The following is a 554,772-nucleotide window of genomic DNA, read 5'->3' as shown; positions in this document are numbered from 1 at the left end:
CTGTTCATGTATGGTGTGTTAAGCATTTTATAAATGCTTTGGGAACTTGCTTTGACGTCTCTGAGATACAGAGAACTGGAACGTAGAAGATCCGTCACTCATGAAACACATCAAGCAATATACATAGATCATTGTACTGTATAAGGATCATTGTACTGTATAAATGATATTACTTTTGATGTCTTCTGAATCTAAAGAAAAACAAAAGACTATAAAAAAGTTTATTTGGATCTTTATGTCAATTGATGTAGTAATAACATTATTACCTTTACATGATAAATCTACGCACCTATAGATGTTGGCGAGACAAAATCAAATTACACCTCAAAAACATTGAAACAAAATAATACACATATAAGCGCTACAAAAAATGGAGAACTAGAGGAAGAAGAAGAAGAAGATGATACAAATAAATAGAAACACAGAAGAAGAATTGAAAGAAATGAGGAGATAGAGATAATGGAAAACGTCATTTTAGTACTTTCATCAAAATAAACTAAAATATAGTATTATAAGATATTATATTACGTAGATTTAAGAGTATTATCTAAAAGAAAATAATTTGTAAAATGATTATATATATATATATCTGAGATTTTATTTTAACATAAATTAAATTGTATTTAAAAAAAAATATAAATCGAAGTACATTTTTTAAAATAAAATCTCAGATAAATGTATTTTCTCAAATTTTCCCTTGTAAAAACTTGTTTACTTCTAACATTTTATTTAGAAAAATGTTTTAAGTTTATTAAACAATTTAAACATCTAGAAAGTATTTATAAATACGAGTCGAGTATTAAAGATTAAATAAATGCCGTAAAGAACAAATTTTAAACAGTACGAAAGATTTTACTATATTTTAGAAATTATTTACCAAATTTACCAAAAAGACTCCTAAAATTATAGAAAATATTCCTAAAATTCTAATAAGAGGTGAAAGCTGTATACCAGTAGTCAGTTGATTTCCATGTTATTTTTTAATTGCAAGGGGGAGGGGTTTAAAAAATGAAAAATTGTCAAAAATACCACATTCATAATACCACTTTTTATGTTTATCTTAATCATTTTTATTTTTATTTTTACTTTTAAAGGGGAAAAAATATTTATAACCATTGAGTTAACTAATCTAGAATTAGAGTTTAGACTTGAGAAGTATGTACAATTTAGAATGTGAAATTTAGGGTTCTAATAAATATATAAATAAATAATTAAAGTTTTTTTTTTAAATTAAAAAATATTTTCAAAAAGAAATTTCGAATTTCAAAAAGAAATTTCGAATTTCAAAAAGAACTCACTTTGTTTATCTTTTTCTTAGAAATTCTAATGATGGTTACCGGTCAGAGCCATTCTTGTTTTATATGTTCCTATTGTTCATGTGATGGTTACCGGCCAAAGGCATAATAACTCTCTTGACTTATCTTTTTCTTAGAAATTCTAATGATCACTTAAATCGATTAGTAATGAGTTATTATTAAGTTCATCTCCTAAGAGTTCACCAACCAATAATATTTAGTTATTTTATATTCAATTTCTCGTAAAAAAAAAGGAAACAAAATAATTAAAATTTGTAAAGTTATTTACAATTTACAATTTATTTCTGACGTAAACTTTAAATCTTTGAATGAAAGAAAACATTATGCGTATAGCGGCATTTAATAACATAGATATTTTTTTTATTAATTGATCTTTGTATAGCCTCTGAGATCCGCTTATAAAGTTAAAAAAATAAAACATAGATATTTCAATACTAGATGTCAAAAAAATATATTAAAATACTATAAACAATGAATTAAGTGACCTTTTTGTTTGACGAATAACCCAAGTATTTTAGTTGTTTTTTTAGATAGTTATAGATAGATGAGACGTCCGTTTTCAAACTTGCTACCAAACAAAGTAAATAAGTGTGCGACAACCAAGAACAGTCACAACCAATGTTTTTAAACTCAACCTGGACACTAAACCAAACGATTTACCGAATTGCTGGATCATTAGATCAACCACGGATGAACCACAGATTAATAAATTAATTAATTTTATTATATAATAATATATTAGCTATGAAAATAAAAAATATAAAAACTAAAGTTTAATATTTTCTAAATATTTTTTAAAACATAAAATAATAGTTTGGATATGTATATACTTTATGTTTAAAAAGTATTTAATAAATACTTAACTTTAGTTTTTATATATTTATTATCATTTGATATACAAAATATCAAAAAAAAAATAGTTTAGACTATTTAAAATTTTATGTCATAAAGTAAGAATTATGACATCTAAAAATCAAGATATAATATTTACAAATATTTAAATATCTAATGTGAATAATAAATTAACTTCAAATTCAAAATAAACTAAAAGTAAAAGATCATTGTAATAAATTATAAATAACAGAAATAAACTAACACCAAATGACATCAACTAATTTTGATTTTCTCTATCATCGTTCACTTCATTTTCTTTAGGTGACATCGTAAAAAATCTTCATCATAATCTAAAAATCACAAATATAAAACTGAAAAGGGAAAACCTAACTTTTTTTTGTCAGCACCTAACTTTTTAATTGAAAACTTAGAATATAAAATATAATCTAGAAATTAAAAAAAAGGAGAAAAATTATTTATTGGTTCAGCCGGTGCTTCAACCGGTATCGGTTTCTGGGTTTTAGTAGGTTTTTGTGGGTTTTTGCGGGTTTCTAAATATTGGATTTTCATAAAACCTAAACTAATTTTTTTCTGAATCACCGAGTTTATTGGTTCAACCGCAGGTCCGGGTCGTTTCAAAACACTGGTCACAACTCACAAGTGACGATCCTTTTCGCAGATCAATTTTATTTTATGGACTTACGCATATGTTTTAATTATGTGAATCATTTCTGTTAAAAAAATTCCTAATTAGTTTTGTAAGTTTTATAGACTATCTTAGTTAGTAGCATATCATCCATAAAATATTAATTAATAAATTTATTATATAAACCTAAAATACAAAAGCTTCATTTTTTGGCTTCCAAAAGGTATTATTCGGCAAAAGATCCCCATAGTAGGTGATGTAGTTTATAAATATATTCGATTATTTAACTACCCAATTTCATGATATTCCTCGAATCCCTGATCTCCTATCATCGTCTGACTCTGACCCCTCACCCTTTTGAATTTAGGTCCTTTTATATGTTTTCTTTCTTGTTTATAACTTCTTATATAAAATTTCTTTTGACTGATTCTTATATAATTTCTTGGGAAAAATTGCTTTTTTAGAGCAAAAAAATGATAACTATGTCCTTTTATACTAATCTCATTTATTTTATGTCATATTAGATTAATTATTTTCAAAATGGCAATAATGCCCTTAAAATTGTAATTTTAAAATATAATAAATAATGGGTTCGATCAAGCGGGATCGATCGATCCGAAATTATAAGGTCAAAGTTATGCAGAACAAAAAAAACGCGGAGCATATACTGATCGGCATGGTCCATTTCACTCGATCGGCAAAGATCAATTTCATACATATCGACCGATTGATCCCGTGCCCAGATAAGTATTCCATATCGATTTCCTGGTTTTTTTCGGTTATACTCGGTTTGATTCCCACTTGATTTGAACCGACCAAACATGATTTTAACTCTTTAAACTCGATTTCTTTGGGATGAAACCCATAATTTTTCATCTCCTTCACGAACAACGGAGGAGAAAATCAAAGTCTCAAGTTCCTAAACCCTAACTCACTCAATTTCACACTGATTTGGTAGAAATAATGTGAAATTTTTGTGAACAATCAATGGAATATAGAAGACGGCGTGAGAAGAAGGTTACCACGTTTTTTTTCATTTTAAAAAAAAATCGATTTTTTTTTTTCAAAATATGAAAGTGAATATTCTCAAATATTTTGTTTCCATATTTTTAGGAACTGATTTCTTATCCGTAGAATACAGCTAATCTGTAGAAATCGGTTTCTACAGGTTTTTTAAATTATAGTAATGTGTAGATTTTGATTTCTACATATTTTAGATTTACAGTAAATATGTAGAAATCGGTTTTTAAGTGTTTTAGATTTATATTAATGTGTAGATTTTGATTTCTAAAGATTTTAGATCGTTAGGTTAAGCGCATAATATGTATTCTAAATATTTTTAGAATACTCTTATTTACGTAGATCACGTATTCTAAACATTGTAGATTCAATGAAAAAAAATAGATTTTGTTTTCTACTTCGTAGAATGCCATTTCTACTTTATTTAGAATAAAATCTGAAAACTATGATTTAAACATTTTTAGAACTGAAAAAAATACCACTAAGTTTATATAGGTATTTTATCAATAGTTACTATTTTCCAATTTTTTTTGTTTGTAAAACTATTTATGAAATTTATTTTCAAAAATATTAAAGGGTATTAAAGGCAAAAATGACACAAAATATATATTAGTCTAAAAAGACATAGTTATCATTTGTTTGCTCTAAAAAGACAAAATTTCCTAATTTCTTTACCAAAAAAATTCTTATACGTACTTGTTATCGTCTGTTTAGAAATAACCTAGACAAAATAGATATTAGTCTAAAATGACATATCTTTACTATACAAAAATGAAATTCAAAATAGTCAGTGTTTACAAATTACCTAGTTAATGTTGTTTCGCTGGTTTGTCATAATCAAAAGAAATTTTGATTCTTTTGTCGGGTTGTTTTCTTAATAGAGAAACTTTTAATTAAAATATCTGTTAAATGAGATTTTCTATTCATATAATTTTATGATCGTTTGTATTTTGTTATAATAGAAATTAAATTATTGATCAAAAAAATTGTAATATAAAATTTTAAACAGTTTTAGTAATTTATATTTTTTAAATCAAAATATAACATAAAAATTAAACTTTTATTAAATGGTTAATATGATTGTTTAATTTTTAATAATAAAAAATTAAACAAAACTGATAAATACAAAAATTGTTATAAAATAAAAAAATGTTGGATAATTTCCTATCTTTTATTTAAGGAAAGAATCAAAAATATTTTTTTGTAGATTACTATCTAAGGTAATAGACTAATAGTTAGTTTAATGAAAAAAATAATATATGTTTAACCGGACCAGCTTATTTCTATAACAACTATAAAAATACATTACATGTTTTATGTTTCTCAGTTAATATATAAGGAATTGTTTATTGATTTCCAAGTGAACTCTTTGAAATATGGCCGTGTTATAAATGTTTGACAAAGCCATAACTCCAAACGATATTTTTTTTTGACAAAGGCATAACTCCGAACGATATTTTTTTTTCACAAAGCCATAACTCCGAGCAATATACTAATACTGAATCAAACAAAAAGTTGGTATGAGCTTATTATTCGGCTGGAGAAATATATTTTTATTCAGTCATATAACTAGATCTTAACCGCTCAACCGCGCATATATTCTTTTACTTTTTATGTTACAAAATTATGGTTGTTCATGTATTTCAAATGTTTATTTTTCTATTTGTTCATGATATGAGTTATTGATGCTCAAATAACTAAAGTTGTATGTTAGATAAATCATTTGGTAATTGGCATTTTGTTTTACAAATTTACCATTTTCAAATGTATTTTTCTTATAAAGCATATAATTTGGATTGTTTATGTAAATTAATACATCTATTAAAAAATATTCAAAGCTTTGTATTTGTTATGTTTTAATTTTATACAGAGACATCATTATTTTATATTCTTATAGTCCTAACATTTTCTAACACTTAAATTAAAATTCAGAAATAATGAAAGACAAAAATAATTTTGGGCTATATTTGAAACATCTTGTGTTGACAAAGAAAAAAAATACAGTGAACATAATTTTGTTAAAATTAAAAAGGCCTATCTAGAAAAGATATATTGGGTCTCATTTAGTTAGCTTTTGAGTTTAATTAGTTGATTCATAAAGTTTCTTTTGGGCAAAGGTAAACTAACTTGTTACTCTAACTAACTATTCTACGAAAATCAGGTGAATTCTAGATTTTTTCGTTAAATCCAAAAATGTGCTCCTCTATCTCATCAAATTCTATCGGTGAATCAGTTCTTAAGATTGGTGCATGTTGCTTGAGACATCAGGTTATGGAAATGAAAACACAATCATAAGGGGTTAATCACTCATACGATGTTGAAACTCAGTGAAGATCAAGCTTATAGCTGCTCGATATATTTAAGGGCGAATCAAAGAAGAAGGTCATATGATTCAACAAATCAATTGTTTCCTTAAAATTACACGATTGTTAATGATAAGATCAGAGAGACAACAATGATTTATATTAGAACAGATTTTCCGTATATTCCATTACTTTGTTTCCAATAATGATTTCAATCCCGAAATTATAGGATTACAATATTATGATGTTTTAAATGTGCAACCAATATTGTTGTGGGTATATTCCTTAATTTGTTTTTGAATAATATTGCTTAATATTGGAATAGACTTTCCTTGATAGTTTTTTTTCTTGCAAAATGTTTTCCAAAATTTTTTACAATCACAAAATTATAAGAATATAATATTATGATTTTTTTAACATACGACTAATATTTTAGGTAATATTTTGAATACACCCATCTTCATCTTCTCCAAATTCCATCTGTGTGTTCAGTATATAAAGATGTAATCATATAATAAAAAGAGATCAGGAGTTCAAATAAGGCTAATACGATTTAACAAATAGTTCATGATAACCACGGGGTGGTGGGCTAGTGGTCTTGAGGTAATTAAAACACCAATACGGACTCAAGTTCGAATACTCCCTGTGGCTACGGAATGCTTTACGTCCTCCCTACGTTTAAAGTTAATCGCGGCGTTGGTGTCGGGTCCTTGGATAATGGATATTAGTGTCGGCTGGTTCCGGGCCAGGGGGATTAGATGGTTGGCAATCGGAAACCACGTGCAGATTATGGACCTTTGGACAAACGGAAACCACGTGCGGATTACGGGTCACATTTGAAGCTCCTGTTAAAAAAACAAATAGTTCATGACATTTAGAAGAAAAAAAATTCATGACACATGAGAAATGACCCGAGGAAGTTTATTAAAAAGTCATCACCATGTTAGTAATAAGAAGGATGGTCGAGTATGGTCATACCAGATATGACCATGAGAGATGTTTATTTGTATATAGAAAAACATATTTTACACGATTTGTAGTAAATGAAAAGAACTGAGATACATGAATTACAACTCTCAGAAGTTTATGAAACATATGAAACTTTTAGTTACATAAAATGTATGGTCGTTTATAATATTTTTTTGTATAAAGACACATGTCATTCATTTTGTATATAGTAAAGTAAAGGCATCAAGATTGTTAAGAGATGGATTCGTAATGTGGGGCTTTACATGATATTAATCCCATGTATATTAATTGAAAAATATTACAACTTCTTTTTGTACATACATGTCATTAGTAGGATGATTATTAGAATCATTAGAGAAATAGGTTGGTTCATCTAATTATATGGTAAATTTTTTATTAAACTAACTATAAATTTATTATTAATGTTTTTTATTATTTTCTTAAATAAAAGTTACAAAATTATCTAATATGGCTAAAATATAATATGACAATTAATAATTTTGAATAATAAAGATTTGATAAAAATTGGTATATCATCTATCATATTTGTTTTATTTGGTATATATGACAATTAATAGATTTTTCTGTATATATGTTATATTTAAATTTTTTAAAAATGACTATAAATTACTAAAACTGTTAAAATTCTTTGCTGTGACAAGATACAAATGATTACAAAATCATCTAAGTAAAAAGTCTAATTCAATTAATTATTAAGATTAAAAGATATGTATATATATATCGTTTTAAATTAAACTATATACCATATAAAATACATAAATTTTTAAATTTACTTTCAACAATTTTTTTGATAAAAACTTTGAACAAACATTGACAACTTAATTTAAAAAATATATAAATTACTAAAACTATTAATCCCACAATAAAAAATTTGTTATCAGTAATTTAAAATTTTTGTAATAAAAGATACAAATGATAAAAAAGACCATATGAGTAGAAAGTATCATTTAATAGACATTAATACTAAAAATATATTATATATGTTAATATCATTTAAATTTAATTATATACCCTATCATATAGAAAAATTTTGTTTGGATTAATAAAATTTATTCGCACCAATTTAATTATATATGTAATAGTTACTGAATTTTTAATTATTCAATATATATTTATTATTTCATAACATGTAAAAAATATATAATACCTAAAATAATTTATATATATAATGTTTATTCCGCGCAAAGCGCGTATCTTAATCTAGTATAAGATTAAATGATAATACAATTTAGTGTGATGACTTCCTAGTGAATGGTCCAAAATAAAATTTAACAGATGAAAGAAGTGTATTGAATATGTAACTATGTTCTTACTCCTGTTATAAAAAGATTAAAAAGATACATTAATTAATTTCGTAATTAGTAATATAATATTATTACAAATTAATGTTAATTAATATTTTATTCATATTCTATTTTCATAAACTTTTTAATTATAGTCTATATTAATTTAAAATAGAATTATTATATGAGTTAAATATAAAAATATATCTAATTGATTACTTATTTTATTTTTAAAATATATTTCACAAAATCATTAACCATGTATAAAATTTACTAAAATAATAGTCTAACTTATTTAAACAAAAAAAATTTAGTTTCTTATAAAATATTTCTATAAACTAAATTATAGATGCTCAAGTATATTTTTTAAAACAAAATAAGGAAATATAAAGGAACCTTAACAAATATTTGTTCTATAGTATAACTAAATAGTTTTTTTTAAACATTTGTATGCAACTGTAAAAATTAAAATATATATTTTGCAAGGGATTATGTATTTGATGATTTCAGATAATGAATTTATTGTATCGAATTTGAAACTATATTAGAATGTAATAACAATTAATAACAAAATAAATTGTAAAAAAATATTTATATATATTAATAATGTCAAATAAAAAACTACACAGTAAAATGATAAAATTACATTATATATAACATTAAAATGATAAAATTACATTATATATAACATTAAAATGTAGATAATACTTTTACAATATTTACATTTATATCAAAGTTATATTATATACTATATACTTATAGAGGAGCCTTACCACAGTGCGGATCAAGCTCTAATACTATTTAAAAAAAAATTAAAAAAAATTATCTATTAAAATAAGAGCCATGATTTTTTTTATGTGATTTTTTTTAATTTAATAAATAAATTTTAATAAGATTGATAATATATATAAAAAAAATCAGCTATTTTAATCATAATATTTTTTATATCTTTTTTTTTTAAAATATAAGAGTAGTTGTTCAACAATTCAAACCGCAAATATTTTTTAATGCTCTAGAGTCCACACATGTTTCACGGTCCCCTTTTCTCCTCAAACTATATTACACCTAACAAAAGCTTGAAAACTCCATAAAATAATAAAACTAAGAACTATAAAATTATTAAAATAAAATTTAATAATTTATGGTAATAGATATATCAAAAGCTTGAAAACTCCATGAATTAGGCAAACTAAGAAATATTTTTTTATTTAACGAAATTAATACACTGATATAACTTTGGTGTCATATCTATTTATTTTGACCCACTTTTAAAATTATCAAGTCAAGTGTCTACATGGATGCCGATCTAACTTGATCAAACCGTGATCCAAAAGATTGCAAGGTGCAGACCGTGCAGTTTCTGAGTCTTGTTAAAAGAAAATAAAAATGCTTATAAAATTAAAATGGCAGGGATTTGCGGAGGTAGAGATGAGATCATTATTAACTGACTTAGTATCCAACAACATCCTCAGAATGGTTGTCGGAAAGCGATACTATGGCGATGAAACCGAAAATAATGAAAAGGCCACATATGTGAAAAACTCGTGTTGGAGGTGATGGCTAATGCAGGGGCCCGAAATAAAGCTGACTATCTAACGATCGTACGTTGGATCAAAAACTACGAGAATCAAATGATGGATTTGGGGAAGCGATTTGATGCGTTTTTGCAGGAACTACTTGATGAAAAACGTGATGAGAAAGAAGAAAAAGGCCAGACTATGATCCATCACTTGCTTTCTCTCCAAAATAACCCAACCGGGTTACAATACTGATGAGATCATCAAGGGAATCATACTCGTAAGTAGTAATCTTTTTAACTGTTATTTAAAAACCGTTACACACGCCAATGACCAAAGTGATATAGTTCAACAAGTATTACAAAAGCAAATGGATCTTATAAAGAACCATAAACAATCGAATTATCAGTTTCGATTGACTTTAGTAGTAGTAAACACATTATACTAATGTAAACATATATAAAGTTTACTGAATTATATTGACAGGTTTTAATAGTTGCGGGGACACACGGCATCCGTAACTCCAGAATGGGCAATGTCAAATTTGTTGAACCATCCAGACATATTCAAGAAAGCTAGAAGTGAAATCGATGAGTTAACTGGCTCAGATCGGTTAGTCAACGAACAGGATATTGTTTATCTTTTTTTTTTCTTTGAAAAACATATTGTTAATCTTTCTTACGTCCAAAATATTGTATCGGAAACATTTCTTCTGTACCCTGCGCTACCGTTACTAGTCGCTCGCATGTCATCGAATGACTGTAAAGTGGCTGGATATGATATGCCCCGCGGTACGATGTTATTGATTAATGTGTGGGCCATGCATAGAGATCCAAAGTTATGGAAAGAACCTGAGTGGTTCAAGCCAGAAAGATTCTAGGAGCAAGGAGAGGATAAGAAGTTAATGCCGTTGGGTTAGGGCGACGTGCTTGTCCTGGAACTGCACTTGCTCAACGGTTTGTGTGATTTGCTCTCAATGCCCAAGGCGACGCCGTTGTGAGCTATGTGCAAATCACGTCCCATTTAAAGTGATGTAGATAACTTTTATATGTTGGGTTTTCTTTGGGTTATAAAAATATTTTTCTATTTGTTTTCCAACAATGTTTTCTTTTATATTTCTTACTAATAACTTTTATGTTTTTCTATTTATTCTCTATTGTTAAGATCCATTTGTTAAATGAGTTTTAAATGGGTAGTTTTGTCAAGATCCATTTATTAAATGGGTTGTACTTAAAATTAGTGAAAACCTGTTAACTCATTTAACTTAATATAATTAATTAATTATTTTTTGTAGAAAAATGTGATTGTATAGTTTTAACGAAAAAATCAATTTTACGATTTATGAGGAAGAATTCCGATTTTGCAGTTTTGGTAAAAAAAAATTAGATTTTATAGTTTTGGCGGAAAATACATTTTGCGATTTTGACAGAAAAATCTGATTATGCGGTTTTGGCGAGAAAGCTCGATTTTGAAATTTTGGCAAGAAAACTCAATTTATATGGTTTTGACGGAAAAACTCGGTTTTACGGTTTTGGCGGGAAAACTCGATTTTAGGATTTTTAAAATCCCATTAAAAACCCGCGAACATAATCCATTATAACATCCCTAAACGTGTATAAGGTTACTAGATATGTTGGGATATTATAGTCCTAGTCTTATCTTTAACTTTAAAATGTTATCTTCTGGAGTATAAAAGAAAATCTCAAAGAAAACCTAAAATTAACTTTTGTTCGTTTAATTAAGTCAGAGCCAAGCGCCAAGTTTGGTAATATAGAGAAGTATGCACATGCTTTTTACGTAGCTTGCGAGTTTTATGTTCTCACATCCACCATTAAGTTTTTTAGAGTCATCTGATCTGTACCATTTTCATTATAATTAGTAGAAAATAAATCAAATGTTTTGATCTTGAAGGTATTGCCATGCTGTAACACTCGGATGCGTATAAAGTAACTGAACATAGTTTCAAGCAAACCTTCAAGAAGTTATATTAGATCTAAACACCATGTGACATCTCCCACACACTCTACATACTACAATATATAAGAGATACAAGTAACCAAAAATAAGCAATCAACAAGAGCAAAAGTAAATGGACTATCTTCAAGTACTGCTTCTTTCACTTTTTGTCTTCTTCTCTACCATCTTCTTGTTCTCAAAATCAAAGCCAAAACAAAACTTGCCGCCGTCTCTAGGAAACTCATTACCCGTGATCGGCCACCTCCACCTGATGAAGCGACCATTTCATCGGAAATTACTTTCCTTCTCAAGATCCCTAGGAAATGCTCCTATCATCCACCTCCGCTTAGGGCAACGTCAAACGTACGTCGTCTCGTCACGTGCCATCGCTGAGGAATGTTTCACCAAGAATGACATTGTCTTCGCGAATCGGCCTGTGTTGATGATAAACAAGCATCTAGGGTATAATGCTACACATATGGTCGGAGCATCCTACGGCGATCACTGGCGAAGCTTACGTCGAATCACCGCCGCTGAAATATTTTCGTCCATGAGGCTCTGTATGTTCTTGTGTATACGTAAAGACGAGATCCGACGGCTTTTATTACGTCTCTCCCGAGACTCCTTACACGTACGCGCGCCTCTTTAGAACTGTCAATAATAATTTTAAGTAGTTAGTTACTTAGTTTTATAAGTTGAAATTTCACATTCCATTATCTTTGCATATTTTCATTTTTCAAATAATAACTAAAGTACAACTTTTTACTCAAACCCGGCGTTGTGTATATATATTCCTATAGTAATTATAATTACTTCTCTTTATTTTAAGGAATCAATAATCATTGTGATATCAAGTCTATTTAAATTTAATTTAGGGCTAAAATTGATATATTTTTTACTAATTGTTAAAATTAAAAATGCAATTTTATATACCAATAGAAAATGTTAAATGACTCTCTCTAAAACGGAAGGAAATTAGTATCATTATAATAATTTTGAAGTTATCGACATTGAATAACATATTTTTTAAAAAACTTATTACATGTACCCATCAGGGATTTGTGGAGGTGGAGATGAAATCACTGTTTACAAACTTGGCATTCAATAACATCATCAGAACTATAGCTGGGAAGAGATACTACGGTGACGATGCGGAGGACGAAGAAGAGGCCAAATTGGCGAGGTACTTGGTGTCTGAGGCTATGGCCGGCGACAGTGGAAGAAACCCAGCTGATTATCTTTCGTTTTTGCGTTGGTTCACAGATAGTGAAACACGAATCAAAGACGTAGCGCATCGTTTCGACGCATTCTTACAAAAACTAGTTGATGAGAAACGTGCGGAAAAAGTAAAAAGTAAGACCATGATCAATCATTTGCTTTCTCTCCAAGAAACCCAACCTGATTGCTATACAGATGTTATCATCAAAGGAATCATCCTTGTAAGCACCAAACAGCTACACTACATATACAAACTTAATTTTATGTCTATATCTGAGGTTGTTTAATGTGCAGGATTTGATAATTGCGGGTACGGATACAGTAGCTATAACGTTAGAATGGGCATTGTCAAATTTGTTAAACCATCAAGAGATACTTAAGAAAGCAAGAATTGAAATTGATAATAAGATAGGTTTGGACCGGTTAGTGGATGAACCGGATATTGTGAATCTTCCTTATCTTCAAAACATAATATTAGAAACACTCCGTCTGTATCCTGCTGCTCCATTACTACTCCCTCACTTGTCATCTGAAGATTGCCAAGTGGGAGGTTACGACATGCCACGAGGCACAATGTTAGTGATGAATGTGTGGGCCATTCATAGAGACCCGGAGCTATGGGAAGAGTCAGAACGGTTCAAGCCGGAGAGGTTTGATAAAGAAGGAGAAGCTCAAAAGGTTATGCCGTTTGGGCTTGGAAGACGGTCTTGTCCTGGAGCTGGGCTTGCTCATCGGTTAATGGGCTTGACTCTTGCGTCGTTGGTGCAGTGTTTCGAGTGGGAGAGAGTTAGTGTCGAACAAATTGATATGAGGGAAGGGAAAGGTGTCACGATGCCCAAAAAGGAGCCATTGCGAGCCATGTGTAGAGCACGTGTTCTCGCCGGTAGTACTAACATGAGAAAAGACTTTCTTTGAGTAGGCTATACGTAATACAGTCCATAGAAAGGTGTTCTCATCATGGATATTTGAAAGTTTAAAATTTTGCTATTATCACTATTTAATTATTATTTTCAGATTAATGAAAAAAATAAATTACAATAAATTCAAGAAACAACCACACGGTTGTGGTTTGTTGTTCGACGGGTTTGGAAATCTACACTCAGATTAATCACATCGTGGCCACAAGGAGAATGGGGGCATTGGCTCCATTTGAAAGTTCGGAAAGAAGATTTATCCGCTGAATTGTACTTCCCTTTAAAAATTAGTTTAGGTCTAAGGTTAGAGATATTTCTAGATTAATGAGAAAAAACAAATTTAAGAACCACACAACATCTGAAAGAAGATAAGACACACTTTGAAATATCTTATTCGAGGACTCTCGCTCCGGTTTGGTTTAGTGTGTTAGAGAAATCGATCATCGTTTTTCTTTTGAATGACTAGAACGTTCTACATCCGAAGTTCTATACATCTTCATATAATGAACCTTAAATCATGCTAAATTAACTATATTTAGAAAAACATACGTATTCCTCTTAATAGAAATCAAATATATGATTCTTTAAATTCTTACTAGGTGATGTCGGAGTTTTAGGCAGTAAACCAATTTCTCTTTGGTTAAAGAAAAAGCGAACACGAGTTTGTGACTGGAGAGATCGGAACTTGTCAGCTTCCGGATATATTTGGTTTGGTCGGAAGTAGAGAAAGATCCAGAGTTTCTGTTTTTGATTGTGTAAAAAAGAAATAAAATGGGCCTTTAATGGACTTTTTGTTTCAATTCTCTCATCACCGCTAGTCTAAGGAAAATTATAATACATACACAGTACTCTACATTTACAAATTTCTTTTTGTGCGTGCTTATATTCAGTTTTGCACACCATGAAAATATAATAAAACTAGAAATAATTAATTCGTCTAGATTTGTTCGACCAACTTTTTAGAAGTAATTCTGTAATTACCTGACTTTTTAGGGAATACGAATTTTGAAAGTTGGATGGCAATTTAATAATCGTCGAACCCTATTCAGAATCAGAACATAGTGTGTATATGAAGCTTTCCGTTTCCGGGTCCCATAGAAGAACAATAAACAAAATGTCCCTTTTACTACCCCAAAGGCCAACACTTCAGACAAACAAACAATATTGTTTGCATCTCATCAAAATTCGAATCATGGAACTGCGACCAAATTCAATTTCAGTTCGAAAGGCCGTACCAAAACATGGTTTGCATGTCATCAATATTCGAATCATGAATTGCGGCATTTTAATCTAATTTCCAGCTAATATGTATAATAAAGCATGAAATAATAATTGTATTATGTGTATGATAATAGCGTGGTTGTATTGCACCATCATGGCCAATAACATTTCCTGAAACTAAATAATTGATTCATGTTACACGGTTAACATGAATTCAAAACCATAAATTTATTGGGACGTGTATATATGGGTGTTTATCAGAAGGAAACCGACTGTATGATCAAAAAATTTCCCTTCTAAACTTTACATTGTTTTTTTCACGACTGAATAAATACAATATAACAAATGAAAAGCCTTTACTATAACCTGAGCTAAACAAATATTGATGTATAGAAATAATCTAAGTGGATCAATAGTCTTTTAGTGACCAGAACCTTTCCTGCTCGGTCCTGAAGCCATTGTGTGCATCCTCTCCCCAGCTGAAGAAAGCGACCGTAACCTTTTATAACCACGCATCACGACCCCTAACAACTCTTTACGTTGAAAATCGACCCCATGATTCTTTGATGGACCTATTTCCTCCGATGAGCCACCAAGGAGAACCCTACAATCGGCGGTTCTTGATTCTGAAAAGGCTGAGACCAAGAACATGACCGTAAAGATCAAGCCAAAAGGTCTCATTTGTGGTATTTCAGGTTCTCGGGGTTTAGGGTTTAATACAATGAATGTGTTTTGATGATTGATAGAAAAGGAGTAGCAGAGGAGGAAGTAAAGCTTTATATACAAGTATGAAAGATTCAAAGGTAGATGAAAAAGAATGGAGGACAAGCAAGATAGGAGCTCCGATTAGAAATAAAATAATCTTAGGGAATATAAGAAGGAATAAGATGTGGAATTAGACCCTCGATATAAGGGGATGGTGCAGGCGAATTAATTAAAAAGGACGGTCTCTAGCTTCCTTGGAAGTGGACCTTTCGAAAAGTGCTGATTGTTTTTATTGACCTGCTGATTATACAAATTACTAAATTATTAGCTCTGAAACTATTACAGTTTTTATAAGTAATTTTTGCTTTGAGATGTGAATATGTAATTAGATCAGAATTTGAACTTGTGGGATTTGTTACCATGTCAATAATACTAAATAATATTTGATTTTTATTGAATAGTATACACAAGATACCAATGAATCAAAAAACCAAGTAGTAGGTGGTAATTATACTATTGTTAGCTTTTGTCAGTGGAGTTAGGCAAGAAAAATATATCACTATTTTGGATATCCTGGTTTCTTGATCTAAACAATTTTATACCGACAAGGAGGTTAGTATAATCACCGGTTCACCATGTATATAGCAATAGCTCTTTTTTTGTAACAGTATATAGCAATAGCTAAATGAGTATAAAGTGAACCAAATGTACTAGACTTATACAACAGTTCAATTTCATTTCATATCATTTATCTACTTTATTTTGACTTTTGAGCATAACATTGTACATGGAAATAGTTTGAGCGAAGATTTATAATAGTTCATTTTTACTCAATCAATTAATCTACGGTCGTGGATCATGACTCAGTTTCGAAATTCAGAAATTGTGAGTACTTATGAAAGTAAGGCACGAATGCGTCGATGTGACGTAGAGGATGTAAGGGAGATATATAAAGTACGTATTCTATCTAACACTTTCGCGAATAATTTGATCGGAATATATTTGACCAGACGAATCCTCGAGGCTTGTAATGCATAAAAGAACGTTTCACATGTATAGATAGATCCAAAAAAATTTATTTTAATAAATGTTTTGTTTTGCTAGTAAATATATACTAATGGTGTATTAATTACGGTTAGAGTTGAGTGATGTACTCTCATTTGCAAAGTACTTACTAGAATTCATATCCAATTATGTTTTGAATCAAAGATTCAATAGAAGATATAAAAAAGATTCAACAGAAGAGAAAAGACAACTAATATTATTTCGAAATTTCAATGGCACTGCAAACACGCTTTTTTCTTTCGATGATTATGTTTTATTTTTTGATGAATCTTAATACCATATCTGAACTTTGCATATAAATTTATATATAAGTTTGCATAAAAATATAAATTATAAAAATGAAAAGGAACAAAACATAACTTTCATTGTGCCTCGTGGGCATGAGAAAAGAAGGGTGATAACATAGACAGACAAATTCGGTGGTACACACACAAAATACTTGCATGGACGGACTCTAACGTTGCTTCATAGTTGTCATGATAATAACTAAGCATCTATCTATCTTCTTTCTCTTTCCCTTTTTGTTTTTAAACGTCACTTCCCCACATGTACCCTCAATTTTATTTCACCATCAATCGTGCATCTTCGAATCTGTTTTTTTTTCATTTCTTTTTATGATCAAGTTTTGATAGAAGTTTTTACAAAAAAAAAAGTTTTGATAGAAGTAATGTCTATATTAATTTAACTTCGAAAGTTGTAGTCACTATGTGAATATCTCAGTGGCCAAATGTGAATATAAAGAGAATGGAGGAACCATATATGTAAACGACTACATCAAGATTGGAGACATGTATTACTATTTACTAGCTAAGACTATTGTACGTGTAAATCCAAAAATATTATACCAAGATACATCTCAGAGATGCTACTAATTTTAATAAATAGTGTTATCAAGTAGCCATCCCCGTATTTGATTATTAAAATGTGCCTTTGAAATCCATATTCTTAGTTTTAAGCACGTAGACAATTTACAACGTACGTCATGGCGGTAGGGTTGAAAACTTGAAATAGACGTTTGGATTTGTTTATTTTGTTAGCCTAATTAAATATAAAGAATAGAGTAAATAATAGCAAAAATATTATTTTACTGGTATGTTTTTATCAACTATTTATATATTTATCAAAATAAGATACTCGTCTGTTTCTATTTAATAGTATGATGCATGTATTTTTAGATATGCATACTTGCATAGTAACCTTTGAAAAACTCATTATTTTAGATTTTCTTTTTGAATGGATTTAAGTAAATCAAGAAGGTAATTGGATTATTTTCTCTTTTCTTTTTCTTTCTTAAACTATGTTATTTCAAGAACTCTATTTATTTCGTGTAATTGGACCGAATAGAAACGAGTAGAATCTAGATGATGAATTTATCAAATGAAGAATTTGATTCCGATATTAATGGACTACCATGTCCGAACTATATATAGTTAACATTTATCCTCCCTATTATATTCTGGTGTGGTCTTACGCCACTAATAAACTATATTATTTTGGCCAGACCAGTTGATTAATTTCTTTCACCTTATTCCAAGAGAGAAAACAGCGGACCGGATTCTAAGTAATTTGCTTATAAATTTATTTAATAATTTGAATGATAGTGTGATTTCGCCTCGTTTTAATATGAAAAAAGTTTCCTGATTCTAAGTAAATTGGTTTATTTGTCTTACTATAACTGCGGAAACAAAGGAACCAAAATTTTGTAAAAAGGGACAATTTGAGATGAATATGCATTTTATTTAAATGGCTCAAAGAAACAAGTTTCCTGCAATCAATAATTTTATCCTCAAAAACTAAACCAACTCCCTTTTGACAAATATTTTCTTTTATCATGAATCAGTGTTGAACTTGAAATGGAGAAAATACATCACCATTTAGCAGCAAGAGTTGACAGAAAGACCAATGCCTTTGTGTATTCATAGGATAGATTTCTACCTAACAAAAGTCGTAAATATAGATGTTGAAATTTTAGTAAAGGTTGTTCAATGTTTTTGAAAGACAAACCACGTGATAAAAGTCGTGGAAGAAAAATAGAAGCAAAATGTTTGAACTTTAGAAGGCTTGATTATTAGGTTTGGTGTCTCTAACATTATAATAAGACAACAATTAAACAAGTACGTAGGGATGCGATTTAGTAGCCAAATTAGCATATGTCACTCCTCAGTGTCCAAATCATCTGGTTTAACCAAACCAGAAAAAATATTATTCAAAAACCAAGTTGAAAAGTCAAACAAACCAGAAAATGTTGAACCAAACTTTCGATTGATAAATTTACTATTACCAACAACCTAACCGGCTACCAATATGTTTGATTTGGTATACTTTTCCAAGTTTGAAATTTAAACTATGTTTGGTCCACAACTGCTAAATTTAGCTGCCGTCTGCTCCAAACAATCAAACATTATGCTCGGACTATAGTCTTAACTCTTATCTTTTCCTCATTGATGGCTTTAATTTTTTTCTTTCTTTCAAAACATACACATACAACTGAACGCTCAAAAAACCAGTTGGGGAACTTCCTGGGAAGCAGCCTATATTCAATCACCACGTTCTGTTGAATTCAAAACTTCATTCAAACTTTGCATCTAATCGAACACTACTATATAAGTAAATACTTATAAATCCATAAACACTAACAACAAGTTTCATTATCTAATAAAGAGAGTCAGAGAGAGAGAGAGAAAAGGAGTGAGTTAAACTGTCTTCAAATATAATGGTGAACAAAGGTGTTCTAGGTTCGATTCTGTTCGTGATGTTGGTTGGTTCGGTTCTTGTTGAGACTCGTCCGCTTGATCTAACTAAGACTGGAGAGAAGAAGCTCGTAGCTGGCTTCTTTGATGGCTTGTCACTTGGTTCGATCAAAGGCTCAGGTCCTAGTCCAGGCAAGGGTCATAATTTCGTGGACCGGAGCGATACGTTTCAGTTTGATAAGCACTCCGGCCCAAGCCCAAGCGGACCCGGTCACTAATTATTCAAATCTTTAGTTCATACCGGGACGGTTTAAGAGTACTACATCCACGTCTAGGTCCAAAACATTATTTCATTTTTATTACATTTTTACATAGAAAGAAGAGAGGGAAAAATCGAGAAGAGAATGTCTTAATATTTTCCTGTCAATAGAATTATCGTTTGTAAGTTATTTAATTCTATTTGATAATGTACAATGTGAACTTTGATTCTGATCAATATGACTTTTAATTTAATAATAAACATTACAAAGTGAATATGATTATATTGTCTAAATTACTGAAAAATCACATTTTTAAATTATTTATAATAAAATTTTGAAACTAATTTACGTTTTCATCATATAAATAATATAACCTATTCATTTCTAGTAAAATGTATTTACTTTTCTGAAAATATTTCATTTAGTTATTTAAAAAAGAGATTTAAGACATTATATTCAAAATGGGCGATAAAGATATTCAAAAACATTAAGAGACTAAAATCAGACATTGTAAAAAATTAAGGGACTGAAATAGAAAACAATTTAATTACAACAGTACCAGAGAATGGAAAGCTCGTCGAAGGAAGAGGCGGAGACACAACCAGTGGTGGCACATCGCCTTCCAATGACGGCAGATTCTTCTCCAAAAGCGAGCGTGTACGTGTCTAAGCAATAAATATGTGTTATTTATCCACATATCCAATTAGGATCTCTTATTTATTTTTTAATATTTTTAAACAATAAATAAGTGTTAAGAGACTCCGTTAAGAGACCCGATCATTTATGTCCTCCATTGCAAGTTTCTTATTTAAGAGTTCTTAAAAATTATTAAATATTTTTTGTTTAAAATTACAAATTTTTTTATTAAATAAAACATAGTAAAAGAGATTGAAATGAATCAGAGGAACAACAATGGTTTAGAGGTATTCCAATTGTTGTTGTGGCCATAACCAAAACTCTGATCCTGGTAGCCACCAGAAGAATGGTTTAGAGGTAGAACAATCAACCAAAAAAATCCAACTCAAAACCACTGAAGTCAATAGTCCCATGTACCAGTGTATCACTCACATGGAAGGTGAAAAGAATGTTATTTGAACAGGGAAGAGACTGATTCCCATAGAGAGAAAATCAAGAGGGAAAAAAAAGAGAGATAAAACAGGAAATACCTTTTCAAGGTGTTGGCTAGGATCATGTTGCCCTCTTCGATAAGCGATAAGCTGAGCCAGTTCAAATAGTGGCTGACCCTCAAGGAAAATCTCTGCTATCACACACCTGAAGCATGAATATGAAACTATTACAATATGTTATCAACTCAAATGTAAGGTAAGAAAATGATGTATCTTGAAAGTATGTGGGTTTGAACCAACAGAAGTTTCTTTATCTTGCTTTACTAATACAAGGATTGAACAGATAAGAGTGATGTAAAACAGAAGCCTCACCCAACAGAAAATATATCCATGGATGGCTTTAATGGAGCATCTTGTACTACTTGGGTCTCACCTCCATGCTCATCTAATCTCTGTAATTAAGCAACAATATCTGCTTAAACATGTAAAAAGAAGGGACAAAACATTGATAGTGACTCTATAGTACGGTCTCAGCAGAGGTGCAATAAGAACAATAAGACAGATCTACATCAATCAGATAAAAGGAATAAATATTGATAACGGTTCTATAATACCTCTGGAGCCAGATAACAAAGCCTTCCTTCACTTGTGTCAAAAAAAGGAGGAAGTCTGAAGGGGGTGGGGTCATCATACGGAATATAAGTGGGTTTAAAGGATGCAAAATCAGTAAGGTAAAAACAGTGAAAAGTCACACGAATCACAATTCAGTTCAGCATCATGAAGATCAAATGCGCTCAGACTATTAAAAGCTTACCATGACAATATGACATATACCCTTCGCATGACACTGCTTCAAAGCAAGAAGTAAGGAGCCAAGGCAAACAAACTCTCTCTCTCTAGCTTTTGCAAATCAAGATTGGTTATTACATGATGATGTATCAACATTCAATTAACACCAGTTTCAAAAAAAAAAACATTCAATTAACAGGTTCAAAAAGTGGAGCTTCGGAAGGAGTGGAAGAAGTACTTTGTTCATTACCTCGTGAGAACTCTTTTCCTCACAGCTATTAATTATAGTTTGATTTACATTGCATGTTACAAAGTGTAGCTATTACATACCTGTTAGGAACACATTAGATGGCTGATGTATTGTGATGCGTGCATATTCGCACACATTATACAAACATGGTCACTCTTTCAGGTCTTCTGAAATCAATCAGGGACTTGTGCCTGCTTTTGCGATTTATTGAAAGATAACGTATCAACAGAGAAGCTAATCAAGATTCAAATTCCTGCAACACTAAGGAAGCGACTGGGAGAATATTACGCAGAAGGACAAGGTACATCAATCTACTATGTTCTCTACATCTACTTTTTGCCACAATTAGATATAGTTAAAGAATCATAGCCATGATGAGAGACATAAGTGTGTATTTAAATCAAATGAGTTATATGCCAAAGTGGTTGAATGAAAGTAATGTTTGTTAATGATTGTAGATTGTGAAGCTTCCTCGTTCACCTAATGTGGATGAGATATTGTCAAAGTACCTTGAACTAACTCAAAACCAAGAAGGATGGAATGTGAATCCTGCATTTAACCAAAGAGTGTGATTAATGCAATTTTATTATCTTCAGAATTCACATGAAGCAAAATTGTGTATTGTACAGGATAACTGATTCGGTCGGTGAAATCTTGAAAGGTATAAGGTGTTACTTCAACAAGGCATTACCTGTGATGCTCTTATATAAGAAAGAGCAGCCACAATACCAAGAAACGAATGATATTTCACCTTCAGCAGTTTATGGCGCAGACCATTTACTTCGTCTCTTTGGTAAAAATCTCAGTAAGTTCTTTATTCAGACAGTAAAATGTTTGATGATCTAAATTCTTGACTTTTTACCCCTGCAGTGAAATTTCGGGAGCTTTTTTCATATGTAAACATGGAAGAGCATTATTAGACTTCCTTAAGTATGGAGTCGCATTCAACAAACACTATTACACTTCCTCAAGTATCTAACTTAATCTCCTTTCCCTTCTCTACTGATCTACTATTTCGGTTTACCGGTTAAATTTACAATTACTCTTAAACCTTTTACAGGTTCATTCAAAAGAACCAGAGCAGTTTCTTGCAATCATCAGCATATGATTATGAGAAGGTTTCAGATGGTAAAGGCAAAGACAAAGACGAGTGAGAAAGAGATGCCAAGCTCCTGAGATTCGTCGGTATGAATCTACCCCCTTAGAGTTGTTGTAATTTTAAAATTTCTTAATTTTTCTGATGAATTCATAATTGTAAGTTTACAATTGTTGTAGCTGAATATGAAAGTTTTGACGTTTGCTTTCAATGTTATAAATTATAAAATCATAATTGACGAGCCTGCACATTAGGTAACTTGCTCTTTTGTTTGTCTAATTATTGCAGAAGCATGTGAAACTGTATGTAATATGTCTAATCTTGCTTCCTTTTGATTTGAATCAAGAAAGATTATATGATTACAAAACATTTTTTGATTTGCTTCTGTCTCTCTAACCATTGCTGGCTCGGCTCTATACATGAAAAGCTTGAAGACTCACTTATGAGTCATCACTCTACTCGATCTTCCCGATACCGATTTGGTTCACTATAAACTCTCTAAACCCGACACGACGGCTGTTTATGCTTTGCGGCATACACGAACCACCACCACCACCTCCGATGTTCCCTCGCTGTAAATCCGCCATGTAACTCCTCACCTCCGTCCTAATCATCTCCTGCACCGCCGTCATGAACTCACCACCAAATCCTGACATCTCTTTCTCTTCTTCTACCTCTTCCTTCCTAACCGGAAATAGCTCCGCCGTGTAACCATTATCAATAACCGTATTCTCGTTTTGTTCAGTTGACTCGTTGACTCTAACATTCTCCGTCTCATAACGGTTATTCCAAGGGAGAGATAAACTTAGATACGTAGGCGGATCTTCACCGGACGATGACGCCGTCATCTCATTCACAGCACCAGATCTAAACACGTGTGGACCACCACCAGATTGCTCGCTGACGTCAGATCCAGAAGGACTTCTGGGGCTCATATACAACTCAGTAGACACACCACCACCACTCGCCGTACGCTTCAACGGTTGCTCTTCTCCTATATTACCGTCATACCCATCAGATGCAACTCCGTTGCATTTTCGCTTGAGCGTTGAGTTCCAATGATTCTTGATTGCGTTGTCGGTTCTTCCACTGAGGAGACGTGAGATCGTCGCCCACTTGTTACCGAACCGAGCGTGCGCTCGAATAATCGTCTCGTCTTCTTCCGGCGAAAAGCCACGGTGCTCGACCTCCGGAGATAGCTGGTTACACCATCGGAGACGGCAAGATTTGCCGGAGCGTCCGGGGATAGATTTGCTGATCAGAGACCAGTTTCTTGGACCGTGCTTCTGCACCAGACTCTGTAATAGTTCGTCTTCTTCTGGACTCCATGGACCTTTAATCCGCTCCATGTTCTTTCGGACCGAACTTGACATCGTTGGATGTTTTGTTGTGTTCTGTTTTTTTTGGTCGTTATAAGAGTTTTTGTTTTGTTGGGACAAAAGGTTTTAAGAGAGGATAAGAGCAAGCTAGAGAGAGTATTTATACGAGAAGGGAGTGGCGAAGGGGTTACCGCTTCAACAGGTAATCTTTCATACTCGATAAAACATACTCCCTCCGTTTTTTTATATATGACGTTTTAGAGAAATTTTTTTGTTCCAAATTATTTGACGTTTTCAATTTTCTATGTAAAATTTATTACTAATTAATACTAGATGACCAATGATATTATAGTTTCTATTTTATTATTGGTTAAATTGTGGTTAGGTAAACAATTAATGATGTTTTTGTTTAGAAATTAAATGTTTCTTAATCTATGTGCACAATCGTAAAGCGTCATATATAAAAAAACGGAGGGAGTACAAGAAAATTATTGAAGTAGTTAAAACTTAAAACTATGCAGTTTGTAATTTTTGAATAGTTCTTTAACTGCATAAAAAATATAATTTATTGTAACTTAAGCAAAGAAAACCGTTTTGTCTATAAATACAGAACTATATCAACGGATAACTATGATCGTTACTAACCTACTCGTTACGTCTTTGACTAATTCAGTCAAAATTTTGATGAAATTAACTAATTTAACGCAAAAGGCTAACTAATTTAACACTTGATTAGTTAATTTGTTAGGCAAGTTACTTAATGTATTATATAGTTATAAATTTCATCAATCAAATTTTGAAATTGAAAATAGATAAAAAATTCAAACATTGCGTTTTGTAGAATTGTAACAAATATTTTAGAAAACGTCCGCGATTGAAAAGTGCATTTGTCTGAACAGCGTCTGTGTGAGGTTAATATCGAGCTTTGAGAGCAGAGAATCTTGCAGGAAAAACGGTTGGGAACTTGGGATACAGCTGTATATCAACGCGTGTCAAGTAAGTATATGTACTTTGAGTTTGAGATTTGCTTTGTATTCATAACTTCAGAGATTAGTTTCTATAAAGAGTATGCTCGTACTGGAGCGTCTCTTCCACTCTCTGTTTTACAGGTGGAATTGTTTCTACCCAATCATTTCGTTTTCATCTAAAGTAAAGTTGTGAAACTCACACATTCGTTAACTTTTACGTTTATCCTTTTCATGTCTCTTAGTTTGTGAGCTTTGATGAATAATAAGTAAATTAAATTAACAAAATTCTGAAAATAATGGCATTTTATTTGAAACTCTGAATCTTCAGTTTGTTTTTTTTTTTGTCACCTGGCTAAATTATACTCCCTCCGTTCCTTAAAGATGCATGTTTTGGAAAAAAAAATTGTTTTAAAAAGATGTATGTTCTCAGTTTTCTATGCAAATTTGGTCTGAGTTTGTCTGTTTTGTCCTCACTTATTATTATTTTTGTTTTCTATTGATTATTATATCTATGTAAAAGTTCTAATCGTATTCTATAAAATTATTCCTTTCTACTTATCTCATAAAAAACTCTTTTTTCTTTATAAAGTTCATGAGTTTTTTTGGAAAAGATGGTGAAAGAAAAAATGAATATGAAAGAAGGTGATCAAATTTTTTTTTTAAAGAAGTTCGCATTATGTACGTGAATTAGTAAGTAAAAAAATGTAAAGTTTCATCATTGGAATGTTGACTACAATAAATATGGAATATAGGGATCTTAAATATGGGGAACGGAACATAATGACACAAAATAATGATACAGTTAATCGATCACTTTTTGTTTAAACATAGATTTCTTTGTTACGATATTTTTTTAATAGTAATGATAAAAGGTTAAAATAGACATTTCAACAACTTTCTTAAAAACTGTGAAAATCCTAGAATATACAATATTAAGAAACAGAGGGAGTAGATAAGAAACCATGATACAAGACCAACAGACGCAGGCATGTCGGTGGTTAGCTAAGCCGATAGGCAACAGGATGTCTCCGTAGACTAAGACCCACACAGGGGCAGCAGAAGCCCAAACATGGTACAAGGCAATGCAAATACAACCAAACTTTAAGCTAAGTAACTAGGTTCCGAAACCACTAGCTTGAACATTGGTAGAAGGAATATAGTAAATGAGAATATGCTGGCAAACGCATATTGGCATATTGCTTTTGCAAAACAAAACAAAACAAAAGAGACTATGGTTCCGAATGGTAAAAGCAGTTCAAGCAGGACAGATCAAGCAGATCATGCAGATTAAGCAGGACAAGTGCAGATCAAGCGGATCATACAGGAGAGATGCAGATCAAGCAGGACAAGTTACTTTTGAAGTTATGAATGGCAAAAGCAGTTAAAAATGCAGATTATATATTTGAACAATAAAAATTATACCAAAATATCAACATATAATATAAATAATACATAACAAAGATAAATGAATTTATTGAAAAATATTTAAATTTTCCCATAACATATCTGCAATATTAAACTAGTGTTTTGAAAATCGGACCGGGTGATCGAACCGGTCCAACCGTGACTCAGTGAAAAAGCCGAGTCTGGTTCGGTTTAAAACATGGATTTCAGAAAAACAAGTAAAACCGGCTAAAAACCGATAAAACCAGTGAACATGTTCAATTTCAAAACCCGGTTTTAAAAAATCAACATAGAATTAATGTGCTTTCAATTATTATTAAATTTAATATTTAATAGTTAATGTTTAACTATCCCTATTTAACTAATTTTCTCTTTAATTTTATTTTCTTAAAAAAGAATGTAAAAAACTCCTTTTTGGTTCTCATATACTATTCTCATTTTGTTATATTCATAAAATTTAAGACTTCAATTGTAAGAATACATAAATATGGTAATTTGAACCGTTAATTATTGGGTTTTTATCAATTTCAATTTACATAATATTTTCTTGTTTATTATATAGCTAGATTTATACTTATTGTATATATATATATATATATATTTAATTTTTAAAAAAATAAAAAATCTGGATGATGATTATATATTTAAAAATATCTAATACATATATTCCATGTAACGTATGTGGTTTCTACGAAAACTTCGTTGTTATTAAACTCTGTGGTTCTAAATTTGAAGCCTCATAAATATTAGTCGTTTTTTACATTCATATATTATAGATAAAACAATAAAAACATTAATTTGTAGAAAAATCTACTATATATTGACAAGAAAAAAAGAATTAAATCTACTGTATTTGTATTTAATAAGTGAAGTTACATGATAATGGGAAATAAAAGAGAAGAGTATAATAGTTTTTAAGAATTTAATTTGTAGAAAAAATCTTTTATTGGTTAGAAGAAAGAGACAATGGGTAAACCTCTTTAAAAAGTGGGTGTTTAGAAAATGAGGCAGGAGAACTGCCTTTTGCACAAAAAGACAAAAAAAATAATTAAATATGCAGATGTCCTGCCTTTTACTTTTAGGAACAGAAAAACAGTGAATGGAGGTTTAAAAGCAGTTCTCCTGCAACATATATGATCTGTCCTTGTCCTGCCCCTCCCATTCATAACCTATATACAGTCAATAAAAAGTAGTTTGTTATGTTTTGCTTTCAAACTAAAGTGATGTGATGTGTTTTCTATCTTTTTACACTGCTCGAGTGCTTGTTGCATGTCACTGTCTTGTGTGTATTGATATGTGTGGTTACAATAATGCACGTTGGACCGTGGTCCAGTGTCAAAATTTTGCTAACTTGTACATTGTGTTCATGAATAAAAGATAAACAATGACACACTAGAAACCAAGTTCCTGCTACATGCAACGGGTAATAGTTTTTAAAAAAGTATAATAGTTTTACATTATAATGTGCGTGTGTGATATATGCAGCAAAGCAAACTGTTCAGGATGTGTTAACTTTTTTTCACAAAAGTGCAATTGGCAGAAAAGGTTAAAAACCTATAGAACTGATATATATTGCACTAAACATAGATGATAGATGACATTCTGAAGCCAAAATTTAGTAAAGAATGTTATAATGATACAGAGAATATAAAATGAAGATAAGGATGAAGTTTAGGGGTGTTTCAAAAAGAAAAAAGGATGAAGTTCAGGGTTAGGTATGTGGCGTTTCACAAAAAAAAGGAAAAAAGTGTTAGGTATGTGGCTTTAGTTCGATTCGGTGACTTTTTGACTGAGGAAGCCAGCCTGTATGCCATTATTAGTTTTGTTTTTTTTGGATATTTTCTCGATCTTAAAATAAATAAATTAAAAAATGCCTAAAAGATACAGTTGCTGATGTGGCGCAAAACGACAAGATAGATCGCGGGGTGATCGTTACCACTTTAAATTCGTAGGATATTTTATGGGTTTTTTCTTCATCTTTTATGGTTTTATAATTTGAAAGTCCTGAAGAAAGGAAAACAAACAGGCTGTACTCTGCCTTCCTTTAACGGCCACTCCCTCACCTGCCGGTTACTCTTCTTCTTTTTTTTTTGTTTTTTTTTTTTTTTGTCTAACACCTTCTTTTTGATTAACTTGTCAACACCTTCTTTCTTTCCTTTGTTCGATACTTTCAATTAATTAGTTCACTAATTAGTTAATTAGCATTCCTTTAAAAGCTGTGATGGAAAAAAAACACTTTGGTTTGGTGATTGATCAAGAAACTCTGTTTAAAGCTTATATATATTGTTGTAAAAAACGAAGTTTAAGGCTAATTGTGCTGGTATATGGATTAATCGAGAACATAGTTAAACTCGGTTGGGCTGATTGCTAAACGGCTGAACCATGTTTATCTCTAACCTAGTGATTTATGAAAATTTGGATGTAACATCTTTGACTACGTAAGTAATAATATCACTGCGTACGTACGTAATTTTATACTATCTTCACCTATCATTGTCTCAAGCAACTTGATCACAGTAACGCACCAGTTACGTTTGAACCGCGGTGATTACACGAATCGAATCGAAATACTAAAGTGATTAAAACTAGGATCTGTCAAGTGCGAGGAAATGCTAACAAACTAATACAGCCGTGCACTGCAGAACACGAGGCACATGCTCAGAGTCTAAGGGAAGTTTCTTGCGAGCTTCCTACTTTTGTCACGCAATTAAAATAATTGTATTTATGATTTAAGTATTCTAAAGTATTATTGAAGAAGGAAAAGGGATAGGATTCGGTCAGAGTTAATAATGAATCCAAAATTTGTGTATTATGAAAGAGATTAGTGAACCAAGACAAGTGGAGATACGGTAAGAGATTTTCCGGTTTAGGTACATCGTACCTACTATAAACATACTAATATCAATGTATGCTCACTTCGAATGTAGTTTCCAAAAACAGCTTATAATCTTATGGAGTACTATAATTATAACATTATTCCAGGTTCAGTATATGTTTTGGGACCAATCAAATTAATTTTCGTTGATGCATCATTAGTTCCATCATTTTTTATTCGAGAACTAGTAATCCAAAATCAGATATTTGTTTGAAACGATATTGTCTGGAATATCTCGTAAGTAGGACCTAACCAGTACCGATCCACGAGTTCCTTCAAGAAAATGGAATATTATTAGGTGACCGCTTTTATTTGTTTAAGAAACTAAAATTCCTGTTTTTTAGTATCATTTAATTTTTTTTTTTGAACTGGCTTTCAGTATCATTTAATTTTCACCGACTAATTTTTCAGATGTTTTTTTTAGACTAATTTTTTCAGATGTTGCCATTGAAGTACGATAAGACATACGCAGACAAGCCTTCAAGAATCAAGGGCATAGTTTATGATGCATGTTTCTAATGTATGTGCAATGTTAAACACACACATAATGTATAACTAACAGTTATACAGCAGTATAATTTATTCGTGCAGTCTTTTTGCTCGTAGCAGATTATTTTCCAAAAACATAGAGATTAGAGACTGCAATACACCTGAATGTACATGTTTTGGAATAAAATTGTACGGGATGAGTCATTTATGAAGATAATATTCCACAAAAAATTACTCCCTCTCCCTTGTTCAAATATAGATGAAGTTTTATGATAGTGCACAAAAACTTGTTTTTTATTTAAAAACTATCTTTAAAATATAAAATAAAAGTTATTCAACTAATTACAAAAATAGTATTGGTTGCACAGTTTTTAAATTCAAAATTACATTAATATATGGAAACATCATATATTTTAAAGCATCAAAAACTTCTTTAAACATCATCTATTTTGAAACGGATGTAGTACTATTTAAGTTGAATGAAAAATAAAACTTATTCCACTAATTTCAGTAGAAAATGTGGAAAGAAATAAAATGAAATTAAAAAGTATTTAGAAACAAAAAATTTCATGAATACAATAGATGAAAGAAATAAGAATGTTGTATTAATTAAAAACTTTTATTACATTTAAACTAAATATGTTTTCATTCCTCTACATTTTTGTAAAAAACTACCATTCATGTTACATAAATATTTATAATTCCATTATTTATTCTTTAAATTTCATTATTAATTTTTGTTTTTCTGAATTGTTACATTCATTTTATTCCTAAAATTTTAAACAAGGTACAACCATAAATTTTTATTATCAACTTTCAGGCTCCGATCGGTAAACATCGCTTAATCATGGAATTATGAAAAAATATAATTAATCTGCGACAATGTTTATATATATATAATATTAATTAAAATATTTATAAGGAAAAATAAACACTAATTATTAAACTAATTATTAAAAAATGTAAAAATAACTGAAATTCGCTAAAAATACTTTACTTCTTATTATAAATATTAGCTTATTTTCAATACGTTTTAATAATATATTGTCATTTTATAATATTATAAAAATTATAATATAATTTTATTTACAATATAGTAACTATTTATCACTGAAATTGTTATTGCTATTTATTTAAAATTTTAAAATGATGTAATCATATAATTTAATAATGTGCAAATGTTGATTTTATAAATAATCTACTAAAATTTACTTTTTCACTTAATGAAATTTTTATTTTGTGTTTTTGCAAAGTTACCAACGAGAGCTTCAACCGCAGAAGAAAGAGAAACGATTTATCACGTGACGGTGGCGACGCGGTTTAAGCAGACACACGTGCGATTTGCTTCCCACCGATCCGACAAGCATACTAAAGAGATAACTAAAAATAAAATTAAAAAGAATTAAAAGTTTAGATGGACAAATTTGACCATACGAAAGTCGTATAAGTTGGCGTGGTACGGAAGGATATAAATGTAATTTGGTTGTGAGACCTTGGGACTGAACGAAAAGAGATCTTCTCTTGGATATAGTTGTTGGGTTTATTGATACGACACACGTGAAAACTTTGATTCCCACCAAGTACCCACAGTCTCATTTTTATTCTCCATAGTTAGTCATTCGTTATATGACCCAAATTTAACATCATACACACGTCGGGGGATATATTTTCTTTTACATTTCATGTTAAATGGAGAAGGATAACTTAGGGAAAAGTGCCAATTTCGACCCAAACTATTTCAATCGTGCCAAATACGACCCGAACAATTGATCAGTGTCAAATACGACCTCAACTCAATTATAATTCAAAAAAACTACCCGAACTTCTTAAAACGTGCCTAAATCTACATTGACTCTAACAGAAGTTAGTCAACCGTTAACAAGATAAAACGACGTCGTTTGATATACGAGGAAAAGTGCCAATTTCGACCCCAACACTCTCAATCGTGCCAAATAAGACCCGAACAAATGGTCAGTGCCAAAAACGACCTCAACTCAATTATAATTTAAAAAAAAATTATCCAATTTTTTCTAAAACGTGTCTAAATCTACATTAACTCTAACAGAAGTTAATCAACTTTTAACAAAGATAAGACGATGTTGTTTTGATATATGTATTTTTTTTTAAAAATATGTTCATTTCGGGATTCAAATCCGTGCTGGGATATCCTTTTAAAGGGGCACACTAACAACTAGACTAAAATAATTTTTTGAAATATTATTACAAATTAAAATTCTCCATTATATAAACTACTATTCTTGTTCATCTTATCAAATTTAAAACTTTGGTGATTGCTTTATATATTTTAGTTATTGTTTAATTTGTCTAATATTTTGTACAACATATCTTAGTGAAAGAAAGGTAAAAGTCCTCTTAACATTTTTGAACAAAATATCAAAATATATAATATCAACTTTGAAAACTAAAAAAATTCCCACTTAATTTTAAAAATTAAAAATAATTTATATAACAAAATTGTATAAATAAATTCAAAGTTGTAAGCATATTTAAGATCATATAATAATAAATATTTTATTATTTATATTTTAGTAAGATATAATTTTATTAAAGATATGATAAATAAGAAAAACACGTTAATGTATTTATATAAATCAGAAAAAGTAATAATAAAGATAAGACGATGTTGTTTTGATATATGTATTTTTTTAAAAAAATATGTTCATTTCGGGATTCAAATCCGTGCTGGGATATCCTTTTAAAGGGGCACACTAACAACTAGACTAAAATAATTTTTTGAAATATTATTACAAATTGAAATTCTCCATTATATAAACTACTATTCTTGTTCATCTTATCCAATTTAAAACTTTGGTGATTTTAAAAAGTTACTTTTATCTAGTTGTTAGTGTGCCCATTTAAAAGGGTATCCCAGCACGGATTTGAATCCCGAAATGAACATATTTTTTTAAAAAATACATATATCAAAACAACATCGTCTTATCTTTGTTAAAAGTTGATTAACTTCTGTTAGAGTTAATGTAGATTTAGACACGTTTTAGAAAAAAATTGGATAATTTTTTTTTAAATTATAATTGAGTTGAGGTCGTTTTTGGCACTGACCATTTGTTCGGGTCTTATTTGGCACGATTGAGAGTGTTGGGGTCGAAATTGTCACATTTCCTCGTATATCAAACGACGTCGTTTTATCTTGTTAACAGTTGACTAACTTCTGTTAGAGTCAATGTAGATTTAGGCACGTTTTAAGAAGTTCGGGTAGTTTTTTTGAATTATAATTGAGTTGAGGTCGTATTTGGCACTGATCAATTGTTCGGGTCGTATTTGGCACGACTGAAATAGTTTGGGTCGAAATTGGCACTTTTCCCGATAACTTAAAGGGTTGCTTTGGAAAGTGAAATCATTGTAAAAAGTTAGTGGTTTTAGCGATACCAACATCTCTACACGTACACGACGTTTTTTGTTCAGAGTTCCGACAGCAAAAAAAAAAAAAAAAAACTGCACCTTGTAAATTAAATCTGCACTTCTTGAACATCGCTGATATTATATTTAACAGCACATTAATACAATTAAAAGCATCTCTAATCCAAAACTATTTTTTTTCTCCAAAATAGAGTAAAATAGAATATAAAGTTAAAATGCTCTAACCTTACTTCATCTCTTACTCCATTATCAAGTAATGAATGAACAAAAAAAAATAGATCATTCCATTTATAGAGTAAATCACATTATAAAATGAGAAATGAAGTAAAGTTAAAATATTTTTTACTCTATACTACTTTTTTTGGCGGCACTCTATATTCTATTTTTAAGTAAAAAATAGAGTGGAGAAGAAAATGTCATAAAAAACATTTTCAAAGTCTCTTACTAATTATATTAAAGTTTAACTGTAATTTGTTTTTGAAAAAATTGAGAGATTCATGACAGAATCTCTCATTTAATTATTTTACATAAGTTTTATATTTTAAAGATTTTTTAAACTAAATATTAATATGATTGGTGGAAAATTTTTGGTTAGAAGTTCACACCTTCATATGTATGGATGAAATTTTACTTCGAACGCAGTGTGGAAACAAACCTTATAGCTTAAAATAAAAGTTCACGCAAATATGTTGTGGCTGTCATAGCATTTTTAACAGCTATTTATTCATTTACTTTTAAAGGGTTTTATATTCCAATAGTCTTTCATCTCTTCAAATTTTGAAAGAGTAAATAGTATATTTTCAAATTTAAAAATGCGTTATTCACCCCTTTATAATACTATATTTTTTTTTTTAGTCCCTACAAATATATATCACATGAATAACTTTTTATATATTATATTTTAGTACTTATCGTTATATATTTTTTTAAACTATTTCTATTAAATCTTTTTATTAACACTTTTGTTGGTACTTTTGCTGCACTACCAGACAAGAACGTCTCTATAACCTGCAGAGAAAGTCAAGAACACGACTTCGGGAAGTGTTCGATGACCAAGTGTTGACACCAAGCCGGTCAATGACTCCCGAGAACCGACTCGACACTTGTGGACTTCGAGAACCAAAACCCATAGCTGAGCCGAAAATCCCCTAACTAGTGTCACCAGAAAGAGGTACTTCCGGAACAAACCAAGAGACAAAAACCGTTATGAAACCTCTATTTTGCCACAGTTGAAATTGAAAGGTGGCCATCAGAGGAGATGATATCTAGTGAGTTTGATGAGTTTTAGATTCATAATTTAGATTATTATGATCATTCTAGATTGCATTTAGGTGTATATATAGCATACATTTGTCCATTTGCATTTAACAGGGTTTGGAAAGCACATTTGTGAGTTTTGGGTCAATTTGCAAAGTCATTTCTGCAATTTAATAAGTCTGGGGTCGGAAACGAAGTCATCAAAAGCTCGGGGACCATTCTGCAAATACCGAAGGGTCTAAATGTTCAATTGAAAGTTTCTGGGTCAATTCGGGAGGTCTTTTGTACACAATCCAAAAGTTTGGGGCGAATACGTGAATAGTCAAGACTCCGGGGACCTGTCTTGCAAATACTGAAGAAATCACCATTGGGGAGAACGAGCTTTCTCTTGGTCGATCCGGAGCCGACGGCGAAGCTCGATTCCGTTGAAGGCGGAGGCTGAGAGCACGACGGAGAGCTTACCACGTCGAGGAAGAGCACGAGCTTCTTGGTCGTTGCGAGAAGATGACGAGCACGACGGCGGAGGCGGATACCACGGCTTGAGCTACGGTGGAAAGCTTGGCGGAGGAGAGACGACGATTGAAGCTTGATAGCTGCGACGGCGAGAAGCACTCCGGCGCTGCGACTTGTTGATGACGACGATGGCGTGTATTGCGGTGGAGATGGAGAACTCGTGGCTGACCACTCCCGATGGCGATTCCGGAGCTTCCACGCGGGGTCGAGCAACGCGGGATCGTGTCTCGCGTGCACAGAGAGAGAGAGTGTCGACGGTCTGATGCGGGGTGAAGGCCGCGGGTTCCCTTACCCGCACGCACGAACCAAGAAGACGCAACGACGATTGACGCGGGGTGAAGGCCGCGGGTTCCATTACCCGCGCGCAATTTGAAGAAGTGGAGGTGATCTTTGGAGCGACCTACGGGAGCGAGGTCATGCACCCGCTCCGAGCATTCTTTATCTTAGTCGAATTTTAATGTTTTAAAAGGGCTTTTTAGACTTTTTAATGGGAACCATTAGGTTTACCAAAGACATATAAATACTCTTGTAATCCTAAAGTTAGGATCTTATCTTATTTTCTATCTAATCACAAAGAACTTTAAGAGAAAAGATCTAATTTTGATCATTATCTTTTGTGATTGCTTAGATTATATTGATCACTAATCATGATTAACACTAAATCATCATTGATTCTTGGGTTTATCATGATAATTAGTGAGTAGTCATCTTTGGATTCATGGGTTAGGGAGATTAAGGGTGATTAAGCTAGATCTAAGGTGTTTTAGTATAGATCCATCTTATTCCTTGCTAGTAGAGTGATTTTAATGCCATTTTAGAGTTGACCTCTCTAAAGTTGAGCTTTAGGCATTTCATACCCGGAAGGTGTTTGATGAAATGCCTGAACCAACTCTCCTAAGCTTTTAACATTCTTTACCAAAGGGATTTGTTGTTAAAGGTGTTAAGATGGCTAGTAGACTTGAGATTAATGATTACTTAGATAACATTCAACCAAAGGAATTTGATGCTTGAGTTATCTAGGTAAATGAGCATTCATCTAGGGATAGAGTTTGCTTAGGATTGTGTCTAAGTCTAAGGTAGATATAGATTGGTTGAAAGTTGACACCTTTAGGTTGAATCTTGATCACCCAAGATCAATTCCCATAGCCCATGAGTTCTCCCATTTTATAAGAAAGAAAGCTTTGTCATTTATTGCATTTTAGGTAGAAATCTAGTTTAAAAACATCTCAAAAACTGGTAGCACTTAGATTAAGCATGGTCTTGCATTCTCTTTGCATCATAATCACTTAGAACTGGTTTGACATCCTTTATACTACAACATTTGATTAGGAGCCTTGAAACTCCTAACATCAAATTGGCGCCGTTGCCAAATTCTAAGTTGATTGTGACATTGGGATTTAGTCATTTGCTTGAGACTAAGTCAATTTTTATTTAATTGTGTTATTGCTTCTCTTTGTCCTTCTCCCTTTGCATTTCAGGTGTATGAACACAAGGAGCAGAGGTCCAACAAACCTAGTTCCAAGAGTTGAATACATTAGAGCACTTGAGAGGGAGATAGCAAGACAAAGAAGAGAAGTAGAGCAACAGGCTCACTTGCAAAGGTTGGGGCTTGATATGGAGAATCTGCCTCAAGATGGTGAAGCCCAAGGAGGCAATGGTCCAAGAGTTGATCCTTTTAGACCACAGCGCCAGCCACAACACCCACAGCGCCAAGCTCGTGCCATTGGAGCCTATGATCAACCTCACATTCATGGTCATAGGTTGGGAATCAGAGCACCAGCTGTGGAGAACAACAACTTTGAGATCAAGTCAGGGCTGCTCAACACTATAGAGAACAACAAGTATCATGGTCTTGCTGCTGAAGATCCTTTTGATCACTTGTACAAGTTTGATAAGTATTGTGGCTTGTCCAAGATAAATGGTGTTTCTGAAGATGCTTTCAAGCTGAAGCTATTCCCTTTCTCTTTGGGAGACAAGGCACACCAATGGGAGAAGACTCTTCCAAGTGACACTGTCACTACTTGGGATGAGTGCAAGAGAGCTTTTCTTGACAAGTTCTTCTCTACTTCAAGGACAGCTAAGATCAGGAAAGAAATCTCTGGGTTTCAACAGAAAGGTCTAGAGAGCTTCAGTGAAGCATGGGAGAGGTTCAAGGGCTATTGGTCTCAATGCCCTCATCATGGTTTCAGCAAAGAGAGTTTGCTTAGCACCTTCTATAGAGGAGCTCTACCACAGTGCAGAAACAGACTTGATACTGCCAGCAATGGTTTCTTCTTGGGAAGAACTGAGGAAGAAGCAGAGGAACTGGTAGAGAACATGGCCAAGAGTGACTCAGTCTACAGTGAGGAGCATGATAGGATGAACAGAAGTGATGATCAGCAGACAAAGAAAGAGTTGAAGTCTCTCCAAGCCAAGTTGGATCTACTTCTTGCAGAAAAGGCTAAGCAGGAGAAGATGAACTTTGTTGGTGACCAGAAACAAGAGGCACCTCCAGTGATCAATGAGGTTGATGGTTTAGAAGGCCAAGAGGAGCTGTGTTTCATCAATGCTAATGGCACATGGTACAAGAAAGAGCCCAACTTTCAGTACCAAAACAACTACCAGCAAAGACCACTTTACAACAATCAGCAAGGAGGTTACCAAGCCAACCAGTCTACTCAGACTCAAGGAAGCTCTTCTCAAGCTCAAGCTCCAGATTCAAGTGTGGATTCTATGTTCAAACAACTCTTGGAATTTCAGGCCAGAAATGAGAAGACCATGATTTATGAGTTCAAGAACATCCATGCAAAGATTGATGGGAACTATTCTGACCTCAACAACAAGTACATGCAACTTGCCTCTCATCTCAAGGCTTTGGAGAGTCAAGTTGCTTCTATGCCTTCATCTTCTAAGCAGCCAATGGGGTCTCTACCAGGAAAACTAGAAAAGAACCTCAAGGAGTCTTGCAATGCTGTCTTCTCCACTACTTCTCCAAAGATTGAGCTGGGTGATTATGAGAAAGAGGAGGATGAGATTGAAAGACTAGTATGTGGAACTGAGTTTGGGGAAGTTGAGAGATTTGTTGTAGCCACAGCTGAAGTACAAATTGTGAAAGATGCTGCCACAAAGGTTGAAGCAACGAATCTGCAAAGAGCTGAGCACAAAGCTGACAACAAGCTGAAAGAGGTTAAGCTAGAGGAAGCAACTAAAGTTGAGCTATCACCCTATGATCAACTCCCTTTCCCCCAAAGAGTTATCACCAAAGCTCAGAAGAAGGTGCTCTCTAAGTTTAGAAAAGATCTTAGTGATGTTGGGGTCAGGCTTCCAGAAATCTCGGGTATGCGTGAAGCTCATGTCCAGATGATGCTCATCAATGACATTCTAGACCACCAAGCTGAAGTGGCTGAGCTTTTGGACATCTCCATTATGAAGATTGATCCACCAATCCCTCCAAAGTTTCTCCTTAAGATTGAGTCTCAAGGGATGTTCACCTTGCCTTGCAACCTTGGTAAGTTCACTTTTGATGATGCTCTTGTTGATTCTGGTGCAAGTGTAAATGTGATCTCAATGGAGATGATGAAGAGCCTAGGGATTGAGAGCATGGAGCCAAACACATCTTCCCTACAGTTTGGAGATTCCTCTTCTACAACTCCTATTGGTCTCATCAAGGACTTTCCTTTGAAGATTGGAGCATGCACAATTCCTATAGACCTCACTGTTCTGAAGATGGCAACTGAGAAGAGAGTCCCATTGATCCTTGGCACTCCATTCCTTACAACAGTTGGAGCTTGCATAGACTTTGCCAACAAGAAGGTCACACTCCTAAATGTGAACAAAGCTGTCTCCTATCCACTACAATCTCCAAAGATGAATGCTGAGTATTGTGGAACAATCACTTGTGGAGCATCCTCCATTGAGAAGACCAAGGCTGAAGGGGTTGGTATTAATAAAGAAGGTCTTGCTGGAGAGTCTTCTAAAGAACTGTGTGATGAGCACTTGGAAAGTGCTAAAAAGAAGGAGGTGAGTAGAGCTACAAAGGTTTCTCATGACAAGAAGAAGATTGTGAAAGAACCTCATCCTTCACCTCTTGATAAAACTCTTCACACTCTCACTCTTCACCCAATGAAGCTTAAGGATGGGGCCATTGAGTATAAAATCAAGTGCAAGGGAAGGTCTAAGCCATTCTCAAGTGCAAGGGCCATCATCACTCCTCAGCTCCAAAATGATCCAATCAAGCTTCAAGAGCTTCTTTCTCAAGTCCTCACCATCACTTTTGAAGGTGGGAAAGATCCTCCTCCTCACTAGCCAATTGGAAGGAAAGTCAAGCTAGAGACTTAAAACAAGCTCACTTGGGAGGAAGTCCCATGATATCCTTTGTATATATTTTTATATATCTTTTTCTTTCTTAAGTGTGTTTGAATAAGCTTAGGGACAAGTTTGGGGGAATTCTCAACAAATTCCCAAAGGTCATGTCGAAAATTCCAAGGTGACAACAAGTCCTCCCTCTTCATTTCCCTTCTCTTATGACAGCCAACTTCAAGTAAGTGCATTCCACCCTTGTAAATTTTTACTTTTCATGTTTATCTCTTTCCCTTAGATCTCTTCTTTGAGCTTATTCTCACACAAGAGACTGTGTGAAGTAAGTTTGGGGGAGAGTCTACTATCTCACATTGTGTTCTGTTTTGTCTACTTGCCATTAAGTCTCATGCATTGCATTGTAAATAATTATTTGCATAGAAAACCCACAAAAATTAAAAAATTTCGAAAATCACAAAAATAAGCATTTAGTTGCATCATTTGCATCTTTAGGATTGAGTCTAGAAGCATTTAGATTGCATTCATGCATTGGAGATACCTTGTAAAGAACACATTCCTAGAACTCAATTTGACATCCTAGCTAAACATATCAAGTAGCTTAAGCATCTTTTGAAAAAGCTTGTAAACTTCGAGCCTTGAAAACTCTTCTTGAAACTTGTTTGCTTGCTTGATGTTGGCATTGTTCTTAAGATCAGCTCCAATCTTAACTTGGCTTGAATGAACTTAATATCTCTTGCATATGGGCATTTGCATACTTGATCATGGATCTCATACACATTTGGGTTATCTTATTCTTTTATATCAATCTTTGTTAACCCAAATGGCATTCCATACCCTACAACCCTAGCCATTCTTTGAGACCAAACATTGAATTGCATGAGTGAGGCCTCTTTTGATAGCTTGTCATGTGCAAAATCTTGAGAGTATTGGAGGCGACATAGGTTTATTCTCATCTCTTGCTAGCATAATGAGCTAGCATTTAGGGATGGTGAGAGGGGTTTGTGTGATCTAAATTTTAATATCTTGGGTTTAGAGAGTGAGAAAGATGAGAAAGATGAACAAAAGAGTGTTATTAGAAAAGAAAACTCTAGGGACAAAAGAAAAATATGAAGCTCTAGGTTATGTACAAAAGAACCTTCCCCCTTGTAAAAAAAAAAAAAAAAAAAAAAAAAAAAAAAGAGAATCAAAGAGAAGGTGGGGAAGGAAATGAGGAAGAGTTAGAGCTGAGTGTTGTAAAGAAAATGAATTAAAGTCCCTAGTTGGTTGAGTCAAAAGAAAAAGAGAGTTGTTCATTGGGTGAGTGATGTGAGTGGGTTTTATTTTGGTTTTGAGATGATGATAAAAGGGTAGAACTTGTAATCACTTAGGAAAAGGGTAGAATGATGAGAATAAATCTATGTATGCATGAATTGCTTCTAATCTTAGATAAATTTTGCATAATGATCAAGCTCCTTGTTTTGAGTGATAACCACCTTTAAATGAAAACATTTGAATCCTTCTTTTCATTCATATTAGATCATTGCTCACCTAGCCAAATGATTGAGATCATGTGCCCATTTGTGAGAATTCACCTTGTGTGTGTGTGTGTGAATCAATGTGAGAGTTGGTTGAAGGAACTTGTTAGTTGATGAGTATTGCAACTTGAGTAGAGGCATAAGAGTATGGATAGGCCTAGAGAAGCTAGAGTATAATAAGGGAGTTGCTCATGCTATTTGCTATGTTTTCTTTGGGATGTCATATTGAAGGCTAGAAAGTGTTTCTTTTGGTTATAAGCTCCCAATTTTAAATATCTCTTTCTTGATTGTTTTTAAAGTTTACTTGTGGACAAGTAAAGAGCAAGTTTGGAGGAATTTGATATCTAGTGAGTTTGATGAGTTTTAGATTCATAATTTAGATTATTATGATCATTCTAGATTGCATTTAGGTGTATATATAGCATACATTTGTCCATTTGCATTTAACAGGGTTTGGAAAGCACATTTGTGAGTTTTGGGTCAATTTGCAAAGTCATTTCTGCAATTTAATAAGTCTGGGGTCGGAAACGAAGTCATCAAAAGCTCGGGGACCATTCTGCAAATACCGAAGGGTCTAAATGTTCAATTGAAAGTTTCTGGGTCAATTCGGGAGGTCCTTTGTACACAATCCAAAAGTTTGGGGCGAATACGTGAATAGTCAAGACTCCGGGGACCTGTCTTGCAAATACTGAAGAAATCACCATTGGGGAGAACGAGCTTTCTCTTGGTCGATCCGGAGCCGACGGCGAAGCTCGATTCCGTTGAAGGCGGAGGCTGAGAGCACGACGGAGAGCTTACCACGTCGAGGAAGAGCACGAGCTTCTTGGTCGTTGCGAGAAGATGACGAGCACGACGGCGGAGGCGGATACCACGGCTTGAGCTACGGTGGAAAGCTTGGCGGAGGAGAGACGACGATTGAAGCTTGATAGCTGCGACGGCGAGAAGCACTCCGGCGCTGCGACTTGTTGATGACGACGATGGCGTGTATTGCGGTGGAGATGGAGAACTCGTGGCTGACCACTCCCGATGGCGATTCCGGAGCTTCCACGCGGGGTCGAGCAACGCGGGATCGTGTCTCGCGTGCACAGAGAGAGAGAGTGTCGACGGTCTGATGCGGGGTGAAGGCCGCGGGTTCCCTTACCCGCACGCACGAACCAAGAAGACGCAACGACGATTGACGCGGGGTGAAGGCCGCGGGTTCCATTACCCGCGCGCAATTTGAAGAAGTGGAGGTGATCTTTGGAGCGACCTACGGGAGCGAGGTCATGCACCCGCTCCGAGCATTCTTTATCTTAGTCGAATTTTAATGTTTTAAAAGGGCTTTTTAGACTTTTTAATGGGAACCATTAGGTTTACCAAAGACATATAAATACTCTTGTAATCCTAAAGTTAGGATCTTATCTTATTTTCTATCTAATCACAAAGAACTTTAAGAGAAAAGATCTAATTTTGATCATTATCTTTTGTGATTGCTTAGATTATATTGATCACTAATCATGATTAACACTAAATCATCATTGATTCTTGGGTTTATCATGATAATTAGTGAGTAGTCATCTTTGGATTCATGGGTTAGGGAGATTAAGGGTGATTAAGCTAGATCTAAGGTGTTTTAGTATAGATCCATCTTATTCCTTGCTAGTAGAGTGATTTTAATGCCATTTTAGAGTTGACCTCTCTAAAGTTGAGCTTTAGGCATTTCATACCCGGAAGGTGTTTGATGAAATGCCTGAACCAACTCTCCTAAGCTTTTAACATTCTTTACCAAAGGGATTTGTTGTTAAAGGTGTTAAGATGGCTAGTAGACTTGAGATTAATGATTACTTAGATAACATTCAACCAAAGGAATTTGATGCTTGAGTTATCTAGGTAAATGAGCATTCATCTAGGGATAGAGTTTGCTTAGGATTGTGTCTAAGTCTAAGGTAGATATAGATTGGTTGAAAGTTGACACCTTTAGGTTGAATCTTGATCACCCAAGATCAATTCCCATAGCCCATGAGTTCTCCCATTTTATAAGAAAGAAAGCTTTGTCATTTATTGCATTTTAGGTAGAAATCTAGTTTAAAAACATCTCAAAAACTGGTAGCACTTAGATTAAGCATGGTCTTGCATTCTCTTTGCATCATAATCACTTAGAACTGGTTTGACATCCTTTATACTACAACATTTGATTAGGAGCCTTGAAACTCCTAACATCAGGAGAGAATACGATAACGTAGCGCGACAAGTACACCTAACTACCGGCCATAGAAGACCGTCGTAGCCACTACCTATTGAACCACATAAGTCTTGATAGAAACCCATAACCATCCTCGCCTGTGAACCAGACCTCTAGACTCACCTTGGTGGTGAGAGACCCGAGGAAGCTCATCTAACAACAAATCGATAAGGGTTGGACCACTCCAACACCGAAGAGGGCCATGAACCAACCACCGCTGAAGCGTGCTTCCTCCACCCGAACTAGCACAGAGCACCAGCAAAACCGAGATAAGAAACCCGTCGTCTCACCCCGACAACAACATCAAAATCAGAACCAGATCTAAAGGGAAAAATCAATCTATTTCATAGACCTAAAATCTGACCAACCCCTAAGACACCACCTTCGCAGCCTCACCGAGAATCCAATAGTAGCAGAGACGTCTACGGCGACTCCCACCTCGCGAGCAGTGAAGAAACCATATGGAAACAATGCCTTAGCTCTGAAGCATATCGGCAAAGAGACAGAAGAATCAGCAAGTACCAACAGGAAAAGAAGAGTAAGTGAGAGAGGGGTGCTTCCAGCGCCGGCCGCCACGCTCACCAAAGCCGAAGTCCACACACGCGCAAGAAAGAACTAAGTGATTTTGGGAAGAGAGAGAAAGTGTTTTTGTCCTCCACAAATTTTTATGATTTTTGTATTTCATGATGGTGGCTAGCTTCCTTAGTTAACCTTTTTGATCATTTCGATAGTGAAAAGCATTATCGATGTACCAAAATTATTTCTGATTTATATACTTCTTTATATGGGGGTGATTGGTTGGGATGTAAGAAGTGACTTTAGCTTTAATTTTCATCTACAACCTTAAATATTACCAATCATGCTTTATCTTAGTTCTTAAAACTACAACAAAAAAATTAAAGCTACAGCAAAAACAGACAAAAAATGGTTGTTAACATCTTATTTTCTAAAACCCTATTTTTTTAGCTGTAGGAAATTTTAAAACTACATTACTTAAATCTAAATCAAAAATCCTACAGACAAAATGCTAAAGTAAATTTTTTATAGTTACAACTCAACCAATCACCCTCATAGTTTATATATATTGGTTTTCACTGTAAGTTACTTTTGGAGTAATATTTTTTGAGTAAAAGTAATTTTCACCAAGTTACGGTAACATTGATTCAATCAAAATGAAAATAGATACGCTCGTTCAGAGTAAATATTTTTAGCATAAATATTTTTGTCATATTATGATTTTTAGAGTAAAGTTTCTCTTCTCTTTTATCCAGTGTAAAATTTACGTTTATTTTTTTTTCTTATTTCTTATTTCTTATTTTGTTCATTTTTTCACCTTTGATTCTTTCTAATTGCAATATTTTCCAAATCAGACTCATAGAGGAGGGGGCAGGTACAATAGCTCTTTGGGGTTGCAGTTTGATACCAGATGAGTGAAAATTAGAAGTATTGATTTAAGATCATTCTTTCAAAGAGTATTTCAATCCTTTTACACTTTAGCTTCCTTAGTTAACCTTTTGATCATTTCGATAGTGAAAAGCATTGTCGATGTACCAAACTTATTTATGGTTTATATTCTTCTTTATATATATAGTTTATATATATTGGCTCTGACTGTAAGTTACTTTTGGAGTAATTTTTTTAGAGTAAAAGTAATTTTCACCAAGTTACGCTAAATTGATTCAATCAAATGAAAATAGTTATGCTCGTTCAGAGTAAATAGTTTTAGCGTAAATATTTTTGTCCTATTATGATTTTTAGAGTAAAGTTTCTCTTCTCTTTTATCCAGTGTAAAATTTTATTCTGACATTTATTTTTTCTCTTATTTCTTATTTTTTATTTTGTTCATTTTTCACCTTTTTATTCTTTCTAATTGCACTATTTTCCAAATCAGACTCATAGAGGAGGGGGCAGGTACAACAACTCTTTGGGGTTTCAGTTTAATACCAGATGAGTGAAAATTAAAAGTATTGATTTAAGATCACTCTTTCAAAGTATTTCAATCTTTTTACTTGAGCTTCTTTAGTTAACCTTTTGATCATTTCGATAGTGAAAAGCATTATCAATGTACCAAACTTATTTCTAGTTTATATATATAGTTTATATATATATTGGCTCTGACTGTAAGTTACTTTTGGAGTAATATTTTTAGAGTAAAAGTAATTTTCACCAAGTTACGGTAACATTGATTCAATGAAATAGTTACGCTCGTTCAGAGTAAGTATTTTTAGCGTAAATATTTTTGTCCTATTATGATTTTTAGAGTAAAGTTTCTCTTCTCTTTTCTTCAGTGTAAAATTTTATTTTGACATTTATTTTTTTCTCTTATTTCTTATTTTGTTCTTTCTAATTGCGCTATTTTTCCTAGACTCATAGAGGAGGGGACAGGTATAACAGCTCTTGGGGGTTGCAGTTTGATACCAGATGAATGAAAATTAGAAGTATTGATTTAAGATCATTCTTTCAAAGTATTTCAATCCTTTTACACATTGTTACAGCTATTGTACATAAGTATTTGAGTTGAATAAATTTAATATTTATTAGAAAAAAAAAATTTCTTTTTGAAAATAGTTATATTTTAATAATGTTTGTTAAGTTCACTAGATTTCAGTTTTATTTGTTCTATCGGTAGTTTTCGTTTCTTAATTAATCTAAATAAATTATTACTATATTTTCCAAAAAAATATTTGTTTCTTTCTTTAATACTAGTAAATTGTTTCACATATTTATGTGGATTTTCAAACAAAATGTTGTTTCATCACCCAAACTAAATACATTATAAAAGGTAACAATATTTTTTTTAAAATGAAAATAATATTTAACGATATGCATCGGATTAGTCAAAGAAAACAGACAGAATTGATCCATACCGGCCACTATTGTGTTCCTCAAAGTCAGATCAGAGTGTTCGTTCTGAATTCTTGCTCCGTTAGCAAAAAGGCACGTGGAACACATGCCCACATTGTTCCGTCATCCTTTGATACTTGTCGAACCTCTGGTTAAAGATTAGTCTGTTTACGATTCCTCATGATTCAATCATGGTAAGAAGAGGATTCGCTGAAGGAATCAAACAATAGTTATTTTTTGTGGTATCACCTTATCAATGATATTTTATAAAAATGGTTTTAAGGTTAAACATTGTTCGAAACTTGCATCGAATCTTATATATTAAAACAGAAGTCACAAATTTGATTCATGTGTGATTTTTTTTAAAAATAGACCTAATGGACCTATTTCTAAAAAGTCATATTACATTTAATCTATAATCTTATCATTTAAATTTTGGACCTACTAAAATTTTTTATTGGGCTATCAATAATTAGATTTAAACAATAGATGATTCATTAGATTTATAGATAATATAAATTAAATAGATATAATTTTAATGTTGTAATATTATACCTCGATATGTTAATTATTTAAATATTTGTTGATGTTAACTTTTAAAATTATAAAGATTTTTTTAAATAACAAAAATCATATTATCTAACAATGATTAATCTTTACTACCTTAAACCAATGAAAACAAATTCTAAACTATATAGTTTATTTTAAAAATTAAACAAAAACTTAATGTTTAAATATTTACTCGATAATATAAATCTATGAAGCGAAAAGTTTAATTTTTAAAAAAATTTCTAAATTTTTGAAATGTTACAATATTTTTGGATATAACAATAAAATAATATTTACTAATCTTTATATATATAGTTAATATATATATAGAAGAAGATACAAATACACGTGAAAGTTTGAAACAATCTATTCAATGAAAAAATATACCGTAAACTTATTATGTTTTGAAAACTGATAAACACATATATATTATAATACATACCAATTTAAAATAAAAAAATGTTTATATAAAAATAAATAAAACCAATAATCCGCGCGGTTGCGCGGATCGAGATCTAGTAGGACTTAAATGAAAAATATATACTACATCGCATACATGTATCGACCGTTGCTCAGAAAAAAAAAAGAAGCTATATGTATCGACCAAATAAGAGCATCCATGTAGCTATGAATTTTACCACCACTGGACCACTATAAAACAAATCCCCCACAATAAGAAATAGATTATAGATAATCTGAGAATAAAGCTGACAATGACTATGTCGAGTGTCGTCATTAGCCAAAGCTAACACTCATTAATAAACAAATAACTTATGTTTGTAAATAAAACCGCTAACTTTTGCAGTGTTCCGAAGCTAGGAACTTCTGTAGTGCTCACAATAAAAGTAAATTTATCACAAAAGGAAAGGCCGTAGAGAAAATTGTTAGCTTAAAAAGCTCAATATTATGGGCAATTTTCGTTCGGCTGTCATCGTTCGTCCTTTCAAGTACACCTTTTATTTTTCACGTTCCTCTAATAGACCGCATGGCTGTTATTGATGGTTTGATTATGATGTTTCAACTTAGCTTGAGGTTAGTTAAAAAAAAAAAAAAACTTGGCTCGAGGTGTTGCCAGCCGGTCCTTTTTTATTTAAGGCTACAAGCCAAACACAAAAAAAATGGCCGAAAAATTCATCAAGCACAGACATTGTTCGGACCCATGACATGTTGAAACATATTTAGCCTTAGTGCCACTGGGCTAAAGACATTTTACGTAAATTTTGTGGCTGGTTAAATTCTTAATTAAAATACGTCCGCAAGCACTTGCTTCTTCCGCTTCGTGTGGCCGTCTCTGTTCCACCACATTTTCCATTAGTTTTTCTTAACTAAAATGAACGATTGGTCCCTTCACTCCAAACGTTTATTCAGTTGAACGCTAGCTCACAACATTGCTCTCCTCTTAAATACTACTTAACCGATCACTCTGTGTATGTATCGAGAACATGTATGTTTATGATTCGGTTCAGTCCATACTTTGATAAATTAAGATCAACCAATGAGGTTAAGAGAAATATATCATTTTATTATACTTCTCTTAATACATAAACAACCAAATTAATCTTTCTTTAAACGAAATGATATTGATCGACATAAGGATCCATACAGATTAAATCCGTATGGTGGATCAAATACCTTCTTTTTTGATATACTATACATACAAACAATAATATGAGATTAAATCTTAGTTATAAAACTCCCAAGTGATTATTGAGTTTTATTTTAAAAAAACTTCAAACACTGCTGGTTCCACGAACCGGGTTTGGACTGTACTTAACCGGGTACGAGGCTTCAACCGCAATTCCACACTTGCCGGACTTGGACCTTGCCAAGTTTCTCTCCATTCTAATGTAACCATCCTCTCCCCAACGTGTACCCCACGAGTTCCTTACAATCCAATAGTCAATACCGTTCTCTGAACCATAACCAACAGCCACCACTGCATGATCTAGATTTGTCCCACACTTCCCAGTGAAGATCCCCTGCCAACATAACCAAACCGGTTATTAAATATCCAAAAACGGGGTTTTATTACCTAAATTTATACAAAACAATTAATCCCGGTTTAAGGTTGGTTCCCTTACCGATTGGTAATGTTGGAAAACTCTTCCACCAGCTTCAATGGCAACACTCACGGGCTGGTATGAAACTGCTCTCTTCAACGCCGTTTCATCTTCAGTAGGAACATCTTCGTAACCATCAATAGTTACAACTCTTGAATTCTTCTGCCAACACGACGAAACAGATTTTGAAGCAGTTCTTTAAAATGTATAAAGAAAAAACAGAGTTACTCTGTTTTATGTCCCTTACCAGTAAAGAATTGCATTTTCCATTGGAACCACGGTAAGGATAATCTTGCTCGGTGTTCAAACCGCCGTTTTTCATGATGAATTGAAAAGCATAGTCCATTAAACCACCGTTGCAGCCTTGGTTGTAGGATCTGTCGCAGTCGACAAGTTCTTGTTCGGACAGAGATATGAGTTCTCCTGTTACGATCTTGTTTATACCTTCTACTGCTGCAGCTGTCGAAAACGCCCAACAACTTCCTGTTTCCGATCAACACATAGTAAGATCAGTACTCAATACACAACTTCATGTGTTGCATGCTAGATTAGAGTTTAGATGAAACAATGAATGACATTTGTAAATCTAAACACACGCTAAGATTATCAACGTCTTGAAATTTTAAACAAAGTTGATAATTATATATTGGAAGATTACTCGTAGAATAGGAAGTTGATACCTAGCAACGCTTTTTTTTTGGTTTTTTTTTTGTTTTTTCTTACATAAATATACTATCTAATATGTAAATATCAAAAATTTATGAGCCATGGTCAAAATTTAGATATAAACCTACTCTGTAATCTGAATACAAATATACTTTCATAAATACTTAGAATGAAGATAAACTGTGTTAATTATAAAACGGATTATATACAAATTTATAAATGATTATGTGAAGCATGTGCATAATATTAATTACCGCAAGTTCCTTGGTTTTTAATGGCATTAACGGCTCCTTTCTGTCTCCAATCAACCGTCTCCGGAACCTCCACGTCGTTTACTGCGGCCGAGTATTTTATGTTAACGTTCTTGGCCTTAGTGATGCGGCGGACAGACTCGGTTCTTGCCCCGAGGTATAACCTCCGGTACTCATCGTTAGTAAGATCAGCGAATATGGTGAGACCAAGCTTGTAAGTAGCGTTCTTGTTGTTCTCGTTGTGTAGATCGATGAACCTTAGGTTGTCTTTGAAAATATTGAACCTTTCGTCTTGTTGGTTGATGATACCGTTGTTGTTGCTAGTTTTCCCGTGCTCCGCACACCACTGTAAGTAGATGGACCTCACTTCTTCATCGGTTCTCCATGAGCCGTCCGATGGAAGATTGAGATGGTTGTTAATGGTGGTGAACTCATCACCTGAGGCCAGTGAAACGACGACGAATAGGAGAAGTGAAGAAAGGAGTTTTGTTGAGGAAGCCATACTGTATGTTTGTTTGCTTGTTCTGGTTCTGGTTCTGATAGTTGATATGGCTTGATTTCGTTGGAGGCTGAGAGGAGCTATTTATAACGAAAGTCTTGGACTTTTAATATTTCAAGTTGGTATACTTTTCTATTATAATAAAATGTAGTAATGGGCATGCAAGATGGTGGACGGTTCAAATGGATATTGCCGGAAATATGAATGAAATTAATTTTACACCTTAAATATATACATTCCCCACGTAAGAACGTTGTGTGATAATAATAGGCGTGGAGATATTTATGTATATTTTATAATTTTAGAGATTTAATTCTATTTAATTATATACAATATAACGATAACAATAAATACGGTTGGCTGATCTATAATATATGAATTTATCTTTATTCCTTTTTCTCCTTTTTCCGGCTTTTATACACATTATAGGGTTTGATTGGTATTAGTGGGAGTAATATGAAGTAAAAAAAGGTGGACAGCCGGAAGAAAAAAAGAAATAAAAAAGAAAATATAATAAATTATTTTACTTAAACTCAGAGTAAACTAGTTACTTGTGTGTGTTTTTCTCTTTTTGAATAGTAACAAAAATAAATAAGCAAAAATAATATTCCGCTTAATTGATATTTTTTTTCAATGGAATTTGGAATAACAAAAAGTTGGGAGTAAACATTTACTCTATAATGATCATACAATCACACACATAATGTACTAAATTTTAACTATGTCAGTATAGACTTTTTCTTTATAAAATTAAGTCTTCTGCTGCTTGTTATTGATAGATTGATGAGAGTTTAGAAATTGGATTAACTTTTAAAAAGAATATATTATAATACGTATAAATTTATTTTAAATAAAAACCTAATATAAAACAATAGAAATAATATATTATAGATAATTAATATATTATGGATAATGCTACATTTTATATTCCAAAATATTGATTTATATCGAGATATATTTAATCTTGATTGTTGTGAAGTTAATCTTATAGATCTTTTAATATTTATAACCAATATTCAAGAAATATATATGGATAACTTGGTGTTTGTACAATACTAGTGATTGGCAAATCATTCGTGCCGTTTAAAAACTGGAGTTAACAAATTATTGATTTATTTTATATATATTTTACATAATATAAAATATTTTAATTTTAGTTTTAATTAAAATAATTTTGATGTATCAAAATAGATATATAAAAAGGAAAATAGACAAATTTTATAGATTTATACTAATATTATTCGTTGATTAAATTTGTTTAGTCTTAGTTTAGATCGACTTAAAACAATATAAGTCAATTTAAAATAATTTAAACTGATTTAGAATGATTTAAATCGGTTTGAATTATATAAATTGGATGTTTAAAAAAATATTTCGGTTAACACCGATTTGCCATCTAGACACTGTCTATACCAATTTGTAGAACCATATCTATAACGATTGTTTCTTTCTCTTATTCACTGTAACAAATTCGATCAAGTTGACCGTTCTCGTTAAACTTGTGTTTAGTCGAATGTAACGATTTCTATCTTGCATGATCTTTTGCTTAGGGGAAGCCTGTAGTGGTCGTATTATACATGTAAGTTGCTTGGTAAGAAGATACTAAGTTTTTCTTATGTAACCATATTTATAGGGGTCTAAATGTTAAAATTTTGTAACTATCTTATTCAGTATAAAATTTTAATATTAAAAGATAAAATTAATAAGTTGTTCAATTTACCGTCTTATTCATAATATCTAGGGTTATTTCACACATATTTATATAAAAAGATTAAATACTAGGGTTATTTCACACATATTCATAATATCTAGGGTTATTTCACACATATCTAGGGTTATTTCACAATTTACCGTCTTATTCATAATATCTAGGGTGATTTCACACATATCTATCATATTTATTTCACACGAAAAAGATTAAATACCAACCATTCTATTTATATAAAAATACAAAGTAATTTAAAATTCGTAAAGAAAGCAGAAAGTTGCGGTTCAGCCGACCAAACAAAGGACTCGGGAACACAATTCTCCTTCGACATATGTACTTCACCAAAAGTTCAAACTTCAAAGATCTATGCGGTCAAATCCTTCGTCTGTAATTCAAGAAGTTTACTATTCTTTTCCAGCTTTTTTTTTTTGAAAAAATATTCTTTTCTAGCTTTCTGATGGAATTATCTTGTAGATTGTAAATTTATATCGTCTCAGACACAAAGTAAAGACAATTTTATATATTTCTTCACATAAATAGTTTGTTGTCTTTAATTTATTGTTCACATCACCATATATAAATAAACGTTGATCTATATACTGTAGATGATAATTCATTCAAAATAAGATATATATACATTATTATTGAGGCTTCGCCGCACCATAGAATATATATATATATATATATATATATATATATATATGTTTTTGTACTATTAGGAGCGAATCGTAGTAGTTTTGCATATTGTCATTCGTACCCTAGGTTTGTAATTTTATATAGTTATCTTCTTCTTATTAAAAATCGATTTTTTTTAAAAAAATTTAGAAAACTCTATTCAGATATAGTTTGTTTCAAAGTACATTTATAGAAAATTTTCTCTACGGCTTCTTTTTCTAGCTTTGGTCTTTACCCCGTTCCGATGCTTAGCTGGTTAATAGGTTTGCTTTTTCGACTTGGTTGTTTAGTTTTGTTTTTGCTATTAGTTATTTCTTTAAGAAAAAAAAACTTGTCAAATCACATAATTATGTTTCTCGAGATGGTGTTCACATATACTGTATGTACATTTCAGAAAGTCTGTCATGGCTTACGACTTATGAAGTTATTGTTCACTCAGACATGTTGAATCCAGTTAATACTGTATAATAAGCGAATATGTTACGTATATATACATGTATTTTTCAAGCGGTTAGAACAATTTTGTGAGCCGTTTATTTTTACTTTTTAACGTCATTATAAGCAAAACAAACGATTCCCGTTTTTTCAGTTGCTGACACATGGGGACTTGAAGACCATTCAATCTGGCAGTATTCAGGTGCAAATCTTTACCTAACCAAACAATTACACCTTTTCGTGTGGTTGATTTCCTTACGTCAAATTAACTAAGTTTATGTATAATATTAGTATGTCTGTGTGTCTAAATCTAGAGGATGCGATGTGGAGTTATTAGAGCATCTTCGATGTAAAACTTCATTTTTTCCTCTAAAATGGAGTAAAAGTAAAATAGAGTAAAATTGCTCCAACCCTACTCTATTTCCTACTCCATAATAGAGTGATGAACAAACAAAAACTAGATTACTCCATTTATGGAGTAAATTTTATTATGGAGTGAGATTTGGAGTTGGATTGTAGCATCTCTTACTTCATTTTCACTTTTACTCCATTTTAGAGGAAAGAATAGAGTAGGGATGGAGATGCCCTTAGATGCTTCTTACGTTTCGAAAAGATATATGTTTAGAAAAACTTGTTTCAAATGTATATTTTTTTTTACATTTTTAATGTATTAATTAATGGTAAGTTGTAAATTAAAAAAAAACTTAATTATGGTTATTAAAATTCTATTGGTTAAAAATTATATAGACAGTTAGTTATAAAAAATTATGTATTAGTAATCAAAATTTAATATTTTTAATATAAGTAAAAGTCTAAAACATATATTTTAAAAATAGAGGGAGTATTTTTAAGTTGTAAACGTTAATCCACAGACATGCATATTGGCAGTAATTGTTTTGAGAATCGTATAGTTAGGTATATGGATGTCTGTGAACTTCTGAATTTACGTTACAACAATTTCCAAGAATCTATATGAGACGGACGAAAGCTAGAAAACAATGAATACATGATGGTTCAAAGATGTGGTTTGTGTCTATAGTTTTTGACTTCCAAGCAATCAAGTGTGTTCTTTCTTTTTCTTTTCTTTTTTTTTTTGGCTAGCAATTGTGCAATTTTCTTAAGTATACCTATACATCTCTATATTTTTAGTAGATATAAATAGAAAACTTGAAGATTCATAGAAGAATCTTGAATGAATGGGGTGGATGTCACGTTCCCATTTCACGGCAGATTCTCTTGTCACGAGGCGGCGGCCCATCCTGACGATTGATTGTTTCATATAATATGAAGTAAGTTCTCAAAAGATAAAATAATATGAGTAAATTTTATCTACAAAAAATAAGAGAAAAATGGTGATTGGAGGAAATGGGAGGCAAAGATGTGTCTTTAACCAAGTTTCAAACCGAAGTGGGTGGCCTTTGATAAGGTCTAAGAAACAAAAATGTCTCGCTCGTGCTTCTGGCCTGTGACAACTGAAGGTGCCCGTTTCTGTTTTAATATTCTGTTCAGTTTTGATATCATTTTGTATGGCAGCTTTAGGCTATGAAGCATGGAAATTTCACCGACCGTTTTTATTGTCGCTTAAATATTGGATTAAAACCGTCCCAAATAATGTTAAAATGCATAGAAATGTTGATTGTGTTTTTACTAAGTGAAAAAAGTTCGATTAATAGGGAAGACAAAGTTCAACTAGTTTTTTTTGTCATCCAACTTTAGTTTGTGTCCATGATCCACCACTACCGCTAGCAGTCGTCTCATGTTATATATACCGAACTTACACTCAATTAAAAAGTCCAAGATATATATGTTTTTTTTAGATATGAATTTTACTTCCACTTAATAGTGAAGCCACCTTTATTTTAAAACAGAATTCTTATATTTTGATAAGAAAATAGAGACCATTTAGAGATGGTGTTAGAGTTAGGATCCTTAGTTTATTTTTTCGTGGTTAAAGAAGTCATGTGATAATCTGACAAAACCGCCCAATCCCCATCCTCCATTATTCAGTTTTTTTTGCTAAATTGTAAATATCATTATGAAAATGAAAGTTCGGTTACAAATTTAATTGAAACCACAATCTGCTAAAAGCCAATTTGATCCTAGTGACCGCAAAAAAAATAAAAAAACCACTAGGATACATAGATATTAATTCCAAGTTTCTAACACAGAAAACTTGTAATTAATAGGGAAAAGATCAAGCAAAACAACAATATAACCACCCTAATCATAACTCTTCTTACTCTACTTGATATAAACCAGATGAAGCAAGAGAATGGCCAGGGAGAGTTCGGTCAAGAACTCACCGAACTCCATTATTCAGTTATTAGTTGCAGTCTTTGTCTCCTTTTCTGTTTTTCTTTAAAATTCTCTTAGTTCAACGAAAATGATTCTGTTTTGTATTTACTTTCTTCACGATACCTTCTCATGAAGGTATCTTTTCCGATGTCTTCATCTCCAATATTTTCTTACATATATAATTACCGTCACTCGTAGCTTCTAGCCTTCTAACGTCGTTCATTTCCACGTGAACAAGTCATTTTCGTAATCAATTTTTTTTTACAAAACAACTTGTGGATAAATGATGTGACATAATCAATGACCAAATCATCTGAAATTCTGAATACATACAATTTTGAAAGAATTTGAATTGCGTCAAGCAACCATTCTTTTAAAAAGGAAAGAAATTTTATGTTTGATTTCTAAGTGGACTTTTAAGAGTATTTGGTTTACATAATCCATAAGTGAAACTAAGGCTTTGAAGTTTTGGGTCCATGATACGATTCATTGGTGAGGAAACAGAAATGGATAAATATGCTTACAAAAACTATACAACACAAAAAAATTTATTTCTACACTTCTTCTGTAACCGCAAGAACATTGAAACAAAACAATCTTTGTAAGTAATGAAGATAAGTTTTTTATAGGACTCAAAAAGAAACGATATTTGAAGAAACGAATTATCATCATTCTCCGAAAAACACGTATACCTTTTCTTTGGGAGCTCCAACATAATATTTGCGGTATCTGGAGGAGACGATGATCTCTGGAAATTCTCTATACACTTTCGCAACAAATGAATAACAATAGTAGCCGTCAGCGTAACCACTTTCACATTCTGAATCTCAACAAAGAACTTCACTTCATACTATGCATGTTACCATCATCCACAAACACCACAACCCTATCACGCTTTCCTTCCCTCACAACTCTAATTACAAAAAGAAAAGAAAAACAAGAACTTTACTTTCACCTCTAACAAAACCAAACTAAGCCCAACAAGAAAGCCTTTAACTTGACCTCAAAGCTTGAAGTCTCATCAAGACCTCAACTTTAATACGACCCTCCCAAAGTATTAGGCATCCTCTGATCAAACCCATCATGAATCACCCTAAGCCCTGACTTAGCAATGATCAAACGAGTCTCATAACTCACACCACCAGCTTCCACCACGATCCAAACGACATCGTACGTGCAGTACAAGCATCAACGAATGCATCACACACACCGCTCAAATGCAAAGCCTGGAAAGTCTGAACTACGATTACGAAGGTGTTGTTACGGCTAGTTAAGTAGCTTTGATGTACCGTATAGCAGAGAGCTTCATGTTCTCTCTCTCTCTCGTTAATCTCTTTCTTCTTCCTTCTCGTTATGTGAGCTGAAGGATTACTTTAACCTCGCGATGTTAAGCAGTTCGATAATCTCTTTTGTTTCTTGCTCCCACCATACCATCTGATGCTAGGGTACAACGCCATAGGAGGAATAAGGGAAGCTGAGGAAAACGACAGCGATATACACGTAAGTGCTAGCTTGTTATTGGCAGATTTTGGTTTTAGAGATTTTTCTCGGTTTGTTTGAGTGTGTGATGGCAATCCCTAGACCGTTTTTTTTTTCTTTTTTTTTGGGAAAGCTTCTCGTAAATATCTAAATACTAGATGATAGCTCTCATGTATGCGCGGAGTGAGTTTTTATAATAATGTTTGTTTATAAAATGGTTTTAACATTTTACAATACTACAATATTTATCGCTCATAAGTGACGAAACAAATATTGTTCTCTTAAATATATTATCGTTGTTGAAGAGTTAACATATTACATTTCATTATTATTTTTAAGACTTCATATGCACAAAAGGAAATTAAGTTTTGCGGCTGACACAAATCACCAAAACCAAATAGGCAACATCGATCGTATAATGATAAAAGTGGATTAGGTTTTCTTCTCTCAATTTGTTTACTATTGACTCTCCGTAAGTGATTTCATTTTCTACCTTTATAAAATTGTGGTTTCGTTCTCGTCTTTATTTCATTGATATGAGTTATGTTTCCTTTTTAACTTTTTCTATGATCGGTGAATTACATAAGTGTCAATTTAAAAAAAATGGATATCTGTAAAAATTAGTTTCACTCCAGACACATATCTAAGAATCAAAATTTTGGAAAAAAATCACTGGCAAACTATATTAACAGGTTAGTGGTCAAATCTAATATATCAAGTTGTTATAGAATATAAGTGCATAATCGAAATATAAATGTTTGTATAATATATATTCACCAGCTCAGTCTAAAAAACATCTAATTCTAAAACAACAAAACAAATTACTTATTTCACCAGTTCAGGTAATATCTGAATCTAAACGGGTAATATCCGAACCCGAATGAATATTCGAAGATAACCAAACATAAGTATACTTAACCCTATATTTCTAGTTTGCCTCTCTTATTTTATTTAAAATATTTATATTAATGATGCTTATTGCTCAAAATTAGATAATATACATATAATTATGGACAAAATCATTTGCAACTCACTTAAAATACATATCAAGCTCTTGTTTTTTGCATTAAAAAAAGTTGCATCTAAATTTTTAAAACAACAACTAAATTAGTGTTTTTCTATTTTTAAAATTTTATCTCCAAACCTATTAATAGTTTAATATTTTAAAAATTAGAAAGCTTGTTAAGTTAAAATATTTTTTAAATATAAAAAACTTAAACAGTGAATAATTTATTAATTTTTCTTCAAATTTAAATATCTGAACCCGAACATCAAATACCTGAACCCGACTCGAATTGTAGAAATACCCGAACGGGTTCTATACCTTTATATTGAAATACCCGATACGAACACGAACGTGTATCCGAATGCCCACCTTTACGATAGTATATGTTTATATGGACCAACTTATTTTTCTAACAATTCTAAGAATCATTCTCGTGATGACACGTGGCTACGAAAACATGTTGTAAATCTCCAGGATTAATATATAGGGGATGTTAAAAACAAATCATATAACAGCAAACCAATCTTGAAAGATAACATAACCAAATCTTAAAAAAAATTGAAATGACAGGTGAAAAACGGAAAAACGGTTTATTCATGAACTAGGAAGGCGAGAAAAATACATACTCACACTATATTATTTTGCCAAAACATTCCTAAACTAAATAAGAATTTGAATTGCATACATAAACTCATAATCAATAGCTAAAACATGTCTCGTAACTGACATGTGTCAGTCCATTCTAAAATATATTGATTTATTTTTTAAAATTATTAAATTTTAGTCTTTATCATTTTATTTGTTTGTAAAGTACCTCAAATAATTAAAATCATCAACTTGGCCTTATTTATAATTTTAAAATTGGAAATAAATTTTAATATATGGTGATATATAAAATAAAAATATTTTTTATCAAATAAATAGATTTAATAATATAAATGTATTATTATTATTTCATATTAAAATATTTGATACAAACAAAATTTAATCAATAGAAAACAACATAAAAACAATATCATAATTTAAAGCCTAATTTAATCTCACTAAAGTTTATAAAATAATTTTCTATATTTTCTTAGGTTATTTTAGTTGCAAATGTTATTATATGTTTGTGTGATATATATAATATAAATACAATTAAAATTTGTAATTTTTTGTAGTTATCAAAACCAATATTAATTACGCTAGGCGTAACACGTGCGCTTGGCCCTAACCTAGCACTGAATCAATTATTTGGTAACTATACGAGGATTAGTCGGGGAATAGTTTTGTAAACTTTTTGTGTATTATTAATATTACATACTAGTTTTGTAAGAATAAAAATAATGTAATATGGTCTAGTGGTTTTGTGCGATGTTTTTTTTCTTGAGATGCTGCGTTCGAAACTATTTTTGGTTAACTAACCATTCTTTTTTTTTATTAAGTGAGGGTAATATTATTAAAGATCTCTACTGTAAGATAAAACTTTTAAACTTAAATTTCTAAAGACTATTTTTAGTTATGGTTATTAAAATTTGAATGACTATTTTTAAAGAAAATCTTATATAAATATAAATTGAGTGGTATTTCTTGTAAATATTACATATGAGTAAGATTATTTATAATTAATGCTCATCTTTTAGTAAGGTAGATAACATACTTACTAAATTAATTAATATTTTGTATATGATAACTATCTAAATTTCTGCTAAATAATTAAATTTAGCATTTAAATTTAATTAAAATCTGGTAAAAATAAAATTGTACTTTTCAAATTAAAAATAGAAATTCAATAAATTTGATTATTTAAGTTATTTAAGATATATTAACAAAAAGTAGAATTACATGGACTAAACTACAAAAATCTAAAATAAAAAAGTAGTCCAAGTCATCATATGACCGGCTATAGGCATGCTTTAGATATGTATTATGAGTTTAGATATGCAATTCAAATTCTTATTTAGTTTAGAATTGTTTTAACACGTTAATATAGTTTGAGTATGTATTTTTTCGTCTCGTTAGTAGACATGAATAAATCATTTTTCCGGTAAAAAACTATGAGAAAGACAAAATGGTTTGCACAAAATGGCTTATTAGCTAAGGCCTTAAAAAGAATGGGACTATTCGCTATGGGCCTTATATATCAATCAAATGATGAGCTAAGGCTTAAACACCTATTGTTTGTTAATTTCCACGGGAATATATCTGATAGGGAAGCAGGCCAATGTAATGGCTTGGCCTACAATAGGTTTGACAGTGTAATATTAGTGGTATTGGCCTCGGCCTACAATAGGTTTGACAGTGTAATATTAGTGGAGGTCATTGGTGGGTGCATTTTTATGGATTCGAAAATCTAAACTAAATCTAGTATTATTGGTTATATGATTTTTAAATTCGTATTGAAATCAAGTGTTATTGGTTTTATGATTTATAAATTCAATTTCAAATCAAGTGTTATTCAATCATACAAATTTATTAATAGATTTGATTTTATAATGAATTTGAATAGATTTATATAGATTTCTTTGTTAAAAATACAAAGACTCAAATCTGAAAACCTCAAGATTTATAAATCTAATCCGAGAAAGTTTGAAAATCTATATATTTTACTTGAATTTGTAAATACTATATGAATTTCAAAATCAATCAAAATATATAAACTAATAATACTTCATAAATAATTGTATAAAACCTTCGGATTGACCATTATAATCAGTGTTCCAAAAAGCTCTATGCGCTAAACGGACGGTGAATCAACGCGAAACTGTGAATCAACGCTTGGCGCCTTAAACATTTAGTCAGACATGTACAACAGATTTAATCAAAATTCTATAAACTAAACGGTAAATTATGTATCTATTGTGTTCGTCCAACTTAAGATTATATATAGAAAATATAACACCCAAAAAACTTTAACTATGAATACTTGAGTCAGTTTTACACTTTCATATCTTTTAACAAGATTCTTCTGACAACCATGATTCTTTCGACTGCCTCTACGTGTGTGATTAACGCGCCAATATTCACGCGTAACATAGAGAGTCAAAGTGATTGGATTGTTGTAAGAAGTTAAAGACTTTAGAGTACGTATTAACGAAGTACACAACGAAAGTCCAATCCTACTTCAATCTTGTACTTATATGCCAATGAAAGTATGAAACTACGACACATCTACTTTATATTCATCTTGGGAATACCTTTAAAAGGACGATGTCACTCACACCAGATTCTCAGCACCTTCCACCACCTTCTCTCGTGAAACCCCCACCGTCAGATCATGCAAGGTTTTGTGAAATTAAGTTTAGTTTTTGCGCATCTCTAGGCTCCCTCAATCCACTTGCTTACCCAACCGTCCAATCTTTTTTTTTTTGTCGACTTAATCGTCCAATCTTTACTTTGGTGGAAAATCTTCAAACTGAAATTATATCATCTTGACCAAAAATATAAAAAATGATCAATTTACCTGGACACAATTTAATATATTTAATTTGACTGGGCTGATAACTTTTTATCACTATTTAATGTTAAGTTGTTAACAATATGATTGCAAAATGAACGACGCTTAAAAAGGCCTCGCGTACTGCCTTAATAATAATATCAGCTTACGTTCTATGAATGATTGCGTTGTTTGGTACTATCAGACTTTAGTCATTAGCGACTCTAACTTACGGAGTGAGGATACTTTTTTTTTATTGGAAAGAGGTCATGTAGTGAGGATATACTACACTTTTTACAGAAGTTGAAACCAGAGCATCTCCGACTCATTGCTAAATGCTATTATAGAGGTGAAAATGCTCCAACCCACCTCTATTTTTTCCTCTATAATAAAGATTTCTATTTTTTCCTCTATTTATAGAGAAAGAAATAGCATTCATCTATCTTTTACTCTATATTTTAGAAATTACTATTTTAGGAGAATACATTTGAGCATATCTCACCTCTATTATAGAGTTCCCCTATTTTAGAGGTGAAAATATCAAAATACATTAGAGATGGTCTTACTGTAAATTCCTTTTCAAAATATACAACTAGCCTTTTTAAAAATAAAAAAAAAAGGTTCCAAGTGGGGAGTTGTCTCGGGGTCTCATTTGAATTTTTACGTGTGATGATGAATTTATGTAAGAGACCCTAACAATCTCGGGGTCCCTCTCGCAGGATATATATATATCGATCATGTTATGTTTTTAAGTATCCCTTTAAAGTAAGTGAACAAAAAAAGTATCCCATTAGGCTAGGAATAGGAATGGAGAGCATATAAAAAGTGGATCACCCACCCCAAACGGATGCACCACCTTCTCTTCTCGATTCACTATTTTTTTTCTAGTTAAAATTAGACTGCTTTTAAAATAATAAATTAATAAAGAATCACTAGTGGTTCTATATTATGAACAAAAACTAAAGAACTGCTATCTACAGTAGATATGTCAACAATATGGAGTGTTCCAAGTATGTTTATACTGTTTTATATTTTAGTTTGATTTATTTTATAGAAATATAATGAACTACTTAAACAAAAAGAAACACACTTTTATATGTATGTTACTTCTATTTATTTAATGTTTTATCAAACTTTTTATTATTTTATTAACAATTTTATTTAAAATGTAATATGTTTATTTTTTCGTTAGCTTATTTATATAGAATCTTAAAATATTAGTATTTTTATTTAAATATGTAGTACATAAAAACTAAATAATATGAGTAAATAATAAATGAATTTTTAGTTTAATACAAGTTATAATAATACTTATATAAATAATAATAATAATATGTATAGAAATTTTAATGTATTACGTCTATAAATTAATATAATAATTTTAACTATGAAAAAATAATTAATAATATAACATTTTATATATATCAATATAAACTTGTACAGTAATATAGATCACTTTTTATCCGCATTCACCATTTAAATATATGTTTTGAACCGCAAAATCCGCTCGATCCACACTTGTACCACTCGAAACGCTTGATCTACTCTTGTTCCGCTCGATCCGCTAGATCCGCAAATCCGCTTTCTCCATTCGGAGCCTTAAAGTAATCAATAAATCAGCAAAATGAAGATTAATAGTGAAAATCAGAAGCTTAAAGATACGCATTAGGTGGTGGCATTCGCTTAAGAGGCTGTAGGACACAAACCAAAATGATCGATAAAATTTTGCAGTGGCTGATTGTATATAATTTTCCGAAGACTCTGATAAGTAACTTTTTAAGATGAAAAACATAATCTCACTCTAGTAGCGTGACTTTGAACTACGTATCCTGTATCATACGTCTTAATTAGGTGGTTATTTGATATGCTGCATGGATATAATCAATATAAGAAAAGACAGAGCCTGGATAAAAGGTGAAAAGGATGTTTAGGATCACATTTTTTAAAATTTTGTTTTGTTTACTGACTTTCAAAGGAGACAAGACAACGAGGTATGAGTCTTTTACCATACCGAGACTCACTTGAAATTCCATCAAACCACCCCAAAAAGAGAAGAGAAAACATTCAACTATCTTGTTAGAATCCAGACAAAATTATAAAAGTGCATCATGCTGATTTTGAAAAAGCTATTGAAGATCTCAGCCATCCTTTCATTGACATCTTTGAAAATTATAGAAGCCGTGTAAATCTTGTCTTTCTCATATCTATCATATGCTTACATTTTGAATTTTAATAAGATAACTTCAATTATCAGTTGAGATATGCATTCTATTTGGAAAATTTAACAAGCGTTACCTGAATTCAAATATAGTAAAACGAAAAAAAAACATCCTTAATAAACTAAACCAGCAGTCTCGTTAAAGTAATCTGAAGGTGATTTCAACTTTTTGTAACATTTTTTGTTTATGGAGGCTTTGTCCCGTTAATTTGTTTATTGAAGATGAAAAACAGATGTGATTTAGTTGTTCCAGGTTTTAAGTTTTAACATAAGCAAAATAGTTTAAATTTCCCTTTCTATAGTATCCGTTTAAAGCCAAACCACCATTAGCTATCTTTATGTTGCACTTGTGTATGTTTTCCATATAAAATTACAATCACTTAACCAGACTCTACCTGTCTACCATGTCACTCTGATTACTTAAATATTAAAAAAAAAAAACAGAAGAACAAAAGGACCCTGATAAAATAATTGAAAAGCGGACGATGAAAAATTGCTGCAGGCTTTCAGTAATTGTCTCCCGTTTGCTTTTTCTGTGGTTCAGAAATTGTAAATACGAGGATAAATGTACTTGAGTTGAATGTTGCAGTGAAACAAATGATGAAGTTAGCGCGCGTTCATCAATGGAACAAGTACGAGTGATGTTTTCAGCGCAGAGAAAAACTATATAGAGGAGTAAGAGTATCAAATGGTGAAATTTTAGTAGTACAAGTTACTAGATAACTTGAATAAAACTGTTATAAGCTGCTATTGGATGAGTAATACGAACAAATTAGAGGATTGTTTATCTTACTAATATTTACATATTAACAAACAGATACACTTAGATGTTTATTTTTTTCTTCTGAATAATAAAAGGTGTTCATTGTCTATTTTGGTGTGCAACTTCTAAGGCAACTATAGACAGAATTGTATATTCGGTTTTAAAAATAGTATTAAACTTTTTGGTTAACCTAGGCGTACGGACACGTACGCTTGGCCCTAACCTAGCACCGAATCAGTTATTTGGTAATTATACGAAGATTAGTCGGGAAATAGTTTTGTAAACCTTTTGTGTATTATTAATATTACATAATAGTTTCTAATGGTTTTGTGCGATATTTTTTTTTCTTGAGATGCTGCGTTCGAAACTATTTTTAGTTAACTAACCATTCTTTTTTTATTAAGTAAGGGTAATATTACTAAAGATCTGTACTGTAAAATAAAATTTATAAACTTAAATTTCTAAAGACTATTTCTAATTTTCTAGTTATGTTGATTAAAATTTGAATGACTATATTTTTAAAGAAAATCTTATATAAATATAAATTGAGTGGTATTTCTTGTAAATATTACATATGAGTAAGATTATAATTTTTGAAAATAAATAATATTTCATATTATACAATAAACACACATGTTTTGAATGCTAATTCCTTTTGAATTCCTAGCAAGTAAGAATTGGAATTGTCGTTCAAATTACTAAAAGTGGATAATGTTTTTGTCAAACAACGGAAAACGTATAACTTCGTTTTCTATAAACTAACGAAATTGTTCAAAGTGTCTCCAATAAAATATAATTCATTTGTTTTTAATAAACTAAATTAATCTTCATTTCTATTGTGTTCCATCCATATCAAGAAGAAGAATATACATATGCATCTTAACAGATTTCTATTTTAAATATTGGACTATGATAAACCATATAAAAGGTTGTATAATTTGTTACCAAAGAAAAAAAAAACATAAATGAAAGGAAAACAAATCATAAATTAACTGCTAGTACTAGTGTGGAAGTCCCCTTAATTCAGTGGTTTGATTAAGGGTTCATTAATGCTTTTACATCAAGAGATCTGGGGTTTAAACTCCAGAAAACGCAAATTATGTAGATCATAGAGAAAAATGGTTACAAGAGATCTTCAGCATGATGCAAGGACGTATCATCGAACATGGATCTCATAGGGCGGCTCGGAGCGATGCAGTCAGACGTGCATTCTCATATGATGGTAGAATTGTCGACTGTAGAATCGTCTATGTAATATTTTTCATCGTTGTAATAGCATAATTAATTAGACGTTAAAAAAAAAAAACTGCTAGTACTAGTTTAGTAGTGTGTCTCACGTGCGACGAGGAAACCCTTTTTTATTTACATACCGTGAGCTGACATAAGCTCATTGCTTATGTTAATGTTACAGCTACCGTCACGTTTTACTATATGACAGTCCAATCATTTTAACCTCTGTCTCCAACCTGGCGCGTGACAATAACTCTCTTCTCTCTCCACTTCCCCATAAAATCAAAAACTCTGTTTTTTTTTTTTCTTACTTGCCATAACAAAGGAGAGAAGAGAGAGTAATGGCTGATAAGAAATTGATTTCATCTTCTTCTTCTTCAACTACATCGATTTACGATACTCGTAGTAGTAATAATAGTAATCATCATAATCCACCGTCTTCTTCCGACGAGATTTCTCTGTTTCTCCGGCATATTTTCGACCGTTCTTCTCCTTTACCTTCCTACTATTCTCCGGCGACGATGACTACGGTGGTTCACGGTGACCCACATGCAGAAAACCCGAGACGTTTCGTTTCTCCCCAAACGTCGAAGGTTTTAGTCGGCTCCGGCGTTGGATCAAGCTCCGCCACCGCGTGTTATGGTTTCTCCAGGGTTGGTGGTGGTAATAATAACATTGCGCAAGGAAACAGCTCAGGGACTCGTGTTTCGTCTTCGGCAGTTGGAGCTAGCGGGAACGAGACCGACGAGTATGACTGTGAAAGCGAGGTGCTTTGAAACTCCTCTCTCTTATCTCTGTCTCTGCATTTTCTAAAAGTTTCCATCTTTGTCTGTTTTCCGACAAAATCTTCAACAGTGGTTCTCTCTAACGGATCTTAACTTTGTGTGGATTTCAAAATTTAGCAAAAAAAAAAACTTTGTGTGGATTGTAATGAAAGTTTGTTAATTTGAATGAATTCAAAACAGGAAGGAGTAGAAGTTGTGTTTGACGATGAACTTCTCTGCAAGTCTCGTACCTCATCAAAGAGATGCAGAGCTGCTGAAGTTCATAACTTGTCTGAAAAGGTTTTGTTTTTCTTGTCTTTTTTTGTTTCATACAATACGCTTACTTGAGACTTATGTGACTATGTTCTGACAGAAAAGAAGAAGTAGGATCAATGAAAAGATGAAAGCTTTACAAAGTCTCATCCCTAATTCAAATAAGGTAAGATACATATTCATTCACATGAATCATTTTTCTCTCTTTTGTTTCTTATTGTCTCTGAAATATATTATTCAATGTAATGACATTTGCGGGAAGACGGATAAGGCTTCAATGCTTGATGAAGCCATAGAGTATCTGAAACAGCTTCAGCTCCAAGTTCAGGTCACACTATTCACTAAGTTTGGCTGTTCTTAAGAATTTTTAGCCTATTCTCTGTCAGACGATGAAATAATAATATTCGTTTTTTGTTTCTGATCTTTGCAGATGTTGACAATGAGGAATGGGGTAAACTTACATCCTCTGTGCTTACCTGGAACTACATTACACCCATTGCAACTCTCTCAGCTCCTACCTGTGGTTCCTCCAGAAGCAACCAATGATTCTCTGTTTAATCACACCAATCATTTTGCTTCCACTTCTAATGCACCGGCAATGATCAACACAGACGCGTTGGAACCTTCCATTCGCAGTCACTTTGGACCTTTCCCTCTCCTTACTTCACCTGCGGTGCGTAGTTCAGTAACATCATTTTATGCTTTGCAAAAGCTAGTTTGCTTACTAGAATTGTTTTGTCTCTCAAAAGGAGATGAGTGGTGAAGGAGTGTTAACTCATTCACGGTTAAACGTTGGTCATTCCAATACAAACTTAACCGGTAAAATATCTGATTTTAAATCCCTCAAGAAGTTTTAAGGTATGGATGACAATGTTAAATTGTTACCATGTTTGGGGATTTTCAGGGAGACAAGCTGCGCTTAATGGTCAACAACCTGACCTAAAAGATCGACTTAGTTGAACAGAAGCATCTCAACTCTGGGTTCTTATTTCTTAGGAGGCAAGCAACAAAGCCTGTCAATGAAAATTCATTTAGGTTTCTATTTCCTTATAAATCGTTGTTAACACGAACTCTAGAGCCTAGTCTTTGAATCTAATTAGCTACTTTAGCAAAAAATCTAAAGGTATGAATGGTGACCAAGGAATGACGAGGAACAAATGCATTCCCTAACATTCCTTTAAGAAATCACCATTCATAAGGAATAATTTTTCTTTCTCATTCCCTACCATTCCTTTTTTTTTGTAGAGAAATAAAGAACAAATTAATTCCTTGTTAAATATGGGATGGAACAACCATTCATTTTCATTCCTGCAATTCTATTCCTCTACGTTCTTTTTCTATTCGTTCCTCTTGTTTCCAGAATAGTAACCAGTCAGACCCTAAGTTTTTTTTATTACAAAGTAATTGCTAGTTTTATATGTATGTTTAAGGTGGGATGTAAATTTCCACCATCATATTCGCAATATCGAACGTAGTGAGAGACCCATTTGTAATTTATAGATAAGCAACATATCCTACTTGAATTTCATTTCTTATATGTGACTCAAATATGAGAAGTAATCACAAAGTAAATAGTCTCTTCTCAATGTCTAAAGACTCCTAATCCTCATCGCCATCTCTGAAGCTCAATAGAGGGACCTCCAGAAGTTGGAATATCCCGCATTCTTTTATCTTTACGTTCGTATCTGAATAGCCAAGGTCGAACTCAAAAACAAGCTCGGTGGAAGTGACCTCCTCTGTTTCAACCTCAACATCGAATGTGTACAGATGCCCCGGCGAAAATCTATGTAATATTTTGAAAAAAGCAGTGAGAGCAATCCCTCCGGAAGTGATGCTACAAAAGACAGATTCCGAATTTTGAAAGTCCTCTTCGTCCTCAACAGCACAAATGAAACAAGCCTTGAATTTGGTTGATGTCCCAAGAGGATTTTGATTCAAATTCACAGTTACAGAACTCCCATAAGATCGGTAAGTGAAGCACATAGGCACTTCTCCAGCGGGAAAGACCGCATATTGATTAGTTGGCGTCCGGATGATGAGATCTCTTGCTTCTTGATTCAGTTTGAAGCAGTTAAGGAAATTGAGACGAATATTTGGATTGGGAAACAAGCAATCTAGTCTCTCCAGGGACTCGCAATCTTCTGCATCGAGTTCCAATAGCGAATCCGGAAGCGGTAGGAGCGATACCAGCTTCTTCATTCCTCTTAGTGCAAGAAACTGTAGACAAGATTTTCTCCAAAGCCATGGATCAAGCTCCTGAATGTCCGTGGAACTCTCATGATAAATCTTTAACAATGAGCAACCTGAGAGATTGAGTTCTTTCAGAGATTCCAAGTTGATGTTGGTCAGAACAACCTCTAACTTCGAGCATTCCTTTAATTTCAATTCCGACAATCTACCAAGGTTTCTCATAGATGAAGGGAGCTCCACCAGACTTGAACAATGACTGAGATTCATTTCTTTGAGATTAACTGCATTCCCAATAGAGGAAGGGAGCTTCACCAGACTTGAGCAATTATTGAGATCCAATTCTCTGAGATTAACTGCATTCCCAATAGAAGAAGGGATCTCCACCAGATTTGAGCAATGACTGAGATTCATTTCTTTGAGATTAACTGCATTCCCAATAGAGGAAGGGAGCTTCACCAGACTTGAGCAATTATTGAGATCCAATTCTCTGAGATTAACTGCATTCCCAATAGAGTAAGGGAGCTCAACCAGACTTGAGCAATGTCTGAGTTCCAATTTTTGGAGATTAGTGGCAGTTGAGAGATCAGGAAGCTCTTCCAGCCTTGAACAATAGCTGAGATCCAATTCTTGGAGATTAGTGGCCGTTGAGAGATTAGGAAGCTCTTTCAAATTGCTTGAATTTGTCAAATCCATCCACTTGAGATTGCTGAGCGGCTGTAATGACCAATAAAGGAAACACACAAAAATGATATGTTAAATTAGTATTAAACACATAAGAAAAATTGGTTTTATAGCCTAACTTGGGCAGTTATTTTTCAAAAATAAAATATTGCTTACTTTATTTTCTTCCCACAATTTCTCAAGCTTACTAAATGGCATCTCTAGTTTGACTAGGAAATTTGGGTTAAAACTATAAGGAAAACATGTCATTGGGAACATCGGCCGTGGTAGCTGCTCAGCACTGGAATATACAGATGCAGCGTGGGATATACAAACGGAAAAGGCGGGACTGGGATGGGCTATATTCACTGCAGAGGGAATTCAACAACACCGGGAGGTTTCTTCCTTTCTTCATTCTCCCCTCCTGGCGGAAGGAATGGCGATGCGGAAAGCGGTTAGTAGCTGCTCAGCACTGGAAATTAGAACAGTCAGATTTGAATCTGATTCTGTACAACTAATCAAAGCTCTCAACTCTGGGAAAGCTGTCTTGGAGCTATATGGAGTCATCTCTGACATTTTATCTTTGGTAGCTAACTTTGAAAATGTAAGCTTTGCTTGGATTCCTCGTGAGAGGAACTCCCTTGCAGACAACTTAGCCAAAATGGCATTGAGTGTAACAAACACGATAGTAGTTGGGGAGTTTAATGATCCCATCTAACCGCTTTCAATGAATTTAAGTATGTTCAAAAAAAAAAGAAGGGAACATCGGCCAAATTAGTAATTTAAGTTTTCGGGATACGTAGTCTATACTACGCAGATTAGTGCGATAGCTTCGGATTCTTAAGAATTGAAGATTAGACAATCTTTCAAAGGCTCTTTCACTTGTACATGATGTTATTTCCTCATTAAGATTGATTCCTATGACACTTCTGCTATCCTGTAAAACGACCCAATAAATAGAGATTGTTGGTTATTATATAATCTCAAATTTGTGGAGAGTGTTGTAATGTAATTACCAGTCTCAAAACTTACTGCTTTATCATCACTAAGTACTTCACCAATATCAATTGCTTCATTCAAAAACTGGCGTTTCCAAGGCTCGCTAACATATTGTTCTCGCACAATTTTTCTTCCTAGTTGGACTAGCAACTCAGACATCTTTATCCATCTTGATTCGATAGATATAAGAGATTTTTCAGCTAAGACACGAAGCCCTTGTTTCACATTCAAAAAACAACTTGCTAGACAAGCTTCCACTGTATCAACTTCATCATAATCGAAAAGGCATGCTACATGAAGAAATAAACTTTTATCTTCACTACACAAAGCATCATAACTAAACTTTAAAATGTTAGCAATTTCTCCATCTCTGTCAAGGTGAGACCTTAACCTTGGCAGGGCTTCTGTCCAATTTTGCTCAGACATTCCCCGAAAATAGGAGCCCATAACCCTTAGCCCCAACGGAAGTCTACCTACAAGATTTCTAACTTGACAAGCAAGCGTCTCAAAACCATCCTTGGGGTAGTTATGCCCAAAAGCATACATGCAGAATATCTGAAGAGCCTCATCATATGATGGTAAATCCACCCTGTATATATGGTCGATCCCACTTGCGTTTAAAACCTTTTGATCTTGTGTTGTGATGATAATTCGACTTCCCGGACCAAACCAACTAGTTTCATTCGCCATGGCTTCCAGTTGTACTAAATGATCCACATCATCAAGGACGACAAGAACTTTCTTGTCTTTCAACCTGTCTTTGGCAACTCCCAAATGTGGAATCCTGATACACGGTTCATTGGTTAGCTGAGACATAAACTGCTTCTGCAAATCCAACTTCACATTGTAGTCATCGGAACAAGCTAGTCTCACATACTTTCTTTTGATATTATCCATAAAGACACTCAATTGAAAATCTCGCGAGTGTTGGTTGAATAGACATCTAGCGATGGTGGTCTTACCAATCCCAGGTGGGCCCAATATCCCTATTTTTCTCACCTCGTCCGAATCTAGTTGTAACAATGGTCCCATTTTTGTCATATGAGATTCTATCCCAACTAAGCCGTCGAAGTCACTTGACGGTGCAGAATTGTTCAACTTGTTTGAAACATCAGTGGCAATATCGTCAATCATTTCTGCTTCAGTTTCCCTGGACAAGGGGATGATCATTAGTCCTGTTATATTCAGGAAAAGAATCGTACATACTGAAGAATATAAAAAGAAGGCAGTACTTATTCAAGATGGTTGTTGTTTAAAAGCTACAAACATATAGAGGTTCATGTACTAGAAAAATTAACAGCTAGTGGGAATCCAAGAAAACGAACCAGTTTTTTGAATGGTAACCTTCGATTTGAGCCACTTGGGTTAAAGCATGTTTCCATCTTTGGATCTCCTCCTTTCTTTTTCCTTTACAAGTTTTTCTGAAGACCTTCCCAAAATATCCCTTCTGCTTCTTTATATCAGTTGGATTCACTTGATAGAAAATGGGCATAACTGTTTGACCAAACTCTTGTCTGCACTTGATGATCTCCACCAGCTCGTTCAAGCACCATGTAGACGAAGCATAGTTCTCCGAGAGCAAGACAATAGCAATCCTCGATCCTCTAATAGCTTCTATAAGGGCAGGACCGATTGACTTACTTCTCTCTATATCTTTGTCAATGAATAGGTCGATTCCTTTGCTCCTGAACTCCTTGAGAACGTGGCTAAGGAAGGTTTTGCGTACATCTGCCCCGTGGAAGCTCGGGAAGACATGGTGCTTCGAGTTGTGTGGCAAAGAAGACGGAGGAGCCAAAAGAGTTAAAGACGAAGCAGCTGTTTGGTTTCTTTGATGGGATCTTGATTTCATATAGAAAAAAATTGTACCCAAAAGCACCAAGAAGCAGATTGCAGCAGCAACAAGATTGGTAAAGGAAAAATAATAATCCATTAGTATGAAGAAGAGAGTATCAAGATCGTAGAGATTTCTAGTGAGGAGGAAGATTACCAAACAAAGAGACTCTTTGTATATACCAAAACGGAACTGTTGATCCCATTGACTGAAAAGGAAAGAAAGCTAGCTTCGTGGAAACATTATCACTTTTCCACGCGATATTTTGTTGGCCAACAAAGTCAGTGGATCTACCTAACATGCAGGCCTGCCAAAATTCTTGAATATTGATTCTTTTTGGAGTGAATTCTTGTAATAGTGATTATTTTATCACCATTTATCTATATTCTCCCTATTACAATCAGAGGTATATATAAAGATTCATAGTGTAATAATAAGACCACGACTTCGAAATCTTTGTTATTTTCTGAATTTCATATATAACTTTTTGTCCGTGCTATTCCAGTTAAGACATGTTTGTTGTATAAATCGGTCTGTCTTACAGTCTCATGATGTATGCATAACCATAAGTATAGAGCATATCTCTTGTCATGTCGACTGCAAGTTCAATTTCCACGCGAAATTTATGGCCGACAAATATCTGGCACATGATTAAACGAGAACAATTGCATGGCGAATTCTATCCCTTTTTATTTTAAAATCGACCGTTTATCATGATCAGATGCACCATCCTTCACCAAGTTTGTATTAATTAGAATTTTGTGCAAAAAGAAGAGTGAGGTTTCAGTGGGCAACTGGGCATAAAGGGTTTGAGACACACTCAAGCTTTTTTATTTGAAGAAACGTTATGTGATTTTTATTTGTTAGATTCGGGTTTATTACGGGCTTCCAACTTAAAACTTTGGCTATTAGTGGATTGACCATAACCCTTTATATAGTAATAGATTAATTCTTATATTTCCGATGTGGGATGTTTCTCATCAATACCCTTCCTCACGCTCAGACATCTAGGTTTGAAGCGTGGACAATGTGGGAACATCGGTATAGTAGTAGCTGTAGTAAATTAGGTTAAAGGATCTTATCGCTCTGATACCATGTTAAATTCGGATTTATTATAGGCTTCCAACTTAAAACCAATTGGCTATTAGTAGATTGACCATAACCCTTTATATAGTGGTAGATTAATTCTTATATTTTCGATGTGGGATGTTTCTCATCGATATTATTTTTATTCATAATGTTAGTTTATGTTGCATTTTGCAAGTGTTCATGAGTAGTTTTGAAGACGCAAAAGCTAAGATGAGAAAATGGAAAGTAAAAGTTATGATGGAAATTGTGGAATGCTAATGCTCAACAAATGCAATTATATACAATAACCAGACTCATCTTTCAAGTTCCATCAAAAAGATTCGTGGAAAATACAAGAGTTATGGAATTGATGTTTCTACAGTACATGTGTCGATTATTTTCGCTGTATTTTGAAATTTATTTCACTATACAGCTATTAACTTTTTCCTCACTTAATTTCATTTATTCAATTTTTTTTAATACAACCAGTTGTGGAAAATTTTTATCCTCTTTGATAAACAACACAAACTTTAAATGCAAAGAAAATTAACTCAAATAGATCTTCCATAAAAGTCAAAAGATGACAGCGAAGAAACATTCACGACAAAATGAAACAGCTAAGATTTAGTCATTTTTTGTGACGTTGAAATCCAATCCTCACCAAAGAAAATCGCTAAATTTTGATCGTATCTTCTGGCTCTGTATAAATAGCTACACAAAATATCAAACCGATGGATTGGCTGAAAAAAATGTTTGGTAACGAGTCCAGATTCCTTTTTATAGAAATAAGATATGGTGAAAAGTTTTTTTCCTCAAAAAAGACGCTGATGGAAAATGCAAGAACGGCGAATCAACCAACACAAACTTGTCTATAATCTCTTCTTGAAAGAGGGATACATCAATATATGTGAGATATTTCGGTAAATTCCCTGATGAATCCACTGAATCATTACGAAGCTAATCAAAAATACTAAATTCAGATCACAAATAATGGGCTATGCTTTTTTCTTTCCTCCAAAGGCTTTAAATTTGACAAGATGTGAGACGACCGTTTGCGTCACCAGCAGCTCCTACTGTCATAAAAAACAAGAGACTGAAACTTCAACTTCCAGGCTATTTAAAAGCATTATAAATCTAGTAAATGTTGGTCAACAAAAATGTTTGATTACAAAGAACACATTGTAAAGTCAACTGTGGTGAAATTAGGCTGCTTCATGGCATGTTCACTAACTGCAATGGTTTATCGAAAAGGGAGAGAATACAATTGAATGGTGATAATGAGGTTGAAATTCAAAAATTTGCTAAAATGAATTGCTTAATCTTCTCTTGTGTTCTATATCGACCAATTCCAGAAGTGGCTACATCTTGAGGAGTTTAAAAAAAAAAAACATCTTGAGGATTTGTGATCTGATATGAATGAGACATTTCTGTCGTGATTGACTAGTTGGGACTTTGCTATTTATTACATACTCAAGAAGTACCCTAAATATGCTACAATTCAAGAAACTGAAGGACGTAGAAGTAAATATTTATTAGGGAATCAAAAATGAGACAGGATCACAAAAGAGGTAGTCTCTCGTCACCATCATCTTCACGAACAAGCTCAATATCTGAAGGTTCAAAATCTTCAAAAGGGCCCTCCAGGAGTTGGAGTATCCCGCATCCTTTTATCTTCCATGTTTTGAAATCCAAATTGAGGAGCCCAAAATCAAAAACAAGCTTGGTGGAAGTGACCTCCTCTGTTTCAACCTCTACCTCGAATGTGCACAGATTCCCCGGCAAAACTCGTTCTACCCTTTTATTACAAGCAATGGAAGCATTCCCTCCGAACGTGATGGTACAAAAGACAGATGCGGTTTCCCAAAGTCCAAAGTTATTTTCTTCATCATAAGAACATAAAATGCAAGCCTTAAATTTGGTTGATTTGCCAACGGGCAATCGATTCAACTTCACAGTCAAGGAGCTCCCAGAAGATCGGTAACTGAAGCATATAGGCACTTTTTCAGTGGGAAACACGGCATATTTATTAGTTGGCGTCTGGATGATGAGATCTCTTGCTTCTTGATTTAGTTGAAAGCAGTTTGCAAAGTTGAGACGAATATCTTGATTGGGAAAGGAGCAATGTAGTCTCTCTAGGGACTCACAATTTTCTGCATCTAGTTCCAATAACGAATCCGGTAGCTGAGGGAGTGATACCAGCTTCCTCATTCCGCTTAGTACAAGTCGACGTAGACGAAGTATTCTCCCTATCCACGGATCAAGCTCTTCAATGTTTGTTGAACTCTCATAATACGTAATGGTGTTATTCTTTTCGAATTGCGGGTTGGGAAGTAAGCCCGCTATAAAAGGGAGATGGTCGATGATCTTTCCACTACCTCTCGAGCAATCTGACTTGGTGCATTTCTCTATTTCCGATCTCAACAAGCTAGGGAGCTCCACAAGATTCGAGCAATTTTCGAGATTCAACTCTTCAAGATTAACTATATTCCAAATAGAGGAAGGAAGTTTCACCATACTTGAGCAACCTTTGAGACTCAATGTTTTGAGATTAATTGCATTCCCAATAGAGGAAGGGAGCTTCACCAGACTTGAGCAATAGTTGAGACTCAATTTTTCAAGATTAGTTGCATTCCCAATAGAGGAAGGGAGCTTCACCAGGCTTGAGCAATAGCTGAGATCCAAATAATATAAATTAATGGCAGTTGAGAGATCAGGAAGCTCCTTCAATCTTCTTGAAAGAGCCAAATCCATCCACTTTATATTTTTGAGCGGCTGTAATGACAAATAAATGAAGCACACAATAACAACACGTTGACACAATTACTACTAAACACATAAGAAAATCGGATAGATAGCCTAAATTAGGCATTTATTTTCAAAAATAAAATATTACTTACTTTATTTTCTTCCCACAGTTTCTCAAGATTGCTATTCCGCACGAATAGGTTGACTAGGAACTCTGGATTAAATCTTGAAGGAAAACATGGCATGGGGAACATCGGCCAAATTAGTACTTTAAGTTTTCGGGATATGTAGTTCATACTTAGCGGGTTAACGCCTTTGCCGAGGATTCTTATGAATTGAAGATTAGACAATCTTTCAAAGGCTCTTTCACTTGTCCATGTTATGTCCTTATTCCACTCGAGATCTATTCCTATGACACTGCTATTACCCTATAAAACAACCCAATAAAATATAAATAGAAGATGGTTAGTTATTAAATAAACTCACATTTTAGAGAGCACAGCATTGAAAATACCAATCTCAAAACTTACTGCTTTATCATCACTAAGTACTTCACCAATATCAATTGCATCATTCAAAAACTGGCGTTTTCCAGGTTCGCTAATAGATTCTTTTTGCACAATTTGTCTTCCTAGTTGGAATAGTAACGTAGACATCATTATCAATCCTGATTTGCTATATATGAGAGATTTTTCAGATAAGACACGAAGTCCTTGTCTCACATCCTGAAAACATTTTTCTAGACATCTTTCCACCATTTCAACTGGTTCACCACTGAAAAAGCAGGCTATATGAAGAAATAATCTTTTATCTTCATCATTTAAAGCATCATAACTAAACTTTAAAATGCTCGAAATTTCTCCATTTCGATCAAGGTGAATCTTTAACCTTGGTAGTGCTTCTCTCCAATCTTGCTCGGACATTCCTCGAAAATAGGATCCCATAACCCTCAACCCCAACGGAAGTCCACCTACAAGATTCCTAACTTCACAAGCAAGCTTCTTGAAACCATCCTTTGGGTATTTCTGATCAAAAGCATACATGCAAAACATTTGAAGAGCCTCATCATCTGATGGTAAATTCACCCTGTGGATATGGTCGATCCCACTCGCTTTTAAAACCTTTTCATCTTGTGTTGTGATGATAATCCGACTCCCAGGACCAAACCAACTAGTTTCTTTTGCCATGGCTTCTAGTTGTACTAACTGATCCACATCATCAAGGATGACAAGAACTTTCTTGTCTTTCAACCTGTCTTTGGCAACTCCCAAATGTGGAATCTTGATACCCGTCTCGTTGGTTAGTTGAGACATAAACTGCTTCTGAAAATCCAACTTCACACTGTAGTCATCGGAACAAGCCATTATCACAAACTTTCTTTTGATATTGTCCATAAAGACACTTAGTTGGAAATCCTGGGAGTGTCGGTTGAATAAAGATCTAGCAATGGTGGTCTTACCAATCCCAGGCGGACCCAAGATCCCTATTTTTCTCACCTCATCCGAATCTAGCTGTAACACTTGTCTCATTTCTGCCATACGAGATTCCATCCCAACTAAGCCGTCAAAGTCACTGCATGGTGCTGAAAGGTTCAACTTGTTCGAAACATCAGTGGCAATATATTCAATCAGCTCTGCTTCATTCTCCCTGAACAAGTGGATGATCAATAGTTATGTTATATAGTCATGAAAAATTGCACATACTTGTGGATGATCAACACTTCTTCGATGACTACATACTTTAGTACTTACATACACATTTTTTCTAAAAACTATAAAATTTCATTAAGGTTGTTGTTTTAAAGCTACAAATATATAGAGGTCGTTGATGTGTTAGAAAGATTAAGAGTAAGTGGGAATCAAGAGGACGAACCCGTTTGCTGAATGGAAACCTGCGATTTGGGCCACTTCCGTCAAAGCACGTTTCCACCTTTGGATGTCTTCCTTTTCTTTTCCTCTACAAGTTTTTCCCAAGACTTTCCCAAAATCACCAGTTTGCTTCTTTACATCAGTTGGATCCACTTCATAGAAAAGAGGCACTACTGTTTGACCAAACTCTTCTCTGCCCTTCATGATCTCCACCAGCTCGTTCAAGCACCATGTCGAAGAAGCATAGTTCCTCGAGAGCAAGACAATCGCAATCCTAGATCCTCTAATAGCTTCTACGAGCTCAGGACCAATCAGCTTACTCCTCTCTATATCATTGTCAATGAAAGAGTCGATTCCTTTGTTTCTGAGCTCCTTGAGAACGTGGCTGAGAAAGTTTGTGCGTACATCTGCCCCATGGAAGCTTGGGAAAACATGATATTTCCAATTGCGAGGAGCCAAAAGAGTTAAAGAAGACGTAGCCATAGTTTTTTTTTCTTGATGGGATCTGGACTTTCTGTAGAAAAATAGTGTATACAAGAGCGCCAAGAAGCCTATTGCAGCAGCAACAAGATTGGGATTGGTAAGGGAAAAATAAGAATCCATACTAGTATGATGAAGAGAGAATCAAGATCTCAGAGCTTTCTAAATAAGGTGGAAGAATTAACGAACAAAGAGACTCTCTGTATATACCAACAAGGAACTGTTGATCGTTTACTTAATTGTTTTTCAAATTAATAATGAGGTAGTTTACTTTTTGTTTTCAAATAGTATTTATCTATCAACCCAAGTGGATTTGTATATGCATATAAATGTCATGTGCTACCCGAATTTAGACCGGGTCATCGTTGACGTTTCCTCCTGTACAGACATGTTAGATTATTCTTTGTGCGAAAAGTAAATAGTTGAATCGGTGGAATATGCATACACATTGCCAAGCACTTGGACCAAACCCAATGGCGTTCACATGACACTACCCTAAAATTATATTTATATTGTATTTGAGCAGTTGAGCTTGAAATGTATTGATCTCTAATAATAAAATGAGAAGATAAATTGCATCGCCGGAATATTCTTATCTTAAACACGTGAACGTTTTAACGCGGGAATATTCCCCATCTTGTTTCCGTTGACAGACATTTTAGCAACCAAATCCAGACAAAAGAAAGATGTGTTAATTCCTCCAGGGAAGAGAGCTAGCGAGATTTGAAATGTCAGTGCGTGAGTTTTCGAATTTTTGGCAATGAATATAAGAATGATGAATTTTTTATTCGTTTGATACGTTCAGTAAAGCAGAGGATTTGGAGTTTAGAGAGACTTACGATCTACGATCATAACAGTGTGGACGTGGAGCTTATGATGCTTACATTACATTGCTCAATCTTCAAGGTTTGTTTCAGATTCATAACAATAGATATAGTATTGGAGGCTTCGAAACTAACAAAGACATCAAAGCCACTAAAAATGAACCAACTAATCAAATGTAGTACTATATTATAGTTAAATGCATACATTAAATAAAGAGAAATTACTTAAAATGACTCTAATTAGTCATAAAATGACTAGATTAACTCATATAATTTTGAAATTACTAGAGTAACTCTTGAGGCATGCAAATTTACGATTTTACCATTAATAAGAATTAAGAATTAACATATTTAATATTATAAGAAAGAAAAAAAAAACAATTTAGGTTTGTAGCGTTTCTCCACCGATGTCGACGAAACCTCTCATCGTTGTCTCGTCAACTCCATCTTCGACGCTCCCTTTTCTCTCACCGGCTCTGTTTCCGTCACCTCTTAGTGACTCGACTTTGTCTCCGCCATCCTCCACGTTAACTCACCTTCGTCTCTTTCCTGTTTGACAAACCCGAAATCGATTTCACCTCGGTCACATTCGGCTTCAACTACAAGTCACTCTAATCTGTGAATCTTTAATCTATGCTATTTGAGTTGTTGTTATCATAGATTAATTGATTGCATGTTGCAATTTTGGAACCCTAATTCCCAGTTTCATTTAAACTTTGACTTTCAGATGTTAAATTTTATGGTATTTGATAATTAACATTTACTCTCTGTTTTATTAAAAGTTGTATGAACTAGTGTGGTACTTGGAACCACCAAAACAAATAAACAAAACGAGCTTAAGCTCTATGTTAACAAGTTTGTCCTCAATAAGGAGTTCCCCAGGATGGCGAAAGCTGTTGCCAACCAGGTATAACTCTTTTCTTTCAATCAGTGATTGTTGTGCGTTGTTATGTTTGGTTGCCTATAGCCTATAGGTTATCCTCTATATTGGTTAGTCTTGTCTAATGTTGCATTGAATTGATACTTTTTTATTGTAGTTTTTGTTTTAGGAGCTGTGATGAGAAAGCTAACACGTAAGAAGAGGACTCCTTTGTGGAGTACCTCTTATATGAAATATATTTGTTATGCTTGGCTCTGGGATATATTCTTTCATGTCTCCTCTTTTTTCACTCTTTGTCTCTCAGTATTCGTCATTTGTTGTCTTATCTATTTAGACAGTGGACAACTACTACAAACCTGATTTAAAGAAGACAACACTTGCTAGGCACAGCGTGATCAGCAAAGGCCTTAGAGTCGCCAAGTCTCATCTCAAAAAGAGGAACATGCAGGCTTGAAGATTTGGCCATTGACTGAACATTTTACTTCTGAAAAAGCTATGTTTTGTGATTTCAGACAAATTTTTATAGGTTACAAAGATTTTTCATGGTTAGTTCGGTTTCTTGCTTGAAACACCTCCACTGTTATGTTTTTTTTCTCAGAATGATATTTTTTTAAAAAAGGAGTAAGCTGGTTGCTGTCCACATTCCTTGTCTCTTTGATCATGATATTGTGAATCAGTTCATCGATAGTGATAACTACTACTAGTACTTCTGAACTTTATAGATATGTAATATGAATTGAAAGAGAGCAGTATCTGATACAAACTCAAGAACATGTCAAATTCAAGAACCTATTCTTACATATAAGGACTTTGCTGAACGCCTCTCTGCTGAAGAATGTCGTTATGCCATTTATGATTTTGACTTTGTCACTGTTGAGGACTGCCAGAAGAGCAAGATAATTTTAATCGCATGGTAAGAAACTCATTCCTGTAAAACCTCACAGTATTTATTTGTGGCTTTGACAATAGATTGTTCTTTTTTTCCGATGACAACAGATTGTTCAAGAAACTATAAATGTGGGAACATATGTTTAGCTCCACCAGCCATGAACAGACGTTCAAGAAAAGAGGGATGAAAGAAATCATGACAGTTATCAAAAATTTACCTAATTCTGATCTTAATTAACCTAAAAATAAATCAGATTCGAAATTAATGTAAACCGGATTGAAATTGAATATTAAATTAATTAAGTTTGGTTTACATAAACCCAGATTTTCGTCAATAAATCTGTTACAACATAAATTAAAAAATCTGTCACCACATAAACAAAAAGCCTGCCAACAATTTTAAATCAGATATAAAAATCTGTCGTAAAAAAGTAAGTCTAACATAAAAAATAAATCGGTCAATAAGAAAATAAGTTGACCACATAAATCTACCGTTTATAACAAGTCTGCTACATCATTCGACATATATATTCTTTAAAATCTATTTTCCATTTAAATCAGACAATTAACTCTGTCGTGTGAACAAATCTGACGTTTTTAAGAAAGTCTGACACCACTCTAACAGTAGATTTATTTTTCTACACAGATTTTATAAACAGACTTATTACTCGACAGATTTATTTTTTTGAAAAACAAATCTGCCGTCGATAAATAATAAGGATATTTTGGTAATATTTTTTTTTGTTATAACTATGTTCAAGGGCAATTTCGACCAGAAAAATATTCTAATAATTTTCAAAAAATATGAGTCATTCTAGTAATTACACAACTAATTTGAGTCATTCTAGTAAACTTCCCTTAAATAAAATATAAGAGTTGGTAGGGGTCAGCTGACTCTCTAGCTCCGTTGATTGCTCCGCTACTGTTGTCATTTCCGAAGCTCTCAATCATGTTTACCAGCATAATCCCACATTCTTTTATCTCCAGTGTTTTGCCCTTTTTGATCAAATCCGCATAGCCAACCTCGAACTCAAAAACAAGCTCAGTGGAAGTCACCTCATCTGTTTCAACCTCAAACTCGAATGTGTACAGATTCCCCGGCAAAAACTGTTCTATTGTTTTAAGACAAGAACTGAGGGCGATCCCTCCTGACGTGGTGATGCTACAACAGACAGATGCTCGTTCCCATTCTCTAAGGCCCTTTTCGTCCTCACCAGCACATAAGATGCAAGCCTTGAATTTGGTTGATGTGCCAATAGGCATTTGATTCAACTTCACAGTTAATGAACTCCCAGATGATCGGTAAGTGAAGCACTGAGGCATTTCTCCACCAGGAAAGACCGCATATTCATTACTCGGCGTCTGGATGATGAGATCTTTCTCTTCTTGATTTAGTTTGAAGTAGTTAAGGAAGCTGAGATGGATATCTGGGTTCCTAAAGGAGCTACCTAGTCTCTCTAGGGACTCACCATTCTCTGCATCTAGTGCCCATAGCGAATCCGGAAGCGGTGGGAGTGATTCAAGCTTCTCCATCCCGCTTTGTACAAGTTTACGTAGACCAGATATTCTCCCCATCCATGGATCAGTCTCTTGAACGTCTGTGGAATTCTCAGGATAATTTTTCAACAAAGACCAATCTGAGATATTGACTTCTCCTAGAGATTCCAAGTTGATGCTGGCCAGAAGAACCTCTAACTTTGAACATTCCTTTAATTCCAGTTCGGACAATCCACCAAGTTTTCTCATAGATGAAGGGAGTTCCACCCGACAATGATCGAGGTCCTGTTCTTCGAAATTAGCTGTATTGCCAGTAGAGGAAGGGAGTTCCACCAGACTTGCACAATAACTCATATTCAGTTTTTGGAGATAAAATGCATTCCCAATAGAGAAAGGGATTTCCACCAGCCTTGAGCAATCTTTGAGATTCAGTTCCTTGAGATTAATTGCATTTTCAGTAGAGGAAGGGACTTCCACCATACTTGAGCAATAACTGAGATTAATGTAAATAGAATCAATGACTTCTTCGATATTGAAGGGAACCTCCACCAAACTTGAGTATCCATAGAAATCAAGAGATTTGAGATTAGTGATAATAGATGAAGGGATCTCCACCAGATCTGAGCAATGACTGAGATTCAAATTTTGGAGATTAATTGCATTTCCAATAGAGGAAGAGAGTTTCACCAGACTTGAACTGTGTGTGAGATCCAGTTCATATAGATTAGTGGCAGTTGAGAAATCAGGAAGCTCTTTCAAACAATTGGAATAACTCAACTCCATCCACTTAAGATTGAGCGGCTGTAATGACAAATAAAGGAAGCACACAACACCAACATGTTGATTCAGTTAGCATGAAACACATAAGAAAAATTGGTTATATATCCTATTATTTTTCAAAAATAAAATATTACTTACTTTAGTTTCCCCCCCACAATTTCTCAAGCTTGCTAAATGGCATCTCTAGCTTGACTTGAAACGTTGGATTAAAACTTGAAGGAAAACATGTCCTGTGGAACATCGGGGAACTTAGTACTCTTAGTTTTGGGGATATGAAATTCATACTTTGCAGATTAACGCCATCTCTTTTAGTTCTTAAGAATTGAAGATTAGACAATCTTATAAAGGCTCTTTCACTTGCACATGTTATCTTCTCATCAAGATCTCTTCCAATGACACTGCTAATACCCTATAAAAGAACCCAATGAAACATAAATAAATAGAGATGGTTAGTTATTAAACAATATCAAATCTGTAAAGAGCACTGCAATGAAATTACCAATCTCAATACTTACGGCTTTATCATAAATGAGCCCTTCACCAACATCGATGGCATCATTCAAAAATTGACGATTTCCAGGCTCAATATCAGACTGTTCTCGCATTATTTTTCTTCCCAGTTGGATTAGCAAATTAGACATATTTGTCCTTCCCGAGTCTATAGATATGAGAGATTTTTCAGCTAGGACGTGAAGCCCATGTCTCACATCCAAATAACATTTTTCTAGATAGCCTTCTACTATATCAACTTTTTCATAATGGAAAAAGCAGGCTATATGAAGAAATAAACTTTTATCTTCATCACGTAAGGCATCATAACTAAACTCTAAAATGCTGGCAATTTCTCCATCTCGATCAAGGTGCCTCCTTAACCTCGGTAGTGCCTCTATCCAATCTTGCTCGGACATTCCCCGAAAATATGATCCCATAACCCTTAGCCCCAATGGAAGTCTACCTACAAGACTCCTAACTTCACAAGCAAGCTCTGTGAAACCATCCTTAGGGTCTTTCTGACCAAAAGCATACATGCAGAACATTTGAAGGGCTGCATCATTTGATGGTAAATTGACCTTGTATATATGGTTGATCCCACTTGCTTTTAAAATCTTTTGATTTTGGGTTGTGATGATAATCCGACTCCCAGGACCAAACCAACAAGTTTCTTTTGCCATGGCTTCCAGTTGTATTAACTGATCCACATCATCAAGGACAACAAGAACTTTCTTGTCTTTCAACCTGTCTTTGACAACTCCCAAATGTGGAACCTTAATACATGCCTCATTGGTTAGTTGAGACATAAACTGCTTTTGTAAATCCAACATCACACTATAGTCATCGGAAAAAGCTGCTGCTGCCTGGTAGTTTCTTTTGATATTATCCATAAAGACGCTCAGTTGGAAATCTTGGGAGTGTTGGTTGAACAGATATCTAGCAATGGTTGTCTTACCAATTCCAAGTGGACCCAAGATCCCTATTTTTCTCACCTCATTCGAATCTAGCTGTAACAACGGTTCCATTTCTGTTGTGTAAGATTCCATCCCAATTAATCCGTTGAAATCACTTGATGGTGCGAAATTGTTCAACTTGTTAGAAACATCAATGGCAATAACTTCAATCATCTTTGCTTCAGTTTTCCTGAACACGATGATCATCGACATTTAAATTATCTAATCCAAAAAATTACATATACTGTTTTTATTGTTTTGAATGATGACATGAGTTACATATGATTACCTTTCTCATTTCCATTCACTTTTTTTTCTTATATAATTTCAATTGTTAATTCTGTTTGGTAACTAAAAATTTTCCATACATGAAATTATATATAAATATTTACATACCTTTTTTATATTCCTTTATTTTCAGTTTAGTTTATTTTAATTTATTTATACCAATCAATTATTAAAAAAACATAGTAACTCATATCTATATACAAAATCGAGCTAACCTTATTTTCAACATATTTATTAGATCTGTTATTTCTTTATTTTAATTCATCTTAAATACTTTATTAATTGTTATTTCCCAAATAATTTGACAATATTTATTATAGTAGTAAAAACATAACTTACCTATTTTTAGTGGTTATTATATCTTTTACATTCATGTTGCACATTTTTTAACTATTTAATTAATTGTCTTCACCATAATAATTTGACATCAATTATTTTATGTGTTAACTTTAATAGTTATCCATGTTTGAATAAATTTTCTCTATCCGTGACAAAAATTCAAAACAATTAACGAAGAATTTTTTAATTTTTTTATCTAATCAATTAAGTATGAGTATTCAGGTATCCGTTCAGGTACATATTGGTTTTTTTGGGTATCGAGCTTTTAGGATTTTGAAATTAGGTTCCACTCGGGTATTATAAATTTTTGGGTGGAGTTTGAATCAGGTCCTTCTAGCTATGGGTGTGTTCGGTTCTGATGTGTAAAAACTTAAAAATGAACAAAAACCTATATATTTAAAAATATCATACAACAATTTATAAGAAAAATAAATTAACATCCGAGTGGACGTACATGTCAATGTCAAGCTATAGTTTATATATAAAATTACTACATAGATTTAAAGTTTCTACAACATCATTTCTACTATTAGTTATAATTATTATTTTTTTATTGTAATGAAACTCTAATAGTAAACGTTAACCAATAGTACAGAAAGCAAAACATATGTTAGAACGATTAAAAGTAGGTAAGATTGAATGAAGAGAACAAACCAGTTGGATGAATGGAAACCTGCGATTTGAGCCACTTCCGTCAAAGCATGTTTCCATCTTTGAATCTCATCCTTCGTTTTTCCTACACAAGTTTTTTTGAAGACTTTCCCAAAATCACCAGTTTGCTTCTTTACATGAGTTGGATCCACTTCATAGAATAGAGAAATCACTGTTTGACCAAACTCTTCTCTGCACGTCATGATCTCCACCAACTCGTTCAAGCACCATGTCGACGATGCGTAGTTCTTCGAGAAAAAGAGAATAGCAATCCTAGATCCTCTAATAGCTTCTATGAGCTCAGGACCAATCGACTTACTCCTCTCTATATCGTTGTCAATGAATAGGTCGATTGCTTTGCTCTTGAGCTCCTTGAGAACGTGGCTGAGAAAGTTTGTGCGGACATCTGCCCCGTGGAAGCTTGGAAAGACATGATGTATCCAATTACGAGGCAAAGAAGACTGAGGAGCCAAAAGAGATAAAGAAGAAGAAGCCACTGTTTTATTTTTTTGAAGGGGTCTTGATTTTCGGTTGAAAAACATTGTACCAAAAAGGGCGTAGAAGCTGATTGCAGCAGCAGCAGCAAGGGAAACAAAATAAGAATCCATAGTCAAGGAATGATGATGAAGAGAGGCTCAAGATCTCGGAGCTAGGAGGAAGAATTAACAAAGAGGCGAGGCGGCTATGTGTTACACATACTAACACAGAAACGTTGCTGAGACTGAGAGATAAAAGATAGAGAAAGCAAAAGAAAGAAAGTTTCGCGGAAAAAGAGAGGTATCAAAGAGATAAAGATATTTAATGAGAAATTTCCTTAGCCTTTTTTTTCCAGTTAGTTTATTTTCACAAAAAAATAAGGGCAATTGTCAATAATAGCACATTTTGAAGTTTATATCTCAAAAATAGCACTAAAAAGAGAAAGTCACAAAAATGACATTCATTAAAGGATAAAATATCTCTAATACCCTTGGTTTCAGATTATATGTTTTCAGATTCGAAATTTTTATAATTTTTTTTTGAAATTTTTTTTTTGAATTTTTTTTTTATTTTTTTTTCAAATTTTTCTTTTTATAATTTAAAATACTTTTTGAAACTGTTTTTAAATTTTTTATTTTTTATTTTAATATTTATTTTTTATAAAATTTTAAACCTTAATTCCAAAACCTCACCCCTTAACTCTAAATCCTAAGGTTTGGATTAATTAACCCAAGGAGTATAAGTGTATATTTACCTCTTTAATGAAACCTATTTTTGTGACTTTGAGCCTTGAGTGCTATTTTGGGAACAAAAACTTGGTTTGGTGTTATCTTAGTCTTTTTCTCAAAAAATAACCTAAATAAATTTTATTAAAAAGTAACACTCAAAGTTTAACTAATCTAGATTTAGAATAAAGTTTCAAATTTTAAAAGATAAAAAAATAAATATTAAAATTTTCAAAACAAAAAATATTATTTTAATCAATTTATGTTGTTAAGTGTTATTTTTGTGATAAATTTTAAAAATATTTATTTGAGAAAATTGCTTATATTTAATTGCCCCGAAAAAAAAAGAAAAAAAGTAAACAAATATGAAACGCCCAAACGACGTCATTTAGGTTGTTGACTGACACCAAAAGAAACAGAGCTTCTCTTCTCTGTTTGAGTCGTGACCTGACCTGAGTTTCGAAGCGGGCGCCGTGTATCGTAAGAGTAGTTATGGAGTCCATGGAAGCTCAATCTCCAGCTTTTCAATCTCCTTCTCGTTCCAGGTTCACCTTCCACATAGTTTTCTTTTCTGAGGTTTATGAATCTCAAAAACTCCTCTTTTGTGTTCTTATTATTCATTTGTCAGTCAGCAATTGCATTTCTACCTCGCCGTGGACCGTCCCCTATTCAAAATGGTATTTCTCCAATTTTTCATTTATTAAAGAGAACAATTTCAGATTTTTGAACTCGACGCACAGGAGACAGTAGTGGAGTTACTAGGAGTGCTAGGACGTCGTCCATGGCTTCCCATTGTAGTGTGTTGCAGCTCTCGCGATGAACTCGACGCCGTCTCCTCTTCCTTATCCACTCTCCCTTACATCTCCTTTGCTGCTTTGGTACTACTCTCTTCTTCTCCTTTCTCAGCTTTCACATGTCAACCTCTTGATTTTTTTGGTTGGTATTGAGTATACTACTCCCGGTTTAATTCGGTTATATTGTAGTGATAACCAACACTGGTTTAAGTTTCCTTTAGCTTCTTACTCAGTGTATATATACGAACATTGATGATTTAACGGATTAAGTTCATACAGTTTTGTATGGTATCAGAGCAGAGCTGGTTTCTTCGGTTTTTGATTTTGAATTCCGTAGTATTATTATGTATCCATAGAGAATCTAATGTTCTTGATTCCAAAAGACCCTTCCTTGTAAATTACTTGCTTGCTTGCTTCATCATGATCATTGTTCTTCACTTCAGCATTAGATTATGTTACATTGTCCTTCCTCTAGACTAAGTTTCACACTGAACGTCTTCCTGTAGTGTTCTGTATCTGTAGAGAATCCACCATTATTGATTCGAAACATACTTTGTTGTTGCATCATTTGTTTGTTCACAATGATCAGTCTTCGATCTGACATTAGATTGTATAATTTGGTTTATTTTATCTACTGGATTCTTTGTGAACTGTATGTATCATTTGAGATCTAATGTACTCGACAACAAACTGCTCCTTCTTGTTGACTCACTTACTTGTTCATCGTGGTTAGTGTAGTGTTCAATTTGAACATTAGGTTACTTCCTCTAGATTATGTTCACATTCAGTGTCTGTTGCGTGTGTGCGCAGTACAGTGATCTGGGAGAGAGAGAACGAGCTTCGGTTTTAGATAAATTCCGACAAGCGACAATCAACTGGAACCAGCAACTTAACTCTGCAGTAGTAGAAGAAGGTCTGGAAGAGAGTGAAACCAGAGAAGAAGAAGATGAAAAGAAATCTCATTTGGTGGTTGTGACTGATGTTTGTCTTCCCATGCTTTCATCTGGAGAGTCTTCTCTTTCCTCGCGAGTTCTCATCAACTACGAGCTTCCTACTAAGAAGGAAACTTATACTAGGCGTTTAACATCTTGCTTAGCTTCAGGTGAAAACAAAACTCCTTTCTTCATTATCATCATCGAAGCCTATTTTTTTAACATTTTGAAACTTTCTCTCTTTTTAAAGGTGGGATTGTCATAAACATGGTTGTTGGAGGTGGAGTAACTACTCTCAGAAGCCTTGAAGAGAGCAGCGGCATTATCATCGCGGAGATGCCAATCAATGTATATATTATATTCATTCCATGAACTTTCTGCTGTTTTTTTTTTATCTTTGATGATTGGCTTAAAATATGCTTTCGTTTTGCAGATTTCTGAGATCTTATAACAATGCATGCCTCCTACGATCTGAAGGACTGTCTATTTGACTAAGCGGGCTTCAAAATGTATGTTCATGACTTTTCTTTCTAGAGACATCAATATTTTGTGCTGATACACATAAGCTGCCTGTCTCTCTGCTGCACTTTTAGCTATTGGCTTGATCACTTTTGTTCATAACGCTGCGTTTCCACAGTTTTATTCATCTCGGAAGAATTTTTCTTTTGGAACATTTGGATAAAGGCATAAATAAATCAACTGTGCAATAGTTGACATGTGACTGTGATTATTATGTAACTATCAAATTTATAATCTTGTCTGATTTGTTTTATACGTGTTAGTTTCTATAAAGGGATTGCTATATACATATGACCTATATAGCTTTTGTTTGGTAGAACTATTGCTTGCGCGTTAACTTGTACCCATACCGCTTACATTTATAAATTAATTTCTAGAAATTTTGATACGAATTTCATTTAAATAGATAATAATCAAAGTTGATGTCTTTTTTATAAGAACTTGGTATTCGTATAGATCCGTTTGAAGAATTTTCAAACTTTATTTTATCTGCTAACCTGAATTGAAATACAGAAACAGCAAACTCTTGACTAAAATGATTCAATTATTCGTACAAATCTTCAAAAATATTTACGGATAATAACATCTTTTGCAACATACCCGTTTGAATGTCTTCTTGATCATTTAGTACTGTTATGATATGACTATCGCATTTGAATTTTGCGACCAGTTTTCTACTTTCTGAAGGTCAAAACTCTAAATGAAGAAAATTTGTCATATAGTTTATACTTGTAATAATCTATATATATAAAGAAATGTTCGCCTCTCTCCCGTGAAGCCACGTCATCAATTTGTGCGTTCTGGGAGTGACACGTGTCTCATTTTATATTTAGGGCCAAAATAAATGAATGTAGTTAAGGGTTAATTGAACCCAGCACCTCTAGCACTGGTAATTTCTCTTAGAACCACTAGGCTAAAGTCAATTTTTATAAATATGTGGCCGCGAAAATACTTATTATCGTGTCAGCTGGAAGCCCAAGCTTTTTCTGCTTGTGGCCAGGGCCGACACTGAACTGACGTCAAGATGAAGATCGTGAAATTAAAAACTTTGCTCCAAACAGTTTTGCAATGTTTCCAACCTTTATAACTCGATGCATATAATATATATCAAAATACATTTGTTGTACACGCTTTTATTAGTTTTGCTTTTAAAAGAAGGTATTTACAGTTATAAATATTTTGTGTCAGTGAAGTAATGGTTGAAAAATCTATATACATATGTCATTTTAAAATAACACTCAACTTCTATATATAGTCAATACATATGTCCATGTTATATTTTAGACTAAATATTTTCTCTTTTAAAAATATAGAAAACAATTTTTTTAGTCTACAAGCAAATGTTGTAGAGCAAGTATGCATTATACAAAATAATATATATTTAAAATTCATACACAAAAACATAAAAATTGTTATAGGCCTCTTTTTGACACATGCACACTCCACTATGAATAATAATTAAAAAAAAAACAGTATTGTCATCAAACTTTATCACAAATCCACATTTGTACATCTATAATTATGAGTTGGACAATTAGTTAATTTGATACAATACCAAATCAAGAATAATCGAAAAACAACTATACCACCACATACTAATAAGTAAGACATAAAAGATAACCAAATTTTTGAATCTTAAAACAAATTTCAACTCGAGCATTTAGTGAATATCAAATTAACTAATATCCCGCCCGTAGGGCGGGCCGATCCTAGTAATTGTATATTGTATAGCAATAATATAAGAGCCCGTACATGTAGAAGAACATTCCTTAGTTTTGACTTTGAAAATGAGTTTGTCGAATTACAATAGCCTTAGACCATCTCCAATGCCTTTGAATATAATTAAATCGTTTTGACCATAACACAAAGTCTTTCAGTAATTACACGGCCGTAACTTAAAAGGTAAACAACATTAAACTATAGCATGTGGTGGTATCTATATACAAGAACAGATGATATTAATATTGTTCATTATCAAACAGGAAACTTCTATATGTTTGAAGTTTGATGTCAGAATTAACTTACATAATGTTTTAACAGACGAAATAATGTTCTGAGTCTTTTGACAGAGTATGAATCCTCTTTCATTAATAATAAGAGTTCATTTCTTATAAATATACACAATTATTTTAATATAAAATCCCCAAAAGGTGAAGAACATAAGAAAATATATGCTGAAATATATTAAAAATATAGGCATAAGGATGTCAAAATCAGTATAGTTTGCTGGGCACGCCATGTTGTAATTACCTGCAACCATATATTGCCAAAACCCAATAGCGTATTTACACACGTATGACCAACAAGTTTCTCCTATCACCTAATTAATTTACTCCATTATTTCATGTCATTTCCAAAGTAATTCAAACTTTCTCTGAACATTTATTTCTTTCTCTAAACGGGTTCTTGGGTTTGAGTCTTCTTCTTGTCTTCACCCCTCTTTGTACTTTTCTGATATCATCTCATTCGCAGACTTGTACAACACGTCTCTCTCTCTCTCTCTCTCTGATCTTTTCCAGAGCTATAAGTTTGTAAAATTGACCCAAGAATATCTGAGATTTTCTTTCCATGAGACTATATGGCTGTCGTCAATAACCTCGGAAGCTGTCTGAAGATCTCTTATGTTATATTTGCTTTCTGTTCTGCTTTCTTTCTCGGTGCTCTCAAAGGTTTCAATCTTTCTTGGTTCTGTCTTCAAGCTCTGTTTTGCTCTGCTTCCATGATTGATCTCATTGATAATGGATTCTCTTATACATGCAGGTTTGATCGTTGGTCCAATTGCTGGATTAACATTAATAGCAGGAAACGTTGGAGTGATTCTTGGTTTGTTCCCTGCACATGTTACTTGGACTGTTTACACTGTTGCAAAGTATATATTCAACTCTATTTCTCATATTCTCCTGCAAAAAAATTTCTCAATGAGAATACTTCCATAAACAATGGTCTTTTTGTGTTTTTTTTTTCCAAATTTCAGGACAAACCGATTTGATATCCCTCTGAAACTAGCAATCTTGGTAGCCCTTCCTGCACTGTTTGGTATATGGTTAGGTCTAAGTATAGCAGTTAGTGTCCTTGTTGGTGTTGGCTATGGATTCTTCACTCCATGGATCTCTGCTTTTGAAGCATTCAGACAAGACACTGAGTCCAACAAGTTCTTCCACTGTCTTGTGGTACTTTAAAATAACTTTCACTTGAGTACTTCTTTAGTGAACCATATCACTTTGACTCTGTTTATTATGTACTATTAGGATGGAACTTGGGGAACAATCAAAGGAAGTTGTACAGTGGTTACCGATTTTGCAGATCTTTGTTACCATTCTTATCCACTTTACTTAAAGGAACTGCGAGAATCCCCTGCCTCAGATGAGCTTCAAACTCTTAGGTAAAGGGGCTCAATATTATAACATATAGTTTTACTTTTTGCTGATTTTTGTGTATTGATGTCTGGTCTCTTCTTGCAGGTTGATTCATGTTCCTGGATGCATCATTGTAGGAATCATAGGACTAGTTATAGACATCCCTCTTTTCACTGCAATAGCTGTCGTCAAAAGCCCTTACCTTCTGTTCAAAGGATGGTTCAGACTAGCTCAAGATGCGATTAACCGAGAAGGACCATTCCTTGAGATAGCTTGCATCCCAGTTGCTGGTTTAACAATACTTCTATGGCCTATTATCGTCATTGGATTTGTCTTGACGACCATCTTCGCCAGCATCTTTGTCGGGTTGTATGGAGCTGTAGTTGTGTTTCAGGAAAGGTCATTTAGAAGAGGAGTGTCTTATGTGATTGCAGTGGTTGGAGAGTTTGATGAGTACACAAATGATTGGCTTTACCTTAGAGAAGGAACTATCTTCCCAAAGTATGTCTCTTTTCAACCCTTTATTACATATTTTTTCTCTTGCATACATACTTCTAACACCAATAAACTTTACTACACATAGGCCAAGATATAGAATGACAAACGGATCCTTCTCAAGTGAAGTATCTGTGGTTGTTCACCCTTCAGCTGTTAGCAGAGTCAATAGTTCAGGTTCTGTAGAACCTCCAGCTATGCTAGTACCAAGCCTGGTTCGGTCTGTATCTGTTAGAGGAGCAATACAAGAAGTGAGGATGGTTCAGGTATATCTCAATCTTCATTTTGAACTTAGCACATTAGTTCTTACATTCATCACTTGAGATCTTTTTCAACAGATTTGGGAGCATATGATGGGGTGGTTTGAGATGGAAGGCAAAGAACTATTAGACCAAGGAGTGCTAACACCAGCTGATCTATACGAGTCTTTAAAGGGAAGACATGGAAACGAATCATCAATTATCAGTGTCGGCCTTCCTTCTTATGCTTTGCTTCATACATTGCTTAGATCTATTAAAGCTGGTGCTCATGGAGTGCTTCTGCTTGATGGCTCTGAAGTGACACATTTGAATAGACCCCAGGACAAGTTCTTGGACTGGTTCTTTAACCCAATTATGGTGTTGAAAGATCAGATCAGAGTGATTAAACTTGGAGAAAGTGAAGTTAGGTACTTAGAGAAAGTTGTTCTCTTTGGAAACCATGAACAAAGGATGGAAGCTTGGGACAATAGTGGTAACTTACCTCAAGAAAACCTTAGAGCTGCTCAAATTCAAGGAATCAGCAGAAGGTAAAGATTCTTACATAGAAAAGATGAGTCCTTATGGTTTCTTTGATTCTGTTCTGAAACTTGGACGTTACTTCTTTGTGCTGTAGAATGATGGGAATGGTACGGAGCGTATCTAAGCTTCCAACGTATAGGAGAAGGTTCAGGCAAGTGGTTAAGGCTCTAATAACGTATTGGTTAGAGAAACAGGGATTGAATCGAACCGGTTCCATGAGTTCCGGAGATTTCATTGAAGAGGTCTAACCTAAGGGGAGCAACAATTGTTAAGAAATATATATATTGTTAGGGATCTTTTAGTTCCTTTGTAAGATGTATTTAATTGCTTGCAGTATAAGGTATTTAAAAAAAAAAGTACATAAGTTGCTAAACGTTCGTTCATTTAGCTTTGTTTGTTCAACCCTTTTGCTGAGAACTTGAACCGCTAATTTAGTAATGGAAGATTTATAAGGTGCAACATAATGTGTTACTTGAAACTCAGGCCAAGCAATTCAGAACGCTCTCATAATAAAAAACATGTCTTTAATCTATTATACTTTTTTTTTGGAACACCTAATCTCTTCAATCTATTTTACAAAAACAATTACAGAAATATAAAAAAAAATAGATGTCACTCATTTTTTATATTTTAAATGGCTAATAGTAGTTCTTACCTTTTTGGCCGAAGAGTGTGGTTTTGGCGGGAAAATGCGTTTTTGTGGTTTTTGCGAGAACATGCATTTTTGTGGTTTTGGCAAAAAAATGCATTTTTGCTATTTTGTGTTTTTGGCGGAAAAATGCGTTTTTACGATTTTGACGAGAAAGTGCTAAATTTTTGGCCGAAGAGTGCGGTTTTATTGGTTTGGCCGAAAAGTGTGTTTTTATAGAAATGTGTGTGTTTTTTTAAGTTTTTTTTTGCGGACACTTTTAATTGTTTTCCCACTCTTACAGAACAATCATCAGTTTTGTTTTGTTTTCTGGTTTGAGAGACAGCCAGGTGTAACCACGGATGAGATTGATGAAGCGGTTCAAAATATGATTATAGAGAATGGAGCTTATCCTTCTCCACTTGGCTATGGAGGTTTCCCTAAAAGTGTTTGCACTTCTGTCAGTGAATGCATTTGCCATGGCATCCCTGATTCACGACCACTTGAGGTGTGTTTGTGTGTGTGTTTGAGTGTCTTTTACTTGTGAATCGTTAATAAAATGTTGTATCCATGTTTGAACTTTGCAGGATGGAGATATAATCAACATTGATGTCACGGTTTACTTAAACGTAAGTTGTCTTCTTTTGCGTGTTTCACAATCCTTCACTAGGTTTACTCTCTGATGCTTGTTGTATTGGTCTCTACAGGGTTATAACGGTGATACTTCAGCTACTTTCTTCTGTGGAGATGTCGACGAGAAAGCTAAAAAGCTAGTCCAGGTACAATCAGTTCTATGAAAACTCTGGTTTATAATAATAGTTTGATGAGAGTTTTATGACTTTGAGTGTGGTGTAGGTGACAAAGGAGTCTCTAGACAAAGCGATATCAATATGTGGAGCTGGAGTAAAGTACAAGAAAATCGGCAAAACCATTCAGTAAGAGACTGATTCCCTTTGAGCAATTAGTATTTGTTTATTCATCTACTTCATATTGAAAAATCATATCTTTATCAAGTGATCATGCAGATAAACATAAGTATGGAGTTGTTAGACAGTTTGTAGGCCATGGTATTGGACGTGTCTTCCATTCTGATCCTGTTGTTCTTCACTTCCGTAAGTTTGTTCTTGTTGAATTGCTTTGTGGTCATTCACATACTTTCTAAACTTGCATCTGCTCTACAGGGAACAATGAAGCTGGACGCATGGTGTTGAATCAAACCTTCACCATAGAACCGATGCTTACGGTAGGAAGCATAAAACCGGTTATGTGGGATGATGATTGGACCGTGATAACAGAAGATGCAAGTCTCTCTGCGCAGTTCGAGCATACCATTCTTATAACCAAACATGGAGCTGAGATATTAACCAACTGTTAGAAATTTGATTCCCAAATATGTCTCATATTGATCTTTATTAAAGTGGAATACAAAGTCAAATTGTATGTATGAAAATCATATTCATATTCAATTATTCTTTTGCTCGCAAAGTATAGTGAATCTCTGTTACAGATTACTTTAGGTACGAGCCAAAAAATCACATTTAGAGTTTAGAGTTTATGAGATCTTGATTCTCTGAAGTTCATTTCTTCTCACAGAACCTTTGCAAATTAAGTAGTATTGGTTTAGGAGACCTTGAACTTCTTTATTGTATATGTTCCAATGTTTTAAAAAGTTGCTAAATGGTGATTAGGCCTTTTATAGAAGAGTAGTCTTTAAACGCTGTCTATACTGATTTTGGAAATGTGCCATCTGTAACCATTTTAAAAATAAAATCGTTTAGGCGCTGACTATACTGAGTTTAGAACATTGCATTGGTATAACCAATTAAGTAGTTTTGGTTTGCATGTACATTTTTAACGAAGCTACTTACCATGTATGTTGTATTCTAGTTGTAACCTTAATGTTTTATCAGAAAAAAAAATCTGACACAAAAACACTCTTTAGGCTGACTAAATCCTAATGATACAAAACAAACAGTTTTTGACAAAATATGCTGTCGATAAAAAGGCTATTTGTTTTGTATATAGCACAGTATATATATATTGAGTCATTGACAAAAAGAAAATATAAACAAGTGTATATATATGGCGTAATGTTTTGACATGTACTTTCACTTGCATGCGCTCATAAGTGATAGTGAACATGCGATTTACCACGTACGTTAGCCCTAGTTGGACCCTATTTACTTGTCTTATTGGACCACAATGGCTATCAAAATGAAGAAAAAATTGACCAATCATTGAAAACTTGGGGACCGATCAATGGATATGAGCTGACTTGATGTGTATAATTGTGGTAACAATACAGAGAAAGGGAAAAGGAGCTATATAGGTCCAAAATGTTACCTTATACGTAATTACAAATTCACATGAGCAAGTTTATGTTTTTGATTGCGTTAGGATCCTTTTATGAGACGTCATGGTTATACGTTACTATCAGCACCACATAGATCCATTGATGGCATGTGATGAGAAGAGGCAAGAGGCAAACAATTATGTGTTATCTAATATATTTATTAGGTCTACAAATAGCATGTTATGATCATACAAGAATGATTGTAGTGGTAATGATTATAATTTGTAAATGAGTTGTCATTGTTCTTATCTCGGATGAGTTTATTAGCTACATTTCAAATATTCGATTTAAATGGAAATGGACATAATAATATATGCGAAAGATGTGATTTACATATTGGGAAATAAAGACGTCGACCTTTTGTAGTGTACATGCTATCTAGTTATTAACTATACCCATTAAAAATAGTATTCATTCTTTTAGAGCCATGCTTATATGGGTTAACAACAGCTGAGCTGGCAATGGCATATTGTTACAAAGGAATTAACGAGATAAGCTGAACAAGCAGATAACCGTAAAACATACGCCCATTTTTTTGGTATAAAAACATAGAATTGTGTCACTAGAATGTGATAACATGGAAGGAAGTTAAATTATGTACTATATGCATACATAGAGAATGGTTGGTCCACTTGAAAGTGGAAGTATGAGTTATAAAGCGAAGTTAGCTTTGTCACGTGCTAATGCTTGATTGAATCTGCCAAAGTATCATTTACTTACGTTCATAATTTATACCTAATCCACTGGTTCTTTTCTTATCATTAATTAATAATTATATAACAGCGTTGTTAGTTGATTAAAATAATCAAATTATTGATGGTATAATAACATACTACCACTCTCCTTTTTGATGCGAATCACCCGTTTTGACAGCAGAAGAAGCGAGAAATGAAAAATCAAATGTTTGATCAAGAAAAATAATCAAATGTTAAAAAGGTTATACTAGGGAGATGTCAGCACCTTTAGAGTTTTTACCTTTTTATTTATTTTCTTCTAACATCATAATTAATAAGCACGTTATCTTTGCTTTCTCTAAAAGGCATCATAATTTAACTCTGAAAACACACTTGTATTTAAGTACAGGCAGCCTGCATAACTTATTACAAATCAATTACTTAAACGTTAAATATAGTCCATAATCAATTGGTTATTTATAAGCTCGGCTCCAGTTAAACTAATTAGCAAATGAGATTGACTTTGAAATGATGCATTTCAGATTTAGAAATGTAAAGCAAAATTCACAAATAGGTTTTTAATTAAAAAATAAATAAATAATTCTATTTGGGACCATTATATTATTCATTTAAAAAAAATCTACTGAAATGAAATAAATGAAAGAACTGAAAAGATTGAGAGAAAACGAAAGCACCAAGCCACTAAATACCAAATTTTAATTAATAAGTGACAAAAGAAGTCGTTTCTTTATGGTTGTCCACATCTCTCACAATTTCCAACCAGCTAGCTCAAGAACTCCTCACTAACTCAGATCTTACATCCTTCATTCAACTCCTAGAAAGTATACTTTTCATTTCTCACAATTTCTAAATCTAAAGACATCATAAATGGTTGATATCAAGTCGTTATCTACTACTTCTTCACATCCAATGAGAGATTCTGTGGTGTCTTGACTTTCTTCCTTGCTCTGTTCGAGATTATATGACCAAAGTCATCTATACATACAACAACTATACATTATATGGATTAAATAAAAAACAATGGTAGTTCTTTGGGAAACACAAAGCTTCAACTAAAACCAATTCTCTGCTTCTTCTTGGTCGCTTTACCTTCAAGTTTCCCCGCTCTGTCTTCATATATCAAAGAGCTAGTACTACACTTTTTATTACAGACACATACTTAAAACATTTAACTCTTATCTTTCTTTTTACTTCTGTCTCTATGTTTTGTTTTTTTTTTTATCTTGATGTGGTCTCTCTCTCTCTCTCTCTTGGGTTTATATCACAGTTAGAGTAGAGAGAAAGCAATAGTTGAAGAGAGAGAGAGAGAGAGAGAAAGATAAGCGATGAACACTAGTGTTCGAGCTGGTTTTTCCTCCATGAAAGCTCCTTCGAAGCATGTCACCACTCAAGTAACTTTTCTTCTTTCTCTCTCTCTACCACTTTCCATTCTTCTGAACCCAATTTTGATTGCTTTCTTGGTGATCTCTTTAAGATTCTTGGCTTCAACATTGGACTATTTCACAACAAAATCTTTGCTTATTTTCTATCCTACTAATAGAATAGTTATTCTTAGTGAAGTTACTGGTCACATTGAAAGTGATAGATACTCAATTGTTATCTAGAAGATTGTTTGTTGTTTTCCACTATCAATAGTTTCTTTACAAACTCCTTTTTGTTCTATATGAGTAATGTTTGGTGGTATTCTGAAATCCGCAAAGGAGGAAAAGAAGAAGAAGATGGTGTCCCAAGGCAATGAAACTTTAGCTAATCGGCGCAGAGCTAACAAAGAAAAGAAAATGGATTTGCTACAAGATGTATGATGACAAGTTCTTGAGAAACAACTTTCTTGATTTGATGATGAATCGCATCTAATTTTTTTTTTTTTTGTGATCAGGTTGATAAGCTAAAGAGGAAGCTGAGACAAGAGGAGAATGTGCATAGAGCATTGGAGAGAGCTTTCACTAGACCTTTAGGAGCTTTACCTCGTCTTCCCTCTTATCTCCCTCGACATGTAAGATCCAAAATATTAATATCATCAAACTGGAGCTTCTTTGTATCTGAATCTTGTTTCTTTATCTGATAAAGACACTGGAGCTTCTTGCTGAAGTAGCTGTTCTTGAAGAGGAAGTAGTTCGGTTAGAAGAGCAAGTTGTTAGCTTCAGACAAGGTCTATACCAAGAAGCTGTTTACATTTCTTCAAAGAGTAACGGTCTGAACGAGAATTCTCCAGTTAGAAGCACTAAACACCAGAGATCTAAATCCATGTCACAACATGAGTTGAAATCTATGATCACTCCTCCTAAAAAGTATCAACAGTCTCTTAGTCCTAGCAGAAGCATCTCAAGTAGGAAACTCTTCTCCTCTGATCAGACAGTTAATGACAAACAAGCATCGCCTAAACCAAATGTAAGCAGTGTTGTTACTAAGCCAGTTGATGTGAGAGGGAAAGAGAATCAGACCTCTAGTAACGGTTTAAAAGACAAGAAGATTAAAGAATCACCTGAGAAGAGACTTATGAAACCTTTGAGTAAGCTAGATGATAGATTAGCAGACCAAGACAAAGCACAGGAGAGTGTCTCGGAACCGGTGCAAAGTGGAACTGCAGCAAACAGAGTTTCAGAGGAATTACTGAGATGCGTGGTGAGTATTATCTTGAGGATTAGCTCGTCCAAGGACATTGTGTTGGATCCATATAGTAACTGTTCAGAATGGAGAACAAGAGAGCTTGGTGCATACAAGAATCTTTGCTCAGTTGATGCATCTTCCATTAATCTTGGGAGAAGAATCAATGCTTTATTTCTGATCCATCGTCTCAAGTAAGTATCTCATCTCGCCTAAACAAATGACATGAAACTGTGAAAGTCTTTTTAGAATGATTGAAATTGAATACTCTAAACTCATGTTTGTGTAACTGTTCCTATCTACAGGTTCCTGCTTAATAAGCTTTCAGTTGTAAATCTAGATGGTCTTAGCCACCAACAGAAGCTTGCATTCTGGATAAATACTTATAACTCATGTGTGATGAATGTGAGACTTCTTAGTACGATAGATAGAGAGACATGTCTGTAAGATGTTGTTAAAAAAGGCTGATGTCTTGTTTGCAATTTATCTTCACAGGGTTTCTTGGAGCATGGGATCCCTGAGACCCCTGAGATGGTTGTTGCCCTTATGCAAAAGGTTTATACTCAAAACCAAAACTTGAAACCATTGTGCTTCACTGTGTTTGCTGTTTTAGTATAATCATCTTTTCTTTGTTGTGTCAGGCAAAAATAGTTGTAGGAGGACACTCACTTAATGCTATCACAATTGAACACTTCATCTTGAGACTTCCATATCACTTAAAGTTTGTAAGTTTATGTTATCTTCTTCTCTTTGATTTTTATATGCTGACTCCGAATTTAATGCTTATTATCTTATTCTCTTAAAAAGAATTGTCCCAAAACTGCAACACATGAAGAGATGAAAGCTCATAGCACATTTGGATTGGAATGGTCAGAACCTTTGGTCACTTTTGCTCTCTCCTGTGGAAGCTGGTCTTCTCCTGCTGTAAGTGTGCTTTAGAATCATACACACTCAAATTTGGAAAAGTTTATAGCATTTTCACACACAACTTGTTTTTGGTATTTAGGTAAGGGTTTATACAGCAGCAAGTGTAGAAAAAGAGTTAGAAGCTGCAAAGAGGGATTATCTTCAAGCATCTGTATGGATCTCAAAGAAGAACAAACTAATGATTCCAAAGGTATTAGATTGGTATTTGCTAGATTTTGCAAAAGATGTGGAATCTTTGTTAGATTGGGTTTGCCTTCAGTTGCCTGATAAACTCAGAGAAGAAGCTATGAAGTGTGTGGAAAGAAAGAACAAAGAATCACTCATGGCGTTGGTTCAAGTAGTACCATATGACTTCAGTTTCAGGTTGCTTTTGCATCAATGAAAAAAAGGTTTGATGATTTGTAATGATAATAATGTTTCAAAAATGTGGAAGTGGAACCTTGTATAGATTTGGGTTGGAGAGTGTAAAGTAGAGCAAAAGTTAAAATTTGTTATTGGTTGGCTGAGAGTAGATATATAGTCATATGTTTGTGTTCTTTACAATAAAGTGAATAAACTATAGAGTGATAGCAATTTATTCTCAATTGATTTTATCTACAATGCTATATATATGTGTACACCATTTATTTGTTTTTAGACTAGACTTTGTCTCATTTGTTTTATCTGCAATGTTATTATATGTGTACACCATTTATTTGTTCATACAATTTAGAGTAGATTTTGTCTCATTTGTTTTTTTCTTGTCTCTTGCCATTTTTGCTGATAGCATTCTTGTCTCATACCATGTGGGTGTTTGGGCCAGCTTGATAGTATATAACCTTCTTTTTTTTGCCTTTAAACTTCTTTCATGTGAAAGTTACGTACTAAAGTATTTAATATGTAGGAAGACACAGAAGTATATAGTCCAGATTCACACAATAATACTTCATTGTTTAGGATGACAGTAGTATGACACTATTCTTTTTTTGAACGACTTTTGACAGTAGGATGACAGTATTCAAGAAAGAAAAAATGTGAGTGTGATCTCCATGTAACAAACAAGAACTCTCTCTCTCTCTCTCTTGATTTCATAGAGGATTAATGTGTCTAGGTGAGTATTCTACCAGATGTGAAACTCAACAGATTTGGGTAACTATGAAATGAAACAAAAACAAAAAAATACTAGAAGGAAACATAAAAAAGAACGCTAGAAGGAGGGGTCGAACCTCCGACCTTGTGGTTAACAGCCACACGCTCTAACCAACTGAGCTATTCCAGCTGTTGTTATTTTAAATCGAATAACTAGTTTTACTTGCTTGATTAATGAATGGGCTTACAAAAGCTGTAACAAGGGCCCAATAGCAATCCACCATAAAGGAGAAAAAGCAACTAACTCTTGGAATCGGAATCGTTTGTTTTGAGAAATTGCAGAGCCGTTAAACCAATAAACCCTAGTGCGTGTCGTCGTCTGACGGAGAAGAAAGCACCGGTGAAGAAGAAGAAGATAATAATCAGATGTCAGATAACAAAGACCACAACTCCGACTCAGACTCCGACGGTGCACCGGAGGAATTCACACAGGAACAGGTATGTTTCCGTCTTTATGTGGATTAAGCTGAAACAGTAAAGTCGAAATTGCATTAGCTTAGCGTCTAATGGGTTTTGCTTTTTTTTTTTCAGGCAAAGTTGGAAGATGCAGCCTTGAGGAAGATAGAGAGAGAGAATAAGGCTAGGTTTGTATTCTCACCACCTTCCCTCTTTTGAAGCTTGTGTTGGGTTAGGAGTTGATGGAGGAAGATGTAACTGTCTTGAAAGATTAGTACTTTGCTCTTTTTTTGTGGAATTTGTTCAGTTAGAAATCTATAGATTACTTAAATGAGATTGCTTTCTCTTCTGTAGGGTTGCCCGCGAGAAGAAAGAGAGTCGAAGGCGTTTAGCAGAGAAGATAACGCCAAGGAAACCACGAAAGGTTGAAACTTTCGAAGATATAGAAGAGGAAGAAGAGCATGAGGAAGACCCTGAAGCTCTTGCAAACAAGGGGTTCCTTTCCAAAAACATCATTGACTTTCTTGCACAGCGGGATAAGTAATATAAACTCTATATCCCTTTTCCTTGTGCTTAAAGAAAAATGGACTTAAGATTGACAATTTCTCTCGTTTACAGACAGAAAAACAGTTCGGATTCTGAAGAAGAGGAGGCCAACAAAGACCACCCGAGAAAGAAAAAGCGAAAGAGCTCAGGGTAATGATCATCTTCGTGGTTCTTACAAACTCTATAACCACTCTTTGATTTGATTTGATGTCATTGTCTCTCTCTTGTGTGTGTGTGTGTGTGTGTGGCAGTATTGAGACGTTATACAAGGAGATTCCACCACCAGAATGCTTGAAAACAGGGTTAGATTTCTTAAAGAAGCGTAAAGCACAAGTCCCTAGATCATCTTCAATCCTCAACAACTCCAGCCAAGCTCTCCGACTTGTCACCGGGGCCAAGAAGCAGCCACAGAGAAAATAAAACTCGTTAAAGATTCCAAAATCCTCGTGTGCTTCTTCTTCAATGCCATTACAGTTTTGTTTTAGTTGACAGTTCATTAGATATTTCTTTATTTGCAAAAGAGCCCTCCAGTTTGTTAAAAACGTGAATTAAAGCCATTAAATACTAATTTATATATTTTCCCTCCACTTGTTTAAAGAGGGCTTTTGAATATCTTTCCCTCGACTCCAAAGTCCTCGCCGGCGATATACGAACCCTAGATTCCGTTAGCCGTCGATCATCCAGCAATGTCGTCGTTCAATCCATTCTCTACCCCACAGCGACATCAGCAGACACCTCAATCACCGTTTCAGACTCCGCAACAGACGCCTCAGCCGCAGAGCATCTCCTTCTTCTCTCATCCGCAACCGCAGCAACAGCAACCACCGTCGTTTCAGCCGCAACAGTTCCAGCAGCAGCAGCTGTATTTGTTCACGAACGATGAAGCTCCGGCGAGTTACAGCACCGAGTGGACTGATCTTCATCCCGATTCTCAGAAACTTCTCCTTGAGATTGAGTATTGCTCTTCTTTGTTCAATTGCCAAAATCTTGAAGAACGTAGTTCGTTAGATTTAGAATCTTTCGATGCTCTTCGTGGTTAACGATACCTTGATCTTATTGTTTGTGTGAATATCCTTAGAAAGAAGATATTGGAGTACAGTAGTGAAAGCCAGAGGTTAGATCAATGCAATCGTCTTGACGATTTGTCTCTATCCAGTGAAGGCTTTGGGTTTGATGCAAGCCGCATTGTTCAGGTTTCTTAGATGATTATGATTCACTTAATTATCATATAGGAACTGTTCTTGTGAGTTATCTCAGTCTTTTATAAAACTTGTAGGAGCTTGGTGGGATTAATACTACCATGGACAGACAGAAAGCTGTTCTCCACGAGCTTATGTTGGCTGTTAAAGATATGTTTCGTAACTCAGAGGTTGCTGTTGGGTCTTTCATGATGCTACAGCCAAGATCCCGACGTTCTAAACCAGGAGGAGGAGGAGGAAGAGGAGCTGTTGTTGTTAGTGGTGGTGATTCTCAGCAACCTCAGGCGCAGGGACAGGGAGTTAACTCAGCTCCAGCTTCCTCTGGTGAACAACAAGCAGTTCAAGTTTCTTACTTTTACCGTGGGATCCCTAAGAAGCCTACAGCTTTTCTTCTCCAAACAGTTGTGAGATTTGAGAAGTATCTTGGCCAGTGCCGGCAATGGGTTGAGGAGCTGGAGCAGTTACTTGCTTTGGATTCTGACAAGTATAATCGACATGTTTTAGTTTTGGAATCTCTTCCGAATGTCATGTCTAATGTGCATGCCTTCTTTGTTCATGTGGCTGCTAAGGTAACTAACTTGTTATCCTGAACCTTCAGTTTAGAAACCACGTGTAAGCGGTTTTAAATTTTGTTGTGTTTCAGGTAGAGAATATTCACCAGTACATTGAATCGATGAGAACAGCGTATCTTGCTGACCAGCGACGGAGAGGAGAATGCAATGATCCGTTTCTTGAGGCTGATCGAAGGGAAACAGCGAAACAGGAAGCTGCTGCTAAGAGGGTCCACCCAACTCTCCATCTACCTGTTGCTACTAGTACAAGAACACAAGTTACTGGGTTTATTAATAACTCAGCGACTCCAGGGTCTTCAAATGCTCCACAAACACCTGCAGCCTTACCAAGGTCAGGAGCTGGCTTGTTTCCTGACACACCTGCTTCAGCACCTTCGTCTTCTCTCGTTGCTACACCAGTTAGACTAGTTTTCGGTGCTCCACCAGCTTCTGGATCTTTGTTTGGCCCGCCATCTCCATCAAATCCTGCTACGCCTCCACAGTTTGCAGGTACAACAAAGTCATAATACGATACAGTTTGTATAGAGGTTTGTCTTTGTCTTAATCTCAAGTTGTGTTATCTGTTTCTCTTTAGGTCCTTCACCTGGTTCAGGAGCCAAGTTCAGTTCTCTGACAGTAAGTACATCTCTTCGGTTTCAAACTCTCTTTTTTGACTCACCTGACCTCCCTGGAGAAATGTCTGAAACTGAACCTTTTATTTCCTCTTTCGTTGCAGAGACCTTCCAGGTTCAAATCCCGAACTTCACGACGTTAGACAAAAGCCTTGAGTTCATCGTGTTTCACTTGCTGGTTTGGTGAAAGTTGAAAAACAGATCACTCATTCATTGAATTGATGATTGTATGTTCTCAAAAGTAGAGTCACAGGGAACAAAAGTGAATAGTGTATCATCTAGAAAGTGTTATTGTCTTCATGAAGAGGACGACATGTTTCTCTTGAATATATCAATCTGTGAATATTTTACCTAACTATCCCTCATTGCAATGATTCATCTTCACGAAGACTATAAAAAAAAAGAATGAAAGGCTTATTATAATTGAACACTTGTTAAGTAAATATCTCGTGCCGGCAACATAACCGGCAGATTAAAACCACCTAAACCCCAAGAACGCACTATAAGTTTTTTCTAACGCAAAAAAAAAGAGAGGTAAAAAGCTCCGTTGCCGGGAATCGAACCCGGGTCTCCTGGGTGAAAGCCAGATATCCTAACCGCTGGACGACAACGGATTTGTTGCTGACACTATTAAATCATACTATACATTCCCTACAAAAGGTTTCTTTTTGTTTTGAAAATGGAATCTTCTTGTCTTTTTGTTATATAAAAATGGAATCACTCTTTCTCTTTGTTCCTTGTATTTCACAAGAAAACAGCACCTTTACATGATAAAACTACGACCATCCAAAACGTTCAGCTTTTTAGTTGTAGAGAATGAAAGAATCTTTGAAACTGCATATATCGATTGTTTACCAATTACCAACAATATCTTCGGAATATAGTATTAAGACACTAAACATATATGTAATCATTCTGTCTTATTATTGTTTCATTTCATAAAATAGCCTAGCAAATGTAACTTCTTCGTTTTTACGATGTTTAACCAGTTGATGGTGATCACTGATCAGTACTTAAAGCATTCATCTTATGGTTTATAGGATTATGATTTTCAATTTTCTGACGGCTACAATCACTGCTTTAAATGTGGCCAAAATAACTTACTTTCATACGTCAAAAGATTTGCATGGATTCAGTTCAAGATCAAAAATGACTTTTCTTAATATGTATTTGGTTTTGAATTAAAATTTTAAGTGTGAAACTTAGGGGACGTATACCATCATCAAATTAGTCCGTGTATATATATATGTATATTATATTCAAAGATTGATGACAAATGTTATGAATCTGATTTTTCCGAAGTTTGAAGATTGAAACGAGAATTAATAGTCGAATCATTGGATTATTGTTCACCAAAAAAAAATTATTACCAGTGGATTCTTGCAGCTAGAAACCGACGAACCTTATCCTCAAATTAGATAGACAGAGCAAAAGCTATATCCTTGCAAGAACGAAAACAAAAGGTTAAGGATATGTGATGACGAGAAGACACGAGAGAGAATATAATCAATCAACGGTATCAATCTCTCGACGTCCTTAATTATCACAACTCGATACGTTTCAGTTCCTCCTTCAAAGAAAAACGATTCTCTTGAAAAATTCTAGATTAGTTGGACATGTGTTGTAGCATAGTTGGCTGTACTAGCCGTTTCTCTATGTCCGTCCGTTAGATTCCTTTGTGGTACGTCATAGGGAGTATTCCGGAATATTTTTGGTTACAGGAATCAAAACATTATTTGTAAAAGCTAAATTATATGAAATTGGGAGAAATTTGTGTTTGGCTATCAGGAAAAAGGGTTGAATAAAGTTGCTTTGCAACTTGGGATCTTTTACAATGGAATGTACGAAAGATCTGTTTTGCTAATTGCTAATTTGCTAGTGTTGCAGCGACTTGTTGCGATATATACTACAATATATACAATCTACTTTGAATAAATAGTCCGTTATTATTTTTTTTTGATTGACTAGGATGTCCGGCGGGTCGAGATTAAGAGTCTCCATATGAAATGTCCACTTGCTTATAATCCACTAAAGAAATTTAGACAAACAAAGCGCAAAAGATAAGCAACCAAACACATGAAAAGCACTCTAAAGTTATAGTATAATTTCAATGGTTACGTGATTTCTTTAAACTGTATCTTAATGTGAATGTAAATGGATGGTGTATAGTAAACGAGACTGCCGAATTTTAACCTTTTTTAACCTTTTTTGGGGGGGGTTTCTCTCCAATGATTTTTAAATTAAAAAATCGACAGTATCATCGCCACATACGAGTGATTATGTTCCATTAAAACAAGGTTTGAGTATAAATGGAATAATGTTTGATTTTTTGTTCATTATTTCATTTCTGACTTCATTTTGCAGAAAATATATAGTATGGTTAGAGATGCTCACACCATATTTATATAGTATGGTTAGAGATGCTCACACCATATTTGAGATAGATATTACAAACACAATTTTTATGTTCAGTAATTCCTTTTTCTTATGTTCGGTAATTCAGTTCCTATTCAATCATAATTTGCTGTTACAATTTTTTTTTCTTTTTTTGAGAAAGGGCTTTGCTGTTACAAAAAAAAAAATTTGGTAAAAACTGTTACAAATCTTTTATATGATCATTGTTTATTTGGTATATAGTTGACTATGTCTCTATAATTGGCAAACTACGTACATAGCTGTTTATAAAAAAAATGTATGTGACATAGTAAGTTGCATAATATACTGCATAATGTTAAGATACTTAGCATGCTTTCTAAAAAAAAAAGATACTTAAGCATGCTACATGATGCATAAGTTGTGTAGCAGAGTGCACAGTGTACACGTTATATAGCATGGTGCAATTATTTTTAAAATATATATAGAGCATGGTACAAGATATGTAAGCTATGTATTAATTTTCAAAAATGTGAAAATTGCATATGCAAATTTTATGAAAATACAAAATTTACATAATTTTATGATATAAAGATAATGATAATTATTTTAAATTTTAAATTATATTTAAATTAATATTCGATAATATGACTGCTATTTTTCCTTATATTTCAGAATAAATATATATATATATATATATATAAACTAATATAGAAATAAGTTCAAATCAATCTCTATAATATTATACACCCAATCATGTATATATCTTGACACCTAGTGTTTTGTTTCTAAGGGCATCTCAAACCTACTCTACTTTCTACTCCAAACATTATTTTGGAGTAAAATCTTCTCCAACCCTATTCCATTTTCAACCCCAAAATGGAGTAATGGCTAGGATTACTCCATTTTGGTGTTGAAATTTTTATCTGTGAAATGGTCTTTTAAATCTTTAATATTTTTAATTTTTTTTACTTCAATAATATTTTAAAATGATACAATAACATAAATAAACAAGATATTCCATTATTTAATAATTTTACATAAAAGTATATACTATAATTAAAAAATAATAATAATATAAAATAAAGATAACATAAAAAGATCTACAATTGTGTTTCACTATTGTGAAAAGACCTGTTCGGTTTTGGAAAAAAATGTGTTACATGACTACATGTATAATTTTAAATAACATGATAATTGAGGATGAGCGTGAATTCGATGCACCAACTGAACTTGTAAGAGAAGCTCCACCTCTAGATATCAAGATATCGAAATTGCAGAAGATGAATATGTCTGCTTTCAAAATTTTCTTGTTCGATTTAGGAATATCAAAGATAAAGAAGGTATGTTTCATTACGAAATGCATTAGTTGATCATTTGTGAGAAAAATATTCTAATGCCATTATTAAACCAACATATATATTGTCTTTTATTTTATTTTTATGATTTTTTGTACTTTTTAATAATAAATGTTTAATTTAAATAAATTATATTTTAAATAATTTTTGTAAACGTAAAATAGTTGGGGTTAATTATTATCTTTTTATAACTATACAGTATTATTAACAATTTTTAATAAAATATATTATTTTTAGAGTAGAAAATTGAGTAATACATTAGAGTAAAACTTTACTCTATTTTACTGTTGCACCATTTTAGAATAAAATATGAAGTAATATATTGGAGATGCTCTAAGAATCTAATTTTTAAAGTCAATCATCAAAGTACAACATATTATATATAATACTCTATTTACCATTATTTCTTATAAAACATATATTCGGTGAGATTTGTACAACCTTATTAGTTATGCATAGAATAGTATAGTACCACCATACATTCTTTCACAATCCTTTTTTTCTAAAAAAGAAAACATTAACTTCAAGATAGAGGAATATGAGAATCTTGAACAATAAGCACTAGAGAATACTCAAATAGTAATAAGTTTCCTAAAATTGGATATTAAAATTGGAAAAGAATCAAAAATAAATAAATAAAAAGAGAATAAATATACAAGTTAGTGTAACGATTCGCCGCGTGTGTATAGGCCATCACAAAAAGATTCTTCATTCCATTTAAAGACAAATCTAATTAAAGCAGTTTACACAAACGCCCTCGAGATTCCACTTATTTACAGCGGTTACAATTTTCCGCGTCCTTCTTCTTCTTCCCTAATCTCTTCTTCTTGTTATCTCACTTCTTCTATATAAACGCCTTGTCTTTTAGCATTCTCTGTATTTATAGCTTTCGATGGTTCAGACAGATAAGGATCGAAGGATGAGTCTTAATTTGAATCTTTCCATGTACTCTATTGCAAAACCCTTATCTCAATTTCTCGATGAAGTGTCGAGGATCAAAGACAATCATTCGAAGCTGTCTGAGATCGATGTTTATGTCGGAAAATTGGAGGAAGAGAGGAAAAAAATCGATGTTTTTAAACGGGAGCTTCCTCTATGCATGCTCTTATTGAACGAAGGTAGGTGCCTCTCTCTCTCTCGATTCTCAATTTTGTTTGTGTGTTTTTGTATAACCAAAATGATTCCTCTGTGTAGCGATTGAGAGGTTAAAGGAAGAGGCTTCATCAGTGATGATGGCATCAAATGGTAAATTGGATGTGGGTCAAGGGTCAAAATTGGAAAATGATAATAAGAAGAACTGGATGAGCTCTGCCCAGTTATGGATCTCCAACTCTAACTCGGTAATTCACAGTAAAAATCAAACCTTTTTATGTTTTGTCTGATCTTAATTAACCTTTGATCATGTTCTGTTTTTTTTTTATTCTTTCTTACAGACAAATAAAGAAGAAGATCGGTGTGTGACTCAGACTCCATTTCAGACATGTAATAACCTTAATCGGGGAGGGGCATTTCTGCCATTTAAGCCTCCTCCAGCTCCTCTGTCTCTCATGACTCCGATGATGGACTGTAACAGAACTGAGCAGAATCATCAATTCAACAAACCTTTACAGAGTCATCACCACATTCCGAAGAAAGAGCAGAGAAGGAGATGGTCACAGGATCTTCACCGGAGATTCGTTGATGCTCTTCGTAGGATTGGAGGGTCACAAGGTTAGTCCTTAATCAAAAAAAAAAGGAACCAACTTTGTAACTCAATTCTCCATTAATTGGTTATACTGAGATTATGCTGTTGTTGTGATACCAGTGGCCACACCAAAGCAGATTAGAGATGAGATGAAAGTTGATGGATTAACCAATGATGAAGTCAAGAGCCATTTACAAGTAAATAAAAGTTCTTTAACAAACTTAAAACTTTGATGTGTGAATGAATGATTTTGATAGTATGTGGAATGATATGCTATTGCAGAAATATAGAATGCATATCCGTAAGCATCCTTTGTCATCCTCGGATCAGCCTAGGGAAACACAGAGCTTAATAAGTTTGTCAAGATCAGGTTCTCCACAAAGCCCGCTTGTTGGTAGAGGTTTGTTCAATAATAATGGTAGTCATATCTCAGAGGATGATGAGGAGGAGGAGAAGTCTGATGGGCGTAGCTGGAGAGGTGAGTCTGATAAGAAGAGACAAGTGGTGGATTTTGAGCTTTGAAAGATCAAATCATAATACTATGCATAGTGATGATGCATCCAAAATCATAATACTGTCAATCATAATACTTCATAGGAGGAAACTGATCAATCAAAATTTTTGTTTAATAGTTATACTCAGTCTTGTGAAAGTAAATCTATCAATCTGTTTGATAATTACCTTGGCAAACAGAGGATGAAGACAATCACAACCTTTGTCTTTTGTAATGCTTCGTTTTCTCCAATCTAACCCAATTTGAGAATAGTAATGAAAAGAATCCTTTTTTTTAACACCAATAATGAAAAAGAATCTATTATTGCATAAAATCGTACTAGAAGATATATTATTTTTTTGCCTTAAAATGACAAGATAGCGATTCGAGATTTTCTTTATTGAATTATTGATATGTATTATCTAGAAAAACTGACTCACTGATATGAATCTATTAATGTAGTTTGAAACCACGAGATTTGCATAGTTAGGTGATATAAACAAAAAAATAAAATAAAAAAATGATTAAACACCTTATCTTACACATTTTAACATTACACATTTTGTGTTACAAAAAAACATTACACATCATATTTTTCTTTCCGCCTATTAATTTAACATTTTTCCACCTTCTATTCTACAATACTTTCATTTAACAAAATTTAACATACTAACCCACCATTATTTGTTTAGTAAAAATATTTTTTTTTCTGTATTTGAATCAAATGAATTAATATTTTTTTATAAAACACAAAATGGTAAATTTTAATATATATTTTTTTACAAAAATATAATTATTACTCCTTCCGTTCCTAAATATAAGACGTATATTAAAAAAAATATTTTTTATATAAAAGCTATCATTAAAATTATAAATTAAAAATAATTCAACCAATTAAAAATGAGAACTATTAAATTTGATTGGTTATATAGATTTTGATGAAGTTAAAACTATCTAAAAATATGAAAACATCTTATATATTAGAACAAAAAAAATTTTCTAAATATCTTACATTTAGGAACGAAGAGAATATAAAAAAAAAAAAAATCTTAAATATTTAAGATGAGATTAAAAAAAAGTAAAAATGAATCCAACTTGTAAGTATTCAACGAGTGAATAATTTCAACAACAATGAATCAACATTTTTTTTTTCAACAGTCCTTTTGTAATCATCAATACTATTAAAAAAATAATTCAACAACCCCATTGTTATTAGTCTTAAGCATTATAGCCCACGACCACATGGTAGATATTGTACATGTCTACATAATTTGAAACTTTGTTGTTTAATTCCAAATTATTTACATTTCCTTTCTAACCAATGTTCTAAATTTTGATGATTCTGGCTTTTGATTAGTAAGTTGCCTAATGATAAAATTGCGTCTAAAATAAAATTTTATTTAATTCACACGGATTTCTAGGCGGATTTTGAAGGGTTAAACCATCCTAATTTGAAACAATCTCAAGATATTAAACTAGTGTAATCATAGTTTTATTAGGCAGTTGAATACATCATCTGTGGGTAGTATCTCTCTTTGTAAAAGTTTATTTTAGACTACTTCAAATGAATTAAAAGAAATACAATAAACATTTACTAATCAGAAAAAAATTATGTGATAAAGATTCATGTTTTTTTTTATCATCTGTGAATTTCATTAAACTTGAACTGGAGTACTACATGAAAGTTTTTATACAAGCTGGCAAGGAACACATTTCTTACGGAGCCAAAAGCCGGCAAAGATCACAATCCTTTCAGAGCCGACGAAATTACAAAGGCATGAATAAACATAAGGGCGGGTTACTAAAACTTATTTGTCACTTTAGTAAAAACCAAATTTTGGTTCGTTTTGATAGAAACTGTACCAATCAAATTATAATTTTGAATTGATTCGGTTCATCCAGAAAACTATCTATGATGGGCCTTGGAGTTGGGCCACATCTTCACCTTCATCAACATCCACATTCTTCGTGGAGTCATTTTACAAAACCTTCACGACATTGACTGACTATTTTGCTAAGTCCGCCAAAAAGGAGGAAGAGTGGGTTTAGGGTTGGAATCAATTTCGCGTTTCTCTCCTTTCTTCTCCCAATTTCAAATTCACTCAGCTATGGTTGACGAAGCAGCATCAGCATCTGAAGCCTCCGTGACGGAACTCGCGCAAACCCTAGAACCTAACCAAGCCTCGATCGAAGCCACCGTCGGATCCGCTGCTCAAGGCGGCGCCGAATCGTCCTGCAACAACAACAACAACGCGGCGGAGAGTGCTGTTACTGATATCGTCTCCGAAGAGGAGCGTGAGAAGACGCTCGAGTTCGCCGATGAGCTCACTGAGAAAGGCTCTGTGTTCTTGAAAGAGATGGATTTCGCCGAAGCTGTCGATTGCTTCAGCCGCGCCCTCGAGATTAGGTATCCATTTTCACATTCCTGGAAGATTTGATTTGAGAATTTACTTAATGGAACTTTCATTTGCGTTGCTTGTTGTGTGTTTAGGGTTGCACATTATGGTGAGCTTGCTGCTGAGTGTGTTAATGCTTATTACAAATATGGATCAGCTTTACTGGAGAAGGCCCAGGCTGAAGCTGATCCGCTTGGTAACATGCCTAAGAAAGAAGGTGAAACTCAGCAGGAGTCTAGCGATAAGGACACTGCAAATGGTGAAACTTTGGCTGCGTCTGTTGTGTCAAGTGACCCGGAGAGACAGGGGAGTTCAAGTGGTGGCCAAGAAGGTACTGAAAGTCTGGAACTTTGGAATTCTTACTTCTATAGATTTGCCCTTATGTTTATGGATTCAAATGCAATGGGTGTTTCTTGGTGTCACATAATATAACCTTTGGTTGATGGAGCAAAGGACTCGTTTTTGTTATGTTGAAGCAGACTTTTTGGTTACAGTGTCTTATTATATCTCTCAAATTGGTCTATAAAAAGATTGTGTCTTTAAATGTTTCTGAGCATTGCTTCTCTCTCTCTCCTTTTTTTTTCAGGTTCTGGTGGTCAAGAGCAAGGAGAGGCTGGTGAAGATAGTCAAGACGATGACCTATCTGATGCTGATGCCGATGAAGACGAGTCTGATTTGGATATGGCCTGGAAAATGCTTGACATCGCAAGAGCTATTACTGACAAACAGGCAACTGATACAATGGAGAAAGTGGATATTCTCTCTACCCTTGCTGAAATTTCCCTGGAGAGAGGTTAATTTCTCTCCTATTTCATCGTCGTAACGTCCCATTTTCTCATTAACGATTTTGAATTGTTTAATATAACGTAGAGGACATCGAGACTTCGCTGAGTGACTACAAGAATGCTCTGTCCATCCTAGAGCGACTTGTTGAACCCGACAGTAGACACACAGCCGAACTGTATCCTTTGATATATGATCTTGCTTTTTTTAAAATTTTCCGTGCATTGTGGTGAACTTAACTTGAACGTTTTAGAAACTTCCGCATATGCATCTGTCTAGAGACAGGATGCCAGCCTAAGGAAGCGATACCATATTGTCAAAAGGCTCTGTTAATCTGCAAAGCTAGGATGGAGAGGCTCACTAATGAGATCAAGGGTCCATCTGCTTCAGCAACTTCCTCAACTGTCTCTGAGATCGAGGAAGGAATCCAACAATCATCCAATGTTCCATACATTGATAAGTCTGCTTCAGACAAAGAAGCTGAGATCGGAGTCTTATCTGGTCTGGCAGAAGACCTTGAAAAGAAGGCAAGTGAAATTTACCATTCGGTTGTCAAAAAAAAAACTGTAGAAACCCATACTAATGTCATTTTTCATTCCATGCAGCTTGAGGACTTGAAACAACAGGCAGAGAACCCAAAGCAACTTCTTGCTGAGCTGATGGGCATGGCATCAGCTAAGCCAAATGCTGGGGATAAGGTTGTTCCTGCTGTTGCTGGTGAAATGAGCTCTTCTCGGATGGGAACCGCAAACAACGGGAAAGACTTAGAGTCGCCTACAGTCTCCACTGCTCACACCGGTGCAGCAGGAGGAGGAACAGCATCATCATCAGGTGTTACTCATTTGGGTGTTGTTGGAAGAGGAGTGAAGCGTGTTTTGATGAACGCAACCTCTGCAGAGTCAAATCCATCGAAGAAGCTAGCTCCCGAGTCTTCAAACAAAGCAGATGGCAACTCATCGTGAAGTGAAAAAAGTACAAAAATGTTTATTACTACGCTTTAGCAGAAGAAACTGAGAAAAATGTTTGGTGTGTACCCTCATGGATCCTTGAAGACTTAGATTCTCGAGTTCTTATATTGTAATTGGGTCCGTACTTTAAACGCTTTTTAATCGTTGAAACTTGAAAGCCTTTCCGTCGTATGCTGTTTTTTTGTTTAGTTACAAAAGCAAAATCTCATTAGCACTAAGTCTGATAATAATTATCAGCTGAGATATGCGAATCACTGGCTTATTAGTTGTTGATATCTTTTTAGTTTATTAATTTAGTAAACTAATGGATTATAGGGTATTTTATATTGAAAATGTTGGTTACTTGTAGAATTAAAATATGGAATTTAATATGATTAGTAGAAAATTTCGCTATGTATGTGGAGATATGAAGATGAGCTGTATATGAAAACGAGCGACCCTTGAGGGAGCCACCATCGGTCAGTGTCACCAGCGAAGCCTACGTGACGAGCAGCTCTAGAGATATCCGAAACTCAAACACAGTTGTCACCAATGAAATGTAACTAAACATATACTTTTTAAACATTTATCTGAAAGTTTCAAAGAAACAGAGCAATTATAAATACTCTGCTATTGTCACAACTTATAACTCAAAACTGTATTCTGTGAGAGATTTTAAACTTAAAGTTTCAAAAAAAAAGACTTCAATATGGGAAGAGTTGATTATTTGGCCATGAAGACTGAGGAGGAAACCGCGGCGAACCTGATCAATTCCGATTTGAATGAGTTTGTGGACGCCGCGAAAAAGCTCGTGAAAGATGCAACGATGCTAGGCGGTTTAAGCTTTGGCACGTCTTTCCTCCAATGGGCCGCTTCAATCTCAGCCATGTTAGTCAAAACAAAATAAACCAAACCGTTACCCTCTGTGGTTTTGGGATCACTATTGTGATGATGTTGTATTGTTTGTTTTGGCAGTTATCTGTTGATATTGGATCGGACCAACTGGAGAACCAAAATGTTGACAACCCTTTTGGTGCCATACATCTTTCTCACACTTCCTTACGTTATCTTCAACTTCTTCAGGTAATAAAGGAACCAATAGGACTGACTCTAAGTCTTAGAATACCATAAAACAATTTAAGATAAATTTTAGTAAAAATAACAGTTTGAGAACCTAAAGCATATATATGTTAGTTCGTTAAAATTTGGGAGACAAGACAAATGTCCAAAACCGTCCCCTGAGAACAAGTGATCTTAGCATGATGATGTTATGTTGTTGTTGTTGTTATCAATATCTAACAACTAAAATCGTATTCAATGGACTTTCACAGGGGAGATTTTGGGAAATGGATTGCTCTCATTTCGATCACAATAAGGCTCTTCTGCCCTAAACACTTTCCAGGTAAGTCCATAACACACACTTTTATCATTAGCTTGAATTGCATCCTAATGCTTTCTGCGCTTCTCAATCAATTTAAACATGTAGATTGGTTGGAGATTCCAGCAGCACTGATCCTTCTTCTGGTGGTTGCACCAAGCCTCATAGCTGGGACAGTAAGAGAAAGTTGGGTTGGGGCAGTGATATGTCTTATCATAGCATGTTACCTTTTCCATGAACACATTAAAGCTTCTGATGGATTCAGAAACGCTTTAACTCAGAAGCATGGACTCTCCAATACTATTGGGATCGTCGCTCTCCTCGTTTACCCAGTTTGGACCATCTTTTTCAACATCTTTTAAGTCGTTCCTACTCATTGGCCCGGAAACACCTTTAACATTATGTGTGTTGGTTTCATTTGCTAATGTGTTTTAGCAGCATTTGTGTTTGGAAAAATCTTCCATAAACAAAAGAAGATTCAGTTGTGATGTGTAAGATATATGGGTTTGTATTGTATATTGCTTGGTGTGTTGAATGAAATCTTGAACATTTTAGACTATACTATTGATTAACCTTGACTTCTAAGTTTTAGAACAGAGGTGGGTGGGCTAACAAAGAACAAACCACTGAGAGCCCAAATAATACATTGGCTAGAGATTAAGTAAACACAAAACAAATATTCAAATCTGGTTGATGACCAAAAAGATTTAAATTCTAACTAACAACTAACAAGGGACTCAAGGGACAAGGCGTCGTTTTGTAAGCTCGATTGGGTCAGTCGGGTTTGCTTTCGGCGAGGAGACTTGGTTGGGGATTAGTCATCCCAGTGCTGTGGTGGCTGCCTGGTCGTCGTGGCAGATTAACCCCTTCGTTTTTTGCAGGAACCGAAGATCCCGACTCTAGTTGCAGCCTCATCTCATCCCGGTTTTGTTCGGTTTGGCGCTTGTGGGGTTTTGACTTTTGAGGTGTGAGGTTTCGATGGCTCCTCTACAGGTTTGCTATCTCTCTACTTCCCGACCTTCAGTGCCTAGGGCGTTAATGCCAATGTAGATTGCAAGTTTAAAGAGATCATCGTGACCCAACTACTCTGACGATGTCACAAGAGTTACCGGCAACCGAAGCAACAAGGTGAACGCCAAACTTTAGTGATTTACATCAACGGTAGAGAACGGAAAATAATATTCTAAGGATTGCGTAGCGGTTTAGCAGAATGTGCCGGTATGGTGGTTGAACGAAACTAAACATGCAAAGTTTGAATTAGTTTGTTTTGTTCGATTTAAGCTTGTATTCGGATTCTCGAGCTTCGGGTAGATTAATAAATAAATTTTAAAAAAAAAACAAGGGACAAGGGTTATGTTGGTGGCTATTGGCTAATAGAAAAAGCAAAAATGCGTTGAGGCTACTGCAAGTAACATCACGTAGCATCCGATCGTCGTTTTGCGTTCGTGATTATATTTTGCATGGATAAATTAACTCAAAAAGGAAATTATAATATTGTAGTGTTTTTTTCTTCAAAATGTTTGTAATCACAAATGTAAGACGCAAACAAAAGGTCCCCGCAAACAAAAGGAGATTAACACAATTGATTCATATGATTAGAAAGGTATTTTCAAATGAACCAATTGTTTAGAAAAGGTGTTACCAGAAAAAAAAAATCAGTTGTGGCTAGTAATAGACATAGTGGATATAGATTACATTATGATTGGTTGCTATCAAAATACAATCCAAGAACTATTCGAATTGTAATACATTCCACAACTTTATATTAGCTTTACTGCAATAACTTCTCCCACTATAATATCTGTCGTGGACCATATGAGAAACATAGATATCCTAATCACATTAGCCATTGAAAGGATAAAGCTTTAGTCTATACACCAACTTAGCTATCTAATAATGGTATCCACTATAAAGAATCGTTCCGCGTGTTCTAAATATCGGCTCAATTTATGCAAAAACTGCTGGTTCCTTTTGTTTCTTTTTTAACTTAAGACTCTAATTTTCTTTTATTTTGGTAATTGAGTTTGTGATGGAATCTCAAAGTAATAAAGCAAGAACATTAGACGTATTGCATGTAGCTAGTAGGCCTACCTTCGAAGGAGAGCAGTCAAATTTGAGATTAAAAAAAAAAAAACAAATTCGATTATGATGAGTCCACACAGAAGCCTATTTATCAAGAATAGATCATATTATTTAAATATTTTTATTCCGTTTACTACAAATTAAATCGCAAAACAGTAGATCATGTCGAAATTATCATAATTATATAACCATTAGCTAGGTCGAAGCCTATATAACCAAATATTTTAAATTAATTGCTTAACAAAATTTCTATCTATACTATTAAAAAAGAATCATTTCCAAAAATCTACTTATAAGAAGTTGTTGCACACTTTTATTAAGTAAATTATTTTTTAGTCCTACCTTATATTTTTTCTAACTATATAACATTCAATGTATATAATTAATCCTAGCATTTTTTAATTAGTACTCAACTAACTTAATTTTTAATTATTACTCAACTAAATTCGGTGAACCAAGTTTATAAATCATCTTTTTAGACGTAGACTAAGTGGACCAAAGAATTATACATATGCACAAATCCAATATACTAAAATATCATCATCTCTAAACCTGTTTCATGATTTATCCCAATATACCAAACTATATTATTCCTTTAATCGAATTGTGGCTCTTAAAATCAAAAAGCTACATGCAAACTTTAATTTGAGTATTCGAGTATATGCTTTGGTATATTTGAATATTTAAGATTGGAAAAAGATCCAAAATGGATCTGAAACTCGAAAATACCTAAAATATTCAAATACCCAAAATTTTATCCAAAACCTAATCTAAGGACTCGAAACTACCAAAATATTTACCCAAATACCTAAATTATATTTCTGAAAATATGAAATTTTATTCTAAACTCAAAACCATAACCGCAAACCCTACCCCGAAACATACTAAAATATTTATAATACTAAAATATACTATAATACTCAGATATAACTAATATATACAAAAAAATTCAGGTAATTCAAATATTTGATGGGATCTCGGATAGGACATAGACCCTAAACAAGACACATAGGTCAATTTTTTTTTATCTAGTAGGTATTTTAACCTAGATTTGGCCGAACAAAGCCTGTAATTTTTGGTATGTTTTGTGAGAATAAAATTCTCAAACTTATTAATAACTAACATGCATTTATATTTTTTAAATTATATTTAAAATAATTAATTCCCGATTTCATGCGCGGGTCAAAATCTAGTTCATGTTTAAAGTTAATATAAAAATCAGTTCCAGTTAACAGCAACAAATATAGTATTGAACTATGATACTATTAGATGATTTTTTTTTTTTGAACTCGATACTATTAGATGAGTAAGTGTATTTTTTTTTTGAGTAAGTGTAAATTCTCATAAAAAATGGGAGAGACGCATATAGATCTAAACCATATCCAAAATCCTAAGTGTCTGTCTCAAATCTCATTTGGAATGCAAATATCTGGAATTGAACAAGTATTTGCATTCATACAGATGAATCCAATTAATTAGATTAGTGATAATGAATTTTTTAATATTTCATTTGTTTATAGATGAGAACCGATTTATGGATATTAAAAACGTTTGTATCCCTTATATATTAAAGGAGATACACTGTAATAAATACGTTCGCACTAAACTGGACACATGTTACGTGTAGAAGCATTGTAATAAATGCGTACACACTAAAATAGACGCATGTCACATGTAGAAAACTTCTTAGTCAAACTCTACATAAATACGTTCACACTATATACTTTACGTTTTTTTAATATAAAATTCACATGCATGGTTCCTCTTTACGTTATTTTTACTGTTTACGAATATAGCTGGACAAATTATTCATAAATTTTGATTCGATTCGTTATCCGTTTTGATTCGAACCAAAAAATTCGGATATCCATTACTATATGAAGCAAATCAAAAATACTAAAATGCAATATCCGTATAAAAAAAACAAATCACAAATATCAATATTTTAGGAACGGATATTAAATTTGATCAGTTATATGCATATATATATACATATATTTAAAGAATTATATATAAGTTACATATTATAGTTTATATAAATTTTACAATATTTTTGTTTTAAAATAATTTCATTTCAAGAATTTTATTTTTCATATATTATTTTGAAAAAAAATGTCATTTAATATTAATTAACAGTATCTTTATATATTTATCAACCATCTTTATATACTTTCACATACACATACATGTGCACATTGACGTGAACATCTTATAACTAAGTATTTACCACAAATAAAATATCTAATTTTTTTGGAAGTTATAATATTATTTTTCTTAATGCTTCTTTCACTATCGACGAAATTGTAGTATGATTTGTCTTAATAATTTTTTTTTCTTTTTTTAAGCATTATCCGTTTAGAAACTATAATAAAAAACCATTGGTTCAACATCACGACTATCTAAGATTCATAAAATGAAAACAAACAAATAATAGTAATTTTGATTATCATAAGAAAAAAAACTAAAAACATCAAACAGTTTAACCGAATAAACCAAATAAATATTGATTTAAAATGATAGTTATATTTTAGGAGATTAAAAACAAAAAAAAAACAACCTAAAACTGAATTGATATCCAGATTAAACAGATTAATATCTTTTTATTAAAAAATAACGAAACTAATAATGACATTTTACGGGTTGTGACCTAGTTCATTAATAAAAGGCACCGGCTCGTTCAAGTACATGCACGTATAGATTCATCTGCTCCGTACGTAAGTTCCTACAGATTTTCTTAGATACTCAAATCAAAACGTACATGAATAAAAGTTTATTTGTTTTTTTTAAATTAAAATCACATTAAAGGAAGTTTTAAATAATATATTAAGGTTTAGTAGTTTTACAAAGGATAAGTCTTAATAAATTTGAACTCCTCAATCATCAATCATATATATAGTATATATTAGCCATAATAATGCATATCGTTACCATTTAAACCTGATGATCATAGCAAAATCTACTTACACAAAGCCATTGGAATCTTGTACACAATTATTCTTTTTTTTTTTTTTTTTTTGCTAAGAATCTAACATTGAACAAGTACTCTATTGTAAAATACTCTAAACTTTATATATCACAAATCATTGATATATGAATATAATGTTCAGCAAAATCAAGACCGAAACAATAATAGCTGATACCTTTTATTATGACCCATTATCATGAAGGATTCTTAAGCGATAATAACTAATTAAAGATTGAGGGCCAAGACAACCTTGCATGATGATGAAACTTTTGATTCTAAATTTATATGAAAGTTATAAGATGGGAAGCTTCATCGTAATGACAAGTATGAGTTTTTTTTCAATGAATCTAAAGAACAAAACAAGAAATTTTTGGACAAAAAGGAGTCCCACTATTGGGTCAAAAAATAATAAACACGACCCAAGACAATCATATTCCATATCGTATGAATCATTTCTTCTAGCTTTATTAACAATACAAAAAAATTAAGATTTGAGCATATGAATATTTTCCCCCAAGTACTTGAGTCCATGTCGTTTTGTCGCTTGGTGTTTTTGCTTGTTCCATCTTTTAAATAAATTGGAATAGCTAATTAACACTTTCATATCAAGACCAAGATCAAGATTTTCAGTTAATTAGTATATATATTTCCTTTTTTTGTTGAAATATATTTCCTTTTTATGATACCAAAACTTGAACTCTTTCAGATCAACACCAAGTGATGTTTAGTTAAACCGTTTGTTTTTGTTCTCTTCGTCATTTTTTTATTTCTCCCGTTTATCAAAAGTACAAATTAACTTTGATCATTCTTTGTTGATGGAAAAAGAATAACAATTACACAAACAGAATAATGTGGAGAGTATTTCATTAATAAGTAGTTAAGTAAATGTCTCAAAGAAAAAAAACACTGTCTAGCATAAATTATGATCCATAATCTACTAATCTACCAAAATATGTTGATATTAGTTAGTTAACACCATGTTTTAAAATGCAACTGATAGTTATTATAGTCCAGTCTAATGGTTATGTATGTTAGACGTCCCAAAAATATATTGTTGGAACAAAATTTCCGTGATGTTTTTTTGACATTTCTGTGATGTTCATATTGATTACAAAAATTATTATGGTGTACAATATATTTACGTCGTATTTGGGCGGGTGTAATCGAAGAACTGCATATTCCAGTATAATTCTCAAGTGTGTAGATTCTACTTAATTATTCATGTTTGCGTGGTCAGATTAGGAAAATGTTGCTAAGTATTGCTAAATATATTAAGTTCTCTGTATCACGTGTGTTACCTGGAGAATTTGAACTGGATAATCTGAAATGCAGGGACGCGCCATGAGTGCTACTTGGTTTTGACTAAATTTATTAAGATGATTAATTATTCTGATGTGAATACAAATTCGAGAAATAATTTGTAATCTGCTCAAATACAACAAAAAGGGTACATATGGACATGTTAAACGGGATTTTTTCACGTTTTCGACCCATATAAAAGTATTAAAATCTCTGAATAAATTGAATCTTAGCCAAATTCATAACATAGCTACGAAATGACATACTTATAGCACGTAAAATTTGCAAACGGGACTAAAACTCTTTTCTACTGAAAACTTTAGAACTATTATAAGGAGGCAACAAAAAAACAAACCATCTTTAATTCACAACTGGTAACACCTATAAGGCTATAACGAATCAAATATAATATTGCCTCTCTAATGATATATGTGTAATTTGATGGTTTAATATACTGATGTAAAACGATATTATAAGAAAAAGTTTTGGAAGTCCAATAAAGCGTTCTTTCGCTGTGAGCCAAAGAGGTGATGATTGGTTCAATCTTCTCATTTTATGGGCTGAGACGGTGAGAGCAGAGCATCCATGAAGCTTCACACAAAAGCATGGAGCATGTGACGTTCCTCTTTCTTCTACATATACAAACATTTTTGCGAACACATGTTTATTTTAAATTATATACACAAAATAAAAACAATCACACGTAATTACGACGCAAGTATCTATAAAAGAGAACAAAGACATTATTGTGTACAAAAGAAATATAAAACGCAGATTATGAGTGTATTGCGACTAACTAGCATTACTTCGAGTTCTACAGTCCAGCTTAATCACATCGCTTAGACCATCTCCCATGTATTTCTCTATTTTTACCTCTAAAATAGAGGAACTCTATAATAAAAGTAGGTTTTATTCCAATGTATTTCTCTAAAATACAGATCTCTACATATAGAGCAAAATATAGAGGAATGCTATTTTTTCCTCTATAAATAGAGGAGAAAATAGCAATCTCTATTTTAGAGATGCTCTTAGATGACTTAATATTTGACAATATACATCTGGCCATTTTTGAATGAGCAAGAGAGATAGTATGCTAAATAGAATTACATTTATTTTTCAGTTTTCTCTTCTTATTCGTATAGAGTTGTAAACATATAAATTTTAAGAAAACTAAATTATTTGTATGGCTAATAAAAGTTATAAAAAAGTTATAGCTGAAAATAATTTACCTCAATTGATTTGTCTCGAATCTAGCTCGTACACAATATTAATATACTCTATCAAACTTATCTTTAGAGCATCCACATCAATGAACCCCCTCTTGGGGTTCATCTTTTCAGTTTTTTATTATTAAAATTTTTTTCTTTTTCTTTTTGGTTTTTAAAAAAAAAAAAAAAAATTAGACCAATCGCAGGCCGCCACGACACGTGGGGCCCGCGCTACAGTGATGAACTTTAGAAAAGAGGGGTTCAACCAAGAGAGCTTTAGGAGAGAGAGGTTCATGGGATTGAATTATTTTATTATTATTTTTTCTTGATTTTTGTGTGAACTCCCCCATGAACCCTCAATGGGAATGCTCTTACAATCTGAGTATCCTTCTATCAAAATATATATGATATAAATAGTACTTAGATTTATCTTGAGTACAATTGACAAAAAAGAGATTTATCTCGTGTATCATTTTTCGTCTAAGGTTTCTTTTATTTAATATTGTCTATCAAAATACAATAGTATAACGGTTGATATAGTACATTGCATCAAAAATGCCAAAACAAGCTTTTGAAAAACTAACCTAATCCGATAATTAAGATCTGTCAATTACGATTACCAGAGAAATCAATGATAAAATTCAGACCGAATATTGGTTGGATGATGACAATACATTGATATCAACCGGATTAATGGTAAGACATATATCAAAAATAAAATGGAAAACTATACTAAGAAGGATAATATCAATAAATAGCGAACGAATAGCATTCGGTGGATTTTTACTACAAAACTACTTCAACTTGTCGTACAAGGCATGCATATTGAGCATAATTTCCATAGTTTATATCAACCGTAAGAGTTCAGCTGACCGATTTCAGCCTGTAACGACGATTATTAGTCCGTAATCAAATTGCATTTATTATAATTACAAAAACTAGAGCCGTCGTTTGACCCAAAAAACACATGAAAATAATAGTTTTAGCTAAACACAACTTAATTGCTGGTTGCCTGGTTGGCATCGTTGTGAAAGTTGACAATTAACCACATATTGACCGACCCGACCCAAAATCTAAATTTTCACTTAAAATATAAAAGAAGTTGAATAGTGCACATGATTCTGAAGTCCAAACCATACATAACGATCTTATTTAAACTTGTTGTACATAAAATCATATCATCAAGCAGAAACAGTAACGAGTCATGTCAATAGGCAACCAGGAACCTAAACAAGTTTACGCCAACTCCAATAAATTGTCGGATTCTTATGGAACCGTTATGGCTCCATAGTGTGACACGTGGCTGTAAGCATATTAAGCCACGTCGTTCTCATTACACTTCTTTCTTACTATCTCCCTACTCCCTAGTTATGTTCCGTGGACTATCAGCACTCAGCTAAGGCCACACCTCCTTCTACATGTATTTATATCTTTATTACTTTTTGGACAACTTAAATATATTACTATGATTTATTTTTTTGTGGTATAAAACCTATACGTAAACCAAACCCGACAAATTTCATAAAAACCGAAAAATGGAACACTACTTTTCTGGTGACAAATAAAAAATCTTATGATTTAGGACGAAGTTAACCTAACCTAGAAGAAACATGAGACATAGAAGTTCAATGGACAAAGATTGCGCAGTGACATTATCATCAATGGTTTAATCAGCTTAATTAGACTATAAGTTTTTGTATGATAATAATCCAATCGTTACTTTACGAGTTTACTGAATTGTTGATTCCAAGAGATACTACTAATAAAACCGAGAACTATCTAATTGCCCAAAAATCATGTTTAAAATCTATACAACTTGTTTTCACCGAGCTCACACATTAATAAAATATGATAAGCTTGTGCTTTATGTTTCTACCAAAAAACTAATGTTAAGCTTCGTTTTACCCCTCTTGTACTCGAAAAATAAGTTTATATAAGATGTAAACATGATTTTTGGGCAATTAGATAGTAATATTCCCCATCATTATTTTTAAGTTTATATAAGATGTAAACTTATTTCTAAAACATGATTGTTGATTCATTTTCATTCCTGCTATTTTATTCCTGAACATTCCTTTTTGGTCACCAGTCATACCCTAAGATGGGGAATATTACTATCTAATTGCCCAAAAATCATGTTTAAAATCTATACAACTTGTTTTCACCGAGCTCACACATTAATAAAATATGATAAGCTTGTGCTTTATGTTTCTAAATAAAAAACTAATGTTAAGCTTCGTTTTACCTACTCGAAAAATAAGTTTATATAAGATGTTTTCTTATCGATTAACGGTCTGTTATATTGGTTAATTAATTTTTATATTGTTTCTTGCTAATGTGGATATGTACTCAAGTTAAACCGATTACTGACATCTATCAACACAATAAAATCAATTTAATTTAGCAAAAAAAAATCAATTTAAAACAACTACTTGATATTTATTTAATTATGTTATTCTTTCCTTACTCCCACCTTCACTTTTGATTATGCAAATGCCTCTACATAGAAACTATAAAGGTAAAGTAGTAGTCATTACGCAACTTGGTAAACGAAAACCAAAACCGCAAACAAGTCTGCTTGCAATGTATACGTAATACCATGGCCGCAAAAAGTACTTACTCTATTTAGCTCAAGTCGTGACCACTTCAATATTCTTTATCATAAAGCAGGATGTTAAATAATGTTGACACCAAGTTAGTAGATTGATAATTTTATCTGTTCAAAATACATTCATAAATCATAATATTCACAAAAAAAACAAGTGTGCTCATATTCATTAGTAATATATCGTGGTAAGACAAGCTACTACAAGTATTTTTAATTGACCGAGATATCTTTGTTCAACGATTTCTTGCAATTACCGTTCCATGTCTTCTGTATATAGGAGGTCTTATACTCTTATTTTCTTTAAACAACGACTATCTTTTATCTTGGATTTTGTAGAGTAGTGTAGAGTAGGTAAAACACACACAGACACATATATTTATATGACTGTTACTGCTATAAGCTAAAAGACTAGATAGAAATTATATAGAGCATAGTGTAGAGTAGGTACTTTTTTATATACACGAAAGCAGTTCTATTTAAGATTGAAACGTAATCGAACAAGAGAAAATAACCGAATGGTAACAGCGGATTGAGCGGTGCGGGACAAGCGGTTTAACTGCGGTGCGGTTTTGACAGTTATAAAAACGTATAGATATATGGTATATATAGAGATTTTTGTTATTGTTAAGTGCGGTGCGGTGCGGGACGGATGTTACCATTCGAAGCCTTAAGAGAAGAAAGTCATAGTGGTTAAGTTTCAGTTCCTGACATGGTAAGTATAGTGGGTAATATCTAAACATCACAAAGCTGTCATCCTCCCCACCACTTATACAGCCTGTCATCACTCTTCTACTGGTCTACAACACGACAATGTCCTACGTGGCTTCCAATTTTTTGTAACACAAACTCTTCTTGTCTATTTATAACACAAATCTCCCCTTTCTTTTCCACATTATTTTCTCCACTCAATAATCCCTTCTTTCACCGGAAAACGAGTCACGACTCACGAGTCAACTCAACAAGTTACCAAGAATCATACTAACACTTACATATATGGGTATATGCAGTTCAAGTGAGTCGACACAAGTTGCGTCGGCAAAACTGATATTGCAAGACGGGAAGATGATGGAGTTTGCGAACCCTGTGAAAGTTGGATACGTTTTGCAGAAGTATCCCATGTGTTTTATCTGTAACTCAGACGATATGGACTTCGACGACGCCGTTTCAGCTATTAGCGCCGAAGAGGAGCTTCAGCTTGGTCAGATATACTTCGCTCTTCCTCTTCGTTGGCTTCGGGAGCCACTTAAAGCGGAGGAGATGGCTGCATTGGCCGTTAAAGCTAGCTCTGCTCTCATGAGAAGCGGTGGTGGTGGTGGAGGAAGTTGTCGCCGGAAGTGTATCGATCATGTTGTCGTCTCTGATAAATATCGTCTTAACGTTGGCTCCGGTGATGATACGGTGGGATCAGGTCGGGTAAGGAGGAAAGGGAGAAACGTTGACGGTGGTGGTGGTAGCAGTAGTAGTGGCCGGAAGAGGAAATGCTACGCGGCTGAGTTGAGTACGATAGAAGAGTGAAGGGTAGTTTTGAAATTTGTGGATAGTTGTAACTAAGTTGGGGTATTTTAGTCATTTAATTAAGAAGCAATTTGCAAATTAGCATGTTCGAAAAATTCTATTTTGGGATTTTAGTAGTTAGACCATCATTAATAATTTTGATATCAACGAGATCTTTTTACAATTAAAATAGAAAAAGAATTATAAATCAACAGACAAATTACTCAAAAAAAAAAGAAATTCTCATAATATTTTTAGTTTATTTTTTTACATTTATATGTTAATTAAATTATTCAATAATAATAATAATATTTATGTTTTATGGTTAGTGTGCTTAGTAGTACATCTCTCATTGGGTTGTGGCATTTGTCGAATAAAATTCAAATGATTAGTATTGTTTTGGTAAACAATACTCCAATAATCTCATGTCATCTTTTGGATATACGGAGATATACATGTCATGTGACTGGTTTCAATAATATCTCGTAACGCGGTACTGGATTGCAGTATAAATTAAAATGCATGGTTACACAAAATAGTCAAAATACATATATACATATACATGCATATGTGATAGTATTACACCTACATGTGGTTCTTTAATCACTCCACTCTTGTGTCTATTAAAGAAAGCTGAGTTATTATCTATTTTCTTCAGGTTGTACTATAGATTTCTTTCTAATTTATTTCATGTCAACCTAATTTATATCACGTTAAATTCTTTAGCATTTAAAACGTCTCATTTGAATATTATAAGTATGACCCGACCCATATGTCCATATAAATAAGATCAAACTGGAAATATGTTTTCTGTAGCTTCATTTTTAAATATGACTATCTGGATTGAGAAACAAAAAAAATAGTAAACGGTGTAACATGATTACATGATAAGCTTGGGACCATTTTATTTGCCTTTTGTACAACTCTTAACAGAAATAGATAAAGAGTTGTACAGATGACCTTTGATATTCGCCTTTTGTATATCTACTCCACAAAATTTTTTTATCTATCAACAGTCTTAGTACAATTCATAATCGGTTTTATAGATGGCCTTGATATTAAAGCCTCTTAATTCTAAAAGTCCAGCTGTTTGTTCGATCTTCCAGTCATCTACGATGTAGCCATTGGCCAATCCATTTATGATTTGTATGAAACTTTTTGTTTATTAATACGACTGTCCTCAACATTTATTACTAATTATAAAGACTCATTGGTTGACAGAAAACAAAACACTCGTTGATTCGTTCTACAAATCCACCAGCTGTTTGAATGTGCATTGTTTATTTTTAAGAAATAATCTAAGCTTTCTGTAGTACTAGTATTGTTTTCTTGTCTTTACCCCGTAAATTTAGCTTCTGGATGTTTATCATTTATTGTTTTTGTTTAGATTCTTTGCCTAACGTTTCCCAAGATCTACAACTATTATTTCGTATAGTACTGTGAAAAATGTTATAATCAAATTTTAGATCAGACATAATTGAAGCAGTGGATATAGTCGGTCGAATCAACCATGTCTCGATATATTTGCCACAAATTATTTCAAAATTTTCATGATTTGTTTTTATTCCACACGTTGTAAAAATCATATTGTGTCCTTTACTGTGAATAGTTATAGTCAAATTTTGGATCCGACATAACTGAAGCAGTAGATATGAGTCGGTCGACACAACCATATCTCGATATTTTTGCAACAAACTATTGCAAACTTTTCATGATTTGTTAATATTGTACACGTTCTTAAAATCATATTGTGACCTTTCCATATGTTTTAGTTAGTAAATACGTTCATTTCAATTATAATAGTTAAGAGATTGCGAAAGATTTGGTCAAAACGAACAAAAACACAACCATGAAAAATAACTCCTATATATATGACAAGAATTTTTTTTTTGTGTGTGTTCATCAACAACTATATGATTATTTATGTAGTTATATAAACGTCTACAAGACTACAACCACCTTGTAAAATGTAAACCCAAGGAAGAAGCTAAGACAAGATGTTTAAAACATATTATAGCATACACGATTATAAGTGACTATTAATAAACTGTTTCACTCTTACTAGCTATCACATGATTCCTAATCAAGATCGAATCCATTGCAATTCATGAGTTATTTTTAATAATATTTCTTCCACTACATATATACATATATGTATATATGCATTATAAACCAATGATGTTCTATGTGAATTGGACCAACATGAAAGCAGTTGGGTTGTAACCAACAAATTTGTTACCCGCGCGATCATTTTGCTTTGCTAGTATCTCTACACAAAACAATATAAAACCAGAAAAAGTAGAGAAAAACCTAATAAATAGCTATTACACATAGAATCTGATTGGATAGCTGTTTTAGAGCAAAAGTTTAGACTAAATAATGTTACTCCAGTTTCCACTACATTTTACTGATCAGTTAAAAAATGGAAATAAATTTTCGCTCTCTTTCTGGCTAACATGTTTTCTCTTTCTGTTTTATCACTATATTTTTCTACTTTTTCACTAAAGAAAAATCAGAGTCACACCAATTGTTTTATTTTTATTCTCTCTCATTTACTCTATATTACCCTATTAGGCTTTGGTTGATAATTTTAGAGTCAAATGGAAAAATATAAAAAGTGAAAACAAGCTAAAAATAAAATAAAATGAGAAACAAAGAGAAAAAAATGTGGTTGTTCTTATTAAGAGTGCCACTGGAAGCACTACTAGCACAAAGAGTAGAGTAAAATATATTTATGTTGAGTTACTCCACTTTAATTTCAGTCCGGTAAAATTTCACCTATTTACGCCAAAAGAAATTAAAAATAGACTAATTTGTTACCTTACATTAACCATAATGGAAAATTTTACTCTATATTTTGTTTTTATTTTTCCTACATATTCCACCTTTTTCCTCCATATTCCATTAAACATCAATCATATCTCAAATATGGAGTAATGTTGTGTATGTTTCTCTTTTCTTAAAACAGTAATAATTATTCAAGAATGATTTATTTTGTTGGTTATTCGACAATAATATTCAAGATGCAACTTTCTAACATACAAATTATTTTCTCTGCATATTTCCAGAAAGTCTGAATTTAACATCGTACAAAGGAAACAGCAGCTGCAAAAGAAGTTAAACAAGGCTATGTGTGCAAGTAATGATAGAGTGATATAGAAAGTGAGAGCTGTGTTTCCAGGTAGTAGTAGTTGTTGGTATCTTGTGAACAAGTGAGTCTGACATTTGAGAACAACCAGTTCAAAGTTATTTTCTTGAGATGAGTTAGTTCTTTTTTTTTAATATGTATTCTTATCTTGCTAAACTTCAATACTTAATAATAATTTTGTTATTTTAATTTTGTTAAATTAATAATCTGATAAAAAAATCAAATAATAATAAAAAAATCTGCAATTTTTTTGGAAAATCAACATAAAAGAGTGGTCAGAACTTTATCAGAAAATGAATTAATAATTTTGACCACTTTCTGATGCTTGTTTTTGACGACAATTCCGTCGACTTAATATGGTAAAAAAAAATTGACCATTTTCTGACTAAATTCATTTTTTACAGAGTTTTTTTGACGGTCTATTGTGATTAAAAATGGTCAAAATAAAGTGTTTCTAACCATTTTCTAACAGAATTAGAGGTCAGAAATTAAACTATTTCTTGTAGTGTAAAGAGTAAATGAGGGAAAATGTAATTCCAATTGATTTGATTTTTTTAAGAGTAAGTTAGAGTAATAAAGTTTTCACCATTATAATTTGCATTAGAAATGTTATACAATTAATATTACGCTACATTTTACCAATCAGACCAAAGTCTTCTACCAAACGTCCACTTTAAAAATGTGTATAATATGAATATCCACTTTTCCGAAAGAAAACCTTTTCGTAGTAGTATGTTAATTATATCCACTATTTACTTATTTCCTAAATTCTTTCGTATTAGTTCACTGTTTATCTTTATCCTTTTTAACGAGAGAGTAGAATATCTCCAGATGTTCATGGGATGAGCAACCAATAATATGTATTTGTGATATTCTCCAGGATAGTGATTGCTACATTCTTTCCACTCGTCTCGTTAGGACCTAGGATGGTGGCTAAAGACCTAAAGCATTGCGCCATAATCAGAAACTATTATAGTAAAGTTAAATCAACCCTCTTTTATCTATATTGGTTAAGTTAAATGCACTGGATTTTTATTGATTGATCTTAATTCTTAACTAACATAATTGATCTTATTCACAAATTATTCATCACTGTGTATTTGGTTTTAATTGTATTGAAAAAGAGGGTTGCTTCAGCCATTAAGAATTTTTTCTTTTCTATTACTCGCAGTCTCCGACAATGACGTGACTAAAATTCCGGTATAGGAAGATGAAAATTATTTAAGAAGGCGACCGTCTTTGCGATTCTCTCGACTCTTGACGCCGGTGACGGTCCTCACGACCGTTGCTGAGAAGCTTTCTCCTTCCTGTTTCTATGGCTCCATTCTCTGGTCCTGGTCCTTCTCTCTCACTGCCGTGGCCACCGGATCTGTGTATGGTCGATAGGGTTTCGCAACCGCCGACTTCTTTTGTCTTCGGTACAGTCTCTGCCTATCTTCATCCGGAGGTCTCTCCATTATCTCCTCCGACAGATTTGTCTCCGCCTCTTCTTCGAGCCTCGCCGGCTCCGCTGGTTCCTGAGATTACTAAGGAGGCGCCATTGGCCACGAACCCCGTCTCTCTTTCGCCTGCTGTAACGGCACCGGCACTTTGGGTTTCAAAGCTAAAGGCTTCCACTCACAATCTCAAGAAATTAGCTTCACCTACTTTTGCGGCTGATGGTACTCCTGTTGTAAGGGCTCCGGAGTCTGTTATTTTCAAATCCTCGAATCTTTGGAAAGACTACATTGTTGCTCAGTTCCATGGAACTCCTCCCTCACCGACGAAGATTTTCTCAGATTTAAATCCGATTTGGGGCAAGCACGGCCGAATCAAAGTCAAGCAACAGTCGCACGACGTATGCTTCATCCTCATTCCGTGTGAAATCACTCGCAAATGGGCTCTGGATGTTGCTTTTTGGCACTCGTGAAACTGCTCATTCACAGTTTCTCCTTGGTCTCCAAATATGAATTTGTCTCCTATGAAACTAGAGTATGCTCCTGTTTGGGTTCTTTTCAGAAATGTTCCACCAGAACTATGGTCTCTGGAGGGTTTTAGTACCTTTGCTACTGGTGTGGGCTTTCCGGTTCAATCAGAATTTCCAAACCTCAAACCTTACACCAACGGTGTTGTCAAACTCAAGGTTATCATCAAATTAGAAGCAAAGCGTCAGCCTTCGGTTAAAGTTGTTGATAAGATGGGAAATTCAGCTATTATCTATGCAGAATATCTAAAGCTTCCTCCAAAATGCAGTTTATGCTCTGAATTTGGCCATCTCAACCTACGCTGTCCGCAACTGATAGCCAAAAAACCATCTCCTTCTCCTAAAGGGAACGAAGCCCTTTCGGTTGCTTCGGTAGCTTCAAGGAATGAAAGGTTGATGGTTTCTCCTGCAGCTAGCCAAGGATCAAAATCTGGAAAGCCCTCTACTGCGAATCGATCTCCTATTAGGCGTTCTTCGAGCTTGCCATCAGGTTCTAAACTTTCAGGTGCTAAAACAGCTGGGGAATGGATTCGTGTTGCTCATAGATCAAATCCCCCTCGTCACGATGTGGTTCACTCTTCTGGACATCCTGTCACCTCATCTCAGTTCAATTCAGAAGAGATCCTTATCTCGAATGCCCAAAAACTCCTTCGTAGTCGACTTGCTGAAGAAGAAGTTGATTGCCCTCCTTTCTCATCTGTTGCTGAAAGGAAGTTATTTAGAAAATATCAGAGGCAGACAGCACGGTCCCTTTGCGACTCGGATGATTATTCTGATTCAGCAAACGGGGATAACAAACTTCCTTCAACTTTTGTTCAGTCTAAGGCTTTGGCTGGGACGTCTTCGCGACATGTCCCATCTTTTTTGGAAGCTTAGATTCTTTTTACGAGCCCCATTTTTTTGTCCTTCTTATGAAGTGTTTTTCTTGGAATGTAAAGGGCCTTAACGGCAATACAAGAAAATTAGATGTTCAAAGGTGGATCCGCACTAACCGTCCTAGTATAGGCGGTCTTTTGGAAACCCGTGTAAAGCAAGAAAATTTGGATTCCTTAATTATGGCTACTTTCCCTGGCTGGAGCTTTGATTCTAATCATTCCTTGGAGGCTGATAATGGTCGTATAGTGGTGATTTGGAACCCCATGCTCTCGGTCATAACTTATCTGAAGACACCTCAATTGTTGGTCTGTGGAGTTTTCAACCCGTCATCTCAGGAATATTTTACTGCAGCGTTTGTTTATGCTTACAACACACGAGAGGAGCGATTTGCGCTATGGACAGGTCTACAAAATTTGGCTTCTTTATCTATTGTGTGTTCCTCGCCCCTTCTGGTACTAGGTGACTTCAATCAGGTCCTCAGTGTTGCTAAAACCTTCTCTATTCATCCTCCTGTGCTCTGCTTGGACAGTATCACAGATTTTCAAGACTGTATCTCGGCTGCTGATTTGGTTGATCTATCATATAGAGGTTGTCATCTGACATGGAGTAATAAGTGCCCGACAGATCCAAAGTCTCGAAAACTCGATAGAGCCTTGATTAATGAATCATGGCTGGAGAGATACTCTAGCTCCAATGCATATTTTGACTCACCAGGCAGTTCAGACCACTCTCCGTGTTTAGTGACTGTTTCTGATATTGTTACTCAGAGAGCTGCAAGATTCACCTTCTTCACTTTTTTTACGTCTCATCCGGACTATGAAAGATTACTGCAAGCAGCATGGACTTCTATCTCACCCTCTCTTGGCCCAATGTCCACTCTATACAACAAGCTGCGGGCAGCCAAGAGCTGTTGTAAAGGTTTGAATAGGCGATGCTTTAGTGATATCGAAGGCAAAACGAAGAGTGCATTTGAAAATCTGCAGAGGATCCAATTGGAAGCACTCACTGCCCCTTCCCAGGAGTTGTTCGTGGCTGAGACAGAGGCACGAGATAAATGGCTCTTCTTGGCTGCAGCAGAACAGAACTTCTTTCAGCTTAAATCTCGTGTTCGTTGGGCAACAAAGGGGGACTCTAATACAGGCTTCTTTCATCGTTCAGTGAAGTCAAACATGTCCAGAAATGTGGTGCATTATCTCACAGATAGAGATGGTTTGAGGGTTTCAGATAAGGAAGATATGCAGCAAATGGTGATTAGGTTCTACTCTTATCTCCAAGGCCGGTCAAATGCAGCAGTGGTACCTCTTTCGCCCCAACAAATCAAGCTTGTTCATCCCTTTAGGGCAGATTCTACGTTAAGTGCCTCTCTTTCGCAGATACCATCTGATGATGACATTAAAAGGATATTGTTTTCCTTGCCTAGATGTAAGGCCCCTGGCCCAGATGGTTTTACAGTCGAGTTCTTCACCTCAGCTTGGGATTTAGTGGGGTCAGATCTTGTTAAAGCTGTCAAGGACTTCTTCATCAGCCTTATCCTCCCTCGCCAGACCAATGCTACTGTCCTTTCGCTTATTCCGAAGTCACCGGGTGTTTCTTCACTGTCAGACTTTAGACCTATCTCTCTCTGTAATACGGTCTATAAAGTTATATCAAAAATTTTAGGTTCCCGCTTAAAGGAGATAACAGTAGAAGCAGTTCAAAGAAATCAAGCAGGCTTTGTACAAGGCAGATTGTTAAGTGAAAATGTTCTACTTGCTTCCGAGTTAGTGGCTGATTTCCACAAGCATGGTAGGACCAGGCGAGGTTGTCTTCAGGTGGATATTACGAAGGCTTTTGATAGCATCGAGTGGAGCTTCATTCTCAACATCCTTAGTGCCTTTGACCTGCCAGCAATGTTTATTGATTGGATAAAACTGTGCATCACGTCACCCTATTATTCAGTAGCTTTGAATGGTGAGCTGGTGGGTTTTTTCCCTGGGAAGAAAGGATTGAGGCAAGGAGATCCAATATCTTCATCCCTCTTCGTTTTGGCAATGGACATTCTCTCAAAAGATCTGGATAATGCAGCCACAAATGGTGTATTTACTCCTCATCCTCAATGTCAAGATCTCTTAATCACTCATTTGAGCTTTGCTGATGACTTGTTGATCTTCTTCGATGGCACGGACACTCGCTACGGGGAATTTTATAGGTCATGAGGGACTTTCAGTCTAAATCAGGACTTGCTCTAAACATTAGGAAGACTTGTGTTTTTGTAGATGGAGATGAGTCTGCATCTACTACTTTAGCAACAGATTTTGGGTTGGTTCGTGGCAGTCTACCAGTTCGTTATCTGGGTCTCCCGCTATCTCCACACAAGTTAAAGAAGCAAGATTATCAGCCTTTAATTGATAGAATAAAGCTCCGGGTTTCCTCTTGGTCGGCTAGGAGGTTATCTTTCGCGGGGCGGCTGCAACTGCTTAATTCAGTCATCTACAGCATTATAAACTTCTGGGGATCTGTGTTCCCGCTTCCTAAGGCGTGTCTTGACTCTTTGGAACAAATCTGTAATGCTTTTTTCTGTGGACAGGGGCACCAAGTTCGGCTAGGGGAGCGAAGGTTTCTTGGGTGTCTGTGTGTACTTCAAAAGAAGCCGGAGGCTTAGGGCTAAGGCGTTTAAGAGACCAAAATATGGTATATGGATTAAAACTAATTTGGCTTCTATTTGCTGGTAATGGTTCTCTATGGGTTGCTTGGATTGCTAAGCACATTATAGGAGAGCGATTGTTTTGGGTTGATGATTTCACAAATCTTGGAAGTTGGATTTGGAAGAGTCTGACGGCTTATAGGGACACAGCAAGACAATTTATTACTTGTACTGTTATGTCTGGCCGAAATGCACTCTTCTGGTTGGATGATTGGACTGGGATGGGTTCTCTTCTGCATTTAACGGGACCAACAGGGCCGCAAGTCTCAGGAATTTCTATTACTGCCTCTGTCTTTGAGGCGTTAAGCGAAGGACGCTGGACTACATCACGTAACAGACATCCTACCTTATCTCTGCTTCGCTCGTGCATGCCTTCTCCGCTCCCTTCACTGGATTCTGAAGAGCCTGACTTCTTTTTATGGAGGAACTCCCCTCATGACCCACCAGATATTTTTTCTGCCTCCAAGGTCTAGAATTTTCTAAAACCTATTGAAATCCCTGTGCCATGGTTTTCCTTGGTTTGGTTCAAACAGAAAATTCCAAAGCATGCTTTTATTGCATGGCTTACGTTTAGAGATCGCTTGGCCACCAGGGATCGCCTCAGCACATGGGGCATTCAGGTTTCACCAGATTGTATGCTGTGTGGTGATGAGAATGAAACCAGAAATCATTTGTTTTTTGACTGTTGCTTCTCTAGAGAAGTGTGGAATTCTTTTTTCGACCAATCAAGACTGAACCCACCAAATACCTTTGAAGGTGTGGAGGCTTGGTTGAGGTCCTCGGCAGTCAGCAAAGAACTGAAGCCTCTTGTTCTCCTAATCTTCCAAGCGGCAATTTATTTTCTATGGAAAGAGCGAAATTCCAGATTGCATACTTCATCAAGCAAACCATCTCAAGTTGTTATAAAGGAAATCCAACTTCAAATAAGGGCAAGACTTCTGGGTTTGGACAGAGAGAGATGGTCCACTACCCATTCAGTTACCACAGCAGCTTCGACACACATAAGAACAACAACATATCTATCTCTTTGGTTTGAAAACTTCCAGCTTCACTAGCCAGGTCCTTCATCATATTATCTGCTTCACACGGGTTGTTTGCTCTTTTATTTTCTTGTATCTTTTTTTCTTTATTTTTATGTTGTAAAGATACTCTGGAGAAGAAGAAACATGAATGAATAAGTATTTAAAAAAAAAAAAAAAAAAAAAAATTCCGGTATAGGAGGGGGAAAACAGCACGCAGTCTTGAATCATATTTGAGCCTTTCATATATTTGGTTGGGCTTTTTACTACCAAATTTTTGCTCGGTCTACTAACGTTTTTGGTTCCCGTCACCATCATCTCCGTGGAAGATCGAGGAAGCATCGCAGCGACTAGAGCTGAAAAAAAAAAACGGATTTGAAATACGAATTTGATCCACTATATAAAATATCCAAATGCATCCTGTTATCCGATCGACTCGAACCCAAAAAAAAATCTAAAATATCACAAAAAGGTCCAAAAACATTCGGAAAACATGTATCCAAATTCCAATAAATATCCAAAAAATACAAATTAATATCTAAAATTAATATCTAAAACCAAAACAAATAATTAAAATATTCAATTCTATTATATGTTAGGATTTAATCACGGTTCAAGTTTATTTATTTATTTATTTATTTATTTTGAGAAAGGGCTTTACTGTTTAAGTTTATATGTTATATACTTCCTCCAATTCAAAATGATGTATGTTTAAGATTTTCAAAACATATTAAATTTTGGTACTAAATACATATTTTACAATTATCTATTTTCATAATTCTAAACTAATAAGAATTCAAATTAATTATAATTAGATGATAAAGATGAATTAAATATAAATAATTTGTTTTAAAAAATATTTTTCTTCTTCTAAAACATATTTTTTGGTGAAATAGAGGAAGTATTAATTTTATTTAATTTTTGAGTATTTAAATAACTTTTTGTGGTGTTTCTAATAACCCAAAAAATGATTTGAATTTGAATGAGTATCTAAAGGAGACCCGAACTAGAAATGATCCGAACCTAATATTATGTAAAATACTCCGATGGTATGGTAAGTGATAGTGATTAGACAAACAAACCACTGAAAGAAAACAATAAGTGGTAGTGTTGTACAGTTACAATATGATGTTAAATGGTTGTATTCGAGTTTGCAAGAGGAAACGAAGTAAAAGAAAATAGGGATGATCTAAAGTATTCTTGTGAGGGTTTAAATATATTTTGAACACAAAAATAAAAAATATACATTAACTAAATAAATGTAGTAACAAAATCAAACCAACCCCCCCCCCCCCCCCCCCCCCAAACGAAACTCTCTATCGCAGAAAGAAGCGTTGATCAGGCATATTGCTAACATGGCGTAGACCAAGTGTGAGTGACACGTCACCAGTAGGGTTTGTCCCAAACCTTATAACATTACCACCATCCATGTCAGTATCATCAAATCCTCCAATTCCTTTCTGACACGTAGCAACCGCTGAAAACGCGGTTGAACCAGCGTAACTAGAGACTGCGGCGACGTTGGTATAGGAGGAGGAAGGGTCGTTTTCGTAAGCATTGATGTCGGATGATGATCTTAGACGGTGGCCTGTCGCTACTGCTGCGTCTGCGTCGGGTGCGGTTGTTGCTGATTGTGCAACTGTCATTGAAGTTTGTGAAGTGGTCCGAACTGGAGTGAAGTTGCTATCATCGTTGTTGGGTTTTGTGCTCTTGTCGCTGTTGCTGTTTTTTGTTTCTTGATCTTGTTCGTTTTCTTCTAATTCTTTTGATTCTTGTTGATACATTTCTTCCACCATTGGTTTCCATAATCGAACCCTAGCATTAATGAACCAATTTGACACCTGAATAAAAAGACAAAAAAATATTCACCAAGTTAATGATAACAGTTACTCTAACGAAAGAAATAATGGACTCCTTTTTATTTGTCATTTTGTTATTTAATGTATGCAAGAAATTGAGGGTTTCTTGAAAGCTGCAAACTTTGATCTACTTGAGGAAAATGGTCCCTTTTCAGTTTTTAATGTCTATCGCTCTCTCTCCTCTCTCTCTCTTCTATGTTTGTAACGAAACGAATCCCAAGAAATGTTAATAGTGAGTGGAAGGCAAAACACATGCAGTGTGATTGATAAAAGTAGAGTATCAAACCAAACGAAGGAAAGAAACAAAACCCATGCAAAAGATCTATCTCAAGTTAGTTACTCCTACTAGTTAGTGTACTCAAGACTCATGCATGTTGCTTCATTCCTGAAGAGAAAAGTTTGGTATAACAATCTTTCTTTTGTGAGGTTAACTTCTAAACACTATTAAGCATATGCTAATTAAAATGTCAAATTCTACGTGTATAGGTAATCTGGGCCATTAATTAAAGTGTTATCTAGTTCTAATTATATAAACGAACTTCACAATGTATAACCAAAACAAAACTTCACGATAGTACATATATATATATATAAGTATATATAGAGTTAGATTATTTCAAACTTAAATGTTTGACCGTGTTTGAATTCACAAGTTTAAAATGTTAGGTTCATATATAGGGAGAAAACGTTATTTTATTCTATCGAACATCTTACAAATTCTAAACCCAAAGGAAACTGTTCTTTATGTTTTCGTCTATAACTTTAAAATAAACGTTTGACAAAATCATATGTTTAATTTTTTGTATATATGAAGTTGTTTATACGTGGAAGAAAATTTGACAAATTCTAAAGACATACTCCCTCAGTTTCTTAATGATAGACTTTTTAGAAAAAAAGTTTAAATCAGAAAAATGTATTTTTGTGTTTTTATGAAAAATTTGTAAACTTCAAGAAAATTAATTGATTTTATTGAATTACTATTAGTTAAAAGTTATCGAAAATTAAAAATTACAGAAAACGATACATTTATTATGGTAGTTTAATGTGTTTTTTTAATATGTGTGAAAATATTAAAAAGTCTATATTTTAGGAACGGAATGAGTATTACTAACAAGGTAATTCATTAGTAGTCCAGATTGTGGCCATTCCATGAATTGTATATCTAGTTAAGAAAGATACCTGGAAAGATAGCTTGCTTGAAACATAGTTTTTTTTTTGTGCACGAACTTAAAACATAGTATAGTATTTGCTTAATGAAAATAATTATTTCACTGTGTTATGCTTATGTAATAGACATATACTATATATATTTTCTATATAACATTCATATTTTTATACTGACCTGATTTCTGGATAAACCAGTCTGGCGAGCCAAGAGGTGCTTATCTGCATCGCTTGGATACCTGAGAAAGAGACCAGAAAATGACATCACTCTCTCTTTGCCCTAAACATAATCTAAATGATCTTCTTTATATTTTCTCTGTATACAACACAATCAAAGTATATGCAAGAAAAAGTACAGGCTTTCTCTTTCTTTTTACTAACAAGGGCGTGAGAATCTAAGAGACAAAAGAAAAGCTGATGATTACATAGCATAGATCCAGTTCTTTTTCCTTTTCTGTTTTGTTTTTACTCATAAAGCAATTGACAGAGAGGTAAAAAAGTACAAAAACACTACTCTTTTGCTTTATTTCCATTTTTTCGATAACTCTGACTAACAAAAAAATAGCAAAATTCCACTGACATAGATCTAAAGAAATCACTGATGAAATAACAAGAAATAAATGCGTTTGCTCAGTTGTTATAAAAATTAATTTATTTTCATCGTAAATGAGTTTTTTTTTTTTAACACCAATCGTAAATGATTTATAACAAGGGTTAAGGAATAACGGCAAAGGTAAGAAATAAAAGAATTTACTTACGGGTGGAGAAAATGCTCGAAGAGCCAAGCTCGAAGGATATTAACGGATCGTTCAGGCAAACCGCGTTGTGGCCGCCACGCTTCTTGTTCCATCATCCCCATTTGATGAAACGCACGTTGCTGACGCAAACTCTGTTCTAGCAAACGCAACCGCGGCGTTTCGCCTTTAGTTAATCCGGAAGAAGATATTCCGGCTGCATCCTTGTCCCCAAGAAGTTCACAGCTCTGCCTAAGTTGAGCCGCAACCGCATCTTTAAGGCATCGAAAATGCCTAGACATAGCCTTTTGAGCCAAAGCGGTGTACGGTAACGCAGCACCGTGGCCCATTACTATGTCGAAAGAGTTCACGACCATCTGCATTTGCTCACAGTAATGGTTGTACCGTCGGTCCACCTGCCAACAAAATTAAACTATACATTATACAATCCATACATATTTAATATTTGCTTTTCCTTTTAGTCAATGTTATTGATAGCTTGTGTGTTATATTTCACGTGATTAATATATAGTTTAGAGATCTTTTCACGAGCAGGTATATTTGTGTACGAGTTTCATCGATCAAAATACTAATGATGATTTTTTTACAAGAAGAATACTAATGATGAAAAAACAAATGAGAGTACTAATTAGTTACGTTAGGATGAGACAGTAATAAAATTTGAAAACAACAGAATATACTCCAAAGTTTTCGTATCCCAGCCCAAGCATAAAATAAAATACTTATAGTGAGAAAAATAAGTCAACTAAAAAAGATAACTATTCAGATAATGGGTAAATAATTAAGTAACGTTAAGGAATAGACATAGAAGATAGTAGAATATATGGTAATGATTTTTCTTTGATTAATCGATTCTACCAAACGCTAAGCATCAATATATTCCTCAATATAACTTATAATACGACTGCCACACGAATAAGTTGTTTAAATTTTTATATTTTTTATATAAATGATGGTAGCTAGGATTGCGTAATCAGACTCTAGCAAAATAATCAAAGTTATGACCAGTTCTTATAAATTAATCGTTTCAAAACAAAGAGTTCAATCAAGTCATATCACGTTTCTTGTCCCTTCGTTATAATAACTTTTGGATCAATTGAGTATTTGACTAAAATTATATGAATTTTATGGGACTTCATGAAAAGTTTTTACGTAAAATGTGTTACTATCATTAAAGGACCAAGTCAAAAATCAAGATTGAAACTAAATAAATTAAGGAGACAAACCTCTTCAAGCATGGTGAGTAGCTTAACTTTTCTTCTTTGATGCTCAATCCGATCAGACGCCGACAAAGGAGACTGATCCTTAATTGCTCCGGCCGACGATGGAGAGCCACTGCCACCGTCGCCACCACTAGTATTAGGGTTTGAGCTGTTCCTAAGTTTGGTTTTCTTAGAAAATCCTCTTCCAACGGTACAAAACTCCTCCAACAACTCTTGAGCGGCCGTCGTGTACCTCGAGCTTCTAATGATATTGATCGCTCCTACGGAAGAAGAAGACGCCGCAGCAGCCACCGGAGATGATCGGAGATGATGTTGAGGGTAGTCAGTAAGAAGAGTTCTTGAATTAGAAGAACTGTTTCCATAGTATATATTTCTATACTCTTCCGCTTTTGCTGCAGCCTCTAAAGACGACGAGAGAGATAGGGACAAGCCTTGTCCACCGGTTTGGCTGTTGTGATGATGATGATGGTCGGAGGATGAGGGAGACTGCCACGTCAGTTGTTGGTGATGATGCTGATGTGGAATCTGATGCATAGACATAGTATTAGTGTAGCCTTGTTGGTGAGATGGATTTGGTAGTAACATGTGAAGAGTTGAAGAATTGTTGTGGTGGCTTCTTGTGGTGGTTGTAGATGCCGGAGACGGTGGTTGTTGCGGTGGATTCATTAAAAATAACTGCATGGCGGCGGCTGAATCCGCCGGAATATTCTGATGTTGCTTCTCAAGAAACTGTCTATTTGACCGGAAAGATTGGTCGTGGTCAAGATCTCCTCCTCCTACTGCACCGCTGCTTCCGGGAAAGTTAAACATATCTGATAGTATTCCGGCAGTTTCATAGACCGGAATCCCACTTCCGGCGACTGAGGATTCCTCGTCCATTTTTATTCTTTGATGTTCTTGCTTCTGCTGAGTTGTTAAGCTGGTCGAATCTAATCGGTCGAATCCATTAGAGAAGCTTATGATTCCTCCTTGGTGTTGTTGATGATGATGGTGGTGGTAATCTTGGGACATAGAATTATTGTGAAGAGTCTTCAAGTAGTAGTAGGAGAAGTTTTGGTTATTGCCATGTGAATCATTCAATCTTCTTCTTCATGATATAATACAAAACATAACTAAGAAAGAAAGACAAAGAGCGAGTCAACAAGGTCTTATGCTGTTTTCAAAACTAAATACATCATCTATATAAGACTATAACTGATGAACATAACCATATAGAGAGAGCAGATGAGAAGAGAATACCTTTGGAGTTTGCTGCTGAAAAAAAGAGAGAGAGAGGTATAGGTATCGTTTTCTCTCTCTCTGGCTTTCTTTTTCTGGACTCTCCTTTTCTTGTTTTCTTTGTTACTAAGAGTTTATTCAGGAATTCTTTAAAAATATAATAAAACTTCGAGAAAAATATGATAGAGATAGAAGGCACTATTCTGTTTTTTTTCTCCGCCTTACTTTTTAGCCCACCAATCTTCTTCTTTTTTAACTCACCAATCTTCTTCTTTAGTTTTTGTTGTTGTCATCAACTTCTTAGAAAAATACGGGCAATTTAACGTATTAGAAAAAAATGTTATACAAAATAAATATGTGACTAGCTAATATTTTAAATAAAGTTTATTTCATTTTCAGTTGTAAAAACAATACTATCTCTTGATTTCCTTTCTATTTCTTTGCATTTTATAGTTTCCATCTTTTCTTTAATTATGCATAGATTTTCATATTGAGTACTACATCATTAAATAAAATACTATTTTGATTACTTCATCAGTTAAACAGAATAGTATAGTATACAAAACAGATATATTATGCTAATCACACTATTATATTTGTCAATACAAATCGATATACTTTATAAATTTGATAAAAATACAAAATGATAGAATATAAAACAAATTCAATAACTCAAAAATTTAGTCTTAGGTAATTTAAATATATTTGGATTACAATTAAATGAAACTTTTATATAAACACAGTAAAATATAATTGTTACATATATAAAAAGATAGTAACATATATTGTAGAAAATATATAAAATATTCTAACTATTTTCTGGTTAGTTTATTAATTTTTATGCTATGTGGTTATTTGTCTAAAATCATGCAAAAATATTAAGACACTGCCATATTCTCCAAATACTCTCGCTATCATTTTTCTGGATACCCTGGGTTAACTCGCAGATAGAGTCAATTACGTCCATTCAAAACTGATCCTTGTTGGTGCGTCGCTCATCAATCGTCAGATGACATTACATAGGTTAGACCTCACATCAATCTTCCCCAATAAAAAGCTAAAAACCAATATAGTTTAAAAGCTACATATTTATTTTAAATGTGTAGAATAAGCTTATAATACATATGCGTGAGCCTTAGTCCTTCCTAGGAATACCATAAATGTTCTTTGTGAATCAGTCCTAACAAACTAGTATTCTGGTTTCTTTCAGACATTTTGTTTGTATTTTTATGAAAAATCCGATTCTTTCCTTATACGGAGATTATGATTCTTTTAAAACGATAATCACTATACCAAAACAAATGATTGTGTCATAATCAATTGATTCTAAGTTGTAACCACAAGTTAGTCACTTACAATCGGCTTTTCATTGAAGTGACCGTGAGTTAATTAATTAGCATGTTTATTATCTCGTAACCTACATAGATCAATTATGTAAGACATATAATTTTCAAAACTAGGATGGTCTAATTTTAATAACAATGCAAGAAAATGCAAAATAATTCAGAACTATCTAATATCCAAGCTAATTTTTTACCCGGACCATCGATCTTGAAAGCATAATTGTTTTGCTACTTGAGGTTCAAGTACGATGAAACTCCGTCTACATTTTCTACTCATTGGATAGAAAATGAAAGATGGACGTTCGCACTCACCGGACGTGTTGTTTGGCACGTGTTGAAGGTAAGAGGAAGGATTAGAAGTCAAGTTCTCACAATGCCAATTAGGTTTGTGTGGGGATAATCTAGAAAACCGATGAAATCGACACATAGCTGATTTTTGGTTCAACAAATTTGAGATCGATCCGGCTGCGTTTTTTTTTGGTTCTTATGTTAACTCAATATATATAGAGGATTTTTACCAAAAAAATATATATATATAGAGGATCACGTCAGAGGTGGTAACATGGAGTAGACAATTATATAAGTTTTCAGCACACTAACAAAATGATTTCATTAAACTGTATAGATGGATTTTTTTTCTCAAAGATTCCTTAGAAATAATGCAAAATTGATAAGAGTATAGTGAAAATCAGCAGAAAAACTAGTATAAAAGGGGGAAATATGTACATTTCATGGTTTGGCGATTGAAAAATTCTAAACCAAATAAAAAGGTAGATATTTTCCTTTCGAGATAAGCGTTTAGATTGGAATAAAGGATTTAAACAAGCGGAAATAGTCTGAAAATTTTATACGAGCGCACTAACGACAAATTCTTGAGACCGATATGTGTGAACGAGCGCACTAACGCTCAACATCTTATATATCATGTGTTACTGTTTTAAAATCAAACAACTTGATTGTTTTAACTTTTTAGAAATATATTAACCTTAATTTTACATTAGTTAGGGAGTGAGGATATTGAGATTCATTTCTTCGACTGAAGACTTATCTCGTATCACGTACGTCTTACCTAATTTTTTTATTATTATCAGATTTAAATGCATATCCCATATACGGTTATATAGATATTTGACATTACAACGTATGTTATATGGGATAAATAACTAATGGAAATGTCGAAAGTAATAATGTAAGTCCACTTTTATAATTTACACATTGAGACTTTTTTGTGACATGACACCATGCTGGAATCTAGCTAGCATTATAGATTAATGTTATATTACCACGCAACTAATGGATTCATTTTTAGTTAATAAAACATTGTGATAATCCTAGCCACTTTTGTGAGGTAAATTTCATGGTGTGCTGTCAAGGTTAGACAATATATATAACAAGGTCCTTTTGCATTCATGTTGCATTTTTTTGTAATTCCAATTGTAAACCTGGAATAACAATTGACAGTTCAACCTTCTTCCCTCCTACCAATATATCTTTCTCTTTTTAATTCGTTTTTATTTTTTTCCCTTATAACTCAATATGGTTCTCTTTAGGAAAAAGAGTTTAATCGGGTGAGTCTCTCACATGAATCCCACCCTCCTTTCACACTTATGCACAACCATCCGTTGCGTGCTGAACCTCCTTTTTCGCACGTGTACGTGGAGAGGATCTTCTTCTTTAGGCATTTATACTCTTTACCCACCAAAGCCAACTGGTAATGGCTCTCTTCTATTGATCTGCTTTATAATATCTTCAATGATGTCAAGTCTCTAACCCTGAAAATATTTATTATTTTCTTCATTTTAACACGTTTCTCGCTTCTCGACCTCACATAAACAGTCATCACAAAGTCGTTTTTGTTTTCTATAAGAAAGCCAAAGACTTATAACTATGTAATATTTTTTTTTGTAATCAGAACTCACAAGACATTTTATACACTTTTTTTTTCTGTGAACAAGAAATTCTAATGGTATACGAATTCTTGATAATGGAATGTATACCAAACTACATGTATTAAAGTATTTTTATGTAAATATATAGCGTTATATGTTCCATATTTACATGATATAACAACATTTTAAAATTTGATTTTCAGATAAAATGTATCAGTTAAAAGAAACTAATCGGGATTTCCCTAAACATGAAGTTTCGATATGATCAGATGGTGTGCAATTGCTAATAGTTAGAAGATAAAACCACCATTAAAAAGGAAATATAGAAATAAGCTTATTATTTTTTGTTGATTGAAAGATATCCAAAGAAGCTTTTCTTGACTAAAAGCATTTACAACGACCCATAATAGATGCTCATAGCCTCAAAGGTTTGATTTATTGTCTTGTCAATATATCATTTGATTTCTCATCCATCAATCTTTTTTAAAACATATCATCCATCTATCCGTCATTCAGTCTACGTCATATGATAATGCTATTCCTCATAAGTTTGTGATTTGACATATGGTGGTTATAGATAGAGTTGTCTTTGCCAAAATGAACGTGAGTTATATGTTTGCGTTAATATCGGTTTTAACATCGTTAAATTTTTGTCTATATTCGTTACATCCTAACTCTATGTTTCGACTTGCCAAGAACTTTTATTATTTTACAATATCAAAAATACAATAAAGTCGATGAGAAAGAAACAAATAAATTTGAATTTTTTACATGCATGAGTAATGGGAGAGCGAGGCAACAAAGGGGTTGTGAAAATGGCAGTGATGGTCCCTTCTTATTCCATTTCTTGTCCTTTTTGCGTCAATCTAGTTGTTCCTCTCATTTTTATTTTCTATTATCTTTTCTTTTTATTTTATTTAACTGATTTTGTAATAATTTTCTCGCTTTTTTATTTTGTTTTTATCAGTGCCTTTTGAGCACTGGTATTCTGCGACTTCATTGTGTTTTTGTCTAATGGTGTGTGACCACAAGCTCACTACGTGTACTTAGGTTTTTTTTTTTTTTGCTAAAAACTTGTATTTAGGTTTGCCTTTATGACTTGCGCATTTGTTTGTGGTTTCAATACAAAAACACATATATGTGTATATGAACAAAACCGGAAACTATGGGTCCGAATGGTGACCGCGGAATTGGTAATATTAGCGGGACGGAATTTAAGTGCGGTACGGTCTAACTGCGGTTCGTGCGGTTTGCGGGACAAGTGCGGTTTTGACAAAATTAGCGGTGCGGAATTGTGTTGATTGGTGAACATGTATAGTTTGCGGAATTGAATAATAAAAAAAATAATATTAAACAAAAATATCAATGAAATCAATATAGTTTAAAGTTAAAATAATTTATTTACTGTTATTGATGTTTTTTTTTCCTTATTTAGAAAATTTCAATACCAAAATTTATCTGAATTAAAAATTTAAATTACATACATATTAAAAAAGTAAAATACAAAAAAAACATTATGGAATATTTTGATTTTCTCACAACATATTTGCAATATTATCTCTTATTTGCACCATTTGTTCTCCGCGTGTCGTATAAATTGCCAGAACAGCAGTATCATGATAAAGTAGGATTACGTGGAGCGGGTCAACCCGCCCCGCATAACCCACCAACGTGCAATAATATCATAATTGTTTTATACATAATTTTAAATAAACTTTTAATTTACATTTATGTTCATATAAATTTAGCTACTAAAATTATTTAAAAATACAAATTTAAAAATATTGTAAAGATTATTAATAATTTTACTTAAACTAAATTTAACTAAAAGAATTAGTATATAATTTATATTTTAGGTATTTGATATAGAAGTGCACATCGCTATTAAATTTTCAATTAACTACAATAAGATTGACTGCATTATTTAGAATGCATAGCTACTATATAAATTTACTAAAAGATAACTAATTTAACAGTATAACAATAATATGTATGTGTATTAGTATATATAACGTTACTTAGTTGAAATTTAACATATTTCCAGTTTAATTTAAATTCAGTGCATTAGTATTAATTTTATAACTAATTTTACTTTTTAACATAGGAAAAAACAATTTATTTGAGTCAGTTCAGGAAAAAAAAATATTGGAAACGGTTGAATCAAAAAATGTTACGTTTTTTAGGTGTAGAATGAATGTTAGTATAGTATTGTCCAATAGGTATTTATATAGAGTTAAAATATTATTTTAAAAATCGAAAATAAGAAAAAAGCTATTGACCAGTGCGGATTTCATTGGACCGCTGGTTAATATATGCGGTCTGCTTTTGAGAAGCGTTATTGCTTTTATAAGCCTATTCTCTCTGTTATTTTTTGAAGTGCGTTTTTTGTTTTACTGTATACAAAAAACGCATTTGAAAACAAGATAGTGTGAATGGTGAACCGAGTGCGGTTTTCGAAATACCGCTTTGAAATCCGCGAATCAGTTGTCGCCAATCATAACCTATAACTATTATGAGCTGGTCCTGAGATTTTGGGTTATAGATAACTTAAGAGGATTTCTATAGTTTGGAGACTTGAACAAATGTACGTCTCCTTTTGGATGAACGAGCGGATAAATTAATTAGTTACAGAAATCACAATTTCTATATAAAGTAATTGTAATATTCTGAATTATGATATATAGAAAGGTTTAAGAAGATTGATTTGGTTACCTACGTCATCAAAATTGATTTACTTTTTCCGTCACACATCCATTTAGAATTCCAGAGTTAAGTATATTTAGGCTGCAATAGTGAAAGGATGCATGGGTGACTTAGCGGCCGGAAGTGATTCGCGATATCGTACGAGTAAGGCCAAAACACATGAAAATGCCGGGTGGTGATTGCAGGGTTAGTAAACAAGACTTTCGGACCTTGGAAAAAATTTAACGCACTGCTCGTTAGACGGAATGGGACCCACGGGCCGAGAGAGCGGGGGTGGGTATCCCATTAGCTGTGAACGGTCGAGGCGTTATAAGTGGTATCATAGCTGGTTATCCATTTCAATTCTGACTCGAAAGGCGCCTTGAGACCTGTCGTGGGGAGCAACGAGGACGTTGCGTTCTTTGAGAAGAGGTGAATTGTAACATTCCGAGTTGTGATATATGGAAAAGTTTAAGAGGATTGATTTGGCTATCTATGTTATCAAAGTTAACTTATCTTTTTCGTCACACATCCGTTTAGAACTCCAAAGTTAAGTGTGTTACGGCTGGAGTAGTGAAAGGATGGGTGACCTATCGCGAAGTGATTCGCGATGTCGTGCGAGTGAGGCAAAAGCATGGGAAAATCGAGTCGAGTGGTGATTGCAGGATTAGTAAAAAAGAGTTGGGCCTTGTAAAAATTAACGCATCGCTCGTCAGACGGAATGGATCCACGGGCCGGATAGCCCATTAGCCATAGACGATCGGGGCGTTATAATAATTTTGACGTAGGAGTAATAAAACGAAATATATATAAGGATCAAACATTGAGTTTTGAGGGCATTTAATAAACATGTTGAATAAGGAGATCCCTCACCTAATGGTGCTAAGCTCTAACCGATCAGATTTTATCCACGAGCAAAAATTATTATAGATGCGTGTATTAATGTAAACTGAGAGTAAAACGACGAGAAATTATTTAATTGGCATTTTCCTTAATGTTTCTATACTCTTCCCTTTCATTGGCTGAAAATATTAGGATCATTCTGAACGGAAAAGTTTGCTCGAGAGCCCATGAGTTGGTAGATAGGGACAACGAGCGTAGATGCTTGTGACATATAAACAAAACTGGTCATAGAAGTGAACGTTATTTATTTATATTATGGATTACACAAAGGTCCTTACTAGACTAAAAAGAGTCGTCATCTTCTTATAAGTATAGTTATCCAACTCAATTTCTTAGAAGTTATATTCAGTTTGAATTCAGTTTTTCACCTATTACGAAGTGACATGGCTTTAGTATACTAACTCTTACCTGGTCTAGTTTTCACGAGCCTAGACTTTGGGTCCATTGGAACATCTATAACAAGACAATACCGATTTCTAACAACAAAAATAAAAGTAGACTATAAATATATTTTCATTTGTTAAAGTCAGGTATTTTTTGCTACTCTTTTTTTATCAAACCTTATATTTATAAAAAAATTACTTTCCATCAATGGAGAAGTGTACGTACAAGAAATCGAAGTCATCCATACTAAACAAACAGCTATTACAAGGAAGCAAATACAACATAGAATGATAAAAAGATAGGGGCATACAAAACGGTTAAATAACTAATGATGTCGAGAAGTCTTATAATCTCAACGACCATCGAACTGTAAAGTTAGATGGCGCCTTGGAAATTAGAGACCACAATCAAAGATATAAATCCTAAGATTGAAACAGCAACAAGTGCACAATCAACAATCTTCAACATGGCTACAAAACCTTTGATTAGAACTTCAGTGTTAAAATTATCTCTAATCTTCAACAATACATTCCCTACACCAGAGCCACATAAAGTATATGATAAAATTAGGAAACAACAAATTCCATAAAAGCGGAAACCAGACAGTAAACGATCCAATTAACATGATGAGTGGATATGTGAGGCATCAATCCATTAAGCTACAATTGAACACATAAAGACTTAAATACCACAAAGATAGAACTGCATACTGCAGCAAAAGGACTGCATATTGCAGTAAAGGATCGCACCAAGGAGAGAAAAAGAGAGATATCAAAGGAGAGTTCAAGATACCAAACCAATGATATCAACTCATCACTTAATATTTAGTTAAAAAATCTCTTAGACACACCTGGATTAATGGAAGAGGAAGAGAGACAAAGATGGAGATGGGGATCGAGCAACCCATTGTTGAATCAACAAACACAATGACAAGCATAATGAACGGGAGATGAGGATATATGAAATTGATGATTGAGAAACAGCGAAGAATCCAATCAACGCACCAGTAAAGGAAAACATTGCATCCTACAAGAGACAAACACTTTGAGACAAAACTTGTGTCATCAACATACACAAGAGAAATAACACCATCACTGAACACATGTACCAGATTCAGCAAAGGGGATTTCAAATCAGGAGTTTTTGAAAACAGTTGAGAAAAGGCTTGTAAGTGCAAGACGAGCCTGTTACAAAAAGTAATACATACAAGTACAATGCTTTTATTTATTTCACAAAGTAGTACAACAGGATAATAATGAAGGTTTATCTTTACATAGATAAAGTACCTTAGTAGGTCTCTTCCGAGTTGACTAAAATTTCACACTCCAGACATAAACACTAGCCTAACACGTTCCTAGATCAAACTAACCCAAGAACCCATCTGAACCCCTCATGACCCCTAGCCCTTATGCTTTGTCTCTACTCTCATTCAACCCCAAAGCCCTTATGCTTACGGCCTTCTCTTGAGGTGGTGCTTATCCCAAGGCACGTCTCTATGTCTACTTATACATGTAAATTTTGTGGCTTACCCTTGCCAACTTCTCAAGGAAGAGATATTCACAAATATTCCTTTATGGAATATTTCCAAAACTTTTTCAAAGACTTTTGGAATATTTCCCTTGATGATTTATTTTTTCCAAGGTAAATCATACCTTACTTAACTTCCAAGTATCTTGTAGTTTAGCTCTACATCGGCTCCAAGTCCAAGTCAGTTGCACAACTTCACATCTTCACTTCACTTCACGTAGCACTTACACTTTTTGTACGACTTCATGTAGTACTTCACAACTGATACATGGACACCTTGAGGAGTTGTTTTTTTCAGCTTCTATAACTCAGTCGTCACTGCACTAACAAAGCTATGTCGAACAGCAGAAGAAGCACAAGATTGAACGGTATGAGAGGATCTGGTGGTTTTGGTGGAGAGTGAGCTTCAAGTGGCACATGTGGAGACATACACGGTGGCAGATCAAGAGGAGGACGGAGTTGGAATTTCAACGGATGAGACAGAGGGCGGAGTCGAGACCGAGAAGACGCTGGGCGGAGTCGAGATGGAGGAGATGCAGGGTGGAGTCGCCATGGAGGAGTCGGAGCGCGAGTCGAAACAGAGGAGACGGACAGCGGAGTCGAGATAGAGGGTGGATTTGCGACGGAGGAGACGGAGGGTGGAATTGCGACTGAAAGGACGAAATCACCAAAGGGGCTATGAGAAGGTTGAGCTGCTCCATACGAGCCTTAGATTGGAGAGACAAGAGGGATGAACACAGACGGTGGTTTCAAGCGAGGGGATCTTCTTCTGCTCCATACATAGCTCAGATGAAAAAAAACAAGGAAAACAAGATTCAAGATTTAAATCTAGATCGAAGATCTGCAGAGAGAATTCTCTCTCTACATTTCCATGTTGTTTACTTTATTCGTATGGTTACTTTTTGCTAGACTATAAATATATACTAGACTATATATATATACTAATCAAGATTTTGTATTTTTATATATATTTTATTAAAAGAGAAGTACAAATACAAATTCACCATAAATTTACAATTTATTTATAAGTCAATGTCATTGAAGTATTAAATAACCCTAACTTTAAGTAATCATTGTTTTCTTCTATTTTATTAAATCATTTCCTAAATCAAGTTTAGCTAAAACTTTGAAGGTGATTGGTTGGGCAGTAGCAAGTGACTTTAGCTTTAATTTTTATCTACAGCCTTAAAACCACCAATCATGCTTTATATTAGTTTTTAAAGCTACAACCAAAAAATTAAAGCTACAGCAAAAAAAAATAGCTGTAAAAGTCTTATTTTCTAAAGCTCCATCTTCTTAGCTGTATGAAATTTTAAAGATACATCTCTTAAAGCTAAATAAAAAAATCATACAGACTAAATTTTAAAATAAATTTTCTACAGTTACAGCTCAACCAATCACCCCCTTTGTGTTAAACATATTTACTAAAATGATTTAGCTAAATTTTAGGAAAATTTAAGTTTAAAAATGATTTTTAATAATATTATGTAATATTTTCCAAGTATCATATAAACTCCATGCATTTAGATTGTAAGACCTAAAATACAGTATATGTATTTTGAATATTCCAGAAATATATGTTTAACCATTACGGTTAACATTAATTATTTTCAACAATAAAATATATATATTCTAAGATTTAAATATGTTTGAATTACATGTAGAATAATATATATTGCTTATAACATAATATTCATTTTTAATCTATCTAAATCTCACCTAAATATATATATATATATATATATATATATATATATATATATATATATATATATCAAATATTTTCTAAAATATATTTTTAACCATTTAAGTTACTATAAATTATATTTAACAATAAAATATATGTATATTAAGATTTAAATATCATTGAATCACTTGTAAAAATATATTTAATGTTTATAACTGAATATTCTTTTCTGATGTATCTAAATCTCGCAATTTAGCTCATATCTAATCAAAATATTTAAAATATTATTAAATTTGGGAAACGATTTCGTGTTTAAAGAAATATTACTCAAACATATCGATGGGTTAATATTTGTCGAAGATTTAGTATGGCGTACGTGTCAATATTTTTTTACAGCATTTGTACTATCTAATTATTGTGCTTATAAACATTTGAAAATATGATAGTATTTAAAATATTAACTAATAAACATTTAAATAATATTTATGTATATAAAAGTGAAAATAAGTACCCGCACACAATTCTAATATTAAATTAAAAACTGAGAGCATCCATAATTTTGACAGTTATAACATTCAGAGTTTTATGATATACACACTAGGATTGATATACAAAGACTGAAATTCAGGTATATCTATCACAAAGATATCATAAGTAAAAACCAAGTAAGACTGTATAGAAAATGACGATTGACTTGGCCATGATGTGTTTCTTGAGGAAGAAAGAAGGAAGAGAATGAAAAAAAAAGAAGCTAAAAAGATACCATAGTGTTTGTCTTACTTGGAAGATAAATGGCATCAAATCAAGAAAAACAAAAGAAGCAAAACTGTTTTTATGTGTGAAGGTCCAAGGGACCAACATTCTCATGGTCTGGAGCCTCTCCATTTCCCAATACTATCTTTGCATTTATTTTGCATCTAAAATAGACCTTATATAATTTCGCCTTGTCTAAATTCATATAAGACCAAAGTTAGCTAGGACCATTTTTCTAGCTTTTTGGATCTCTTGACCGTTTTGTAACAATTTGCAATGATATTTTCCTACATGAGATGACCTTGTACTAAAACTCTTATTGCAATGATTTTGATGAATTATCAAGTTGATGATTGTGAAAGTTTTTGACTAAAATATAAAAGATTTATCTTAGAAGTACAGATGAAATTCATTAAGTGTATTATTCAGTATTCGTACTTGTGGCTTGCTAGTTCACAATTCACATCTATAAAAACGATCAGAGAAAACGCAAAACACATCTCAGTTTAATTGGTTCAAGTGGGAACCCCGGCATGGGATGGCCCACGTCCATGTGGTATTCGTGGTCCATGTCTAGATCAACGTGTATGTTCTGTCATTTATCTTGACCACTTAAGTTTGCCAGCCTGTTTCATCACCAAACCTCAAAATTCACTCTCAGAAAATTCAAGGTCAAGAACTATTAAAGTCGTATATTGAATCGGTTTTCATAGCCCAGTGCTACAATCTGGGCCTTAAAAGGTTCCTAATGGACTAAACGATTTAGTCAGAACCTACAAACATGGATCTCATAGTATTAAACCCATAACTATCCTATCTTGTAATACACGGAAGCATAGAGATTACAACAACAAGCACAAGAATCTGTTGTTTCAGCTTCTCCAATATTTTATACAATTCAATCTGAAACACGACCAGAGAATAAAATCTCGAATGATTCCAACAAGTAAGGAAGAAAACACACTTCAGTTCTGTCTATTTGCAATGTAATTAGCCAAAGCCAACAAAGGAGCGACCCTGTCGGAAACAAACCCTAAAAGCTGTTCACGAGCATCTCTACACAACTTCTCAGCGAACTCTCTCGATTTCTCCAAACCCATAATCTTCGGATACGTTAATTTATCAGCAACCAAATCTTTCCCAGCAGTTTTACCTAGTTCTTGAGACGATTTCGTGACGTCCAAGATATCATCAACCACTTGAAACAACAAACCAACACACCTCGCGTACTGCCTCAGCTTCTCGATCTCATCTTCACTCCCTCCACCAACGATCCCACCCAACACCGCAGAGGCTTCAAGCAACGCCGCCGTTTTATGCAAATGGATAAACTCCAGATGCTCTAATCCGACTTCGTTTGAGTCTAACCCTTCACTGCTTATATCCGCCACTTGTCCAGCCGCGACGCCTTCCACGCCAACTGCTTTAGCCAGCTCTCCCACGGCTCGAACCAGTCTCACCGGGGAGACCTCGGGGCTCGTGGCCGTCACTAGATGCTCGAAGGCAAAGGGAAGAAGCGCGTCTCCGGCTAGAACGGCGACGTTTTCGCCGAAGACTTTGTGGTTCGTGGGTTTCCCGCGGCGGAGGTCGTCGTTATCGATGCACGGGAGGTCGTCGTGGATCAACGACATGGTGTGGATCATTTCGACGGCGCAAGCTGCCGGCATAGCGACGGAGGCTTCGCCTCCGACGAGCTCGCAAGCGGCGATGCATAGAAGGGGTCTGATGCGTTTGCCTCCGGCGAGGAGGGAGTAGCGCATGGCTTCGTGGATCTTGAGTGGTTCTTGGAGAGGAACGGCCAAGTCCAAGGCTCTGTTGACGGTTTCGACTTTACGTACCATGTAAGACATGAAGTCGAAGGATGATGATTTCATGTGGTTGTCTTGTTTTCTGACGATGGAAGAGGAGACGATGAAGGAAGATGATGAAACGGTGCGTTTTGGGTTGATGACGATAGGTTTAAGAGTCATGAAGGAAGAAGATCGGGTAGAGATAGAACAAGGAGAAGATTGATGGTGATGGTGATGGTGAACCAATGAACCAAGAGTCATTGAAGCCATTGTGGTGAACCAATGAACCAAGAGTCATTGAAGCCATTGATCCTTAGATAATTATGCTGAAATATAGTTTTTATATTACCATTAACTTTGGTAATGACCCTTAAGAATCGCTAAGGACTTCCGTTGCGGTTGGTCTTAAGAATATGTAATTGTAAAACAAGAGTTGGGTTTGTTATTACTAGAGTCTAGAGTGTAGAGCATTATATAAAGGGTTAGGGATGGAGATGACGATGTATATATGTTTTATTATATTAGAAAGCATATTCTTCTTCACTTCCATTGTTTAGCAAATTCTGTAAAATAGAACTATTGTCACGTTTATTTTTCATCCAAAATCTTTATTTTAATTTTTTTTTTGTGGATAATGTATCCAATATGAATCTCTTATCAATTATATCGGTATTTAAATATAAAATTTTCAACTATTAATATAATTAGTTAGCAACTCATGTTAATTGTATATAATTTTATAAGCTTGTGAAGAATAAAGTATAACTGATATCCACTAACTAGAGTCAAATTTTATCCAATAATTTTCCATGTGATAAGTTGAACACACGTCACAGTTTTGAATATTGATTTTAAATTTGAAAGGCATTACTATCTCTGGAATGATCGGAACAAAATATTAAAACCCAACGAGGCGACAATACACATGTTTGAGCTTATTTTTTTACTCTTTCAGGTTTTTTAAATACCTGAAAAAACGTTTTTGTGGGGAAGGTCATAAAAGAATAGTTCATTCTAAACTAGGGTAAACCCGCCCTACGGGCGGACACGCGAATAAAATTAATAGTACAAATTTATTTTAATTTTAAGTTAAAATAGAATTGAGTTTTATAATTATTTTACAGCAATTTTATATATCTATTATATTCTTCATTTTGTAAATTATAAACTTGTATAATTATAATAAATTTTAAAATATAATTATTTACTTATAAAACTAATGATTTACGTGATATAAAGAATTTTTTCTACCTTTTCTTGGGGGTTTACGCGATATGAAACTATTGTTACTATTTATATGTATACATGTTTATTAGAATCTTATATATTATATATGAAAATGAAGTTACCCATTACTTTGATCAGAATTTTTGAAATAAATATTACTGAATAACTTATAAAATATAATTATTTCAATAATTTTATCATACATAATTAGATTATTGTATATTGATTGTATTTTATTATTGAATAAAATTATTTCTTGTAAATTAATGTCTACTAATTTGCAACGGCCTTAAAAAAATTGTAATTTTTTAGAAAATCCCAAAGCTGATAATTTTCCCTAACCGAAGAACATAAAAATAAATAAAAGTCAACTGCTTAAAAACCTTGTAGCCAAACCTGTTTTCCACGCATTAGCTACTGTGTTGATGAAAAATTTTCATTTAATATTGAGAACAAAGTAGAGCTAAAATGTGATCTAACATGTTATTGCAAAATGTGGCATGCTATGGAATCCGCAGTATCACCTCTTCACCCAGTCTCTCCATTCTTTTGTTAAATCAATTTTTAGAAATTTAGAAAATCACACAACAAACCTGAATAGATTGTTGCATACTTTAACCTTCTCCATGGATGAAGAGCTTTGGTACTAAAATCGTGTATAGCATGGGACTTGCAGCAGTAAATAAGAGAAACTATAACAGAATAGAGAGTTGCAAGCATCATATTCATCAATGTTCATTGATTTCTAGATTCGGGTGGTCACTTTATTAAACATAAAAGAACACTTACCCTTACAACAATCTAAAACCGACTATTTAATTTGATTTCACTGATGTTCATTGTCTCTTGTTGATAGAACAGCTCTACATATCACATGATTGTGCATTCCCTAGACTCCAGTCACTCCTTGCATTGATTTGCGACTGATCTTGGCTATGGTGTATATATTGAGCTTTGCTTTGAGGTTTAAGCATTCAAGAAAACTGAAAGGAAAAAGAGATACTGTAAATTGCAGGGCCAACCAAAAGAAATATAACTTGTTGAATGAGAGATGTATTTATAATCAGTCTAAAGAGAATCACTTGAACTGATTGAATAGTCTAATTCACGCAACATTTCAAGAAGAAGATAACTTATAAAGAGCTTAATTTTGCCTTAGCTGAAAGTTTCCTAAAGATCTTGTGCAACAAATTTTACCATGAATTCTCTGCAATAAAATATAAATAGGTCAATTTTTAGCTTTGAGCGGAAATTTTAACTTAGCTAAGTTTGGTTTGATAGTTTTTTAGTTACTAATTTAGTTACATGTTTTCCTTTTTTGTGTTGTTCTTATAACTTTTTTTCATTTTTTTAATTATTTTATTTTTTATTTTTTTTGCATGTTATATATATAGTTTGGATTAGATTATGTGCATTTCACTAAAATTTTTTTTTTCTTAAGCTATGGCGAAAAGCCATATGAGAAACAGTGATTCAGTGATGATCAGAAATTTCTAGGTGGATAATCGTCATGGAATTGGCTAATACATAGGTTGATAAACAGGATCTCTTTGAAAGGTTCTTTAAAGACTCGCCAATGTCCTTTATAATTAACTTTCCTCTTTTTCTTGTTCAAAGACTCAATGCTGATGAACCTTTCATATTTTCTTCTTAGTGGTTATGGAAGAAGCAGAAAAACTGCCATCTTAAGGCCTTAGAGAAAATCAAAGCTAGTAGGTGACGATTGTTATTTTGTCAAAGCTTGATTTGGGTTTTCAAAAAAATAATATAATTGGTAATCGATTATGGGATTCATTTCCTTATTAAATCACATTTGGAGAAACATACGTTATCATGATCTGTGTTCCTTCAAAAGCTACTCTCTCCATGTTACCATGTTAACTTTGAAAGGATTGCAGCAACTTAACATTTTGTTGCTCGTCCTGGCCATATTTCATATCCTCTATAGTTTAGTTGCAATAGTGGTTTGCAAGCTTACAACAAAAGCTTTAACCAACGCACTGCAAAAGCAAGATTCAAAATGGTGGACCTCATTAATTTAAAGTAAATGATAGATATGTACGAAAGAAATACCCATAATCCACATTTGACAATAAGGAGAAACAATTCTTCAAAAGGAGCACATGAAATTTATCAACTAACTCTTTGTTTCTTCTAGATCTCACAGCTTTATCACACCCAAAGAAGCTCCACCAAGCAGCTAAACTTCAGCTGATACAACACAACTCTACAGAGCACCCACCAGACCACATTATAAATCTGTGAACTTCACCCTGCGGTGATTAGTAGTCTCTTTGATGACCTTATACATCTCTGCACCTTTGGCGGTGTCCGCCTTAAACAAAAGAAAGAACTTGACAGGCACATGGAGCTGCACGGTTAGAAGCTTGTGTTAAGTGGGACAAACAGTAAGTGTAAGGTTTGGTTTCCAAAGGGTGACAAATGGATATATAGAAGCAAAAGGTGGAGACCAGGAACCTGAATATAATGAAGTTTTAAGTGAATCCGAGAGGTTTAAGTAAAACATAGAACCCAGTCGCTTGTAAATGGGAAGACAATGAACACTGGAATGAGAAAAATAATAATAAATAACAGATTCAAATCATATTGCAAAGAGGAAATATATGATACAAAAAGAATAATTCTGATAAATATGAATCTAATCACCATGTGTGTTCAAAATAATGATGAACATGAGTTTTAAAGGACGGAAAAATTACAATAACAACCGGATTCAAACCGGACACGGCTGGTCCCTCATTGCCTTGATCCTCCTCTCCTCCGTTGCTACCGCTTTCCTCCTCCTACTGTGCCGTACGCGTCCGGTCTTCAAATCGAAAATAAAAATTGTTGCTTTAGCCAATTTACAGAAAATAAGTTTAAACAAATGGAATGAAGAGATGGTTCTCATAGTAGGAAAGGTTACCTTTTTATAGTCAAGGTTCCACGGCCTTGCGTGAAGATCACATTCAAGGTAGATCGTGGATGGTGGATTTAAGAGGATGAATCTGTATAGCGTTTGGGATTGTTAGGAAGAAGATGAAAGAACAGGTAGAACGTGGGTGGTGGATTTAAGAAGATGAATCTGTAACTGATAGCTCTTCGGATTGTTAGGAAGGAGATGAAACAACGCCATGGAAACCTTAGGTTGAGCTTAGCTCTCAATGAAGAACGTGTTGAACCCTAAATCAGAAACAACGCGTTTCCATAACAACTGGAGTTACTCTTTATCCGGGTTGGGTTTCATTAAGCCCGAATACACACTAAAGCCCAAACGGAATGGACACCAGAATAAATGAAACTCAGCGTTTAGTTTAAGTGGACACGTGTCGCGCTCTTCTGCACCTAATTGATGACATGGAATCCCATGTGGCATGACTCAGGAGAGAGTAAACTGTATCTATACTATTATTTGCGAAGTAATTTTTTGGAATCGAGCTCTTACGTTGAAAGTTAAAGCGGTTAATATCTATAACACCCTTAATGATTTTTATATATAATTAATTATCAAAAAACGAATTTTTATTAATAAAATTAACTTTAAAAAAAATAAGATAGTTCTTATATATTGTGTTGTTATCTTAAAACATAATTTTCAACTATAAAATTTTAAAATAAAATATAAAACAATTATAATAAATTCAGTGGTTAATGTCAATGTTATCTTTAGTAAATTTATAATTAATTATCAAAAACGAATTTTTATTAATAAAATTAACTTAAAAAAATTCTTATAAATAGTGTCCTTATCTTAAAACATATTTTTCAATTATAAAATGAAAAAATAAAATATAAAAAAATTATAATAAATTCAGTGGTTAAAGTCAATGTTATATTTAATAAATTTTAATTAAACATATAAATTTAATTATATTTTTGTCATATATATATATATATATGATTGATTTAATTTTTTTTGAAAACATAAATAATAAGTAATTATGCTGGTTTTGAATTAATAAAAAATAAATTTAATAAATATTTGTAAAACGATTAAGCCCGCATATTGGGCAAGACACCTAGTTTTATATATAAAGGCATGCCTCAGGAGAGAGTAAACTGTATTTTATATATAAAGATTGGTTTATACTTTATAATTGGCATGAAACGTCAAATCCCCTTTGGACAATTGTGAGATATGAAATGTGTTTAGGCTTTATAAAATCATAATTGAAGAAGACATAATAACATGCAAAGTACCAAACTTATTGGTAAAACATATCTAATGGGCCTAATGATCTTAATGGGCCAAGTTGTGTAAAGATTTCGTTTTAAACTCAGCGTCGAGAAAAAGCTAAACGATTGTGTCAGTCTTGTTCGTCGTTTAGCTTCCGGGGACGAGATTCGGCGAGCTTTTGATTCAGTCGTAACTAGTTCCGATCAACGAAATTATCAACTTGTAAGCTTCTCTCGTTATTCATTATGTAGAAAATTTCAGTTTTTTATTTGTATTTCCTTTTTCGACTCATTATGTGACTTTATGTAGGAAAGTTTCGATCTTTGAGCTCTTAACTAGATTAAAGCCTAATCCTTTCTGGATCTTCAAGTGTTTCGATCTATTGTCTGAAATTCTAATAGCTTTATTACCAACTCATTGTTCATTCCTTTATTTGTCACAGCTTTCTTAAAGAGGTCATCAGAAGCAGAAGCAATGATTGGGTTGTTTAAAGTAAAGGAAAAGCAAAGAGAACAAGCTCAAAACGCTAGTAGAGGAGGAGGAGCTTCTGTTAAGAAGCAATCTGCTGGTGAACTTCGTCTTCACAAAGGTATTATTCCCTTTTATATCTTTTTTTTGCTTATGGTCTCTCTCTTCTTCAAGTTTTAATCTTTCGGTTATTTTGTTTTTGTGCAGATATATCAGAGCTGAACCTTCCAAGCTCGTGTACGATATCGTTTCCTAATGGCAAAGATGATTTGATGAACTTTGAAGTCTCCATTAAACCCGATGATGGTTACTACCAGTTAAGTGGAGTCTTTTACATATCTCATGCTTACACTTGGAACAAACTCATTTCTTTATTTCTTGGTGAATGATGCAGTAATGGTACATTTGTTTTCACGTTCCAAGTGTCTCCTGTGTATCCACATGAAGCTCCTAAAGTTAAATGCAAAACCAAGGTAGGCTACCTTATAGTTTCTATCTTCTACTTGGAGTATTATATATTTGTTTTCTCTTTATAGGTTTATCATCCCAATATCGATTTGGAAGGAAATGTGTGCTTGAACATCTTACGTGAAGACTGGAAACCTGTTCTTAACATCAACACTGTTATCTATGGACTCTTTCATCTTTTCACGGTAAGCCTCATACATCAATCAGGCTTAGTGTTTGTGTTATTATCTGATTCTCTTAAACTGAGTGTTTTTTTTTTTCACACAGGAACCAAATTCTGAAGATCCATTGAACCATGATGCAGCACAAGTTTTAAGGGACAACCCTAAGCTGTTTGAGACCAATGTCCGTAGGGCCATGACTGGTGGGTATGTTGGTCAAACCTTTTTCCCGCGCTGTATCTAACAAAAACCTCTGAAGACGATAAGAACCGATGAAAGCCCCTTTATCTGCCTATTGTATTCCTCAAAGAACCCTTGTTTATTTGCTTTTGTGTAAGACTACATTTCCCTTAGCTCGTGATCTTTCTGAACTTTTAGTTCGTGAGAGTTCGACAAAGGAGACTGAAAAGGAAGTGAGTACTCAGAAAATGTGGATTCTGTAACATGCTTGATCTCTGTCTTATATTTTATAATTCTCCTCAAATTCAGTTTGATTTGGTTTGTTTTATAAGTCCAGCTCTGGTATAATAGATTGTGTTAGTTGTCTCGAACATGTCTCGTGTATAGAAAGAATCAGAACATTAATCAATCTCAGATCATTTCAGTTTCCTTAGAAGTCGCTGTTTTCACGTTTTCTCGATCAGACCCACAGAACCCAAACCGAACAGCCATCAAGGGCATCTGCTTCATCAGTGCAACATTAATGTTGGCAATGGGATTGTTAAGAAGGAAGAGATAGTTGAAGCGGTGAAGAGAGTGATGGATGATGAAGAAAGGAGAAGAGATGAGAAAAAATGTCAAGGAACTGAAGAATAATAAGACAGCAGATAAAGCTCTCGACGCCGTAAGCTACAAAGTTCAAGAACTGAGAATCTTGTAGAAACAAAGATACATGTGTTCAAGAAACATGAACCTTTTATTTTAGATGTCTGAATGGAAACTACGAAGAAGAAACTGTGTAATGACTTACAAATATGTTTGGTTCAACAGTGAAAGCACAGAAGAAGCCATTGCTAAACATCTAAATCCAGGAGGGATTCAAGCCAATACACTTACAGGCTCGGTAGCTTTCTTGAGCCATTCCATTTCAGCCTGGTTCAGGAACGGAGCCAAAATGTCCTTGCATCTCAGATGGTACGTGTTTAACCAGTCGATCTCTTCTCGTGTCAACTGCTTTAGATCGATGAGTTTCACTTGATACGGTGCCTAGAGAGACAAAGAGAGAGAGTTACTCAGACATATTGATAATAAAACCAAGAACAGTTAAGAAACAGGTCAGCAAGTAAATACCCAAGTGATATGCTCGAACTGCAAGTAGCCCTTGTCACCAAAGTTAAACTCAGTTTCAGCATCATTAACAACAAGAACATTCTCTAGCCTAATACCAAAGTTCCCATCTTCATAGTAACCAGGCTCTGCAAAAGAAACAAACCACGGTTCTTAGCATATGAAGATCAGTATCAAGCTTTTGTTGTAGACACATACCATCAGTTACAGTCATGGTAGCTTGAAGAGGTACATTCCTAGCACTAGGTCTGAAACTAACTTGGTGAGGTCCTGCACAATCCAAACACCTGTTAAATATACACATACAAGAATAATAGAATATAAAGGAGGTTTCTAATCACTTTACCTTCATGAACAAAAAGGTAAGAGCCAACTCCATGACCAGTACCATGTCGATAATCCAACCCAAACTTCCACAAAGGAGCTCTAGCAAGTATATCAAGTGTATAACCATTTGTTCCTTTCGGAAACCGAGCGTTTCCAAGTGCAACATGACCCTTGAGCACCTAAAGATGCATCCCATTAAAACATACGTATTAGAGTCAATAAGATGTTATCTTCTTCAGAAAGTTAATCCTCCATGATTACCGCAGTATAACAGTCCTTCTCATGAGCTGAAGGTTTCCCAAAGTGAACCGTTCTTGTTATATCAGTTGTTCCATCGAGATACTTCATTCAAAACAAAATGTCTATATTAGAAAACATATAAGTGAAGCTTATAGTATATATACTCAAATCATGTGATTATAAACCTGTGCTCCTGAATCACATAAGTAGATTTTATCTGGGTCCATCTCAGCACACGCTTCAGGCTCTGGTGAATAATGAATGATGGCAGCGTTTGAACCAACAGATGATATAGTAGGAAAGCTTAGACCTCTAAAATGCTGCAACCACATGAACAAAAACGTTATATATATATTAAGATGCTTTCACAGTGAATGATGTTTGATCTGTAAGAGATTACCTCTTTGGCAGCTCGGAGACTCTCCAGCTTATCACTCACAGTCAATTCAGTAAGCTTAGAGGTCTCACTAGTTGGTTTCTTTTTGTTTGCCTCTGCTTCCATAAAGTATCCAGATGCTCCATAAAGCTCCTGCATCTGCAGTTTTGACAAAGACAAGTGTTCAATACAAAATAAATGTTGTTTTAGAATTTCAGTGAAAAGTCTATTAATTTTGAATGTTGTCTAACTATTTATATTCTCTATTTATTTTTCTATTGGTTAAAATATGGTTAGGTGTATGTAGTTAATGATGTTTTTATTTAGAAAATATACAAAATTAAATATTTTCTTAATCTGTGTGCACAAATCTAAAATGACAAAACAGATGGAGTCTATACAGTACCTGGTTATCAAGCCAAACAAGGTACTGAACAACAGCTGCACCATCACGAACATGTGCTTTCTTGAGTCCTTCGAGCTCAACAGGGTTCTAACATAACATAACATAACAGAATCAATACTATAAAGCAAAGAAATTAAGAGAAGTAACTTTTAGTAAAGAGTATTCATTAGTTATTACCTTTAAGGCTTTTGGGAGTGAGAGAGGAGATGGTTGTAAGAGGACCTTATCAGCATCCAACTTTGAATAAAGCGCATAGCAGCAGGAAGCAGGATCCACCCACAACCGATCAGTCTGGTCAGAGTCAATCTCCATGTCCTCGCTTTTAGATGAGAATGATGAAAAGAGTTGTTTCGAAGCAAGCAACGCCACATCTGAGATCACATCTGTGTACTCCTTGACTTCTACGCCAAGCCCTTTGAAGTACTCACTCACCTCATTGGACACTTTCTTCTTGTCAACATAGAGGAACGCAGAGTCGGTCGTAACGATTGCAAAGGCGTGAACAACGGGACAGTAAGCAACATCGGTTCCACGGATGTTGTATAGCCAAGCAACCTCATCAAGAGCAGCAATGACCAAACCACGCGCACTCTCTTGCTTAAGCTTTGCTCTCAAATCTGTTAACTTCTCGGGGACAGAGCGGCCAGCAAACTCCAAGGGATGGACAAGAACAGGGTTCATCTCAGGAGGTGGACGGCTCTTCCAGACTTCATCCACAAGATCAGTTGTTGTCGGAATAAGGTTCTGAGACTTCTTAGCAAAGGCTTTTCCCCACCTGTTTGCGGTGTCTACCGAGACACACCATGGATCAACACCTATGTTTGCTCCCTCAGACAGATTCTAAAACATCAATGAAGACAAAAATCAAAATCAAAAGAAACATGTCAAAGTGATTGATCATCTTGTGAGTGACTCACATCAGACATCCAAACTTCAACAAGAGGATCTTCTCCCATACGCATGAGTGTCCACTCATCACTAAGCTGTTGGATCGCTTGCAAGAAGTAACGACCATCAGTCCAAAGCCTCGCTTCGTTCTTCGTGATTAGTGCCAAACCTATCAAAAATCCAGTAAAGGGCAACTCTTTTTCCGACCAAAAGATCCAGTTCAACGATTATTACAGAACAACACAACAAACCTGCGCTTCCAGTAAATCCAGACACGAACTCACGGCGTTTGTCTCGAGCAGAAACATACTCGCTCTACAAAATTCGATTAAAACAAGAAAAAAACTATAAAAATCGAAACTTTATATTGTTCAAAGATCGGATCATGGATACAAGAAAAAGGGTCGATTCAAACCTGGTGATAGTCTTCGGAAGGGACGACGAGAGCGTCGAGAGGAGGAGTGTGAGAGGCCATGAGTGACCTCAGGGAAGAGAGAATCTCAGACATGATGAAGGTGTTTCGGTTTCTGTTTCTGTTTCAGATAGAATTTTGCGTTATCTTGAGTCTTGTGTCAATGTCGAGCACAGATGCAGAGAGAGAGAGAGAGAGATGATAATAAATTACTGTATATACAGATTACGTGTTCCTAGGAATCCTAATGGCTGACGCAAGTAACGCAGCTAAAATAAACATTCCTTTTTAAAAAGTATTTTTTGCTTAACAATTAAACAAATATCTTAAGTTTCCTTAATAGCAAATTAGAATTAGTAGAATACTAGATTTTTCTACTAGAACTCCAATTTGCTTTTATTATACACGAATTCACATATGTGGAGGATAATCAAGACGATTAAAAAAAGCATGTAAACAGAAATTCGATTCAATTAAAAAAGAAGCTTTTTTCGAAAAAATCTTGTTTTTTTTGGGTTTCAAGATTGTGCACGTCTCTCGAGTGTTAACTATTGCAGCCATGTAGTTTCTTTTATGTTCAGCAAGAGCGAGTTCTGTTGCTGTTGCTTTTCTTGAGCCATCACTAGCAAACACACATGATCTATAAGTTAAGCCTCCACGAATAAAGTTTATCTTGAAAATTCCTACTTCAAATATGCAGCTTATTGGGATGAAAGCACCCATGATGAAACTAGCTGTGTGATTGTTGTCCGTTTGCACACAAACATGATATGGAATCAATATGTGTTCCAGAGATTGACACTAAATTGTAGAACAAAGATCCATGTGATGTAAGATTCCGCACTTGTGTTTCCTTATATTGCTTTCCTTTCTTAGATCATTAAAACAATAATAAATTGCAAAAATAACTGGTTTAAGGAACCAAACTATCATAGAAGCCAAAAGACAATAAAAGTGATAGATTCCATATAATTTGGGATTAAATGGATCTATAAGTAAGTGAGTTCCAGTAATGAAAGAACGTTTTAAGAACCAATCACAGATATGCAGTTTACAGAAGACTCAACACTTTTCTGACTAAAAATATGTCAATCATGGTGTTGAGAATGTTAGATTCAAATTTATGATTTCTTCTAAAAATTCATCTTACTACAACTTAACACCGACATAGCATATGGGAAATCTTACTCAACAAACATAGAGAATACTAGAGTGTACACAATGGTGGCCAGAACGGACTCACGATCAGGGAAGATCCACGTCAATTATAATAGGATCACTTGAAACCACAAATACTATAAATCAAATTTGTAATTTGCATTTCATTAGGGGTGGACAAAAAACCCAAACCGAATCGAACCAAATCAAACCGAACCCAAACCGATCCAAACCAAACCAAACTATATGTCTAACCTGTTTGGGTCAAGATTTTATCAATCCAAATGGTTTGGTAAACCAAACCGAAAACCGAAAGTTTTTAATTAGATTAATTAAATATGCTAATAATATTAAGATTTAATATATTTAACCATTTAACCTAAACAACTAAACATAATTTTATACATTTTACTTTTAAATGAATAGAATAAGCATAACTAAAAGAATAATAAAAGAATATGAATCACATACATTAACATCGAAACGGAAAGGTTATTTTATGATATATATATTCGGTTTGAAGATAATAATATAAAATTATTGAATTACATTTTCTACATATTTATTGTGATGTTTGGTTTTACGTTTAAATATGAAAAAAATAATGATTTAGTATCAAATGATGATTTGTTTAGGTTTTTATAAATCATATTTTTGTAATTGAACTAGAACAAAACTATAAAATTAACTCGGTTGAACTGAAAAATACAAACAAAACCAAATTAAACTGAACCAAACACGAACCAAACTAAACTAAAACCGAACCGAAATAAAACTGAACTAAACCGATCATAAACCAAACCATACTAATTTGGGTTGACTTTGGTTCAAGATTGTTTAGACCCAAATAACCCAAACCCAACCGAACCCAAACGAACCCGTAATTAAACCGAAATACCCACTCCTACATTTCATAACAGAGAGTGACATATTTAGTTGAAAACGATATCAATGAATTCCCAAAACCATATTTGGTTTTTCTAATGACCCTTTTAAATTTTTTGATCCTTTTTTCTTGGCCTCGCCACTGTCCACAATAGACGTAAATCCAATTGAATTCTGAAACTACACCTGCACTAGATTCCCTTACAAATAAAATGATATAGTTAATGAAGTAATCAATTCCATCATAGACTATAAAATCAACGTACTAGATTAACCATAAAGTCCATGTCTTTCTATAGTTGTGCATTTCTTCAGAAATGACTCAATCAGAAGACAAAGCTTTGACAAAAGGACTTGAATACTTGTACTCAAAGTTGTTGCATTGTAATCAAACATCAAGCACGCAATCATACTCTAATAAACTCAATTGTACCAGAGTAAAGTCCTGACAACAACAAACTTTTCAGGTAAACACACATAAAGTTCGTAGCTTTCTATAGTTGCACATGATTTACACATGATAACGCAATCTTTTTTTGCAGACAATTTAGAACCGTAACACATCTCCAAGTGAGTTATTATTTATCTTGATCTCTCTAGGAAGGTAACTGTCTCGTTTGATCAGCAGCGTGTTCTGAATTGCAATGAGATTAGAGAATCATGAATTGCCATATTCTCATTTCTAAATAGAGCGCATGACTATGATTTCCAGGGTACTTGCAATTTCTGCAAGAAGGGAGACAAATGGAACCATTAAATATTTTCTTCTCTTAAGAGCTAGATGACTCCGAAAGGATCTCTGAATTTCTGAAAATCTTATCCAAGAGATTTAACTCTAAATTCGTCTTAGCAAAAGCTGAGTTTTGTTTAACCGAAGAAATGGTAGTGGGGTCAGTTCGAAGTTCCACAATTGAATTAAAGCGAGGAGAGCCAGTCGTAACAAGAACAGAGGAACCAAAAATCATCAGCTAAACACCATCCGAATATGTTTGGATTCTCTCGGCCTTGAAAACGCTAATGTAAGGTACAACTACTAGCTCAAATTTTTAAGGCTCTACACTAATGTAGCAAATAGCTTTTTCTATTCTAGTCATTCTAGAATCTTGAGACTAAGAGCCGTCTTTGAAAAACAACCTGAAAATCATGGGATATCTCTTGTGAGGGTGAGAGGTGACTTTGGAAAAATCCGGTATGTGGGATAGGATTAAGCCATTGAACCTTTGTCTTCTTTTTCGACTTACAGGGCCACCACGGGTCGGCCAGGTTGGCCCACTAGACTCACTGAAAGAGGTGAGAATCGAATCCCAAGTGCCAGGGAGTATGTGAGATAAGATTGACCCATTGATCCCTTATCAACATCGTTAACCGAATAAAAAAGATAAAATTGCCACTGAAAATCAAAAAGAATAGATAATTAAAAAAACATAGAATATTTAATAAAAACATCAAAATGAAATAGAAAACAAAACCAAAAACACATACGGACATTCCTAACATGGTATCAAAGATCCAATTAGAGAATCACACCACTGAAAATCGAAAAGGTATAATTAAAAAAAAAACATTGATAAAAAAACATCTGAATAAAATAGAAACACAAAACAAAAAACACGTAAGAACATTCCTAACCGGGGATCAAGGATGTGGATTTAAGCCCTTATCAACATCCTAGCCAGATCAAGGATCTGAAAGTGGTCATCATCAACTTGATCACCGGATTTGAATTTTCCATTAAAAAACGGAAGGATAAAAGAAAAACATAAAAAGATTTTGGTAAGAACATCATAACTTTTAATACTTGTACTTTAAACTCAGGACGCATCCACCCCTTTTCCATCGTCACCAATAATATTAATCTTTTATACTATAAAGCATAATTCAATTGACGATTTTGAGGTGACATGTATCATCTAAATTTTCTATTAACTTGTAGAGTTTGTTTGATACATTAGTGCCAATTTTATAAGTTTACTAGGAAGAAGAAATTTATATGTTTTGGTAAGTATTGTTTATTACTCTCTTTTTGAATTGTGGTTATATTAATCGACTCTCTTCCAAAATTTGGAAACAAAATAGATGAACATTAGGATGACTATCTGAAACACAATCAACAGCATTCCGGCATTGTTTTTGAACCAGGTTTTTAATGGTTTCTCTTTGATTTTAATCCATTCCAATGAACATTTTTCGCATTTGAATCTCTGTATATTTATTTATTTCATTTTGAAGTTTCGAGTGAAAATAGTAAACAGTTTAGAAAAGAAAAAAATAAAATTTATTGTTGTGACAATTGGTGAAGATGGTTTCGGAACCAGAAGAATGGCCAACATTTGCAAGTTATTTGGAAGATTTCAACAGCCTGAAAGAGAGTTTTTCCAGAGCAGAGATCATCTATGTTTTAAGAACGCATAATAAGAAGGCGGATAGCTTAGCTCGCAGTGCTAGGAAAGTATCGTCTTTGGTTGTTCACATGGATCAAGATCTCCCAGTTTGGTTCACAGAGTCAATATGATTCTGTAAAGTTGATGATAAAAAAAAAAAAAAAAATTATTGTTGTGATTTTGAGTAGACATTTATCTTCTTTTGGATGATGAGACTAATTATTTCAATAACATGTACAGAAAAATGTAATAAAAATCAAGTATGTGTATTTGTTATATTTCATATAGAAAAATAATTAAAAAGAGTCAGTGTCATATGATTAAAATTGGTCCTTTTTTGGTCAAAAAAATTGGTCTATAACCGAGCTTATGAAATTAATCTTTTTTGTTTGCTTCCGAGAACAAATTTAATGTCATATAGAAATATAGAAATTAAGAAAGTGCACATTTTATTTTTTATGCAAGATCTTTTGTCATTATCTAAAATGCTCAATGGATTTGTTATATCTTAATAAAAAAAGAGTTAGATTTCTTTTCTATGGCCTATGAAGCTAGGACATGAATATATCCAAATATCACAACTTTTTATTTTCATTCATAGCTATTTACATTTATTTATTCAGAGCCAATGCTATTCTAATCAATTAGAGTTGTACAAATATTTTCGAATTTAGAAAGAAATAGTATTAAAAACAGTAAGTAAATAAACAATCACCACTTTAGTAATTACCGTGATTAAAAAGCGGGTTAAGCGAAGATTTAACAGTCACCAGATCATTAATCAGGTCAGCCAAAACGGCCCTGTGTAACTTTCGATCAATATTGAGTTGGGCTAAGTTTGTTGGTTTCATATTACAAGTCTATGACCAGTTATTGGGCTTTATAGTTTTTAGCCTGTGTGATATCTATTAGAAGCCTTTTTAATATAGGTTTAATTCATATTGGGTTTATTTTTGTCAACACTGTTATTTATAGATTAGAAATCTATCAACCTACTAACGATGTTTAAATGTATAATCTAGCCTAGAATAGTTTTCCTTTTTGGTTAAAAATGTTAAGTTGCTTAGAATAGTTGTGGAAACTAACTCCAGTGTCTCACTTGTGTTGTATTTGACATAAAGTTTTCATGTTTTTGCGATTCAAATATACAGTAGTTTGATTTTACATGTATAATTATTAGTTAGTAACTTAGCATGCGTACATATTTTCGAGTGATCATCATCGATCTTTTTATATAAGTACGTATCTTTCTCTCGATCTCATTTTTTGTATCCATATCAATATCCGTTTAGGTTTGATAGATCGAGACGTTTTTTCTTTGAATTGTTTCATAGTACATCGAAGTATGTATTTCTGATCTTAAAGTTAAAAAAAATGTATTTTTGATCTCTAAATGGATAAGCGTCTTTATGCATGAGTGTATAGTGTGCATGTGCCTCTATATACCTAACTATTTTTACTAATGATTGTAGGAATATTTTTTTTGTAGGAATTTTCAATTGTAACTGATATGATGGTTGCCGTCTTAGTGGCTAACCCGCGGGTCTCTTTTTACGTGGTTGAAAGCGTACTATTTAATTAACGTAGTCAAATTGACCTAATATTTATCATCTTACCTAAGATCTTAATATAAAGTTGCATAAAATTATCAATCATAGTGTTACAATTTTTAAATTCGTTTGTTAATCAGGAGAATAGTTAATAGAGCCGAAAGGTCAAATTTCAGCTATTGGTTATAAGTAAATGAATTTCTAATACGATTAGAATGTGAAAGAAGATAGGCATTTCAATATGTTAATACATTTTTTGGTATTTAACTATTTTATTGTAGTTATTAAGAGCTAATATAGATCGTACCTGATTGGATAATGCAATAATTTGTAGCAGCCAATCGAAATATGTATTAGTGTTATAATAAGATTTATTAATTTATTAAGACCATACTTCATGTTGTGCTATTTATAACCTTGGACCACCATGAAAACATACAATATCGCGTTTAAAGCTGCAAGAGTGGAGATAGAAAGAATATTGTAAATTTATAATAACAAATTAAGACTGATTATGAGATTGTTTTATAAAACAATACGTTAAACCGAAAACCCCACGAATCTATGGGGCCACACCCAAGAGCAATCTAGAAAAAACTCCGTATGTAGCTGTCATTAGGGACGCTTGTGGAGTAATTAGACATGCCACGTTTCCAAAAATGGAAATTTATAATCTTAAATTAAGGAGCTAGTACAAGATTTGTTTAATTGCTAACCATGTGCTTAAAGCTCTAATCGTGATTTGGGATGTAGAAGGAACCAAAGAGACAGGTTGGCTGACTATATTTATATTTGTTTAAACTTTTACTCGACGTGAGTGTTTTCTGGACCGTCCACGTTGTGCCTTGGCATTGAATGTTTGATCGTAAACATTGTGGTGGTGATTAGTGTCTTAATCGAGTAACTGAGAATCTTAAATTTTTATTTTAAAAGAACCAAAAGGTTTAGGATTAATTAGCTGTTTAGAGCTTTGTCATGTTTATAATCCACTAGAGAATGATCCACGGAGTTCTATTGGATTTTAAAACCAAAGAATTTCAACAATCAACTACTTCAAGTAGTCTTCAAGTATAAAAATTCTGATTATCATTTTACCAAAAAGAAAAGAGTACTGATTATCAAAATTCAGAAATCAGCAAATGAAAAGAAGTAAAATACTGCGTATGCTTTATTTTACCTTTCTGTTAGTGAAATTGTGAAATTTATTATTTACTGGCAAAACGTGGATTAGGTGAATTTTTTTATTTCCTTTTGTGCTTATTATTATTGAAAAGAAACCCAACCAAAGACTTGAAGAGCTAGCTCAATTTTTCAATTTGCTAGTGCAAATTTCTCAAATGCATGCATATTATTATCTAATATAATATATAGTAGGTAACTTCATCGGACACAAATGTTCTTAGAATATTTCCATGTAAAATTCCATTTTTCTTTTAAAATGAGATAAATTCATAATAAAATTAAATTTATTATAAATTTAATCTATTTTGGAGAGAAAATTGAGTAATGAACAAAAAAATAAAAAAATTACTGGAATGGAAAATAGGGTGGAATCGAACAATTTCTTAATACATATTTTATTTTATAGTAAATTATTGAATAGTGTCGGAGATGCTCTTTAACTAGATTGTAGTCTAACAGAACGGGTTCTACATGTGAGCTGGTTTAAAGACAAGAAGCCCACATTAGGCAAACACTTCAAAAGATAGATTAAAAACTCATTCTTGGCAACACTCCTTATAAATTACAGGTCTTTCTCTTCCACAACACAATTTCTCACAGCTCACAAGTGAGACAAATTACAACAGAGAGAGATAGATATCCAAGAACATGAACCCCACGGTGAGTGACCATAACATGGCTTTCATCTCTCAGTTGTACCCTGATGTCTACACTCATATAGTACCACAAGGTTTGTCCGAAATTTTCACATCATTTTTTTGTTTGTTTTGAATTTTGAGAAAACCAAAATTTAATAGATTTTCTTATAAATTTACAAGTGGGGTTTTTAGTTAGTTTATCTAAAGAAATTCCAATTTATTTTTGGAAGAAGTTATACAATTCAGTTGAGTTATCTATTTGAGTCTTTCCTAAAAAATAAGTTCTCGACCGACACGCCTACTGCCTACACCTAAAATCTTGGTATACACATCAAGAAACTAAAAAGTAAATAAAATCTTTAATTTAACATGTTTCTATTTTTAGCGAATTACTAATTTGCTTTTGGTTGGTAGGAGAAGTGAAGCCACCGAAGCGAAGGAGGAAGAAGAGCAAAAGGGCGGTGGCTGCCGGAGATGGAAGTAACTGCTTGTTTAAGAAGAGAAAGCTTACTGATGAGCAAATGAACATGTTGGAGATGAGCTTTTGTGATGAACATAAGCTTGAGTCGGAGAGGAAAGATAAACTTGCGGCGGAGCTAGGGCTTGACCCTCGTCAAGTTGCCGTTTGGTTTCAGAACCGTCGTGCACGGTGGAAGAACAAAAGGCTCGAGGAAGAGTACAACCAACTCAAAAGCTCACATGACAACGTCGTTGTCGACAAGTGCCGACTTGAGTCAGAGGTATCATTTATTTTCTATCTCATTGCATTCACACAACATAAAATACTTTTGTGTTCCGTACAATGTTATAATCTTTTTAATAGTCACTAGTCTTTATCAATGGGACTCAAAACTAGACCCACTAACAAAAATACTTTTATTTGAAATTTTATCAAATGTTTGCATGGTGATTAGTTGCTTAACATTATATATTCTTCCTCAGGTTCTTCAGCTCAAGGAACAACTCTTTGATGCAGAGAGGGAGATCCAAAGATTGGCAGAAAGAGTAGAAGGAGGCTCTGGCAACAGTCCAGTTTCTTCTTCAGTCTCCATCGAACACAATGAAACGTCGTTTTTTGGAGACTATAAAGTTGAAGAAGATGGTGACGACTACGATAACATGGTTTATCCGGTGCCGGAAAACAGCTACATGGACGGAGAGGAGTGGATAAATTACCAGCTTAATGTAATATTTTAATTGTATCAGTTAGTGTCGTGAACCAAGAAGGAATATTACTAAATCAAAAGACTATTTTAATTGTATAACGCCGATATATTTCACGCTAGTGTAATTTGGCAATCTTGTAATTTTGAGTCACTTTATCTGGCATATTAATTTCGAAGCAAAAAGTCTGTAATCTATGCTATTAAAATAGAAGTTATGATTTCTTTCATGTGATATTTTAATTAGACTATCCATAGAAAATTATTTATATTATTTTAAATTTTTTTTATTTTCATGATAAAATACTAACAACCTATTCAATTATCTTTTTATTCCATCAAAATATTATTAGATATGAATAATTTTAAAAATATAATATTCCATCAATATATAACTATGTTTGAATATAACTATTTATAATATACTTAATAATAATAACATTTAATTATTCTAGAGTTTATACTTGTATATGATCTAATTAATAATAATAATAACATTTATTATGCAAATACAATAATGTTAGAATTTTAACTTGCAAATAATAAAACCGAATCAAATATTAAAAATCCTAACACTATTGTATTTGCATAATACAAATAAATATTTTTAATTTGGACCATTCCTTAAATTTTATCAACTTTTACATGAATTAATTATAATATTTTATCTTTTTATTTGAATACAAATAATTATTTTTATGAATGTTCTAACAAAATCTTTAAAAATCTTTTCAGAATCAATTTAAATTTTTTTTCAAAACGTACTTAATTTTAGTTTTAGTTATCATCAACTATAATTAGAAATTCAAAATTATTTCAGTTTTTGATTTATAGAAAAAAATAAAATTATATAAATATTTTAATTATATAATTAATGATAACAATTTAAATGGATTAATTTTCAAAAATACAATTTACAAATATTTTGTTAGAAAGATTCATTTCTATTTCAAATTAAAAAACGATATTTTATCCAACTTAGTGTATTTCTCAAATATGATATTTATTACAAAATTATTTTGAATTACAATGTATTATCGCTTCTCTTTAAAAAATTATGTTTTTAACAGTATCTCAAAAAAAAAAAATTCTCTACTATATCGGTCCAATTTAATTTGCTTCCATATAAATTTTAAAATTTAAATAGAAAATATGTAAAGTAATTTTCAAAATAATTATTTTTACAAAAATACAAAATTTATAGTAATAATATATAAGCCACGTAAACATAGATATTAAAAATTACATAATATATAACACTAAATTACATTAAATTATTTGTACATTTTGTTATACTCCCTCAGTATACAAATATACATTGTTTTAACTTTTTCTTTGTATACAAATGTATGATGTTTTACGTTTAATTAATGCAATTTGCTTTAAAAATAAAATATTAATCAAAATGTAAAAATGTAAGTGGTTGAATTTTATTAGAAATCAAATAAAACATTAGACTAATTAAAAGAAAAATAAAAAAATTAATAGATAACAGTAAATATTTAATTTCTCTTAATATATGTGAACAACCTTAAACATCATATATTTGTATCAAGAAAGAGTATAAACTAAAATATTTTAAGTATAGAAATAAAAAAATCCGCATAATTGTGCGGGTTAAGATCTAGTAACTAATTATCTTTCAATTATAACTTATCTTTTAATTATAATAACAAATTAACTTGGGTTCTCATTTCCCCCCTATGGGTTTGACCTATTCATATATGTATGTCATATATAATTTTCTTGGTGACTAATTTGCAATGTACTTTATATAAGGTTAACACCTCGTTCGGTTAAAGTTTTGGAAAATTTTGGAGTGGACTTTTGTTGAATTTGATAGTTCTGTTGATGGGTATAAGATTCATTCATAAAAGTGACTAAGACATACCGTAATTAAGACTTTTTCTTTATATCTAGAAGCTAATGGTCGTCTTCAAATAATTTGTTTTTATCAACTAACAAAAAAGTATGGCTCAAATATGCGATGCAAGATTCAAATATTCTTGATTTTTTCTTTTAATATATTGCAGATGTCTAGAAGATAAATGACTAGATTACATGAACACAACAAAATAGTTGTTAAACGTTTTAACTCCATCAGTAAGAGTTTGACAAATTAAATAAAGAGGAGTTCGGATCAAACATACCTAAATTTGGTTAAACATTATGAGTCGAGTTTTATAGTCACTTGACAACTAAGGTTAGAAAACAGTCATATTGGCTCTATTAATGACTTAACCGTTATCATCATTGATATGACTCGAATACATCAAATGAAAATGTCTCAATAGTCATATCAAAATCGTAAACATGAACCGCTTACAATTATCATCTGGTTGCATGCATATTAGTACTATATCAAGATGAATAGCTAAATAGACCTGCGACTATCCAGTTTTTTCTTCTTGATTTAGAGATTAATTAAGCTATCATCTAGTTTGATTATATAAATATTTTAAACAATCAATGCAATAGCTGTGTGAATAAAAATCAAAGTTTGTTCCTTAAAAGACATTTGACTAAGTTGTTTTGCTTTTGAATGGCGTTCTGATATATTTGATCTAGGCATATATAAATCATTATTCAAATTACCGACCGAAAAAAATCTGGTCTCGTAAAGTTAAAAAAGAAAACTCTGGACCCACGAAGAAATGTTTGGCGAATAAGTGAAGTGTAAAGCGAACGTTGTGTACTGGTTCTTTCCTAAGACGGTTCGTTTTAAGTACTTGTAACAACTTTCAACACATTCACTGCATCTAGAGTGTTGTCTGAGTCTACATACGATGATAATTAAAATGTTTGTCACCTTTTGCTATATGGTGATCAATCACATCGGTCACCTAGTTGCTAATGGTGATGCACATGCATGCTCCATGAAATATTCTATTTAAGATAAACGATTTGTTTGGAGTGAATTTTCATATCTATATCATATCTTTGTAAATTAGTCAACTTTTACAACTATTTATGTCATTTGGAGTTTGAACCCACTGTTAAGTCGGCCATTGGATGAAATTAATTGTTCTGTATATATTTTAATCAGAATATTTTAGTCACACACGCACACAACTCCAGTTTCATTTTTTCGTCTGAATATTCCATTAACATCAACGTGAATTACATAGCAAAAAACAAAGCCGGCAGTTACCGAAACTCCGGAGACATACCACTACGAGAAGGAATCACAACTCCAAACAAAGGAGAAACTAACAAAACCAGATGAACGGGTTGTTTGTAGAAAATGTTGTTATAATAGTTTGTAGAAAAACTGGTAGATTCTCTATTTAGTTTAAATACAATTGCTAATAAAGCTAATATTCAAAAATGATGTCTTTGCTAGCACAAAATAAGAGATGAAAATAAAATGTTTTTAATATGTCAGCGATTTATGAAACGAGGCCTGGTGGGCCCGCCCATATATGTCATCTTAAGTGTTTACCGAAGTAGCTTAGTAAAGGAGCCCGTCTTAAATATTGGTTATTAATATTATCATTATCATTTTTATTTTTAATATAACTACTAGGTTAATATCCGCGCTTTACGCGGAATGAATATTATATATAAATTATTTTAAATATTATATATTTTTTACATATTATGAAATGATAAATATATATTGAATAATTAAAAATTTAGTAACTCTTACGTATATAATTAAATTGGTTCAAATACTTAAATAAATTTTATTTATCCAAACAAATACTTTTTCTATTTTATATGTTATAAAATTAAGTTTAAATGATATTAACATAAATATATAATACATTTTTAATATTGACATCTGTAAGAAAATATTTTATACTCATATTATTTTTGATCATTTGTATTTCTTTATAACAAATTTTTTAAATCAATGATAACAATAAAAAAGTTATGAGATGTTTAATATTTTTAGTAATTTATAATTTTTAAAAACATTCAATGCAAAGTTTAAAATCTAAATATTAAGTTCAAAATGTTTATTAACAAATTTCAAATCAAATTCGAAATTAAAATACAGTATTTTATATGGTATATAATTTATTTTTAAAAAATATTACTATGCGTATATATAATATATATTAAATGAAATTTCCTATTTATGTAATTTTGTAATCATTTGTATATTGTTATAACATAAATTTTAAACCATGGATCACAAAAATTTTAGTGTGAGATTTTTAACAACTTTAGTCATTTATATTCGTTTTTTCAAATTCAAAATATAACATATACGAAAAAATCTAAATTTTTATTATATAGTTAATGTAGTTGTTTAATTTATTTTAAAATGAATTAAAAATGATAAAGAATAGACTGATTTTTATCAAATCTTTATTATTTAAAATCATTAATTGTCATATATACTTTAGCCACATTAGGTAATTCCATGATTTTTATTTAAGGAAACAATGCAGAATATTTATGATTAATTTATGGTTAGTTTAATAAAAAATTTATTATATATTTATACGGACCAACATTTTTTTCTAAAGATTCTAAGAATGATTGTGGTGATGACATGTGACTACAAAAATATGTTGTAATGTTTCTCTTTTAATATATAAGGGATTTGATTTGATGCATGATGGTAAAACGAGAGTCAACTAGCTAGAACGAGAGCCAAGTCAACTAGCTAGAAAACAACATTAGATACACAAATGTGATTTTTTTTTCTTTGCAAACTCTTTTCTTTTCTCTAAAATTCTTTTTTTGTACAAACTGAGAGATAATGTATAATTTTATGACAAATCTTCATATTATCAGTCATGTTCTTTCTGTCTAGCTAGAAACTTTGATGCTCAACATAGAAATTTTAAGACTTTATCTGTTGAGATTTTCAATAAATCGAGACAATCATGCAAACCTCGAAAACAGCTTTTACTTAAGCTTTGAGTGGGAAGCAAAGACGCCATATGCGGTAACAGCATCTCTAATCTATAACACTATTTTAGTGTCAAAATCACATTATTTTAGTATAATTTCAACACTAAAAAAAGTTCTTCTTCAACCATAACACTAAATTTCACACTAAAAATTATTTTATAATATTATATATATTTATGTTTTTATTTATCATTTATTTACTTATCTATTTTATTAATAAAATAAGTAAATAGTGTTTTAGTGGGATGAATAGTGTTTTAATGTGGTGCACCAAATTTGGTGTGAAATTATAGTGTTACACTAAAATGGTGTTATTTTTAGTGTTGGGTTGAAAAAGATTTTTGTGTCAAAATCACACTAAAATAGTGTTTTGGAGTTGGGTTGAAGATGGCCTAATAGGCATTCAAACAAAATTTATTCCACATCTAATTATATAATCAAAACAAAAAAAGTAATATATTAATAAAGTTTCTACTGTAGCGGTTATGTTTAAAGAACAAAATGAAATCTCGCACTATGGTTTCAAATGGTGACCATCGTCCCGCCCCGCCCTACAATAACAGTAACAAAAATCTCTACATATACTATATATCCACTACAAAAAAACACTTGGGTTGCATCACATAAATAGTATCAGAAAAATAAGTGATACTAGTTTGACTCGTTTATCAACAAATGATACAAAATATGTGTTTATAACATCAGTTATAATAAATGATGTTTTATTAATTTACTTAGCATCATTTTAGTGAAATTGATACAAATCTATATTGGTTTACATCATTTTTTAAAAAGTGATACAAAATTTAGATTTACATCATTTACGTAACTGATATACATATATATTTGTGTTAGTATTACTTATAGAAATGATACAAAGTTAACATCATTTAAGTAAAAGAAGCAAATATTGCATCAATAAACAAATGATATTAGCACAACTCAGTTAAAATAAATTTGTAGTTCGTGGTAATTATGTCAAAACCATTGAGGTCAGAATATTCAATGTTATTAACATAAAACTATATCATAACATATATATCAGTTCAGTGAAATGATGAAAAAATAGATATCTATAATAATTAATTTATATCGTTTTAACATTACTTATAATAACTAACGTTATTATTAATTAGCTTAACATCAGTTCAGTAAAATGATATAATAACTATTAATTTATATCATTTTAACAAAATAATAATGTTACATGAATTTATATCAATTATATAATTATATCATTTTTTATTAATATTACTTACTAAAATATGTTCAATTTTATTATTATTATTTTTATTTTTCAATGTTATTATTTTTGTTCAATAAGATTATATTTGTTTCCCTCTGTAATTTTATTTTCTTTTCTCCTAAATTGATTTACTTAGATTTGAGAGTATTCAACAAACGAATCCCTGAAATTTCGTTCCCTCTTTCTCTCTAACCATGTTCTCCTATTTTCTTGCTCCCCCTCTCTTCTTATTTTCTTGCTCTCTCTGTAATCTCGTAGAATTTGAGAAGATCATCTCCTCTCCTCTTTTTGTTTTTTTTTTGCTCTCAGCATGTAGAACTTGAGCAATGATGATCATAACTCTGTAAGTGTTATGGCTGTAGGGAACTGTGGCATTCGAGTCATTGGCGGAAGAATTTACAATCTTAGACACCACCAATGTTGCTACCAGGTGAAAACATGAAAATCTCTATAATTATCCTCTCTGATTCCACTATCTCTTCTGTTTCTTATGTTTAAACTATTATGGATATGTTGATTTTGTTCAGGTTTGATTTTGGCATACTTATTGCATTGTTGACATAAGAAGTTGGAAGTCGTCCAAGTCCATGGAGAAAGACAAGCAGTGTTCATGGAGATATGAATAATGATTAGTTTTGCAATGTTTTTTTTTTTTTTTTTTTGTAAATGTAGTTTTGCAATGTTGTTTAGCAATTTTTTTTTGTCTATTTATGCTTTGTGAGTTTGTATGATGGATGAATTGTGTATTTTTTATATATACAATTGTAGTTAAGATTTGAATTTTCTATTTAATTAATTATTTCGTATGTGTTAATATATAATTTGTGGAAGTGAATAAATATTTTATAATTTTTTATTATTAATTTGTATCAGTTAAAAATCCGTATAAATTTATTATTTTAAATCGAAAATTTCAACTAATATACATTTAAATTTATTTAGAAAATATAATTAATTTTAGATTATTTATTAATAAATGACATAATTATTCAAATCACTTATTTAATTGATATCATAGTAACATCGATTATAAAAGTTGATGTAAATGTTAACATCATTTATTGCAATTGATATATATATTGACATCAATTTTATAGTTGATACAAATATTTAATAAATTTACATCAATTATTAATCAATTGATACAAATTATTTGCATCACCACTTTCAGAGTCATTTATATAAATGATGCAAAATTATCTTACATCACTTATAACTAATACAAATATTTAAAATAAATGATGTAAAATAGACTTTTTTTTGTAGTGATCTATACATATTTATAACTGTTAGATCCGCACCACAGTTGAACCGCTTGTTCCGTACCGTTCTAACCGCAGTCACCATTTGGAGTTTATGTTCTTGTTATGCATCGCTTTTGATGCAGTCAAGGTGGATTTTTACTGTTTTTTACATTTTTATTTTTTTATAAATATGTACACCGACTAATGATCATAAAATTTTGAAATAAATTATGTATATCAGAATACAAAAAACATAGTTGAAATACAATACTTTATCCAATAAAATACTTGAAATAAAATAAACAAGTTTAGGTTTGGGTACTTTACTCAGATCTGAAAACCTGAATTGGAACTGATCCAAAAACCGTTAAGATCGGATCCACTAATATAAGTGATAGGATCCAAACTTAAACCGAACTTCGTTTTTCGGTTTGGTCTTGTTTGGTTCCAGATAAATGTAGGTCTAAATATAATTTTGAAATTTAAAAATATGATATTTTAGATGAAAAATATGTGAATATAATGAAGAAATTAAATAAAATAGTTGTTTAAATTAAATTAGTATCACTAATATCTTAATTAAATTTTGTGTAAAGACAACTAGAGTAATTCTAATTTATAGAAATAAAATAATTGTCTATAAATCTCAATAATAGCATAGTAAATTTCATATTTCAATTTATATTTTTAAAAATTATATGAGTATTACTGATTTTATAAGTTTGTAAAATATAAAATATATTATGTTTTCCGCAGTTATACTATTCATTACAGATGTATATATACAGATGTGTATTTAACTCATGACTTTTTTATAATTCATATTTCTTTAAAACCTATCGAGATTAGTCAAAAAACTTTATTTGTTTTGGTATTTTCTGATTGTAATTTATTTGTACTTTATAAAAATATGTAAAATATATTTATAATATTAAGTAGAATATTATTTTATATTTTCAGCACTATTTAGTCTATAAATACCATTCAAGTATTCATCCCGCACTTTTTATTATTTTAGTCACCACTCACATATTTTTCAAACCGTTTTTTTAGATGAAACACACTTGTCCCGCAGTATTCGTTTTACTAACACAAACCGCTTTTAAACCGCACCGCACTAACCAATCCGTTTGTCCCGCACCGCCTAACCCGCGGTTACCATTCGGAGCCTTACGCTTCGAATGTTTACAACCGTTCCGTCCTGCACCGCAATTAACAGTAACAAAAATCTCTACATATATTATATATCTATACGTTTTTATAATTGTTAAAACCGCGCTGCAGTTGAACCGTTTGGTCCGCACCGCTCAAACTGCAGTCACCATTCGGAGCCTCAGTTAGTTATGTATAAAAGATAAACTGAAATAATAATTATTGTCATGAAAGAAACACTAATATTAATTATTTAAACTGGTAATAAATGATATATTTAAATGGGGTAGATGAGTCACACCAACTGTCACCACCGTGTCAAAATCTTATCCACTAACACGTGTACAGCTGGACGTCTCCTTGTCGCACGTGTCAGATCATAAAAAACCCTAAATCCCCAAAATATTTACAAACTTTCCTCTTTCTTCTTCTCCTATCGGACTTGGCCACAGCAGATCGGACAATCTCAAAATCCTCTTTTCCTTCTCTGTTCTTTACTCCTCCGACAGATTCAATGAAGCTGTAAGAGAAGATTAAAAAAAAATCAAATTTATTTTCGTAGGAGCTGGAGACCTGAGTTTTGGTCTCTGTCTGATCTGTCTGAGAAAAAAGAAAGGACGTGTCTTTTCATCGTTGTCTCAAATCCTAGCTGGACTTCCACATCGGTCTGTTCTTTTTTTTTTTCTTTTCCTTTTCTCTCTCTGTGTAAACACTTTTGCATGTGCAGATGTATACTCTGTTTTGATGATTGTGTGCTGAGCTTTGATTGAATTCGTTAATACAATTATGTGATTAGAGATTCTGTAAGGACAAATTCATGCATAGTTCTTGTAATTAGAGGTTCTGTAGGAGAAATTCATGTAATTAGATTGAACTGGTTGAACGCGTTTAACAACAGGCTCTCTTGTATGTTTGTAATAATTATCTTCTCGTTTTTTTTTATGTTCTGTAGTAAAGTTTCTGTCTCAGAAGATTCGTGCTTCCTTCTTTGCAGATCATAGACAATGGGAACGAGCGAGGAAAAGACCCCATTTAAGCCTTCCAAGCCAGCATCCTCGGCACAGGTTAATCATTCATCTTCATGTCCCTATACAATATTTCTTTAAATCTACTTGTATTTGATGTATCTACCTCTTGTTTGCAATGCAGGACACTCCTCCCACACCTTATGCAGACTGGTCAAACTCAATGCAGGTTCGTGTGACATGCACACTAACATGGTGTAGTGTCTTCTTTCTCGAGAAACTGCAGAACATAACAGTATGTTTTATTTCTTTAGGCTTATTATGGAGGAGGAGGTACTCCAAGTCCTTTTTTCCCATCCCCAGTTGGATCTCCTAGTCCTCACCCTTATATGTGGGGTGCTCAAGTAAGCTTCCTAGGGCAAATAAGTTTTTTTTTTTATCTTTTGTCTTTTGAAAAACACTTACACGAGTTTTATTCATTGTTGTTCAATATTGTCAGCACCATATGATGCCGCCTTATGGGACTCCAGTTCCGTATCCAGCAATGTATCCCCCAGGGACTGTCTATGCCCATCCTGGCATGCCCATGGTAACTCTCCATACTATTAACACCGTTCGAGTTATCGTTTATATTATACTTGCATAGACTAATTATAAAGTACTAACTTGCTTGACATCCTTCTCTTGTAGCCTCAGGCTTCTGGTCCAACCAACACGGAGACCGTGAAAGCTCAAGCCCCTGGTAAGAAGCCAAAGGGTAACTTGAAAAGAAAGAGTGGAGGAAGTGAGAAGGCGCCTTCTGGTTCAGGGAACGATGCTGTATCTCAAAGGTGCGACCTTAAACGCTCTGTTCAGTGTGTTACTTAATTGTAATTGGTCTTCTCTGTATTATTAGACTTATTGTAATTGTGATTGTGCAGTGAAGAAAGTGTCACAGCTGGTTCATCTGATGAAAACGATGACAATGCCAACCACCAGGTACTGAAATGATTCTGACGTGTTTTCGTTTGCTTCACTGCTCTGTGAGTTTCTAAACTGAATTTCATGTTAATTGTAGGAACAAGGTTCAGTTAGAAAGCCAAGCTTCGGACAGATGCTGGCTGATGGTAAGTTCTCACCTGCCACAAGTTTTAAGTTTTTCCTTTGCTTGCCTTCTCGATGTTTCTCTTCACTTATTATAGTTTATGTAAACAGCAAGTTCTCAGAGTAATACTACTGGTGAGATCCAAGGTTCCATGCCAATGAAACCAGTGGCGCCAGGGACTAATCTGAATATGGGGATGGACTTATGGTCTTCCCAGACTGGTGTAGCTGTGAAGGTGAGACCAAATCATCATTCATCTTATATTCAAATGCAAAGTAGCTTCTCTGATTTGATTATAAACTCATGTGTTTACTACTCAATAGGATGAAAGAGAGCTCAAGAGGCAGAAAAGGAAACAATCTAACCGTGAATCAGCTAGACGGTCCAGATTGCGGAAGCAGGTAACATTATCATCATCTCTGTGTTAGTATCACTTCACTATGGTTGCTTCTGATGTAAATTACTCAATTCCATACACACCTTTTTGAATAGGCGGAATGCGAGCAGCTTCAACAGAGAGTAGAGAGTTTGACGAGTGAGAATCAAAGTCTGAGAGATGAGTTACAGAGACTCTCCGGAGAATGTGAGAAGCTCAAGACGGAGAACAACACTATTCAGGATGAGTTGGTAAGAGTGCATGGACCAGAGGCAGTAGCTAATCTAGAACAGAATGCTGATGGATCTAAAGATGGTGAATGAACACATTGACGCTTAGGGAAACATGGAGGGGAGCTTTATAACGTCTTATTGAGATTTTGCAACAAAGGATAAAAAACTTATTTGAGATTTAAGTGACCGTATACAATCGTTTTGACATTTTTAATGTAATAGTGATTTGCCTTAAAGTTGTAAAAAGCTGCAAAGCTATGACGACTACTCTTGTTTGTTTTTATTACTCTTCATGATCGGATTCAGACTCTGAATCTCGGACTATTGCCGTTGATACTTCTGGTTCGGGACTGCTGTTTGAGATCTCTCCTTGTTGTTGGCTTGGTGGTGTAACTTCATTGGCTATTGGAACAACAAGCAGGATAACATTCTATTTAGTAACAGAGCAGTAGTTATTTGAGGACCGAACATTTAGAACGTGGAAGCTAACCTGATCCCAAGATGCTTGCGATCATTGATCGCACAAACCGTATTTCTCCTTGGTGCGACCTAACGACCTTGACCTGCACAAATGTCGTGTGTTTATAAAGCTTTTACAAAGTAACTGAAGAATGCAGAATAGTCTGAGTTATGAAGGAAGTAACAGTGTACCATCTCCTCATAGACTCCATCCACAAGTCGATCAACTCTAGCTTGGTGTCGTATCAGGAAAGGGCGAAGATGGTTGTTATATATTTGTTTTGCTCCCTATCACCGGACAAGGAAGCAAATTGAGAATCGCAGAACCGATCAGCAAGGGATTAATAAAATGTTTTAAGGATGACACTACAAAGAGATGGGAGAAGTACATCAATGGTGGGAAGTTGAAGCCAGACGAGGAACGCAAACTTTGCATGATAATACAGTGGAAACCTGTAAACACCAGAGTTTGTCGAGTCTCAATACTCTGCTTATGATAAGACAAATGATATTGTGTAACAGTTTTAGAGATGCGTACCAAGAAATGAGCTTGTCTGTGAACACTTCAACAAGGCTGAAAGAACCAAAAGCTGCAACGAAAGAAGGTGGAAGAGAGAGAGAGGGAAAAAATAATCAAATGCCATGTCAAAGAAGAGATGAGGGAGATAATTAGAAAGGTTAGTCACAATGATCTCAACCTGCCCAGTAAATAAGCCATTTTTGTTGTTGATCCTGGTCTCTATTCTCAATGGCCTTGAAAGTGGAATACACAGGCAGCCCTATGCCAATGGAACAGCTGCAGGAAACAAAGACTCAGACTTTTCTATAGCTAATACTTTTTAATCGGATAAAGAACCCAAAGGCAACAAGAAAACAAAACTTCTCTATTCATAGAAGACAATATTCACCAACAAGAGATTGTCTCCTGTCCTGAAGGTACCCTACATTATTCCAACAAGGTCGGAACCTTTGACCACTCGACTAAACAGACCATCAGGAAAATACTCCCTACCCGTAACAACATCAAATACAATCTGCTTAATCAGATTCATAATCACATCGATCACCCAAATCCTTCCTCCAAAAAAAATCATATAGTACCATTAAGTTTAACAACTAGATGGCGCTATCACCTAAACTCACCATGCTGTACGAAGTACGATGTTGGAACTAAGTGGTGAAAGCAGTACTCGTAACCCAACCTGAAATTTCCATTAGACAAAACAAAAAAACAGTTCACATTAGATTAACACAAAGTATGAGAATTCTCCGACAGTTGAGAAATCTAAATTGACCCGTCAACACAACCCTGAAGACAAAACATTCACAAAGACCAAACCTTTTTCGATGATCAGACAAAACCTGCAGGCATTTATTACCGTGATTTTTGAATTCGGACAAGAGAATTCGATGGCAGAATCCAACCAAAACATATTCAATTGAGTAAATCATAAAGTTTTGTCATTGACACAAACGAATCCCCGATAAACGGATCTGAAAGAATACCTCGCTGGTGAAGCCGGATCCGAGAAGCGCCATGGATGGGATCTGTGAAGCGAATCCGTTCATCGGAGATTCGTACGTCGGTTTGTCTGATTGACGAACTCCGTCTTACACACTCGAATTTTTCTGAATAGAGGCTTTTGAATGATTTTACCTCAGACAGAGACTCCTACAAGAAATTTTGTTTTTTTTTTCTTAAATAAACTCTTATTTAAATTAAATAGAAACTTTACTGTTACTTGTACAAACCTCCATTAATCATCTAATTAGATGTTTCGTACAATGTTGAAGCAAAGTTGTAGCCTTTGTATATTTATATGCATATATTTTCATGATTAGGATAAATTTGAATTATATGGTTTGTTCTTTTTTTTTTTAAAATTGAATGTTAAATTTAATTAAAAAAGAAAAGACCTTTGTTACAACTATGTATGTCCTTTCCTAAATTTTCTATACAAAATTGGTTAAACACCAAATAAAAAGATAGAAATTTTTCCTGCAAGTCATCAGCTTTCTCATCCCTTTATCAACCTTTTTCCAATCTACCTAGCTCTCACTCCTACTGGTTGTCCAGCACTCACTCCTACTAGACCACTGCAGCTCATAACAACCTTCTCACCTTGCATCAAACCATGCGGCCATTCCTCCCTCCAGATCCTTATCTCCCTTCTTCCTAGCAATAGTGAACTTGTTCCTCATTGTCTTATCAATTTTTTTGATCAAATCTATAAATGGCGAGGAAGATTCTCCATGTCTTCTTTGATTCCTCTCTCTCCATATAGCATGATCCATCGCCTGAAAAACATATCGCAGAGTGAAGAGCCGAATTTTACACCAACCCAATCCATCTGAAGCTATCCAAACAATTCTCTCCCATTCAGCTGAGAATGGTTTGTTTTTTTTTTTTTGTAAAAGGGCTTTCAAAGAATGGTTTGTTCAATATTGTTGTAGTCTTTGTTTAAAAAGTACTCAAAATCCACTATGTTTGTGATTAATAAAGGCTGTCCATGTGAGGCTTGATATGATATATATAGCTGATAAGTTTGAGACATTTGAATTCGCACCTAGTTTATCGCTTTTGGATTCGCATAGCTAGGTTTAATTTAAGGGGAATAATTGTGAAATATAATTAGTATGTTTTATAATTTATACACACTTTTATTAACTTGTACACACATATTTGAGATACTCTGGCAACTAAAGATCATGGAGTAAGCTCAATTTCAATACCGACTACAGAATCCCATCACCGAAAATTCTCATGCTGTCTGAAAGTTTAGATATGATTCCTTGATCTCATTCAGTTTACGTACAAGAGATATATACATGAAGTTGTTACTGGAGATATTGATCTCCCTAGAATATCGTAACTAGATTGACTAATTACAACAGAATAAGGATATTGGAATATCCATTCTTTTACAGTCCGTACCGTTGGTTGGAGGAACTCATTACGACTCACATGAATTTGAGTAACTCCTCAACCAGTAAAGCGTAAGAGCATTCAAATGTTTGTACCAAACAAATTTTTCTACATGCTTACAAATATTAGAACAGATAAGACCCATGTGCTGCTGACTGCTGTGCATATGTCAATATCGTAAATTATAATCATTGTATTTATTGGTAATTTTGTCATTTATCTGAGGGATACGCAAGTCCAAACATCTTAAAAATACGTTCGAATACATCAATCTTTTTCTCTATTTTGGTTAGACGCCATATTTATCGAATACAGAAGCGCTAACTGAAAAACACAGCTTATGTTGACGACATCATAATAACATATGATCGCGCAACTATTAAATATTTTGAATATAAAATTTTAAAATCTTGTTAGGTGTCCAAAGAATTGGAAAAACGATAAGAGACCTGGGCAGGCGGAAACATCAAAAGCGTTAAACGATAAATCGTATATGACACCACAGAAGTCATGCATGATAACACAACTTCAGTGACAAAAATACAATTTAAACCCATGACATATAATTGGTCTTGCGATACAAACTATGCATCTCTTTTGTTTATACATTTAATACATTATCATCAACGGTTCTTATCAGCCCAATCTTTCCATGTATTTTAGCGGGTAATTTGAACTCCTATCAAAAGAACCATGCACTCAAGCACGTGTCCAAACACTTAAGACACGTATCAATTGTGAACTTTTGAGTTCTCTCTCCCTCTCATCACCTCCCCTTCCTTATATGATTGAATACGCTTCACATTGAATAGCACACAAAGTAATAAAAAAACACATAGAGATGATTAGGTTTACAGTATTATCATTCTTTGTTGTTTTCGTTCTCTTATTCGCTTGCAATGAGTCTTCGGCTAAGACTGCTAAGTATGATAAGTCTGATGAGTCGGTCGAAAACGACGATCTCGCCGCTGTACCGTCATGTTGTGGGTTTTCATCGCCTCTTCTGATCAAGAAAGATCAATGGAAACCAATCTTCGCGAACAAGTTCGGACAGATCTCAACCGTTCAAATCGGCGATGGATGCGGCGGGATGGGCCCTTACAAAATACATTCCATAACGCTGGAACCAAACGCGCTTATGCTCCCTCTTCTTCTTCATTCCGACATGGTCTTCTTTGTCGACTCTGGTACATATCTATAATCTGCTTCAGTGTCATGTATTCAGGGTCGGATCATTGACTTTGACACCTAAATTTTTAAGAAGTAATGTATAGTTTTTTTTCTGAAAACCAAGTAATTTATATAGTTATCGTTTACCAAAAAAAAAATTATATAGTTATAGACCTCCAAATTATTTTAAACTTTTTTATTAACGTTTTAGTAAACGTTTAGGCTCCTCTGCATGTATTTGGTTTCACCCCTTGATTTTGCTTTGAGTATATAGTCCACTATTGCATGATTATGGGTTGAGATGGTTTAATCTCGGTTCGTGTTCGGTGTTCCATCTTCGGTTAGGCTTCGTTATTTGGCAAAGTATCTCATTATTTGTTTTCATGATAAATTACGGTAAACTTGGCAAGAAGATAGAACAAGATAAGCCTAGATTGTGACTAGACGTTTGTAACCCGTTACAAACAACATCATTTTATATGAAAACTCAAATATTTGGCAAAAGTAAAAAGGGTAAACTATTAGCCCAATTTTGGTTTGGTTTGGTTAACGTTGGCTAGAGAAAGGATCAAAATCAGTTTATTTGGTTGGGTTTACGAATCAGCTTTTGCGGTTTTGTTCCTATTATGTTAAAAACTGGTTTTGTGATTGTATAGGAAGTGGGATTCTGAATTGGGTAGAGGCGCAAGCGACAAGTACTGAGATAAGACTAGGGGACGTTTACAGGCTACGTCCCGGTACAGTTTTCTACTTACAGAGCAAGCCGGTGGATATCTTCCTTGGAACCAAACTTAAGATTTACGCTATCTTTTCCAACAGCCAGGAATGTTTACATGTAAGATATGACTCTTTTTCATTTTCTTACTGTATATATATTGTATATATATCTTTCTTCTTATTTGTGGATCGTCTTCCGTGGATGCAGGATCCTTGCTTTGGTGCGTATTCAAGTGTCACAGATCTCTTGTTTGGTTTTGATGAAACAATTCTCAAATCAGCTTTTGGGGTACGTACGCATGTTATCTGTCTATGTCTAGGTTTTTATATGTATTACGTGTGATATTGATGTAACTTGGGGTGCAAAATTTTAATATTTGTATATCTTGCTTCTCAAGTTACTCTAGTAGGTAAAACCAACAAAAGTACAATAGTTTATGCTATTTTAGGTTATGCGAGCTGGAAGATACGAATATGTGTATATCTTGCTTCTCAAGTTACTATAGTTTAGTAAAAAAAAGTTACTCTAGTAGATAAAACCAACAAAAATACTATAGGAGATGCTATCTTAAGTTATGCTAAGTGTGATTAATTAACTGTATTTGTTACTTTTGATTAGGTTCCTGAGGAGATTATAGGGCTGATGAGGAACCGTACACAGCCACCATTGATCGTGCACGATATGCTGACCACACCAGGTGAAGCCAACACCGACACCGACACCAACACGTGGCCGCTCCAAACGCGATTACTCAAACTATTTTCCGGAGATGCAAGTGCAGACTCAGTGGAAAACAAGAAGGTGAAGAAGAAGAAAGAGAAGAAAGAAAAGAAGAAGAAGCCAAAGAAGGCAACGACATTCAATGTATTCGAATCCCAACCCGACTTCCAAAGCCCTAACGGTCAAACCATAACCATCAACAGGAAGGATCTTAAAGTATTACAAGGCTCAATGGTTGGAGTTTCCATGGTGAATCTAACGCAAGGATCAATGATGGGACCACACTGGAACCCATGGGCTTGCGAGATATCAGTCGTGGTGAGAGGATCAGGAATGGTTAGGGTGCTTAGGAATTCCATTTCGAGATCATCATCAGAGTGTAAGAACATGAGGTTTAAGGTAGAGAAAGGAGATATTTTCGCGGTTCCACGGTTACATCCAATGGCTCAAATGTCTTTCCTTAATGACTCGTTGGTGTTTGTTGGGTTTACTACTTCGGCTAAGAATAATGAGCCGCAGTTCTTGGCTGGGAAGAACTCGGTTTTGTGGTCGCTTGACCGGGAGGTATTGGCTGCGTCGTTTAATGTGAGTAGTTTTATGATTGCTGGATTGTTGGAAGCTCAGAAGGAGGCCGCTGTGTTGGGATGTCCTGCTTGTGCGGAAGGAGAGTTGGAGAAGCTTAAGGAAGACGAAGAGAAGAAGGAGTCGCCGCCTCAGCAACCACCACAGCCACCGCAAGGAGAGCCACAAAAACCACCGCAAGGGGAGCCACAAAAACCACCGCAAGGAGAACCAGAAGGACCACAAAAGCCGTTCCAACCGCAGCCAGGACAAGGAGAACCACAAGAACCGCAAGCATCCATGGAGACGAAGATGAGAGATGAAGAGAGGAAGAGAGAAGAAGAAGAGGCGAAGAAGGAAGAGGAAGAGAGATGGAAACAAGAAGAGAAGTTGTGGCCGACTCAACCTCAGTGGGAAGACTGAGAAGAAGGAGAGAACGCCTAGAGAAGCTTTTGAGTCGAGAGTGTTTGTGTTATATATATGGTCAGAAGTTTGAATTTGAGGTCTCTTGTTTTTTCTTTTAGTTTGTGTATGCTACGTTTATGTATTGTATTGTATTGTGCCTTGTTTTATTAAAATCTTTGTATATGCGGAACGTGAATAATAAAAGTTTTCCAAGTTCTGAGACATTATAGTATTATACTGGTGATTGGGCTGTAGGAGCTAACTTTAATTTTAATTTTTATCTATAGCTTTTAAAATCATCCATTATAGCTTTTAAAATCATCCATCATATTTTGATTTTTAAAATTTATATTGATTTTTAAAAGTACAACCAAAAAAATAAAAAAAAAGTTGTGAAACCTTTATTTTTTAAAACCCTATTTTTTTAAGTTGTAGGAAATATTTTACTCTAGCAATAAATTTTAAAGCTACATATTTTTTAACTAAATAAAATTTTTATACATATTATTTTTTACGGTAAATTTTTTATAGTTAGAACCCAACCATCAATTTATAGTAAAAAGCGACCAAGTTTACTTCTAGTGAATTGGTTAAATCTTTGGTTAAGTTACTTGTTAAAGGGGAAAAAATCTTGGACAAAACCTAATAAAACATGTGTTTTGCCTCTCTATTTTTTTGTAAACAATATACATATAAAATCATAAAGGAATTATTAAGCTATTTTAAAATGTTTATCACTTACTCAAAAGTCAAAATTAGGTTTAGTCAATGTTTTGAAAACCGGACAGGACCGGAGACGTGATTCTGTCTTCTATCTGGTTTCGTGTTGTACAAAAACTGGATTTGAGTTAAACCGGAAAATCTAGTCAGAAATTGATGAAATTTGGTAAAATTGGGATCCGATGCAATATGAAAACCCGATTTTCTTAAATTCAATTAAAAATATAAAAACTGCAAATTTAAAAAAAAATTCATAAAAAATCGTATTACTTTTTGAATATCCATCTAAACAAATGATTTTTCATTATATTTTATATTATTTTTAAAAATTTCCATTTTATTTTCATATCATTTTTAATTTCTCACAATGATATAAAATTTTATAAAAATAAATTTATAGTTATACATATATATGTATATAATTGTTTAATCTAAAATTAAATTAAAATTTAAAACCCAGTCGAATCGGTTGGACCGATCATTGACCGAGTCAATATCGGTTCGGTTTTCATTTAGTGAACTCAAACATACATGGATTGGGCCACAATGAAGACTTGGATCGGACTGGGTAGCTTGGATTCGGACCGGGCCGTATATCCTTTTTTTTTTGCGAAATAATTGTCGTTGCTGACGTGTCGCAATCCTTATTAAGAGTTTTAAGACCAAACACGACACTGACAAAACTACCCTTTCGGTTGGTCTCGTCTTTATTTAATAACAGAACAATCGAAATTGCCCTAAAAAAATTTGTTTTCTCCATTCGTCCAAATCTCGGCGGCAGAAACAGAGAGGAAACTTATCTTAAACCCCCTATCTCCGGTGAAAGCGTGCGTTACTATGTCTGACTTCGAAGATCACGAGGGAAACGGGACAGCTGTTGACGGCTTCGAGGCCGATGATAACGGCGGCCGCGGCGGAGAAATCGAGGATCAAACAGACTCGAAATCTCAGGTACTTTATGCTCTTTGATTACGCTACAATCTTCCAGCTTCCGATTGTTCAATGGATTTGTTTTCAGAGATTCAAATCTATGTTTATTAGCTTCGATGCGTAATTGAATTCAATAAAGAATCGATTTTTAGTATACTGGTTAAAAACTGCAGATTGTAAGGGTTTAGGGTATAGAGCGAATTGAAGATTAGTTTGGGGTTGAGTTTACTTGTTATGTGTAGTGTTTTTTTTTTTGTTTAGTTTGATTTATATATAAGTTGTAAGTGATGAGGATTCTTGTGTAGGGAGAAACACGTGACAATGAAAGAGAGTCTTCAAGAAGTAAAGACAGAGAAAGAGAGAAGGGATCTGTAGATCGAAGCAGAGACAGAAGCAAGGAGAGAAGTAGAGACAGGGATCGTGAGCGTCGTAGCCGCCACAGGGATCGTAGTAGAGACCGTGGTGATAGAAGAGACCGTGGTAGTAGAGACCGCGATGATGACTACCGCAGAGGCAGCCGTGACCGTGACTATGATAGGTGACTACTAATCTATCTTTTCTAATTAAATGAAATCCTTTTCGAATTCTAATTTTTGTGTGTTTTAAAATAAATTATAGGCGTAGAGATGACAGAGGAGATAGACGCCGTCATAGGTCTCGTTCGCGTTCCAAGGATAGATCTAGGCGCAGATCAAGGTCTCGCTCTCCATCAAAAACGTAACTTATCTTCCTGGCTCTAACTACTCTTCTGTGAAATGATTATTTTTATTCTAAGAATTTTAGCTTACATCAAATCTATGTTCTTGCAGCAAACGGGTCAGTGGATTCGATATGGCACCTCCAGCCTCTGCAATGTTAGCTGCTGGTGCTGCTGTTACAGGTATCCTTTTTTTGTCTTCTTTAATTTGGCATAATGTAGAGTTCATTCCCATAATGCACATAGGCTGTTCTTGTTCATTTTTACATGGGATACAACGTTAGAACTGAGAGGTTTTGGTTGTTTGTTGTTCTTTTGTGTTTCTTGTTTGCTTTTCTATTTTGGTAAGGCAACATTTGGGTGTGGGCTGGTTAGCTCTTATATACAAGGAGGAATTTCTGCAATTTTTTTATTGGTACTGCTCATCCTCAGTACCTATCACTGGTTTTGTTCACAAATGATTTTCTAGTGGAATTAGATTTGGCCGGATGTCTACTATTATATCGCAGTTGCTTTTTCAGGGAAGGTAAAACATGTCTTCTTATATTTACACTTCTCATGTATTATCTTGTTTCTCATTTTTGTAGGCCAAGTTCCTCCACCACCACCAACTCTTCCTCCGGCTGGAATGTTTCCCAACATATTCCCTTTACAGACTGGACAGGTCTTTTATCTTTACCCTTTTAACAACTATGTATTGAGTTCTTTCTCAAGCTAATTCTATGTCCTGCAGGCATTCGGTGGACTCCCTATGATGCCAATTCAGGCTATGACACAGCAGGTCAGCTTTGATTTTCATTGAGTATATTATACCTGCTATCTATTTATCTGTTGCTAACCATGTCTTCTTATTAACCTTTCTGTGTCTTCAGGCGACTAGGCATGCTCGCAGAGTCTACGTTGGTGGGCTTTCCCCTGTGGCTAATGAACAGGTTGATAGCCACTTTTGTTTTTTTTTTCCCACTGAACTATACTCCAGCGTTTGATTGATATTAACATTGATTTACTTTCCTGTATTGCAGTCTGTGGCTACATTCTTTAGTCAAGTTATGGCTGCGGTTGGTGGAAACACCGCTGGTCCAGGTGATGCCGTCGTCAATGTTTACATAAACCACGAGAAGAAGTTTGCTTTTGTGGAGATGAGATCCGTTGAAGAGGCTAGTAACGCAATGTCCTTGGATGGCATTATATTTGAGGTACAATTTTTTAATATTCACCCTTCTACTAAGTATTAGGTGTTGGAGAGTATTTGAATCTCCTTTTTTTTTCACATTCCTAGGGAGCTCCAGTGAAGGTGAGGAGACCTAGTGACTATAACCCATCTCTAGCTGCATCTCTTGGCCCAAGCCAGCCCAGTCCCCATCTAAACTTAGCTGCTGTTGGTCTGACTCCAGGTGCTTCCGGCGGTCTCGAAGGCCCAGACCGTATCTTCGTCGGTGGACTTCCATATTACTTCACCGAGGCACAAGTCAGGGAGCTGCTGGAAAGCTTTGGAGCCCTAAAGGGGTTTGACCTCGTCAAAGATCGAGAAACTGGGAACTCCAAAGGATACGCCTTCTGTGTGTACCAAGATGTCGCCGTTACAGATATTGCCTGCGTTGCTCTGAACGGTATTAAAATGGGAGACAAGACTCTCACTGTGAGACGCGCTAACCAGGGATCAATGCAGCCAAAACCTGAACAGGAGAGTGTGTTGTTGCATGCACAGCAGCAGATTGCTTTTCAGGTAAAATTGAGTTATGTTAGCAACCTTTGTTTCTTTATGGTTTATTAATTGCAAGGCTTGTGTGCTTTTTTATCTTTTTTGCAGATGAATATGTTCCAGCCGGGTCCAGTGGCAACTACAGTTGTATGTTTGACTCAAGTTGTTACTGAGGATGAGCTTAAAGACGATGAGGAGTTTGAAGATATAATGGAAGACATGAGACAAGAAGGCGGAAAGTTTGGTAAGAGATTTCTTTTATTTTGCATTTTATTATATCCATTTTGGAGATATATATAAAGATTAAAACAAAAGCATATTGATTTGTCTCTCTGTTTTCTTTGGTTTGTATATGTCTGTTTTACAGCCTTTTGCTATAAAGAATCAGCACCTAACATACTCAGACTGGAGACTGCATATCTTATTTTTTTCACAAATGGCTACTCTTTAAAAACTAACGTTTTTGTCTCTGTATGTCTCTTGTATTTGGAATGTTTGTTGTTTAACTCTTAAAATGCAGGTATGTTGACCAGCGTTGTGATTCCGCGTCCTAGCCCCAGCGGTGAGCCAGTGCCAGGCCTTGGCAAGGTTTGTACTAAAGACCTCGCCTCTCTATCTTTCTCTCTTGCAGAACTTGAACTCAGTGGGAATGAATGCAGGTGTTCTTGAAGTATGTTGATACTGAAGGTTCGTCGAGGGCAAGAAGCGGGATGAATGGTAGGAAGTTTGGAGGGAATGAAGTGGTTGCTGTATTTTATCCAGAAGACAAGTTTGATCAGGGAGAGTATGGAGCCTGAAGCTCATCCTTTGTTTGTTTGCTTGCTGTCTAGTACCTTTAAGTTCTCTTCAGTTTTTTGCTTCAGTTAAAAGACGCTTTGTGTTATTTTAAGACCAATATATGATTTTGATACTTTTGTTTGCTATAAACCTTACCAATGAAGTCCTGTTTTGTTCTCTCTCTAGTAGACATTGATCATAATTATTTCAATGATCCTGAAGAACGTTAAATTTCTAAAGAGTATTTGAAGTCTCTTGTTTAATCAAGAGGTTATGTTTTTACTCTACTAGAATTATAAAAAAATAATTTATTATGAGCCCTGTTCAAAAACTTGTCCGCGGAGCCGATTATTCGATCGAGTATACGAGATGCGTAGGTAGAACGTGGTGAATTGGGACGGATGCTTTCTACGCTGAGTCATATACATAAATATGTATTATACGTGTGTATGTAGAGTATTATACATCAAAAATACAAAAAAAAATTTCGAGTATTCTCCGATTTTTCTCCGTATTTTTAATAAATCGCTAGGTCCGTATATACCGCACGCGTAGCATCTAGCAAGTTTCTGAACAATAGCGCCTAGCGAGCTTCCGAACAAGAATTATGAGTTATCTGATTAATATAGAAATTTCTATATTGGAAACTTTCATAACAGCATAATACACAAAATTAATTGTTTACAAACTATTAGTGTACGATTTAAATCGTTAATAAGATTAATAAAAATGTTAGCTGTAGACTTATATAACACGATAATAAAAAAACAAAACTGTCATAGGTAAAAAAATGTAAAATTGTTGGTTTTGTACTCATATTTTTCTCAAAATATTAAACGAATAAAATATGAAAAAAAATTATAGAAAACTTTTAACATTGTTCAAACAAAATAATTCAGTGTGATGCAAGAGAGAAGACATGGATCTTGTATAAACCAAATAAAATGGTCAGTTGTAAAACCATAAATATAATCATTTTTACAATTTATAATAAATTTTTTTTTTTTTTGCAAAAATCTTAAACCCTAAAGCTTCTCCCTTTGTGCCTTCCCTCTCCACATTTCGTCACCTCCTCTGCAAAATGGCTGCATCCCGTCTCTCCCTCCGCCACCTCCGCCGCTTCACCACCACCACCGGAGATGCCGCGACCACCGTCCTAGAGTCCACCAAGATCTCCGCCTCCAAAGCGAAGAGCATCCTCCGCAAACAGCACGACCCCGACAAAGCCCTCGAGATCTACTCCAACGTCTCCAACCACTCCGCCTCCCCCGTCTCCTCCCGCTACGCCCAGGAGCTCACCGTCCGCCGCCTCGCGAAATGCAACCGATTCTCCGACATCGAAGCCCTGATCGAGTCCCACAAGGACGACCCGAGGATAAAGGAGGAGCCTTTCTACTCCACGCTCATCAGATCCTACGGAAGAGCCTCGATGCTCGATCACGCCGTCAAGGCTTTCGAGGAGATGGGTCGGCACGAGACGCCGAGGACAGCTGTCTCCTTCAACGCCTTGCTAACGGCGTGTCTTAACTCTCAGAACTTTGAGAAAGTCCCCCAACTGTTCGACGAAATGCCTCAGAGGTATAGCACCATCGTCCCCGATAGAGTCTCTTACGGGATATTGATTAAGTCGTATTGCGACGCTGGCTCGCCGGAGAAAGCTATCGAGATTATGAGAGAGATGGAAGGTAAACGAAACATGGAGGTTACCACCATTGCTTTCACTACGATCTTAGGTTCTTTGTATAAGAATGGTAAAGTTGAGTTAGCAGAGAGCTTGTGGAACGAGATGGTTAAGAAAGGAATTGAATTTGATAGTGCAGCGTATAACGTTCGTTTAATGAATGCTCAGAAAGAGGGTCCTGAGAGAGTATGGGAGTTGATCGAGGAGATGAGTGTTAAGGGCTTGAAGCCTGATACGATTAGTTACAACTATCTTATGACGGCGTATTGCGAGAAGGGGATGTTGGATGAGGCTAAGAAAGTGTTTGAAGGGCTTAAGAGAAACAGGTGTGCTCCTAACGCGGCTACGTTTAGGACGTTGGTGTTTCATCTGTGTGACAGTGGTTTGTATGAGCAAGGGTACGCGATCTTCAAGAAGAGTGTGGGTATGAACAAGATTCCTGATTTTAACACTTTGCAGCATTTGGCTGTTGGGTTGGTGAGGAACAAGAAGGTGAATGACGCTAAAGGGTTGATTAGGACGGTGAAGAAGAAGTTTCCTCCGAGTTTCTTGAATGCGTGGAAGAAACTTGAGGAGGAACTTGGGCTGGATACGAAACCCGATGCTTCTTCGACTCCTGCTTAGAAAGCACAGGAGCATTGCAATTGAAGATCTGATTCATTTGCTTTAGCTTTTTACTTATAACTTCATCTCCTGCGTTTTTACTTTCCTCATAAAATAGCTTGTGAAAGCTTGAAGTTTTTTGTTGGTGGAATCTCTTGAATTTCATGTTATTCAGTTTCCAGCTTCATAGAGTTCATAGTTGTTGTGTTTTACACACTTTGTGCTTCGTGATGAATTCAAGTTTCTTTTGTTTTATGTTTTGTATACACACTCAAAGCCTCGGGTTATCGCGAGAGGCTAAACAAATTCTGCATTTTGACATGATTACTTTATTATTATACGAATTGTACTATTATATTTCTATGTTTTCTGCATAATAGTAATACACATATGACTCCTTAATGTTTGAATAAGATTTTTGTTTGTGGAACACTTTTGTTGAAAAGTATGATGTCTTTATTTCACACTAATAAGTCCAATATAAATTTACATATATGATTCATCGGCCAATACATTGTCTTATCTTTGTATTTGATAATTCATTCGTTAGCTGGCATTATCATACAACGCTATGACATCGCACATGATCCAACATTGAAGATTTTTTTTTTTTGATAACGCCTGTCGGCTGATCCAATCGGTTCCGAAAAAAACGTACATCAGTTATGGGTTCGATTCTCTTTAGAAACTAAACTATCACTACTTGGTCAGTCTGAATTCGAGATTCAATCCAAATGATTTATATGGTAAATCGTAACAAATGATTAGTCCTAACATTAGTCGGAAAATATTCTAAATTCGGGTTAAGTAGTGTGATACACTTTCAGAGCGTAAAACATCGAAAAATGTTATTAGCAATACACAAAGCAGCTACTTTTCTAAGATTTGTTGTCCTCAACGTTTCTTAGTTTTTACTTTTTAGTATATTTTAAACAAAGTATTGTTTTCAAGATCAAATCAAATTTGATTCTCAGGATATTTTTTTTTTCAAAAAAGGACACATTTAACTTTTAGTTCACAATTGTTTCTTCTGTGGATATGTACTGCTTTTGTGGCAAGATGCAGGTAAGGTATCGTTGTATACTATTGTTGGGTTAAATAAACTAGCTATAGTTATTTGGTGTGGATATATAAACTATTGTAGGGTTATAAACTAGCTATAGTATATTACATGTAATGAATGGTCTTGAGCTTTATTAAACAGGAGGTGAAGAAGCATGATAGAAAGCATACTTTTAATTCAACTGGCTGCAATTTCCCTACTATATATACGTATGAATTATAACTTTATAAGCTTTTGTTTTATGTTCACTAATCTATATGAAAATATAAGTTCATTTAAAAGTTCATTTAATTGTCATTTCATCATGCAACCTTCTATCAATTAAGGTAAGCCAAGTGTTTAATGAGCGATGAGTTTTGCTTTATCGAGGGTTCGTCTTACTGATCTAGGTTAATTATGAAAAAAATCACACATGGTTATTTCACTTGTTCCATTCATAACCGTGTGATCATTTTGTCTAATACTCTCGGTTAGTATCATGTTAAACAGCATGAACTATATGCCAACTTTTATTACTCGCATGTATCGGAAACATAAATACGGAAAACTATACTTAATTAGTATTATGAATAATTAACATGACATTTTAACTACATATAAAGATGATATGATATTAATTAATATTTTAAAATTTCACTATCGCTTACCTAATTACGTGCTATGTTTTTCCTGTTTACTTAATTAAGCAAAACATGTTTGTCTTTTCCCATGATTCAAAGTCTAATCAATCGAACCTTTTAAAATTTTCATAAATCCAAATTAGTCACTTGACTCTTCCATTAATTTATCTAAATTTAAACTGTAAAAATTATTTAAATGAACTCCATCATGCCGTTTTACACTGTGACATAAATCTATACTATTATTTGCAAAGTAAATTTTTGGAATCGAGCTCTCACGTTAAAAGTTAAAGTGGTTAATATCGTTTGTACCCTTAATGAATAAAATGTATAAATAAATTAAAAATAAAAATGAAATTTAAATTTGTTTGATTAGATAATATATTCAAATTAATAATAGTAAGAATTATCCAAAATCTAAAAATATATAATTTTAAAAAAGAGATAATATATATATATATATATATATATATATATTGTATTGTTATCTGAAAAAGTCTTTTAGTGAAAATTTAAAAACATAAGTTATATAACTAAATATTAATCATATAAAATTATTAATTAAGTAATTTAAATAGAATATTGAGTTATCCAAAAACTAAAAATATAATTAAAAAAAGATAATATCTATATATATATTGTATTCTTATCTGAAAAAGTCATTTAGTAAAAAATTAAAAAACATAAATTATATAATTAAATATTAATTAAATTAATTATTTTAATTATATAATTAAAAATAGAATATTGAGTTATTTTAAGATTATTTTAGTATAATGAATATATGGTACAAAGAACTTATAACAGAGCGGTTAATATCTATACTACCCTTAATGAATTTTTATATATAATTAAAAACGAAATTTATGTTAATAATATTAGATTTATATGTTATACTAGATAATGGTAAATTATGATAAATTTGTCAAATAAAACATGTAAAAAAAAGATAATTATTATATATATTGTGCTGTTATCTGAAAATAATGTTTTCTACTATAAAATTTAAAAATAAATTTTATGTTAATAATATTAGATTTATATGTTATATTAGATAATTGTAAATTATTATAAATTTGTCAAAATAAAAAAAACTTTAAAAAAATGATAATTAGATACTACCCATAATGAAATTTTATACATAATTAAAAAGGATTTTTTTGTTAATAATATTAGATTTATATGTTATATTAGATAATTGTAAATTATGATATATTTGTCAAATAAAAACATGTTCAAAAAAAGATAATTATTATATATATTGTATTGTTATCTAAAAATAATGTTTTCTACTATAAAAATTTAAAATAATTTAAACGAATTTATGTTAATAATATTAGATTTATATGTTTTTATTAGATAATTGTAAATTATGATAAATTTGTCAAATAAAAAATGTTTTTTCAAAAAAAAAAGAAGATAATTATTATATATATATATGGTGTTGTTATCTGAAAATAATGTTTTTTATTATAAAAGTTAAAAAATTAAGATATAAAAAAATTTAAATTTAATATCAATTATGTAAAAGTTTGTATAAAGATAAAGTGTTAAAATAAAAAATATTTTTAAAAAGACAATTCTTATATATATATTATGTTATTATCTGAAAATAATATTTTCTACTATGAAAATTAAGAAAAAAATTAAAAAGATTATGCCCGCATGTGCGGGCAAAACACCTAATTTATAAATATTCACGAGGATAAAACAAAAAAACAGATATTAAAAATTGTTATTAATCCAATAATAGTGGACTCGTGTGTACCCATATCTTTTCATTAAATTACAAAAAAGAAAAATCTTAGCTTGTCAGAGTTTACGTTACATTTGGTTTCAGATACGTTCTTATCAAAATCAAAAGTTAATTAGTATTTGGCAAGTTAGACACCTGAGAGTTCCAAGTTTTGAGTCTAGTCAAGCTGTTTATTCTTATTACACATGTAGTTAGGGTCTGTAATTAGAATCATTGATCGGGTCTTAAGTATCTTTTTCCACAAAACAAATTTCTATAAATATAAATCAAAGATGTGTGGAAGAGTTTTGTCCTTTGATATTCAAATAACTAAACCCCCTCTTTCAAGCATGTGGCTTTGACGAGTACTGTCTTATGTCGTCATAAGTTTTTTCTATATATAATCAACGAATCTTCTTTGGTAGTGAGAAAAAGATATTGTGAACCAAACTCATAACTAACTTTCAGATACAGGCTTCTAACTCGGAGAGACAGAGATAAAGTCTGTATACTCTATAGTTGGTTTGCAATATTTTCTGATAACGTGGTGATAAATTAATCATGGAAGATCAGGTCATCTCCAGCAAGAATCCGGATCCCGTCGAGAAGCCGACCAATGAAAAGCCACCCGGAGTTAATAGATACGCTCTTCAGTGTTCTATTGTCGCCTCCATCGTCTCCATCATCTTTGGTTACGGTAAGTGTATCATAAAAAATCTCCAAAACTAACATTTTTGTTGAATATTATTGGAATTTTAATTTGGAAGGCTGATAGAAAAACATTTGTTCACAACTCTACACATATACAAAGCGTTTATCTCTAGTAATTTTAAAATTATAGAGGCTAAGATTTAAATATTTGCTAGATTCGACAAAATGTCTTAGTTTCCTTTTTTTCTATGTCAAGTTTATTGTTTTTTTTTTATTAATCTGGGGTATCCAAAATCTATAAGTTTATTGTTTTAAATATATACGTTCTCTACAATTTTTGTCTTTGATTTGATAGGACTTATAATTTTTTTTTTTAAATGATCCAAGAATTGATAAGATGTTGTATATTTGGTATGTGTATAGATACTGGTGTTATGAGTGGAGCAATGGTGTTTATTGAAGAAGATCTAAAGACTAACGAAGTTCAGATCGAAGTTCTCACCGGAATCCTCAACCTGTGTGCCCTTTTCGGATCATTGCTCGCCGGAAGAACCTCAGACATAATCGGACGTCGTTTCACAATCGTCTTGGCCTCAATACTCTTCATGTTAGGCTCAGTACTAATGGGTTGGGGTCTAAATTATCCCATTCTCTTAACCGGTAGATGCACAGCCGGTCTCGGCGTCGGTTTTGCTCTAATGGTTGCTCCAGTTTACTCAGCCGAGATAGCAACTGCTTCACACAGAGGACTCTTAGCTTCTCTACCTCATCTTTGCATCAGTATAGGGATTTTACTAGGTTACCTAGTCAATTACTTCTTCTCCAAGTTACCAATGCATATCGGTTGGAGGCTGATGCTCGGCATAGCTGCGATCCCGTCGCTAGTGCTAGCGTTAGGGATCTTGAAAATGCCGGAGTCTCCACGGTGGTTGGTCTTACAAGGCCGTCTCGGAGAAGCCAAGAAGATACTGAAGTTAGTATCGAACTCGCCTGAAGAAGCTGAGCTACGGTTTAAAGACATCAAAACAGCTGCTGGAATCGACGCAAATTGCGAAGAAGAGGTCGTGAAGATGGAGAAAAAGAAGACTCACGGTGAAGGAGTGTGGAAAGAGCTAATCTTAAGACCAACACCTGCGGTAAGACGAGTTCTTTTGACTGCGTTAGGGATTCATTTCTTCCAGCACGCGACGGGTATCGAAGCCGTGCTTTTATACGGTCCGAAGATCTTTAAGAGAGCAGGGATCACGGCTAAAGACAAGCTTTTCTTGGTTACAATCGGTGTCGGAATCATGAAGACGACATTTATTTTAACAGCGACTTTCTTGCTTGACAAGGTAGGTCGGAGGAAGCTTTTGTTGACCAGCGTTGGAGGAATGGTTTGTGCGTTGACGATGTTAGGGTTTGGGCTCACGATGGCACAAAACTCTGGCGGGAAACTAGCTTGGGCTTTGGTATTGAGTATAGTCTCTGCTTATAGTTTTGTAGCGGTTTTCTCTATTGGGCTTGGGCCGATAACTTGGGTGTACAGCTCTGAGGTTTTCCCGTTGAAGCTTAGGGCGCAAGGAGCAAGTCTTGGCGTTGCAGTGAATAGAGTGATGAATGCTACAGTGTCTATGTCGTTTTTGTCGCTGACTAGGGCGATAACCACTGGAGGAGCGTTCTTTATGTTCGCTGGAGTTGCGGCGGTGGCGTGGAACTTCTTCTTCTTCCTAATGCCGGAGACGAAAGGTAAGTCGCTTGAAGAGATTGAAGCGCTTTTCCAAAGAGATGGTGATAATAAAACAAAAGGTGAGAACGGCACCGTTTAGTGTGTTTGTGTTTTTCTTTTCGTTTGCCACTCTCTTTTAGCGTTTGTGATGTTCTTTGTGTGTGGCTTTTATCATAAGCCAACGGTCACGTTTGGCGCACAGTTTTAGTATTTGTTAACAATTTATGATCAACGACTCATAAATCACCAGTCTTTTAGTGTTTGCGATGTTCTTTGTGTGTGTGGCTTTCATCAAATTTTAAATTAACGGTCACGTTCAGCGCACATTTTTAGTATTTGTTAATAATTTATGATCAACGACTCGCAAATCGCCAATTACTAGCAAACAGTGGCCAAGTATTAGCCAAAGAGAATGAGCCTTTTTTCCTCTCAGATCAAAATCGAGCTGGTACTTTTGCCATTACACAATGAATTTGAAGAGAGTGAGCTTGTAACATAATGGAAAGTATCAGACTGCAAATCCTGGAATGACGGTTCGAGGGTTTGATGTCTCCATTCAGGCGAAGAGAGCTGGCAGTTCCTTTTCTCACTTAAGCGGATACTCTAAGTAAAATATTAGCGATCTTTTCTATCTAATGAATGGGGAGGGGGAGTGAATGGGGAGGGGGAGTCCGCTTTGATATCATCGAAAGAAGGGTACTAAGTAGCTAGGAATGCGGGCTAGCTAGTAGTTTAGTGATAGCGGTCGGTCGGTTCGACGTGGCTCTAATGTCGGCGATGAAGCTAACAAATAGGGAAAAGCATATGATCTCTTGGAAACAATTAAACAATCTGTGTCATTTCTTGGAGATGATACATAACTACCCTATTATGTGTTTGAATGATTGAATCTTCCTTCGGCCGCTTCCGAGGTTTTATCCTGGGCTTAATTATAGCCCAAATACTTTTGTGGGCCGTTGTTAATCTCTGAGTCAAATAAAGAAAACGTGCTTAGTTAAGACGCATGGAATCGGTAAAACGCCAACGAAGTCAACGACCCCATAGGTTAGCTGTCCATGTCCTAATAAAACGTCTTAAATTTATTTTTCTCTTGTGTACAAACAACCACCTCTCATTAAAAACGCCACTAAACACGTAACCTCACCCCCAAGAGATCACATCTCAACCGTTGATCGTACCATCGAATTATTCCATCTCGTCCGTCCATTAGTCCCAACACTCTGTATAAAAACACGCCTTGATCTCATTGGTTCTCATACCCGCTTTTTTTTATCGTTATCTCTTTAAGCTTTTCGTTCATCGCTTTTCTCTAGATCTCTCCGTTACGTCGATTTGATGACGTATTGGAAGACTCTCCGATTCAGTTCTGCCGTCGATCTTCGAATCGGCGTCGTATACACAATGGATCTGGTAGCTCCGGTTTGATTCATGATCCAGAAGACGGATCTTAGCTGCTGAGATCTCCGACGATCGGTCGAAGAGCTGGTAACTAAGCCTATCGTAGCTGGATCTGATGTTTGATTCGATTGAATTCGTTTGTAATATTCTTTATCTGTTGATTATTCTCAGATCTGATCTCGCATCATGATCTCGGCAAGCTAGGTTCGTCGGATCCGTGATATGCTGAGGTGAGGATGAGTCCGGGAGGAGCAATTGAAGAAGAGGGGAGAGGATTGAGATATGTGAATTGATAATGAGTATGAAGGATGTATAAGATGTTTGTTAAGGACGATATAGCCTGATGGATTAGGCTTGAGTTCTGATTAGCATCTTTGTCATCCGACCTTTGCCATGACAGGTGCGCTTGCATGGCAGGTCACACACTAAATAATAATAAAAATAATTGTTTCGTGTTGGTTAGGGGAGTTCGCACGGGGCACTTTTTTTTAGCCCGGGTTCTCCCCTCACCTTTGTGTCTTGTTCTCTCTCTCTCTCTCTCATCCCTTTGATCTCAATTCACCAAAATATCTCTCGACACAGACATATTTTGAATCGATTCCTATCATTACGATTGATCGGATCTGGAGTCTAACGCTGCCATATCTAAATCCAACATACTCCACAGAGGCAAAGGTACATTAAGTTTGAGTTTATTCATATTATATAACCTATCATAACTCCAAATCGACTTTAATTTTGCTATATCAAGCACTTTTCAACTTCTGTAACGAAGCTATATACATACTTGGCTAGTTATTTTTTAGTAAGCACAATGTTTTAGCAACATGTATCCACTTTTATAGTATATAATACAAAGAAGTACGTTAAGAGTCCCATCAGTTTGCCAATACTGTAAGCATGTTGTCTTGTATGATTATATCTATGTTTTTCATAGAGCTAATGGCTCTGGTGATAGAAGACCTTGGAGGTATCGCCATCTTCCTTAATAATCGATGCGATGTTAGCAGTGGATAAATCGAGCGCACGAGTGTGTTCATGTTGAAGCAATGAGGTATCTTAAATCAAGTAACTTGTCTGACTTTTTGTATGTAAAATTAGATACAGTGTTTCTTTGTTGAAAAAGAGTATTTCATTGTTGGCACGTTAAAGGAACCATCGAATATTTAGCGAAAATCTTACGTTGTATTTTGCATAAGGACTTGTGCATAATAATTTGTATTGTTATTTTGATGTAGGCAGTTAAAAAAGAAAAAGTTGTGCATTGGCCTTTAATTTCACTTGCAGCGTTAGTTCTAATGAAATTATACAATTATGTCGAAGTGATGGTCTGATCCTTGTGTCGCACTATTGTGGATATGCTTTTTTCATTAGGATCCTTCCAGTACAGAGAGCTTCATGTTAACTTGGCCAGGTTCGTGTTAATAGATCTGTAAGCTCAAAATGGTAGAGCTCTCGTTATGAGAGGTTGGTGGTTCGAATCCACCCAGATCTGTCTACTTCCTAATCTTTTCACCTCTTTTTCGTGAACGTAATTTAGAATCCACTTTAGTCATGATCTATTAGTGTTTTTGCACTTATTAATAGGGTATGCTAAAACGGAATTGCTGACAAGAAAAATATTTACTTTTGATTTGGCAATTGACGGAGGGACTAGACAACTGGTCATCAGTCAAGTAATGGCGATGATCAACTATGTGACTTGGATTGCAAGCTGCTGACAAGGACTTTATCCTCGTAGGGTCACACAAAAAGAGATGAATTTTTGCCTAATGTATACGTGAAGTTGTCCTGGGGTCTTGCATTCATTCAAAAAAAATAAGTTTTGGGGTCAGTACGTCCTTTTGTAATATGCTGGAATCAACAAAAACATTTTTGGGCCTGTATATGTAGTTTAATACAAAAGTCATAAAAGTTAATGATTTGAACCTGCTACCTTTGAATGCAAATGATCATGTTGTTCCACCAGACAAATTAACTGAAAAGCACCAACAGCTGAATTTTTTTTTTTTTTTTTTTGAACATTAACAGCTGAAAATATTGGTCAGTTACAACCAAACACCCAAGAGTTTTAAAAACTGTAGTAAAAGCACCAACAAGAAAATATACATTCCAAATTTAGACGGAGGAAAACCCACTATAGAAAAAGAGATTAGGGGTTTTCTGGCCGTAGCTACCCATCATGGGTAAACCCATGATGATATGATATACACTAGTTGCATTAGGGGCAACAATGAATACTGAAAGTTCGATATGGCAATAACAACGATTGATGGCCCTATCTGCCCAACTAAAACCTTAAACTTTATTAATGAGTTTGTTTTCTGGTTATAAGAATGACAACCGAGTGATGGCCAAAGTCCATTAATCTATTTCCTCTCTCCCCATCCCTCCGAACAGTTTGCTCTACTAATAGATTAATAGTGTATATATATATATATGTATGTAATGTAACTAAAGATCTTTGTCTATGCTTCGTGATTTTGAGTTCGTCTGTTTAAAATTCATACCTTGTTTTGTTGTTCTTTACTAAATCTTTGCCTGTCAACTTATGTCTTGGTCTCTCTTCACAAACGTATTTCATTCTTTTCTAGAAGTTTAGACTATGAGTTGGGAGATGTGTGATTTTCTAGAGAAATTATTGTATACGCCTTGAGAAGATTCAAAGTTTGATTATTAACGAAATCTGGTGACAAATTCTCTATAGAAATATCTGACTTTTTGGTCTTCGAGGTTGTTCCATATAAACAACAATGACACATACAAAACGTTTAGGGTTAAGGTCCAAAGTAATTTCACACAAGTACCTTAAGCGAACGATAGTGATACATTATTATTTCTGTAGTATTCTTCGTGGAGCTGGTTTAGGTAAGAAGGCATCGTATTATTCAGAAATGTTATTGGGAATGTGGCATGGCTATGTATTTTCTCATGTGATCAGCTCTAGCCTCCATAATGACCACTCCATAGTTGTAGACGTCGCTAAAGTCTCAATGTGGCAATAAAAACAATTGACGATGATCTTTTAACTTCCCTGATGAGCTGTTTTTTGAATTATAAGAAGATGAATATAACAGTAAACAATAATCTTGTTCCCAGTATATACTTGTATGATTCTTGAGATGACCGATCAATATATTGTATATTATTTTTCGGTAAAACAGATTATAAAGAGTAATAAACTAAGAAAGTGATAAGCTCGGATCAACGTCACATGGTGTATTTTTATGCCATTTAATAATAACTGGTCCAAATAATGTCCAATGTCAATGATGCTGATTTAATCAAAAAACATAAAGAGTATGCTAATTATATCATCATACGCACATGGTTATGTTTCTAAACCGAATCTTTGATGTTTTCTAAATCAATAGTTCGAGTAAAACGTTACATTTATATTTATATTATTATTATTGGTTGATGTCGTCTTTTCTGGACTCTTTTTATTTGTCTACCTAACGCATGAAAGAGTGGTTTCCACATTATTAATATAAAAATTAATAGGTTTTCTTTCTTACAAGGTAGCGAACTTGTTAAGCTTTTTTTTTAACTTTAATTACTTCTTCAGATCTTCTAGATCGTGGCACAATTGACGAAGATGGAAGACATATAATGAACGTAAATAAATAAAAAGACAACACATAAGAGTTCTTCGAACGTGAAAGAAGATTTCCTTTTCAATGTGAATTGTATTAGTAATGGATTTTTTTCACTGTATATTTTATCATTTTTTCATGAAAAATAGTTTTATCTATATCATATATTTTTAATATCAATTTGTTTTCATTAATCTATCTAAATTATTAAAATTAAAGTACTTTTTGACATTGTTTGGAAACATGTATAATAGTATAAATAAGAAATGTTTGGAAATAATAGATAGAAATATAAAAAATATATTATATTTTTAGTAATTTCATTAATATAATTACATTAATTGTATTTCTATATTTTATTCAGTTTAACAGTTTCATTAATTATATTAACTTAACAATATATAACATCATTAATTATATTACCATAATAATAATAGTGTATATTTTTATTTATTAGTTAATCAACATTAATTTGTGTCAATTATAAAATCAAAAATGTAAATTAATTGAGTTTTGCATATGGTTAAGCGTTGTTCGGTTTAGTTTGTTTTACTAAAAATTTTTTTTAGTTTTAATCGGTGAAAAATTACGTAACCAAAAACATAACTTAAAGACATGTTTTGTAAATAAAATACTAACTTAAATCAAAATAATAAAAAAATTAAATTTATTGTTACTTAATTTTTCACTACATATAATTATTTTACTAAAAACTTTTTTTTTTATTTCACTTAATTTAGCAAACACATAGAAATAGTTATTAGTTTATATAATCAGTTAAGCATGAACATTTGACTATCTATTTAGATACGGATTGTTCCTTTAGTATTAAACCAATACCGTGCAGATGCGCATGTCAATCTCTAGTATAAATTTAGTAATGGATTTTGTTTTTGTAACTTAGGCTTTCATATGAATTTTAATTAACCATTAGATCTAGGGAGTTCCCACATTTTATGTATTTTGTAAAATCACCAAATCTTATTACTGCACGATTTTCGGATCTCTTGTCTCTTACAATAATAATCGTTTCAGATCTTATATATTTGGTCAAACAAACAAACGCCAAAAACTGAAAATTAATTATACAAAAATAAATTAAATAGTACTACTATTTATAATTTACCAACAGTTGGCCTTTCACATGAACATAAAACACATACTATATGCCCATTTTAAAAAAGTTTCGAATATCAATATATAACTTATTAATTAATAAAACGTATTAATTTTAAATGCCACATAAATTGGTTAATGTCTTTTCCCACGTTTCATGCTTTTAAGTCCTTTTAAAGTGGGAATGATACTCGCGTGACGACCAAACCCCATTGATACCTCTCTCTCTTTCGTTCTCTCTCGACTCTCGATCACTCATACAAAGAGATCCTTATTATCAGGTTAGATCCTCTTTGCGTTTTCAACTTCGTTTTTTTAGTTCGTTCTAAAACTCTAGAAAGCTGTGTACCATTTCCAAGTCTCTCTCGGCCAAGAAGTTTGCGATCTTAAAAAGTCAAAATATATGTAACAAATGCTTTGAATTATAATACGTTTCGAGAAGGCCTGTGATTTTCTAGAGAGTTTCTTCAAAGTTGAATTATTGACAAAAACTTTGTAGAATCTTTATTAGTCAGGTAAACTAGAATGGATTCTTGATCCCGTATTAGATGTTAGATTATTATTTTTCTATTAATAGCCGATCAAACTATCCTCTTGCTGATTCTTGAATCTAATCTAGCTCCTATTGGATCATAACTATAATTTACCATTTCTAGGCTTTGAAGCTTTCTCGTTAGAGATTAAAAGATTGTTAACTAAACATGTTTAAGAGAAGGAATGCGCACCAACTTGATGATGGTTCTCAGCATGATAACAAGGTATACAAGAATCTTTATTGTATTTTTCTCTCATTAATATAACTTCAAAAGTCTTACGCCTACAAAATTTCAGGTTAGAGAATTGAGATCTGCGATAGGGCCGCTCTCTGGACAAAGTTTAGTGTTCTGCTCTGATGCTTCCTTGAGGAGATATTTGGCTGCTCGAAACTGGAATGTGGAGAAAGCCAAGAAAATGCTTGAGGAGACTCTCAAGTGGAGATCAACATACAAACCTCAAGAGATCCGTTGGGTAAATTTAACTCTCCTTTTTTTTTTTGCTAACAGATTTAACTCTATTTTGCTCATATATTCAATGATTTTGTATATTTTACGAGTAAATCTTGTTTTTAATTCTCTCCAGAATCAAGTAGCACATGAAGGTGAGACCGGTAAAGTTTCAAGAGCTAGTTTTCATGATAGACAAGGCAGAGTAGTGCTTATAATGAGACCAGCATTACAGGTAAATAAGCGCATTTTCACATATTTGACTATTTTAAAAATATTTTTCGTTAGTTTTAAAAACTCTTGATATTGTAAAACAGAACTCAACATCAGCAGAAGGTAATATCAAGCATTTGGTCTATCTTCTTGAAAATGCAATCCTCAATCTTCCCAAGGGACAAGAACAAATGTCTTGGCTCATTGATTTCACTGGTTGGTCTATGGCTGCTAATGTTCCTATGAAAACAACACGTGAGATTGTCTACATTCTACAGAATCATTACCCTGAGAGACTCGGTATCGCCTTTCTCTACAATCCACCAAGACTTTTCCAAGCAGTATACAGGGTAAAGAGTCATTACACATTCATCAAAATGTTTTTTAATCTTTTTAAAAGTTTTTGAAAAGAGTCATTTATTTACCTACTCTTATCCCTGTACGTAGGCTGTTAAGTACTTCTTGGACCCATGTACAGCTCAAAAGGTCAAGTTTGTGTACCCTAAAGACAAAACAAGTGATGAACTGATGACATCACACTTTGATGTTGAGAATCTTCCCAAGGAGTTTGGAGGAGAAGCAACACTAGAGTATGATCATGAGGAGTTCTCAAAACAAATGTGTGAAGATGATGTCAAAACAGCAAAGTTTTGGGGACTGGAGGAGAAACAGTATCCTAAACCAAACGGTTTCTCTCCAGCCGATGTTGTTCCTGAGCCAGCCACTTCTCTTGCATCAGCAGCTAGCTGAGACATATATACATACACACATAAACAAGAATAGTGAAGGTTTATTCTCGTGGAAGAAGAGCCAATAAAATGGTGATGTTTACTTAGAGAATTAATAAGGTTCCATCCAAGTCTTTGCTTAGTGAGCCAAAGACTTTTTTAATGTTATAATTAACAGAGGCGTTCCTTGTCATGAATGTTGTATGCGTGTGTGAGAATATTTTTACCGTGTGTAATTGTTTTGTGTTTATTAATTGAAATTATCAGAGTTATCCTTTTATTTATGATTATTTTTTAAAGTTTAGTCATGCGTTCTAATGAAATATTGCTCTGAACAGATCTATCTTATATTACAATATTTTAAAGTTATATGTCAAGATGAGCTTTGAAAGGCTATTAAGTATCATGTTTATCTAAAGCTTTTAAACACAAAATTTAAAACTCTATTAGGGCTGTTCAATATGGTAAAACCGAACCGTACCGAACCGAACCGAACCGAAATAGATAATATGGTTTGGTTTTGGTATATACCATATAAACCGAATGGATATAATTTTCTAAAAACCGTAGGATTTGGATATGGTTTGGTATATAACCGATTAAACCGAATAAACCGAACAAAACCGATTAAAAGTAGAAACATGTAAATATGTATCTATTTTATAACAATACATGAAAATCTATCTGTTACATAATTTAAATTTGTGTTAATAATTATTACCATGATTTTATAGTAATAAAAAATCTTAATTTGTAAAACACTTGAACTATAACTAAATAACAATACATCGCAATTCAGACATCTTATTTTCTAAGTCTTTTTTGATCTTTTTGATTTATTTTAGTCTTCACTAAATTAATATGAAGATTATAAATTTGATGGACAATAATTAATGGAAATTTTTCAATTGAAAAAACATGACTTTAATGAACACTAAATATGGAAGAGTGAAAAAACTTTTCTTTTGTTTCATATTTTTATTTTCAAAATTTCAAGCTTTGATTTTAGTTATAGATTTGATTATTTTATTTGATGGTAGAAGCATTTTTACTTTTTTGTTCATTTATTTGAACATGTAATAGGTTTTTAATAAATGAGTGTGTTGACAATATGACTCTAAAATTCATATTATATGATCTCAAACAAAATAATTATGTTTTTTGGTATAAAACCGAATAAACCGAAAACCGACGGTATATAAACCGAACCGAACCGAAGTAAATATGGATTTAGAATGGTAGTTATATTTTACTAACCGAAATACCGAAAACCGAAAAAAACCGAACCGAAACCGAACCGATATCCGGATTGAACACCCCTAAACTCTATTCATATTCTATTTTTATTAATAGTAAAATAAAACTTTATTATTGATGGAAAGTACAGTGTGTATTTTTTTAAAATGTAGAAATAAGTTTAACTATTTAAAATTTATAAATGCAAAAATGAAAATCATTACATAGCTATAAATAAATATTATGAATTCAGTTAAAATTTAAATTCATGCTCTATCATATTAAACATGAAATAATGAAACCAATGTGATATATATATATGTACATTAGTTATCGAAACAGCTCCCGTAGCTCAGTTGGTTAGAGCGTTGGTCTTATGAGCCGAAGGTCGCGGGTTCGAGCCCCGCCGGGAGCATTTTTTCTTATTTAATTTTTTTTTTTTTCATAATTTTCACAATTTTTTTTTTTTAACGAATGCACAATTGACTCTCAAATCATCATCTCCGTTCTCATCTACAAGTGAATTCAAGTTCAAGCTCAACGAAATTTGTTGTAATAAAAAAATTTCCTTGGTAAATTATTTGAGTCAGTGTTGATGATCCTATTGTTCTCAGCTTTGATTCTCATCTCTCATTTCTCAGTTACATCTCCTCCGCCTCTGCGCTGCGTCAAGAGCCTTACGTCCTCGAGACGACCGTCTCTGGCTTCTCTAAGAAACCTATCGTGTCCATGAAGGTTCTAGCTTCAAGAGAGCTGCTTCTGTCTCTCTCTCTCTGAGTCAATTGCGTTTCATAAACTTCCTAACTTGGAGACAGTCGCTGTGATCACCAAAGCGAAAGGCGCGAACGCCTACTCGTGGGACGACCGTTGAGACTTCCTCTGTGTCTGAATTTTTAGTTGTGTCTTGTCTGCCTGTATGTCTCGGAGCTTTGAGTTGTGTCTTGTCTGCCTGTCTACACATTGGATTGGAAGTTTGGATTTTTAGTTGTGTCTGAGCTTTTCAGTTGTGTTTTGTCTCCCTGTCTAGTACACATTGGATTGAAAGTTTGGATTTTTAGTTAAGAAGAGTTGTTTTCTGATGATGGGTTTGTTCAGGAGGAAGAGGGTTTGTAGAAGTGAGAGACTTTGGAGTTCCTGATACTGCAAAGTCCATTTCTTGGTGTGGTGACAACATTTGCTTAGGGATTAGGAAAGAGTATGTGATACTTAACACTGCTAATGGGACACTCTCTGAGGTGTTTCCTTCTAGTAGAGTTTCTCCTCCTCTTGTGAAATCTTTACATTATTGGTGAACTTCTCTTGGGGAAGGTGAATGTTGTTGTAGCATCTGCCTTGAGGATGTTTTTTGGAGTGTTGTTTGATTAGTTTCTTCTTTGTATTGTAGGAGAACATTGGAGTTTTTGTTGATCAAAATGGGAAGCTACTTCAGACGGAGAGGATTTGCTGGTCAGAGGCTCCAACGGCTATTGTCATTCAGAACCCGTATGCAATAGCCTTGTTTCCTAGACGAGTTGAGGTATGTAAAGTTCTAGGAGAAGACAGTTTGGTTCTCTTTGCATTTCTAGAAAACTGTTATTCGCTTATTATGCCTTTGTTTTAATTAGGTTCGCTTGCTACGAAGCCCTTATCCTTTAATACAGACAGTTGTGCTCCAAATTATTCGGCACCTTGACAAGAGCAACAGTGCTGTGATTGTTGATTTGGATAACTCTGCTCATGTTCTCTTCCCTGTTTCTATCGGGGCCCAGGTGATTTACTTTAGCTCTGTTAATATTTGATGTTTCTTGCTACTGCTTAGGCCTGCGGGTTTGGTTTATTCTGTTAGTTCGGGTCGATCGAAAAAATTCAGTTTGGTTCGGTTCGGCTTTCTGTTAGTTTGGTTTCAAAAGCTTTTACCAAAGTTTTTGATTTTGTAGTTAGTTGGGTTAAATTTTTCGGTTATATTGAATAATATTCAATTTTTTTTGGTTATTTCGGTTTGGAATTTCGTTAAAATTGATACTGTTTGAATTTTCTTTTTAAAATGAACTAACCGATTACCGAACCGAAGACCAAACTGAACCGAACCTTCAAACCGAACTAACTGAAAACCAAACTTTACGGGTCGGTCCGGTTCGGCAAGTTTGGTTCGGGTAATAACCGCAGGAGATGATGAAAATATGATTCTATTTTTCAATAATGTAGAATTTTGCTTTAACTCGTATCAGATGGCTTTTGAATTTTTCTGAGAAATCTAAGTGTCATCGCAGATTGTGCAGTTAACAGCTTCAGGAAACTTTGAGGAAGCCTTAGCCCTATGCAAGTTACTCCCTCCTGAAGACTCAAGCCTAAGAGCCGCGAAAGAGAGTTCGATTCATACAAGGTATTAAAAAGCCATAACTTCAATATTTACCCAGTGGTAAATGGGAATCTTTATGTTTATATTCCTTGCCTCTTTATCATGATACAGATTCGCTCATTATTTTTTTGAGAACGGGAGCTATGAGGAAGCCATGGAACACTTCCTAGCATCTCAAGTAGACATCACGCATGTACTCTCCATGTATCCGTCCATTATTCTTCCTAAAACAACAATGATTCCTCAACCAGATAAGATGGTGGATGAAGCATCTCTTTATAGAGGCTCATCCGGCATTTCAGATGATATGGAGTCTTCGTCTCCAAGATATTACTTGGAATCTGAAGGCAATGCAGCTCTTGAATCTAAGAAAATGAGTCACAACACTCTGATGGCTCTTATAAAGTACTTGTAGAAGAGGAGACCTGGTATTATAGAGAAGGCTACTTCTGAAGGAACAGAAGAGGTCATTTCAGATGCTGTTGGCAAGTCTATGAAGTCCAACAAGGTAATATCTGATTCTTCACTACTTTTTTTTGTTGAGGTTTGAAGAAGTTTTTTTTTCTGCAGGGACGTGGTGTGATCCTCCCACTTAACTCAGGTGCCAGGGAGATGGCAGCGATCCTTGACACAGCTCTTCTCCAAGCACTTCTTCACACTGGCCAGTCTGGAGCTGCTGTAGATTTATTAAAGGGTGTCAACTACTGTGACGTCAACATCTGTGAGGAGATTCTCATGAAAAGTAAAATTTACTCTGCACTGTTGGAATTGTTCAAGAGCAATTCGATGCACCATGAAGCCCTTAAGCTTCTTAAACAGCTCTTGGAAGATTCCAAATCAAACCAGTCAAAAACTTCCTTTCTTTGATTTCTTTACAGGTAAGTGTTCACATGTCAACAAAGATTTCAACGAGATTGTTTTTTTTGGTCAAAGAAGTAGTTAGAATCTTCTAAAACTCGTCTTTCCTACTCTCAGGAAAGTCTTAGGACTTTATTATTAGCAAAGTCACTTGAAAAAACATAACCAAATATCAACTTTCATATATTAAAAAATTCAGTGATCCGTTGTTTTTTCCTTTTCAAACTCAAGTTCGGATAAGTAGTCAAATTTAACAAAATAGTCTTATTCTTTAGACTATCTACCTACTTCAACGTTTTTTCTATAAGTAGAGACACACCTTCATCATCTCATAGCATCCTTTTTCCTCTTCTTGAACATAATGAAAGAATGCTGTGCTTTTCTTCTTCTTCTTCTTTTCATTTGCCCTTTGGGATTTTATCTTTACACCATCGAATATGGAACCAAATTATCGCCTGATTTTTACGCCCACTCATGCCCGCAAGTCGAAGACATTGTGATTGATGTTCTCGCAACAACTATTGCTACAGAGACACGAATGGCTGCTTCCTTGATGAGACTTCATTATCATGACTGTTTTGTTCAGTTTTTTTTTTAATTGATTCCTTCAACGTTCATCATTTGTTTTTTTTTGTTTATTAAGTTAGTTACTTGACTTAATGAGGAAGGTAACTATGATATGCAGGGTTGTGATGGATCATTGCTTCTTGACAGCATTGGCGGAATAGTGAGTGAGAAAAATTCGGTTTTCAATAGCCAATCGGTTCGTGGCTTCGAGGTTATTGACCAGATCAAAGCCCAACTTGAGAAAGAATGCCCGGGAACGGTCTCTTGCGCTGATGTTCTCACCCTAGCCGCTAGAGACTCCTCTGTTCTTGTAAGTCATCTCCCTTGTTTGGAAAAAAAAAAACATATATGAAATATGAGCTAATTTCGGCTTTGATCTTCATCCAGAGCGGAGGTCCAAGCTGGGTCGTCCCATTAGGAAGAAGAGATTCGATCAATGCAAGCTTGAGTGGTTCGAACAGCAACATCCCTGCATCAAACGACAGTTTCAAGGCAATTCTGAGAAAATTCAACCGTCACGGACTAGATGTCACTGATCTTGTTGCTCTTTCCGGTAAGCTTCCCTTACACGCAACACCATCGAAGAAACCATAATTTGGCTTTGAACTTCATGAGCTTTAGCTCAAGGTTGTCTCTGACCATTCCATACTAACTCTTTGTTCTTAGGGAGTCACACCATTGGCTTCTCCAGATGCACGAGTTTCAGACAGAGGCTGTACAATCAATCCGGTGACGGTCGTCCAGACATTACACTAGAAGAATCCTTCGCTGCTAACTTGCGGAAAAGCTGCCCAATAGCTGGAGGAGAGGAGAACCTCTCGGTGCTGGACATGGTTACTGCGGCAAAGTTCGATAACAACTACTTCATTAACTTGATAAAGAATATGGGCTTGTTGTACTCGGACCAGATTTTATTCAGCGGTAATGATATATCGAGAGGGCTTGTAATAACGTATGCACAGGATCAAGAAGTTTTTTTTCTCCAGTTTGCAGAGTCTATGATCAAGATGGGGAATATCTCTCCGTTGATGGGTTCGAATGGCGAGATCAGGAAGAACTGCCGGAAGATAAACTCTTGAATGGGTGATATGTGCAACAAATGGGGTTTTTTTTTTAAGTTGGGTGACGGACGGGTTTGTTGTTTTTTTTTTTTTGGTGTGATGTTTTAAGTTGTTTTAAATTCAGTAATTTGATGTTTTAAGTTGTGTGATTCTGGTGTGTACAAAAGAAGACTATTGTGATTCTGGTTTTTTTTTGTCATCAAAGTAGTAAAAATTGTTTGGAGGTAATTAAGTTTATCACCAAATTGGTTTACGAATGTTGAACATAGGAAATTAATAGGTGAAAGAAGTGTTGTACAACTTGTAACAATCCGCCCCATGGAATCTGTCCGTCTGTGGACTCGAGACTGACCCTGTAAAGCACTGATTCTAATCCCTAATATGTTAGTTTTCACTAATTCTTTTATGTAAGTTATTGGTGCGTTTGCCGCTACTCGAACTCAAAATCTTACCATTTAACAATTTTTTCACAGGACAAGCTGTTACCACTTGATCTTGGGTTCGATATGAGAGGTTAGGATCGATGCCCTGCAGGGCCAACCTGGGGTCCACATGGTGAGTAGGTCCCAAGGGGCGAGTTGTTACAATAAAAAAAAAGTGCGATCATACCAGCACTAATGCATCGGATCCCATCAGTTGCTGTAATAGTTGGTAGAGCGGAAGACTGTAGTAGTTGCTGTAATTATTCTCCACATGAATAGAAATGACTCTATACACATGACTCAAGAAAAAAAAAGAGACCTTTGAAAGTATGAGCGAGAAATTCACTGTATGATGAGTTGGTAGCAATTTTTCAGTCTTTAACCAGTCATTGTTAATAGCTATCAGATTTACCGAACATGAGGTGGCCATGATGTCTTGAACCTCCGGAGTTTGGTGTGAACCGAGATAATAGCTATAGCACAGCTTCATTCTCTCATAAAACTAATTTATCTATTGTGTTCATTTTGGCCGTGAACATTTCTGGTAATCATGAGTGAACTTGGAGAATATAACATTTCATTATTCTCCTAGAAACGGTTCCGTTTCACGCTCACAAGGTGATTTGCCATTAGTTTTGTTTAGAAGAGTATCATGTACTACTTCATTCATATCTCGAAATAATGGACACAAATCATTAAAAGAAAATGCTTATCATCTATTCCTTACATGCAGCGATGTTTAATCATCCTAGGAACTGGGTATAGACCGAAGTCTTACGCTGCTTTGGACCGATTTAGTTTGACTTAGTTGTCTCCTTGAACCTATTTATTGGGATCTCCACTCAATTAGATAGAGTTTCCGCCAAACCTCATTTTAATTCATAGGCTAACCCATTCCTCTTGATGATATACAATATGATCTCATAACACACCTTTAATAAAAGAATTCTAGGTTGTCAACAAAGTGAACATAATCTCTTGAGATTAGTCGAGATCAATTGTCTAATGATTTTTGTCATCTTTTTCCAAATACAATTAATCATACACAAAGCTCAGTGTATGACACTAATTTTTTTTTCTAAAAAAATCATATTGTGATAACTATCACTAAGTTTATTTGGCCTCTTGCCAATGATTTTTGTTCCTCCACATTTTTTGAGATAGCTCAAAAACATGCATATTTACATTTACCATCTCTTAAGAGTTTAGAAAGTTAATCTAATACTCCTTTAGATTTGAATGAATAAAAAACAATTTTCAAAAATTATTATAATTTTCTTAAAAATGTATTTCAATCTTAGAAATTCACATTTTACATACAACTATTTGCATAGTTCTCTCAAGTTGATTAATAAATCCAACTTTATGTTTTGGATTTTTCCAAACACATATTTTTGCTTTTTAACAAATATACATATCATTACAAGATATTATTTGTGCCATCAAAACCACCATTCTATATGATTATTCTCAACCATATTGACTTTAGAAACTACAATACACATGTAAGTTTTAGTCACATTGGCCTGAAAATTCTCATTGTTTTTGCATGGTCAATATTCTTATAACTTGCATTTAAGCATTGATGTAATATAAATGTTTTGATCATTATCATCAAACATTTTAATTTCAATGGCAAATAATTCACATGTGGCAGACTTCTCCAAACTTAATTTGGGGCGTCAACTCACAAAATTCATTTCCATACATACCATTTGATCACTTAAAGATCAAAATATTGTTTATAACATTTGTTTATTTCACCATACACTTCAATATTTTTATTCTTTCATGGTTATTCCAAAAAGAAAAACTGAAACCAGAAATCAAAATGTTAGACTTTATAATTAAAGCAAATAATTATCTTTAACAAAGTCAAAGCATTAATATAAAATAGACAAATAATGCTTTATTCTAATCATCTATATATATATATATATATCTTATCCTTACTAATAAAAGGGACCTTTTGAGGCTCCATAGAGCGTCCACATCAGCGAAAAAAAATTCTCCCGAAAGATGACACGTGGCATAAAATATAGTTTTACATTTTAATATTACTAATTTTTAAAAATTATAAATAATATGAAACATAGAGCATAAAAAATGGAAAAACTACATTGAACATATGTAAAATTACTATTTTTCACTTTAAAAAAAAGACGGCTTAATTCCATAATGTAATATTACCATTTTACATTTTTATTTTTAAAAAAATAATATGTAAACATACAACATAAAAATGGAAAAACTACATTAAACATATGTAAGATTACCATTTTTCACTAAAAAAAGACGGTTTATCTCCATAATGTAACATTACTATTTTGTAAAAAAAAAACATTATATATAATTTCGAAAATAATAAATAATATGTATACATACAACATAAAAAATGGAAATACTACATTAAACATATGTAAGATTACCATTTTACATTTAAAAATAACAATAAAATGTAAACATAGAACATAAAAAATGGAAAAACTACATTAAACATATGTAAGATTACCATTTTTCACAAAAAAAACGGCTTATCTCCATAATGTAAAATTTCTATTTTATATATAAAAAAACATAAATATAACTATTTGACTATTTGTCAAAGTTCTTCTATTAAACATTGCCGTTTTACATTAAAAATGGAAAAATACATTAAGATTTAAACATCTATCTTAAAATATAAAATATAGATATTAACTAAATATAAAGTATAAGAAAGAGAAATACTCAATATATTGAAAAATAAATAATAATTAAATATTATAAATATATAAATATACGAATTATATATACAATAATAAGTAAATGCACAATTTTTAAAAAATGGAAAGAGTAAATTAAATATTAAACATCTATATTAAAATGTAAAATATAGATATTAAGTAAGTAGAAAGTATAAGAAAAAGAAATACACAACTTAAAAACAATGGAAAAAATATATTACGATTTAAACATCTATCATAAAATGTAAAATATAGATATTATGCAAATAGAAAGTATAAGAAAAGGAAATACACAATTTAAAAAAATGGAAATCCTTACTAATAAAAGGGACCTTTTGAGGCTCCATAGAGCGTCCACATCAGCGAAAAAAAATTCTCCCGAAAGATGACACGTGGCATAAAATATAGTTTTACATTTTAATATTACTAATTTTTAAAAATTATTAATAATATGAAACATAAAGCATAAAAAATGGAAAAACTACATTGAACATATGTAAAATTACTATTTTTCACTTTAAAAAAAAAGACGGCTTAATTCCATAATGTAATATTACCATTTTACATTTTTATTTTTTAAAAAAATAATATGTAAACATACAACATAAAAATGGAAAAACTACATTAAACATATGTAAGATTACCATTTTTCACTAAAAAAAGACGGTTTATCTCCATAATGTAACATTACTATTTTGTAAAAAAAAACATTATATATAATTTCGAAAATAATAAATAATATGTAAACATACAACATAAAAAATGGAAATACTACATTAAACATATGTAAGATTACCATTTTACATTTAAAAATAACAATAAAATGTAAACATATAACATAAAAAAATGGAAAAACTACATTAAACATATGTAAGATTACCATTTTTCACTAAAAAAAGGGCTTATCTCCATAATGTAAAATTTCTATTTTATATAAAAAAAAACATAAATATAACTATTTGACTATTTGTCCAAGTTCTTCTATTAAACATTGCCGTTTTACATTAAAAATGGAAAAATACATTAAAATTTAAACATCTATCTTAAAATATAAAATATAGATATTAACTAAATATAAAGTATAAGAAAGAGAAATACTCAATATATTGAAAAATAAATAATAATTAAATATTATAAATATATAAATATACGAATTATATATACAATAATAAGTAAATGCACAATTTAAAAAAAATGGAAAGAGTACATTAAATATTAAACATCTATATTAAAATGTAAAATATAGATATTAAGTAAATAGAAAGTATAAGAAAAAGAAATACACAACTTAAAAACAATGGAAAAAGTATATTACGATTTAAACATCTATCATAAAATGTAAAATATAGATATTATGCAAATAGAAAGTATAAGAAAAAGAAATACACAATTTAAAAAATGGAAAAAGTACATTAGTATTTAAACATCTATCTTAAAATGTAAATCTATCTTAAAATATAAAATTATTAGTAAATAGAAAGCATAAGAAATAGAAGTACACAATAAAAAAAAAAAAATAAGTAAATATATAATATAAGTAAATCCCCAATTTAAAAAATGGAAAATTTCATTAAGATTTAAAAATATATCTTAAAATTTAAAATATAGATATTAAGTAAATAGAAAGTATAACAAATGGAAATATACAATTTAAAAAAAAATGGAAAACGTACATTAAGATTTAAACATCTATCTTAAAATGTAAAATAGAAATATTAAGTAAATAAAAAGTACAAGAAATGGAAATACATATACAGGAAAATAAATAATAAGTAAATAATGTAAATATATAATATATGAATTATATATATAATAATAAGTAAATACACAATTTTTTTAAAAAATGGAAAAACTTCATTAAGCATTAAACATCTATTTAAAAATGTAAAATATATAATATAAGTAAATACACAATTTTAAAAAATGGAAAAAGTACATTAAGATTTAAATATCTATTTTAAAATATAAAATATAGATATTACGTAAATTAAAATATAAGAAATGGAAATAAACATTTACAAAAATGGAAAAAGTATATTAAGATTTAAACATCTATCTTAAACTGTACATCTATCTTAAAATGGTAGTAAATTATATAAAAATGGAAATACCACATTAGACAAAAAAAAATGTATAGTTTTACATCAAGAAAGTCCCTATAAAACTCATTATTCCATCAATATCAACCTCACTCTATCAAGGAAAACTTCAAAGCACACGAGCAAAAAAATGGTTCCACCATCAACTTTTGCCGTCCCAAAAACCTTTAATGACCTTGAATGAGATTTTTTATGACAACAAATTTTTTGTTAGGTGGATTCATTGTTGGGAAACCCGCAACTTCCAAAAGCCAAACTTATTCATGGGAATTGAATTGCTTTTCATAGACTCAAAGTTATTCTTACAATTGTTAATATTCATACTAACTCTTTCATGATCAAACCATTACAGTTAATAATCATTCAAGCGTTTATCCTGAAACACTTCATTCCTCGCCGAATCAGGTATTGGTTCATGTTGGTTTAATATTGTTTTTGGTTTATTAACCGGTTTAGGATAGTCCTATTGTAAATATAATTTAAGTTGGTTTTGCATATATTATGCTTAAAATTAAATAATAGTAATATTATGCTTAAAATATAATTTTAGAGAGTTTTCAAATATAGTTTAGAGAACATTATAGGTGATGAATTTAATTTATTAAATTCGTTTATTACTTAAAACTAAGTTTTTTTAAAAACATACTGAGTTATAAATATCAATGATGGATTGGTGAGTATAACATGAAGACAAAAATATAAATATTTTATTTTCAAGATAAGAAATTCAGTTACTCAATATATAATATCTTAAATTATTTTTTTAAAAATATACATAATTTATATATATAGATTAATCTTCCAAACTTAAACTATTATATTATATATGAATAATGTTTTTAAATAAAAACAATTTATGATTAAAAAAAATAAATAAAAACAACAAATGGTTAAACATCAATATCATCTAGGTTAAGTATACGAACAACACAAATTCAAACATCACAAAAAATATTTACATAAACATTATAATACAATAATTTAATCAAAAAATACAATAAAAAAAATAATATTCAAAAGAATAGTTATATACTTAAATTTGAAAATCAAAGATATTTTTGCTAAAATTGTAATTACCTCGCCAAGAAGATCGACCATCTTTTTTACGGATTGATCGATTGTTGAGCATGTGGTCGATCCGAAAATACTCTGCAGTTTAATTAAATATCTAAAACATTTATTCCAACACTCAACAGATAGTTTTGCTAAATATGATAACTAGATAGCCAATAAAATTACAAAAAATATTTAAATAGTAAAAAATATGTTAATTTAACGTGTTAAAATTTAAAAATAAATTTTAATTATGACATACATCTTAACATTTATATAAATATATATCATAACCTAAATATAAATAATTTAACAACTTAAATTAGAAAAATATAAAAATCCCGGGCGTAGCCCGGGTTAATCCCTAGTCACAATACTAAAAGCAAGAAATAGAGAGCAGAGAAGCTGTCCACGTCACTAAAAATATTCTTCCAATCAGAACATTTCATTTGGACACGTCAGATGGGCTTCAACCTATTAATTACATTTGGACCTCATATTTTTCGCTGGGCTTCGTTTAGTAAAATCCTCCAATAACAATCGTTCTTTCTGCCAAGTCATATTACTCTGTCCATCTGCGGCCCAATTAACACAAGTAAAAAAACCCTATCGATTATCTTCTTTTGACTCCATCTTCTCCGTTTCTTAAGAGGGTAAAGAGACTCCGATTCGAGCTTAATCAAAGCGACGCTATCCTGCTTGATCGCGATCAGCTCACTGAGGCGCGTGAAAGTCAATCTAATCCGAGAGAAGCTCATCAAGGATCTTACAAAGCTGTTAACGGATCCAACGACGGCGAGCGTTTCGGTGATGGAGAAATATTTGAAGCTGCTCGAGAGTTTAGCATTCACAAAGGAAGGCAGATCGGAAATCTGCGGGGGAGATGGCGAGTGTTTGAAGACGGTGGTTAAGAAGCTGATGAAAGTATCAACGGCGGCGACGGAGCACGCCATGAAGGTGCTTTAGAGCATGACGGTGCTTTGGAGCGTCTCTTATCTTTTCACGGATCCAACGACGGCGAGCGTTTCGGTGACGGAGAAATTTTTGAAGCTTCGCGAGAGTTTAGCATCCACAAAAGAAGGCAGATCGAAAATCTGCGGAGGAGACGGCAAGTGTTTGAAGACGGTGGTTAAGAAGCTGATGAAAGTATCGACATCGGCGACGCAGCACGCCGTGATGGTGCTTTGGAGCGTCTCTTATCTTTTCAAAGAAGAAAAGGCGCTTGAAGCAGTTACGAGTACAAAGATTCTGTTACTATATATGAGTACTAGAACTATAAGATTTTTTCGACTTGATGCTTTTTACCGTTTTGAGTTCTTGGTTTTAAGATTCATAAAATAACCGAAGCTATATGTTTTCTTGGTTCCCTTCTCTCTCTTTTGTTGTTGAGAATTCATGTATTACACATATATTGCTGATGATGACACAATGTTTCGTTTGGATGTTTTTTCACTCAGGTTTGGTGCAGAAGGATGTTTTAACCATCTAGGCGTTTTGCATGTTCAAGGTATAAGTTTCAGTTATGTGTAAAAAATTGTAATTTTCTTTTCATCTGAATGATTGCATAGATAATGTAAATACTGTTCTAAGTTGTTAATGTAGTGATTTCATGCTCTCTTTACGGGGATGATGATGTTGATAACTCTATGCTCCACAACTACTACTATTTTTACAATCTTCGATAGTTTTCACAAGCAAAAACTGTCTAGGCTTATGCACATATTCTCGAAATTGTAGTTCTAATGCTAAAGTCACACATTTATATCATTATACGAGTTGAGAGCTGCTCTTCACTTTCTCTAAGGTGAGAAAACAAATGATTGATTGTAGAGCACCAAAAGTTTTAATGTCTTTTAGTTTCCCAGAAAATAATTAACTATGCAGCCATTAAAAGTAGTAATTTAGACTAATCTTTGGAAACTAAATATAACAATTTATCTAACAGAAAAAAACATTTGAATATTAAAGTTTTGATTTTTGTCTATTAATGTTAGAACTTAGAACCAATACAAAATCACTGGCAAAAAAACAAGAAAAATCAACTTGATTAAAATATTAATTCCATGAAAAAATTGAAAGACAATGGAAATCATGTAAATATTTCAACTAACAGAACAAGATGATGTCTTAAAAATAAAATTAATATCAATATAATGCGTATATAAATCATTATAAGTAGTAACTTGAAGGAGATGAACATTTTTTAGACACTATAAAAAACTATATCATTTTTTAAAAAAACAACCATAGAACAAAAGTGAAAATAACAATAACTAAACAGTGAGTACATAACTGAACATATAAAAAAGGACTAGAAAAACATATAAATAGAAAAAAATAACAGAAGACATAAATAACTAACAAACTTAATATAATTAAAACATATAGAAAAAAATGACTGAGAACATATAAATGGAAAAACATAGAACACAAGAACCAAACCAAAAATGAATGAACGTTTTTTTATCATAGGTCCACATTTGAACAACCCACTATTTAAGATGAAATATATATATTTTCACAAAACTATCTAACATCAAAGAGCGAAAAAATTATCTTGGTACGAAACGTTAGTCTTAAAATATATAATGATAAAAACCACATTAACTAACTATATATGATATATTATGAGTTATTCTTGGGTTCACCCCCTAGGGTTATTTTAAATTTGATATCTTTTAAAAAAGGAAACAAAATATTGTCAAATTATATTACGTTTTTAAAATTAAAAAAATAATATAAATAAATAAAATAATAGTAGTTGCAAAAAAGAAAGTTTTCAAAAAAAAAATTAATACCATAAACAAAACACTATACTCTAAATCTAAACCCCAAACCCTTCGGTAAACCCTAAACCCTTTGATAAATTTTAAATTCTTGAATTAAAAAAAATATTTTTAACACAATCAACAAAACACTAAACCCTAAATCCTAATCCTAAACCCTAAACCCTTGGGTAAACCCTAAACCCTTGGATAAATCCGAAATTTTTGGATCAAATCTTAAACTTTAAGATTTACCTAAATGTTTAAGGTTTAGGGTTTAATATTTGTTGGCAACGTTAAAAATACTTTTGAAAAACAAATTCATTTTTTTGTGATTAAAAAATCGTTTTTTCGTAATTAATATAATTTTTATTTAAAAAATATAATATAATTCGATAATATTTTGTTTCCTTTTTTAAAAGATACTGAATCTAAAATGACACAATCCTATTGGTTGGTGAACCTACAGGTTCACCTAGGGGTGAACCCAAGAATAAGTCATATATTATAAATTAATCAACACAATGCATGAAAATTAATACTCGCCATAACATTTTTAACAATATTTTACTTTAACAATTCCATAATAATAATTTGAAGCTTCAAATGATAATTAACAAAATAAAACTAAAATACATAAACATCATACCACATATAAAGTCAACAAATATTAACAACTGAGAACAAGAAAATAACATCAAACTAATTTATTATACTCATTTGTAAATTTCATGAATTATAAATCTATTGTATAGTGTCAAAAATATGTGGTACAAAATAAAAAAGTTAAACAAGTCATACTCCGAATTTATTAAAAATAAAAAAATAATGAAAATTATCTAACATATAAAAATTTATAAAATACGAACTTAAACAAACATCTTTCTTAATGGAAAATGATAAATTAATAAACTTAAAAATATAATTATAATTTTATGATTGTAAATTATTAGTTATGAATTTCAATTACCATCTCAAAATAAAAAATACACAAGTTTAATTCAATTTAATAATATTATAGGGAAAAATTCGGGCGTAGCCCGGAAAACCCTCTAGTTAAAGTAGAAGTACTTTAAGTTTTTGTTTGGAAACATAGATAGCAGTTTAAAAAATCATAGTGTTGTTTGGAAACATGGTTAGCAATATATTAAAGAAAAAAGTAATGGGCTTATGTTATCACAAAAAATTGGAAATTCATTATATTATGAAAACTATATATATGGGCCAGCTCTAAAATATACGAAAATGAATGAGCCAATCTAATTACCTAAAAAAAATTTCGTCTAAAATAATCATAAAACAAAAATTTTAATTTTATATACATATTTCAAAACAAAATATTAATTTAAAATTGATTTATATCAAAATTTTATTCAAAAATATACATATATTCAAAAATTGATTTTACTAAAATGTTTTTTATAACCATTATAAAAATGTTTTAAACATATTTAAGAAAATACAATACAAAGAAATTTCAAACACCAACGTAAATTTTAATTTTTATATTTCATATTAAGTTTTAAATATATAATATATATGATTATTTATATGATGGTACGTATAAAACACTATTAATTATATGATTACTTATATGATGGTAGGTAAAAAACACGATTAATTATATGATGACACATATATGATATTTAATAGTGACATGAAAAAATAATTAACAACATATTTTTGCAATATTATATTTTCTATCTTATTAAAGTAGAAGTACCTTTGGAAATGTTTGGAAACAAGAATAACATAATTAAAAATAAATATAATGTTGTTTGAAAATATGGATAGCAATATATTAAAAAATAAAATAATGGGCTTATGTTATTTAAAAAATTGAAGTTCATTATATTTTTATAAATTATCTCGTTGGACCAGATTTAAAATATACGAAAAATGACTTAATCTAATTATTTGTTTTGTGCAATTGGTCCAATCTAATTAACTAAAAAAATATTTTGTCTAAGTTAAACATTAAACAAAATTCAAAACAAAAATTGATTTAAAAATATACATGTATTCAGAAATTGATTTTTACTAATGTATTTTCTAATAACCATTATAAAATTGTTTTCAATATATATAAAAAATAGAATACAAAGGAACTAATAGATTGTGTAAACCTTCTTTCTAATTTTTTTTATGGACCACCGAAATAGAATTAGATATATAATACTAGAAATAGCTATACTATTTGGGTTACAATATCAAATAAACAATGAGACAAGAAAATAATATATATGAATGTATTAGTATTCTTTTATTTGTATTACAAATAAAAGAATAGTCAAACAATAATATATAACGGGACCATAATTTTTAAAATAGTTATGAATTTATAATGTTTTTACAAATTAAAGCAAACATCTATGAGGATGCACGGGTCAAGATCTAGTAAATATTTAAAGTCATAGAAACTGCAACAGCAATTAACTTATGGGAATCAACAAAACAAATCCGTGCAACTTAAGCAAAAACAATTGATGCAAGATCAATACAACAATATTCGAGACCAAGAAAACACCAAAGTTGCGGCAATCTATTGACTAATAGCAAATCAGATATCAACACCCAAATATTATGCTATCCAAAGACGAGCCAAAAGTAGGACTGGGCAAATAAACCGAACCCAAAAATTTGAACAGAACCCGATCCGATAAAAATAAATAGGAACCGATCCGAACCCGGCATAAATATCAAATGGATCTTGTTTTATGGTATTTCGGGTTATGGATATTATCCAAACAGAATCCGAACCTAAATGGATACCCGATAGAACCCAAAACATTCAAAATTTCCAAAAAGAATTTGTACCAAACATGATCTCAATTCCTAATATGTATTCAAAATATATTGAACATCTAAAATAATTATCTATTTATATGAAGATTGATGGTTGAAGGTGGCGGTTAACGGTTGAAGTTTTTAGATTTTAGTTTTGTTTTCATTGAATAATGTTTTTCATAACTTGGTTCTCGTTTTATGCTTTTATTTATTTGGTTTTCTTTCGATCAATAACTATGTTTACCTTTTACTTTATTTTGAATGATCATATTTGATGTTCCTTTCTTTTTTTTTTGAATCGATTTTATTGACCAAAAAAAAAATCATGTATTTTAAAACCGAAAAACTGATTTTACTTACTTTTTGGTTACAAAATGTATATAAATCAGATAGATTTAAACCAAAGAACCGATTGGGATTTGAATCCGAAACTATATCGGGTTGTACCGGTTCTTTGAAGATTTACTAACCTCAAACCGAACCCGACAGAATTCAAATCGGTCGCGAACCGAATTTTCATATAACCCAAATAAGATTGATTTTGATAAACCTGAAAAACCAAAATCCGATTGGACTAAACCGAAATTCGATTGGGACCCCGAATGCCTAGGCCTAGCCAAAAGAGTCAAAAACTAATATTTACTAAAACCGAATAAAGCTAATAACAGATAAAATCTGCAAACCACAAGCAAATACCACGAGATTGCAGAAAAAATATTTCAAAAATAAATAATAACTCAGCAGTTCCTGCAATTAAGAAAACGTATGCGGGATATTGAAAATTTCACGCCAACGTCACAGAGAATAGGAGCCGATCCAATCCAGCACCTTTTTCCAAAAAAAATCGATCAACATGTTCTTATAAAAAAAACTTTTATAATAATCAGTCCGGTTAGTACAATAAACCGATATTTTGAATTAATACTGATAGAATCTTATTATATAAATTACGAATAACTGAATATTGTAAAAATAAAATTCATAAAATTATACCAAAGATTAAGAAAAAGATGATACAACTGTAGAGTCGAGATATTATGTTTTTCCTTAACTCAAAATACATCCCGTAGTGCAACGGTTCGATAACGTAATGATTCCCATGATACAACTGCAAAAAATTTTCTGATTTACGTCACTCTAACATAAGCATGGCGAAACTATTTTTGTGTATACTCTCGTACTCAAGAATAAATATCAAAGAGAAAGAAGAAAGGAATAAGAAAAAAATGTGAGGGATTTGTTTTCTGATTTCTTTCAATATGTATGCTGAATAGCTTTCACGTATTGTTATATAACTTCAAAAGTCAAAACGTACATTATGTGCTCATGGAGTAAACTAATGCAATAATGAGAATTGATTCTCCATTACTCACGTTAGTGGGCAAAGCCATAAATGGTTTTGACCAAACAAATCAAAGCCAAAAATACTTTATATGGGTTTACATTTTTATGTTCAAATAAAACCTAAAAGATCATCATAAATAAAATTAGAAAGACTAAGTTAATTGACATATTGTCCAACTAACAAAATCATTTTCAAATTGAAACCCAAATATCCAAAGTGATCTATTTGCTAAAAAAATTATAATTAGCCAAATTAAAAGTTTCATAACCTTTACATATCATGTACTTTGGACCTCCATTTTTCATTCAATATTAATCCAGTTTTGACAAACAAATACACTAACTCATAGTATTCACGGTGACGATTACATCGTGCCCAAGTTCCGGTTCTTTCGACAGAAATCTCAGTCGAAAAACACATCGGAAAAATGGTTCATACCACTTTATCAAAAAACGAGTTCCAACACAACTAACAAGAGAGAGCATGTGTTCATTGTTCAATAAAAATATTGGGGCAACCGGACAAGCGTCTTTGCTGTTTAATCAGCGGGAAAACGTTAGTCCACTTTGTCTGCTTCAAAGATTCTCAAGGCATGAAAGCTGTTTCTAAAACACTAGGGCACTAATCCATCTTTCTTTTCAAAACTCTGTCGGTTTGCGGAGTTTTTGAGCTTATTTTGTTGCTTTTATTCTTTGGTTTTGTGTTTGGTGAAAATGAGGATTGATAGTCTTGAGAAAACCAGTTGTTCTTGTTGTAAAATCCTCTTCAAGATGAGATTAATTTATAAAAACAAATTGTGTTTGATTGGTATTGTAGAAAACATATGATGTGTACTCATCAAAATTGATAAACATTTTGAGTTCAAATCAATCAGAACTAAGAGATTTGAAACTCTTTGAAAAGAAAGCTTTTAGAGAAAGCGTGGAGACTTGAGCAAGTAGATATCTCTCACCAACCCTTTACCCATCTCGCCTACCGCCTTTAACATCTCTACTGGATTAATTTCCACTTCCTCTTCATCACGTTCTCGTTTCTGTAATCAAACATTACACATTTGATTAGATTTGTCTCTCTTTTTTTTTTCCGGTTGGTTTAAAGAAAGTTATCTGAAGTTATGTTCTTACCTTTGAATTGGGTTTACTCCAAGTTAAACCAATCGCGTCGCCTCCTATATGATCATACCACGGCTTCAACGTTCCAAACTCTTCATGCAACCCACGCATGAAGCACTTGGTCGGCTCGAAGTCCACCATTAACTTCTTTTTAAGCTCCTCAGGACTTCTCTTCAAATCTCCAGGTAACAAAAACGGGTTAAACGCTTTACTCGCCTTTCCACGAGCTACGTGTTTCCCTGCTCAAATCATTTTGCGAGAATATATTAGTTTTTGGATTTAATGACAGAAACATAAGAGAGAGGAAGATAGAGAGCCATGTTTGGGACCTTGGTTAAGTTCCGACGGAAACAAAAGATGATGTGGGTAAGTTAATTTTTCTCTATGGAGAAGAACAACTGCGTCATAGTTGTTCAAAGGTGTTCTGAAAAGGCACTGCAAGATTGCAATTAAAATACCAGTCAAGGTCATGTTACTTCTAATACCAGCTCAGCACAATGCAATGTGTTTTCAATGTATCTCACTCACCTCCCATTGAACAGAATCATTGTGTTCTTGCAGTATCAGCTTACTTAATACGTTTGCACTGCTTCGAGCATAAGCCACCAACCTTTTTAGTTCCTTTAACAAAGTTATAATAAATTTTGAGTTAAAACAAGAAGATAAATTAACAGAGCGAGGCTAAGATGCTTTTCAAAAGGGTATGCTAAGTACTAACCGATAAGTTTGGTGAAAGTGTTGTCCATGCTTCTGATGCCTTATCGTAAGGAGCTGCCAAGAACATGGCTGAACTTATGTTTTGTCTGTCCTCTTCATAGCCCTTTCTACTCGACATGAAGTTATCCTATAAATCCAGAAAGCATTTACATATGGCGTTCTTAACAAAGTTATCTTAACATTAGACCCATTACTTAAAAAGAGGGACTCACATTGATCTCCTTCTCGTCATTTCTGCCAAAGTCATTGTTTATGTCAACAATTAACGGATAGAACATCCAGTCATAGTCTGCTAGTAATCGCAAGAACCTGTTACACAGTCCAGCGAAAAAGATGTTGGTTAACACCATTACTTGATTGTTCTTTTGCAAAATCAAAATTATGGTGGCGGAAAGAAACCTTAAGAAGCCGTTGATTCGAGAGGAAGGAACGCCAAGTGGGAGAGGTGTGAGGAAGACATGTGCAACCAAAAGTTCAATGGCCTCTTCTGCCAGGCAGCCAGAAAAGAGATGCGCAGAAACCCATCTTTTCGCAAGCCTTAAGATAGCGGACAGAAAAGGTATGAGGTTATGAAACTTCAAAGCAGACAAAAGTACACACGTGAAGTTTAACGCCTTTTACCTTGCAACTGATGCATATATAGGGAATCGTCCATGCAAACCATTGATCATGCTTGCATGTTGACTACGAATGAAAAGCATTTTATCGGCAGAGGAAACATGCTTCACCGGGTCAGCTCCAACTGCAACTCAGTAGAAATACAGGAAGTCAGAATCAAATAGGAGAGATATTATGAGTGCAAGGGAAGTACTCACTTTCTCTCTTCACCAAACTCAGGCCTCGTTCATGCAAGATTCTCAGGCGAAATGCGTAGCCACGCATGAACACATCGACGTTATCCTCAGTAGCTGTGGACCTTATTCCCTTAATCGTCTGAAGGCTGTCAATATTTTCATTTGTAAGAATACATATAATACTGTGACTTAATAGTATGAAGTGTTTCTAACAACAGTTTAACATACTTCTCTGCAATTTGAATAAGGAAGGCAGTTTTCGTTTTCTCAATTGCCAAATCATCCATGGGCCAGTTACCAGACCCTTCTAGCTGCGAATAGCAAAAGAATGCGAGTTTAGATAACTAACACTACGTATATACGCTATTAATCAACTGGAGTACTGATCCCACCTGAATCATGACCTCCATTGTTGGTATGCAAGATGGCATAACTCTGTGTTGTTTTTGCGCATCAATTTTTCCACAAGCCAGTGGGTGAGGTTCAGGAGGGAACACAGATGTGAGTCTGAGAGCTGACAACTCAACGAGGAAAATTAGATATTAAAAATCACAGATACTGCAAAGACGAGTACACACTTGTTTTGTTGAAAGCTCAGTGCAAAAAGGAACTAAAGGAAAACAAACCTGAATCTAAAGGCTGAACGCTAGAAACTTTTAGAGGTATGCCTTTGATCCCACGCAAGCACTGCGAGAAAGCTTCGAAGGCTTCAAGCAAATTTCCAGATGTAGATATTGGATCTGAGCATCAAAGCATTATTGCAGAATTAGTTTGAAACTATGATGAGACACACGTGCAATGCATAGACCAAAAAGAAGTGAAAAGTTCAATGACTCAAGTAATACCTTTATCCCCGTAAATCAGAGAGAAGTCAAGTTGATCAACTAACTGTACAATGTCATCAGACGAGAGTGAAAGATGCCGCTTCAAGATATATTCAACAATCTGTTTCATGATAAGATGTCTTGTCCACTGCTGAGTCCCCCAGACTAAGATAATGAAACATGCAAGTACTCAGCTTGTATTAACTTGAAACTTCTTTATTAAACTCTGCCAAAAAGTATGTATTGATAACACACCTGTGCTTTCCGCTATTCTTCCATCTTTAAACCTCCTTAGCTCGGACTTCTCTCCCCAAAATTTTCGGAACTTGAGTGCCTAAGAAAGATAGGCTATTTAGTAAAGACCGAAGGAGACAAGATGATAAAGAAATCTTGATGTACCTCTGTCTTGTTTTCAGCATCTGGCCCGATATCAACCGTTCTAAAAGCATTTTCGATAGAGCTGATAGATACGCCAATAAAAAGTGGTTCTCTGTCAAGAACTGAGAAGCCCTGTTTCAAAGACAGTTAAAATTATTAGAATAACATTCCCATTTCGGTCGCAGTGAAAGGTAAAATTCGTGAATCTGAAAAAACGTACACTCTCCACATATGAATCATGATTGGTATTTCTCCAGACAACGCGGATTGATTTTGCTCTGTCACCGAGTCCTTGTTCCAGAAGGGTTTGTACTTTCTGCTCATAGGTTCTCCAATACTCCTTGTCCAAACAAAACCCTGATGTAGACACTGCTGTTTTCCCTTTTAGGTGTAACCTAAGAGAACTTATATGTTAGGATTGCTAACTAGAACGAATAAAAATTAGCCACTTCCATGTCTTACAACACAAATAGATATCAATAAAGAGAAGTGAGAAGCCAAGCTTACCTAATGCAGTGATCATATCTAACAGGATAGTCGATCTTAGTCATAAAAGCCTCTTCGAATCCTCCATCTCTGAGTTTCATACATTTAAGCGTCGAAGAAGCCTCATCTCGGAGCTGCGGTCATCAACAAACAAATTACATGAACAAGTCACAAAGACAACCACAGCCTTGGTTAAATCATCAGTATATCGAACTATATTGAGTTAAGAGTTTTCTTTAGGTTAAGGTACCTCGTGGAATCCAACACTAGTCATCCGGAAAGCCAAATTCATAAGTGTTGATGAATCACATATAACAACAGGGAACAACTCTTTGAATTGCAGTTTCTCCTGAAATTTATACGTTAACTTTCAGTAAATCACAGTATCCAGGGAACAAGACACCAATGTGCACACATGACAGTTTCTTCAACATATAATACTTGCAATAATACTATTAATCAAGAAAGTCAAGTGCTAGAAGAAAACTTGACTATCAAACATGAAAAGCTAGTGCCTACATAAGTTTTTTTCAGTAGTAGTAAGACTTCCATTTGTAGTCTTTGGGTTACTACTTACTACACGATGCTTTATAGGCTATTCAACTCGATGACACTATGAATCCAGTAGCACCAGTGCAGAGTCATACTGCTTTGCCAAACAAAAATAAAACACACTGATAGGCAAGTAGAAAACGCACCTCCTTCGAGACAGGGTTGTCACTCTGTGGTGGAAAAAACAGACCCCTCTCCCATAATTTAGAAGTGGCTGCCAACAAAAAAAATAACAATTGTTGGTTCTCCACGTTGCAGAATCAAATAGACTTGAATCTGTATTAGCATACCTATGAAGTCCAGTGTCACCCTGAATATGTCCAACGCGTTTAGCGACTTGTTAATTTTGCCATGGGTTGCAAGGTATGATAGTATCACAGAGATTAAAAATCCATTCAAGCAATCATGGACGTATATTGAGCTCCTTTGTCTAGCCCATATCTGCACACAACCATAGACGTTTAAAGACTCCAAAATAAACACAGGGTAAACAATACACGTTGACTAAACAAACATACCTTCAGCAATATCAAAGCATCTCCCAACTCCTTCCACACAGAGAAAGTTTTCTTGAGAAGCTCAGAGTTTTCCTCCAGAAACATGTCCTCCAATATGCTTGAGTTGTAAGTCGGTGTGGGCTGAGCAACACCATCTTTATCATCAAAAATAAATCATTAATGATCAATAAACTGATGTCTCACCAATTCAACATTCTTGAAACAAATCGCATTACCTGCAGTTACAGAACGGACGTTGTTTCTGCTCATACTCAGCTTTGCAACATCAAACAGTGATGCCGCTGAAGGAATTATCCTTACGGAGAATCCAGGAAAGTTATCAACTCTCTTAGCTGCAACACACATTCTCAACGTAAACACATTGTCACCTTTCTTAGAGCGAGAAAAAACAAAACTAAAGCACAAACCTACCAGGGAAAACAACTAAGACTGGCTTCCTAGCCTCGTTCTGTAAGGTCGACCACTCAACCTTCTCAACGGACGATGAAGCCAACAAATGCTTCTTGAGTACACAAAGATATAGACATCTCTTGGCATGGTACCGATGATTCATGTAATCTTTCTCATAGAAACATTCCTGCAATGACCCTTCTCTAGTTAAACACACAACATAGATTTCAAAACTTCGAGATAACCAATAGAAACTAACCTTAGGCAAGTGGAGGAGAAGATCAACAGAAGCTTCCGGCTTCGCCATACAACGAGTGGAGTAACTTCCACAAAGACTGAAACCATTTGGCTTCTTGAAAGTGAACTCCACTTTATCAGCTCCAATGTCTCTAACGAAGCTGGGAGCTAACTCTGAAGTAACCTATGGATTCAAAGTCTTTCAATTGTTAATAAAGCTCAAATTTTTAGAAAACACGTGACTGAGGAAGCGAGAATCTACCTTGAAACCTTCGGGGATTGCATCAATGGCTTCTCTAATGGAAGAAACGAGACTGTCCACAGGCTTGCTGAGAGAATCGTAATCTATACGAATGTCTTTAAGCAAGCTGTTGACTTTCTGGATACGAGAGTCTGTCACTGTATCCACCTCCATGTTGACTGGATTCTCGACGGCTATGGGTTTAAGAAAAATCCTTCTGGAAAATTAGGGTTTTGCGTCTGAGCGAGGAGGAAGAAGAAGAAGAAAGGCTTAAACCCAAAACTGCTGTTTTTTAGTTTTGCCTTTTGAGATATACGATGTCGTTTCAATAAGACGATGGTAATCGACCTATCGTTAATTTGTTTTAAGACCATTTTTTTTATAAAGCCCAACGTCTTTAGGAGGCCATATATAAAGCCCAGAGATATTAGAACATGCAACGAAGTTCTTGGTAGTGAATAATAAGATCAGAACTCAATCTTATTTGGTTAAAAAAAATACGAATTGGATTATCTGATCTGAATTGATAGGACGGTCTTGAGAAAAAAAACGCGATGCAATATTATTTTTGGACCCAAATTTTCTAGAGCCATTATATATAAATGGTTATGGTCTGTAAGAGAAATATTAATATTTATTGTAAAATGGTTTTGGTCTTCTAAATCTTGGTTTACACAAGCTCTTTCTCTTCTTGGAAGACCTGGGAACAACTTCTGAGTTAAAAGAAATAAGGTCTCTTGGGCTCAAATTATCTGGTTCTATCAGGGAGTAGCTAGATTTTCTTTCATTATTTGGTTGGCTGTGTTGGACCATCTATCTACTGGCGTCAGGATGAAAAAATGGGGCATAGAAGAGCGAAGATGTGTTTTCTGTGGAGAAAGAGATGAATCTCGAGACCATCTCTACTTCGCTTGCCCTTATACTTATACAGTCTGGCTAAGATGTGTGGGAGGCATAATAGGAGACCGAGCAACACTGGATTGGTCAGACACTCTGGTCCTCCTTCATGATGCCACTCTGCCCGCTATGGATTACATACTACTTCGTCTAGTGTTTCAGGTTACCGTATATTTTGTTTGGAGAGAGAGAAATGCACGGATGCACAAAACGAGCTGGTTGGATACAGGCCAGCTGTGCAGACATATAGACAGAACAATTTGTAACCGTATCTTGGCGCTAGGTTACCATGGTTCTTATAAGTATGAAGGGCTACTAAGAAAATGGTTTGCAGTGTATGGCTAGATAAGGGAGAATCTGAGTCTTTCGTAGACAGCAAGGGAGGTGAAGTCTATGGGTCATCATCGGTCCTTATTGCTTGCATATTCAGGGTCATGCTTTTTTATTCCATTTCTTTATGCCTTTAAATAGATCGATTCATCATCTGTAAATGACTCTATTTTGTCATTCCTTTAATTAATTTGATATTTATCAAAAAAAAAAAAAATCTGGGTTGGTTCTGCTAGCTTCAAATCTATAGACATATGCTTGACTTACCTACGCATTCCAGTGATTATATAACCGTGTTTATGAATTTACGAGTATTAAAAATTGTCAACAAAACATTTTTTAAGCATCACTTTACTATAGAAGAACTATTAGTCAATTCTTTTCAGTTCTAACGAAAAATATCGGTATTCAAACTTTTGAACATATGTTTCAAATCACAAAATATGTAAAATCAATAAACATCAGTTTGTTAAGCTTTACATTAGGACTGATCTGATCACCCAATAATGTGCTCAGGTCATTAAAAATGTTATATGCGGATCTAATGTGCAGTTTTCTAAAGAGTTCAACGGATTGAATATCGGCGGACATATTGGACAATAGTTACTCAATCAATCAATACTATTAAAACAGAAGCAATTTTTATCTACTTACAAATAGTCTAGGTTGGACCATTATATTTAACTATATTTCCTATTATTTCTATTCAATTATACGATGAAACAAGTTACTGTTGATAGCTTTATGAATATATTTTTTACGGGTTACTCAAAGAGACATGTAACATATATATCAAATATAAACTAATTGAACAAATATATTAACAAAAATATATCATAAAACATTACATTAACATGAATCGATGCCAGAGAGGGTTAATATTTTAATTATTTAAAAATATAATTATATATATAAATTATAAAAATTAAGAACTAAATATAATAAAAATATATATATCAAAATAAAATAATAAATATTTACATTTCTAATGCGAATAATGAAATTAACTTTTAAATTTAAAATAAGCCATAGACAAAACATCAAAAAGTATCTAATAACATGTGAATAACAAAAGTAAACTAACTAAATAAATAAATAATTTTTTTTTTGCAAACGTAAATTATTAATTTGTAATAGACGTATATACATTATTGATGCTAAAATCTATTTCATTTTTAGTATGCATCCTCTCAAATATTGATCCATTAACAAGATGGAATTTTTGTTGGACTAAAATTGTATTTAAATTGGAGTATCACTTTTTATAATATATTCACTATTCATCTGAACATTCATGAATATATATTACAATACTCTAAATATAATAATAAATCAAACCGAATTACATATTGGGTCATCTACCAGCTCAACCGATAACCAGATCTCGGGTTTTAGCGGTTGTTACGGGTTTTTTAAAATTTTTAAATAACAGTTTTTTTTTTAAACTAAAATGGATTACATATGAGCCACCGAATTTGCCAATTTTACTGCGGGTCGGGTCGAGTTTCAAAACATTGAATATAATATTTCATTTGTAATATCTAAGTGTAGATATAATTAAAATACAAATTTATATCAAATAAACTTGGAATGTTTCGGAAATGATCCCGCGCTTTGAAAGCGCGGGTCAAAATCTAGTCTACTCTATTAAAATAGAATTTTATTTTTTTATCTACTGATAAAAGTTATCACTTAAATTTTAATGGTCCTACTAAATTATCTTATTCATTTATTCATACCCTAACACATAACTTATAACTATCATATTACCGGACGACCCCTACCGGATACATAATATTGAACATAATATTTTGTCATATGAGGAAATAATCTTTTAGACCTCTTTTGACGATTATAGATTACAATTATTATTGCAACATTATAATATAAGTTTTAACTCCTATTACAATAACATGAGATCTGAAACTTGAAAAAGTATCATCTCAAATGTTTTTTTTCTGAGCACCATGGAAAGTAAACTATTGCTTCTATCAAGGTTTATGATTACAATTATTATTGCAATGTTATAATAGTAAGTTTTAACTCCTATTACAATAACATGAGATCTGAAACATGAAAAAGTATCATCCTCAAATGTTTTTTTTTCTGAGCACCATGGAAAGTAAACTATTGCTTCTATGAAGGTTTCAGAAATAATGTCTAAGTATGTCTTCTTGCAGGCATTTTAGCAGCGTAATAACCAAACTATATCAGACGTTGACATATTTACTGATTCGTTGAATGTTTTTGACTTTAAAATATGTTGATCTTATGTCATTGTATTTTTTCTAACATTCATGTATTATACATAATATAAGAATTAGTTTAATTTCTAGCAAAGCATTTGCTATGTAGAAATTCTAAACATATACTACAATAATATATATATCCTATTAACTGAAACCATTTTTAAAAAAAAATTATCAAGGTATCACCATATATTCATAAAACATAAAATAAAATTATATATCTACCTTCAACTAAAGTTAGAAAATACCATATTTTCACAATTGCACCTCTAAACACGTTATCCTAATATTTAGAATTTTAAAATATTTTTATTAATATTTATATTTATATATATAAATTTCGCGTGAATGCACGGGTCAAGATTTTAGATTTAAAGATACGGTATTATTTTTTTATTAGATGCATTTTTGTTCGGCTGTTGAAAAAAATTAGGTAAATTTATGTCCAAATTAAAATAGATTTGGTTATAACAGGAGAAACTACATTATTAATAGTTTTGAAAGGTCATTTTAAATGACTATTAGTAATTTAAATTGCATATATATATGGTCGACTCATCGAAAACGACAATTAAACACCAGACAAAGACATTATTAGTAGAAAAAGGAAAACATACCAGTTTGATCTTGTTCTTCCAAGGCATCTACGATAGAAAAAGTAATTTATTTTAATTTTATATTTTTTTATATTTTTTTTTTATATGGCTCATAGTTTATAGTAGGGTGGACACTTTACCTGATATCCGAAACTGCATCTGAACCCAACCGAAAAATCCGAACCGAAGTAGATAAATATCTAAACAGGTATTAAATTAGAAGAGATTGGATATCTGAACCCGAACGGTAATATCCGAACCCGAATGGATATCTGAAGATAACCGAACATATGTATAATTAACCTTATATTTCTAGTTTACACTTCTTATTTTATATAAAATATTTATATTGATACTACACATACTTTAAGTTCATATGGTATACATACAGTTACAGAGAAAATAATTTGCTACTCACTTAAAATGCATGTCAAACTTTTTATTTCAAGAATTAACAAAAAGTTACATCCAAAATTTAAAACAATAACCAAATTAATATCTTTTTAGTTTCAAAATGTTACGTCCAAATCTATTAACCATTCTATTAAAAACAAAAATGAGTTAAGTGAAAGTTATATTTTAAATACAAGAAATTTGAGAAATGAAAAATTTAATATTTTTTTCAAAATCTAAATATTCGAACCCGATCTGAAATAACTGAATCCGAACTAAAAATATCCGAACCCAACCCAAAATTCAGAAATACTCAAACGGGTTCTACACTTTTATACCAAAATACCCGAAAATCCGAAATACCCAATCCAAACCCGAACAAGTACCCAAACGCCCACCCCCTATTTATAGGGCCTTCTGGACAAAAAAAAATCAGGTCCTCTAATAATTAAGAAAAACACAATTTAAGTATAACTTTTAAAAAACTCTACAAGATTATTAAATTTATGAAAATATATAAAATTAAAACTCTTTAGAATACATGTATATTTATTTTTGTTCTTAAAAATATTTGTTTCTTAAAAAAAAATTAAAAGAAATTTGAAAAATTTGTACCCTTAATATCATGGACTCAACGGTCGCTCACCCTCGTATATGAGCCGGCCCTGCCTAAAAAGCACGTTAGTTGTGCTTAATGGGTAACGAAACCACTTTGTATTTAGTTATCAATTGCTCTAGCTTTTTGCATGCATGGCGCCATGATTTTATACATACCAAGAAACGTTTTAGTCACTTAATTACTTATTATATACACGCAAATGATGTATATTAAATTAGATTAGAAGTCACGTGAGTGGAGAGATGCGACAAGGTAATGTGAAATTACAAAGTCGAACACTTTGTGTCTTGGGTTGGTAATCGTTAGGTTTCGTGTTCAACGAAGCAAAGTGTCAAGTGCGTGTGAGAGAGAGAAGCATATTTTGGGAAAGTGGTGTGGTCGTTTCAATTGAACATTAAAAAAAACATCAATCTCAAGACCGATCCGATTCTCTTTGTTCCCTGTCTCTCTGGGTCTTTTGATGTTGTTTAAATCTTTATATTCATCATTCTCTTTCTGGTTATACGTATTTTTGTTCGTTCATGTTTGTCGGCACACATACTCCAACAAGCTTATTGTATGTATCTAAACGCTCTTTTGACTGTTATTTGTCAAACAAGTGTGAACTATTGTGTTTTATTAACAGGTGTTTCATTACAAGTTCCAAATCAAAATTTTTTTTTTGTAACACACATAAGAACTATTAGTCAATTTTGTAGAAAAACGTAAAAATTAAAATAAATTACTTTTCTATGTATGTATCATACTAAGTTTTTTTTCTTTAGTTAATACTTAATACTTACTATATAAGAACTATTAGTCAATTATTTTCAGCTTTTAATTAAGCCACAAAATTTAATATGGTATAAAATCCGATCCAACATTTGACTCAAAATTAGTTGGAAGAACCAATCCGAAATTAATAACACGATATACGGCTATGAGAGTTTATATAAGAACGTACATTGCAAACAAGAGGGAATATAAGATAATAAACTAATAATACAAACCCATAAAACTCAATGAAGCCAAGAAAAAAAATGCCATACAAAATATTCAGGTAATGAGTTTACCCGTTTGATATAAATGTTTTTTTTTTTGCTCAGATTAAACTCAACTGTTTTGCTTCTTGCAAACCTATATATTCTATTTGATGCAAAAAATACTTTTTTTTTTTTGCAAAAGAACAACAATATAATACAATATATGTTTACCAGAAAATAGTTTACCAAAAAAAGAACAACAATATATAGTTCGGTTCTTGGAGATAACGTAACTTCTCTATTTGATCCAAAATAGATAAAAGAAAAAGAAGATAAAGGGTTTAAGAAAATAAAAGCTTAGAGCCAGTGAGTGTACTCATTTGATGGGTTCATTCTCTTTGTGTATCTTTTTAAATTTGAGTAGGAGATTGCTTCTTTGACTAATCAATAGAATCTATACAGAACGCATCGCTCTCTCGTCATGCTAAAGAAAGATCACAATGTTATTGCCTTTAAAATCATTACAAAGCATCTCACTTGGGTCACCTTTACCTTTATTCTTTATATTTCACTTCCAACTTGAACATTGGCTAGTTTGGTTCCTTAGCTCCTTAAAAGCTCCAAACTTGGCGATCAAGATCTCTCATGCATTGGCTACAATCGTGACAATGATTATCTTCAGTTGCACTCAAAAGTTCTCAAAAAAAAACTAACGTATGTTGAATGTTTATTTTTAAAAGCAAATGGTAGTAAATATTTTTTTTCTTTGTGAAATCTCTGAAAAAACCTTTATTTGGATTGGAAATCGTATAACAATTTCAAGATTATGTGAAATTTAATACTTTTTGTCAACTATTTATTTTGTTACTAACGTTTTGGTCAATAAAAAAATTGTTCATAAGAACAACTCTATCCAATCTTATCTAACTTACTATGAAAAAACAATACACCTTCCAGTCTTTTTATCTAAAGAGCTTGCACATAAATTGCAATTCTTACAAACATGAACTATACAACTCTGAAAAATAGTTATGGAAAAAATGAAAAATAGTTTTGAAGAGAATGCCCGCCAAATCCACCAGCTTTTTAATTATATATATGTGCAGTCTGTCTCGAGTCGGATTTAGGAGATGTGCATGCATATCACTTAGACAAGACATTACCTTAAGACATAAAAACTAAGAGTAAATTAGAAACGAGTGTTAGATGATATCCCTGTATATTCTTGACGCTAGTAGCAAAATGGCGTTTTTGAACGACATAAACATCTTATATATTAAAACAGAAGTCACAACCTTTTTCATGTGTGATTTTTTAAAGTTGGACCATCTTTAGAAAATTTATTAGATGTATATTTATGTTATTCTAACAATCAAACTAATTCCTACTAATTATCATAAAATATTCCATATATCACAATTAAAAGATTTTCCACTTCCTACTTTAACTGCACCAAATATTTACTTCCTACCGATGCTCCATATACGAATATTTTTATATGACTTAAGAAAATCTTATATATTAAAACAGAAGTCACAACCTTTTTCATGTGTGATTTTTTAAAGTTGGACCATCTTTAGAAAATTTATTAGATGTATATTTATGTTATTCTAACAATCAAACTAATTCCTACTAATTATCATAAAATATTCCATATATCACAATTAAAAGATTTTCCACTTCCTACTTTAACTGCACCAAATATTTACTTCCTACCGATGCTCCATATACGAATATTTTTTTCTGACTTAAGAAAACAAGATTATAATTGCTTTATCATAACTATATTATTAAAATTAAGCATTTATAGCTAGATTCATACGTAGATATGTACAATATCATTTTATTAAGATTATACTAAGTTTAAACCAAACCTATGCCAACCACGTATGGATTATCGTATATGTATGCATTGCACGAATGGATTAGAAAAACCATACTAGAACCCTCAGTTTACCAAACTATATTTCTTTAGTTTATACGAGAATTTTGAAATGGATCATTATCACAATTGCATTATTTATTAAGATATTTTAAATTGCATTCTGCATAAAAATCTTGATGATTCTAACAACTATTTAACTAAAATCCTATATTTCATTTTACTAACTACTCTTTCATTGAAAATATCTGTGATTTTATAAAAAAATCTCAGTGATTCTAATAACTTTAATAAATCGTAATTCCTATATCTTTATATTTTCAAGATATACCTCTAAATATTACATACTAATTCCTTTTTGAAATAACTAACTTAATTTGGATTAATAGTGTGTCTCGCTTTTTAATAAATTTAATTTGAATATTAATTATTTATAAATACAGATAAATAACTAAAATAATAGAATAATTTTATGAAAACCATATATAACTATAATAGGATTTTGCGAGTTGTTCCATCAAACTTAAAAATTACTAGGTAACTGCTTTATTTTCATAAACATAAAACTATATTCATTTTAAATAACATAAATTTTGGTATACCATATTATATAAAAAAGTAAAATTTATAATATATTTAAAAATTAAATATAGTTATATCTTATATATTAAAACAGAAGTCATGACTTCTTTTCATGTGTGATTTTTTTAGTTTGGACCATTCCTAAAAAATATCATATTTTACATAAGTTCATTATTATATCTTTTAATATCATTATATTTTTATTTGAAATACAAATGAATATATTTAAAATGTTCTAACAAAATCTTTTTAAAATCTTCTTAGAATCTTTTTAAATTTACTTTCAAAAATTAGTTAGTTTTAATTTAAATTATCATAAAATATAATTCGAAATTAAAATTGAATATAGTTTTGGTTTATAAACGAAAATTTAAATAAAATGAAATTAATTAATTTCACAAATACGTTTACTAATAATTTTTAAGTATTTTGTTAGAAATAACTATTTATTTTTATTTTAATTTTTTCAAATTTGTTTTCTAATAAAATAAAAATCATGATTTTTTGATGAGTGATATTTTTATTTGGACCATCATTTAAATTTTATATTAAATGTATATCACTAATGCTAATATACATAATATTTTTAACTACTTTAATCATAATATCTTTTATATCTTTTAATTTTTTTAAAAAAAAAATTAAAATTATAAGAAATCTCTTGAAAAAGATTATAATAAGATCTTAATTGTCATAAATTGAATATAAATATTTTCAACTAATTTTGTAATTAGTAATGAAATGTTACTAAAAGAATAAAATCATATCCTATTTTATCAAATTTATAATAATATCTATCATTTTAAAATAAAAATGTTATATTGAACAAAATATGATAAAATTATTTTAAATTGATAAGTTAACATATTTTATTTTCATAAATATAAAATATTTATGCTAAAAATATAATATGTTGGTAGAATGGGTTAATATTAGTAAACTATATAATACATGTATAAAAATTTAACTTATCTTAAACTTTTTAATATACAGTAATTTATTATATAAATTAATAAACATTAAAAATTTACTGCAAAAATCTAGCAATTTGAATTACGGATCATGATTATAATAAATTAAATAAAAAATTGTTTTCATATATGTTGTTTCATGCATTAAAAAATTTAGTTTAGTAATCAAACGCAAATTCAATAAGATAAATATATAATAAGCAACATATATATGTGATGATTTTAATTTACAGCATGAAAACTATAAAATTATTATATTTGGCATAATTATACAAACATTTAAATATGTGAGTAATGTTAAAAATATATAATAATTATGTAAAACAAATATCTATATATATAAATGTGAAAATATATACCCGCACGGTTGTGCGGGTGGAAATCTAGTTAGTCTTATCACATAATCAAATGCGTGGTACATCATAACTTTGTGCGGTGAACGTTATCACCATTATATTATAACATAGTATATAAAAAGGAATACAGATGCAAAAATGAGAGTATTACTGGCCGACTTGGTGAAGCAAGCGATGACGTGTGGTAGAAGGGGGCTTGGAGATTCGGGTATGGAGGATCTGTGATCGGAGAGAGACCAGATCCTTAGAAGACCGTGACATCCCCCAGTCACGTGGTCCTCTTTTGACTACAGTCTCTGATCTCTCCCACTTTAACTGCAGATTAAACTTTTGACTACATTCTCTGACCTCTCCTCCCACTTTAACTGCAGATTGAACTGTCATTATTGTTACTTACTTTACCATTTAATTAATTATACACCTCTTTTTTATTCATTATAAGACGGTGGTTTGCTTACAAAAAAAAAGGAGTACACGTTGTTATTTGTTAAACAACATTTCGTCCGTACAAAAGTATTGTTTTAGTGTAATAACTACTTAATTATTTGTTTCTGCTACATGATATAAAAGACTGAAGTATTTCACTGGTAAAACTATGTTGTTTATATTTTTCTAAACAAAATCGCCTAGGAATACATTGTAATAGCATACAAATATTAAAAGTATAAAAATCATAGAAAGCCTTTTTCAAAAAAAAAAAGTATAAAAATTCATTTTAGCTAAGTATGATGAAAAATAATAGTGGAACAACTAAGGTGCTAAACTAATATATTTGTGAATAAATTTATAATAATCAATAAATTATTCGAGTTATTATTGGACCACCAATAAAAATGAAATAGAGTAACTTCAACAAAAGCCTCTTAGAACTGAATCAATGACCAAACACATATTCATTGTAACATCTTTTTAGACAAATTAAAGGAGCAAACACATGTAAATCGAACCCAAAAAAGTAACAATATGGATTCAGTCATACATTACATATGTAAGACCCGGACCAAACTTTGCTCTTTTTGTCGACTTTCCCAAAGCTCTATAAATAGTAAATACTCTCCTGTCTCCACTTCACAATAGCAACGTGTACTCCTTTGTTTTTAGCTGACTCCTCCTACACCGTTTCCTTATAACTACCAAACACATTAAACACAACACAAGACACACACACACGATTTGCTTTTAGGGTTTCCAATATTACTATACTAACTTTAGCGATGGGTTTCTCAATGTTCTTCTCATCCGAAAACGACGTCGTCCATCACTCCACTCCTTATGCTTCTGTTGACTGTACTCTCTCACTTGGAACTCCATCTACTCGTCTCTGCAATGACGACGACCGTAGATTCTCTTCTCACACCTCAAACAGATTAGGCTGGGACTTCTTGCACGGTGCCAAGAAAGGCAGTGGCGGCGGCGGAGATAACAGCTACCTCCTCCCTCGCCGTTGCGCTAACTGCGATGCCACTTCTACTCCTCTTTGGAGAAACGGTCCAAGAGGTCCCAAGGTACATATATATACCCAATATAAGTCATATAATAATACCAAATACTATGTTGTCAAAAAAAAGAAAAACCAAATACTCTATAGTCCAGTTAATTAGGTTTTATATTACACTCATTTTTTACTTAAAACGAAAAATTATTGTTATAAAAAGTAATTATGGTTTTGATTTGTTCAGTCATTATGTAATGCGTGTGGCATCCGATTCAAGAAGGAAGAGAGACGTGCGTCCACAGCCGGGATCTCGACTTCCGGCGGAGGATCAACGGCGGCTGGAGTTTCGACTTCCGATCATCATGGAGGTGCAAATTACTATTACAACAACAATCATTATGCTTCACCGTCACCTTGGATTCACCACCAACAGCATAATACGCAGAGAGTCCCGTATTACTCGCCGGGGAATAACCAATATTCTTTCGTTGACGACGCCAGAGAGGTTAATCATGACGCCACAGCCGACCCGTTCTTGTCTTGGAGGCTTAACGTCGCTGACCGGACCAGCCTTGTCCACGATTTTACGATGTGATGAATATTATCGTTTCATAGATTTTTCCTCTAAAAAAGGTTTTAGCCTTGGATACCATTTAGCATAAAAGACTAAAGTCTTAGCCTTGTCCAAATTCTTTTTTTTTTTTTTTTGGTAAAAATGTAAAGATATTATTACCAAGTTTTTTCGTTTTTGACAGAAAATACAGAAGTTAACAAGAAACAGATAAACGGAAAATAAATCTAAACACAAACTCGATTTAGCTAAAACGGGACGAAAGACACAAACTACCTAAACCGCTATCCCCGAGGCTCGACCATGTCCACAACAACAGCTTGCCGCAAAAGAATGAGCCAAGTTCAACCGAGAGTCGGAACCCGGTAATATTGGCCTCCCCGATGATCCGCTCTTAAAGATAATGGCCCATCCGAGAACAGCTTGCCGAGGCTTAATAGCACAAACCCACAAGAACAGAGAACAAGAGCAGAGGCCTAACACACCCGCAGAAACCAAAACCGAGCTTTTATTAGACCCGAATACGACCTATACATGATGCCGTTCCGAGCAAAAAGGGGCTGCAACCTCCGAACATCCCACACCGAGCCCAACCTGCACACAATTGCCTCGCACACCACCACAAAGAGCTCAAGCAAACCCAAGTGATGCTGGGATGTGAGCGAAGACCGAGCGTTAGGAAGTGGCGGTCAATGACCAGAGAACCACCACACGCTCGTCGTCGCCGAGAACCGACGAACTGAAATTGGAGACGCTAGGGCCGTCACTTGCCTCAACAAGAACGGGATTTGAAACAGGGCACACCAGTACAGAAACCGCAAAGAGGAGGGCCAAAGGTGAGGAAGCAAAGTGAAAGGCCACTCAAGCGGACATAGACGACCGCTCTTTAAACCTCCCATATGACCTACGCGAGCCGGCCACCGAGCTCAGACACCATCCCGCCTGCGTGCTGAAGCTCACGAACTCACCGCCGTGGTAGAGAAACCCACCAGCACACACCACGCTAGGAGGAGGATACTCAGGTTCAAAAACCGACGAGAGACACCCTCCGTAGCCGAGAACCGCCTGGGCTAGAGCAGCGAACCGTCGAAACCCAGGAGAGGACACCGCGACGCTCCTCCTCACGTACAGAAAAAGCAGGACGAGATCTGAAAGAGAAAATCGATCTCCAACCATACCCCAAAAAGCCGACTGCAATCTCCACCCACCGCTCGACTTTCTCGCCATTGTTCCAGAGAAAGCTGAGAGACCACCGGATCAAAACTCCTCTGCAGCGGAGCAAATTCCGGAGCCAAGCCCTAGCCCAGAACAACGCACATATCGAAGGGAGCGAGACAGATGGGATAGCAGCAAAACGAGAGAAAGAAACTAGACGGAGGGGGCCTCCAGTCACCGTACGCGCCGCCACGCGCCGTCGGTGCCGAAGGAGACGAAGCTCAAGTTTATCGTCTTCAAGGGATAAGGTGGAGAGAGAAAAGGAGAGAGAAAAAGAAAAGAAATTGAAAAAGGTGTTTTCACCTCTTTGCCGGGAACCCAAGCAATGTAAATAGTCCCTCCCAGCGCAAATCGAACCCGGGTGGCGGAAGTTACAGCCGCAACCCCTTTACCACCAGAGCTGACTCGTTCTGGTCCTTGTCCAAATTCTTTAAAACTTTATTTACATATATATATATATATTTGAATGTTTTGCTTTCTTTTGGGTCTTTGTGTAAGTTTGTTTAATTTGAATTTATTATGAAGCTACTTGTGTTTACTTTTCATGACTTTGTGAATGTTCTCTCGGGAAGTGAACGAATGATACTTGTACTTTATAATCAACCTTTTCAGGATGTGTATCCTACTACACCAACAAATTTTAAATACACATTAGAAAACATTTTTGTGAAAACAGATATTAAAAATTAACTTAAATAAACGGAGAGAATCTAAGCATGAAATTACAAAAATATATAATAAGATATACTAAAGAATATATTATTAATTTTTACTAAGAAATAAGTTTACCCCTGCTGTAAAAGAGCAGATGATTTCTAAAGATAGTCTCTCGACAAAAAAAAATTAAAACAGAAAAATCGGAGAGAGATTATAGAAAATGTCGCAATAGTTTCTCTGCAAGGAAACTTTGGAATTTTTTATAGAAACTATATCTACACCAGTCCATATTTCCTATTACCCCAATTACATTTACAAAAGTGAAAATTAATTATGTCACTTAATGCTATAAAGATATCAATAAAAATTAGTCTAGAGACTGCGTATGTGAGAGATTGTGCGTTGCTGGTGCTCAAGGTTTTGGATCCGCCCCTCTGCTATGAAGCTCAAAATTATTACATGAATTCGTTTTAATAGAAAATACAACTTGACATGCAATTTAATGCCTATGTTAAAAGGTTATGTAAGAAGAGTACGCAGAGTAGATGGGTGACTTTATGAGATAGCATCGTCGGTACGTAGCAGTTGGAGTATCAATGGGGCCATCTTATTGATCAGTGGCGTGCGAAAGACCGTGAGGGCCCAAGACAAATAATATAGTTTTATCTACGTTTAAATTTTTTTACAAAAATTATTAATAAAATAAAATTATACAAGCTTTTATATTTGTACCAAAAATTTAGAATTTTATAATTATAGAATATAATATATGTATATTGAAAATAAAAATAAGATATTTATAATATAGTAGATATTTATATTTATTTACAACCATGAAAAATAAAACTATATATCTATTTATAAATTTATATTTTTAATTCATAGTATAAATAGATGATATTACCGTTACAAATTCAAGAGTCCTAATTCAATGTACAAACTACCATGTGATATAATAATTAACTAAATTATAAAATTAAATGTAATTAATATAACTAATTAAACTAAATACTAAGGAAAAAAGGGATTCTAAATTTAACAGTTTTGGAGGGGGCCTAAGGCAATTGCCTCATTTTGTATGCCTTAGGCACGACTCTGTTATTGATCATGAAATTTTGGAGGAGAAACGCTTAAGGTAAACGTGACAACTTTTATTCTTAACTAAAATTTGTAATATTTTCCTTCATGTGCTCTGATATCATAAATCATACACAATAAAACTTCACTCAGCATCTAAGTTCTCATATATACATGTATCTGAAATGATTACCGAAAATTTTAAGCATGGGTCACCACAACTATATGAGCACAATAAACACTGAAATTATACCGTTGATTATAATAACGTTCCATAAATATTTACAAATCGATTGCTCCTGCACAACGGTGATGGAGCTACCCATTGTGGCAGTGTGTTGTTTATCAGGCATGGCCATGAGATTGTGATTGCAACTTTCATTAAATGTCTATTGAGAAGAAGAACATATCTCTCTTTATAAAGACATGAAAAATAATGTTTGATCATCTTAAACAGAAAAAAATAAAAGGTTATAGCAAAAAATGGTGAACTTAGCGGTTGCACTAAGATCGTCGATGTGCATTATCGTGAAATCAGCCGGACTTGTTCCACATACCGTAGAAACCGAACCAGGAACAAAGGTTAACTTCTGGTTACCGAAAAACTCCTGCGAAAACTCAGCCGGGAAGCCAGCAAAACCAGCAGTATTACTCATTCACGGTTTCGCCGGCGACGGAGTGATGACGTGGGCGTTTCAAGCTTGTTCGTTATCAAAGAGTTACTCTGTTTACATACCGGACTTACTATTTTTCGGTGGGTCTTACACCGATAAACCGGACCGGTCACCAGAGTTTCAAGCCGAGTGTATGGTTAAGGCTATGAGTATCCTTGGCGTGGATAAGTTTGTCCCGGTCGGATTTAGCTACGGTGGCGTTGTGGCTTTCAAGATTGCGGAGTTGTATGGGAACATGGTTAAGGCTTTGGTGGTGACCGGTGCACCTCCCATTATGACCGATTCGAATGTGAACCGGTTTGGGTTAAGTTCAATGTCGGATGTCTTGTTACCCAAAACGGTTAAAGGACTTGAGTTTCTTCTCTCCGTTTCTTTGCACAAACGCATTTGGCTCCCAAGTTGGCCTCTCAAAGATTACCTTAAGGTGCATCCGTTATATATAATATGGTTTTATATATCCACTCAGACTTGTTAATTATGTAATTTATATATCAAAAACCACAATGTACAAACTTTTGCATCCACACAGACAATGTTCACAAATAGGAAAGAAATGGCTGAACTTTTAGAAGCTCTAATCATCAACAAAGACACTACTACACTCCCCAGTTTCCCTCAGGTAATTTAAAATTATACGGTATAGGAGCTTTTTCTATCTTTTGGTACTTTCGAATGTTGCCATATCTATGATGACCCATTTATGACTAGTAGCACAAAAGATATATACGCTTATGACTATTAATATAATTTATCAAAATCTTATGAAAAAATTACACAGTTCTTATTATATTTAATTTTACTTGTAGAGAATACATCTTTTGTGGGGTGAAAATGATCTATTCTTCAGTGTTGAATTTGCAAAAGATCTGCAACCGTGAGTTTCTATCAATCAATATTTATTTGCTTATAATATTCTCCCGGTTTTGCTTACACAAAATTAACTTTATTCATATCCATGAATAATTTCAAATTGTAGGAAATTGGGTGAAATGACAAGCATGGAGAGTATAAAAAATGGAGGTCACTTGGTGCAACTAGACAGACCATTTGTCTACAACAAACTACTCAACAAATTTCTTGTTTCTGTTCATTAAAACAAAGTTTGTGCTTAATTAAGGCAGAGTCACTCGACGAAGATAATGCTCGGCCTGCTCGAAAAGTGTCTCTTAAATTAATAAGGAGAGACTGAATTCATACTTGCCATTTTTCTAATGATCCTAGTAAAAATCAATTTTCGAAAATCATCGAGGAATGTTCACTGTTGAAAAAATACGCGGTATTCTTACAGTGCAATTTTCAGAAACAGGTGGTGCTTTAGACAATTTCATTGTATATATACTAGGCAAAGAGCCCGTGCGATATCGCACGGGAACTCATTTTATAAAGAATATATTATAATCTATAATTTATAATTTTATATGCCTGATAAAAAAAATTAAATCATATAAATAATTAAATTTAATTTTGATGATTAAAATATGATTTACAAAGTATTCAAATATATATATATATATATATATATTTTATAAACCTTAATGTTCCCTTTAATTTTTTATCAAAACACATATTGCATACAATTATGTCTTCATCATTTTTAAGTTTTTTCATACATTTTTCACATGATATTTATCTTCAACCACTTTTTGAACAAAATGCAATTTTTTTTGCATGATATATAATTTTTTTTCCTATTTAAGACATAATATTAAAATTATTAGTTTATAATTTCAAACAATTATAATTTATATGTTGGTAATTGTTATTTTGTATATTTATCTACCTGCTTTATTTATTGAAAATGAATATCCAGAAAATTGAATATTGTAATAAATATATGTTGATTTACGTTAATATAACCCGTCTCATTTATAATATTTTTTTTAATTTTTGGGAGAGTTCTTATAAAATACCAACACTTATTATATAAACTAACACATTACTTAAATAAAACCAATATTTTTAAAGCAATCTCACTTTGAGATTAAAAGACACCTTGTTTAGATGAAAACTTGCAACTTTGACATTATTTTTTCACCATTTTATTATTAGTAGATTAGTGAAAATTTGATTTGAAAAATGCATGAGAGAGACTATTTATAGATTTTTTTAAAGCCTATTTGAATAGTCACAACCCTTCAATATGAATAGTCGCATTCTTCTAATACTCACAACTTCTCACTTTTTAAAAGATACTAGTGAATAGTCACAACTTTTAGACTATTTTTAGAAGGACACAACCTTACAACATATAACTTTTAGAAAAGACACAACTCTCTACACATATTTTTCAAAAGACACAACCTTTCAACATAATTGAAGTTCACAACCTTAAGAATTAATTGGAAAAGACACAACCTTACAATATAGAACTTTTAGAAAAGATACAACCCTTTACACTACTTTTTCAAAAGACACAACCTTTCAACATAAGTGGATTCACAACCTTAGAAATTAATTGGAAAAGACACAACCTTCCAACATAGAACTTTTAGAAAAGACACAACCCTTTACACTTCTTTTTCAAAAGACACAACCTTTCAACATAAGTGGACTCACAACCTTTAAAATTAATTGGGATTGCTATTATTAGTAGAAAAACAATCCCACTTTGAGATGTAAAGACACCTTATTTAGATGAAAAGTTGCAATTTTGACATTATTTTTTTCACCATTTTATTATTAGTAGATTAGTGAAAATTTGATTTGAAAAATGCATGGGCGAGACTATTTATAGATTTTTTAAAGCCTATTTGAATAGTCACAACCCTTCAATATGAATAGTTGCATTCTTCTAATACTCACAACTTCTCACTTTTTAAAAGATACTAGTGAATAGTCACAACTTTTAGACTATTTTTAGAAGGACACAACCTTACAACATATAACTTTTAGAAAAGACACAACTCTCTACACATATTTTTCAAAAGACACAACCTTTCAACATAATTGAAGTTCACAACCTTAGAAATTAATTGGAAAAGACACAACCTTACAACATAGAACTTTTAGAAAAGACACAACCCTTTACACTACTTTTTCAAAAGACACAACCTTTCAACATAAGTGGATTCACAACCTTAGAAATTAATTGGAAAAGATACAACCTTCCAACATAGAACTTTTAAAAAAGACACAACCCTTTACACTTCTTTTTCAAAAGACACAACCTTTCAACATAAGTGGACTCACAACCTTTGGAATTAATTGGGATTACACATATTTTTCAAAAGACACAACCTTTCAACATAATTGAAGTTCACAACCTTAGGAATTAATTGGAAAAGACACAACCTTACAACATAGAACTTTTAGAAAAGACACAACCCTTTACACTACTTTTTCAAAAAACACAACCTTTCAACATAAGTGGATTCACAACCTTAAAAATTAATTGGAAAAGATACAACCTTCCAACATAGAACTTTTAGAAAAGACACAACCCTTTACACTTCTTTTTCAAAAGACACAACCTTTCAACATAAGTGGACTCACAACCTTTAGAATTAATTGGGATTGCTATTATTAGTAGATTAGATATGAACATTATTAACCCTACGTCTCCTAACATATTAATCCATATAAATGTAGTATTCTATAGCTTTTCAACTTCTTAGTTATTACAAGTTTATTAGGGTCAAAGACGTTGTCGTACATAGTTATATATGTAACTTAAATGTGTGACACATCCATAAGTACATATAAACTTCCGTCAGAATGCATTTTCAACTAAAACAAAGCAGTTCCATGTAGATTTCACGAGAAAGATCTGAAGTCTCATCCAACCCCTAGACGTGTGTAATTTCTCTGGTTCTAAAGCTCAACACTATGGTCCCTTAAATATGCACCATACTCTCCAGTAGCCTCAGAAGCCTTCTCCTTTGCACTCTCATAAGCTTCTTTTGCCTTCTCCGACGTTGAATCCTTTGCTGCACCATACCTTTCCCCAACTTTATACATTGCCTCCTCCAATTTCCCGGCAGCTTCATTTCCTAATCCGTACGCGTCTGTTGCTTTGTCTTTACCATAGTCCATCGCTTGCCCCCCAGTTTCTCTAACGTCACGAGCTTTTTCAAATGAAACGTCTTTAGCATTTTTGGACCCTTCTTTTGCTCTTTTGTATGTTCCATAACCTATTTCTTTAGCTTCATCGCTCTTATCCGTAGCCATTCTAATCACATCATCTGCTTTGTCATACACAGTGTCCTTGGCTTGGCCAGCCTTGTCGAAGGCCATATCTTTGGCTTGACCAGCCTTGTCATAGGCCATATCTTTGGCTTGACCAGCCTTGTCTTTGGCTTGACCGGCATTGTTGTAGGCCATGTCCTTGGCTTGACCGGCCTTTTCCTTTGCTTGAGCCGCCTTGTCGTAGACCATGTCCTTGGCTTGACCGGCCTTTTCCTCTGCTTGAGCCGCCTTCTTGTTGACCATGTCCTTGGCTTGACCGGCCTTGTCGTAGACCATATCCTTGGCTGATCCTGTTTTATCCGAGACCATATCCTTGGCTTGATCGGCCTTGTGGTAGGCTGATCCTGCTTTGTCGTAGGCCATGTCCTTGGCTTGGCCGGCCTTGTCGTAGGCTGATCCTGCGGTATCATAAACCATGTCTTTAGCTTGGCCAGCCTTGTCGTATGCTGTGTCTTTGGCTTGACCGGCCTTGTCGTAGGCTGATCCTGCGGTATCATAAATCATGTCCTTAGCTTGGCTAGCCTTGTCGTATGCTAGGTCTTTGGCTTGACCTGCCTTGTCATAGGCTGATCCAGTCTTGTCAGAAGCCATGTCCTTGGCTCTACCAGCTTTGTCATAGACCATATCCTTGGCTTGACCCGCTTTGTCATAGACCACATCCTTTGCATCAGTGGCCTTCTCATAAGCATAACCCTTTGCATTTTGAGCACTGTCGTAAGCAGAGCCGGCCTTATCAGATACAAAGTCCTTGGCGTATCCTGCATTGTCATAGGCAGAACCGGCATTGTCATAGGCGTAGTTCTTTGCAGATTCAGCCGCTTATTTTGCTTCCTCTTTCTTGCTTCCCAATCCTCTGAACAGAGAAAAAGAGTCACTGGATCAATAGTATATGATTGTATAACATTATCTAATTATTTAATGTATAAATTCCCGTCTTAATTCCAAAAAAAGAAAAAATCATGCATGCTTTTACATGTATTTTCAAATCTGTATAAACCTTTTTCGATTAATCACTGCAGATTATAATCTCACTCAAATAAACACAAGAATAACAAAAAGGTATAATCGAATAGACTTACGTTGAGATTTTATCAGAAACCCAACCAGTCCAAGATGCGGTTTTGTCATTGGCATCACGAGTTGCCTTGGCCGCCATTTTTGTGACGGTTCCAGCAGCGTTTTTAGAATGCTCTGATTCATTTCTGACAATATCCTCTGCTGCTTCCCATCCATGGCATTCGTTCTGCCACGCCAGAATCACCATCAACATAAACACCATCATCATTAACGATCTCTTCTCCATTATTATTGCCATTTTTGTAATCAAGATTTGTTGTTTTAGTTTTCTACTGGTTTGCTTCTGATTCCAAACTCCATGGAAGTTTATACTAGGGAGAGATTATTCTTTTCTTTCACTAGACAGGCGGTTACTATTAGACACGTGGTTATAGCATGTTTACGTGGCGACTGAAGATGCGGTTATGCTAGAACCTAATGTGTCGTGTATTTCCACATGTTGACTTGTAGTTAGGGCTTGCCACGTTGGTGTGGTGTCTCCCGACTCGGAGCAGAGTCATGATTCGTAGTTTCAACTTTTCTTTCGAATTCCAAATTTTAGCTCAAAAAAACTTTCTTCTGAACCCCAAAAAATTATAAATTATATTTTAATATCTTATCATTTTTAAGAAAAATGTAATTTCCGTACTATATATAATTTAAACTAATCAAAAAAATTATTGATCTTTTATCAATTTTTTTATAACTTTTACACCAAAAATATATAATATGAAGGTTGAGCCAATGGTCGGTGTTATGAAAATATAATATGAAGGTTGAACCAATGGTCGGTGTCAATCTCACAAACTAAAAATATTTATTGTTGTTTTTAATCGTTCATTATAAACACTTCTAATAACAAAAATATTTAAATTTATTTTACCAAAAATAGGTTTAAAAAAAAATAGACTTAGGCTTTGACTGGCGACATAAAATACCATTTATTAAATTTAAGTTTGGGGTATAACTCAAAAATATTACCATTCGTGTATTATTTTTAGTTAATGTTTGGGTTACAATATATTGTATATACGTTACATTTTGAGTTAACCCTTGAAAAAATTGATAATCAAAATATTAACTCAACATCAAACAAAATGCCATGTATTAGAAGTTGAATTAGTTTTTTTTTTTGGTTTTATGTCAGTTATCATACGGTTACTTTTTAAACTTTAACAATTTTTTTAATGCATTCATAGTTGTCTCAGGTGAACATTTATTTTATACAGATATTTACTAGTTAGTCCATTTATAAACTACTAGTTCCATTTAAACTATCTAAGATTATTTCTAAAATTTTAATTGCTATATCTATTTGCTAACTTAAGGTTTTTACATACATTAATTCATATGTAAAAATATATGTAAATTTTGGTAGAATATTAACAAAATTATATTACTGTATTTCCTTAATATTGGTTTAATTTAATTTACTTAATTTAATATGTTTTAAATTTAATCAATTTTATAATAAATTTAATTATCATTGTTATTTTTTTGTTAACATGTTAAGCTTATTGTTAATTTTTATTATTGATATTCGTATTATATATATATATATATATACTACTTATACATCAAAAACGTTACCAATCAATAATTACAAAATCTGTAATTTACTGCGAATTCATTAAATAAATCTGAAGTTTCTACTGCGAGTTACATCGAATTATAATTTTTATTGTAAATCAACACTAAGTTAACGTGTCACCTATCGGAGCCTTAGTTTGTATTCCGTCCCAAAATTTACTATGATTAAAACTTTTCAAAATTTACTCCCATTAGATTTTGATTGATGACATGTGTTATAGTTGATTAAGTTTGAGTTAGGACTTTAAATCAAAATGTTACCAATCATTAATTGATTATATATTTTTGAGTTGAGGTTTGAATTATGATGTATTATACTTGAGTTACAGTTTTGAGTTATCCTTTTAGATAAATTAATAACTCAAATCTTCGCCCAACATCAAACAAAATTTAATGTATTAAAAGTTTTGATTTTGTGTTAGTTATCCCACTTCAGTTTAGGATTTTTAACAATTTGTTTTTTAATACACCTAATGTTTGTCTCACGTTTAGCTTTTTTTTTTCAATTCATATTTTTTTATTAAAAAATTATATACCTATTTACTTATTACTCAAAAATGTTTATAAATTATTATTTCTATTTGAATTAAACAAAATTGTTCATATAGTTGTAATTGCTAATTCAAATGGTAAATAAACCAAAATTATTTCATATTGGTATTTTTTGTTAGAATATACACAAAGTATATTTCCTTAATTTTAATTCAATAATTTCACATAATATATTTAATTTTTGTAATCTATTTTATTTAATTTATAGTAAATATAATTATTATTGTATTCAAAACTTTTAAACATAACATATATTATATATACATCAAAAATATTACCAGTCAATAATTTTAAAAATATAGTAATTCATATTTTTATAGCAAATTTATTGCATAAATTTACATTTCTACCACATAACTTTTACTACAAATTACTTCAAATTATAACTTTTATTATAATATAACTTTAGTTCAACATGTCACCAACCGAATTATAACTTTATTTCGAAATATTTATAAGCTATCGGTGCATAAAACGAGTGGTTTAGTGCTTGGAATAGGTTTTATTGCTTGTTAGTTGGATTCTCGTTGGGAATATTGCATTATACCATGCTATCGGTATTAACACCGGCTGGTCCCAAATCTAAAATGAATAATTCTAATTCTCCCTTATGGTTCATATGGGTCGTAATTTTGCGCACTTAGGTAGAATATACAAGGCATGTACTCTAAAATATTACAGAATAAGCCCTATACCTCTCTTTTTGGTTTTTTTTTTTGTTTTCGTATACCTCATTTTCATATAATGTATATATGTGTATTACTAAGTTACAAATATATATATATATATATATATGTGTGTGTATTACTACATTTTTGGCACAAACGAATAATACTCGAGACGGATCAAATTGACAAAAGGTGGACCTCTCATCTTGACTTTTACTTTTGGTTTTAAACCTATCTTCTACTCACTTTTTGTTAATTTTTCAACTCCTTTTTATTTTAGTAATTCTTCTTATGTCAAGTGTCAACGCTATGTTGATATAGAACCACAAGACTATCTCCATTTGATATAGATGTTCCTCCAATCCTGGCTATACAACCAGAGTGGCATAAAAGCATCAAGAGAAGAAAAAAAAAATTGAAAGATATGTATTTATTTAAAAATAATAATACTAGAAATTTGAGGCCACATATTTAAACTATGATTTGCTCTAGTGACTTAACTTTTTAGTTGTAAATATACTTCTGATCGGATGTCTTATAGTCACGGTATGAACATAATAAAGATTTTGTAACTTATTATATTTTCTGAGGCTAACTTATTATTTTGGTTATCATTTTTTTATATATTTACATTAACTTTTATATTATAATTGTTCAACCAAATATCTTTTATTTTATTCTTCTCTTTTTCTTTGTATCTTTTAAGTCAGACTAATTATTTTATACGTGCAGTATATAGTTTCAAATATAAAACCGTTTTATGGACTAAAATTAATGTACTTAAACAAAATTTTCAAAGTCAACATCTTTTATATATAGTAAATATTTCATGTGTTTCAAGTTTGAAATCAAAATATTTAACATATCCAAACTACGAAATTTACAAATAATAATTTTAACCAATACTAAAAGTAAACATTTTAGTGATTTACGTATTTTTATTGTTTTTTCAAACATTTCTATATTTAACTAAAATATTTGTAAAAATATTATCAAAATACTTAAATATAACGCCGCATTTAAATAAATGCTTCAAGCCATTAAAAGTTTAGGAACATCGCTGATTGGTGATATATAAGTTAGTGTTGATTTTGTTTGATTTATGATTGTACTAAAAATATTGCAAATCATGCATTAATTTTTTTTACTTTAAGTTTGAGTTATTATATGTTATGATTAAATTACTATTTTGAATTGCTCTTTTTGTAAAAGTTCTAATTCAAAAGTTAGCTCAACATCAAGGTAAGTCTCATATGTTTTAAGGTAGTTAGAATTTAATGATTTTCTTATAAAAAAAATAAAAAAAGAAACGAGAACAAAACTAAATTTCATAATGTTACTAGTTGGTGGTGACGTAGAAATAAGTAACATAATTATATATTCTATTAATTATCATGTCATTTTATGGTACAACACTACTAACCATTATAAATAGATAATTAACTTAAATATGATATAATGCAATATATCGCTTATATTAAAAGGATAGTAATTGTTATTTTTTATACCAGTTTTCTGTAAAAATTAATTATGTTTTACGTTTATAAGTTATTCTTAAGATATCTAAAACGAATAAGATGATTTGATTTACCCCAAAATCAAAGTTTTGTTTAAAAACTGTAAAAAATAAATTTATGGCTTATTTTTGCATGTTATATATATATATTCAAGAATATAATTATGTATTTAATAATGCATAATTCAGTATACAGTTGATAATCTTATTAATAAATATTTATTTTGAAAATAGTACATTATGTAGCTTATTTTTCATTTATTAAAAAATTCATACATAGAATAAGTAATAATAATTGTTTGATTATTTTAATTATTATTTATTTTCCAATAACTGCTTACTATTTATATTTTAATACTGTAACTTAAACATTAATAATTTTTACAATCATTTATTTTAATATAAATAGTAATTCATATTTCTTCTGCAAACACCACATAAATTTATAGCTTTATCATATTCTTTTTTTACTGCAGATTACATCAACTTAAAATGCATATTACATCAATTTAAAATGCATATTACAACTCAACGTTAATATTATATATCATCAATCAGAGAACAAAATAGGGTTATAGGCTAAAAATTAAGAATTATTTTCCGGAAGCATTATTTTCTCTAATCCCGAATAGTTTACTTTCTCCAATCATTATTTTACTATAAAAGTACAGCAACTTTTTATTGCGAACATATGCTATATGGTAACACTATACATTTTGGGACAGATTATGGTTTTTTTTACAGCAAACAGCTATGATATTACACAAACTTGAGATGATATAGGTAACCAAACCGGAATAAAACAATCAACGAAATAAAGTTTTCGATGGAAAGACCGCACAGTTCAGCTAAATGATCAGAAATTTGATTTTGCGCTTTTGAAATATGAATGATCTTAAAATCTGGAAAGCATATCTTCAGGGTCTCTATCTTCTCTCATTCTATTGCAAAGCTAGGCCAAGCATGGGGCTCCTTAATCATAGCGATCAGATCTTTCCAATCCGTTCTAAAGCTCTGACATGTCAAGTGTTGCAGCATATTTTCCATCGCCCATCGCAGTGCTTCTACTTTGAATGCAAGACATATTTTCGACGAATGTAATTTTGTGTCCCTATAAATTGAACATTCTCAAAGCTGTCCATCCAAACCCAACCACACCTGATGAATTGTGTTGTGGATGTCCAAGACCTATCTAATATACTTATATTATCCAAGCTTAAGACTTGGAGTTTCTTAATACTGTAATCTTGTAGATTTGGAGGCACTATCTCATTTGCATTGAACAAGGCTTGACATTCACTTTATGCATAGCGAGCCAACTCCAATGGATTATTGTCTATCCTCGTAAAGAGTTTGTCATTTCGTGATTTCAAATATACCAGATTATTCAGTGATAAGGATTTCTGTCTAATTCTGGTTCGAGAACGCTATTCTTTCTCCAGAAGAGATACTCCATATTAGTATAAATGCTCGATAACGGAAAGATATCCAGATTTGTTGGAGTCGCTGATAAGACTAAGTTTGAACAACTGGCGAACATTCAAATATGACATAAGTGACAGATTCTTTGGGTTCTCCTTGGGGTTATTATGATTACCGTACGATTTTGCCTGTTCTTTTGTTCTTTATAATTCGATATTCAAATTACATGCCATGCAAAAGGTGTCCACCCAAATACAGACGCGTGTATCTCACGAGAACCAAACGATCCATAGCAGATTAATCCTTCTAATATATTTTGTATCTATTTACCACCACCTACTATGTTCTCTTGATGAAATTTATCATCGAGCTACGCGCCAGAGCCCAGGACGACGAGGTGGGTGCAAAGTAGATTATAGGTTGGATTATGTACAATTTGTGTGATTATGAATAGAGTTCCGACAAAGTAGTTTGATCATATGAAACTCACATTGATTGATTTATAGATGATTCTTACATAGTCGTATATATATCACAATCACACAAATAGAAGTAAATACAGTGATATCTCTTAATTTGTTTAGATGCTCTCTGTTTGTTTCTGGTTTGTAACCATGTTGGTTTCAGAGGAACCTGCATACATATATCAAATCCATATAAGAAAACTACAAGTAGACTAAAAGAGGTAGATAGTAAAACTAAGGAAGCATCCTAATAATATTCTTGTTACACAACTTAGGCAATTTTAAGCAAAAAAAAAAAAACTTAGGCAATGGAGATTTTTGCAAAAGTAAAGACAAGAGACATGGAACATGCTATCATCATGTGGGACTTTAATTTTCCTTTGCTAAAAGACAAATGAAAGTTGGATGAAAGGTTGTTCAAGAAATGGATTCTTATGAATATAAAGACTCATGAGGCATGGAGATAATGGCCTAATGATCAATTTCAAGAGCTTGACAAAACTAGCTTTGTATTTCTCTGTTACTAGATTTGCTTTTTGGTCCCACTGTTAGAAGTTAGCAACGAACGAACAGTTGTGTGTACTATTAAGATTTTTTTTTTCCTTTTTCTTGCATGGTTGGTCGGAATAAGCAGATCTCGGTAGAAAATGAAACAAGATACATAGATACAAAAGAAACTAGAGATGCATGCCTATGCATGCTTCATATGATATTGCTGAGTGGTAACTTATGCATACTAATAGTTGTGATCTGTACCTTTTTGAGTAGCTTAAATGCTTTCAGTTTCCATTCGAACGGTAAGTAGGCTGTGGATAACGCCCTGACTCGATGTCATTGACATCCCTAATGAGTAGCTCGTAGTGTCGCCTTACTTCTTCAGCTGATTTCCCACCAACTGCTCTAGCAACGTTATGCCAACGGTCAGGAGTGTCCTGGTCATATATAGCCAAAGCCCTTTCAAATAGTTTGTTCTCCTTACGTGTCCAAGACGCGTTAGAACTCATGGAGTTGGAAGCCATTCAGAGAATATGTATGAATATTGATAGTACAGGATTGAAAAAGGGGGTTTTGAAAATGGGAATCTGATTTCTTTGTAGGGTTAAAGAAGGAAGATAGATGTATGTATGAGTTGAAGAAAGGAGTTGATTTGGTTACTTGAGAGACTGAGAAGCTCCTTATATGTAGGAAGAAAAACGCATGTTGTGGGGTTAAGCCAGTTGGACGAATATATACTTTAAGAGTGACTATTTGTTTTATCAACCACATAAAGTCTTAGGGGAGGTGCACAATTGTGAAACAATCCAATGGAACTTGAGATTCCTTGCCCAATTGGAATTAAAAAAAATTAGAGGCTTCCTTCCTTTGTTACTTGCTATGATCCTTATGGTAAAAACTGGCATGCAGTAACCATGTATTGAGACCTTCTCTTACCTCTTTAAGGCTTTTGATGTGATCTAGAGATCTTATCATCATTAGCTTGTAGTATCCGATGCTTATTTAAAACACATGAGATTGTTAGATTATGTTGGATGCTTTCTTGATTTCCATCTATTTTGATTGAAAAAAAACTTTTATATGATTGATAGGTTCTCTATGCGTTTACTGGTCTAGTGATATGTCTTTTCAATATAGTCGAAGTCATGCATAGTCATAAAGAGAAACACCATCTCACTATGGATTCTTGCCATTCTTGTTCTCATGGCTCTTATAACAAATTTGGGAATGCAGTCATCTGAGTGATCTCTATTACATATTGGCTCGTGTGGAGCATCTGTTGAGAAGGACACAGACCCGTGCAGGTCCTAGTAGTGAATATAAAACAATTTATACATATATTTCATGATGCTCAGCTTTTAGCCTTAATTATATTCCTCCAATGAGAGGACAAATATTAGAGTGCAATCTAATACTAATTAAGAGGGGATTTGGCTTAGTAGTGAGAGATTATGCCTCACAAAATGTTTCTCTTGGACCCTGACCACAAAAACATTCTGTGAAAACCATAAGAATCTTTGCTATCGTCATCGAACCAGTCAAATATTAATCTTTTCATTTAAGAATCTTTGCTTTTCCCTTCTTTTTAACAATGGGATAAGAAGATTGGTTGAATTTTAACCTAACTTAACTTGAACAACTACTATTCTTGCATACAACTCTTTTTGTAAGAATTTCATGTGTTTGGCCCTTTTTTTATTCAAAAACGAAGATACAAAACTGTAAAGCATGGAATAGGTGATGGACATAGGATTAAATAAAACTAGATTTTGATAAACGCATGATTATTTTTAGTTGTAACTTGTATGTAAAACTTTTATTTTTGTATGATTTTTTAAAAAAATATGCAAATTTTATTTTATTTATTTTATAATATATTAATCTATTTTGTTTCTTTCGTTTCATTTTACTTTTATTTTTAATGTTACATATTTAAACTAAGCTCATATATATTTTCTAACATGTTTCGCATTGATCAAATTTTATTTTAGCTTTTAATATAACTGGATTAATATACAACATATCTTTATTTTGGTAGAAACTCTGCATGTTTAGTTGAAAAATCTGAAAACTTTACCATCATCAAATCTAGGAACTTAATTTTTTATATATTTACTTAAATTTATATATTTATAAAATAATTATACTATATTAACGAAATATATTTATTATTTAGTCTATTTTATAGTATTTACTGAAATTACATATAAAATATCAGATAGAGCTTATATAAAAAATATTTAAATTTTAAATATGTTGCAAAATTTTAGTGACATAACTTGCAATGTTAATTTTTAACTATTTTGGATCCACATCAATAGTATGGGCATATATCCAAAACCCAAAAACTGAACCGAACCGAAAAAGCCAAAACCAAAACTAAAACCAAACTAACATTTACAAAAACTCGAACAGTTCTTATTTTTCTAGCTCGAAAATCCGAATTTAAATAGAGAACTGAACGGGTACAAGAGTATTCAAAATATAATAAAAATAATTATTTTTAATTTTCATCGATTTAAATATTGATTTCCAACCATAATAAATTTGTTTAAGAAACTGTTTACATAAGTTCTGTAAACAAAAATAGTTAAATCAAATTATTTCCCTGAAACGGTTATGAAAATAGAGTAATAAGAAAAAAAATACGAAGATACAAAACCACATCAACACAATTTCTTATAGTTTATTCATCAAAATATTTCAACGTTTTTTCTTTAGTCATAGATGTTCTAATATATAGAGGAAACATACTAAGTACTAACCGAAGTTATGGATTAACCACGAGAAGGGTGTAAAAAAAAAACAGCAGCACCTTTTCGAAGATATTCAGGTGTTTTTGTTTATATTTTTATCATGTGGGTGGTAATGCAAGTAGACATATTCCAAATCTTGGGAAGATCTCGTCGATGAATCTTATCGACGACATCTGCGCCTTTCTTACGCCTCCTTTGTTTTGGACATTGTTTAACTTCTCTTATTCCTCTCCACTCACTTTGTTTTTGTTGTATCCATATTGGGGGTTTTTTTTCATCTAATTTTACTTATTGTTATAAATGTATAATAACAAAAAGATGAAGATATATTTCTTCTCCAAAAAAAGTTGATAAAATATATTTTCTCGTAGTACTCTCTTTGGTCTCTATTCTAAGGTTTGTGATAAAACATTCTTTCGGCAGATACTCATCTTCTTTCAACTTCACTTGCCCACTCAACAACTTGTCTTCTTGGAATATTATTTTAGACTCTTCCATTTTGGATCCGTATCTTCACTTGTACGCTTCATTTCTTAAGGCAAACAAGCACTCATATTTGCTATTCTTCCGTATACTAACGTCGACTACCAATTTTTTTTTAAGAAAACGTGGTCAATTTTTGTATCTTCGTTTTGGTCTTGTCAATTGATTTTTAGGCAAATGTGTACTCAAAATCTGTTGAGAATACGATGGCCTTGACCAGTTATTTTTTTTTTATATGAAAAATGTGGTTTCATCCATCTCTTTGAGACCGGAGTGCTATTAACACTCCCTTTACCATTAGGCCAACTATGCCAACTCCACATTGGTTGATCAGTCATGTTACGATAGAACAAGTATTATATGATAGGTTTGAACGTCGTTCGCTTTTAGATAGATTTGAGCTGGTCAATCTGCACACTACTTTTAGCTCACAATAATTATTCTACGTACTGGACTATAGTAGAGGCAAATGTGTTTAAAAATCGAACAATGTTCTTATGATTTATTATAGTGGATCAGTGAGCCAAATGTTGAACAATAATAATATAGTATTTAGTTATGATGGGAACTACATTGATCATATCTTCCTACGGTGAAATCTAAACTATGTTATAAATCAACTTTGTTTAGGAGGCAGACTTCTTCCAATAGAAATCAAACATGCGATTTCCCAAACCTATTAGGTGATCTAAGAGTTTTAACATTAGTCAACTTCTCGTTAATTGCATCAATCATATTTTACTGACGTTAAACAACATAAACCCTGTTTATAGTCTCCAGAACGTCATAAGAACTCCAAAAACATCACCAGACGACTTAATTTGATATCTTTGTCGTTTCGTTGATGTAATGTATGATCGGACTTGAGATAACAAATGGTATTGTCACTGTCTCCGTCTAGATGGGGAACAAATTCTGTTTACTTCTTTATTTGATTAGATTCTGATCTCACCTGATCCCTTTGAAGTGGACCACATTTGACGTTTCGAAGATGCTCCATCGTAAAACCTCTATTAACATTTCTTTACTACTTTGTATTGCTACTTCTTTACATATAAAGAAACTCATGTTGGTGTTATTATGGAGGCACCAAGTGCAAATGGAATATCCACTTATTTTATTACCATATATGTTCCCGAATCCACACATATTTTGATGTCATCATATCATAAACATCAGAACCTTAACTTTTGTTTTTGAGGATAAAACTTATTAAAAAATCATTCAATTTGCATCCTGACACAGCACGGAATTGTCCGGAGGAGACTATTTTGGCTGCTGCAATATTGTAAGTAAAAGTATAAGCCGCCAATCATTTTATTCGACTGGATTAGTATAATTGCCGAATGATATTGCAATTGGTAGTATCTCTATCGTATATTTTAGAGAAGTTTACATTCTCGGTTACTTTACGTTGGGCCTTTAACAGTTTAAGACACTTCTGGCTGGAGGTGTACTTCTAGACATGCTTTATGACCTGCTATTACATAAATACCCTTGTGTGTAAGGAGATGTGCGATCTGGTTTTGTAAAAGCTAAAAACTAGCTAGGACTCCTCTCGTTGCAATTAATTGTCAGACTTATGGAGTGATGTGCTTTAATAACGACCGTCAGATTAAAGGAAAGTAAAATTCATCTGACACCAAGTAATACAAATCCAGAAAAAAAGAAAGTTGATGGATAATAAATGTCGTCTCTTCTCGTGCTGGTTTTTGACGAAGATATTTTTTTTCTCTAGGAATCTGCTGCTAGGATTCGAAGATTTGTAATCCACTTTGCAAATTTCTATTCGTGTTTTAGATAGCTGTTTGACGCCATGTAACTTGTGGTTGTCTCTGTTTTGTGAACAAAAATAATTATAATCTCGCCACATTACATTGACCACACATATATTTTGTAGGTTCAAACCACAAATAAAGCTAGCAGCAAAAATTTACTACCACAACATCATTTACTGACACAAATGAAATCAACATGTGTAGATAATGATTGGTAGCCTTGTAAGCAATTCTTTGTACAAACTAACCCTTAGAAGGACTCCTATAATTGTGGTAAACCATAGTATGGTGGCCACACATAGTGGATGTGAGAGATGACCACAACTGCGTTGGTGACCAAGCATACAACAAACATTAACTTTCATGAGTTTATCTTTGTCCACAGCTGCGTTGAACTTTCTTGATTTCTTTTGGATGTCGTACCGTTGCTGAATAGAGACTAGAAATAATCATCTTTACTCTAATCAAAGATAGAAAGGGTTCAAACCATCAATTACACCATGATAATCTAGATACAAGGAAGGGACCGTAAACAGGAGAAGCTCATGGGCAGAGGAGATCGACGCACTTCACCGGCTCCGGACCCAACCATATATCCCCAGACCACCGCAAGGCCACGACGTAGCATGAATCCTTCGCTTCTCCCACCCAAATCGAACGGAGGAAGATCAGGAGCACGAATCCAGTAGATACCACCGCGATTCACCGATGACGGACACTATACCAGACAGCCCATGACCACCTCGACAAATATGTCCAAAGATGAACTCTTAGATCTAAATTCTTCAGATCCACACCCAAATTTTAAACAAAATACAAAATACACACTAGAAACCTAAAGAAATCAAACTAGACCGGCAGTGATGCTAAAGGAGCCACCACACGCCGGTCACCGGAGATCCAGTTGTAGAAAACGAAGAGTGGAGGAAAAGGCTCGGGAGAGAAGATAAAGTTTTTTTTCTTTGTTAGTAATTCATCTGGTTTAGGTTTTTATTTTTTAAACATTATGTTTCTAGTTTTGGTTGAAGGGTAAATTAGAGAATTGCACATGAGAAAGTATGTGACATGAGGAAAGTATGTTAGAGTGATAATGAATAAGTGAAAAGTATGCCAGAGCGTAAAATTTTCTATATTTTATACGGGCTTAGATTATTCACAAAGCTTAATACTCTAAGTGGGCGTGAGGCCCATTTATCGTTAACTTGTCATGGGCATTGTCAAACTCCCATTAGTCTGTCTTTTTTTTCCTGTCATCAATGTCAATTCCTAAATTGGTTACCTCTTTCTTATGGTTGGTGCCTCTTCTTGACTTCTCTTGGCGTAGACAGATAATATAAAATAGGCACTTGCCACTTGCGCGTTAAAATGTACTTTCACCTACCCGTTATATCTATTCAGTACTTTTGTCTACCACCAACTCTATCCGTGTGCCATACCAAAACAAAAACCTAAACCAAAAAAGGTACACTGAAACCAATCTTGGTTATCATACGAGAGAAAAACATTCCAAAGATTAAGTTGATTTAGTTTATTTATTCTGTAAAGCGTTGTCGCAATTAGTTAACTAAGCATCTTTTATTTTGAGGCTGAGAGTAGTTGTTGCTTGTCAATGAGTAGGTGGAGCCAATCATATTATATATTTAGGGAAAACATAATTATACTAAATCATTGACTAGACTTATAGAATTTACTTAAATAACTATCTTACACTACTTATGTTTTATTCTTCTTCGTAATCAATCTCTTCCCCACCACATTAATCATGATGTGGATTAAATTTCGATTTGGAAAATCCAAATATTTGGTTTTTGGTAGGCCAACTTTAGGTCAGAGCCATCAAGCAGGTTACATCAGATAACAAATTCTTGTTCTCGCTCTGGCCATTAAGGAGCATTTATGCATTTAACATTAGGACATTGATGTTATGTCCATTTTATGACACAACTTTATCAGTTTTAGAACAAACAATAGCCATACTTATTTAACTTATAAAAGAAAATTTTGTAAACCCATGATTTCTATTACCAACTACTAACAATATTATTCACCGTATAATGTAAATCATCAATCATCAAATCTAAATAAACCCAAGTAGCAGACACTGTACAATGTAAATCATCTATTATTCACTGTAAATGTAAATCATCCATCACCAAATCTAGGAAAATAGAACTTTAAGCCCATGATATCGACTACCAAAACTGTAAACTTCCGATGCTTGAATTAGTTCCCTACAATATAATCATAAGTTATTCAGCTCTAGGGTATTATACTAGGATAAAGAGATTATCGTACAATATCATAAGGAGATAAGCTATTCTATGCAAGACATACATTCGTAGAAAAAATCAGTTTAGATTAGGCATTTAGCAAGTGGAGGAAGAATAAAAGGTGGACAAGTCAACGGACTGCGACGACAAGTCTACACAAATGTTGATAATATGCGTTTGCGAGGATGTGGTCGCAAGAAAGTATACTATCCATTATCCAACGCACTCTCTTATATATGTTACCTGTGTTCTTTCTAATGGGTAACTAAACAAAATAACATTTTTAGATTTTGGAAGATTTACACGTTGGAGTCAAAATTTTCCACAAACTTCGGAATGACTTTAAACTTCGTAATGTAATTTTGTTGGCAAATAAATAATACACTAAAAAATATTTCGCAATAGTAACACCAAAGCAACATAACATGTTTTTTGACGCGTAAGTGCCTTTTGAATAGTTTTTTTGAGAAATATGCCTTTTGAATAGTTCACGTTAAAAAAACGATTTTGTCAAGTATATGTGCATATTGACATTTGATGAACAACTGTGTAGTTACTTAACTTCTACTCACCATGAATAGAAAAGGTAAGACCAAAGAAATGACAAATATTTTACTTAAGACGCCATCAGACACCATAGCATAGAGACCAATATATCTTTACGACCAGAAAAAAGCGAGCTTACTTGCATCACTATCAATCTATTAGAAAGAATGGTTAAAATCATTAGTTTAACAAACTTTAAAACGATAATATTTTTTTAAAGAGAAAAAGAAACAAAAAAGAGAAAAAGACTATTATTCAGATTCTTTCCACTAAAGAAAAAAGGAAAAAAAAGTTTAAAAAAGTTGTGAAAGAATTACTAAGAATATAAAATTGTTTGCATGTCTATTGACCTGACCATTACGAGCACCATTAAGACCTCGTCCTTTCAATTTAGTCTGCGCTTGACACGGCACTCTTATGATGTAACCACCCGTAATCCCTTTGGACCAAACACGCTGGTCACGTAGAATCCGTCACAGCCCAATCATCAACCTTTTCTAATTTTCAAGCTCAACGATTTAAAAGCGACCGTCATTCATCAAAGGCTGTCACTTTAACACTTCAGCACTCTGTTTTTATTTCTCTCTCTGCTTTTCCCTAACATCTCATCTCCTTCTCTGTTCTCCAAAGTTTATACCTTTTTATTCAACCCTCGAGCGATCTTTGCACGAACTAACCTCGAAAGACTGAATCTTTTTCTTGACCCACCAAGAAAAAGTTAGTCTTTGTTTCCCGGAAAAAAACAGAGAGTTTCAGTTTGTTCCTTTTAGGGGTTTGTTTAAGTTGAAGGAGTTATGCTCAAGGTCTTAGCTGAAGTTCTCGCTTTTTATCAATCACTTCTTGTTTCTTTTGCTGATTCAAAGTGGCTCTGCTGGGAAAGTCTTCAGCTTTATGTTCTAGGGCTTTGAAACTGTTTGTGATTGTGGAGAAGGATAAGCTGAGATCATAGGGTAAGTCAGTTTTCTTACAGTTATCTCTGCTTTGGTTTGGTTGGAGAGCTTGTCCTAAAAGAACCTTTATATGTTTATAAAACTTGCAGAATTTAGAAACTTTCTTGTTTAGATGAGAATTGACACCACTCAACGTATAGAGAACATGTCTTACTCCTTCAAGGTTGGTTCTAAGAAGCTCTTATGTTGATTTTTTTTTATTATTGTTTGCCTTAAAGTTATGTTATTGTAATAATAAGTTTGGTCTTGCTCTACTTCAGATGCACTCTTCCATGTGCTTAGCCTTGAAGAACATAGTTGATAGAGTTATGAAAATCTTTCCTGAAATAGAAGCTGCTAGACCTGGATCTACCACAGGGATACACACTCTTTGTTTGCTCAACAAAGCTTTGGAGAAAGCTAAGCTGCTTCTTCAGTACTGCAGTGAATCCAGTAAACTCTACATGGTTTGTCACCTTCCTCTTAACATTTTATTTACTTTTTTTTTTATCACTGCCTAATGTGATTAATATGTTTTGCTTCAATCTTCAGGCAGTAACAGGAGATGCTATACTCTCAAGAGGTTCTAGATCCAAAAAGTTATTAGAGCAAAGCTTATCTGACATCAGAACCATGGTACCTACTGCTTTGTCTATCAAGGTTTGTAACCAAACTGTTTTATCTTTTTGTTAAATTCGGGTTTATCATGAGCTTCCAACTTAAAACTTATTGGTAATAAGTGGATTGGTCCTTCATATCCCAGCTAAACTCCGATGTGGGAGCTTATATTCTTTATGACTTTTCTTGTTTTGTGGAAAATGCTGAATGAATTGTTGCTTGCAGATACTTGAGGTTCTCCAAGATCTTAAGTCAACAGTGTTGTCTCTAGAATCATCTGAAGAAGAAGCTGGGAAAGCTATTAGGGAACTGATGAGACGGAGCACATCTTCTTCTGTGTCTTCTGATGAGATAAGAGATTTCCATTTTGCAGCACTAAAGCTCCAGCTCTCAACACCTGAAGCCGTTGCGGTAGAGAGAAGGTCCTTAAAGTCTCTTTATGGGAAGCTAGGAGAGTGTGAAGGGAACAAGAGACAGATTCTGAAGTATCTCCTCTGCCTCCTGAAGAAGCATGAGAAAATCATTTGGAGTGATCACAAAGATAACTCTCTCAGACATAATGATTCTGTGTGTGCTAGTGTTGCAGAAGCCGGGTGTTCTGAGGAACACAACAGTGATACACTTCCTGAACAGTTCAAGTGTCCTCTTTCTCTTACCGTCATGTATGATCCTGTCATCATCTCCTCAGGCCACACCTTTGAGAGGATGTCGATTCAGAGATGGTTTGATTTAGGTAATGACACGTGTCCTGTATCAAAAAGGGTACTAGATGATTTCACATTGCAGTCCAATGTAGCGATGAAGGATCAGATATCAAAATGGTGCAAGAAGCACGGTCTTGATGTTCAAGATCCAGCAATGAATCACACAAACAACGCTTCACAGAATCTTGACTTCTCCATTGCTAGTTTTACAAGTTCTCTGTACAATATACCTGATCTCAGCTGCTTTACTAGTAGAGACTTCAGCTCTAGCTTCTCCACTGATTCGCCATCTTACTCTAGGATGTCAAGGGGTGGCTACTTCATGCCAATGCAGACTATAGCTTCTGAGTCAGGTACTGAAGTCACTGATTCCACTCTTCACAGTGAGGTGGAGATAGAGCCATTATGTGAACTCAGTAAGCTTCCATGGGATGCTCAGGTCAAGGCTGTTCAAGATGTGAGAAGTCTTTTTGAGAAAGATTCTAGGGCTGTTCGGTCTGTGTCTCCTAGTAAGTTTCTTGAGCCGCTTATCACATTCTTGAAGAATGCTCATGAGAGAAATGGCTCTGAGGGAGACGTAGTAAAGAGTGGTTTGGATTTGTTATTGACTTTCCTCAGTGGAAACAGGAAGGCTATAGAGAGCTTGGAGAAAGACTTGTTTGAAATGTTGTGTGTCTTTCTTGGGTCAGAGTTAGTAGCTGAAGAAGCTTTGAACGTACTCGAGGTTCTCTCTAACCACCCACAAAGTCTCTCCAAGATAACTTCAACAAGCTCCCTCTCTGCCCTTTTGAAGATAGCTGAGTCTGGAGCAGAACATCTTCAAGAACAAGCTATGATCACACTCAAGAACATGTCTTCAAGCAATGAGATTTGTGTGGAAATGGTCTCTCTCGGTTTTGTCCATAAGCTCACATCTTTCTTGCAACAAAACGTCTTCAGCAAACACTCAATCATCATGCTGAAGAATCTCTGCAACACTGAGAAAGGTAGGGTTTGTGTAACCGAAACTCCTGGTTGTTTAGCTTCAATAGCTGAGCTACTGGACTCAAATGTTTCTGAGGAGCTAGAAAATGCAATCTCCATCCTACTCCAGCTCTGTGTGGAGAAGATAGAGTATTGTTATCTTGTGGTGAGGGAAGGCCTTAATATTTACTCATCTCTTCTCTTGATATCCAACAATGGAACCGAAGAAGCTAAGGTGGGTGCATCTGAGTTGCTTAGAGCTCTTGAAGAAGTAGTAGAAGAAGAAGAAGAATCCTCCACACCACAAGAAGAAGCAACTACTTCACAGGTTGTTGTTGCTCCAGTTACGTATCAGGAACCTGTAGTAACAGCACCATCTCCAAAGAAGTCTGGTCTTTTTGGGTTCAGATTCATTCTCAAGAAGAAAAAGATAAAATCATAAGTTTTGTTAACTTACTTTTTTTAAGAAGCTATCATTTTTTTGTGTGGTTCTCTCTTTGTTGACTTAGGGTTTGTATATGTTGATACCAGTCTAAAGAGCTTCCATTAATGTTAAGTGTAGTTGTAATTTGATAGGGGGAATGTACTGTGAGGAGAATAGTTTGTAATTTGTAAATCATTAAATAATAAAAGTTGGGTGAGAAATAAATTTATTTTGGAGATATTTTTAATATACTACAAAAAAAAATTATATACTACAATGTACAACAAGGAATTGTTGTGACCACAAGAGTTTTTTTTTTCTTTCTTCAACACATACATATCCCCTAGAATATAAATTTTCTTATACAGCAGATTGAAAGATCTTTGGATTGGTTTCCTCTGTCTTTCTGGTTCAGATTTCAGATAACATAGAGAAAATGATAAGACAAAAAAATTGCCATCTTTTTCAGTGAGCCTTATCCCTAATTTGTTACTTGAGGCTGAAGAAACTTGAGTCTGAATCGGTTCTCAAGTTGTTGTAAAGAGACTGTGAGTGAATTTCCCAGCCTGAAGATGTTTGATCTTTCTGCAGGAAAGAAAACAAATGGAAATAGGTTGCTTCAGGGACAAGAAACAAGAATTAAGTAATAAAGAAAGATTTGCCTGAGGGAAAAGATTATTACAGAGCCGAGAGTTGTGGTTTGGATTGAGTTTATGACAGAGTAATCTAAAGATTCTTGATGTTGTAATGGAAAAGAACTTGCATCCACCATCATTGACTGCTTCGAGACAGCTTCTGGAAGATCAGTGAAGCAAGCCTGAAACTATATTACAGTTTAAACCAGTCAATAAATGTGGAAAGGTCAGATAATTCTTGGAGAATGGAGTTTGTTTTCACCTGTTTGGTGGATAATTCATTGATGTGATACTCAAGCTCTGGATTTAAGACAGAGAGTTTCATAGACAAGAACTCGACTTGTTGTTGCAGAGATTGGACATAGTTGATGATCTCATCAAGCATACCGGCTTTACCAGTAACTTTGTTGCATCCAGGAACAATGTCTTGAAGACATTTCATCTTCTTGCTTAACTTTTCTCTCCTTGCCTGCCATAATCCCACCAAAAAGAACACTCAGACAAAACACTACAAGCTAGTTTCTCTGAATTCAATCTCTGTAACAACTCTTACCCTTTCTGCTAAGCTATGTCTGTCTGTGGCTTCACCTCGTCTAGCTCTCACATGGATGTAGTCTCGCTTCTGAATCTCTGAGGATGTCTCTGAGTTGCTCATGTTTGATTTTCCTTTCATGCTGGACTCTGTTTCATCCTCTGTTTTGATCTTTTTATTCTTCTTGTTCTCTATCTTTTCTGTCTTACCCTATAACCAAAAGTTGATTTAAAAGAAAAAAAAAGAAAAAAACAATCAATATCAATGTTTCAAAAATAAAATCTAAACTCCAAAAATCAATGGTTTCTTGAGCTACAAACCTCTGTTTTTCTCTTGTGCTGCAAGGCAGTGGCTCTGTTCTCTTCATTGTTCTTCACTTGTTCCATTTGGAAGCTACTTGTCCTGGAGATGCAGCCATCAATAGTTTCATAATGTCTGAAACTCTGCCACTCATCATTATTGTTTCCCAAATAACTCTCAACCCTTTTGAGCTCTTCTCTCCCATCTGAGCCAAGTATCTCAAAAAATTCAGGTGAGACCATTTGTTGCTGCTGCAGCCATTTAACTCTTTCAAGTACAGACAAGTCCATGTAGAGAAGGTAAAGAAACTTAAAGCTCTTATCTTTTCCTTTGGGGTTTAAAACTAAAGAGAGAAAGATAGACTCGAGTTATATGTGTGGGGAGAAAAGTAATCCATTTGATATAATTATTCTTAGCTTTAAATAGAAAGCAACATTGACCCACACACATGAGATTCGAAATCTAGTGAGAGAGTGACAAATTTGATAAAGTGGTGGAGGTTGGGGACAAAGAAAGTGAGATGAGAAGTTGTGGGGTCTAAATGACATAACCTACCATGTGGCCATGTCCTCATGAACATGACATGAGGAGCCTCTTAAGTTAGTCGTTTCTGTGTCTTTCTCTGTTTTTTTTTTTTTTTTGCCCTTCAAGTTTTTGAGAGGATCTTTTATTGTATCAATCATCCAACCTTGTCTTTTTTTTTCTAAATAATTTTACTTAAAGAAAGAGTGTTTCTTAAGGTTATATATGGTGGAGAATGTGGGGAATGTGAATTATTAATGATGAATCTTAACTTGCAAATGAATAGAAACAATGGTTTTAATCATTAGCGTGAGTGATATCATTCTCATGTCTTCTAGTGAATATGTACGTGATCCTTGTGGCATAATATTAGTACCATTTGTCAATCTATAAATTACACCAACATTTTTATTATATTTCATTATTAGGGAGATCATTAACAAAAGAAATTATATAGAATCCCTATGAATATATTTGAACCATTATACTACTTAATTTAATAGAAAATTCAGTGACAGAGACACAAACAAAAAAAATATAAAGAAAATGGGTTTAAAGATAAGTGATAGGAAGGTGGGCGACACCATTGCTTTTGATCTAAGTGTTTGGTCCCTATACATTTCTTTCTTTTTTTCTTTTATATTTTCCAATATATATATTATCTATACTCGGTGATATAATTCATGAGAATCAATACTTTTTTGGAAACATTCTTCATCCGGTAGGTGATTGGGAGATTCTTCATCTTGAAACATTGTAATTTCCGAGAGTTATGTGAGAATGAGATAGCACAATGTAAAGTTGTAAAACCGTCGAATTTACAAATTAAAAATTTCTAAAGCAAAAACTACACTTTTTAAAGTAAAAGAAGTTGTCGAAGTTATATAGTAACAACCACTAGTCCATGAAACCTTCTTATCACATTGCTATCGCTTTTATGATATAGGCATATAGCTAGCCAGCTTGCAATCTAGTGCAGTAGTATCAACTTATACCTTATCTTCCATATGTTATCATAAACTTAGTGGCTTTTTTCTGGCGTACAAAGTTGCATTCATTTTATGGAAATTATATTTGTCCTAAAATCTTCTACTCTTATTGAATAATAACTTAATTATTCAGTCTACGGAAATCATTAGAAGAGTTTCGTCTTCTGGTTATTAAATTAGTGAAGAAGTTCCTTGGATATGCATTTCTCTGCGGGGAATAGGTCCGTCCTACACCATTCTTGTTTCAGTCGAACACTGGTCACGTCCGTTTCTATGGTTCTTTTGGTGGAATCCATCATCAAGAAGCTCGTAATGAAATTACATGAACCAGATCTTGTCTTTTTCTCTTGTTGTGAAACATCAGCAGCTATTAAAAGAGCTTACAGGAAAGCAACGTACACTTTGTCTTGTCCAGACAAATTACAGCAAAGAGGTGCAAACATTCACCCAAAATATATCTGCTAAAAAGGTCTTTGATCTTCATAAGGTAACTTACACATATATCTCATGTTTTGTAACACTTCAAACAAAGTTGTGTTAATGTTTCGAAATTTGTAGGAGGCTTGGAACAGATTCAACTAAGGAGAAAGGTAGAGCCTTGGTTTATTGACTTCGACCTTGGTATATATCAATCATATGATTTTCTTAAAAAAAGGAAAAGTCTTTTTACAAAAAAAAGGAAAAGTCGCGCTAGTTAAATTGTCAAGTTCTATAAAGATGTTATCTAGAACCATTAGACGATTTCTTGAAAAAAAGTAATTCATTTATTTGACTAATGTTTGAACAACAAAATCGTGTTATTTTCAGATGCTAATTCTATTAATGTAATATAAACCGAGTCTCGTGGAAGTTCATTGATGATGATCAGGTCAAGGATTGCGTTAGGATAGATTTGAAAAGTCAAAGAACCTCAAGGAGTCGTCCATCCCTCTTATCATTTAATTTCTATTAACTAAAACATAAAAATAATATTTAAACTTTTCTAACTGGCAGCCAAACTCTGACCATTTCTACGTTCAAATTAAATAAGAAACAACCATAAAAACTCATCATATCTCCATATATAACAACACAGATGAACCTTTTGCTCATTACAAGTTCACAACAACAACGAAAAAGCAACTACTAAACCTTCTCTTCACTTCCTCTCTTTACATCATCTTATAGACTTTTCTACCTTTCACAGTTAATTAAGACAATCAAGAGATGCAAATGCTAAGAAGCTTTAGCACTAGGACAAGAAGCCGTCGTGGAGGCTACCAGCGAGTAAGTGATGATTCAACTTTCAGCTTACTCGGAGCCAAGCTAAGAAGATCGACGAGTGTTCCTTACTACGCTCCATCTATAAAGCTTGGTGCTGGTGGTGCTCCGACCATCCTCGAGGAAATTCCTCGTCAAAAATCCAAGAAAGTCAAACCAACAAGCAAATTTAGCCACCCTATCTTTAGCTTTTTATACGGAAAGAAGAAGAAGTCAACGACTAGGAAGCCTGAGTTTTCTAGGTATCTTGAGTATTTGAAAGAAGGTGGCATGTGGGATGCTAGATCTAATGCTCCTGTTATTTATTACAAGTAGATAATGAATATATAGAAATGAAAATTCAAGAAAATTTTAAGTCTTCGTTTAGTTCAAATGAGTTTATATCTTTAAATTTGTGATGATATTTGTATATTATAATTATCGATTCATTCATTTGATTTATAAGAATACAAATCTTGGAAGCAAAATTGTATGTTTCTGAGAACATTAAAAGTTTCAAAAGCAAACACTAGACGAGTCTAAATAGTAATCTATAAAAAAAGTTTAAAAAAAGTTTTGGTTTTACTATAGATGATGTCTAGTGTAACGGTGCGTTTAGTAGAAGTCTGAATAGTAATCTCCCTTTGGTTACGTGGAACTCAAGGGAGGTCTCACTTCTTCGATTTTTCAATGTGTCAGAGCTTCCTTCTCAGGACAACAACAAATGTGATGTGTTTTATGTCTTCCTTAGCAATCTCCTCGTCAATTATTCTACCATATGTATCAAACAGCTTGTTCAAAATCTCTTCTCCGAAGTGTGAAGCAAGCATTGACTCTTGAACCGCTCTTATCGTCTTTGCAACCGCCTTGCCGTAACTGATACCATCCTCGTTGCCCCACTCCATGTCTACTTCCAACATCTCTAACTTCTCTAATTCAAAAGACCCTTCTTTGTTCACTTCACCTTCTATCTCAGCAGCACTTGGGGCGTAAAAGTGCAGCTCGTAAGAATCCAGCTTCTCTTCCTCAATTTCTCCCTACAATTAAATGGAAACAGTTACATGGTTTCTAAATAACATCCATCGTCTTGAAATCAGAAGATCATATATATACATAATATATATACTTGTGAGACAAGATCTGCTATGGCTCTTGCGAGAAGTTCCCATAAGAAAGAGTTTCCTCTACCAACATGTTCGGGACCTTCTCTTCCGAGTATTATGAGAACCATTCTGCCTGCAGCAACCACCTCTTTTGATCGAGACCGGAGGAACATGGAGAAATCTTCCTTGAACTGGCTGTAGTAAGCTTTGGAAACAGCTTCAGGACTCGATGAGCAGATGTTAATACACCCTTTGTTTATGGACTTGCCTTGATCGTCATACAAAGCTGGAGGAATCTGCAAAAAAAAAAAATACTCAGTATATATATATATACTTACACTTGAAGGTATCTATCTATATTGAATTACAGTTCTTACCAAGATTGTTATTGAGATTTAACAGGCCATAAAAATTATTAAGATATATCTTTAACAAATGTTTTAATATAGTTTAAGAGTCATACAATGTATCTATTATCTTTAAAAAAATTTGGAGGCCAAAAAACGAATGTTTCACTAGGTTTTGACTAGGACCGGCATATCACTCTGTTCACCTTGGAAAGCCAGTGTAAGCTGAAAGAGGCATATATGAAGTGGATGGTATTTTCAGGGAATAGCCTTCCATAAAATGATCCAGGGAAGGCTGCAATGAAAACTGAAGGGGAATGATCATTCTTGGTATCTCTCTTGAGCTCTATGTGAAAGTCAGGCAAGGACTTGAATATAGAGTTGAAGTCATTTCGGGGAAGATCGTTAAGGGAGACACTGAATTCCGGCAAAGGCTCGTTTGGTATCTCACGGTGGTGAGCAACTATGACGGCTTTGATGATGTCTCTAATGGTGGAAAGAGTATTTGGTCCTGAAGAACATCCCAAGTCAGCTATTCCTAGACTCTTGGGTCTTGTCTCTTTGTAGAGTTGTTGCAGTGTCTTTAGTATTATGTCTTTTGCCTGATCATAGGCTTTCTTCTGCAAATATCAAAACAACAAAAAGGGTAACTATAGGTGTCAAGATTACGAAGGAAGTGAAGATACTTATAATATCAAGAACCTGGAAGGAAGAGTTTCTTGCATAACTAGTTTTCCCTACTCCTCCTGTCATGTGAAACTCTCTTTGTAGATCCATCTTATCCCATCACAATGACAACAAAAACTATTTCTTGGGTTAGGGTTTGTTCTTTTGGTGATAGAATTTGCTTTTCTTAAAGGAGTAAGATTTGGCCTGTTACCTCAATCTTTTCTTAAAGGAGTAATATTTCCTAAAGGGGTATAATATTTATAGGACCCATAAAAAAATAAAAATTTACACTTCACATAAATTAGCAATATATTTAATGAATCCAGAGCCTTAGTTGGAGTTGCAGTACTCTGCCATGATAGTGAGTGTATTCTATACAAGTTGTCAAAAGAATTGGTGCTTCAAAACACATACACGTTAGTAACTAAGGAGAGTTTAATACTTAAAGAAAATAAATACTATAGTTTAAGGAAGACAGAGCGAATATATGAGGTGGCCCTGTGATAGACTGAATATTTGGATCAAGTCCCAATTTCCCACGAGAAGCAAGAAAACATGTGAATACTATAACTAAGTGACTTAACAACAATGTACACATGGCTTTCATGCACCAATATCATAATTTGCAATCTTCTAAGGTCTGAACTGCACACTTCCATGAACTCTTGTTAAAAAACTCTTAGTTAAACCAATGAACTAAGGGGTTTCCACGAACTCTTGTTATTATGATGCGATCATACCGTCTAACATTTATTGTCGAGCAAATGTTGATTTTATGGAATGATATTGAATGCACTATTTCCATTATCTAATGCAGTTTTTTTTGGTCTAAATGTTAAGATTTATAATCATTTTCTGAGTTTTACATGTTGCATTAGCAACTTATTACAAGAGCAAGAGGAAATAAACTGAAATAGAAACTAGAACAAGAAACAACATTAGCTAAAAGGATCAACAAACCAAAAGTAAAGCTCTAGAAGAGAATGAGCTTGATCAGGAGCCGGAGAGAGCGAGAGCAACCTGTCTCTCATAATCCGGTCCACAATCCTGAAGAAAGCCACCGGTTGGCGGGCAACATCCCTGAAAATTCTTGCATTACGCTCGCGCCATAGGGAGTAGACAATAACCTGCAGTAGTAGCTTCATGATAGTCTTCACTTGTGATGAATATAGGCCATTGTATCTTGTAATCATCAAAACCACAGAGGAGAGATCCGATGGTGGGGAGGTGATAAATCTGCCACAAAACATGGACCAGATAGACGCCGCGAATAAACACTCAAAAAATAAGTGCTGGTGAGATTCAAGGTGAGAAGAGCACAAGACACAACGATCTGGAACTGCTAAACCCCAAGAAATTAGACGATCTCTAGTTGGTAGTCTTCCCAAAAAAGACAACCAGGTGATAAAGGAATAACGGGAAACTTCTTCCCTGAACCAAACTACCTCATGCCACTCAACAGCGGGAGATCGTTGACGCAAAAAATCCCAAGTGACTGAAGAGGAGAATTTAGCCCCAAACCTACCCGTGTGAGATCCCCAAAGAAAGGAGTCTTTGTCGTTAGCAGGAGCAGGGACCGGAGTGGTGGTGAGAACAATCTGCAGTGTTACTGCGTTTTGACTTCTAGCTGAAGGGAGGTTCCAGTGACCATCCCTGACTGCATCAGCAACAGTTGCAGAGATTGGAAGCCTTAGTGTCCTAGATGCAGTAGAGCCGAATAACAAATGTAGAGGCCCTAGTTCTGTCCAGAAATCAAATCAGAAGGAAGCGGTGGTACCATTACCAACAGAACACCGAAGAAACGTTGGTAATAGATGTTTAAGCTGTAACATACTCCTAACAGTCACAGAGAAACGCTGGGAGTCCCTAACCAGCCAAAAGTTTTTCCCATTGAACCTGTTGGACGAGAGCCAAGCCATCTAATGCAGTTAGCATGCTACATTATAAAATAATGTCTGTCGTCTAGCATAAGAGAGAAAATAGTCAAGCACTGGGCACCCCTCGTCTTCCTATAGATGTATATGAACGCTCCTCGGCTCGTAAAGCCTATTGTATTGTATATGGACATTTCTGGGCTCATAAATGTTATGGTGTCGAATCTAGTGTAATCATATCTATCTACTATACGTGAAGTAAGTTTTCAAAATGGAGCTCTCAGTTAAAGTGGTTAATATCGTTTATATCATTAATGAATAAAATGTATAAATAAATTAAAAAATAAAAACGAAATTTTAATTGATTTTGATTAGATAATTGATTAATATTAAGAATAGTAAGAATTATCCAAAATCTGAAAATATAATTTTAAAAAAGAGATAACTTCTGTATATATTGTATTGTTATCTGAAAAAGTCTTTAAGTAAAAAAGTTAAAAACATAAATTATATAACTAAATATTAATTAAATAAAATTATTAATTATATAATTAAAAATAGAATATTGAATTATCCAAAATCTAAAAATATAATTAAAAAAGATAATTTCTATATATATATTGTATTGTTATCTGAAAAAGTATTTTAAAAAATTAAAAACATATATAATTATATAATTAAATCAAACAATTTTTTTAATTATATAATTAAAAACTATTATTTGCGAAGTAAATTTTCGCAATGGAGCTCTCACGTTGAAAGTTAGAGTGGTTAATATCGTTTAATCCTTAATGAATAAAATGTATAAATAAATTAAAAAATAAAAACAAAATTTTAATTTATTTTGATTAGATAATTGATTAATATTAAGAATAGTAAGAATTATCCAAAATCTGAAAATATAATTTAAAAAAAGACATAACTTCTGTATATATTGTATTGTTATATGAAAAAGTCTTTAAGTAAAAAGTTAAAAACACAAATTCTATAACTAAATATTAATTAAAGAAAATTATTAATTTTATAATTAAAAATAGAATATTGAATTATCCAAAATCTAAAAGTTATAATTAAAAAAGATAAATTCTATATATATATTGTATTGTTATCTGAAAAAGTATTTTAGTAAAACGTTAAAAATATAAATTATATAATTAAATATTAATCAAATAATTTTTTTTTAATTATATAATTAAAAAATATAATATTGAATTATTTTAAGATTTATTTTAGTAATGAATCTATATCTATATATATAAAAATATGTTTGCCTCTCTCCTAATCTATCCACGTGGAAAGTCACTCTCTGACAGGTCGACAAGTGTCTCTGGGTTTTATTTCTTTGGCTGGACTTGAGTTTAACTTTGGGCTTATACTATGAACAATTGACAAGGCTTTTTACTCTTTAATATTATTGAATGTGTTAATTATTTCTTAATAGATAGTAGATAAAACAAAAAAAACACACATTACGATATGGACGTTATATTATCATCAAAGCAATCATTACCGTATGTACGTCATCCTCCGATAATAAAGTAGCAACGAATCTATGAGTTCAACAAATTTGCAATTACCTACTTCAGAATTTTAAGTATATAAACAGTCTACAATAGTGTGTTGAATATTATATTCATATGATTTAAAAGCCTTTACAAATTTTTTTTTTAAACATACACCAAAAACTTTATGAAAGTAAATATCCATTCAGGTTTTCAACCACTTCAAATACCACCAACGCAAAAAATTTAATCAAGTGCACGAAAACTATAATATATTTAAAACTAAAATAAATACATTAGTTAATAAAAAATCCTTTTGAAAAAATATTATGGATGCATACATAAATATTAAGAGAAATGTATAAAAGGAAATAAAAGTAACAATAACTTGAAGAACAAAATATATAAGACTGAGAATATTTATGATTTGTGGTTTAAGATATATTCAACTTATTGTCACAAAAACTTAATAAAAAAATACTTTGTTTTAAGAACATTAAAGATCACGTTGAAAATTTTAACATTTTAAGAAAAATTATGAATTAATAATATTAATATAAAATTATATCCAAAAAACTTACCACTAAATGCATAAACAAAAAAATAAACAAACCCTAAACCAAACGCTAAACCTTTCCTACTACCTAAATCCTAAATCCTACTTAACCCTAAACCCTACCTAAACCTAGACCTTAACCCTATCTAACCCTAAACCCTACATAAACTAACCCTAATCCCTAAACCGTTCCTACTACCTAAACCCTAAACCTATCTAACCGTAAACCTATTTAACCCTAAACCCTACCTAACCCTAAACCCTACCGAACTCTAAAACCCTACCTAAAACCTAACCCTAAACCCTCCCTAACCCTAAACCCTACCTACCCTAAACCCTACCTAACCCTAAACCCTACCTAATCCAAAACCCTACCTAACCCTAACCCTACATAACCCTAAACCCTACTAATTCTACCTAACTTAAACCCTACATAATCTAAAACCTTTCTAACCCTAAACCCTTTCTAGCCTTAAACCCTACCTAACCCTAAACCCTACTAACCCGAAACCCTACCTAACCCTAAACCCTACTAACCCTAAACCCTACCTAACCCTAAACCCTTTCTAACCCTAAACCCTACCTAACCCTAAACCCCTTCTAACCCTAAACCTGACCTAACCCTAAACCCTGCCTAACCCTAAACCCTACCTAACTCTAATCCCTTTCTAGCCCTAAATCTTACTAACCCTAAACCCTACTAACCCTAAACCTTTCTAACCCTAAACTCTGCTAACCCTAAACCCTAGCTAATTCTAAACCTTACCTAACCCTACATAACCCTAAACCCTACTAACTCTACACCCTACCTAACCTAAACCCTACCTAACCTAAACCCTATCTAACCCTAAAACCTTTCTAACCCTAAACCTTTTCTAACCCTAAACTCTACTAACCCTAAACCCTACCTAATTCTAAACTCTACCTAACCATAAACCCTATCTAACCCTAAACCCTACCTAACCCCATACCTACCTACTCTAAACCCTATCTACCCTAAATCCTACCTAGCCCTAAACCCTACCTAACCCTAAACCCTACTAACCCTAAACCCTACCTATTAAACCCTACCTAACCCTAAACCCTACCTACCCTAAACCCTACCTAACCCTAAATCCTACCTAACCTTAAAAACCCTACCTAACCGTAAACCCTTTCTAACCCTAAACCCTACCTAATCCTAAACTCTGCTAACCCTAAACCCTGCCTAAACTTAACCATAAATCTCATCTTAACCCTAAAACTCTACCAACCCTAAACACTAAAAAATAATTTCAAAACTTAAAGCTAAAAAACCTTAAACAGCTATGTAATTTGTTGTTGTGATATTCAAATAACAGATTACATAGCAGATTTTAGATCTTACATTCATTATTTTAATTGCCAAAATATTTTGAAAGTTGTATCTTATGAATAAAAAGATAAATTATATTTTAATAACGTTAAATTTTGTTAAAATAGAATGAAAAACTATTATCATAAATAAATAAAGAATTTTGATGAAATTTGAAAATCTTCGAATCAATAACAATTAATTAGTAATATTTAAAAAACCCTTAAACTATTATAGCAGTAGAATCTCAAAAAAAAAATTAAAGTTCTCAAACATTTATTTGCCAATAACCATCCTTAAATCTTTGCTCATTCAAAAAAATAATATTCTTTACATAAATTGGAAACAAGTTTGTTTTTTGACTAGAGACCCAAGTTTAAATTATACCACTAAAATATTTTAATTTAATTGTTCAGAAATAACAAGTTAATGTTTTTAAAACAATAACCATCCTTAAATCTTTGCTCATTCAAAAAAAAATATTCTTTACATAAATTGGAGACAAGTTTTGTTTTTTGACTAGAGATCCAAGTTTAAATTATACTACTAAAATATTTTAATATTTAATTGTTCAGAAATATATATATATATTTATATATTCGAGAGTAGACAATGCATTGATGATACTAAATTGATCGCAAGAATTATTTTTGGAAAACACAATATAACTAGTATAGTATACAAATAATTTTTTTTTAAATTTATAAAAATGTTTAAGCCTGTATCGCGGGCAGAACACCTAGTAGTTTCATAATGATAGAGAATTAGGTTTTAAGTTTTGAATGAAAAGTTTTTAGCAAAAAAAAGTTTCTAACAGAAAAGTAGTTGCAGTTTGATTGATTCTATGTCTATGCATGGAAAATGATACATCAAGTGGAAATGAACAATGATAGATTTCATTGAATTTGCTTCATCTGTTTTCTTGATAGTTGATACTCTAGTTTTATAATCATATATTTTTAATATTTGCCACACATATCTATATATGTTTTATTTCATTGTTTCCTTCAAAAGACAACAACAAATGTGATGGGTCGTATGTCTTCCTTAGCCAACTCCTCGTCAAACATTCTACCATAAGTATCAAACAGCTTGTCCAAAATCTCTTCTCCGAAGTGTGGAGCAAGCATTGACTCTTGGACCGCTCTTATCGTCTTTGCAGCCAGCTCACCGGAACTCATGCCATCCTCGTTGTCTTTCTTTTCCACTTCCATTATCTCTAACTTTTCTAATTCGAAAGACCCTTCTTTGTTCACTTCACCTTCTATCTCAGCAGCACTCGCAGCGTAAAAGTGCGTCTCGTAAGAATCGAGCTTCTCCTCTTCAGTTTCTCCCTACAGTACATGGTTTCTAAATCAAAATTTTTAAAATTTCGCACATATTCATAAAATATTTTAAATTTTGGTCAAAACATACAAATTTTGTGATTATCTATTTGCCATAAATTTAAACCATTAAGAATTTAAGTACAATTAATTTTTTGTAGTTAAAATTAATTGTTAGTTGATAAAACTGTATTAAAATACAGATGTGTGTTTTTTTTTTTTTTTTTGAAACTGAGCAGATGTGTGTTTTTTTGAAATAATTTTTCACCTGTCCGACAAGATCTGCTATGGCTCTTGCCAGAATTTCCCAGGTGAAAGACATTCCTCTATCAACATGATCAGGACCTTCTCTTCCGAGTATTATGAGCACCATTCTGCCTGCAGCAACCACCTCTTTTGATCGAGACCGGAGAAACATGGAGAAGTCTTCCTTGAACTGGCTGTAGTATGCTTTGGAAACAGCTTCAGGGCTTGAGGAGCAGATGTTAATACAACCTTTGTTTATGGACTTGCCTTGATGGTCAAACAAAGCTGGAGGAACCTGCAATGAAAAAGAAACAATGTATATACATATCTCAGCTACCATTTTTATAGATAACTCTGTTCACCTTGGAAAGCCAGTGTAAGCTGAAAGAGGAATAGATGAAGTGGATGGTATTTTCAGGGAATAGCCGTCCATAGAATGATATATCCAGGATAAGCTGCAATGAAAATTGCAGGGCAAACATCATTCTTGGTATCTCTCTTGAGCTCCATGTGAAAGTCAGGCAAGGTCTTGAATATAGAGTTGAAGTCATGTTGAGGGAGATCATTAAGGAAGATGCTGAATTCCGGCAAGGGCTGTTTTGGTATCTCACGGTGGTGAGCAATTTCTACGGTTTTGATTATGTCTCTAATGGTGGAAAGAGTGTTTGGTCCTGAAGAACATCCTAGGTCAGCTATTCCTAAACTCTTGGGTCTCGTCTCTTTGTAGAGTTGTTGCACTGTCTCTAGTGTTATGTGCTTTGCATTATCAGAGGATTTTTTCTGCAAATATCAAAACAACAAAAAGGGTAATTACAAGTCAAGATTATATATGAAGCAAGTGAAGATAATTGAAATATCAAGAACCTGGACGGAAGAGTTTCTGGCATAGCTTGTCATGCGAAACTTTCTTTCTAGTTCCCTCTTCTCCATCACAATGACAAAAAGAACACGAAAACAATTTTCTTGGATGAGGGAGTAATCTTTTTGTTAGAATTTGTCGTCTTTTAATGGAGTAATCTTTGGCATGTCACATCAATATTCCAGTACCCATACTTCTTGTTTTGCGAGGATATTGTGTGGATTTCATAAGACTTTTTTTTTTTGCTAACAAAATAAAAAGGATTTCATAAGACCGATACATATTATTAATAGATGGAAAAGCTTTTGTGGTTGAAAGTAGAGATGGGAATTTGAGTTAATACATGCAGGTCCGCTTCCTAGAGCATGATTATTCCCAAAGCTTTTGTGGTTGAAAATAGAGATGGGAATTTGAGTTAGAGCATCTCTAATGTAAAACTCTATTTTTTCCTCTAAAATAGAGTTAAAGTGAAAATGGAGTAAAATTGTTCCAACCCTACTCCATTTTATGGAGTGATGAACAAAAAAAAATAAACTACTTTATTTATGGAGTAAATTTTATTATGGAATAAGATATGTAGTTGGGTTGGAGCATTCCTTACTCCATATCTATTTTTACTCCATTTTAGAGGAAAAAATGAAGTTGGGATGTAGATGCCCTTAATACAGGCATGTCCGCTTCGTTGCGAGCCGGAAAGCGTACCGGCAGGTTAAAGTGGGTTTAAGGTTTCTTAAACTTTTTTTTTTGTTTTTTTGTCTGAAAAAAATTAAAATTAAAAGGAATGCGATTGACACGTGTCAATAGAGCCCATAAACAATACGTGAAACCAACATAAGTCGATCATTATTTGATCACTTTTGTTACCGGTTTTTTACTGATTTGTAGGACCTACCATTATTTTTTTGTAAAACCCCCTTTAAAAACCGTCTTAGATCCACCGCTTTCATCATCTGTTTGGAGTTTGGTGAGAAAGGACTCTCCCAGGCACTATTCCCAAAGTAAGAGAGACGACTTTAGACAACGGTTGAAAGCAGGACAGTGACTACTCGTATCTTTGCTCAAACGGGAAAGTTCTCATCGGTTTCTTCATGGCTCTTTGATGAAAACCCTACTTCTTTACCTCAAGTAGCATCCTCCACGAAGCTCATCTTTTCAAACCTCATGCCTCAACAAGTTTTACTCCACAGATCTACGGCTTTCTTTTGCATCTAGCATCTAATACACTCAAGAAACGTCAAGCTGGTATCTAACATCCCCACTTCCGTGCAGAACAAGACTTCCGTCTCACCAGATTACTGAAAAGTAAAGATGGCAAGAAGATTGACATGGGATGAGAAAGGCAAAAACCAACTGGTAGAGAAAGATGAACCTCTTATCAAACGAATCAAGGCGCCCTACGTTGATAACTCTGCTCTCATCAAAGATAATGCGCTCACACTGATTGGAAGAACCACTAACCCTCAGGAACAGAGAATTTGGGCTCTTATCCCTGCCCTCCCACGCAAATGGCAACTACAAGGGAGAGTATCAGGCTCAGATCTGGGAAATGGCTGCTTCCAATTCAGATTTGAAAGAGAAGAAGATCTAAAGCGAGTTCTGGAAAACAGACCCTACCACTTTGCGTACTGGATGGTCATACTCCAACGATGGGAACCAGTCATCTCAGCGACTTTCCCCTCGCAGATCCCGTTCTGGATCCGAATAAAAGGACTACCCCTCCACTTCTGGCATGAAGATATGCTGCGCGACATAGGGAAGGATCTGGGAACACTCATGAATCATGAGCTCACAAAAACCTTGGCGAGAATCCAGGTTCTAGTCGATGGACTTAAACCATTGGTTAAAAAATCCATCGTCGAGTTTGACTCTGGAGAGGAAAGCTTAATTCATCTGGAATACGAGCGCCTAGAGAACCACTGCTCCCTCTGCAATGCCCTCTCCCATCTCAAGAAAGATTGTCCTAGCTTCACAGGAGATAACCAAGCTACAACTCAGCACCAGGAAACAAAGGTGAGAGAGATGAGCGAGAGAGATCTTTCTAATGCCAGACCCCTCCTCTACAGCAACATGGAACAAGATCACACCTCATTGCATCGTGAGGGAGAAAAGCAGGGGACTACGACCAGAGAAACCAGAAGCCCTAGGCCTTTCAAAGATAGAGTTGACAGACATGGCAATAGCTTTGGTACTAGAGTCGCTACAAAACAAACAAGAGTTCCACCTCCCACAAAAAACATGATGTCCAAAAGCGATATAGCAGAAACTTGGAGGAAAGATTCTAACCTCAAAGAACCGGAACCCGTGATCTACTCATCTCCTTCCTACACAACAAGAAGAGAACCAGCTGCAATAAGAGAACACTACAAGCGGGCCCCTTTCCCACAAAGGGAACTCAAAGAATGGAGAGTAAAACCTACGACAGTAACGGTCCCTGAAGCACAAAAAGATAGCTCAAATCATTTGGAGCGTCGTGACTCCAGAACCGAACCTCTACAACTCCAATACCACCAAAGCTCAGAGGGACAACAAACTGAAGAGGAAATTCAAAAGGACCTTCACGAAGCAACTATGCTGTACCTGAGCTGCTCAGACCCCACAGAGGCAGCAGCCAGAAGGCAGAGAGTAAAGTTTGGAGATGATAGAGGCCAGGTAGAAGAGACCACAGCTGCACTGCTAAAAGCCCAAGGCCGCCGAGAGAACTACCTAGCGCCTGAAGAAACAAGACATAACCATGTCACTATTAGATCAAAAGAGCAAGTCTTGGAGGATCTTAATGCAGTTACACTCCAATACCTTAGCTGTTCAGATCCTACTGAAGCTGCAGCTAGGAGACAACGGGTCCTTAACAGTGAGGCGTCAGGCTTAGTGGAAAAGACAGCAGCTTCAATCCTAGCTTCGGAAACAACCCCGAGACGCCCGCTTTCACCTTGGGAGCAAGGCATCAAGTCAATAAGCCCACCGGGAGAGGGGTCTCTTATGGGACTACGTCAAGACCAAATCTTCACCCCCATCCCAAGAGAAGAAGAAGATCTAGGCTTTGACCCACCTTATAGTGTTGAACCTGCCCAAATTAACACTCTCCGGGTGCAAGAAGTCAGAGAACACCCTGCACGCATTAGATCAATTATTGTTAGCCCCCCTGAGACGACGGAAACATCTCCTCTGCAACAACAGTTAATCCCTGAGCTGCAGGAGGAAGAAACTCTTAATGACTTCCAAAACAAAGTAAGGGAAAGAACGGTGCGACATCATAAAGCAAGATCACCACGAAGCGGAACTAATGTCCTGCGAGGAGCCAGCACAAAGAAAAGAAGATTATCACAAATTCTTCACTCACCAGGAGCTAACAAAAAACAAAAGAATGATGTACCAAACAAAGGACGTACTCGCGGGGAAGCTTCAAAGTCGGGTAACAAGGCATCAGAGAACCCAAAGAACCCACCTATCCAACTAATTCCAGCTATGTCGAAGAAGAAAATGGATTTTCGGGTTCCCCCTCCCCAGGCTCCTTAGTCGTTCTGAGCTGGAACTGTTGTGGGTTGGGGAACCCCATAACAGTCCAGCGTCTGAAGGAGCTTCGGAAAAGGAAGTCTCCTGACATAGTGTTCCTAATGGAAACAAAGAACTCAGAAGAGATGATTAGGAAGGAACTCCCCTGGCTGAAAGAGGAAAATAACTGCATAGTTCCCCCCCATAGCCCCGGCGGTGGTGGTCTGATTCTCAGTTGGAAAAAAGACATTGATCTTACTGTCCTTTCTACGACAGACAACTTCATTGAAACGAGAATCAGTTCCAAAGGAAAGAGCTTCCTGACTACCTTTCTTTACGGAGAACCTGATCACACAAAACGTAATGCAGTCTGGAACGAGCTAACTACTCTACATGCTAACCTAAAGGAACCTTGGTTCTTAACAGGGGATTTCAATGAACTGCAAGATAATAGTGAGAAAAAAGGAGGACCAGAGAGAGCAGAAGGCACCTTTGGAGCCTTCAGAACATTCCTATCTGAAAATGACCTGTTTGATCTCAAACATTCTGGTAACCCTTTCTCTTGGAGGGGTAAAAGAGGTGCACACCTTGTTAGATGTCGCCTCGACAGAGCTATGAGCAACCCAGAATGGATGGAGCTCTTCCCCTCCTGCCGCTGTCAATATCTTAAATTCGAGGGATCTGATCACCGCCCTATCCTCTCCTACCTGGATACAACAAGAAAGAAAGGCCATAACTTATTCCGCTATGACAGACGCCTAAAAGATCAAAAAGAGATTAAAGAATTGGTAGCGGAGATCTGGCAAAACTGTACTTACCTTGGAGTAGAGGCTAGACTCGTCTTAGTCCGCAGAGCAATTTGTAAATGGTGCAAGCTGTTCCAGGAAAATAGCAAACAAACCATTGAGAATCTACGAGTAGAGCTTGATGATCAGATGACTAAGGACGACCCAGATGAGGACAGGATCCAAGATATCAATAAACTCATCCTAAAAGCTTATAATTCAGAAGAAGCATACTGGAAACAGAGAAGTCGACTTCTTTGGCTAACTCTAGGAGACTCAAACTCTGGCTATTTCCATGCAGTGACAAAGACGCGAAAGGCAAGAAACAGGCTAACGGTTTTGGAGAATAAGGATGGCATACCTGTCTATGAAGAAGACCAAATCTCAGCGTTAGTCTGTTCCTACTATGACAACCTCTTCACTGCAAATCAAAGAGGAGAAATTTCTTCAACGATCTCCCAAGCGCTCAAGCCCTGTGTAACTCAGGAATGGAACGAGCTGCTTACCAGAGACCCATCACCGGCTGAAATAAAAGAAGCACTCTTTGCAATCCACGCAGATAAGGCTCCCGGGCCTGACGGGTTCTCAGCAAGTTTCTTCCACTCAAATTGGGAGACCATCGGCCAATCGATCATCACTGAGATCCAAGAGTTCTTCTCCACGGGCGTATTGTCACCAACATTGAATGTGACTCATGTTAGGCTGATCCCTAAGACATTAGGAGCGAAAAGAGTGGATGAATACCGACCTATAGCTTTGTGCAATGTGTACTATAAAGTCATCTCTAAGCTCCTATCCTTGCGCCTGAAACCCATACTTTGCTCCATAATCTCAGAGAACCAATCCGCTTTTATTCCTGGAAGGGCAATAACAGATTATGTTCTAATTACGCATGAGGTACTGCAATTTCTCAAGACTTCACAAGCTAAAAAACAGTGTGCAATGGCAGTCAAGATGGATATGTCAAAGGCCTACGACAGAGTGGAATGGGAGTTCATAGCTCAAGTAATGAAACGCCTAGGTTTTCATGAAAAATGGATCAATTGGATCATGCAGTGTATCACATCGGTTTCCTACTCCTATCTGATAAATGATTCAGTCTATGGTCTGGTCAAACCTCACCGTGGAATCAGGCAAGGAGATCCGATCTCGCCGTACTTGTTCATCCTATGCGGAGAGGTCCTCTCAGGCCTTTGCAGAAAAGCGGAGTTAGAAGGATCAATGCGGGGAGTTCGAGTTGCTAGAGGCTGCCCCCGAGTCAATCATCTACTTTTTGCTGACGATACAATGATTTTCTGCAACTCAACTTCAGAAAGCTGCCTAGCCTTACTACGGATACTGCGAGATTATGAAAGTGTATCAGGTCAAAAGGTTAATATTGCCAAATCTGCAATCAACTTCTCATCAAAAACACCCCCTGAGGTAAAACAAGCAGCAAAAGACTTATTGGGGATCCAAAAGGAGGGTGGGATGGGTAAATATCTAGGCCTACCAGAGCATTTCGGAAGAAAAAAGAAGGATTTATTTACCTCGATAGTTGATAGAATCCGACAGAGAGCTGCGAACTGGTCAACACGCTTCCTCTCGAGAGCAGGCAAGCTCACCATGCTCAAAGCGGTCCTTACAGCTATCCCAACCTATGCAATGTCTTGCTTCATACTACCCCAGAGCCTCTGCAACAGAATCCAATCATCATTAACGCGTTTCTGGTGGGACAAATCTCCTGACAAGAAGAACATGTGCTGGGTAGCATGGGGAAAACTTACACGACCAAAAAAGGCAGGAGGTCTTGGGTTGCGAGATATCCAACGGTTTAATCAAGCGTTACTTGCAAAAGTAGCTTGGAGAATATTAACATCACCACACTGCCTTCTAGCTAGAGTACTCACCGGGAAGTATTGCCATAAGAAAAGCTTCCTGGATGTACAGACCCCAGCAGTTTGCTCGCATGGATGGAGGAGCATTTTGCACGGTAGAGACCTACTCCAAGAACACCTAGGAAGAGCAATTGGCAATGGTCAGAACACTAGACTCTGGAAGGATCCGTGGATCTCACTCCAAGCCCCATTAAAGCCCTATGGACCAGTACAAGAGGCGGGACTGGACCTCAGAGTTTCTGATCTACTAACGGATGACCTTCAGTGGAACAAGGATAAGATCGATAAGTTCTTACCAGACTTTACAAAGCAGATCCAGTGTCTTAAGCCAAGCAAGGAAGGTGCAGAGGATATTTACGTGTGGCTCCCCCTTGAGTCTGGTGTCTACTCCACTAAGTCGGGTTACAACTCTAAAACCCAGCTCAATGCACACACACACCTGCAACAGAGAACCTCAAATCCTCCTCCTAACCTGGAATTCGACTGGCTGAAAGATGTGTGGTCAATCAAAACAGCGCCAAAACTTAAGCTTTTCTTATGGTCGATTATACAGGGAGCTTTACCTCTAGGATCAGAACTCCAACGTCGAGGTATGATCAATGCTGCTGCTTGCCCCCGCTGTAAGAAAGAGGAATCAGCTACCCATATATTCTTCCAGTGCCCCTTTGCCAAAGAAGTATGGCGCCACATTCCTCTCAACTCATCAGTTCACCTAGCTGATGCAGAGACTTTTGAATCCTATATGGGGCAATTCCGAAGCGCCCTCTGTCTCCCTCCTACAGGCATCAGATCACCAGTGCTCCCGTGGATCTGCTGGTCACTATGGACGGCAAGAAACAAGCTGATTTTCGATGATAAAACGGCTCAACCACTCGAAATAGCGACAAAAGGGCTTGCAGCTGCACTTGAATGGGACCTAGCTCAGAGCACCGATCAATTGAAGAGAAACCAAGTATTCCCCCAAGCTCCAAGCCGACGACAAATACCAGGAATCCAATCATACCCCTCTTGCTTCGTAGACGCAGCGTGGGATGCCTCCTCCAACCGAGCAGGTATCGCTTGGCATTTCACCAACGATCTAGGGACCAACTCTCCTCCAGGATCCCAGATCATAGACAATGTGGCTTCCCCCCTCATGGCGGAATCGCTGGCGCTCAGACAAGGAATCAAAGAAGCCCTAAGTCTAGGGAAGAAGTCAGTTTCGTTTCACTCCGATTGCGCAACGCTCATCAGAGCAATCTCAACCCAAAGTCAGATCAAGGAGATCTATGGTGTTCTTCAGGATATCAAGCATCTCTCAGCAAACTTTGATCGCATCCAATTTCTGCATATCTCCCGTTCCCAGAACAGAGAGGCAGACTATCTAGCTAAAGTGGCCCTTAAGGCCCATCCGTTTCCTTCTTGCTTTGTTATGGGCTAGCCTTTGGGTCTAAACCTTCATTTGTTTCAGTTTTTAAGTTCTAATATATTCAGTTGTTCAAAAAAAAAAGATCCACCGCTTTCTATCGGTCGACTGATTTAAATATTCCCGAGGTGAGGATAAATTTGGCAGATGCAGGTTGATCAAATTTGAGTTGTGCGTGCATACCGGTTAATCCGCATATAATATAAAGCTGTTAAACTTTTTTTTTTACCTTTTGCAGAAAATCTTTGCAATATCTTAACTTCCGGTTACATAAAAAAAAAAAACCTTTTGAATATTCTTTTTGAAATAGATAGTGCAACAGATTTATCCGAGGTATATATTACTAAATTAAAACTGTTACCGATTTATCCGAGGGTATATATTCCTAAATTAAAATAGTTTTAAGCTTATCGCTTTATATATATAGATTCCAAGCCAAATACTGGCATATTCCACTCGATCATATATATATATATATAAAAACCTAGTTTACCAACTAAACACTACAAACAATTAAGTTCTTGAAGCGATCACTGATAAACATGAAGATATTCATGCTCTCCATCCTGCTTCTAAGCATCGCTACGTTAATCAATGGTGGAATAACAAGCAAATATGTACGACAAGCTCAGCCCGCTAATGAGATGTCTCTTGAAACATTCCCGTCTCCCGCCGGCCACAATGCTCCAGAACAGGTTTTAGTTTCTTCTTTTTTTATCAATTCTATCTTAATACACCAGAACCACGTACTTGTATTGATATTTTTTGTTTGTTATGGTTTCAGGTTCATCTAACGCAAGGAGATCACAATGGCCGTGGCATGATCATCTCTTGGGTGACACCGTTAAACCTAGATGGTTCTGACGTAGTTACTTACTGGATCGCCAGTAATGGAAGTGACATAAAGCGGAGAAAGAAGAAAGCCTCCACGTCTTCTTACAAATTTTATGACTATTCTTCTGGATTTCTTCATCACGCCACCATTAAAAATCTCGAGGTTTGTGTACTTTTTATTACTTAACTTCTCATCCAAGGAACAAAGTGGTCTTCTTTTTATACGATGTCTTAATGTTTCTGTTCTACATGTCAGTACGATACTAAATACATGTATGAGGTTGGTACTGATAAATCAGTTAGACAATTCTCCTTCACAACTCCCCCAAAGGTTGGACCTGACGTTCCATACACATTCGGGATTATTGGTAATTAACTAATTTTTATTAATCTAGATTTAAAACTAGTGTTTCAACATTAATATCTAATGATGAGTCATTCTTTTTGTAGGTGATCTTGGACAAACCTATGCTTCTAACGAAACATTGTACCATTACATGTCGAACCCTAAAGGCCAAACCATTCTCTTTCCCGGAGACTTGGCTTACCAAGACAACCATCCAAACCATGACCAGAGAAAATGGGATACTTGGGGAAGATTCATGGAGCCTTGCGCTGCTTACCAGCCCATTATCTATGCTGCTGGGAATCACGAGATTGATTTCGTTCCAAACATAGTAAGATTCACCTATTTCAAGTCTTTTCGTAATTTTGTTTGGTTCAGTTTTGGTTTAATTACATTTAGGATCTTTTAATCAGGGCGAGCGTCACGCATTCAGGCCTTATATTCACCGTTACCATAACGCCTTCAAAACCTCAGGGAGCATATCTCCTCTTTGGTACTCAGTCAGACGCGGCCCTGCTCACATCATCGTCCTATCCTCTTACTCTGGCTACGGTAACAGAAAAACCACTAAACAAAGACTAGTGAATATTTTTCTTGATTTTGTTTACATAACACTTATCTCATTTCTAGGAAAATACACACCGCAATACGTGTGGCTCGAGCAAGAGTTGAAGAACGTGAATAGAGAGGAGACTCCATGGTTGATTGTTATGGTTCACTCGCCGTGGTACAATAGTGTCAACTACCATTACATGGAAGGTGAGAGCATGAGGGTAATGTTTGAGTCGTGGTTTGTTAACAGCAAGGTTGATTTGGTCTTGGCTGGTCATGTCCATGCGTATGAAAGATCCGAACGTGTTTCCAATATTAAGTATAATATCACCAATGGCTTGAGCACTCCAGTGAAAGATCCTAATGCTCCAATTTACATCACAATCGGAGATGGAGGAAACATCGAAGGAATCGCAAATAGGTAAATAAAACAGTTTTGTTCGGTCTATTTGTTTTAACCATATTGAAACTAACATGGTATGTCTCTCTTTCTACAGTTTTACAGATCCGCAACCGAGTTACTCGGCCTATAGGGAATCGAGTTTTGGTCATGCTCTTCTTGAAATTAAGAACAAGACACACGCACAATACACATGGCATAGGAACCAAGACAATGAACCCGTAGCAGCTGATTCTCTCATGATGCATAACAGATACTTCTTCCCAAAGGAGGAGATAGCTTCGGACTAAGGATTAGATAGCTTCGGACTGTTTGGTTTGCTGATTTGAATAAGGAGTGTTTTTAGATTGTTTTTTTTTCTTTGATTTTCTGTTTAGGTTATTATGGATTTTTTCAATTTAATTTAGTTTGATTAATTGAGATTGCACTGTTATTTCGGATATTCTTTTCAAATCTTTAAATAATATTTTATTATTTGAGTTGCTTCAAAATTTAGATCAATCATAATCTCTTCTTTTTAAGGAAAAATATAACAAGATATTACTAATATGCTAATAGCCTTTTGTTTATATTAAGTGAAACACAAAATTACTTATATAGAAAACCTTAAGCTTAAATAATATTGGAATCAAACTTATTAGATGAAGATATGAATATCAGACAAAAGGTGATATGAATTATTCATATATATTTAGTGTGTGTTCGTGTGTCTCACTTTCACACTCCTTTTGTCAGACCAAGCATTAAGAGGACAAGCTTGAAGTAAGCTTCACGAAATGCGAGCCTAATAAAGTTGAGCTTGAAGTTGTTCCATGGAGGGTATCGAGCTTCAAGATCCATTGCTAAGCTTCCTTCCATTATTGCCTTCTCGTGACTGAAACATTCGAATGAGTATTTCCCGTGATACCTTCCCATTCCACTCTGTCCTACTCCTCCAAAGGGCAATGCATCACACATATACTGAAAGTTCAATAACACTTAAACTTTAATGAAGTTCTAAATTGTCTAATCAGAGTCAAAATACAAAGTTTACCCTACTCAGCCTAGACTAATTTTGTGGAGATTAATCTACCTGGATCATGAGGTCGTTGAAGGTAACACTTCCAGAGGATGTTTCTGACAAGATTCTAGTTTTAAGGTTCTCGTCCTTGGTGAATGCATAGATGGCAAGTGGCTTTGGTTTTGACTTGATGAACCCTATGCTTTCTTGGATGTCACGTAACTTCATTACACCAGAGGAAAAAACAAAAAAATCAGCAACAATAATTCGAATGTATTTTTACTAACTAAGATATTATCTACTTTAAATATGCTTACTGTGATAATAGGGAGAATTGGACCAAATATTTCTTCATTCATTATCTCAGAATCAAGAGGAGGATCCAACAAGATCGTTGGCTCAACATACCTGCCAAACAAATTTAGGTTAAATGACTTGTAGAACAGATTACTTGTAATACAAGAAACATGATTGAATCAAAAGCTTACAGCTTCTCTTCATCCATGGAGCCACCATAGACGATTGAAGCTTTAACACGAGGATCATTAAGAAGACGAGACAATCTCTGAAAGTGTTTCTTGGTGACAATCTTAGCGAGACATCCAGATTCTTTAGGGTTTTCCCCAAAGAAAGACCTTATCACCGGCTTAAACATATCAATCTATAGAAAATCACCAAACGCTTAGAGATACTGCAGAAACAACGTTTGCATTTGCGTTTTGTGTGTACACGTACGTACCAGAGTAGAAGCAAAACTCTGTTCGACAAGAACGTAATCTACAGAGATACAAGCTTGTCCACTGCAAGATCCCCACTTTCCTCCAGAGATTCTCTTCACAACCGACTACATGCTCATCATCAATAAAAAATTTCAGACACTTTCACTATCATATCAAACTAGAGCTAAGAGAAACATAATAAAGTACATGCCTTCATGTCCTTTGAAACAGAGTGGTGATCAATAATGGTGGGACATTTTCCACCAAGCTCCAATGTCACAGGAGTCAAATGCTCTGCAGCTGCAGCCATTATGATCTTTCCAATCTTTGGACTTCCTACAAACAAATACACAACAACAATTATGTGAATGCCGCTTTTTACCATACTTGAAATTTTGGAAATCTTAAAAAATTTATAGTATGAATTTTAGTTAAATTTTTTATTTTAAATGATTTGGGAGTTTATGTTCATATATATTAATTCAAAAAAAAAATTGAGAATCTAAAGCCAAAGTTTCACTTGACTATGTTCAGGACCGGCTCTAATTATGCCCCAACAAGCGAGTTATTGAATGTTAAGGGATGAACTGAATAATACCTGTGAAGAAGATCTTGTCCCATTGATGCTGTAAGAGGATTGTTGCGACATCAGGTCCTCCTTCAATAACTTTGATGGCTTTAGTGTCGAGATAAGACGGGATTAACTTAGCGAGCAAGGCAGATGCGTTAGGGCTTAATTCAGATGCCTTGAGTAGCACGGTATTTCCTGCTGCTATTGCCCCAATCATTGGGTCTAAAGACAAAGCTGATTACAAAAAATAAAAAAGCACAATATTAACTCTATTTAAAATACCTCATAAGAACATGGAACTGATTCAAGATTCAGTTCTTACATATAGGAAAGTTCCAGCTAGACAGAACAAGAACCGTCCCATACGGTTCAGAGATCACTTTCCCTGTTGCTGGGTAGAACAATAGAGGAAGGTTGCTCTGTTTTTTTTTTCAGCACCAAGAAAATAATTAGCCAAAAAAAGATTAATACTATTTCTTGCAAAGTTTCCTAAACCAAGATCAAGATTGTCTCATACTAAGTTACTAAATATGTGCATAGTGTATGGTTCTTACCTTTCTGGGAACGACCCATTTATCAAGGGAGATTAAAGCAGTAGTAGCTGATCTCATGACAAAACCAAGCTCATCTCTGAAAGCTTCAGTACTGTGTTTTCCCAAATCTTGAAACAGAACATCGCTCATCTTCTCTTCGTTGTCTTTAACCATTTCGATTATAGCTCCGAGCTGTGCCTTCCTCCACTTCACGCTCCTCGTCCTTCCGCTCGCAAACGTCTCTCTCATCTCTCTCAAGCTCTGATCCACAGTCTCCTTCACGGCTTCCATGCTTCTCTCTCTCTCCATTCTCTTCTGACGTAAGTTTGGTTATTTAAAAGCTATCTGCTTGTTTGATTGCCTCTTCAGGAGCTAGAAGGTTTCAGTTTCAATCACTTATAGTATAGGTGGTTGTTTAAAGAGGAAAGGAAAGAAAAACTAGTTGGGGGAATGATAAGGTAAACAACATTAACTAGGTTCCGCTATCTTAGGTTTAACAATCGTTATCATGAAGATGGATGTCCATGTCATCGAATTAAATGTTATCGTTGACAGATTCCTTCAGTATTTTATACAAATACTTTAATATTATACAGTATGAAGTATGTGGATCGGCGACATTAACTGGTCTGTCTATTATCTCATCTATCAGAGTCCGGAAAGTCTGGTTAGTAGCACTGGACATTAAATGCTTCGCCGCTCATAATACTCCCTCCGTTTTTTAATATAAGTCGTTGTAGAGAAATTTTTTTGTTTCAAATTATATGTCGTTTTCAGTTTTCTATGTAAAATTTATTAGTAATTAATGTTGTATGACCAATGGTAATATATCTTTTATTTTTCTATTGGTTGAATTGTGGTTAGGTAAATAATTAATGATGTTTTTGTTTAGAAAATATAAAAAATTAATAGTTTTCTTAATCTACGTGTATAGCTGTAAAACGACTTATATACAAAAACGGAGGGAGTATCTCGTATCTTTCGTCGACTATATAAGTATCAATTTCAAATCTAAAACGTTTTATTAGTTTGATATAATGTGGGGTGATACAATTTATATAATGTAGTTGGGAAACATCAAGAAGTTTTGCGTATGGAAACGTTAATAGTACTATAATTATATTGTACACCAATAATAGTACTGTGATTATTCTAATGTAGGTGATGGGTAGCAAAATAGTCATTAAATATTAATCCGATAGGGGAAAATAAATATATGTTAATTATAAATTTAAACGCCATATACTAAGAAATTAAGATTTTATCTGCGCTATTTCCACGGTGGAAAAAAAATTCATTAACTTTCTCTTTGTATTTTTTATCAGCTATCTTTTTATACTCCATTTTATTCTATGAACCAATTTTATTTTGCGTTGTATTTTTACAAAATATTGTATAAAGTAAATTACCAAAAAGAATACTTCCCATTGAAAACAAATAAACTATACATCCTAAGCCATGCGTGAAAGTGTTTAGAGAAAAATATTATGGAAAAAATACTGCAGACGTAGACTGAGAGAAAGAGTTCATAAAATTAATAAATGAAAGTTTTCCATTTATCTTAGTTCCAAATTAAATTACATCGATCAGAATTTCATGCAGTCGCATTCAGAAATATTCATTTCACTTCGATCGCATTAAGCCGATCCGTCCGATTGTGCTAATTATGCCAGTTAATGTAATAGTCAAGTTGCCAGTTAACCTAGCACACGCATTTTATTGCATTGTTAAAATTCGAGTGAAACAAAAGAAGATAGAGCAGTATAGAAACGAATAGAGGGGTGTTCCGAGAATCAAACTCGTGACCTGGGACCTCTCGCACCCGAAATGCGTTATATGCTTATGTTGCTACTAAAATTTAGTCATGTGACATGTCAAAAGTTTTTTTTGCACCTTTTCGAGTAGAATGGTTATTGAGTTTTGAATGTTATCCTTTTTATATTTTTCAGTGAAGTATATGATATTTTTATGAGTATTAGTGTAATCACAAACCAAGATCAGTCTAGAAGATTAGTCAAATTGTTATAAAATCAAGGATTTCACAAGTGTTTACTCCAATAGATCTATCACTGAGGTCGTAAAGTATGTATGTATGTATATATAAATCACTAAACCAAATAAGATATGCAATTTACAATGCTTTCACGCGCTCGTCATGTGATGGTTAGTTGGTGACATTTTCAATTCTTGATTTGAAGAGAAACAACTAAAATGTTCTTTTGTTTGTTCCGATCCCATGCTCGGATTCTTCTTTTTGGGCCTTCCACCGACGGTCGAGTGGGCACCTTACCTAAAGCCTGATGTTATATTATATCTTCAATAAAATCAACAGATCACAAAACGATATCGTGTTTCCTTCATTTGTTATAATTGGAAAGTGGCAGATTTCACAGAGAAACATATTTACAAAGGTGAGTATCATTTACTTGGTTTTTACAAAACTTAAAAGGCAAGAGTGTCATACTCATAAGAGAGGCTCGTCAGTCGTCATAAGACAATCCTTAACACCAACGAATTTTATGACTTGACAAAATATACACATTTTTTATACAGATTCAGTAACCAAAAACTATAGATTTACAAACTAATTTTATACTAATTTCGCACGTTTCAGGAACCAGACTGTACCATATATTCTGAGGCCTTTTGCTGAGAGTATAAAAAATAGCAATGTTTGTACGGGATTCAGTCGACTAGGTTGAAAGAACTCGGAAATGGGACGACTAAAGACGTTTTATTAGATTCAAACAAAAAGAGGTTACAAGAGTGGCCGGGAAGTGAGAAAACAAGCTCAGAGAGCTCAAAGCAACAAGGTCGAAGAGATGACCAAAACCCTAGACCTAGCCGCTCAGTGTGTACAATGTTCAAAAGTCTCTTTCTTATTGTTTCCTCATTCTCTTTTATAAGTCTTCTGTCCTCGACGCCCTAATGTTGTAATCTTTTGGGTCCTGATGTGAAGGGCCGAGTATACGGGCCCGAGCAGAGATCCTACAAGCCGGATATCTCGAGTCGGCTTGGTCGATCGACTAAAAATACTCTGAGGTCGAGCTGATGTCTTTAGCCGCCGAGCCGACTAAATTAGTCCAGCTTGTTGGATTAGGGCCTGTTATTCGATGGGCCTTGTGGAAGGATGTATCCATCTCCTACAAACAAGACCATCATATCACGAATTCTAAGTGGCTAGCCCAGTATTAGTCCATATTTAATCTTGTATTACTTGTGCAGCATTGGTTCTTTAATATTTTACATATAAATAAAATTGGAGTCACTCGGTATGCAAAAAACAAGTATAGCTTGTGTGTTTCAAATACTTTTTCAATATCAGACTATATTGACTATAAATAAAATTGGAGTCACAGACAAAAAGTATAGCTTAGTCGTGAAACACACAAGCTATACTTTTCGTGTGCATACCAAGTAACTCCAATTTTATTTATATGTAAAATATTAAACCAAATACCTAGAGCCAACGATTGACATAAGAAGTGAGAACAAACAAATGGGAATATTTTTCTTTAGTTTTTTCTGTCAAAGTACATGAGATACAACGAAAATTAACAAGGAAATTAATCGGTGTTTTCTTAAGCCATTTAAAAAGTGCAACAACAGAGGAAAAAAGGTGCTAAACAGTGGAAATATTGTGTATGTAGTTGTGACAAAGCATGTAAAGACATATCATAGCTCCTTTGTGTATGTCTGATTTAGTTATGACTTCCCGTTGACCTTTTTAGCACAGCCGGGATACCAACAATAACCTCCGTTTTGGCCGGGGCCATCACCTCCCCATCCAAAGCCCCATCCTCCGCCCTTCCCATCACTTCCTCCTCCTCCACCACCACCACCACCAGCTCCACGTCCTCCTCCTCCTCCACCACCACCGCCACGTCCTCCCCCTCCTCCACCACCACCACCACCTCCACGTCCTCCTCCTCCACCACCACCTCCTTCACCACGTCCTCCTCCTCCTCCTCCTCCTCCTCCTCCACCACTGTCACCACCTCCACCTCCTCCACCACCACCTCCACGTCCTCCTCCTCCTCCTCCACCGCCACCACCACAACTTCCTTTTTTCTTTTTGTGGGGATTTTCTTTTCCGCCTTCACCTCCAACACCACCTCCTCCGCTGCCGCCTCCACCTCGTGGTTTGCAGTTTCCACTCTTGTCTACATTACCATTCTCATGAACCAATGCATGTTCAAATCTAACGGTCGAAACATTCGTATAAAAGTTCTTTTCCAAAACACTTGAAGACGCAGTAGAACTCATAGATCTACTCTCACTTCCATCTCTCTCCTTTAGGTCTCTAAACCCATTAACATAGTTTGAGCTAAGAAACAACACAATAGAAGCAGTACCAAACAAGAAGAACACTAATCTTGATGATGATCTCTCCCTTACACTCTTCATTTTAACTTATCAATATATCGAATATCGACCTATATATTTTTTTTTGAAACTGAATATCGACCTATATTTGCTTCTCGTGGATATGCATCGATACTCTCTTCTTTCTCTCCTTTTTATACTATAGGTTTTATCCACTCTTAACTAAGTAATAATCCAAAGCATTTAGTTTAACTAATCTCATGCACATGCATCTCCCATACGGAACCTACCAACTTTTTATTTCCCTTTAATCTACAATAAAAAGCTGCAAAAAAGAGATGAAGTCGACTTGAGGGTAGATGTATCTAGGCTCTTCAATTATTAAACTTCATTCGAATTTTATCTATCTAACTAGCATAGAGTGACCAAACTATAGAAATTGCTTCACGCGAAAGACGGTCCAACAATCTACACTTATACTAATTTACGTCATTGTGCATTATAATATAGATAGATAACTGCCTCTGGGTACGTAGGAATTCATTGTAAATGCATGCGGGATTTAAATTAAAGTAACATAATATAATTTATTTGTGTCAACAACATAAGACACGTTAGTGAAAATCAGTAAAAAAAACATAAGACACGTTAATAAATGGAAATAAAGAACATACAATAAAAATAGTAGGTAACGTGGGGCACCAAAAGAGTATGATCTAACGTACCCTGCAAAACAATTTTTTTCTTTTAGGGATGACTTCTCTTTTGGTTTACGCTATTTCCCATTTTCATAATTCCTTCACACGAAGACTTCGTTGTGGTGTTGGTTGGATTTGGAAATTCTTAGAGTAGGGTTTGGAAATTCCTAGAATATGGTTTTTATCGGAATATAAGAATTCGTCTTTTAACTTTTAATTATAAAAAAAAAATCAGTTCTTAAATAAAAGTCTTAAGAGATGGTTTTTATTTTTTATTTTAATTAAAGTTAATAAACGATTCTTATATTACTTATATTAAGCTAAAAAACTCATCCTAAAAACCTTTCAATAAACATGATCTCTCTTTGGATTAGCCACCGTGAAGAAACAGAACTACTCTAAACAGTAATCGTAACACGTTAACCAATATAAACCAAATACGTCTGTCCTCATTCTGTTGTCTCATTACGCCAACGACGTCAGTACAGTAAAACAAAAATCTCCGATAACCAAGATAAACCAAATACATCTGTCCTCATTCCGTAGTAGTCTATCTGGTCATTAAAATGAAAATGAAAATTTACATTGGTACCAAAAAAAAAAAATCAATTGAAATCAACATACATTGCTAATATTACTCTTCTTTTATAATTCACTTATTCATCAGATAATAATATAAAGATTCAAGACCCACCGGGTTCATATTACTTGTAAACACCATAGTGATTGCTGTTGTCGAATCCACCACTGACATTTTAGCTTTTACTATCTTCTCGGAAAAAAAAAATGTATGTCAACATGAGCTATATGCGTCTTATCTATTTCATTCCGAACTTCATAATACTGAATTAAATAAAAAATCTAAAAATACTATATGAATATTCGAAATCCTACTTAAATATATATACTGAGGTTAAAGGAGTTAGTCAAGCAATTAATTTTACAAAACAATGTCATTTCAAATAAATTCTGTAAATTTTTTTAAAAGTTACTTCTGGGATTCAAAGTGCAAACTCAAGCCCTAAAGAACAAGTAAAAACATCTTTAACTACTAAACAAAAGTAACTTTCTTGTTTGTATGTAAACATTAACTTATGTATATGTTTTAGTTTTACCAAATAAATCTTATCAAATTTTGATTGTTTTAGTCTTATCAAATAAATTTATAATTACTTATGTTTTTAAATATAACTTTACGAATCTGTACTTTATGAATTTAAATTAATTATTATTAATTTAAATAATTACCTTATAATATTAGTAAAAATTAAAATAGTTGTGAATTAAAATAAGTTGTAAATTAAAATTAAATAATTTCAAAAATATAATTTTTATGTTACATATACAAAACAGAAACTAGTCATTGAGTGGTGACCCCAAAAATACAACTTATCTAGTGAAAATAAAATCTAGCAAACCCAAAAACCGAAAAGAACACAACACCTAGCCACAAATACCTCAAAATAACAGAGAGGAACCGAGTAGCAAAGCTCATTGTACTCTCTACAACTGATAAACCTCTTCCCGAGGAAGTTCCACTACAATCTCCTTCGACAACAACATGGTTTGGTTCCTCGTACACCAAACTTAAACCACAATTCACAATCTCACCTGCTCCATCTATCACTTTGAATTTTATTGACGCCTCGGTAGGAACACATTTTTGATGTTCTGGCGAACCTTCTACATGATTTATTATGTGGGAGGAACTGGTGTAACCGATAAACACATGGTCTGAATCAATCTTGCGTGGTTCAATCCAACCTCCACCAAGAATGCTGCTGAAACGTGTACATGTTCCAAGTTCGTTTTTGAACTCACAAGTGCATTCTATTGAGAAACTGTTGATCTCATTTTGGAATGCAACAACAGCGCATAGAACTATTGTTGAAAGTCTGTTGTCACACCAATGTGGCGGAAACTTCAGCTTTAACGTTGATCCAATCATGCGATGGTCAAACCATGAAGGTACTTCACTCCCTGGAAAGGAAGTAATGAATAAAGCTTCTGAAGCATGTCCCTGAAAAAAGTAACACAGAAACCAAAACAAATTATTAACTGTTAAAGAGATTCAATTAGATAAAAAAAAAAGTGAGGAATGAGACCTCTTTATAACATCTAAGCGCATCTAGCTGGCTTTTCTTTTGAGCATACGTTGTGATGCTATCCTTTGAAGCTTGTTCAAGACTGTTGCAGTTGGTGAAAATGAACTTAGAGTGAACCTTCTCCATATGCTTAAGAATGGCCATGGGGGACATGACTGTCTTCAACTTGTCGCAGCCATGTGCATCTAAGATCTCTAGGTTTGGTGGAAGCAGTGGAATTGAAGTGAGATTCTTGCAGAATTTCAGGTCAAGCAGTTTCAGATGACATAAGGGCTGTTCGTTTGGTTGCCGCAGGTACCGGCGGCAGCGGCAGCATCAACATTCTGCGTCAACTCTTGTTCGTTTCGTTGACGCAGGAACCGGCGGCAGCGGCAGCGTCCGAACGCTGCGTCCTGCGGCTGACGCCGATAAAACCTGCGGTCGCGATATGATATGCGGCAGCGGCAGCGGCAGCGTCAGCGTCTCCGAAACGAACAACAACATTCCTCATTGACGCTGCCACCGCCGCTGACGCTGCCGCTGCCGCTGCCGCCGAAACCTGCGGCAACCAAACGAACAGGGCTATAGTAGACTGATGTCGATTCGCAAGTTGGTGATTATATCATTCCCGCTTAAGCATAGACGCTGCAATGAGGATATGCCGTTCATACCACGTCTTAGTTCAGGCCAGTCTTCCACTTTTGAGCTATTCAACTGCAATATCTTCGGCATGTCTGTAATTGATGTCCCATCAAGCAATAAAAGCTGCAATGATTTCATGTTTTCAATGCGAATTGGAAAAGTCTTGAGCTTTGAACAACCAGATAGCACCAGTTCTTGCAGAGCTTTCAGCTTCCCCAGGCATTCTGGAAGTTCTGCCAACATTTTGCAGTCTTTCAAGTTCAATACAATCAGTCTCTGGAGCTTCCACATGTTTGTAGGAAGTTGACCAATTGCAGATCCATCCAAGTGTAGGGTCTCTAGATTATCCGAAACCACCCGGAATGTCTGAAGGCTTGAGCAGTTGGTGAGGATGAGAGTTTTCATAGAGATCAGATTCATATGCGGAAGAACCCGGAGACTCGTGCATCCTCTCATGTTGAGGAAAACAAGACATTTCATACGTTTCATTTCACGAGGCAACTCCTCCAAACTCGTGCACCCTTCGAGATTCAATCTCTGGAGGCTTTCAGCATTTAGCAACCCTGTCAGATTGCATAACTTGCTTGAGTGGCTAAGATCAACCCACTTTAACTTCGGTGTATCCTGTAATCAACAGTCATAAAAAAAAAACTAAGCTAGTAAGCTAATAAAACCCATAATGTGAACTTGAACAGAGACACACCTTAACACCCTCCCAGAGCTCTTCAATCTCGCTGAAAGACAGGTTAAGGTCGGTAAGATTCCTGGGAGGGTGTTAAGCTCTTCAATGAGAATAGCTGTAAATATAATATAATTATCATAACCTCCAGAGATAAGCAAGTTTTCCGCCATTGTCAAATCAATCACGTGTATGAGGTTCAGAGCTTAAATGAGAATGAGGCTCTGCAGCTATTCTCTCACCATGCTATTGGAGAAAATATAAGAGAAAAAAAATTCATGAAACTATCAATGGAAGTGATTGACTATGCTAGTGGAAATCCATTAGCTCTCAGCTATTACGGAAAAGAGCTCAAGGGAAAGAAACTGTCAGAAATGAGGACCACATTCCTCAAACACAAGCTACGTACGCCATATAAGATTCAAGACTTATTCAAGAGAAGCTATGAAGCACTTAATGACAGCGAGAAGAACATTTTTCTGGACATTGCTTGTTTTTTCAAGGGAGAAAATGTTGACTATGTGATGCAACTGCTTGAGGGGTGTGGATTTCTACCACATATTGGGATTGATGTTCTTGTGGAGAAGTGTCTGGTTACTATTTCAGAAGACAGAGTGAAAATGCATAGAATAATTCAAGACTTCGGCAGAGAAATAATCAACGGAGAAGTAGTACAGATCGAGCGGCGTCGCAGACTATGGGAACCTTGGACCATCAAATTTCTACTTGAAGATGACAAACTCAAAGCAGACGTCAAATCAACCTATACACGTCCTCTGGTCTGGCTTATTTCTAATATTTTTGTAGATGAATTCAACTTCTTGATGTATCTCCTTATCTTATATTGCAGGGCACTGTAGACATAGAAGGCATATTTCTAGACGCATCGAACTTAAGCTTTGATGTGAAGTCTGGTGCTTTTAAGGATATGCTAAGCCTTAGATTCCTGAAGATTTATTGTTCCAGTTATGAAAAAGATAGTAGAGTCCTCCTTCCCAAAGGACTTGATTCTCTCTCTGCCGTATGAGCTAAGACTCCTCCACTGGGAGAACTATCCTTTGAAATCCTTGCCACAAAAATTTGACCCATGCCACCTTGTTGAACTCAATTTGTCTTACAGTCAGCTTCAGAAACTTTGGGGAGGAACTAAGGTAGTTAAATAAACACCTATCTACTGTCTTATGTATATTTTTTTCCAATATATGTTAATTCCATTTCACATTATAAATTTTTGTTTAGAATCTCAAGATGCTGAAGGTGGTCAGGCTTTGTCATTCCCAGCAGCTAACTGATATTAACGATCTTTGTAAAGCTCAAGATCTCGAGCTATTAGATCTCCGAGGGTGTACACAACTGCAGAGTTTACCAGCCATGGGTCAGTTGCGGCTTCTCAGAGTTGTGAACCTTTCAGGTTGCACAGAGATCAGAAGCTTCCCAGAGGTTTCACCAAATATTAAGGAACTACATCTACAGGGAACTGGTATTAGAGAACTCCCAGTATCCACTGTGACCCTCTCCTCGCAAGTTAAGCTTAACAGAGAGCTGTCCAATCTTCTAACAGAATTCCCGGGGGTTTCAGATGTTATAAACCATGAGCGACTAACAAGCCTGATCAAACCCGTGTCATCTAATCAACATCTTGGTAAACTTGTTCGCCTTAATATGAAAGATTGTGTTCATTTGACAAGTCTGCCTGACATGGCTGATTTAGAATTACTTCAAGTTCTTGATCTGTCTGGATGCTCAAATCTCAACGATATTCAGGGTTTCCCACGAAACCTGGAAGAATTATATCTTGCTGGGACGGCCATAAAAGAATTTCCACAGCTTCCCTTGAGTCTTGAAATCTTGAATGCACATGGTTGTGTGTCTCTTATATCAATTCCTATCGGTTTCGAGCAGCTTCCTAGGTACTACACATTCAGTAACTGTTTTGGTCTTTCGGAAAAAGTGGTCAACATTTTTGTAAAGAATGCTTTGACTAATGTTGAGCGCCTCGCAAGGGAGTATCATCAACAACAGAAACTCAACAAATCTCTAGCTTTCAGCTTCATTGGGCCTTCACCTGCAGGGGAAAATCTAACATTTGATATGCAACCAGGATCTTCTGTGGTTATACAACTGGGCTCTTCTTGGAGAGATACGCTTGGAATTGCCGTATTAGTACAAGTTACATTTTCGAAGGATTACTGCGAGGCTAGTGGTGGTTTTAACGTTACTTGTGTTTGCAGATGGAAAGATAAGGATTATGTCTCTCATAAGCGAGAAAAAGACTTCCATTGTTGGCCTCCAGAGGAAGAAGGTGTTTCAAAGGACCACACGTTCGTCTTCTGTGATCTCGATATTCATCCTGGTGCCTGTGAAGAAAATGATACCGGCATATTAGCTGACCTTGTCGTATTTGAGTTCTTTACTGTGAACAAGCAGAAGAAGCTATTAGATGAGAGTTGTACAGTGACGAAATGTGGAGTATATGTGATAACTGCTGCAGAGCGAGACACAAGCCCTAACATGACTCCATCATTTGATTACCTGCAGGAGCTTTCTGATAATGATGCTCGAAACGTATATGATGGCTTAGACGAGGATGAAAGAACTTTATTTCTTTACATTGCGTGTCTGTTCAATGATGAGGAAGCTTATTTGTTGGCACCACTTAGCAATGGCTTGGAAATTAGTTCTGGGATCAAGATCTTAACCGATAAGTCTCTCATACATATATCTCCATACGGTGTTTTAGTACGAGAAGGCTTACTTCAGAAAATAGGTATGGAGATGATCAATAGACGGAGACAGGCGCAAGCTTTGACCAATTTAGCAGATATAGCCGGAGTGGATTCTCGGAAGTGGTATGTTCTGGTCCCATTGTTTATGCTTGATCTTAGATTAGTTTTTAAGAATATTCCATATTGAAATCTAATTATTGATACTTTATGATATTTCTCCTTGTCAGGGATAATAACGCTAACATGATAGAGAACTTGCCTCACTCCTTCAAGGTTTGTTCTATATCTGCAAACCCTCTGGGTCTTATGATGGTATTTTTCCTGGTGGAGTTTTGCTTAATGTTTTTAATTGTAATAACATGTTTGGTGTTGTTCTGCTTCAGATGCACTCTTCCATGTGCTTAGCCTTGAAGAAATTAGTTGATAGAGTCATGAAAATATTTCCTGAAATAGAAGCTGCTAGACCCGGATCTTCCACAGCGATACAGCCTCTCAACGAAGCTTTGGAGAAAGCTAAGCTGCTTCTTCAATACTGCAGTGAATCCAGTAAACTCTACATGGTTTGTCAAAAACTCAACTTCCTCTCACATTTTATGTACTTTTTATCACTGTATGTGATTAATATGTTGCTTCAATCTTCAGGCAGTAACAGGAGATGATATACTCACAAGAGGTTCTAGATCCAAAAAGTTATTAGAACAAAGCTTAGCTGACATCAGAACCATGGTTCCTACTGCTTTGGCTATCCAGGTTTGTAACCAAGCTATGTTTGTGACTTTTTTGTTTTGTGGAAAATGCTGAATCAATTGTTGCTTGCAGATACTTGAGGTTCTCCAGGATCTTAAGTCAACAGAGTTGTCTCTAGAATCATCTGAAGAAGAAGCTGGGAAAGATATTAGGGAACTGATGCGACAAAGCACATCTTCTTCTGATGAGATCAGAGATTTCCACTTTGCAGCCCTAAAGCTCCAGCTCTCAACACCTGAAGCCGTTGCGGTAGAGAGAAGGTCCTTAAAGTCGCTTTATGGGAAGCTAGGCGAGTGTGAAGGGAACAAGAGACAGATTCTGAAGTATCTCCTCTGCCTCCTGAAGAAGCATGAGAAAATCATATGGAGAGATCACAAAGATAACTCTCTCACACTGCATCAGTCTTCGAATGATTCTGTGTGTGCTGGTGTTGCAGATGCCGGGTGTTCTGAGGAATACAATGCAACACTTCCCGAGCATTTCAAATGCCCTCTTTCTCTTACCGTGATGTATGATCCTGTCATCATTTCTTCGGGCCACACGTTTGAGAGGATGTGGATTCAGAAATGGTTTGAATGTAATGATTCATGTCCTGTATCGAAAAGGATACTGGATGATTTCACATTGCAGTCCAACGTAGCAATGAAGGATCAGATATCAAAATGGTGCTCCAAGAAGGGTCTTGATGTTCAAGATCCAGCAATGAAGCACGTAAACGCTTCACATAATCTTGACTTCTCCATTCCTAGTTTTTCAAGTCCTCTGTACAATATCTCAGACCTCAGCTGTTTCAGGAGTAGTGACATCAGTTCTAGCTTCTCCACTGAATCAGAAACAGAAATCAGAGATTCTACTCACAGCGAGTGGGAGATAGAACCCTTATGTGAACTCAGTAAGCTTCCATGGAATGCGCAGGTCAAGGTTGTTCAAGATGTAAGAAGTCTTTTTGAGCAAGATTCTAAGGCTGCTCGGTCTATGTCGCCGAGTAAATTTATTGAGCCACTTGTCACATTCTTGAAGAATGCTCATGAAAGAAATGGCACTGACGTAGTAAAGGATGGATTGGAGTTATTATTGACTTTCCTCAGTGGAAACCGAAGGGCTATAGACTCTCTGGGAGAAGAAGTATTTGAAATGTTGTGTGTCTTTCTCGGGTCTGAGTTAGTAGCTGAAGAAACTCTAAACGTACTCGAGGTTCTCTCTAACCACCCACACCGTCTCTCCAAGATAACTTCAACAGGCTCTCTCTCTTGCCTTTTGAAGATCGCTGAGTCTGGAGCAGAAAATCTTCAAGAACAAGCAATGATCACACTCAAGAAGCTGTGTTCAAGCAATGAGATTTGTCTGGAAATGGTCTCTCTCGGTTTTGTCCAGAAGTTAACATCTTTCTTGCAACAAAACGTCTTCAGCAAACACTCAATCATCATGCTGAAGAATCTCTGCAACACGGAGAAAGGTCGGGTTTGTGTAACCGAAACCCCGGGTTGTTTAGCTTCAATATCTGATTTATTGGACTCAAATGTTTCCGAGGAGGTAGAGAATGCAATCTCCATTCTCCTCCAGCTCTGTGTGGAGAAGATAGAGTATTGCTATCTTGTGGTGAGAGAAGGCCTTAATATCTACTCATCTCTTCTCTTGATATCCAACAACGGAACCGAGGAAGCGAAGGTGGGTGCATCTGAATTGCTTAGAGCTCTTGAAGAAGTAGAAGAAGTAGAAGAAGAAGAAGAATCCTCCACACCACAAGAAGAAGCAACTACTTCACAGGTTGTTACTCATCAGGAACCTATAACAAAACCATCTCCAAAGAATTCTGGTCTTTTTGGACTCAGTTTCTCCATTTCCAAGAAGAAGATAAAACTATAAGTTTTGTTAGGCTGTTTTTAACTTACCTTTTTAAGAAGCTATCATTTTTTGTGGTTCTCTTTGTTGAATTCTGTAACCCAAACCCTTGGTTGTTTAGCTTCAGAATCTGAGTTACTGGAAGCAAATGTTCCCAAGGAGTTAGAGAATGCAATTGCCATGTGCAGAGAAGATAGAGTATTGCTATCGTGTGGTGAGAGAAGCGTTGATATTTACTCATTTCTTCTAGAACCCAGGAAGGGAAGGTGCGTGCATCTGAATTGCTTAAGAGTTCTTGATGAAGTAGAAGAAGAATCCTCCACAACAGAAGAAGGAATAGTCCAAGATCTTTCTTAGTTCAACTGTGCCGACTCTAAAATCATCCGAGAAGCAGCTGTGAAAGCAGTTAGGGAACTGGTTCTATGGAGCACATCTTATTCTGTGTCGTCTGATGAGATCAGAGATTTCCATTGTGCAGCATTAAAGCTCCGGCTTTAATGTCATCATTTCCACAGGCCACAACTTTAAGAGGATGTGGTTTCAGAAATGGCTCCACTTGACGTTTGACATACTCCATGACAGAAATGGTGCCGCAGAGATAAACGCTTGGATTGGAAGTCATTGGCTACCCTTAGTAAAAACATGAAGGCTATGGAATCTTTAGAAGTATATTCCACCTTGGCCCATTGGGAGACGGTCTTACGGGGTGGTTTGTTCCGCCCTCGACAGGGAGATGAACAAGAAAGTTCCCGGTAAGAGCGTTTGTTAAGAAAAAGGAACTCGCAGTAACGTAATTCTTAATGTGTTTGCATATCTCCCTTAAGGACGTTATGTTGTTTCCTCGTGGGAACAGCTTTAAAAATGTTGATATATAGTCTACGAGCATATGTATTCTGGTTGGAATCAGATTCATTAAACCCTTCTAGTCTCCACTGCAAATACTTGTTCAGTTACCACTAAAGTTCTTGTATTTGCATGTTTTATTTGCCAAGAGGATCGACGTTTCTTAACGCAAAAAAAAAAACATAGATTCTAAATAATAGAGAAAGGTCGCAACCGAGTATCCATACATTTCAAAACAAGGTCTTAAACACAATCCAAAAAAGTGAAGAATTTCATCATGCAGCTTCTTCTCCTTATTCTTGCTTGGAAGCAAGAGCAGCAGCTTGACCTCTCAGACGACCAGTCCTCCTCGCAGCAATAAGACCAACCTTTTGCCCAGGTGGTGCATCACGACGAACAGTACTAGCGTGACCAATATGCTGATGGTTACCTCCTCCGTGAGGATGCTCAACTGGATTCATAGCCACACCACGAACCTTAGGCCAGCAGTTTCTCTTCACACGGTACTTGTGGTACGCGTTACCCGCCTTAAGCATCGGCTTCTCCGTCCTTCCACCACCAGCAACTTGACCAATCATAGCCCTGCAACCACTTGGTACAATCTTCTTCGAACCAGATGGTAACTTAACCCTGTCAAAATCAATGTTCAAATCAAATTGTTATTGTAAGAACGAAACTATTCCATTAAAGCACTAACAACACACTAAAACAATAAAACTATAAAACACACAAACACTAAAACATTAAAACACACTAAAAAAAAAATAAACCACTAAAGCATACTAAAACATTAAACCAATAAACCACTAAAACCACTAAAACACTAAACCGTTTATCAAAGCAACAATTCATTAAAACGACAAACGACATTAACATTTCAATACAACAAAACCAAACCTTGTTGTGTCGTTGTCGGGATTGTGAGCAATAACGATAGCGTAATCACCAGAAGCTCTAGCGAAAACCCCACGATCACCAACATGATGCTCGACGTTGCAGACAACAGCTCCCTCGGGGATAGATCTGAGAGGAAGCACATTTCCGACGACAAGAGTAGCTTTCTTACCGCAGTAAAGAAACTGCCCCGTGTACATACCCTCGGCGGCGACGAAGAGCTCCTTCTGCTTCTTGTAACGGAAAGGATGACGGAACGCGACGCGGGCTAACGGAGCACCGCGTCCTGGATCGTGGATGATCTCGGTAACGACACCTTTGAGGTATCCGTTTCTTTCGCCGAAGTCGAGGCTTCTGAATTTGGCGGGGCCCTTGCGGTGGTGGGTGTGGGACTTGAAGACGGAACCCGCTCCCTTACGTTGAGCTCTGATGACACGACCCATGGTGGGTGGATCTGAGTCTTGTTGAGTTTACGGCGGGAGCAAGGAAGTGAGGGTTCGAGATCTGTGACAACGAGGAAATGAGCTTTTATATGTGGAAATGTCTTACAAAGCCCTAGTGGGATAAGATGGGCTTATCTTAAATGGGCCTAATATAAGCCTATTTACAGCCTAAACTTAAAAGACCTTGGAGTTTTTTTGTTACCTTGGATCAGTCAAACTCAAACCCATCAAAAATCAAGAAGTAGACCATGCTAGGTTTTAGCATTTTAACAGAACCTAAAAATTTTGTTCAAAAAAAAAAATTTGTTCAAAAAAAAAAAAAAAAAACAGAACCTAAAAATATCTCCACTATTTTCTGAATCAAACCAAGTTAAACATTTTAATTTGAGATCAAAACATTTCCATCATTTTCTAACTGGTTCTCATGTCCTTTACTAAATTCAAGAGACAGAGAAAATGAAATCTAAATCTAGTGAATCTTTTTTAGGAAAGGAAGTTTTTAGCTTTTCTAATGATGCATCAAAATTTTAAGCTTCTAGATTTATTAAATCTTGTTATAACTAGATTTGTCTGAAACTAAAATACCTAATCACTTTGCAATATATCATCTCAGTTCCATATATTCATCAAAAAATCTATTTAAATTCAAGTTTCAACATCTCGATTCAAATCCAAACACTGTTTATATTAGTATCGAATTAGTGATAACATATCAAAATTCATATTCCAGATAATTTTCTCACCCTGAGATTCTAACAGAGTGAAAATTATTACTTTGATTAGATCACAATTTCATGCAAGTAGATTTTACTCTAATTTCTACAAAACAAGAAAAAGAAGGAAAAAAAAAACAAGATGTTTTTGTTGGCATGTCTTCTTATTATTCAAAGAACAGAATGATTATAGTATCATTTACTTCTTCTAACTTCACAACTCAGTTAACTTCACGTCTTTTTTCTTACTCTTTTGACTGATCCTAAGAAGCTAAAAACTTCATACATATTGGAGGTTTTACACCAGCTAGTGCAAGTATCGCCGCCGGTAAAGTCCAAAGCCCTTCCCCGCATATTAGCCCCGAAGCAACCGCCGGAACCATAACCTCAGCTTTCCTCCGATTCCTCTTCTCCCAAATAAACACAACCAAAGTCCCAACACACATATCAATCGCGAAATAAGCACCGACCAGAAACGGAACCGCCATCGCCGTCGGAAGCGGCATGAACCTCCCCACCTTCGCCGGAGCAATATCCCTCACCACGCTGACCAAAACCGCAAACCCGAAAAACCCGTAACACATTTGGAGACAATGTAGAGGCAGAGCAGAGAAGCCTTGCACCCCAAGTATCGCCATGTTCCTGTATATCAAAGCGTAAGGAGCCTTAAACTCGCCGTTAGGGTTTCCGACGTCGAACGCTCTGTAGAACAAGAAGAAACTTAACGGCGTCACGATGCAACCAACGACCGTTCCTATCATCTGGCTAGCGAACATAGCCTTAGGTGACGTCATCGTGTAGTGAGCCGTCTTGAAATCTTGCATCAAGATGCAAGAAACTGAAACAACCGATTTGATCAGTCCACATCCGGCTAGTCCGGCCACGACTCCGTTCTCTCTTCCGGTCACGGCCGCGAGAACAAACAGACCGATCTTACCGTAGTTATAAGCCATGTTAATGTCGGTAAGTCCAGCTCCATAGGCGTTACAGAAAGCTAGACACGGTGCGAAAACGTAAGCTACGATAACGTAATACCATTTGAGCTGCGGGAATATCAGAGGGACCACGACGGTTGAGACCGCGGCGAAGGTAAGATATCCGGAGATCCCTATCCACATGGGGATTTTATCTCTGAGGAAGTTCTCATCTTCCTTGCGAAATTTTTGTTGTTTCTTGTCTCCCACGGCATCGAGATCGTTAGGTTTGTTCTTCACTCTTGCGTTGATACTGATGATGGTGACATAGATGATCTTAACGAAAGTGTAGAGACCATCGCCGAGGATTAGAGCTACGGATAAGAAGACTTTGTAACCGTATATGCTCTTCATGTTGTGCTCGTCGAGATTATTAGGGAACCAAGAGCCTTTGAGTTTGTCAAGAAGAGGCCACATTAAGCCGTAAGAGAGAATAGCTCCTAAAAGCAAAGAAATGTTAACCATATGTGAACAGATCATTCCTGCTCCTACAAATGTCATGCTAAAATCAAAGAAGAACCTGCACAAAAAAAATACTTAGCCATTAATCTCATAAAATCCATCAAAATTTCAATTTCGAGAAAATATGTCTTTTAAGTATTATATTATGTGATGCTTACGTTTGTTTCCAAGCTTTCAAACCAAAGGTTGGGAACTGAGCAAACCCACAATCTTCTATGCCGGAGAAAAACCACTGGAAAAATCCCCACAAGAAACTAAATGAGAAGTATTTCATGAAGCCACGCACTTGTTTCCTGCAAATCCATTTCATTTTAAAGATTAGGAAACTTAAAGTAATCATTTCTTGCAAAGTAGGTTAACTAACTTACTGTTTTAACTAAAAAAAAAAGGTTAACTAACTTACTTGGCTTGTGCATCTCCTTGTGTGTGGAAGCCATTGATGAGTACAGCAGTAGCTAGACCACTAGGATATGTTAGCTTAAGGTCAATAATCATAACCTTACGGAGAGGGATTAAGACAAAAAGACCGATGAAACACACTGCAAAGAGATAAGCAGTCATCCAACCAAGGCCTGGTTCTTTCACACTCTTCTCAGAGTTACCTTCCATGTTTGGACCAGATAACACATATGTCTTATGGTTTAACCCCAGAAGATATGAAGCAAACCCACCTGAAAAAAAAAACACAATAAAAATTTTTTAAATTAGTTGCTCAACAACACTTTAAATCGAAAATTCTACAAGTTGATTATATATTATATACACTCCCCAAAGTAAAAGCAATATCAACCCTTTTGTTGTGACTTACCAAAATCAAAAGTTTTTCATAAAAGTTATATTTTTAAGAGGTTTGGAACTGTTTTACAATTCATTCATTAAATATTTGCTTGTTTCACAAGGAAACGAAAAGGAACAGGAAAAAAGGAGAGAGAAGAAAGTTGTGTTCTTAACCTCCGACCGCGATGCCGTAACAAGCAACAGCAGATGTCTGAATCATTGTGTTCTCTTGTCTTGTGAATGGTTTCGAGACAAATCCTGATTTCTTGAGAATCTTAGTCCATGTCTGGACGAAGACAAAAGCCAGTAAAGCTGCAGAGCTGTTGAGGTTGGGAACAATCCCTGTCGTAAGATTTAGCTTCTGAGCTATCACACTGAACACAACTCCGATCACTATGCTCACTAAAACTCCTCTCACCGTTATCTGCTTCGTCCACGGTTCGATCGTCCTCCCAGACATTTCTTCCTCTGTCTCTTGTTCTTCTTCTTGTAGTGACAGTTGATTATCGTTCTCTTCTTTATCAACTTCTTCCCTATTCATGATCTTTCTCTGCTCTATCTCCATGGAAATCTCTGAAGAAAAGAAAAAATGGATTTGAGCTATGCAAATGAAAATTCTTTTTACATTGGATCTATCTTTGATACTTATATATACAATAATTTTTATGAATATATTATTAGATTTAGTTACTTATATAGCATAAAAGAATTTAAGCTTTGCAAGTGACATCTTCAATAAAATTTTAAATATATAACTATTTTTTTTATTATTATTTGCATAAACATATAACTATAAGTCTAGAAAATTTTAATGCAAAAATACTCAAAACATAAATACATCATAGAGAATACCAGCTTTTACCATACAACTCTTATACCACACAATGTGGGTTCGAATTCCAGCTGGTACTTTTAATCTGATTAAGAAATGGATTGAAATTGACTTAAGGCTTTGTCTTAAATTGGTCAAAATTTTTTTTTTGAGAATATGGACCAAAATAACTTAATAGACCCATAATAAATTTAAATGATTTGAGTCAAAGAACAAAACAGGACCACCCAAAGCAGTTTTCAACCTAGGATTTTCATGAAATTCTTAAGCAAAAGATTTATACCCATCAAAACTGAAAACAGATATGAAAAATGATTCTACAAAAAAAAATTGAAAATTTTCAACAAAAAAATCAGAAAACCAAAATCTTAAACACGATATTTCAAAAATCCATAAACTTTATTTGGATCTGAATTTCTTTTCTATATAGAAACCAAATATATAGATCTAAACATGTAAATATTCATATTTACCATTAGATCTAAACATATTTTTCAAGATAAAAATCAAAAACTTAGATTTAAACATGCAAGGATCATATGTAATACAAATGAAAAATGCCACAATTGTATAATTTTTTTTCCATTATAAACTAGGAAATCAGATTCCACAATCTAATCTTCACACAAAATAAATCCAAAAATGGTTTCATTAAACATCAAATAAATGCAAATTCTCTTTAACACAATCGTAGATCCAAACATAAACTAAATATGATGCTTTGATACCAATCGTTAAATTTAATAATTAATTTATAATTCATTATTTATATTAGTTTCTGAATGAATATACATAAGCGAAAATATACCTGGTGAATTTATTCTAGATTAGGGGTTAAGAAATCTGGATCTTCCAAAGCAAAATCTATATGATTTAAGATCTATATTGATAGAGATATAGAAAAAATTCTTTACTAAGGTTACTTTGGAATCAAACCTCTTTTTATAGAGTATTAATTTTTGATTCAATTTTCATCAAACTAGAAATTTTCAAATGTATCCACTTTCATAACACTTATGTTAATAATCTTTCATTTATTGACTAAAGTGACCATTTCTACATATGTTAATTAATTAATTATATCACAGTCAAACTTAACATATATGACTCCATCAGATTATCATCTTTTTTTTTTTTGAACAAAGACTCCATCAGATTATCTTACTATGTATGTATATATAGTTTCATTTGTGAATAAAAAATACTTTATTTGTTTGGAAAAAATAAAAAGAAAGCTCATTTTCACTTGCGCGTACCCCCCCCCCCCCCCCCCCCCCCCCCCATCTCTCTCTTTTTTTTTGTAACATCGTAACCCCCATCTCATTTTTTGTTTTTCATTAGTAATTTCTAATAGCTTATGTAATGCTCTCCTAAACAAATAATTATACATACTGAAAAAGATTATGTGCCCCATCTAAATGTCATCCTAGATCCGCCCATGTCATCGTCAATAATCTCTTCAGTGCGCATGTCCGACACACGCACTGTCCAACGTAGACGAATCCGTCAAAACTTCAAAGGCAAAAGTAGCAAACGAATAACGTGTGAACAAAAAAATAGTTGGGAGATATTTGGTATCTAAGTCAAGTGGCGAAGTAGTTTTTTTTTTTTTGGCCAAGTAGTTTGTTGCTGGCATCTTGTTCCAAATGACATGAAATGATATTTCACTTGTTTGGTAATAAGGTGCTTTTATTTTTCTTTACAGCCAAATGAAAATATGTGGTTCGTGCAAGTGTAATGATTTAAGTGTCCTTTATAATCAAAGGTAAAATGAAAACAAAGAAATTCGACAACCACATCATCATAATATATGTCTCGTACAACATGACGTCTAGAATTTCCACTCTCATTAGATTTGCATATTTCAAAGATAACCATTATAGGTACTTTGACTTTGGGTGCAAATTTTCGACCCGGGCCTAGGTTTGAGTCATGCAAATAGTCACTCTGAATAAATGTGACTATTGAGGACAGTTAATTCATTTTGATGAAAAAATGATGGTTCTTTAAAAAAGAAAGACTAATAGTTACTTTCCAAATCCAGAGTTCATTTTGATCATACAAAAATATAATACCTACGTTTCAAATTAGATGATATTTAAAAAAAATTATATTGTTTCAAAATATAAGATGTTTTGAGACTTTAAAATTAATTTTAACTTTATAGAAAACTGTTCAACCAATTACATTTTACTGTTTTTTATAATTGGTTGATTGATTTTTACATTATATATTTTAAATTGGTTTTTAGAAGAAAATAAGTTCGTTAATATTTATGCACAAAACTAAAACATCATATGTTATAAAACGGATGGAGTATTAATTAAGCAGATGTTATGATCCAACTACCACTAATTTTGGAATTTATTTGAAGGTCAAAACACACAAAATACATTCTAGGCTTCATCATCAGAGGAATTTTGACAATTAAATAGGCTCTAGAAACTTTATTCAACATGAGGATGTACACTGTTTAAAACTATATAATGTAACTATCATACGTATATCAATAACCTTAAAACATATTCGACATTTGCTATTTGTCTAAGTCTTTAAGAGAACTATAAAATGTATGTTCGGAATAATAAAAGATGTATATAAATATAATATATATGCCATAATTGCATATAGATCGATGTAAATATGATGAAAGTAGTAAGATTCTAATTGATGTGGCTCAATGGACCAGAAGACCGATACTACCACAAACCACGACAACGACAATGCACTTTCTAGTTAATTTCTTCATTCTTTTTTTCGTTTCCCTTTCTACGCAATCATTCTTCTCAATTATTCTATGGCTTTTTTAACAAAAACATTCTACGAAATCCATTTTATATCTTATTATTTATTTTCACGAATGAATTCAGGTAGCTCTACATATTACGTTACATTAATATCTCACCAATTAGTCAATTACATATAACAGTGTCAAAAACTTCAGAACGAAGAGCCCTTAGTACAAAAAAAAACTTCACAACGAAGTTCTACAAAATAAAATACCTACGTGGAAGATGAATATTAATCATAACTAAAAACGACAAATAAACTACAAAAACATTTAGGAATTAAAACTTAATAGTGGGTAAAAAATGTATCGCCTGACTATCCATGGTTATGGGTCTTTCACGCTCGCTCACTTAGCCCTTGCCCCATGGACCGTGCGATGGATAGTACGTTAATATTTTTTGAGGCTCGAAAGTATTGTTTACTGACCTTCTGATCACCACATGATACTTTCCGTGTTTTACTTTCACTCACACGATATCATATCACATCATTTTCAATAGGTTATTCATCCTTACACTACTCCTGATTAAACACATTTAACACTGAAGTTTTAAACAGATGTATATGAACGAAAACATAAATACAATTTGGTGACATAAATAGCCAAACTAATCTTTTAAACATTTTCATGAATCGCAAACCGGGATATTACACAAAATTGAGACCAAATACTTCTAAAATTTCAACTCCAATGTTGATTTCTACTCTGAACTAATTTGCGTGCATTTCATAGAGATCTATTATTAGGCTTAGTAGGATAGATTCGCTGAGTTATTATCTAAGAATCAAGGGGGGAAACAAAACATTATAGAGTGGGGATATTGATAGGTGGATGGCGACAGAAGAATAAGAAATGAATACTACTCCTTGACACCATCCATTTGAAAGAGAATCTCATTCACTCTTAAAGTCACAGCTTATCCTCATATATCCTTACATTGACCCCAAACTAAGACAATTACTTTTAGACCATTTGCTAAAAGTCTATGGCGTTTTCTCTCTCTAACTTATATGTTTGCGTCAAAACCTACATTGACCCCAAACGTGCACCATATTCTTTTACTTTCATTGACCTGTTACCTAAGTTTTTGTTCGTTGGAAAGGCTAGGCTATGTTTTGTTATTTGCGGTGACTAGTTGGAAAAGAGAGAGAGAAATGACTATATATGCTCTTATGCATACTAATGTTGCTCGAAAACATCAGATACATGCATCTAGTTTCTAGTAGCTGATGAGTTCCTTTTTATGTAAAAAATCGCTTATGTGCCAAACTTTAGTTGGTATTAAATTCATATTCAATAAAAACTCTATAGATTAATAACATTGAAAATATGATAATTTATTAATTTATAGAGTTGGTAGTTTAAAAATAATTATATTTTTAAATTTATTTTATTAAAATATTTTTAGTTTAAAAATGAAAAATATTGCATTCGTGATAATGATCGCTACATATTATAGATTTGAATTTTAACTATTTTATTGAATTATTTGATATATTTTATGTATGATGAATACATATCATAGAATACAAAATCAATTTTATTGGTAGTTCAATGAAATAAAAATAAAATTTAGAGATGAAATTCATTTTTTAAGAAAGAAAATAACAGAATGCTTTATGTATTTTTATATAAAATTTATATATATATATATATGTGATTGGTAATTTGTGAATTAAATGGAACCTCTAAGTTGTTGACATGAATTAAATGGAACCTCTAAATTTATATATATGTGATTAGCAATCGTCTCTCGGCGTTCACATGGATCAAAATCTCTAGGTTTGGTTCACAGAGTCAACATGAGTCTGTATAAATTGATGACAAAAAAAAACCTTTAAGAATTTCTAAATATTATTATTTTATAAAATTATATCATATCTTACACTAGCCCAATCTATTATTAGAAATATGTATTATTTTATCGTTTTATTAACTTATCGAATATTTATTTATAGAATTTCTAAATAAGAGAAAAATTATATATTTGCTGACACAGTGATACACGCTCTCGTTATAAACCACTACCGTAACTGCAACTATATGTATATTTCTAATTGATTTTATAATCAACTAAATTAATCATTTTAGTACGAATAATTTTAGATCAATCAAATCGTTGGTTAGTACTCTATTACTGGCAAATTAATTGATCTGAACAAACAAAGTCAGGACAACGATGAAATTAGTCCCTTTCTTTTACTCTTTACCTTGAGCTTGTGGAAACACACGATTCAGTCGCAAACGTTTTTAACCAATTCAAAGAAGTAATCAAAACAAACCCAAAAGTAGCAAGGGCTGCGGATTTTAGATGAGTAAAGAGCTCTTCTGGTAATAGCATAAAAGGTAGCATAAAAGGCCGGCCCAATTATTGATGGACTTGACTTTAACGGATCAGTTTGATATTTATAAATCGTTGGTGATTTAAAACCTCTGCGGTAATTAGAAACAAGTTCACAAAAATTCACAGAAGTTTATTTTTAGATCGAAGGTTTATTATTCAAACGACAAAAGAAAATAAGATTTTTACAAGTCCAGCCCAAGCTATAAAGTGATTGACGAACGTGTCTTTTTTAATGAAAAACGAACGTGTCGTTATTGTTTGAAGTTGTTAAGCTACAACACGAGAGAAACTTAACGTGACATATATTTTATTGAAATTAAGAGTTCCTTTCTTCTCCTCTTATCCGTAAGATCACATCCATATCATACCGAATTTAAGTAGAAGGTCGAGTCATTGTCACATCCAGACAGAATTGTTTAACGTTGGTCGGATTCTTTAATCTTTATTTATATATTGGCCACCATGTCCATAACGCACCACTTAAGTCCTTTGACCTCGATGTCTATGTTGTTCGACGCCACAATCTCATTATTTATTTTTGTAAACCTCGTTAACTAAGAGTTCTTGGATGATCCAAATCGATGTTGTATATTTATCTTCTTTTTTGTGCTTAGCATGTTGTATATTTATCTTTGATTAGATAATGATCATATGGTAATCATTGGTTTAACTAAAATCCAGCGAGGGAGAGGGTTATTGGGTGTGATTAAATAACACTTTTAGAGTAAATATTTTTTTACTCTGTATTCCACTTAATTACTACCAATCAGATTGAAAACAATGAAAATAATTTTCATCTACTTTCAGCTGAATAAAGAGTAAAAGTTGACGTTCTCTCGCATACTTTTTTCTGTTCATTTTTTTTTAAAAAAATTATTCTTAATTTTCTCTTTTACTCTATTTATTATTTTTCTTTTCCTTGCAATTCATCCACTTTTTTTACTCTGGGTTACACTTCTTTTTACCAATCACATTCATTATGTATGTCTAAACATATGAAGGCTATGACTGAAAGATCTTTTTAGAGTAAATATTTGAGTGGAAAATTTAGTTACTCTAATTAGTTACTCTCTTAAATCACCAATCAGGTCAAAACATACTTTTTTTTATTTTCTTCCATTACTATTGAAATGGAGTAAAATGTTACACTACACATGAATAAAACTTAATTTATTTATTTTTCTCCCATTTACTCTACTTTCCTCTCTCTCTCTCTCTCTCTCTCTCTCTCTCTCTCTCTCTCTCTCTCTCTCTCTCTCTCTCTCTCTCTCTCTCTCTCTCTCTCTCTCTCTCTCTCTCTCTCTCTCTCTCTCTCTCTCTCTCTCTCTCATTTTAATTTTTTCACTACTTTTCACCTTTTTATTTTCCTCCATTTACTTCACAATTACCAATCACACTCGAAGATATTAGTCCCTCAGAAATAAAAGTATTCACTGTAATAAAGTATTTTATATGCAGCTAATATGTTTCACTGTCGTTTGACCACCGATGTGTCTGTTAAACATAAAAGTTCGAGTCTTACTTTCTTTTACCGTGGAATTTCAAATTTATCGAATGTCAGCATAACTATTTTTAATGTCAACAGAACTTAATAATAGCGTGAGACAATTCTCTCAAAAAATAATATTGATATCAGTGCAACTAAAAATTCTCTGTGTAGACAAAAAAATAAGTTGCTGAAATATATATTCATATTTCATATCACTTAAAAAATTTAATACTGAAATTTAAAATACAATTTCTAGTAATAAAATACTTGTAGGTGGTTTCAAAAAAATAAAATACTCGTACGTGCTTTCGTAGAAGCAGCTATGAAATAATGAAAAAAAAAAGACTTTTTTCAAAAAAGGTAACGAAAAAAAAGAAAAAAAAAACAGACAAAGGGTCAAGATCTAGATTGATGGAGCTGAAATCATAGTGGGATGAATAATTTCAAACACACAGATTTCAAGGAGAATGTTTTGGTGGGCCCCACCTTCAAAGTCACCAGCTGGGACATATTCATCACATTATTCTTCCCTCTCCTCAATTTATTTTTATGTAATTTATTAGTTCCTCCTGCCTAGCACATCGAAAACCTAACATTTCAGTGTTTTCCTAATAAAAGCAATTTAGAACAAGTGCATGAAATCAACATTTTCCAAACTTTAGCATTCCGTAAGACAATCAAAATTCATCAAGTTAATTAGGTACCTTTCCCAGCTATTGTTAAACTAGTCCAATCAATCGTTTTTGTTGTCAGGAACGAACCCATTCATTAAATGGATTATCATGGTTTCATAAATGGATTAGTTGGAATGGTAGGGCTTTAACCAGTCTTTGGCAACTAATTAAGTGTATTTAGTGAGGACCATGTGAAAGTCATCAGAGCTTACCTGTCTCTTAAAATTTAATTTTCTCATGATATTTTTATTAATTATGTGCATTATTTTAAGTTATGACATACATGCGTTGCATGACCAAATAAACAAAACATACTATGCTGCTGCAGATAATTAGTCACACACTATAAATACAAATGTGTTTGTACTTATTTAATTATAACGTCTTAAATTATTAGTCGAAAAAGACATGAAAACAGAAACAATAAGAGAAGGAACGTTAAACCAAAAAACAAAAAAGAGAAGGAACATCAAAAGACCAGCCAACGTGTCATTTATAACCTGTGTTAGTGAGCCATAACAAAACTCAAAAACAAATTATGCATTCAATATGCATGCACCCCCAATAATGTCCTTATATCCAAATTAACCCCAAAAACAATAAAAAAAAAAAAGAAAACCCAGCAATAAGAACATCAAAGTGAAACTGAGAACACATTGATTAATTAAATAAATAGCAATAATTAACCATTAATAATAGTACTATTTTCATCACCAAACAGAGAAAAATTAGCACCATGATCCTCCACTCAGCATCCCAGTCCAATATCCACCAGAAGTTGCAGCTGCATCTCCACCACTTGCTCGCTTCTGATGATCATTAACGTCGATATTAATTGTTGCTGATGAAGACGAAGAAACTGGCAATTTCAAATCTTCAAAAGGAAACAAGTGCCTTCCATTCACATCATCACCAACTTCTCTTCCTTCTCCTCCTTGAAATCCTCCGTGGAATTCACTATTATCATGATGATGATCTAATGAAAATCCTAGCAGTGTGGTGTTTGAGTTACTAGGCTTGTAATGATCTTGCATTGAAAATCCTTCAGATGTTGGACCTTGATTATGAACTGGAAACCCCATGAATGAAGAATTCGAAGTATTCCTGTTGTTACAATTGTTGTTTCTTATGAGATCCAGAGGGGAAGTTGCCAGAGCTGACGTGGCAGAACATGAAGAACCAATAAATGGATTGTTAGTGCTCGTGTTGTTGTTGCCAGTGTTGTGGATGAGGTCAGTGAAGTTGGTCCTGATCAACCCAGGTGGTGGAAAACCTAAATTGAGATTTTGTTGAGTCGTCTCAAAGATTTTAGGGTTTTGACCGGTCAGCCCTTGTTGAGATATGCTCATGAGGTGGTGGTGAGGATGATGATCAGAGTGATGCTTCTTTGTAGCTGGTTGTGTAGAATCCGAGTGATTTTTACTAATATCCAAGGAAGAAGAAATTGAAGAAGAGTGAGATCTCTTGTTCTTTCTTGAGCCACCACCTACAGGGATATTCCTAAGCGAACCGCCTTCCGTCCAATACCTTCGACAACCTTTGCAGAAGAATCTTGGCTGCGTCAAGCTATAATTGTTGTAGTAACAAAACTTCGTGTTGACTGAGTTACATCTTGGACAGTTTATAGCTTGGTCTTTTTCTGGCCGTGTCTTCCTCTCAGCTACACCCGCCGCCCCAACCGATGGTGGTGGTTGCGGCTGTGACGCTTGCGGCGTTAGGCATGTGTTTGTTACTATTTCTTCCAAGGGCTTCACTACAATCTCCTTATCATCAAAATGACAAAAGCAGATCTTCCAACCATTAGCACAAACCATAGACTTATATATGTAAAAATATCATTTAAATATATTGTTTAATTATGAACAATAAATGGTTTTTCATCAAGACATAAATGATTGGAAATTTGAGAAAAAAAACAGTAACCAAAAACATAAAAGAAAAAGCAAATTAATAAAGGTAAAGTGGAAAAATACATATACATATATATAATATGTAAAACCTGTTGAAGAGAATAGAACCATCAAACGAAGAAGATCCGGTAACATTAAACTCTAAGCTAAATCAAGTACCACGAGTAAGAAGAATCAACTGATCTAATCTACATCGATCAACACATACATAGTGAGTTGTAATATATATATATATGTTTGTGTGTATACCTGTGGCCATTGAGCCGTATCCATAGATGAGTTTCCTTAAATCAGCAGATATGAAACCTAATATTTTATTTTCTTGGTTTGACTCTAGATTCGAAACGAAACAAATCTCTGTGTGCTTGTTGGATGAAGAGAGGAAAATTTGATGGTTTAGAAAACTTTTTTGAATGCAATTCGTTGTATGCTTTTGTCTGATCACATTTGCTTTATGAGAGAGAGAGAGAGAGAGAGAGAGATTTATGAGAGAGAGAGAGAGAGAGAGAGAGAGAGAGAGAGAGAGAGAGAGAGAGAGAGAGAGAGAGAGAGAGAGAGAGAGAGAGAGAGAGAGAGAGAGAGAGAGAGAGAGAGAGAGAGAGAGAGAGAGAGAGAGAGAGAGAGAGAGAGAGAGAGAGAGAGAGAGAGAGAGAGAGAGAGAGAGAGAGAGAGAGAATTGTATAATAAAAGAACTAAAACATTCCGAGTGGGAATCTTTGTCGTACTGAAAATAAACAAATACTTTTATACGCATCCATATGATAAATCATATATGCATCATGCATGTATGTAAAGGGTTATATATTGCCAGGGAACTCTCTAACATCATTTAGAAATTAGTGGAAGGATTAATGTGACAAAGATATAAACATGTGTATTATATATGTTATTTGGATATGATACTTGAAAATATATGGACGCATCTTAGTCGAATTGAATTTTGGTCATAAGTTAGGTATTGGATATCTATGTCTTAACTTACACAAAGATTTCAATTGAGCTTACATTTAAATTCCAAAATACATACATCAAAATTTCTTCGTTTGATTTGATCATTTGAATGCCTGAGCCTAGAAGTGGATAGTTTTCTTCTTTTGTTTCAAAAGTCGACTACTGCTCTTTTCATAGTAAAATGATGGATAGTGGGTTCTTTACCCAAAAATTTCGTTATTATGGTTTTTAGAAAGTTATCAGGGGCAATAGACGTTTTGCAATATTTCGATGAAAAATATAATCAATATGCATCAAGTATTCCGAATTTATTTAAGTTTATTAAAATACATGTTTGTAATAGCATGCTGATTTATGCACATCTCTCTCTAAAAAGTTGAATTAGTAGATCTTGAATGTGCAATATTTTGATAAAAAAATATAATCAATATGCATCAAGTATTCCGAATTTATTTAAGTTTATTAAAATATATGTTTGTATTGATTTATGCACATCTCTCTAATAAAGTTGAATTGGTAGATCTTGAATGCTGAAGCACGAATATTTACTTTAGCATGAACAAGAACATCTGCTTATTACATGTAGCATTACGTAGCATATTACTTTACAAGTACAACGCATCAACACATCTAGTATGATATGCATCATCGCATAATTGAACGTAGAATCAATACTTTTATCTTTCTGAAGACAAAATCGATATCTGTCACTCTTTTTAACTATCTTGTTAGGAATATTATCTTTGTAAAACAATTATCAGATGAAAGAAAATACAATAAGTTGTCCAAAAGCTATATAAAGTATAAACTTTTCACGAAATAAAGCGTGTTTAGTAGATCATATATCTGTACGGAGAGAAAAAAAATTCAAGTACTTAAAAAGTTGACCTTCCATTGACGTACGTATGAACCTATTTTTATTCTAACTTAATTGGTCGACCTCTTTTTTTTTTGGTAAAAATTGGTCGACCTCTTTATTATTAAAACAAAACAAAACGAACACATTTCATATAACACATTTCTTGACACTTATCTACTACGACTACACGTACAAATATTATGTGTAAAAATGTTAAGAAGAGAGAGCCAAAACGCACCCTCAAAGGTCCACATGCTCCAGATTAAAAAAATAGCTCAGCTATTATTCATTCACTTATCCGTCTTTCACGTGTGTCTTAAGATTCCGATTAGGTCGTAGTTACATGTATCGCACGATTTTAAGCTAATTTGTGGACGGTCAGGATCTACTCAGGATTTTCCCAAGAATGTTAATCATGACGGTGTATACGATTAATCTATGTCCTATTATTCAACATGGCCTATGTGTCATCAGAGCGTGAGCTATCTTAGTGTACAAAACAGCTCAGGAACACCTAAACTCCTTCACTTCATGTGTCACGCTCCCTTATTAGTTATCTTCTTCTTCCCTCTCAGTTTACCAACAGTACATTAAGTATATTATGAAATTAGAAAATAATAACCAGCACAAAATGCATGGAAATTGCGCAAGTAAATCTTATTCCTAATTTTCTGTCTACAATGTAAATTTTTTACAAAATTGTTGATGTTTCAATATGTAAAATATTTCTGTATTTTTAAGTAAATTTAAATTAATTATATTTTATATTCTATTTTATAAAAGGTTAAATAATTTAATTTCTACTTTTATCGATACTTTTTATATAAAAATCAACTTTTTAAATATGTATATTTTTACCTAAAACATCCTATACTTTAGAAGTATTCGTTAGTTATTGATCTTCAGTTCTTGATAACAAGTGTTGTAACCTGAGTTGACCGGGGACGATTAATGAACGGCTATAATGGACTTGTGGGCGGTGAAGTTGGGTCCCATGTTTCTACATGCGCATGGCTTTTGTGATTATTCTCGCCGAAGAAAAGATCCACCGAATCTCAGCCGTTGGATTCTTATGGATCCGACGAAGTGCGTAGATAGCATCTGTGAAAGTGCGGTCCATGTCATCGCATGTGGACAAACCTGCACCCTTAACAAGTTGCCATTAAAATGCAAACCAGCAACATAACCAACTTTCACTAACAGTATATCTTTTTGGAGCAAGCTAGCTAGCTATGCGGCTAGGCCTTTTCATTTAGATAAAATGTAGAATATCCGGTATAGACGGAAATGGATAATTAAGGTATTGAAAACTATTACTCAAACTGTATTTTTGAAAAAGAAAAAAACAATTTCAATATTATTTGTAAGCGCATACAACAAGTGATAGTTTACGAAACTTGGGAAGAAACAAATGCAAGACTGCATAGATCGAAATTGACCTTGTATGTATCTCAGCACATAGAAGGATATTTAACTTACTGTAAAGATGTAAGATTTGTAAAATTTGATAGAAAAGTCATTTAGAATCATGCTTAAACTACTCTTGGACATTTCATACGAGTACTAAAATTTAGACTTAAGCCCATAATGATTCATAGTTTAATACTAAACATTACAGTTTGCCAATAAGCTATTATTTTGGGCGCCTGAATACATTTGGGTTCGCCCAGATAGCTCAAGAACCGCACGATAACGAGGAATCCGTACGCCTAACCTCTCCCCAGCCTGATACCGTGGATCTCCAAAGGATCACCTGCAGAGTCGACGCCTCGTGGCGCAAGCTCGAATCTTAGGATGAGGTTTTCATTTCAAAGACGAAGCAGGAAGAGAATCGTTTGGTTCATTCGGTAGTAACCAAACAGTCTCTCCAATCCAGGCAGAATTTCGCACCCTCTTCTGGCTATGAACTCTGTCTTACTTCTAGGCCACCAAGCCATGTCTTTCGAAACCGACTGCCTTCAGCTAGTCAAACTCCTCCAGGATGAACAAGATTATGAAGAATGGCCAGCATTATTGGCTGAGTTAGATGAATTTCGCTCTATTAGTTCTAAATTTTCATACTTTTCTATCAGTTTTATTTCTAGAGATTTAAACTCACGAACGGACCTTCTTGCGAAAGAAGCCCGATCTCGTCAAACTGTTTTCTTCCATGTTCACTCTCCTCCAACCAGGTTGATCTCAGGAATCAATTTGTTAGAAAGAAGTTAATAAAATATGGAGACTTTGCCGCCAAAAAAAAAAATACATTTGGGCTTTCTGTATTTAAAATTAGAACATTGTCGAGACATAAATTAAAAAGAGTTGAATTGACGATTTAAATGTGGGTTTTCTGTAGTACATAAATTTCCTTAATTCCCTTGTAAAATTTGAGGTTCTTATCAGCATTTCTTCATGTGTTTGTAAAGAAAAGTTAATGCAGAAAAAGGGAGAGAATAATAAGGAGCCATTATAGGTTTCGTAGCCGTAAGGATTATCACTGGCCTAGTTCCATAGATTGACAATGTTGTGCGTGTATTTGAGGCATTTGTTCATGTTTTCCGTTCACAAATCTAACAACTAGATTGTCATATCTTCCGAGTTATTATAATTCCTCTACTTTATATATCTGTTGACAAAATAAAACTCTAACTTACTTCCAATTTAGCTCTCGTTCTGCTTTCTATGTAGAGGAGTAAACAAATTGAGCGTCTCCAGGACGTCGTCCGACCATCATTTTCTAATAGAAAACAAAATATCAAGTTAGTGCACAAAAAAAAACAAAGTATCAAGTTAAAACCGATGAACGATATGATAGTCAGGTTTTAAAGGGCCAATAACATCAGCGAGCATTTGTTGTACTAAACAAACCAAACAATGTTTTTACCTTTCTTGATGCCTTCTCAGAGGCAGAGACCATTTCTAGAACCGAGGTGCCATTACCCGTTCCAAGATTGTATACCTCACAACATGACCATTATTCCAAGAAATATTCAGATTGGACTTCGATTCAATGGTAAATCATAAGAAGGAAAGGCATTGTTAGTATAGGCAAATGGAAAGCGAGAAAAGTTCCCATTTTCTTTCGCCTGAAGTAACAAATACCCTCTCTATAAGTCTAAAACAATGAGCAAAATTGCATTTAAAAATTGAGGTGCGGGGAATCGAACCCCGTGCCTCTCGCATGCGAAGCGAGCGCTCTACCATATGAGCTACACCCCCAGATTTGTTAACATATACGTCAACAGTTATTAGAGCAAAATTGTACTGATACATTTCTAACACAACCCCAAGAAGACGCATGTTGTTCCCCCTAACCTCCAACACAAAGAAGTTCAGTTCACCAACTAACTCATAACAAAGTAGTAAGATATAGTCTATAGCTACATCTGCAGAGAAGCATTTTGTACACAGTACATAGAAGCATGAAAACTATACAGAGCAGTGTACAATCCTCAATCTACCAGCAGTCATGGCGCAAAACCGACAACCAAGAATCCACCTGAAATCAGGAAAAACCCAAGAAATCATCAAGATTATTACAATATTGCAAGATCTCTCAAAGACGAACATGTGCGTTAACATGTCTGAGTTGTAGAAGTGCTTGAGCACTTGCCATTTTGAGGTGGTTAGTCTCACCTAAGCATACGGCTCATTTATAATCCATTCTCCGGTTTTGCAATTGTGAAATAACCCCGGTCCGGTCAATGTTCATGTAAAGCTCCTATTGTAGGTCCAGTGGTTTAAGTGACACTGCATTGGTTATCTATCTCTCACTCCCCCAAATTCCATCATCTGAATTTAAACAGTTCTTCAAGTGTTTTTAACAATTTTTTTTTATCAAACAAACTTCATTAAAACCAAATTAGTTAGGCAGATGCGTTTTTAACAAATTTAAAAGAACGAATTTAAACTGCAAAAGAAAATCTTGTGATTGGTAAGAACATATTTTTGGTATATAGTATGACACTTTCCCTAATATAATTAGTGTTATTGCTATTATTTACAATGAGAGATTACAATATGAGTGTCTGATGGGAAAAGTTATAGAATCATGACTTAGTCAAGCACCAAAAGAACTTTTTAAGTGGTGCTTCAAGCACCACTCTTCTTTTCTTCAACTCTAGTATATAAGCCCTGTTCGTTGTTAGATCGCGGCGGTAGCGTCTAGCGACTGATTTTACAAAGCAAAAAAGAAAAACTTACATGGAAAGAAAGAAGAAAAATGGAAGAAATCCTTATTTTCATGTCGCAGCCAAGAGAGAGAAAGGAGGAACAGTGACGCTATTTAATCTGGCGACACAAATATCACTGGATTCCGTCAGAATAATTGACGCTGCGTTCTCTGTTTTAACACTGGCGGCAAGTTAAGCAAAAAATGATGAACAATTTTCAGCCGCTCATGTCAATCGCTGCGATCAACTAACGAACATGGCTATACTGTTCACTTCTACGTATAAAACTCCATATTGTAATTAATTTTATAAAATATACCAGTTTCCCTTGCTAGTGATGTTTTTAGTCGACGGTCTATTAATTAAACCACAATCTCATATGCAGAAATTTCTCAGGGCATCTTAATCAGCTATTAAATCAATAATTGATAATTTATATAAGAATCTGCGGAACACACGTGTCATATTTGTTTGGTTTTGCTACCTGTGTGTGTGGATGTTACTGAAACATTAGAGTAGTATGAACGAGTATTTTTCTTATATTAGTTTGGCTAATTAAAAACAGAGCAAATGACCATTTAATAAAGAATGCCCCTAGTAGCACGCCATCGTTTTTGTTGTGGAATTTGTTTATTTTTATATGTATTTCAAGGACTGGTAGCTGATGTTATTTTTTATAAATAATGACTGAAAACAGGATAAATGTGACATATTCTTAATATCACTTTCAGACGCGTAAGAGATAAAAAAAAATTAGTCATGGTAAAACCGTTAAGACTGGTTAATAATGATGTTTGTTACATTTGATTCGTTTACCTCGACTCTACTAAACAATGACACGTTTAAATTCATCCTAAAGCTCATGAGCAGACACAAATATATACACACAAGCAGTGGCGGAGCCAGCCAAAGTATTTACCAGGGTCAAGTTGAGAATCAACATAAAAGAATTATAAGTCAGTCATGCTATTTTAATATATTTTCTCAATTTTCTCTATAAAAATACAAGTAAAAAAAAAATTCTTTGATTTCATATGGGTCATATGACCCCCTCATTAACTACCTCCGCCACTGCACACAAGTACTCTGATGATACTCAGATGATCATTTTCAGTAATTATTTTTACCCTTAATTTTTTGAAATTTAACCAGTTATCTTTAGTTAAACTTATCCTTTCGTGACAAAACATGGACTGAGAACTAATGAACTTGTCAAATGTTTTGTATTGTTTAGTAAATCCTACACTATTTCCATTGTAGAACAAAACAAGTTGAATAAATTCTAGTACCCCAGTCCCCAGGGTAAAGCGACGTCATCCTTTTACCCCAAAACACACTCCACTACGTGTCTTATTAATCGTTTCGTACTCTCGGTCTCGGTCCTATATATATATATACTCGGGTCTCTCATTAATTGTATTTTGTATATACAGAAAAACAAACTTGCAATTCTTCAAAAACAAGAAGATAACACAAAAATTTATTTTCCTTTGTCACCAGAGAAGAAGAAGAAAATATGATGGATTCTTTAGCTAAATGCTTCAACGGACTTCAAGAAAGCTACGAGAAAGTTCTAGAAGCAAAACCCATTTACAGAGACGACTTGGACATAACGTTGCCTCTGGATGGCTCAGTGGTTTCAGTAGAGTCCACCAAAAAGTCCCGTTGCTTGGAGAGAACCAAGAGGATTGACAAATCCTTAAGGTTCGAAGAAGAAGATGAAGACATGGCAAAGCCTCTGGTTAATGAAGAAGGTCAAAAGCCACGTAAGGTTGTGAGGTTTCAGTTAGAGAATAATAAGATATTCGAACCAAAGAAGCCGGTGAGGTTCGATCCTGATGATCATAAACTGGAACCAAAAGAGAAGCCTCTGGAAGCAAAAGAGGGTTTGAATAAGGCTGAAGGGAAAGAAGAAGTTGTGAGGGTTAAGATAAAGGTGACGAAGAAGGAAGCTGACAGGCTATTAGCGAACTGGAAAAACGACAGTGTTTTGGATCTCAAGGATGTGGTGGACCAGATCGCACACGTTTCGGTTCATCAACTTCAAGTCGATGTGGTTATGGTTGCTTGTAACAACGGGCGACAAGGAAATGGCTGCTTGTTATCCCAGACGGAATAGTTTTTTGGAATTTATTCTCGTTAATTTTTTTTTGTAGTTTTAGGGTAATATCTATTTATCTATCAAGTCGTCATGTGTATGTATTTTGATGATACAAGTTTTTATAAGACGTATGTATTCATCATTTTTCGCACAGTTATGCATTGTTTGTTGTAGGGTATGTCTCAAAGAAACTTTGAATGTATAGTAGCATTGAATAATCAAGACAATGATCAACCCCACACCATATAGTATTGATGTTCAGTCATACCTAGTTAATGTGGTTGATAGACTTTATTTGATGCACAAAACCACATCAAATTAGATTATCCGTCCATCTATGTACTTCCTTATCACATTGAAAAAGAAAGTCTTAACCACATTTGGTCAAGGCTAGTTTAATAAAAATTAGATTTCTATTACATGTTGACAATGTTCTAAAGCAACACAAGGATATGCAATTTGACACTTGACAAATTGAACCTTATACATGAGACGGAAAACAAATACATAATTTCGTGCTTCTTTAGGGATTTTATGTGGGGTAAATAAGCCTTTGGCAGTTTCAAACACCGAAGATATCTCACTCTGAGAACAAAACATATCTCAGATGAAAAATTCCATCGGAAAAAGGAAAAAAAAACAGGAAAAATGAAACTCCCCCACAAAAAAACTCCATACTTAGAAGTTAGAAACATGAAAATAATTTTTAAAACATTAATGATCAAAAAAATTAAGTGATTACGCAAGTGTTTCTTCAGGCCATTCAATGATTCTGTCGAACGACGGTCTCCATTTTCTACTTCTCCGGCAAGACTCATCCTCTTCTTCTACCGCCTTTGCTGCGGCTCCACCGGCAGATCTCTCCGCCTCTAACTCCTTGAGAAAATCGCCTAAAGAGGCCAAAGTTGTTTTTCCTTTTCCAGCGTTTAAATGGAAGAGAATGAGTTTCTTTAGCTCATCTCTTCTCAAAACAATCTTCACTTTCCGGTTCTTTCTGTTGTAAACTTTCTTCAATTATTGATCTTCTTGTACCATTCTTTCAATGTTGTTTCCTCCATCCAAACAGTTTCCCATTTTAATAGATTTAAAACAAATTGTGAAACAAACACTTATGAGAAATGCCAACAAAAAAAGTTTGTTGAAGAGAAAAGAAAACTTGGGAAATGCCCAAGGAAAACTATTTCTTCTTCTCTTTTTTTTTTCCTGTGTGGGTCGGGTCAACTTGATGGACGTTGGAGACTTGCATGGATCAATTTGTGATATGGAGTTTATATATAATGCTGAGTGTGGTCAGGTCTGTCTAACAATAGATGCATGGATGACTCATAGTAAGGATGCTTATCTATTGGATATTAAAAAATACACATTATCGTTAGTTTTCTATTTAAAATTCAACCAACCAAACAATTTGTTATATATTAGGATAACCGGATTAATAAATAGAGCTCAAAGCTAAACAAACCTAATAGTTCAATATCACTAACAACAACTGGATGTTGCTTGACTAATACAGCTGACATTCTTCTAAATTTGCGATGAATTTTCTATAAACACTGTTTATGATGATTATGAAAGTAACTAAAGTTCTGTTTCCATTCATTTGCTATAGTATTTTCATAGAAGCTTATTTTGTTAATCTTCTCGTGTAATTTTTAAACGGTCTGAATATAACTCTATCAGGGAAGAATAACTTCTCTAAAATCAAGTTAAGTAAAGTTACCGCAGAAGACACAAAACCTCGAGTTAACTGTCCTCTGTGGTTAATAGGTGACTTTAAACAAACCAAAACCGTTTTAAAACCTGGCAAACATATTAATTAAATATGTGTTACATGATGATAGCTGGTACATTCATCTTCGTTTCCCTCAGAACTCAATCATCAATAGAATCCAATAATCCATAGTATGACCTGTTTCAAACAATGTCAAACCCCATTCTTTCAAACTAATCTCTCCGGAGTTAATTAGGGGCCAAAAATCAAAATTAAGATAAGATCGATTATTATATATATAACTATATTTCGGAACTTAATCACAACCACTAAACTATAGCCATTTGACGAATTTCAAATACTCTCGTAAATGATACGGTAGGCAAATACAGTTGAAACCGTTGTCTTATAGCTATATCGTATGAAATAATGAATTAGTACGATTGTGATGCGATAACCATAACTATTGGTATTTAATCCTATACTAATAACGTACATATGAACGCGAAATAATTTAGCACACTTTATTACTATTATTTATGGAAAATACTATAGTACTTGTCAGATGACCATATTAATAAAGCACTACGCGTTACATAATTATGGATCGCATCAACTCTCATCACTGGAAGAAACTTCGGGGAAATAAGGACAACTACTACGTGCCCGTGTCACGGGGGCTGTCGTTAGTTCTTATTTCTTACATCTTTCTTCAAGGGGCCAAGTCGGCCACAAGCTTGCAATTTTAATTAAATATTTTATACGTTTTTATAACGAAAAAAACTAAAAACTGACGTGGAATATTCGGTTATCAATCTGCCAAACAATGTTTTATGTTGCTCAGGCAATATCATTATCTATCATCATCATAGTTCTTTTAAATTCTTAACAATAAGAAATTGTCATCTTTTAACAAAAAAAAAATGTAACACTTCCATGTTATCTTAATATCTTATATGACCTTACATTTAAAATATAGTTGGTCTTCCTAAGCCCAACACCAAGTTTCGTTTTGACTGGCCAATATTTAACAAATTTCATTTTTTTCACTCTCTTTTGATTATTTAATAGTATTCTACTCTTCTTTCTAGTAAGAAAGTGAAAGAGTTGATCAATTCAAGATTCTAGTCTAATATGCCAGCAAACCTAGTTTGGTTCGATCTCGAAAAGTTGTCATAAAGGTTTATATTCGGCTCTGTAAAGCCTAAAATTTGGCTGTAAAAAATCGATTGGAAGTGGAGTTTCACTATAGCCAGCAAACAGGTGAAATAGCTATTAATTCATGTTATAAATTTGAAATAGGTATTTTTGGGAAGCTATTGATTTTGTTCCTAAATGTAGGATATTTTAAAGAATTTTGATGTTTCAATATATAAGATGTTTTTATTTTTCTAGGTAACTTTTTACTTTATTAAAAACTGTGCAACCAATCATATTTGATAATATATTTTGTAATTGGTTGAATAACATTAATTTATAGTTTTAATGATATTTTTTAGACAAAACAATGATTTTCTTAATATGCGTGTTTTTACCTAAACATTTTGTATTTAGCAACAGATGGAGTAATATTTTGTGACCCAATGATAAATGTGTTTGTGGCCATGGTTATCTTCAAAATGATGATACCTAAACAATAATGCTATGGAGAAATTGGCTACCCGTGAAAAGTTAACATTTAATTTATATAGTTCGGTATTGCTATTTAAGCAGTGTCGGATGAAAAGGGACAAAAGATTCTACCATTGACTATCAGATAGTTGATCAAAGCATTATTTACCGTTACGTTCACTATATGACCCAAAGCAACGACACGTGTTATTCATCAACCCAAAAAAAAGTCGAAGCTTTAAAGCGAGAGAGAAAAATGGCGACGTCGGGAACATACGTAAGCGAAGTTCCCTTAAAAGGGTCTGCGGAGAACACTACAAGAGAGGAGGAACGAGAACCATGCCTTCCCTGACGCCGTCGGCCACCACGTCCAGGGCATCACCATTCACGAAGGCGAATGGGACTCTCACGGGGCCATCAAGACTTGGAACTACACATGCGGTATTACTTCTACTTTCTAATTCTGTCTATATATTCCAACACTTCATACACATTGTTGAGTTAAATTATAGCCCATGTGTGAAACTATTATTTTGGTTATACTATATACTAAGCTATGAATTATGATTACTAGTATATAAGATTATATAAGACAAATGAAAAAAAGGAATGAACAGTTGTTTCAGTTATGTCACAAGTAGCTCGAGAATACATATGAATATATATATAGTACTATTAGAGTATCTAAGTATGTATAGTTGGTTTGGTTAGTTAGATACTAAACAAACCAACTACCCAACTATACATACTCTAATATATACGTCTTCATTTTTCCAAGTCTCACCATTTTGCGTTTGCGTTTATATTGAAAGCAAAAAAAAACACTCTTTAAAGTACTAAACATATTTATTTTAACAAAAAATACAAATATTTATATACAGTTTACACGCAAATACAAACATGCTTTGCCTCTAGGGTTTGTGTTTACTGTTAACAAAAAAAACTTGCTTAAGATGCTAAATGTTATGGATGCATCCGGGAAAACACACAGATATTAACACAAAACCAAATGCAAGCAAACAGTCTATATGTACCATTGTCACAACTCATGACATCAACTAGATGAATGAGGATTGGCTGGTGCAGTTAACTAGTAACGTATCAGTACTGTGAATTTTGATCTCTCTATGAGTCTAAGTTTGATTTGATATGCGTGGCGACCCGAACAACATATCTATATTTCACATTAGTAATTAAATATGAGTACGTATCATGATTAGTCGGTATTAACATATATAATGTGATAAATTTGACCGATCGAAATGTAATAAAGATGGAAAGCAGGTATATAAATGTGAAATAATTCTGACTATTTTCAAGAGTTGTCGAAAACCATTTGTCTCCTTCACAGTTTTTACAATACTGCTGAAGAGAACTATTTTAAGTCATGTTTAGTTAAAAACTAGATACTGACCCGCGCAGATGCGCGGAATTGTTTATAGTTTATTTTTTTAATTATAATTTTATGAAATTTTATAAATTTTGGTTTGCGTCCAAATTGTATTTTTAATTTTTGGTTTGCTTCCAGTTCAGTTGTGGGTTTTGGTTTTCGGTTTAAGAAATATAATAATTTTTCGGTTCTTTATGAATTTCTTTGGTTTCGATTTTGTTATTTTGTTTTGGTTCAAATAACAATATTAGAAACCGATAATATTTGAGTTCAATTTGAATGTGTGGCTCTGATTTTGGATTTGGCATTTTATATCTTGATTCTAGTTTAGTAGCTATAATTTTGGTTACATTTTTGGTTTTTATTTTTTTTTGTTATTGAATGACTTAATATTTTAAATATGTTTAGAGAACAGGTATATCTCAAGATAACATATCCAGTCAGAAAATATCTGTAAATTTCGTACTTTGATGTGATCAATGTAAGCTGTATATTATTTTTGGATTTTATGTGATAGTATGGACTTAGTGTCCACATATATAATTTGAGTTTTATGCTATGGATGGGCAGAAAAATCTGAATCAAAAGAACCAAACTGAATCGGATATGAAAATATAATATAGAATCAAAATTAAAATTGGTTAAACATCCTAACAGGTTCAAAATTTTAGTATCTAGAAAATTGGATCCACTCAAAACCAACAATATCTGAATATATCTGAATTAGATTTATATACCTAAATATATTAATTATTTGAAGATTTAATATCCAATAAAATATCCAAAATATATAAAAAATTTTGAAGTTGTCCAAACTACTTAAAAATATATATACAAATAATCAAAAGTAAATATCTAAAATAGCTAAACAATACTCGAAACACCAAAAATACTTGATATATCTATTGATTCTCCATCTAAATATTTAACCCAAACCAATTTTCTGTTAATTTAAGTATTTTAGCATATATTATTAAAAAAATTATGTTATATTATTTTATTTTTATATTTTGAGAAATTTTAAGTGTATATGAATTTTAAAATTATTGAAATAATTTAAATGGGTAATCGAAACCCAAACGGAATCCGCAAAAATCGGGCCAAAATTTGTAAATACCCAAATGACGCTTAAATCCTTAACATTAAAAATCCGAAACCCGAATAGATCCAAACCGAACCCAAAAACCTCTATGCTCTGTTTCATTGATTATGAGCAGCTCATGAAACAATATTTTGTTTAGATATGATAGTGTGGCCAAATTATATTCAAAATTTTGATGGTGTTAAAAAAATCTCAAATTATACACGAGAAGTTAGCTTAGGATTTGTCCGTGAATGAATATATTAGAATCGGTTTGTTCACATTATGAAAAAATCTGAAGATATAGGATCAATAGAACATTTTCACATGCTAGAAATATATAAAAGACACAATGCAGAAAGTCTGCGAAAATGAGAGGGCAACATATAACTTACTCGCAATGTTTTGCTGTGCTCCCATTACTATCATTGGATGTGACAATGCTCGTATATGTGGCATACTCAGTGCCATAAGACTCCAAAAGGAGGCAATTTAAGTGCTGCCTGAAAGTAAACACCAGTGCACGTCCAGTAGTTTCTGCTCTGTCAGAATTCTGTAGAATTAGAAGAATGACTGCCACTTGTATCTAACTTAGTATTAGAACCTTGATATTCCTTGAGTATTCTTTATTACTCTCCATGGACGCTTTTCTAATTGGTCTTTTATTGTTTCTACTTTCTACTTTCTTTTGTTTTTACCTCAACAACAGTGCCAAGATCTTTGCACTTCACTATTATTCTCTTTCAACCTCACATATGAGCCCTTCACTATGATTTCGTTGAGATTCACTGTCTGTGCAATTCTCACAAGTATATCTCTTCCTTAGCTATTCTCACGTATGCTCCTTCTTTATCCCATGAGCGTGTAGCTTCCTGCAATGAGCAAATTATATCCACAACAACAATCATTAACTCATATGAATTGCTCATAATCTGAATTGGTGACATAGGTAAAGGCATCAAATACATACACACACAAAAAACCCTAAATCATATGTAAACTAACAAATCAACTAAATTCTAAACACTAATTAAAAACTCAAATTTTATTTTGCTAAGATTTTTAGTTTGGATTTGGAATCAAAACCCAGATATAGGTTTCATTGGATGTAATACATTGGCTTTGAGTCGATTGATTGATGATCTTCAATCAGACGGCATCAATGGTATCTTTCACTCATAACCCAAAGCCCTAAACGTATATCCCACCTATCCAACTGCTTTAAACCACAAGAAATACACAAATGATCATTACTATAAAAAGGATCACATTATTCTTAAGCAATATCCTATAGAAAGAGAGAAGCAAACAGAGATTGAAGTCGAGTTTTTTTGCTGGAAAATTGTATAAGCATGTTCGTGAAGACGAAGAATTTCGTTACGGATTAGAATTATGTTTGTGAAGGATGAGATATTAGTTGGTTTAATTTAAGTATATTGGTTACCATATAAAATTGCATATGAAGCTTGTCTTTAATTATATTTAGTCACAACATTCAATGAGTCCAAAAATAAAACATGTCATGGTAAATTTTAAATAGGACTCTGTTTTAATAGATTAGATAAATAATTCACCAATTGAGAAAGGTCATTTTACATATAATTCTGTAAAGTTTTATATTAATCATAAAAACATTATAATCGTTTCTGGTTGTCAGCGTAGTATAAGTGGGTTTGGGCCGCTTGGGCTTGGGCTAGAAACGCATAATTAAGGCAAGATTCGATTAAAATTAAATAAAAAAGTTGCATCTTCTTCTTCTGCATAACACTCGTGTAGCTTGGGTTCTTCAAACTGGTTTAAAAACTCGTTCTAGGTAGAGCTAATTTTGTTAATTATTCAGTTTTATTCCGTCGTGAGTTAGCAGATCTAAGATTTGGGGGTTTAGGGTTTCTAATTTTAGAAATTGTGATTTTTTGTTGTTGTGGTGTTCCAGTTTAAGACATCGATGTCTGGTGGTGAAAATGTCTCATTCGCTGAACACGAGGTTCTGAAAGGAAAGCACGAGGCTTTGTTGAGAGAGCATGAAACCTCAATCTCAACAATCGAGCTTCTCGAGAAGAAGCTGAAAGAGGCGTTGCTGGTTGAGCAAAAGGGTGAGTATTGGGAGAAGAAGTATCTTGAACTGCTGAAGAAGCTAGAGACCGTTGAGAACAATATCAAAGACTTGATGTATTCTGAAGTGGCTGGTGAGAATCCAGGGACTGCAGCACTTGGAGAGGATCGTAAAGGTGTGTTTTTATCTTTCTTATGTTTTGGTGTTTCTCACTCAATAGTGTGTATGGTTTTGGGTTTGGTAAGCATGTTTGTTTTTTGGCTTTAAACTATATGCAGTTGTGATTGTGCTCAGTGATGACGATGAAGGGGACGGAAGCGAGAACAGTGGAGGAGATAGTGACTCTGAGAACCAAGAAAATTTATCTTTCTATCTTTGATCAAGAATCATTTTAGGAGATGGAGAAATAGAGTAGTAAGTTGGTTGTTTAGTTATGACTATGAATCTCCGATGTGTTGTTGTTGTTTATGGCTTTCGGAGTTAGGATGTTAAGAGATGGAAGTTTGTATGTTCAGTGGATTTTTAGCCTAACAAAAAGTTGCAAGAGAAGCAGCTTCCATCCTCAAAACTATGTTCAGACTGTTCTAGTTATAGCAGTTAAAGAAGAGATGAGATCAAGAAGCTCTGTTTTTATGCTAGTGTTTGAATCTATTAGGCTGTGTTCTTTAAGAGACATCATCAGATGGTAGTTTACAGTTTTTGTAAATTCTTCACATTTCATTCGGAATGGAAGACTCTGCGGCTCCATTTTTGAGTTTGGGTTTAGGCTCAAGACTGGCTCGGCGGTTTCACGTTCTATTCTTAATCACCTTTTGTTAAATCTTGTCTTTACTTTAGTTCTATTTTATTTCATCCAACGCCTAGTTTTTATTTCATTTTAATTTGTTATTGATTCTCCATTTAAGTGTGTGTTTAATTTTTGAAAGAAAACATAGAGAATCTCTCTTTTATTCAGATCACTGACTTTGCAAGGAATTTGCATAGGCTTTATCATGGACCGACTCCAACCCGTCTGAAGCCTGCCCTCGCTCACCGATCATATCTGGTTCATTTGGCTAGTACAAAATCCAATGGGGGTTCCGTTGTTCTTAGTTTTATTACAAACACAAAAGTCCTAAGCATCTTAGGGAGATATGAATATACAACAACGCAAGACACAAACAGAAAATCAATAGCAACAGTTCAAATCTAGAACCCACAAAACATTAAAATAAACGAATGAACAAATCAAACACTTTAAATTAATTTCAGAGTCGATGATTTGCTTGTGTGTGACATATATATCAGTTCTTCACTGTGCTCACATGTTTCAGAAGCATTCCACAACATCTTTGGAAATCCTCGAAGCTTCGTTGTTCTTCGACTGCTCGATCTTGGCATCAGTTTCTGCTCTAGCCTCTTCACGTTTGCACCTGAATCTCCATTGATCTGTTTTTGGCAGTCAAGTTCTCTCACCATGACAAGTGTTAGAAATATTAAGCACACGTGTTTGTTTTGTAATGTTACCTCTTAAAGTTTCCTCTGGAAACTATGCTCAGTACTGGTTTCTCCAATATTTCGCGAAGAGTACTTGTTTCTCACACCAAAAACTTTAAAACTTGTAAATTCATTCTTTTTTTTTTGTCACCGACTTTTACAAATTCATACAAACTGCATCCATATAGACGACAAAAGACGGTTACACCCTAGAATTACGGACTAGTCGTAAATTCATTCATTATTAAAAGTTTTTCTGCGTCATGAGTAGTGATAATAAAATTTTGAAAATATATTATTTTCAAAAGTAAAAAATCAATTTTTATATTTCTAAGAACTTTTTTAGCTTTTTCAGTATAAATGTAAGTAACTTTCATAATTTATATTCATAACTGGTTTAAAAAAAATATAAAACATTTATATATTTTTATTTTCCAATTCTAAGTCAATGTAAAAAACTATATATTTATAATATATTATTGGTTTAAAATTTTCATTAGTGGTAATATGTATATGTTATTGTTATATTTAAAGCATCTTGCCAAAAATGTAAAACTTCATAAATGCAATCGGGCATATTTTAAAAGAAATGTCATCATTTTCATTAAACTATGTCATATTTCTCTATTGTAAATGAATATGGTGATAACACATAAATAAAATTCAAAAAGTCACTTTTCAAATAATGTTTAGGAGATGTTATTTACATTCTAGTGGTTAATCCTACGTAAGTAACTGAATAATCTTAAAGCAAGTTACAACGAATATGAAGTATTGCAGTTTAATCCATAGTTAATTTAATTTTGGGGTAAAATTTCATAGCTAATAGTTGTCCCAAAACGAATATTGTTGTGATTCATTAACCAAAGAAAATACAATGGAAATGAAGACGCAGAAGAGAAAATATGAAACAGATTTAAGAAATATATAAATTTGATTCAATCTACTTATTACCAATTGATTTTAATTTTTTTTTTTTTGAAAAACAATTGATTTTAAATTAAAACCTCAAAAAACATAACATAGTAGAACTTAGATCCTAAACACCTAAACCCCTAATTAACTTAACATTCTCTTTAATTGTTGGGAATCTCCTAAACATTAACAGCATTTGTTTGTCTTAAGTTTCAACACATTTATAGTTAACTAGTATTAATTATAATGGATTGTAATGTCAACTACACCTACAAATCTGAGATCGATTGTACACTTATTGATAACAACTCATTTCAATAATCGATAATGTAATAGATTAAACCTATAACTATAAGACTGTGTAAGCGACACATAGTTTAAATTTCAAATGTCTGGTTGTTTTAATATTCGAAAGTGATCATGTATCGTAGATTGATTAACGGAGTTTATTTACTACTCGGCTAAAACACCAATTGAATCCGTAATATGATCTATGTGCATCTGTGGGAGAAGAATGGGTTTCTCAGGTGGACCCAGTTTAAATACAAAAGAATAATCATTGTATAAACTATGTCATTGCCTGGAGGAAAGTCTTATGTATGTATGATCACCATGACCATTCATATATTATATATTATATATTTTCTGTTAAAATCCATTATAAAAAGTAGAATGATTGCTAAGTATTTCATCATCGGTATCTAATTTTCTTAAAAGCCGCCAGTCTTGTTTTTCTTAAAAAAAATTCTTTTTTTTTGCGTGTGTTTACACAGAAAATATAGAAATCCACAGTACAACAACAGAGAGTGAAAAAAATGAACTACTTTATTTTTCTGACGGTTTGATCCACTAATTAAAGAATTGAGTAATGCTATCCATCGGATTATCTTATAAAACTAGAAGTTGAAAGTTAACACGAATTTTTATATAGTTTAATATAGAAAAGTAAGTCAGCTTAGGTTTTATCATCAAGCTATTGGTTGACAATGTCGGATGAAAGCGATTTATAGGACTAGTAAGTAATTATTCTATTAATCTAATGTTGTTTAAAGATTTAACAATGACATGAACTTTTAGCATGGCCGAAACGTTACACGTTCACGTGTCAGTGACGTTTAGTTTCTTCCCACGTATCCAAAACTCAATTATTTGTATATTTTTCGTATTTTGCCGGCTCGTAATTTCTTGAATTGATTATAGTTGTTTCTGGTTATAATTTGAAAACTAATCTTATCTAAGTTTTTAGAGGTTTACCATTTCAACATGACAGGCAAAATACTTACAGGTGTGCAATGCACCCTGCACACTGCACAATCAAAGCGTAGATCAGAGAATGGTACCACGATTTTCTAATTTATACACTAATTAACACACATTACTTAATTTGGATATGTTAGTTAATTCTTACATATTCGTATGAGTCATAGTTACAATTCAAGACTATCCCAAACATTTGGACAACTCAAGGTTTATGATAATCTATGTAAACATTAATCATTAATATAATATATTTTTTATGAGACCTGGCAATAGTTGACAATAGTTTATGCACCACTATAGTTATTTCAGATATAATAATTAACTTTTTTTTTGGGCAACAATAATTAACTTTTCTAAGTGATTCAATAGCCAACCAACATTATTTTATGTTACGTTTTCAATCAACCGAGCATTGACATTAACTTATTAAATGATAATACTCTGAATCTGGAATCTGACATTGCAGCAGGTATCATTGGATTTATTTAATTAAGTTTTCGAACGGATAATGCAAAGTTTTCGTTTAAAAATTTATAAGGGAATATACCATTGCATTCTCAACATTTTTATACTACCTGGATTATGATATGGGTTATATTGAGAGCAAAAATAGCCCTATCATTGAATGTTAGATTTTTGATGATTCGAAAATTGCATACATATTTATTTATACTTGTCATTTTGAACCGGAAGTTTTATCTATTTTATTAGTAGTTTTTTTTAATCAATCTTAATATAGTATTAGGGTTCAAGTTGACCCAAAACAGATTTCCCTACCCAAAAGTAAATTCAATTCCAGCCAATATAGATCAAAATCAAATTAAAGAGTTTCTTAAATTAAGGATACGTTATAACATTCAACTCGAAGACGTTCAACCCGGTACATCGATCGGTTCCAAAAGAAAATAGCCAATCCATCTAAAGCCGACTGAGACCCCAATTAAAAGGATCATTATTTCATCTTGACTGTGTAATTGCAACGGTGAGTGTGATTCGAACGTTTATATGTATTCACGCTTTAACCCCATATGACGGGTTGAGCTATACCTGTCCAAAAAATCGAGAACATAAATCTTAGAAACTAACTGTCTTATTCTTTCACTTGTGCTACATAAACTATAATAAATTCCATTTAATTTACATCAGTTCAGTGTTTCAGTTTAATTGTCGCCGTAGAGTAAAATTTTTGTTTTAAAATAAATGCCGTTTTAAAATTTCAATATTAAATTTATTAACAATATTCTCTAGTCTATTTTTTTATTGGTTGAAATATGGTTACATGTATTAGTAATGATATTTTTATTTTGAAAATATGCAAAACTTAATGTTTTCTTCATATGTGTGTATAAACCTAAAAATACAATTAAAGTGAAACGGATGGAGTACGTAATAAACAAATGGTGGTCGGTGTTTTATTCTGAAAGTTTAATCATATTCATTTTGTGTTTATGTGTATAAATGGAATTTGCTTATGTGCTTCAGAGCGAGGTAAAACTCGATCAAGAAGCTTTGGTCAACTTAAGGCCGATAGAAAGATGTTTTTTTTTTTTGGTACAAGCCGATAGAAAGATGTTTAATGATGGCGATAATAGAGATAACTACTTTTTTTTTTCTTTGAACCAGAGAGATAACTACATTTGACACTTTTACACAGAAGTCTAAGATATATATTTGGCAAACGTATATTTTTTCTTTTAATTTATTTGTTTACTTCTTTAGACAAGCAAAGCATATTTTTTGCCTTTCTTACAAGTGGCAAGTACACAAATATGACTTTCAATTTTTCCCCACCTGAATGATATCCTGTCAAATTTATGTATCATCTCATTTGATTAATTTTAGTGATCTAGTTTATTTTAGTAGCATTTTAGTAAGCGTTGAAATATATTATTTGTATTATTATTTTTAACCTGGCTACTTCAAATTCGTTTAGTTCTAAAATATAAATTTGGTATATATAGTTATCTCTTTTTTTTTAATAAAGTGGGTGAATTACTTTTGGAGAAAAATAAATTACGGTTGGTTCCCTACGTAAAAACTATGGATTCTCAAGTTCTCATGCGTACTTATTGTAAACCTGTATTTGATATAGATACAAAATCAATAAAACTAAGTATTTTATATTATATATTTTTTGACAAAAGAGTTTCTATTTTTTTGTAACCGAAAAGGGCTTTCTATTTAAATGCAAGAAACAAACTAAGTACTTTATAGTACATTGCTACCTTTTATTTTACCAAAGTGTTGATGGTCGAATGGTAATTAATTACTTTGTGATATAGATTCAGACCACCTTTTTGATATATAATTTTTTTATAGTAAAAATTGACTCCAAAACGGAAAGAGATTAAATGCTAGAACACTAGTATTAAAGGTATTTCTAAGGCTTCGAATGGTGACCATCGTCCCGTTCCACCCCATCCTGCAGTTAAATGTAACAAAATTCTCTATATATAGTATATATTTATACATTTTTATAACTGTTAGAACCGCACCGCAGTTAAACCGCTTGTTCCGCACCGCTCAAACCGCAGTCACCATTCGGAGCATTAGAAGTTCTGAAAATAAAAGAAAATTATTGATACTTTATTAGGTTGAGTACTTTAAATTCAAGAAATCTACCTCAAAATATCTATAAATATATTGAGAATCCATGTTAAAAGAATCACTATTGGTCAGAAACTTTCACTGTTAACAAAAAATAGAAATAAAAACTTGATTCTATTTATAAATGTACAACAATGTACCAAAAATATTTTGTTAAGAAGAATATAAATTAAAAGGAATGTACAATTACATATCCCATAATGGAAAAATACATATAGACTTCCTCAGAAAGCACCTATTGTCAGTTGTCAACCCTAGCCAGATAATATATTTTTCAAAAAAGAAAAGAAGAAATATTCCCGCGCAATCACAGGTAATCTTGGTAGACTGGAGGCTATATAAGGAACCCTAGTAAGAGCCAGATACTCCATCTCTCTCCCTACTCTTACTTTTCCCTCACGTTTCTGTTTTCAGATATTAACATCCGTAAGTATTTCATGTTTTTCTATCGATATTTCGTGTACTAATATTCTCTTTATGTCCAATATTTCTTTTGTATCTATCAATAAGAAAATGGCTAAGCTTTTTTACAAAAAAAAAAGAAAAAGAAAATGACTAACTCGTAAAAACTTTTAAATTTTCGGCAGAACTAAAAGGTATGGGAACGAACGGGACAACATGTTCAGGAACGATGAAAGCAACCTCTAATGGAGTCTTCCAAGGAGATGATCCTCTGCATTACGCGTTGCCTCTTCTCATACTCCAAATCTGTATCGTTCTTCTTCTCACTCGTGTTCTTGCTTTTCTCCTCCGCCCTCTCCGGCAACCACGTGTCATCGCCGAGATAGTGGTACATTTCTTATTATTTCATTTATCAAATCTTAATTCGTTTTGGGTTGTAACTAAAAGTCAAAGATGTTACCAGTTTGATATATAGTTCATTTATCTAAGGATTACTAACCCGAGAAAGACTTTTTAAAAACATTGAGCATTATTGCTAATAACTCTACACCAATCAAATCTTGAATTAGTCGTCGGGATATTCAATGAGAATATTCATTTTGATCAGAATATCCATTTTCTTCCGCAGAATTCGCTAACACGTTAAGCTTTGAGTGTGTACTACACACACATTATATTTATAATATCCGCTCCTTGCCTTTCTTTTATACTTCCAATCTTCCACACGTTCCAATAATGTTGAAACATATGATTTCACAACATTGATTAGTCATAAATGCATACTTTTCTTATTTCAAAAAAAAAAAATACTAGATATAGTGATGCATATTTGGTGTTTTAACTTTTAACTATCCAAAAATATACTGATATCCCTTATATATTAAAAGAGAAACATTGTAATAAATGCATTCACACTATAATAGACACGTGGCAGCCTCACAATGATTTGATAATAAATATGTTAACGCGTTCACACTATATTTATAAATGTGTTCACACTATGTACTTTGCGTTTTTTTAATATAAAATTCACATACATAGTTGCAATAAAACTCTTAATTTTTTGGTTCAAATAAAAATAAATAACGAATCAAAATCCAAACTATATATATATATTATTTTATTGTTTATGGATAAAATTGAGTAAAATATTCATTATCCGTTTTGATTTGAACCAAAAAATATGGATATCCGTAACTCTACGAAACAAATCAAATACTAAAATATAATATCCAAAAAAGAAGCAAATCACAAATACCATTTAGGAACATATATCTAATTCGATCTGTTATATGGATTTATATACATATATGTAAAGAATTATATATATATATATATATGTTATATATATTATACTTTATATCACTTTTACAATATTTTTATGAATTAAATTTATTATACTAGGTACTAGAATTTAAAAAATTTAAATAATGTTTTATTTTTGTAATAAAATGTTATTATTAAAATTTTCAATTATTTTTAAAATTTTATTTTATTTTATTTACGGATCAAATCAGATATTCTTTAAAATTCCAAAACATTTCGGATATCCGAGTCACCGAATATCTAGGTGGCTAAAGATCGAATCGACACGAATGCTTCCAAATACCCAGATATTTGATTTGTGCCCACCCCTATTTACAGATACAATTTTATTTTCTTTATATGAAAAAAATGACTAATGGCAAAACCTTTTTTATTTTAAATTAATTTTAGTTTTACTTTTCATTTATTATTTTGAGCAAAACAGTCATTTAATATTAATTAACAATATCTTTATATATTTGTCAACTATTTGTATATACTTTTAACATACACATATATGTGCACCTTGATGTGAGCACATTGTAACTAAGTATTTACCACAATTGAAGTATCTAATTTTTTTGAAAGTTAGAATATTTTTTCTTAATGTTTCTTTCACTACCGACAAAATTGTAGTGAAATGATTTGTCTTAATAGTTTTTTTTTCTTAAATTATTATCTGTTTAAAAACTATAATATGAAACTATTGGTTCGACATGACGACTATCTAAAATTCATAACATGAAAACAAACAAATAATATTAATTTTTTGTTTTTACCGGAAAAAATCAAAAAATCAAACATTTTAACCGAATAAACGAAAATAAATATTAATTTAAAATAATAGTTATATTTTAGAAGATTAAAAACCAAAAAAAAACTTAAAGCCGAACCAATATCCAGATTAAACAGATTTAATGTATTTTTATTAAAAATAACGAAACTAATAATCACATCCCGCGCAAGGCGCGGGTTATTACCTAGTTTAGTATAAATTCATTACTTTGTAATTAACAGTTTCTTATAATTTTCAACCAAAAACAATTTAATAAAAGAATTTTTTTTTTTTTGCAGTTTATAGTTTACAGTAAATACCCAATACAAATGCACGGAAAATGTAAAAATTTTGAAACAATTTTTTTTTTAATGTTGATCTTTCTAAAAGGTTATACAATTATACATTGTTCTTTATTTGTTTGTATATGTGAAAATAGAATGTAATTTTGATTTTGTTGGTTTTGGGTTTTTAGGGTGGAATATTACTTGGTCCATCAGCTCTTGGCAAAAGCTCGAAGTTTCTCAACACAGTCTTCCCAGCAAAGAGTCTGACGGTTCTTGACACACTTGCAAACTTAGGTCTCATCTTCTTCCTCTTCCTCGTTGGCCTCGAGCTTGACCCTAAATCCCTCAAGCGAACAGGAAAGAAAGCTCTCTCCATCGCTCTAGCTGGAATAACTTTCCCTTTCATCCTCGGCATCGGAACTTCTTTTGTTCTCCGTAGCTCCATTGCTGATGGTGTTAGCAAAGCTCCTTTCCTTGTCTTCATGGGGGTTGCTCTCTCCATCACCGCCTTTCCCGTCTTGGCTCGTATTCTCGCTGAGATCAAGCTTCTCACAACTGATATTGGGAAGATAGCTTTGTCCGCTGCTGCTGTTAACGACGTGGCCGCTTGGATTCTACTTGCTCTCGCGGTGGCTCTCTCGGGCGATGGGAACTCTCCTCTCACTTCTTTATGGGTGTTTCTAGCGGGTTCCGGTTTTGTCCTGTTCTGTATCTATGCAGTGCAACCGGGGATCAAGTGGATAGCTAAACGTTGTCCTGAAGGGGAACCAGTTAAAGAACAATACGTGTGTTACACGTTAGGTATTGTTCTTGCTGCTAGCTTTGTCACGGACTTGATTGGGATCCACGCTTTGTTCGGTGCGTTTGTGATCGGTGTTATCTTCCCTAAGGAAGGTAACTTCGCGAACTCTCTTGTTGAGAAAGTTGAGGACCTTGTGTCAGGTCTTTTCTTGCCGCTTTACTTTGTCTCAAGCGGTTTGAAGACCGATGTTGCGACGATACAAGGAGCTCAGTCTTGGGGGCTTTTGGTTTTGGTTATTTTTACTGCTTGTTTTGGTAAGATCGTTGGCACGGTGGGGGTTTCTCTTTACTGTAAAGTTCCACTTGACGAGTCGTTGGCACTCGGTTTCTTGATGAACACGAAAGGTCTTGTCGAGCTCATCGTCCTTAACATTGGTAAAGACAGAGGGGTAAGACACATATTTTTTACAGCAAACTTATTACATAAATTTATATTTTCTACCGCATAGTTTCTGCTGCAACTTACATCGAATTATAACTTTTATTAAAATTCAACGTGTCACCAATTGGAACTATAAACTCTTTTGTATAAATTTTGTGCAATTACCTAATTGTTTTATGTTTCTCCACAGGTTTTGAACGATCAAGTCTTTGCTATAATGGTACTAATGGCGATTTTCACAACGTTCATGACGACTCCTTTGGTTTTAGCTGTTTATAAACCGGGTAAATCCACAACCAAAGGCACTTTCAAGAACCAAACGGTCGAGGAAACGAACCAGTCGAACAAACCGCTCCGTCTCATGTTCTGTTTCCACAGCATAATGAACATTCCCACCATAGTGAACCTCATAGAAGCGTCCCGAGGCACGAACCGTAAAGAAAGCCTATCAGTCTACGCGATGCATCTGATGGAGCTTTCCGAGAGATCATCAGCTATACTAATGGCCCACAAGGTCAGAAAAAACGGTCTCCCTTTCTGGAACAAAGACAAACCTGGAACTAGCTCTTCCGACATGGTGGTGGTTGCATTCGAGGCTTTCAGGAGACTCAGCCGTGTCTCTGTCCGTCCAATGACGGCGATCTCAGCGATATCGACTATACATGAAGACATATGCCGAAGCGCTGAACGCAAAAGCGTCGGTATGGTGATTCTTCCGTTTCACAAGCACGTTAGGCTGGACAGAACATGGGAGACGACTAGGAACGATTACCGTTGGATTAACAAGAAGGTTATGGATGAGTCTCCATGTTCTGTCGCGATTCTTGTCGATCGTGGTCTTGGTGGTACCACTCGTGTCGCGTCTAGCGATTTCTCGTTGGCTATAACGGTTTTATTTTTTGGAGGGAATGATGATCGCGAGGCGTTAGCGTTTGCAGTGCGTATGGCGGAACATCCTGGTATTACGTTAAACGTTGTTCGGTTTATTCCTAGTGAGGAGTTTAAACCGGATAATGTGAAGCTAGAGATAACCGAAGATCAAGTCGGTTCTTGCTCAGGGGAGACCAGATTGACTGATATAGAAGCTATTACCGAACTTAAAGCAAAGATTAAAGAACAAGAAAGCTCTCGTTCTGATTCGGACACCGAATCTCAGATCGTGTATGAAGAGAGAATCGTGAAATGTCAAGAGGGAGTTTGCGAGGCTATCAAAGAATATTCAAGAAGTAATCTTTTCTTGGTGGGGAAGTCGCCGGATGGTTCAGTTGCGTCGGGACTAGACGTGTTAAGAAGCGACACGCCAGAGCTTGGTCCGGTCGGGAACTTGTTAACGTCAAGTGAAAGTGTTTCGACGGTGGCCTCGGTGTTGGTGGTGCAACAGTACGTAGCAAGATGTGATTCTCATGTCGTGGGAGTTTTGAAGAACGTCACGGAGGAAGAGTTGCCGGTTAAGGATACCGAGAGTCCTTAGGGAAGTTTCTCTTTGGGATTCTAAGGTCAAAACATTGACTTTGTATAATAACATCTGTTTCATGTTGTAACAAAAAATTTGAATATATGATTTCTATGTTTCAAAAGAGAAAACGTTTGATTACATATGGTAGGTGTTCGTAACATTTGAATTAAATTAACCAAGAGGAAGTATAATTATAGAGACCGTTACTAGTCAATAATTATTGTTAAAGCATTTTAGGAATTAAATTCAGGTGGATTTTTAATGTGATCATCAATTCATGTTATAATTCGGTAAGAACTTGATGCTAATTGTTTAATGTGTAAGATCCATGTAGGTAGTTTGCCGATGACGAGAGAAAATTAATTCGGAAAGGACGTAAATATTTCATGGAAATAAATTTGAAAATAATTAATTATTATATATAACTGAAGATTAAATTGTAAATTTAGTAACAAAATGCTTTTTTTTAACAAAAAAAAAAGAAGAAGTAACAAAATGCCCCTTAAGACAAAAAGAATCTTAATCACACATTACAATATCGATTTAAAGGTGCAAGTTCAATTTAGTTTTTTTTTTTTTTTGTAACACGCAAGTTCAATTTAGTATAATGTATAAATATTACGGTGAACCAACGATCTACCAGGCACTCCTCCACCCGAATTCTATTCTCATTGGCAGGGATTAATATTGTTTGGTCGTCCACAAAGAAGTGAAACCACGTTTAGATAGAAATTATGGCATCCTAACAATTGATGAAACTCATAGTTATCAAATCGTTTTGACAATTCGTTAATATGACCAATGATTGGGTTGATAAAATTGCTACAAAATCGGGTTACTATTCGCATATATACGCTATTAAAATAGAGTTTTAAATTTATCTACCATTGAAGTTGTCATTTAAGTTTTGGACTGTTTCAAGTTTGTTAGTGTGTTACATAATTTACGGACCATATCCTGTTAGTTACAATTAATTATACAATAAAATTAAAACTAGATAACTTAAATTAAACCAACAATCTATTATATTATAACAACCAAACGAATTATGTTCTATTGAATTATGTTCTATCTACTCTATTAAACTATACCGATTGTATATTTACAATTATATTAGCAATTCAATAACTCTCCTATAGATTAAACTTTGCTCTAAGTTGATTTATAATTTTCTCTTATCAACATCATATAATTTTCTCTATACCGAACATGTATATGTTTGGTTCCTCTTTAACTTACATGCCATTATGAACAGATGACTTAGAGACTTAGAGATACATGTCATTATATAAAAGTCAATAATATAATTTCAAAAGTGCCAAAATATGATATCTATTTATAAAAATCTATTTAAAAAAAATAGAGTATAAGTTAGGAATTACATGTATTATTTATTTAAAAAATATTTGTAACTACTAATTTCGAAAATATAATCCTTATCTACAAGAAAATTACAAAGATATTATTCAGCAAATATTTCAAAAATATAATCCTTATCTACAAGATTCTTAACAAGATATTATTCATACTAACTTGACTTGCACACCAAATAATCGATAACAACATAATACAATTTATTTATCACGAGATTTTCTCATATTTGAAAGTTTATATTTTTTAAAATAAACTAAACAATCACATTAACCATATAATAAAAAATTAGATTTTTTTCTTATACGTTATATTTTAATTTTTTTAAAACGTCTATAAATTACTAAATCTCGGTCGATACACCAAAGATTTATTTAGAAGCTATTGAAATCACCTAGCGAGAATATGGATTTCACAACAAATTTGCTTTCGTAACCTTTACCCCCTTTCTCTTCGTCACAATACCGAAAATGAATAATTTGAAAGTGTCGATTAAAAATCTGAAATGGTAATGTTTTCTTTAGTTCAGTCCATTGTTTTCCTTAACTAGATGTGCCACGTACATAGAAGAATGTATTTTGGCCTAAAAATGATTGCATACCCCAAATCAATACGAATCATCATCAATTTTGTCTAAAACTTTGTTACAATAAAAAATATAGGTTTGGGCAAAAAATCTGAATCCAAAAAATCGTACCAAAGGTAGTAATGAACTTTAATCAAAATTGGTTAGATATCCGAACGGGTTCAAAATTTTGGTATCTAGAGAACCAAAATGGAACCGGATCCGAAACAAAATATTTCGGGTATCCGAATATATTCGAACCATATATATATACTTAAATATATTAATTATTTTAAAATTTAATATTTAAAGAATATACAAAATATATAAGATGTTTTTAAGTTGTCCAAAGTACTTAAAAATATATATAAATAGTTAAAAGTACATGTTTAAAATAGTTAAAGGATACTCAAAATACCAAAATTACTTAAAATATCTATTTATTTCATATCCAAATATTTAAGATAAACCAAATTTTATTTTAAGTTTAAGTATTTTGGCATACATTATTCTAATTTATATGTTATATATTATTTTTATTTTTAGATTTTGAGATATTTAAAGTAAATATGAATTTTATTTTGTTTTTAAAGTTAAAGTAGTTATCCGAATCCAAACTCAAACCAAACCCGCAAAGATTCGAATTAAATCAAACTTGCAAAGATCAGAACAAACCGAACCGAGCCAAATCGAACCAAACCAAATGGTACCCGAGTGTCCACTCCTAAGATTCAAATGTACAAAAAAGTTATTCATAGCAAAGTATACTATTTATAATATTTAAATACAATATATTTTTAAAAAATCACTCCGTGCAGAGCGCGGGTTATCATCTAGTATCTTTTTAAATGAGTGTTGAACCTTTTTTTATATCAAAAGCTTTTGTACAACAAGTGTGACTCTATTTCTGAGATTTTTTTTTAATCTAAAATTGTTTTCAAAACTTAAAAAATCCTCATTAACTTACGTAGATGCAAACCACACAGCCATTGCTGTTTCAAATCGTCCACCACTCTTCCCTCGTAGTGATGAAATACTATTCATATTTTAGTTAGGAAAGTTTGATTGATGAACCATGAACTTTGTACAGTCCTTACTTAATGAAAACTTGTAGCTCTAACCTTTTTTTTGGTTTGATATGAGTCAAATAAGTAAAACCAAGACTCTACTGCCAAGTTCAAGACATGGCTGTTTGGTTACTGGTTCGTATACAACTTTTTATTTTACCATTTACCAAACATTAGCTCGGATTTCACTCAATTGTCTAAGTAGCCTCCGCTTCATGGTCTCAAAGTGGTATTTTGGAATTTTTTTGGGTCAAAACGGTATTTTTGGAAATTTATTAGTATTATTATTTCAATCTTTTTGTAGGATAAGATCTTTGTGAAGTTTCTTATGTTATCTCAAGCTGTTTTTTCATAAACCAAAAGCCGTCTACTTTGAAACCAGTAAGGGACAAACGAGGAGTTAGGCAACTAAACCCCATTGAACTGTTTAAAAGAAAAAAGAATCCTCTTGCTTGACATTTTGCCTTTTGTGCTTTTAATTCATGTGTTAGGAATGAGTTAGTGACAAATATTATTGACTTATACTATTTGTAAAGTAAATATGGGAAAATACGATTTATTTATGGTCCCTTTATTAATTAATTACAAAGTTTTTCGAATGTTTCTTTTATATTATGTGGTAGTCTTACACCGAAAGTAACTAAAACGATAGAGTGAATGATCGCTCTCCATGAACTACATTTATCTTCAAAATACAATAATCATATGAAAATAAACCTGATCCCTTTTCTGTTAACAGCCCAAGTTTTTATTCGTGATTTTAATGTTAGGCTTTAATTAAGATACTTCAAAATCAAAACTACAAATATTTTGGAATAATATCTAATTTCCACAACGAAGAATTAAAAATTTATATATAAAAGGGACTAAATTCAAGGCTTTTGAGACTATCCACCTCAGCCAAAATATTCTCATCCAAAAAAAATTAAAAATAAATATCATTTAGAAGATAATTAACTAACATAAAACTTTTGATATTTCTAGAAATTTCAAATTTGTAACTGCTAATTTATTAATAGAATCATATATCTATATTGAATTATGGTCTATTTGTAATCGTTAGACTTTAAGAGTAAATAAATTATTAATTTATAATATATTTAGTTTATAACTTTATATTGTAGTTATAAATAAAGAGAATAACCGGAAAAGGTGAAGAAACTCATATAAAATTATGTAATTAAAATGGTAAAATGGTGAGTATGATGAGGTGAATCTAAGAAAATTTGTTGTACAAATTATGGTGCTTTCTTCGTCCACTATAATGATTTAAAATAATATATATTCATATAAATAAGTCAATATTTGTTTTTTTTTTTGGTAAGATGTTAAGATTATCATTTTCTGAAAGGTTACACTGATCCAAAGAGATTAGTTTGTGGAGCTAACCAAACGAGGATTATAGTGTTTACTTTGGAAAAAGTAATAGGTTGAACGATAGATGGCGTGCGTGTTTTTTTACATGGAAATCTGCACATATATTAAAATTGTAAGATTTGAATCATAGAGAAAATATAGTGTATATGACTGAAGTTGATCCATTATGAAACAAAAGATGGCTAAAATTCTTCTTTGTCAAAATGCATAGATGTGAATCTTATATGAATAGAGTTCTCAATTGCTTATAGCAGTGTAATAAATTCCGTGTGTAAAGGAAAAAAATGTTATATAAGTGAAAACAAAAATTATGATTTTTTTCTTGTGCCTATAGGCTCTTCGCAATTTGAAGAAGAAAGAACATATTGTGTGAAAATCTTTGGCTCGGTCAAATTTTATCGAGTTGTTTATAAAACTGTTGTTATCTGATTCATGTAAATTTTCAGTGTTGACTTTTTTCTGTGATTTAAATTTTAAAAAAAAGATAAAACTTTCGATAAGTTTTGTAAACTCATAACAAGTATTTAACTTTAGAAAGCATTTACATGTTTCAAACTTATAATATATAGATATATAATGTTTAAAATTATGTATATAAAACCTGTGTAAAATGTGCCTAAATATGTTTCTCTTCTTTAATGTGTTAATCCTACTATATATAACATTATTTTAAAATTTTAAAAAGTTTATGTCACATACAAAAACCATCAATAAAAAAATATAATTCTCCATCTACAACCAGAAAAATGAAAAATTATAAACATATAAATTTAAATTAAGAAAAACTAACATTGGAAAAAAAAATTAATGTAAAAGAAATAAACCGACAAATAATATTATAAAATAAATTTATAAGATACAATCCGCGCGAAGCGCGGAAAAAATCTCTAGTGGTAATTAATAGCAACCTTAGAGGCAAAGCTAGAACGTGGTTTCGTTATTTATTGTACAAGTCATCTAATTTTAACCATATGGACCACACATGAGTGATATTGGGAGTTCGTTTTTAAGGCAATATCTCGAAGAGATATTTTTTCATTCATATTTAAATTTTCGCTTAACACTTTCTTTTTGTGTCATTTAATGTTCACTGCATCATCATATACTCAACTTGTTGTTTTATTAGCCTTCGGCTTTATGCTTTTAGGTTGGATCCAACATAGGCCACCAACCGGTTTAACAGTATTAAATCATTAAACCTTTCAAGAAAGTGAAATTAACTTATTGCTTAGTTTTGCACCAACCCCGCCACATGATCTTAAACCTTTCTTGTCAATCGAATTCATATTTTAGTTGACGAAACGTACGTCAACAACCCATTTAGCAGTCCCCTCAAACTTTTAAAATTCTTTCATTTTATCCAAATAAATTATCTTCACTAACTCAAGTGAATAACTTCTATATAAATGGGGGTGTAAGCGATCTTCAATTTACACAACTCACTAGTCGTCTCTAGCTAACCATGGCATCTCTTGTAGAGAAACAACTCCTTAAGTCCCTCTTCTCATTCTTCTTATTAGTCCTACTCTTTTCCGATACTGTTTTTTCGTCCCGAAAAACATTTGATCAGAGAAAACCTTGCAAACACTTTTCCTTCTACTTTCATGACATCCTCTACGATGGTGACAATGTAGCAAACGCAACCTCAGCCGCTATAGTGAGCCCGCCAGGATTAGGAAACTTCAAGTTCGGTAAGTTTGTGATCTTTGATGGCCCCATAACAATGGACAAGAACTATCTCTCAGAACCTCTAGCTCGCGCACAAGGCTTCTATTTCTATGACATGAAGATGGACTTCAATGCGTGGTTTTGCTACACCTTGGTGTTTAACTCGACGCAACACAAAGGGACATTGAACATAATGGGTGCGGATTTGATGATGGAGCCGACAAGAGATCTATCGGTCGTGGGTGGGACGGGTGATTTCTTCATGGCTCGTGGGATCGCTACCTTCGTGACGGATATATTTCAAGGGGCTAAGTATTTCCGTGTTAAGATGGATGTTAAACTCTATGAATGTTAGTAACTAACTGCATGTGTTTGATTCTTAAAGCTTGTGTGTTGACGCACAGATAAAATGTATTACTAAAAATAAGTGTTTTTGTTCTGTTTTATTTTATAGTTTTTCTGTGTGTTTTCGTTTATGATTTATAATTCTTGATGTTCTTGTCAGAAGACGTAATGAAAAGAATGTTTCAGTATATTGTATAATTTAGTATGAAAGACGAATTAATTAACCCGCTTGAAATAAAAGAAAATGCCCTCTAAGTAAAGATACGTAAAAGAACAACGTACGATACTTGTTGACTGGGAACAAAAAGAATCAATAGTTGAACTTTAATAATACTAACAGAACACATTAGTTAGTAAATTTACGTAAGATTTTGTTTCATAACTGTCGCCATTGACGGACACTATATATTTTGTTTTTATCCTAAGCATCAACAGCTTTTTTGGGGATCAAAAGTATTTTTTCTTAAAACACAAGGAAAAAGGATACAAAAGTTCAGCCTATAACAATCCAAAAAAATAACTCAGAGTACAATGAATCAAACAAACTAAACCAGATTAGTTAACTAGAAAAGGGAAAGTATGGAATGAGTCTTGGCCACTGCGGAATTTACATATAGGCTGCAGCATCCGAGACCGAAGACCGTTACATGGTGAGCCACATGGTGACGCTCTGGCAGCGTCCTTGCTCACTTCGGTCTCTAGTCTGGACCACCTCGGTAGGGCCAGAATACTTGGTTAGAAAAAAAAAAAAAAGTATGGAATGAGTCTGACAGTATTCTGCCTTCAGCAATACTGATGGGTCTATTGTATTAGTCCACTAAACACTACTCTTCACACATATCATTAAAAATCACAAAAAAGACATGGATAACAAATCAGCCAGTGATAACGGTCATTCCACCACCCACATACTAAAATAAAAATTAATTGAATCACCCTACATGGTCTTCAGGTCTTGTGCAGTGGCGAAGCTAGGCTGTAGGATGTAGGGGCAAGTGCACCCGCAATTATTTTAAAATTCGAATATTTTATGTAGAAACATCAAAAATTTGTTAGTTCATGTAGTAAAATGTAGTTTGTGCACCCAGAGCAGGTCATAGAAATTTGTTGGCTAGAAACCAAAAACATAATGGGGCCAATTAGGATCGAACTCATGACCTCTTCAAGCTAACAATAGTTCAATTACCAAGCCGGCTGAAGAAAGTTTTGACAAAAATGTAACCGAATTTTTACTTAATATTTACGTATTTGGCGGCCGGAAGCATGGACTTGGCCCGCTTCTATTTAAGGCCGGCTCTGTGTGCATCCATACTTTCCCACGTTCCATCCCTTTTATATGCACTTTTTATTTTTATTACCAAAGGTGTACCCATGAATTAAATGGTCTAGCTGGCCCCTGGTCTTGTGCTGTGAAAACATAACCAAACAGCATGCCCATTTCAAATATACTAGCTAATTTTTATTGAAACGCAGCTAACGCATATCTCTATCCTATACGATCCACTAGTCCAGCCCTTATTCGGATCCCCATCTGTATATGCGGTTCTAAACCTTTTTTCGATTGTTCAGAAAGTCCATACCAAAATGTAAGATGGAAATTACCTGTACAAAAACATTTTTTCTGAGTGAGTTCATATCAACTATCTAACAATATATGTAAAAACAAATACCAATCTATAAAAATATATATATTTATATTTTTTTACTTCAGACCAAAATTCATACAAATCTTTGGCGTCCGTGAAAACTTGTACTTTGGTCACTTAAATCGTGCATAATAACCATGATGATCAAAACTCATTGCGAAAAGATTCGAACTTTAATACCTTAATAATTTTATAGTAAATATTTCAACCACTAGACCATCCTGAATTAATTGAAATGTTTTTTTCGTGAAACATACATTTATTTGATAGACACATATCGTAATTTTGATATGAACATAATTTTAGGTTACCAAAATTCCGCCTTTCTCTCTTTTCAGAAAAATGTTTCCGCCTTTCTATTTTACAAATCATAATGGAGTCCAGCTACAAATTACAACCCCAATCCGAACTATTAATGCATTAATGCATAATCACCATGCCAGGCATGGGATCAAATTCTTCTTAATCTTTTTTTTGTGATAAAATTCGATCCTGTGTTTTATTTTCTATAACAATGAAAATATAAAGATCGGCTATATAATTGCAACAATAAACTTTCTTATACATTATATATATATATATATATATATATATATTTCATATATAAGTATATAACTTTTTTTTTGATGAATAAGTATATAACTTATAAACACACACTATTAGTACTTGATTTTGGGCTATCATAACATAAAGTATTATGCAACTAAATAATGATTGAAAAATAGAAAATGATTAAATGAATAAAAGTAGTTGCTTTGAAGATGCATATATTGATATATGTATAAAAGTAGTTAACTTTTCATATAAACTGCATATATAAGTCTGTACATGTATATAATGTAATCTAATGTATTTTATTTATCAACTTCTTTGAATATGTATTCTTTTCTTGAATGAAGTTAAATCTCTTCACTTAAAAAATATTTGTACATAAGATGTGATTTTGTCTAAAAGTGTGTGATATACTTAAGAAAAAATGATTGACAACTACACGAACTGTATGTCCCACATAGAAATATTCCGAATTATTATGTGTTATGTTGCTAGCATCATAACCATCATTCTAACTAAAAGTGTGCCGGATTTGAAATTCAACAACTTCTAATGATGTTTTCACATTTTATCACATGTTTCGGTTGTATAACATTATATTTGAATGTTTGATTTATGAATTTATTTTGTTTTGATCTTTGGTATGTGTGTTTTGGTTTGTTTCTAAAAGTCTGATTGACAAATTTCTCATCAGATGTTGCTAGATTTCAAATCTGACAAACTTTTAAACTATTAGAATAATTTTTATGGTGTTAACAGTATAACACATAATAGATTAAAGATATTGTTATGTGAATCATATAGTTTATGTAATTTTATATATTACCTTTGTCCAAATATGTAATCATGTAGTGACGAATAGTTCTTGTAGTTGACAATTATTTTTTCCTAAAATTAAACTAAACCCTTAGTAGGGAAAGCTTCTAATAATCACTTAATATAATGATAAATCATACCTGTAAGGATTTGTATAGCTACCATTCCCACAGCCTCCCAGTGAGTCAATACGATTATGGACCTATTTGTCGATGTAACTGAAAGAGTAATTCATCGAAATCTGTTGAGTGTGGAGGGTTTGTGTTGTTGCATTTGAATCCTGAATGTTGTACATGGAGCTTGTTCTTGGTGTGAACAAAATGATTTTATTGACTATTACATGTTTTATCCGTATTAAATATCTAATATTCAGTTAGTACTCACACATACATACTACCTCATCTCTTATAATAACTCAACTCGAATCTATGATTTATTATCTGGTTATAATGCACATTCATAATAAAGATACAAAATCATTTGCTGGCTATTATTTTATAATCCCGATAATCTATCTATTATTCGGTATACTATGCATTCATTAAGATTGTTGCAGCTATTGTAATAACACAAGACCAACCGATAATGTACATAATACAAGATTAATTTTGTAATATCCGCTTAACACGGGGTACTCTAACTCTTATAATAACTCAACTTAAATTCATGATGTAATATCCAATTATAATACGCAATCATAATACATGTAAAAATTATTTTTAGCTATTACTATTATAATTCGGATAATCTATGCATTATCTGATTGTAATACATATATTACTGTAGCAATTGTAATAACACAATACCAAATTAAAAATAAATATATTTAATATCATTTAAATTAAGTTATATACTATTTTAAAATTCATAATTATTTTAATTTCAAAATTTTAGAAATTGTAACATAATTGAATTATTATTTTTTAATTTTATTTTAACTAAATCATTAAAGTATATTTATATATTTATATTATTATTTTTAAACAAATAAAAATTATTTATTTAGCAAATATTTTGTAAATATATTATTTCAAGGCATGGTGGTGCGAATAGACACGATAAATGTGTACATGGGCATGATTATCTTCTAAGTGATATACTGTGCCAACTACCCACATTAAAAAGCGATCAGAATTTGATTACCCTTGAAAAGTAACTTCACCGTCAAATGATCGATGAAAGAAACGGTAGAAACAATGTTTTACCGTCACGTTCACTATATAAATCAAGGCGATGACAAGTGCTTTTTCATCAACCAAAACAAACAAACAAACAAAAACGAGTCGAAGCTTTATAGAGAGAGAGAGAGAGATAGGGGAAAATGGCGACGTCAGGAACATACGTGACCGAGGTTCCGTTAAAAGGGACGGTGGAGAAACACTACAAGAAGTGGAGGAGCGAGAACCATGCCTTCCCGGAAGCCATAGGCCACCACATCCAAAATGTCATCATTCACGACGGCGAATGGGACTCTCACGGGGCCATCAAGACTTGGAACTACACATGCGGTATTACTTATACCTTTTAATTCTGTCTGTATATTCCAAACTCTATACACACTACTGAGTTAAACTATAGTCTATAGCTATGTATGGAACTAAGGTATTGGTAGTAGTAGTAGTAGTACTACTATATACTGCCTTATGAATTATGATTACTATTTATGGTTATATAAGAAACTAAATAAAATATAGTTGTTCCGATATGTCACAAGTAGGTCGACTCTGGAGAATACGTATGAACACATGTACTTACGTATAAATATTTCCAATTCCCTCGCTTTTTGCATTTGTATTGATATATTTATGAAAGAAACTTAAAAAAACAATTCTATAGAATCAAGACAGAATTAGAAAAGTATATATATACATTTATGTCTGCAAACAAATGCAAACATGCTTTTGCCTCAAGTGTTTGTGTTTACTATTAACTAAATGTAAGCAAACAATCGATATGTACCATAGTCCTGAGTTATGACTTAATTCAATCAAACTGGATTGGTTGATGCAGTTAGTAACGTATCATTGTGAATTTTGATGTCAAATAGTTTAAGTTTGATTTGTTATTCTTGCCCCCAACAACATATTTATACTTAGAATTAGCAATTTAGTATGAGTCATGACTAGTCGGATGTTGCAAATATTATTGCATCATTACACCGGCAAATATGTATATGATAATGTGTGTTCATGTATAAAGATGGGAAGCCAGAGGTATTCAAGGAAAGGAGAGAGATAGACGATGAGAAGAAAACGGTGACATTTAGAGGACTTGAAGGTCACGTGATGGAACAACTCAAGGTGTATGACGTCACCCTGGAGTTTATCCCCAAGTCGGAGGATGGTTGCGTCTGCAAAATTACTATGATATGGGAGAAGCGTAACGATGAGTTCCCCGAACCAAGCAACTACATCAAATTCGTCAAGAGCATGGTTGCTGACATGGACGACCATGTTCTCAAAGCTTAATCATCATCATCATCGTCATCACAATCCACCATCACCAATCCACCATCACAATCACCGTCACCATGATCAATATCATCTCCATTACGAAATACTTATTAATATGCTTTTCAATTCAATAAATGTGGTCTTGTGGAGTTTATTTCTTTGTAAGATCATGCTTTGATATGTTCTTGTGGTCATCGACCGATTGGATATGTTCTTGTTCACTACTTATCAATATATTTCCAGTGTTTACAATTTTCGTATATAAAATATATGGATTAGTAGATATTTTTTTTTTTTTTGAACAAAGGATTAGTAGATATCTAGTTGTGCACCATGAAACATTTTACTTTGGTTCGAAAATATGCTAATTTGTATAATAAACATTTTTTTGTGATTATCAGTTAAGTAAAGTTAAAACAATAATTCAATAGATTCAAAAAATTTAAAAACTTTTAAATTTAATTATTATTAAATAATAAAAAATGATCCAAACCATTTGTTTTCGTGAAAAGGATGTAGTATATAACCGCTCGATTTACATGTTAAACGATGTAAATCCCGTCTGCATCTCTCTTCTATCTCGGTAAACATTCCTGCATTTCTTCTTTAGTTTTTCATATATTATTTGATTGTTCACCAAGCTTGTATTCAGTGTCGTCACTCAACTGAATTCGTCTAGCTGGCTAGTACATGCAATATATCAACGATGGTGAATGTCCACACCGATATAAGTGTTTTTTTTTTGTTCACCACCGATTTAATATAACATTAAAAAATAGTACCAAACTATATCGCTATTATATTGTCGACACAACTTGTCGTTCCCAATAAAATTTGTTCCCTTGAAATATAATCACTTTTTATTTTCGATTATTTTCCATAGACCCAAACAGCAACAGCATGGAGAACCGATAAAGTACGGCCAATAGTTTTCTCCCCTTGTTATTACTTATTAATGCATCGCGACATTAGATTTGAGAGGATGAGATTAGTGAGCTGTGAAACATGTGACTAAATCTTACTAACATTTGTTTTGTGTCGGATCAGACTAAATACGGAATGGGCCTAATAATGAACTATCCTAGTTACTGAACAAGTCTAGATCCAAGGTAATCTTTCACACCAGAGTTGTTGTTAGCCGGTAAGCTTTCCACTCCCATTCTTCTTCATCTTCTTCTTCGTCTGTTGAGTTCGTGTTGAATCTAGTTTTAGTTTTTGCCTGTCATTGTTTAAGACATTGTCAATTATCTCTAACCAAGCGAAATCAATTCGATCGTCGCTTGATTTTCTTGATCTGTCGATTAACCTATGGAGTGATTAGTATCCCCATGAACATTATAATTATTGAAAAGTTAGTTTCACTCGAAACAGGACTTAGAGCACCCACGTCAAAAATATATTGATGGATCTCTTAAGATTATATTAATGTATAAGACAAAAGAAAGAGGCGAGGGGTAGAAAAATGATGGAGACAAAGTGGAAAGAGGTTTTTATACGAGAGACCCAAATAAATATATAAGAGATTCTTGACATTTTCTCTTTTACTGATTCTATTTTTTTTCAATCATTTTATAATTTAATTATAAATAATAAAATAAATAGCATTAATATTTTACGTATAAAAAAACTTTCTTTAGTGTGTTCCAAAAAAGAAACTCTTCTTAGATACTTTAAGGATGATTAAGCTAATGTGTTTTTTTAAGACGTTGACTTTCGACCGTAAGCAGTTTGAAACCTATTATGTATTTTCTTTCTGCAGGCAAAACTTTTTCTCAGAGATGGCGTTTTCTGGACTGTCACGAGGGTTACTGAAATCATCTTTTACTATGCATTACATCAATCCTTTACCTAAGTATCATCAACGAAATCATAACTAGAAAGTATGGAGTAAAGGAAGAGAACGGCATCAAGAGAACTCTCTTGGTGCTGACTGTAATGACAGATTAGTTGCTGGAATGTCTTCGGTTATTGAGGTAAAACCTAAGAAGCATGATGACAAAGAGAAGAGTGGTGCTGGTGTTAAGGAAGCTTCTTGGATAGATTTGTATTTGCCAGAAGAAGCTAGAGGTTATGCAAAGCTTGCTCGATTGGATAAACCAATTGGAACTTGGTTGTTTGCTTGGTCTTATATGTGGTAAGTTTTTTAGATAATGTAGCTTAGAATACATTTCACTTTTGAGATTCAATTCAATCAGGAGATAAAGAAAACTGTGAGTTATAATTACTGAAGGGGAGACTTCTAAAATTTGGATTATTTTTTGTGTGTTTATTACAAGTTTGTATTGAAAATTTGAAACCTCTTCTAGAAATATTTATTTTATTTTAACAATTAGTGTTTCAAAAAAAAATTAACAATTAACAATTGAATTAGCATAAATCAGTTTAAGACGTTATTATATAATATAACCTAATCCTACAAAATAATAAATTATAAATTAAATAATATGAATAAAAAGAACCATATATAATCATTTTTTATTGTGGATCTTGTTCCAGAATTAAGTAAACAGTTCAAAATTCTGAATTTCCACCATTTTTGTATTAGGTCTATTGCGTTGGCTGCTGATCCTGGAAGCCTTCCAAGTTTTGAAATGATGGCTCTATTCGGTTGCAAAGCACTAGTACTTAGAGGTCCTGCTTGTACTATAAATGATCTGTTTGATCGGGACATTGATAGAAAGGTTAGTTTGTTTTTGCGGTATAATGATATGTCAAATTTATATCCCTTTAGAATGCTCGTTTAAAAACAATATGACGATGGCGGGAAAAGTGTTTCTGCTTTCACATCTGGAAGTGCTATGATACTGTGTGTCATCAATCGATCAAGCAATTCTAGTAACTTTGGTAATAGTTTGTCTGCATGTACTGAATACTTTGTCCAGAAGACAAAAATACTTTTGATATTATATGCATGAAGGTAGAATATGTGTTTTCTTATATGGTGCCTGAGAGATTGCTTTCTGATCAGGTTGAACGTACAAGACTAAGACCTCTAGCGAGTGGTCTTTTTACACCATTTCAAGGGATTCAGTTTCTTGGGCTACAGTTGCTTTTATTGTTAGGGATTCTTCTCCAACTTAACAACTACAGGTTTGTTTGGTTTATATGCAAGTGTTTGTTTAAATTCACAAACACAAATCACTCACCAGTAACCAAACGACATGTAATCAAGTTCTGTACAGGGATAATGTCATGCCTTGGCTTAATTAGTTTTGTGCTTAATTTATTAACTCCAGCCTTATATTCTGCAGCCGTGTATTAGGAGCCTTATCTTTGTTACTAAACTTCTCCTACCCACTTATGACGAGGTTTACACATTGGGTAAAAATGCTTTTCAATGTTTAATACTATGCTTTCTTCTTTGTCTTTTTTTTTTCTGATAGTTTTCTGTTATTGTTATTTTAGCCTCAAGCATTTTTAGGTTTCACCATAAACTGGGGAGCACTATTAGGATAAGCTGCAGTTAAAGGAAGCTTAGAACCAGCTGTTTGTACTCCCTCTTTATCTCTCAGCAGTCTGCTGGACCATTGTTTATGATACTATTTATGCACATCAGGTATAGTTCTTAGTGTAGTTTTGAATTATTATGGAGGGATTTTGCTTGAAACTAAGTTTCTACAGGACAAAGAAGATGATTTGAAGGTTGGTGTCAACAGCTCTTACATTTGGTGATAATACAAAGCTGAGGCTAACTGGATTTAGAACATCATCCGCACTCAATGAACTTTACAAGGAATCTTTTGTGATACTTAACTCCATTTACATTATTTTTTAATATTTTTCTCGTTCTAATGACTTACGCATCACTGGGCGCTGCTTCAGGACAACTAGGATGGCAAATAGGGACAGAAGATTTCTCATCTCGTTTTGAATGCAGTAGAAAGTATGTTAACAACTTAGGCTTCCTTCTTTTGTCTTGGGATCTGGTTTTTGATATTTCCACAGGTTTGTGTCCAACAAATGGTTTGGTGCTATTATATCTAGTGGTGTTTTACTTGGAAGAACGTTTCAGTAGATATCTCTCTCTCTGGTAAGGAATGCTGATGAAGATGTTCTTGGGGTAAGAGTAACCTATTCCTATATATGAAGAATGGAAGTAGACTCTCGAGACGTCGCTACCAAGTAAAAAGTCTCCTTCAGGATTTCACAAGCTGAAGGAGAAACCATTGTCAGATTAGCTGAAACCTGACTTCTTCTCATTAGTTTCTGGTACTGTTGTTGTCATGCCTTTTGTTTACAAGGAGGTTTGTTGGGGAAAACGGCATATTCATGCCCGAACTAGGGGTTGCTGAGAGAATACATACCTCAACTTTTACTGCAAGTCGAAACATACCTACACTAATCAAAAATTTAAAATTCATGCCTGAACTATGGGTTGATAAAAAAATACATATCCCAACTCTTATTGCATGCCAAAACATACCTTAACTAATCAAAAATTTGAAATTTATGCCTAGTCTTTAGAAGTCAACGCTAATTTCAATCTATACTATTATTTTTGAAATAATTTTATAGCAACGGAGCTCTCACGTTAAAAAACAGAGTGGCTAAAGTTTATGTTATCCTTAATGAATTTTTATATATATTCTATTATATAATAATAAAAAAATTATATTAAAAATCTTATATATTTTTAAAAAATTATGATGATTCTTATATATTGTGTTGTTATCTTAAAATAATAGTTTACTATTGTAAAAGTAAAAAAAATTAAGAGACATGATTTTTGCAATATTATATTTTCTTAAAAATATATGATAATTCTTATATATTGTGTTGTTATCTTGAAATAATATTTTACTATTTTGAAAGTTAAAATTTAAGATAAAAATAATATCTAAGTAAATATTAATGGAGCAATATATTTGTATAAGGATATTTTCTAAGAAGTGATTTTAAGATATATTTGTATATATAAGAATTATCTTTTTTTTTAAATATAATATTGTAAAAAATAACTTCTTTTAATTTTTTTACTTTTATAATAGTAAAATATTATTTTAAGATAACAACATAATATATAAGAATCATCATAATTATTTTTAAAAAATATATAAGATTTTTAAAATAAAATTCATTTTATTTAAAAATTCATTAAGGGTAACATAGAATTTAGTCAATCTAATTTTTAACGTGAGAGCTCTGTTGCGAAAAATTACTTCGCAAATAAAATTCATTTTATTATATAATAGAATATATATAAAAATTTATTAGGGGTAACATAGATTTTAGCTACTCTAATTTTTAACGGGAGAGCTCCGTTGCGAAAATTTACTTCGCAAATAATAGTATAGATTGAAATTGGCGTTGACTTCTAAAGACTAGGCATAAATTTCAAATTTTTGATTAGTTAAGGTATGTTTTGGCATGCAATAAGAGTTGGGGTATGTATTTTTTTATCGATCCATAATTCAGGCATGAATTTTAAATTGTTGATTAGTGTAGGTATGTTTTGACTTGCAGTAAAAGTTGAGGTATGTATTTTCTCAACAATCCCTAGTTCGGGCATGAATAAGCCGTTTTCCCGAGGTTTGTTGATACTCCTCCATTCAAAGCGTTGACTGACTAAAATTAAGATATCAACAAAAAAGCAAACCGAAATGTCAGAAGTGGGATTTGAACCCACGCCCTCTCACGAGGACCAGAACTTGAGTCTGGCGCCTTAGACCACTCGGCCACCCTGACTATTTATTTAAACTAAACTTACATTATATACAATCACTAATTAATAATAATACTGTAAAGAACAAAGATCAACATCATCCTTAGCAATAATAGGACTAAGTTCAGATTGAGTGAAGAGGTAGTAAGATACTGTTAAAAAGGTCTAAAGCTTCTTACAACAAATCCACTAGAACCAAAATAACATACTAAAGGGATGTAACACAGAGATTCTGACACCATTACAAAACACCCTTTTTTTTTTGCTATCGACGTATTACCATTTCGTAGAACCTACTAATCTCTCTTCTTGTTCTTCAACGGGCCCAATGGGATCTTGCTCAACACCTTCTCGTCCAACACTGCGTACTGCTTCTTGATCTCGATCATTGCCTTCTCACCTAATGGGTCGACTTTGTCTTCGTACTTGTCGTAGACAAGAGGCACCGTGAAGAGCAGCACAAGAGCTGTTGTGGGCAGATAAAGAGATTTAGAACATCAGGGTCTAGTAAGATAAGATAAGGAAATCACCAAGATTAAGCATTACCTATGTATGCCAATGTCAAGAAGTTGAACCAGCCGCCTAAGATAGAAAGAACCCACAAGCCGGCAACTGCCTGTTCAATCCAATCGTACATTTTTGTCAGATTGGGATGAGCACACTAGTTTATAATCATCACACACTTTAACTTACAGAGATGAACTTCTTGAGATCCCTTCCAGATGCAATCTCACGAAGGGAATGGAACCCACGGTTGATCTCTATCCTAAGCCCAGACGCAAGCTGAAGAACAGGCTCTTCAGGGATATGAACTTCAGGAATCTTTGGTGGTGACCTAACAGAGAATCAACCGTCAACAATGGAGTAGTGAATCTTAATAAGCTGGGCCTGGCACACGTACAAAGAGACATAAGCTTACTTGTGAATGAACATGGTGGCATTAGACCAGAGAAACAGAACTGCAAGAACAACAATCATCACATGGCAAAGCAAAGTGAGGAGGTGATACTCCATCAACTCAAACAGAACCCAGGCAGCTGTAGCACCACCGAGAACACCACCAGACATCTTCTTGTCCTTCCACATGAATATATCAGCAGCTGCACATCAAAAGAAACAACAGGTTAACACCAAAAACATCACATATACTATCACCATTGGATCACTAAACACTAGAAAGCATGAAACTTTATACAAATCCAGATTCGAATTCATATACAAGTCGGAGATAAAACGTACGTTTTCCACCGCCGAGAACTTTGTGAACGGGCTTCTCCCTTCCGAACAAGCGGTAAACTTTCGATTTCATTGATGACGGAGAAGACGGCTTCTCCTTCTTCTCCTTCTCGTCGTCTGAGGATGAAGAAGACGACGACGAATCGCCGCCGCCGTGGTGGATCTTCTCCGATATCTTATCCATCAACGATTCCCTCTCCACAATCTCCACCGCAGGCTCCGAAGCCGTCACGGTTTCTTCGTGTTTGTGCTCCTCCGTCATCTTCTCCGATTTCGATTTCAGAGAGATATTATTAACTTTCCGATTTGATTGAACGACACAGAACAAAGTAGTTTAGCCTTTAAGAGTATTTTGAAACTCAATCTCGTCCGTTGATATAGTAGTTGAGATCTGAGACGTTGGTTGGGACGTTGGTTGGTTCGGTTCCGAAGTAAACACGTTCGTTACTTAGCTAGGGCAAAGCGCATGCATTGGGGACAAAGGAAATAAAGGCGAACACAAACATTTCAATAGGAAACCGACATGTGACGCCGTCAGATTTAACGGCCACCGTCGTTGAGAGACGTTTCACGTGGCGGATGCTTAAGCTCAGACGTTGGTGATCGAATCTTTGATTTCATGACACGTGGAGAAATATTCAGCCACTCGTACATGAGTCACGTTCTTTCTGTCTGCGGAATGACAAAACATTACTATATTATATAAAAATTTTATATTGATGTACTTAGAGTAACTAATTAAGTATATGGTGGTAAGCAGTACTTTTATATTCTTATTAATAAAATTACAATATTTAAACAGGTAATTAGTACACGTCGTAAGATTAGAAGAGGGCCCAACAGAGCACAAATGACTTCACCAATATGGACCCAATTCTAAATGGTTATAGATTCCAGAACATGCTCATAATAAACCAAAATCACAACTAAACCGCAACTGCATACCGGAATATGCTCACACCGAATAACCTTTTATAATAGATTTGAGAAGACTTGAGAAAAACCAGACAAACGGACCTTGCACATGGAAGATGAAGTGAAAGAAGTAGAAGCGCCATTTTTCTTGATCCTCATGAGTTCAAGAAGTTGTACGAGTGACTTCTTTAGTTTTTCTTTTATTAACAGAAAGCAAAAATACTTATAAATTAGAATATAAACGCTAAATCTTAAATAAAATGACAAAAGAATCAAATGTACAACATCAAGAAGAGAAAGGTTATATAAAAAAGCAATACCTGTGACTACAAAAAAATAGGTTCTGACTTGAGCCAAATGTGTTTTTGTTTTCCTTTTTGCCAAGAGGAGCAAGACGACTAGACGAGCTTATACCATCGTGATGAAGCCTCTTATTTTGTACCGGACGATTTTACCCCTACTAAAATACATACCATAGTCGTACCGATAAAACTGAGTACGTCTGGTTCAATTTGTTTCCCTAGACCTTTTCATTGCTTTAATCTCCATCCGTATTCTCTCCATAGCCAAAACTGAATTAATAGTCTAGATTTGATTTCCATCAATGAGTGAAAAAAATAAAGGAATGATGCATTCATCACTAACCCAAACAAAATTGCAACGGTTGAGTTTGGTTCACCGAATAAAACCGGTTGGTACATATTGAGGATAAAACGGTCACTTGCAACTAGGCCAACAGATTCAAAGAACATCTTTTGGAATATCCCCCCCCCCCCCCCCCCCCCCCCCCCCCCCCCCCCCCCCCCATCAAATACACTCGTGAAACGTTGAGCTAAGTTCAAGCCCATAAATAAGCCCATTAACTTTTTAATTAGGCCCATCTAAAACGACAGCGTTTCACTCGAGAAACCTCCTTTAGCACAGCTTCTCTCACTCTCTCTCTTTGGTAAGTTAAAAATGTTGCTCCGTCGTGCAACCGCACTACCCAAAACCCTACAAAACCTCCGGCTATTCTCCCCGGCGGCGACCTCCGCATTAGCCCTCGACCACGCCCTAGAATCCCAGCTCGACTACCTCCCTGGATTCCCGCGGCCCGATGCGAAGCACGCAGAGACGATCTTAGCCGTTCCTCGGTCCGACTCCGGCAAGAACATATCGGCGAAAGAGCGTAAAGCGGGTCGAGTTCCTTCGATCATATTCGAACAGGAGGATGGTCAGCACGGAGGGAACAAGAGGCTTGTCTCGGTCCAGACGAATCAGATCAGGAAGCTGGTGACTCATCTGGGTTACTCCTTCTTCCTCGCTAGGCTCTTCGATGTCGAGGTTCGGTCTGAGATTGGTTCCGATGAGGTCATTGAGAAAGTCAGGGCCTTGCCCAGATCGGTAAAGTCTCCTCCTTTTTTCACTCTTGACATTGATGAATCGTGAGTTGTGTGTTGGCTTATTGGGTATGTGTTAAGTTATGTAAAGATGTCTGCTTTGGAAATTTTTTTTCAGATTCATTTGCACTCTGGAACTGATGCGCCACTGAATGTGACGTTTATAAGAGCTCCTCCTGGTACTCTGTTGAAGGTTGATATACCTCTTGTGTTTATTGGAGATGATGTGTCTCCTGGGTTGAAGAAAGGTATAATGGGATTGATTGGATTTAGAAAATATAGTTCCTTTGTTTTTATTTACCAAGAGAGACGATTTTCTTGTTCTGGAATCACATGAAATTAGCTGAAGTGCATTTTGAGTACTAGAGAGCAATCAACACAAGAAATTGAAAGAGAAATAAAGTGCTATGTATCCTTTTCTTCTCTGTGTATGGGGAGTAAGCTGTTTAGTGATCATATATGGGGTTTTGCCTTGTGGTTACTGAGAAAGAGTCCTGCATGGTAGAGTAGATATGCTAAACGCAGGATTAATGCAATGATTAAGTAGTTAAGCCGGACATTAGAATTGATTTGATTGGAGTTCATTGAGCTTCTAAGTCTGTAGAGAAGTGATACCGCCCTGGCCCCGTTCTTGGATTAGAGTGAGCTAAGCTTTGGCGGTGACAAGTAATCATCACTTTCAGATGACCTGTAGCTTTGTTTAGTGGGCTTGTATCTCAGCCTGGCCAACTTTTGTAGAAGATTTAAGTTTCATCCCTTTTTAGTTTTTTTTAATCAATTTTGTGGATTGCAGCATCTAGTTTCTTGTTGGATTTTTTAGTATTGATAACCATTTTCTTGATTTTTCTGCAGGAGCATCTCTGAATACAATCAAAAGAACGGTGAAGTTTTTATGTCCGGCAGAGATCATCCCTCCATATATAGAAGTAGATCTCAGCCTACTGGACGTTGGACAAAAGCTAGTAGCTGGAGACCTCAAGGTTCATCCGGCGCTAAAGCTAATAAGGCCCAAAGACGAACCAATTGTTAAGATCGCCGGGGGACGTGTCAGTGACCAGCAAAAAGACCAGCAAAAGAAGGATCAGCCAAAGAAAGAGCAATCAAAGAAATAAACCGGTGGTGAGTCATATTAACCGGTGCAAACCAAATGTTGCTCATGATTGTCACCCAAACGTTGATGAAAAATTTGTGGATCAGTCTTCTTAGAACTCGAGATCCCTTAGGATAAAGGTTTTTTGGTGTGTTATTGTGTTGCCGGAGAGCTATAGATTCCGGTGGAATATTATGTCTTTTGATTCTATAATGCATGTTTTTCATGGATCAATCCATAATAAGATTTAACAGATTTCTTGAAATTTTGTTCATCATCATCGGAACTGGAACTGATGCTAGTAGCTTTTTTGTAACAATCTCAGTACTCAGATTCATACTCTCTATTTCTCCAAACTCATTGCTTATAAGCTTCCATGGAGATTTGTCAATGGTTAATTAACAAAAATGAATATTCTCATCTACCAGAGTTGGTAATAAAAGAGGAACTTGTCTTTAGTCATACAAAGCCAAGAAAGAAGGTGAGATGTGTCCACGTAGGGTAAAATAAAAGTAGTTGTTGAGCAATACTAAAGTCCAAGATCTTTCTTCAACCAATCAGGGCGAACATTTTATCCGTTAAATTTATTCGATTCGATCAGAAAAATGCTAAAACTCAATATCATTAAAAATAAAGCAAATCAGAAAATTAGATATCTGTGAAGTACGAAACAAATCATAAATACTAAATAACTAACTTAAGACCGACACCTTGTGCGAGATGAACATTATATATGACTTATTTTTATGTTATATGTTATTTTATATATTATTAAATAATAAATATATTGAATAAATAAAATGTTGTTAACTATTACATATATAATTAAATTGATACGAACATATAAATAAATTTTATAAATACATACAAACACTTTTTCTATTTTATATGGTATATAATTAAATTTAATGATATTAACATAGATATATAGTATATTTTTGGTATTGATATCTATTAAATAATATTTTCTACTCATGTTATTTTGATTATTTCTATATTTTTATAACAAAAGCCTTAAGTCACTAATAACAAATATTTTATTGTCGGATGTTTAATAGTTTTAGTAATTTATAATTTTTTAAAAAATTCAATGCAAATTTTAAAATTTAAATATTAAGTTGTCAATATTTGTTTAAAACATTTATCAAATAAAAATTGTCCAAAGCAAATTTTGAAATTAAAATATTTATGTATTTATATGGTATATAGTTTAATTTAAAAATATTATATGTAAATATATATATATATATATATATATATAGTTTTAATTTTAATATTTACTAATTGACATATTTTACTTGTATGAATTTTCTAATCGTTTGTATCTTATCATAAAAAAAAATTAACGTATGGTTCACAAAAATTTTAAATTTTAGTAATTTATAGTCATTTTAAGAAATTCAAATATACGAATAATTTTGTTTTTATTATATGGTTAATGTGGTTGTTTAGTTATTTAATAAGTTATTTTTTTTAAATGATAGAAGATATACTAATTTTTATTAAATCTTTATTAATCAAAATTATTAGTTTTCATATATATATTTTAGCCACATTAGGTAATTCCATAATTTTTATTTAAGGAAAAAATGAAAAACATTAATAATTAAGTTACGGTTAGTTTAATAAAAAAAATCTATACTATTATTTAAGAAGTAAATTTGCTTATTTGTCTTGCTTTCTATAATTTTAGGCTTAGTCATATTTTATTTTCAGTTATTAATCTTAATAAATAATTTTAGTGATTTAATTGGTAATTTATTATTATCTTCAGAATATTAATTTGGTTTAGTCATATTTGGTTTAGTAATATTTACCAATTCAAATAATATATCTCAATTATGCTAACATTTAAAAAAAAATGAATTTGCTTATTTGTCATGTTTTTCATAATTTTACGCTTAGTCATATTTTATGCTCAATTATTAATCTCAATAAATAATTTTATTGATCTAGCTGGCAATTTATCATCATGTTCAGAATATTAATTTGGTTTAATATATTTACCAATTCAAATAATATATCTCAATTATACTAATATTATATATATATTTATATTATATTTGGTTTAGTAATATTAAACCGGCTCTATTTTAATATATACATCACATAAGACAAAAAAAATTACAAATTACGATTAAATATTAAAAATGTAATATTTAATTAATCACTCTAATGTTTTTTGAACTAATAATATATCTATTTTCAATTTTTTTTGTAAAATTGTTAAGCCCGTAAATTGAGACAAAACACCTAGTTTATTATCTATTGAGATGGATCAATCTATTTTTCTAAGATTCAAAAAAATCATTATACTGACGATACATGACTAATACATATGTTATAATGCTTCTCTTTTAATATATAAAAATATAGTAGTATTGGATCCGTGCCCAGCTCTACACACAATCGTCGTCGTAAACTATTTCCAACACACTTTCATCCAACGAATCTAACTGCCGGAACAGTCTCGCAAGTCGCAACATAATATTGACAATATATAGTACAATAAACAGAAAAGATATTGTGTAGATATGCAATCAAATAAGAGATTATTTATTTTATTATTTTTGTGAATCTCATCATGAAGAAAAATAGCAAATATTAATAAACTGATATGAGTCTATGTACTACTATTAATTAAAATTTCCATAATTTTATTCCGATTAAAGAAATTAAACCTTACATTTATTCTCCATAATGTTTATTCCAGTTAAAGAAACCTTACATGTTTTTGTAACACAAGAAACCTTACATTTATTTAATATATTTATCACATTTTCTTCAAAAAATTATCCTTTTAACAATTATATTTACAGCGACAGTTAAGATTATGTCCGGGAATTTTAGGATCGTCCAAACAATGTCCAACGCCATTATAAAGCGCATAGCAATCTTGAATGCAAAAGGATATTATACATGTCTGTTCTTTGTTAATGGTTATTTGACATAGCTTTCCCTCAGCTCTTTCAACCATTAAACACGCTACAAAAAAAGCAAGACATCAACAAAAATTATATATATACATATGCAAATATTTTTGCATGTTTAATTGAAAATGGCAAAATGAAAATACCTAAAAATATAATCACCAGTACAAGAAAATAAGAACATGATAACTTCGTCATGATCAGTATTCTTTGTTTGATATTTTTCTTTTCAATGACTGTGGGTGTAAAAATGATTATATGTCTATATATATACTGGTTATAAGGTATGTGATGTTATTTTTCTTGTTAAATTTTTATCATATAAAGGAGAAATATTTTCTTAAATGGAAAATACAATAAATAGAACATTAATTAGATAAGATTTTATTTAAAATAGACTTTTGACTAATGATAAAATCATTATCTAATTAAATGAAAACCTAACAAATCATAAATAGATATGTGGAATCAAAATTTTGTAGGTGTTATAATGAATTTGAATGGAAAGCAGAAAAAAGGAAAAAAATTATAGACCCAACATAATTTAAGGGTATTTTTAGTGGTATTACCTTAAGGAGTATCTACCCACTACATATAATATTGAAAAAGTAGGAAAAAACATTTAATTTGTGACAATGGATTCTTCTGCAATGTACTATGGACCAAAAGTTGATACACTTTTTTACACATGTCCATCTATGAATGATTAGTTGTTAAAAAGAAAAGAAAAGAAAAAAAATTATATAATCAAAAGTTAATATTCTATTAATTTTTGAAAAATACGTTCGCTTGCCACCACTAAAGATGTTCTAAGTATGAGAACTGCATCTTAATTGCTAGTAGGACTCAATCTTCATTGTAACGCGGATGAAGTTTCTTTATTTGTTCATGTGTTTGTAAAATTTTATATTTTCTTTTTAAAAAGTATTGTTGGAGTTTTCTAGTAGTGTCGACTTTGTTAAAAGAAAATGTTTTTTTTTTGTTTTAGTATTGCATACAGTTAGGATACAACTCGATTACAATTTTGTTGGAACTAAAATGATATGGAATGGTTGATTCCATTAATTCTACAGATTTTTTATCATTTAATATGAATGGAATGTCATTCTACTAATTCCAAAAAATATTTTAATAAAATACAAAGAAAACTATTTCATAACAATTTTGTAGATTGCCATCTTATTTCTTGTTAGATTTTCAATATTGATAGCCATTTTTCTTGTTCTTTTACGTAGGAGCATCTCTGAATAAGATCAAAAGAACAGTAAAGTTCCTATGTCCGGCAGAGATCATCCCTCCATATATAGAAGTAGATCTCAGCCTACTGGACGTTGGACAAAAGCTAGTAGCTGGAGACCTCAAGTTTCATCCGGCGCTAAAGCTAATAAGACCCAAAGACAAACCAATTGTTAAGATCGCTCCTACGTGTCAGTGACCAGCAAAAGGACCAGCAAAAGAAGGACCAGCCAAAGAAAGAGCAATCAAATAAATAAACCGGTGTCGAGTTATATTAACCGGTGCAAACCAAATGTTGCTCATGATTGTCTTTCCCAAACGTTGATGAAAAATTTATGGATTAATCTTCTTAGAACTCGAGATCCTTTAGGATATGAAGGTTTTTTTGTGTGTTATTAGTGTTGGCGGAGAGCTATACATTCTGGTGGAATATTATGTCTTTTGATTCTACAATGCATTTTTTTATGGAACAATCCTTGATAAGATTAACATAAAGTGGAATAAGAAAAAAAAATATATATATATATAACATACCAATTAAAACTAACTACACTCATACTAAAGATACAACTTATACTACTCCAAACCGAAACACATCTTTAATTTCGCAAGGACAAAAATTCCCAAAAGCTTTCGTATTTTCTGCGAGTGTGCCTAAAACTGAAACACATTTCTAGTTTCGAAAGGACAAAAAATGCCCAAAAGTTTTTTCATTTTCTAAGCCTTTTTTCAAAAAAAAAAAGTTTTTTTTATTTTCTGCGAGTGTGACTTCCACGTGAGAATTGACTTAGAATGAAAAGAAAAGAAAAAATGTGGTCCATAGAATAAAAACGATTGGGGTAAACCTTTTTTCCGGAGAGAGAATGTGAAAAGCTCTAATGACCAAGCGCCATATTTATCTAGGTTAGCAACATATTCAAACGCGGGTCTTTTAGAAATCCATGGAACGCCTTGTGAGATCACATACGCTTGGTTAAAAATAAATGATTGTAGTAAATAATTAAATTTCATTCTGGATGGTAATCTAATTTTCATAAATCTTATGGATCACTGAATTTATAATTGTTAATCCAATGTCAGATAGCAATATCACCTAGTGAAACGATATTTCATCAACATAATATTGGAAATATAGTATATTAAACAGAAAATATATCGTGTAGAAATGTAATCAAATAAATTATTATTAATTTAATTATTATTGTGAATCTCATCCTGAAGAAAAATAGCAAATATTAATTAAAATTTCCATAATGTTTATTCCGATTAAAGAAACCTTACATTTATTTAATATATGTATCGCATATCTTCAAAAGTCATCCCTTTAACAGTTATATTTACAACGGCAGTTAAGATTAGATCCGGGAACTTCAGGATCGTCCACACAATGTGCAACACCATTGTAAAGCGCGTAGCAGTCTTGAACGCATAAGGAGTGGATGCATGTTTGTTCTTTGTCAATGGTTATTTCACAATATTTTCCTTCAGCTCTTTCAACCATTAAACACGCTACAAAAAAAACAAGACATCAACAAAAAAAATTGTATATATATATTATTTGTTTATTTTTTTTGTAAGAATATATTATTTGTTTATTTATATATGCTAATATTTTTGCATGTTTAATTAGAAATGACAAAAATGAAATTACCTGAAAATATAATCGTGAATACAAGAAAATAAGAACATGATAACTTCCCCATGATCAATGTTTTCTGTTTGATATTTTTATTTTCAATAACTGTGGTGTAGTAATGATTGTATGTCTATATATAGTGGTTGTAAAGTATGAGGTTTTCTTTTATCTCTGTTAACTTTTTGTCACATAAAAGGAGGAATATTTTCTTAAATGGAAAATACAATAAGTGGAACATCATAAATTAGATCACATTTTATTTAAAATAGACTTTTGACTAATGAAGAAATCTTAACTAATTAAATGAAAAGCTAAATAGTCATAAATAGAGATGTGAGGTCAAAATTTTATAGGTGTTGTGTTACATAGAGTTTGAATTTAATCGCGGATGAAGTTTTTTTATTTATGAATGTAATATTGACAAACCTTTGTTCATGTATTTGTAATATTTTAACATTTCTTTTTCAAGAGTCATGTTGGGATTTTTTAATAGTCACGATTTATGTTAAAATACATGTATTTTTTTTTATAGTTTTGCACACAGTTAGTTATTAAGAAGTCCATTAAATATATATACATACGTGGAATATATTTTTATTTGAAGCTGATTTCCAAATTTGTGATTTGCATGTACATACATTTTTGGATGTAAATTTTAAGAAAATTTACATTGATGATCATTGACCAAACCGTTGATTGATTCACATATATGAGTTTTGATCTTATTATAAAAGCTAATAATGTTGAAAGAACATATTAATGATGGGCTCTTTTAAATTGACAAACAAAATCTATATATATAAAGTAGATTTTTTTTCTTTCTTATGACACTAGGATAAGACCTGCGATAAAATATTTATTTAAAATTTTATATTTTTATATTGTAAAATCTGATTATTTTGTGAGTTTTTGCGGGTGTGATTTCGTTTGGTTCAGTTCGGATTGGATTTTTACGGATCTAGTTCGGGTTTGAGTTTTTTAAATAACCTATTTTAAATTTTTTAAAGATTAAAGTTATTATAACTTTAAATTTTTCAAAATCTAAAAATAAAAATAATACATAATATATAAATTTGAATAATATATGCCAAAATACTCAAACTTAACATAAAAATTGGTTTAGTTTAAATATTTGGATAGGAAATCAATAGATATTTAAAGTATTTTAGGTACTTTAAGTATCAATTAGCTGTTTTAAACATGTACAAAATTTTAAACGAAAATCATGATGGTTCATATTGATTTTGGGTATGATAACAATTTTTAAACCTAAACATATTTTACTATGTATGTGATCTATTTAGTTAATCATTAAAAACTGTTATATGCCCATTTAAAAAAACAATGGATTGAATTTAAAAAGTGCTACCATTTCAAATTGTCAATCGACACTTTCAAATATTTTTTGTCAGTGTTGTGAAGAATAGAAAGGGGGCTAGGGTTAAAAAAATCAAATTTATTGTGCAATTTATGTTCTCGATAAGTGATTTCAATAGCTTCTAAATAAATCTTAGCTGTATCGAACTCTTGTAAAATTTTCGAACAATATTAACTAATAATATCTTACACTTGCTAGATAATGAATTGTTTCTCAATTAAAATATATAGAAAATTAGAGTAATCACATAAATCAACATAATACCTCTTGTTTATTTATATATTTATGGTAAATAAATCAAAACAATTATTTTCTTTATTTTATATGCTATATAATTATATTCAATGATATTAACATAAATATATAGTTTATTTTAATATGAATATTTATTTATTGAATTTTTTTATTTATATGATTTTATTAACATTTGTATATTGGATGTAACAAAAAATTTAAATCATTAATCCCAAAATTTTCAATGTGATATTTTTCGAATTTATCTCTGGGTTCATACCAAATATTCTAAATTAATACAACTAAATAATCAAGGGTGGACTTCTGTACACACCCCAAAGGCCCAAACTAACTAAACCCACGCTCAATCCTTCCCCCAGCCTCAAACTTCTAATCTATTTACCAAACCCCCTAGACTTAACTAATTCATCAATTACCTCCCTAAACTTTATTTTTATATTAATTCCACAAATACTTTGATTTCCTCTTAATTGCGATAAATCATTTAAAAAGTGTTTAGGTAAATCACGTCTTAATTGCGATAAATCATTTCCTCTTAATTGCGATAAATCATTTCCTCTTATTTAAGAATTTTAAGGGTGGGGTTCTCCACAAAATAATGGACCCCACATCTAAATACACATATACAACATATACTTATACACATATGAATTTTTAGAATTTCAATGGGTAGAACTTCCATTGGAGGTGCTCTTAATTACTAGTGAGGATGCTAGCCATAGACGGCAGTGTTTAAGAAGACTTTGAGTCTGGGTTACTAGAAGTGGATGGAACCGTTGGGCTGGTCGAGGGCAGCATCGGTTAATCTGAATCATTGCTTGCTGCTATGGGTTTGGTTGAATGCTTGGAGTTGTCATAGTCTTTGAGTGAATGGATGTTTTTTGCTCCTGCTTTAGTTCTGGATTCTAGTATTTATCCGTTTGTTTTGATTTAACTCGTAAGTTACCTTGATGTAGGTTTTAGCAGTTTGTTTTTTAGGTTTTGTTTCCGGGGCTATCTGTTATCAGCCAGCTTATATGGAAAAAAAAAAATACAAGTCAGTACAAACTATTAATTTTGAAGCCCAACACTTGTTATATATTGGACGAATAGTGTTAAAGCCCAGCAGCAGAGCAGAGATCAGATCAGTGAGCTTCCTTGCTTGATCAACAATGGAATACCGCAAAATCAAAGATGACGACGATGAGGTTCAGGAGGATAACGACGTCGCTTCGGATCTCGAGAGCTTGAAAGGAAAATCTCACACCGGTGAGTCGCTTATTTCTGAATCTCCCCTTCTGTTGATGCTCATTGATGCTTCGATTTGGCAGTTGCGTCGAGTAACATTGCTCTGGCTACTCTAGGTGGTGGTGGTGGATCCACTGAGCGTATAAACTGGAAACGAAAGTAAGTTTCTTTTTTTATGGAGAAACTACGAAAGTTCATTTCTTTGCATTAAAAAGTTTAATTGTGGTTGTGGCAGGGGTGTAGTCACATGTGCACTGACTATTCTCACGAGTTCTCAAGCCATACTCATCGTTTGGTCTAAGCGAGCTGGCAAGTATGAGTACAGTGTCACTACCGCCAACTTCTTGGTCAGTTTCTACTTACATCATTGAGTGATGCCATTGTATGTTTACAAGCTATAACAACGTTTTGTGTAATATCTCGAATCAGGTTGAGACTCTGAAATGTGCGTTATCTCTGCTTGCATTAACAAGAATATGGAAGAACGATGGTGTTACTGACGACAACAGGTTATCTATTCTCACTTCTGCTACGTGAATTATACTCATTGGAATTAGTTTCCTTTATGTTCTGAGTTTCTGAATCTGTCCTTTTATAATAAGGTTAGAATCATGTATTATGTGGGGTCATTAGATGACTGACCATGCGTTTTCTCATTGATATTTGACGTTACTGATATACCCAAATTAATGTTTCTGAATCAGGTTGAGCACAACATATGACGAAGTTAAAGTCTTTCCCATTCCTGCAGCTTTGTATCTTTTCAAGAATCTCTTACAGGTTTGGCTTAGGTCACTGTTTGTAACTTTTGTTCTGTGTTAAATCAGTTTCTTACTACTTAGTGGTATGTAACCCTTTTATGTGGCAGTATTATATTTTTGCATACGTAGACGCACCAGGCTATCAGATATTGAAGAACCTGAACATCATAAGTACTGGTGTCTTGTACAGAATTATACTTAAGAAAAAGTAGGTTGTTTATTTATCCAAATGGATTTCATTACTCTTTCTCTTCTTGTTCAGAACACAAACTTCTTGATTTTAACTACCAACAGCCTCTGCTAATTCTTTTCTTCTTTAACAGGTTGAGCGAGATTCAGTGGGCGGGCTTCATCCTATTGTGTTGTGGATGCACCACTGCTCAACTCAATTCAAAGTACATTTCCCCCTTTGATTTTATTACTGCTATCGACATGGGTTTCATTGACTTATTCATATGATGCATGTGTAGTCAGTCAGTCTCTACTGATTGTTATATTACATAGTCTCGCATTGGATATTGTTTTTGCAGTTCTGATCGTGTACTTCAGACATCTCTTCCCGGTTGGATTATGGCGATTGTAAGTTTGTTACTCACCTACCTACGAAGAGTTGTGAAGCTTCTTCCACGTTCACACCAGTTGATATGATTGTTTATCGTTGTTTCTAGATTATGGCCCTTTTAAGTGGTTTCGCCGGAGTGTACACAGAGGTGAGCTTATTAGGAAGTCTCACTCAGAAGCTAGCGCTGACTTGCTACTTCCTTTTATTTTAATCTCCAAAAGCTTATAAGGATTTTGCTTTCCATTTTGGCAGGCTATTATAAAGAAGCGACCTTCAAGGAATATAAATGTACAGAACTTCTGGCTATATGTCTTTGGGATGGCTTTCAATGCTGTTGCTATTGTGATCCAAGATTTTGATGCCGTTGCTAATAAGTAAATCTTAAACCCATTTGTTAGTTTTGTCCTTTCATATTGGCTACAAATTAGTTCATCTGCTCTGGTATTTAATGAGGCTGGTTTTACAATATCAGGGGATTCTTCCATGGTTACTCATTCATCACAGTACTCATGATTCTTAACCATGCTCTCAGGTAAAATAGGCTAGACTCTTCTCTTAACTCTAGTTTCAGTTATTGAAGTTAAAAACATTATTATTCTCCTGTTGGTTTTGCAGTGGCATTGCTGTGTCAATGGTGATGAAATATGCAGACAATATCGTAAAGGTAGTAAAATTTCATTCACCATCAGATTCCTCTTAACTAGTCACTTCTGTAGACGGGATTTAACTTTATCAATCTTTATGTAGGTTTATTCAACATCAGTGGCAATGCTTCTCACCGCGGTTGTCTCTGTATTCCTCTTCAATTTTCATCTTTCCCTTGCCTTCTTTTTGGGTTCAACGTAAGTTAACCACATTTGGTCTCGACCAAAACAATCAATCATCTCAACATTTGTGGACATAAGAGCTGATGCATTACTGTGCTTACGCTTTGCAGGGTCGTCTCTGTTTCAGTATATTTGCATTCAGCCGGGAAGCTACGATAGTAAAAGATAAAGCTTTTGAACAGTTGCGATTTTGTAGTTGGTGTATATTGAATATACGTTACTGTCTGAAAGTGAAGCTATGTTGTTGAAACATTGCATTTTATATATATTCGTTACACGTTTTCCATTTATACTGGCTTATTGTGAAGCGAGATTACGTGTTCTCGAGTCTAAAGAGTTAAGAAACTACATGAGATAAATAGCCTTGCTCAACGAATGAGGCAATGCAGTCATCAAACATCTCTTCAAGTGGCTTGAACTCGAGTCCGAGACTCTTTATCTTCGAAGTGTCCAAGTCGTAATGCAGCCTATTTAGTTTTTTAAACCTGATTTTTTTTTCCAAAGATTAGATTGTTTCATTGTATTCAAAGGATAATAAGGTTTGATTTGAGAAACGGGTTTTAAAATCAGTGTCAAAACCTCTTGGGGATAGGGAGTGATGGGTAACGTGTGGACAAGAAGGAAACCAGTTCCTCTAGACTGACAACTTTAGAGCTGCAAATGTATCTGCCTTTAGCTGCTTCTTGTTCGAAAACAAGGATGTGGGTTCTTGCCACGTCGTCTATATGAATATAACCCATCTGTCCATGCCACTGAAACTTCTCTGTTTCTCCTGTTGTGTTGAGTAATAACAAGCTATAAGTATCTATATGCTATTATCCTGGTGATGTTTCCAAGAGAGTACAGTACCTTTTAGCAGCCCGAGGACATCAGATGCTGTAGAACACAGATCAGGAGGAAGGCTTGGTCCAACGAGGAAGGATGGTAGAACAGTGACAAGGTCAATACTATTCTCTTCACAGAACTTCCATGCAGCTTGCTCGGCTAATGTCTTTGATAAAGCATACCAGACCTTTTGTTTTATTTTGCCATGTCCCATCACAAACTGTTAGCTGATATGATTCTTGTGTTGAGCAAAATAGACTATTCAAATGAATATACCTGGAAACGCTTGCAGAGTTCCACAGAGGTCCAAACAGATTCATCAAGAGGGATATTAGGATCAAAATCATCTCTGATCCTGACTGTTGAAGAGGATGAGGTGAGAACCACACGCTTCAAAGACTGATTCTTCCTGCATGATCTCAGTACATTCAGTGTGCCCTCTATAGCTGGTTTCAAAATCTCCTCCTATGATCAGATCACATTATGTTAAAATGTTACACAAAGCATACTGTGTGACCAGAAGTAAAAAAAAAAGTTATAGTGGGATCATGCCTCTGGATTAGAGGTAGGTTTGAGGACAGGAGAAGCAGTATGGAAAACTCCATGGCATCCCATTATAGCGTTATCAAAACTTCCATCTTCCATTAAATCAGCCTTCACCAACCTTAGTCTCTCCTTTGCCCCTTCCAGTTTCCAAAGGTGTGCAAGCTTCTTCTCATTTCCTGTCCAAACAGGAAAACTTCACTGAGACTCACTGCGGCTAGCTTTTATAGCAAGCAATGACAGACAAGAAAAAGAAACCTGGATCTCTGACTGTTCCTGTAACTTCATAACCCTCAAGGAGAAGCCTCTTCACAAGCCAAGAAGCTAAGAAGCCTGAAGCTCCGGTAACACAAACTTTTCCTTTGGTTTGATCCATTCTCCGATAACCGATGGGATCACACCAGACTAGTTATATAGCAATACCATGCTTAAGGTAAGTATGGAGTAGGTGTGCCATTTAACTCATGTGTGGTTTGCTTATTTATCACCTAAAGATTGTTTTTATGATGGTTGTTGAACAAACACAATGGCCTAACTACCAATTTCTCTATGAAACAAGTTCTCCGTGTTCCCTGTCTGTACTGTATTCCCTTTGGTTTGCTTAACACCTTGAGCGGTATACTGGAGCTTCCACCATTTCAACCAACAGGTGGACAAGATGAACTTCTAAACATACTGCAATAGCCAATTCTCTTCTCCCCACAAAATATCTTAATACAAGGAACAAAAAACTACTGCCTCACTGGAGAAAAATATTGAAATCATCTTGGTCAGCTTAAACAAAAATTACAAGGCAAACCCGTTTCGGAACAGGTCTTAGTGATTTTAGGAACCATAAACATTTATGTTCATTTACTGAAGACACTGCTATTTTTTTTTTAACAATTCGAAAGTTTATAACAATCATGATCGGTTCTGGACCATGCTAAATGAAACATTTGTCATAAATTTCTTTTTTCTTTTTTGAAAAAAACTACACAAACATAGGTTTCCAAAAAAAAAGTTTTATGCCCCAAAATTAACAAAAAAAAAAGAAAATTTACATAGACAAAGCCGGCTCCCAAAATCTCAGGACGAGTAGTATCTCCCAAAATCTCAGGACGAGTAGTAATGTACATTACTTCCAAAAGTTTTAGAGGCCATCGCCTGTTTCATTAAGACTGTGTCTAGAACCAGTCGAGGATGGAGAATTGACTCAGCAGAGGAACCTGGCAAGTGACACGAGTTTGTCCATTAACTGATAGTCTGATCTTAACGGATCATAAATCCTGACGTAGCTCAAGCTCCCACACTACAAGTCAGCTCATTAATTCTGGTTTATATTGGTTTAGTTCCTTTTGTTCGGTTGGTTATGAAGAAGGCTGGGCCTAAATATCGTAGATACTTGGGCCTACACTAATAAAAAACGCGTCTTAGCATTATGTTCAAACTTGAAATAAACAAAATATCTTTATCGAAATAGAAAAAAATAAAAATAGATTTTATCTGTTGTTTTGGTCTTGTCTTTGCCACCACAACGCTGTCACTCATCGTATCTCTTTTGATTGGTCTCGCCTCCGTCTCTTCATCGTCTTTCTACGATTATTGCATGCTTGTTGTTTCTGACTCTATCGTGTTTTTCTTCTTCTTATAGGGTTTAAGTTTTACTTTATCTAAATGTCTTCCAATCCAGACAAGAACCTGTCTCCTTCAGGTAACATTTTGCTGTCACAATCTGATCTGGTGCTGTTTTATGTTGTATTGAATGGTTTCTGACTTTGGAACTTGGATTCACTGTAGATGATAAACCGGAATCAGAGCAGAAGAGTACTAAACCGGAATCAACAGCCTCAGGGAGTTCACCTTCATCAGCTAACCCTCCTCCCATGAATTTAAATGCTTTTGATTTCTCTAATATGGCTGGTATCCTCAACGTAAGTGTTGCACTTTCTTGTCCTGAAGTTATCTTCTTTGGAGCTTTCTACTGATGGGGTTTTTTTTGTTTGTTTCAGGATCCAAGCATCAGAGAATTGGCTGAGCAAATTGCTAAAGATCCTTCCTTTAACCAGTTGGCTGAGCAGCTTCAGAGATCTATCCCAAACGCAGCTCAAGGAGGAGCAGGAGGAGGAGGTTTCCCTAACATTGATCCACAGCAGTATGTTAGCACTATGCAGCAGGTTATGCATAACCCTGAGTTTCAGACTATGGCTGAGCGTCTTGGTAAAGCCTTAGTGCAGGTGAAACAAAAATATTAGGACAAAATAATGTTCTGTTTTTATTTCTTTCCGGTACTTTGGTTATATTGAAGCATGGCTTTGCCTTCAGGATCCACAAATGTCTCCTTTTCTGGAGGCTTTCTCAAACCCTGAAACAGCGGAGCATTTGACTGAGCGTATGGCGCGGATGAAAGAAGATCCAGAGTTGAAACCTATACTTGATGAGATTGATGCTGGTGGTCCTTCTGCCATGATGAAGTCAGTGACATACAATCTTTTTTTTTTCTCTAAATGTTTTTTGTAGAATTTGTTTTTGCTTATGGAGGAATTTTTTTTTTTATATGGTATTGTTAGGTACTGGAATGATAAAGATGTGCTGAAAAAGCTTAGTGAAGCAATGGGTATGCCTATTGCTGGCTTGCCTGACCAGGCTGCTTCAGCTGAAGCCGAGGTAGCGGAAGAAGAAGGGGAAGAAGAAGAAGAGTCTATTGTTCATCAAACTGCTAGTCGTGGAGATGTTGAGGTTAGACTGCTTCCTACTTTGTTAAAAGCTCATTTGCTTGATTTATCATTTATGTGTTGCTTAAAGACTATTCCACATTCAAGATTTTGTCTTGTTGATTGAATTAGGGTTTGAAAAATGCTTTGGCATCTGGTGGGAACAAAGATGAAGAAGATTCTGAGGGAAGGACTGCATTGCATTTTGCTTGTGGATACGGCGAGGTATGCAACTCTCCTCTTTATCAATCTAGGCCAATTTAATATTCGGATAAACTCTTGAAGTTAAGTATCTTTATCATCATTAACTTGCTAGAGAAGTAACCAGTTTACTACACTTAGGAGTTTTCATGACACAGTTACTTGTAGCATGATTAATATTTAGTCAAAGAACAATGATATTAGAAATATAATTAGCTAATGGATTATATTGAGATTGACCCTATTGATCTCTTTCCGCCTGCAGTTGAAGTGTGCTCAAGTTCTTATCGATGCTGGAGCAAGTGTTAACGCCGTTGACAAAAACAAGAACACACCTCTTCATTACGCTGCCGGTTACGGGAGGAAAGAGTGTGTAAGCCTTCTCCTTGAGAATGGTGCTGCTGTGTAAGTCTCACAACAACACAAACACTTATAGAGAAACGACTCCGTTAAAACACTTATCACGACCTTCGTTATGTATATACACTCTTTGTGAATGTGTGGTTCGCAGAACTCTGCAAAACCTAGACGAGAAGACACCCATTGATGTGGCCAAGCTCAACAACCAGCTCGAGGTGGTGAAGCTTCTCGAGAAGGATGCTTTCCTTTGAGCGTGGACGCTTTCACATTGCCTTTGAGGGATCTGTCTTGTGTTGTGTCTCTTGAACCACCAATTTCACAGACCTCTATAGACCTTTTTTTTTCTTATTTAATTGTGTTTTTTTAGTTACTACTCTCTCTCCTTCTAAACTTTGTCTTTTTAATGGTGTCTTTGATTTCATCAAAAGTCAATAAAGAATGAAAGAGCAATCAACTTTTAACCAAACATATTTGTTTTACTTTTCCTGTAAAATTTCAAGAATAATTTTGGTTTATTAAGACCAAACTACTTCATATCAAAGTGATTCTATTCTTTTGTGTACTGTTGTCTGAAATTCCATTTGTCGGAAACTTTCCACATTTATACACAAGCTTCAAAATCAAATACTATAGTTTATTATTAAATACATCCGAAAGTCTCGTCTCTTGTTCTCTGATACGTATACGTTCGCAATGAACTGCATGCATCGTTCACGGTTTTTGATAAAGTCTTTGTTAAGCAGAGCAAAAACCATTGCACGTCTTGGATCCAGTACTCTCTCTCAGCCGCAGCCACCGTCTCTCTCCTCCACCGTCATGAGTAGACTTGAAACTCACAACACAAAGCTCTGCATCGTCGGTAGTGGTCCGGCGGCTCACACGGCGGCTATTTACGCAGCTAGAGCTGAACTTAAGCCTCTTCTCTTCGAAGGGTGGATGGCTAACGACATAGCTCCCGGTGGTCAACTAACAACCACCACCGACGTCGAGAACTTCCCTGGCTTTCCACAAGGTATATCCTGAGCATATGACCGGTCCTGATTATAGACAGTAAAATATTGACCTATAATTTTCAAAATTTTAGAAAAAATTCACATACATATCTCCAAATTTCTATTAAAAAGTTTATATATTTTTTTACTAAATTGATTATTGCTCACAAAATCTCATTAAATAAAACAAGTTCAACCAATTAAAAATACAGTGTTTATCAAATGATATTAATTGTTTTCTAAAATAGTGAAACCATCAATTTTTTTTTTTTTTTTGAAACCATCAATTATTTTGTAACAAACAAAAATTAAGCGCCACTTATATTGAAATGCATGGAATAAATATTGTATGAATTAAACATATTTGATTTTATTTTTATATATGTTTTTTCAATTAGTGTTAATTTGTAAACATAATTCATATTTTTTTAATAAAATGTAAAAAAATAGCTAATTGTTCTTAATTTTTTGAAGGTATTCTCGGTGCAGAGCTCACGGACAAGTTCCGGAAGCAGTCGGAGAGGTTCGGTACGACTATTTTCACGGAGACGGTGACTAAAGTCGACTTCACGTCGAAGCCGTTTAAGCTGTTCACAGAGTCTAGAGCCGTTCTCGCAGACGCTGTGATTCTTGCTACGGGAGCTGTGGCTAAGCGACTTAGCTTCCCTGGCTCTGGTGAAGGATCGGGAGGTTTCTGGAACCGTGGAATCTCGGCTTGTGCTGTCTGCGACGGAGCTGCTCCTATATTCCGTGATAAACCTGTTGCGGTTATCGGGGGAGGCGACTCGGCGATGGAAGAGGCGAACTTCCTCACCAAGTATGGTTCCAAAGTGTATATAATCCATAGGAGAGACGCCTTTAGAGCCTCTAAGATAATGCAGCAGAGAGCTCTGGCTAATCCTAAGATCAACGTGATTTGGAACTCGACGGTTGTGGAGGCTTATGGGGAAGGGGAGGGAGGCGTTCTTGGAGGAGTGAAGGTGAAGAATGTGGTTACTGGAGAGGTTTTGGATTTGAAGGTTTCTGGATTGTTCTTTGCTATTGGTCATGAGCCAGCAACGAAGTTTCTTGATGGTACGGTTAAGCTTGATTCAGATGGTTATGTGGTGACGAAGCTTGGTTCTACACAGACTAGCGTTGTCGGAGTTTTTGCCGCCGGGGATGTCCAGGACAAGAAGTACAGGCAGGCGGTAACAGCTGCGGGAACGGGTTAGTTCTCTACTTTTCCATTGTTTTGTAATGTTAGAGTTGTGTTTCTATAAGAACGGTTGTAACAAATGTCGTTAGCTCTTAGAAATGGATCAAAATGTCGTTTGAGACGAAACTAATATTATATGCTGTGGGCTCGTATCTATGAAATTACATGTTTTGGTTTAGAACCTCCTGGTAACTGTTTTAAAATGCTTAGGTATTGAATTTGTGTCTCTGTAACCTTGTGGCTTCCATTGCAAGGAATAAACTTGTGTTCTTGAACTTAATATTTTTATATCATCTAGTTCAATTAAAAATTGATGCAAGCTAAGGTTTTGTGTTTGGAGTTAGTCTTATCTGAGTGTGTTGTGTTGCATTGCTTAGTAGTTAGTAAAGAATTTTAATTACATTCTTTGTTCAAAAAAAAAAGTTACATTCTCTCTTTGTTTAGCTATATGTAGAAAATTAATTTTCATCACAAGTTATTTGATTGGTTGTGTAGGATGCATGGCAGCTTTGGATGCGGAGCATTACTTACAGGAGATTGAATCTCAGCAAGGCAAGAGTGACTAAAAAATACTCACATCAAGCCTTGGTCATAGAGCTAACTATTGATCCATCATTCTGCTAGACATGGACAAGAACGATATTTGATCTTTACTCTTTAGCATAATAGTTCACAGACATTGATTTGCTTACTTCTTAATACTGCAGTTTGAGTTGAGTACGGATATTCTTCAAAGCTGTAGCTCTAATGGTAAACTAGCTACGAATAAATTCCTTAAGATATGAGTCGCAGATGATGACTTTACATTCACAAATTCAGTAAATGATTTGTTTAAACTAATTAAAATATTATTGTTCGTCTTATAATAACTAGGCAAAGAGCCCGTGCGATATCGCACGGGAACTCATTTTATAAAGAATATATTATAATCTATAATTTATAATTTTATATGCCTGATAAAAAAATTAAATCATATAAATAATTAAATTTAGTTTTGATGATTAAAATATGATTTACAAAGTATTCAAATATATATATATATATATATATATATTTTATAAACCTTTATGTTCCCTTTAATTTTTTATCAAAACACATATTGTATACAATTGTGTCTTCATCCTTTTTAAGTTTTTTCATACATTTTTTCACATGATAGTTATCTTCAACCACTTTTTGAACAAAATGCAATTTTTTTTGCATGATATATAATTTTTTTTCCTATTTAAAACATAATATTAAAATTATTAGTTTATAATTTTAAACAATTATAATTTATATGTTGGTAATTGTTATTTTGTATATTTATCTACCTGCTTCATTTATTGAAAATGAATATTCAGAAAATTTAATATTGTAATAAATATATGTTGATTTACGTTAATATGACCCGTGTCATTTATAATATTTTTTTTAATTTTTGGGAGAGTTATTATAAAATACCAATACTTATTATATAAACTAACACATTACTTAAATAAAACCAATATTTTTTAAAGTAATCCCACTTTGAGATGAAAAGACACCTTGTTTAGATGAAAAGTTGCAACTTTGACATTATTTTTTTCACCATTTTATTATTAGTAGATTAGTGAAAATTTGATTTGAAAAATGCATGGGAGAGACTATTTATAGATTTTTTAAAGCTTATTTGAATAGTCACAACCCTTCAATATGAGTAGTCACATTCTTCTAATACTCACAACTTCTCACTTTTTAAAAGATACTAGTGAATAGTCACAACTTTTAGACTATTTTTAGAATGACACAACCTTACAACATATAACTTTTAGAAAAGACACAACCCTCTACACATATTTTTCAAAAGACACAACCTTTCAACATAATTGAAATTCACAACCTTAGGAATTAATTAGAAAAGACACAACCTTACAACATAGAACTTTTAGAAAAGACACAACCCTTTACACTACTTTTTCAAAAGACACAACCTTTCAACATAAGTGGATTCACAACCTTAAAAAATAATTGGAAAAGACACAACCTTCCAACATAGAACTTTTAGAAAAGACACAACCCTTTACACTTCTTTTTCAAAAGACACAACCTTTCAACATAAGTGGACTCACAACCTTTAGAATTAATTGGAAAAGACACAACCTTCCAACATAGAACTTTTAGAAAAGACACAACCCTTTACACTTCTTTTTTAAAAGACACAACATTTTAACATAAGTGGACTCACAACCTTTGGAATTAATTGGGATTGCTTGTATACAATTGTGTCTTCATCCTTTTTAAGTTTTTTCATATATTTTTTCACATGATAGTTATCTTCAACCACTTTTTGAACAAAATGCAATTTTTTTTTGCATGATATATAATTTCTTTTCCTATTTAAAACATAATATTAAAATTATTAGTTTATAATTTTAAACAATTATAATTTATATGTTGGTAATTGTTATTTTGTATATTTATCTACCTGTTTTATTTATTGAAAATGAATATTCAGAAAATTTAATATTGTAATAAATATATGTTGATTTACGTTAATATGACCCGTGTCATTTATAATATTTTTTTTAATTTTTGAGAGAGTTATTATAAAATACCAATACTTATTATATAAACTAACATATTACTTAAATAAAACCAATATTTTTAAAGTAATCCCACTTTGAGATGAAAAGACACCTTGTTTAGATGAAAAGTTGCAACTTTGACATTATTTTTTTCACCATTTTATTATTAGTAGATTAGTGAAAATTTGATTTGAAAAATGAATGGGAGAGACTATTTATAGATTTTTTAAAGCTTATTTGAATAGTCACAACCCTTCAATATGAGTAGTCACATTCTTCTAATACTCACAACTTCTCCCTTTTTAAAAGATACTAGTGAATAGTCACAACTTTTAGACTATTTTTATAAGGACACAACCTTACAACATATAACTTTTAGAAAAGACACAACCCTCTACACATATTTTTCAAAAGACACAACCTTTCAACATAATTGAAATTCACAACCTTAGGAATTAATTAGAAAAGACACAACCTTACAACATAGAACTTAGAAAAGACACAACCCTTTACACTATTTTTTCAAAAGACACAACCTTTCAACATAAGTGGATTCACAACCTTAAAAAATTAATTAGAAAAGACACAACCTTCCAACATAGAACTTTTAGAAAAGACACAACTATTTACACTTCTTTTTCAAAAGACACAACCTTTCAACATAAGTGGACTCACAACCTTTAGAATTAATTGGAAAAGACACAACCTTCCAACATAGAACTTTTAGAAAAGACACAACCCTTTACACTTATTTTTCAAAAGACACAACCTTTCAACATAAGTGGACTCATAACCTTTGGAATTAATTGGGATTGCTATTATTAGTAGATAAATATAAAGATGTGTTTCTAGAGATGGTTAATGTACACATAGCTTAACTGTAAGACTTAACTAACTATACCAGAAAACTCTAAATGTTCACAAGTCTCTGAAATGAAATTAACTCCACTCGGTGACGTTAAAATAAAGTCTCTGAAACCTCTTGTTTAGGATGCAAGCTTCCGACAACATGCCAAACGTGATATTATAATCTCTCAGTAAAAGCAGTCCTACTGCGTACGTCGAGGTTAGAGTGTCTAATTTGTTCAGCTTAAAAGATCTAAATTTAATGTGCTTTCTTTAATGAAGCTTGTGTGTATTCTCCAATACATTACAAGAGATTTGCCATGATGAGGCTGGTAAAAAGTTAAGATGGAATAGTAAATTAAAAGGGACATGTATAATGTGAACACTGAAAATAAGTAGGAAAAAGGCTAGGAAAAATTAAGGCATTTGAGAGATGAAGTAAATCTTTGAACTATATATCACTTTATTGACTATAACAAAAGATAGTTAGGAGGAAGTACATTATATATAATTTATTTTCCAATGTACTTTAAACCTCGGACCATCCCCTTTATCTGAACTTTATTTTATTCTTCTTAGTTTATTAGTTGATTGGATGTATATATTCGTGAAATCATCTTCATCTAAGAAGAAAATATTCGTGAAAGCAAACCTCCACTTTACGCTAGACACATTATACGCTAAAAACTAAATGACCATCAAAGAAAGTGAAAAATCAAACTTAGAAATATTTTTTTGTTTTTTTTTGGAGAGAGGGGGGTGGGGGGTGTTTTAATTTTACTCTCAATTTGATATCACTTTTCAAATTTACCATTAAATGATAATTATTTTTATACATACTTTAAATTTGTGATAAAAATATTAAATTAATTTTCCTAGATCATTTATAAAAAGGTTAAGAATAATTTATAAAAAATTTATAAAAGTTTCTCAAACCCACCCCTTAAATACTAAACATTAAAAAATAATCGCTAAAACCTAAATCCAAATGTTAAGGTCTTTTTAATTAAGCATATTTTAAAAACTGGTAACTAACTTAAGATATTTTACGCAAGTTCTCAAATACTTTTTAGTACTTTAAACTATAAAATATTTCTTTGAGAATATTTATCAAAGAAAGTTGAAAATAAGTTCTGTCTTAGACAAGAAAATACAGAAAAAAGTCGGATAACATTGAGCTATTTGTAGAAGAAAAAGAACATTAAAAAGCGAAGTTGAATGATGAAAAGTGTTATAGTTTGGAGAAAATGAAAGAAAAGAGATAAGGCATAAGATTCCATTAAGTGAAACTGAAAGGTTGGATAACATTGGAGCTTGTCATGCGTTTCTAGTGTCTATAAGTTGGGTGGTACGTTTATCGTTTCGTTTCAAATATTCTTCCTCTTTCTCCACCTTTTCCCATTTATCACTTTAGTTTTATTCCCACATATTTATCGTCTGCATCTAGGCTAAACACAAGTACAAGATAAAAATACAAAAATGAATGAAGGGACGTGGAACTTATAATCCACAAATACAAACTAATTAGTCTGTATGTTTTAACTTAGATATTGCCCACAGAAGTCACCATTTAAAAAAAAACTGCGAATATAACTATCTCACGAATCTATAAGTATCGTCGAATTACTATGATGGTGAATGGGACGTTGTGTCATGTGTGTACCGTCAACTTTATGTTTGTTCCATATGGAGTATTTTCAGATATTTGAGAAATTTTGTTAAATCAATAAATGCTTGTTGCATTAATTTATCCTCATCAACTTGCAATCTTGCGATACCAAAAAATTTCTATAAACCCGTCAATAATAAGTTCGTCAATCCATAAAAGGAAAAGCTTGAACTGCTATAATGCTGAAAGAACCTAACAAATTAATTGCAACTAATTTATGTTTTTTGTCAACTTCCTAATTTATGTTTTATGTTGATATTTTGGAGATATTTTGGAGATATTTTGTTAGATATTTTGAGAAAACATTGTTAGGTATGAACAATTCTGTGGGATTGTATGATGAAGTTTATTTCACTTTGAAAATAAATAACAAAATACATTTGTGACATGTTATCTAATCAATTTGTATAATTTTTCTATACTTCTTTCACGTTATAGAATCAAATACCATAAGTCTGTAACTTCGTATATTTATGTTCACTGAAAGAAAACCAACTTGTAAATTTCTCTGCTCGTCTGAATTGACCCATAGTGAGTCATCCTTATTTGGGGGCAAAGGAGAGGAGACCATACATCTTTCTTTGACTTTTGACTAAAATGTTGAAGATTTTTACATTTACCACTTTTTTTTTTAATTTGCATATTCTTCGTGACTATTTAAGAGTGTGATTAATGTTTGGTACTTTTAGCGAGAATTATTCAGTTGAAAATATGATTGCTTTCATTTCCACTAAAACTGTATCATTAAAGTAAAAAAGCATTTTACTTATTTTACTCTAATTACTGTACATTCAAAGATAAAATCATTTATTTTGCTCCTTACAGTTTGGGTAGAACCGTAGAGGAAAATTGTTGAGCTGGTTTCCCTTTTCTTACTTTACAACTTTTTACTCTCATTTCTTTTACTTTTTGTTACTCTAGGTGCAGCTATAAGTAGTAAGTACCAATCACACCCCAAATATTACAGTCAGTAAGTATACTGTCTACACACTAAATTTTGCTCACACTAGATTGGACTTACAGTTTTGCTAACCATCAAACAAAATAATACTTGTGCCCTTACTTTTTCATAAAGGAAATAACTTTGTTAACAAAAATTAATTTGTAGTTTAAGCCATTTGTCGGAAAAAGATAAACGACCAATCACTTGCTAGATACTTTGCAAAACATTACACGGAAATTAAGGAAATAGTACATACTGTCCAGTTCCAAATAATCTTTTGAGTCTTTATTCTTTTTTGGGTTCTGTGCTCACACGGATTCACATGACCAACTCTTTTGTCAGTGCTCATGTTGTCTAAATCAATTAAATCATGGAGTATATTTTTAAACTAATCTTATGCAAATTGTGAGTTTCTGGGAAAGAAATTAACATGTCGTACTTGTAAACACGCATCGGACTGATTCAGATTCAGAACAGTGTTACAGTCTTACAGAGGATAAAAATCGAAGTAACTAAAAGACCCCTAGTTAATTAATACTTATACTTTTCTTAATTATTGCCGATAATTTTTCACAAATTTGTAAAATAGAGAAAGTAAAAAAGAACGTTTTAAGGAAGAAAAGAAGGAATATTGGCGGAACTGAACTGTGAAGGATGTTGATGACGAGGAGGCTGATCTTTGCCATGAGTCTCCGCCGTGGAATCGTGGTGGCCACACCGATCACACTTCACCGGAACCAAAATTCTACGACAAGAAGGACACGACGACCGAGAAGTCAACCACTTATCTATGCACGCCACGTGGAAGGCGTGTCTGCATAAGGGTAATATCCTGATCTCTTCTCCGTCTGAAAACTCCATTAAGCATATGGCGCACTCGGAGGTTGATTCTCCCTCTCCGGAGGAGGAGCTCGGCGAGTCTGCGGCGGTGAAGGTTGACTTAGGGAGGGACTGAAGCGCTTTTTTCTTGAGACCTTTGTTCGGCGGCGGAGATTCTCCTACGGCGGAGGAGTTAACGCCGGCCAGACGGCGGATCCAGGCGCATCGAGCTACGGCGGCTAAGCCGGCTACGCATATGAGAGCGCAGAGAAGAGCTGAGAGTATCACAATCATGTCGGTTTCGGCGGCTAGTATTTCTTCCGGCGGTGGCGGCGCCGACTCAGTTCCAAGGAATCTAGAGGAGCGTGTCATGTTGTTTGAGTTGGAGTGTTTGGAGAGAAAGATGAAACGTGAAAGTGGTGAAGATAAAGAGGAAGAAAGAATCTGTTGTTGTTTAGAGAGGAAGAAAGAATCTGATCCAATTAGTAATAATAGACGCACACATACACATCTATACTTATATACATATATGCCTAATTTGCAGATAATTAAATAGTATAAATAGATAATTGTTAAATCCATGTCATATCGATAGAAAAGTTGTATGAAAAGGAAAAAGTAGTTTTACAACTTCTACAAAAGAATTGAAAAAGGAGACTGAAGTATCCATAAAGCTGAACATATTTGCATCTTTACTAAGAGTAAAAGATTGATTTATCCAGCTTGGATGTTTTAAAATCTTTTTTAATTTGTATAAGGTAATTGTAGTATATTATTTTAACTTTGAATATTTAGGTGTGTTTTTTCATCTGGAGGTTTTTATTGACTGTATTGTTGGATAAAAAAACAAAACTAATTCATGGTTATCAGAAAGTACACTATTTTTACAAAATGATAAATAGTTATTAGAATCTCTAATAAAAGTTACATGATGACCAAAAATATCTAAAACATCCTATGTAAGTAACATGAGATCTTAGAAAGTTAGGAACATGTGTCAACATAAATACGGTGGTTCCAATTAACAATTACTATCAAATAAAATTCATTTTAGATATTAATAGATTTGGAAATATCGTAATCGTGTACCAAATCATCCCCATAATTATAAATAAGAATCAAATTGCGATTTGCCGTATACTATTAAGAAACCAAGCAGAGAAAAGATAGGTGTGGGCACTCTTTATAGGTCTAGTTTGACGAACTCATCATGAAAAGGTATAAGTTACTTTTTTACCTAAACCTACTTCGACTAGACTCTTTATTCACTTATTCTCTATTTTCAATTCACTTCTTCTCTTTGGCATCGAGAAGAATACCAAAAGATATGAATACGTGTTTGACCAAGATGGATTGGAACTTACGAGACTAATAACAAGTTTCAAATGAATTGTACACTTGCAATGGAATAACCCTTGGTGTGTGAATACGTGTGATGTGAGTCTTAACGTCTTTTATTGAACCACTAAAACTGAAAAAAAAGCAAACCGAGTTAATAAACCAATGATTAAAATAAGCATACACTCACACACAGGAACAAAAAGAAAACAAACAATAATGGAGGAGGCTGGAAGCATTAACTATAACATTTTAAAAGGGAAAACAAGAAATAATGGAAAAATGTCAATTATATTGAAGATATGAGCATCAATGAATTGATCCATATTTTCTGATAATGCCTATTTTTTTTAAAGCTGGATAATGATGATATTACAAACTATAAAAAATATTATTAGGTGTTCAAAAAAATAAATATATATTATTAATTTTATAATCGACAATTTCACCAGTATTTTTTGAGAATTAATGTCTGGCTACACCACCTAAGCGTCCTATAAAAATTTTGCTTGACGATATTTTTTACACCATACTGAAAATCTTTTGTAAACATTTTCTTCATTAATTTGCTTATTCATATTTTTTAATTTCAAAATCTATACATTCTTAGAAACATTAATGAACTTTTAACTAGAAGAAATTTATCATTATTTGTTGTTTGTTTTACACATGTAGAAATGCTAAAGATGTTGTCCTTTGTTTTGTTTAAAGTACGTGTTTCTATAAGTAAACATGTATCCTTTTGTGTATGGACAAGGATCAATACAACACGAGTAGATTGATCTTACATATAAAATGATAAAAGTCCATGCAGTTACAGCTAAACCAAGATATAACTCAATGCATATATCAAATATAAAAAAAATGATAAGAGGAATCGGGTGAATGGTCCTTTTGGACTCTGTTGAAGTACCAATGGCTGACAAAACATAAATGCCCATAAAACGCAGTTTGAGACTTCAAAGAGTTGAGTTGAAAAGAAAAGAAAAAGACTTCAAAGAGTTGAACATGCAAAGCCATAAACGAGTCAAAGTCATGACCTCATGCTTGTTACGTGTACTATATGTGCCCATGTTCGTAACGCAAGCTTCATGTCATTGTCGGCGCGCAAACTTGTGCTGACTTTTGAGTCGTGAAACGTTAGTGTCAATATAAATACATGGCGTCACATAACGATCGATGCAACTGCCATGCCGTTATTATAGAATAGATGGAGTATGGGTTTTCTTTTTCCATTAGTGAGCCCAAGTAATAGCCCAAATTTAAAAGCTTTCACCATCTTATTGCTACTGTTTCATTGAGCTCCAAAGTTCAAACCTCAAAGCTTTGCAGTCATCATTAGGAATAACGTAGAGATTGTATCTGTAGATGAAAGTGGAAACCAAGATTCGGTTTGCTTGTTTCAATGAGCTCTAAAGCCTATTTTGATCGTTGGAAGAACTTGTGAAATGTGTGGTATTAGAACTTAGATAGCTAGAGTAAGCAAAGTAATATAAAGTTCGTTCCTTTAGCTAACCTACCAGATTCTGAGCAGATTGCTATTGGAGGAGCGATAGGTCAAAATACTATTTTGACAGACATGGGGACTTAAAGAGGATCAAGAGGTTGAAGTATTGGCCAATGGATTGGTTACTGGTTGATAAGGACAAGCTTCCAGAAGCAAAGAGTTTGCAGAGTTAGAAACGACCTACTGCTCAACATTGCTTGGAAGTTGGAACATCCATGGATGAATGTAGTAAGTACACAGGAAAATGCACGTAATGTAGAATCACAGATGAGAATCTTGCAGATCAAAGGGTGAAAGATACTCAAATATATGATGATGATGATGGCGAAGATAGAAGATTGGGTTTTGAGATGGTTTCTAGTGAAGATTGGTGGAAGGGGAGATCTAAGATGAGCCAAAGACTTACACTCAAGGAAGTGTTGGAGAAAGATGTAGGGCTTGATGATGATTTGCCTCCTTCTTACATAAAGGGTTGTGGTTTGGTTCAGAGACGTAGAGAAAAGATTAAGGCGGCTAAGTTGAGAATTGATGCGATACAACATCCTTGTGACAAAGTTAGTGGAAGTGAGTTGTGTTTGGAGCTTGAACATAGTAGGAAGAAAAGGAAGAGAGGGTCTGAAATTGATCAGGAGGATTTGGTTATAGAGACTTTGCTCTTGCACAATGTGAGTGATGAAGAAATTGAGAAGGGGTATTACAAAGTTTTGCTAGGTTTGCATGTTTTCAACTAAACTAAAAACTGAATCAGTTTTTCTTACTGTTATTGTTAATAGTATTATCTACTAATAATAGCAATCCCAATTAATTCCAAAGGTTGTGTGTTTTTATAGGAATTTTATTTTTGTCAAAGGTTGTGTTTGTTCATTAAAATGTCTTTTGATTAAAAGTTGTATCTCTTCAAAATGAAAGTATTGTTAAAATTTGTGAATAAATGTTATGTTGTGACTTTTCATCATAAAATGTATATTAATTAATTTTTTTGTTTAAAAGTTATATATTACCATTATAAAAGTGTTATTTTAAATAACTAATTAAAATATGAAAATTTGTGGTTATTCATATGATTTTTTATAAAAAAACATATTTTTATGAAAAGACGCATCTTTATATATATATATATATATATATATACAATCTATAAGAACTAATGGAATGTTTAAGATGAAAATTTGCATCATTTCACAATTAATGTGAAAAGTTGTGAAAAATGTCACAAAAAGTTGCATCTTTCTATTAATATCTACCTATTCATACATTTTCGATTTGTAAAAGTCATATGGTTGCAACTTTCTATTATTGTTATACATACCTATTCATTTTTAACCCTTTAACTTTTGAAGTGTTGCATACTTTACCACACGTACCTTTTCAAACCTATTTAGACAATCTTGGATCAAAATTTTATAAACAAAAAATTGAATGCTCGATGTATCACACATGACGTGACCAAAGGAATTGTCTCCTACACTTTTATGAATCTCGCTGATCATGAAGTTAAAGCCAAGGCTCATAACCATATCTTCCCAAAATAAACCCTACCTCCAAACTATTTTCTCTTTAATCTCTTACTGTCCCTCTCTCTCTCTCTCTCTCTCTCTTGGTCAAAGGTCATTAATGTACGAAAAGTGTAAAAATCTCTCTTTGTATAATATGCACGTGTATGGAACAATTTTTTGCTATGAATGGGGTGCGTTAAAAAAATCTCTTTGTTCTACTTTTTTGTTTCCTCTTAGATCAGATTATGAAAAAAACACAATAACCGTTTCAAAACCTTATTTCTTATACAGTCTTTTTTTTTCTCATACAGTTTTCTTTTGTATCTGTATTTATCTCTGCAATTTCTTACTCTAGTTTCACCCTTGATTCGTTAATTACAGGAAAAACTATTAAACCAATGGGTGATTATTTTTTTTACTTGAAGGGACATATCTCTTTTTAAAAGTTTGGGACTGCATGGGAAGGAGATGGAGGGATCAGGGAATCACGTTTCTTTTTTGCCAACTAACAATCTTTGTTCTCATATTACTTACAGATATTGGTATTTTCCCAAGTTTTCTTACAGAAGTTAATTATAATGTTTTTCTACTCGATTTTCATTGCGCTTTTCTATTTTTTGTTGATTGGTGTTTGATGTTTTGCCAGAATAACTTATCTGAGAGTAGCTTAGTCAAATTCTACTGATGTCCCTTTTCATACTTGTATGTGTAACTAATTATGATTGATGCAGAATTGTTCGAACAATACCCAGTTAGGTTTGAATGGAAAAGGGGAAAAATGGTTGGCTGAAGAATTTGATTATTAATTTTAGAAAAAATAGAATTTGATTATTTGTTCCCAGAAACTTTTTTTTTCATTTTGGTGTAAATCCCATAAACTAATTGTTTTTGTTACACTGATTTATGAACATGCCGATATACTGACTAATTTGTTTTCGTTACACTGATTTATTTTCAGTGAGCCATGTTCGTTTGATACTTTTTTCTCCTTTTTGATGTCTTTCGTTTGATACTTCAATTAGAAACAGTAGTACATGTTTTTTCATATATTTATACCATACCTATGATAGTAGTTAGTTCTTAAAATGTGTGTGTTTCTACTAAAATTAGTTCGAAAAAGTTGTGAAATTAATAGATAGTATGTAACTATAATTTGTGTCTTTTCATTATAGGTTATATGTTTTTATTTTTATATTCTTTATAGTTTGAAGAGTTGTATCTTTTTTAATTTTAAACTACAAATTAGTCTTTTAAAGATGTTAAAATGCCAAATAAGATAGTTACTGTTTTAAAAAGTTTCTATTCTTTGATTCTTTAAACATTAGGAAAAAGATGTGTACCAAAATATTTGACTGAATAAAATTTAACATTCATTTTAAAAAACTCAAATTAGTATCTTTCTATAATTATTAATTTTAAGAGTTGTGTCTTTTTATTTTATTACAAATTATTTTTTAAAAGTTGTTATAATATCTCAATAAGTAGTTTTCTTTAATTATTTTGTCTTTTAAAGTATTTTTAGTAATCATGTGTCTATTTCAAAATAATTTGTAATAATACTGTTTTAAAATAAGTATTAAAAATCTGAACGGTCGTGACTATTCATATAAATTTTTGAAAAACTATAAATAGACTATGTACATAATTTATCATCATATGTACAGTTACATGATTACAAATTCTTAGAAGATATAACAATGAAACGGCGTCAACAAAAAATAGTATAAAATTTTTTAGGATAGTAAAAAAATCTAAACAGGGGAAGTTATTGATCTTAATTTCTTCAACTAGACGAGATGTGTTTTTTCCTTTATATTCATGTATGTTCCATGAAGACATGATGTCATATACTTCCATACGCTTAGATTATATATAAAAAAATCAAGATACATAAGTAAATATATGTCATTATATTCAGCGAAATTTGCTAGCAAGCATCGTTGAATATATTTAATTTTAGTTGATATTATGAGATTAAAACCATCCAACTTTTCATTCTAGTGTCTTCTCAATGCGTGTACAAAAATATAAAGTTTTTGAATCTTTCTGTACTTACTTATATATTTATCGATTGTATACAATACGACTTTGTACCATGCGTATAACGTAGTTCTACAAGATGGAATTTTAACAGTTTTTTTTATGCATAAAATACTATATATTAAATTGAGTTTGCAACTTTTATTTGATGTCAATTAGCAAGTGGTTTTAATAATTTCTTTGTATTAATAATAGGAATCCAAATAAATGTTTAAGGATGTAACTTTTTTTAACATTGTTTCTTTAAGAGTTGCATTGGATTAAAAGAAATTATTAAAATGTTGAAGTGTATATGTTTTTCATCTTAACAATGTGTCTTTTCATCTTAAAAATTATATTGGTTTAAAATGAGTTGTCAAAATGTCTAAAATGTATTTGTTTTCATTTTAACATTGTGTATTTTCATCTCAAGGGTTTCATTAGTTATATATTAAAAACATGTCCTTTCATCCTGAAACTCACTTTGATTTCAAAGAAGTTGTTAAAATGTCAAAGATGCGTCCTTTCAAACATTTCATGGGAAGTTGTCAAATATATAAACATGTAGCTTTTCATCATAATAATTGGATAGACTAAAACATTTTCTTTTATACATGAGTTTAATTACACTTAAATGGATGTAGATTATTAAGGATTAAATTGAATATTTGCAACCGCTTAGGTCATCATTGCAATTGTTTGGTGAACAGTTAGTTGCAAGTGATTAAATAAAGCATTCTAACTGTTGTGATTGCAGTTCTGTAGTGATGAACGATTACAATATTTGGTGATGAATCATTGCAATTGTTGGAGATTGTTACTTTAGTGATAAACTATTGCGGCTTTTAGTGATATATATTGAAACCTTTAACTAAGCATTGCAATGTTTATTTACTCCTTTATATAAAGAATTGTAAGCATTAAAAAATCACAACTAAAAAACCACAACAACTATAAATAGATTAGAAAAAAGAGATATTTATTGCAGATCATTAAAATATTTGAAAAAGCACGTAAATATATGAAGAACTCTATTTATTGTTGTATCTTAACCTAAGCCTAGAAAATTTTATTGAGAAACTATTAAATTCTAGAGTATTTATATCTCAATACCCACTTTAACTTCAAATTTTACTATTTAGAGATCCAATAAATGACATCAATGATTTTTTTTTTAAAAGCAAATCCATAATTTATAACTTAATTATTTAATTATTACATTAGTTTAATATAATAATTATAATATTTTTTATGAGAATTCCACAAAATTTTAAGACAATAATATAAATGAAACGGATCATGTCATCATAAGTCAATATACATTTATTGTGAAATCTATTTTTAATATTTAAAATACATTTTGTTTTTGTTAAATGGTTTTAAAAATACATTTTTTAGCAAACATGAAAATAGTAATCCCTAAAACAATTGTAAATAAGTGTGGAATTAAAAATATATTTTATTTGATTTTTTATAAAATGAGTTCCCGTGCGATATCGCACGGGTTTCTTACCTAGTAATTAATAATATCAAAGCATGCATAAAAAGCTCTAAGAGACCATTCAACATTCCATGAAAAAAGGACTATTAAAAGCCCCAGAAAATATAAAATAAAATAAAGTCTAAAACTGCTTAAGGCTGACTATGAAATCTGTTTCCTTTTAATCTCTGATAAATAGAAGTTTTCTTGACCATTAATCAGCCTGACATGTCATAATCTTCAACATGATCATAAAGGTTGTAGCTTTCAAAAAGATGCTCATCCCCTGCAAACACACAAATCACAACAACTTCATTGATTGTTGCACAGACACAACTCACAAGCATTCTTGACCATTCATATGATGTCTTTTTTTTTAAAACTTACTTGTGTTTGATTGGACTCCTAGCAAGTGAAGATCAGAGCTCATCTCAGGGCTCTGGAAGCAAAGATCTTCAGCCCTAGGACTAGTGGTAGTTGTTGTCCCAATGATACTGTTGTTATTTCCATCAGGAACAACAAAAAGACTCTCTGGTCTCTTTCTCTTCTCATTCAATGTCTCAGTTTCAGTCTCTACCTCACCCTCACCATTTTTGTTGTTAGAAGAACCAACACCACAGTGCTGCTTCCTTTTGGAACGAGCACGCCGGTTCTGGAACCAATTGCAGATGTTTTGTTCAGCAATCTGACCGTGTTGGCTAAGCTCTTCGGTTAGGTCTTTGATCTTTTGCTTGCTCGGTGTTCCTGTGTCTTGATCGAATAAACGCTCTAGAATCTGAAGCTGCATTGGCGTCGGAGTCCACCTCTGCCTAGCTGTCATCTTTTGACAAATACTTGTGTCTGTATATAGACCTCCCATCCTCCCTCCTGTGTTAGCACCAAAGAGACAAATGAAAAGAGAGTTGCTGAAGTACAAGGGCCAAGCAGAAACTCAAAAACCTAAACTAAACCGGAAATGGAGTTCTACAAGAACCTAAGCTAAACCGGTTCTTGAATTTCAGATTTAAACCGGTAACTACGCCAAGAATAAGGAAGAGAACCTGCTGCAAGATCTTGTTGAGAAGTGAGGGTTTTGTGCATCTCAACGAGACGTTCACAAATGGTGGCGTAGATAGCAATCTGTTTCCTCAGAGTTTCAAGCTGCTCGTCGGTCATCACCTTCATTGGGTTGGGTTGCTGCTGTTTATCCAACTCCATCATCTCTTTTGTCAAAGTTTCGTCTCCTCTTCACTCTCTTTTGTCTCCGTGTGAATGAAGGAAACAGAGGAAGTACTGGATTTTTATATGAAGTTTTAATATTAGTGCCAAGTAGGGGTGGGCACTTTACCCGATATCCGAAGTGGCACCCGAACCCGATCCGAAAAAACCGAACCGAAATCCGAACCGAAGTAGCAAAATACCCGAACGGGTATTGAATAAGGAGAGATTGGATACCCGAACCCGAACGGATAATACCCGAACCCGAATGGATATCCGAATATAACCGAACATATGTATAATTAACCTTATGTTTCTAGTTTATATCTCTCATTTTATATAAAATATTTATATTGATACTACACATAATTTAAGTTCATATGATATACATACAATTACGGAAAAATGATTTGCTACTCACTTAAAATGCATGTCAAGTTTTTTATTTCAAAAATTAACAAAAAGTTATATCCAAAATTTAAAAAAATAACTAAATTAGTGCCTTTTTAGTTTTAAAATGTTATGTCCAAATCTATTAACCATTCAATCTATTAAAAATAAAAAATTAGTTAACTAAAAGTTATATTTTTAAATACAATAAACTTGAGAAATGAAAATTTTAATTTTTTTTTTTCAAAATCTAAATATCCGAACCCGATCCGAAATAACCGAATCCGAACTAAAAATACCCGAACCCGACCCGAAGTACAGAAATACCCGAACGGGTTCTAGACCTCTATACCGAAATACCCGAAAATCCGAAATACCCGACCCGAACCCGAATGGGTACCCGAACGCCCACCCCTAGTGCCAAGAACAAAAACGATAAAGATATTTTAAATAAAACGGTAATATGAAACTTAAGGAAACTATCTGAATCAAATGGTTATTTAGTTTCCTAAAGTAGAAGTTGACCGTTGGAGGATTTGATTCGTAGTATGTATAGTATAACAGTTAAAATGCTACTTTCCATAACTGGATATTTACAGTATTTCAGTGAAATATTACATTGATGATAATCACACATTTTGCTACAGAGATTAGGAAATGGAACCGAGTTTACAAGAAAGATAATGCGGTTTGTCACGATAGAATCGTAGCATCGGTGGCTGCGTCGTCATCTCCAAAGGAAAATAAGGTGAACAACATTGACTCTATAGCTTTATGTAACATACAAAAGAATACTACTCTTTTCTGTTGCGCTCGATTAATCTTCACCGTCCGTATATTCAACAGTGTCCAGATTAATTCTTGTAATTGTGTTAATAATCTGATTTTACTTTCTTCGTGGCTGCATGATAATTGGAGGAGCCAATTATTTAATCTTGCATCAATATTATTTTCTGCCTAATTAATTTTTAAATATTATTCTTTCACCCTTTGCATTAAAAATACTACTAATTGATGAACTCATTCCTAATTACATACTGATTTGCACATGGTGAGATAATGTATAAAATATTATATAACCGAACTGTAAAACTTATTTAAGAAACATATTTTTATTGTTACGCTACAGAATTAAAAAGGTTCCAGTACCTTTTCTTTAAACCTAGATGGTCCAGTACAATTTACATATAATCAAACCAACACATAAAGTCTTTACATTATATGTCAACATAAAACAAAAAAGTCAACACCCGTCCCACACTTGATCTTATATCTTCTCTTACAAACGCGAAAGATTCGAACCTGCGGGAAAATAAGACACGATGACTGGAGCTCTCGGAGATTTTGGTTTCTCCAAGGACAAGACTTTCGAGTTACTATCATTGGTTGAGCTAATCTTTGCGCTGGATTTTGGAACGAAGCAACCAAAGAAAGACGCCAAGGGAGACATGTTTAGAGTTTTTTTTATGATGTTTAGATTTAGTTTCATGATATGTATTTATAAAGACAAAATCAGGGTTGAATATTCTTGGACAAATTTCTTGGAAGTGACCTCTTATCTTGCTCGCCAAGCTTTGCCCTTTTTTATTTTAATCTTTGACAATTCATGCATAAGTTTGACTCTTAATAGTTAAAATATATGGCAAAAATGGACCAACTATTCAGACCATTATCATGATGTTTTGTAGCCTTATTTTCCAGAGTTTTAAGATTAAAATTAGGGGCCATCTTCTTCATATCGCTATTCGGTTACGTTTTTATTGAAACAAGCCAAAACAACTTCAAAAAGACAGCTTCCAGAGCCAAGAAGAATCAATAACCTCTTGCCACTTTCGTCTTCCAATTAAAAAGTCTGTCTCTTTTCTTTTAACAGAACATCGAATACATTAGTAAGTTAGGAGTTCCCTGAAGTGTTTTGGACCTTTTGGTATCTAGAAATGTTAGTCACGACTCACGACTCACAAGTCTAACAGATCCTAAGCCAACTTGGTTTGATTTTTTTTTTTTTTTTGTATCATGACTTCTTGTACTTCTTGCTGTACAAAGATCATATTTCTATACCAAATATTAAATAATTCAAATCAATCTGTGGTTAAGAGTCTCAAGACTCAATACCTTCAATAGTGACATGACAATTTTTCCTTTTTATGGAGAAGAATCAGATGTTGGTGAGGTAATAATTATTATTATTAGTAGCTACACTAGTTAATAAAGTTATAAGTAGTCTAGTGGTTTGGCTTTACTTCGATTGAGGCTTTGGTTATGGGTTTGAACCCTTTGAGAAACATGTTTTTGTTTTTAATTTCAAAATGACATCGTATGGATTTGACAAAGATTAGAAACAGAAATTAACACTGTTAACCATTTTAATGGTGTCTTAAAAATGGTTTAGTTAAAATATGTTTGAGGTTAAAACCGCTAGTCAAAATATGTTTGAGGTTAAAACCGCTAGTCAAAATAAGTTGAGTCTTTAAAGTGTCTACGAGAAAGTTCATGCATTTTTCAACTAAATTTAAAAGTTGATGATTTAAATGACATTTTCACCTGAAATTAGTTAGTGCATACTGTATAGGTGTGTTCTTCTTCTTGAATGGTCCTGTTTGTAATTAGCTCGTGCTTTGAAAATCTACAACGACTCTGTCTGACTAAGAGATGAACAAAGATGCTCATCTCCTGCAAACGCACAACTCACAGCAACTTATCTGATTGTTTGTATAGACACAACTCACGAAAATGTAAGGAAACAGAGGAAGAGAAAGGTAAAGGCAGAAACAAGAAAAAAAGATATATTTTTATATCTGAAATTTTATATTAGTGGCAAGAACAAAAACGATAAAAGATTTTAATATAAGGGTAACATGAAACTTAAGATCATACCAAAAGAACATGAAACTTAAGGAAACTATTAGAATCAGATGGTTATTTATTTTCCAAATAAGAAATTGACCGTTTGTAATATGTGTATTTACAGTTAAAACGACTACTTCCATAACCACAGTTTTACAGTATCTTACTATGATTTTATGTCGTTGAGAGGACATGGTTATTCATATATGAGTGAATAGAAAGATCAGTTAAATAACTTAGTGTATGTGCATTTCAATGCAAAGCTGTTTAAGAAACTGAAAAAAAAATCAGATAAAAATGATGATGTGATCTTTGATGATAGTAAGACAATACAATGGAAGATTGGCATGTCGGATGTGTAAAAGGCATAGATAATGATCTTAACTTGATGTTTGTTACCCAAGCTCCAAAGGATAAGAAAACTATATGACGATGAATTGAATCTGAAGAAAAGAGAAAGAGGATCAATATATTCCACTCTTCACTGAATTATAAACTGCTTAGTAAGGTCAGAGTAAAAAACCGTACGGGTATGATCGTATGGCAAATGGCGTCTCAGTGTCTAAGTGATGCAGAGAATATATTTAGATATATTTCAAATATTATGTTTATTTAATTTATTATTTGTTTAATTATTTATTTTAATTAGTTGGAATTATCTTTAAAAAAATTAATAGGTTATAGGTTATTTGATTTTCATATAAATATGTTTTTTTATGTTTAGAGTTGTAATCAGTTTTCATGATAATTTAATAAGAAATTGATATCTAAATGAGCTTTATAGCATGGGTAAGAGTATTTTTTTTTTTTTTTTTTTGGTAAAATGTTAAGATTATTATACCAAATTTTCTTTTTTTTTTTACAGAAATACGAAGAAGACTAGAAACGGAATTGCAGAAATTAAAACTAAACAAAGCATCTATAATGAAAATGCACTTTCTATTACAAAGAAGAATAGCCTAAGAGATGAACCGGAGGTAACGTAGAGACGATGACCCAAAGGAGAAGTGTGAGGGGACTAAGCTCTCAGTTGCCGCGAGCTCCCAGAGAGAAAGGCGGCTCAAACCTTGAAACAACGGGTAAAGACCTACAGCTTCCAAGAGACTCAATCATCAACACAACCACAAAGAAATACATCACGATGCTGCAAACCCATTCAACATCGCCCCACCGGCAGCACGAGGAGGAGTCCACAGATAGGCGGTGCCGTCGTGCGGGACGGTGGATAGGAGGTAGTTTGGCACTCGGTTCTCTTACTAGTTCGAAGGTTGCTCTTTTCCGGAGGAGGTGTGCCCGATATGTCTCACTGATCCTCTTGTTCGGTGGGTTAAATGGGTGTATACGGTCTTGGGTTTGATCGAACTGTATACTCCGGGTAAGAGTATTTTGATCAAACTGTAAGGATCTTTTGATAAAGTGTCAGAGTAAGATATTGTTGTCTTAGTTGTCGTTGTGTCTTTGGTCTCGGCTGTTGTATGGCTTTGTATTTGTCATCGTTTTAGTTTCCAACTTGATCGTCTGTGTCAAATTGATTTGTTTTTCTTTTAGGTTTCATTGTAGGTGTATGTTACAAGAGGTTCCTTACACATTTTTCTCAACTTATGGTGAGTATTTGATTTTTTATGGCGAAAAAGATGAAGACTGCAATCATTTTATTATTTTTATATGTTTTCAGGATTAAAATAATATTTTTTTTGTTTATCTCGTAAATTCAAAGTTATCTTGTTGTTTTTGAATCAGATGTTCTTTTGGAAAAAAAATCACTGCCCATCTATAAATATTTACATTTTTTTTTCTAATTTTCTATTCTTATATTTTATAGATGAATATGTTTACATTAAATCGTATAAAAAACTAAGTAATTGCCCAGCATACATGATTCCCACACAGAACAATTAACATTACTTTTTGTGGAATTAATGATATTACGGGTTCACTATTAGCATTAACGTATAAATAATTGGTGTCTGGTGAACTCATTCCTAATAACATAGCACTACTGTATATCTTAAGCACTATTCATGCCCAGGTCCATTCTAATGTCCCCTCTAGAAAACATATCTCTGGATTCACACTCTTGATCCTCCTAAGATTGATTAAATTAAAGGAATCACTATTATTTTATACAAAATATGTAAACGTTATTAATCTTTATTTGGATTGAATACAAAGCATATAATTTTGTTGCCAGACCTAAATATGATGTTATCAAACCTAGGTAGGTGGTCCATTACAATAACCAAACAAACAAAAGGAACAAAAAAAAAGTCTCACAACAAATATGCCAATGACCTTCCCACACTTCTTACAAACGCGAAAGCATTGAACCCACGGGGAAATAAGATACAATGATTGGAGCTCTAAGAGATTCAGATTTGCTTTTTGGCTTCTCCAACGACAAGCCCTTCGGGATACTACCATCGATTGAACTAATTTTTGAGCTGGATTTTGGAACAAAGCAACTTAAGAAAGACGTGAAGAGAGACATGATTGGAGTTTAAAGAGAAACGTTTGTGGGTGGAATCGTTGAGACAAATATATTAATTATGTGAATGAATGATTTTTACTTTCTTAGACCTATATTTATACTAGCTAGTTTCAAAATACGATTTCCTTTTCCTTTTAGTAAAACAAATCCCTATCCTATTAAAAACACTTTTTACTTTTCATTATCTTAAACGGGATACGTATTTTATTGTCGGGTGTAGCCTTTTTCTTATCTAAAAAGGTATAACACGATGGATGATATTTATAGGTTTAGTTTCATGTATTACTCTGTGAACGATATGTATTTTCTTTTTCTTTCTTTTTTTGTTCATTAAAAGAATATGTATTTATAAGACAAATTCAGCGTTAAATATTCTTAGACACATTTCTTGGAAGTGACCTCTTATCTTGCTCGCCAAGCTTTGTCCTTTTCTTTTATTATATACATGCATACGTTGACTCTTCTAATTAAAATATATGGTAAAAATGGACCAACTATTGATATCATTATGTGTACCCTCGTCTTGTCTCTCTTCATCAGTCTAATACGTGAATTCACTGTGTAAGTCAAGCAAAGAAGAAGAACTTTTGTAAAAGGATACTCTTATTCTTGGTGATACAAAACGAATTACGTGAGTGTTTATATAGACTGACGTAGAACAATCTAGAATAAGATACGCTCCTCATATACAGCTGTCTAGGTTGAGTCATCGGATAAGGATTCAAGTATACTGAAGGAGTTGCCGTTGCTCTCTTTGGCCGTATGGACGCTACTCTTGAGCTTGTTGCCTTCTGAATGGATATGTGGAGGCCCACTGAAGTCTGATCTTTTTTCACAAGTAATGTGGCTCACTCACTCACTGAAACAAGCATTGCTATGTTTTGTGTTGCTTAGGAAGAAGCAGCAGAAAAAGAACAATGAAGCAGCAATGGCGGTAGCTAAAAAACAGAAGAAACTGGAGACAGAGATGAGGAACATAGTGAAGATACCATCAATGTAGATGCAGATAGAAACCAAAAGATTCAGAGAAGAAAAAACTTCAAAAAAAAGATAGATAGAGAGCTTCCAGAGCCAAGAAGAATCAAGAATCTCTTGTCACTACTTCGTCTTCCAATTAAAATTCTGGCTCATTTAACAGAACATCGAACATATTAGTAAGTTAGGACCTCCATGAAGTGTTTTGGTATCTAGAAAAATATTTAGTCACAAGTCTTACATATCCTAAGCCATCTTGGTTTGATTATTTTGTTTTTGGTATCATGACTTCTTGTGGTACAAAGATGAAATTTATCTACCAAATATTTATTGATCCAAATCAATATGTAGTCAAGAGTCTCAATACTCAAAACCTTCATAAGTGCAATGACAATTTAAATTAATGCAATTAGTGTATGTGTGTTCTTATTCTTGATTCTTGAATGGTCCTGTTTGTTAGCTCGTGCTTTGAAAATTTACAACTACTCTGACTACAAAACAAAGACTATTGATTAACGTCTACCGTACAAAGAGGTTCGCAACTTCTTGAGTGTGAATGTCACACGTCTTTGACGAAAATTGAAAATGTGATATTGTTAAAGGTGCTCTGTATATGAACATCCGTAGATTGATATTTCGCTTTCGACCTAATCTGTCATTATTTACATGGGCAAGTTGCATTTTGTTGCCATTTTCATTGTTATTCTAAATTTTCTTTCTACAATTTTCCGATAAATTTATGGAAATATAAATGTAATTTATCTAAAGGAAATAAATTAATAATATTATGACATGCTCTCTTATCTAAAACTGTTATTAAATAATCTGAAGCTTTTTAATGTAAAAATTGATGATCAAACATGTTTTCAAGAAAACATGTTTTCAAGGAGGTTATTATGGGACAAAATGAAGAAAATAATTCACATGCACGTTGGTAAACAGATTCATATCTTTAATTTTCGTCATTGGAGAATTTGATGCAACCTTGTTTTAGAAACCACTTTTATAAAAAAAGTAATAGTATAAACTACATGGTCACTGAGGTATATGGAAAATAAATGAATAAATTCCACAAACACACTTACGTCCAAGCCGTGTGAGTGACTCACAGGCTGACTTTTAAGCATTTTTCTTGCACAAGGTAATGACCATTTTGTAAGATTCACATCACTGTATTTCATTTTTATTTTTTTTAATATATAAAATTATACTACAATAACGAAAAGTTGACTCCATTTCATGTTTTTATTATTAGTCAGTAGAAAGTTTAAAATACTTTTAAAAATTTTTAAAAAGTGTTCGAACATGTGTATTTTAGTAGAACTCATACTATTTCAACTAAAACAATGTCTCGTCTCAATTGGTGTATTTTGAGACCATTCAAAGTGAATAGTACATAACGTCACAAGTCTATATACAAATGGCAAGGACTAAGTAAGTAGATTAATTGTATGGTCTGGTCTCCATGACGAAAAAGATTGTGGATTATAATCCAGAGTTCCGGAATTGATTTTTCCAACTCTCCTAGAAAGAAAAGAATCAAATTATAAGTTTATAATTATGATGTGCACATAAGTTCAAGAATTTGGGGAGGCCATAAGACCGGCTCGTCTCCCTGGTTTTTCTTTGATGCTAGTCCCCTTTGTCTTCACCGCTGTGTCCGGATGAGTCTCGGCTGCCCTTGGTGTAAGTCTCTGTCCAGCTTCTTTATTGGTATTTCGGTTTCATAAGGTGTTGCGTTTTCCGTTTTGTATTTTGTTGTTGTTTAACGTGCTTTTAATTTGTTTGTTTCTTGTGATCTATGTAATTTTTGTAAAAAAATTCAAAATGGTATTAATATTTAACATTTTACCAACAAAATTCAAGAATTTATAAATTTCAAAAGTAAAACCAACTTCTCAAATACTTTTTTCAGACCGCACGATAATAGATTTGGCTAAGATGTTTTATTTGGTTGATAGCTTGTTGGCATTTTCGTATAAATATTTTATTAATTCATTTGAATTCAAAAAAAGGAACGCATAAAAAATGACACATAAGACCAAAACATGGTTGGGTCCTCAGACTCCTCTCCTTGAATAATTGAGTTACCCCTTCCACAATCTGCAGATGAACTCAATCCTAATATATATATCCCCTACAAACCCCACATAGTTCCTCCCTCTTTTTTGGTTTTCTTCTCACAAATGAAAACTCTCAAGTAGGTACTTGATCATCCACTAGCTCTTGTCTTAACTGGTAAAAAAGAAAGAAGAAGAAGACAACTATTGAAATGGGTCATTGCATTTCATCCCTTTCCTCTTCCTCTTCATCCAAAACAGGTCTCCATAGTCATGGTAATTAACTATTAATCTCTCTTGAAATTCTTCTGCAAGTTCTTGTTTTTTTTTTTTTTTTAATTTCTTTCAAGAACCTCTCAAAAGATTTTCAAGAACTTAAAAATACGTTCACTTTCTCTTATCTCTTTGCTTTTGTGATTACTCAGCCTCTACGAACAACCACAGTAATGGAACAGAGTTCTCATCGTCAACGACCACCACCCTTGCTACGACAAACAGCAGCGTCGGGCTGAGAAGCCAATTCTCCGAGGCTGCTAGCGAATATTCCGGCGGGATTATTGGTGATTCTGGTCTAATATTGGAATCACCAGCTCTCAGAGTCTACAGCTTCCAGGATCTAACGACGGCGACCAAGAACTTCAGATCAGATTCTATGTTGGGTCAAGGAGGTTTTGGTAAAGTTTACAGAGGTTGGATCGACACCAAGACTCTTGCTCCTTCTAAAGCCGGTTCCGGTATGATCGCCGCCGTCAAAAGATTGAACTCCGAGAGTGTTCAAGGATTTGCAGAGTGGCGAGTAAGATCTAATTTCTCTAGATTCCAACCCAATTATTTTTGCTATCTTGATTACTTCTTTGATGGGATATAAAACGACATTGACTTTCTGTTGCAGTCTTGCTGAATGATTAAAAGAAATATTAATTTATACTAATATAAATAAAACATGTTTGTAGCAACTCCAACCATGAAGATGTAAAGGTAAGATTGTTATTAATAAAGTATTAGTATTCTTAATATAAATTAGTTATGTAATTAAATTTAAACTTTAAAAGAACAATTAACCATCGACTGATGAGCATGTGGGGTTTCTCATCGGGTTCTTGCAAGTTGCAAGTGTTTGTTTGAGAATTACTTCTATTTCTTTCTTCTATTTTTTTTTTTAAATTTTTATTTCTGTGTTAGAGAACTCCATCTAAAAATTTTCGATGGATGTGCTGTAAATAATGGTGAGGTTTTTAAATTGAGTATCTACACGGCACGTCGGCAATATATTAAACTTTTAAGGAAAATCATTTATGTAGTTAAATATATTTTTTTAATTTAAAAATGTGTCTAACAGAGTACGACACTCGGTTTTATGGTTTTTTAAGATTAGAGCACACACAACGCGGTAGAACTTGTGTAAAGTTCTTACAATTTTAAAAAGTAATGTTTTTATTTGACGAAAATAACTAACTAGTGAAAAGAAGACAAGTAGAAAAAGAGTGTCTAAAATGTCAGACCAAAGATCTTTATTAAGAGCAATTTCATTGGGGGTTTTTTGCTCCTCTGTTCTTAAAATACATGTATGTGTATGTATATATTATATATACGTATGTAATTATGGAGTTCTAAGTTTTACGGGAAACTCAACCGTAAGTTTCTTACTTAATTATATTTTTTAGCCAGAACTTCTCACAAGAGCTTACCGATAATGGTGCTCTTAGGGTATCATTCATGTTAGGGTATGATTCATGTGGAGTTCTTATATGGGTCTCAAAGTATATTAACTCATACATATAGATTAAGTATTGTTTGGGAGATCTCGAAACTATGAAAACCCTTTTATAGCTTTGAAATATATACGTATATTTGAGAAGCTTGGTTGGAAAACCTTTTATTGGGGTTGTTCTACTCCTGAGTTGTGAGTTTTCATTGTTAGTTTTTTTTTTACAACTCATTGTTTTTTTTTTTGACATCAAAAGGTTTACAACTCGTTGTTAGTTATTTGATATTAGCTACATAGTATAATATCATAAAAGTTTTATTCATATATTACACTACAATTTAAGATTGGTATAAGTTATGGAAATCTGGATTCTTTGGATGGTCAGTTAGTAATATTTACTAGTTCTATATCTTTCTCGTTTACTAATCTGGATTCTTTGCTACGGTAATGTTCAAATTAAGTAAATAGTGGTTTTGTTTTGATTTTTGACAGTCAGAAGTTAACTTCTTGGGGATGCTTTCACACCCAAATCTGGTGAAGTTATTAGGATACTGTCGTGAAGACAAGGAGCTTCTGCTTGTCTACGAGTTCATGCCCAAAGGAAGCCTTGAGAGCCATCTTTTTCGACGTAATTAACAGCTCCTAATCATTGTAACAGATACTCTTTTGATTTACTTTGCGTGATCTTTATTGGTTCAGGAAACGAGCCATTTCCTTGGGACCTAAGGATCAAGATTGTGCTCGGTGCAGCTCGCGGCCTTGCGTTTCTACACGGCTTACAAAGAGAAGTCATATATAGAGACTTCAAAGCCTCCAATATACTTCTCGACTCGGTTAGTCTAGTCAAAACATCCCATATTATATGGTAGAATTATGACATAGTAGAATCTTTAATTGTTTTTTTTTTTTTTGCTAATGAGATTTAGTTTTAAAATGTTCATTTGCCCATGCAGAATTTTGATGCAAAGCTTTCAGATTTCGGTTTAGCAAAGTTTGGGCCATCACAAGAGAAGTCACACGTTACGACTAGGATCATGGGCACGTTTGGTTACGCTGCTCCTGAATATATGGCAACAGGTACGCTTAGAAGAAAAACATATATTAACCATAGTAATATTAGGTATGATTAGAATGACCGCTGAAACGAAACTAATATTTGATGATGTGGTTTCGGGTTTAGGGGATTACGAGTTTGGGCACCAAACCTAATGGTATTCAGAAATAAAAACAATAATATAACAAGATTTTTAAATATATAATCAAACTCGTGATCTTCAAGATTTCTCTTTCGAATGCTTAGATTGCTGTTGATAAAATACTTAACCGTTTTAGTTTATTTTCTTCATCTTCAGGCCATTTATACGTTAAGAGTGACGTATATGCCTTTGGCGTAGTACTACTAGAAGTAATGACCGGAGAAAGGGCATACAACCCAAAACGGCCCAAGGGACAAGAGAATCTAGTTGAATGGTTAAGACCAGAGCTCTTAAGAAAACACAGAGTGAAACATATAATGGACCAAGGAATCAAAGGTCAATACTCATCCAAAGTTGTAGCAGAAATGGGGCGCATCACACTCTCTTGTGTCTCGCCAGACCCGAAAAACCGACCGCACATGAAGGAAGTAGTCGACGTACTTGAACGCATCCAATGCATTAACGTTGTCACAGACTGTTCTTCGACTAAACCGACTGTTTCTAGCTCTTCTCGTTCCTCGCCACGTCACTATCAGTATGGCTATAGAGCTGGTGCCCCGGGGGTTGAACGGAGGAGACCGGCGGCTAGAACTTGATGTTATTTTTTCAACAATATATATGATATGGTTTTAGAGTCCTTTTGGTTATATTTAAAAATGGGAGTATTTATGATTAGTTTTGCAACAATATTCTCGAAGTGCTTTGTGTAGAATAGTGTATTCTTGTGTTTTTTGTGTGACATACTAGAGTTGCTCCACCGTTGCAAATATGCAAGTATGTGAAATTTGATCAAATATATACTGTATTTCTTACTACAGTTCTGAAAATCTCTAAAGTATTCATTTTCCCACGTTTTAAACTAATCTTAGAGTAAATGAGAACACATAAATAAAAGAAATTATAAATATTCATCTGTAAATTTTTAAGATGTTGTATGTTTATTTTACAGGTTAAGTTGTGGAATGTGTTGGTTTTGAGAAGAATTTCTCATTTGTAGATTTGAAGTGTTGAGTGATGACGTTGAAAATATTCAATTTCAGTTTTGGGTTGGATGTGGATGTGGATGTGGATAAATGATCACATTTCAACACTGGACCGCATCATTATTCAAGTTTAAATTTTGTTTTACATTTTCATACTCTTATCATTTGCCAATGAAAAATAATCAAACTTGGGAAATATCCAGATTCAGTCACCCACTGTTTCCTAAATGCAGTGGAACGAGCATATATAACTGTATATTAGTTGTCTATTTTTTTCTTTTCTTTTTTTGAAAAAATGGCTTTTCTGTTAGTTGTCTATTCTTAGATCATTTCTAAATGATTTCTATATTGGTTTAGAAAAACTCTATTTTAAAGATCGGTTTTGTTCTACTGTATAACTATATACTAGAATTACAATATTTTATTTTAGAGAAAAGTATATAGAAAAATTAAAGATGCTATTAATAGTTGATTCATGGCACTAACAAAATAAGTACTAATCTACAATTAATGTCTATGTGTAGACAGAAGGATAGACACATACGTCCAAGCCGCGTGAGTGTCTGTGTGACTCAGAAGCTGACCTTTTTTTCACTTTGTAAGTTTTTCCATCTCTGTACACACCATATATAGTACTTTATGATTATAATTTTCTTAAAAATCAATAAATAATCATAGCTCAATAACAAAAACTTGACTCCAGATGATAAAATTCCATGTTTTATATTTCAACGAAGTTGCAATTGTTTGAAAATCTAAAGATGAAAATGATTAAAACAATCAATTAGTCATTATTTGAGTAAGAGGTTTTTCTATATACATTTTAAATTCCAACCGCAGATTGTGAAAAACAGTCCACAAGCATATTCTCTACTAGAAATCGTTTGAATGAAAGTTTCAGAAACTGTTGGAATAATTTAAAGATCTCCAAAGGAAAACAAAAAATCCTCAATTGTATTTTTCAGATCACGCGTCATAGAGTCAAAAAGCTTCGGCCATGATAACTTTAGTTGGTCGATGTTCTAGGCATTTTTCGTATTATATGTTTAGTTCGTGGCAATTAAAATATGCATAAAGTAACAAATTAGACTATAACATGGAAATTACCAAATGCAGAATTTGATATCAAAAGTATATTGCAACCCTTTCTCAAAAATGTATATTGCAACTCAAGGCCTTAAAAAGCTCAAGTAGCTACTTAATGATCATCCATTAGCTCTTGTCTGAATTGGTAAACAAGAAAGAGAAAAAAGAAGACAACAACTAGAGAAATGGGTCTTTGTGTTTCACACTTCTTCTCTTCCTCTCCTTCCAAAATGACTAACAACCTCAGTAATGGAGCAAACTTCTGGTCGACCATAGACAAAACAAATAGCAGCGTCGGACGATCGAACCAATTCTTGGGGGCTGTGAGCGACGGTCCCGGGCAGATATTGGAATCAACAAATGTCAAAATTTACAGCTTCCTTGATCTAAAGACTGCGACGATGAATTTCAAACCGGACTTGTTGTTAGGTCAAGGAGGTTTCGGCGAAGTTTACAGAGGTTGGATTGATGCCGAGACTCTTGCTCCTTCTATAGCAGGCTCCGGTATGACCATCGCCGTCAGAAGATTGAGCTCCGAGAATGTTCATGATTTCGAAGACTGGCAAGTAAGATTTAAACTTTCTAATTTCAGCAAACCAACATAACTAGTGTGCGACTTTTGTTTCTTCATTAAGTAATTATTACGTAACTTAACCTTCTTTTTTTACTAATCCAAACAGAAAACTACCTTTGACTTTACGTTGCAGTCTTGATTAAAATTTAAAATAGATACGCTCCCCATATTAAATTGAATGTAATTTTACACAAAAGTTCGGGATAAGTGTTGTTTTATGATTTTTACCTGTAATTAAATTTAAGAAATATGATCATAGAATTTCAATAATTAAATAATAACAAAACTGCACATTTAACTATTTTTTTTAATTTGTGTGAAAACGCCTATATAATTCGAAACAGAGGAAATAATAAAGAAAACATGTTATTGTGCTATGGTATGAAAATTAGTGGTTTTAAAATTTAGGCATCTATAGAAACTTTTTATAACTCATGTTATGGACGAGTCCTATTATCTTTCATTTGGTTTATCACTTTATTGTATGTTTTGATGGAATAAGCGAAATTTTAGATTTCCTTGTTTTGATTTTTTTTTTTGTTCTGGGCAGACGGTAGTTAACTTCTTGGGGATGCTTTCACACCCAAATCTGGTGAAGTTATTAGGACACTGTCGTGAAGGCAAAGAGCTTCTGCTTGTATACGAGTTCATGTCCAAAGGAAGTCTTAGTGATCATCTTTTTCAACGTAATTAACATTTTGTAAACCCACAAAACCAGTGGCCATATCGTTACAACAAGGCTTGTTTCGTAAAAACTTTGATTTACTTTGCTTCAGGAACCGAGCCTCTTCCTTGGGACGTAAGGATCAAGATTATGATCGGCGCAGCACGTGGCCTAGCGTTTCTACACGGCTCACAAAGAACAGTCATCTATAGAGAATTCAACCCGTCAAATATACTTCTCGACTCGGTTAGCTAGTCTAATTAAATTCTCATTATACTATTATTATAGTTGCATTAACTAAAAAAAAAGAATCTTTATTTTGATTTATCCGCGCAGAATTATGAAGCGAAGATTTCAGATTTAGGACTAGCGAAGTTCGGATCATCACAAGCGAATTCACACGTTACGATTAGGATCATGGAAACATATGGTTATGTCGCTCCTGAGTATGTTGCAACAGGTACATAATTATAGAGAAACATAAACCATAAAAAAACTTATATATATAACAAATAGTTATGGACTTTGTTAGAGCCCTAGATCACAATTCACACAGTTTTACAAGATAACCTAATCACCAAAGACTTGTAGAGCAAGTAGAGTAGTTAAGCCTTACTTACAGTTTGGAAACATATACACAAATATTTGGAAGCAGTCATCAAGATAGGGTGAAGATACATTCATCATCTTCAAGATTTTTTTTTGAGCAACCATGTTTGTTTATTGTCTTCATTCTCAGGCCATTTATACGTTAAGAGTGATGTATACGGCTTTGGTGTGGTTTTATTGGAAATAATGACCGGACTAAGAGCGTGTGACCGAAAACGGCCTCACGGACAAGAGAATCTAGTCGACTGGTTAAGACCAAAACTCTCAAGCAAAAGCAAAGTGAAACATATAATGGACAAAGGAATCAAAGGTCAATACTCATCCAAGGTGGCAACCGAAATGGGACACATCACATTCTCTTGTACAGAACCAGACCCGAGAAAACGACCACACATGATGGAAGTACTCGACGTACTCGAACACATCCAACACATTAACCTCGTCGTTGCAGACCCTTCTTCCACTAAACCTGTCATTGCTAGCTCTTCTCATTCTTCGCCATGACACTATCAGTATTGATATCGAGCCGGTGTGTGGGCTAAAACGGAGGTCGTGTTTTGGAAGGTTTGAATAAAGAAAGAAATGGGTCTTTTATGTTATTTTTATAGTCTTTTGGTTCAACTCTGTTTTAAAGTTATTTGTGTACAATAGTGTTTCCTTGTTTGATTGTATGACATACTTATGAATATATTGTTTCCTTGTGGTGAGTTATCCTCATTTCAAGATTGATGTTGCCTTTTCATATTCTTACTCAACGAAAGGTCTGCGTTTTTTTCTTTTCAATTTTCCATTTTGATGATGTAATTGTAAACATATATGAAAGTGAACTGACATATTTACAAACTCCAGGTCCTATTTTATCAGAGTAATAAACTCTCTAATCTTTCTGTTTAATAACATTCTTTTATCTCCCCTCTTTCCCTGGAAAAATCACAGATTATTTTGTCAGTGGAGAGACATATAAACTATTAAAGAGAGTTTCAGTTTGAACTCTTCTCTACTACAAACAATCGAAACACACATTGGAAATGAGTGTAAATTAAACAAAACAGCAGACAAACCAGTACCACCTACCACCAAACGCTGTCGTTTAATATCAACTTTTATATCTCTCACTCTCACCAAACTCTTTTTCAGACAGATCTTTTGCAATAAAAAAGCGAATCTCAAAAACTCACTCAGTAACTCACAATCATGGCGGCGTCAACAAACTCCTTCCTCGTCGGAAACAACACCACTCAGATGATCCCCGCCTTCAAACCCAAATCCACATCTCAATCCCTCCTCCACCTCACCAAACCAAACACCTTCCACCTCGCCGGACAAAAAACCAAACCCGCATCCGTCAGATGCGTCTCCTCCCCAACCCAAATCCAAGACGGAGCCAGATCCGCCCCCACCGGATCGCAAGACCGCGTCTTCAACTTCGCGGCGGGCCCCGCCACTCTCCCGGAGAACGTCCTCCTCAAAGCTCAAGCAGATCTATACAACTGGCGCGGCTCGGGGATGAGCGTGATGGAGATGAGCCACAGAGGGAAAGAGTTCCTCTCCATCATCCAAAAAGCCGAATCTGATCTCCGCCACCTCCTCGAGATCCCCTCCGAATATTCCGTTTTGTTCTTGCAAGGCGGCGCCACGACCCAGTTCGCCGGTTTGCCTCTCAATCTCTGCAAACCGGAAGATACCGTTGACTTCGTCGTGACCGGTTCGTGGGGAGACAAAGCCGTGAAGGAAGCGAAGAAGTATTGCAAGACCAACGTGATCTGGTCTGGTAAGTCCGACAAGTACACAAAGGTTCCGTCTTTCGAAGGGCTGGAGCAGAGTCCTGACGCTAAGTACTTGCACATATGCGCTAACGAGACTATCCATGGAGTTGAGTTTAAGGACTATCCTGTCGTTAGGAACCCTAACGGGTTCTTGGTGGCTGACATGTCTTCTAACTTTTGTTCGAAGCCGGTTGATGTGTCTAAGTTCGGTGTGATCTACGGTGGTGCTCAGAAGAACGTTGGTCCGTCCGGTGTGACGATTGTTATAATCAGGAAAGATTTGATCGGTAACGCTCAGGAGATCACTCCAGTGATGCTTGACTACAAGATTCATGATGAGAACAGTTCCTTGTACAACACGCCTCCTTGCTTCGGGATTTACATGTGTGGTCTCGTGTTTGAGGATCTGTTGGAGCAAGGTGGGTTGAAGGAAGTGGAGAGGAAGAATGTGAAGAAAGCTGATTTGCTTTATAACGCTATTGAAGAGAGCAAGGGGTTTTTTAAGTGTCCGGTTGAGAAGTCGGTGAGGTCGTTGATGAATGTGCCTTTTACTTTGGAGAAGTCTGAGTTGGAAGGGGAGTTTATTAAGGAAGCGGCTAAGGAGAAGATGGTGCAGCTTAAAGGGCATAGGTCGGTGGGAGGTATGAGAGCTTCTATTTATAATGCTATGCCTTTGGCTGGTGTTGAGAAGCTTGTTGCTTTCATGAAAGATTTTCAGGCTAAGCATGCCTAAGTTTATTTGTGTTTTTTTTTTCTTTTTGTTTTGCATTTTGGTTGTGTTTGTTGGGTGATATTGTTATAAGCTGATGCTTATGATTTGCTTCTAGTAATAATGTATCAAATTCTTGCTCACGTTTGGTAACAACAAAGATCTCATAATCTCTTTATAACGCCTCTTTTTCTCTGCAACTCTTGTAACTGTAGATCATGATTTTACATTTAGTTACCATTTGGTATTGTCCCGCTAAAAGCAGCAGCTACTTTCCTTAAGAAGTCATTAGTAGAATCTGCATGTTCAACCAAGTAGCATTTAGTTCACTTGAGTAATGGCGAACAAAGCCATAGTACTATTGTAAGAATCAAGCCTCACCATGTTCCCTGAAGCGCAAGATAGCCCTGTGGAACAAATGCAAATGAGAAGTCACTTAGCATGCAATCGTTTTATACCGTCATTGTGAGATGTTATTATTCTTACCTTCAGATGAAAAATAGCAGCGCTATATGATAGACAAGCAGGATCTCAGTCTTTGAATGCCTTCAACAAACCACCAAAAGGTACATTGGAGTCAAATTCTCAGAGAAGATACTGCCTGAATCAAACAATGATCATCTTTAACGAATGAACATTTTTACCTGAAGATCCAGGCGAATGGAGCTTTGAATACATCCTAACATATTTCATGTACCATAACATTGCAAAATACATCAATGAGTTAAGTTGCCAACAAGGTAGGGTTCTAGAGACGGTTAGCCAGAACAAAAACCCAATGCTTGCTCATGCGACAAAATACCAGCATACAAGAAACTACTCAATATCGGTTCCTTTTCAGCCTGTAAACACACAACAACATCTAACCATTATAGTAGAAGCATAAACACACTAACACTCTTCCAAAATTTAGTCATTCGATGGTCTATTTATAATCAATGGGAATTGAAAGATTATGATTTCAGCACGATTAAAGCCTAAAATGATTATATAATAGAGTGATAAGAGAAAAACGTAACATCAAGGAAACTCAATTTAACGCCGACCCAAGGCCAATGGGTCATCTACGTCCGCTCACTCGCCCGTGAGACTTAAATTTTAAAAAGTTCGAAAGATTTGTTTACTGATCATACAATCACCATAGTACATTTTCATGTGCTTTGCTATATTCGGACGATATCGCTAATCAATTTCTGATAGCTTATCTATCATTTCACTACACTAAAATTCAACGGATGTGTGAAAAAAAAAAGTAAATATACTTTGATGACATATTTAGCCAAATCAGTTATTTTTAACATATAACACAAAGCAGGATGTTACACTCAAGTTAAATGCTAATGTCAAATTGTTCTTTGTGTATATGTTTTCCTATTTAAATACCCGATATAAATTGTACGAGTTGGGTATGACTGGTTTTCCCGCTACCACCCACAAACGCAGCTTTTGCGGTTGGTAGCGGTTGTTGGCGTTTTGCAACAATCGCTCAAACTGCTCGAAACCATTCCAAATCGCTCTGAACCTCATAAATTCAAAAGCTGGTTCCAGCTAGCGTTTGCGGTTGCGGGCGGTTGCGGGTGGATAAAAAAAATTTCTTTTTTTTCCAAAACAATATAAATACAAAAATAAAAATATTCAATAAAAAAATTAAATTGGAATTATAAAAATGCTAAAATATATCTATTATATTTAAATTAATATTATAAAACTTTAAAATAATAATATTTTCTATATTTTTAAAAAAAATTAAACTATAACTTTCTAAATATAACTTTATATTTATTATAATATTATTATTTTTGATATTTTTATAATTATATAAAATATAAATATTGTTAATTTATTATTTAACCGCTGCTACATTTGGTAGTTAACCAGTCATAAGTATCCCGCAAACGCACCAATTTCTAACTGCAGAACCAGTCGTACAAATCTCTTAAAACCGCTAGAAACCGCAACCACCCGCATCCGCAAACTCCCGCAACCGCAACCGCAACCGCTGCGGTTGAACCAGTCAGGCCCTTAATGAGTTATAGCCTATACTCTATAGGTTACTAAATATAGAGGAAATTGTTTCGCTAAAATATATTTGAATATACAATTTTACAACAACAAAATTAATAATTTGTCATATTCTTGTTTTTTTTCTTGGTATTTTAATTGTTAAAAAGGAGGGAAGAGGAATAAAAAGAAAAAAAAAGAACTGAACCGCTGCATGCAATCGCCGAGACCAAGAAACATTCAACGTACGTCGAATCGTCGCTCTGAAACCTAAATCATCTAAATCCACCACCAATGGCTAAGCGATCCATTTCAATCCTCACCCGCCTCCTAACAAATCCATCTTCTCCATTCACCGCACCCACCCGATCCATCACCTACATGCCTCGTCCCGGCGACGGAGCCCCACGCACCGTAACCCTTATCCCCGGCGACGGGATCGGACCTTTAGTGACCGGTGCGGTGGAACAGGTCTTCGAAGCGATGCACGCTCCAGTCCATTTCGAGAGGTACGAGGTTCGTGGACACATGAGGAAAGTCCCCGAGGAAGTGATGGAATCCGTGAAGAGGAACAAGGTTTGTCTGAAAGGCGGCTTAGCGACTCCTGTTGGTGGAGGTGTCAGCTCATTGAACATGCAGTTGAGGAAAGAGCTCGACATCTTTGCTTCCCTCGTCAACTGCATCAACGTCCCTGGGTTAGTGACGAGGCACGAGAACGTGGATATCGTTGTGATTAGGGAGAACACGGAAGGAGAGTACGCGGGTCTCGAGCACGAGGTTGTTCCTGGTGTTGTTGAGAGTCTTAAGGTATCAAAGTTTCACATCTTTTATTGGGAATGGTTTGCAAATTGAATTATTTTGAACCAAACGGTAGTAGCCTAAGGGTAAGAGTAAGTCTGTGTTGAATTTTTACCATGTTTTAGAGTCTCCGGACTGATTACCATGTTTTAGAGTCTCCTGACTATTTTTTACTTTTATTTAGACTCTAAAACATGGTTCCATATTCGTCATGTCCAGAGACTCTAAAACATGGTCCGATATTACAGATTGGTACACGAATATAGGACCATGTTTTAGAGTCTTCGGACTATTTATTGGTATTCTCATGGATATTAGTTGGATCTCGGTTCAGATAGTCCGGGTTAATAAAAAAAATTGAATTCTTCAGAAGCTTAATAAAAAAATTTAGAAGTTTTGATTTTTTTTTTTTTGTTTTATATGTAGGTGATAACTAAGTATTGTTCTGAGAGGATAGCGAGGTACGCATTTGAGTATGCGTACCTGAACAACAGGAAGAAAGTGACTGCTGTTCATAAAGCCAACATTATGAAGCTAGCGGATGGGCTCTTCCTTGAATCTTGCAGAGAGGTTGCTAAAGCTTATCCTGGGATTACGTATAACGAAATAATCGTAGACAATTGTTGTATGCAGCTTGTGGCTAAGCCTGAGCAGTTTGATGTCATGGTATGTGACTTGAATAAGCAAAAAAAAAAGAGTGACTACTTTATCTTTCTTCTATATGGGTAATTACTATTGGTTTGGTCTTGTTTGTTTCAGGTGACGCCTAATTTGTATGGTAATCTTATTGCAAACACTGCTGCTGGAATAGCTGGTGGCACTGGAGTGATGCCAGGAGGTTTGTCCATACATGTCTTAGTTAAAAGTTATATAACTTTTTCTTGTTTTTTTTCTTTCTAGAAGATACATGTTTGGGGTTTTTTTTGGCAGGCAATGTTGGTGCAGAACATGCGATATTCGAGCAAGGAGCATCAGCAGGGAATGTTGGGAATGATAAGATAGTGGAGCAGAAGAAAGCTAATCCAATGGCTCTGCTTCTCTCATCGGCTATGATGCTTAAACATCTCCAGTTTCCTACGTTCGCTGATCGTCTTGAAATCGCAGTGAAACAAGTCATACAAGAAGGCAAATGGCGAACCAAGGATCTCGGTGGAGATTGCACTACTCAGGAAGTTGTTGATGCTGTCATAAAAGCTCTTGACTGAGCTTCTACTTGTTTCGTGCTTGGTGCTTCTCTGTTTTGCGTTTGCTATTTGTTTTTTCTTGGTTCTTTTTATTCATGCATTTACTTGATTTGACAATGTTCGATCTCTTGTTAAAGCACGAGCTTATTATAGTTATATAATAAATTCAATAAAGAGAAGCAGTTTTGTTTACAAAGCAAGATTTTGAGACATTTTGCTATGTTTTCTTGACGGTGAAAATTGATAATGGCATCAAATAGTGAAGCAAGACCTCAAATTCGGAGAGTGGTGTGTGAGTGTGAGTGACAGTGGAGGGGTTTTAGCCATTTTGTATATTATATTTGAAGTTTAATACAAGAGTTGGACGAGTTTTTCTTGTTCGGATTTAGGCTAAGAAAAAACTCTCCTTCAAAGTATTAATACTCTTCTCTGCTAACAAACCTAACTTGTCCATCTTGATTACTGATTAGGTAGGTACAAATGGAGAGATACTTATTTTACAAAAAAAACTGCTCCTTTGCTTCAATGTGGATGAATCTGGATTCAACCCATCAATATTTCCATGATTTTGAATTTTGATATGTTTTGGTAAATCAGACAACGGTATCTCATCAAATATTATTCTGTTCCTTTTTCTTTGTACAGGAGAAGAGGCAAGGGATAATCTCCATTTACTACCCTTTCAAAAGGAAAAATACCAAAGAATAATATTTGTCTTAACATTAGGTAGCCAAGTGAAGAGTATGGTGACGTTTCAGTGTCATTAGATTGCTAATCATTGAGAGCCTACAGAGAAGACAATGTTCAACGGATCAATTAGGGAATGTTTACAAAGGACATATGATAAACATAACAGCAACCACAATGGGGATTCTCAAAATACATATATATTTTAGATATTTTCGGTTGGATTTCCCGTAATTTGAAGAAGTTTGGAAAATTTCATACACAAACTACTGTCCACACAATACTCACAAGAATGAGAAGTTATAGTGATGCTTCTAACCAATCTCCATAGAGGTAAGGTTGGGCTATTTCTTTTCAGATATCTGTTTCAAGCTTCCTTATATGCGATTTGGAAGGAATGGAATGGTAGAAAGTTTGGTGGAGCTCATACTTCAGCTGCTGGTCTTATTAAGACCATTGACAAGCAAATCGGAAACCGTATTTCAAGTCTGAAAACAAGGGAGGATTCAATCTATCAGAAGACCATGGTGACTTGGTTCTCTTTTAGATGATAAAATTGTGATGTAAAGTGAGTAGTTTTGATTCTTTAAAACAGAAGCAACTATGCTGTAAACAAAAAATTTCGGTTGAATTAATATAACATTTATTCCAAAAAATAAAAAATAAAATTGAGATATGAACCCTGTTCGATTTTGCTGGTTTCATGACCACATAGGGATAGCTAAACTATGCAAAAGGAGTTAATTGTGCAGAGATCCTCACGTTATAAGGTTTTTAGCACATGCTCATTTACTTACATTAAAGAATTTTTTTTGACATACATTAAAGACTTTTTAAAGGGTTCTTTTGGATTTAACATGTAATAAATGTAAATGTTATAAAGTCCATTTCCACTGATCAAATACATCAGTGGCAGTGATATACTGATTTATGTTCGCAACTCACAAGCAATCAACTCAAAACACGTACCCCTCTTACACTTGATGTAAATTGTAATGCGAGACGTCATGCAATCAATATAGACACAGTTAGTCTTTATTTTGACGAATTTCATTCGTTAGGAGCCGTAACATGCAAACTATGTACATAAGAAAAAACGATAACAAGAGAAAGATCTGGATCTCGTTACCTACCGAGACGATTTAAAGAGCATTGGGTATTTCTAGTTAACTCGAAAGGTCAATTTTATTAAAAACGAAAAAATCTCGAAAGGTCAAATGATAATGTGGCGAAACCTGAGGCAACATAGAAGATGACTCATCAGGCTTCATCTCTGTGGCTAAATAAGTTGACCACAATAATAGCCCGACAGCTCAGAGTGTCACAAGATTTGCCAGTAATAATCGGACCAATCAAATTAAAAATTGAAGTTATTTTGACCTATGATGAGATAAGACCCCATGCTATATATATGCATGTGCATGGCAAGTTGAAACAAGCAGATTAACCAAAGAAGAAGAAAACAAAAACTCAAAAACACAAAAGATGGCAAATATGATCGTTCAGGAACAATTCAGATCTACAAGTTTACCTTCAAGATCACATCCAAGCACGTTTGGTATCGAAGGAACTCTTAGTAAGGTAGAAACGATAAATGCCACGACGAGTTCGTCCGAATCGATCTTGATGGGCTTGGCTAGTTTGGAGGAGCTCTACGACTGTGTGGAGGAGTTTCTGAAGATGGGTTCGACACAACGTGTTATGTCTTCAGATGGATCGGAGTTCGTGGAGGAGATGCTCGATGGGTCACTGAGACTAATGGATACATGCAGCGTCTCGAAGGACCTCATGGTGGAGACTCAGGAGCATGTTCGTGATCTTCAATCATGTGTTAGAAGAAAGAAAGTAGCCGGAGGAGGAGGAGATCAACTCGATGTCGCTGTCTCAAGCTATGTCGGACTTAGAAAAAACATGAGAAAAGAAGCTAAGAAGCTTCTAGGATCCTTGAAGAAAATTGATGGTGGGTCAAGTTCATATGATAATGAACATCTTGTGGCGGTAATAGATGTGATGAGACGAGTAGTTTCGGTTAGTGTCGTGGTGTTGAAGTCGTTATTAGTGTTCTTGCCCGGGACACAAAGTAACATGAAGACCAAGTTGGCTTCGTTACTAGTTAAGAAGAAGTATAATCATGATGCGACCTGCAAGAACGAGTTGGAGACATTGGATTACGCTATTTGCGAAGACTTCAGCTCTCATGATGATCTACAAAAGAAGCTTGTGGAGGTTGAGGTGTGCATTGGTGGGTTCGAGAAGAGTTTAGAAGGGTTATTTCGAAGGTTAATAAGAACACGAGCCTCTCTTCTCAACATAATCTCTCACTAGGTTTTACAAGTATACATTCGTGGGCATTCTATTTTAGAGAACTTGCCTGAGGCATGCATTGTAAAAGCATAGAAAGATTTTTGTACACTCATTAAATTGATAAATGTAGAGAAAATTTATAAAATAGAACCAACATTGGTGTTATAAACCCATAGATGTTACGAATTTTGAGACATTCACATTCACTATTTGCTATTTAGTTGGGCCTAACTGATATAGATATGAGCACAAGTATGTGGCGTGGACCAAACATATATGCAACAGAACACTCTTGATATTTTCTTTCACTTGCTTCCTCATCTAAAACGCAATTTGCATGAGCCCAATCATATTATCCACACCTTCCAAACATAGCAGATATGTATAATTGTATCGTCAATATAATCATAATAATATAATTATAGGTTTTACGTGATTTACGTTACTTTTATCAAAAGATATCATTAATCAAATCTGTACCAGACTACACTCTACACATATCTGGATTCGTATCATAATATACGTCATACTTCATTACGAATTTTATATAATCAGGAAAAATTTAATAATATCTTTAAAAAATTTAAATGTTGGTATAGCTAAATCACTCATTCTTTCGTCATCCATTGTATCAAAAGTGCCTTCACTTAAATTAATTTATATACATACATATTGATTCTTAAAGAGAAACTAAAGATTCACAAATTCAAACCAAAAGGCTTAAAGACTCTAAACCTGATCAACAGAAAACCTAATGGACACGCCTAAATTCATGGTAACGTAATTGGTGGTGAGGTGTGACGGTGTTACTTAAGGGAGGCATCGTCCATTGCGTGGGACCAAAGCATCCATGCAATAGCATATCCACATATATATCATTTAATAATCTAACAAAATCTTGCCAAGATCTTTCTTCTGATTAAATTCAATCGAGACTGAGGTACCCCACAGTCCCACACACACAAAATAAATAAATAGCCTTACAAAAATCCAACGATGATAAAAGCTAATTAAATAATGACAAAATATTAAAGGATCGTAAATGGACGGTGGCTTCGGTACATGAAAAGAGGTGTAAAAAGGTTTCGGTTTCAGTAAATCGAAACCGAAACATCGAACTTCGTCAAGGATTCAACTAAAATTCAAACATATAGCATTTAATGAGTCTTACGTGTTCTGGTCCTCCTTAGTGAAGTACCCATACTCACTTCACATGGTCTTCACTTTAGTCTAATTAGATAGGCCCTACCTCATTGACCTTTATGTCACTGAAGATGTGTATTTATATAAAGTATAAACCCTTACTAAAGTACCAAACAAGCATAACTCAAAACCCCCATTTTATCATTATTACTTGAAATGTATGCGTCTTCATTGTCTCCAAGACTTCATAAAGCATACAAAGCTAGATGTGTTAGCTTACCGGTTCGGTTACATCCAAGTGTTAGGAGGATTCAAGAAGTGGTCTCCAGGGTTAGAGCTTTGGGGTCGTCTTCGTTGGAGTCTAGGACGATGGTCCGTGACGGTCTCTCTGGTCTCACCGAGATCTACAGATGTTTAAGTGAAGATCTCTTCAAGTCTTCTTCTGAAACTCAACAAGCTCTTCTTAATAGTGGCTTGATGGATGAGCTTCTTGAAGTATCGTTGAAGTACTTAGAGGTTTGTGGAGGAGCTAAAGACGGTGCGTCGAGGATCAAAAAGAGTGTTGTTGAGCTTCAGTCAGCTTTGAGACGGAGCAAGAAGGGACGTGAGTTTAGCCTCGAGGGTGACGTTGATGCTTACCTAGCGACGCGCAAAGAGATCAAGAAGGAGATCAAGAAGTATATGGTGATGTCGAAAGAGACAGAAGCGTGTTTAGAGAGTAGTGTTTGGTGTGGTGGTCGTGATGATCAAGACATGAGTGCTTTGGTTAGAGTGATGCAAGAAACAAGTGTGATCACTTGTTTCGTCTTACGCACCGTATTGTCGTTCTTGTCGTCGCCAAAAGGGTTAAAGAGTAAGAACCATCATCAACACAAAGGTTGGGGGATTGTTATGAAGCTTGTGAAGAAAGGAATAGATCATCATCATCATGAGAAAGAGTTTTCTTGCCTTGAGCTTGAAGCTATGGAAGCTGAGCTTGGGAAGGTCGTTGTGGTGACGACAAGGGAAGATCAAGAAGAGGAGAAAGAGATAAGTGAGGAAGTAAGTGAGATGATTCAATGTGCAGTGGTTAAATCGAAAGATGTGGAGGCAGCCATGGAAGAGCTGGAAGAGGGACTTGAAAGATTGTTCAAGGTGATGATAGAAGCTAGAGTGTCTCTTCTTAACATCCTATCCACTTAAATAAAATAGTACCAGAATCGAGCTTCTTGCTCTTGACCATATCAAGTGGTTTTATAATCTTGGTTTGGTATTTGTTTTCCTGTGTGTTTTCCTGTGTGTTGAAAGATAGTTTAGACATGCATCCATGTATTAGAGGATGTGTGTTGTTGTAACTTTGTAAACTCTTCATGCGTGAACAACTCTTGTAAAGGTTTAAATATCTATTAGTCAAAAAAGGTTTAAATATCTATAATTTTTCGCTTACGAAGAGGAATGTAAAGAGAGACGAATGCTGATCAGTAATTTTAGTTAGTATTTTTCATAAAAAGCAATTTAATTATTGCAGAATCGTTGAAATAATCAAAAGGATAAAGACCATCTCCAGTTAGGCAGTGGCCGTCTCTTTTCAGAGCTTTCATTATTAATAAAACATTGGCAAAAACAGATAAGGAATGGAGAAGAGGTCAACACTGAAGAGAGAAGGTTGAATTCTTCATAGAAAACGATGCTGAAATTAATTGGAAAAATAAAATACTAATTCTTTTTTTGTTAGACATCTACAATAGTTTCAACATTCATTTCATTTTTAACACCATTTTTTTCATTTTTAACATTCTATATCATCTTCACTTTCAATCACCTAATTCATTCAATCCTCTCTTTAACTTTAACTTCTACAATGATTTATTTAAAAAAATTCAACATCATACCTACTATTTTAATTCATATATTTATCATTTACAATATAATAATTACAAATTAATAATTTGATTGTAATTAACTTAAAAGCTAAAATAACATGACTTTTAATAATTTTATTTTATTTATATACCTATCTTATTTTTTTAAAAAAAATAATACTAACACTAATATTATTTAAAACAATTAAAATAGTTGATTATCATCAAAATACATTTTTTTATTTATCCAAATGAAATGAGAGTAATCTTTATTTATAGATTATAAAAAAAATATAAATTTGATATAATTATTATTTTTGAAAAAATAATTCTATTATAAAATAAATGAGTTTGAATTATTGAGTGAAAATAAAAAACTAAAAATTTGCCTAATAATTTTTTCTATTTTGATCGCGCCATGTGGCAAAGCTGATCCACAAAAATATTTAAGTTTTTGAAAATTTACAACACCGTTGATGTTACATAGATTCGTTTTAGAGTTTCAACACCTTCGTTAGAAAAGGTGATCTAGAAAATGATTTTAAATTTATAGTCATTAGTGACCCACATTAATAAGAATATTTTTAGTCAACTAAGAAGAGAATCCTTCTTGGCATAAATCTTTTTGTTGAATATCTCAAAAATAAAAAGAGATTTATTTTTCTAAGTTTGTTACATTTTTTTTTTTTTTGCTAAAAGGTAAATATCATTAACAAGATAATGAAGGTCTGATTACAAGGAATTGCAATCAAAATATGCAACTAAGCCATTCAGATGAAAAGGGCCGCAAAAAAAAAAAAAAACCCTAAACATCTAATTAAGATCACAAGTTTGATCAAGAGAACAAGACTTTGACCTATCAGTTAAGCATCAAACATCAGCAAAGGTTCCTTACAAGCGCTTCCAGGTACCAATAATGGTGACGAGGAGAAGGCTATGCAGAGTCGGTTTACCTTAGAGGAAATCCAAAGAGTTTCTTTGCCGCGACGACGGAGGGCCAGCTACCACTCCGGTGCAGGCTTAGGAAGACTCCACAGATTCTCTCAGCCGCGACGACAGAGGGCCAGGCAATCCACTCCGGTGCAGGCTGAGGTACGCTCCGTTGAAACCAAAACCAGAAGCCTCTCGGAGAGCTCACACTCGAAAGAGGAGCAGCCGGAGCTTGTAGACGGAGTTGAAGATTGGGAGAAGCCATACGACTTCTCAAAAACAGGCAAAATCCATCAAAAGCAAGTCTCTTCCGGCGTGGTTTTTAGAGACACAATGGGTCTGTCCTCAAGGACCCTGATCATCAACCATCAAAGCACAACAGAGAGAAACAGAGCAACAACAGATATTACCATGGAAGCTGATACTTGAAGCTAAGAGAAGAGGCTCTCAGCGGAGAACCACCACTCCGCCGCTCTCAGAGGAACAAATCCTGAGGAGAGGCTCTACGCACCTTGGATCTACGCGACTGACATACCACCAGGAGGCAAGTCGGACGTGATGAGAGGAGAGGCAGCGACGCTTCCAAACTATTCACGATGGCTTGGGCTTAGATCTGACCCAGATCTAACGCTGGCGGTTTGGAGAGGCGGAAAGGCAAGGCCACCATGATTCACGAGACCGTCTCGACCTCGACTAGGTTCCAGGGAAGAGAGGCACTCACCAAACTTCCGATTAGATTTGTAGTGACAAAAATCCAGAACCTAGAGACAAGAAGGAGGAGACAGTGATTCTGAAACATGGTGGATATGGTTGAGGCAAGCTACAACTAACAAGTGGAGGAGGCCGACAGCCAAGGCTGCCGCCGGCCTCTTCGAGCAAGATTCAGATGAAAAAACTAGGGTTTAGTTGGCGGAGATGGAGAGACCAAAGAGAAAAAGTTACTTCTCTCTCCTCTCTCTTAGTTTCTTTATAGAAATATATGATGGTGAAAAAAAAATAAGTTTGTTACATAGTTCTCACAATTTTTTATGAGAAGTTGATCATGTAATTTATTTATTTGCTGGAGGAGTAGGACATTCGCAATAACAACCGGTACCAAAACATAATTCTTTGCATTCTGGCGTACAAAAATCAAACCCCCCTCCTAGTGGTTTAACCGTCGGCATTGAAGCTTCGAGATCAACCGAGGGCAGAGAAGTTTCTTCGTTTAACATACGTTTTGCCTCAACACTCTGGACTGTTACAGATACCATCACTACAACACATGATAATAAACATAAGTAACGCAATCTAATTGTTTTCCATCATTAACTTAGAGATTCTTTTGATTTTTTTTGCATATTATGTAAAATAAATAAATAAAAATTTACCAAAAAATAAATAAATAAATACAAATTTGAACTTACAAGCTAAAGCTAAAAGGACGATGAAAGCAGACTTGCATGCAAATTTCTCCATGGTTTCTTTTTATCTCCTGATAATCTTCTTGGAAAAATACAAAGACAAATGTGAATAGATCTATATTCTGGACAATGTATATTTACACAATTGGAAAAGTGTGGTGATGTTGAATTTGAGTTCGGTCAGTTCGCATAATAAGAGACAAATTTGATGGTGGTTTATTTCAAAAGCGTTTTTATTGATCAGAAGATACAAAGGAAAAATAGGATGGTACTCGTCGGAGTTAGCCGGAAAAGTACAAATCAGCAAAAAAAAAAAAAGTAAAAGTAAGCAAACCTTAATTTCTAGTCGTTAGTCTCTATGTGTTCAAGTCTTGATCTTTTTCTTATTGCCTTTGTCTTTCTTTTATACACAAACTCCTTTTCTTTTTGCCCAAATCGATTTGCTCTAATGAGCTAAATTGGGCTTAACGGCCAAGTGATTGGGCCAAGCCTTTGGGTCTTTGTTTTGGTCGCCTAGCTATGAAGCCGAATTAGTGACTCGTGAGTTGTAGTGACAAGCCATTGAGCCGATCTCATGATGCCGAACTGAGACGTTTGAGCTAACTTAATGTGCCGAATTGGCAAATCTTGTGAAAGGGTGTAGTCCATTTCCAACAGATAAGAACAAACATTCATGTAAGAAAATTAATGATATCTTTTGACCATAAAAATAAAATCTCCAGAGAGATCATAGACTATTAAATAGTCAAAAAGGAATCCATAATTTCTTAAAATAAAGATTTGTATGGAAGATCTTGAAAATATTAATAGCCCACGAGAAAAAGTCAGCCCATTACATAAAGCCCATTTGTATAATCAGTAAAACTAATCATCTATGATAAGTCTTTGCTTTATGGCGTGAGATTAATGAGTGAGTAACGCGTGTCTAAAGACACAACGGTTATATTTAGACAAGGTCAAAGGTGGTCTCGGCTGTGAGTTCTTGTGGGACCCAAAAGAGCGTTACTTTCCTATTAGCATTGAATGCCGTTGGCGTTACAACACTCACACCATTGTGCCTTCTACTTCTTCTTCAGTCCTCGTGCTTCTGTGTCAGAGACGCGGTGGTGGTGAGAAAATGACGGCGGCCGGAGTAGCATCGGAGAAGACGAAGAAGCTATTCAAGCTTAGTCTCTCTCTCTTCCGTCTTGGCTTCAACTCCTCCAAATGGTACTCTCTCAATAGATTTATACATTCTTAGATTCGTAACATAAATCGATCAGTTTTGATGAACCTTTTTGTTACTTGTTTTGTCTAGCAAAACGGCGGCGAAGATGGCTGTAGCTCGAATAAAGCTTTTGAGGAACAAGAGACAAGTTGTGGTGAAGCAAATGAGACGTGACATTGCTCTTCTTCTTCAGTCCGGTCAAGATGCCACTGCTCGAATCAGAGTATTTCACATTCTCTAATTTTCTATTACAAAAGTGTTCGTAGTGTAGTGGTTGCCAAAGACGTGACATTGTTCCCCTGTGCCAGGTTCAAAACACCATTAGTACAAAAAAATATTCTTTAATTAGGAATATCTAAAGATTGATTTATAGTTTCTCTCTAGCACACGCAACTCAATTCAATGAAGATTTGTCTTTTTGACCAAATCAGGTAGAGCATGTGATTAGGGAGCAAAACATTCTTGCGGCAAACGAAATCATTGAGCTTTTCTGCGAACTCATTGTTTCAAGACTCGCTATCATCACCAAACAGAAGTATGTTCACATGTCAGTTTCAACTTATGTCTTTTACTTAAAACTCAATTTAAATTTTCTTTTATTTGTTTTTTTTATTATAGGGAATGCCCTGTGGATCTCAAGGAAGGCATTGCTAGTTTAATCTTCGCTGCGCCTAGATGCTCTGAGATTCCGGAGCTTGGAGATTTAAAAGACATCTTTGAGAAGAAGTATGGAAGAGATTTTGTATCTGCTGCTACTGAGTTGCGTCCTACCTGTGGGGTTAACCGGATGGTAAGTAACATTCTTTTGTTTCTGGTTACTTAACGTGATGTGGACTGACGTTTTGACTCTTTGTGTGTGTGTTGTAGTTGGTTGTTAAGCTTTCGGTTACGCGTCCCGAAGGAGAATTCAAACTGAAAGTCATGAAGGAGATTGCAAAGGAGTTTCAGGTTGATTGGGATACTAAAGAGACAGAACTAGAACTTCTCAAACCTCAAGAAGAAACCATTGTATGTGTCTTTTTATCTCTCTTTTTTTTTTTTTAAGTAGAATCAGAATTTTAAAACATGTAATATTTTTCTTGTATGAGCAGGATGGGCCACGTGCGTTTGTCAGCGCCTCAAGCTTACCAGTTGAACGTGCTTCTCAAGATCCCATTGATCCTAGCATCAACACGCATTATCATGGCACTGAGTCAGCGGCTGAAGCAGCAGCTGAATTAGCCAAGCAGGCGGTTGAAGCAGCACAAGTAGCCGCTTTATTAGCTAAAAGAAGAGACAACAGCACCAAGGAGGATCATTATCATCTAGGTTCAACAAGACATTCCCTAGATTCTGAAACAAGCTCCTACTACGCCAAACCTTATGTCAGAAGACACAGCTGCAACAATCCGTGTGTAAATAATGAAGCTGACCACAAGGAAGAATCAGAAGCAAAGGAAGCAGTGAGGAGGAGACACAGCTACAACTCTCCACCACTACCTCCTCCTGCAACTTCTGAGATCAAGTTTGATGAGTCAGACTATGAGGAAGAGACAGAGCCAGAAGAAGGATTGCTGCAGAGTCGTGTTTCTTCCCTCCCACCAAACCGAGCACCACCTCAGGCTCCTCAGTCGAGAAGGGACTCAAGCGGTCACCAAGTTCACCCAAAACTGCCTGACTATGATACTTTGGCGGCACGTTTTGAAGCAATCAGACACAGTAAAGGGCCATTGATCTGAAAGCTGGAAACTTCACTTACTCCTCCTTTATATATATAAATAAATAGAAATAAAATCACCTTTTGGATTTATGCAATTATTGTATTTATTACTTTGGTTTAGTCATTGTGTATGAAGAAGAAAGAAGCATTATGTTTTTATGTACTGAAAGTCATTGTGCAGATTTATGCATTGCTCTGCTCATCGTTTATGTAATAAATTTAGCATAAGGGAAGTTGATAACGAGAGGACAGTTCGTTTCAAAGGTTTATAAGATGGACTAAGAGCTGGTGGAATGGGTTTAGGTTAATTCCTTGGGAGACAAGACACTCATTATGGCTACAGAGAGTTGTTTTACAGTGACCATGATGACTGATCAAAAAGTAGTTTACTATTGGAAATATGGATGAAGATGTTAAAGTTTTCAAGCTTAATGATGGTGGTATTATCAATATCACTTCCCAAAGTTGTTTTCATATGTTCACTAGTCTCTTTTTTTTGCAATGATTAATTATCTTTCAAAACTTGTATGATACTGTGTGCCGTGTGTTATTGTGAAAATTTAAAAATCTCTAAAAGCCAAACTAGCAACTAATATAAAACCTATATTTCAAAAAAACTAATATAAACATTCAATTGAAAATATCCAGATTTGTAACTGAAATTCTAACTCTGAAGTAAGGGATTCAGCTCAGCTCGGTTTTTTATGAGCATGAATTATATGTTCACGAGTTATATGAACGATCTTTAACGAACACGAGCTAACTCATGAGCTTGACTGTTTTTATATATATGTATATGTGTGTGTGTGTCTGGATGATTTTTTTCTTATGTAAGAAAAGATAATTTTCATATTAATCATGTTTATCTTCTAAAATTAAAATGTAAACATACAAAATATTAAATAATATTGTTAACAATCCTCATATTATATATCTTTAGAATTAAAATGTAAAACAAAATATTTCTAAGATTCTCATGCGGAATATATATATTTTTATGATTTAGATGAAAACTTTGAATGAATCATCTTAAGACTTATGTTGAATATATTTTTGGATCACAAATTAAGATTTTATTTAATTTTTTATTAGGTTTTAGTTTTATTCATTATTAATATTAATGTTCTGGATTTTTAATATTTAAATTTTAAACTATATTATGAAAAATATTTTATTTATAATGATTTTATAATTTTTATTTTCATATTTGATCGCGAGTTAGCTCATTTAACTCATGATCTAAATGATATGAATTCGAGTTTACATATGAAAGCTCATATAATAAATGAGCTGAGCTGAGTTAATTCATGAAAAATATGAGCTCACTATGAACTGCGCTGAGTTGAGCTAGCTAACTCATTTTGACACCCCTACTCTAAAGTATTTTTTTTGGTATTACTGAACATTCTGAGTAATATATATTGATTTTTTTGGGGTCAAATATATGATTTCTCAAACTTCTTTTTTTGCCCATTAATAGAGTAGATTTGTAGCTAGAGAACAACAAATAATTCTAAGTAAAAAATACATTAAATATATATGGTCAAGTCAAAAGTGGAAGTCATTTGTAACATGAGTACTATTTAATAATTTTACAAGGTAAACATTCAATGAAATTCCAGAAAGTTAATTAAACAACAAAATTCACGTATATCTAAGGTAATTATATTATTTTGGGGGTCAGTCAAGGTCCGTCCATATATCTTTTAGCTGACCCACAAAAAAGGAAAATATCTTTCATTACATAATTTCTTTCCATATCATATTTAGAGTATACATATATAAACAGATCTTCATAATCTTCAAATCATTCATCTAGTTAACAAACTATATCAGAAAAAACCGTAACAAATAATAAAGAGAGATGAGTAAATCCGTAGAGTGGTCTGGTTTGCCCGAAGAACTAGTCGATGAAATAGCCGGCCGTCTCTTCTCTAAAGTCGAGCTTCACCGAGTCCGTAGCATCTGCAAACCCTGGCGTTCCGCGTCTTCGATCCATAAACGTTACCCCAAACGCCATGACCGCAACCGTGTACGTGTGCTTTCTCCCTTGAGTAATATAAACTCGTGTTTACTCTCTCCCGCGGCTTTCTTCCGTGTGTTTCTTTCGTCCTGTCGGAACAAAGGATGGCTTATCAAAACCCAAGATGTCTCCGAAACCCGTAAAAAATTACTACACCCGCTCTCTCGTGTCCCCATGGACTCTTCTCAGCAAACCTTAGATCTTTTGGAGTATACGGTCACAGAGATCCATCAGTCTTACGACGTGACTAAATCCATATCGTATAATTTCGCTAGAGTTGTTTTAATGGACAAGTTTGTTTTCGGGGTGAATGACAAGAAGGAGATCTGGTGGTGCAACAGTGAAGAAAGTAATGACGGTAGTAATAATGTTTGGACAAGAGTTTCAGATGAAGAAGCTGAGTATTTCTCGGACATCATAGTCCACAAAGGTCAAATCTATGCCTTGGACCTAAATAGCGCGATATGGTGGATTAGTTTATCCGAGCTCAAGATTTTTCAGTACGGACCTTCGACTCCAATGGACTACTACGAGTTTGATGATTGCAAAGACAAGAGGCTCGTGGAGTTTTGTGGAGAACTGTGCATCATTCATCGTTTCTGTAAGACGTTTCGTGTGCGCAGAGTTAACGTGGAGAGGACTACTGGTTTTAAGGTTTACAAGATGAACATGGAGTTGGTTGAATGGGTTGAGGTTAAGTCTCTAGGAGGTAATGCGTTTGTCATGGCGACAGATAGTTGTTTCTCGGTTGTGGCTAGTGACTATTATGGATGTTTGGAGGATGCCATATATTTTACTGAAAAGAAGGATGTAAACAATGTTAGTGTGTTCAAGCTTGGTGAGGGTAGTGTTACTAAGTTGGTGGAGTCTTTTGAGAATTGTTTTCATATGTTTTATCCTCCTTTTGTATGAGAATGTTGTTGTTTATTTAATCTCAAATCCTTATATTTTGTCAATCAGAATGTTTCTCTCTTTGCTAATGATAATAAATCCTCGTTGAAAATGGAATTCTTCTTCACTAGGTGGTAATCTGCTCGGTGCACGAAGTGAACTAGTTTATTAGATTGTTGTACTAAGAGATTTGTATTTATATATTCGTTCGGATTCAATTGATCAATTCGCATTTTAGATTTTTAAGGTTAGAAATTTAAATCTTATTCGGATATTTGCAAATTTTAGTTTAGATTTGGTTCGAATCATTACGGTTCGGTTCGGATTCTAGTTTAGATACCTATTTTTACTACATATTTTTTAACAAAAATCCAAACATACTCAAGTCCTAAAAATCCAAAATATAAAATAATATAAAACATAAAAAATTGAATAATATAAGACTAAATATTTAAATATACATAAGAATTGGTTCAATTTAAATATTTAGATGGAGAACAAATAAATATTATTAGAATTTTGAACAATTACAATTATTTTTAGATATTTACTTGTGACTATGTTGACAATTTTAGATATTTTCATATTTTTTAATATCTAATAGATATAAAATTTAAATTAATTAATATATTTAATTATATAACTGTGAATTAGATATTTTTGTATCTAAAATATTTTAGTTTGGATTAGATCCGAGTCTGGTTATCTGTATATTAAACTTTTAGATTCATCTAAGTATTTAATCAGTTTTACTTTCTCCTTAGTATCACTTTCAAATCTAGTTCGGTTTGGTTCTTCAGATCCAAATATTTTATCTACCAGATATTTTATCTATACTTTCTTTCTTCTGCTAGTATAAAGTAAAGTAAAATAAATGTAAAACAAATATTCTTGGCTTATTTAACGTACATAATTATTGGACTATACTTTAGAATACCAATAAAAAATGGTTAGACGTTGTGTCAATATTGTTGAGCATGTTACAAAATTGGCGTAGTCTATAACTAATAACGTGTATTTTCTTATAAAAAAATATTGGTAACTATAGTAAACAATAATACAATCAAGTGAAAGGGGTTAAAGTTGCGTGTAAAATAATGTGATCTCTTCACTCGGCATTTAAATTTTAGTTTATCAATCGATTTCACGAATTTTCTATTCTTTTAAAGCTTTTCTGATTTCTGATTTTATATAGCAATCTTATTATGTTTCTAATTCTTGGTCTGGTATGAAAACTTCGTAAAAAATCAATACTTGGCTAAACTATAGAATCAATACTTGTGTGTAGTGTTTTTTTACCTCATTTTCCTTAGTTCATAACCAATCACAATTATTTGTTGTTTTCATGTACAAAAACCTCAAACCATGGCCATGTTCGGAAAGATATGAAACTTTCAGTTGCTAAGAATATTATCATTCTAGCAATTTAGTTGATGCGAATTTTAATGATTTTGTATTTCTGTTTTAAAACGATATTATTCAATAGTTGTACAGAGATAATTTCAATTCATTAATACAAATTTTTAAAATACAGAAACTAAAAATGAGCTGATTAAAAAAATAATGTGTGAACACATTAAATTACATGCGGTTGGGTTAAAAATAGTGTATGAACACATTAATTGTTAAATGATTGTGAGACCGACACGTCAGCATTTTTAAATTAAAATAGATATGAGGCTGATACGTGACAAATATAGTGTGAACATATTAATGACAAATGATTTTTTTTTAATAGATAGGGGATTCTTATGCGTCTTTTTCATGTCGATTTTCTGTGCGTTAAATGACTTGGTGTTCATTAGTAACGCTAATGCGGCAGGCGTCACATGCCATATCATATCGATTGCTAATCAGTAAACCACAGTGACGATTAGCCATGGGCACATGTATGCATTCGGAACCAAAAACCAAATGAAACTGAACAAAAAATGAGGTTCGGTTTGGGTTTGAATCTCATCAATTATTCGAATAGATCCTATATTTCTACAATCGGAAAACTGAAATCAAACAGTAACTAAACAAAGAACCGAATTGATACTCAAATTTCCGTAATATACTTTATTACTATATTTAGTTTTAAAAATATTAATAAATCAAAATACCCAAAAAACAAATCAATTATCAAAATATTTTTATCCAAAATATTTAAAAATTGTCCGAACTATCCAAATTTTATATGAAAATTCATAAAACTGAAATTTAATTTGAAATCTCGAATTTCTGACATTTTAACTCCAATTAACTAGAAAACCAAAACTGATTCAAAATCGAATGAGATCTAAAATTACTTTGGATATTAGCTGGTTCTCAATTTTACTACTTAAAATAATACAAAAACCGAAATTACCTAACCGAAACCAAATCAAATTTTCAAAAATACTCAAATGGATGGTAAACCTCCAAAACCAAAAACCGAAAGAAGAACTGAGAATCGAATACCTAGGACTAATCGCGTTTACCGAACCGGGAGTTAACAGTTGCTTCAGGATGGTGGTTTTCGTTTAATGGAACCGGTTAACTAATTTAATAGTCCGGTTGGTTTGTGCCTAGCGCAATACTTAAACGACGACGTCGTTTAAGTTTTAACTTTCCGTAGCGTCGTCTCAAGGAAGCCTCGGCACATTCTCGCCGGAGATTCGATCGGAGACAATGAAGAAATCGCCGTTGCCGGTGCAGAACGTTAACCGCTCCGATAAGAACGTCGCCGGAAAAGAAGCACTGGTGAAGCTATTGCGATGGCACTTCGGCCATGGAGACTTCAGAGGGAAGCAGCTAGAGGCGATTCAAGCGGTTGTATCAGGAAGGGATTGCTTTTGCTTGATGCCGACGGGAGGAGGGAAATCGATTTGTTATCAGATACCTGCGTTGGCTAAACCTGGAATCGTGCTTGTTGTTTCTCCTTTGATTGGTAAAAAAAATCTGATTCCTTTCCTTTGAATGGAGAATCTGTTGTTTTTTTTGATTTTGGGGTTCTAACTGTTTGTGTTTCTGTGTTTATTTGCCTTCTCAGCTTTGATGGTGAGTGTCATTGTTCTTTTCTCATGCTTCTTTTAAATGGTTTTTTGAAAAGATCATTCTTTGTTTAATGAAGGAGAACCAAGTGATGGCGTTGAAGGAGAAAGGTATTGCTGCTGAGTATCTCTCGTCCACTCAAGCTACACATGTTAGGAACAAGGTGAATTGGCTATACTGTGTGTGTATGTGTATATGCTATGTAAATAAATTCTCATTGTTGGTAGAAAACTAGAATTCAAGATTCATGGCATGTGCTTTGTTATAGTGTTGAGTGAGTCACTTGGAAACGTTCTTCATTTTGTTTCACTTCCAAGTGTTTGTGTTTGATTACACCTCGAAATATCGTATGTGTGTAAATATGTTAGGAACATAGTGAGCTGGCTATACTTTTTCTGTATATGCAACTTGATATAGAATTTTCACATAAATAAGTTCCCACTGTTAGTAGAATTCAAGATTCATGCCATGTGCTTTGTTATAATGTTGAATGAATCACTTGGGAAAGTTCTTTATTTTGTTTCACTTCAAGTGTATGTGTCGATCATTCCTCGAAAAATCTTGGATGAGGGAGATAACTTCTTGTATTTGTTATTTTTGTTTTAGATCCACGAGGACCTTGATTCTGGAAAACCTTCTGTAAGATTGCTGTATGTAACTCCAGAACTGATCGCGACAAAAGGATTTATGCTGAAGCTGAGAAAGCTCCATGACAGGGGTTTACTGAATCTTATAGCCATAGACGAGGTAAGGCCGTCTAATGCTTTATACAAGAGTAAGCAGTAAAGCTTCAGGTGTTGAACTTGAATGTATCTCGATTGTTTATGTATATTTCAGGCACATTGCATCTCATCATGGGGCCATGACTTCAGGTTTATAAGCGCTGATTGTGTCAGCATTCTTGTCTGTGTGTGCTTGCTATTCTCTAACTTTATTTTTTTGTGATAAAACAGACCTAGCTATCGTCAACTTTCAACCTTAAGAGATTCTTTGACTGATGTTCCAGTGTTGGCTCTAACCGCTACTGCTGCTCCTAAGTAATTTTCTATCTCTGTGCATTATAAGAACATGTTTGTAAATTGTAGAGCCTCTTCTCAACAGAAATACTTTGCAGGGTACAAAAGGATGTCATTGACTCCTTGAGTTTGCGGAATCCTTTGGTCCTCAAGTCCTCTTTCAATCGCCCAAATATCTTCTATGAAGGTTTGTATTTTCCTTTTGAGCTATTATTTTCTTTCTGTAAAGAGTTATGGGGAGTTCCCTATAATAGCTATCATCTGAATAAGTTTTTCTTGGTGCAGTTAGGTACAAAGACCTTATAGACAATGCTTATACTGATTTGTGCAACATGCTCAAGTCATGTGGAAAAATATGTGCAATTATCTATTGCCTTGAGCGTACAACCTGTGATGACTTGTCTCTTCATCTCACCAGTACTGGGATCTCTTCTGCTGGTAAAAAGCGTCCCTTGTACCTCTACCTGCTTACAAATTGAGCTGCAACCGCTGATTCTTGCTTATCTTTATGTTCGCAGCTTATCATGCAGGACTCAATAGTCATCTGAGAAGTACTGTTTTAGATGACTGGCTGTCCTCGAAGAAGCAAGTTATTGTTGCCACAGTGGCTTTCGGGTATGAATAACTCTGTGAATTACCTTGCATATGGTTCTTGGTTTATTATGATCATCTTCTTTGCGTCTTACAATGTGTTTGGGAGCTCTTGGGGGCACGTGATAAACGCTCTAATGGTTTTTCTACAGAATGGTAAACAAAGTTTCTTCCTCATGTTGCATATTCTTGTAAAAGATAGTTCTTATGTACTGAAGCATGATCAGACAACTGACTTTATAGGGTATAGATAAGAAGGATGTGAGAATGGTTTGCCACTTTAACGTCCCAAAATCGATGGAATCTTTCTACCAAGAGTCCGGTAGAGCAGGTCGGGATCAGCTACCTTCAAGAAGTGTATTATACTATGGCGTAGACGATAGAAAGAAAATGGTAATGTTAACTCTTCACAACTTTCATTCTCTGAGTTAAGTTATCTAACTTACTTTACAAACTCTTTGCTAGGAGTTTCTACTACGGAACTCGGAGAATAAGAAATCCCCATCCTCATCCTCAAAGAAGCCTACATCTGACTTCGAGCAGGTAAATAATGCTTTCTTGTTTTTTTTTTCTTTCAGGTTCTGTCTATTTCAGTTGAAAGTTAATTCTCATATTAATGCTGCATGTATTTAGATTGTGAGATACTGCGAAGGTTCTGGATGCCGAAGGAAAAAGATTCTTGAGAGCTTTGGTGAAGAGGTGTGTGACTTATGTTTTACTTTATTCACTAGAACGTTTCATTAAACTAAGCCGCTGATTTTCTTTGTTGCAAACAGTTTCCTGTACAGCAATGCAAGAAAACGTGTGATGCATGTAAGCATCCAAATCAAGTTGCTCGTAGCTTGGAGGAGCTCACGACTACCGCCTCCCGAAGACACAACTCTTCTCGAGTTTTCATCACCAGGTTTTGCTAATAAAACCTCATCTAACTGTGCATGCAACAAATATACAAAAGAACTGAACTCCGTACTCAATTATTTTGCAAGCTCGAGTGATAATAAGACCAATGAAGGGCAGTACTCTGAGTTCTGGAATCGTAATGAAGATGGAAGCAATTCCGACGAGGAAATATCAGATTCAGATGGTAGCACTTCCTTCAGTAGAGATTTAGCACTTATATATATTCAATATTTTTACTCACGTGTTGATTCATCTACATGCAGATGGAGCTGATGTTGTCAAAAGCCTAGCAGGACCTAAACTATCGAGGAAGCTGGGAGTAGATGAGAAACTGGTTTTACTGGAGCGGGCTGAGGAAAAGTACAACGAAAGCAATAAACAGGTTTAGTAACAGATTCGCTTACCTTCTTCAGAAACAGAAATATAACTTAGCATACTGTTTGCAGGTCAAAAAGTCAGAGAAGAATGCAATATCTGAAACACTAAGGGAATCAAGCAAACAGAGACTCTTGAATGAGCTTACAAAAGTACTTCAACTGCTCGGTGTAAAAGAGTAAAAACCTACCCTCTTTTCAATATTATATGTGCCTCTCTCTTATCTCATTTAACTGTAATGTTGATGCAGGATTGATTCCCAAAACGCATCTGAGTTTCTTGAAAACGAGTGCTATAGAAAATACAGCAAAGCAGGGAAATCGTTTTACTACTCACAGATAGCGAGTACTGTGAGATGGTTAGGAACCGCAAGCAGAGACGAGCTAATGACCCGACTTAGCTCAATGGCCAGAGAAGAAGAGACATCAGGAGAACCAATCCTGGTGACTGAACCATCACAGAACATAGAGCAAGAAGATGGAACCACATACACAGCCGAGCCACAGGTCGATGAACCAACACAGCTGCTTGTGACTAGCCCGAGCCGTTCGCCTATAAGTCTCCCGGAGATTCCGTCATTCTCAGAATTTGTGAACCGTAGAAAGATGAAGCACTCTACCGACGGTTCTGATGGCAAGAAACCGGCAAAGATAATGAAGCTAAAGTAAAAATTGCGATTTGTTTATTACAGTAATGTTCTTATTTCTTTTTACTAGTTTTGGCATTGGCCTATCGTCTCTTGAAGTCGTAGCGTAGAGGATACAGAGTTCAACCCGGTTAAATAGACTCCATTGAAACTAAACCAGCTAAACCGATATGTAATTAAAAACAGAAGAGAACATGTTTAAGACAAAAAAAGATCTACAGATTCTCAAACTCTCCTTATCCAAACGCCAACAGCTGTCTACTCTTTCCCGTGAAAAGCGCTCACTGACATCGAAAAGCACATATCTATTTGTAATATTTTTATATTTCAAAATCGTATATTATACGGTTTTATAATACACGATCCGTGATCTGCGCTAAGAGATACACCTCATGGAGAAACTAGAGACCGGCGAATCTACGGCGGCTCCGGCGTAAACTCTCGCGTGATCGCTCTCTTGACCGTAATCCATCATCGGACGGTACTCCAGATCATCGTCGTGGTCGTACACAAACTCCGGCATCTCTATCTCGTTCCTCCTCACGTGCTCCCACAAGTAGTCAACTCTGCTTACGTACCTTAGCTTCCCGTACAACCTACCGTAGCCAATCACCGCACCAAACAAACCAATTCAGTAATCGAAAAAAATCTCAGTTTCTTATAACCGAAAAAAAAACGCGACGGTTACTCACCCGCCGGAGAATAGGAATCGTCCGCAAGTGGCGAGGAAGAGACGTGACTGAAGGCCTGGGTGGAGGAAGTAAACCTCCTGGAGATTGTCTCTTACGTTCACCGGAATCGCGTCGTAGATCGCTCGTAAAGCTGAGATTCCGGGGAAATTCTCGCTCCTCTGTACGCCGGTGTGGACGTAGAGAATGGAGAAAGGTTTTCTCCCTAAGCGAGGGAAGATCTTCTCCTCAAGATACGTCTTCAACACATCCAGTGAGAGAAACCGAGCTGATTCAAGAAGAATTCAAATCAGATCATAATAAAGAAAAGCTTAGTGTATCAAGTAATTACCTGGAAAGAACTTGCCGATGATCCGAAGGATCTTACGTCGTCGTTTGTCTCTGCCATGGATCTTGAAGATCTCGAGCTTCTCAAGCAGCTGCTCTTGCTCGATCTCCGATATCTGAGTGCTCATCGTTTCGACGGTGATGATCAGTTGAAATATGCGGCGAGTGAGTGTGTGATGACCTGATTATTTTATAGCATCTTTCGGAATATTCTTTCTCACCTCTCCGTGGGTCCTACAATCATTGCATGTTGAGTAATTAATCTGAACCCTCCATTTACTCTACATCCAACGGCTACTGTCTTTTTGACTCTTTTCCCGCGCAACACCTTACGCGTTACGTTTCGCCCCATCGCATGATTAGAGTTTTGGATAAGATAAACGTTATCCTTGTCGCTCACAGTCGAATTATTAGGTTTTAATACTGTACAGTCTAGTGTCATAGAGATCTGTACCTGCTGATTATCCATAAGCACATGCAAGAAAAATATCCACAAGGGACAAGAGCATTGTATCTAATTAATACACCGATATACTACATGCATGATACACCTACATGCACCGATATAATTTTTTTCTTAAAACAAAAGCTTCTGGATGTTTTGATCTAGGCAAACATGAATAACTCTTCGTCATTCTTGTTCTTTGGTAAGAGCAACCTCAAGACACATGTGGCCTGGTTTGCCATCCATGGTTTTCCTTACTACGGCACGGTGATCACCGGCCAAAGGCGTTGAAGGATCAGAGCAACACTTGTAGCTAATGTAGAAGATTGCGTTATCAGCTTTGAGCTTCTCACTCGGCTCTGTTGTGTAATCTTCCAAAGTTTCCACAACAACACTGTTGAGCTCCAAGGGTAGGTAAGCATCCAAACGCTGCAGTTACATTGTGTAAGAGACAACAAGTTTCAAGTTTTGTTGCTTTGGGAGAGAGAGAGAGAGGACAAAAAAAAGAAGAAGAAAAGTACATACACGATCTGCTTTGGAGAAGAAGGCGACTTCCATGAGAAGTTGAAGCCAGTCATTGTCATGCAGCTCTGATTCTGGCACCTGCGAAGGAAACCAAACTAGGTTACTAACTGAAACATATACAAGTCAAAAAAACTCCATGAATAGATCATTTGATGTTATTACCACGTAATACTTTTTACTGTCACGTTCCAAGGCTTCATCAGAAAACCATTTGGGTATTGGAACTTTGTAGAACTCATGTATTCCAGGTGTGTCCTCCTCCTCCCATTCATCATCTACAGGCTCGTTAGCTGATGTCAGAAAACAGTTAGTCCTCTAAATACACTTTTTAAAAAAAGAGTTATCCATAAACTTGTGTGTTTAAAAAGCGCAGGGCCAGTTAACAGTCGTGATTGAATAAGAAGAAATCTTACGTATTTGTTTGATTCTGGAGGCTATGGTAAACCAGGTAATCCTAGCCCCCAACGAAAAGCGGCGGCGTCCTGCATCGCTAAACTGAGTCTGAAAAGAGCAGACAGAGCCAGTGGCCGGATCGGTTGCCTCCAAAGTTATGTAGTAGCTGAGGTACCCAGTCCGCACGGTACTATGTTTCTCCAAGCGTTTAAACTTAAAGTTTGTTCCCTGTCAAAACGGGAAAACAAACAAAACCGAAAAATTCAGACATTAGAGAATAAGTGATGATGATTAATATGATATCAGTTACTTAGTTAGTTAGTTTTACCTTCTGAAGATTGTAGCATTGGAGTCCAATCCTACCATAAAGACCGATAACATAGTTTTTACTCCAAGTAGACGGAACTGGAACTAATCTAGGCGGAAGTTGTTTATTGTAATTCACATCAAAACCCTGACAAAAAGTAATTTATTCTGTGAGACTCGTACAGATCATCCAAAGTAAAACGACCTTGAATTCAAAACCATATCATGAGGAATAGTACTTACATAGGCCAGCTGCCGATATTTCAAGCCGATAATGGGGGGGTAACGGTCTCCGTAGACATTCTTCACACGTTCGGGCCATTGGGGATGCTGGTAAATTCCCCAGCTCACTTGATTCTTTGTTAGCCATACCTACACAAGCCCTTTGAAATCTCTCAAAAAAAATCGTGTGCAGTACGAGACAACCGATACCGTTATATATATCAGTTGGGCTAAGCTGACTTGCGGTATATATATATCAGTTGGGCTAAGCTGGGTCGAATTTTACTTAAAATTGGGCATTGGTCACCATTATCTTGTCATGTCTTTTGGGCCTTCTCATCAAATTAAATACCTAATGATTCATTCATACGGGTTTGATGCGATGTGAGGCGTTTATATATTCGTTTGGAATGGGTTTGGATCGGATTTTTTGGATTTTTGGGTATCACGGTATAGGAGTATAAAATCCGTTCAGGTATTTCTATATTTTGGGTCGGATTCAAATATTTTTAGTCCAGGTTTGGTTATTTTAAGTCAGATTTTCGGATATTTAGATTTATTTTTAGTCATTTATTTTTAGTCCAGATTCGGTTATCTAAATATCCAAAAAAATTTACTCATTTATTTTTAGTCCAGGTTAGGGCATCTCCAACCGTACTCCATTTTCAATTCCAAACATCATTATGGAGTAAAATCTTCTTCAACCCCACTCCATTTTCAACTCCAAAATGGAGTAATGGCTAGGGTTACTCCATTTATGGAGTAATCTTATCCATTACTCCATTTTGGAGTTGAATTTTTTTATTTATAAAATGGTCTTTTGAATTTTTAATGTTTTTATTTTTTATTTAAATAATATTTAAAGTGATACAATAACATGAAAATAGTATATTCCACAAAGTATTATTTAATAATTTTAAATAAATGCATAAAATAACAGAAAACATAAATAATTAAAATAAAAATAACATAAAATAAGTAATTTAATAATCTGGAAAATCTATTCCGGATCCGCTAAGGTCGGTGAAATATTGTCCAAACGGAGAAGTCTGAGAAAGAGCTTGTTGATCTTGTGATTCAACATTTCACTTTGATATTATTTGCATTTGTTGAGCTTGAATATACACACGAACATTTGGATCTTGTATGGATGAGCGTGAACTCGATGCATCAATTGAACTTGGAAGAGAAGCTCCACCTCCGGATATCAAAATTGCAGAAGATGAAAATGTCCGATTTCAAAATTTTCTTGCTCGATTTAGGAATATCAAAGATAAAGAAGCTCATTTTTCATTACGAAATGCATTAGTTGATCATTTGTGAAAAAAATATTCTAATGCTCATTGTTGAACCCACATATATGTTGTGTTTTTTAATGATTTCTTGAACTTTTTAATAATAAATATTTAATTCAAATAATTTATATTTTAATTATTTATCTTAAACATAAAATAGTTGGGGTTAATTGGTAAATTTTTATAAGTATAAGATTTTATTTGCAATTATTAATAATATAAAAATAAAATCATTTAAAAAATATTATATTTGGAGCAGAAAATGGAGTAATACATTGGAGTAAAACCTTATTCCATTTTGGTGTTGCACCATTTTGGAATAAAAAATGAGGTAATACATTAGAGATGCTCTTATTACCACATCTAAATATCCGAATTATCAGTTTTCTAACAATGTACGATCTAGTGTAATAGAGATCTGTATCTGCAGTTTATCCATAAGCACATGCAAGGATACATTATTTTCTCACAATGTACGAGGGCCATAACCATTTTATCCAAAGGCATATAACAATGTATAAAAAACATTATTTTCTACGTTTCCAGTACACCGATATACATGCATGATACACTTACACGTATATATCATTATGTATACAACATACAAACATGTGTGACTCTTAACATAAATCTCACTCCTAGGCATTATACTGACATACCACGATCCACTATTAGATGACTGCAGATTCTCGAATTGCTATTAGTAGAACCTATCCATTTTTAGAACCTAAGAATCTTTATATCATACGAATAGTGATTCTATGGTGATGGCTAAAGAGAGTAATTATTATGGAGTTCTAACTTCCTATTGCAATAATAAGAACTTTAATCACTTGCATTTACATAGAACGCCATATAACAACTATCAGGATCAACTAAAGAGCATTCACAGATTCACCTACAAAATTTACTTAAGTAGATTCGCCTCATTTGCCTGATCAAGGGTGAATCCAGACATCTCCGCTAGCTCAGCCAATTCTATTTCTCCGCTTAAGACCTAAACAATAAAAGAGGTGAAACAGGAACTGGCATGTGATGGAAACAATGTAAGTAAGGATCCAGAGGTTTTACTCACCTGAGCATTTATCTATGATCCATGTCGGGAATCCTTCGATCCTAGCATCTGAACATGCCTTAAATATCTTAACTCCTTTCTTATAGCCTTCGGGAAAACACTCCACGTAGCTCCACGTAGCTCAGTAACTTTGCTGCTTCTCTTCCAAACATCTATAGATGGGAGGAAACTTACATGAACATCGTAAATCAATAAAAGTACTGCTTTCAGGCAAACCGATGATGAATGAAGTGCCTACCTCTTTTTGCTCTAGGCAGTGAGAACACCAGAATGCTCCAAATACATTTTGGCTCCGATGGAGTTTAGATGTTTTGCTAGAGCAACAGCATAAGGGCTCGATGATGTAGTGATCTCTGTTGAATAGTATGGCAATTCAATGTCACCTGAGCTGCAAGACATATTGGGGTTAAACGAAACCACCACTTGATTTGACTCGTTCATCCACGGGCGGATATTTGTTAACTACTTGTTACAAAAGACTAAAAGTTGCCATCATACTCCAGCAAGAAAACTTTTGAAACTAGACTACCGTGAAGGGATTGCTTGAGCAGTACTATAGGAAGCAGTTAAGGAGGCGACTACTATGATTCCCAAGCATATCTGCAATCCCACAACTTGCTGTATCTCTTGCAACTTCACATCCTACCATATGCATGGGGCACACATAAACGTAATCTGATGCCATCTTGAGTAAGAAATAGATAAATAAAAAATCCAAGAGAAGCCGAGACAAAGGTGTTACCTTTAAAGAGAGGAAAAATAGACTGAACGATAGGAAAGCAGACACGAGACAGTACATGCACGATGATCCCGAAAGTTTTGTGCTAAGGATATACAGGAAATATGCACTAGCAGATGCCATTGTAGTCGTGGCTGCAAACAACGCAAAACGCCCATTAGTCTTACTGACTCCAAAGGGTAGATTGCCTTCCTCATCCCCAAGCTGTGCACTTAGAGCCGTTACTAAGCCATACATAACAAATCAATCAGTGGCAGAGGAACACCTAGCAAAATGTAAAAATATCGTCACTGAGTTCAGCTTTCAAACACAATATACGTGTAATGCATTTGGGACAGTTCCAGTCAATAAGACAACTCTGCAATAGCTGAAGCAGGGGACAAATGAAAAGACAAAGCACTTCATAGAGTGAAGTGAAGAATGCTATTAAACTTTAACAGTTCTTTCTATGCATACTAAATATTGAAGCTCCCCAATAAGGCAATACTACAGCTTGTAGCACAAATTCGAGATTCTCACAATCACATGCGAATTATTTAAACAGGATTTACTCATGCCTTTGTGTGATTAAATTGCTACTCCAAGAGATCTAACGAATACAAATCTCATATTCTAGACTCATGACTACTCATATTCATACAATCTCCAAGGTTATGTACAATTCAAAAAATGGAGTAACGTGAATCAAACTAACCAAAAACAAGGGCGTAATCACTGTTCAAGACATCGCCGCAAGTACCACCACCGACAGGGCAAAAGGCATCGGAGCCAGTGAGCTTGAGGTAAGTCAAGTACGCGGTGTCTAACATCCCGATACCGCCGAGTACGGTGAACCAGTTGTATGTCCAAGTGTCAATAGGTACTTCACTTGTCGACGACGACGACGAGGACGAAGACAACGACTGAGCCGAATCTACACCATCCTCCGGATCAGATGACGAACATTTGATCGAAAATCTCCGGTCAGAGACCTAATTAAGAGCATATGACTTCAATTGACCAATCAGAGAAGAGACAAATGACAGTGAGAAGGAATATACCTCAAAGCGTCTCGGATAAAGAGTTGACGATGAAGGAGGAAGCTCACGGAAGCTGAAACGAAACTGAGGAGACGATACAGAGACAAACTTCGCCATCGTCGTCGTCGAACTATCGATACTCCACCATTGTTATTGTTAAACGCTTAACTTCATCTTCTCCGCTTCCACCATCTCAGCCACTTGTTTCATTACTGGGCCTAAGGCCCATTATATGATCGCATTCGGATCCATTATTAGCTCAGAGTTGGGCCTACTAAGAGTCGTACGTTACTATCCATCCGAGTCAGCAGCTCACAGGTTACATAGCAGCTGACGTGGCAATGTCGTCCATACCATTTTGGCGTATGAGCTAGCTCAAGCAGGATATCGATATCTTGATGTTAAGACAGCAGAGGAGTTTAGAATCGGACAGAGATAAATAATGTACATGTTCTCAACATAAGTTTTTTTGTTTGTCTAAATGGCACTCTACCAGAAAAATAAGATCACTAGTTTCACTCGAAAGGCAGACGACCTCAGAGAAAGTAATGTAGTCACAACATAATTTCATAGCCGCTCAAAAAAGAACTCTCAAGTAAGAAGTGAGGCTCTAGGAAAATACTCTACAGTTATACAGAGATCCCTCACATAAAAAAACAAAAAACTATACAAAGCAAGATGAGAGCTGTGAGCTGAGCTCTATTCAGACCGATCAAACTTCAAGTTTTCAGCAATCTACTTGAGAATATATCAATGGTGGCCTTTTCTTAGACCTGAGAAGTATCCACTACGTTTACCCTTTTGGTGCTCCTCATCTCCAACCTGGTGGTTTCATGTCATATTGTTACAATTGTCAGACTCAGCTTTAGTAATGGTTTTACTTGAGCGGTGAGAATTATAAAAGCAGTTGATTACCTCATGGAGTAGTTGCGTAACCATTTCTTTAATTTCTGCAAAATCTGGTCTTTGAGCTGGGTCTTGTTGCCAGCATTTCTCAAGAAGTTCAGTCAGTTTTGGGTGCGTTTGCTTCGGGATCTTCGGTCGAAGTCCCTGTACAAGAACTCATAATCATTGTACAAATACCTCATGAAGTACAAGGAGAATAAATGTGCAAGTCTTGACAAACATACCTTTTGGACAACACCAACAGCTGCTTGCAGTGGAGTCAAGTAAGAATATGGGAGCTGTTTTTCATTAAACGTGTTTAGTAACTTCTACCATTCAAACTCTGAGAGAGACAAACAAAAAGAGGGCTTACCTCTCCAGTCAAAAGTTCCCACAGCACGATCGCGTAACTGAAGACATCTGCTCTGTGATCATAAGGTTTGTGCTCAATGACCTGAGTTCAGAAAGTGTATGGTCAAAATTGAGAAACAGCCAAATCTCTCCACAGATATGTCATTAGATGCAACCAAAGAAGTGCTTCATACCTCAGGAGCCATCCATCTGTAAGTCCCAGTTTCAGCTGTCATGACCCCTGACTGAGTCTGTACTCTCGCAACCCCAAAATCAGCAACCTTGACGACCTGTTCAAAGTTTTACACAACCTAAAGAACTGTAACTCTCTTCTAGTAAAATGAAAAGAAACATTTGTCGGATTTCAAGAATTAAGAAGATGAAAGACTACATAACCAGCGAATAAAGAATGCTGATACACTATATGATTAGTGTCCAAATAATGAAACTTACATCATGTTCGTCCATAAGAAGATTAGCGGTCTTGAGGTCTCGGTGAATAATATTGTTTTGATGCAAATAGTTCATTCCTTTCGAAACATCAAGTGCTACTTTGAGCAAAGACTGAAGTTTAAACACTCCTTTCTGTTTGTGAAGAAAATCATATATGCTCCCCCGAGCCATGAACTCTGATACAGAATAGATCAAAATCAATCGACTATGAAAGTCAAAACTAGCAAGATAAGTGTAATGGGGAACTACAACGCAATAAGCTAGCCTCATTGTCCTGCTATGACAACATTCTCACCTGTCACAATGCATAGGTTCGGAGAACGTGTACATGCACCGATAAACTGGACAACGTTTTTGTGCCTTACTTTTCTGTAACAACCATCCCCGGAGAACAATCAGCATCTATAATATGCATTGTAGCATGAGCGAGAATGAGAATCAAGTGCAGCATACCTCATTATATACACTTCCTGAGAAAACTCTCGGAGCATTTCAGTATTTACACGCTCAGGTTTTAGGATTTTGATAGCTACTTCTTGACTGCAATAGGTTCCTTTATACCTGCATAGACATAAAAGAATTATATATGTATCTCATCTTCCCAGCATTTTGAAGGATAAACTCACAGTTCCCCGTATGATCCACATGCCACTTTCTTTTCAATTTTGAGCTGCTTCATGTCAATCTCCCACTCATCAGTTCCATCCGTTGGTATTTCAACACAGGCGGGTAGAAGCTCGTTAGTGGACTTGTCATGCTCAAAGAAAGTAATAGACTTTTGCCTTGAGCTAGGTTGATCCTGCAGAGCAGTCAGTGTGGGAGATGGAGAGAAGATGAGTATAGCAAAATTGATGCAAAAACGTAGTAACAAAACATCAGTACAACGTCACACTAAAGCATCATTTGCATTTTCAGAATTCAAATTGAGGATGAAGATAAGACTAGCTAATGACAGTATATATATAAAATATACCTTAAGCTTCAGTATCTCCTTCTTCAATGCATCTTTTAAACCTTTTGTTTCCTGTATAAGCAAATCTCAAACAGTTTAGTGATGACAGGGACATGAAGGTTAGCAATTGTCATTATCTTGCTAAGCCATTCACTTAAGACATCACTGGCAAGTAGTATGATGTTTTTGAAAAATATTGTCCATTCATAAAACGAAAATCATACCTCCTGGGACCAACCATCAACAACGAAAACATCCAGAGAGAAACCATCCGCGGTAGAGAAAGCGTGAGCCTCTTGAATGTTCAATCCAAGTTCACCAAGCAGGGCAGTTAACTAGAAGAAACAAAGACGTTTCTCGCTCAGATAATGGCATAATGAGAAAAAGAACTAACCATTCTTTTCATGAAAGTCTAGTGGAAGTGTGACTAAAATTTTATGCAAAGAAACAAAAATAAAATTCACATACCTGACTGAGGAGTTTCGGCTTGTCAATGGTTGAAAAAGTGATCTCGTGCATCGGTCTATAAAATAGGCAGCAAAGGACATATCACCACACATGGTTCTGTAAGAATCTAAGGCTAACACGACAAAACATGAGATCACTATTTCATGCTACAAAGTAGCTCTCTTTCATTATATGCAGACAAGGCTGGAGCAAATGCAATATGACTTCAGATATTCAAACTCTCACCGAGAATTAGGAAACTGTGCATTGACAGCACTATCATCATCTTCGGCATGATGTTTATAAGCTTGTGTAAACGCCTCAAAATTCGGAGAAGAACCAAAAGTTGGAGGCGCAAGAACCCTTTTAAACAAGAAGCAAGTAAACAGTCATAAAAGGAGAAAAACGTCAAAAGATCAGACAGAACTTGATCCTTGCCTGCTAGAGTGGTATGAGCTTTGAGCATCTTCCTTCACAGCAGGATCTGAAGCATCAATGTCAGCAGAGTGCCCATTGAGTGATGGAGAAACCTGTAATAAAGACCAACACAAACCAATTAAGTAAGCCAAAGAGTTCAGTATCCAAAAAAAAATCAAACTTAAAGACAAAAAAGACAGATGCTTTTCGATTACCTGAACACAACGAACTTCAAAAACAGGTCTAGTAGCAGGATCTTCAGCCAATTTGAGCAATCTCTGATGAGTGAGTACATCTTCAGCTCTCTCAACATTTACATCCATAGCATATCTTCACACCAAACACACAAAAAAGTAAAACATTGAAACAGGACAAGAAGCATTCAAAGTATATCACTTTTACTTCAGACAATAAGATTTTACAAAAATCCAACTCAGAAGAGACAGCAGAACTTATCATGATTGACCCAAGAACAGTTTAAGCATTCAAAGTATATCACTTTACTTCAGACAAAACATTGAAACAGGACAAGAAGCATTCAAAGTATATCACTTTACTTCGGACAACAAGATTACAAATCAAGTTGAGATGAGAGACAGAACTTAGCATGAGTGATCTAAGAACAGAGTTACCGAGCAGGGAGACGATTGAAATGGAGCCAGAGGTGATCATCGAAATCAGGGAGGTTAGCTTCTTCGTAATTAGACTCCTGGATTCTCTGCAGGACGTCACCGTACACCTCCAGTTTCATACGCTGCTGCCTAGGGTTCTCCTTAGTTACCGACACGACGGCTCTGCTTCCGCAGCTCTCCTCCGTCTCGTCTTTGATCGCCATCCGGATCCAGAAAGCACGAACGAAAAGGTGGGAATGATCCAAAGATTCAAGTAAAGCTGGTGAAGAGAAGAGATGAGAGAGAGAGGGTGAGTTCCTTCCGAGTAAGCTTGGTTGAAAAGCCAGGGAGGACATGAACGCTTGGTTGTGTTACACGTAGGGACTGTCCACGTCATCATGTGGTGTCCTTCTTCTTTTTTTATTTTTTTTTAATTTCTTAATGGATAATGGGCAGTTTTTTTTTTCAAATATAAAATGTATGGTGATAATGATGTACAGTATAAAAAGGAGACGATGTTAATTTCGGTTGATGATAAATTAGGTGGATACTGTTCAAACATCATATCTTATATTTAAATATATATATAAGTGTTGTTGATATGTATATTAAATTATATTATATATGAAAAAGACTAGAATAAACTATTTTCGTTTATTAAACAAGTTTTTAGATTGTAAACAACTCCTTAACATTACGTTTTTGTGACTCGTACCGGCTTAATGCTGGACGGATCCAAGATTTTACCAGCAAAATATTTTTTAGGATTTTGCTCATAATCACTATAATCACAATTCTATATCTTTAAGAGAATATCATGATATTAATGATAGAATCCAATAAAAATCATTAAAATAAGGAAATAAAAAAATAAAAAAGGATATCCGTCTAGTATGAAAACTATGATTTTTTGGATATCTGTCTCTATATTCTATTATCCGCGAATATCCGAATCCGTAAAAATAATTAAAAAATATATTTTTTAAAAAAATACTAAATTTTTTAAAATAATGCATAAATTAAATATTTATACAAGATTTATAAATATATATATATGTCTATAATATTGTAATAATTAAAATATAATATTATAAAATTAATTTATGTATAAATATTATTATATAAAATATAAATATTAATGAAATTTAAAAATTCAATGTGTTTTAAAAATCTAAATATTCGGACTTAAAAATTAAGATATCTAGATCCGAATTTGGTTTGGATGGATCTAAGATTTTACTATCCGGATTCAGATCCGGACACCCCAGATAATAAGTCTCAGCCCTATCGATAATCACAAAAAATGTTTATTATGAATAATTGAAAACATTATCCGATACTAAAAATATCAAGAAAAAACAATAAGAAGGGAATATACACAGCTGTGAAAAGAAGCATGCTGACATGGCAAAAACCAATCAACTGGTCAATGATTGGTCACTGATTCCACCAGTTCATGCTGACCTTCTTTTCACGTCATGCTTTGTTGTTATATGTTTTTTTTTGGTGCAACTGTTGTTATATGTTTACACTTGCATATTATATCACAATAACAATTTGAATCGTAACGATAACAATCACAGATGAATATGCAAGAAGAGTTACTATTAGTTCGACACAATTGGTATCTTCTCTATATTGGGTATATAAACAATTGGAATCTTCACTCGGACCGTGATGGTGCCTTTGTGACCCTACGGTGTCCACAAAGGTGCTTCAAGATCCTTGTCCGAGACCTACTATTGGGGATAAGTCCCTCCAGACACTTGCTTAAGTTTCATCTCCTGCCACTCAAATATCATTTAGAAAGAAAGAAACCAAACACTGCGGACTACCAAAAAATGCAGACACAGACGAGGAAAGAAAGCTACAAAGAGTATACAGTTAACGAAATGAATACAGTTATTAAATCAATAGCGAATGAATACAGTTATTGAATCAAAATCGAGTTAATCTATTTGAAGCTCTTAAGCTTTGTTCATTTTGTTTTTCTAAGTATTTTTGTGGATTCTATTTCTTAGGGAACGTCTAGGTCTCTGTCTTTGTTTGGATTCACTTAGTTTAGACTTGTGGTGTAAACAAAAAATACTTTTGCAATCTTTTGTATCAACAATCGACTCATTCAAGTTTGTTAAATTTTGACATTCTTGTTATCTAGAGCCCTTGACAGTTTGGTGCTTCCCGGTACCACAGCGTTGCGATGCAAGTTATTGGTGGACAAACTTGCTTCACGGTCAAAAAACGAGAACTAAAGATAAAACAATGCTTCTTCTTCTTTTTTTCTAATAAGAATGCTTTGTTGTTGTTATAGGTTTTCTTGCAACAGTATATCTGATTTGAATCGTAACGATAACAATCACAAATGATAAACCTGATCGGAAATAACCGAACCTGGACTAAAAATATCCGAATCTGATCCGAAGTATAGAAATATCCGAACGAGTTTTATACTCCTATACTGTAATACCTAAAAATCCGAAAAATCCGATCCGAACCAAACGGATATATATGAACGCATCACATCGCATCAAACTCGTATGAATGAATCATTAGGTATTTTATTTGATGAGAAGGCCCAATAGACATGACAAGATAATGGTGACAATGCCCAATTTTAAGTAAAATTCGACCCAGCTTAGCCCAACTGATATATATACCGCAAGTCAGCTTAGCCCAACTGATATATATAACGGTATCGGTTGTCTCGTACTGCACACGATTTTTTTTGAGAGATTTCAAAGGGCTTAAGTGTAGGTTTGGAAAGGTATGGCTAACAAAGAATCAAGTGAGCTGGGGAATTTACCAACATCCCCAATGGCTAAGCGGGCCGGAACGTGTGTAGAAGAACGGCTACCCCTCTTTATCGCCTTGAGATATCGTGAGCTGGCCTATGTAAGTACTATTCCTTATGATATGGTATTTGAATTCAAGGTCGTTTTACTTTTGGATGAATTAATTAATTTTTGTTAGGGTTTTGATGTGAATTACAATAAACAACTTCCGCCTACATTAGTTCCAGTTCCGTCTACTTGGAGTAAAAATTATGTTATCGGTCTTTATGGTAGGATTGGACTCCTATGCTACAATCTTCAGAAGGTAAAACTAACTGACTAACTGATATCATATTAATCATCACTTAGGGTATGAATGGTGACCAGGTAACGGATAGGAATAATGCATTCCCTAATGTTCCTTACAAAAAATCACCATTCACAAGGAATAATAATTCCCTTTCATTCTTTTTTTTGTAGAGAATTAAAGAATAAAATTATTTTTGTTAAAATTGATAAAGAACAACCATTCCTTTTCATTCCTGCTATTTTATTCCCGTATATTTCTTTTTTTTAGTCTCTAATGTCTGAATGTTTCGGTTTTGTTTGTTTTCCCGTTTTGACAGGGAACAAACTTTAAGTTTAAACGCTTGGAGAAACATAGTACCGAGCTGACTGGGTACTTCAGCTACTACATAACTTTGGAGGCAACCGATCCGGCCACTGGCTCTGTCTGCTCTTTTCAGACTCAGTTTAGCGATGCAGGAAGCCGCATTTCGTTGGGGGCTAGGATTACCTGGTTTACCATAGCCTCCAGAATCAAACAAATACGTAAGATTTCTTCTTATTCAATCAGGACTGTCAACTGGCCCTGCGCTTTTTAAACACACAAGTTTATGGATAACTCTTTTTTTAAAAGTGGACTAACTGTTTTCTGACATCAGCTAACGAGCCTGTAGATGATGAATGGGAGGAGGAGGACACACCTGGAATAAATGAGTTCTACAAAGGTCCAATGCCCAAATGGTTTTCTGATGAAGCCTTGGAACGTGACAGTAAAAAGTATTACGTGGTAATAACATCAGATGATCTATTCATGGAGTTTTTTGACTTGTATATGTTTCAGTTAGTAACCTAGTTTGGTTTCCTTCGCAGGTGACAGAGTCAGAGCTGCATGACAATGACTGGCTTCAACTTCTCATGGAAGTCGCCTTCTTCTCCAAAGCAGATCGTGTATGTACTTTTCTTCTTCTTTTTTTTTTTCTTGTCTTCTCTTTCCCAAAGCAACAAAACTTGAAACTTGCTGTTCTCTTACACAATGTAACTGCAGTGTTTGGATGCTTACCTACCCTTGGAGCTCAACAGTGTTGTTGTGGAAACTTTGGAAGATTACACAACAGAGCCGAGTGAGAAGCTCAAAGCTGATAACGTAATCTTCTACATTAGTTACAAGTGTTGCTCTGATCCTTCAACGCCTTTGGCTGGTGATCACCGTGCTGTAGTAAGGAAAACCATGGATGGCAAACCAGGCCACATGTGTCTTGAGGTTGCTCTTACCAAAGAACAAGAATGAAGAAGAGTTATTCATGTTTGCCTAGATCAAAAAATCCAGAAGCTTTTGTTTTAAGAAAAAAAATTATTGATCGAAACACTTTTAATTTTTAAAATCTATGGTAGGAGTCAAATCTTAGTTAGCTGTCTCATACCATATGTGTTTTGGGTCAGCTTGATAGTATAAACCCTTTTTTCTTGCCTTTCAACTAATATTTGGGTAGGTTAGTCAAAAAACGAGAATGTGATCTCATAAAAAACTTCACACAGATAATCTTGACACTAGAAAAATAAATATTATTTCTTTTAAAACATAATTTTAAACAGTACAATAATATTATTATTTTAAACATTCTTTCAAACAGTCATAGATTTAACTACAATAAGAATATAATTTTAAAATAATAATTGATTTATTTTATAAATATAAATTATAGGTTAAGTCAAAACATATTGGGGAATTGCCACTAATACCACTTTCCTAATACCACTTTTCAACTTTACACTTTTCAAATTTACCTTTAAAATTTTAGTGGGTAAAGTACCATTATACCCTTATTTAATCAAACATAAACATAAGTCTTCTCCCACAAGAAATTGAAAATTCAAAAACCCCTAATCGAGAGATTGATTCCGGCGATCGAGAGATTCCAACGAGAGATCGATTCCGGCGAGAGAGATCGATTCCGGCGAGAGAGATCGATTCCGGCGAGAGAGATCGATTCCGGCGAGAGAGATTCGATCCGTCGAGAGAGTTTCGACGACTTCAGCCATTTTCACCGGCGAGATTTGATTATTCAGGCGACATTGACGTCCGACGAGATTTGGCGAAGACTACAAGCTCAATCGAATCAATCTCTCTTCACGAACGTAACAAAGTGATTTTCGTCTCTTTTCTGTAATTTTTGCTTGGTTTCTCAAAATCGATCGGTTTCTGGGAAGGAGACGAATTTTTCTCATGAAGTTTTCGAATCTCAGATTTATAAAACCTTATAAATTTTTAGCTATGAGGAATATAGTTTTATGTATTTTTCTTATTGATATATCTTGTTGATCATTCCTTCTCTAATACCCATGTTCTTTATAATCAGGTTATGGTGTTCGAAATTTGTTCTATATGTGGAGAATGGAAACTAATAAATGGAATTCACTGGGATTTCATAGTGGATGATCAACGAGGATCCTCTCTTAGTATGATTCATGAAGATATCAGCTACAATGATTTGATTGTGGCTGTTTTAGAAGATTTTGGAATTGATGGCAACAGAAACAGTGTAAATCTTAGCTATGCCTCACCTTCAAAATTAAACTTTGGTACAAAAGAGCTTCCTCCAGCATTTATTAGGAATGATCGTCAAGTAACATCTTATCTGAGCAAACTTAAGGAGAATGGAGACCTTCATCTATGTGTAACCATTAAGGTAACTGCATGAAACTCTTTTGCTAACTTGTTTGTTTATTAGAGTTATCATTTATTTTATAAGGTAGTATGTAGTAGTAGTGATTTGCTCATTGCTTGAAGAAGTTTGCCATAGCAGTATCTATTACAACTTTTACATTTATAAGACCTTATAATAATAGTTGTGCATTTTGCAGGATCATTACCAAATATATTTTAACTATTAGCTTTTATGTTTTTTTTTTAATGTTTCAGAGAAGAACTCAATTATCACCAATGATTATGTCAAATATGATCCAGCCACGGGGTGGAAATAGTAATCATGATTTGCCTATTGCTGGAACTAGTAATCCGCGTGAGGTATTTATTACAACTCTCATTTTTATAAGGCCTTGTAAATGATTATATATTTAGCTTTATCTTTTTATGTTTCATTACAAGATTCATTACTAGCTTTATGTTTTTATGTTTCAGACAGGAACACAAAAATCACCATTGATTATGTCAAACATGATTCAGACACAAGATGAAATTTCTAGTACTCATGATTCGCCTATTGCTGGAAGTAGTAATGTATTTGAGGTACTTTTCAAAACTCTTACCTTAACATTCATAATTATAATGTCTTATAAAGGTAATAAATACATGTTTAATTTTCTAGAGAGGAACAAAAACACACGCGGAGACTGAATGGAACAGCATTCAGAGAGTTGACGAAGTCTCTGGTATACAACATACTTGTATTAGCGACAGTCTTATTTCTCCTTCAAGTGGTCTTGTTAGCAATAAGGTACATATAACTTTTTCCTCTGTCAAATATAAATATATGAGAGTTTAATCAATGTCTTATAATGGGTTATAAATTCTATTTTTAATGTATATGTTTCATGTTTTTATCTTAGAGAGGATTGGACTCGATTGGACTTGCTGTATATGGGTCTGGAAAGTCAAAATTGCCATCTTTCTCCAGTAGACGTGGTAGAGAAAGCATGGGAGAAGATATCTTGTCTCCCAGTTGTGGTGATGATGATGATTTGTTCTGCGGGAAGTTTTTCAAGGATAAAAAGGAAATGAGCACAAAGTTGAGGTTGCATGCAGTTAGTAAAAGCTTTGAGTTCCACACAGAATATTCAGACAAAACACGTTATGTTCTTAGTTGTGTGGATGAAAGATGCAGTTGGAGTTTTCGTGCAAAATCAGTTAAAGGATCTCAGAGTTTTTTTGTTCGTCATTATGTATCTAAACATACTTGTGACACTTCTCTGAGAACTGTTAGTCATCGGCAAGCTACTGCAAAATTGTTGGGAACTATGGTCAGCAATCATTATGAAGGAGGAAAGATTGGGCTGAAACCTAAACAGATCATGGAAAAAGCTAGAAATGATCATGGTGTTGTGATTACATATTCAAAGGCTTGGAGGTCTCAAGAGCACGGCCAAGATATAGCTAGGGGTACTCCTGATGACAGTTATGAAGCTTTGCCCAGTTGGTTTCACATGATAAAAGAAAAGAATCCAGGTTCTGTGACTTTTATCGAAGTTGATGCTGTTGGGAAATTCAAATACGCATTTTTGTCGCTTGGTCCATCTATCAGAGGGTTTAAGTTGATGAGGAAGGTACTTTCTGTTGATGGTGCCCATCTGAAATCAAAGTATAAAGGGACTCTACTTGCTGCCACAGCACAAGATGGTAATTTTCACTTGTATCCTATAGCTTTTGCTATAGTTGATTCTGAGAATGAAGCCTCATGGAGTTGGTTTATGAAATGTCTGAAAACCATCATTCCTGATGAAGAGGATTTGGTTTTTGTCTCTGATCGTGCGGCCTCTATTGAAAAAGCTCTTTTACAACATTATCCTGTTGCTCACCATGGAATCTGCATCTTTCACTTTCAAAAGAATGTCCAGGACAATTTCAAAAGTTCAACACTTGTCCCTTTGGTTGTTGAAGCTGGTTATGCCTACACCAAAGCTGATTTCGATTGCTATTTTCAAGAGATTGAGGAGTCCGACATTGTATTAGCAGATTATCTTCGTAAAGCAGACTTCAGGAAGTGGACCCGAGCTTATTCTCCTGCTAATCGCTTCAACATCATGACGTCAAACTTGGCCGAATCTATAAATTCTTTGCTGAAAGTGAGTCGTGAGTATCCAATTGTCTGTCTTTTTGACACTATTAGGATGATAATGACTAAGTGGTTCACTGAACGACGTGAGGAAGGAGTTCGTCACATGCACCCTGTCACTGTCGAAGTGGGGAACAAGATGAAGGAGCTATATGATTTTACGTCTCGCTTCCTTGAAGTTTCCAAAATCAATGATTCAGAGTTTGAGGTTAAGGGAGATACAAGAGATCAAGTGGTGAATTTTCAAACAAGGCATTGTTCATGTTTTGTGTTTGATATTGAGAAGTTTCCTTGTGCTCATGCAATTGCCGCTGCAAAATCTGGGAATAAGCACGAAAATGATTATGTCGATGAGTTTTTCTCCAATGAAAGGTCCGTTCTCTCAGCCATTGTGGTAATACATCAGCACGTTTATATATGTTTACAAAATTGATCAAATTTATAAGGTTTTATAAATATTGTTCTACAACACTTCTTTTTCATTTTTCTGTCTTTATTGTACCTTTATTTAATTCTCTTAATTTTCTTATTAGGTTTACACTAGCATATTCAGAGAGTGTATATCCTGTTGGTGATAAAACATATTGGGATATTCCTCCCCATGTAGCTTCGTTTGTTTGTCGCCCTCCATCTACACGCTTTCCTAGTGGGAGGAGGAAAAAAAAGAGGATACCAAGTTCGTGGGAGTATGGAAAATATCGGCCCATATCTAAACCATCACCCAAGGCTTACAAATGCAGCAGATGTGGACAGAAAGGACACAACAAAGGTAGTTGTGTAAGGCCTATTTGATAACAGAGTAGTATAAAAACTTGTGTGCAATTGATTATTTTATATGATGTTATAAGAGAGAATTGGAATCGAATAGATTTTGGGGAACCTTTTACTATTACATTTTATCGTTTTATAATGATTTATAAAGTTTACAGGTGTCTAATAGAAGTTATGTTCCTTTTATTTTTACATCTATCATTTTATAATGCTTTATAAATTTTGCAGGTGTCTAATAGAAGTTATGTTATTTATTATACGAAATGTGTGGTTACATAAACTACCCTTTATAAATCATTAGGATTCAGATTAATTGTAGAAATTATATGTTCGTTTGATATCTTAGCTTACTTGCATGAACATAAATAAAATATGTTTCCTTAGCAAAGGTTTAAGGTACAAACCAAAATATATTTTCCTCATCATGAAGGATTAAGGGACAAGCCAAAAGATGTTCCTCATTGAAGACATCATCAAAAGATAACACACTAAAACTGAAAAAGTTCCATAGATATTTGTTAAAAGTACTAAAAAACTGAAAGAGCTTCATTTCTTCAAATTCGCGATGCTTCTAATCGGCATTTTTAAGATCTTCCAAAACACTTCCTATCACATCATCAGCTGAATCTTTCTCAAATTGTTTCTTTTGTTTTTTCGATTTGGGGGTGCCAACATTGTGTTCCTTTATAAGCATAACAATTAAGAAAATCAGAAATGATAATTGGATGTAGTCAATGAAATTTGAAAGAATATTTTATAAACCATTATACATAGAGAGATATTTACCTTATTTCCTCTTCCATTCTTCTTTGTAAACTTCACGTGCTTTTTAGATGCATCCTCATTCCCTTCTCCATCCTTCAATTTTAATGACACAATAAGTAAAGTTACATAGAGCATATTAAACATTTAAAAAGTCAATCAGTTTATAAAGACTTATAAATCAGCTTACTTCATTGGTTTCTGCATGATCTTCTACTTGTTGTTGTACTTCACGTGGGGGTGTTACACCTTTCTTCTTTCCCTTATATTACAAGACAAATAAATAACTTAGCAATTTCGATTTTAATAACAGCTGATAATCAGAAAGAACATTTTATAAACTATTATACACAGAGAGATATTTACCTTAGTTACTCTTTCACTTTTCCTTGTAACCTTCACGGGCTTTTCATATGCATACTCATTTTCTTCTCCATCCTTCAATTTTGATGACACAATAAAAAAAGTTACATAGAGTATACTAAACAACATTTTATAAAGCATTATACACAGAGAGATATTCACCTTAGTTCCTCTTTTACTTTTCCTTGTACCCTTCATGGGCTTTTCAGATGCATCCTCATTTACTTCTCCACCCTTCAATTTTGATGACACAATAAAAAAAGTTACATTGATTATACTAAACAGCATTTTATAAACCCTTATACACTGAGAGATATTCACCTTAGTTCCTCTTTTACTTTTCCTTGTACCCTTCATGGGCTTTTCAGATGCATCCTCATTTACTTCTCCACCCTTCAATTTTGATGACACAATAAAAAAAGTTACATTGATTATACTAAACAGCATTTTATAAAGCATTATACACAGAGAGATATTTACCTTAGTTACTCTTTCACTTTTCCTTGTAACCTTCACGGGCTTTTCATATGCATCCTCATTTTCTTCTCCATCCTTCAATTTTGATGACACAATAAAAAAAGTTACATAGATTATACTAAACAACATTTTATAAACCCTTATACACTGAGAGATATTTACCTTTCTTCCACGTTTCTTTGAACCTTTCACGGGGTTTTCAGATCCATTTTCCTTAGCACCGACGTCAACATCTGTATTGACTTCTGTGTCATCCTCTTGTTGTTGCTCCTCTTCCTCTTGTTTCTGTTCCTATTTCAATTAAAGGATTACATATTTATAATGATTTATAAATTTAAAACGATTGTTCAGTTTATAAAGATTTATAAATCAGCTTACTTCATTGGTTTCCGGATTTTCACTCTCTTTATCACCGTCGTCCACATCGTCTTCTGTATCCTCTTCTTCTTGTTGTTCCTCTTCTTCTTGTGGCTGTTCCTATTTAAAAAAAAAAAGATTACATATTCTTAATGATTTATAATTCTATAACGGTTTTCAATTTATAAAGGGTTATAAATAAGCTTACTTCATTGACTTCTGCGTCATCCTCTTGGTGTTGTTCCTCTTCCTCTTGTGTCTGTCCCTATTTCAATAAAAGGATTACATATTTATAATGATTTATAAATTTAAAACGATTGTTCAGTTTTTAAAGATTTATAAATCAGCTTACTTCATTGGTTTCCGGATTTTCACTCTCTTTATCACCATCGTCCACATCGTCTTCTGTATCATCTTCTTGTTGTTGTTCCTCTTCTTCTTGTGGTTGTTCCTATTTTAAAAAAAAAATTACATATTTTTAATGATTTATAATTCTATAACGGTTTTCAATTTATAAAGTGTTATAAATAAGCTTACTTCATTGACTTCGACTTCTACATCATCTTCATCTTGATGTCCTACTTCACGTGGAGGTCTTACACCATTCTTCTTTCTCTAATATTACAAGAAAAAAAACTAGCTTAGCAATTTCGAATTTAATAACAACATTATAAAATATCAAAAATAAAATAACCTTAGCGATTTCCTTTCTTTTGGCATCTATATAAACTCCTAAAACTTCATTTTCGTCAAGTTCATAATCGGCATTCTGTCCATTTACCTGAAATATTATATGTGAGCTCACACACATTGTATTAAGAATATGAAGACGTTATAGATAGCAAACCTTGGTTTTTGTGGCGGCTTCAGTTTCTTTTGACTTCTCAGTTTCCTGTTACAAGTTAGAAGCATATGAATCTTTTTGTCATTTACAACACGAAACAAATATAGAAAGTAGTTTACCTTCACAGTTTCTCCACGAATGTTCAAAAGACCTTCAAGGTACTTCACTCTTTCTTCAAGAGACACTACCTTATTATTGAGGAATTCAATCTTTTCTTGATCAGTTGCATCAATCCCAGGAACAGAATTATTTTCGTCCACTTCAGCTTCAGCAACGGCAATGTCGACACTTCTATTGAGCCAATCTTGTCTCTTCAAACGATATCCTCTTTTGACAAGATCAACAACTCTTCCAAATTCACAGTCAACATCTTCAACCAAGTCGCTATGCAATCCGGGATCTCCAAGGATACATTTGACATCAACCTGACAAGTGTTTGCATATGATCAAACAATCGGTAAAAGAAGAATGCAAAGACTAAAACAGTTTTATAAAACATTATAAACGGTTACCTTCTCCATTTGGTCGAATCTGTTAACCTCCTCAATAGTAAGCGCTTTGGTTTCTTTCCAATGCAAGCACAAGGGAAACTGAATTCCATCATCGCTAATACCAAAGAATGTGCCTAGTTGATTCACAGAAGATAACGCCCAGAGCTGAAGCGCATATATAAAGCCACAAATCGCGTATTGATTATTCTCCGTCAGCTTTGCATAGGTAAAGCTCTTCACTTCTTTCAGTAAATAATCAAAGGCCAAATTCCCCCAGGGATACTTGCAAAACTCTTTGAAATTTCTAGCTCTAAGCAGACGCTCTTCTGGAATACTTGTCACCGGATTGCTTGCCATCAATATCCCTTCCACAAGGATTGTAGCTCCCAATCTTAATCTCTGATCAGCAGTAAGCTCTTTACTCTTTTCGACAAGAAGCTTAAGCAAGGTGTTTAGAGTTTGATTCTTGTTCATCCATGGATCTTTCTTCTTCTTTTTTGTTGCTGAAGTCTCGGCTTCATCTTCATCTTTATCAACAACACAAGGCAGACCCGTTGTCAAGTGGAATTCTCTTAGAGAAAACCTCATTAGTTGTTCTCCAAAAGTAAACCACAAACCCTTCTCGCCTATATCAATTCTCCTTAAGAGTAAGTGATGAATCAAATGCCTTGAAAACACCATAAGCTTCTGCTTCCTTCCCATCTTAATTACCGGAGCCAAGAATGAATCTTCAAGCTTCTTGAATTCTTTGCCCAAAAGGGTTTCAACTTTACCAACCAACTTCAGATTGGAGCGCTTGTTAATTCTTTGCAATACGACTCCTTTTGTACCAGTTTCGGAGATTCTTTTTGGCAAAGCAATCTTGTCATTAGACTCACTCATCGTTTCACCTGAAACAATTCAAAATGGCAATGTCAAAGATATGTTTTATAATGACTTATAAAGGTTTTGTTTATCAACACTTGTAAATCATAATAGATCATTCTAAAATCGATTAACCACATCAAAAACGAAAGAACTAGCAATGAAATATATCGCAAATGACAGAGTGAGAAGAAGAATCGCTAAGAAGAACCAATAACATTACCGGAGTTAAGAGAAATCGATGGTGAAAAGTAAGTTTTTGTAACCAAAGAAATGTAGAACGGCGGAGTATAAATAGAGATCAAAAGATGCGCTTCAGCTCTGTATCAGAAGAGACGCGAACGGAGGAAGGCGATGAAAAGTCCCGACTTTTTACCCTAATTCGTGACGGTTTTATTTTTTTTACACTAAGGCCCAATTTCGATTATCAATGTTTAAGGCCCAAGTTTATTTATGGTTTAATGCTTAGAAAACGGTTTTATAAACTATTATAGATTAACAAGCTTCTGCAAAATATTTATATGCTTTTTAAAAAATTTTATTAACCCTTATAAATTATTATATAGAGATTCATAAGTCTTTATTAATTATTGTCAAAATTTGTAAATCATTTTATACAGATTTATAAATCTTTTAAAATTGTTTATAGGTCTTTATATATTACCTTATTTTATAAATCTTCATAAAACCTTATAAGCCCTTCAAAATAATTGTCAAAATTTTATATAGATTTAGAAGCCCTTGTAAACTATTTATTGCTCTTATAAACTACACATATTTGTAAGTCTTTATAAATTATTTATAGGCTTTTATAAATCATAATCTACATTTTACCTCGTGGAATCTCTTGAGGGTCTATGATTGGAGTGGCTACATCATCCATCATATCTTCTGATTCATGAGGTAATGGTAACTCCTTTCCCTACACATCATTAGTAAAAATATATAGTTTAAAGATAAGAAAAAGAAGCCTATGAGAACACATATATAGGTGATAGTCTAAAACTTACATATATGGTTTCATGGTTTTGTGTTTCAGCCTCAGTGGCTTCTAAAACAGAAGTGTTTCTGTGTCTCTCGAGAGAGGATGTGATTTCTGTGGCATCATCATTCACCTTATCCTCTTCATTGGATTCTAAAACAAGTGTGATACTAGGGCTCTCTTGATCGGATCTGATTTTGGTGGCATCATCATTCAACGTATCATCTTCATCGGTGGCAAGTGTGTTACTAGGACTATCTTGACCGGGTCTGATTGGTGTGCCAGCATTATTTTCAAATTCTCTCTGCAAAAATGGTGTAGGAAGATTTTAAATTGCACCAAAAATGAATACAAATTATGTGTGAGAAAATACCTCATGTGCGCGAATCCAACTACCACCACCTAGCCACTCCATTGACAGCCTAATCTCAGTATAATTAAAAACCGCATCCTCTTTTGTGGCAGCGAAATACACTTTGTATTTGTTTTCAAGGAGAATTTCCGTCACTCGACCTTTGCGCCACCCATGGGTAACAACCACTTCAACATAGTCGTTCAGACTGTACTCTGCACAAAGATCTCGAGGAGGAGATGGCCTTATTTTGCAAATATCAACTATTAAATGTTTTCCTTCCGCTTCATCACTCGAATTTTGTGAGATTGTACATCTTTTGATCAGAAATTTTCTTCTATCATCTCCTTGTTTCCGAACTTCTGTAATTACCAATGCTCGGACCCAAATTTTTTCCTTTTCACTTTCACTAATTTCACGGGTCATTTCCACCAACTTCCCTCTCGTAAACATGTGTTGACTCAATACCTTCAATTCCAAAACAATCATATATAAGCTAAAGCCCTCAAACATTCAAAATTTTATAACTTAAAACATACAAAAAAAAACAATACCTTGTTTTTGCTTTTGACCCATTTGGAGCCGATCCAATCAGCATGAGGTCTCAGTTGGCTTCTGATGAATCTCATTATGTCTGGTGGATCATCAAAGTAAACCAAAAAACTACCATCTGGCCTTTCAACTACGATAACACCAGTCCACCAACCATTATTAAAATAAGCATCCACCACCGACCCTTCCTTGAATACGACACCCTCATTCAGACACTCTGGCGGGACTGGCCGAATAAAACTTCTTTCAATAGTTTCCTTCAAAGGACTTACACCATCTTCGTTGAACATAGTTTTGTAACTAACCCGAAGCTTTTTTCCTGTTACTCTCGTCGGATTTTGCTCGAGGATAGCTCTATACCAAGAACCTCTGAACCCATCTTCTTGAATAGATACTTCTACTTCACAATCTTTGGCAATAGACAAAAGTTTTCCTTTTTTCTTCAAATTATTTTTCATCTTCCTGAGGAGGAATCGGAAATGCAGATCACAAAAAAAAAAATCAAGAAAAGAAAGAAACTAGGTGAATTAAGATCAAATGAACGACATGCATCCAAGAAACTGAAACAAATTGAGATTTTAGATAAATCAATTAGGTTCCATACAAAAATTCAATTCGATTTTGGAGTGTATATACAAAAGCAGATAGGAATTTCAATTTGATCTAAATTGAATATAAAAAATCAAAAGAGAATACAGTGAATGTTCTTGAATTAACTTTTGCTAAATTCGATTCAAGTTGAATTGGAACTGAAACTGAAACAGATTGAGATTTTAAGTCAATCAATTAGGTTTCAAACAAAAATTCAATTCAATTTAGATTGTTGATTCAAAAATGAAGATGAAACTCAATTACCTTTTGCCACGATAATGATTCAAAATGGGGAAGATTGTTGTGTTGATTCTTCTTCTTGAAATTTACGGACATAGAGAAACGATGAAGAAATGATAGAAAACAAGAAAGCAAAAAAAAAAACGTGTCATAGTGAAGAAGATGAAGACGTGTCGCGTGAGAAGAGTTAAATTTACTGTTTTGCCATCCCTTTTGGTAAATGATAAAAAAACAGATAAATCGTTGAGGTCATGGGTCGAACACGGGTTTCTGTCTAAATTGAAATTTTAAGCAACCTCAACTTACCACTAGACCATATTACTTACTCGTTATGATTAGCACGTATACTCATAATGTTGCTTACATATCATCATTTTTGTATATAAACTGATTTAGAAGCCTTTATAAATTACTTTTTTTTATAGATTTATAAGTCTTTATAACTTTTAAATTCCCCTTTATATATCCTCGTATTGGTGTTTACATATCATTATTTTTGTATATAATATTTGTAAACTGATTTAGAAGCCTTTATAAATTACTTTTTTTATAGATTTATAAGTCTTTATAACTTTTAAATTCCCCTTTATATATCCTCGTATTGGTGTTTACATATCATTATTTTTGTATATAATATTTGTAAACTGATTTAGAAGCCTTTATAAATTACTTTTTTTATAGATTTATAAGTCATTATAACTTTTAAATTCTCCTTTATATATCCTCGTATTGGTGTTTACATATCATTATTTTTGTATATAATATTTGTAAACTGATTTAGAAGCCTTTATAAATTACTTTTTTTATAGATTTATAAGTCTTTATAACTTTTAAATTCCCCTTTATATATCCTCGTATTGGTGTTTACATATCATTATTTTTGTATATAATATTTGTAAACTGATTTAGAAGCCTTTATAAATTACTTTTTTTATAGATTTATAAGTCTTTATAACTTTTAAATTCCCCTTTATATATCCTCGTATTGGTGTTTACATATCATTATTTTTGTATATAATATTTGTAAACTGATTTAGAAGCCTTTATAAATTACTTTTTTTATAGATTTATAAGTCATTATAACTTTTAAATTCTCCTTTATATATCCTCGTATTGGTGTTTACATATCATTATTTTTGTATATAATATTTGTAAACTGATTTAGAAGCCTTTATAAATTACTTTTTTTATAGATTTATAAGTCTTTATAACTTTTAAATTTCCCTTTATATATCCTCGTATTGGTGTTTACATATCATTATTTTTGTATATAATATTTGTAAACTGATTTAGAAGCCTTTATAAATTACTTTTTTTATAGATTTATAAGTCTTTATAACTTTTAAATTTCCCTTTATATATCCTAAACTCGATTGATTTTACAAGAGGTAAAAAAACAAGTTTTGTTTTTTATCTTATATAAATTTATATGCCCTTATACATTATTTTATACAGATTTATAAATCATTTTGGTTGTTTATACAACTTTATAAACCTTAATTCTTTTTTGTTTTATGAACTGATGAGCTCTTGAAAAACGATTTATAAATCTTTATAACTTTTATATACTCCTTTATATATCGTAAATTCATTTGTAATAAACCATTTTGTTTTGATTTTATAAGAGGTTATAAACTATTTGTAATAATGTGTTATAAAGCTACTGAAATACAAATTTACCATTGAACTTTCTAAATTTAAGGAAAACCATAAATCCAAGTCATAAACTCATAATACTCAGAATTCTACAAACAAAGTTTACCAAACACGCATAAAACAGATAGTTGTTCACACATAACTATAAGCAAGCTATAAAGTTTTTGTTCATTCCCACATTAGTATTCATTGTAATTCCGAGAAGATATCAACCGCCAACTTTTCTCGGATGATTGCAATTTTTTCTTCACTCAGCTTTGTCAAATCCACTATACGCATTGCATGGCACTCTATCAGCTTCAATGCATAAACTCCACTGTCTTCTATTTTAAGAACCTTAAACAAATATGTTTTAGTAATATATTAGCAGATAAATTATAATATAAGTTATTTGATCTGAAGAACCTGGATACAAATCTACCATAAAGATTTATAAGCGGTTATAAAGATGTTACCTGTGGGAAACCTTCAGATACAATTTTTATCGAGAACTTGCTTGTATCCATGCTGACATCTTTGAAGAAGTAGCGAATCATGAATGGGAGAGCCATCGCATATGCATTAACGTAAGGGACCAAACTCGCATCTGTGAACTTCATTGCTGCACAATTGAATGCTGTGATATTTCTCTTCTCCAAGTTGATTACAACTCCAAGCCAATACTTCTCTGCTACTGCAATGGCCGAATAGAGGAAGTTGATATTCTTCTCTATGTTGTACTTGTCAAAGCCTGCTCCAAATTGGAAACCTTTCTTGTCATCTAAAAACTCATCATAAAACTCATCTATTTCTTCAAGAAACTTCACTCCAACAACTAAGGCAGTTTTGTTCAGAAACAAATCTGGATTGTTTATCTGTCTCAGTTTCAGCAACTCAAAACCTGCTTCAATATGCTGAAACAAAAAAAAAACAAATACTCAGAATAGCGATCATATAGTTTTATAAAGAAGATTAATATAAATTTATAAGGGATTATAAAGAATTTTTGTTCACATATAGTCTAACCGTTTTTGAAAGTTTTTTTCCCGGAGTTTCAATATCCGAAAACCACTTTGCGTTTACTATCTCTTGATTGATTCTCAGCTTCCTACATTGGACACTCATACTTTTTTATGTAGATATCTAGTTTCATGAAATATATAGCTTCTTATAAAATAAAACTTACTTTCTTTTGTTTGACATTTTCCATTCTCTCATTTTTTCTTTTCTTGTTTTATCAACTGGCTCAAAGGGATGAAGAATCGGATGTTTCTTCCTTGCTCCTGTAAACGGTGGTTGTGTATGAATGGATGGTATTTGACCTCTTTCACTTCTTCTTAGCGGAACATTATCTGTATCAGCTTTAAACTTCTTTTGAAGTGGAGGCTCAACATCTTCGTTTACCTACAGAACAAAAAAAATAGTCCCCTTTTTACAAAGGATTATTAAGTCTATAAAATAAATCAATACTCATAAAGTTTGGAAAACAAACCTGGCTGTGTTGTTGTACCAATCTCTTTTTTATTTTCATTAGAGGTTGGAAAACAGGAATCTCATAAACATCTCTCATAAGAACCTGATTCATGCAAATCGTTTTTATATAATTGTTTAAGAGACCTTAACGATCATGAAATAGTTTATAAAGCTTTATAAAATACCTCATTTGTACCCTTTCCACTATGACTTTCTTGGGAAAGGAGATCAAACTTAGGAGACGTAAATGTTGGATTAGGCGATGAAACCTTCAGACAAAATATTTGAAAATTAGATGTTTATGCTATATACATTAAACTTTTACAAGGCCTTATAAAATATATTAATTTTGTACCCTTGTATCAAAGTTTGGAGTATTGAATGTTGGAGTAGGCGACGTAACCTACAAAAGAAATAAGAAATTCAATTTGCCTATCACTAAATTAAAAAATTTATAAACCTTTATATCCTGTTTTAGATTCATACCTGCGACGTTTGTTTCAAGCAACTTTCTGATTCAAGTTTTTCTGTGTCTTCGTCTTGAGTGATTTTTTGTGTAGTCTCAATTTCCCCAAGAATATTCTCTTCTTCCCTTTGATGCTCTGTACCAGATTTTGCTTCTTCATCACATATCTCTTTTTCATTTTCATCATCCAGTGCACTTCTTCCATCGCCAGAGTTTGCTTCTTCAGCAATTGTATCTTCAGAGTTTGCTGCTTCAGCAATTGTATCTTCTTCATTTTCATCATCTGGTGCATTTTTTTTATCATCAGAGTTTGCTTCTTCATTAATTGTATCTTCTTCATTTTCATAATCTTGTGCACTTCTTCTATCACCAGAACTAGCTCCATTTTCACAATCTTCTTTGTTTGGTGAACTGTCGTTAAACTTCAAAAAAACAAGTGAAATCATTAGAGAGGAATAACACGCGAAATTTGATAAGTAATTGGTAAAATTGAATTGGTTACCTTAACTCCTAAAACATTCTGGATCATTACTACTCGCTTATCCAAATCACGAACCATTTGGATTAGCTTATCAAGTTTCTCGCTGTTAGACATGGAATGATTTTTATCTTTTCTTTGCTCCTTATCCTTTTGATACTCTTCATCTTTATTTTCCTCTTCATCTGTCTTTTCCTCTTCATCTTTCTTTTCCTCTTCATCTTCATTATGGTTCAGATCTTCACCATGCTCTGCATCTTCGTCTTTTGTCTTGCGTTGTTGACCTATATCTTCTGTTGCAACAAACATATCCACAAAACCTTTCTCCCAATCGCTTCTCCTCATTTTGTATCCTTGTTGAACTAGTTTCACAACACTGTGAAAGTCAGCATCGTCACTATGTGTTGCCCCCACCAAATGTTTGTATTCCTCAGCCAATCCAATCACTGTGCTAACCTCAACCTGTAGAATAAATAAAACATATCTATGTAAACCTCTTATATATTAATTTATATAGTCCTTATAAAAGTACATTTATAATCTTGTATAAACACATGTCAAATTTACAATCCTACAAGACACCGATTTGTGGACCTTTTCAAGGAGTCCCTAGAAATCCACTTTTCAAACAATACAATACGAATATATTTATATACGCTTATAAAAACTCACATTGTTTATCTTCTCCAGCTCTAACACTTCAGCTATTGTCGGAGTTCTTGTTGAGTCCCAATGTAGACACAACGGATCAGAAGAAGAGGATGTCTCGCATGGCTTTCCCAAAGATTTACCAAGCACATTCACTGATGACATTGCCCACAGATTTATGGCTAGCGCAAAACCACTCACTTCATAACTATCTCCTGTCCAGGAACTTGCACTCAAACTTTTTACACTTCTCATCAAGATTCTATAAGCAGTTTTACCCCAAGCAATCTTGTGTGAGCGATAGTTCATATAACGCTGCAACCTGTCTCTCGGGATTTTAGAACTCGGATTTTCTGCCATAATTACCGCTTCTGTGAGTATTGCTGTTCCAAGGGATAATCTTTCTAGTGTTGGCATGCTTCGTGCTTTCTTTTTAAACATTTCATATAACGTTCTCACCGTAAACTTATCAATCTTGCCCAGCATCCAAATGTATGGCTTCTTCATTATTTTGAACAGCGGCTCTGTTATTGTCTGATCTTCCTCACAACGTAAGCCTGTTGTCAGATGAAATTCCCTTAGTGAAAACCTCATAGGCTGGTCCGAGAAAGTAAACCAGAGATCCTCTCCTTGCGTCAATACTCTTCGCTGCATTAGAAAATGGAACAACTCTTCTGAAAATTGAACCCTATTCCTTTTAACCAACTTCAAAATGCTCCCAATGTGAGAGTTCTCTATGAAAGAAAACTCTTCTTTTCCTAATATATCTTCCACCTTCTCGATATAATCAATCTTTGAGTGATGGATTATCGCTTTGGGATTATCTGGTGTTTCTACAGCTTCATAAACCCTCCCAGGCAATTTCAAGGTTGTGCAAAACTCGTTGCTATCCAACTGCAATACAAGACAACACTTCTTGAGTTCACGCATTTTATAATTACTTGAAACCCACATTTATAAAGGCTTATAATTTTTCAAAAAAACTCAATGTTCACTATCGATACTATTTCTCTTAGATCTAACTAGAAACATGACAATCCTCAACCAATGTTCTTCTATTTTCTTATAACAGAAATAACAAATTCAAAAAATGACTTGAAACAAACAATAATTTAGGTACTTACTTGTAGAGAATCGTGAAGATAAGAATCATGAATAGGAGAATCGTGAAGAGGAGAATCGTGTATAGGAGAATCGTGAGGAGTAGACGACATTTTTTGAGATGAAATTTTGAATCGTATAGTCTGATTGTTATTCGTCGTCACCGGATGCTCTTTCCAGAGAGACGGCGTGACTAGTGAGAGAGAAGACCTTTTGTCGTCGCCGTTGCTAGAATCGCCGTCGTAGCTCTGTAATCTCGTCGCCTTCGATGGCGAGCTAGAGAGATTCGAGAGAAAAGGTTAAAATTGCGAGGGTTATTATTGTCTTTCGGCTACTAAACAATTAGGTATTTGTGAAAATGTCCTCCTCCTGAGTGTAAATTTGAAAAGGGGTACTCAACAAAGTGTAAATGTATAATTTCCCCAAACATATTAATAAATAAAAATAAAATATTAACCAACTGTTACAATTTAGTTCTTTTATAAAATTTATGCATATGCATGAAACTTCAGAATATTATCTTTATATTAATTTATGTAATTTGGAATCACACACTTTAGTTTATTTTTTATTTCATTCTAATCACATTATATCTTAAGTCATACATAATCTTATTAAAATTTATCTACATATCTAAGACAACAACTAACTTAAATGCAAATAAGAAAATTAATCAAAATTTTAATATATTTAGAATAACAAATATTATAGTTAAATTCATAGAAATTGATGCAATCCAATATATCCAAATGATAACTAAATCGACTGTAAAATAACAAAAATGACTAAATATAAAATCACATGTCTAATTAAAATAATATTTTATTATTAATATAAATTATAAATTTATTTAAAACCAAAACTAAATATCAATCAATTATTATAGTGTATTTACTTTATAAATATTTATACCCATGCATGGGCACGAAAAAATCACCTAGTCTATAATTAATACCCTATCTGTTTCACTTTATATAGTTTTAGATTTTTCCACAAAAAATTTTAAAAAATTATTAAATTTATTATTTCACTCCTAATTAATATATTAATTTCTTTGATTATTTTAATTAGTGAACTACAAGAATAAAGGTAAATTTGAAAAAATAACAAATAAATGTATTGAAAACATAAAACAATACTTAGATGAAGCAAAATTTTGAACTCTAGAACTACAGTCAATCCAAAACGGAGGGAATAATTTATAGCTAGTTTTTCTTTGTTATTTACACATTGCTAGAAACTTCCAGTACTAAGGTAGTTGATGTGGTAAGGGCAAGCAATTTCCTCTTTAGCGCAAAAGGCACTAGAAGGAAGACTGTGACCAACCATCACTATAACATAACATTATATTAGAACGGTCAGCTTTGACTTCGATTGTTTAATGTTTTACAAACACGGTTCGAACCTATGGCTCTAAAACCACCTGGAGCCGCCTTTTCTTTGGGTAGGTTGGTCAAAAAACGAGAACTAAAGATAAAACAATGCTTCTTCTTCTTTTTTTCTAATAACAATGCTTTGTTGTTGTTATAGGTTTTCTTGCAACAGTATATCTGATTTGAATGGTAACGATAACAATCACAAATGATAAACCCGAACGGGAATAACCGAACCTGAACTAAAAATATCTGAATCCGATCCGAAATATAAAAATACCCGAATGGGCTTTATTCTCCTATTCGGTAACACCCAAAAAATCGAAAAATCCGATCCGAACCCGAACGGATACATGAACGCATCAAACCCGTATGAATCACTAGGTATTTTATTTGATGACAAGGCCCAAAAGACATGACAAGATAATGGTGACCAATGCCCAATTTTAAGTAAAATTCGACCCAGCTTAGCCCAACTGATATATATATACCGCAAGTCAGCTTAGCCCAACTGATATATATAACGGTATCGGTTGTCTCGTACTGCACACGATTTTTTTTGAGAGATTTCAAAGGGCTTGTGTAGGTATGGCTAACAAAGAATCAAGTGAGCTGGGGAATTTACCAGCATCCCCAATGGCCCGAACGTGTGAAGAATGTCTACGGAGACCGTTACCCCCCCATTATCGGCTTGAAATATCGGCAGCTGGCCTATGTAAGTACTATTCCTCATGATATGGTTTTGAATTCAAGGTCGTTTTACTTTGGATGATCTGTACGAGTCTCACAGAATAAATTACTTTTTGTCAGGGTTTTGATGTGAATTACAATAAACAACTTCCGCCTAGATTAGTTCCAGTTCCGTCTACTTGGAGTAAAAACTATGTTATCGGTCTTTATGGTAGGATTGGACTCCAATGCTACAATCTTCAGAAGGTAAAACTAACTAACTAAGTAACTGATATCATATTAATCATCATCACTTATTCTCTAATGTCTGAATTTTTCGGTTTTGTTTGTTTTCCCGTTTTGACAGGGAACAAACTTTAAGTTTAAACGCTTGGAGAAACATAGTACCGTGCGGACTGGGTACCTCAGCTACTACATAACTTTGGAGGCAACCGATCCGGCCACTGGCTCTGTCTGCTCTTTTCAGACTCAGTTTAGCGATGCAGGACGCCGCCGCTTTTCGTTGGGGGCTAGGATTACCTGGTTTACCATAGCCTCCAGAATCAAACAAATACGTAAGATTTCTTCTTATTCAATCACGACTGTTAACTGGCCCTGCGCTTTTTAAACACACAAGTTTATGGATAACTCTTTTTTTAAAAAGTGTATTTAGAGGACTAACTGTTTTCTGACATCAGCTAACGAGCCTGTAGATGATGAATGGGAGGAGGAGGACACACCTGGAATACATGAGTTCTACAAAGTTCCAATACCCAAATGGTTTTCTGATGAAGCCTTGGAACGTGACAGTAAAAAGTATTACGTGGTAATAACATCAAATGATCTATTCATGGAGTTTTTTTGACTTGTATATGTTTCAGTTAGTAACCTAGTTTGGTTTCCTTCGCAGGTGCCAGAATCAGAGCTGCATGACAATGACTGGCTTCAACTTCTCATGGAAGTCGCCTTCTTCTCCAAAGCAGATCGTGTATGTACTTTTCTTCTTCTTTTTTTTTTTGTCCTCTCTCTCTCCCAAAGCAACAAAACTTGAAACTTGTTGTTCTCTTACACAATGTAACTGCAGTGTTTGGATGCTTACCTACCCTTGGAGCTCAACAGTGTTGTTGTGGAAACTTTGGAAGATTACACAACAGAGCCGAGTGAGAAGCTCAAAGCTGATAACGCAATCTTCTACATTAGTTACAAGTGTTGCTCTGATCCTTCAACGCCTTTGGCCGGTGATCACCGTGCCGTAGTAAGGAAAACCATGGATGGCAAACCAGGCCACATGTGTCTTGAGGTTGCTCTTACCAAAGCACAATAATGAAGAAGCGTTATTCATGTTTGCCTAGATCAAAAAATCCAGAAGCTTTTGTTTTTAAAATCTATGGTAGGAGTCAAATCTTAGTTAGCTGTCTCATACCATATGTGTTTTGGGTCAGCTTGATAGTATAAACCCTTTTTTCTTGCCTTTCAACTTATATTTGGGTAGGTTAGTCAAAAAAACGAGAAGTAAAAATAAAACAATGCTTCTTCTTTTTATTTCTAATAACAATGCTTTGTTATAGGTTTTCTTGCAACAGTATTATCTGATTTGAATCGTAACGATAACAATCACAAATGAAATACGCAAGAGGAGTTATTCTGATCTTTATATGGTATATACACAATTGGTATCTTCTCTCAGACCTTTTTTCCACCACGAGGTGAATGATGGTCGCGCCTTGGTGACACTACGGTGTCCACGCAGGTGCTTCAAGATCCTTGTCCGAGACTATTGGGGATAGGTCGCTCCAGATATTTGCTTCTTCTTTTTCAGCCCTGTCAATCAAATATCATTTACATGAAGATAAAAGAAAGAAACCAAACACTGCAGGACTACACTGAAAAGGAAAGCTTAGAGCGCCAACCTTCCACGGCTTCTCGAGCTAGCAAGAGTACAGTTAACGAGAGATGATTTACCCATAAACTCAACGCAATAACTAACCTTGTAAGGTTTCTTGGTGGAGATATAATAGGCCTTGCCAAAGATCTTGACCTTTCCCTCTGAATGGAACTGGACCTGGATCTCAACCTCGGTCTGGACACGGACCTCTGTTGTTCTTTTCTGGGAGCAGGAGATCGTGAGCCCCTGATGCAGATATCAAACCATCCCAAGAGTGTAATTTTCACTTCATTGTGTTGTGCAAAACCATGACTGTCTCCAACAGAATCTCCCTACTATTTTAATGATGATGATGATCAATCACAACCTCAAATCAACAAATAAGTTCTTGAATTCCTTTGTCAAGACACCTAAACACAGGTCATTTCAAGCCACTGGGTTGATGATACCTTTTCTCTGGGCTTCTTCCACCACCAGGTGAATGGTCGCGTCTTGGTGACTTCCTTTCATCACGAGGTGAATTGTGGCGTCTTGGTAACCAACGGTGTCCAGAATCATCAGGATCGTTGTGCTTCCCTCGACTGCTGTGGCCATCTCCGTCTTTTTCTACAACAGAAAAGAGTGCAGAACAGTTAGAAACCTTTTCAGTTGTCAAAGGGACTCGATAACTTTTTATAGAGGCTTCAAAAGTGTTCACTTACCATTGTCTTTGGAGCGTTTCAAGCCAATATATTGTCCTGGGGTGGGAGTTCTAGGGCGCTTTCTATGGGACTTGAAGATAACACAAAGTACATCAAACTCATGTAATGGACACAAACTACAAGTTACGAAAAGCCACTGAATGAATCCTAGGCTGAACTGAAGAACAGTCAACTAATAGTTGTTAGTGCCTCTTTTGACTAGTTAAGAGTTGAGGCAATAGTTGCTTTATGGTTAGTTGGATCAGATCATTTGGAACATGATCAAACTATGTTTCACTTAGTGACTGTTGCCAATATATTCAATACTTATTGCATCAGCATCAGAATCAGTAGAGCATGAATTTTTTGTTACCTTTTCGACTTTTATGTATCTGCCATCTAGTAAAGTTTTGTTGAGATACTTAATGCACCGCTCAGCATCTCTAAGACTATCCATTGTAACAAAGGCATAACCACGAGACTCACGGGTGTGCGGGTCCAGCATTAGAACGCAGGACGCAACCTGTGGTAATGAAAATCACTTAACAACATGAGTAATGATTCTATGCTTGAAAAAAAAACGCAGAGCGAAACATACTAATCAGGAAGGAGGATCAGGGTTTAGATGCTTATCACATTTCCTTGCTTGGAGAAATGTGCTTCAACATCCTTGTCAGTGACTTTTGTGGATAGGCCGGTCACGTAGAGAGTGTTACCAGGGTTTTCAATTTCAGACCTATCAATCCAAGGATCATTAGATGAACACAGAAACCAAACACTGCAGAGTGCAGACTACAAAACAATGCAGTCTCAGATGGGGAAAGAAAGCTAGAGCTAACCTTCCACGCCTCGTTGATGGGGATATAGGCCTTGGCAAAGGTCTTCTTGACCTAGACCTATTCCTCGGTATGGACCTGGATTTGGATCTAAACGTGGATATGATCAGGGACCTGAGTTGTTTCTTTCGGGGTGCAGGAGATCGTGTGCCCCTGTTGCAGAAATCAAGCAAAATACAGTACAATACTCTGCTTCCAAACAATCTCAAGATTATAATCAAATAGAAATTATAATTCACTCATAAAAAAACAAAGTAGCATAGAGAAGCTATTACATTGTAAGTTTCACATTCACTGTGTTCTGCAGCATACATAAGAGAAAAAAGACACAAAGCCATTACTGTCCCCAAACAGAATCTCTGTACTATTTAAATATAATAATGATCAATCATACAATCTAAATCAACACAGAAGTTCTTAAATGCCTTCGTCAAGAGACTTAAACAGGTCATCTCGAGCCACGAGGTTGATACCTTCTCTCGGACCTTCTCTCTGGGCTTCTTCCACGAGGAGAGTAAGACCGATCTCTTCTAGAGCTTCTTCCATGATCACGAGGTGACCTCCTTCCATGATCACGAGGTGATAAGTCGCGTCTTGGTGGTGACCTACGGTGTCCAGAATCATCACGATCGTAGTGCCTCCCTCGACTGCTACGGCTATCTCGGTCTTTTCCACAACAAAAAAAAAGATGCAGAATAGTTAGAAACCTTTTCATTCCTTAACGAACTCAATACCTTTTTAATATAGGCTTTAAGTGTTCACTTACCATTGTCTCTGGAGCTTTTTAAGCCAAGATAGTGGCCTGGGGTGGGAGTTCTCGGGCGCTTTCTTCGGGACTGAAGATAACACAAAGTACATAAAGCTCATGTAAATGGGACGCATACTTCAAGTTACAAAAAGCCACTGTACACTCAAGGAAACAAGATGAATCCTTTGACTAATAGTTGTTGATACTTGATAATGTCCTTTGATTACTTGAGAGTTGAGGGCAATTTAGTTGCTTTTGATTAGTTGATTTGGAATGACCAAGTTGTGTTCACTTAAATGTGATGTTGGGTAAGGTTGAGTATCATCTTTGATTGTTGCCAACACTTAGCTTGATGCAATATTTTTTCTGTTATTAAGTTGTTATTAAGTTAAACAAACAAAGAAATCAAACTTATCGTATAGCCACAAAAACCAGTAGAGCAAGAACTTTTGTTACCCTTTCGACAGTTATGTATCGGCCTTCTAGTACAGAATGGTTGAGATACTTAATGCACCGCTCAGCGTCCTTAACACTATCCATCGTGACAAAGGCAAAACCACGAGACTCGCGGGTGCGCGGCTCCAGCACTAGAACGCAGGACGCAACCTGTGGGAATGAAACCACTTAACAACATGAGTACTGATTGATTGTATGCTAAAAAAAGATTAATAAGGAAGGAGAATCAGAGTTTTATCACCTTTCCTTCCTTGGAGAAATAAGCTTCAAGATCCTTTTCTGTGACTCTTGTTGATAAGCCGGTCACATAGAGAGTGGTACCAGGGTTTTCAATTTCAGACCTATCAATCAAATATCATTTAGACAAAGAAAAAAGAAACCAAAATTTGCAGACTCAGATGGGGAAAGAAAGCTAGAGCTAACCTTCCACGGCTTCTTGACCTCGACCTAGAAAGAGTAGAGTAAACAAAAGATGATGATTGATTACCAATAAACTACCAAACTGTAGTGAAATAAGAAACCCATAAACTCAACGCAAGAACTAACCTTCCACGGGTTCTTGATGGAGATACATGCCTTGGTAAAGATCTTGACCTAGACCTATCTCTCGGCATGGACCTGGACCTGGACCTAGACCTAGATCTTGGTTGTTCTTTTCGGGGTGGAGGAGGAGATCGTGAGTCCCTAATGCAGAAAGGGTTACACAAATGTGTTTAGCTGTAACACTTTCTCACTTCAAATAATCATCTATCTAAGCTAAAAGACATCATCAACACAAAAAAAAATTAGATTTTTAAAAAGTCAAAATCTCCAAAACATGTTCGTCAGCTTCAGATCCTAACGAAAGTAATGCAATTCAACACTGTATGAAGGCGTGAAACAAGAAAGAGAACGACTTTATAGTGAAGAGCCATGAAAAGAAACTTGAATTGAATCTCTAACCTTTCTTCGTTGGGAGAATCCGCCTGCAAAAACAATGTAATCACCTCAATTTCAAGCAAAACGAAGATCAAGAACGAAGGTGACGATTGAATTGAGAGTAACTACAAAGCTCACCATTGCGAGAGAAGCGAGTAGAGAGAACTCTCACTCTCAGGTTGCGATCGAGACGAGAGAGAGGTGATTAGGGTTTTACTGTAAATTCAACATTTTGAATCTTTCAATCACACGATTTAGTAATTGCCTGTGGCAAGACTCACGTTTATTATGGTGCACTCCGCAACAAAATTGGTAATCAATCCGGTTTGGTCTAGCTCATTCTTTTCGCCCGGTTCGATTTAGTTTTCTTTGCATTTTCGTTTCTATACCGGAAATTGTCGTCGAATGAACAAGATGTATCTGCATATGAATTTTCTGGTTTAGTTCGGTTAAAGAGAGCCGGAAAAGAAACACAAATTATTTGATGGGAGCCTCTTTAATTAAAACAGTGGTTTCACTAATATTTGTACACTAAAATATCTGAAACTTATTAAATCCCAAAAATGATACGTACAAATTAATAGAACAAAAAAATGGCAAGTACAACCGATAGTTGTGAATTTTCGGTAAATGATTCAAATAACTTTAGTAATACAAGTAGAACAAGAATGTAAATAATAGTACATGAATCTTTATAATTATCTTGTGAAATCGTATTTTAATCTTTTCATTTTTTTTGTAAAAAAAATAATAAACGAATGTTAACAAAAACTTCATATCTATTTCATTATATACGAGTTTTGGAAGAAATCACAAAAATTTAAAAAAATTCACTTTAAAAAAAATATTTTTAAAATTATAAATTAATAATGATATAACCAACTATAAATAAAGAAGTATAATCTAATTAGTAAATATTTTTAATAAAATTAAAGTTAATATAGACAGTGGCGAACCTGCAGTAACCAAAGAAGCAAGTGCCACCGTGAAATTTTCATAATTTATTTAATATGCTTAAAATTTTAGTTATTTTTCTTAGTAAATGTTATTTTTTAGCTATATTTTTTTAAGCTTATATAAGATTTCCCCCCACCAAAAACTAATTTTACATTAGCCACTGAGTATAGATATATCAAAACATTATATATTATGAAACAACAAAAAAAATCTAAAACATTATCTATTTATAGTATTACGAAAGGAAAGAGAGAGAAAAAAAAGAGTTTGACAAAAAAAAAAGAGAGAGAAAAAAAAAGGAAAGAGTATTATTTTCGTTTTTGAAACCCCAAAGAAAAACAGTTTGACAGCAAATCACAAATACAATAAATTAAACAACACGGTTACAATGTACAACACTTTCATATCATTAGATAATACAGTAAACATTACGTAGTTAGAGTATCAGGGATAGCCTTGGAATGATCTCCAATGATCTTACCACCAACATCTGGGAAACTGTCGTAACCTGGAAGAGAGGTCACATTACCATCAATGTCTACGTGCAGAGGATACTTAATCAAGTGACCTTGAAGCTCTGAAAACTCCGAATCTATGAACTTTCTCCAGTTCCTTTCAGCGATTTCGTTAACGTTCTTGACACATTTTAGATCACCAGGCTCCACAAACTCATCTCCAGTTTTGCCTAAATGCTCTGCCCATAGTGACATCCTATACCCATACACCTATTCCGGAAAATCACATTAAAACCTCTAAAATGGGAAATTTTTAATTCATTATTTATATAATTTTGAAGTTTAAAATATAATTGCTAAAAGTTCTTTATGCGATTTCCGGTTATTATTCTTCCAGAGAGACTTGAGTTTCAGCAACACCACCATCTTGAGCATCTTAAGTTTCATAACCAGACTTGAGTTTCTACACAACTCTTAATGAATGTATTGTTGTTATTCGGGAAAATCACAAAAAGATTGTTTTTAAATAGAAATATTTATTTAGTCATTAAATAACTTTGAAGTTCAAAATATATTTAAAGTGTAAGTGACAGCCACATTTTCAAGTTTTAATGCAATTTTTCCGTAATTATTCTTCCAAGAAGATTCCAGTTTCAGAAACACCAACTTATTAAGCATCTAAAATGGTATAGATGATGAGAAGAGGGAAGGCAAACCTGGCCACGTGGGTGTTTTCCCTTGTTAGCCCATGTATGATGGGGTTGATATGCACCCATGGCTATCTCAGTATCTTTCGTGCCGGCCATAGATCTTTGGTTGATATTAGCAGATCCCATAAGTACATATTCATCATCTACTATCATTCCCTTTGCATGCACATAGATCATGAAACGCTGGAACTTATAAGAATCTGTAACCTGAAAATGCACATCGTAAAGAAACTTGTTATGCTGACTACGACTAGCAAATATATGTGTGCGTATGAATATGATATCTCTATCTGTATGCTAGATTTTGTGTGCATGAAGCAGTTCTTAGTCTTTTTAAAAACTATACCCCACTGACATTGGTTGCTGGCATGTCATCTGGAAGTTGTTCTTGTTTGCCAAGGCAGTAAAAGTTAAGGTAATCCAGAGGATGCGCATTTGACTGGTGTGACTTCAGTTCTCGTGCTATAACATCATACATCATCTGCATAGTTTGGCTCTGAAAACGAAGATATTTTTCTTAGCAAATGTATCAATGATAATCTTACAGTTAGCTAAAAGTCGTACCTGCCAATATAAAATTTCTTGCATAGGTCCCGACTTTGGGTCGCCTTCAGGCCACATTGGTATGACGACATAGACAGCAAATCTTTCTTTAGCTCTAATTTTACTAGTAATCTTCAGTGCCAACTCCATAGGAATTAGATTGTCAGCTCCTGTTCATTCAAGAAGAACCAATGATCAGGTGCGCATACAATTGAGAACAACTTTAGACTATACCCTACGCACTTTAGTTCCTAGTCTAAGAACTTTCTTCAAATATCAAAACGTACCTGCATCGTTATAATCAGGCCAAGCATAAGAAGAACCAAGAAAATACTGATTCTCGATAAATATGAAATGCTGAGCAGATCTGATTATCTGGATGTACGCAGTCTGGATACTTTTATCAACTACAAGACGCTTGTCATATTGTAGATGCTGCAGTAAATCAATAAAAAAATTTAAAATCTTAGTAGATATTTGATTGAATAAACGTGTTTGTCAAGTAACATTTGTAATAATAGCAAATAAGATGATCTACTAACCAGGGCCTCGGCCTCATTTTCACATTTTGGAAATCCTTTCACGGATCCTGAGTCGATAGAACGGAACACCTGAACATGCCAGTTCTCAGGATCATCTTCATTAGAAACATAAACCACTGGATCGTCCTCTGGAACATCTAAAACACCATCTATCCGATATTTAAACTTTGGATTTAGTATCCATGATATACGTCCTATCCGTAACAAAGAGTCATCTAGCCAGAGAGTTTTCCCCTTTAAGTTAAACTCTTTCCATCGTGTCGCTTTTCTCCACCGTTGCTCAAAGTTTATGAGAACATCATATGCCGCAGGCCCATCTAGCCTACAATGCATATCGTGCCAAGGTTGTCTTGGAGCTATGGCACCACTCTGAGGAAGTAGAAAAAGAAATACCAATCAGGATTAAGGAAATAAAATGGGCAAATCTAATAATTAGCATGTTTTTAGTTTTTTGATAAATAGTATTCAAAGAGAAAAATCTCTAAAATTTCATTTTATTAATCAATAAAAACGCTATATTACCTTTACATACTAAAACCTCAACAGCTAAATACCAAATTCTAAATTCTAATTAGTAAACCCAAGCCTAAATTAAAAAAAAAATAGAAACGGGAAAATGTATTTTAACTTTTAATTAATGTTATTTGGATGATTTTAATGATATTTTTTGAACAAAAATCTGATTTAATGATCTAAAGGTATTTCTCAGTTAAGATTTTAGCGTGTTCAAATAATCATACACTCACTGGAAATGTAGGATTGTGAAAATCATCCTTAAATACAGTGTCAAGATCGTGTAATATCCGGTGCTCAGGTGTGTCATAGCGCCCGTCACAAAGATCGATCCCTCCAATAAAAGCTGTGACTTTGCGATTACTACCAACAGCTTGAGTGTCTACAAGAACACACTTCTGATGGTGCGTGAAGAGAGTGCCAACCACCTGGTTAAGATACCAGCCATGCCAATGACATGTTAAAACAACGTTGACTAAGTCAATGACAAACGATGGCCAACGACCCAACATTGATTAGAGAGTCAAGGAAGGTATTTCCAAGACATATCTCATAAATGAACGCATAAGTCAACATCAAGGTATCATGAATATAAACTCTGAAGAGATAAGACTTGCCTGTTGTTTGAACAACCCAAGCTTATTGCTGGCATAACGAGGTGACAATATACATTTCACAGAAGAATGCTTGAAAAACTTTCTAGTCTCTTCATCATGTGTCCCCATAACTCCTGGCTGCACATAGATGACATGCCATGCATGCAATATCTTAGTACCCTATCAAAACATGAATATTCTCACCAGAACTCCAATTCTTTAAAATTTTGTACTCAGCAAGAAAGATAACAGCACACTTACTGAACTCCTATGTTAGAAACATGGGATAGAAATGAATGGGGACGGAAAACATCAAAACTAAAAATTTATAGATATACAGTATATATATATATTCTGATATTTTTTATATATTAATAAAAATATTCATAATTGAAAAGCATAAAATTTATACCAAATATTTAACATAAAACTACTTGAATATAGTATTTTTAATAATAATAATAAATGAAAAATTAATTATTTAAAAATTTATCATCAAAACTTAGTTCTATCTAGTAAAAAAAAATTTAAACTTTGACATTGATTTTGCTTGCAAGACACTACTCACCGTGCTTATCCCAAACTTATCACGAGAACTCTTATCGTCCCATACAAGTAGCAAAACTCGAACACCTTCTTCCGATTTGTATTTCAGCAACTCTCCAAGCGTCAAATCACCACCTCTTGGCAATTCCCTTGTAGGTTCCCTAACCAGCTTCACCTTGTGGAAGACAGACCAGCCAACAATGTAAATCATATGGTGAGCCTCACAAATAGCGTGACATATATCTTCCCAGCATTTCCCGTGTTGATAAACATCCCCGTTGTCCAACCGAATCTCCGGTAACATTCCGTCCATCACATGAGCGTCTTGGTAAAGCCTCACCTGACTTCCTTTCCTCAAAGGGAAGTAAGTCCCCATAACACCACCAAGCGTTTTATTAGTTTGGATTTTATCAAACGAAGTAAATTTCAAATCAATACGGAGAGCAGTTTCCTTCTTTGGCGGCTTTCCTGAGCCGCCAAGGACAGGAAACCATCCCCAAATGCGTTCTCCCGACGCGATTTGCTGAACCGGGATACGGACAGTGCCAATTGTTTGTGCACCGGAGACATCGTAGTCCTTGACTTTGAACTTGAGATAAGACAGGGGATGCGCCACGGAAACTTTAAAATGCCGGTTCCAAACAGGATCCGAAGCGTTTTTCAAAACGTGCGTCCGAGCAAGAGTCGCATGCGGGACGGACACCGTGACGTAGGGATCGCTGGTATTCCTTGGGAGGCCACGGATGTTCTCGTCGTCGTCGTCGGAACTCGCTTCGCCGTCATAGTCGTCTGTAGTAGGTTTAATACAGGAGTTGCAAGGCTTGAAGCAACGGCGCATACGTTCGGAGAAGGTATCCCTGTTAGGTAGCCTCCTCGCTTGAACAATTTTCAAATCGAGGTCGCCGTGTAGAAGGATCACATCCTCTGAGACGTTCTCGGCCATGGTTAGGAACGAAACCCTAACGAACAGGGCTTTGTCGTTGTTGTGGAGGAGCGAAATATATTTGAAAGTTTTTTTATTATTATTTTTTTTTTTGAAAAATTAGATGGATAATATTTATAATGTTTTTGGTGAATGAGAGAGGGAAGGAAGAAGGAAGACACTTAATTAACACTTTGCTTAATTAATTAGTGGGGAAATTTTACTTATACATCTTTTATGATACCACTTTTCAACTTTACCATCAATCAAAAGATATTTTCAAAAATACCACATTCATTAATGTGTAAAAGACAATATTGCCCTTAACTTATCTTCAACTCATTTCTCTCTCTCTCGTGAATCTCCGTCCGTCGTCCGTCGTCTATCGTCTCTGTTCAGATCCGCTGTTTTCCGTTCAGATCCGCCGTCTCCGTTCAGATTCGCCGTCTCTGTCCTCCAGATCCACCGTCTCTGTCCTGAACTGACATCTTCGTCCAGATTCGTCGTCTTCGTCCAGATCCACGAAGCAATCGAGATCGAGACTCAAAACTTCAAATGTTGAATCCTCAGCAAGAATCACAACCTGTAAGTATTTTTTTTGGATTTTGTTGTTTTGATCTAAGAGAAAGAGTTATCTATTAATAGTCTGATCTAAGAGAAAGATTTCTAATAGTGAACATTGAGTTTTTGAAAATTTATAACTCTTTATAAATCGAAGTTATTTAGTAATGTAATTGACATGTTCAGTTCCCGACACTCATAAAAGAAGCATATGTTCAAGCTTATATGAGAGCCACAACTCTGCCATCACACATTTTCTTTGATCTACAATGTTAATCATCAAATTCATCATTGTCTCTTGTTTTTTTTTCTAAAGTCTTATTGACCAACCATTGACATTTTTTAGTTTCTTCTTGTGTCTTAGATTGCAGAGTCTGTTTCTTTTAGCAGTGATAAAAAGTATGATATAACGCAAGTGAAGGCTCCACCTCAGCTGCAGAAAACGATGTGTTAAGTAACTCAATCAACTAAAAGACAATTTAGAAAGGCTTATAAGACAATTTATAAAGTTTGTTAAATAATTTATAAGGTTTATAAATTCTGCACAATTTTGAAGTTAACTACGAGGTATTGTGATACTTCAACAGAGCTACCAGACAAGCCAAACTGATCATCCAACGTTCAAATATAAATTATGTTGAAAATGATTTTTTTGTATTTTAGGTAAGGAGGAATTTAGTGAAATTGAGAATTCACACCTTGCGGAAGTGTTGTAGAACTAGCTAGAAAGAATAACATTCAATTTTCAGGAGAACCTTATGCAAATAAGATTATTCATGAATGGGGGTAGATCTATGGTTCACTTTCTCATATCAACCAATGGGGTTAGATCTATGATTATTGATGAATGTAAATAATTTATAAAAGGTTATAAAAAAACGTTATGAAAGCATACATTCAATTTATAAGGGTATTATATGAGTTCCATAGGTTTATAAATCAACTAAAAGAGTCTATAACATTTAGAAAGCCTTATAAAATAATTTATAATGGTTTGTATAATAATTTATAAGGGTTTATAAGGGTACGTAAATAATGTATATGGGTTTATAAAAATAATTTATTAAGTTTATACACCATTATAAATATTATAAAATGATTTATATGGGAATTTAAAATTTCTAAAGCAGTGGAGTCTTGATTGCTGTCCACATGTACCTCAGAATCTGCCATGTATCATCATCTCTTTACAAAGCCTTATAAGGATATGTAAAATTATTTGTAAGAGTTTATAAACCATTAATAAATGCATATAAAACAAGTTATAAAATCTATAAACCATTTATAAATGTTTATAAGAAAGTTATGAAAGTTTATAAATAATTTATAAGGGGTATGTATACTATTAATAGGAGTTTATAAAAACTGTATGAAAGATTATATTCAATTTATAAGAGGTATTATAAGAGTTGTATAGGTTTATAAATCAACTAAAAGAGTCTATAACCATTTAGAAAGCCTTATAAAACAATTTATAATGGTTTGTATAATAATTTATAAGGGTTTATAAGGGTATGTAAATAATGTATACGGGTTTATAAAAATAATTTATTAAGTTTATACACCATTATAAAATATTATAAAATGATTTATAAGGGAATTTAAAATTTCTGAAGCGGTGGAGTCTTGATTGCTGTCCACATGTACCTCAGAACCTGCCACGTATCATCATCTCCTTACAAATCCTTATAAAGATATGTAAAATTATTTGTAAGAGTTTATAAACCATTAATAAATGCATATAAAACAAGTTATAAAATCTATAAACCATTTATAAATGTTTATAAGAAAGTTATGAAAGTTTATAAATAATTTATAAGGGGTATGTATACTATTAATAGGAGTTTATAAAAACTTTATGAAAGATTATATTCAATTTATAAGGGATATTATAAGAGTTGTATAGGTTTATAAATCAACTAAAAGAGTCTATAACCATTTAGAAAGCCTTATAAAATAATTTATAATGGTTTGTATAATAATGTATACGGGTTTATAAAAATAATTTATAAAGTTTATACACCATTATAAAGGATTATAATAAAACAATTTATAAGGATATGTAAAATTTCTGAAGCGGTGGAGCCGTGCTTGCTGTCCACATGTGCCTTAGAGTCTGTCACGTATCATCATCTCTTTACAAAGCCTTATAAGGGTATGTAAGATTATTTGTAAGAGTATATAAACCATTAATAATGACATATAAAACAAGTTATAAGATCTATAAATCATTTATAAATGTTTATAAGAAAGTTATGAAATTTTATAAATAATTTATAAGAGGTATGTATACTATTAATAAGGGTTTATAAAAACTTTATGAAAGCCTTATAAAACAATTTATAATGGTTTGTATAATAATATATAAGGGTTTATAAGAGTATGTAAATAATTTATAAGGGTTTATAAAAATAATTTATAAAGTTTATACACCATTATAAAGGATTATAAAATAATTTATAAAAGTATGTAAAATTTCTGAAGCGGTGGAGTCTTGCTTGCTGTCCTCATGTGCCTCACAATCTGCCACGTATCATCATCTCTTTACAAAAGTATATAACTATTTATACAGGTTTATAAAACTATTTAAAAGGGTGTATTAAACTATTTACAAGAACATATAAGCTATTTATAAGTCTATTATTAAAAGTACAACTCGACGATTTATAAGTTTTTATTAAGAAGTTTTTAAAGAAGAGTTGATTGTATATGTCTGTACAAACACACATAAATGTTTGAACTTGAGAAGTCTTGTGAGGAATGCTAGGCAGAATGAGTGTAAGAAACTCAAAGTGATTTATAAGCGTTTATAAATTTATTTACAATGGCTTATAAGGTAATTTTTCTAAAATCCCTCCAAAAGATAATCAACACAAAAAAGACATATCTGGTGAAAGAGCCACGTCCTTCAACAAGGGATATATTGCTTTAACATAGTCTGAGAACATCAAGGCTTCTCCATATCTCACTCTTCTATAAAAGAAACAATCGAAACCAAACTCACTTACATGTCCAACTAATATCTTCAACTATGCAACTACTAAAAGAGAGATACAATTGTTTTAGTATAAGAGATGTCTAAAGAAGATGAGAGAGAAGAATGTACTAAGAAGCCAACTCTGCAACTTTTATAAAGCGTTATAAATACGTAATTCTTTGATAGCACAAACCACATTCTTCTTCAGAGTCTCTCTTGCCTCTTCAAACAACTCACCAACCTCGTAAATTTTCAAAATCTGAACAAAAGCCAGTCACATATTATTTCTACGCATCAGCATTCACTTCCAAAATAAGATTCAAAAATAGTATGCTTTCGTAACTCAACAAACTCATCCTTCATCTCTACTGCTTCTGTAGATATTATACACAAAACAAGACATAAAAAATAAATCTCACAAAGTATAAATAGAACGTTACACTACCAAAACACCAACGTTCCACCTCATATACTGCACATACTAAAACATTGCTAGTCAAACTACAAATAATAGCATTGTATTACCTTAAGGAAGTGAGATACTTAGATATGCATATCACCACACATATTCTCCACAACATCCTTTAAATCCAAAAGCTGACAACACACATTTGTAATTCTCTGCAACATCACCAAATCAACCAAGAGAAGAAGTAATCATGGAATAATTATACTCTTAGGTTAGTACCTTCTCATGAATTAAATAATTATATAAATCTGAAAACTATGACAATAAATCAACCAAATCAATAATTGTACTCTTACGTTAAGCTTTGTGTCTTTTGATTGCTAACAGATCAACAGTAAGATTTGAAAGGACCCAATTTATAAGATCTTATAAATTTGAGATCTGAAAACTTCACTTGAAAAACTTCGTCTTCTTTCTTAGAAACATATCGATTTTGATAAATCAAGCTAAAATTACAGAAAGAGGCAAAAATCACCATATACTATCATCTTACCTTTGTTAGTGTTTCTTAGGCGTTGGGAGAGAGATCGTCTCGTTCGTCTGAGCTTGTCGAGTCTGTCAGCTTTGCCGTAGAACTTCTCGGCATCGTCAGATCTCGCCGGAAAACTCGTTAGCGTCGTCATATCTCACCGGAAACTCATCAGCATCAGGAGAGAGATCGTCTCATTCGTGTTTCGCCAGAGAACTCATCAGCATCGTCAGATTTCACAAGAGAGCTCGTCTTCGTTGTCAAAGCTCGCCGGAAAACTCGTCAGAATCACCGGATCTCGTCGGATTGATTATCGGATAGTGGAGAAGAAGATAATAGTTGTAGTTTTAATTAGATAGGGGTATAATTTTATTTTGCCTATTAAAATTTTAATGGTAAAATTGGTTAAGGTATTAATGAAAAGTGGTACATTGAAAGTGGTATTTGTGGCAATTCCCCTTAATTAGTTCACAATAATTTTCTTACATTAATTCGTTTATAGATAAAAACTAAAATAATGGTGAGCTTGAGAATGATGATCGGGTCTGCTTTGTGTGGATAATTTAGTTTATTAAATTATTAGAATTAGTAATAATAAAAACTAGAAAATAGAATAATACATCTATGGTAAAAAAAAAAGAATTTAATGTGTTTCATGTGAAAACATGAAAATTTATAAATACAAAAAGGAAAGTTTTTCACTCTGGCAGTGTGGTAGCCAGTCCACTCTTTAGCACTAAGTGCGTTTTTCATGAAGCCGACCGGATCAGCCGATAGAATTTTTTCAAAATTTCTTAGTATTATATATTAACCAGGAGATCTAGAACATGAAGAAAATTATATTTAAAGAATCCGATAAGTTCCAGTAATTATCCTTTAATGGCAAATTAAACAAGAAACGAATCGAATAAAACTCCTTCGACATTATTCCGGAACTCTTTCTCTAAAATCCACATTGGAAAATCCAGTTGTTGAAACACATGGCAATCAAAACTTTTGTCGGAACCAAGTATTCTCGATTCGAAACCTACTCCACGAAGAAACAGTAACATAAAAATCCTTACACATGTATCACAACAGAACGTTTAACATGTTTTTACTTTATGAAATCCAACAAAGCAACAACTCAAAAACCATACTAAAAAGCTAAAAGTTTATGACGATTTTGTTCATATTGTTTCCTTTTATGGGTAAGTTTAGAAAAATATACAAATCACGACAAAGTTATCCACAGGAAATGACTTTGAAACGGTTTCTTGCTTTTTCTTAGCATCCCCCTGCTGATCCTGGTTACACCAAATAACATGTGGCTCGGTTTGTGAGCTTGTAGGAATTCTAAAATCAATGGTTCCAAGAGATTTTAGACGTTACCTAAAACTTTGAATGTCTCTCATTCAAGGGTTTCTAAAATTAGTTACTTGAGTTACTATCAGTTTAACATTATTATAAACTAGATAGTTGGCTTTCACAACTACATGAGCGTGAAATTTTAATAAAGAGATTTCGTTAATTTAAAAGAGATTAAGATTTTGCTCAAGAAAAAAAGAGACTAAGAGGTTTTGTTATTTTAAAATATGAGTAACACTCTGTGAAAACAATAAAATAAAATACTCAACTAAAACAAGCGAGGGTGGTCGGAGCTGTTTTCTTCATATATGCCGTACGTTGAATTACGTTTATGTGGGCGGGGTGATGTAATTCAGTATTGTTTTTTTTTATTTTCTTTTGAAACTTTTAATAATTTGTATAAGTTTACAAAAAAATAAATAAAAATAACGTTTACATTGTTATGTATTTTTTTGATAGAAGCAACAATAAGTTAGTTCTTCGATCAAAGGCTTGCATTATAATTAACCTTAGGGATATAAATATATATTTATCTATTTAATAAAATATTTTGGTCATTTTAATTTTTACAGTCTGACATAAATTTTTTTTTATTGCTATCTTAGGATATTTCTCTTTATCAAATAGAAAAATATCCACCGTATGGATCAGAGGCGTGTCTACGGTGTATTCAAAAAGGCATTCGCTTTAGGCCTCCGATTAATATGATTTTTTTTAGGGCCCCAAAATTTAAAATAATTTATAATCTAATGATTTAGACTTATTTTTTAAAAACTCTTTCCACATAGTACACTAACCAACCTTCTGAATTCATGTATTTTTTTTCTTATATGACGTAATATATCATAAACTTATTCTTTTACAGCGTTATATTTGTATATTTGGTAAAAGCGATATATCATATTACAAAATTGTTTTTATTATAGTTGTAATAAGTTTATTTTTAAAATTTGCCTTAGGCCCCTAAGACTCTTCGCACGGTACTGGTATGGATTATTAAAATCTAGTAATTTTTTTAATATCACACCTCTAGTAAGTAATTGCCTGTGGCAATACTCACGTTTCTTATGGTGCACTACGCATCGAAAATGAGAATCAACTCGGATTTTAATGTTTTGTCTGGCTCGTCCTTCTCGCTCGGTTTGGTTTTCCCTGCTTTCAAGTTTCAGTACAGGAAATCATTTTCAAATTAACTTTTTTTTTTTGGGCAAACTTCGAATAAACTTAATTAAAACAAAAAAAAGTACGGGAAAAAATCACACCAGCATGAATCTGGATCTTATATTATTTTGCCACGATAGTCCACAATAAACCAACACATTTTGATTTTGAATTAAACATTACGTTATTAGAGGATGAGGGAGAGGCCCATGGAAAGAGCTCCACTGATCTTTACATTAAAGAACAAGTATTGTCGATTCAAAATCTAATCAATTAAGAGACATAAATATAAAAAAAACTGTTAAATATGTTTTAAGTTTCTGAAATCCAACAAGACAAGAACTCAACAACCAGACAGAAAAGACCAAAGACTATGATGTTCATATTGTTCTCTTTTGGATCCATGATGGGTAGCTTTATGAAAAAGTTTAGAACAATTTATACAAAGCACGACAGAGAGGAACTACTTAGAAAGAAAACTGTCACAAAGGAGACGACTTTGAAACGGTTTCTTCGTTCTATCTCACAGCATCATCCACTGCTGCTTCTGGTTACAAGAAATAACATGTGATGGCTCCGGTTTGTGAGCAAGCTACTATTGAGTTCTAAATCCAATGGTTCCAAGAGATTTAAACGTTACCTACACGTTTGAATTCCTTTCAAGGGTTGCTTTTATCATCCTTGCTGGCATCTTTTCCAGTCTTGTCATTTTTATCACCCTCATGTGGTGTATACTGACCGGTGGATGAGGGTGAATAACCAGGAAGTGTTGGTGAGTAACCTGCGCTTGGGCTGTAGTCAGGGCTTGCTCCTGAGCTGTATGGGCTGAGACAGATTTCAACAGAAAGAACAACAACTCAGTTACACTTTTGCAGAATCCAAATGCAAAAGAAAATGTAGTTGGTGAAGTTATTCTAAATGTCATCGACGCACACAACAGAAAATCTATGGACTGAGACAGATTCAACAATAAGAAACAATTTCTTTGCAGAACCCAAATGCCAAAGAAAATGTAGTTGGTGAAGTTAGTCTAAATGACAGCGATGCATACAACAGATTCAAGTGGGTAAAAACCGAACCTGCTGGGACTGTATGTTGGACTTGATGGTGAATACGATGGAGATGTGGGTGAGTACGATGGTGATGTAGGGCTGCAGAGTAAATTTTTTTATGAATAGTTAACAAAATAAAGAAACGACAAGGGATTATAACAGCTTCACAGTGGTAGAAAAAAAACACTACAGAGCAGATTACTACTGACCTGTAGTTTGGAGATGTAGGACTGTAAGGGCTAGCTGGTGATAGTCTTGCATTGCTAGGAGAGTAAGCCAGAGATGGACTGTATTTAGCAGACTGAGGGTTGTAGCTTGGAGACGTCGGACCGTAACTAGGAGACGTTGGACTGTAGCTTGGAGATGTAGGGCTGTACCCAGGAGATGTAGGGCTGTATGCAGGTGAAGTAGGACTGTAAGAAGGAGATGTTGGACTGTAGGATGGTGAAGTAGGGCTGTAAGAAGGCGATGTCGGACTGTAAGATGGTGAAGTTGGACTGTAAGATGGAGAGGTAGGGCTGTATGCAGGTGACGTTGGGCTGTATGCAGGAGAAGTTGGACTGTAAGCAGGTGAAGTTGGACTGTAACTCGGGGATGTTGGGCTGTAGCTTGGAGACGTTGGACTGTAGCTTGGAGACGTTGGGCTGTAGCTAGGAGACGTTGGGCTGTAGCTAGGGGAGGTGGGAGAATATGAAGGACTTGTTGGAGAATAAGCAGGGCTAGTTGGGCTATAGCCAGGAGAACTAGGACTGTACGTGGGAGAAGTGGGACTATAGCCAGGAGAAGTCGGACTGTATCCAGGTGAAGTCGGACTGTAACCAGGAGAAGTAGGACTGTAACCAGGAGAAGATGGGCTGTAGCCTGGAGATGAAGAAGGAGAAAACGCCATTCCACCAACATATGGAGAAAACTGAGCATCTGACATTGGAGACAACCGCATATTTGGACTCAGGAGGTAGTTTGGGGACATCATGCTTTCATGATAAGGAGTTCCAGACATTGGTGAGCGAGCAGGAGTCATTCCAAACTCCAGTCCATCCATATAGCTAGGGAGCTGAAGTTCAATTGCATTCTTCAGCATCTCATCATTCAGATAGAGTTCGCAGTCTCCTGTTCCAATAGGTGCAAGCTGGCCGAGCATAATATTTTCCGTAACACCACGCAAGCAGTCTGTCTCAGCATAAGCTGCAGCATCCAGCAGAATATCGACCGTTTCTTCAAATGAGCACCTCATCAGAGGCCCAGTATCATTTCTGTTGATACCATGTCGAGTGATCGCCATCAGATGACCTCGATAGGTCATTGTATCACACAATATGGCAAGATGGCGGTAATTCACATAAGAGCCATCAAAGGATATCACAACTCGAAGCTCATCCAACAAAGCACGACGAACTGCTTCAATTCCAAGAACTTCAATAATCTCAATCAAGTGATTGCTTGTTGTCCTCTTTGGATCCACATCTTCGTGGCACATAACAGCCAGTAAATTAACGCCTTCCGTATCTAACATCCACTCCTCCGATGTCTTAAATCCTTCATCCTCATCAAACTTGCTTTTTCTAACCTGCTTAATGAACACCTTGTTGATGTCTGGAATGCCCCTGAGCGCCATTTCTGTCAGCATGTTGCTCTCAATCTTTTTAAGGAAAACATCATCTTCAGCTGATTCATCTTGCGCTTCTCCTTTGGCTCCCTCGTCATTCATAATCCGGATCCGAAGGATCAGTTTCTCCGCATTGTCATCATTAAATATGCAGGTCAGGTCATCATCAAACTCCAGGTTGATCTTCTCTGCTATATCTGCCATACTCAACTTCTTGTCAACCATCATTTCACGATTCAACTCAATACGAAGTAGCCAAGGAGATATTTTATCTGGAGAGACATCTTCATCTGGCATTTCATAGTAGGACCTCACAAATTCAAAATCTTCTTCGATAATGGTACTCATCGGATCCGGGTCATACCAAACCTCCGTGGCTTGAGTGACACTCCTGAGAGTAGTATACTCCAAAGCGCACTGAACAGTTTTAGCCCCCTCTTTTGATTTGCTAGCTTCTGGTGTAAGATAGACAGATAGGGAAGGTGTTTTAATCCTTTTAGCGACGTTAATAATCTCTCGCAGCCTGGGAACACCGAGTGTAACATTCTTCGCACTGACACCAGCATAATGGAAAGTATTCAAAGTCATCTGCGTAGCAGGCTCTCCAATTGACTGAGCAGCAACACAACCGATCATTTCCCCGGGAGCTACAAGCGACTGTAAGAACCTTGATTCTATCTCACCAATAACCCACTCAAAAGCCTCACGGCTGAGCTTGTATTCCTCCAAAACCCTTTTACTAGCAAGAGTGCTTCGAAGCAAAATGTTGAAGAACAGTGTGGCATTTTTCTGTGCTTCTACACTCAATCCATCTTCACCAGGAACAACCAACAGCCTCTCCTGTAATTTATCAACTGCATCAACAATCTCAACAGGGTGCATATCCGAAATCTTGCGCAAGTCAATCTTGAAAGTCTTCTGTGCATTCCAGATATGCCTCTTGATGTTCACAGGCAATGGCCAAGTGCTATCACCATTTGTAGCAATTTCAGTCCCGAGTTGAAATCTATCGGCCTCGAGCTTCTGATATTCTGCATCAAATACATCACGCAACTCCCTGATCCCTTTCAAGTCCTCAAGATGTTCATCACTTAGGTATGTAGGATTCCAGTTCTCGTCGTCAATCTCGTACTTGAACGTCCTATCAAACTCTGCTTTCTTCATTTTCAAGGAATCCAGCTTCTGAGATTCTATCCACACAGCATCCATACCATCTTCCCCATAGAGAAACTGAATGACATCACCCAACGAGTTTCTGACTGTCCCATCATACTTGACCATAATATCCTCCATAGCCTTGACCAATCGCCTCTGAATGTATCCAGTTTCTGATGTCTTCACGGCAGTATCAATAAGACCTTCCCTTCCTCCCATGGCATGGAAAAAGAACTCTTGAGGAGTCAGCCCACGCAAGTATGAATTCTCGACAAACCCACGACTTTCAGGACCATAGTCATCTTTGGTGAAATGCGGTAACGTCCGGCCATCAAATCCAAATGGGATCCGCTTCCCTTCCACATTTTGCTGACCAACACACGCTGTCATCTGAGAAATATTGATGAAACTTCCTTTGGATCCTGCTGTCACCATGGCCTTCAGGTTATTGGTTTCTGCTAAACTCTTTTGAGCACTACTTCCAGCATCGTCACGAGCTTTATTCAAAACCTACAAGAGCAGTTTATGAGTCAGAATACGTAAGAAACTCAGTGACACTGATACGTTTAGGTTATCAAACGTTGTAAATGACAAAGATCAATAAAGAAGAGCGCTTATGATTAACGAAATACAGAGATCTTTGTTACAATTCTCTCTTCCTCTCGCTAACAAATCTCAACCTCTCTCATAGACAAAGGATAAAGTAACTAAACCATGATTATTCCTAATGAACTACGGTTACTTGCTTTTAGCTTAATAAGGAGTCATTCATATCAGACACGCACCAAATGAAAATTATTATCAAGACATTAACGTACCTGGTTAACTCTGTTCTCAAAAGTCTCTGTCATAGTTCGCCCCGGTTCAGGATCTAATTTCTTTTCCTGGAACTGACGGATAAGGTCTTTCACGGCGGTTTTTGCACAAGAAATAGTCTCATTAATTTTCTCCATTGTTTGCGAATCAGCAATAGTATCACCGATTCCAATGGTAAAACCATTCTGCAGAAGCCAGTAGTTGACCAGCCATTGAGTATGACCGAGGAACTTCCTAGCTGCATCAGGACCAACCTCTTCCCTATAAACCAAGAAAAGAAAAATGTAAACAAACCACGATCAACACTGCAATATCTTGATGTTAATTTTTTCGTGTCAAGTGAACAGGATGCAGCAACTTACCAAATAACATGAACGAGACTCCCATTACCGGTACCAAGGGTCTTTTTGCAGAGAGTTCCGGCAAGAAGTTCTCCTCTTTCAATTCTCACTTGGGTATCCCCTGGCGTTATGTATCCAGTCTCTGCATCTGAGTGCCAAGCAGAGTACCTGAACAGATTTATCTGCTTTGGTATGATAAGATTGAAGACTTGTTTGCCAGTCCAAAGAGGTCGTGGCTTCAGAATTGTAGGAGCTGGAACTTTCCCATCGAAGTCTTGCCACCACATAAGCGTATTCATGAATACATCCTGTACATGGAAAAGATATCAGCAGAGGAATTAGGTTACTTTTAATTAACACAGAGAGAACTACAGCAAGTAATCGCTAAAGAAATGATTACCTTCTCAATAAAGGTATCTCTTTTTGTGATTTTACGGCATCCTAGAAGGGTATCCTGCACAATACCCATCACAGGCCGATTTGCCTGAGGAGAGACTATACATTTAGGAACCATCATCAGCTCCAACACCTCGGCTCTGGTCTCGAATGACTGTGGTACGTGCATGTTCATCTCATCCCCATCGAAATCAGCATTGTAAGGAGAGGTGACAGACAAATTCAGACGGAAGGTGGAATATGGCATGATCCTAATCCTGTGACCCATGATAGACATTTTGTGCAGACTTGGTTGACGATTGAAAAGAACAAAATCGCCATCAATTAAGTGCCTCTCCACTTTGTATCCAAGTTCCAAATGATGATCACTGCTCTTCTTAAGGTACCGAAGATCTAGTCTCTGGCCATCATCTCGAATGATATATTTCGCCCCAGTCTTGCCAGGTGGAGGATGTGGTCCATAATCAACAAGCTCCTTCAATCTGCCAATGAAATATTGTCAACAAAACATGGAGGAAGACTCTCTTTATATAAAATAAACGCCAAACATACTAACCTCTCAATGTTGTATGGAGTAACTGTTTCTGGGTATGTGAGATTCAGGGCAATACTCCACGGTACACCAAGTTCATCGATGTTTATTGTTGGATCTGGTGTAATAACAGTACGTGCCGAGAAATCCACACGTTTTCCCATCAAATTTCCCCTGATCCTGCCTTCCTTTGCCTTCAGCCTACTACAAATTGATTTAATAGGCCTCCCTGATTTTTGAGTAGCTCTTGGCTGTCCAGGCAGCTCATTATCAAAATAGGTTGCTATATGAAACTGCAGGAGTTGTGTGAACTCTGAAATAATGTGAGCTGGGGCTCCGTTCTTTTCCTGTCTTTTCAAGTTCTCGTTGTGCCGAATAATCATAGCTAGCTGATGAGTCAAGTCATCCTGCATCAACAAGAAGCATGAACAAGGCGACACACAATCAGTTGGCATAGTCAAAAATGAAGATAATATTTTCCCGTCAGACTAAATCTGCACTAGGAGCTAAGCAACTTTTTTATTCCGTAAAGAAAAGCCAGACTTGCCTCACTCCTGGAAGTGGCATCCATCATAACAGATGGTCTAACAGGGGGTGGAGGAATAGGAAGGACTTCTAGAATCATCCAGTCAGGCCGAGCATACTTAGGGTTGAACCCTAAGAGCTGACAATCCTCATCACTAATCCTCTTTAAAACACTCAAAACCTGCAAGAATTTCACATGCCATCAGATTACCCCCAAACATGAACGGATATGGTACATTAGAATGGAAAGAAAAGAGACGAACCCTGTCAGCACCAAGTGTTTGTTTCCTTTCTGCAGGCTCGGGAAGCTGGTCTATCTCATCGTTTTTCTTCTTTGTAACCTTAAACTCTGCAATCATCTTCATTCCCTCAATAGTGATCTTAGGTTGCGTTGCACCACATCCACCACGGCTTTTCTTCACAGGCTCGTCTGTGTCTTGGGTCTGAACATCATCAATGTCATCACCACCTTCACACTTGGTCTTGTTTTTGCAAGCATCCAGAATCTTCTTAAGCCTATTCTTGGGATTCTTAATCTTCATGGCTTGCTTAAACTTATGCTCATCCTTCACGAAAAAAAAACAAACAAATTGGATTAAAAATATAAAGTCCCAATCTATCCTCCCTCTCTAAGAATCATAATCACATTGACATTCATTCGTTCACACCTCATCAGCTAGGATCTTGGAGCAGTTGAAGCAAACACAACGCATGATACTCAACACAGTCTTCATGAAACCAACGTGATACATAGGCTTAGCGAGCTCAAGATGCCCAAAATGCCCAGGGCACTCGGCCATGTTAGCCATACACGTCTCACACTTCACCTTCCTATCAATCGTTCCAAGCCGAGTATCACTCAACCCTCCCACCTTAGGTTTTCCCTTCTCCGTGGTCTCACTATGCTCCACGTGTATAACAGACATTTGCCTCTGCAAAACAAAAAGCCATTAGAGTCAATCGATCAAGATATACGATTGAGCAATAAGCTAGAGAAAGGAGGATTACGATCTCATCGGGGCTGAGAATCCCAAACTGGACCACACGGACTTTGGAGACCTCGGCCGGAGAGAACGGGAACCGCGTATCCATGGCGGCGGAGCTCCGATCAAAGACGGATTCGAAAGAATCGAGAACCCTAGAACGTGGATTGAAAGAGGAGGATTCAAATTGAAATTAAACCCCAATTGGTGTTTCCCTTTCTTTCAAATGAGTAAGTTAACAGTCTACTTGAGCTAATTTTTTTTTTTTCGTTTGGTTTTTTTTTGGAGACGACCAGATCTGGATTTCTCTCGTCTCTTCGCGATGAGAGGAACGAGCAAAGAGGGAATTCGATGCCCTAAGCTCTGTATTTATAGAGAAATCGTCCCAGAAGAGTCGGTTTTAATGGGCCGTAAATGACTGAGGCCCAACTATCATTTATCGGTTTTTGTAATCTATTTATAGAAAAATCGTCTCCGCAGAGTCGGTTTTAATGGGCCGTAATGACGGAGGCCCAATTATCATTTATCAGTTTCTGTAATCTATTTATAGAAAAAACGGCGCGTTGGATTTGGAGGTCTGTTCGGATTAAGTGGGGCGTGTATAACCCAATTTTTTCCCTCTTTTAACTTTGGATGAAACATGAAAGCCATGTGTCTATGGTTATTAAGAGTTCAAGATTCGGTTTAGTTGGTTTAGATTTCTTGTTCATATTCCGGTTTTCTGTACCGATGTAACGAATTTTTATGCTCGGCTTGTTTTAATTTTCACACATGAAAAAGTCAGAATAACAGTAGTTTTCTCAAAAGAACCATTAAGCTCGGCTTGTTTTAATTTTCTTTTGTTGGTGAACTTGGTTCACATTCTTAACATTACAATTAAGTAGGGTTAATTTTTTTTTTTTTGGTGTAGGGGGGGGGGGATAAAAATTAATTACAATAAGCAGGCTAATTCGCTAAGATATATGATGAATAATGTGTTAATATAACCAGTCTTTATCTTTCTTTACTTTTATTTTTTAACCAGTCTCAATCTTATATGTAATGTAGCAATTGACAAGTTTAATCAAATATATTTCAGCTACTAGTTTAACTTTCATCTAAAGATTTATTGCATGAGAACACTGAAATAAAAATGGTCGTGAACAAACCAATGTAGGATTTATCTATGAGTAAAACAAAACGATGACGACATTAGTAACCTCACTTAACTACATTGGTGAAAGCTGAACAGTATGCTAGAAATACCAAACAATAAAGGTTCTAACAATTAATTAACTAACCGCAAGTGGCTCAAAGCTAGAAAATAAGAAAAGAATCCATATGCTGTAACAATTTATAAATATAAACTATGCAATTAGGTTGAAACTTTAAGATATCTATAATTCATCTTAGTATAGGAAATGCCTAACTCCTTAAATATCCCCAAGGGAAACTAATTTTTAATATTGAATTGAACTAACTAGTTTATTTCACTTGTCCACAGTTCTTAAAATTTCTTGAAAATACAGATACCGTCTTTGCAAATTACAATTTTTTTTCTTAGCTTGTTTTCAAACTATATTTAGCATGAAATTTGATATAAATATCCATTTAGATTATATAGAGAATGAGTTGACGAGATGTGTTGATAAAATTAAATTTTTGATCTACCCTATTTTCTCTACTAAAGCAGAGTAATAAATATCCTGGTTAATAAGTTCATGATGGATGTTTACATGTTTTCATTGTAACATATCTTTCGACATATCAGATTCTCTACAGTTCTTGAAAACTTATAGATAAAACTCAAATGGCCAAGAAACCGTATCACCTCCGTCATCAGCCGCGTAAATCTTCATCGACGACTACGCAGGCTTTCACAGTTATCATTCTTCTACTCTTCTTCATCATGATTCTTCTTGGTCTCGGTATCCTTTCACTACCTAACACCAGCAGGAACTCTTCAAGGCCGGTTGATTTGACCACAATTATACGGGATAGCGAGGAGAGGTTAGGGTTTCTTTCGCTTATTTGGCAAGTTATCTTCGTTTCCTGGTTGAGTAATAGATTTGAATTTATCAAGCAGGGAGAGCTATGGAAATGAAGATGGTAATGGTGACCGTTGGGTCGAAGTTATCTCGTGGGAGCCTAGAGCTTTCCTTTATCATAATTTCATGGTAATTATATGTTTGCTACAATTGTGATTTAGATTTGTTAGGCCCTGTTCGTTTGCACACCCGGATGATCCATCTGGGTGAAGATGCAAATTGATTGGGTGAAGATGCAAATTGATGTTCGTTTTGTGCATTATAATGCTACATCCATATAGATCACCCAGCTGAATTTTTAAAAACTCATCTCAAATACTCACCCAAATGAAGGTGAGTCTTGATGGTGCATCTGGATGCAGATGCATCTAGTTCAGTCCAAAATGATAAGTGACAAAAATGATTTTTTAAAATAAAAATATTATTTTCAAACTGTAAATTTTATTTTTTTGCATATACATTTTTCCGCTATAACTAAAAAATGCATTTTCTCGCAAAAACTAAAAAATACACTTTCCCGCCAAAACCGCAAGATGCGTTTTTCCACAAAAAAAAACATAAAACACACATTTTCATAAAAACACATTTTTCGGCTAAACCAGTAAAACCGCACTTTTCGACCAAAACCGAAAAAAATGCATTTTCCCGCCAAAACAAAAAAAAACGCAAATTCCCGCCAAAACTCCAAAAAGCATTTTTCGGCCAAAACCGCAAAAAGCATTTTCTCGCCAAAACCGGAAAACACAATTTTCCCGCCAAAACCGAAAAATTGTATTTTCCCGCCAAAACCGGAAAACAGAATTTTCCAGCCAAAACCGGAAAACAGAATATTCCCGCCGAAACCGAAAAACAGAATATTCCCGCCAAAACCAGAAAAACGCATTTTTCCGCCAAAACTGAAAAATACAATTTTACCACTAAAACCAGAAAATGAAATTTTCCCGCCAAAAACAGAAAACGTATTTTCCCGCCAAAATTGGAAAATACATTTTCCCACTAAAACCGGAAAAACACATTTTCCCGCAAAAACAGGAAAACACATTTTTCCGCAAAAACAGGAAAACACATTTTCCCGCCAAAACCGGAAAACACATTTTCCCGCCAAAACCGGAAAAATGTATTTTCCCGCCAAAACCGGAAAACGCATTTTTCCGCCAAAACCGAAAAAATGTATTTTCCCGCCAAAACCGCAAAAATGCTTTTCCCGCCAAAATTGCGAAAAAAACTTTTCCCGCCAAAATCGTGAAAAAAGAAATTTCCCGTCAAAAACCCTTTTCCCGCTAAAACTTCAAAACACATTTTTTCCGTCCAAACCGCAAAAACGTATTTTTCCGCCAAACCAATAAAACATATTTTTCCTCCAAAACCATAAAAATGCACTTTTTCGCGAAAAACACATATTTCCTCAAAAACCGCAAAAATATTTTCGGCCAAAACCGTAAAAATGCTATTTTTCCGCCGAAACGTAAAAAATTATATTTTATTCATTTTATTAACAAGTCCACTTGGATAGAGATGGAAGTTACAAAATGAAAAGCAAACGAACATAGTTGCATTCAGATGACTCATCTGGATACATGGACGAAATGAAGAAACGAACAACACCCAGATGAAACATCTGGATAAGACATCTAGATGGACCATCTGGATGCATCTTCCAGATGTACAAACGAACAGGGCCTTATATGATTTATAAAGAACTTAACTTCATCATGCTTATTCATATAGTTAAATATGTTTCTTGTCATACAAGAGAAGAAATCTGAACTTGGTTTAATTTTCCATGTGTTTAGAACTTTGCTTCATCATATGCTTATTCAAGATGTTTCTTGTCACACAAGCGATGGAATATTAACTTACTAGTTTAAAAATTTCCCTTGTGTTTAGATCTCTTACTCTTCCAATCAAAAGTCATAGGGAACACATGTTTGACACTATCTAAATACATTTAAAAGTGTTTGTAATTTTGATCTTGGGCTCTGTGTGTTCTTTAAAATTTTGCAAGACAAATGAAGAATGTGAGCACTTGATTAGCCTCGCGAAACCTAGCATGAAAAAGTCAAAGGTGGTTGATGTGAAAACTGGAGGAAGCAAAGACAGCAGGTTCTGTTACTCATTGATATATTTTTCTCCTTCAAGTTTAATTCTAAATCTTACAAATCGAATAATGTGCAGAGTAAGAACAAGCTCAGGAACTTTTCTTAAAAGAGGACAAGACGAAATAGTGGAAGAGATTGAGAACAGAATCTCAGATTTCACCTTCATTCCTGTAGGTACGTAGCCTCTGTCCTTTTAGTTCTCCAAAACTTGGTACCGGTTTAGATTGTCAGACCGAACAAAAAGAAGTTGGTCGTCTTAGTCTAAATTTTGGTGGAGACACTCTTCTTGTTGAGTTAATGTGTGATGTAACTGTAGAAAATGGAGAAGGGCTACAAGTTCTACATTACGAAGTTGGGCAGAAATATGAGCCTCATCATGATTATTTCTCAGACGAGTACAATGTCAAAAGAGGAGGGAACCGAATAGCTACTGTACTCATGTATCTGTATGTTAACTATAAAGTTTCACAATCTTTCTCATGATCATCAATGCGTTAGATGTAATAATCTTTCTTTGATTGTACTACTATCTTAGCTCGGATGTTGAAGAAGGCGGTGAGACGGTTTTCCCTGCAGCCAAAGGAAACATAAGTGATGTCCCGTGGTGGAACGAGCTCTCACAATGTGGTAGAGAAGGACTCTCTGTTTTACCAAAGAAAAGAGATGCTTTACTCTTCTGGAGCGCGAGGCCTGATGCGTCGCTAGACCCTTCAAGCTTGCATGGTAAGAAACAGAGATAGATTGCCTTTCTTTGAACCAAATATCTCAAAAGGTTGTCTGGTTGATTTCAGGTGGTTGTCCCGTGATCAAAGGAAACAAGTGGTCATCAACTAAATGGTTTCACTTTAACGAGTACACGGCTTGAATAAAATGAAGATGGCTTTTTAAGAGGTTAAAGCTCTCTTTTTTTTTCTTTTTTCTTGAAACACAAGGTCAAAGCGCTCTTAATCTCACTTTAGTATTGATTACTTTGTATTGTCTCTGATTGTTTTAATGTATCTGTCGTCTTTTGCAGGTTTACATGACCAAATCTAACTAACAACATGAACTAGTATGTGTATCATTTTCAATTTCATACTGATACGTCTCTTAAAAGCTCTCAAACTCTGCAGCAGCTAAACTTATGTAGCTGATGTTACCTTATCAACTATAGTAAAAAAAAACCTCAATCTTATTGTTCGATAGACAATAAATAAATAATACCGATCCATTTTCTCCTGGTAAAACAAAAGAGTGCTCATATTTTATTTCAAATTTAGAAAACGATTGTGACAGTGAAAGTGACAATGGTTCCAAGTGACTGTAGCATGAAGCAAAGTTCACATTGACATGAAGCCCCTCGTGGCTTACCAGATTTATTACTGTTTGATCAGATTCCTGATTACGTATTGCAATATACCTCCGTGATTGAAGTAAGCCAACTCCACCTGCCATTTCAAATCCATCTTACTTAACATCCGCCGTCTCTTTTAAAGCTAGAGGAATCAAGATGAGTTTTCTTATTCTTTTTACCTCTGTGTCGAATCGGAGTGTACATGTGAAAGATTTGCCATTGTTTGTGACGACCGTTACATCTTGTCCTGGTTTGATCTCACTGACATTGCTTGGGAGCTCAATGGTGTAAAGCTCCTCGCCTGTTAAGCCTAGAGTCTCGGCATCTTCTCCTGTCTTGAAGCACAATGGTATGATTCCCATTCCCACCAGATTGCTTCGGTGGATTCTCTCAAAACTCTTTGAGATCACAGCTTTCACTCCCTGTTGTTGTAATACATTTTAAAACCATGTAAAAAATTGAGTTTGTTAAAGACGGAAAAAAGCATATAAGCCAGGAACGTACCAGAAGCATTGGACCCTTAGCAGCCCAATCACGAGAACTTCCACTTCCATACTCAGCACCAGCCAAAATGATTGTGTCACGTCCCTCGTTCTTGTATTTCTGGTACAACACACAAAAGAAAATACAATCTGATAAGGACAATGCTATTCTGTTTCCAAAGCTTTTCATGATTAAAGAGCTAGAAGTTGATGTTATACCATGGCAGCATCGAAGACAGAAAGCTTCTCTCCACTGGGAATGTGAACTGTTTTGGGACCAACTTCTCCTTTCAAGTGTTTGTTGACAATACGGATATTGGCGAAAGTGCCTCTCGCCATAATCTCATCGTTACCACGGCGACTTCCGTAAGAGTTGAAGTCTCTTCTATCCACCCCTCGTTCCATCAAGTATTTTGCCGCGGGACTGTCCTTGTGGATGCTTCCAGCTGGTGAGATGTGATCAGTGGTGATACTGTCTCCGAAATTGAGCAAACAGTACGCGTCTTTCACACCATGAGGACCTGGTGGAGACATGGTCATGCCCTTGAAATAAGGTGGCTCGTGAATGTAAGTTGATTTCGGATCCCATTCGTAGAGTGTGCCTGACGCGACAGATAGCTCATTCCACATGGAGTTCCCTTTGGTGATTGCTTCATATGTAGCTTTGAACATGTCAGGAAGGACACTGGCTTGCACAACCTATAAAAAAAACGAAACAGAGAATTTGACATCCCTTCTAACTATTAAAATCTCTTATTGTTTATGTATTGCACGAGCAGCCCGCAATATATTTACCTCGGCAACTTCTTTGTTAGAGGGCCATATGTCCCTGAAAAATATCTGCTTGCCGTCTTTCCCAGTTCCAATGGGCTCCGTCTCAAAATCAATGTCAACCTGCAAGAACATTCATGGAATTTATTCAGTGCTTCATAACATTATCAAGAATACTTAATTGTTGTGTAAGGGTTTAGAGTAAGCATTAACATACAGTGCCAGCCAGTGCATAGGCTACAACAAGCGGAGGGGAAGCTAGATAGTTCGCTCTTGTTAATGGATGAACACGTCCCTCAAAGTTTCTGTTCCCGGACAACACAGCGGATGCCACCAAGTCTTGTACATAGATCAGAAATATTTTTAGTTCCACCTACGAAAATTCAAGTGAATAAGCATTTAGTCATTACTCGAGGACTTACCATTATCAACTATTGCTGAAGCCACAGCTTCATGGATATCCCCCGAGTTTCCGATGCATGTGGTGCACCCATAACCAACTATACTGAATCCAAGCTGATTCAAGTATTTCTGCAAGCCACTGCAAGTCTCAAAACTCAGGACCACATGATACCAGGAGGAAATATAACAAAACATTCAGTGGTGTATTGCAGTACCTCTTTGCCAAGTACTTTGTTACAACTCCAGAGCCAGGAGCAAGACTAGTTTTAATCCATGGCTTAACCTAACAATGGAGAAATTTCAAACACTTGTATAACTTCCATTAGATATCATAACATGTTCACACAAAAGAGATGGCTAGAAAGGACAGTAGTCGAACCTCCAGTCCTAGTTCGCAAGCCTTTTTTGCAACCAAGGCAGCGCCAAGCATAACACTAGGGTTTGAGGTATTTGTGCAACTGGTGATTGCTGCTATAACAACATCTCCATGTCTAAGCTGTGCTGGGGTTCCGTTAAAGTTGAACTCTACAGCCTTGCTCTGCGCTTCTTTTGGTACAGCAAACCCCTGAGAATATCATTGAGAAGTAGGATCACTAACCACAATTTTTGTATACTGGGACTAAGTTGTGTTGCAGGACACAGTTGTCTATTGCACAAATTTAATGACTCAAACACCTCGACATAGTACTATTGTTAGAAAACCACTGTAACAGTTTTGCTAGATTGGCTATAATTTCCTACTAAACCCTCGGGGTTGCAAGCATTCACATTAAGAATTTCTTGTGAACAAGAAAGAATAATTCTAACCTTGAATCCTACTCTATTATCCAAGCAAGAATGCCAGTCCGCTTTCATTTCTTTCAAAGGAACGCGATCATGTGGCCTGTTGCATAGAGAATAAATGTTATAATTAGAATAGATCCTAGAAAACTTACGTAGAACAATTTTGCTATTAGTACCTCTTGGGACCAGAAATACAAGGTTCCACATCCTCGAGATTCAATTCCAGATTTGCGGAGTATACGGTCTTACTCTCCGGCTGAGAGAAAGAAGTCCCCAAGTGGAGAATATGTTATGCTCTATGATAGATGAAAATAGACAAAAGAAATGAGGTAACAGAGTCCAGGGTTTACCTCACTGTAGTCTACAAACATCTTGTTTGCTCGTAAATACGCCTCTATCATAGATACCTGAAATTCAATTCACAAATTACTACCCTGATGGAAACGCAATCACAAAAAAAAAGTAGATGACGCGTGTAAACCCTTACAGTTTCATCGCTCCTGCCTGTCAACTTGAGATACTGCAAAGTCACATGATCGACGGGGAAGAATCCCATGGTTGCACCGTACTCGGGAGACATATTAGCAATTGTAGCACGATCAGCTAAAGACAATTCTCTCATCCCTTCCCCTGTGTAGCAAAAAGCAATGGATGCATATGTGAGTTAGCCCAGCTCAGTCAGGTACTGTGTATGTAAAAGAAAATGGCAAATATGGATATCAAGTTTTTCATGAATGTACCATAGAATTCAACAAACTTTCCAACTACTCCATGTTTCCTCAGCATCTGAGTCACTGTTAAGACCAAATCAGTAGCCGTCATTCCATCTCTTAGTTTACCCGTTAACTTGAAACCCACAACACCAGGCAGGACCATGCTCATTGGCTGCATAGAAAGAGATATATCCATGTTACAGTTTATAATAGAAGAAATATCAGTAAAGTGTTCAAATCTCAACTGCAAAAGACTTCAGACAGTTCGTTCTGAGTACTTGACAGAAAGAGCATACAATTTACCTGACCAAGCATGGTAGCTTCCGCTTCTATACCACCAACTCCCCACCCAGCAACACCGAGTCCATCAATCATAGTGGTGTGAGAGTCTGTTCCAACAACACTGTCTGGGTAAAGAAGTCCATTTGTGTTGAAAACAACTCTGGCGAGGTACTCTAGGTTGACCTGAAAATCGCAAAATTATAGAACTGTGAGGCATTTATCTTGAATAAACATCAAAAAGACTCCCAACGTTCCAAACAAATAACACTTAATTTCAGAACTCTTATTACTTACTTGATGAACAATTCCAGATCCAGGAGGAACGACAAGCATGTTGTCAAAGGCATTGGAACCCCACTTAAGAAAAGCAAATCTTTCGTTGTTACGCTGGAACTCAAGCTCCATGTTGGCCTGCACTGCGTTCTCTGATCTCGCCACGTCCACTTGAACCGAGTGGTCAATGACAAGATCTACAGGGACCTGCATGTATAAAACAAACCTTGTGGCACACCACACGAACACATGGTATCAACCAATCTCAGTAAGCAGCGGGAGGAAACTAACCAGGGGATTGATCTTATTAGAATCCCCACCGAGATTATTCATAGCATCTCTCATGCAAGCAAGATCAACAACTGCAGGGACACCAGTAAAGTCCTGAAAACAAACAGAAAAAAATGACTTTAAAATCAATCTATTTCCGGAAATCACAAACTTTTATCTCATAAAAAAATGCAGCTCTGAGATTTATGGGGTTTGAAACCATTACAAAATAAATGTATATAATCAATATATAGCATTTCTTAATATATGCTAATACAAGCAAATCACAGGTTTCAACAAACTTATTATCTCAACAAGAACGTGTATAGCACTATTTCCGCAATTCACAGGGTTCAACAAGTAATCGATATCCCGAAGTCAAGTTGATTATGTTTGGCCTCTTATAACGATCAAACAATTCTCAATCATGTGCCTTATCTTAGCCTGCCTATACCTGAAGAAGCACACGAGCAGGTTTAAACGGAATCTCAACTTGTTTGGGAGAAGTATTCTCCCAATCAAGAATCTTCTCAACATCTTTGCTCTTAACTTGAAACTCATCACAGTTACGTATCGCTGATTCGAGAAGTATCCTAATCGAATAAGGGAGCTTATCTGCATCATCCACAACAAAATGAATCTCTGACTATTTTTGTTCCTAGCTAACGATCATCAGATGGAAGCGAACACTCACCGATCCTCGGATCGTTCAGAGCTGGCAAGCTGTAGTAGTTTCCGAATTCGCCACCGTCGGGCTTCTCTAGCGTCTTCAGTATGCTGCGGAAAGGATTCTCGGAAGCTGAAAACGCATCGGATCGAGACAAACAAATCAAATAAAATAACAAAGCCAAATAATGAATCGTTTTGGATCATAGACAGAACTGGAGAGAGCAGGTAGGTACCCATGGATGAAGAAGCAAATCAGAGATCTGAGTTTGCGGAGTTGGCGATGCGATGAATCGGAAGACGACGATAAAGATTTTTATATGTAGGAATAAAAAAAAATATCTGAAAATATGCGTGTGGGGGCTCTTCTCTTCAGAAGTGATGGCTGCTTTGATTTTTTTTTCCTGAATATTCACTGTTTTTTTTTTTTTTGCATCAAATGAATAATAATTTAATTAATTATTTTACTTTTTTTACTGAATATTCGGAGCTCCTGATCCTTCCACCTTGCACATGTGCCATGAGTCCATGACCCAAAAAAAAAAAAAAAGTTCATCATGCATCGAATAACTTTTCCTTTTTTAAGTTTGGAATAACTTGGATAGAGTTTCATGCAACTTCTTGGTCAATAATTTTCACATATCGCACTAACGTATATTAGTTGTCTTCGTCAGTTCTTCTTTGATCTACAGTAGAATCTCTATAAATTAATATTCGATAAATTAATAAACTTTACAAACTAATAAATTTTGCCGGTTCTAATTTAGGTCGATTCAAAATTTGATACAAATCAATAAAATAATAAGATAAGATTTTTTAGAAAATTATATGTTAATATATGGTCTCATTATAATTATAAATTAATAATTTATATGTATACATATTTTATATAAGTAAGAACCTATTATATTGTTTGTTTTATATTCACAATGGAATTATCTTTATATTTCCTTAAAACTTAATATATTTTTGATGAGATTTAGTAATATTATATATAAACTATATATTATATTCATCAAATAATATAACAAAAATAATATAAATGTCAAATTTCAAAAAATAACAACTAATATCTATACACTAAAATCAAATATTTTTCTTACCTTAAAATAAATATATATATTAGTCGTCTAGACCCTAAACATAATATCTACACTAAATTAATTAACTAAACACTTCATAAAACCAAATTAAACTTAAAAAGTGTTTACTATACACATCAATCAACACATATAGGTAAAAAATTAATTTTTCAAAAAAACATTTAATCTTTCCAAAATCAAACTCTAAAAATACATACAATACTATAACATATGTTACCAAATCCTAAATCCAAGAATATCATGATTAATTACTTTCACTCATCTATGTTGAAAACTATTCAATTTTATTATATCTTAATTTATATCACTTACAACTGTTCACCATTAACCTCAGTTTCTTAATTGAAGTTCTTAGGTTCGGATAAGAAACGGTTCTTAACTTTTCTTAAATTTTAACTAAAGAAAAATAAGGGTTGTCTCTTAAATAAGAGATATAAGGGCATGATTATTGGGGGTCCCTGCTCTGGGTCCTTAATACACATATATTTGTATTTAAGGAACTTTCGGTTTGAGTTTCTGTAAAATCCTTAGCCTGCAATTATATACACATATATAATATATATACATACAAATATATGTGTATTAAGAACCCAAGAGCAAGAACCTCTAATAATCATGCCCTAAAAGCCGTTTCTTAACCGAAAAGTGTAAAAAAAAGTCAAATTATAAATTAAGAACATCGGTTAAGAGACCGGAGTTAATCATGCACTAATGGTATCATCAGTTAACCTTATCTATAAAAAAGATTAACTACTCCAAAAAAAATAGTGGGATCATGGATGTTTTGGAATTGAGATTAGAGATTTTTTATTTTATTTGTATAGAAAAATAGGAACTATGTAAGGGATACAAAACTTTAACTTTTGCCTTTAGTTTTTGTGCTATTAAATATGCGATTTATCGAAATTTGATTGGTGAAGCGACTTGTACTATAGTATATAAGAGATTATATACATTTTTATTAATTAGTTAAAACTACAGGGACCAGATGATAAATAATAAACAAACATAATTAAGGAAAATAGAATCTGTGAGATAAGATTCCTTCCTTGTTCTTCTTCGATCGCAATTCTTCCTTCTTCTTCGATCACAATCCTTTGTCGATCGAAACCAAACCCTAAATCCCCAAATCCTCTCCTCATTGAATCTGAAGAAAAACCGAAGCTCTGTGTTGCTTAAAAATTGAAGCTTTGATAGGAAAAAAATTCGCGATGCATCGCAGTTTTTCGCCAGCCGCGACGCCGCCGCCGCTCTCTTCCTCCTCCTCCTCCTCTCCTCCCCCATCCTCCGGCGACTTACCCGAGATCCCCGATGCCTGGTACGGAAACATCCAGTACCTCCTCAACATCTCCATGATCGGCCTCCTATGCTGCGTCTCCATCTTCCTCTTCCTCAAGCTCCGCAGCGACCACCGCCGCATGCCCGGTCCCTCCGCTCTCCTCTCCAAGCTCCTCGCCGTCTGGTCCGCCACGTGCCGCGAGATCGCTCGCCACTGCGGCGCCGACGCCGCTCAGTTCCTCTTGATCGAAGGCGGGAGCTTCGTGCTTCTCTTCTCCATCGCCCTTTTGGCTCTCTCCGTTATGTTGCCTTTGAATCTCTACGCGGGGACTGCTGTGTTGAGCGACGAGCTTTCGAAGACGATGATCACGCATATCAAGAAAGGCTCGGCCTTGCTCTGGCTGCACTTTGTTTTTGTGGTTGTTGTTGTGGTGATTTCGCATTTTGGGATCTCGGCGATTGAAGCTAGGTTGAAGTTTACTAGGTTTAGAGATGGGAATGGGAATGTGAGTGACCCCAATGCGGATTCTACTGCTGTGTTTACTGTAATGGTGCAGGGCTTGCCTAAGAATCTAGGGTCTGATAGAGTTGAGTTTGAGGAGTGTTTTCGGCAGAAGTATCCTGGGAAGGTTTATAAGATTATTGTTCCTATGGATCTGTGTGCGTTGGATGATCTGGCAACGGAGTTGGTTCGTGTTAGGGATGAGATCACTTGGTTGGTTGCGAAGATGGACTCTAGGTTGTTGCCGGATGAGTTTGAGAATAGTGGAGATGAAGGAGTATTGTCTTATGTGTTTGCTTTGTGGGCTAAGGTGAAGGTTTTGTGGTCTGGGGTTACAGAGAGGTTTGGTTTTACAGATGATGAGAAGCTGAGGAAGCTGCAAGAGCTGAGAGCTGATTTGGAATCTCAGTTAGCGTTTTATAAAGAAGGGCGTGCACAAGGCGCTGGTGTTGCGTTTGTGGTGTTTAAAGATGTTTACACAGCTAACAAGGCTGTTCAGGATTTCAGAAACGAGAGGTCAAGGCGGACTGGGAAGTTCTTCTCTGTCACAGAGCTAAGACTACAGAGAAACCAGTGGAAAGTTGAGAGAGCTCCCTTGGCGACTGATATTTACTGGAATCATCTGGGGTTGACTAAGATCGCTCTTATCGTGAGAAGAGTGATTGTTAACACTATTCTTCTGTTGATTCTTGTGTTTTTCAGCTCTCCATTGGCGTTGATTAGTGCATTGGTGAGTGCCGGGAGAATCTTTAATGCTGAAGCGTTGGATAGTGCTCAGTCTTGGCTCACTTGGGTGCAAACTTCTGGCTGGATCGGTTCTCTGATTTTTCAGTTCATGCCCAACGTGTTCATATTCGTTAGCATGTACATTATCATCCCTTCTGCTCTCTCCTACCTTTCCAAGTTCGAGCGGCACCTAACTGTCTCAGGGGAACAAAGAGCAGCTCTCTTGAAGATGGTTTGCTTCTTCCTCGTGAACCTCATCGTGCTAAAGGCTCTCGTCGAGTCGTCGCTTGAAAGCGCGTTCTTGAAAATGAGCCGCTGCTACTTAGACGGCGAGGATTGCAAGAGGATTGAAGAATACGTGAGCCCTTCCTTCTTATCAAGGTCATGCGTTTCCGCTCTAGCGTTCCTCATCACAAGCACGTTCTTGGGAATCTCCTTTGATCTACTCGCTCCAATCCCTTGGATCAAGAAAAAAATCCAGAAGTTCAGGAAGAACGATATGCTTCAGCTAGTCCCCGAGCAAAACGAAGAGTACCCTTTGGAAAATCAAAGCAACCTTGAGACGCCGCTTCTCCCTGAAAACATGTTCGAGTCTCCAAGATTCGGCGACGTTGAACCTATGAGCCAAGACCTTGCTGAGTACCCAATCAGCCGAACCTCACCAATCCCAAAGCAAAAGTTCGACTTTGCACAATACTATGCCTTCAACCTCACCATCTTTGCCTTGACAATGATATACTCTTCATTCGCTCCACTCGTGGTCCCTGTAGGCGCGGTTTACTTTGGTTACAGATACATTGTCGACAAATACAACTTCCTATACGTGTACAGAGTCCGCGGCTTCCCTGCAGGGAACGAAGGGAAGCTGATGGACACGGTTTTGTGCATCATGCGGTTCTGCATCGACCTGTACATCGTCTCCATGCTGTTTTTCTTCTCTGTCAAAGGAGATTCCACGAAGCTTCAAGCGATTTTCACGCTTGGGTTGCTTGTGATGTACAAGCTTTTGCCTTCGGATACAGAACGGTATCACCCGGCTCTTCTCAGGAATATTCAGACCGTCGATAGCATCGTCGACGGGCCAGTTGATTACGAAGCTTATTCTCAACCCAACTTTGATTGGGACACTTACAACAGATGATGTTTCTGTAACCTTATGACTTATTAGTTTTGGTCTTTGACCACCATATCGAGTTTTGGAATCTGTTTCTCGAAGTTACGGATTCTTCTCTTTGTAAGTTTGTATATCCCTTTTTGTGTATAATCCATCTTTTGAGAGAATTATGTTTGTTGCAGTCACTATCTCTTGCAATTTATAAACGGGATTTTTTTTTTCTGTTTAAATGTGATTAAGACTCTTAAGAGGTCAGAAGAAACAAAAATTAGCAATTGCCTCTACATGGTGTCTTTCTTATGGAGATGTTATGCACTTAACAACCGAATATAAGAATCCAGAGTGTCACATTCGGTTTAGTAGCAGTTAGTATCTCTTCACTTTACATCTTGTGAGCTCAGTTTATTTTCTTGACTGTAAGTTTCCTCTCTTATGTTTACTAAATCACTTTGAACAGTCGTTGTGTTCTGACTTATTAATTCCGTGAATGTCTCTAACGCAGGCTATGATATGGAAGAGACAGAGACAACTCTTGCCGGAGAAAACATAACAGAGGCCACGGTGCTCCGGGCTCAATAATAGTTCCTCGGAGCCACACAAAACAAACAAACAAGATCATCTCCAAAGAGTAGCTTAGCTCTTCCTCTAACCAATGATGTAAAACAGTAGAGCCACGGTCTTTTCAGATATGTTCTAATACTACTAAGACTTAGCAAAAAAAAAACTACTCCTACGGTACTACTACTACGGTATCATAACGAGACTATAGAGAACGGTTCTGTCTGTTCAGGATATGTATGCTCTTCCACTCATATCACTATCAAGTTAACTCTAGTTCTGGCAAATTATAACCTTTTTATGTATATATATATATATATATGATATACTGTTGACAAAAAAATATATATATGATATACATAATTTTTTTTGTTTTTCATCTGATATATGCCCACTTATGAACCTCGTTTCTTGTATAGAATGGGCCAATATTAATTATGTGTTGGTTTCTTGATATTCTCTATACAACCTTGGAATGTACGAAAAGATAATGAATTGGTTATATATTATATACACATATATGTTCACATTATTGGAGAAATATATTTTGAAGAAAAAAAATCGTATTCTAAATGGGGTAGTATATGAAAGATTCGTAGATATGTCGATGATGTAAACATTGTTACACCAGTATGAGTCCATGACCATGTCTACGAGACTAGTTTAGTAGATAAGTTGTAAGAAATAATACAGATTAAAGGCGAAAGTTCACATTATAAAAATGTTAGGTGTGTATAATGATTTAATAAATATATCTAATTTGCTGTAACATTGACAATTACCAGACCAATATAAATGATTTAATAGTCAACTTAATTATATTTGAAACAATACAAAGTCTGTCCTTACCAAATATCTTAAACTAATGAATAATTAAGATCTTTGTAAGAATTAAAGTTGTCTAATAATAACCATGGTCTATGGATATAATCATTGCCAGTAATATGTAGATTATAATTTTAAAATATATAAACGGTAGACACAACAAATCTATCCTGAAGGTAACAAAGCTAAAAACTTTGAAAAATGTTATGGTTAATAAAATTTTATCGAAATGTTTGAACATTATGATTAAGAATCAAATCTTCTAAAAATATTTATATAGAAAATCTATTTAATGAAAATTACAACCACATGATTTCCAGCCAATTCTAAATATATAAATGGTTGATTTATACAACAAATCTATCACGAAGGTAATAAAGTTAAGGACTTTGAAAAAAAGTGATGGTTAAGGATTTTTTTCTATGAAACATTAGAACATTATGATTTAGAAATAAATCTCTGAAATATTTTATACTATTTTTTTATAGAAAAACATACAAAATTATTAACACATGATTTTCAGTTTATGTAAAAAAAAAGTTCAAAATTCAGTGGACATAAATTTTTTTTAACTGTTTGACCTATTTTAAGAATGTAAAAAAAATCAAACCAATACATTAGCGACACGTATAATGTTTACTCACAAAATGCAAACGTCAACAATCCTCCAATAAGCATCACATCCAATAAGAATCAGAGAAAGTAAAAAATGTGTGTTTTTTCTTGTGCTACTCTAAAGGGTAATCTCGTAACTTCTCACTCCCACGTTACTCGGTTAGTAAGAAGAAAAAAAAAAACAAAAGGAACGGAGAAAGAGAGAGAGAGAGAGAGGAGACGAAGACTGCTGCTTCCTCCAGCTTCCATCGTCGTCTTCTCCTTAAGGGAATAGCTTTCATTTCGCATTACTCAAACCCTAACCCTAATCTTCTCACCTCTAACTCGTTTTGATTAGACTCAGCTCATCGACTGTTTAACAAACCCTAATTTTTTGACCCCCCCCTGATCATGGCCTCCGCCGCTACCAATAACTCCACCTCTTCTCCTTCTCTGTCTCCTCGTCACGTGAGCGATTATCCTCGTCACGTGAGCGAGTCTACTCGTCACGTGAGCAGCCCTACTGCTGCACAATCACGCCGTCAGGTTTCTTCTCCCTGGACTCAAATCGTCCGCGGCGAATCAGAGCCGCCGCCGACGATCGCCGCTGCCGCTACTTCTAAGCCCCCGATCGAGCCGATTGCTTCCGCTGCTCCGCCTGCTGCTCTTTTGACGGTGGAGGCGGCGGCTGGGGAAGATAAATCGGAGGGAAATGCCGGGAAGAAACCAGCTTGGAGTCGGCCGTCTAATGGGGCTTCTGAGATCGGACCTGTCATGGGAGCTTCGTCGTGGCCTGCTCTTTCCGAGGCTACCAAAGCTCCTTCGAACAAGCCTTCCTCTGATTCGAGTATCGCCGATGTGCCCTCGTCCGTTTCTCAGGTTTGGTTGATTCTTATGGCCTTATTGGGTACTTGTGTTTGTTTGGTTATTGAAAAAAAACTTCATTTTGGTGTATAAAAATGATGGCTTGGTGGTGTGTGGTCTTTTAGCAACCTTTGTAGCTTTCAGTATCTGCATGTTATTTGTCTTAATGAGTTCATGTTTGATTGTGAATGCATAAGATGTTTGTTTCTGTTCAAAGATAGCTCCTTTTTTTCGTTTGAGCTTGTAATGTGGAAAACGAAATGCTTAGCTTTTATGTTCGCCTTCACTTATGCATGACGACATGCTTTATCTTGAGCTAAGAATGAAAATGATTCTCTATGTCTTTGATCTAGGGAGCTGCAAGTGCTTCTGTTCCTGCACCAAAGCAAGTCGGTCGTGCGAACAACCCTAATCCAACACTAAACAACTCGCGCCAGAGATCATTTAAACGGAATGGCGCCTCTGGATCCACTGCTAATGGTACTGCTTCTCAGCCATCAGCGCAGGGTTCACTTGTTGAAGGCACTTCGCACAACCCTTCTCCTCGAGGCCAAAACCAGAAGAATGGCTTTGCATCACAACCTCATGGTGGTGCTGACAACCAACGAGACTCGCACAGGAACCAAAACGGTAATCATCATCACCAGAATCATGGTGGCAGGCGCAATCAGGAGCACGGGAATCAGAATTGGAATTTCCACAGAAGCTTTAATGGGAGAGATGGAAATGCACAGTCACCAAGAGGTGCTCCAGCGTTTGTAAGATATGCACCACCGCCACCACCACCACCACCTGTGCAGGCAATTCCTCCTCAGTTTATGGCAGCTCAGTCTTTTGGTAGTCCTGTACCATACCCTCCTGGTGAGACACACATTGAAAGATCACTTCTTTTGAATTTCATTTAATATTTTTTCTAACGCGGCTTCTTCATTTCAGAATTGGCACCACCGTTTTATCCAGGCATGCCTTTCGTCGCTCCTCTCTCACCTGGTCCAGTCTTCTACCATGTCCAAGATCCTCCTTTAAACATAAAACTACAGAATCAAATACATTATTATTTTAGGTAGTAACTTCATATTGAATTTCTCGAATTTCTCACTGCTCATTTCTCTTCTGGGAAGGAGTAATTCAGATTAAAATTTTTCTTTTTGTTACAGTGAAGAGAATTTGATTAAAGACACATATCTCCGTGACCAAATGGATGATCAAGGTTTTGCGCCGCTACATGTGATTGCTGGTTTCAGAAAGGTAAATTACTTTATGGATGTGCTGTCTTGCCTATTGGTCTCATTCACTTTTCCCTGATTATGATATCTAAACAGTGTATCTTATTTCATTTCAAAGTTTATTACTTTCGGGTCACTAGAACTCATTTTGCTTGTCTCAAACTGAGGACTAGGGTGAACTTGTATTCAATCTCGTAAATTTTTAGATACATCTAGTGACTGTTTATATAAAGCTTGGCCATGCATGTACATACTTTCAGCAAATGGGATCTGTTGTTAAGACGAGTGATATATATTACCAGTAGATGAATTTATTCATATGTTAAGAAATTCGGTTATGAATATTTCTTTTGCTCCTGTGTGATGTGTTATATAATGTTAAAACTTGATCCTAGCTACTATACATTTTGTTGCTTAGTACCATATCCAGATTATTTGTATTACTCTCTGCGACTTTTAGCTATATGTGCTGCTTCTTTCTTCTCCTTCAGGTTGCAGAACTTACAGATAGCATCCAGGAAATAGTGGAGGCTCTACAAGGTTCACCTTTTGTTGAAGTACAGGTATTTTCTTGTCTATGTGACCTTTAGTGTTATCTGTTTTGAAGCTGAATGTATAAATGTATTGTTATATGTTCCTCCAAAGGCATATATGGCATTGACATTTGCTTTCCTTCTTGTGTGCTTTGAAAACTTATGCCTTTATTTAATTGCACGTTTTATTTTCTTTGTTAGGGTGACAGAATAAGGAAGCGCCACAATTGGCAACTTTGGTTGATTCCAAGCCCTCAATCTGTTGATGCAGTAGCAAGCCGAGTTGGAAATTTATCGATTGGTCAGAGCTCAGCAGAGCCAATTGGTGGTTCAGGTAGTCAGCTGCAACCTCCGGAAGCAGAAAACGAAGCTGTTGCAGATGGTCAGCCACAGTCTTCTGGTGCTAATCCAGTTAGCAACAGGAATGGCTCGGGTGGTGCAAACCGTTGAACCATCACCATATTTGGAGCTGTTGGTTAGTGTTGGAGATGAAGTATATTATATTGTCCTGCCCAAAAATCAGGAAAAAAACAATAATTGAAGAGGACTCCAAAAAAAAGGTAAAGGTAAGGCATAAATCCAAAAAGAGAAAAGAGACTCATATAAAAAAAACAGAGAAAGGATCAAACATTTGTGATTCTTCTAGCTAGCGGAAACTTTTGCATGTTTTATGTTTTTTGGTTTTGGTTTTTTTGGATGTTGCTAATAACTTTCTTTAAGTTTATGCTACTTTGTTACTTACAATGGGCATTGACGCTTGCTTGTAACCATTGTTATGTTATGGGATTATCGATTGTTGTTTGCAGTACTCTTATGTTTTTCTTTTTCTTTCTAGACATTGATTGTTGATGGGGAGATTAGTTATGAGAAAAGTCTAAGCAAAGTGGAACTGGATTTTCAGAAGACTCGTGAATCTCTTATTCCTGTGTAAATAAAATGTGTTAGAAAAAGGAGAGCAAGTGTGTCTTTAATTAGTCTTATCTCTAAATGTGTAAGGAAAACAACAAACTATAGAACAAAAGCATGTATCAATCGGTGCTTTGATGTGAATATGATTGAACAAACACGTGCTTCACGCTCTGCTGACGTTATACTTTTGTGTAGGGCATGTTTTTTAAAATAAACTTTATTACATTGTTGCAGCGAATTAAGTTTTACGTCCCTACTAATAACTAGAGACATCTATCCTTCGTAATAAGTGAGAAATGACTTTCCTCTGAAATGATCTACTTATCATTCAAAGCCATGCAGGCTCTACCTAACATAGTCATCACAATTGGTAACTAAGCAAACACCAACTTGCATATATCAAAATATGCTTTATGTTCACCTAAATGTGGAAAAAAATAAACTGAAACAACCCAATAATAGGTTCAATGTCACAATCTCCATATTCATAGACTATAAACTCTAGTTCACAAAACATACAAAACATATAGAAAGTTGTCCAAAATTTCTTACCATTTGGAGATGTCAAAGTACACATTCCAACCATCTCCTCTTATCCAACGGTTAGCGTTCTTTTAGGTCTTTCAACTCCAATTTTTGCTTATTGCTACTTTTAATAGTAAATTATTACGACTACTGTGTGCACGTTTGGTCTATGGACAACCTAAGGGCATGTGATTATTGTACGGACCAGCGACACTATAGAATCCAACGGTCATTCTTATTGTTCGTTGAATTATCATTTGAACATAAATGAAAATCAATAAATACGAATTATCACTTGTCCTGGCTGATTTCGAGTCTATCAACCTTTTTCTCTGCAAGCGAATTTACTTTTGTAAAACCCTTTTACTTCTCTTTTTATCTTATTTATTTTTGTATACAACGAAATTACTTTTATAATTATAATTTTGAACCAACTCGAAAGAAACAAGGAATTTTAATTATCTATAGAACTATATATTATATCAAACATCTGTAGATCTCATCTCAACATGTCAAAATGATGATTAAAAAAAATAGATATCAGTTAATATTATGTTGATCTTATTTAATATGATCTTATTCCAAACGTTATTGGTAATAACCACAATGATATTATTATAATCCATAACATATATTGTAATCAATATTTCATTCGTGAACTAAAAGTACTGATTTTTATTAGTGAAATGAAATCTTTCGTTTTTATATTAGTCTTTTAAAAATCTTTTTTCGGCTTACATTAGTTGCACTTCCTTTTTTGAGCAACTGGCAAGCATGTTATCCGTTTATATTCATCGTTTTAAACGATATTTTAAGACTTTGACCAAAAAAAAACGATATTTTAAGACAGATAAAGAAATCTGATAGACTTTGTGACTGAGCAATATAATGCTGACACCTGTCCAATCCCATGAGACATGACTTGTCACGCTTTCTCCCTCTCATACAACTCACAAGCTCTGCATAGCTCAGATATATATGGGTCCGATATATATACCCAACTTGGAGCTTCCATTTTATTAAAATGTTTTATAATCTGTTGGCTCTAATATATAATTCCGTTTGTTCAAAAAATACATTTCCCGATTGACATAGATTTCAAATGTGTGCAACAATTTTTCTTTTTTTATAAACGGTCAAAGCAAGTGTTGGTAAACTAAAAGAACAACCACGGTCAGTGCATACAAACCAAAAAGTATCATCAAATATTGAAATTTTAATTAAAAGTCTGTACCATATACAAACCAAACGTATTTAAATAAGTTTAATTATTATCGATTTCAACAGTTGTCTGAACCTTTGTTTTGGCCTAATATCTCTATGGACAAGCTTATTCATCCTTTGTGTGCTATGCCCAAATTAGATTATGAAATGAAGGTTCTCGAGTAAGAAAAAAGTTCAGAACAATACAAAAGATCGCCGGGTTTCTCAGTTTTCGGCCACAAAACAGTAATTAAAATCGCAATTGTATGGAAATGAATTAGTTTATCTTGTTAAATAGAATCTCAAGAGGAAAAATATATATAATTGTATTACTATCAACTTGCAGTAAAGAAAGAAAGAATTTTTTTGCTAGATATGCACTTGGAGACTAAACATAGATACAAGCGGACACATAATTTCGAATACCTAGATAGAGCATAATAGAAAGCCAATGTTCTCATGGTTTTAACTTTTAAAATATGTAAGTTTTTATAATATGCAATTGTGATTAGAAGAAGAAGAATAAAGCAAGAAAGAAATAAGTAAACACTTGAAAGTTGAACGTGATTCAAAAGGACGTGATCTTTAAAAAAGTGAGATTAAACAAAAGTTTTAATTATTTGCCTGTTTTTTTCAAGCATCTCTTCCCCACCCACTCTTTACATTAAGGATCATGACAATAGTTTACTAACTTCACTATGAAATTATCAACATTTTTATCTTTATAAAAAATCTTCAAAATTACATCAAAACTTTAGTTATATGGTTATGTAATTTTTCTTCCTCGTTTAACATTTTTTTTTGTTTGAATAGTTCCCATCTCGCTGTCTCTTCTTCTAGACCCCAACCATCATTCCAGAAATGACTGGTGAAAGTCAAGAAGCTCTCTAGTCTCTTTCTCTCTCTCCAAGACAATTAACACCAAAGCCTAAAGTTGTGTTTATTAGTTCTCTTTTCCTATGTTTTCATCAGCAAAGCATCAAAGAAACCACAGAGTCTCTGCTCCAAACAAGAACAAGATTCTCAACAAAGTTCCTTCCATTTCATCCTCATCATCTCCTTCACACTCTCAAGTCACCATGGAAGAAGTTTGGAAAGACATAAACCTTGCTTCCATTCACCACCTTAACCACCACAGCCAACATCCACAACACAACCATGAGCCAAGGTTCAGGAGCCATAACCAAAACCCTAACTCCATCTTCCAAGATTTTCTCAACAGACCTTTAAACCAGGAACCAACCATACCCACAAGCCTCAGTGGCGATACCACCACCGTCACTGCTCTCTTCAGCAGCTCTCCTTTGGCACCTCCTGCAACTGTTCTGAGCTTGAATTCCAGTGCCTGCTTCGAGTTTCTTGATAACCAAGATCCTCTTGTTACCCCTAACTCCAATCTGCATAGCCACAATCACCTCACAAACGTTTGTGCATTGGACACCCCTTTTGAGGCTCTGGTTACATCCACTTCTTTTGGTAAGAAAAGAGGCCAAGAGTCTAATGAAGGTTCAGGGAATAGAAGACATAAGCGTATGATCAAGAACAGAGAATCTGCGGCTCGTTCCAGAGCTAGGAAACAGGAATGTGCCTCTCCTCTCCTCCTCAGCTAACCTTCTACTTGAAAAAGAGATATGACTTTGTCCTCACAATGAAATGATCTAAAAAAGTTTTTTTTTGGGTTTTGATTCTCATTTGCAGGCTTATACAAACGAGTTAGAGCTTAAACTTGCTCACCTGAAAGCAGAAAATGCAAGACTCAAGAGACAACAAGATCAGGTAAACAAGCAGAGAGAATTTTCCTGTATGAAGCACTCATAATAATAGTTCAATTCCTTATAGTTAAAAGTAAATAGACATCCTCTGCATTACTTGAAGTACTTTTGTCTTACACTCGTTTTGGTCCAATAACATTTCGACTGGTAATATTCTGATACTTAAGTTCTTTGTGTGTGTGTGTGTGTAGTTAAAAATGGTGGCAGCAAATCAGCAACCCAAAAAGAACACACTTCAAAGGTCGTCCACAGCTCCATTTTGAGAAATCTACATGTCCTTTATTTCTCTTTTGGGGATTTGAGAGTCTTTCATGAAGAAGTGAAAAAATGGAAAAAGTTTATTAGCTATAAGTAACTAAGGTATTTTTGTAAACCTAAGATATTGCAGGGGAAAGAACTTGGTAAAAAAAACAGAAAGAGGAAAGGATCTTTGTCTTTCTATTTCCTAAGGCACAGGAACACCTGTCTTGGGCCTCTTTCCTCTTGTTCTGTCATTTTCTTATGCACTAACTTGTATTTTTGTAGTAATGCTACTTCCTCTTCTAATGTTAGTTTGAATTTTTTACATATTATGTTTTACTGTTTAACCAATTTGGTTCTCAAAAGAAGCAAAAGGTTCAAGTGACCAATAGACAAAACAGTGTTCCACTTAGATGATGACTATTCTAAAGAAAAGTGAGAAGGGGACCGACCTACCACTGAACATTTATGTTTCTCCCTGCCTCCATTATCACAGAAAGGTCCATTCCTTTGGCTGGCTACCATATAAGCCAACAACTTGCATTATGAAATTGGAACCTCCAAGCCAATGGGAATTAAAGTCAGCCCAATTTTTGGTTGGTCAAGAGAGAACATGATAGGGTTAGTTATGTTCTGCTCACCCCCACGTGTTACTTATTCTTTTTTCTATACTAGTCATCATCAAACACTAGGTGTGTTCGTATGGATTTGGTTTATCAAGAGATTAGTTTTATCCCTCTTTTGCTACACTAGTCATCATCAAAACATTGTGTTTGTCCAATAAGATTATTCTTGATCCACTTTTGGTTGTTGATGTTTTGCTGTGTGTTCTTTCAAGCAACCAAAGGTGGACATAAAGAGCTAATATAGTGTGGCATTAAGATAGAGAATAAACATTATCAAAAGTAGGACTGTGACTAGAATCTATCCCTCACAGTATACTTAGAGCCTCTCGAATAGGCATCCAATACTTTTGAATCATGGTTTTTAGTTTCATTCCAGTCAATTAGAATCCTAGACTCAAATAGGCATCCAATACATTTGAAAGGATATGAGACCAAGCAAGTAATAAGTTTCTTGGCCTCCACGAAAGCTATTGCAGATCCAAGCTTTCTTTTAATCAGACACATCACAACTCAGACAAGATAATAGTCAGACAGAGTATCTTACCGTGGGAAAGGTGTTGCTGGTGTAAGTAATGAGCAAGCACGTTTTACCGACAGCTCCATCACCAACGGTAACACACTTTATGAACCTTGAAGCGCTCATTGCCTCCACAAGCTTTTCTCTACTCTTCTCCACCAATACCAACAACCTCACATCTACGCCTGAGGAACCAAGAGAACCCCCACAATATGACTTAGAATCACCTACCACTACATTCAGCTGACCATCTCCGCCACAACCAAAACCTTAGAAATGAAAAATGTGGAAACCCTAAAAGGAAATCAGACGTGACCAAGAAGAAAGAAAATGAATGTTGTTGTTAACGCACATGAGGACGAGGAACTGGATCGAGAGAAACACTTCGAGAGAGTAAGTAGAAAAAGTGATGTCCGCAAATAATTAAGCGTTCTCTAATGGAATCATCTCTACCATCAACCTCCCCCGATTGTTTTACTTCATTTCTCTTTTTACATTCTTTTTTATTTTTTGTAACACTTTTTACATTCTTCTGTTCTGTTTTTTTCTAAACTATAACGTTTCTATGTTGAAAAATACTAATTCGTTAAATTGAAAATCCAAAATTTAACGTAACAAAAAAAAAAAAAAAAAATTAACGTAACCCTTTATTTGTCCAATAAAAGATTCCAGCACACAATTTCTCTCTTAATCCAACAAATACAAGATAGATTATTATGAACGAATCTACTTTTCAAACATGTATCTACAAAACGTAAAAGTCAACTAAAAAGGAATTAAACGAATTACAAATCAACTAATTCTGAAATCAACATAACACCGTAAAGACCACCAACATGTCTAAACAAATTACGAAGTAACTCATATGTAATAACTATACTATATAACTAATCAATCTAAAACAAATTGATCCTTAGCACTTTAGGACCACACACAAGCTTAGCCGTTCTAAAAATACTCATCTCGGACTAATTAACTCTTTCTTCTGATCATCTTTGGTTGATGATCTTGTTCTTAATTTCTCTTAGATGAATCGAATGATGCTGTTATTAAAATCAGATCCGCACGGCTTTCACCAAAGGCGTTGAACCGCCCTAAACGCGACAACCAAAACACCAATCGAAAACACCGTAGTAGAGAGAGTTGGGGACGCGTTTGGAGATGCAGCAGAGTAGCTTACGGCTTCGGTCTCGAGTCCTCCTCCCTTGGTTGCACTCTTCACACTACAAATTTACACAGACAATGCATCTATTTAAAATAACGTTTATATAATGTTCAAAGAAAATAACCTTTATATCTTATATAATTACTTGCGATATAAACAAATTAAAAGAGCCGTGTCGGTGAACCACACATGGGCATAGTTCACCGACGTTTGTAAGTAAAAAAACATTATGCCAGAAATCCAAAAGATCATATATTTTCTATTTTAATCTAATTTGATTTACTAATGTTGATATCATTATATTCCAACTGGTGAAAATGAAAATGTCGTTTTTTCTTATGATTTCACAAATCGACAGAAAAACACGGTCCATTATGAAAACATTAAAAAGCAAGTGCCATCATTTTTATACGGTGATTTGACCTCTTCAATTTTTCAAAACGTTACAAAAAAGGTGAAATTATTCATCTCAAACATAACCAATTTGTACTCAAATATTCTAATTCATGTGTTCCACTTGATGATTGAAGACAATCATAACTTCTTGTAATGAGTAATGAAAAATAAATATTATTACCTTGGGTTAGGAGAAGGACAGAAAGTGATGACGTAATCAGCTCCGCCGCAAGTGAAAGTGCTAGTTCCATCGTCGTAAGCGTAACTATAAGCTCTCGGACACGCGTTTTTGAAGAACAGCGAGTACTCGCTTGGCTTACACGTGTCCGGCGTTCCAAACGCGCCGCTACAGCAATACTCCGGCGTCCCAAACGCCTCACAAGCGCTTTTGCAAGCCACTCCTTCAGTCCCCGTCGTCGCCACTTTCAGCTGAGCAGGACACGGGCCGTTGAGCTCCGCAACGCAGCCAGTGGTGGTGCAGTTCCCGGAGACGCCGCCTTGTGGGACGATCGTCATAGGGATGTTGTACCCGTCGACGAGACTGACGTCGTAGAAATCGAGACCACCGGCTCCGTTTAAGGTGAATTCAGCGAGCGTCGCCGGTGGTGCGGCGCCGGAACCTGAGCATTCCACGGCTGATGAGCCGCAGTCTCCGGTGACACAAGTGAATTTTCCGGTGGTTGCGTCTTGTGTGCAGAGAGTACGGCCCCAAATACGGCCGGACCAAGCGGCGGGGATTGGGATGACGCGTGTTTCAGTCGGGTTTAAAGAGAACCCGGTGGTGGGTAGAGGAGCGGTTCCGGCGCCGGAGAGAAGGCCAGGCCAGACGGTGTAGCTGCACTGGTTAACGACGGTGAAAGTGGTGGAGGAAACGCCATAGATGAAAACAAGAAGTAGAAAAAGAAAGAGAGAGTTTTGAGATTGACCCATTAGAGCAGATAGTCACCAGAATCTAAATATATGAACTTTTTTTTGTTTTTGTGTGTCGCCGGAGATAGAGACTTCCGGTGACTCTGTTTATGCTCTGGTGAGAGATGTTTGAAGAGTGTGAATATATATATGGAAAGAAAAAGAATATAGAAACTAGAGTGAAAAAGAAAATGGAGAGAGATTGGTTTTGGGGATTGAATCTTTTTAAAGGGCTTAAGATTTTTTTTTAGAAAGGTCGGTTTTCACGTGAGCCCATGCCGCCTTTGTCTATGTTAGTCGGCCATTGTGCCGTACAAGGTCACGTTATTGTTCTTTTTGTTCATAAAATATGCAAGAATTTTTTGTTTGGATCGTAGGAAATAATATTATTATAGTGCTCGTAATTGTTTATACGTATGATTCGTGCAGTATGCCAATATGGGTTGCATATGGATATGAATTATGATCAGTCTTGATGTCGGTGATCTACATAGAGCTTGTCCCTTTACATTATTTATATATACGTAATTGTATTCAAACGATCCATTACATCTTTTGCAGATTTTTGTTTTTTTTTCTTAATATGATAGGACAATACCCGATGCCCGATGGCCATACCTTGTTGGTTTGGTAGGTTTGACCCATCACTAACGTAGACAAAAAAAATTTGTTCACCACTAACGTAGACTAATGTCCATGAATGTTCATGATGAGTACATCGTTTGTATGTCGCCGGGAGAGGAATTTTCCGGTAAGGAAAATTTCAATGAAATAGCTATTTTCACAAAAGAATTGAATAATATTAAACATAAATGTATTGGATGCAAGAGGCGGTGAGCAGAAAAATGCTGAAAGAGAAGTCGTAGTGTATGATGATGCATCCTTAGATTCTTCTGCCCTCTTCTCTCTTCCAAAGGACGGGGTCTTAAGAGTATCTACTATCCACCCAAGTTGTGTTGTGGTGTTTTGTGTTGTGTTGTGTTGTGTCACTATTAATTATTATAATTATGAAAAGATGACAAAATGAACATGTATAATGATTTTGATTTTTCTTGAGTAGTTTTAGTATTCAAATTGGAATGTAGAATAAAAGGTTCAGGAGAGGAATACCAATTTTATTTTATTTATTGAGTTATTATGGGAAAGAGACATAGTGGCTAACGTTGGATATGGATTTAGTAAGATTGTTATATGAATTAACGAGAAGGTGGGTCAACGACATTCAAGCTTTAGCTGTGTGCGATGTGGAGATATATCAACATGGTTGGTTCATGCTTCTTTCATTGTTACAAGTTATTTATGTTTATGTACAACTTGGATTAGGTGCTATGTTTGTTTCTTTCAATAGAAACTTACTCAATTCCTATAACATTTATATGTCGATTATGGCCTTAATCGTTGTTTGCATTTGCACTTACTTTTACGTTGGTGTGATGTTTGCTTCAGCTGTACCTAAAACTACAAGTCTACAGCATTTACTATTTTAGAGGTTATGAAACCGGTTTTCATGTTATCAGTAACATATTCCGGTTATGTTATATTGGTTATAAGTTTCGGTTTAAATAGGTTTCGTTTCTATGGTTTATGTTTAGATTCTTTGTGTTCAAAACAACTGCTCACTCTTTTGCAACCCAAGAATCTGAAATGGTATCAGACCAAAAATTCTTCAACTTTTCATTCATAATCCGCCTAATGTTTTTTTTTCAATTTTTTATTTGTTTTTAATCTCATTTGACTAACCATTTAACCATTTATTATAACCTTTACTTAGCCGAACTTAACCATCTTTAACATGTTCTCGTTTTGTGAAAACTATTCAAATGTCATCAACATTTGATCCCGAACCCCAAAGTTCTCTTATAAACCAACAATTATTCCAAGAGACATCTAAAATGGCAATGGAACCTTAAATAAATAATTGATAAATGCGAAGTGAGAGCATTAGGATGCTTTTGGTATATAGGATCCAATCATCCAAAGATATGAACACTGATGTTTAACCTAATCAAGTTTTATACATGTGTCTTACTATAGTCTAACCAATGATAACTCTTTTTAAGCAATGATAATAGTTGATTGTGTGGCTTTATATGGACAGGAAAAGGTGAACAACCAAACTTGGGCTTCCAGTTACTTCCATTAGGAAGATTCGTCATCACTCATCAGTGTTTATTAATTTTGCTAATTATGATTGAAACTTTAAACTAGATTAAATAAATAAAAATTCTAAGAAATGACAAAGACATTCTCTAAATGGCTGGTGGTGGTGTATAACAGGTAACAATATCAACATATCAGAATGGGATCATTCCTTAAACTCGTTCAGTACTATACTGTCTAAGAAACTATATTCTATGTACATGTACATTTGTTATACTTGTTTGACTGACATCATATCCGATTGTGTAATTTAAAACAACATATTCTAAGGAGAAATAGGCATGCTAAAACAAAGAGACAATTAATCAAAACAACTCTATTTAAGTTATGGAATTATGATTTGTGCAATTCTAGTTTGTATACAATTTTGTATTTTAATAATACAAAATTTAAATGATTACAATTTTTAATTTCAAAATAATAAAAAGTTGAGAAAATAGCTATTTAACAGCTTAGGGAGAGTTTGATATTAATTAGGGATGTTCAATTCAGATATCGGTTCGGTTTAGGTTCGTTTTTTTTTGGTTTTTGGTATTTCGGTTAGTAAAATATAACTACCATTCTAAATCCATATTTACTTCGGTTCGGTTCGGTTTATATACCGTCGGTTTTTGGTTTATTCGGTTTTATACCAAAAAACATAATTATTTAGTTTGAGATCATATTATATGAATTTTAGAGTCATATTGTCAACACAGTCATTTATTAAAAATATATTACATTTTTAAATAAATGAACAAAAAAGTAAAAATGCTTCTACCATCAAATAAAATAATCAAATCTATAACTAAAATCAAAGCTTGAAATTTTGAAAATAAAAATATGAAACAAAACAGAAACATGAAAGAAAAGTTTTTCCACTCTTCCATATTTAGTGTTCATTAAAGTCATGCTTTTTCAATTGAACACGAAACTCTGTTTGTTTACAGATAAGAAAAAAGTTGTGAAAATTTTCCATTAATTATTGTTCATCAAATTTATAATCTTCATATTAATTTAGTGAAGACTAAAATAAAGAAAAAAGATCAAAAGAAGACTTAGAAAATAAGATATCTGAATTGCGATGTATTGTTATTTAGTTATAGTTCAAGTGTTTTACAAATTAAGATTCTTTATTACTATACAATTATGGTAATAGTTATTAACACAAATTTAACTTATGTAACAAATAGATTTTCATGTATTGTTATAAAATAGATACATATTTACATGTTTCTACTTTTAATAGGTTTTGTTCGGTTTATTCGGTTTAATCAGTTATATACCAAACCATATCAAAATCCTGTGGTTTTTATAAAATTATATCCATTCGGTTTATATGGTATCTACCAAAATCAAACCATATTGTCTATTTTGGTTCGGTTCGGTACGGTTCGGTTTTACCATATTGAACAGCTCTAATATTACTCCATCAGATGACAAAAAAAAACAGCTTAGGAGAGTTTTGAACACTGAAATGTTTATGAATTTTATATTGTTAAGCTGTGACTGAATGTGTTAAAAAGAAGAAGAAGAAGAAGATGTGACTGGATAAATTATATTGGGCCCAAGAGACATTGCATTCTTTTGGGTAAGGCTAGTTGGGTTTTCTACAAATGTGTGGTGACATCGAATGTTAAAAGTTAAAACCAACCTTATTTATTTCTGCGCCATGTTTCATATTTATATATTGAGATTCTAAAAAAGACTACGTTTATGATTTGATTAAATAAATGTTTTCTCTTCTTAAATGTACTCTATAGTTATAGGCTTTTAGTTATAATCAAGAAAGATTGTAAGTAATATTCCTACTAATTAAAGTAGCATTAAAGATATTACAAAACACGTTAAAATTACTTTAATATTTAGCTATTATACCAACACGCATGAAAATAAATAGGAAAAAACATTTTGATTTGTGATCCAAAGGGGAAAAAGTACCTAACAAAATATCTTTTATACAAGAACTGAGAGTGTTCTCCGCGGGTGCTTCCTCGTTCGTTTGTTCATTCGTAATAAATAAGTGAATAGATTAGTTTTATAACATACAACTCTTTTTCTCTCTCCAAAACGAATACATCTGGTTACAATGAATATTTTTTTGGGCAACAGTTACAATGAAAAAAAAAACAGTTACAATGAATCTAATCAATCTATAGATCAAAAAATTGAGCATGTCTCTCAACCTAAACGTCGAAAACATATATGCATAAAAAAAGATAAAAACAGCTATGATCATAATTAATAGAGGTTTTTAGAGATGAAGTTATTAACGTAATTTAAGAACCGGTTTTTAACTTTAATAAATAAAATGTTAAAAACTAATTCTTAAATACTTATTTAAGAACTGATTATATTTTTTTATTATAATTAAGAATCGGTTCTTAAATCTCGTTAGGAACCTCACTCTTAAGAACCTCTATTAATCATGCTTTAAAAATGCTTGCACAGTACTACTTGAACTTAACTTTCACGTGATTTCCTTTAGCTTCTAGAAGGATATTACAGTACGCAATATTTATATTAGGATTTAGTCCCAGCAAATAAGATGAAATACGGCAATAATTTATGGCAGAAGAAGATCCAAGAGAACCTCCAACAAGGAATTTCAAAAAAATTCTAAAGTGAGTATTTTAGAAAAAGAAAAGAGAGAGAGTAGAAAAGAGTTTTAATGTTTAAACTTTTTAGAACTCCATTAAAATTTGATATCACATCTGTAAACAATAGATTAATTAAATTTTTGTTTTAAAATTAACTTTTAATTATTTTATTATAATTTATTATAATATTAATATGTTTTTTTAAAAAAAATTCTAGAATTTTTATTGTCGGAGGTGCTCTAACAATTTAGAGCATTTTTAATTCTACTTTATTTTCCACTTTAAAATAAAGTTAGAGTAAACATATTCTAATTGTACTCTACTTTTTATTCTATAATAAAATAAAAATGAATTTACTTTA

General features: G+C 34.1%; 93 protein-coding genes, 4 long non-coding RNA genes, 7 other non-coding genes and 6 pseudogenes across 148 annotated transcripts; 58 read left to right on the top strand and 52 right to left on the bottom strand.

Moving 5' to 3' along the window:
* Positions 1-8,176: 8,176 nt before the first annotated feature.
* On the top strand, positions 8,177-14,356 carry LOC106359068 (cytochrome P450 81D11-like). Its single transcript, XM_013798825.2, has 3 exons — positions 8,177-12,496; positions 12,921-13,304; positions 13,378-14,356. The coding sequence occupies exons 1-3, from the start codon at positions 11,999-12,001 to the stop codon at positions 13,996-13,998; spliced, it is 1,503 nt and encodes a 500-aa protein (XP_013654279.1). The 5' UTR covers positions 8,177-11,998; the 3' UTR covers positions 13,999-14,356.
* Positions 14,357-15,427: 1,071 nt separating this feature from the next.
* BNAA08G15630D lies at positions 15,428-16,077 on the bottom strand. Its single transcript, XM_013799562.3, has one exon. The coding sequence runs from the start codon at positions 15,897-15,899 to the stop codon at positions 15,639-15,641; it is 261 nt and encodes an 86-aa protein (XP_013655016.1). The 5' UTR covers positions 15,900-16,077; the 3' UTR covers positions 15,428-15,638.
* A 2,447-nt stretch (positions 16,078-18,524) lies between these two features.
* Positions 18,525-20,215, top strand: BNAA08G15620D (PAMP-induced secreted peptide 2). The gene has a single exon (XM_013799563.3). The coding sequence runs from the start codon at positions 19,702-19,704 to the stop codon at positions 19,954-19,956; it is 255 nt and encodes an 84-aa protein (XP_013655017.1). The 5' UTR covers positions 18,525-19,701; the 3' UTR covers positions 19,957-20,215.
* A 3,237-nt stretch (positions 20,216-23,452) lies between these two features.
* Positions 23,453-24,603, bottom strand: LOC106361412 (transcription factor MYB73-like). The gene has a single exon (XM_013801148.3). The coding sequence runs from the start codon at positions 24,511-24,513 to the stop codon at positions 23,596-23,598; it is 918 nt and encodes a 305-aa protein (XP_013656602.2). The 5' UTR covers positions 24,514-24,603; the 3' UTR covers positions 23,453-23,595.
* A 12,840-nt stretch (positions 24,604-37,443) lies between these two features.
* On the bottom strand, positions 37,444-37,550 carry LOC125577522. The gene has a single exon (XR_007315930.1). It is a non-coding gene; the product is annotated as a small nucleolar RNA R71 (small nucleolar RNA).
* Positions 37,551-48,284: 10,734 nt separating this feature from the next.
* On the bottom strand, positions 48,285-50,338 carry LOC106361414 (cysteine proteinase COT44-like). Of its 2 annotated transcripts, none has more exons than XM_013801150.3 (4): positions 49,769-50,338; positions 49,096-49,331; positions 48,870-49,007; positions 48,285-48,767 (listed from the first exon to the last, which is right to left on the bottom strand). In XM_013801150.3, the coding sequence occupies exons 1-4, from the start codon at positions 50,265-50,267 to the stop codon at positions 48,519-48,521; spliced, it is 1,122 nt and encodes a 373-aa protein (XP_013656604.1). In that variant the 5' UTR covers positions 50,268-50,338; the 3' UTR covers positions 48,285-48,518. The 2 variants fall into 2 exon arrangements, with proteins under 2 accessions (XP_013656604.1, XP_013656603.1); XM_013801149.3 differs by having other exon boundaries at positions 48,870-49,010; positions 49,769-50,337.
* A 13,730-nt stretch (positions 50,339-64,068) lies between these two features.
* LOC106361417 (transcription factor SPATULA-like) lies at positions 64,069-67,839 on the top strand. 2 transcript variants are annotated; one of them, XM_013801156.3, is made up of 7 exons: positions 65,031-66,255; positions 66,454-66,552; positions 66,626-66,691; positions 66,788-66,853; positions 66,956-67,198; positions 67,275-67,344; positions 67,430-67,839. In XM_013801156.3, exons 1-7 carry the CDS (start codon positions 65,830-65,832, stop codon positions 67,483-67,485), a joined length of 1,026 nt encoding a protein of 341 aa, XP_013656610.1. In that variant the 5' UTR covers positions 65,031-65,829; the 3' UTR covers positions 67,486-67,839. The 2 variants fall into 2 exon arrangements, with proteins under 2 accessions (XP_048593794.1, XP_013656610.1); XM_048737837.1 differs by having other exon boundaries at positions 64,069-66,255; positions 66,626-66,853.
* Positions 67,840-68,079: 240 nt separating this feature from the next.
* LOC106361416 (disease resistance protein TAO1-like) lies at positions 68,080-72,668 on the bottom strand. The gene is made up of 5 exons (XM_022690104.2): positions 71,700-72,668; positions 70,408-71,524; positions 70,140-70,312; positions 69,553-69,676; positions 68,080-69,429 (listed from the first exon to the last, which is right to left on the bottom strand). The coding sequence occupies exons 1-5, from the start codon at positions 72,302-72,304 to the stop codon at positions 68,125-68,127; spliced, it is 3,324 nt and encodes a 1,107-aa protein (XP_022545825.2). The 5' UTR covers positions 72,305-72,668; the 3' UTR covers positions 68,080-68,124.
* A 2,013-nt stretch (positions 72,669-74,681) lies between these two features.
* Positions 74,682-79,024, bottom strand: LOC106361415 (probable disease resistance protein RPP1). Its single transcript, XM_013801151.3, has 4 exons — positions 77,891-79,024; positions 76,549-77,665; positions 76,171-76,446; positions 74,682-76,045 (listed from the first exon to the last, which is right to left on the bottom strand). Exons 1-4 carry the CDS (start codon positions 78,487-78,489, stop codon positions 74,831-74,833), a joined length of 3,207 nt encoding a protein of 1,068 aa, XP_013656605.2. The 5' UTR covers positions 78,490-79,024; the 3' UTR covers positions 74,682-74,830.
* A 179-nt stretch (positions 79,025-79,203) lies between these two features.
* LOC106449072 lies at positions 79,204-80,710 on the top strand. Its single transcript, XR_001289055.3, has 2 exons — positions 79,204-80,097; positions 80,405-80,710. It is a non-coding gene; the product is annotated as an uncharacterized LOC106449072 (long non-coding RNA).
* LOC125577464 lies at positions 80,239-80,333 on the top strand. The gene has a single exon (XR_007315879.1). It is a non-coding gene; the product is annotated as a small nucleolar RNA R24 (small nucleolar RNA).
* A 1,014-nt stretch (positions 80,711-81,724) lies between the features above and the next one.
* LOC106361418 (disease resistance protein TAO1) lies at positions 81,725-83,603 on the bottom strand. The gene is made up of 2 exons (XM_022690102.2): positions 83,374-83,603; positions 81,725-83,256 (listed from the first exon to the last, which is right to left on the bottom strand). Exon 2 carries the CDS (start codon positions 83,236-83,238, stop codon positions 81,817-81,819), a length of 1,422 nt encoding a protein of 473 aa, XP_022545823.2. The 5' UTR covers positions 83,239-83,256; positions 83,374-83,603; the 3' UTR covers positions 81,725-81,816.
* Positions 83,604-83,684: 81 nt separating this feature from the next.
* LOC125576954 (disease resistance protein TAO1-like) lies at positions 83,685-84,893 on the bottom strand. The gene has a single exon (XM_048737510.1). The coding sequence runs from the start codon at positions 84,891-84,893 to the stop codon at positions 83,685-83,687; it is 1,209 nt and encodes a 402-aa protein (XP_048593467.1).
* Positions 84,894-85,700: 807 nt separating this feature from the next.
* On the bottom strand, positions 85,701-86,899 carry LOC111198252 (probable disease resistance protein RPP1). Its single transcript, XM_022690103.2, has one exon. The coding sequence runs from the start codon at positions 86,564-86,566 to the stop codon at positions 85,874-85,876; it is 693 nt and encodes a 230-aa protein (XP_022545824.1). The 5' UTR covers positions 86,567-86,899; the 3' UTR covers positions 85,701-85,873.
* Positions 86,900-87,513: 614 nt separating this feature from the next.
* LOC106361420 (eukaryotic initiation factor 4A-I) lies at positions 87,514-89,602 on the top strand. The gene is made up of 6 exons (XM_013801158.3): positions 87,514-87,705; positions 87,789-87,837; positions 87,901-88,038; positions 88,765-89,056; positions 89,137-89,234; positions 89,320-89,602. Exons 1-6 carry the CDS (start codon positions 87,653-87,655, stop codon positions 89,335-89,337), a joined length of 648 nt encoding a protein of 215 aa, XP_013656612.2. The 5' UTR covers positions 87,514-87,652; the 3' UTR covers positions 89,338-89,602.
* Positions 89,603-91,669: 2,067 nt separating this feature from the next.
* On the top strand, positions 91,670-94,565 carry LOC106361421 (uncharacterized membrane protein At3g27390-like). Its single transcript, XM_013801159.3, has 8 exons — positions 91,670-92,074; positions 92,166-92,274; positions 92,380-92,575; positions 92,654-92,787; positions 92,867-93,262; positions 93,345-93,522; positions 93,595-94,043; positions 94,130-94,565. The coding sequence occupies exons 1-8, from the start codon at positions 91,984-91,986 to the stop codon at positions 94,281-94,283; spliced, it is 1,707 nt and encodes a 568-aa protein (XP_013656613.1). The 5' UTR covers positions 91,670-91,983; the 3' UTR covers positions 94,284-94,565.
* A 486-nt stretch (positions 94,566-95,051) lies between these two features.
* On the top strand, positions 95,052-96,148 carry LOC106359948 (methionine aminopeptidase 1D, chloroplastic/mitochondrial-like). The gene is made up of 6 exons (XM_022690622.2): positions 95,052-95,171; positions 95,251-95,292; positions 95,371-95,442; positions 95,519-95,598; positions 95,678-95,775; positions 95,845-96,148. The coding sequence occupies exons 1-6, from the start codon at positions 95,052-95,054 to the stop codon at positions 96,036-96,038; spliced, it is 606 nt and encodes a 201-aa protein (XP_022546343.2). The 3' UTR covers positions 96,039-96,148.
* Positions 96,149-98,473: 2,325 nt separating this feature from the next.
* On the top strand, positions 98,474-101,847 carry BNAA08G15520D. Its single transcript, XM_013801160.3, has 9 exons — positions 98,474-99,102; positions 99,412-99,507; positions 99,588-99,704; positions 99,779-100,509; positions 100,621-100,720; positions 100,811-100,870; positions 100,957-101,040; positions 101,123-101,239; positions 101,322-101,847. The coding sequence occupies exons 1-9, from the start codon at positions 99,037-99,039 to the stop codon at positions 101,622-101,624; spliced, it is 1,674 nt and encodes a 557-aa protein (XP_013656614.1). The 5' UTR covers positions 98,474-99,036; the 3' UTR covers positions 101,625-101,847.
* Positions 101,848-102,426: 579 nt separating this feature from the next.
* On the bottom strand, positions 102,427-102,500 carry TRNAN-GUU. Its single transcript has one exon. It is a non-coding gene; the product is annotated as a tRNA-Asn (tRNA).
* A 119-nt stretch (positions 102,501-102,619) lies between these two features.
* BNAA08G15510D (uncharacterized protein DDB_G0286299) lies at positions 102,620-103,897 on the top strand. Its single transcript, XM_013801164.3, has 5 exons — positions 102,620-102,808; positions 102,902-102,954; positions 103,121-103,306; positions 103,385-103,462; positions 103,564-103,897. The coding sequence occupies exons 1-5, from the start codon at positions 102,737-102,739 to the stop codon at positions 103,730-103,732; spliced, it is 558 nt and encodes a 185-aa protein (XP_013656618.2). The 5' UTR covers positions 102,620-102,736; the 3' UTR covers positions 103,733-103,897.
* Positions 103,898-103,913: 16 nt separating this feature from the next.
* On the top strand, positions 103,914-106,052 carry LOC106361423 (nuclear pore complex protein NUP58-like). Its single transcript, XM_013801162.3, has 6 exons — positions 103,914-104,267; positions 104,391-104,505; positions 104,589-105,080; positions 105,155-105,572; positions 105,658-105,698; positions 105,799-106,052. The coding sequence occupies exons 1-6, from the start codon at positions 103,999-104,001 to the stop codon at positions 105,835-105,837; spliced, it is 1,374 nt and encodes a 457-aa protein (XP_013656616.2). The 5' UTR covers positions 103,914-103,998; the 3' UTR covers positions 105,838-106,052.
* Positions 106,053-106,236: 184 nt separating this feature from the next.
* On the bottom strand, positions 106,237-106,308 carry TRNAE-UUC. Its single transcript has one exon. It is a non-coding gene; the product is annotated as a tRNA-Glu (tRNA).
* Positions 106,309-110,202: 3,894 nt separating this feature from the next.
* BNAA08G15490D (transcription factor HHO5) lies at positions 110,203-111,839 on the top strand. Its single transcript, XM_013801167.3, has 5 exons — positions 110,203-110,543; positions 110,620-110,765; positions 110,859-111,135; positions 111,230-111,306; positions 111,392-111,839. The coding sequence occupies exons 1-5, from the start codon at positions 110,318-110,320 to the stop codon at positions 111,629-111,631; spliced, it is 966 nt and encodes a 321-aa protein (XP_013656621.1). The 5' UTR covers positions 110,203-110,317; the 3' UTR covers positions 111,632-111,839.
* Positions 111,840-113,582: 1,743 nt separating this feature from the next.
* On the top strand, positions 113,583-115,920 carry LOC106361427 (NASP-related protein sim3). Its single transcript, XM_013801165.3, has 6 exons — positions 113,583-114,009; positions 114,094-114,329; positions 114,585-114,791; positions 114,869-114,959; positions 115,035-115,308; positions 115,387-115,920. Exons 1-6 carry the CDS (start codon positions 113,711-113,713, stop codon positions 115,741-115,743), a joined length of 1,464 nt encoding a protein of 487 aa, XP_013656619.2. The 5' UTR covers positions 113,583-113,710; the 3' UTR covers positions 115,744-115,920.
* A 259-nt stretch (positions 115,921-116,179) lies between these two features.
* On the top strand, positions 116,180-117,665 carry LOC106361429 (cold-regulated 413 plasma membrane protein 4). The gene is made up of 4 exons (XM_013801168.3): positions 116,180-116,616; positions 116,704-116,811; positions 117,060-117,130; positions 117,215-117,665. Exons 1-4 carry the CDS (start codon positions 116,438-116,440, stop codon positions 117,466-117,468), a joined length of 612 nt encoding a protein of 203 aa, XP_013656622.2. The 5' UTR covers positions 116,180-116,437; the 3' UTR covers positions 117,469-117,665.
* Positions 117,666-128,134: 10,469 nt separating this feature from the next.
* BNAA08G15460D lies at positions 128,135-128,930 on the top strand. The gene has a single exon (XM_013799568.3). It carries the CDS (start codon positions 128,262-128,264, stop codon positions 128,781-128,783), a length of 522 nt encoding a protein of 173 aa, XP_013655022.1. The 5' UTR covers positions 128,135-128,261; the 3' UTR covers positions 128,784-128,930.
* A 10,589-nt stretch (positions 128,931-139,519) lies between these two features.
* Positions 139,520-144,685, bottom strand: LOC106361430 (annotated as a pseudogene).
* An 11,262-nt stretch (positions 144,686-155,947) lies between these two features.
* On the bottom strand, positions 155,948-158,454 carry LOC106361432 (heterodimeric geranylgeranyl pyrophosphate synthase large subunit 1, chloroplastic-like). Its single transcript, XM_048737836.1, has one exon. The coding sequence runs from the start codon at positions 157,896-157,898 to the stop codon at positions 156,804-156,806; it is 1,095 nt and encodes a 364-aa protein (XP_048593793.1). The 5' UTR covers positions 157,899-158,454; the 3' UTR covers positions 155,948-156,803.
* Positions 158,455-160,876: 2,422 nt separating this feature from the next.
* Positions 160,877-162,400, bottom strand: LOC125577091. The gene is made up of 4 exons (XR_007315400.1): positions 161,782-162,400; positions 161,576-161,682; positions 161,334-161,419; positions 160,877-161,226 (listed from the first exon to the last, which is right to left on the bottom strand). It is a non-coding gene; the product is annotated as an uncharacterized LOC125577091 (long non-coding RNA).
* A 696-nt stretch (positions 162,401-163,096) lies between these two features.
* LOC106361433 (NEDD8-conjugating enzyme Ubc12) lies at positions 163,097-164,626 on the top strand. 2 transcript variants are annotated; one of them, XM_013801171.3, is made up of 6 exons: positions 163,097-163,254; positions 163,475-163,621; positions 163,708-163,816; positions 163,895-163,973; positions 164,037-164,153; positions 164,236-164,626. In XM_013801171.3, the coding sequence occupies exons 2-6, from the start codon at positions 163,507-163,509 to the stop codon at positions 164,371-164,373; spliced, it is 558 nt and encodes a 185-aa protein (XP_013656625.2). In that variant the 5' UTR covers positions 163,097-163,254; positions 163,475-163,506; the 3' UTR covers positions 164,374-164,626. The 2 variants fall into 2 exon arrangements, with proteins under 2 accessions (XP_013656625.2, XP_022545821.2); XM_022690100.2 differs by lacking the exon at positions 163,097-163,254 and adding an exon at positions 163,342-163,393.
* A 353-nt stretch (positions 164,627-164,979) lies between these two features.
* Positions 164,980-168,328, bottom strand: LOC106361431 (aminopeptidase P1). The gene is made up of 12 exons (XM_013801169.3): positions 168,069-168,328; positions 167,905-167,968; positions 167,683-167,822; positions 166,943-167,605; positions 166,766-166,852; positions 166,384-166,518; positions 166,169-166,303; positions 166,005-166,085; positions 165,763-165,922; positions 165,615-165,686; positions 165,420-165,544; positions 164,980-165,335 (listed from the first exon to the last, which is right to left on the bottom strand). The coding sequence occupies exons 1-12, from the start codon at positions 168,159-168,161 to the stop codon at positions 165,168-165,170; spliced, it is 1,923 nt and encodes a 640-aa protein (XP_013656623.1). The 5' UTR covers positions 168,162-168,328; the 3' UTR covers positions 164,980-165,167.
* Positions 168,329-175,718: 7,390 nt separating this feature from the next.
* Positions 175,719-177,252, top strand: LOC106359952 (homeobox-leucine zipper protein ATHB-40). Its single transcript, XM_013799570.3, has 3 exons — positions 175,719-175,951; positions 176,274-176,599; positions 176,802-177,252. Exons 1-3 carry the CDS (start codon positions 175,870-175,872, stop codon positions 177,054-177,056), a joined length of 663 nt encoding a protein of 220 aa, XP_013655024.1. The 5' UTR covers positions 175,719-175,869; the 3' UTR covers positions 177,057-177,252.
* Positions 177,253-185,937: 8,685 nt separating this feature from the next.
* LOC106361435 (G-box-binding factor 1) lies at positions 185,938-188,515 on the top strand. Of its 3 annotated transcripts, none has more exons than XM_013801173.3 (11): positions 185,938-186,198; positions 186,528-186,597; positions 186,683-186,727; positions 186,813-186,902; positions 186,998-187,087; positions 187,189-187,328; positions 187,419-187,476; positions 187,556-187,604; positions 187,693-187,817; positions 187,906-187,983; positions 188,075-188,515. In XM_013801173.3, exons 2-11 carry the CDS (start codon positions 186,538-186,540, stop codon positions 188,279-188,281), a joined length of 942 nt encoding a protein of 313 aa, XP_013656627.1. In that variant the 5' UTR covers positions 185,938-186,198; positions 186,528-186,537; the 3' UTR covers positions 188,282-188,515. The 3 variants fall into 3 exon arrangements, with proteins under 3 accessions (XP_013656627.1, XP_013656628.1, XP_048593791.1); XM_013801174.3 differs by having other exon boundaries at positions 185,942-186,198; positions 186,506-186,597; XM_048737834.1 differs by having other exon boundaries at positions 185,942-186,198; positions 186,486-186,597.
* On the bottom strand, positions 188,345-190,425 carry LOC106361436 (HVA22-like protein k). 2 transcript variants are annotated; one of them, XM_048737835.1, is made up of 9 exons: positions 190,403-190,425; positions 190,157-190,322; positions 189,794-189,852; positions 189,349-189,446; positions 189,189-189,240; positions 189,040-189,103; positions 188,843-188,938; positions 188,682-188,754; positions 188,345-188,593 (listed from the first exon to the last, which is right to left on the bottom strand). In XM_048737835.1, the coding sequence occupies exons 2-9, from the start codon at positions 190,217-190,219 to the stop codon at positions 188,475-188,477; spliced, it is 624 nt and encodes a 207-aa protein (XP_048593792.1). In that variant the 5' UTR covers positions 190,220-190,322; positions 190,403-190,425; the 3' UTR covers positions 188,345-188,474. The 2 variants fall into 2 exon arrangements, with proteins under 2 accessions (XP_048593792.1, XP_013656630.1); XM_013801176.3 differs by lacking the exon at positions 190,403-190,425 and having other exon boundaries at positions 190,157-190,339.
* A 1,942-nt stretch (positions 190,426-192,367) lies between these two features.
* LOC106361437 (vicilin-like seed storage protein At4g36700) lies at positions 192,368-195,374 on the top strand. Its single transcript, XM_013801177.2, has 4 exons — positions 192,368-192,763; positions 193,403-193,581; positions 193,672-193,752; positions 194,083-195,374. The coding sequence occupies exons 1-4, from the start codon at positions 192,418-192,420 to the stop codon at positions 195,166-195,168; spliced, it is 1,692 nt and encodes a 563-aa protein (XP_013656631.2). The 5' UTR covers positions 192,368-192,417; the 3' UTR covers positions 195,169-195,374.
* Positions 195,375-196,564: 1,190 nt separating this feature from the next.
* LOC106361438 (splicing factor U2af large subunit A-like) lies at positions 196,565-200,111 on the top strand. Of its 3 annotated transcripts, none has more exons than XR_001272907.3 (12): positions 196,565-196,821; positions 197,106-197,338; positions 197,419-197,517; positions 197,610-197,680; positions 198,085-198,161; positions 198,231-198,278; positions 198,370-198,429; positions 198,520-198,693; positions 198,777-199,223; positions 199,308-199,443; positions 199,567-199,787; positions 199,859-200,111. XR_001272907.3 is itself a non-coding variant. In XM_013801179.3 (12 exons), exons 1-12 carry the CDS (start codon positions 196,708-196,710, stop codon positions 199,994-199,996), a joined length of 1,665 nt encoding a protein of 554 aa, XP_013656633.2. In that variant the 5' UTR covers positions 196,565-196,707; the 3' UTR covers positions 199,997-200,111. The 3 variants fall into 3 exon arrangements, 2 of the variants coding, with proteins under 2 accessions (XP_013656633.2, XP_048593789.1); XM_013801179.3 differs by having other exon boundaries at positions 199,720-199,787; XM_048737832.1 differs by lacking the exons at positions 196,565-196,821; positions 197,106-197,338; positions 197,419-197,517; ... (1 more) ...; positions 198,085-198,161; positions 198,231-198,278 and having other exon boundaries at positions 198,364-198,429; positions 198,777-198,791; positions 198,892-199,223; positions 199,720-199,787.
* Positions 200,112-200,968: 857 nt separating this feature from the next.
* Positions 200,969-202,515, top strand: LOC106361439 (pentatricopeptide repeat-containing protein At4g36680, mitochondrial). The gene has a single exon (XM_013801180.3). It carries the CDS (start codon positions 201,058-201,060, stop codon positions 202,279-202,281), a length of 1,224 nt encoding a protein of 407 aa, XP_013656634.2. The 5' UTR covers positions 200,969-201,057; the 3' UTR covers positions 202,282-202,515.
* A 3,394-nt stretch (positions 202,516-205,909) lies between these two features.
* On the top strand, positions 205,910-210,710 carry LOC106359073 (probable polyol transporter 6). Of its 2 annotated transcripts, XM_048737831.1 has the most exons (4): positions 205,910-206,375; positions 206,753-209,522; positions 209,607-210,110; positions 210,373-210,710. In XM_048737831.1, the coding sequence occupies exons 1-2, from the start codon at positions 206,240-206,242 to the stop codon at positions 208,135-208,137; spliced, it is 1,521 nt and encodes a 506-aa protein (XP_048593788.1). In that variant the 5' UTR covers positions 205,910-206,239; the 3' UTR covers positions 208,138-209,522; positions 209,607-210,110; positions 210,373-210,710. The 2 variants fall into 2 exon arrangements, with proteins under 2 accessions (XP_048593788.1, XP_013654284.2); XM_013798830.3 differs by having other exon boundaries at positions 209,607-210,710.
* Positions 210,711-214,326: 3,616 nt separating this feature from the next.
* LOC106361442 (phosphatidylinositol transfer protein 3) lies at positions 214,327-216,351 on the top strand. 2 transcript variants are annotated; one of them, XM_013801182.3, is made up of 6 exons: positions 214,327-214,428; positions 214,804-214,905; positions 214,979-215,155; positions 215,267-215,365; positions 215,448-215,693; positions 215,791-216,351. In XM_013801182.3, exons 2-6 carry the CDS (start codon positions 214,849-214,851, stop codon positions 216,091-216,093), a joined length of 882 nt encoding a protein of 293 aa, XP_013656636.2. In that variant the 5' UTR covers positions 214,327-214,428; positions 214,804-214,848; the 3' UTR covers positions 216,094-216,351. The 2 variants fall into 2 exon arrangements, with proteins under 2 accessions (XP_013656636.2, XP_013656637.2); XM_013801183.3 differs by lacking the exon at positions 214,327-214,428 and adding an exon at positions 214,436-214,662.
* Positions 216,352-217,602: 1,251 nt separating this feature from the next.
* LOC125575431 lies at positions 217,603-220,634 on the top strand (annotated as a pseudogene).
* Positions 217,649-217,722, top strand: TRNAI-UAU. Its single transcript has one exon. It is a non-coding gene; the product is annotated as a tRNA-Ile (tRNA).
* A 230-nt stretch (positions 220,635-220,864) lies between the features above and the next one.
* On the top strand, positions 220,865-222,349 carry LOC125576953 (peroxidase 49-like). Its single transcript, XM_048737509.1, has 4 exons — positions 220,865-221,083; positions 221,168-221,380; positions 221,458-221,623; positions 221,737-222,349. The coding sequence occupies exons 1-4, from the start codon at positions 220,865-220,867 to the stop codon at positions 222,147-222,149; spliced, it is 1,011 nt and encodes a 336-aa protein (XP_048593466.1). The 3' UTR covers positions 222,150-222,349.
* Positions 222,350-236,073: 13,724 nt separating this feature from the next.
* On the bottom strand, positions 236,074-241,871 carry LOC106361443 (nucleolar protein 6). The gene is made up of 25 exons (XM_013801184.3): positions 241,599-241,871; positions 241,359-241,520; positions 241,121-241,286; positions 240,925-241,041; positions 240,710-240,843; positions 240,482-240,632; positions 240,338-240,405; positions 239,890-239,988; positions 239,661-239,773; positions 239,374-239,548; positions 239,175-239,285; positions 239,031-239,109; positions 238,797-238,940; positions 238,578-238,691; positions 238,344-238,465; positions 238,180-238,262; positions 237,973-238,097; positions 237,779-237,899; positions 237,557-237,694; positions 237,370-237,466; positions 237,159-237,284; positions 236,969-237,061; positions 236,770-236,875; positions 236,453-236,679; positions 236,074-236,361 (listed from the first exon to the last, which is right to left on the bottom strand). The coding sequence occupies exons 1-25, from the start codon at positions 241,749-241,751 to the stop codon at positions 236,239-236,241; spliced, it is 3,147 nt and encodes a 1,048-aa protein (XP_013656638.2). The 5' UTR covers positions 241,752-241,871; the 3' UTR covers positions 236,074-236,238.
* Positions 241,872-252,371: 10,500 nt separating this feature from the next.
* On the top strand, positions 252,372-253,540 carry LOC106359954 (GATA transcription factor 19). Its single transcript, XM_013799572.3, has 2 exons — positions 252,372-252,919; positions 253,094-253,540. Exons 1-2 carry the CDS (start codon positions 252,629-252,631, stop codon positions 253,442-253,444), a joined length of 642 nt encoding a protein of 213 aa, XP_013655026.2. The 5' UTR covers positions 252,372-252,628; the 3' UTR covers positions 253,445-253,540.
* Positions 253,541-256,396: 2,856 nt separating this feature from the next.
* Positions 256,397-258,361, top strand: LOC106359955. The gene is made up of 4 exons (XM_013799573.3): positions 256,397-257,467; positions 257,573-257,662; positions 257,850-257,917; positions 258,020-258,361. The coding sequence occupies exons 1-4, from the start codon at positions 256,853-256,855 to the stop codon at positions 258,135-258,137; spliced, it is 891 nt and encodes a 296-aa protein (XP_013655027.2). The 5' UTR covers positions 256,397-256,852; the 3' UTR covers positions 258,138-258,361.
* Positions 258,362-260,612: 2,251 nt separating this feature from the next.
* Positions 260,613-262,587, bottom strand: LOC106359957 (embryonic protein DC-8). The gene is made up of 2 exons (XM_013799575.3): positions 262,308-262,587; positions 260,613-262,081 (listed from the first exon to the last, which is right to left on the bottom strand). Exon 2 carries the CDS (start codon positions 261,850-261,852, stop codon positions 260,854-260,856), a length of 999 nt encoding a protein of 332 aa, XP_013655029.2. The 5' UTR covers positions 261,853-262,081; positions 262,308-262,587; the 3' UTR covers positions 260,613-260,853.
* Positions 262,588-268,510: 5,923 nt separating this feature from the next.
* On the bottom strand, positions 268,511-269,796 carry LOC125577089 (protein RADIALIS-like 3). Its single transcript, XM_048737829.1, has 2 exons — positions 269,253-269,796; positions 268,511-268,665 (listed from the first exon to the last, which is right to left on the bottom strand). Exon 1 carries the CDS (start codon positions 269,513-269,515, stop codon positions 269,276-269,278), a length of 240 nt encoding a protein of 79 aa, XP_048593786.1. The 5' UTR covers positions 269,516-269,796; the 3' UTR covers positions 268,511-268,665; positions 269,253-269,275.
* A 2,038-nt stretch (positions 269,797-271,834) lies between these two features.
* On the bottom strand, positions 271,835-273,359 carry LOC111203825. Its single transcript, XM_048737508.1, is given in 1 exon segment — positions 271,835-273,359. A coding segment is annotated over 1 exon segment (411 nt). The 5' UTR covers positions 272,246-273,359.
* A 4,011-nt stretch (positions 273,360-277,370) lies between these two features.
* On the top strand, positions 277,371-321,678 carry LOC106361269 (U-box domain-containing protein 5). 3 transcript variants are annotated; one of them, XM_048737823.1, is made up of 7 exons: positions 315,955-316,212; positions 316,284-316,584; positions 316,673-318,282; positions 318,387-318,432; positions 318,543-318,719; positions 318,802-318,909; positions 318,979-321,678. In XM_048737823.1, exons 2-7 carry the CDS (start codon positions 316,402-316,404, stop codon positions 320,770-320,772), a joined length of 3,918 nt encoding a protein of 1,305 aa, XP_048593780.1. In that variant the 5' UTR covers positions 315,955-316,212; positions 316,284-316,401; the 3' UTR covers positions 320,773-321,678. The 3 variants fall into 3 exon arrangements, with proteins under 3 accessions (XP_048593781.1, XP_013685603.2, XP_048593780.1); XM_048737824.1 differs by lacking the exons at positions 315,955-316,212; positions 316,284-316,584; positions 316,673-318,282; positions 318,387-318,432 and adding exons at positions 277,371-277,774; positions 277,864-277,937; XM_013830149.3 differs by lacking the exons at positions 315,955-316,212; positions 316,284-316,584; positions 316,673-318,282; ... (2 more) ...; positions 318,802-318,909; positions 318,979-321,678 and adding exons at positions 277,379-277,774; positions 277,864-277,937; positions 278,035-278,220; positions 278,306-278,413; positions 278,597-280,702.
* On the bottom strand, positions 280,712-282,358 carry LOC106389807 (transcription factor BEE 2). 3 transcript variants are annotated; one of them, XM_013830151.3, is made up of 5 exons: positions 281,950-282,358; positions 281,651-281,839; positions 281,360-281,566; positions 281,145-281,285; positions 280,712-281,047 (listed from the first exon to the last, which is right to left on the bottom strand). In XM_013830151.3, the coding sequence occupies exons 1-5, from the start codon at positions 282,217-282,219 to the stop codon at positions 280,952-280,954; spliced, it is 903 nt and encodes a 300-aa protein (XP_013685605.2). In that variant the 5' UTR covers positions 282,220-282,358; the 3' UTR covers positions 280,712-280,951. The 3 variants fall into 3 exon arrangements, with proteins under 3 accessions (XP_013685605.2, XP_013685607.2, XP_048593784.1); XM_013830153.3 differs by having other exon boundaries at positions 281,145-281,279; XM_048737827.1 differs by having other exon boundaries at positions 280,712-281,051; positions 281,146-281,279.
* On the top strand, positions 284,320-285,184 carry LOC125577087. The gene has a single exon (XM_048737828.1). It carries the CDS (start codon positions 284,647-284,649, stop codon positions 285,013-285,015), a length of 369 nt encoding a protein of 122 aa, XP_048593785.1. The 5' UTR covers positions 284,320-284,646; the 3' UTR covers positions 285,016-285,184.
* LOC106389803 (probable methyltransferase TCM_000336) lies at positions 285,375-287,164 on the bottom strand. The gene is made up of 4 exons (XM_048738923.1): positions 286,832-287,164; positions 286,336-286,749; positions 285,806-286,078; positions 285,375-285,716 (listed from the first exon to the last, which is right to left on the bottom strand). Exons 1-4 carry the CDS (start codon positions 286,904-286,906, stop codon positions 285,375-285,377), a joined length of 1,104 nt encoding a protein of 367 aa, XP_048594880.1. The 5' UTR covers positions 286,907-287,164.
* LOC106386105 (probable methyltransferase TCM_000336) lies at positions 293,071-294,741 on the bottom strand. Its single transcript, XM_048738922.1, is given in 5 exon segments — positions 293,071-293,397; positions 293,657-293,929; positions 293,997-294,077; positions 294,079-294,414; positions 294,499-294,741. Coding segments are annotated over 5 exon segments (1,083 nt in total). The 5' UTR covers positions 294,565-294,741.
* LOC125577086 (purple acid phosphatase 6-like) lies at positions 302,555-304,663 on the top strand. The gene is made up of 7 exons (XM_048737826.1): positions 302,555-302,744; positions 302,834-303,046; positions 303,140-303,251; positions 303,334-303,560; positions 303,643-303,781; positions 303,860-304,202; positions 304,279-304,663. The coding sequence occupies exons 1-7, from the start codon at positions 302,592-302,594 to the stop codon at positions 304,469-304,471; spliced, it is 1,380 nt and encodes a 459-aa protein (XP_048593783.1). The 5' UTR covers positions 302,555-302,591; the 3' UTR covers positions 304,472-304,663.
* LOC125577085 (aldehyde dehydrogenase family 3 member F1-like) lies at positions 304,673-307,459 on the bottom strand. Its single transcript, XM_048737825.1, has 9 exons — positions 307,026-307,459; positions 306,794-306,890; positions 306,499-306,705; positions 306,112-306,236; positions 305,921-306,025; positions 305,670-305,842; positions 305,499-305,589; positions 305,254-305,403; positions 304,673-305,141 (listed from the first exon to the last, which is right to left on the bottom strand). The coding sequence occupies exons 1-9, from the start codon at positions 307,311-307,313 to the stop codon at positions 304,899-304,901; spliced, it is 1,479 nt and encodes a 492-aa protein (XP_048593782.1). The 5' UTR covers positions 307,314-307,459; the 3' UTR covers positions 304,673-304,898.
* LOC106359027 (acanthoscurrin-1-like) lies at positions 310,505-311,646 on the bottom strand. Its single transcript, XM_022690614.2, has one exon. The coding sequence runs from the start codon at positions 311,409-311,411 to the stop codon at positions 310,710-310,712; it is 702 nt and encodes a 233-aa protein (XP_022546335.2). The 5' UTR covers positions 311,412-311,646; the 3' UTR covers positions 310,505-310,709.
* On the bottom strand, positions 313,321-315,847 carry LOC125577254 (disease resistance protein RPS4-like). The gene is made up of 5 exons (XM_048738496.1): positions 315,843-315,847; positions 315,458-315,518; positions 314,702-315,378; positions 314,134-314,404; positions 313,321-314,048 (listed from the first exon to the last, which is right to left on the bottom strand). The coding sequence occupies exons 1-5, from the start codon at positions 315,845-315,847 to the stop codon at positions 313,422-313,424; spliced, it is 1,641 nt and encodes a 546-aa protein (XP_048594453.1). The 3' UTR covers positions 313,321-313,421.
* Positions 321,679-321,764: 86 nt separating the features above from the next.
* Positions 321,765-323,006, bottom strand: LOC106361270 (60S ribosomal protein L8-3). Its single transcript, XM_013800996.3, has 2 exons — positions 322,489-323,006; positions 321,765-322,221 (listed from the first exon to the last, which is right to left on the bottom strand). Exons 1-2 carry the CDS (start codon positions 322,926-322,928, stop codon positions 321,885-321,887), a joined length of 777 nt encoding a protein of 258 aa, XP_013656450.1. The 5' UTR covers positions 322,929-323,006; the 3' UTR covers positions 321,765-321,884.
* Positions 323,007-323,786: 780 nt separating this feature from the next.
* LOC106361271 (metal-nicotianamine transporter YSL1) lies at positions 323,787-327,621 on the bottom strand. The gene is made up of 5 exons (XM_022690076.2): positions 327,495-327,621; positions 326,029-326,427; positions 325,481-325,748; positions 325,236-325,370; positions 323,787-325,135 (listed from the first exon to the last, which is right to left on the bottom strand). The coding sequence occupies exons 2-5, from the start codon at positions 326,417-326,419 to the stop codon at positions 323,905-323,907; spliced, it is 2,025 nt and encodes a 674-aa protein (XP_022545797.2). The 5' UTR covers positions 326,420-326,427; positions 327,495-327,621; the 3' UTR covers positions 323,787-323,904.
* Positions 327,622-334,459: 6,838 nt separating this feature from the next.
* Positions 334,460-336,382, bottom strand: LOC106361272 (dof zinc finger protein DOF4.6-like). 3 transcript variants are annotated; one of them, XM_013800998.3, is made up of 2 exons: positions 336,144-336,382; positions 334,460-335,747 (listed from the first exon to the last, which is right to left on the bottom strand). In XM_013800998.3, the coding sequence occupies exons 1-2, from the start codon at positions 336,165-336,167 to the stop codon at positions 334,713-334,715; spliced, it is 1,059 nt and encodes a 352-aa protein (XP_013656452.2). In that variant the 5' UTR covers positions 336,168-336,382; the 3' UTR covers positions 334,460-334,712. The 3 variants fall into 3 exon arrangements, with proteins under 3 accessions (XP_013656452.2, XP_013656453.2, XP_022545796.2); XM_013800999.3 differs by having other exon boundaries at positions 334,460-335,744; positions 336,144-336,374; XM_022690075.2 differs by having other exon boundaries at positions 334,460-335,737; positions 336,144-336,367.
* On the top strand, positions 335,959-336,441 carry LOC111199757. Its single transcript, XR_002653604.2, has 2 exons — positions 335,959-336,105; positions 336,232-336,441. It is a non-coding gene; the product is annotated as an uncharacterized LOC111199757 (long non-coding RNA).
* A 4,388-nt stretch (positions 336,442-340,829) lies between these two features.
* TRNAA-CGC lies at positions 340,830-340,903 on the bottom strand. Its single transcript has one exon. It is a non-coding gene; the product is annotated as a tRNA-Ala (tRNA).
* Positions 340,904-343,268: 2,365 nt separating this feature from the next.
* On the top strand, positions 343,269-344,195 carry LOC125577083. The gene has a single exon (XM_048737822.1). The coding sequence runs from the start codon at positions 343,372-343,374 to the stop codon at positions 343,972-343,974; it is 603 nt and encodes a 200-aa protein (XP_048593779.1). The 5' UTR covers positions 343,269-343,371; the 3' UTR covers positions 343,975-344,195.
* On the bottom strand, positions 343,950-345,030 carry LOC106360346 (annotated as a pseudogene).
* A 6,462-nt stretch (positions 345,031-351,492) lies between these two features.
* Positions 351,493-352,690, top strand: LOC106359857. Its single transcript, XM_013799481.3, has 3 exons — positions 351,493-351,562; positions 351,683-351,977; positions 352,081-352,690. Exons 2-3 carry the CDS (start codon positions 351,695-351,697, stop codon positions 352,179-352,181), a joined length of 384 nt encoding a protein of 127 aa, XP_013654935.2. The 5' UTR covers positions 351,493-351,562; positions 351,683-351,694; the 3' UTR covers positions 352,182-352,690.
* A 5,711-nt stretch (positions 352,691-358,401) lies between these two features.
* On the top strand, positions 358,402-363,608 carry LOC106359858 (cation/H(+) antiporter 17-like). Its single transcript, XM_048737821.1, has 4 exons — positions 358,402-358,486; positions 358,648-358,850; positions 361,018-362,019; positions 362,203-363,608. The coding sequence occupies exons 2-4, from the start codon at positions 358,659-358,661 to the stop codon at positions 363,481-363,483; spliced, it is 2,475 nt and encodes an 824-aa protein (XP_048593778.1). The 5' UTR covers positions 358,402-358,486; positions 358,648-358,658; the 3' UTR covers positions 363,484-363,608.
* Positions 363,609-369,206: 5,598 nt separating this feature from the next.
* Positions 369,207-370,049, top strand: LOC106359859 (dirigent protein 6). The gene has a single exon (XM_013799483.3). It carries the CDS (start codon positions 369,311-369,313, stop codon positions 369,869-369,871), a length of 561 nt encoding a protein of 186 aa, XP_013654937.2. The 5' UTR covers positions 369,207-369,310; the 3' UTR covers positions 369,872-370,049.
* Positions 370,050-374,115: 4,066 nt separating this feature from the next.
* LOC106359860 (MLP-like protein 328) lies at positions 374,116-375,580 on the top strand. Its single transcript, XM_013799484.3, has 2 exons — positions 374,116-374,383; positions 375,075-375,580. Exons 1-2 carry the CDS (start codon positions 374,197-374,199, stop codon positions 375,341-375,343), a joined length of 456 nt encoding a protein of 151 aa, XP_013654938.2. The 5' UTR covers positions 374,116-374,196; the 3' UTR covers positions 375,344-375,580.
* Positions 375,581-376,132: 552 nt separating this feature from the next.
* LOC106454077 lies at positions 376,133-379,701 on the top strand (annotated as a pseudogene).
* Positions 379,702-380,929: 1,228 nt separating this feature from the next.
* On the bottom strand, positions 380,930-381,013 carry TRNAL-CAA. The gene has a single exon. It is a non-coding gene; the product is annotated as a tRNA-Leu (tRNA).
* Positions 381,014-381,119: 106 nt separating this feature from the next.
* LOC125577082 (reticulon-like protein B1) lies at positions 381,120-382,870 on the bottom strand. Its single transcript, XM_048737820.1, has 5 exons — positions 382,230-382,870; positions 381,910-382,090; positions 381,684-381,825; positions 381,537-381,606; positions 381,120-381,456 (listed from the first exon to the last, which is right to left on the bottom strand). The coding sequence occupies exons 1-5, from the start codon at positions 382,486-382,488 to the stop codon at positions 381,287-381,289; spliced, it is 822 nt and encodes a 273-aa protein (XP_048593777.1). The 5' UTR covers positions 382,489-382,870; the 3' UTR covers positions 381,120-381,286.
* A 1,210-nt stretch (positions 382,871-384,080) lies between these two features.
* Positions 384,081-385,875, top strand: LOC106361274 (50S ribosomal protein L25-like). The gene is made up of 3 exons (XM_013801001.3): positions 384,081-384,524; positions 384,639-384,768; positions 385,373-385,875. Exons 1-3 carry the CDS (start codon positions 384,099-384,101, stop codon positions 385,630-385,632), a joined length of 816 nt encoding a protein of 271 aa, XP_013656455.1. The 5' UTR covers positions 384,081-384,098; the 3' UTR covers positions 385,633-385,875.
* Positions 385,876-388,282: 2,407 nt separating this feature from the next.
* Positions 388,283-388,843, bottom strand: LOC125577269 (defensin-like protein 159). Its single transcript, XM_048738540.1, has 2 exons — positions 388,687-388,843; positions 388,283-388,595 (listed from the first exon to the last, which is right to left on the bottom strand). The coding sequence occupies exons 1-2, from the start codon at positions 388,736-388,738 to the stop codon at positions 388,411-388,413; spliced, it is 237 nt and encodes a 78-aa protein (XP_048594497.1). The 5' UTR covers positions 388,739-388,843; the 3' UTR covers positions 388,283-388,410.
* A 2,166-nt stretch (positions 388,844-391,009) lies between these two features.
* LOC106359861 (defensin-like protein 159) lies at positions 391,010-391,588 on the bottom strand. Its single transcript, XM_022690761.2, has 2 exons — positions 391,428-391,588; positions 391,010-391,285 (listed from the first exon to the last, which is right to left on the bottom strand). Exons 1-2 carry the CDS (start codon positions 391,477-391,479, stop codon positions 391,101-391,103), a joined length of 237 nt encoding a protein of 78 aa, XP_022546482.2. The 5' UTR covers positions 391,480-391,588; the 3' UTR covers positions 391,010-391,100.
* Positions 391,589-393,722: 2,134 nt separating this feature from the next.
* LOC106361275 (CMP-sialic acid transporter 4) lies at positions 393,723-396,712 on the top strand. Of its 2 annotated transcripts, none has more exons than XM_013801002.3 (14): positions 393,723-394,293; positions 394,356-394,431; positions 394,508-394,619; positions 394,702-394,781; positions 394,977-395,052; positions 395,141-395,241; positions 395,357-395,428; positions 395,564-395,612; positions 395,702-395,743; positions 395,848-395,969; positions 396,068-396,127; positions 396,211-396,259; positions 396,343-396,437; positions 396,533-396,712. In XM_013801002.3, exons 1-14 carry the CDS (start codon positions 394,197-394,199, stop codon positions 396,579-396,581), a joined length of 1,080 nt encoding a protein of 359 aa, XP_013656456.2. In that variant the 5' UTR covers positions 393,723-394,196; the 3' UTR covers positions 396,582-396,712. The 2 variants fall into 2 exon arrangements, with proteins under 2 accessions (XP_013656456.2, XP_022545795.2); XM_022690074.2 differs by having other exon boundaries at positions 393,760-394,293; positions 394,389-394,431.
* On the bottom strand, positions 396,664-398,197 carry LOC106361277 (tetraketide alpha-pyrone reductase 1-like). The gene is made up of 6 exons (XM_013801003.3): positions 398,049-398,197; positions 397,800-397,969; positions 397,524-397,712; positions 397,272-397,434; positions 397,002-397,194; positions 396,664-396,907 (listed from the first exon to the last, which is right to left on the bottom strand). The coding sequence occupies exons 1-6, from the start codon at positions 398,164-398,166 to the stop codon at positions 396,760-396,762; spliced, it is 981 nt and encodes a 326-aa protein (XP_013656457.2). The 5' UTR covers positions 398,167-398,197; the 3' UTR covers positions 396,664-396,759.
* A 1,023-nt stretch (positions 398,198-399,220) lies between these two features.
* On the top strand, positions 399,221-401,510 carry LOC106361278 (ankyrin repeat domain-containing protein 2A). The gene is made up of 9 exons (XM_013801004.3): positions 399,221-399,337; positions 399,424-399,483; positions 399,570-399,703; positions 399,782-400,006; positions 400,095-400,243; positions 400,340-400,508; positions 400,616-400,708; positions 400,950-401,089; positions 401,196-401,510. The coding sequence occupies exons 2-9, from the start codon at positions 399,447-399,449 to the stop codon at positions 401,293-401,295; spliced, it is 1,047 nt and encodes a 348-aa protein (XP_013656458.2). The 5' UTR covers positions 399,221-399,337; positions 399,424-399,446; the 3' UTR covers positions 401,296-401,510.
* Positions 401,511-401,701: 191 nt separating this feature from the next.
* LOC106361279 (thioredoxin reductase 1, mitochondrial) lies at positions 401,702-404,085 on the top strand. Its single transcript, XM_013801006.3, has 3 exons — positions 401,702-402,056; positions 402,511-403,245; positions 403,730-404,085. Exons 1-3 carry the CDS (start codon positions 401,738-401,740, stop codon positions 403,798-403,800), a joined length of 1,125 nt encoding a protein of 374 aa, XP_013656460.2. The 5' UTR covers positions 401,702-401,737; the 3' UTR covers positions 403,801-404,085.
* A 5,586-nt stretch (positions 404,086-409,671) lies between these two features.
* Positions 409,672-410,599, bottom strand: LOC106361280 (probable E3 ubiquitin-protein ligase ATL45). The gene is given in 3 exon segments (XM_013801008.3): positions 409,672-410,525; positions 410,527-410,550; positions 410,552-410,599. Coding segments are annotated over 3 exon segments (735 nt in total). The 5' UTR covers positions 410,585-410,599; the 3' UTR covers positions 409,672-409,847.
* A 7,341-nt stretch (positions 410,600-417,940) lies between these two features.
* On the bottom strand, positions 417,941-419,152 carry LOC106359032 (WUSCHEL-related homeobox 13-like). Its single transcript, XM_013798795.3, has 3 exons — positions 418,938-419,152; positions 418,285-418,764; positions 417,941-418,183 (listed from the first exon to the last, which is right to left on the bottom strand). Exons 1-3 carry the CDS (start codon positions 419,095-419,097, stop codon positions 418,116-418,118), a joined length of 708 nt encoding a protein of 235 aa, XP_013654249.3. The 5' UTR covers positions 419,098-419,152; the 3' UTR covers positions 417,941-418,115.
* Positions 419,153-424,466: 5,314 nt separating this feature from the next.
* LOC106359862 lies at positions 424,467-426,225 on the bottom strand. The gene has a single exon (XM_013799485.3). It carries the CDS (start codon positions 424,817-424,819, stop codon positions 424,637-424,639), a length of 183 nt encoding a protein of 60 aa, XP_013654939.1. The 5' UTR covers positions 424,820-426,225; the 3' UTR covers positions 424,467-424,636.
* A 1,571-nt stretch (positions 426,226-427,796) lies between these two features.
* LOC106361281 (probable serine/threonine-protein kinase CST) lies at positions 427,797-431,575 on the top strand. The gene is made up of 6 exons (XM_048737373.1): positions 427,797-428,130; positions 428,280-428,650; positions 430,055-430,190; positions 430,262-430,395; positions 430,516-430,639; positions 430,915-431,575. Exons 1-6 carry the CDS (start codon positions 428,067-428,069, stop codon positions 431,352-431,354), a joined length of 1,269 nt encoding a protein of 422 aa, XP_048593330.1. The 5' UTR covers positions 427,797-428,066; the 3' UTR covers positions 431,355-431,575.
* Positions 431,576-431,802: 227 nt separating this feature from the next.
* Positions 431,803-435,540, top strand: LOC106359033 (probable serine/threonine-protein kinase CST). Its single transcript, XM_013798797.3, has 5 exons — positions 431,803-433,393; positions 433,952-434,087; positions 434,178-434,311; positions 434,402-434,525; positions 434,805-435,540. The coding sequence occupies exons 1-5, from the start codon at positions 433,013-433,015 to the stop codon at positions 435,176-435,178; spliced, it is 1,149 nt and encodes a 382-aa protein (XP_013654251.3). The 5' UTR covers positions 431,803-433,012; the 3' UTR covers positions 435,179-435,540.
* Positions 435,541-435,776: 236 nt separating this feature from the next.
* LOC106361282 (phosphoserine aminotransferase 1, chloroplastic) lies at positions 435,777-437,292 on the top strand. The gene has a single exon (XM_048737372.1). It carries the CDS (start codon positions 435,869-435,871, stop codon positions 437,171-437,173), a length of 1,305 nt encoding a protein of 434 aa, XP_048593329.1. The 5' UTR covers positions 435,777-435,868; the 3' UTR covers positions 437,174-437,292.
* Positions 437,293-439,131: 1,839 nt separating this feature from the next.
* On the top strand, positions 439,132-441,307 carry LOC106359864 (isocitrate dehydrogenase [NAD] regulatory subunit 3, mitochondrial). The gene is made up of 4 exons (XM_013799487.3): positions 439,132-439,957; positions 440,375-440,614; positions 440,708-440,786; positions 440,879-441,307. Exons 1-4 carry the CDS (start codon positions 439,445-439,447, stop codon positions 441,151-441,153), a joined length of 1,107 nt encoding a protein of 368 aa, XP_013654941.1. The 5' UTR covers positions 439,132-439,444; the 3' UTR covers positions 441,154-441,307.
* A 1,631-nt stretch (positions 441,308-442,938) lies between these two features.
* Positions 442,939-445,008, top strand: LOC125577256. The gene has a single exon (XM_048738505.1). It carries the CDS (start codon positions 443,305-443,307, stop codon positions 444,142-444,144), a length of 840 nt encoding a protein of 279 aa, XP_048594462.1. The 5' UTR covers positions 442,939-443,304; the 3' UTR covers positions 444,145-445,008.
* A 262-nt stretch (positions 445,009-445,270) lies between these two features.
* LOC106359868 lies at positions 445,271-446,675 on the top strand. The gene has a single exon (XM_013799491.3). It carries the CDS (start codon positions 445,483-445,485, stop codon positions 446,446-446,448), a length of 966 nt encoding a protein of 321 aa, XP_013654945.2. The 5' UTR covers positions 445,271-445,482; the 3' UTR covers positions 446,449-446,675.
* A 2,359-nt stretch (positions 446,676-449,034) lies between these two features.
* Positions 449,035-449,851, bottom strand: LOC106359869. The gene is made up of 3 exons (XR_001272646.3): positions 449,775-449,851; positions 449,444-449,522; positions 449,035-449,292 (listed from the first exon to the last, which is right to left on the bottom strand). It is a non-coding gene; the product is annotated as an uncharacterized LOC106359869 (long non-coding RNA).
* A 547-nt stretch (positions 449,852-450,398) lies between these two features.
* LOC106361283 lies at positions 450,399-452,536 on the top strand. Its single transcript, XM_013801010.3, has 6 exons — positions 450,399-450,649; positions 450,738-450,870; positions 451,079-451,182; positions 451,266-451,437; positions 451,515-451,655; positions 451,739-452,536. Exons 1-6 carry the CDS (start codon positions 450,558-450,560, stop codon positions 452,363-452,365), a joined length of 1,269 nt encoding a protein of 422 aa, XP_013656464.2. The 5' UTR covers positions 450,399-450,557; the 3' UTR covers positions 452,366-452,536.
* Positions 452,537-452,797: 261 nt separating this feature from the next.
* On the top strand, positions 452,798-455,775 carry LOC106359870 (F-box protein At4g35733-like). The gene has a single exon (XM_013799492.3). The coding sequence runs from the start codon at positions 454,211-454,213 to the stop codon at positions 455,279-455,281; it is 1,071 nt and encodes a 356-aa protein (XP_013654946.2). The 5' UTR covers positions 452,798-454,210; the 3' UTR covers positions 455,282-455,775.
* Positions 455,776-457,815: 2,040 nt separating this feature from the next.
* Positions 457,816-462,038, top strand: LOC106361284 (ATP-dependent DNA helicase Q-like 3). Its single transcript, XM_013801011.3, has 18 exons — positions 457,816-458,171; positions 458,274-458,281; positions 458,355-458,438; positions 458,882-459,022; positions 459,113-459,147; positions 459,229-459,312; positions 459,390-459,478; positions 459,577-459,729; positions 459,810-459,906; positions 460,035-460,038; positions 460,126-460,275; positions 460,348-460,425; positions 460,516-460,581; positions 460,659-460,786; positions 460,869-460,966; positions 461,046-461,164; positions 461,229-461,335; positions 461,408-462,038. Exons 1-18 carry the CDS (start codon positions 457,913-457,915, stop codon positions 461,823-461,825), a joined length of 2,118 nt encoding a protein of 705 aa, XP_013656465.2. The 5' UTR covers positions 457,816-457,912; the 3' UTR covers positions 461,826-462,038.
* On the bottom strand, positions 461,923-463,032 carry LOC106361285 (ganglioside-induced differentiation-associated protein 2-like). Its single transcript, XM_013801012.3, has 3 exons — positions 462,824-463,032; positions 462,496-462,760; positions 461,923-462,399 (listed from the first exon to the last, which is right to left on the bottom strand). Exons 1-3 carry the CDS (start codon positions 462,945-462,947, stop codon positions 462,180-462,182), a joined length of 609 nt encoding a protein of 202 aa, XP_013656466.2. The 5' UTR covers positions 462,948-463,032; the 3' UTR covers positions 461,923-462,179.
* A 230-nt stretch (positions 463,033-463,262) lies between these two features.
* On the bottom strand, positions 463,263-464,873 carry LOC106359034 (annotated as a pseudogene).
* A 1,915-nt stretch (positions 464,874-466,788) lies between these two features.
* On the bottom strand, positions 466,789-469,158 carry LOC106359871 (thiol-disulfide oxidoreductase LTO1). Its single transcript, XM_048737818.1, is given in 11 exon segments — positions 466,789-467,002; positions 467,081-467,095; positions 467,097-467,201; positions 467,203-467,232; positions 467,319-467,357; positions 467,360-467,468; positions 467,610-467,722; positions 467,823-468,064; positions 468,067-468,084; positions 468,514-468,790; positions 468,860-469,158. Coding segments are annotated over 11 exon segments (1,134 nt in total). The 5' UTR covers positions 468,956-469,158; the 3' UTR covers positions 466,789-466,912.
* Positions 469,159-469,588: 430 nt separating this feature from the next.
* LOC106361286 (tyrosine-protein kinase FRK-like) lies at positions 469,589-473,178 on the bottom strand. The gene is given in 16 exon segments (NM_001316170.1): positions 469,589-469,660; positions 469,754-469,888; positions 469,969-470,022; positions 470,097-470,177; positions 470,269-470,364; positions 470,528-470,703; positions 470,823-470,896; positions 470,981-471,088; positions 471,154-471,326; positions 471,501-471,551; positions 471,704-471,814; positions 471,948-472,002; positions 472,173-472,289; positions 472,365-472,456; positions 472,559-472,673; positions 472,976-473,178. Coding segments are annotated over 16 exon segments (1,713 nt in total).
* Positions 473,179-475,671: 2,493 nt separating this feature from the next.
* On the top strand, positions 475,672-477,480 carry LOC106361289 (UPF0725 protein At5g63820). Of its 3 annotated transcripts, none has more exons than XM_022690072.2 (6): positions 475,672-475,846; positions 475,925-476,050; positions 476,352-476,556; positions 476,670-476,797; positions 476,881-476,962; positions 477,056-477,480. In XM_022690072.2, exons 1-6 carry the CDS (start codon positions 475,721-475,723, stop codon positions 477,133-477,135), a joined length of 747 nt encoding a protein of 248 aa, XP_022545793.1. In that variant the 5' UTR covers positions 475,672-475,720; the 3' UTR covers positions 477,136-477,480. The 3 variants fall into 3 exon arrangements, with proteins under 3 accessions (XP_022545793.1, XP_048593773.1, XP_048593774.1); XM_048737816.1 differs by having other exon boundaries at positions 475,679-475,846; positions 476,881-476,958; XM_048737817.1 differs by lacking the exon at positions 475,925-476,050 and having other exon boundaries at positions 475,681-475,846; positions 476,881-476,958.
* A 507-nt stretch (positions 477,481-477,987) lies between these two features.
* Positions 477,988-481,726, top strand: LOC106403128. The gene is made up of 6 exons (XM_013843973.3): positions 477,988-478,697; positions 478,931-479,035; positions 479,150-479,257; positions 479,337-479,465; positions 479,578-481,172; positions 481,334-481,726. Exons 1-6 carry the CDS (start codon positions 478,371-478,373, stop codon positions 481,590-481,592), a joined length of 2,523 nt encoding a protein of 840 aa, XP_013699427.2. The 5' UTR covers positions 477,988-478,370; the 3' UTR covers positions 481,593-481,726.
* A 201-nt stretch (positions 481,727-481,927) lies between these two features.
* On the bottom strand, positions 481,928-488,086 carry LOC111214390. 21 transcript variants are annotated; one of them, XM_048737802.1, is made up of 19 exons: positions 487,618-488,086; positions 487,085-487,531; positions 486,740-487,015; positions 486,564-486,651; positions 484,887-485,755; positions 484,494-484,799; positions 484,378-484,422; positions 484,225-484,311; positions 484,068-484,145; positions 483,883-483,981; positions 483,739-483,795; positions 483,552-483,650; positions 483,177-483,464; positions 483,018-483,089; positions 482,859-482,930; positions 482,700-482,771; positions 482,524-482,595; positions 482,358-482,429; positions 481,928-482,253 (listed from the first exon to the last, which is right to left on the bottom strand). In XM_048737802.1, exons 1-19 carry the CDS (start codon positions 488,071-488,073, stop codon positions 482,143-482,145), a joined length of 3,666 nt encoding a protein of 1,221 aa, XP_048593759.1. In that variant the 5' UTR covers positions 488,074-488,086; the 3' UTR covers positions 481,928-482,142. The 21 variants fall into 21 exon arrangements, with proteins under 21 accessions (XP_048593759.1, XP_048593760.1, XP_048593763.1 ...); XM_048737803.1 differs by having other exon boundaries at positions 482,700-482,930; positions 483,177-483,248; positions 483,336-483,464; XM_048737806.1 differs by lacking the exon at positions 482,859-482,930 and having other exon boundaries at positions 483,177-483,248; positions 483,336-483,464.
* Positions 488,087-490,158: 2,072 nt separating this feature from the next.
* Positions 490,159-494,330, bottom strand: LOC106405038. The gene is made up of 10 exons (XM_048737808.1): positions 493,171-494,330; positions 492,523-492,960; positions 492,041-492,442; positions 491,910-491,957; positions 491,740-491,823; positions 491,574-491,657; positions 491,268-491,485; positions 491,108-491,189; positions 490,558-490,995; positions 490,159-490,438 (listed from the first exon to the last, which is right to left on the bottom strand). Exons 1-10 carry the CDS (start codon positions 494,098-494,100, stop codon positions 490,289-490,291), a joined length of 2,874 nt encoding a protein of 957 aa, XP_048593765.1. The 5' UTR covers positions 494,101-494,330; the 3' UTR covers positions 490,159-490,288.
* Positions 494,331-496,193: 1,863 nt separating this feature from the next.
* On the top strand, positions 496,194-497,860 carry LOC106361288 (annotated as a pseudogene).
* LOC106361291 (serine/arginine-rich splicing factor SR45a) lies at positions 497,803-499,681 on the bottom strand. Of its 2 annotated transcripts, none has more exons than XM_048737815.1 (5): positions 499,228-499,681; positions 498,876-498,945; positions 498,624-498,780; positions 498,252-498,509; positions 497,803-498,110 (listed from the first exon to the last, which is right to left on the bottom strand). In XM_048737815.1, exons 1-4 carry the CDS (start codon positions 499,357-499,359, stop codon positions 498,458-498,460), a joined length of 411 nt encoding a protein of 136 aa, XP_048593772.1. In that variant the 5' UTR covers positions 499,360-499,681; the 3' UTR covers positions 497,803-498,110; positions 498,252-498,457. The 2 variants fall into 2 exon arrangements, with proteins under 2 accessions (XP_048593772.1, XP_048593771.1); XM_048737814.1 differs by having other exon boundaries at positions 498,277-498,509.
* Positions 499,682-499,903: 222 nt separating this feature from the next.
* On the bottom strand, positions 499,904-502,032 carry LOC106361290 (serine/arginine-rich splicing factor SR45a). 2 transcript variants are annotated; one of them, XM_048737812.1, is made up of 8 exons: positions 501,951-502,032; positions 501,837-501,859; positions 501,441-501,578; positions 501,318-501,341; positions 501,136-501,235; positions 500,895-501,044; positions 500,457-500,526; positions 499,904-500,356 (listed from the first exon to the last, which is right to left on the bottom strand). In XM_048737812.1, exons 1-8 carry the CDS (start codon positions 501,951-501,953, stop codon positions 500,139-500,141), a joined length of 726 nt encoding a protein of 241 aa, XP_048593769.1. In that variant the 5' UTR covers positions 501,954-502,032; the 3' UTR covers positions 499,904-500,138. The 2 variants fall into 2 exon arrangements, with proteins under 2 accessions (XP_048593769.1, XP_048593770.1); XM_048737813.1 differs by having other exon boundaries at positions 501,441-501,650; positions 501,951-501,996.
* A 1,032-nt stretch (positions 502,033-503,064) lies between these two features.
* LOC106361292 (phospholipase D delta-like) lies at positions 503,065-507,721 on the bottom strand. Of its 2 annotated transcripts, none has more exons than XM_048737809.1 (9): positions 506,697-507,721; positions 506,150-506,266; positions 505,766-505,960; positions 505,020-505,388; positions 504,765-504,912; positions 504,499-504,647; positions 504,281-504,430; positions 503,941-504,141; positions 503,065-503,494 (listed from the first exon to the last, which is right to left on the bottom strand). In XM_048737809.1, exons 1-9 carry the CDS (start codon positions 507,615-507,617, stop codon positions 503,198-503,200), a joined length of 2,547 nt encoding a protein of 848 aa, XP_048593766.1. In that variant the 5' UTR covers positions 507,618-507,721; the 3' UTR covers positions 503,065-503,197. The 2 variants fall into 2 exon arrangements, with proteins under 2 accessions (XP_048593766.1, XP_048593767.1); XM_048737810.1 differs by having other exon boundaries at positions 504,290-504,430.
* Positions 507,722-514,874: 7,153 nt separating this feature from the next.
* On the bottom strand, positions 514,875-522,338 carry LOC106361294 (DNA-directed RNA polymerase II subunit RPB1). Of its 2 annotated transcripts, XM_048737785.1 has the most exons (12): positions 522,012-522,338; positions 521,672-521,935; positions 521,267-521,569; positions 521,026-521,184; positions 520,503-520,885; positions 519,951-520,428; positions 519,572-519,858; positions 519,212-519,470; positions 515,842-518,903; positions 515,660-515,731; positions 515,221-515,405; positions 514,875-515,127 (listed from the first exon to the last, which is right to left on the bottom strand). In XM_048737785.1, the coding sequence occupies exons 1-11, from the start codon at positions 522,093-522,095 to the stop codon at positions 515,240-515,242; spliced, it is 5,517 nt and encodes a 1,838-aa protein (XP_048593742.1). In that variant the 5' UTR covers positions 522,096-522,338; the 3' UTR covers positions 514,875-515,127; positions 515,221-515,239. The 2 variants fall into 2 exon arrangements, with proteins under 2 accessions (XP_048593742.1, XP_048593743.1); XM_048737786.1 differs by lacking the exon at positions 515,660-515,731.
* Positions 522,339-522,634: 296 nt separating this feature from the next.
* LOC106361298 (probable prolyl 4-hydroxylase 8) lies at positions 522,635-527,240 on the top strand. Its single transcript, XM_013801025.3, has 7 exons — positions 522,635-523,975; positions 524,052-524,142; positions 526,019-526,116; positions 526,189-526,286; positions 526,429-526,558; positions 526,648-526,835; positions 526,904-527,240. The coding sequence occupies exons 1-7, from the start codon at positions 523,776-523,778 to the stop codon at positions 526,975-526,977; spliced, it is 879 nt and encodes a 292-aa protein (XP_013656479.2). The 5' UTR covers positions 522,635-523,775; the 3' UTR covers positions 526,978-527,240.
* A 93-nt stretch (positions 527,241-527,333) lies between these two features.
* Positions 527,334-532,507, bottom strand: LOC106361295 (aconitate hydratase 1). Its single transcript, XM_013801023.3, has 20 exons — positions 532,324-532,507; positions 532,116-532,220; positions 531,876-532,036; positions 531,443-531,535; positions 531,173-531,358; positions 530,900-531,061; positions 530,624-530,768; positions 530,371-530,513; positions 530,234-530,290; positions 530,060-530,139; positions 529,908-529,983; positions 529,480-529,665; positions 529,316-529,383; positions 529,121-529,239; positions 528,916-529,037; positions 528,723-528,821; positions 528,147-528,626; positions 527,950-528,048; positions 527,625-527,867; positions 527,334-527,539 (listed from the first exon to the last, which is right to left on the bottom strand). The coding sequence occupies exons 1-20, from the start codon at positions 532,325-532,327 to the stop codon at positions 527,471-527,473; spliced, it is 2,697 nt and encodes an 898-aa protein (XP_013656477.2). The 5' UTR covers positions 532,328-532,507; the 3' UTR covers positions 527,334-527,470.
* A 1,800-nt stretch (positions 532,508-534,307) lies between these two features.
* On the top strand, positions 534,308-536,995 carry LOC106361297 (CSC1-like protein At4g35870). Its single transcript, XM_013801024.3, has one exon. It carries the CDS (start codon positions 534,402-534,404, stop codon positions 536,835-536,837), a length of 2,436 nt encoding a protein of 811 aa, XP_013656478.2. The 5' UTR covers positions 534,308-534,401; the 3' UTR covers positions 536,838-536,995.
* A 1,971-nt stretch (positions 536,996-538,966) lies between these two features.
* LOC106361299 (la-related protein 1C) lies at positions 538,967-542,220 on the top strand. The gene is made up of 6 exons (XM_013801028.3): positions 538,967-539,666; positions 540,005-540,512; positions 540,588-540,714; positions 540,809-540,899; positions 541,369-541,440; positions 541,612-542,220. Exons 1-6 carry the CDS (start codon positions 539,199-539,201, stop codon positions 541,858-541,860), a joined length of 1,515 nt encoding a protein of 504 aa, XP_013656482.2. The 5' UTR covers positions 538,967-539,198; the 3' UTR covers positions 541,861-542,220.
* A 2,241-nt stretch (positions 542,221-544,461) lies between these two features.
* On the top strand, positions 544,462-546,386 carry LOC111197986 (protein FD-like). The gene is made up of 3 exons (XM_013801029.3): positions 544,462-545,627; positions 545,746-545,823; positions 546,011-546,386. The coding sequence occupies exons 1-3, from the start codon at positions 545,007-545,009 to the stop codon at positions 546,080-546,082; spliced, it is 771 nt and encodes a 256-aa protein (XP_013656483.2). The 5' UTR covers positions 544,462-545,006; the 3' UTR covers positions 546,083-546,386.
* A 1,444-nt stretch (positions 546,387-547,830) lies between these two features.
* On the bottom strand, positions 547,831-549,878 carry LOC125577079 (thaumatin-like protein 1). 2 transcript variants are annotated; one of them, XM_048737782.1, is made up of 2 exons: positions 548,945-549,877; positions 547,831-548,425 (listed from the first exon to the last, which is right to left on the bottom strand). In XM_048737782.1, exons 1-2 carry the CDS (start codon positions 549,691-549,693, stop codon positions 548,275-548,277), a joined length of 900 nt encoding a protein of 299 aa, XP_048593739.1. In that variant the 5' UTR covers positions 549,694-549,877; the 3' UTR covers positions 547,831-548,274. The 2 variants fall into 2 exon arrangements, with proteins under 2 accessions (XP_048593739.1, XP_048593740.1); XM_048737783.1 differs by having other exon boundaries at positions 548,232-548,450; positions 548,945-549,878.
* Positions 549,879-554,772: the final 4,894 nt, after the last annotated feature.

The sequence above is a fragment of the Brassica napus genome, chromosome A8 (genome assembly GCF_020379485.1).
Source record: "Brassica napus cultivar Da-Ae chromosome A8, Da-Ae, whole genome shotgun sequence".
NCBI lineage: Eukaryota > Viridiplantae > Streptophyta > Magnoliopsida > Brassicales > Brassicaceae > Brassica > Brassica napus.
The sequence above is the reverse complement of the archived record's forward strand: the minus strand, read 5'-3'. Positions and strand labels throughout refer to the sequence as shown.

Coding starts and splice junctions, on each gene's coding strand:
- LOC106359032 (XM_013798795.3), bottom strand. CDS start 419,097: ATGATGGAGTTGGATAAACAGCAGCAACCCAACCCAATGAAGGTGATG. Junction 418,765..418,937: donor TCAACAAGATCTTGCAGCAG/GTTCTCTTCCTT, acceptor GTGCTAACACAG/GAGGGAGGATGGGAGGTCTA. Junction 418,184..418,284: donor AGGAGTCCAATCAAACACAA/GTAAGTTTTAAA, acceptor GTGTGTTTGCAG/GGGATGAGCATCTTTTTGAA.
- LOC106359027 (XM_022690614.2), bottom strand. CDS start 311,411: ATGAAGAGTGTAAGGGAGAGATCATCATCAAGATTAGTGTTCTTCTTG.
- LOC106361290 (XM_048737812.1), bottom strand. Junction 501,342..501,440: donor CCATCAAGAACCCGTGGAAG/GTTAGTTCTTGC, acceptor TACTCTTTCTAG/GTCGAGGTCAAGAAGCCGTG. Junction 501,236..501,317: donor AGGTCAAGAAGCCGTGGAAG/GTTAGCTCTAGC, acceptor TTTGATTGATAG/GTCTGAAATTGAAAACCCTG.
- LOC106361278 (XM_013801004.3), top strand. CDS start 399,447: ATGTCTTCCAATCCAGACAAGAACCTGTCTCCTTCAG. Junction 400,244..400,339: donor GGTCCTTCTGCCATGATGAA/GTCAGTGACATA, acceptor TGGTATTGTTAG/GTACTGGAATGATAAAGATG. Junction 401,090..401,195: donor CTTGAGAATGGTGCTGCTGT/GTAAGTCTCACA, acceptor TGTGGTTCGCAG/AACTCTGCAAAACCTAGACG.
- LOC106361433 (XM_013801171.3), top strand. CDS start 163,507: ATGATTGGGTTGTTTAAAGTAAAGGAAAAGCAAAGAGAACAAGCTCAA. Junction 163,817..163,894: donor CCCGATGATGGTTACTACCA/GTTAAGTGGAGT, acceptor TGAATGATGCAG/TAATGGTACATTTGTTTTCA. Junction 163,974..164,036: donor AAGTTAAATGCAAAACCAAG/GTAGGCTACCTT, acceptor TTCTCTTTATAG/GTTTATCATCCCAATATCGA.
- LOC106361281 (XM_048737373.1), top strand. CDS start 428,067: ATGGGTCATTGCATTTCATCCCTTTCCTCTTCCTCTTCATCCAAAACA. Junction 428,651..430,054: donor AAGGATTTGCAGAGTGGCGA/GTAAGATCTAAT, acceptor GATTTTTGACAG/TCAGAAGTTAACTTCTTGGG. Junction 430,396..430,515: donor CCAATATACTTCTCGACTCG/GTTAGTCTAGTC, acceptor TTGCCCATGCAG/AATTTTGATGCAAAGCTTTC.
- LOC106361298 (XM_013801025.3), top strand. CDS start 523,776: ATGGCCAAGAAACCGTATCACCTCCGTCATCAGCCGCGTAAATCTTCA. Junction 523,976..524,051: donor ATACGGGATAGCGAGGAGAG/GTTAGGGTTTCT, acceptor TTTATCAAGCAG/GGAGAGCTATGGAAATGAAG. Junction 524,143..526,018: donor TCCTTTATCATAATTTCATG/GTAATTATATGT, acceptor AAATTTTGCAAG/ACAAATGAAGAATGTGAGCA.
- BNAA08G15620D (XM_013799563.3), top strand. CDS start 19,702: ATGGTGAACAAAGGTGTTCTAGGTTCGATTCTGTTCGTGATGTTGGTT.
- LOC106361284 (XM_013801011.3), top strand. CDS start 457,913: ATGAAGAAATCGCCGTTGCCGGTGCAGAACGTTAACCGCTCCGATAAG. Junction 459,479..459,576: donor CCCAAATATCTTCTATGAAG/GTTTGTATTTTC, acceptor TTCTTGGTGCAG/TTAGGTACAAAGACCTTATA. Junction 459,730..459,809: donor TACTGGGATCTCTTCTGCTG/GTAAAAAGCGTC, acceptor TTATGTTCGCAG/CTTATCATGCAGGACTCAAT.
- LOC125577086 (XM_048737826.1), top strand. CDS start 302,592: ATGAAGATATTCATGCTCTCCATCCTGCTTCTAAGCATCGCTACGTTA. Junction 302,745..302,833: donor GCCACAATGCTCCAGAACAG/GTTTTAGTTTCT, acceptor TTATGGTTTCAG/GTTCATCTAACGCAAGGAGA. Junction 303,047..303,139: donor CCACCATTAAAAATCTCGAG/GTTTGTGTACTT, acceptor TCTACATGTCAG/TACGATACTAAATACATGTA.
- LOC106361279 (XM_013801006.3), top strand. CDS start 401,738: ATGAACTGCATGCATCGTTCACGGTTTTTGATAAAGTCTTTGTTAAGC. Junction 402,057..402,510: donor CTTCCCTGGCTTTCCACAAG/GTATATCCTGAG, acceptor AATTTTTTGAAG/GTATTCTCGGTGCAGAGCTC. Junction 403,246..403,729: donor GGTAACAGCTGCGGGAACGG/GTTAGTTCTCTA, acceptor TTGGTTGTGTAG/GATGCATGGCAGCTTTGGAT.
- LOC106361442 (XM_013801182.3), top strand. CDS start 214,849: ATGTTTAAGAGAAGGAATGCGCACCAACTTGATGATGGTTCTCAGCAT. Junction 215,156..215,266: donor AACCTCAAGAGATCCGTTGG/GTAAATTTAACT, acceptor AATTCTCTCCAG/AATCAAGTAGCACATGAAGG. Junction 215,694..215,790: donor TTTTCCAAGCAGTATACAGG/GTAAAGAGTCAT, acceptor CCCTGTACGTAG/GCTGTTAAGTACTTCTTGGA.
- LOC106361277 (XM_013801003.3), bottom strand. CDS start 398,166: ATGGATCAAACCAAAGGAAAAGTTTGTGTTACCGGAGCTTCAGGCTTC. Junction 397,713..397,799: donor AACCTACCTCTAATCCAGAG/GCATGATCCCAC, acceptor ATCTGATCATAG/GAGGAGATTTTGAAACCAGC. Junction 396,908..397,001: donor TCACTCCCTATCCCCAAGAG/GTTTTGACACTG, acceptor AAAAAAAATCAG/GTTTAAAAAACTAAATAGGC.
- LOC125577079 (XM_048737782.1), bottom strand. CDS start 549,693: ATGGGTCAATCTCAAAACTCTCTCTTTCTTTTTCTACTTCTTGTTTTC. Junction 548,426..548,944: donor TGTCCTTCTCCTAACCCAAG/GTAATAATATTT, acceptor GTAAATTTGTAG/TGTGAAGAGTGCAACCAAGG.
- LOC106361436 (XM_048737835.1), bottom strand. CDS start 190,219: ATGAACGGATTCGCTTCACAGATCCCATCCATGGCGCTTCTCGGATCC. Junction 189,447..189,793: donor ATCGTACTTCGTACAGCATG/GTGAGTTTAGGT, acceptor TGTTTCCTGCAG/CTGTTCCATTGGCATAGGGC. Junction 189,104..189,188: donor ACAGACAAGCTCATTTCTTG/GTACGCATCTCT, acceptor TGGTGTTTACAG/GTTTCCACTGTATTATCATG.
- LOC106359955 (XM_013799573.3), top strand. CDS start 256,853: ATGGTGAACTTAGCGGTTGCACTAAGATCGTCGATGTGCATTATCGTG. Junction 257,468..257,572: donor CTCTCAAAGATTACCTTAAG/GTGCATCCGTTA, acceptor GCATCCACACAG/ACAATGTTCACAAATAGGAA. Junction 257,663..257,849: donor CACTCCCCAGTTTCCCTCAG/GTAATTTAAAAT, acceptor TTTTACTTGTAG/AGAATACATCTTTTGTGGGG.
- LOC125577254 (XM_048738496.1), bottom strand. Junction 315,379..315,457: donor AGCTCTGGGAGGGTGTTAAG/GTGTGTCTCTGT, acceptor TGTTGATTACAG/GATACACCGAAGTTAAAGTG. Junction 314,049..314,133: donor CGCTTAGATGTTATAAAGAG/GTCTCATTCCTC, acceptor TACTTTTTTCAG/GGACATGCTTCAGAAGCTTT.
- LOC125577087 (XM_048737828.1), top strand. CDS start 284,647: ATGCAAATGCTAAGAAGCTTTAGCACTAGGACAAGAAGCCGTCGTGGA.
- LOC106361269 (XM_048737823.1), top strand. CDS start 316,402: ATGAAAAAGATAGTAGAGTCCTCCTTCCCAAAGGACTTGATTCTCTCT. Junction 316,585..316,672: donor AACTTTGGGGAGGAACTAAG/GTAGTTAAATAA, acceptor ATTTTTGTTTAG/AATCTCAAGATGCTGAAGGT. Junction 318,433..318,542: donor ACTTGCCTCACTCCTTCAAG/GTTTGTTCTATA, acceptor GTTCTGCTTCAG/ATGCACTCTTCCATGTGCTT.
- LOC125577089 (XM_048737829.1), bottom strand. CDS start 269,515: ATGGCTTCCAACTCCATGAGTTCTAACGCGTCTTGGACACGTAAGGAG.
- LOC106361427 (XM_013801165.3), top strand. CDS start 113,711: ATGGTTGACGAAGCAGCATCAGCATCTGAAGCCTCCGTGACGGAACTC. Junction 114,330..114,584: donor TTCAAGTGGTGGCCAAGAAG/GTACTGAAAGTC, acceptor TTTTTTTTTCAG/GTTCTGGTGGTCAAGAGCAA. Junction 114,960..115,034: donor AGTAGACACACAGCCGAACT/GTATCCTTTGAT, acceptor TGAACGTTTTAG/AAACTTCCGCATATGCATCT.
- LOC106361421 (XM_013801159.3), top strand. CDS start 91,984: ATGGCTGTCGTCAATAACCTCGGAAGCTGTCTGAAGATCTCTTATGTT. Junction 92,275..92,379: donor ACTGTTTACACTGTTGCAAA/GTATATATTCAA, acceptor TCCAAATTTCAG/GACAAACCGATTTGATATCC. Junction 93,523..93,594: donor AAGAAGTGAGGATGGTTCAG/GTATATCTCAAT, acceptor CTTTTTCAACAG/ATTTGGGAGCATATGATGGG.
- LOC106359858 (XM_048737821.1), top strand. CDS start 358,659: ATGGGAACGAACGGGACAACATGTTCAGGAACGATGAAAGCAACCTCT. Junction 358,851..361,017: donor GTGTCATCGCCGAGATAGTG/GTACATTTCTTA, acceptor TTGGGTTTTTAG/GGTGGAATATTACTTGGTCC. Junction 362,020..362,202: donor ACATTGGTAAAGACAGAGGG/GTAAGACACATA, acceptor GTTTCTCCACAG/GTTTTGAACGATCAAGTCTT.
- LOC106361289 (XM_048737816.1), top strand. CDS start 475,721: ATGGCTAACAAAGAATCAAGTGAGCTGGGGAATTTACCAACATCCCCA. Junction 475,847..475,924: donor GATATCGTGAGCTGGCCTAT/GTAAGTACTATT, acceptor AATTTTTGTTAG/GGTTTTGATGTGAATTACAA. Junction 476,798..476,880: donor ACAGTAAAAAGTATTACGTG/GTAATAACATCA, acceptor TTTCCTTCGCAG/GTGACAGAGTCAGAGCTGCA.
- LOC106359861 (XM_022690761.2), bottom strand. CDS start 391,479: ATGGGGAAGTTATCATGTTCTTATTTTCTTGTATTCACGATTATATTT. Junction 391,286..391,427: donor ATTCACGATTATATTTTCAG/GTAATTTCATTT, acceptor TTTTTTTTGTAG/CGTGTTTAATGGTTGAAAGA.
- LOC106361291 (XM_048737815.1), bottom strand. CDS start 499,359: ATGCTGGACCCGCACACCCGTGAGTCTCGTGGTTATGCCTTTGTTACA. Junction 498,946..499,227: donor GATACATAAAAGTCGAAAAG/GTAACAAAAAAT, acceptor GTTATCTTCAAG/TCCCATAGAAAGCGCCCTAG. Junction 498,510..498,623: donor GGAAGAAGCCCAGAGAAAAG/GTATCATCAACC, acceptor TCATTAAAATAG/TAGGGAGATTCTGTTGGAGA.
- LOC106359957 (XM_013799575.3), bottom strand. CDS start 261,852: ATGGTCTATGACAAAGCTGGTAGAGCCAAGGACATGGCTTCTGACAAG.
- LOC106359864 (XM_013799487.3), top strand. CDS start 439,445: ATGGCTAAGCGATCCATTTCAATCCTCACCCGCCTCCTAACAAATCCA. Junction 439,958..440,374: donor GTGTTGTTGAGAGTCTTAAG/GTATCAAAGTTT, acceptor TTTTATATGTAG/GTGATAACTAAGTATTGTTC. Junction 440,615..440,707: donor CTGAGCAGTTTGATGTCATG/GTATGTGACTTG, acceptor TGTTTGTTTCAG/GTGACGCCTAATTTGTATGG.
- BNAA08G15490D (XM_013801167.3), top strand. CDS start 110,318: ATGGTTCAGACAGATAAGGATCGAAGGATGAGTCTTAATTTGAATCTT. Junction 111,136..111,229: donor TAGGATTGGAGGGTCACAAG/GTTAGTCCTTAA, acceptor TTGTGATACCAG/TGGCCACACCAAAGCAGATT. Junction 111,307..111,391: donor AAGTCAAGAGCCATTTACAA/GTAAATAAAAGT, acceptor ATGCTATTGCAG/AAATATAGAATGCATATCCG.
- LOC106359033 (XM_013798797.3), top strand. CDS start 433,013: ATGGGTCTTTGTGTTTCACACTTCTTCTCTTCCTCTCCTTCCAAAATG. Junction 433,394..433,951: donor ATGATTTCGAAGACTGGCAA/GTAAGATTTAAA, acceptor TGTTCTGGGCAG/ACGGTAGTTAACTTCTTGGG. Junction 434,526..434,804: donor TCCTGAGTATGTTGCAACAG/GTACATAATTAT, acceptor CTTCATTCTCAG/GCCATTTATACGTTAAGAGT.
- LOC106359954 (XM_013799572.3), top strand. CDS start 252,629: ATGGGTTTCTCAATGTTCTTCTCATCCGAAAACGACGTCGTCCATCAC. Junction 252,920..253,093: donor ACGGTCCAAGAGGTCCCAAG/GTACATATATAT, acceptor TGATTTGTTCAG/TCATTATGTAATGCGTGTGG.
- LOC106361417 (XM_048737837.1), top strand. CDS start 65,830: ATGGCTGATAAGAAATTGATTTCATCTTCTTCTTCTTCAACTACATCG. Junction 66,256..66,453: donor AGTATGACTGTGAAAGCGAG/GTGCTTTGAAAC, acceptor AATTCAAAACAG/GAAGGAGTAGAAGTTGTGTT. Junction 66,553..66,625: donor TTCATAACTTGTCTGAAAAG/GTTTTGTTTTTC, acceptor ATGTTCTGACAG/AAAAGAAGAAGTAGGATCAA.
- LOC125576953 (XM_048737509.1), top strand. CDS start 220,865: ATGAAAGAATGCTGTGCTTTTCTTCTTCTTCTTCTTTTCATTTGCCCT. Junction 221,084..221,167: donor TTCATTATCATGACTGTTTT/GTTCAGTTTTTT, acceptor TGACTTAATGAG/GAAGGTAACTATGATATGCA. Junction 221,381..221,457: donor CTAGAGACTCCTCTGTTCTT/GTAAGTCATCTC, acceptor ATCTTCATCCAG/AGCGGAGGTCCAAGCTGGGT.
- LOC106361270 (XM_013800996.3), bottom strand. CDS start 322,928: ATGGGTCGTGTCATCAGAGCTCAACGTAAGGGAGCGGGTTCCGTCTTC. Junction 322,222..322,488: donor CCCGACAACGACACAACAAG/GTTTGGTTTTGT, acceptor TGATTTTGACAG/GGTTAAGTTACCATCTGGTT.
- LOC106361283 (XM_013801010.3), top strand. CDS start 450,558: ATGACGGCGGCCGGAGTAGCATCGGAGAAGACGAAGAAGCTATTCAAG. Junction 450,871..451,078: donor ATGCCACTGCTCGAATCAGA/GTATTTCACATT, acceptor TGACCAAATCAG/GTAGAGCATGTGATTAGGGA. Junction 451,438..451,514: donor CCTGTGGGGTTAACCGGATG/GTAAGTAACATT, acceptor TGTGTGTTGTAG/TTGGTTGTTAAGCTTTCGGT.
- BNAA08G15460D (XM_013799568.3), top strand. CDS start 128,262: ATGGGTATATGCAGTTCAAGTGAGTCGACACAAGTTGCGTCGGCAAAA.
- BNAA08G15510D (XM_013801164.3), top strand. CDS start 102,737: ATGTCAGATAACAAAGACCACAACTCCGACTCAGACTCCGACGGTGCA. Junction 103,307..103,384: donor TTTCTTGCACAGCGGGATAA/GTAATATAAACT, acceptor TCTCGTTTACAG/ACAGAAAAACAGTTCGGATT. Junction 103,463..103,563: donor AAAAAGCGAAAGAGCTCAGG/GTAATGATCATC, acceptor TGTGTGTGGCAG/TATTGAGACGTTATACAAGG.
- LOC106361292 (XM_048737809.1), bottom strand. CDS start 507,617: ATGGCCGAGAACGTCTCAGAGGATGTGATCCTTCTACACGGCGACCTC. Junction 505,961..506,149: donor TTGGGTTGTTCAAACAACAG/GCAAGTCTTATC, acceptor TATCTTAACCAG/GTGGTTGGCACTCTCTTCAC. Junction 504,648..504,764: donor GCCTGATTATAACGATGCAG/GTACGTTTTGAT, acceptor TTGAATGAACAG/GAGCTGACAATCTAATTCCT.
- LOC106361294 (XM_048737785.1), bottom strand. CDS start 522,095: ATGGATACGCGGTTCCCGTTCTCTCCGGCCGAGGTCTCCAAAGTCCGT. Junction 521,936..522,011: donor TTCTCAGCCCCGATGAGATC/GTAATCCTCCTT, acceptor TTTGTTTTGCAG/AGGCAAATGTCTGTTATACA. Junction 520,429..520,502: donor ACTCCATACAACATTGAGAG/GTTAGTATGTTT, acceptor TTTCATTGGCAG/ATTGAAGGAGCTTGTTGATT.
- LOC125577082 (XM_048737820.1), bottom strand. CDS start 382,488: ATGACGGAGGAGCACAAACACGAAGAAACCGTGACGGCTTCGGAGCCT. Junction 382,091..382,229: donor AGTTCTCGGCGGTGGAAAAC/GTACGTTTTATC, acceptor TTTGATGTGCAG/CTGCTGATATATTCATGTGG. Junction 381,826..381,909: donor GCCACCATGTTCATTCACAA/GTAAGCTTATGT, acceptor ATTCTCTGTTAG/GTCACCACCAAAGATTCCTG.
- LOC106359860 (XM_013799484.3), top strand. CDS start 374,197: ATGGCGACGTCAGGAACATACGTGACCGAGGTTCCGTTAAAAGGGACG. Junction 374,384..375,074: donor GACTTGGAACTACACATGCG/GTATTACTTATA, acceptor TCATGTATAAAG/ATGGGAAGCCAGAGGTATTC.
- LOC125576954 (XM_048737510.1), bottom strand. CDS start 84,893: ATGTCGATGATCATCGTGTTCAGGAAAACTGAAGCAAAGATGATTGAA.
- LOC106361297 (XM_013801024.3), top strand. CDS start 534,402: ATGCATCGCAGTTTTTCGCCAGCCGCGACGCCGCCGCCGCTCTCTTCC.
- LOC106361437 (XM_013801177.2), top strand. CDS start 192,418: ATGATTAGGTTTACAGTATTATCATTCTTTGTTGTTTTCGTTCTCTTA. Junction 193,582..193,671: donor ACAGCCAGGAATGTTTACAT/GTAAGATATGAC, acceptor CCGTGGATGCAG/GATCCTTGCTTTGGTGCGTA. Junction 193,753..194,082: donor TTCTCAAATCAGCTTTTGGG/GTACGTACGCAT, acceptor ACTTTTGATTAG/GTTCCTGAGGAGATTATAGG.
- LOC106361438 (XM_013801179.3), top strand. CDS start 196,708: ATGTCTGACTTCGAAGATCACGAGGGAAACGGGACAGCTGTTGACGGC. Junction 197,518..197,609: donor TCTCGCTCTCCATCAAAAAC/GTAACTTATCTT, acceptor ATGTTCTTGCAG/CAAACGGGTCAGTGGATTCG. Junction 198,162..198,230: donor TCCCTTTACAGACTGGACAG/GTCTTTTATCTT, acceptor TATGTCCTGCAG/GCATTCGGTGGACTCCCTAT.
- LOC106361420 (XM_013801158.3), top strand. CDS start 87,653: ATGGAGTCCATGGAAGCTCAATCTCCAGCTTTTCAATCTCCTTCTCGT. Junction 87,838..87,900: donor ACCGTCCCCTATTCAAAATG/GTATTTCTCCAA, acceptor CTCGACGCACAG/GAGACAGTAGTGGAGTTACT. Junction 88,039..88,764: donor ACATCTCCTTTGCTGCTTTG/GTACTACTCTCT, acceptor GTGTGTGCGCAG/TACAGTGATCTGGGAGAGAG.
- LOC106361429 (XM_013801168.3), top strand. CDS start 116,438: ATGGGAAGAGTTGATTATTTGGCCATGAAGACTGAGGAGGAAACCGCG. Junction 116,812..117,059: donor GTTATCTTCAACTTCTTCAG/GTAATAAAGGAA, acceptor GGACTTTCACAG/GGGAGATTTTGGGAAATGGA. Junction 117,131..117,214: donor CTGCCCTAAACACTTTCCAG/GTAAGTCCATAA, acceptor TTAAACATGTAG/ATTGGTTGGAGATTCCAGCA.
- LOC106361412 (XM_013801148.3), bottom strand. CDS start 24,513: ATGTCAAGTTCGGTCCGAAAGAACATGGAGCGGATTAAAGGTCCATGG.
- LOC106359868 (XM_013799491.3), top strand. CDS start 445,483: ATGTATGCGTCTTCATTGTCTCCAAGACTTCATAAAGCATACAAAGCT.
- LOC106359870 (XM_013799492.3), top strand. CDS start 454,211: ATGAGTAAATCCGTAGAGTGGTCTGGTTTGCCCGAAGAACTAGTCGAT.
- LOC106361414 (XM_013801149.3), bottom strand. CDS start 50,267: ATGGCTTCCTCAACAAAACTCCTTTCTTCACTTCTCCTATTCGTCGTC. Junction 49,332..49,768: donor TAAAAACCAAGGAACTTGCG/GTAATTAATATT, acceptor GATCGGAAACAG/GAAGTTGTTGGGCGTTTTCG. Junction 49,011..49,095: donor GAAAATGCAATTCTTTACTG/GTAAGGGACATA, acceptor TCGTGTTGGCAG/AAGAATTCAAGAGTTGTAAC.
- LOC106361423 (XM_013801162.3), top strand. CDS start 103,999: ATGTCGTCGTTCAATCCATTCTCTACCCCACAGCGACATCAGCAGACA. Junction 104,268..104,390: donor AAACTTCTCCTTGAGATTGA/GTATTGCTCTTC, acceptor GAATATCCTTAG/AAAGAAGATATTGGAGTACA. Junction 105,699..105,798: donor CCAAGTTCAGTTCTCTGACA/GTAAGTACATCT, acceptor CTTTCGTTGCAG/AGACCTTCCAGGTTCAAATC.
- LOC106361439 (XM_013801180.3), top strand. CDS start 201,058: ATGGCTGCATCCCGTCTCTCCCTCCGCCACCTCCGCCGCTTCACCACC.
- LOC106361416 (XM_022690104.2), bottom strand. CDS start 72,304: ATGGATTATTATTTTTCCTTTACCAATCTTGTTGCTGCTGCAATCTGC. Junction 71,525..71,699: donor GGTTACCATTCAAAAAACTG/GTTCGTTTTCTT, acceptor CCCCTTGTCCAG/GGAAACTGAAGCAGAAATGA. Junction 69,430..69,552: donor AATTGTGGGAAGAAAATAAA/GTAAGCAATATT, acceptor TGGTCATTACAG/CCGCTCAGCAATCTCAAGTG.
- LOC106389803 (XM_048738923.1), bottom strand. CDS start 286,906: ATGGATCTACAAAGAGAGTTTCACATGACAGGAGGAGTAGGGAAAACT. Junction 286,750..286,831: donor CAAGAAACTCTTCCTTCCAG/GTTCTTGATATT, acceptor TGATATTTGCAG/AAGAAAGCCTATGATCAGGC. Junction 286,079..286,335: donor GCTTACACTGGCTTTCCAAG/GTGAACAGAGTG, acceptor TTTTTTTTGCAG/ATTCCTCCAGCTTTGTATGA.
- LOC125577085 (XM_048737825.1), bottom strand. CDS start 307,313: ATGGAGAGAGAGAGAAGCATGGAAGCCGTGAAGGAGACTGTGGATCAG. Junction 306,706..306,793: donor TAGCTGGAACTTTCCTATAT/GTAAGAACTGAA, acceptor TTTTGTAATCAG/CTTTGTCTTTAGACCCAATG. Junction 305,843..305,920: donor AGAGTTTTGCTTCTACTCTG/GTACGTACGTGT, acceptor GATTTTCTATAG/ATTGATATGTTTAAGCCGGT.
- LOC106359073 (XM_048737831.1), top strand. CDS start 206,240: ATGGAAGATCAGGTCATCTCCAGCAAGAATCCGGATCCCGTCGAGAAG. Junction 206,376..206,752: donor CTCCATCATCTTTGGTTACG/GTAAGTGTATCA, acceptor GTATGTGTATAG/ATACTGGTGTTATGAGTGGA.
- LOC106359948 (XM_022690622.2), top strand. CDS start 95,052: ATGATTATAGAGAATGGAGCTTATCCTTCTCCACTTGGCTATGGAGGT. Junction 95,293..95,370: donor ATGTCACGGTTTACTTAAAC/GTAAGTTGTCTT, acceptor TGGTCTCTACAG/GGTTATAACGGTGATACTTC. Junction 95,599..95,677: donor AAAATCGGCAAAACCATTCA/GTAAGAGACTGA, acceptor ATCTTTATCAAG/TGATCATGCAGATAAACATA.
- LOC106361443 (XM_013801184.3), bottom strand. CDS start 241,751: ATGGAGGTGGATACAGTGACAGACTCTCGTATCCAGAAAGTCAACAGC. Junction 237,467..237,556: donor CGAATCAACGGCTTCTTAAG/GTTTCTTTCCGC, acceptor ACTGTGTAACAG/GTTCTTGCGATTACTAGCAG. Junction 237,285..237,369: donor ATGACGAGAAGGAGATCAAT/GTGAGTCCCTCT, acceptor CTGGATTTATAG/GATAACTTCATGTCGAGTAG.
- LOC106361285 (XM_013801012.3), bottom strand. CDS start 462,947: ATGAGCACTCAGATATCGGAGATCGAGCAAGAGCAGCTGCTTGAGAAG. Junction 462,761..462,823: donor CATCGGCAAGTTCTTTCCAG/GTAATTACTTGA, acceptor TTCTTGAATCAG/CTCGGTTTCTCTCACTGGAT. Junction 462,400..462,495: donor CGATTCCTATTCTCCGGCGG/GTGAGTAACCGT, acceptor TGGCTACGGTAG/GTTGTACGGGAAGCTAAGGT.
- LOC106359068 (XM_013798825.2), top strand. CDS start 11,999: ATGGACTATCTTCAAGTACTGCTTCTTTCACTTTTTGTCTTCTTCTCT. Junction 12,497..12,920: donor TCTCCCGAGACTCCTTACAC/GTACGCGCGCCT, acceptor TGTACCCATCAG/GGATTTGTGGAGGTGGAGAT. Junction 13,305..13,377: donor TCATCAAAGGAATCATCCTT/GTAAGCACCAAA, acceptor TTTAATGTGCAG/GATTTGATAATTGCGGGTAC.
- LOC106359857 (XM_013799481.3), top strand. CDS start 351,695: ATGTCTGGTGGTGAAAATGTCTCATTCGCTGAACACGAGGTTCTGAAA. Junction 351,978..352,080: donor ACTTGGAGAGGATCGTAAAG/GTGTGTTTTTAT, acceptor AACTATATGCAG/TTGTGATTGTGCTCAGTGAT.
- LOC106389807 (XM_013830151.3), bottom strand. CDS start 282,219: ATGGACTTGTCTGTACTTGAAAGAGTTAAATGGCTGCAGCAGCAACAA. Junction 281,286..281,359: donor ATGAATTATCCACCAAACAG/GTGAAAACAAAC, acceptor ACTGTAATATAG/TTTCAGGCTTGCTTCACTGA. Junction 281,048..281,144: donor AAACCACAACTCTCGGCTCT/GTAATAATCTTT, acceptor TCTTTCCTGCAG/AAAGATCAAACATCTTCAGG.
- LOC106361418 (XM_022690102.2), bottom strand. CDS start 83,238: ATGGAGTTGAGTTATTCCAATTGTTTGAAAGAGCTTCCTGATTTCTCA.
- LOC106361274 (XM_013801001.3), top strand. CDS start 384,099: ATGTTGCTCCGTCGTGCAACCGCACTACCCAAAACCCTACAAAACCTC. Junction 384,525..384,638: donor TCAGGGCCTTGCCCAGATCG/GTAAAGTCTCCT, acceptor ATTTTTTTTCAG/ATTCATTTGCACTCTGGAAC. Junction 384,769..385,372: donor GTCTCCTGGGTTGAAGAAAG/GTATAATGGGAT, acceptor ATTTTTCTGCAG/GAGCATCTCTGAATACAATC.
- LOC106361435 (XM_013801173.3), top strand. CDS start 186,538: ATGGGAACGAGCGAGGAAAAGACCCCATTTAAGCCTTCCAAGCCAGCA. Junction 186,598..186,682: donor AGCCAGCATCCTCGGCACAG/GTTAATCATTCA, acceptor TTTGCAATGCAG/GACACTCCTCCCACACCTTA. Junction 187,984..188,074: donor GGTCCAGATTGCGGAAGCAG/GTAACATTATCA, acceptor CTTTTTGAATAG/GCGGAATGCGAGCAGCTTCA.
- LOC106405038 (XM_048737808.1), bottom strand. CDS start 494,100: ATGTGGGTTTCAAGTAATTATAAAATGCGTGAACTCAAGAAGTGTTGT. Junction 491,190..491,267: donor AAAATGTCAAACAAAAGAAA/GTAAGTTTTATT, acceptor TGTCCAATGTAG/GAAGCTGAGAATCAATCAAG. Junction 490,439..490,557: donor TATCTGAAGGTTTCCCACAG/GTAACATCTTTA, acceptor TATTTGTTTAAG/GTTCTTAAAATAGAAGACAG.
- LOC106361282 (XM_048737372.1), top strand. CDS start 435,869: ATGGCGGCGTCAACAAACTCCTTCCTCGTCGGAAACAACACCACTCAG.
- LOC111198252 (XM_022690103.2), bottom strand. CDS start 86,566: ATGGATTCTTATTTTGTTTCCCTTGCTGCTGCTGCTGCAATCAGCTTC.
- LOC125577256 (XM_048738505.1), top strand. CDS start 443,305: ATGGCAAATATGATCGTTCAGGAACAATTCAGATCTACAAGTTTACCT.
- LOC106361415 (XM_013801151.3), bottom strand. CDS start 78,489: ATGGATTCTTATTTTTCCCTTACCAATCCCAATCTTGTTGCTGCTGCA. Junction 76,447..76,548: donor TACTTAGTGATGATAAAGCA/GTAAGTTTTGAG, acceptor GTTGTTTTATAG/GGTAATAGCAGTGTCATAGG. Junction 76,046..76,170: donor AACTGTGGGAAGAAAATAAA/GTAAGTAATATT, acceptor TTGTCATTACAG/CCGCTCAAAAATATAAAGTG.
- BNAA08G15630D (XM_013799562.3), bottom strand. CDS start 15,899: ATGAGACCTTTTGGCTTGATCTTTACGGTCATGTTCTTGGTCTCAGCC.
- LOC106361272 (XM_013800998.3), bottom strand. CDS start 336,167: ATGGATACGGCTCAATGGCCACAG. Junction 335,748..336,143: donor ATACGGCTCAATGGCCACAG/GTATACACACAA, acceptor TTTGATGATAAG/GAGATTGTAGTGAAGCCCTT.
- LOC125577269 (XM_048738540.1), bottom strand. CDS start 388,738: ATGACGAAGTTATCATGTTCTTATTTTCTTGTACTGGTGATTATATTT. Junction 388,596..388,686: donor ACTGGTGATTATATTTTTAG/GTATTTTCATTT, acceptor CTTTTTTTGTAG/CGTGTTTAATGGTTGAAAGA.
- LOC106361275 (XM_013801002.3), top strand. CDS start 394,197: ATGGAATACCGCAAAATCAAAGATGACGACGATGAGGTTCAGGAGGAT. Junction 394,432..394,507: donor CGTATAAACTGGAAACGAAA/GTAAGTTTCTTT, acceptor TGGTTGTGGCAG/GGGTGTAGTCACATGTGCAC. Junction 394,620..394,701: donor TCACTACCGCCAACTTCTTG/GTCAGTTTCTAC, acceptor ATCTCGAATCAG/GTTGAGACTCTGAAATGTGC.
- LOC106359862 (XM_013799485.3), bottom strand. CDS start 424,819: ATGTCTCTCTTCACGTCTTTCTTAAGTTGCTTTGTTCCAAAATCCAGC.
- LOC111197986 (XM_013801029.3), top strand. CDS start 545,007: ATGTTTTCATCAGCAAAGCATCAAAGAAACCACAGAGTCTCTGCTCCA. Junction 545,628..545,745: donor GTTCCAGAGCTAGGAAACAG/GAATGTGCCTCT, acceptor TCTCATTTGCAG/GCTTATACAAACGAGTTAGA. Junction 545,824..546,010: donor TCAAGAGACAACAAGATCAG/GTAAACAAGCAG, acceptor GTGTGTGTGTAG/TTAAAAATGGTGGCAGCAAA.
- LOC106361271 (XM_022690076.2), bottom strand. CDS start 326,419: ATGGAGATAGAGCAGAGAAAGATCATGAATAGGGAAGAAGTTGATAAA. Junction 325,371..325,480: donor CAAGGAGATGCACAAGCCAA/GTAAGTTAGTTA, acceptor ATGGATTTGCAG/GAAACAAGTGCGTGGCTTCA. Junction 325,136..325,235: donor TTGAAAGCTTGGAAACAAAC/GTAAGCATCACA, acceptor TTTTTTGTGCAG/GTTCTTCTTTGATTTTAGCA.
- BNAA08G15520D (XM_013801160.3), top strand. CDS start 99,037: ATGAACACTAGTGTTCGAGCTGGTTTTTCCTCCATGAAAGCTCCTTCG. Junction 99,705..99,778: donor CCTCTTATCTCCCTCGACAT/GTAAGATCCAAA, acceptor TATCTGATAAAG/ACACTGGAGCTTCTTGCTGA. Junction 100,721..100,810: donor ATAACTCATGTGTGATGAAT/GTGAGACTTCTT, acceptor TTATCTTCACAG/GGTTTCTTGGAGCATGGGAT.
- LOC106361431 (XM_013801169.3), bottom strand. CDS start 168,161: ATGTCTGAGATTCTCTCTTCCCTGAGGTCACTCATGGCCTCTCACACT. Junction 167,823..167,904: donor TGGATTTACTGGAAGCGCAG/GTTTGTTGTGTT, acceptor GATTTTTGATAG/GTTTGGCACTAATCACGAAG. Junction 165,923..166,004: donor AGAAGGACTGTTATACTGCG/GTAATCATGGAG, acceptor ATGCATCTTTAG/GTGCTCAAGGGTCATGTTGC.
- LOC111214390 (XM_048737787.1), bottom strand. CDS start 488,073: ATGAAAAATAATTTGAAGAAAAAAGGAAAACTTTTGTCTATTGCCAAA. Junction 484,800..484,886: donor GATTCGACCAAATGGAGAAG/GTAACCGTTTAT, acceptor AACACTTGTCAG/GTTGATGTCAAATGTATCCT. Junction 483,465..483,551: donor AAAATCCGGAAACCAATGAA/GTAAGCTGATTT, acceptor TAATTGAAATAG/GAACAGAAACAAGAGGAAGA.
- LOC106361295 (XM_013801023.3), bottom strand. Junction 529,984..530,059: donor TGTATTTCTGGTCCCAAGAG/GTACTAATAGCA, acceptor TCTATGCAACAG/GCCACATGATCGCGTTCCTT. Junction 529,666..529,907: donor ATAATAGAGTAGGATTCAAG/GTTAGAATTATT, acceptor TGATATTCTCAG/GGGTTTGCTGTACCAAAAGA.
- LOC106403128 (XM_013843973.3), top strand. CDS start 478,371: ATGGTGTTCGAAATTTGTTCTATATGTGGAGAATGGAAACTAATAAAT. Junction 479,466..479,577: donor GTGGTCTTGTTAGCAATAAG/GTACATATAACT, acceptor TTTTTATCTTAG/AGAGGATTGGACTCGATTGG. Junction 481,173..481,333: donor GAGTTTTTCTCCAATGAAAG/GTCCGTTCTCTC, acceptor TTTTCTTATTAG/GTTTACACTAGCATATTCAG.
- LOC106359859 (XM_013799483.3), top strand. CDS start 369,311: ATGGCATCTCTTGTAGAGAAACAACTCCTTAAGTCCCTCTTCTCATTC.
- LOC106361432 (XM_048737836.1), bottom strand. CDS start 157,898: ATGGCTTCAATGACTCTTGGTTCATTGGTTCACCATCACCATCACCAT.
- LOC106361299 (XM_013801028.3), top strand. CDS start 539,199: ATGGCCTCCGCCGCTACCAATAACTCCACCTCTTCTCCTTCTCTGTCT. Junction 539,667..540,004: donor TGCCCTCGTCCGTTTCTCAG/GTTTGGTTGATT, acceptor TCTTTGATCTAG/GGAGCTGCAAGTGCTTCTGT. Junction 541,441..541,611: donor CACCTTTTGTTGAAGTACAG/GTATTTTCTTGT, acceptor TTTCTTTGTTAG/GGTGACAGAATAAGGAAGCG.
- LOC106359952 (XM_013799570.3), top strand. CDS start 175,870: ATGAACCCCACGGTGAGTGACCATAACATGGCTTTCATCTCTCAGTTG. Junction 175,952..176,273: donor CACTCATATAGTACCACAAG/GTTTGTCCGAAA, acceptor TTTGGTTGGTAG/GAGAAGTGAAGCCACCGAAG. Junction 176,600..176,801: donor AGTGCCGACTTGAGTCAGAG/GTATCATTTATT, acceptor ATTCTTCCTCAG/GTTCTTCAGCTCAAGGAACA.
- LOC125577083 (XM_048737822.1), top strand. CDS start 343,372: ATGATGGATTCTTTAGCTAAATGCTTCAACGGACTTCAAGAAAGCTAC.